The 547254-nt window shown below is 48.9% G+C and overlaps 23 protein-coding genes, 8 long non-coding RNA genes, 4 other non-coding genes and 4 pseudogenes across 105 annotated transcripts in view, besides 69 other annotated features; 18 read left to right on the forward strand and 21 right to left on the reverse strand.

The window, feature by feature from the left end:
* On the forward strand, positions 22061-55207 carry CYP27A1 (cytochrome P450 family 27 subfamily A member 1). The gene is made up of 9 exons (NM_000784.4): positions 22061-22351; positions 49491-49681; positions 52136-52335; positions 52466-52663; positions 52838-53010; positions 53935-54101; positions 54294-54372; positions 54459-54671; positions 54825-55207. Exons 1-9 carry the CDS (start codon positions 22097-22099, stop codon positions 54942-54944), a joined length of 1596 nt encoding a protein of 531 aa, NP_000775.1. The 5' UTR covers positions 22061-22096; the 3' UTR covers positions 54945-55207.
* PRKAG3 (protein kinase AMP-activated non-catalytic subunit gamma 3) lies at positions 62222-71717 on the reverse strand. The gene is made up of 14 exons (NM_017431.4): positions 71652-71717; positions 71250-71289; positions 70660-70815; positions 69892-70295; positions 68433-68514; positions 67918-67976; positions 67747-67792; positions 67489-67543; positions 67161-67287; positions 66842-67007; positions 64453-64490; positions 64136-64282; positions 63560-63792; positions 62222-62990 (listed from the first exon to the last, which is right to left on the reverse strand). The coding sequence occupies exons 1-13, from the start codon at positions 71682-71684 to the stop codon at positions 63676-63678; spliced, it is 1470 nt and encodes a 489-aa protein (NP_059127.2). The 5' UTR covers positions 71685-71717; the 3' UTR covers positions 62222-62990; positions 63560-63675.
* Positions 62776-63975: an enhancer, noted in NCBI's record as "CDK7 strongly-dependent group 2 enhancer chr2:219687585-219688784 (GRCh37/hg19 assembly coordinates)". NCBI's record gives its function as "activates an origin of replication core promoter dependent on BRD2, BRD4, P300/CBP, MED14 and CDK7 cofactors, with strong dependence on CDK7, by STARR-seq in HCT116 cells {active_cell/tissue: HCT116}" and the evidence as "EXISTENCE:reporter gene assay evidence [ECO:0000049][PMID:35650434]".
* On the forward strand, positions 63004-63068 carry MIR9500 (microRNA 9500). Its single transcript, NR_128707.1, has one exon. It is a non-coding gene; the product is annotated as a microRNA 9500 (primary transcript).
* Positions 81500-82033, forward strand: RPL23AP31 (ribosomal protein L23a pseudogene 31; annotated as a pseudogene).
* WNT6 (Wnt family member 6) lies at positions 99719-114147 on the forward strand. Its single transcript, NM_006522.4, has 4 exons — positions 99719-100031; positions 110941-111161; positions 111399-111733; positions 113298-114147. Exons 1-4 carry the CDS (start codon positions 99952-99954, stop codon positions 113757-113759), a joined length of 1098 nt encoding a protein of 365 aa, NP_006513.1. The 5' UTR covers positions 99719-99951; the 3' UTR covers positions 113760-114147.
* Positions 111421-111490: a silencer, noted in NCBI's record as "silent region_12327". NCBI's record gives its function as "represses an Ori minimal core promoter by ATAC-STARR-seq in GM12878 lymphoblastoid cells {active_cell/tissue: GM12878}" and the evidence as "EXISTENCE:reporter gene assay evidence [ECO:0000049][PMID:35858748]".
* Positions 111569-112515: an enhancer, noted in NCBI's record as "H3K27ac-H3K4me1 hESC enhancer chr2:219736377-219737323 (GRCh37/hg19 assembly coordinates)". NCBI's record gives its function as "activates a minimal SCP1, AML or CMV promoter by ChIP-STARR-seq in naive H9 embryonic stem cells {active_cell/tissue: H9 hESC(naive)}" and the evidence as "EXISTENCE:reporter gene assay evidence [ECO:0000049][PMID:30033119]".
* Positions 114030-133842, forward strand: WNT10A (Wnt family member 10A). 3 transcript variants are annotated; one of them, XM_011511929.3, is made up of 5 exons: positions 114030-114116; positions 114540-114636; positions 122075-122337; positions 129898-130277; positions 132688-133842. In XM_011511929.3, exons 2-5 carry the CDS (start codon positions 114620-114622, stop codon positions 133183-133185), a joined length of 1158 nt encoding a protein of 385 aa, XP_011510231.1. In that variant the 5' UTR covers positions 114030-114116; positions 114540-114619; the 3' UTR covers positions 133186-133842. The 3 variants fall into 3 exon arrangements, with proteins under 3 accessions (XP_011510231.1, NP_079492.2, XP_011510232.1); NM_025216.3 differs by lacking the exons at positions 114030-114116; positions 114540-114636 and adding an exon at positions 120766-121022; XM_011511930.2 differs by lacking the exons at positions 114030-114116; positions 114540-114636; positions 129898-130277 and adding an exon at positions 120766-121022.
* Positions 120192-120251: a silencer, noted in NCBI's record as "silent region_12328". NCBI's record gives its function as "represses an Ori minimal core promoter by ATAC-STARR-seq in GM12878 lymphoblastoid cells {active_cell/tissue: GM12878}" and the evidence as "EXISTENCE:reporter gene assay evidence [ECO:0000049][PMID:35858748]".
* Positions 120472-120681: a silencer, noted in NCBI's record as "silent region_12329". NCBI's record gives its function as "represses an Ori minimal core promoter by ATAC-STARR-seq in GM12878 lymphoblastoid cells {active_cell/tissue: GM12878}" and the evidence as "EXISTENCE:reporter gene assay evidence [ECO:0000049][PMID:35858748]".
* Positions 120702-120841: a silencer, noted in NCBI's record as "silent region_12330". NCBI's record gives its function as "represses an Ori minimal core promoter by ATAC-STARR-seq in GM12878 lymphoblastoid cells {active_cell/tissue: GM12878}" and the evidence as "EXISTENCE:reporter gene assay evidence [ECO:0000049][PMID:35858748]".
* Positions 123442-123611: a silencer, noted in NCBI's record as "silent region_12331". NCBI's record gives its function as "represses an Ori minimal core promoter by ATAC-STARR-seq in GM12878 lymphoblastoid cells {active_cell/tissue: GM12878}" and the evidence as "EXISTENCE:reporter gene assay evidence [ECO:0000049][PMID:35858748]".
* Positions 123632-123901: a silencer, noted in NCBI's record as "silent region_12332". NCBI's record gives its function as "represses an Ori minimal core promoter by ATAC-STARR-seq in GM12878 lymphoblastoid cells {active_cell/tissue: GM12878}" and the evidence as "EXISTENCE:reporter gene assay evidence [ECO:0000049][PMID:35858748]".
* Positions 126527-126586: a silencer, noted in NCBI's record as "silent region_12333". NCBI's record gives its function as "represses an Ori minimal core promoter by ATAC-STARR-seq in GM12878 lymphoblastoid cells {active_cell/tissue: GM12878}" and the evidence as "EXISTENCE:reporter gene assay evidence [ECO:0000049][PMID:35858748]".
* Positions 126697-126816: a silencer, noted in NCBI's record as "silent region_12334". NCBI's record gives its function as "represses an Ori minimal core promoter by ATAC-STARR-seq in GM12878 lymphoblastoid cells {active_cell/tissue: GM12878}" and the evidence as "EXISTENCE:reporter gene assay evidence [ECO:0000049][PMID:35858748]".
* Positions 131828-131957: an enhancer, noted in NCBI's record as "active region_17131". NCBI's record gives its function as "activates an Ori minimal core promoter by ATAC-STARR-seq in GM12878 lymphoblastoid cells {active_cell/tissue: GM12878}" and the evidence as "EXISTENCE:reporter gene assay evidence [ECO:0000049][PMID:35858748]".
* Positions 132474-133056: an enhancer, noted in NCBI's record as "H3K27ac-H3K4me1 hESC enhancer chr2:219757282-219757864 (GRCh37/hg19 assembly coordinates)". NCBI's record gives its function as "activates a minimal SCP1, AML or CMV promoter by ChIP-STARR-seq in primed H9 embryonic stem cells {active_cell/tissue: H9 hESC(primed)}" and the evidence as "EXISTENCE:reporter gene assay evidence [ECO:0000049][PMID:30033119]".
* Positions 132558-132637: an enhancer, noted in NCBI's record as "active region_17132". NCBI's record gives its function as "activates an Ori minimal core promoter by ATAC-STARR-seq in GM12878 lymphoblastoid cells {active_cell/tissue: GM12878}" and the evidence as "EXISTENCE:reporter gene assay evidence [ECO:0000049][PMID:35858748]".
* Positions 132668-132737: an enhancer, noted in NCBI's record as "active region_17133". NCBI's record gives its function as "activates an Ori minimal core promoter by ATAC-STARR-seq in GM12878 lymphoblastoid cells {active_cell/tissue: GM12878}" and the evidence as "EXISTENCE:reporter gene assay evidence [ECO:0000049][PMID:35858748]".
* Positions 132818-133027: a silencer, noted in NCBI's record as "silent region_12335". NCBI's record gives its function as "represses an Ori minimal core promoter by ATAC-STARR-seq in GM12878 lymphoblastoid cells {active_cell/tissue: GM12878}" and the evidence as "EXISTENCE:reporter gene assay evidence [ECO:0000049][PMID:35858748]".
* Positions 133168-133247: an enhancer, noted in NCBI's record as "active region_17134". NCBI's record gives its function as "activates an Ori minimal core promoter by ATAC-STARR-seq in GM12878 lymphoblastoid cells {active_cell/tissue: GM12878}" and the evidence as "EXISTENCE:reporter gene assay evidence [ECO:0000049][PMID:35858748]".
* Positions 134391-136939, reverse strand: LOC105373882 (uncharacterized). The gene is made up of 3 exons (XR_923916.3): positions 136655-136939; positions 134619-134832; positions 134391-134483 (listed from the first exon to the last, which is right to left on the reverse strand). It is a non-coding gene; the product is annotated as an uncharacterized LOC105373882 (long non-coding RNA).
* Positions 135221-135515: a silencer, noted in NCBI's record as "tiled region #8081; HepG2 Repressive non-DNase unmatched - State 20:ReprD". NCBI's record gives its function as "represses a minimal TATA promoter and a strong SV40 promoter by Sharpr-MPRA in HepG2 cells {active_cell/tissue: HepG2}" and the evidence as "EXISTENCE:reporter gene assay evidence [ECO:0000049][PMID:27701403]".
* Positions 136237-136716: an enhancer, noted in NCBI's record as "active region_17135". NCBI's record gives its function as "activates an Ori minimal core promoter by ATAC-STARR-seq in GM12878 lymphoblastoid cells {active_cell/tissue: GM12878}" and the evidence as "EXISTENCE:reporter gene assay evidence [ECO:0000049][PMID:35858748]".
* Positions 136977-137246: a silencer, noted in NCBI's record as "silent region_12336". NCBI's record gives its function as "represses an Ori minimal core promoter by ATAC-STARR-seq in GM12878 lymphoblastoid cells {active_cell/tissue: GM12878}" and the evidence as "EXISTENCE:reporter gene assay evidence [ECO:0000049][PMID:35858748]".
* Positions 137537-137656: a silencer, noted in NCBI's record as "silent region_12337". NCBI's record gives its function as "represses an Ori minimal core promoter by ATAC-STARR-seq in GM12878 lymphoblastoid cells {active_cell/tissue: GM12878}" and the evidence as "EXISTENCE:reporter gene assay evidence [ECO:0000049][PMID:35858748]".
* On the reverse strand, positions 140728-170551 carry LINC01494 (long intergenic non-protein coding RNA 1494). The gene is made up of 5 exons (NR_110238.1): positions 170272-170551; positions 167077-167168; positions 161604-161674; positions 146753-146960; positions 140728-141085 (listed from the first exon to the last, which is right to left on the reverse strand). It is a non-coding gene; the product is annotated as a long intergenic non-protein coding RNA 1494 (long non-coding RNA).
* Positions 148769-148938: an enhancer, noted in NCBI's record as "active region_17136". NCBI's record gives its function as "activates an Ori minimal core promoter by ATAC-STARR-seq in GM12878 lymphoblastoid cells {active_cell/tissue: GM12878}" and the evidence as "EXISTENCE:reporter gene assay evidence [ECO:0000049][PMID:35858748]".
* LOC124906119 (uncharacterized) lies at positions 149074-160638 on the forward strand. The gene is made up of 2 exons (XR_007088090.1): positions 149074-149363; positions 160475-160638. It is a non-coding gene; the product is annotated as an uncharacterized LOC124906119 (long non-coding RNA).
* RNU6-642P (RNA, U6 small nuclear 642, pseudogene) lies at positions 156098-156201 on the reverse strand (annotated as a pseudogene).
* Positions 164806-179886, forward strand: LOC124907984 (uncharacterized). The gene is made up of 2 exons (XR_007088091.1): positions 164806-166117; positions 179576-179886. It is a non-coding gene; the product is annotated as an uncharacterized LOC124907984 (long non-coding RNA).
* Positions 179887-193114: 13228 nt separating this feature from the next.
* Positions 193115-193965, reverse strand: KRT8P30 (keratin 8 pseudogene 30; annotated as a pseudogene).
* Positions 199563-199832: a silencer, noted in NCBI's record as "silent region_12338". NCBI's record gives its function as "represses an Ori minimal core promoter by ATAC-STARR-seq in GM12878 lymphoblastoid cells {active_cell/tissue: GM12878}" and the evidence as "EXISTENCE:reporter gene assay evidence [ECO:0000049][PMID:35858748]".
* CDK5R2 (cyclin dependent kinase 5 regulatory subunit 2) lies at positions 199580-202069 on the forward strand. The gene has a single exon (NM_003936.5). The coding sequence runs from the start codon at positions 199735-199737 to the stop codon at positions 200836-200838; it is 1104 nt and encodes a 367-aa protein (NP_003927.1). The 5' UTR covers positions 199580-199734; the 3' UTR covers positions 200839-202069.
* Positions 203228-204427: an enhancer, noted in NCBI's record as "MED14-independent group 3 enhancer chr2:219828036-219829235 (GRCh37/hg19 assembly coordinates)". NCBI's record gives its function as "activates an origin of replication core promoter dependent on BRD2, BRD4, P300/CBP and CDK7 cofactors, and independent of MED14, by STARR-seq in HCT116 cells {active_cell/tissue: HCT116}" and the evidence as "EXISTENCE:reporter gene assay evidence [ECO:0000049][PMID:35650434]".
* Positions 216198-217836, forward strand: LINC00608 (long intergenic non-protein coding RNA 608). 2 transcript variants are annotated; one of them, NR_024385.1, is made up of 2 exons: positions 216198-217312; positions 217396-217836. It is a non-coding gene; the product is annotated as a long intergenic non-protein coding RNA 608 (long non-coding RNA). The 2 variants fall into 2 exon arrangements; NR_015390.1 differs by having other exon boundaries at positions 216198-216836.
* Positions 219899-219998: an enhancer, noted in NCBI's record as "active region_17137". NCBI's record gives its function as "activates an Ori minimal core promoter by ATAC-STARR-seq in GM12878 lymphoblastoid cells {active_cell/tissue: GM12878}" and the evidence as "EXISTENCE:reporter gene assay evidence [ECO:0000049][PMID:35858748]".
* Positions 221001-225098, reverse strand: FEV (FEV transcription factor, ETS family member). 2 transcript variants are annotated; one of them, NM_017521.3, is made up of 3 exons: positions 224938-225098; positions 224145-224219; positions 221001-222170 (listed from the first exon to the last, which is right to left on the reverse strand). In NM_017521.3, exons 1-3 carry the CDS (start codon positions 224987-224989, stop codon positions 221581-221583), a joined length of 717 nt encoding a protein of 238 aa, NP_059991.1. In that variant the 5' UTR covers positions 224990-225098; the 3' UTR covers positions 221001-221580. The 2 variants fall into 2 exon arrangements, with proteins under 2 accessions (NP_059991.1, XP_047300778.1); XM_047444822.1 differs by having other exon boundaries at positions 224799-225003.
* CRYBA2 (crystallin beta A2) lies at positions 230104-233336 on the reverse strand. 2 transcript variants are annotated; one of them, NM_057094.2, is made up of 5 exons: positions 233289-233336; positions 232930-233094; positions 232016-232157; positions 230766-230908; positions 230104-230313 (listed from the first exon to the last, which is right to left on the reverse strand). In NM_057094.2, exons 2-5 carry the CDS (start codon positions 233088-233090, stop codon positions 230166-230168), a joined length of 594 nt encoding a protein of 197 aa, NP_476435.1. In that variant the 5' UTR covers positions 233091-233094; positions 233289-233336; the 3' UTR covers positions 230104-230165. The 2 variants fall into 2 exon arrangements, with proteins under 2 accessions (NP_476435.1, NP_476434.1); NM_057093.2 differs by having other exon boundaries at positions 232930-233336.
* Positions 236016-236195: a silencer, noted in NCBI's record as "silent region_12339". NCBI's record gives its function as "represses an Ori minimal core promoter by ATAC-STARR-seq in GM12878 lymphoblastoid cells {active_cell/tissue: GM12878}" and the evidence as "EXISTENCE:reporter gene assay evidence [ECO:0000049][PMID:35858748]".
* Positions 239475-240458: an enhancer, noted in NCBI's record as "H3K4me1 hESC enhancer chr2:219864283-219865266 (GRCh37/hg19 assembly coordinates)". NCBI's record gives its function as "activates a minimal SCP1, AML or CMV promoter by ChIP-STARR-seq in naive H9 embryonic stem cells {active_cell/tissue: H9 hESC(naive)}" and the evidence as "EXISTENCE:reporter gene assay evidence [ECO:0000049][PMID:30033119]".
* On the reverse strand, positions 241559-241622 carry MIR375 (microRNA 375). The gene has a single exon (NR_029867.1). It is a non-coding gene; the product is annotated as a microRNA 375 (primary transcript).
* Positions 241901-242195: an enhancer, noted in NCBI's record as "tiled region #4963; HepG2 Activating DNase unmatched - State 4:PromP". NCBI's record gives its function as "activates a minimal TATA promoter and a strong SV40 promoter by Sharpr-MPRA in HepG2 cells {active_cell/tissue: HepG2}" and the evidence as "EXISTENCE:reporter gene assay evidence [ECO:0000049][PMID:27701403]".
* On the forward strand, positions 242129-255636 carry CFAP65-AS1 (CFAP65 antisense RNA 1). Its single transcript, NR_046086.1, has 3 exons — positions 242129-242214; positions 249871-249956; positions 253816-255636. It is a non-coding gene; the product is annotated as a CFAP65 antisense RNA 1 (long non-coding RNA).
* Positions 242760-281465, reverse strand: CFAP65 (cilia and flagella associated protein 65). 18 transcript variants are annotated; one of them, XM_017003752.2, is made up of 36 exons: positions 281337-281430; positions 280433-280478; positions 279392-279512; positions 278810-278964; positions 278289-278492; positions 275394-275578; positions 272384-272486; positions 271403-271572; positions 271020-271219; positions 270603-270748; positions 269900-270122; positions 269317-269582; positions 268115-268315; positions 267564-267923; positions 265936-266073; positions 263929-264174; positions 263121-263345; positions 262085-262243; positions 261694-261844; positions 261066-261194; positions 259420-259633; positions 258965-259093; positions 253782-253958; positions 253433-253499; positions 253173-253283; positions 250719-250910; positions 250460-250618; positions 249856-249999; positions 249261-249374; positions 248961-249068; positions 246379-246423; positions 245935-246137; positions 245348-245521; positions 243866-244369; positions 243049-243186; positions 242760-242935 (listed from the first exon to the last, which is right to left on the reverse strand). In XM_017003752.2, the coding sequence occupies exons 4-36, from the start codon at positions 278960-278962 to the stop codon at positions 242851-242853; spliced, it is 5823 nt and encodes a 1940-aa protein (XP_016859241.1). In that variant the 5' UTR covers positions 278963-278964; positions 279392-279512; positions 280433-280478; positions 281337-281430; the 3' UTR covers positions 242760-242850. The 18 variants fall into 18 exon arrangements, with proteins under 18 accessions (XP_016859241.1, XP_016859242.1, XP_011509210.1 ...); XM_017003753.2 differs by lacking the exon at positions 279392-279512 and having other exon boundaries at positions 278810-278858; positions 281402-281465; XM_011510908.2 differs by lacking the exon at positions 279392-279512 and having other exon boundaries at positions 281402-281465.
* Positions 265174-265674: an enhancer, noted in NCBI's record as "H3K4me1 hESC enhancer chr2:219889982-219890482 (GRCh37/hg19 assembly coordinates)". NCBI's record gives its function as "activates a minimal SCP1, AML or CMV promoter by ChIP-STARR-seq in naive H9 embryonic stem cells {active_cell/tissue: H9 hESC(naive)}" and the evidence as "EXISTENCE:reporter gene assay evidence [ECO:0000049][PMID:30033119]".
* Positions 269526-269715: an enhancer, noted in NCBI's record as "active region_17138". NCBI's record gives its function as "activates an Ori minimal core promoter by ATAC-STARR-seq in GM12878 lymphoblastoid cells {active_cell/tissue: GM12878}" and the evidence as "EXISTENCE:reporter gene assay evidence [ECO:0000049][PMID:35858748]".
* LOC107985987 (uncharacterized) lies at positions 286937-291737 on the reverse strand. The gene is made up of 3 exons (XR_001739887.1): positions 291358-291737; positions 288980-289041; positions 286937-288711 (listed from the first exon to the last, which is right to left on the reverse strand). It is a non-coding gene; the product is annotated as an uncharacterized LOC107985987 (long non-coding RNA).
* On the reverse strand, positions 294338-300835 carry IHH (Indian hedgehog signaling molecule). Its single transcript, NM_002181.4, has 3 exons — positions 300067-300835; positions 297347-297608; positions 294338-295779 (listed from the first exon to the last, which is right to left on the reverse strand). Exons 1-3 carry the CDS (start codon positions 300379-300381, stop codon positions 295121-295123), a joined length of 1236 nt encoding a protein of 411 aa, NP_002172.2. The 5' UTR covers positions 300382-300835; the 3' UTR covers positions 294338-295120.
* MIR3131 (microRNA 3131) lies at positions 298602-298664 on the reverse strand. The gene has a single exon (NR_036081.1). It is a non-coding gene; the product is annotated as a microRNA 3131 (primary transcript).
* LOC124906120 (uncharacterized) lies at positions 301607-309936 on the forward strand. The gene is made up of 3 exons (XR_007088092.1): positions 301607-305449; positions 307623-307751; positions 309031-309936. It is a non-coding gene; the product is annotated as an uncharacterized LOC124906120 (long non-coding RNA).
* NHEJ1 (non-homologous end joining factor 1) lies at positions 309271-400729 on the reverse strand. 4 transcript variants are annotated; one of them, NR_165304.1, is made up of 9 exons: positions 400634-400729; positions 398100-398276; positions 397386-397598; positions 387571-387709; positions 386594-386652; positions 335188-335269; positions 318003-318120; positions 317160-317278; positions 309271-316369 (listed from the first exon to the last, which is right to left on the reverse strand). NR_165304.1 is itself a non-coding variant. In NM_024782.3 (8 exons), the coding sequence occupies exons 2-8, from the start codon at positions 398274-398276 to the stop codon at positions 316295-316297; spliced, it is 900 nt and encodes a 299-aa protein (NP_079058.1). In that variant the 5' UTR covers positions 400634-400729; the 3' UTR covers positions 309271-316294. The 4 variants fall into 4 exon arrangements, 3 of the variants coding, with proteins under 3 accessions (NP_079058.1, NP_001364428.1, NP_001364427.1); NM_024782.3 differs by lacking the exon at positions 335188-335269; NM_001377499.1 differs by lacking the exon at positions 335188-335269 and having other exon boundaries at positions 317988-318120.
* Positions 316798-317997: an enhancer, noted in NCBI's record as "BRD4-independent group 4 enhancer chr2:219941606-219942805 (GRCh37/hg19 assembly coordinates)". NCBI's record gives its function as "activates an origin of replication core promoter dependent on BRD2, P300/CBP, MED14 and CDK7 cofactors, and independent of BRD4, by STARR-seq in HCT116 cells {active_cell/tissue: HCT116}" and the evidence as "EXISTENCE:reporter gene assay evidence [ECO:0000049][PMID:35650434]".
* On the forward strand, positions 342348-342633 carry RN7SL764P (RNA, 7SL, cytoplasmic 764, pseudogene; annotated as a pseudogene).
* Positions 400394-400513: a silencer, noted in NCBI's record as "silent region_12340". NCBI's record gives its function as "represses an Ori minimal core promoter by ATAC-STARR-seq in GM12878 lymphoblastoid cells {active_cell/tissue: GM12878}" and the evidence as "EXISTENCE:reporter gene assay evidence [ECO:0000049][PMID:35858748]".
* On the reverse strand, positions 401379-409943 carry SLC23A3 (solute carrier family 23 member 3). Of its 3 annotated transcripts, none has more exons than NM_001144889.2 (12): positions 409737-409943; positions 409435-409592; positions 409223-409320; positions 408943-409016; positions 408566-408747; positions 408109-408232; positions 407844-407958; positions 405083-405336; positions 404147-404252; positions 403302-403469; positions 402213-402308; positions 401379-402118 (listed from the first exon to the last, which is right to left on the reverse strand). In NM_001144889.2, the coding sequence occupies exons 1-12, from the start codon at positions 409896-409898 to the stop codon at positions 401823-401825; spliced, it is 1833 nt and encodes a 610-aa protein (NP_001138361.1). In that variant the 5' UTR covers positions 409899-409943; the 3' UTR covers positions 401379-401822. The 3 variants fall into 3 exon arrangements, with proteins under 3 accessions (NP_001138361.1, NP_001138362.1, NP_653313.3); NM_001144890.2 differs by having other exon boundaries at positions 409199-409320; NM_144712.5 differs by lacking the exon at positions 405083-405336 and having other exon boundaries at positions 407844-407892; positions 408109-408201.
* Positions 411230-411389: an enhancer, noted in NCBI's record as "active region_17139". NCBI's record gives its function as "activates an Ori minimal core promoter by ATAC-STARR-seq in GM12878 lymphoblastoid cells {active_cell/tissue: GM12878}" and the evidence as "EXISTENCE:reporter gene assay evidence [ECO:0000049][PMID:35858748]".
* Positions 411440-411489: an enhancer, noted in NCBI's record as "active region_17140". NCBI's record gives its function as "activates an Ori minimal core promoter by ATAC-STARR-seq in GM12878 lymphoblastoid cells {active_cell/tissue: GM12878}" and the evidence as "EXISTENCE:reporter gene assay evidence [ECO:0000049][PMID:35858748]".
* On the reverse strand, positions 411811-418070 carry CNPPD1 (cyclin Pas1/PHO80 domain containing 1). Of its 6 annotated transcripts, none has more exons than NM_001321390.2 (9): positions 418035-418070; positions 416674-416761; positions 416137-416245; positions 415505-415586; positions 414902-415022; positions 414692-414820; positions 414060-414121; positions 413264-413381; positions 411811-413042 (listed from the first exon to the last, which is right to left on the reverse strand). In NM_001321390.2, exons 2-9 carry the CDS (start codon positions 416740-416742, stop codon positions 412500-412502), a joined length of 1233 nt encoding a protein of 410 aa, NP_001308319.2. In that variant the 5' UTR covers positions 416743-416761; positions 418035-418070; the 3' UTR covers positions 411811-412499. The 6 variants fall into 6 exon arrangements, 4 of the variants coding, with proteins under 4 accessions (NP_001308319.2, NP_001308318.2, NP_001308320.2 ...); NM_001321389.2 differs by lacking the exon at positions 418035-418070 and adding an exon at positions 417612-417735; NM_001321391.2 differs by lacking the exon at positions 418035-418070 and adding an exon at positions 417018-417088.
* Positions 416461-416755: a silencer, noted in NCBI's record as "tiled region #9830; HepG2 Repressive DNase matched - State 1:Tss". NCBI's record gives its function as "represses a minimal TATA promoter and a strong SV40 promoter by Sharpr-MPRA in HepG2 cells {active_cell/tissue: HepG2}" and the evidence as "EXISTENCE:reporter gene assay evidence [ECO:0000049][PMID:27701403]".
* Positions 416594-416653: a silencer, noted in NCBI's record as "silent region_12341". NCBI's record gives its function as "represses an Ori minimal core promoter by ATAC-STARR-seq in GM12878 lymphoblastoid cells {active_cell/tissue: GM12878}" and the evidence as "EXISTENCE:reporter gene assay evidence [ECO:0000049][PMID:35858748]".
* Positions 416774-416983: a silencer, noted in NCBI's record as "silent region_12342". NCBI's record gives its function as "represses an Ori minimal core promoter by ATAC-STARR-seq in GM12878 lymphoblastoid cells {active_cell/tissue: GM12878}" and the evidence as "EXISTENCE:reporter gene assay evidence [ECO:0000049][PMID:35858748]".
* Positions 417054-417103: a silencer, noted in NCBI's record as "silent region_12343". NCBI's record gives its function as "represses an Ori minimal core promoter by ATAC-STARR-seq in GM12878 lymphoblastoid cells {active_cell/tissue: GM12878}" and the evidence as "EXISTENCE:reporter gene assay evidence [ECO:0000049][PMID:35858748]".
* Positions 417884-418384: an enhancer, noted in NCBI's record as "H3K27ac hESC enhancer chr2:220042692-220043192 (GRCh37/hg19 assembly coordinates)". NCBI's record gives its function as "activates a minimal SCP1, AML or CMV promoter by ChIP-STARR-seq in naive H9 embryonic stem cells {active_cell/tissue: H9 hESC(naive)}" and the evidence as "EXISTENCE:reporter gene assay evidence [ECO:0000049][PMID:30033119]".
* Positions 417884-418473: a biological region, named in NCBI's record as "H3K27ac hESC enhancer GRCh37_chr2:220042692-220043192".
* Positions 418094-418173: a silencer, noted in NCBI's record as "silent region_12344". NCBI's record gives its function as "represses an Ori minimal core promoter by ATAC-STARR-seq in GM12878 lymphoblastoid cells {active_cell/tissue: GM12878}" and the evidence as "EXISTENCE:reporter gene assay evidence [ECO:0000049][PMID:35858748]".
* Positions 418189-425389, forward strand: RETREG2 (reticulophagy regulator family member 2). 4 transcript variants are annotated; one of them, XM_005246848.4, is made up of 10 exons: positions 418189-418547; positions 418836-418942; positions 419647-419677; positions 420024-420159; positions 420584-420668; positions 420976-421119; positions 421283-421377; positions 421554-421689; positions 421927-422222; positions 422328-425389. In XM_005246848.4, the coding sequence occupies exons 1-10, from the start codon at positions 418267-418269 to the stop codon at positions 422541-422543; spliced, it is 1527 nt and encodes a 508-aa protein (XP_005246905.1). In that variant the 5' UTR covers positions 418189-418266; the 3' UTR covers positions 422544-425389. The 4 variants fall into 4 exon arrangements, with proteins under 4 accessions (XP_005246905.1, NP_077269.3, NP_001308038.1 ...); NM_024293.6 differs by having other exon boundaries at positions 421927-425389; NM_001321109.2 differs by having other exon boundaries at positions 420112-420159; positions 421927-425389.
* Positions 418224-418473: a silencer, noted in NCBI's record as "silent region_12345". NCBI's record gives its function as "represses an Ori minimal core promoter by ATAC-STARR-seq in GM12878 lymphoblastoid cells {active_cell/tissue: GM12878}" and the evidence as "EXISTENCE:reporter gene assay evidence [ECO:0000049][PMID:35858748]".
* Positions 418554-418623: a silencer, noted in NCBI's record as "silent region_12346". NCBI's record gives its function as "represses an Ori minimal core promoter by ATAC-STARR-seq in GM12878 lymphoblastoid cells {active_cell/tissue: GM12878}" and the evidence as "EXISTENCE:reporter gene assay evidence [ECO:0000049][PMID:35858748]".
* Positions 446288-446537: an enhancer, noted in NCBI's record as "active region_17141". NCBI's record gives its function as "activates an Ori minimal core promoter by ATAC-STARR-seq in GM12878 lymphoblastoid cells {active_cell/tissue: GM12878}" and the evidence as "EXISTENCE:reporter gene assay evidence [ECO:0000049][PMID:35858748]".
* Positions 446588-446987: a silencer, noted in NCBI's record as "silent region_12347". NCBI's record gives its function as "represses an Ori minimal core promoter by ATAC-STARR-seq in GM12878 lymphoblastoid cells {active_cell/tissue: GM12878}" and the evidence as "EXISTENCE:reporter gene assay evidence [ECO:0000049][PMID:35858748]".
* On the forward strand, positions 446696-449562 carry ZFAND2B (zinc finger AN1-type containing 2B). 6 transcript variants are annotated; one of them, NM_001437629.1, is made up of 10 exons: positions 446696-446759; positions 446881-446956; positions 447241-447335; positions 447562-447693; positions 447801-447952; positions 448170-448262; positions 448340-448400; positions 448486-448553; positions 448891-448963; positions 449176-449562. In NM_001437629.1, exons 2-10 carry the CDS (start codon positions 446902-446904, stop codon positions 449218-449220), a joined length of 774 nt encoding a protein of 257 aa, NP_001424558.1. In that variant the 5' UTR covers positions 446696-446759; positions 446881-446901; the 3' UTR covers positions 449221-449562. The 6 variants fall into 6 exon arrangements, with proteins under 6 accessions (NP_001424558.1, NP_001257927.1, NP_620157.1 ...); NM_001270998.2 differs by having other exon boundaries at positions 446884-446956; NM_138802.3 differs by having other exon boundaries at positions 446696-446956.
* Positions 447655-448154: an enhancer, noted in NCBI's record as "H3K4me1 hESC enhancer chr2:220072463-220072962 (GRCh37/hg19 assembly coordinates)". NCBI's record gives its function as "activates a minimal SCP1, AML or CMV promoter by ChIP-STARR-seq in primed H9 embryonic stem cells {active_cell/tissue: H9 hESC(primed)}" and the evidence as "EXISTENCE:reporter gene assay evidence [ECO:0000049][PMID:30033119]".
* On the reverse strand, positions 449686-458872 carry ABCB6 (ATP binding cassette subfamily B member 6 (LAN blood group)). 2 transcript variants are annotated; one of them, NM_005689.4, is made up of 19 exons: positions 458039-458872; positions 457584-457721; positions 456566-456746; positions 456278-456379; positions 455911-456094; positions 454875-454996; positions 454303-454412; positions 454035-454100; positions 453740-453865; positions 453504-453580; positions 453353-453416; positions 453155-453240; positions 452922-452979; positions 452301-452405; positions 450848-451022; positions 450625-450737; positions 450295-450389; positions 450144-450212; positions 449686-449960 (listed from the first exon to the last, which is right to left on the reverse strand). In NM_005689.4, exons 1-19 carry the CDS (start codon positions 458585-458587, stop codon positions 449852-449854), a joined length of 2529 nt encoding a protein of 842 aa, NP_005680.1. In that variant the 5' UTR covers positions 458588-458872; the 3' UTR covers positions 449686-449851. The 2 variants fall into 2 exon arrangements, with proteins under 2 accessions (NP_005680.1, NP_001336757.1); NM_001349828.2 differs by lacking the exon at positions 457584-457721.
* Positions 458089-458956: an enhancer, noted in NCBI's record as "H3K27ac hESC enhancer chr2:220082897-220083764 (GRCh37/hg19 assembly coordinates)". NCBI's record gives its function as "activates a minimal SCP1, AML or CMV promoter by ChIP-STARR-seq in naive H9 embryonic stem cells {active_cell/tissue: H9 hESC(naive)}" and the evidence as "EXISTENCE:reporter gene assay evidence [ECO:0000049][PMID:30033119]".
* Positions 458202-458311: a silencer, noted in NCBI's record as "silent region_12348". NCBI's record gives its function as "represses an Ori minimal core promoter by ATAC-STARR-seq in GM12878 lymphoblastoid cells {active_cell/tissue: GM12878}" and the evidence as "EXISTENCE:reporter gene assay evidence [ECO:0000049][PMID:35858748]".
* Positions 459294-469550, reverse strand: ATG9A (autophagy related 9A). Of its 3 annotated transcripts, none has more exons than NR_104255.2 (16): positions 469449-469550; positions 468348-468399; positions 467836-467967; positions 467684-467727; positions 466783-466847; positions 465325-465486; positions 464985-465126; positions 464020-464768; positions 463842-463936; positions 463499-463678; positions 462559-462807; positions 462186-462364; positions 461964-462081; positions 460994-461216; positions 460661-460806; positions 459294-460366 (listed from the first exon to the last, which is right to left on the reverse strand). NR_104255.2 is itself a non-coding variant. In NM_001077198.3 (16 exons), the coding sequence occupies exons 3-16, from the start codon at positions 467936-467938 to the stop codon at positions 460361-460363; spliced, it is 2520 nt and encodes an 839-aa protein (NP_001070666.1). In that variant the 5' UTR covers positions 467939-467967; positions 468348-468399; positions 469449-469550; the 3' UTR covers positions 459294-460360. The 3 variants fall into 3 exon arrangements, 2 of the variants coding, with proteins under 2 accessions (NP_001070666.1, NP_076990.4); NM_001077198.3 differs by having other exon boundaries at positions 463783-463936; NM_024085.5 differs by lacking the exon at positions 468348-468399 and having other exon boundaries at positions 463783-463936.
* Positions 468490-469038: an enhancer, noted in NCBI's record as "H3K27ac-H3K4me1 hESC enhancer chr2:220093298-220093846 (GRCh37/hg19 assembly coordinates)". NCBI's record gives its function as "activates a minimal SCP1, AML or CMV promoter by ChIP-STARR-seq in naive H9 embryonic stem cells {active_cell/tissue: H9 hESC(naive)}" and the evidence as "EXISTENCE:reporter gene assay evidence [ECO:0000049][PMID:30033119]".
* Positions 469039-469586: an enhancer, noted in NCBI's record as "H3K27ac-H3K4me1 hESC enhancer chr2:220093847-220094394 (GRCh37/hg19 assembly coordinates)". NCBI's record gives its function as "activates a minimal SCP1, AML or CMV promoter by ChIP-STARR-seq in naive and primed H9 embryonic stem cells {active_cell/tissue: H9 hESC(naive and primed)}" and the evidence as "EXISTENCE:reporter gene assay evidence [ECO:0000049][PMID:30033119]".
* Positions 469039-469654: a biological region, named in NCBI's record as "H3K27ac-H3K4me1 hESC enhancer GRCh37_chr2:220093847-220094394".
* Positions 469265-469314: a silencer, noted in NCBI's record as "silent region_12349". NCBI's record gives its function as "represses an Ori minimal core promoter by ATAC-STARR-seq in GM12878 lymphoblastoid cells {active_cell/tissue: GM12878}" and the evidence as "EXISTENCE:reporter gene assay evidence [ECO:0000049][PMID:35858748]".
* Positions 469525-469654: a silencer, noted in NCBI's record as "silent region_12350". NCBI's record gives its function as "represses an Ori minimal core promoter by ATAC-STARR-seq in GM12878 lymphoblastoid cells {active_cell/tissue: GM12878}" and the evidence as "EXISTENCE:reporter gene assay evidence [ECO:0000049][PMID:35858748]".
* Positions 469587-470134: an enhancer, noted in NCBI's record as "H3K27ac hESC enhancer chr2:220094395-220094942 (GRCh37/hg19 assembly coordinates)". NCBI's record gives its function as "activates a minimal SCP1, AML or CMV promoter by ChIP-STARR-seq in primed H9 embryonic stem cells {active_cell/tissue: H9 hESC(primed)}" and the evidence as "EXISTENCE:reporter gene assay evidence [ECO:0000049][PMID:30033119]".
* Positions 469720-476593, forward strand: ANKZF1 (ankyrin repeat and zinc finger peptidyl tRNA hydrolase 1). 9 transcript variants are annotated; one of them, NM_001042410.2, is made up of 14 exons: positions 469720-469872; positions 470142-470319; positions 471842-471954; positions 472174-472276; positions 472404-472597; positions 472993-473105; positions 473200-473347; positions 473629-473857; positions 474047-474202; positions 474740-475226; positions 475388-475499; positions 475622-475789; positions 475924-476009; positions 476236-476593. In NM_001042410.2, exons 2-14 carry the CDS (start codon positions 470172-470174, stop codon positions 476357-476359), a joined length of 2181 nt encoding a protein of 726 aa, NP_001035869.1. In that variant the 5' UTR covers positions 469720-469872; positions 470142-470171; the 3' UTR covers positions 476360-476593. The 9 variants fall into 9 exon arrangements, with proteins under 9 accessions (NP_001035869.1, NP_060559.2, XP_011509694.1 ...); NM_018089.3 differs by having other exon boundaries at positions 469720-469814; XM_011511392.4 differs by having other exon boundaries at positions 469720-469814; positions 474050-474202.
* Positions 469805-469914: an enhancer, noted in NCBI's record as "active region_17142". NCBI's record gives its function as "activates an Ori minimal core promoter by ATAC-STARR-seq in GM12878 lymphoblastoid cells {active_cell/tissue: GM12878}" and the evidence as "EXISTENCE:reporter gene assay evidence [ECO:0000049][PMID:35858748]".
* Positions 476512-485358, reverse strand: GLB1L (galactosidase beta 1 like). 9 transcript variants are annotated; one of them, XM_047445814.1, is made up of 18 exons: positions 485143-485358; positions 483693-483856; positions 483416-483545; positions 483062-483228; positions 482682-482832; positions 482428-482488; positions 480105-480199; positions 479834-480008; positions 479689-479747; positions 479475-479596; positions 479325-479365; positions 479006-479124; positions 478619-478693; positions 478409-478498; positions 478164-478277; positions 477740-477871; positions 477426-477641; positions 476512-477261 (listed from the first exon to the last, which is right to left on the reverse strand). In XM_047445814.1, the coding sequence occupies exons 3-18, from the start codon at positions 483485-483487 to the stop codon at positions 476986-476988; spliced, it is 1965 nt and encodes a 654-aa protein (XP_047301770.1). In that variant the 5' UTR covers positions 483488-483545; positions 483693-483856; positions 485143-485358; the 3' UTR covers positions 476512-476985. The 9 variants fall into 9 exon arrangements, with proteins under 9 accessions (XP_047301770.1, NP_078782.3, NP_001273352.1 ...); NM_024506.5 differs by lacking the exon at positions 483693-483856; NM_001286423.2 differs by lacking the exon at positions 483693-483856 and having other exon boundaries at positions 483416-483557.
* Positions 485074-485656: an enhancer, noted in NCBI's record as "H3K27ac hESC enhancer chr2:220109882-220110464 (GRCh37/hg19 assembly coordinates)". NCBI's record gives its function as "activates a minimal SCP1, AML or CMV promoter by ChIP-STARR-seq in naive H9 embryonic stem cells {active_cell/tissue: H9 hESC(naive)}" and the evidence as "EXISTENCE:reporter gene assay evidence [ECO:0000049][PMID:30033119]".
* Positions 485105-485534: an enhancer, noted in NCBI's record as "active region_17143". NCBI's record gives its function as "activates an Ori minimal core promoter by ATAC-STARR-seq in GM12878 lymphoblastoid cells {active_cell/tissue: GM12878}" and the evidence as "EXISTENCE:reporter gene assay evidence [ECO:0000049][PMID:35858748]".
* STK16 (serine/threonine kinase 16) lies at positions 485393-490251 on the forward strand. 7 transcript variants are annotated; one of them, NM_001330213.2, is made up of 8 exons: positions 485393-485710; positions 485810-485999; positions 486571-486790; positions 487027-487160; positions 487329-487449; positions 487576-487671; positions 488107-488228; positions 488335-490251. In NM_001330213.2, exons 2-8 carry the CDS (start codon positions 485914-485916, stop codon positions 488471-488473), a joined length of 918 nt encoding a protein of 305 aa, NP_001317142.1. In that variant the 5' UTR covers positions 485393-485710; positions 485810-485913; the 3' UTR covers positions 488474-490251.
* TUBA4A (tubulin alpha 4a) lies at positions 489624-494654 on the reverse strand. 3 transcript variants are annotated; one of them, XM_047445674.1, is made up of 4 exons: positions 494134-494654; positions 491922-492144; positions 491479-491627; positions 489624-491237 (listed from the first exon to the last, which is right to left on the reverse strand). In XM_047445674.1, exons 1-4 carry the CDS (start codon positions 494161-494163, stop codon positions 490266-490268), a joined length of 1374 nt encoding a protein of 457 aa, XP_047301630.1. In that variant the 5' UTR covers positions 494164-494654; the 3' UTR covers positions 489624-490265. The 3 variants fall into 3 exon arrangements, with proteins under 3 accessions (XP_047301630.1, NP_001265481.1, NP_005991.1); NM_001278552.2 differs by having other exon boundaries at positions 494009-494654; NM_006000.3 differs by lacking the exon at positions 494134-494654 and adding an exon at positions 493770-493832.
* Positions 489897-489986: an enhancer, noted in NCBI's record as "active region_17144". NCBI's record gives its function as "activates an Ori minimal core promoter by ATAC-STARR-seq in GM12878 lymphoblastoid cells {active_cell/tissue: GM12878}" and the evidence as "EXISTENCE:reporter gene assay evidence [ECO:0000049][PMID:35858748]".
* Positions 490027-490146: an enhancer, noted in NCBI's record as "active region_17145". NCBI's record gives its function as "activates an Ori minimal core promoter by ATAC-STARR-seq in GM12878 lymphoblastoid cells {active_cell/tissue: GM12878}" and the evidence as "EXISTENCE:reporter gene assay evidence [ECO:0000049][PMID:35858748]".
* Positions 493157-512111, forward strand: TUBA4B (tubulin alpha 4b). Its single transcript, NM_001355221.1, has 4 exons — positions 493157-493333; positions 506435-506480; positions 510116-510249; positions 511080-512111. The coding sequence occupies exons 1-4, from the start codon at positions 493322-493324 to the stop codon at positions 511611-511613; spliced, it is 726 nt and encodes a 241-aa protein (NP_001342150.1). The 5' UTR covers positions 493157-493321; the 3' UTR covers positions 511614-512111.
* Positions 493215-493294: an enhancer, noted in NCBI's record as "active region_17146". NCBI's record gives its function as "activates an Ori minimal core promoter by ATAC-STARR-seq in GM12878 lymphoblastoid cells {active_cell/tissue: GM12878}" and the evidence as "EXISTENCE:reporter gene assay evidence [ECO:0000049][PMID:35858748]".
* Positions 493325-493384: an enhancer, noted in NCBI's record as "active region_17147". NCBI's record gives its function as "activates an Ori minimal core promoter by ATAC-STARR-seq in GM12878 lymphoblastoid cells {active_cell/tissue: GM12878}" and the evidence as "EXISTENCE:reporter gene assay evidence [ECO:0000049][PMID:35858748]".
* Positions 493795-494164: a silencer, noted in NCBI's record as "silent region_12351". NCBI's record gives its function as "represses an Ori minimal core promoter by ATAC-STARR-seq in GM12878 lymphoblastoid cells {active_cell/tissue: GM12878}" and the evidence as "EXISTENCE:reporter gene assay evidence [ECO:0000049][PMID:35858748]".
* Positions 494815-494884: an enhancer, noted in NCBI's record as "active region_17148". NCBI's record gives its function as "activates an Ori minimal core promoter by ATAC-STARR-seq in GM12878 lymphoblastoid cells {active_cell/tissue: GM12878}" and the evidence as "EXISTENCE:reporter gene assay evidence [ECO:0000049][PMID:35858748]".
* Positions 517400-518104: an enhancer, noted in NCBI's record as "H3K27ac-H3K4me1 hESC enhancer chr2:220142208-220142912 (GRCh37/hg19 assembly coordinates)". NCBI's record gives its function as "activates a minimal SCP1, AML or CMV promoter by ChIP-STARR-seq in primed H9 embryonic stem cells {active_cell/tissue: H9 hESC(primed)}" and the evidence as "EXISTENCE:reporter gene assay evidence [ECO:0000049][PMID:30033119]".
* Positions 517681-517883: a silencer, noted in NCBI's record as "fragment chr2:220142489-220142691 (GRCh37/hg19 assembly coordinates)". NCBI's record gives its function as "represses an EF-1alpha promoter that drives an FKBP-Casp9 reporter gene in an ReSE screen in phorbol 12-myristate 13-acetate-treated (for megakaryocytic differentiation) K562 erythroleukemia cells {active_cell/tissue: K562(+PMA)}" and the evidence as "EXISTENCE:reporter gene assay evidence [ECO:0000049][PMID:32094911]".
* Positions 519125-519604: a silencer, noted in NCBI's record as "silent region_12352". NCBI's record gives its function as "represses an Ori minimal core promoter by ATAC-STARR-seq in GM12878 lymphoblastoid cells {active_cell/tissue: GM12878}" and the evidence as "EXISTENCE:reporter gene assay evidence [ECO:0000049][PMID:35858748]".
* On the forward strand, positions 519280-526809 carry DNAJB2 (DnaJ heat shock protein family (Hsp40) member B2). 2 transcript variants are annotated; one of them, NM_001039550.2, is made up of 10 exons: positions 519280-519432; positions 519712-519812; positions 520492-520601; positions 521632-521685; positions 521853-521975; positions 522751-522843; positions 523047-523149; positions 523333-523403; positions 524546-524749; positions 525901-526809. In NM_001039550.2, exons 2-10 carry the CDS (start codon positions 519748-519750, stop codon positions 525909-525911), a joined length of 834 nt encoding a protein of 277 aa, NP_001034639.1. In that variant the 5' UTR covers positions 519280-519432; positions 519712-519747; the 3' UTR covers positions 525912-526809. The 2 variants fall into 2 exon arrangements, with proteins under 2 accessions (NP_001034639.1, NP_006727.2); NM_006736.6 differs by having other exon boundaries at positions 524546-526809.
* Positions 526083-527050: an enhancer, noted in NCBI's record as "H3K27ac-H3K4me1 hESC enhancer chr2:220150891-220151858 (GRCh37/hg19 assembly coordinates)". NCBI's record gives its function as "activates a minimal SCP1, AML or CMV promoter by ChIP-STARR-seq in primed H9 embryonic stem cells {active_cell/tissue: H9 hESC(primed)}" and the evidence as "EXISTENCE:reporter gene assay evidence [ECO:0000049][PMID:30033119]".
* The window catches only part of PTPRN (protein tyrosine phosphatase receptor type N), a 19779-nt gene continuing 2061 nt past the window's right edge, over positions 529537-547254 (reverse strand). For 2 of the 3 annotated variants that reach the window (NM_002846.4, NM_001199764.2), the window contains exons 4-23: positions 543649-543745; positions 542490-542751; positions 542051-542405; positions 541502-541633; positions 540857-540891; positions 539899-540173; positions 539614-539700; positions 539219-539298; positions 538961-539025; positions 537799-538017; positions 537147-537347; positions 536899-537046; positions 536663-536736; positions 536353-536430; positions 536140-536259; positions 534889-535055; positions 531384-531437; positions 530740-530804; positions 530452-530525; positions 529537-530211 (exon numbers count right to left, since the gene is read on the reverse strand). In NM_002846.4, the coding sequence (NP_002837.1) occupies positions 530140-530211; positions 530452-530525; positions 530740-530804; positions 531384-531437; positions 534889-535055; positions 536140-536259; positions 536353-536430; positions 536663-536736; positions 536899-537046; positions 537147-537347; positions 537799-538017; positions 538961-539025; positions 539219-539298; positions 539614-539700; positions 539899-540173; positions 540857-540891; positions 541502-541633; positions 542051-542405; positions 542490-542751; positions 543649-543745 (2660 nt within the window). In that variant the 3' untranslated portion in view covers positions 529537-530139. The remainder of the gene's footprint in view (positions 530212-530451; positions 530526-530739; positions 530805-531383; positions 531438-534888; positions 535056-536139; positions 536260-536352; positions 536431-536662; positions 536737-536898; positions 537047-537146; positions 537348-537798; positions 538018-538960; positions 539026-539218; positions 539299-539613; positions 539701-539898; positions 540174-540856; positions 540892-541501; positions 541634-542050; positions 542406-542489; positions 542752-543648; positions 543746-547254) is intronic. The other variant, NM_001199763.2, reaches the window with a different exon arrangement.
* On the reverse strand, positions 534025-534114 carry MIR153-1 (microRNA 153-1). The gene has a single exon (NR_029688.1). It is a non-coding gene; the product is annotated as a microRNA 153-1 (primary transcript).
* Positions 534571-535070: a silencer, noted in NCBI's record as "silent region_12353". NCBI's record gives its function as "represses an Ori minimal core promoter by ATAC-STARR-seq in GM12878 lymphoblastoid cells {active_cell/tissue: GM12878}" and the evidence as "EXISTENCE:reporter gene assay evidence [ECO:0000049][PMID:35858748]".
* Positions 534761-535055: an enhancer, noted in NCBI's record as "tiled region #13803; K562 Activating DNase unmatched - State 1:Tss". NCBI's record gives its function as "activates a minimal TATA promoter and a strong SV40 promoter by Sharpr-MPRA in K562 cells {active_cell/tissue: K562}" and the evidence as "EXISTENCE:reporter gene assay evidence [ECO:0000049][PMID:27701403]".
* Positions 538910-538959: an enhancer, noted in NCBI's record as "active region_17149". NCBI's record gives its function as "activates an Ori minimal core promoter by ATAC-STARR-seq in GM12878 lymphoblastoid cells {active_cell/tissue: GM12878}" and the evidence as "EXISTENCE:reporter gene assay evidence [ECO:0000049][PMID:35858748]".

Raw genomic sequence — 547254 nt, forward strand, 5'->3', positions numbered from 1 at the left:
CCCCATCTCTACTAAAAATTCAAAAAATAGCCAGGCATGGTGGCAGATGCCTGTAGTCCAGCTACTCTGGAGGCTGAGGTAGGAGAATGGTGTGAACCCTGGAGGTGGAGCTTGCAATGAGCCGAGATAGCGCCACTGCACTCCAGCCTGGGTGACAGAGCGAGACTCTGTCTCAAAAAAAAAAAAAAAAAAGGAAAAAAAGGAAATCATGTTCACCAAAAGTGTTTATTGAGGCTTCATTCATAATAACAAAAAATTGACAATAACCCAAATGCTTCTCAATAGGAGATCAGATAAACTGGTGTGGAATACCACTCTGTAATAAAAAGGAACAAACTACTGATTTATGCAACAACGTGAATGGATGAATTTCAAAAAAGCATTGAGTGAAAGAAGCTAGACACAAAAGAGTACATACTGTGTAATTAAGTTTACATGGTGCTTAGGAATGGGAAACCTAGGGGAACAAGTCAGAACAATAGTTGCCTCTGGGCATTAATAGTATAGTAAGAAAAGAGGCACAAGATAACTTTCGGAGGTGATGGAAGTGCTCTAATTCTTGATTTGGATGTTGGTTACGTGGGTGATGGATTTGTAGGAGCTCATGGAATTGAGCCCCAAATCAAGTTGTGACAAGATTGGTTCCTTCTGAGGGCTGTGAGAGAGAATCTGTTCCAGGCTTCTCTCCAAGCTTCAGGTGGTTTGCTGGCAATCTCTGGCATTCCTTGGCTTGTACAGGCATCATGCAGTCTCTGCCTTCATGTTCTCTGTACAATTTTTCCTTTTTATAAGGTCACTAGTCACATTGGAATAGGAGCCCACTCTACTCCAGTATGACCTCATCTTTACTAACTACATCTACAATGACCTTATGCCCAAATAAGGTCACATTCTGAGGTGCTGGGGGGTCAGCACTTCAGCATATGAATTTATGGGAGAAGGGGTAGGGACACCACAGATTATAATACCTAGAGTGGAGTTCCCAGGTTGGATCAACTACTAATAATGCTATGGCGGCCAGGCATGGTGGCTCACGCCTGTAATCCCAGCACTTTGGGAGGCTGAGGGGGGTTGATCACCTGAGGTCAGGAGTTCATGACCAGCCTGGCCAACATGGTGAAACCCCTTCTCTACTAAAAATACAAAAATTAGCCAAGTGTGGTGGCGGAGGGGGACCTGTAATCCCAGCTACTTGGGAGGCTGAGGCAGGAAAATCACTTGGACGTGGGAGGCGGAGGTTGTAGTGAGCCGAGACCACGCCATTGCATTCCAGCCTGGGCAACAAGAGTGAAACTTCTCAAAATAAATAAAAAATATTATGGCAATGGCATTATCAGTCTTGTGTGCACCTCTCTGGAATAATCATGATAACCATTGGAATGCATGGTATATTTAGAATTGGAAAGACTGTTCGATTGACATCCCAAATCTGGATGCTCTTTGGCAGAGGAAAATAAATTTTAAGACGTATCTCTCTTGTTGAGAAACTGACTCAAAATCAGGATTCATGAGCTTGGTAAATGCCAGGTATCTCAACAATCACACCTGAGATAAACATCACCAAGTCCACTTGCCTCTACCAGAAGATGAAAGGCCCAAATCCCTGGAGATAAAATAACTTTTTTCTAAATCCATTTATTTCCTAGACAAATGACCTGTCTAATGAACTGTGATATTAACAAATCAGAATCTTTGGCATTAAGAATTTCTTATTATGGGCTGGGCACAGTGGCTGTCACCTGTAATCCCAGTGCTTGGGAGGCTAAAATGGATCACTTGAGGCCAGGAATTTGAAACCAGCCTGGGTAACATAGTGAGACCCTGTCTCTACAAAAAAAATTAAAAAGCCTGGCATGGTGGCACATGCCTGTAGTCCCTATTACTCAGGAGGCTGACGTGGGAAGATCACTTGAGCCCAGGCAAGGCTGCCAGGAGATATGATCGCTCCACTGCACTCCAGGCTGGATGACAGAGCAAGACCCTGTCTCAAAAAAAAAATCTCATCATGATACATTTCTACATTCAAAAGAATGAAGTTGGACCTAACCCTAACCCTAACCCACAAATATGTATTGAGTGCCTTCTAGGTTCTAGTTTTCTAGAAAACTAGAAAATACCTAGTTTTCCCAGCACCATTTGTTGAAGAGACCATTATTTCTCTATTCAGTGGTTTTGACATCCTTGTCAAAAATCAGTTGATCATCAATGTGAAGGTGTATTTTTGGGCTCTCAATTCTGCTGCATTGGTCTATATGTCTATCCTTATTCCAGTTTTACACTGTTTTGATTACTATAGCTTTGTAGTAAGTTTTGAAATCAGGAAGTATGAGCCCTCTGACTTTGTTCTTTTTCAAGATTGTTTTGGCTGTTGGTTCACTTAAATTCCATATGGATTTTAGGATTTTTTTTTTTCATTTCTGCCAAAAAAATGTCATTGGGATTTTGATAGCAATTGCATTGAGTCTAAATATAGCTTTGGGTAATATTGTCATCTTAATATTAAGTCTTCCAAGCCATGAACATGGCATGTCTTTCCATGTATTTAGGTTTTCTTCATTTTCTTTCACTGATATTTTATAGCTTTCAATGTACAAGTCTTGTGCCTCCTTGATTTAATATTTGGTTCTAAGTATTTCAGTTATTTTGATGCTATTGTAAATTGAATTGTTTTCTTAATTTTCTTTGTGGAGTGTTCATGACTGGTGTCTAGAAATGCAATTAATTTGTGTGTGTATGTTGATTTTGTATCCTGCAACTTTGCCTTGCAATGTTTTTGACCAATCCCTGCCTCTTTTCTGTCCTGTGTTGGTTCCAAGATAGGCAAACATAGATGGGTACCTAGCCTCAGTCCTTCAGACAGCTCCCCAGCAGGTTAGAACAGACAAACACAGTAATTTACAAGTAAGGTCAGCTCTGCACCCTCCAGAACCAGGAACAAGGGTCCCACTCTGGGAACACAGGCTGCTTTCTGCAAGACTGCTACCCAGCTGGGGGAAGGGATAGGACAAGGACAAATGATGCTTTGCTACCATTATAAAGTTGTCTTTTTTGTAATTCAGCATTTTCTTCATTGCTGTAAACCTTTGAGTGTTTTCCAGAATTCTGACAATGTTGGTTCTGACCATTTCTGGGTTTTTTTTTCATATGTTTCTGTGGGGGGATGGGCATTTTGAGTTTCCAATTTTGCCATTTTGCTGATGTCCTTTTTCAATAGAAACTTTTAATTGAAATATAATCTATATAAAGGGGTAAAAATCATAAATGCATAGCTTGATGAATTTTTTAAAAATTTTATTTTAAGTTCAGAGGCACGTGCAGGTTTGTGACGTAGGTAAACTAGTGTTATTGTGGGGGTTTGTTGATGAGGTGTACAGTGAAACTAGCACTCCAGAACAATAAACAGGTATTTTCAGAACCCCAGAGCCCCCTCATGCCCCCTTCTAATTGCTAACCACTACCTCCCCTCAAGAGAAACTACTTTCTTAACTTCTAGCAGTCTTAGTCTATTTGTGCTGCTACAACAGAATACCACAGACTGGGTCAGCTATAAAGAACAGACATTGAATTTTTTCACTGTTCCGGAGGCTAGGAAGTCCAAGATCAAGGCGCCAGCAAGTTCGGTTGTCTGGTGAGGGCTGCATCCTCCAGAGGGGAGGAACACTGTGTCCTCACATTGCAGGAGGCAGAAGGGCAAGAGAGAGAAACTCCCTCTGTTAAGCCCCTTTATAAGGAAACCTAATACCGTTCATGAGGGAGGGGCCCTCGCAGCCTGATCACCTTGTATAGGCCCCATCTCTTCATACTATCACATTGTCAACACCTGAATTTTGGAGGAGACATTCAAACTATAGCAAACACTTTTTTATTTTTAAACTTTAAATGGAATCATACAGTACGAAGCCTTTTTATGTCTGGTGTCTCACTCAACATTATGCTTCTGAGATTCACCTATGTAGTGTATAGTCACAGTTCATCTAATTCCATTGTATGAATATGACACAGTTTACTTATTCATTCTACTATCATAAGTATTTAAGTGTTATTTATTTTTTTTGAAACAGAGTCTCACTCTGTCACTCTGGCTGGAGTGCAGTGGTGTGATCTTGGAGGCTAGGAAGTCCAAGATCTCCTGCCTCAGCCTTCCAAATAGCTGGGATTACAGGCACATGCCACCACACCTGGCTAATTTTTGTATTTTTACTAAAGACAGGGTTACTCCACGTCGGTCAGGCTGGTCTCGAACTCCTAACCTCAAGTGATCCACCTGCCTTGGCCTCCCAAAGTGCTGGGATTACAGGCGTGAGCCACCCCGCCCGGCGAGTATTTAAGTGGTTTTTAGTTAAGGACTATTACAAATAGTACTGCTTATCTTTTGGTAAGCACATGTACACAACATGCAGAAAAGCCTAAAAAAGAAAATAAAAATTACATATAATTTACCACCGTTGTTAATTTTGGTAGGTACTTTTCCAGTCGAGTGTGTGCATGTGAAATCAGCTGTTGAAATAGTTTTGTAAGTTGTTTCTTCTTCTATTTTTCTTCTTCTTCTTCTTTTTTTTTTTTTTTTTTTTTTTTTGTTAGAGATGGGATCTGGCCATGTTGCCCAGGCTGGCCTCAAATGATCTTCCCACCTTGGCCTCCCAAAGTCCTGGCATTGCAGGAGTGAGCCACCACACCAGGTCTGTTTTTGTGTTTTCTTTTCTTTTGAGATGGAGTCTTGCTCTGTTGCCTAGGCTGGAGTGCAGTGGCGTGATCTCGGTCCACTGCAACCTCTGCCTCCTGGGTTTAAGCTATTCTCCTGTCTCAGCCTCCTGAGTAGCTGGGATTACAGGTGCGCATCACCATGCCCGGCTAATTTTTGTATTCTTGTAGAGACAGGGTTTTACCATGTTGGCCAGGCTGGTCTTGAACTCTTGACCTCATGATCTTCCCACCTTGGCCTCCCAAAGTGCTGGGATTACAGGCATGAGCCACTGCGCCTGGCCTGTGTTTTCTTTCTTTCTTTTTTTTGGAGACCGAGTCTCACTCCGTTGCCCAGGCTGAAGTGCAGTGGTGCGATCCCAGCTCACTGCAACCTCTGCCTCCTGGGTTCAAGTGATTCTCCTGCCTCAGCCTGGAGTAGTTGGGATTACAGGCATGCGCCACCATGCCCAGCTAATTTTATATATTTAGTAGAGACGGGGTTTCACCATGTTAGCCAGGCTGATCTCGAACTCCTGACCTCAGATGATCCGCCTGCCTCAGCCTCCCAAAGTGCTGGGATTACAGGCATGAGCCACCGAGCCTGGCCCTGGCCTGTGTTTTCTTAATGAAATATTGTGAGCTTTTTTTTTTTTTTTTTGAGACAGGGCTCTTGCTGTTGCCCAGGCTGGGGTGCAGTGGTGCGATCTCAGCTCATCGCAACCTCCACCTCCCAGGATCAAGCCATCCTCCCACCTCAGCCTCCCGAGTAACTGGGCCACAGCATGTGCCACCATGCCTGGCAATTTTTTGTATTTTTGGTAGAGACAGAGTTTCACCACATTGCCCATTATATCATGTTGCCTCTTGTTTGAATGAATTCTTGTACTTCAAGATAGGGAGCCCTATTCAAGTATTCACAGTATAGCAACATCTCCAGATACTCCCTTTTAATCGAGTGTCCCCTCCCCAGTAAGGAAGCAGTGGTTAGAATGTTTCATCTCAGGCTGGGCATGGTGGCTCACGCCTGTAATCCCAGCACTTTGGGAGGCCAAGGCGGGCGGATCACTTGAGGCTGGGAATTTGAGACCAGCCTGACCAACATGAAGAAACCCCGTCTCTAGAAATACAAAATTAGCCAGGAGTGGTGGTGCATGCCTGTAATCCCAGCTACTCAGGAGGCTGAGGCAGGACAATTGCTTGAACCCAGGAGGCAGAGGTTGCAGTGAGCCAAGATTGTGCCATCGCACTCCAGCCTGGGCAACAAGAGCGAAACTCCATTTCAAAAAAAAAAAAAAGAATTTTTCATCTCATCTCACTGCATTTAGGGAAAGGGTGACAGAGCAGAGAACAAAAATAGTCAAATATTTGCATTGTAAAAGTTGATTCAGACAAGTGTTGAAATATTTAGAGAAAAATATTTGATTATTGGGAGTCAGTTTTCCCTGCTTTGAAGAGTAAAATGATTGGGACTTCTAGTTTCTGATTTCTGGATGTGACCCTACTAGCTGTATGACTTGGGCAAATTATTTGGGGTGTGCAATTTACTTTTATTTATTTTTTTTTGAGATGCAGTCTCGCTCTGTCACTCAGGCTGGAGTACAGTGGCATGATCTCTGCTCACTGCAACCTCTGTCTCCCAGGTTCAAGCGATTCTCCTGCCTCAGCCTCCCAAGTAGCTGTGACTATAGGCGCCCGCCACCATGCCTGGCTAATTTTTGTGTTTTTAGTAGAGATGGGGTTTTGCCAGGCTTGCCTCGAACTCCTGACCTTAGGTGATCCACCTGCCTCAGCCTCCCAAAGTGCTGGGATTACAGGAATGAGCCACCACGTCTGGCCTGAAGTTTACTTTTAATCCCTGCCCCTCTGCTTTCTTTTTTTTGGGGGGGGGGCAAGTTTTCTTTTTCTTTCTTTTTTTTAATTATACTTTAAGTTCTAGGGTACATATGCACAACGTGCAGGTTGTTACATAGGTATACATGTGCCATGTTGGTTTGCTGCACCCATTAACTCATCATTTACATTAGGTATTTCTCCTAAGGCCATCCCTCCCCTGGCCCCCCACCCCATGACAGGCCCCAGTGTGTGATGTTCCCTGCCCTGTGTCCAAGTGTTCTCATTGTTCAATTCCCACCTATGAGTGAGAACATGCAGTGTTTGGTTTTCTGTCCTTGTGATAGTTTGCTGAGAATGGTGGTTTCCAGTTTCATCTGTGTCCCTGCAAAGGACATGAACTCATCCATTTTTATGGTTGCCTGGTATTCCATGGTGTGTATGTGCCACATTTTCTTAATCCAGTCTATCATTGATGGACATTTGGGTTGGTTCCAAGTTTTGCAATTGTGAATAGTGCCACAATAAACATACATGTGCCTGTGTCTTTATAGTAGCGTGATTTATAATCCTTTGGGTATATACCCAGTAATGGGATCGCTGGGTCAAATGGTATTTCTAGTTCTAGATCCTTAAGGAATCGCCACACTGTCTTCCACAATGGTTGAACTAATTTACAGTCCCACCAACAGTGGAAAAGTGTTCCTATTTCCCCACATCCTCTCCAGCATCTGTTGTTTCCTGACTTTTTAATGATCGCCATTCTAACTGGTGTGAGATGGTATCTCATTGTGGTTTTGATTTGCATTTCTCTGATGACTGTGATGATGAGCATTTATTCATGTGTCGGCTGCAGAAATGTCTTCTTTTGAGAAGTGTCTTTTCATATCCTTTGCCCACTTTTTGATGGGGTTTTTTTTTTCTTGTAAATTTGCTTAAGTTCTTTGTAGATTCTGGATATTAGCCCTTTGTCAGATGGGTAGATTACAAAAATTTTCTCCCATTTTGTAGGTTGCCTGTTCACTCTGATGGTAGTTTCTTTTGCTGTGCAGAAGCTCTTTAGTTTAATTATATCCCATTTGTCTATTTTGCCTTTTGTTGCCATTGCTTTTGGTGTTTTAGTCATGAAGTCCTTGCGCATGCCTATGTCCTGAATGGTATTGCCTAGGTTTTCTTCTAGGGTTTTAATGGTTTTAGGTCTAACATTTAAGTCTTTAATCCATCTTGAATTAATTTTTGTATAAGGTGTAAGGAAGGGATCCAGTTTCAGCTTTCTACATGTGGCTAAGCCTGTTTTCCCAGCACCATTTATTAAATAGGGAATCCTTTCCCCATTTCTTGTTTTTATCAGGTTTGTCAAAAATCAGATGGTTGTAGATGTGTGGTGTTATTTCTGAGGCCTCTGTTCTGTTCCATTGGTCTATATATCTGTTTTGGAACCAGTACCATGATGTTTTGGTTACTGTAGCCTTGTAGTATAGTTTGAAGTCAAGTAGCATGATGCCTCCAGCTTTGTTCTTTTTGCTTAGGATTGCCTTGGCAATGCGGGCTCTTTTTTGGTTCCATATGAACTTTAAAGTAGTTTTTTCCAATTCTGTGAAGAAAGTCATTGGTAGCTTGATGGGAATGGCATTAAGTCTATAAATTACCTTGGGCAGTATGGCCATTTTCATGATATTCTTCCTATCCATGATCATGGAATGTTCTTCCATTTGCTTGTGTCCTCTTTTATTTCCTTGAGCAGTGGTTTTTAGTTCTCCTTGAAGAGGTCCTTCACATCCCTTGTAAGTTGGATTCCTAGGTATTTTATTCTCTTTGAAGCAATTGTGAATGGGAGTTCACTCATGATTTGGCTCTCTGTTTGTCTGTTATTGGTATATAGGAATGCTTGTGACTTTTGCACATTGATTTTGTATCCTGAGACTTTGCTGAAGTTGCTTATCATCTTAAGGAGATTTTGGGCTGAGACAAGGGGTTTTCTATATATACAATCATGTCATCTGCAAACAGGGACAATTTGACTTCCTCTTTTCGTAATTGAATACCCCTTATTTCTTTCTCTTGTCTGATTGCCCTGGCCAGAACTTCCAACACTATGTTGAATAGGAGTGGTGAGAGAGGTCATCCCTGTCCTGTGCCAGTTTTCAAAGGAAATGCTTCCAGTTTTTGCCCATTCAAAATGACATTGGCATGGGTTTGTCATAAATAGCTCTTATTATTTTGAGATACGTTCCATCAGTACTTAGTTTATTGAGAGTTTTTAGTACAAAGGGCTGTTGAATTTTGTCAAAGGCCTTTTCTGCATCTGTTGAGATAATCATGTGGTTTTTGTCTTTGGTTCTGTTTATGCGATGGATTATGTTTATTGATTTGTGTATGTTGAACCAGCCTTGCATCCCAGGATGAAGCAGGCTTGATTATGGTGGATAAGCTTTTTGATGTGCTGCTGGATTCATTTTGCCAGTATTTTATTGAGGATTTTTGCATCGACGCTCACCAGGGATATTGGTCTAAAATTCTCTTTTTTTGTTGTGTCTCTGCCAGGCTTTGGTATCAGGATGATGTTGGCCTCATAAAATGAGTTAGGGAGGAGTCCCTCTTTTTCTATTGATTGGAATGGTTTCAGAAGGAATGGTACCAGCTCCTCTTTGTACCTCTGGTAGAATTTGGCTGTAAATCCATCTGGCCCTGGACTTTTTTTGGTTGGTAGGCTATTAATTATTGCCTCAATTTCAGAGCCTGTTATTGGTCTATTCAGAGATTTAACTTTTTCCTGGTTTAGTCTTGGGAGGGTGTATGTGTCCAGGAATTTATCCATTTCTTTTAGATTTTCTAGTTTATTTGCGTAGAGGAATTTATAGTATTCTCTGATGGTAGTTTGTATTTCTGTGGGATCGGTGTTGATATCCCCTTTATCATTTTTTATTGCACCTGTTTGATTCCTCTCTCTTTTTTTCTTTATTAGTCTTGCTAGCGGTCTATCAATTTTGTTGATTCTTTCAAAAAACCAGCTCCTGGATTCATTGATTTTTTGAAGGGTTTTTTGTGTCTCTATCTCCTTCAGTTCTGCTCTGATCTTAGTGATTTCTTGCCTTCTGCTAGCTTTTGAATGTGTTTGCTCTTGCTTCCCTAGTTCGTTTAATTGTGATGTTAAGATGTTGATTTTAGATCTTTCCTGCTTTCTCTTGTGGGCATTTAGTGCTATAAATTTCCCTCCACACACTGCTTTAAATGTGTCCGAGAGATTCTTGTACATTGTGTCTTTGTTCTCATTGGTTTCAAAGAACATCTTTATTTCTGCCTTCATTTCGTTATTTACCCAGTAGTTATTCAGGAGCAGGTTGTTCAGTTTCCATGTAGTTTTGTGGTTTTGAGTGAGTTTCTTAATCCTGAGTTCTAGTTTGATTGCACTGTGGTCTGAGAGACAGTTTATTGTGATTTCTGTTCTTTTACATTTACTGAGGAGTGCTTTATTTCCAATTATGTGGTCAATTTTAGAATAAGTGCTATGTGGTGAGAAGAATGTATATTCTGTTGATTTGGGGTGGAGAGTTCTGCAGATGTCTATTAGGTCTGCTTGGTGCAGAGCTGAGTTCAAGTCCTGGATATCCTTGTTAACTCTCTGTCTTGTTGATCTGTCTAATATTGACAGTGGGGTGTTAAAGTCTCCCACTATTATTGTGTGGGAGTCTAAGTCTCTTTGTAGGTCTCTAAGAACTTGCTTTATGAATCTGGGTGCTCCTGTATTGGGTGCATATATATTTTGGATAGTTAGCTCTTCTTGTTGAATTGATCCCTTTACCATTATGTAATGGCCTTCTTTGTCCCTTTTGATCTTTGTTGGTTTAAAGTCTGTTTTATCAGAGACTAGGATTGCAACTCCTGCTTTTTTTTGCTTTGCATTTGCTTGGTAGATCTTGCTCCATCCCTTTATTTTGAGCCTATGGGTGTCTCTGGACATTAGATGGGTCTCCTGAATACAGCACACTGATGGGTCTTGACTCTTTATCCAATTTGCCAGTCTGTGTCTTTTAATTGGGGCATTTAGCCTATTTACATTTAAGGTTAATATTGTTATGTGTGAATTTGATCCTGTCATTATGATGTTCACTGGTTATTTTGCCTGTTAATTGATGCAGTTTCTTCATAGCATCAATGGTCTTTACAATTTGGCCTGTTTTTGCAGTGGCTGGTATAGGTTGTTTCTTTCCATGTTTAGTGCTTCCTTCAGGAGCTCTTCTTTTTTTTTTTTCTGAGACGGAGTCTCACTGTCTCCCAGGCTGGAGTGCAGTGGTGCGATCTCAGCTCACTGCAAGCTCCACCTCCCAGGTTCACGCCATTCTCCTGCCTCAGCCTCCCAAATAGCTGGGACTACAGGTGCCCACCACCACGCCTGGCTAATTTTTTTGTATTTTTAGTAGAGATGGGGTTTCATCATGTTAGCCAGGATGGTCTCAATCTCCTGACCTCGTGATCCACCCGCCTCGGCCTCCCAAAGTGCTGGGATTACAGGTGTGAGCCACGGCACCTGGCCCTTAGGGAGCTCTTATAAGGCAGGCCTGGTGGTGACAAAATCTTTCAGCATTTGCTTGTCTGTAAAGGATTTTATTTCTCCTTCACTTATGAAGCTTGGTTTGGCTGGATATGAAATTCTGGGTTGAAAATTCTTTTCTTTAAGAATGTTGAATATTGGCCCCCACTCTCTTCTGGCTTGTAGGGTTTCTGCTGAGAGATCTGCTGTTAGTCTGATGGGGTGCCCTTTGTGGGTAACCCGACCTTTCTCTCTGGCTGCCGTTAACATTATTTCCTTCATTTCAACCTTGGAGAATCGATGATTATGTTTCTTGGGGTTGCTCTTCTTGAGGAGTATCTTTGTGGTGTTCTCAGTATTTCCTGAATTTGAATATTGGCCTGTCTTGCTAGGTTGGGGAAGTTCTCCTGGGTAATATCCTGAAGAGTGTTTTCCAACTTGGTTTCATTCTCCCCATCACTTTCAGGTACACCAATCAAATGTAGATTTTGTCTTTTCACATAGTCCCATATTTCTTGGAGGCTTTGTTCATTTCTTTTTTTTTTTTTTTTTTTTTTTTTGAGACGGAGTCTCACACTGTCACCCAGGCTGGAGTGCAGTGGCGTGATCTCGGCTCACTGCAAGCTCTGCCTCCTGGGTTCATGCCATTCTCCTGCCTCAGCCTCCCAAGTAGCTGGGACTACAGGCACCTGCCACCATGCTGAGCTAATTTTTTGTATTTTTAGTAGAGATGGGGTTTTACCGTGTTAGCCAGGATGGTCTCGATCTCCTGACCTCATGATCCGCCCACCTCAGCCTCCCAAAGTGCTAGGATTACAGGCATGAGCCACCACGCCCGGCCTATTCGTTTCTTTTTACTCTGTTTTCTCTAACCTTGTCTTCTTGCTTTATTTCATTAATTTGATCTTCAATCACTGATACCCTTTCTTCCATTTGATCGAATCAGCTATTGAAGCTTGTGCATGCGTCACAAAATTCTCATGCCATGGTTTTCAGCTCCATCAGGTCATTTAACATCTTCTCTACACTGTTTATTTTAGTTAGCCATTTGTCTAATCTTTTTTCAAGGTTTTTAGCTTCCTTGCGATGGGTTCGAACATCCTCCTTTAGCTCAGAGAAGTTTGTTATTACCGACCTTCTGAAGCCTACTTCTGTCAACTCGTCAATCTTCGTCCAGCTTTGTTCTGTTGCTGGCAAGGAGCTGCAATCCCTTGGAGGAGAAGAGGCACTTTTCTGCTCTGGTTTCTCCCAATCTTTGTGGGTTTATCTACCTTTGGTCTTTGATGTTGGTGACCTACAGATGGCGTTTTGGTGTAGATGATCTTTTTGTTGATGCTGATGTTATTCCTTTCTGTTAGTTTTCCTTCTAACAGTCAGGTCCCTCAGCTGCAGGTCTGTTGGAGTTTGCTGGAGTTCCACTTCAGACCCTGTTTGCCTGGGTATCACCAGTGGAGGCTGCAGAACAGCAAATATTGCTGCCTGATCCTTCCTCTGGAAGCTTTGTCCCAGAGGGACAGCTGCCTATATGAGGTGTCTGTCAGCCCCTACTGGAAGGTGTCTCCCAGTTAGGCTACACGGGGTCAAGGACCCACTTGAGGAGGCAGTCTGTTCATTCTCAGAGCTCAAATGCTGGGAGAACCACTGCTCTCTTCAGAGCTGCCAGACAGGGACATTTAAGTCTGCAGAAGCTGTCTGCTGCCTTTTGTTCAGTTATGCCCTGCCCACAGAGGTGGAGTCTAGAGGCAGTAGGCCTTGTTGAGCTATGGTGGGCTCTGCCCAGTTCAAGCTTCCTGGCCGCTTTGTTTACCCACTCAAGCCTCAGCAATGGCGGATGCCCCTTCCCCCACCAGGCTATTGCCTGGCAGGTTGATCTTAGACTGCTGTGCTAGCAGTGAGCAAGGCTCTGTGGGCGTGGGACCCACAGAGCCAGGCGCAGGATAGTATCTCCTGGTCTGCTGTTTGCTAAGACCATTGGAAAAGTGCAGTATTTGGGCTGGAGTGTCCCGTTTTTCCCATGTACAGTCTGTCACAGCTTCCCTTGTCTAGGAAAGGGAAATCCCCCAACCCCTTGCGCTTCCCGGGTGAGGCGACGCCCTGCCCTGCTTCGTCTCACCCTCTGTGGGCTGCACCCACTGTCCAACCAGTCCCAATGAGATGAACCAGGTACCTCAGCTGGAATTACAGAAATCACCCGTCTTCTGCGTTGATCACGTTGGGAGCAGCAGATCAGAGCTGTTCCTATTCGGCCATCTTTCTTTTCTTTCTTTTCTTTCCTTTCTTTCCTTCCTTTCCTTTTCTTTTCTTTCCTTTCCTTTCCTTTCCTTTTTTCTTTTCTTTTCTTTCTTTCCTTCCTTCCTTCCTTCCTTCCTTCCTTCCTTCCTTCCTTCCTTCCTTTCTTCTTTCTTTCTTTCCTTTTTTTTTTTGACATGGAGTCTAGCCCTGTCACCCAGGCTGGAGCGCAATGGTGTGATCTTGGCTTACTGTAACCTCTGCCTCTCAGGTTCAAATGATTCTCTTACCTCAGCCTCCCAAGTAGCTGGGATTACAGGCACCCGCCACCATGCCCAGCTCATTTTTTGTATTTTCAGTAGAGATGGGGTTTCACCATGTTGGCCTCGACCTCCTGACCTTGTGATCCACCCGCCTTGGTCTCTCAAAGTGCTGAGATTACATGCGTGAGCCACCACGCCTGGCCCTCTGCTTTCTATTCTAAAACATTAGGATAATAATGCTAACTAACTCTTAGAGTTAATGCCGGAATGAAATGAATTAATGTTAGGAAAGTACTCAGAATATGCCTGGCTCATTGTAAGCCCTCAGATGTTAGTTCTGCCTCCTTCTTCCCTCTCTTTCTTCTTCTATTCCTCTTCTTCCCTCTTCTTCTAGGCTGATGTGCATCCCTGAGATAGGGACCTGTGTCCTGAACTTCTCTTCACCTAGTGACTTTGCGAATCTGAGAACAGAAAAGACCTATACCTGCTTCCTAGAAGGGAAGCCTCCAAAGTTCCCTCTTGCCCAGTATGAGGACATCTGAGATATATAGGCAGGTAGGCCTGAGATTGTCTCAAAGTTCTCCAGCAGATGCTTCCAGGAGCCTATGAAGGATGTGGAAGTAGGAGAGACAGAGAGAGAAAGGGAGGGAGGGAGGGAGAAAGAGAGAGAGACAGAGAGAGAGAGAGAATGAGAGAATGAGAGAATGAGCTGGATCAGAAGCCCTATGGTTAGGAATAGAGGTACATCGTGACACCAGGCAGAAACAAGGATGTTTCTGTTAATGGCAGCATTGGCCAATAGCAACTGTGGACCAGATTGTGACCCTCACAATGGCACAATGTAATCCACCAAAATTACACCCAACCACAAGGAAAGGAAAGGGCCAGTGCAATGCTGCAATTCTGACACTAACTACCTAGAGTTAGTACAGACTCCACAGGTTAAGGTCACAGTCTCCAACAAGACTGCTCTCATTTCAGATGCCAGCTGAACGTTTGAGGGTCCCCAGACCACTTATATCTCTGACCAATGGGGTACAAATTCAGGGGTTTCTAAAAACCGTTCAGGTTTGACAATACTAAAATGACTCATAGAACTCAGAAAAGCTCTATACTGTGCTTAGAATTATAGTTTCATTATAAAGGATACAAATCAGGACCAACCATATGAAGAGAACCGTAGGATAAGGTCTAGGAGAGTCCTGAGTGTGGAGCTTCCTTGTCCTCTCCCTGTGGAATCCAGACACATCACCCTCTCCATGCATCCATGTATTCACCAACTGAGAAGTGCAGCTGAGCTTCAGCATTCAGAGGTTTTATTGGAATTTCACTTTGTAGGCACAATTGATAGAATCATTGGCCGCGTGTTCCAACCCAATCTTCGGCCTCCTCCCTTTCCCAGAGGTTGAGCTGGTATCACCTAGCTTGAAGCCCCAATGCTGTAATCATGTGATTGGTCTTTCTGGCATGACCAGCCCTCATTTTTTTTTTTAAGACAGAGTCTTGCTGTGTCTCTTGGCTAGAGTGCAGTGGAACAATCTTGGCTCATTGCAACCTCTGCCTCTCAGATTCAAGCAATTCTCCTGCCTCAGCCTCCTGAGTAGCTGGGATTACAGGTGCATGCCACCACACCCAGCTAATTTTTGTATTTTTAGTAGAGATGGGGTTTCACCATATTGGCCAGGTTGGTCTCGAACCCCTGATCTTGTGATCTGCCCACCTCGGCCTCCCAAAATGCTGTGATTACAGGCATGAGCCACTGTGCCCAGCTGACCAGCCTTCATTTTGAAACTATCTAGGAGCCCACCATGAGTAACAAAGACACTGCTACCAATCAGGAAATTCCAAAGGTTTAGAAGCTCCATGTCAGGAACCCAGGACAAAACCCAGAAACATCTTTATTTTACAGCAGCAGGCATCCTTAAATTTACCAAGAATAAGTTTCTGATACAAAATGGAATTTCAAAGAAGAATGTATCTGATTCAGAAGGACAGAACATGTCCTTGAGAACATTTCTAGGGACATTGGTATGGTAGCCCTGGTTGGGATAACAGTGAGCTGCCACCCCCAGAGATGCTCAGGTCACCAGGGCTGGAAAGTGCTATTTTGCTCTAGGCAGATGACATTATATAGGCTCAGGCAATGGATTCTATCTTCTTTTTTATTTTATATTTATTTATTTATTTATTTATTTATTTTTTTGAGATGGAGTCTCACTCTTGTAGCCCAGGCTGGAGTGCAATGGCGTGATCTTGGCTGACTGCAACCTCCGCTTCCTGGGTTCAGGCAATTTCTTCTGCCTCAGCCTCCTGAGTAGCTGGGATTACAGGTGTGCGCCACCACACCCAGCTAATTTTTGTATTTTTGATAGAGATGGGGTTTCACCCAGTTGGTCAGGCTGGTCTCGAATTCCTGACCTCAGGTGATCTACCCACCTCAGCCTCCCAAAGTGCTGGGATTACAGGCATGAGCCACTGCACCCAGCCGGGTTCTACCTTCTTATGTACCATCAGCCAGCCTCTGGTTATCAGGGTATGAGTGAGCTCCTCTCAACTTCCCATTTCTGCAATAGAATTGTTCACACTGTCTCTTCCTTCCCCTCTCACCTCAAATCTAACAGAAAGAACGTTAAACTCAGTTCCTGAAGACCTGGGTTCAAAATCTGGCTCTGTCACTTACTGATCTTTACCTCTCTAAACTTCATGTTTCTTATTGCAGGAGAAGAATAACAGCCTCTAACTCTTTAGGGAGACTGTAGTATTCAAATGTATTCATATAAGGAGCAAGGCTTTTTATAAAGGGGCAGTATTTCTAACAGGATTTCCCTGGCTCAGAAACAGGCAGAGAAAAGTGGAACATAGAAAGCATGAGGTGGAAACTGGCATACACAGGTTTTGTTTGAGCTAATTTAATTTTTAAAAAAAGATTGTCGGATGTTTTCTCATAAAAATTCAGATTTTTGACTTCTCTGCAAAAATCCAAAACTATGGCAACACCAGGCCTGCATTCACTTGGGGGCAACAATGGGTGGAGCTGGGTGGTAGCTGCCCTGGGGCTTTCCCACCACTTCCCTATTCTGGTCTCTGGCTTGGTTTGCTTCATATAAAGCTATCTGGGTTTTTGACCTCTAGGATGGAGAGAAGGGAAATAGATCCAAATACCTATTAGAATTGAGGAAAAGGCCAGGTGTGGTGGCTCATGCCTTTAATCCCAGCACTTTGGGAGGCCAAGGTGGGCAGATCACTTGAGGCCAGGAGTTGGATCACTTGAGGCCAGCCTGGCCAACATGGTGAAACCTCATCTCTACTAAAAATATAAAAATTTGGCCAGGCACGGTGGCTCATGCCTGTAATCCCAGCACTCTGGGAGGCTGAGGCAGGTGGATCATCTATGGTCAGGAGTTTAAGACCAGCCTGGCCAACATGGTGAAACCCTGTCTCTACTAAAAATGCAAAAATTAGCCAGATGTGGTGACGGGCACCTGTAATCCCACCTACGTGGGAGACTGAGACAGGAGAATAGCTTGAACCCAGTGTTATAAATAAATTTTCAGTGGTGCCAAAGAAATAGCACTCAAACATAAATTTAATTTTCTCAGCAAGGCAATTTTACTTCTATAGAAGGGTGCGACTTGTGGATGGAGCAATGGCAAGAGACACCTGAATAAAGGAGGGGAAGGGGTTCTTATTCCTGATGCAGGTAGCCCCTACTGCTGTGTCATTCCCCTATTGGCTAGGGTTGGACTGCACAGTCTAAGCTAATTCCGATTGGCTACTTTAAAGAGAGTAGGGACACAAGTCAGAGTGGCGGGGTGAGTAGTTTGGTGGGAACAGGTGACTCAAGATGACTCAGGTCAGAGTAGGTGACCAGGAGTGACTCAGGACGGAGCAGGTGATAGAGGCTAGGAGGTGGTTGTTTACTGGAACTAGGGGCAAGGAGACGAAAACTTTAAAATGAAGAGCTGAACATAACTGATACATTGATTCTTTGGAGAGGATCTCAGAACTCATTGTACTTAACAATTTACAGGCTAAAACCTTTGAAGAGGAATTTATTATATCCTACACCAGGAAGCAGAAGTTGTAGTGACCCGAGATCGTGCCACTGCACTCCACCTGTCAGGGAAACATCTCAAGCATGAGGTCATGAAAGTCAAGGCCCCCAGCTGCTGCCCTTGGGCAACATGGGAGAGGTGAAATTTAACGTTTGCTTCTCCTCGTAGTGATTCCCCTCTGAAAATGTCCTAGCTTTTTGGTAAAGGAACGTGCACTGTCTGGTGTGTGGGTCTTGTGAACCCTGAGGAGGTGGAGTGGCAGGAGATGGGGGCTTTCTTCTTTCCCATTTCCTCCTGGTGTCCAGGGAAGATGCCCGTTCACCTTGGGAGGACTGAGACTCGGAGCTCCAGGTAAAACTGGTGGGCTAGGGGAGGTCCCCAAATGTTGGTGAGACCTTGACCCTGGCCAGTATCCAGGTTCTTGACACCACTGCAAGAAGGAATTCAAGGATGAGTCAGAAAATAGTGAAAATATGGAGATTTATTGCAGTGAAAAGTACACATTAAAGAAAGGGGAGTGTGGGCCGGCTCAAGAGAGGCAGTTGCACCAAGAGACAGTTGCACCATAGGGTTTAGAGTTACCATCTTTATGGGTTTCTTTAACCAAGGGGTGAATATTCATGAAGATTTCTGGAAAAAGGTAAAGATTTCTTGGAACTATGGTATCATCCTTTTTTTTTTTTTTTTTTTTTTTTTTTTTTTTTTTTTTTTTTTTTTTGTGACAGAGTCTCTCTCTGTAGCCCAGACTACAACCTCTGCCTCCCAGTCCCGGTTCAAGCAATTCTCCTGCCTCAGCCTCCTGAGTAGCTGGAATTACAGGCACGTGCCACCATGCCCAGCTAATTTTTGTATTTTTAGTAGAGATGGGGTTTTACCATGTTGGCCAGGCTGGTCTTGAACTCCTGACCTGGTGATCCGCCCACCTCGGCCTCCCAAAGTGCTGGGATCACAAGTGTGAGCCACTGTGCCCAGCTGGTGCCACTCATGTTTGCACCAAATATGGGTGCTCCTAGAACTGTCACAGCGCTGGTGGGTGTGTAATTTAATATGTTAATGAGTGTATAATGAGGTCCTAGGTGAAACCTAGGTCAAATCCAGTGCTGTGTTGGTTCCCATCAGTCTTAGCCAGCTTGGCCCACATCTTGATTTTCGGGGTCTTCTTGGCCCTTGCAGCTATTTTAACAGTTTCCTTTTGCTAGTTGTGTGAAGCTGCTGCCTGGAATTGTTTATTTCCCTGCAACCACCGTGTATTATTCCTGCCTAATTTGACTGCCCGCAGAGATTTTTATTCTTTATTTTTAAGGGTTGATGAGGGAGGGAGGAGGTCAGTGTTTTATATTTACTTTTTGTTGATTAGGGTCATTGGCCATGTCTAGTTAGGGCATGGAAATTCCTAGCTGCCTGTTTTAAGGGTCCCAAGGGTGGGTTATTAGGAGAGTCTGAATCCGAGGCAGGGATTGGTTGGAATTTTTGTATGACCATTATTTTGACATGGAACTGCCATAATCCAGAAGACACAAACTTTATAAGGAGGTTAAACAAGCAAGGACCAAAGATTAGTAGAAATTAGAGTTATTAAAGGTTCCAGGAAAGGTAGGAACTGTGTCACACTTAGTAGGTATTTTTTTGATGAGGTCCCAGATGGTTTGAGCAGTGTGCTTATTGAAATTATGTAGCCAGGTAGCATGTTGGTAAATCTTTTTGTTTGTTTGTTTGAGACGGAGTCTTGCTCTGTCACCCAGGCTGGAGTGCAGTGGCGTGATCTCGGCTCACTGCAAGTTCCGCCTCCCAGGTTCACGCCATTCTCCTGCCTCAGCCTCCCGAGTAGCTGGGACCACAGGCGCCCGCCACCACGCCCGGCTAATTTTTTGTATTTTTAATAGAGACAGGGTTTCACCGTGTTAGCCAGGATGGTCTCGATCTCCCGACCTCGTGATCCGCCCTCCTCGGCCTCCCAAAGTGCTGGGATTACAGGCTTGAGCCACCATGCCCGGCCGCGTGTTGGTAAATCTTTTGAGCTGGCAGTCTAATTAATCCTGAGTTGTTAATATAAAGAACAGGTGTGGTTTATTACTGTGTAAACCCCTTTGTTTAGCTAGAAGATAAAGCCTTCTGCTTTTTGATCATTTGAATGGCTTATGTTTTGGCCCTGTTAGGGCCTCATACAATGGCTTAGCAATTCTGCAAAATCCTGCTATACCCAGGAAAGTTCTTAGGTTTTTTTTTTGTTGTTGTTGTTGTTTATAGAGGTTTTACTTCTAAGTAAACTTTTGTTTGATGGACAAGGTCCAGTTTCCTGAGTTTAGAATATACTACAGGTATTTCACTTTTGGTAGAGAAATTTGGGCTTGGATGGAGAGAACTGATTTTTTTTAAGGAAGTTTAGGACTTGAATGGCATTTTTATTTGAGTCTTCTTTAGTGGGGCTGTATACAAAGATGTTATTTACATACTGGAGTGTGGCTCTCCTTTTTAGCTCTGGCTTTCTTAACTTTTGTGTCAAGGCATTTTTGAACAAGCAAGGGCTATCCCTAAAGTCATGAGGCAGTATTGTCCTGGTGTACCATTGGGTAATAGTAGTTTCAGGATTAGTCTACTTGAAAGGAAATAAGTTCTGAGAGTCGAAGTGCAAAGGAATACAAAAGAAAGCATTCTTATGATCTAACACTGTGAACTAATTGGTGTTTTCTGGTATTTGGTTAAGTATAGTATAAGGATTTGGCACTATAGGATGTAAGAGAATTATGACCTCGTTAATGGCTCCTAAGTCTTGAACTAGATCATATATATATATATATATATATAATTTTTTTTTTTTGAGATGGAGTCTCACTCTGTTGTCCAGGTTGGAGTGCATGGCACAATCTCAGCTCACTGCAATCTCCGCCTCCCGGGTTCAAGCGATTCTCCTGCCTCAGTCTCCCCAAGTAGCTGGGATCACGTGTGCCACCACGTTTTTAAAGCATGGCCTCCTGTCCTTCCTGTCCAAAAACCAAATGAAAAATATGGTCTAGGTTGGGTGCTGTGGCTCACACCTGTAATTCCAGCACTTTGGGAGGCCGAGGTAGGTAGATCATCTGAGGTCAGGAGTTTGAGACCAGCCTGGCCAACATGGCAAAACCCTATCTCTACTAAAAATACAAAAATTAGCCGGGCGTGGTGGCGGGCACCTCTAATTCCAGCTACTCTGGAGGCTGAGACCGGAGAATTGCTTGAACCGGGAGGCGGAGGTTGCAGCGAGCCAGGATTGCACCACTGCACTCCAGCCTGGACGACAGGGTGAGACTCTGGGGAGTGGGGAGGAGAGAATTAACAAACTATATGACACAAAGGAACAAAAATACACAAGACAGGATAAGAGAGAGGAAGGATACAGGGAGAGCTAACATACATATAGCAGTTTGAAGTCCCGGGAAAGGAGAAAAAAATGGGGAGGAGCAATATTTGAACAGATAATATCTGAGAAACTCCCCAGACTGATCAAAGACATCCAGTCACAGAGTCAAGAAACTAGGAGTCCTAGAATAAATAAGTAGAAAGCCACACCTAGCAACTCAGCTGTCAGCCTAATTGAACTTAATATGCCCTTTCTTCTCTGGCTGCCTGTAAATCACCAATTTTTCAAATGCTGTTAGAACCAGCTGTACCATCCTGCTGGGTCCTTCATTCCTGGCTTGAATGTGATCTTTGACCCTGTATTTATTTTATACTTGCGTGAGTTATGTTTTTAAACTTTTTGACAACTATACTTTGAATATACATGAAACATAGGATTCATAAGACAATACTTTTTTTTTCTTCTTGCTGTACGTTTTCCGTACTATGTTACTCTTTCCATTTTATTAAAAATAATTCTGGCCATCATCTACGAAATCTGGTCTCAACCTGCAGTTTGAAATATCCTGCCTTGGCAGACGCGGCAGGGAGGTGCGTGGAGGGAGAATTGAATTAAAAAAAAAAACAACAAAACACGAATATTTAGATTTCTTTGTTCAGCGGCCCCCCTCCAGGGATCAGATGACTGGCCCCCCTCGCTCCGAACTGACTCCGGGATCAATCCGGAAGGCCATTGGGAGAAGCCGAGGGCAGCTTAGCCACGGCCGGTTCCCGTTCCCTCCAGGACGCGAGGGTCGCCTTGGGTGGGGAACCGCGACCGGGCGAGGACCTATCCCGGTGTGGGGCTTCCCGATTTCGAAAGAATCTCGCTGCACCCCCGCCCAGAGTTCAGACCAAGCGAAAAGTTATTTGAGAGGCCTCGGGGGCGCGGGGTGAGGAGTCGTGGCGGAGGCCTTGGTCGGGGCGCCGTGGATATCCCCGAGTCACCGCGTCCCTCTCCTGCAGCTCCCGCGTCGCTGGGAGGAGCGAGGGAGCGAGCGGGAAGGGGTCTAGCTGGCCTTTGCTCGGCCCTCCCCAGCGCCCGGCTTTGAACCCGCCCTGCACTGCTGTCTGGGCGGGTCCGGGGACTCAGCACTCGACCCAAAGGTGCAGGCGCGCGAGCACAACCCATGGCTGCGCTGGGCTGCGCGAGGCTGAGGTGGGCGCTGCGAGGGGCCGGCCGTGGCCTCTGCCCCCACGGGGCCAGAGCCAAGGCCGCGATCCCTGCCGCCCTCCCCTCGGACAAGGCCACCGGAGCTCCCGGAGCCGGGCCTGGTGTCCGGCGGCGGCAACGGAGCTTAGAGGAGATTCCACGTCTAGGACAGCTGCGCTTCTTCTTTCAGCTGTTCGTTCAAGGCTATGCCCTGCAACTGCACCAGTTACAGGTAACCCGCGGGGGCATCGCGTCCTGGGGATGGGAGTGGGCACCGGAACAGAGAGGCTAGAGGTGAGAAGACGTTGGACAGAAAGTGAAGGCTGCAGGAACTCAGCTGGGGACCCACTGAGGCTATGGTCATAAACTGGAAATCAGTAGGGAGAATGGGCAAAGTGCAGACAGAGCCCTTTGAGCTGAGATAAACAGGACGAGGAAGGGCTTAAATCAGGACGGCACCAGTAAGGGGGGGATCTGGACGCCGGACTTACAGTGAGCAGAGGTTGAGGAGGGAGCTGTCTTGGGAAGAGAGTGGCAGAGGCAAATGTGTAAGCTAACGGATATTATGGAATCACTAATTCTGGGCTGATATTGGCTACCACAGACTTCTTCCAAACGAAATAACTTCAGGAGGATTATAGAAACCTCTTGGTTATTTGCAAGGTAAATTTCCTCTTAGGGGAAAACACAATGCTGCATCTCAGATCGTGGAAGCAAACTCACAGACAGTAAGGAAAAGGTACTTTTTGTTATTAAGAAATCAGTCTGAGGCCGGGTGCAGTGGCTCACACCTGTAATCTCAGCACCTTGGGAGGCTGAGGTGGGCAGATTACCTGAAGTCAGGAGTTTGAGACCAGCCTGGCCAACATGGTGAAACCCCATCTCTACTAAAAATACAAACATTAGCCGGGCATGGTGGCACATGCCTGTAATCCCAGCTACTAGGGAGGCTGAGGTAGGAGAATCGCTTGAACCAGGGAGGTAGAGGTTGTGGTGAGCCAAGATTACGCCATTGCACTCCAGTCTGGGCAACAAGAGCGAAACTCTGTCTCAAAAAAAAAAAAAAAAAAAGAAAAAAAGAAAAAAGAAATCAGCCTGTAGTCTGTGTTCAGGTTAGTGGTGTTGGGGGAGAAAACCAATGTCTAATAAGAAAGTTTTATACAGCAGAACACAGAAATGAGGCAGGGATGAACAGCTCACTGCTCACTGACAGAGACCGGAAAACCCAACACTGACCAATGTTGGAGAGGATTTAGGGAATGAACCAAAGGGGTTCATACAGGATCTATCTTCCTAATGACTATCAACAAATATGAATGCACCTACCATGTTCTAGGCATGGTTCCAAGTACTGGGATTCAGTGAGATGAGGCTTCTGCCCTCATGGGGCTTAAATGCTCCTCTGAAGAAGATGGAGGACAAAGAGATAAAGCAACAAAAAGTTAACTTCACAGAGAGAACTCTGGGGGAGAAGCTGTTCTAAGGTTGGGGAAGAGGGAGGGGGCTTCGATTCGGGGTGCCTCCACAAGGACACTTGGTTGTCAGGGACTGATAGGAGTAGGCTGGTCCTGGGCTGGGGTAGCCAACCATCTGCTGGTCATGTGTCTGTGCTGGGAAGGAGTCAAAAGTAAGGAGGAGCTGTGGGGACTGGGGACAGGACTGGCCTTTGAGGACAGCCTTGAAGATCAAGATAAGGGCCCTGGTTCCTCTGAGGGGCCATGGTGAGCTCTTGAGCAAGCATGGGGTGAAGACGGCCTGCATGGAACACTGTCCAGGCTGTGGTGTGTGTAGTAGGAGAGGTGCAGAGGGTCTAAGGTGATGAAGGCTCAGGCGTGGCAGGATCCAGGATGGAGAGGCAGATCTGAGCCACACTCCAGAGAAAACTGGAATGGAGGTTGAGGATGAGGGAGAAGATGACTCTGAGGGCAACGAAGGGCAAAACTGACTACAACCAGGGCTGCATCCTCTGCCCTGTCCTGGTGGCTGCTGTCTCTCCTGCAATCTTCCCTGTTGGGCTCATGTTTGTGAGACTTGGGGATGTGAAAATAAATAATTCAAAACCTAAGCTGTTGGAACTTTAAAATATTTTGAGCCTTAAGGGAATGTGATTATGTGATTATGGCACTCAAGTCACATAAGCAGGCTGCTGTAACCTTTGTTTCTCTGATTTTAGATTAACTTTCTTTACCTCTGTTGTTTTGAAAATGTTGTAAATGTCTACAGGAGGCCAAGGAAGATGCCTTCCCTCTTCACTGTTGAACTTCATTATAGATTAACTTCCTTTTACCTTTCTCACGCAAAGATTTCATGCCTATCGCATTGCTTTAAGAAGAAATGTTAACTATACTATTTTAAATTGGAAAGGAAATGAAAATGAGACACATGGAAAAGAAAACAAGTGATAACTAATTAAATTGTAACTTATAAACCAGCCTTGTGTAGAAAATGTTATAACCCTATGAAACTTTGTTTCCTGTCTATATAAGCAAGGACTTAACTTTTAACTTTGGAGCACTGATCCCATTTTTCTGGAGTGTGTGCTTCCCAAATGGCTATTCCCAGCTTTTCACTTGAATAAAATGTTTAAAACTGGATTCTGATTCTTTTGAGTATTTCAGGTTGACAGGGGGCAGGTCACAAAATACTGAGAGATGGTTTTGAAATCACTTCTTGTGAACCCAGATCCTTTAAGCCAGTGGTCCCCAGTCTTTTTGGCACCAGTTTTGTGGAAGACAATTTTTCCATGGACTGGGGTGGTGGGGATGGTTTTGGGATGATTCAAGTGCATTACATTTATTGTGTATTTTATTTCTATTATTGTTATATTGTAATATATAATGAAATAATTATGCAACTCACCATAATGTGGAATCAGTGGGAGCCCTGAGCTTGTTTTCCTGCAACCAGACTGTCCCATCTGGGGGTGATGGGAGACAGTGACAGATCAGGCATTAGATTCTCTTAAGGAGTGTGCAACCTAGATCCCTCACATATGCAGTTCACAATAGGGTTTGTGCTCCTATGAGAATCTAATGCCAGCACTGATCTGACAGGAGGCAGAGCTCAGGTGGTCATGTGAGTGATGGGGAGTGGCTGTAAATACAGATGAAGCTTTGCTCACTCACCTACTGCTTACCTCCTGCTGGGAGGCCTGGTTCCTAACAGGTCACAGACTAGTACTGGTCTGTGGCCCCGTTGTTGGGGATCCCTGCTTTAAGCCAAGAAAACAGACTCCTGTTAACTTCTTCTGCTTGGTTTAACCTCTAGAAATGGGAGAGACCCAGTAAATGCCTCAAGGGTGAGAACTAAGGATTTCTCAGGGGCAGATTTGCTTAGGATGATGTCTAGAGCAGTAACTAACCAAAGAAATTCTAGATGGCTTTAGGATGAGGAAGAGGAAGCAGGGGAAAGTCAGGAAGTATGGCTTTTTAAAGGAGAGTCTAGGGCTGGGATATAGTAGCAGAGCCACCTGGTTTCAGTCCTTGTATCCCAAAGATCTTGGGGCACACGAACCTGGGCCATCCCATGGGAAATACATTAGTCCTTCCCATTACATGTGGCTAGTGTGAGTTAATAGAGGAGTGTTGTACATCTATAAAACTCAGTTAATAACCTTTTAAAATTAGAGAATGTGTTTCAGTTACTCACTTTGTATCAGAATTTGTTAGGTTGCCACTCAAACTGGCTCAAACTATAAAGCAGCTTTATTGGCTCATAGAACTGAAAAGACCAATAGTTGAGTGTCCTTCAGGTGTATTTATTCTAGAGATTCAGGAAGTCATCAAAGCTGCAGCTTTGGCTGGGTGTGATGGCACAAACTTACAGTCCCCCAGCTACTTGGGAGGCTGAGGCAGAAGGATCCCTTGAGTTCAGGAGTTTGAGACCAGACTGAGAAACATAGCAAGACCCCACCTCTAAATTTAAAAAATGGCAGCTCTGTTTTTCTGCAGTTCCCTTGGCTCAGCTGTCTTGCAGGAGTTGGTTGACTGGCTTGGCCTGGGTTAATTGCCTATCCATGAGCCCACGATAGTGGCCAGGTGGAGATAGACATACCCTAATTAGCTTACCTCTGTGGAGGTTCACCCTCAAGCTGGGATTAGGGTCCCTCCCACCCAAACCAGGTGTCTGCCACACAAAGGGGAGGACGGCAATGGATGTAGGAACAGCCAACCACAATGTCCCTTGTGCCCTCAGTTGTCAAAAACTGCATTAGCACACATAAAAGTAATAAAAATCAGCTTTGAGAAGCATTGTAGCACTTAAGGGAGTGTGGTAGGAATTAGGACATGTAAAAGTCGTACTACATAAATGCCAATGCCAGTGCCTTTCTCTTTCCTAATAAAAATTACATTGAATGCTGGAAAAATGGAATGTAAACATATGTTGCATTTATGCCAAATTAATATATTTCAAACATATTGATCCTGAGAATTATGAGATATCTATTCTGTAGCTCTTTTTGTGCACTGCCTGGCTTGGTGACCCTTCCTGTGCCCCCCAGTGCCCAGGAGATTAATGATTTAATCCCTCCAGGTGCCCCAATGTCCTAAGTACATATGTGTCATTTTATGTTATCATATTTCTCTTTCTTTTTTTTTTCTTTTTTTGAGACAGTGTCTCACTCTGTCACCCAGGCTGGAGTGCAGTGGTGCGATCATGGCTCACTGCAGCTTTGACCTCCTGGGCTCCAGCTGTCCTCTCACATCAGCCTCCCAAGTAGTTAGGACCACAGGCATGCACCACCACTCCTGGCCAATTTTTCTATTTTTGGTAGAAAGAGGTTTCGCCATGCCCAGGCTGGTCTTGAACTCCTGAGCTCAAGCAATTCACCCACTTTGGCCTCCCAAAGTACTGGGATTATAGGCATAAATTACTGTACCTGGCCATCATGTATCTTGTTTCTTATCATCACTTGTTTATATGGCTTAGAGATTGGGCTGTGAAGCTGTGAGGGCTGGGCCTATGTCTTTCCTACCTCTTTCCCCCAAGTGCCAGGCACGGTCTTAGGCATAGGGGAGGTGCCATGAGTGGTACTGAGCAGTGGATACATCTGATGGTAAACTTATATGTGACACTCTTCTTCCCAGCTCCCTGATCTGGGTTGTTTGACATAATATAGAGTGAAGAAAAGACAATGAGGGAGGTGGGCAGATTGAACAAGCCTGACCCTTCAGTTCTCAGTGTTTGAGGTTTCAGAAACTAAATGTTGTCATCACATTCAGCATGGGCAGATTACTGGGGACTGACCCACACTGGCCAAATCCAGAGAAACAAATGTGTGGACTGGAGTGCCCAACATGATTATATAATGAGGAGGTGCTATGGTTTGAATGTTTCCTAAAGTTCATGTGTTGGAAACTCGATCTCCAATGCAACAGTGTTGACAGGTGGGACCTTTAAGAGGTGATTGGAATGATTCTGAATGATTAGTTATCATGGGAGTGGTTACTGATAAAAGATTATTTTAACCCCTCCCTCCCCACCATACCCACATGCTCTGCTTTCTGCCATCCGATGACATTGCAAGAAGGTCCTAACCAGATACAGTCCCCTCAACTTTGGACCTTCCAGCCTCCAGAACCGTAAGAAACAAATTGCTGTTCTTTATAAATTACCCAGCCTCAGATATTCTGTCATATCAATACAAAACGACTAAGACAGGAAGTCAAGCCTCCCAGGAATCATAATACTCCATTGCACTAGAACCCTCTGTTCTAGTTATCTATTGCTGCATAACAAACTATCCCAAACCGTGGTTGCTTAAAACAACAAATATTTTGTTATAGTCATAATTTTGTGTGTCAGGAATGTGGGCAGGGCACAGTGTAAATGACTTATCTCTGCTTCATGATGGAGTGGGCCTTCAGCTCAAATGGGCAAAATGGAGAGGATTGCTCAAGTGAGGCCATATGTCTGGGCCCTGAGTCTGGCTTTTAGCTGCCATGTCACATCTTCTGGGGCCGGAATGGCCAAGATGAGTTTTCTAGTTGCATGTTTTGTGCCTGGCCTGGTTTGGCCAGAACAGCTGGTTATCTTTCTCTCTTCATATGACTGGCTTGAGCTTCCTTACAGCATGGTGGTCTTAGAACACTTGGACTTCTTGCATGTACTGGCTTCCCCCAGAGTGAATGTTCCAAGAGACGGAAAGTAGTAGTTGCAGTTTCTTAAGGCCTGGGCCTGAAAACCAGCACAGTATCATTTCCACTGTATTCCACTCATCAAAGCAGTTACAGAGCCCACTGAGATCCTGGAGACATGGACTTCACCTCTTAATGGGAGGCATGTCAAGGAATCTGTAGCTATCTTTAATCCACTACACCCTTTTCCTAGGATTCAGGTACCTAGGGAGAGAAATTATTAACTACATTACTGAACAGCTTGGAAGGACCCAGAACTAAAGGAGTAGAATCGTATGGAAGAAAATTCCATCTAGGCCTTGGAGAAACCCTTTTGAATATACTTCTCTGGTGACTCTCCGTTAGGTTAATTATCTCTCTCCCTTGGACTGTGAGTGATAAATGCTGCCAAATTCTTCCTATTTGGCTTCCTTCTTCTGGATTTTGTTAACACCACTCCCATTCTGTTAACACATTCTTTCTTCAGTTTGACAAAAACCTTTGATTAGATAGATTTTCTTCCTTAGCACTCATGTTACCATCAGGCCTTCCAGAGATTATTGTCCAGTTACCTTGACTGGACTTAAGTGTTTTTCAGGGCCATCTGGTAGACATCTATAAAGTTGTCCTTGAGGATGTAGCAGAACAGGGAACATGGCCCAAAAGCCTCAGAGATGGGAATATGAAACTAAGTATTAAGGTGAAATATGTGTGAGTTATGCCAATTTAGCAATTACATTGCCAGAATGAATCATAGCAATTTAGCATTTGCCCTTACAGATAAACTGCTGTAGGCAAAGAGACATGCAAGAATATTCAAGGCAGCCTTATTTGTAGTCAGGAAAATTAGAATGATTTAAATGTCCCATAGTAGGGGGCTAATTAAATTATGGTACATCCATATGATGAAATTTCATGCAGCCATTAAAAAGGTTAGGGACAGATCTATTAATATTTATTGCTTGCTAAGAGATGGAAAGAACGTGTTGAAAAAGAAAAACTTTAGCTGAATTAAGTTTAACAGAGTTTAAATGAGCAAAGAACAATTCACAAATCAGACAGCGTCCCGAGCCAGAGTAGGCTCAGAGACTCCAGTGCAGCCATGTGGTGGAAGAAGATGTATGAACAGAAAAAGGAAAGTGACATACAAAAAATGGAAGTGAGGTACAGAAACAGCCGGATTGATTACAGCTTGGCATTAGCCTAATTTGAACACGGTTTGAACAGTTGGCCACCTCTGATTGGCCAAAACTTGGTGATTGGCACAAGAGTAGGCTACAGTCTGTATACAACTCCATTTACGTTATAGTTTGTAATGTGCTGAGAAACCTTTAGGCCAAACTTAATATATAAGGAGGCAGCTTTAGGCTAAACTTGAACTTGATTTAACAATTCCCCACTTTCGGTTATTTCAGTTTTAGAGGATGACCAAGACTTTACTCATTGATGTCATTATCACCATTGTAAATGTATTTATTTGGTCTTGGAACCCACTGGGAAATAGCAGAGCAGTGGGTTTTGTAAGGTGGGAACAAGGACTTCAGGTTATTTTTTTGTGAAGGTTAGAGTAGAGGGTACCTCCTTATGGTGGGATGTCCTGTTTACAGAAGAAAAACAAAACTTAGTCTGTTCTAGGATCTATTTGTTTCCTTAAAGTCTTAGTTTGATTATGTCACATTTAGCATAAATGACTCTATTTTGGTTTGGTGTGGTCTGTTGGAGGCTAGTGCATGAGCTTAGTCGAAAACAATGGCCTCCCATAATTTGTTTCCAATTTCTCCTCTTTTGGTCAGTTTCTTACTTAGGTAAGAGTATGAGCAAAACTTAGGGCCTTAGCACTGCTCTCAGTTACCTCATTTTGTGTTTCTGGTCTCAGCACATCATTCATAGGTTATGGTGCCTCTCATGGTCACATATATCTTTTAGCTCTTTTCATTCCAGTTGAAGAGAGACCATTTGACATTCTAGAGATGGCTGCATGCAAACATTTAAAACTTTTGAGAGAATACAGTGCACCACGGAGACTACTGTTATGACTATCAAGAGGATAATACCTAGAGTTTGGACTATGCTCCTTAGCCAGGTTCCCCATAAAACAAACCAACTAAAATCAAATAGATCAAAGAATCAGCTAAAGACTCTACTTGCTTTAACTAAGCAGTCTCTTTGTTAATCCCCTACAACTGAATCTCTAAAATACCAGATGTGATGGAAGTGCCAACAGCTGCATAGATACTTCCCTGTTTAGCCAGCAGGTAATCTAGAGCAATTCTATTATTTAGCATAACTTTCAGAAGAGAATTTTAAGTCTGTTGTGTAACCATATCCTTTACAGTAGAATCTGCTAGAGAGCCTATCATGAGGGATAAATTTCTTTCTTTCTTTTTTTTTTTTGAGATGGAGTCTCGCTCTGTTGCCCAGGCTGGAGTGTAGTGGCACGACCTCGGCTCACTGCAAGCTCCACCTCCCGGGTTCACGCCATTCTCCTGCCTCAGCCTCCCGAGTAGCTGGGACTACAGGGGTCCGCCACCACTCCCGGCTATATTTTTTTTTGTATTTTTAGTAGAGACGGGGTTTCACTGTGTTAGCCAGGATGGTCTCGATCTCCTGACCTCGTGATCTGCCTGCCTCAGCCTCCCAAAGTGCTGGGATTACAGGTGTGAGCCCCTGTGCCCAGCCAAGTTTTGTATTTTTAATAGAGACGGGGCTTCACCATGTTGGCCAGGCTGGTCTTGAACACCTGACTTCAAGTGATCCAACCGCCTCGGCCTCCCAAAGTACTGGGATGACAGGCATGAGCCACTGTACCCAGCTGAGGGATAAATTTCCAATCATTGCCTCATTTACTCCAAACCATGGAAAAAAGGACCTAATACATGATGCCCTTTGAGAAGAGTTAAGACCTCCTGGCAATGATCTTTTTAAACCATGATGTAGGTTAACAGGAGTGGACCAGTGCTCTGTTTCTGACAGACTATGAGGCAATGTATGTGTCATTAAAATTTCCCACCTACATTGGCCCTTTGTCTTCCATCTATCAAGGCATAAGGTTATCCATGTAATAAGGCTGGCTGCAAAATCTTTCACAAATAAAAGTACACCCCATGAGTGCACACAACAGACCCCCTTTTCACTTCTATTATTCGTAGGGGCATAAACAAAGAAAAAATTGAAAGATAAGAGTCTCGTGATAGTAAAGAAGTCTTGATCTGTGATCTTGGGAAAAAGTCTACATCAAGGATACCGTCTTCTTCTGGGGAGAAACTTCCCTGGTTAGCTTTACCTTAAGGTTTCTAATGGGTGTACAGTTCCAAGTATGTGGAGGGACCCTTCTGAGTTATGAAATTATGAACCCAAGGTTCAAGGTCTCAAAGTCTTGATGCAGTATGGATGGCAAGTGCAGTCTTTCTGTGACATTCTCAGAAGACCTACTCTTTGGGCTCTAGATTGTGAAGGGCTTCATGTCCTCAGTCAGTGAACCATGAAAAGCTTTCTTTTCCTGGTGAAAATACACGGTGGCATGATGAGCTACTGTTACAACATCAGTCCTCTTGTGTGGGAAAGCTTTTATACAACCAGACGACCTGCATTGAAAAATGACAATAGAATGAAATCCCTCTATAAATGTTTAAATGTCCCATCAGCTAGCGAAATGTACCTGAAATTTTTATTGTCTTCCCAGGAATATGGGTTTGACAAACCAAATATTGGTCATAAACTATTTTAGCAATGTAGAAGTCACTACACACACACACACACACACATTTAATTTGGATCATTTTATGTTTTTCATGATGAGTTATGGAATGCAGAACTTTTAATAAAAAAAAGCTTTAAGGACTCAGGAAGGACAAGGTGGCTGTCCTGGTTCTCTGTGAGTCCATGCTTAACATTGGACTTACATCCTCTTGGATACCAGTTGTTTCTCCAATTTAGGTGCATAGCACTAATAATTGATAAGTTATCATAGGTAATTTGACTTAGAACATGGAGTTCATTCAAACTGTATATCTAAACAATTTCAGTACTGGATGATTTAGCATGAACATCTGGCAAGGTGTTTTTTTTGGTATTTAATTAATTTTTGTTCTGCTTGGGTTAGCAGTTTTATAAACCAGTCAGTTTCTTCACTGAAGTTTCAAGAATTCTTACCCAGTCCAAATATATGATTTTAAAGTTATTATAACCTTTTAAAATAATTCAAGAGTGCTTCTCAGGGTTCTTTCTGTCCTTTCATGAACCTCCTTAAAGACATCATATTCTAGGATTTTGCGTGTTTGTGAAATTTTCATAAACTGCATCAGAATTAAGCAATTAATTGGGGAAATGACTTCAAATAGTCATAGTTAATGACACAACTGACAAGGAAATTTGGTTATTTCTGTGGCCTACAATAATATAAATATACATTAGAATTTTAGAAATCCCATACAATTTTGGAACATATATTAATAACATTCATTAAAATGTAACCTGAGGAAGGTTAAACATTGTTTCTAATTTGACAATGCTTCCCATGTAACTTAGCATGTCAAATAATTCTGTTTACCTCTCTTTTGGATGCTTCAGGGAACCTCTGTAGCATCCCAAAGTTAAAGGTCAAAAAAGACTTAATTTTGAAGCTGAAATCTGATTTTTGGGAAGCCTGACAAATATGTCAAAGGTTTAAAACACTTGACCAAAATAGAATCACAGGTCACCATAAAACAATAGTCATTCATTTAACCAAAGTGATAATTAAAAGATTCTTTTTATTTGTTTGTTTGTTTTTTGAGACAAAGTCTCACTCTGTCACCCAGGCTGGAGTGTGATGGCACCATCTCGGCTCACTGCAACCTCCGCTTCCTGGGTTCAAGTGATTCTCCTGGCTCAGCCTCCCGAGTAGCTGGGACTACAGGCATGCACCACCATGCCCAGCTAATTTTTGTATTTTTAGTAGAGATGGGGTTTCATCATGTTGGCCAGGCTGGTCTTAAACTCCTGACCTCAGGTGATCCACCCACCTTGGCCTCCCAAAGTGCTGGGATTAGAGGCATGAACCATCCCACCTGGCCTAAAAGATACTTAAAAACAAAAAACCTGTACTCTTTGATAAAGGAGACTCAGTTTTCCGAACAATCAAAAGACATAAGACAGCATGAGACAGAATCTCTTCTTTCCTCTCTCTTTTTTCTTGTTGCAGTTTATGTAAAAAGTGAACAAAAATATTTTACTGTCTTATTAACACTACAGAAAATTTTATCCAAAAGAGAAATATTTCACTTTTGTATTAGTATATTATCATATTAAAACTAATTTTAATAAAACTTCATAAATACATTTATCAAATTTGTCATCTTTTAAACCACACATTTCCATAAACCTTTTGTTTCACATTTTCCCCAAGTTTCTCTTTCTTTTTTTTTTTTTTTGAGACATATTCTCACTTTTTCACCCAGGCTGGAGTGCAGTTGCACCATCTCGGCCCACTGCAACCTCCGCCCCCAGGTTCAAGCAATTCTCATGCCTCAGACTCCCAAGTAGCTGGGATTATAGGTATGCGCCACCATGCTTGGCTAATTTTTCGTATTTTAGTAGAGACAGAGTTTTGCCATGTTGGCCAGGCTGTTGTAGGACTTTCTTCTTAGTTCAATTAAAAATGGGGTCCTTGTCACACAACCAGGAAAGATTAGGCTCGCGGACACATAGAAGGGTGAGAAAAATGGAATTTATTGGGTGAAAAGGAAAAAAATTCAGTAAAGCTAGAGAGGTGCCTGTTAACAGGCCCCCATCTCACAGATTGAATCCCCAGGTTACCACCCTGGTACGGGAGAGGACAAGCTCCTCCCTCTGCAAACGGGTAAACCTCCCGAGGCTCCACCCCAGTGCGCGGACCAGTCGGAGTTTCTCCAGGGACCTCTTTTTACTTGGCTGTCTCATTCCCCACTCTAAAGAAGTACTTCTAACTGCCATTAGAATAAGGATTGGGATAAGGATGAAGATTGATCTTAACTGCTTCCTGCTGACAGCGGGCATAGTTTTGGGAAAATGGCAGTCATATCTCCCTCAGAGGCCTAAGGGTCCCCGGCAAAACGGGCCATTGTCAGAGGCTCTGGTTGCATGACCATTTGGAGTTTGATGGCCTGAAGGTGAGAAGAGACAAACCAGGTTATTAGAAAACATGTATCAAAAGGAGAAAAGGGCGGGTAAGATCAGCTCAAAAATCCCAAGGCCTTTTACCAGTTTGCCCAGGGAGAGGGAGGCCAAAATCCTGACTGGTTAAAAAAAACTTTACCCTTTTGCCGGCGTGTTGGGCTTCTGGGTTCCCTTCCCTTGAGCCCAATCCTGAACCAGCCAGTTTAAGGTTTGGGAAATTAACTTTTCCCAGTTTGGAGGATGCATCTGAGGGGAGTGTCCTGTAGTACAGAGCCACAATTACCTATCAGTGAAGAGAGGACAGAGGAGGAGAAAAGAAAAAAGAAGGCTCCTTTTCAAAGGGGTCCTAGGGGTTCAGGATGCATTTGAAAGGGTACAGACTGAAGAAGAATGGCTACTCATCTAGAAAAGAGAGGAGCAGACATCTCTGGTTCCCTTCTCTTCCTAGCAAATATCTGGGGTACATGAAGAAGAGAAGGAAGAGTATTCTCTTTCCCTCTTCCATCCTTGCATCCCTGAATCCTGACAACTGCGACAGGGTGCCACCCATGGGTGTCAAAGCGGCCTGAACCCATGAAGCAGGGAGGGCCTAGAGAATAGGAATTATCCACTCTCACCTATGTCTCTATTCCCACTAGTGTCAGTAGCCTTGGAGTTCCCTAGACCTCATTTATGCCATGGATACTAGCATGACTTTATCCATGAAATGAGAGGCTTGGCTTAATCAGCAGAAATTAGCCATGCTCACCTGTGCTGTGCCTTTTAACCTCTGTTATCATCTGCCTCTGGATCCTGTAGATCCAGTTTTCTTTCCTAGGGCTTTGACCCGAAGCTTGGAATTGAGTTTGGGACAAAATTGTGTCTCAGGGGGTGTTGCATGGACTTCTTATCATAAGCCAAATGCTAAGGTGAAACTGTGGAATCGAGTCCTCCTGCAACAAGGGAGAGAAAGGGATGTCTTGTGACACACCCAGATAACTGGTGGCTATGGTTATGCTTGCTAAGACTTGGGTGCATGGTGCTTGGTTTTGGTTAGCTCCCTTGGTCTTCCTTTCCCAAAAAGGAAACCTCCAAGTGATGGGCATCCTACTTATTCCTGTCACCTGACAGGATTTGCAGGATAATTGCTCAGAACCAGAATATTGACCCAGATTTTTACATTATCCATCTGAGCTGCAGCCAAAGATTGCTGGTTGGTTCACAGGAGCAGGCAGGGTTAGTCTAAAATGTAGGCAAAAACTTAAGAACAATGAATGAGTTTAGAATTTAATTACAAATGTATAAGTTTTGAAACATAATTTCTCTCTCTCCAGTCCTCATTTTTGTTAAAAAAAATCATAATAGGACTGAGTTGTTTGCAAAGTAGACTTTAGTCTTATACTTGGCCTGATTATTTGCATAAAGTACAGCAAGAATAATTATTTCTACATAGGCCTTTTAGATTGGCTTTGATGGAACTCTGTTCCAAAAGGAAGCTCAGATAAGACCTTTTAAAGCTGAGCCCAGCCATGGGTTTGTATCCTTAAATACCTGTGAGTTGGGTGATCCTCTCCTTTAAGGTCCCAAGATAAACTCGGAGCTCCTGGGCCTGTTAGAAAGTGACATTCTTTACTGACCACGGGTCAGGAACCCTGTACAGGGACTGTGTAGTCGAGGGTATAAGGCCAGTTTCTTTTCCAAAAGGGGCTTTTATTGGCTTGGCAAGTCGAGCTTGACTCCTTAAAGGGAAGCATACCTTTCTAGTCAAAGCCTTGGTAAAACAACAGTTTCTCCAATTGCATCCTGTTGCAAAAGAAAAATGGATTCTTATTGCACTGATGCAAACAACTATATTGCCATAAATTAAGAATACTCTGCTGGGTGCAGTGGCTCACGCCTGTAATCCCAGCACTTTGGGGGGCTGAGGCGGATGGATCACCTGAGGTTAGGAGTTCGAGACTAGCCTGGCCAACATGGTGAAACCCCCGTCTCTACTAAAAATACAAAAATTAGCCAGGCGTGGTGGTACACACCTATAGTTCCAGCTACTTGGGAAGCTGAGGCAGGAGAATCACTTGAACCCGGGAGGCAGAGGTTGTAGTGAGCCGAGATCACACCACTGCACTCCAGCCTGGGCAACAGAGCAAGACTCTGTCTCAAAAACAAACAAACAAACAAAAAAACACAACTCACAGATAGTTTCCAAATTCTAGAGGAACCTGGCAGAGAGAAACAAACATGCTCCAAGTTTTGTTCACGGGCATATAGCTTACTCAATTATTAAGGCTGTAAATAATTCAAAATAAGTTTCTTTGACTCTGAAAAACAAAACAAGGATCAGCAGTATTACAAGCAAAAGTCAAAAAGACATGCTTCAGTTTCCTGAGTTCTTTCAGTTAGCTCTTGTTTTGCTTGATATTTGTGAATATTTCAGCTCTTCCTTTATTCCAATGTCGCAATATCCAAAGTTATCAGAAACCTGCATTTGAGAACACCTGTCAAAGTCCTATAGCTTACTATAAACCGTCTTTCGAAAAGGAGTAAAACAAGAAAACAATTGTCTGTGAAAAACAAAATTCCCAGGGTAGTTACAGTTAGAAACACAGTTGACAAAGAAGTCTGGTTATCTCTGGTTTACAATAACTTAACATAACAACCTGAATTATAATTTTTTTTTGAGATGGAGTTTTGCTCTTGTTGCCCAGGCTGGAGTGCAATGGCATGATCTTGGCTCACTGCAATCTCCCTCTGCCTCCCAGTTTCAAGCAATTCTCCTGCCTCAGCCTCCTGAGTAGCTGGGATTACAGGCGCCCACCACCACACCTGGCTAATGTTTTGTATTGTTAGTAGAGATGGGGTTTCACCATGTTGGCCAGGCAGGTTTTGAACTCCTGATCTCAGGTGACCCACCTACCTTGCCTCCCAAAGTGCAAGGATTACAGGCACGAGCCGTTGCGCCTGGCCTTAATTATGATTGATAGCATATACTCAGACATCAGAATTTCCGAGATCCCATACAATTTTGGAACATATATCAGCATTATTCACCAAGGTATAACCTAAAGAAGATCGAACACCATTTTGGCAATCTCTAAACATGACAAATTATCCTGTTTACCTTTTCCAGAGACCCTCTGAACCATCCAAAAAGCCATGCATCAGGAAAGACAATTTTGAAACTGAAGTTTGATATTGGGAAGGCTGTTAAATATGTTAGAGGTTTAGAACACCTGATGTTATGAAATAGAATTCCAGATTATCATAAATTATTTATTTTGCCAAAATGATGACTCAGAAACTTAAAAGCAAAAAGCCTTTTATAACCCTTCACAAGTTTTGCTAAAGAGCAGATTAGTGCCTTAAGAGTATCCTTGTGCTTTTATTTCAATGCTCAATTTACAGAAAAAGCATATAATACCCTTTGGAATTTAGTCAATATGTTCACACACAGAATTTTGCAAGATTAATTTTTATAATCCTTTCACTACTTGTTTGAATTTTTAGCTTTTCTTATCTAATTTAAAACAATCTTTTAACCCTAGGCAAGAATTTACATTTTCATGCCTTCTTATAATCTTTTTTTTTGAGACAGAGTCTCGCCCTGTCACCCAGGCTGGAGTGCAGTGGTGTGATCTCGGCTCACTGTAACCTCTGCCTCCTGGATTCAAGCAATTCTCATGCCTCAGCCTCCCGAGTAGCTGGGATTACAGGCATGCACCACCACACTTGGCTAATTTTTTTGTATTTCTAGTAGAGATGGGGTTTCACCATGTTGGCCAGGCTAGTCTCAAGCTCCTGACCTCAGGTGATCCACCTGCCTTGGCCTCCCAAAGTTCTGGGATTACAGGCATGGGTTACCATGCCCAGCCTTCTTATAATCTTTTATTAAAAATACATTTTGTTGTTCTTACACACCTTGCATATAAATCTATTTTCAGTTGTTTCAATTACATGTTATAATGGTAACTCCTGGCAATTTTAACTTTAATGTAAAGCCTGGTAAATTGTTTTTTGTGCTAGGTGTAGCCAAGGTTTGAATCCTTCCAGCATAATTAAGGGTGTGGTTAATTCCATATGTCCCACTTACCAATTGTGAAGTAGGCAAGTCAAATAGTTCTCAAAACCCAAAAGGCAGTTTAGAACCTTAAAACATTTAGAAAGCCTAGGCCGGGTGCAGTGGCTCATGCCTGTAATCCCAGCACTTTGGGAGGCTGAGGCGGATGGATCACTTGAGTCTAGGAATTCGAGACCAGCCTGGGCAACATGGCGAAACCCTGTCTCTACTAAAAACACAAAAATTAGCTGGACGTGGTGGCATATGCCTGTAATCCCAGGTATTTGGGAGGCTGAGAGATGAGAATTGCTTGAACCCGGGAGGCGGAAATTGTAGTGAGCTGAGATTGTGCCACTGCAGTCCAGCCTGGGTGACAGAGCGAGACTTGATCTCAAAAAACAAACAAACAAACAAACAAACAAACCCATGAAATTGGTAGACTTTGAGTAAAGCAGATTACCCTCCGTAATGTAGGTGGGCCTTGTTCAAGCAGTGGAAGGCCTTGTGCAAAAAGACTGAAGTCCCTAGAAGGGGAATGAATCTGCCTCCAGGCCACCTTCAGATTCAAGATTGGATTATTGACCTCTGTTGGAATTTCCAGCCTGCCAGCCTGTGCTGCAGATTTTATACTTGCCAACTGTTAGGGACAAACTGCCCCAAAAAGTTTCTTGGTGCTGCCCACCCCTCCCCCTAATGCTCTGCAACTCTTCTCCATGCTGCCCACCCTTCCCCCAAGCCTCTTTATGTTTCTAAGCCCTTATCTAGACGCCGCGGTGAAGCCAGCAGACTTCACTTATCAGACCTTGCTGTGATAAGGAAACCCCAATTACAAACCATCCAGACGGCACAGGGGGAGGTCATGGGAAGCATAAACAAACTTTACCTACACCCTCCTGTAAGTTCCTGTTCATCTAGCTGCTACCATAAACGTCACACGGTGATATGTGGCAAAATTAACCAGCAAACAACCTCGGGATGCGGCCATACCAAAGAACTGCCTCAAACTCCCCTCCCCAATATAAACCCCTCCTTCTGTAAGTTTGGGGCTGCTTCCTCTCTGACTGTTAAGGGGGCAGCCGGCAGGTTAACAAAAACTTGCTTGCCTGACTTTGAGTCTATTTTTCCTTTCTCTCGGGTAACCTCACACCAACCTCCATAATCATGTGAGCCAATTCTGTAAAATAAATCTTTCCCTATATACATACATCCTATTGTTTCTTTTTTTTTTCTGGAGAATCCTTATTAATATATCCACAAAATTACATCAGTCCACTGTCCAATCTGAGAGTTTCTTCCAAATCCAGTTAAAGTAATTTTTTGACCATAACCATGGGTATTTCTCGGTGCCCCAATGACTTGTGCCCAGTGTCGGAAAAGGCTGAACAGGTTCGACAACTGTGGTTGCCATCAAGTCCCCAGCACACCTTGATCAGTGCATAAAGCCTCTGATCCTCCTTAGAGAAGGAGGGACTTGGGTTTCTGCCCTAGTCCTGTTCATCTTGACGGGGGTAAGATCTTGCCAAAACACAAGGAGACAGATGACTGCAATGCAAGTTGTGGGGTACCTCCATTGCTGAGAAACTCCTGCTAGACCGCAGCCAAGGGGTTTTATGTTCTGCGACTCTTTTCTGAGGGAGAATAAGGCAGAAAGTCCATATCTCAGAACCTGAGAGGTGATGAGAAGCTGTCTTGGGACACCTCTGAGGAAGATGGGGAGGCCAGTGAAGAGTGGGAGGGGCCTCCCATTCTTCGGTGTTCCAGGAGGATCACAGGGCAATCAGTCTTCAAGGCTCAGGGAAGGCTGAGTCCAAGCCTTTGTTTATATGGAAGGTCTTAACGGTGCTATGGCAAAGTAACGCAGCCTGGTAGAAGAAATAAAGATAAGACACTCCAAGTCAGCCAGTGTTATTTTGTGTGGTGGCTCACAAAAAAATAAAAATAAATAAACAAATAAATAAAAACACATGACCATGAGACAAGCACTTTCTTTTCCTATAAAAATTACCTTTAAAAAAATCACATAAATATGAGTTACGATTACATGCTAATTTTGTGGCTATATACCACATTTAATAGAAAATGCCATTTAGAATTGAAATAACTTGCAGAAGTAGTGTATGCATATTTTAGAGAAATGAGAAAATATAAAGAAACAAAAAGAAGAAAATCTAAATCTTCCATAATCCCAACACCCATCACATAGCACAATGCCTTATACCCATAGGTTCTTAATAAGCGCTTGTGAAATGAATACATAAATACACCCATATGTTGTTATAAGCATATGGGGAAAGCATTATCTGTTTTCCCCATATGTCATCTACATATATATGTTTTTTAAAATAAAAGCATACCATATGCTCTCTTTTGTAACTTGCCATTTTACAGAAAAGTAAATATGAATATCTTTTTCAATAAACACACTTATATAACAATTTTTAATGGCTGAAAAGCATTTCATTGGATGGCTACATCAGAATTTACTGGACCCTGTTGGTATACTTTTAGATTTTTTATGTATAAAGCTTTGATTAACATTAATCTATCTAGCACTAAATGTTTGTGTACATTCTCAATTATTTTCTTAGAATAAAACTCCTAAAATGGAACCATTGTGATAAAGGATTTTGTTCGGATCTTTGATATGTAGCACCTGCCAAATTGTCTTCCAGAAAAGTTACAAAGAAAATAGTTTTGCATGACAAAGGGCAGTCCAAAAAACAAAAACAGGGCCACATGTGGTGGCTCACGTTGTTTGTAATATCAGCACTTTGGGAGGCCGAGGTGAGTGGATCACGTGAGGTCAGGAGTTCGAGACCAGCCTGGCCAACATGGTGAAACCCTGTCTCTATTAAAATACAAAAAAATTAGCCAGGCATGATGGTGCACACCTGTAATCCCAGCTACTCAGGAGGCTGAGGCAGGAGAATCGCTTCAACCTGGGAAGTGGAGGTTGCAGTGAGCTGACATGGTGCCACTGCACTCCAGCCTGAGCAACAGAGTGAGACTCCATCTCAAAAAAAACCCAAAAAACAAAAACAATTATTTTTTGCAAATAAGTACATGCAGAATATATATCACAAAGACATACCATTTTCAACTATGATATTTGCAAAAACAGTCTCTGCAAATATCATAGTTGAAAGTGGTATATCTTCATGATATATATTCTGCATGTTCTTATTTGTAAGATTGGACCTATTTTCTGCATAGATATACTATTTATATTTCTTTTTTTGTAAATTCCCTATTTCTGTTTTTATGTCTATTTTTCTAACGAGTTTTTGAATTGTGTATTCATACATATTTTCTTCTTGTATTTTTGTAGTTTCTTTTAAAATCTTTATCCCACCTGGGATTAGTTTCTGTGTATGGTGTGAGGTGCACAAGGCAGGTGCCTGACCAAGGGGTCACATGAGGAGCAGGAATGGAGCCTGCATTTGACTTGCCAGGCCCTGGGCTTTGGCTGGGGCTGCAGCTGCTAGCAGGCTTTTTTTTTTTTTTTTAATTCCTATTTAAGGCACTCTTTAGGCCAGCAATGACCACGGATGTGGGTTCTAACTATACTTTCTCCCCAAATAATCAACTAGTTGCTTTAATGACATTTGTTCACTTATTTGTTTCCTCTTATTTAAGACTAGGCTAAGAACAATCGGAATTAGTTTAGCCCGTGCGGCCTAGCCCTAGCCAATAGGGGAACGACACAGCAGCAGGGGCCACGTGCGTCACGGATAAGAACCCCTTCCCCTCCCTTGTCCAAGTGTGCGCTCACCATTGCTCCATCTGTAAGGGTGCACCCTCCATAGAAGTAACTTGCCTTGCTGAGAATTAAAAAGAAAATTAAAAAAAAAAAAGACTAGGTTAAGATGTGAAGAAACAGAACTACTTGCGTTGTTACTCCATGCTTTTTCCATCTGCTAATTATTTATTTACTTCCTATAAGGTCTTTACTATTTCTTGCTCATTCAAAGAGCTTTGATTCTCAGGATGCATGAGTTTGTGCTGCTTTTTGGAACGTTGTTCTAGCAGCTTGTCAAAAGTGAGGAAGCACTCACATTTCTGTTTACTCTTCCAGAAGGCTGCTTACTACGAGTTTGTTGCTGGAAGAAAAATAGTACTCCATTTCCTGTAGAAAAGAGAGACAGCCGATGTTTTCTTCGGAGGGCAAATAAATAAGAATAAACCCAGCCTCTGCTCCCTTATCTAGGATCTAGGAACTGATACTGTTATTTTCTTTTTTTCTCTCTTTTTAAGCCATTCTAGTGGTTAACAGTGGCTTTGGTTTGCATTTCCTTAATGACAAATGATGTTGAACATCTTTTCTTGTGGTTAACAGTGGCTTTGGTTTGCATTTCCTTAATGACAAATGATGTTGAACATCTTTTCTTGTGATTATAGGCCATTTGCATATCTTCATTGGAGAAATGTCTATTCAAGTTCTTTGCTTATTTAATTAATTAATTTATTTATTTTGAGGCAGAGTCTCATTCTGTCACTCAGGCTGGAGTGCAGTGGTTTGATCTCGGCTCACCGCAACCTCTGCCTCTTGGGTTAAAGTGATTCTCATGCCTCAGCCTCCCAAGTAGCTGGGACTACAAGTGTGCGCCATCACGCCTGGCTAATTTTTGTATTTTTAGTAGAGACAGGGTTTTGCCATATTGGCCAGGCTGGTCTTGAATTGCTGGTCTCAAACTCCTGGACTCGAGTGATCTGCCTGCCTTGGCCTCCCAAAGTGCTGGTATAATGGGCGTGAACCACCACGCCCAGCCATTCTTTGCTTATTTTTAAACTGAATTTGTCTTTTTGTTGTTGGGTTGTAACAGTTCTTTGTATACTCTGGATATTAAACCCTTATCAGATATATGATTTACAAATATTTTCTCTCGTTCTATAAGCTGTCTTTTCACATTCTTGATAATGTCCTTCGAGGCACAAAAGTTTTAAATTTCTTTTTTGAGACCGAGTCTCGTTCTATTGCCAGGCTGGAGTGCAGTAGTGCGATCTTGGCACTGCAACCTCTGCCTCCCAGGTTCAAGCAATTCTTCTGCTTCAGCCTCCCAGGTAGCTGGGACTACAGGCACACGCCACCACACCCAGCTAATTTTTGTATTTTTAATAGAGAAGAGGTTTTGCCATGTTGGCCAGGATGGTCTCGATCTCTTGACATCGTGATCTGTCCACTTCGGCCTCTCAAAGTGCTGGGATTACAGGTGTGAGCCACCGTGCCCCCGTCTTTTTTTTTTTTTTTTTTTTTTTTTTTTAGATGGGAGTTTTACTCTGTTGCTCAGGCTGGAGCGTATTGGTGCAATCTCAGCTCACTGCAGCCTCCACCTCCCGGGTTCAAGTGATTCTCCTGCCTCAGCCTCCCGAGTAGCTGGGACTACAAGCATGCGCCACCACACCTGCCTAATTTTTGTATTTTTAGTAGAGATGGGGTTTCACCATGTTGGCCAGGCTAGTCTTGAATTCCTGACCTCAGGTAATCTGCCCACCTCGGCCTCCCAAAGTGCTGGGATTACAGGTGTGAGCCACCATGCCTGGCCAAAAGTTTTTAATTTTTATGAAGAACTATTTATCTATTTAAAAAAAATTCCTCATGCATTTGTTATCAAATCTAAGAATTCATTGACATATCCAGGGTCATGAAGACTTACCCTTATATTTTATTCAGAGTTTTATAGTTTTAGCTCTTCTTTTTAGATTGTTGATCCATTTTGAATTAATTTTTGTATATGGAGTGAGGTAGGGGTCCAGCTTCATTCTTTTGCATTTAGTTATCCAGTGGTCCCAGTACCATTTGTTGAAGAGACTTTCTTTCCCCATTGAATGGTCTGTGCACCCTTGTCAAAAATCAGTTGACTGTAGATGTTCTAGTGTATTTCTGAATTCTCAGTTGTATTCCATTGGTCTATATGTCTACACTTACACTAGTAACTTACTGTTTTGATTACTGTAGCTTTGCAGTAAGTTTTGAAATCAGAAAATGGGAATGTTCCAACATTGTTTTCTTTTTTAATATTGTTTTGGCTATTTAGGGCCCCTTGCAGTTCCATATTAATTTTAGGATCAGGTTTTCCATTTCTGCAAAAAGGCTATGGAATTTTGAAAGGGAATGCATTGAATTTGTAGTTTGCCTTGGGGAGTACTGCTGTTTTAACAATATTAAGTCTCCTAATCCATGAACATGGATGACTTTCCACTTATTTAGGTCTTTAATTTCCTTCAGCAGTGTCTAGTAGTTTTCAGTGTTCAAATGTTTCACCTCCTTGGTTAAAAGTATTCCTAGGTATTTTATCTTTTGGATACTATCATTAGTCTGTTTGGGCTGCCATAACAAAATACCACAGACTGGATGGCTTAAACAACAAATTTATTTTCTCACAGTTCTGTAGGCTAGAAGTGAGAGATCAGGGTGCCAGTGGTTGGTTTCTGATGAGGGCTGTCTTCCTGGCTTGTAGTTGGCTGCCTTCTTCCTGTGCCCTAGAGGGCAAGCTCTCTGGTGTCTCCTATTATGAAGACACTAATTCTATCAGATCAGGGCCCCACCCTTATGACCCCATTTAACCTTAGTTACTTCCTTAGAGGCCCCATCAACAAATGCAGCAACACGGGGTTTAGGGTTTCAACATAAGAATTTGAGGGGAGTGCAGACATTCAGTCCAAAACAGAGGTTATTGTAAATGGAATTATTTTCTTAATTTCCTTTCAGATTGTTCTTCCAGGTTCTTAAAACTCTAGACGAGCTACTGTTAACAAGTTTCCTACGTATCCTCTTCCCCACCCCCTTTCTATGTCTGTCTCTGTCTCTCTCATGTTCTTTGCATTGTCTGCAACATGTTTCTTTCTGCTGGATTCATTGACAACTGTTAAGTATGTACTGAGTGTCTTATTAATGTGCTTAGCAGTGTGCCCAACAATTTGGGATGTCATAAAGAAGTATGACATGGTTTTCACCCATGAGGATTTTCAATTTAGTTGAAGAGACAAGACATCCGCAAAATAATTAGAAAACTGTTTAGGAACATATGTAATCAAATTCTCAACTGTCTGGCCCATGCACTAGGATAAGAACTCCTTAAGAATGGTCTTTTATGCTGTGCTTACTGCTGTATCCCTAGGAGGAACAGGACATGAGATTCATAAATGAATGTTGAATGAATTCAACATTCTCCTGCTTTGGAGTTTTGTCAGGTGGGGGCTAACCCTCCCATTCATCCTGAAAGATGATCTTTGTTCTGCAAAGTGGCTCTTAGACAGGACCCATCCGAGAATGCTGGGACTTTCCAACTGGCTCAGGTTACGATCTAATGGTAGGATCACAGACACAGCACGCATCTCTCAGCAAGTATCCTGCTGTCTTTCTAAAATAACTTCTTACATAAGTAGATCCTTGTTAAGTTCCACTAAGTAAACTAACTGAGGAGCATGAAGGAAGAAGGCATGGCTTAGCTAAAAGGAGAAATGTCCCAGAAACCTCCATACTGACAGCCAGGAAGTAGTCTCAGAGGCTTTGGATTCCAGGAAAGAAGCTGGTATTGTTTTTCTACTTTAAAAATATAACTTTTTTTCTGCTGATTCCAAGAACGTGGCAAAAAATTTTTGAAAAATAAATCACAGTATAGAGAAGAAAGTAAGTTAATTTGTAAAGCACTGTTTACCACCATTGAGATAACTGCTGTTCAGATTTTTATTAAAATGTTATACATAAGTTTACTTCAACTTAACAGAAGGATAAGAAACCAAACTTTAGAAAAATATTTCTTCAAAATGGTATATATTTGTTTTAAACAGGTCTTCTAAAATTAAAGAATTAGGAGACATATTAAGAGGCTGGACTTATTGCAGTAGTTCTCAATCTATGGTGATTTCATCCCCCAGGGGACATTTTGGAAATGTCTAGAGACATCTGTGGTAGCCACAACTCAGAGGGGGTGCGGTACTTGTGGGGAGAGGCCAGGAATGCTGCTAGGCACCCGGCAACGCACACCACTGTCGGCTACAACATAGAATTATCCACTCCGAGTATTAACAGTGCCACAGTTGAGTAATCCTGGGTTGTTATTGCATAATATTGTGGTTTTAAAATAGTACACGCTTTTCAAGGGCCTACGTTTGTTTCCAGTTAGAAGGACATAGTTGTTTTCTCAGGGATCCGTGGAGTAAGTGGTTCAGAGCATGGCCTCCAGCCAGGTGTTTGGAGTTTGAATCCTGACTCTGCTACTTAATGATAAAGTGACCTTGAGCAACTTCTTTGGGCCTCAGTTTCCTCATCGGCAAAATTGTGGTAATATTAAACCTACCCCAAACAGCTGTAGTGAGGATTGAATGAGCTAATATAAGTAAAATTCTTGGAACAGTGTCTGGTTCATGGTCAGCTCTATGGAAACACGTGCAATTATTATTGTTAATGTCTTAAACTGGAAACAAATTAAGCCTACTTTTAGGACAGGTCTCCTAGGGAATTTTTTTTTTTTTTTTTTTTTTTGAGATGGAGTCTCACATTGCCACCCAGGCTGGAGTGCAGTGGCATGATCTTGGCTCACTGTAACCTCCTCCTCCTCCCGGGTTCAAGCGATTCTCCTGCCTCAGCCTCCCAAGTAGCTGGGATTACAGGCGCCCACCAACATGCCCAGCTAATTTTTTGTATTTTTAGTAGAGACGGCGTTTCACCATGTTGGCCAGGTTGGTCTCGAACTCTTGACCTTGTGATTTGCCCACCTCAGCCTCCCAAAGTGCTGGGATTACAGGCGTGAGCCACTGTGCCCGGCCCTCCTAGGGAATTTAATAGAGGAAAATAGATGTGTATGTAAAGTATTTTTTAAAAAGCAACCTTTAAGGAAAAAAACAAAACTCACTCACAGGAAAATGATATGGCTGGGGCACTTATAAATCTAAGGAGTATTTACAGGAATTCAGAGGCTCAGCAAGGATTCCCTGCCTTCTAGAACTATCTGGTCAATGTCAGGTGACTTACTGTTTCAGAAAACATTTCTTTTTGTACCTTTAGACTTTAAAAATTTGAATAGGTAATACATTATCATAGTTCAAGACTCAAACAATAGAACATGATACACACTAAGCAGTCTGACCCCCTCCGCTGCTCCCCTGACCCTCCCATAGTAATCACTTTATATTTATTTATTTAGAGACAGAGTCTCACTCTGTCATCTAGGCTGGAGTGCAGTGGGTACAGTCATGGCTCAATGCAGCTTTGACTTCAAGCAATTCTCCCACCTCAGCCTCCGAGTAGCTGGAATCACAGGCGCACACTGCCATGCCCAGCGAATTTTTTTTTTTTTTTGTAGAGGCAGGGTTTTGCCATGTTGCCAAGGCTGATCTCAAACTCCTTAGCTCAAGTGATCCTCCAGCCTTGGCCTCCCAAAGTGCTGGGATTATAGGGGTGAGTCACCATGCCCGGTCCAGTAATCACTTTCACTAGTTTCTTATGTATCCATCCAGTATTTTTCTATGAAAGCAAATACAAATACTATATATTCTTATTTTAGACCTCCTTTCTTAGGCAAAAGATATACTTTTTCACATAATCTATCTTGGATATCTTTCTGTATTAGTACACAAGGAATTTCTTCATCCCTTTTTAAGGTGACATAGTATTTCATTATGTGGATATCTCATGCTTTGTTTATAAATTTGCTCGTACTTTTGTAAATATTAACAAATCGTCCTCCAAGTAGGGATGTGTTATTTTGGAGTCCTACCAGCAGTATATTTTCCTTCCAGGAAAATAGGCATATTCACTGCAGTTTGCAGACGATCAGCTGTTCAAAATTAGAACACACTGGCAGGTGTTCCTGGGAGGTAGAAATGGGAAACAGGTCTAAATGGATGTTAGGGGTTTGTCAAGACTGTCCTTCCAGGAACTGGCAGAATCAGCCATTTGTTCAAGGTGATGTCTGGGTATATGGGTGATATATTGGAGGCAATTATGTTGGATTGGTCCTAGGAGAATCCAGTTTTTAACACCAAAACTAAGATCCAGTAAAGTTGGAGTTTTTCTGGACTATGGGTTGGGTGACGTTTCCTTCTGTAATTTGAATGATAGATTTCATCTCCACAATTGGTAATGTCTCTTTTATAGAAGGTCTTTGGCCTAATTTCTATACTGGAACCGATTCTGATCCTCTCAAAATCTCTTCAGTAACTGATTAGGAAAGATGAAGTGCCCAGGAAACCACTGTGTTTCATTTTCTTTCAGTTTGTAGGTGTAACTTACCTAGGAAATATAGTCTTAGGATTTGTGGGTTATTTTAAATTTTTACCCCCCAAAACGTGTTTCTTTTCCTTCTCATTTTCAGCAACTATAAGACTATCATAGCAATGTCAATTTCATAGAGGCCGTGGATATCTATCGTCAAGTGCTTTAGAAATTCTAAGATAAAATATTTGAGAATTATATTACATAACATGGCCAGTACTTTTTTTTATTTCTTTTTTTGTCATGTTCTTAGATTTCAAAGACAAAATCATATGGAAGCTCAGGAAACTCATGGGAAATAAATAAATAAATAAATATCATACCGCATGGCTTACTTACTTATTTTTGGACCCTGACTTTCTCATCCAGCTTATTGTTTTTTCTGTTTTCTCATCAGTCTTCTTTTTTCTTGTTGATTACATAAGGCATTCATCATTTCATTGACAGCAAGCTGCAGTAGATTTAAATACAAAAAAAGGAGCTATAGGCTTTCTATCTCACCTCACTAAAGGGCTCAGTTTCCCTCAAATGCTGGCCTCCAACATACACCTCAACGTACCTCAGTTTGCCATATAGCCCATTTTTCCAAACTTTCACTCCTCCAAGGACCTCAATGCCTCCAGTTCCACCAGACACGCATTGCTCTAATATTCTAGCTCCTTGTGTGCCCATTTTTTAAATTTGCTCTTCCTCTGGAACAACAGGCCATCCTGGTGCCTACATCATACACAATGCCCTTTTTTTTTTTTTTTTTTTTTTGCCCAGCTCATTTGCTCTTGTGTAGCCATCAGACCCTTCCTCACCTCATCTCCTGTCCTGGGAGCACCTGCCCAGCTTGGCCCAGTTATTCAGTTTTGATTGAACTCCACAGGTGCTTTACAAGGCCAAGTACGGTCCAATGTGGATGTCCTACTTAGGGCCTCAGATGCACGTGAACCTGGCCAGTGCCCCGCTCTTGGAGCAAGTGATGCGGCAAGAGGGCAAGTACCCAGTACGGAACGACATGGAGCTATGGAAGGAGCACCGGGACCAGCACGACCTGACCTATGGGCCGTTCACCACGTGAGCTGGGGCCTGAAGGGACTGGAACAGGGCCCCAGAGGGCCAGGGCGAAAGACAGTGGGCACAGGGCAGGCAGGTGGATAACCGGCAGAATAGTACCCTCTGCATCCTCTGAGCCTGATGGTCTAGAGAGCAGTTGTTGGGAGGTGCTGAAGCCCAGGGACCATTCATTGGCTCTCCACTAATAAATATTAGGTTGGTGCAAAAGTCATTGTGGTTTTCACCATTTAAAATTATGGCAAAAACCACACCTGTAATCCCAGCACTTTGGGAGGCTGAGGTGGGCGGATCACTTGAGTTCAGGGGTTCGAGATCAGCTTGGCCAACACGGTGAAACCCCGTCTCTACTAAAAACACAAAAATTAGCCAGGTGTGGTGGTGGGCACCTGTAATCCCAGCTACTTGGGAGGCTGAGGCAGGAGGATCGTTTGAACCCAGGAGGTGGAGGTTGCAGTGAGCCGAGATCATGCCACTGCACTCCAGCCTGGGCAACAGAGTGAGACTCCATCTCAAAAAAGAAAAAAAAAAAAACTTTTTAACTTGACATCTGCCACTGAGGGTAAGATTTAGGTTGCAGGTTTTCACTGGGCCAGGCCACCTATGACATGACAGCTCAGATTTAGAATCGGAGCTAAACATTATGTAGAGCCCTTTGTAATCTATTTACATTTTTTTCTCTAAAGCCAGTTTCCTGAATAGATGATATCATATGCATGCATTTAAAAGCTCTTTTGTGAATCTTTGAGTCAGATGACTGGGGAAAAAAAGCTATTCTGCTAACTCATGATAAGTTTGGGGTTCTCAAATTTTTGTTTTAACATATATATTTTTAAAATATCATTTTATGAAGCATTGTTTCCTCCAAGTGATTTTTTAACAACCACGTTTAAGTTCTGTATATCCGATTCCTACTGTTGAGAGAGTTTTACTTTTGGAACAACGTGAAGTCCCAACAAATAGGTCTATTCTGGTTTTCATTTCTTTTTCAGCAACACTTTCAGTTTATCTTTTTGCAATTTTCCCTTAACATAATAAAGGCAGCTCCTGGGGTGGGGTGTTGAAGGTCATTAAAGAAAAAATATATATTAAAAAAAATTTGACTGGGTGCGGTGGCTCACGCCTGTAATCCCAGCACTTTGGGAGGCCAAGGTGGGCGGATCATGAGGTCAGGAGATCAAGACCATCCTGGCTAACACGGTGAAACCCCGACTCTACTAAAAAAAAATACAAAAAATTAGCTGGGTGTGGTGGCATGCACCTGTAGTCCCAGCTACTCAGGAGGCTGAGGCAGGAGAATCGCTTGAACCTGGGAGGTGGAGGTTGCAGTGAGCTGAGTGGGTGACAGAGCGAGACTCTGTCTCAAACAAAACAAAACAAAACAAACAAAAATACAACTTTATTGGTTTTAAAAATTCAAAAGTAATACTCACCGTGGAAATTCCAATAATAAAATATGAAGTCTCTTGCCCTTCCACCCCTATTGCATCCTCCTTAGCAACCAGTACTGACAGTTTGTTGTGTATTCTCCCCTCTTTATCCAGGAGCATGCAAATATACATGTGGATAGGTAGGATTTTGTCTCCTCTTAAAATTGGACCATATTGTACTTATTGCTCTACAGCTAGCCTTTTAAAAAAATGGACTCATACCCAGCTTGCTTAGGAAAGGAAATAGGTTTGAGGAACAGCTGGGAGTGGGGGCAGTCCCTGGACATTAATCTTGCTTATGGAAAGTATGTTTCCACCCACGTGAGCACCCTTGCCTAACCAAGGAGGAGGCCTGACCACCTACCTTGCCTAACCAGGGAGGGGGCCTGACCATCTACCGCATGACTGAGGCAAGAGCCTACAGCATCAGCCTCGTGGGCCTCCCTGTCCCTCTGACCCACTGAGCCAAGCAGAGCATGAAGGCTTAGAGCCTGAGCACTCCGGGAACCCTAACTTGGTCCTCCTTTATTCCTCAGCCTCTGCAGCTCCCCCTTATTTGACATATGGAAGATTCCAGAGCTGTATAATTCCAAGATAATCAGTCAATATTCACTAAGCATTCATTATGTACCAGGCACTGAGCTAAGCACTTGAATGATGTGAACGAGCCTACTCAGATAGGCACTCTTATTATCCCCATTTTATAGAAAGGGAAACTGAGGCACACAGGAGTTACCCACCTAGGGTCCCTCTGCCAGGAGTGGTCAGACCTGTGATTTGACCCTAGACAGTCTGGTTCTAGATGCCCGCCATACCCACTTCCACTCTGCTATAGCGAGATTCTGGTTTGGGGATTCTAAGATTCTGTCACTTGAGATTTTGGTGATTCTATAATTCTAAATTCTAGGAGTATGGGATTTCCCTTGACTCTGGATGGAGGGGGTGGTGGACTTCAGGGTGAGAAGATCTCCCTTAATTGAACCCCCATAGAGGCTTATCTTTGTGCTGTTCCTCTGCGTCCCTGCAGGGAAGGACACCACTGGTACCAGCTGCGCCAGGCTCTGAACCAGCGGTTGCTGAAGCCAGCGGAAGCAGCGCTCTATACGGATGCTTTCAATGAGGTGATTGATGACTTTATGACTCGACTGGACCAGCTGCGGGCAGAGAGTGCTTCGGGGAACCAGGTGTCGGACATGGCTCAACTCTTCTACTACTTTGCCTTGGAAGGTACCCTTGCTGGGAGAGGGGCTGGGGAAGGGAATGGGTCAGGGAGAGGTTGTGCTCCCTCTCCTCAAGGGCTCCTGGATTCCATATGTCCTGGTTCTGCCTCCTGTGATGGCCTCTGTGCACTACTCAGCTATTTGCTACATCCTGTTCGAGAAACGCATTGGCTGCCTGCAGCGATCCATCCCCGAGGACACCGTGACCTTCGTCAGATCCATCGGGTTAATGTTCCAGAACTCACTCTATGCCACCTTCCTCCCCAAGTGGACTCGCCCCGTGCTGCCTTTCTGGAAGCGATACCTGGATGGTTGGAATGCCATCTTTTCCTTTGGTGAGGACTCCCAGATGGGGCCCAGGGAAGAGAGATGGGGGTGACTCCAGGTCTGTGCATCAGCGGTCTCTCCCAGGCCTTTTCCCTCATGCTACCAGTTGTCGGAGTGGCTCTTGGTCCTTGGAGATCATGACTTTTGGCTTTGTCCTTTCCTCTTCTCTGTTGCTTTCACAGGGAAGAAGCTGATTGATGAGAAGCTCGAAGATATGGAGGCCCAACTGCAGGCAGCAGGGCCAGATGGCATCCAGGTGTCTGGCTACCTGCACTTCTTACTGGCCAGTGGACAGCTCAGTCCTCGGGAGGCCATGGGCAGCCTGCCTGAGCTGCTCATGGCTGGAGTGGACACGGTGCGTGAAGGGGGAGGGTGAGACCAGGGGCCCCCAGCTCCCAACCTGAACCAGTTCCCTATTATCCCTCACCTGATCCCGACCTTCATCCCTCCAAGGACCTGCTTCTTTTTCTGTAACATGGATACAGCCCTAGAAGGAAAATAGAGGGCTTGCTCAGCTTAGCCGAGGTGGGAGGACAGGGGATGGTCCTTTTGTAAGAAGGATGCCATCACCTCCTGGAGCCTCCTCACTCTCTCTGACAGCTGGGAAGTACATCTCCCATCTATCCAACTCTCTTGCTGCAATTTGAATGGAGAGTTGGAAGAGCTCATTCACAAGCACTTTCTTTCTTTTTTGTTTTTTTTAAGATGGAGTCTCACTCTGTTGCCCAGGCTTGAGTGCAGTGGCTTGATCTCAGCTGACTGCAACCTCTGCCTCCTGGGTGCAAGCAATTCTCCTGCCTCAGCCTCCCAGGTAGCTGGGATTACAGTTGTGCACCACCATGCCCAGCTTTTTTTTTCTTTAAATTTTAGTAGAGACGGGGGTTTCACCATGTTGGTCAGGCTAGTCTCGAACTCCTGACCTCAAATGATCTGCCTGCCTCGGCCTCTCAAAGTACCGGGATTATAGGCATGAGCCATTGTGTCCAGCCAGCACCTTCTTTCTTTATGGTTCCTATTTCCAGTGCTTTCATCCTGTTGGGTTTCTCTGTGTTGCCGTCCCCTCCTCCACTGAAGGTGCGATTCTTCATCATATCGGCCCTCATCCCACTGTGGATTCATGTTTAGCATGGAGACTGCCATGAACCTGCATGTTTTTTCCTGCTAGGCTAGTGGCAAATTCATTTCTCCCACATTTTGCATACACCCACTCATACACCCTCCCATTACTGGCCTCTTTCCTAGAAATCGCCCTCACCTGATCTCCCACTCTATCTTCTAGACATCCAACACGCTGACATGGGCCCTGTACCACCTCTCAAAGGACCCTGAGATCCAGGAGGCCTTGCACGAGGAAGTGGTGGGTGTGGTGCCAGCCGGGCAAGTGCCCCAGCACAAGGACTTTGCCCACATGCCGTTGCTCAAAGCTGTGCTTAAGGAGACTCTGCGGTAGGACAGAATGCTGTTCTGGGGGGCACAGGATCTCTTTGTGGGGAGGGAATCAGAGGAGGAAATCTGAAGTGAAGACAGGTGGGCTGGGGCTAGTGACAAGGATGAGATGGGAGAGGTAGGGGAGAAGGAGTGGGGCACTTTGTACCCCCATGAATCCAGAGCAGACTCCAGACATTCTTTTCCCTGCAGTCTCTACCCTGTGGTCCCCACAAACTCCCGGATCATAGAAAAGGAAATTGAAGTTGATGGCTTCCTCTTCCCCAAGAACGTGAGTGGGGCTAGAGAGCCCGATTGCCCAGGAGTGCCCTATGCCCCCGAAGAGAGGCATTCATGCTGCCCAATCTTCCTTTATAGACCCAGTTTGTGTTCTGCCACTATGTGGTGTCCCGGGACCCCACTGCCTTCTCTGAGCCTGAAAGCTTCCAGCCCCACCGCTGGCTGAGAAACAGCCAGCCTGCTACCCCCAGGATCCAGCACCCATTTGGCTCTGTGCCCTTTGGCTATGGGGTCCGGGCCTGCCTGGGCCGCAGGATTGCAGAGCTGGAGATGCAGCTACTCCTCGCAAGGGTGAGCTGGGAGAGGCTAGTAGGGTGTGTGGGCAGGGAGGGGTGGAGGAGTCCTGGGAGGAGAGGAAGGGAGGCACAGGGTAGGAGTGTGCAGAGCGGGGAGTGGATGGCAAACACACAATCCACCCAACCACATGTGCTCTTTACCCCCCAGCTGATCCAGAAGTACAAGGTGGTCCTGGCCCCGGAGACGGGGGAGTTGAAGAGTGTGGCCCGCATTGTCCTGGTTCCCAATAAGAAAGTGGGCCTGCAGTTCCTGCAGAGACAGTGCTGAGCTGAGTCTCCGCCTTGCTGGGGCTTGTCCTAGAGGCTCCAGCTCTGGCACAGTGGTTCCTGGCTGCTGCCATGTCTCAGATGAGGAGGGAGAGAAGGAGGCCGCCAGACTCGAGAGGTGGGAGGAACTCCTTGCACACACCCTGAGCTTTTGCCACTTCTATCATTTTTGAGCAACTCCCTCTCAGCTAAAAGGCCACCCCTTTATCGCATTGCTGTCCTTGGGTAGAATATAAAATAAAGGGACTTTTATTTCTTATTGGAGACCTTTGTCATTCTTTTTGACTACCCAGCATCTGAGGGAATTCCTCTCCTCCAGTGAGTCACGGTGAGAGGCACAGCCGCCCCTGTCCTTGGAAACTGAGAACACCTTTTGCTTTCCCAGACCTCACAGAGAGGCCTTGGTTTCACGAGGCACTGGTTGAGGCCACACCAAGCAGGAACTGCAGTGACTCCCAAGCACTGTGTCAGTCAAGCTGCGGTTGTAGAGAATATAAACCACCCTCTTTGAACAGAAAAAGCAGATACAGGCAATGGGGTGCTACAAAAATTATTGGAGGTGCTCGAGACCAGGCTAGAGTTGACCTCCAGCAGGCACTGAGCAGCTTGGGGAGCACCATGTTGGCCACAATCAGGAGGATGAGAGTCTAGAAGCTATTGCTACAACTATTGGCTCTAGAGCTACTCCATGTCAATGAAGTTCAAGTAGGTCTGTGCCGGCAAAACAAAACAAAACAGGTCACGCAGGATGACCCCCATCCTGTCTCTCAATACCCATGAAGCCAGCAGTAACTGGACTTGGACCTCTGCAAATGCCTCGCGACTGCTCCTGACAGCAGAAAGGGCAGGAGCTTCTACCTCTCTTCCACCTTTCACATCTCTCACATACAGCTGAGAGGAGGAACCTAAGTCCTGCCTGGAGCACTAGCTGTAAGGGAGCCTAGGGATTATAGCTTTTAACTGTCCAGCCTCCTTGCAACAAGAAGCCCACTTGAAGGAAAGTGGGTTGCCATTGAGAGCCGCCAGTGCATCACAGCACTAGCCTGGAAATTCAGAGTCCAAGCCCCAGCAGTAAATTTTGGTGGAGTCATAGAAAAAAATGAAGTTCACTTTCTTTTTTAAAAATTAATTTGATTTTTTGAGACAGCGTTTCATTCTGTCACCCAGACTGGAGTGCAGTGGCACCATCTTGGCTCACTGCCTCCTTAACCCAGGCTCAAGCGATTCTCCCACTTTAGCCTCCCGAGTAGCTGGAACTACAGGCACGCACCACCTCGCCTGGCTAATTTTTGTATTTTTTTTGTAGAGATGGGGTTTTGCCATGTTGGCCAGGCTGGTCTTGAACTCCGGAGCTCAAGGGATCTGCCTGCCTTGGTCTCCTGAAGTGCTGGGATTACAGGCGTGAGCCACTGCGACAACCTAAAGTTCACTTTCTCAGGCCTGTGGGAATGATAGGGTTTGAACTCATTTAAAAAATTGTGTCATTGCCCGGATTAAAATACTCCACAACTGCCCTCAGCCCTCAGGTCAAGTTCAAAGTTGTTACTGTGGCTCATAAGACCTACCGTGCCCTGGCACCCTGCACCCTGACCGTGGTCACCCTTTCACAGCTGAGCCTGAATTCTTTGCATGTCTCTGAACACATTATGTTCTTTCCAGCCTCAATACTTTGTACCTCCTGTCCCCACTCTTGGAACACCCTCTTCCCTAACTGTCATGTCATCACAGAGAGCTTGCTCTTTCTTAGGATTCAGCTCAAATGTCACTGCCTCTGCAGGGCCCTCCCTGACCTCTCTGAGCAATCCTGTGCCCCACCTTCCCCTCCTCTGCTTACAGAGCTGAGCTGTCAGCATGCTCACCTTGTTAGAGATCCAGCTCTCTCCCCAACCAACTGTGAATCCCCTGAAGGCCACAAGTCAGGCTTCTTTAATGTTGGATCCCAGTGTCTAACTGTGTCTAGCACCTAGGAGGTGCTTAGTAAATGTTTCCTGAAAAAGAGATCAGAATAAGGGGAAGGGAAGAGAAGGGAAGGGGAGAGGAGGACACAGAGTTTTCTACATTGAGAAGGGGAACCCAGCTTGTAATCCCAGCACTTTGGGAGGCCAAGGCGAGCAGACCACTTGAGATCAGCCTGGCCAACATGGTGAAACCCTGTATCTACTAAAAAAAAAAAAATACAAAAATTAGCTGGGTGTGGTGGCATGCACTTGTAATCTCAGCTACTAGGGAGGCTGAGGCAGGAGAATCGCTTGAACCCAGGAGGCAGAGGTTGCAGTGAGCTGAAACTGCGCAACTGCACTCCAACCTGGGTGACAGAGCAAGACTCCATCTCAAAAAGAAAATAAAGGAAAAAAAGAAGGAGAATCTAGAGGGAATTGGGAGGAATTACTGGTTATACAGATATGGCTCTCAACCCCTCCTGTGTAGTAGATCTACCTGTGAGAGCTCCTTGCAAATGCTGGGGCTGGGCTCCAAGGCTGCCAGGATCTGTGTCATAAAGTCAACCAGAGTGGAATTCTGCTTTCCCCAGTGTGCTGCTCCTTCAAACCAGCAGGGCTGAGCTGCCAAAATAACATGGGTCCCTTAGTTACTTTGGAGGTGCTTAGGTGAGGGGAAGTCTGTGATGAGACTTGGATTGGGGTTTTGTAGCAGTTGTGCAAGATGATGTCAGTGTTCATGGTCTTGCAGCTCAGTTAATGAACTGATCTCACATGGAAGTCCAGGAAGACTTTGTATATCCACACAATGAAATATTATTCACCCATAAGAAAGGAATGAAGTGCTGCTTCATGCTACACTATGGATGAACCTTGAAAATCTTAGGCAGATGGAAAGAAGCCAACAAAAAGTCCACATATTGTGTGATTCCATGCATACAAAATGTCCAGAATAGGCAAATCTATAGAGACAGAAAGTAGATTATTGGTTGCCAAGGGTGGAGGTACGGGAGAATGGGGAGTGACTGTTAATGGGTTTGTTTTGGGGGTGATGAGATGTTCTGGAATTAGATAGTGGTCATCACTAACTTTGCTTAACTTTTTTAATATACTAAATATCACCGAATTGTATATTTTGGTTTTTGTTTGTTTGTTTTTTTGAGGTGGCGCCTCAATTGGTCGCCCAGGGTGGAGCGCAGTGGTGCAATCTCGGCTCACTGCAACCTCCACCTCCTGGGTTCAAGTAAAATCTCCCACATCAGTCTCCTGAGTAGCTGAGATTACAGGTATGTGCCACTGCTGCTGGTTAATTTTTTTATTTTTAGTAGAGACGAAGTTTCACCATGCTGGCCAAACTGGTCTTGAACACCTGACCTCAAGTGATCCACCAGCCTTGGCCTCCCAAAGTGCGGGATTACAGGTATGAGTCACCACACTGGCCTGAATTGTATATTTTGGAAGGGTGAATTGTATGGCATATTAGTTATATCTCAAGTGAAAGAAATCTGTGAAGATCAGTTTGATAAGATTATTGTAGAAATAGATGTCAATGTAATCAATACTTGCAGAAGATTCTTGGGGGTCACCAATGTCCTAGAGGCACCACAGGAATTTCTAAGGCAACACTGCTCTGTCATGTATCTACAGGGCCTAAAATCCAACCTCAAATTGGAAACTGGAAATGCAGAGGAGAAAGGAGCTAAGCTGATGGGCGAAGTCACGAAGTCCTTGTGAGGCTGTTTCCTTACCCTTTGATGAGGTGTAGTCACAGCTTCAGAGGCTCCCCGCAAAGTTTTTGTCATCAGTGATGGAACACAAGATGTAAGAGCTGAAGAGTTATGAACACAAATGTGAAACCTTGCCTACTGGAGCTGCCACTAGAAAGCCCGCCAACATGGCATTGGGACGAATATAATCAAAGTCTCCCACCCCTAAACAGAGAAAAACAAAATATAGCATATGGCCAAAGTGATTTATCTTTATACTTTTTTTAATCTTTAAAAGATATTTATTGCCCTATAATATACCTACAGAAAAATGCACTGACCCTCAGTGTACATGAGATTCTTTCATAAATTTCATGTGTACATGCGTACTTCAAGTGTACGTGAAATGACCTCTGTTTATATTCCATCACAATGCCTGGACAAGACTTACTTAATATAAGTGAAAAAATCACTTTCTTTGACAGTGATTCATTCAGATACGTATGTAGTATCTCTACGATGAATGTGGTCATAGTCTCAGTTCCTTTCCCAGCAGTTTTTTCTCTGGAGGGAGAAACACATCAGCCCTGGTTTGAGGGTTGGCACAGAATTCATCAGTGGCCAGTGATGGGGCACAGTTCCAGGCCCCGAGACTCTCAGGAGCTCAGGGCCCCCAAGCATCACCATGAACAGATGCCACAGTGAGGCTCCCCGAGAGCCAACCCCAACCTTCCTCTATAAAGAAAGAACAACAGCGGATTAAGGATTGTTGGTTCCGCACAGCAGATAGACATTTGGCTGAAAAGGCCATGCACATCGTGTTACTCCTACCCCAGCTAATTTGAAATTGTTGGCCAAATTCAGATCCATATTTTCCGGTAAGACTTTAAGAAAACAACTTGTCTTCTTAAACAAGGCGGCACTCTTTTTTTTTTTTTTGAGACAGAGTCTCACAGTTTCGCCCAGGCTGGAGTGCAGTGGCACGATCTCGGCTCACTGCAACCTCCGCCTCCTGGGTTCATACCATTCTCCTGCCTCAGCCTCCCGAGTAGCTGGGACTACAGGCCTCCGCCACCATGCCTGGCTAATTGTTTCTATTTTTAGTAGAGACAGGGTTTCACCGTGTTAGCCAGGATGGTCTCGATCTCCTGACCTCGTGATCTGCCCACCTCGCCCTCCCAAAGTGCTGGGATTACAGGAGCGAGCCACTGCACCTGGTCTTTTTTTTTTTTTTAGATGGAGTTTCACTCTTGTCGCCCAGGCTGGAGTGCAATGGCGCGATCTCGGCTCACTGCAACCTCCGACTCCTAGGTTCAAGCAATGCTCCTGCCTCAGCCTCCCGAGTAGTTGGGATTGTAGGCGCCCGCTACAACACCCGGCTAATTTTTTGTATTTTTAGTGGAGACGGGGTTTCACCATGCTGCCCAGGCTGAGCCTCGAACTCCTGACCTCAGGTGATCCACCCGCCTCGGCCTCCCAAAGTGCTGGGATTACAGGCATGAGCCACCACGCCTGGCCAAGGCGGCACTCTTGTAAATAAAAATAGACAGGGTACCCAGTGTTGCCTGGCTATCTACATGCCCAGGTTCTATAAAAGTTTTAGCTCTGAGTGCATTTTGGCTTGGTAATAGGAGTTTGTTTCCAGGTCATTATTTATGACTCCAGTTTTAATATGCATATCAAATAAAAACTTGGGCAATTGTCATGAAAGGAACATGCAGGATATTTTAATGAACACTTCTGCATTTAAGGAGGTCTGGGAGAAGGGTGGTGAGAATGGTAATGAGTCATACATCTATGTTGCGCCACTACCCTTAGCCATTGCTTTTCGGAGACCCTAGGCCTAATTAAATAATAGCTAGACTCCATCATATGACAAATGATTGACTAGCTATGAGCATGGGGCATCCTCATTTCTCAGCCCAGTCTCATGTTCATCATGTGCTATTAGTCATAAGTCTCTAGCATTTATAGAAAATAAACACAGTTGCTCAGTTCCCACCCCCAAATGAGGAAATTAGTATGGAATGGAGCCCTGGAATCTGCATTTTGTAAGGCTTCTTTGGTGATCCTGATGCACATCCATGGTGGAGAGCTCTGAAGGGGTTGTGAGAAGAGAGACGGGAAAGCGAAGGAAGCTACAGAAACCCAGAGAGGCCCGCAGAGGTCTGAGGAGGGGCTGGGGGCACGGAGGCAGCAGTGCCTGGAAAACCAGTCCCGCCCCAAGTTCACATGCAGGAACAGAGTGGGCGGCACAGCGGGCTGCACACAGGGCACGTCTTCGATTCAGAGCTGGAGTGGAAGAAGCAGCCGCCGCAGCCCCGGTGGAAACTCCGTGACTCTTTTCTAGCAGCCATCATGGCTGCAAGGGCCGGGCTGTGACCAAAGGAGGGGTCTGAGGCAGGGAGGGTGGCATGTGCCCTTACAGAGAAGGTCCCACAGAGCAGAGCCACCCAGAGGCACAGCCTCAAAGGACTGACCTGTTACAAGATCCCAGAGCCCTAGGCTCCCCAGGAACACTGTCACTGGAGAGATCCTCTCTGGGCCCAGACCCAACCATCACCCAACTCCAATCCTCTCCCTTGAGCCCAAGACCCTGGACCTTCCCTGGGCGGGACCACAGCAGAGCCAGCACTGACCCTCAGGTTTTGGCAAAATGTCTAGTGAGGGAACATCTTCATTTATGGTCCAACCAATTCAGTACAAAGCCTCTGCCTTCTCGCTCTGTGAGGTAAGGGGAAGGGGTCATGTTTTAGAGACAGTAATCTCCCCCTTCTCTGGACAGCCAGACATGTGGTGCCCGTTGCCACAGGGAAGGTGACATAGCAGAAGCGAGCCTTGGCTTTGGAATTTTAAAAGCTTGATTCTGAAGGTGGGTGGCAAGAACTCAGGACACTTACAGTGCATTTGGAAGAATATATGATGGGTTAAAGAATAAAAGCCTCCTCTCTCCCCCACTGGTCAAGATTCCATAGGTTGGCAGGGCTTGGGGAGCAAGGCGAATGTTGACATTTCTGGAATTCTTGAGAAAAGGACCCTGAGAAGGAGGTTGCGGCTAAAGAGGGGGAAAGTATGACAAATACTCCATATAGGTTTGGAGGTGATAAGTGTAGGCAAGCACTGGGTAGAAGAACCCACACGCTTCCTGGGTAGAGCCTGGGAAAACAGCAAGCCACAGAGCGGAACAAGGGACTGGGCTGTCTATCTTAGCAGTTGGCCTGGAACAGAATTACTGAGCTTCCTGAAGCCAGAGGGTGTGCAGGGCCAGGAGCTAGAATCTTCCACATGCTCCAAGCCACAGGTCCCCAAATAGGCTTTGTGGAAGTGAAGGAGCCCCTGGCAGACCTTGCATGACCAACTGATGACCAGATGGGGAGGGGATGTCCAGGCAGGTGCGAGCATGGACGGATGATGATAGCCGAGGAACAGAGTCTTACATGACTTAAAGCCACACCCCCACCCGACCGAGCTTAACCCCAGGAAAAGGTCAGGGGGAGACTTTGAATTGACTGAGATTAATTTCTACCACCTGCTGAAACGGGGTTCCTAATAGAAATTACATTCTGTGTTAGAAAAATAAAGTTATGCTTCTTGCAGATTAGAGTTTGTAGGCTGAGTTGTACCTACTATATAAGTAATGAATTAATTTTTTCTTTATGATTTTGTAAAGAAAAGAGAAGAAAGAAATTTCAGTAGAATAGCGCTACATTGCAAGAGAAACGGCACTTGTGATTTTTATCCATTTTCCTTCTAGTCTTTGAATTTAGAAAGCACAAGTCTCTTGCCACAAGTTCAGGTCAAATGACTGCAGCATTTTGAGTGAAACCAATAAAATCTAAGTTCATGGATTGTTCCTTTTGTTTTGTTTTCTCAATTGCTCATTCTCAGGGGTCCATATACAAGGCCATCCATCCCTGGAGACTAAGAACATGGCTCACTGCGAGAGCTAAGGAGTTTTCTGGACAAGAATGGAGGGAGGACTCCCCACCTCCAACAGGCAGTTCTATAAATAACGGCTGCTCCATGGTGGCCCCTGAAATGCAGCATTTCAGCAGCCTTGAAATGACAAAGCCTGGAGAGTAGGAGGGCAGTGGCGACGTTGCTGGGAACAACAGCTGGGACTCCCAGGAGCTGAAGGCTGAAGCCATAGGTAGCCCAGAAACCGAGGAATCCAGAAGCCCTGACTAAACCCACTGGGGCCATCCGACCCAGTCAGGCGGCAAGGGGATGGGCGGGCATGGAGCACAGATGGCCCTGGGGTAATCCTAGTGCCTCTGGTTCAGGGACCTCCAAGCTTGACTCAGCTGTTCTCCTTAATTTCATCATCCCATGGTGCACTGGGCATGCCCGAGGGCTTCTGGGAGCACAGGTAGGGCAAGGGCAATTTGGGAGGGCTGAAGAAGCCTGTGGGGAAAAGAAAAGGGAAGATGGTGACCACATAGGAGGGACAGCGGCCTTTCCAACAGGGGACCCTTGCCAGCCATGGTGAGTAGATGGAATCTGTGCCCATCCTCTGCAAGCCCCTAGCAAACGTGTGACCAGGAAAGAGTCTGAGATCATGTCACATTTCCTGAGATGAGCACGTAGGTAGAAGCTCCTTCCTTTAAGCTTTAGTTCTTACTGGGGATGGAAATTCCATCCAACAAATGTTGATATAGCTTGCTTCCTTCTAAGGGGATTTCCAGCAGGTGGAAATTGAATTGTGAGGGAACAAGTAAATCTTCCCAGAGTGTCTGAAGTCACATCGCAGCCTTAGCTTTTAGCCGGGGCTTTGTCCCTCCCTTCTAGGACAGTCTCCATGACCTCAGCTGAAAATGGGACAAAGTGGGGACCTGTGAGTCCTTACACTTGCAGTTTTCACAGGGCTGCTCAGCTTTGAGCTTGGCCACTCCCATCCTCAGGGTGTCCCAATCTGAGATCCAGGAAATCAGGAAGACTAAGAGGCTGGTGTCATGGCCCAGGGCAGAGCCTACCTGAATCATAGCTGAACCAGCAAATGGGGGTGGGGGAAGATGAAGGCTGAGTTCTCCAGTTCCCTTCATTGGCTTCCAGGTGTGCAGGTGGCTTGGGATTGAGGACTCAGATCTTCTCAGGCCCCGAGGGCATCGATGCCAGCAGGGCTGAGCACCAGTGCCTGAAGGATGTCGGAGAGGGAGACCACGCCCAAGAGATGCTGGGTCTCGTCCACTAGCACCAGCCTGTGTACCTGTGGGTCCGCAATGTTCAGTGAGGGGGCAGAGCCATGGGGCTACAGCAGCTACTGAGGTTGGTGCCAAGAATCAGGGGAAACAACCCAACATGACTGAGGGAGAGAGCGTCTCCTAGAAACCAGTTAGGGATGGTGTGACCGGCCTAAGGTGATCAGTTGGCAGTGACCCCTGGCATAAGGGCCCCATGGACAGGACCAGGTGCAGGCCAGTGTGGGCACCAGGAGTTGGTCATGAAATGGAAGGATAGGCCAGGTGCCCGATGTTCAGGGATGGCTGGAGCCGTGCATGAGAAGGACTGGGCTATATGTGTTGGGGGCATGAATGGAGGGCACACGGTACCTGCTCCCGAGCAATCCTGTCGATCACTTCCCCCAAGCTCTCGTGGGGCTGGCAGGAAAGGACTCCCTCCAGACATAGTGTCCTCTGCCTCAGGGCTTCTCCCACACTCATGTCCAGGTGGTTGTAGGTTTGCTGGGCAGCCAGGTGCTGGGGCAGAGAGAGAAGTATGGCTCCTAGTCACCCCCTTGCCTGGGCTCCTACCCTACAGATGTCAACCCCTGCATACTTGTCAAGGTCCCCCTGGTCCACAGAGGCCCCCCACCCATCCCCACACCCTTAGCCTCCCTGCAGCATCCCACCTTTCCAGCGACACTTACAATCACATCAAAGCGGGAATAGAGGCCCACGACCTGACCTGCAGAGGGTGGTTGTGGGGGGTGGGGGGAGAAAGACAGGGAAGAGGCTCCGGTCAGAACCGGGGTGCTGTGTAGAGGGCCTAGGGCTATTTGCATCAGGGTGCCACTACCAGAACCCAAGGATCAAACTTAGCATCCCAGAGTGAGACAGCCTGACATTGAGCATCCTGAGGAAATGCAGTGTGAGTAACATGGCACCACCTACAAAATAGTCTAGCCTCGAATTTATTGCCCAAATCTCTTCAAGCCTTTAGATATAATTTCAGTTTACAGGAAACCCAGGAATAGAGAACAAAGTAAAGGCCAGCTCTAGAAAGCAAACAGACAAATCTGGATGTGGGGTATCCTATAGGACAACTGACCCAGGCTTTTCAACTCACCCACGTCATAACAATTTAGGGGGAATGGAGCTGTTATAGATTTAAAGAGATTTAAGGAACAAAAGACACGAATGTAAACCATGGACTTCAATTGGATCCTGTTTTGAACACATCAACTATGAAAAATACATTCCCTTGGGAGGCCGAGGTGGGTGGATCACAAGGTCAGGAGTTCAAAACCAGCCTGGCCAACATAGTGAAACCCCATCTCTACTAAAGATACAAAAAATTAGCCAGGTGTGATGGCACGCACCTGTAAACCCAGCTATTTGGGCGGCTGAGGCAGGAGAATTGCTTGAATCTGGGAGGTGGAGGTTGCAGTGAGCCAAGATTGCACCATTGCATTCTAGCCCAGGCGACAGAGCAAGACTCTGTCTCAAAAAAAAAAAAAAAAAAAATTCTTGGCCGGTCGCGGTGGCTCATGCCTGTAATCCCAACACTTTGGGAGGCCAAGACAGGTGGATCACTTGAGGTCAGGAGTTGGAGACTGGCCTGGCCTATATGGTGAAACCTCATCTCTACTAAAAATACCCCCCAAAAATTAGCTGGGCGTGGTGTCATTTGCCTGTAATCCCAGCTACTCAGGAGGCTGAGGCACAAGAATCACTTGAACTCGGGAGGCAGAGGTTGCAGTGAGCCGAGATGGCACCACTGCACTTTAGCCTGAGTGACAGAGGGAGACTCCATCCCAAAACAACACCCAAAATACCCAACATTCTTGAGGAAATGGAGAAGTGAGAATAAGGATTGGATGTCAGACAATAATATGAATTATTCATGGTTTTGTTTGGTGGTATAAAATGCACTTTTTTTTTTTTTTTTTGGAGTCTCGCTCTGTTGCCAGGCTGGAGTACAGTGGCGCGATCTTGGCTCACTGCAACCTCTGCCTCCCAGGTTCAACCGATTCTCCTACCTCAGCCTCCTAAGTAGCTGGGACTAGAGGTGTGCGCCACCATGCCCAGCTAATTTTTTTTTGTAGTTTTAGTAGAGATGGGGTTTCATCATATTGGCCAGGATAGTCTCGATCTCTTGACCTCGTGATCCGCCCACCTTGGCCTCCCAAAGTGCTGGGATTACAGGCATGAGCCACCGCCCCTGGCCAAAAATACACTTGTTTTAAGAAGTGCAGACTAAAGTGTTTAGGGGTGAAATGACATGATGTCTGTAATTTACTTTGAATTACTTCAGAGAAAAAGATGAACTGGTTATGGCAATATAGTAACAGTAGTTAATCTAGGCAATGGATATAGGTGGTTCATTATGCAATTTCTTTCTACCATTTCTATACATTTGAAGTTTTTTATAATCAAAAATAAATTGAAAACACTTCTTGATATCTATCTTAATTATGGTGATTTTAGCTTTGAAATATTTCATAGCCATCATTCAACCAAAGAAATAATCTTGTCATTTCTGCAGCCCTTTTTCAGTGTAGGAAATTGAGGGCTGGCTGGGGGCCCGAGGTCCCATGGCACATTTAATTTTTTAAATTTTATTATTTCGTTATTATTATTTTAGAGACAGGGTCTTGCTCTGTTGCCCAGGTTGGAGTGTCACTGTATGTAAACTCAAACTCCTGGCCTCAAGCGACCTTCTCGCTCTGGCCTCTCTCAAAGGGCTGGCATTACAGCCATGCACCACGTGTCCGGCTCCATTTTAAGATGAACTGAAACTAAAATCTGCTGCTTCCTCTCGCTATGCCCATTTTCATGCACATAACCTTTTAAATCCTCCTGTGAAGTCAGAAAGATGAGTGTTGTGAAGAATCCCATTTCACAAAGGAGGAAACTGAGGCACAGAGAGGCTAAGCAACTTGCCCAAGTCTCAGAGTAGACGGAGACTTCTAATCCCCAGTCCATCCTGTACCCCCCACAGGGATGGCATGAGAAACCCTGCCCTTCCCATATTCTCCCCACCAGGTTCTCCCAGGCCCCAGCCCAGCCCGAGCCTCTCATCCTGGGGGTGGGTACCACATTCGTTGACCACAGGCAGTGCAGACACACGCCGGTCCACAAAGATGTCCAGTGCAGTCAGGATGGGTGCTGTCTCCAGCACCACAGCCAAGTCTCGGAATGTGCCGATGCCCAAATCTTGGATAGTGCGGTAGAGGAAGGAGGGCCGGGGCAGCAGGGAACCCTGGTTAGGATGGGGACCAGGTGGAGATCAGGGATCCAGCAGCTTCAAGAGGGCTCCCAGCTCTTCCCCACGACTGCTAGGGCTGAAGACTCCTCAGGCCCTCTGATCACCTGCCCAGGTCTCCCCCTTCCTCCCACCTGGGCCCAGGCTTACAAAGATGTGCAGGAACTTGAGCAGGCGTTTGTGTGTGAGGATGTGGAGTACGTTGCCTGACACCGGGTCAAGAACAGGCAGGCGATGGATCCGGTTCTTGATGAGGGTGTAGACAGCTTCAAACAGGCTGCAGAGATGGGAGCAGTGAGCCTCGGGGCAGCCTAGGGAGAGACAACCTCCATCCCAGGCCCCTAAAAAGGAGGGCAGGGCACCAAGGCTCCCTTGTCTGTGTGCCGCCTAGGATGAAGAGGTGAGTTCAGAGCTGAGTGGGACTGGGGAAGGGGACTGTGGGAGGAGGAGGCTCAGGTGAATGAGCAGAGACACCCACCTATCATTAGGAGAGATGGAGACCAGAGGCTTGAAGCAGCCTTGCAGGTAGATCTCTGCAGAAAGAGCCAGAGTCAGGCCAGGGGAGCCGGTCACCTGCCTCACCTTGCAGTCCCAGGCAGCTTCCCTTCCGTCAGGCACCCGAGGCTCCTATTGTCCCTCCCCTGTTCACTCCAGGACATCCCCACTGCCCATCCTCCACCTTAAGCCCTGGCCCACCATCACCAACAGCCCTTTCCGGGTTCCTCTCCCCACTCACCCCTCCAGGTCTCAATCTTATGTTGTTCAATCTCATAGATCTGGACCTAGAGACATCGACAGGACTCCAGAAGTCAGAAAGACGTGGGCTTCTAGGGCACCAGGCTCCAGGAGGACTCCCCTCCGCCCCCGCCCCTCTGGGTGCCCATAAGATTCCCAGCCCACTCCTCACCAGGGGGGACCTGTAGTAGCGATGCAGCACCAGGATGAAGTCAGTGATGGTCAGCATCCCTGCAGGGAGGGGCGGGGAGGAGGTCAGCCCGGGGCCTTTGGGTGGAAGGCAGGTTGAGGGTCAGATCCCCTCCCCACCCTGCCAGTGTCCTTGTGCTGAGACACAGTGGGGACTGTGGGAACAGGACAGTGGGGCAGCCCCCCAGGCCTGAGAAGTGGGGCTCTTTCTCTCCTGCCTCCCCCCATTTGCTCCCTAGCACCTATGGCACAGGGCCATGCAGTAGCGGAGGTGAAAGGTGTCAGCTGGTCATAGCGGCTCCACAGATGGGGAAATTGAGCCCCAGGGTCTCCCAGCTGGCCATGCAGACTCCGGATGGACTTTCCTCCACCCTGGCCCCTGGCTGGGCTTGGCCTGAAGCCAAGCTTGTGGTATATCAGAGATCAGCCCCAGAACAACCGTACAAGATCTCCCCCTCACCTCCTCCATCTCCCTTCACCTCCCCAGCCTCTCCTCACCCACAAAGCTCTGCTTCTTGCTGTCCCATAGAGGGGCTGCCCGCACACCGTTGGCCACCAGAGCAAAGAAGGCCTTCTTGATCTGAGGGGCCAGGGAGAACAGTCAAGGGTGGGTCCCGAGAGACCCTCACCCCCCTCTCTGCCCCTCAGTGCGCACCTCCCATCTGCCTGCTGTCCCCTCCCTGTCCCACCCAGGGTTCTTCCATGGGGCCTTCTCCTGGACCCTCCTCTACACCAGCTGGCCTGTCTTCCTCATGTCACAGTACACGCTAGACATGATCGTTGCTGGGGACATGTACATAGATAAGGCTGTGGCCTGAGACCATGAGCCCCTCACCTGGCACACCAGGGAGTGAGAAATTCTAAGTTCATGTTTCCATTTGGAGGGTATGTGTGTACAGACACAGTCTAGTTTTTGATAGACTAAGTACCGGAGGCATAGTTATTTACATAACACTTGCATATTTACATACTTTTTTTGTAGATAAATTTTATATTGACTCATTTTGTGCCCCGTCCTAAGCAGTACTATCTGCACATGCTGGTTATATTTTTTTAACACAGCCTAAAACAAATATAAAGCTACTGAAATAGACATATTTTTTCACGAACCATTAGAATCAAAATGCATGCTATGGACAATACATACACCGTGTTTTGGGAAACACTGCACTGCATAACAATGATAAGAATAAGATTATAGACATTTATAGCTAAGCCTAATGGAAGAGCAGGTGCCAGAGCTCATTATTTTTTCTGTTACCAAGAGAGTCCCCTACTCTTTTTTCTAAGTCACTCTGTGATGCCTTTTTTTTTTTTTGACATGGAATTTCGCACTGTCTCCCGGGCTGGAGTGCAGTGGCACGATCTCGGCTCACTGCAACCTCTGCCTCCTGGGTTCAAGTGATTCGCCTACCTCAGCCTCCAAAGTAGCTGGGATTACAGGCGCCCACCACCACGGCCGGCTAATTTTTTGTATTTTTTTTTTTAGTAGAGATGGGGTTTCACCATGTTGGTCAGGCCGGTCTCGAACTCCTGACCTTGTGATTTGCCCACCTCGACCTCCTAAAGTGCTGGGATTACAGACATGAGCCACCGTGCCCGGCCTCTGCAATGTCTTACACATACTTTGTTCACGCTTTATACTGGGTAGTCCAAGAATCCTCTGAACTATGTAGGGTGCAGCAGGCATTTCGATCCCCATTTTAGAGACAAGAAAGGTAATGTAACTCAAGGTCCTACAGCTACTAAGTGGCAGAGCTGTGATGACAATTACGTGTGCTAACAGAGAGTAGAAGCTGTCCCTCCCCCAACTGGCCTCCATAGTGCTAAGAAGGAGTCCTTTCAGGGGGCTTGCAGGGGCACCTGGCTCAGCAGGGCATCCTGCAGGGTGGGAGTGGCGGCTGCAGCACCGTGTGGATGGAGAGTGAGTACAGGTTGGGCAGAGCCGTGGCCTCACCTCCAGCATGGTGTCGAAGATGACTAGCTTGGAGCTAGTTGCCATGGCATCGTAGCAGGTGTGCTCCTGCATGAAGCGCATGTAGATCTGGGCGCCGGGTTTCCGCAGTTCGTCATCCCAGCCCAGCTTGGGAAATGGGGCCTGCGGGGACAGGCACAGGGCAGGCCTCTCTTCCAGCAGGCCTTCTAGCTCACACTCCCAGGCCTCTGTGGCTGGGAACTCCGTGGCCAGCTCCACATCATCTGTGCTGGAGCCTGCAGCTGAGGCTGTACAGTCAGAGGGGAGGCAGTCCCACCCTGTTGGTGGAGTGCCCACCCCGGCAGGATCAGCTTGAGCCAAGGGTGTGGTCTTGGGGAATGTGGCCTCCAGCCCGGTGGACTCAGCAGCTGGCCTGGACCGGGGACCTGTTTGGGGGAGGAGGGGAAGAGGACAGTAACTCCATCTTCCAAAGCACGTTCTCATCTGCTGTCGCCATTCATCTCACAGCAGCAGTGGGAAGCCTGGATGCTGTGGCCCTATTTGCAGGTGAGGGGCTGACCTGAGAGTCGCCCCAGGTAGTGGCTCTGTCCCATCTTTCTGAGTTGGCCATGCTGGCCTCTGGCACTGCAGTGCCTTGTTCTCTACTATGTAGGGAGACTGAGGCCACAAGATGAAGGTTGGGTCCAACTCTGTGTTATGGAGGGACCTGAGGTAGAGACCAGACCCAGGCTCCTCTGGGATTTCCCACTCCCCTGGCTCCCACCTCCCCAGAACTGGCCTTGGCCTCACCTTCCCCCTGACCTGGTGGCTCCCCTTCCTCCACCGACTTCTGCCTTGTCCATCTCAAGGCTTTGGCCCTCCGTTTCCCACGGATTCTTTCTGAGCTGCTGGTCACAGCTGGTGATGGCCATGAGCTGCTGTTTTCTTGCTCTAGGAAGCTCATCTCTGGAAGGGGAATGGGGCCTGTTTGGTTAATAGGGAGTAATGCATCAAAATCAATTCAAATGTTATTCATAATCTTTAGGATTTGCAAGCTTCCAATGGGCTTTTCTCCAACATATTTCTCATTTAAAACTTACAGCAGCCTTATAAAGCAGGCATTATTATCATCCCTATTTTGCTAGTGAGGGACCAGAAATTCAGAGAGGTTAAGCAATTTGCTGCAAATCACACAGCAAGTAAGTGGGAAAGTCACTTCTGAAAAGAGGAAATTGGAGGTGAGGGAAACACACCTGGGGAAAGGAGGAAGAACAATGAGGAAGAAAGACCAAAAGGAGGAAGATAAAAGCCAGGCTGGGAGGGAATTGGGGTCCCAGAAAAGTGGGGGACAAGGAGGTGGGGGAAGAGGTTAGGCCCCAGGGAGGGGGCATTCTCCCTACCTTGATGCTCAGAACCCCCAAGGCTGCTCCAGGAAGGGGTCTGTGGGGAGAAGAGTTTCTGAAGGAGTGGGGAAAGTGCCTTACATTCCCAAACCCCTTCTCCCTGAACACACGCCTACACACCCATGCACACCAATACACACGCTCAGACACACGCCATACACAGACATGCAGCCATACACAAACACACACAGAAACACACACATCCAAACACTCCCAGGCACACAGAACCACACACACTCACAATACATATGCCCAAACATGCACATGCCCATATTCACGAGAAAATCCAGACCAAACACACACCAGAAGACACACACGCCCACACACACATTCACAGCCCGTGCGCTCAATCTTCTGGCCTCAGCTGCCCCGGCTCCGGCTCCCCTGGGACCCCCATACCCTGCGCAGTGCGTGCTCCAGCCCGGGCTCCATGTGGCCAGCCCCAGACCAACTGAGAGCAAGTGTGCGACACTGTGGCTGGGCTGCACTATTCTGGGCCCGGCCCCGGGCACCCTGCCCTGCCAGGATCGGTTTCTCTCTGATTGGGTGTCAGGCAATGAGAGGGAGGGGCCCCCATTTGCTCAGCTGCTACAGCCCTGAAGGCTGGGGGTTGCTGGGAGGGAAGGGGCGCACCGGATAATCTGGGTACTTGGTCCTCAGCTGCCTCCTGGGTCACTGAGGACAAGCTAGAGGGACCCTTTTTGAGGGGATGTGGCTTGGAGCATGTGGGAACATGGTCATTGAGCAGAGTTGGGCTCTCAGAGTCCTGAGCCCCTATTCCAAGAGCCTCCCTCATCTTTATCAGGCACCAAAGAAGGGAACATGGAGGCAGATCAGCATAACTTTCTTCCTTGTTCTAATTTCAGTAGAGGGTGGTGCTGGAGTTAGAAAGGGCAAGTTGCAGCCAGCTCAGAGGCTGGAGATGAGGCAAGGGGTTTGTGGGTAGTCCAGGAGAGCAGCTAGTGTATGTCCAGATGTCCAGATTTGAGTCCCTGGAGTGTGTCCCTCTCTCAGGTGAAGGAGATGGAGTGGGTGTTTCAGGCAGGTGAAGAGCTGTGAGAATCACCTCGAAGGCGTGGGGAGCACTCAGAGCTCCCCGCAGGGGAAGAGACATCTGTTTCCACCTGTGGTTGGGAGATATGCCTGGGTGTGCAGGTGTCCCAGCCCCCAACCCTCTGTGAGTGCTGTGCCTACATCCCTGGTGCCAACAGGATCCCAGCCTGGCTCCAGTAGCTGCCACCCTCTTCCTTGGCATTCCCGGAGCCTGAGTCAATGTCCGGATTGGGAATGCTGACCCAGCTGCTCCGGCTTTCCTCTCTCTGCCCCTCCCTTTCTCTCCTCCTTCCAGCCTCTTCCATCCCAGCCCTGGCCCTGGAGTGGACACTCAACAACAGACTGGTGAATTTCTGTCTGAGTTTATTACATGTGTTTTCCATCAACCCTCAATGTTCCTACTCTGCCAATGGGGAGGGTGGAGGAGAATGGAGTTGGGAGGACAGCCTTGGCCAGGGCTGTTCCTGTGGTCCCCAGCCTTTCTCAAGGACATCTGCTCACTGGACAGTGGGAACTGGCTCAGAGGACAGAGATCAGTGTAAGAGAATTTCCTTCACACCAAGCATGTTTTTTCAAATGGACTCAAGATAGCCACCACCAGTTTGAGAGAAAGGAGAGTAGGAAGAACACCAAGTCCAGAGTGTTCAAGCATAAAAATAAGGTCTACATGAGGCCATTGGCTGTGGTTACTCAAACATGGAGCCACTCAGAAGGCTTCTAAGATTGTGAGGGTGTTGTATTGGCAAAGAAACCATAAGCCTGATCAGCAAAGCCTGGTTTGACACCCCTTCCCTTGCCTTATTCCCAGCCCTCCAAATCCGCACCAGCAGGAAGAGGGCTGTGAAGGCTGGAAGGACTGCAGAAAGCACAAGTTTGCCAGTGTGGGACAAAGGATATTGGATAAACAACAGCTTCCCAGCAGGAAAAGCCAGAGGCTACATAGGAGAGTGGAAAGGGGAGATCTTCCCAGAGAGCAGAACCAGGGGTGGTCAAATGTGCTGACCAAGAACTTACTCCACTGCCAGGAAAGGGCTTAGCCATTCCTGCCCAACCAGATTTGATAATTAAGATCCAGCAGCTGCTGGGTGTTTGCCATTCTTTCAGTTGCAAGTGGATTTTTTTTTTTGAGACAGTGTCTCACTATGTTGTCCACGCTAGTCTCAAACTCCTGGGCTCAATGATCCTCCTATCTCAGTAGCTGGGACTATAGGCGCGTAGCAGTGTGCTCAGCATGAGTCAGTGTTTTAATTGAGCTTACCCTCTTCTTCCTCCACTGTTGTCTGTGGGGAGTAGGAGGTGCAAATCACCTGCCTGTTAGTTTTTAGGTCACCAGACCATAGGGTGTCCATCTACCTGGAAGAAGGAACTGCCCACCCCTCAGATAGCCTGGACTCTCAGCTGGGTGCCGTACTCAGATGGAACTCTGACTTGCCTCCTTTTGAAGGGCAGTAACTGTGTTTTTTGTGTGGGATGGCCAGATGGGTGAGCTCTAGTAGAGCAATATCTCTTCTACCCTTCTTCTGCTGTTAGTAAACCACTACAATTTTAACTGAATGCAAGATTATATTTCACAGCTTCTTTTGCAGATAGTATGGCCATATGACTAAGTTTGACCATGAAATTTGAGCAGCAATGTTATATACATATATATTATATGATAGAAGGGTACCCCTAGGAGGAAAGGGAACCCTTTCTTACTGGCTAGAATTACAATACGATGATGGGAGCCGGAGCAGCAAACTGAACCCAACGATGGAAAATGCAGTTTGAAAATGATAGAACATCCCCCACCCCTGTCCTGGTCTGCCTACCTCTGGATTGTTATGTTAGAGATAAATAAATTTCTGTCTTGTTTAAACGATCGACAAATTGAACCTTTGTTATAGCAGCCAAGCCTCTCTCTAACTAATACATCTACGTTGCAGGATTGAGGTAGGATTAGGAATTACATATGTAGATAATGACCCTGCATGTTCGTGCAGTGCTTAGTGTCTACTACACACTGTGCAAAACACATTATATGCCATGTCCTGTGTAATCCCTTGCAACCCTGTGAGGGAAATACTTTGACTATTACAATTTTACAGATGACAAAACCAAGGCATAAATAGATTAAGTAACTTGATCAAAATCTCAAAGCTAGTGGGATGGAGCCAAGAATCAAACCCAGACTCAGGCACCACATTTATAACCACTAAGCTTTATGGAAGACACAGACCTGCCCCCTCTATACCTCCAACCATGAGGCTTTGAAGGCAGGCAGGCAGGCAGGCAGGCACGGGAGGGCTCTGACCCTTCAGTAGCCATCTCCTGCTGCTGTCAAGGTTGGGGTGGAGGAGGACTCCAGCTGGGGGTACACACCAGCACTGCTCAACACTAAAAGCATAGCAACTTCACAGTTTTCAAGAAGAGCTCTGCCTTGCCCCTTCTCTCACCCTACACCTGCCTTTCGCCTCTCAGATCTCCACCCTGCTCTGACCACAAGCCTGCCTCCACTCATCGTCTGGCAGGGCAAATCAGCAGGAGGTACTGGCTTCAGTTGGGTAATAAATACTCCTCGGGTGATTGATTTTAGCCTCTGGCCATGGCATCATATTTCTGGAAACCCTACTTCTTGGCTCACTCGCAGACTGGGTATATAATAAGGACCCTGCACCCTGACCCTAGGGTGAATTTGGCTGCTATCTCTGGAGATCTGATTTGTCTCGGACATGGGGTTGGGGAACCTGTTTAAGTGTTATTTTTATATCAGGAGGAGGAAAAACAGCTTGAGGAGGCCAAGAGAGTAGCCTGGATGAGACCCATTACTGAATAAATCACAAATAGGGTCCCCTAGGCCAGAGCAGTTGGGAGGCTGGGAGAGCAGCCTTCATATCCATCACAGGACACAACTGCTCTGTCCTGTTTGTGTGTGGCTAGACGGAGCAGCATCTGTGCAAATGTCTGAAGGACCTGGAAAGAACCAGCACCTTGTTAATGCAATTTAGTCTGCGCCACAGGCCCCATTACTGAGTCTTTTTCTGTGAGCAATTGGGAATTGTAGTGGACAGTTGTTGCTTTTCTATACCCAGTATCCATTTACCCCATCTTTTGGCAAACTTCTGGGTTTTCCTTTAGGAAACCACATTCCCTCAATTCACCTGCAGCACATGATTTTCAGAAGGGCTCAACTGTGGGTTCCACGAAGTATTCCTCTGGTTCAGTTGTAGCCAATTAGCACTCCAAATGCCTCTGGCCACAGTGAAGTGGGCATTGACAGAATTAGTCCAATAGGGGTGAATCCTGGGACTTTTGCTGGAGTTAGAAACTCTTTCCCACTGCCTTTGGAACTGTAAGGATGTAAGTGTGGAGATTCTGGATGCTACTATGCAGAGTGGAGCTGCCTGAAGGTGAAGCCAAAACAAAAGGCAAAATAGCCACTATGACTAAAAAGACCAGGTTCTCCTGACATTCATTGCGTCCTTGGATCAAACTGTACCTGAAGATCCACCACTTGGTTTTTGAGTTACATGAACCAATAGAATGGTTTTTTTTTTTTTGCTTAATGCAGTTTGAATTGAGTCTTCTGTCACTTGCAGCTGAAAGAATTCTAATTGATATCAGAGTTAACAAAGAAACAGAAGACTTGGCCGGACGTAGCGGCTCATGCCTATAATCCCAGCACTTTGGGAGGCTGAGGCGAGCAGATCACCTGAGGTCAGGAGTTTGAAATCAGTCTGGCCAACATGGTGAAACCCCCATCTCTACTAAAAATACAAAAAATTAGCTGGGCATGGTGATGCATGCCTGTAGTCCCAGCTACTCGGGAGGCTGAGTCGGGAGAATCACTTGAACCTGGGAGGCAGAGGTTGCAGTGAGCCGAGATCGTGCCACTGCACTCCAGTCTGGGCAACAAGAGTGAAACTCCATCTCAAAAACAAATAAATAAATAAATAAGAGAAATAAAGAAACAGAGGACTTAGACACCCTCAAAGACTTCTGGGGGATGTTCAGTCATTGCTTTTTCCTGAGAAATAGTGCATATTTGAAAAACAGCTAGAGTGAATCAATAAGCTATCAATGAGGGTAAAAAAATACTTGGAGAGGCTGGCCGTGGTGGCTCACGCCTGTAATCCCAGCACTTTGGGAGGCCAAGGCAGGAGGATAGCTTGAGCCCAGGAGTTCAAGACTAGCCTGGGCAACATAGTAAGACGTTGTCTTTACAAAAAATAAACATAATTAGCCAGGTATGGTGGCATGTGCCTGTAAGTCCCAGCTACTTGGGAGGCTGAGGAAGGAGAATCGCTTGAGCCCAGGCAGTAGAGGGTGCAGGGAGCCGAGATGGCACCACTGCACTCCAGCCTGGGTGACAGAGTGAGACCCTGTCTCAATAAATAATAAATAAATAAATAAAGTACTTGGAGAAAATAGAGTAAATGAAAGATCAGAATGGGACAAGGTTATTAAAGGAAGGCTTCCTAAACAAGGCGAGTTTAGATATAGAAATAGTAATCATGACAACAGAAACTATTTACTGAGCCCTAACTATGTCCTGGAAAGCATGTTAGGCATGTGGCAGAAAATCTTTCATGATAGTATCCGTATTGGGGAGGGCACTTTCTGTTATCCGGTAGCCCCTTTCTCACTTAATCTTGGAAGATACTTAGTTTATTGCCTTAGGGAAGAAATGACACAATGCAAACAGGAGCATCTTCTGGCTTTGAGTTTCAAAAGTGAGGTCTTCTGGGAGGAAAGGGAATAATACACTTTGCTTAAATAATATTTGAGAGTTTTGGCAGGCTATGTTATTCAGAAAATATCTTCCACTAAAAACAGCTTAAAATGCTAGATAAAATATAAAGAGCATCTTCTTAAAAGCACTGAAAAGACAAGATAGCAAAGACTTACTAGGCCTAACTGAAAGGAAAATGGGCACACAGTGAAGCTCATAAGAAAAGAAGTGATTTTTGTTCAAGGGCATTTGCCAGTTCTAGCGAGAACCACATGGGGTGATAAGGGCCCAGGACCCACACAAGTTGAGAGTATGATAAGAGACCCCGTATATAGAAAGCTGGGATCTCAAAAAACCACAACCTCAGAGTGAGTGTAATCCAGAAGCAAACTTACATGGATTTATAGTCAAAGTGTTCCTCATCTGAATGTCCAGAGAGTATCAAACCTTGAACTTGGTTTAAGAACCAGTAATGATCTCAGGTGCCTGGCAGAAGCAAATATGAAAGTCTCTGAAGAAAGTTATCATCTTCCAAGGTCACAAATTATTCCAATAGTACCCAACACATTCTTGAAGATAACAGGTACACAAGGAAACTAGGAACCATGAGCAAGAACCAGCAGAAAGACAGCTAGCAGGAAAGACCCATGAAAACCTCAGAAATCGGCATTATCAGACACGTTATATGTAACAATATGTTTACTATGTTTAAATAAATAAGATAAGTTTGAAAAAGTAGGGAGCAAGTAGGAAACTATAAAAAGCAGCATGGCAGATTTGAAAAAAAGTGAATAGAACTTCTAGAAATGAAAAATACAGAAATGAAGGTAAAAACTTAATAGATGAATTTAATGACAGACTAGATAAAGCTGAAAAGAAAACTGAACATTAGGTCAGAAGAATTTACCTGGAATGTAATACAGGGAGATTAAAAAATATAAAAGACAATGAAAGAGAATAAGAGACATAGAAGTCAGAGGAGGAAAGTCTAAAATATATTTAAATAGAATCCCAGAAGGAGAGTAGAGAGAGGATGGGGCAGAGCACTATTTGAAGAGATTAGCTGAGGTTTTCTGGAACTGATGAAAAATAACAATGTCTATCTCTGAGAAGCCTATGAATCCATAGGGGGATAAATGAGAAGAAACCATACCTAGAAACATTGCAGTGAAAAATGCAGAAACCAAAGAGCGAAAAAAATTTGAAAGCAGCTGGAAAAAAAGACAGGTTACTTCCAAAGAAATGGCAGTCTAATAGCTGACTTCTCAATAGAAAATGGAAACCAGAAAATGGTAGAATATTTTCAGTGTGCTGAAAGTAACAACCAACTTGTAATTTTAATACCAAGAGGAAATTTACAAATAAGATAAAAAATTTGTTTTATGATCAAAACAAAGTTTATCACCTCAGTGAAGAAAAATTCTGAAAGAAGAAAGTGATCATCTCACATGTTGGATGTAAGAACTAAGAAAACCTAAGAAGAATTAAAGAAGAAGAAAAGTGGTAAAAATGTAGATAAATCTACATGAATACTAACTGCAAATACACACACACAGACACACACGTATTTTATTTATATATATATTTATGTATAAAATAAAAATTATGTTTTGTGGGGGGTAAATAATTAAAATATTGCCAACTATAATATATAAATTAGGGGCAGGGGAAAATGGAGTTAAAGTATTTGAAAATCCTAGTGTTATCTAGGAAGAGGAAGTGATTTTGATTAACTTTTGATTTTGATATAGTAATCATCCAGACTTCTGTGGCTTCTGTCTCCCTTTTACGCCAGCCAACAGAAACTTTCCATCTACTTCTTCAGATCGGCTACTTGAAAAAACATTCCCGCAGCTAACCTGCTGGTCCCTAGTAATACTCATCATTTCCTTATATCATAGTTCTCTCCTTCCCAGAGTCCCAGGGTGTGGGTGTGAGGCAGAGAGCTGGGTTACAGTGACAGTCAAGTGCAGCCTCACTTCTCACCTGGATTTACAGCCTCTAATATCCCAGCTCTGCTGCCCAGTAAAGCCTTCTCTACCAGATGTCTTTTATACACAGTGACTTTGCCTCAAGGGCCCATCCTCCTTCCTCCCGTATGTCCCCTCACTCCTCCTTTTCCTCCTCTTCCTCTTTCTCCTCCCTTCTTCTTCCTTCTTCCTCCTCCTCCTCCTCCTTCTTCTACTTTTTCTTCTTCTCCTTCTCCTCTTCCTCCTCTTTCTCCCTCTTTTTTCCCTCCTTTACCCCAGTTTGACCTTCAGGAAATTCCACTCCACCAGCTGCACATGTTTAAATGCCAATAATAGGCCAAGCTCAAGTTCTCTACCACAGAGCTTCTGGGTAGCTTGCAAACCAGAGTGGACATATGTCTTTAGCAGTCTTATTTTACCTAGAGCCCTCAGAGAACCTTTCTTTGAGAAGAGTGTTGCCTCATTCTATCAGGGAGGGTTTCAACAGAGCTCCTGTTCTGCCCAGCCAAGAAACATTGCCACACTAGGCATGTGACTTTCAGCAAATCATCTACATTCATTGAGCCTTGATTTCCACATTCCTAAAATGCGAATAATAATGTCTACCCGACAGAGTTGTTTCAAGAACTAGGAAGAACGAATATGAAAAGAGTCTGGTACAGGGGATGTGGAACGTGGAAACCCTTGTACACTGCTGATGAGCATACAAATAGGCACAATCACTTTGGAAAACTGGTGTTATCTACTAAAGCTGAACAGATGCCTATCCTATGACCCAGGAATTCTCTTCCTGGATATGCATCCAACAGAAATGCATTCATCTGTGCACCAAAAGATATATACTAGAATGTTTAGAGCAACACTATTCATGACTGGTGCAGAGAGAACATATTCCCAAACTGGAAACAGTTTAAATGTCCCAGTAGTAGAATGGACAAATACATGTTGGTATTCATCAACTCATATAGAATAGTAGGCAGTCATGAGAATGAGTGAACGACATACAAGTATATGCAATAATACAAATGAATTGCACAATGAAAGATGCCAGACACAAAATAGCATATGCTGTCTTACTGCATCAAATCCAGACAAAATTAGTTTATAATATTAGAAGTTATAATGAGGCCAGGTATGGTGGCTCATGCCTGTAATCTCAGCACTTTGGGAGGCCAAGGCAGGAGGATCATTTGAGGTCAAGAGTTCAAGACCAGCCTGGCCAACGTGGTGAAACCCTGTCTCTTCAAAAAAAAAATACAAACAATTAGCTGGGCATGGTAGCGCATGCCTGTAATCTCAGCAACTCGGGAGGCTGAGGCAGGAGAATCACTTGAAACTAGGAGATGGAGGTTGCAGTGAGCTGAGATCATGCCACTGTACTCCAGCCTGGGCGACAGAATGAAAATCTGTCTAAAAAAAAAAAAAAGTTAAGATGGGAGGAGGAAAGGATGGTGTCTGGATGGGTCACTAGGAATGAAATGTATGCTGAAGACACAATTACAACTACAGTCCTCCCTTTAGTTGCCCAAATTTGGCAAAAGACATAAACCTACAGATTCAAGAAACTGAGAGAACGCCAAACAGAATAAACCCAGTGAAACTTGTGCCAAGGCACATCATAGTAAAACTTCTGAATCTAAAGACAGAAAAAAATCTTGTTTTTTTCAACCTTTCTGTTACCTTAAGATTTCTTTTTGTCTTGTTGTTGTTAAGAAAAAAAATCTTGAAAACAATAAGACAGAAAGGACACCTTGCCTATAGGAGAAAAACAGTTCGAATGACAACAAATTTCTCCCCAGATATCATGAAAGCCAGAAGGAAGCGGCACAACACATTTTTTTTTCCTTTTTTTTTTGAGATGGATTTTGGCTCTCGTTGCCCAGGCTGGAGTGCAGTGGCACCATCTGGGCTCACTGCAACCTCCGCCTTCCGGTTTCAAGCAATTTTCCTGCCTCAGTCTCCTGAGTAGCTGGGATTATAGGCGCCTGCCACCAGGCCCAGCTAATTTTTGTACTTTTTAGTAGAGATGGGGTTTCACCATGTTGGCCAGGCTGGTCTTGAACTCCTGACCTTGTGATCTGCCCGCCTTGGCCTCCCAAAGTGCTGGGATTACAGGCATGAGCCACCGCGCCTGGCCTGACACAACATTTTTTAAGTGCAGAAAGAAAAGTACTGTCAACTCAGAATTCCACGTCCAGTGAAAAATTTTTTTTCAGGAATGAATGAAAAAACAAGATTTTCAGATAAAGGAAAATTGAGAGAATTTGTCACCAGCAGATCTCCCCTAAAAGAACAGATAGAGGAAGTTCCGTAAACAGAAAGGTAAAGACATGTAAAGGAAGGTAAGGTTTCTATACTTCATTTGTCGTGGTACTATGCTCAACCAGTAGACTGTGATAATTTAAGTCTATATATTGTAATACCTAAAGCAATTACTAAAAAAGCATAAAGAGATATACTCCAAAACACTACAGATAAACCAAAATGGATTTCCAAATAAATGTTCCAGTAACCCCTTTTCACAAGAAGGTGCCAAAAGTGAAGAAGAAAGCTCCTGCCCCTCCTAAACCAAAGCCAAAGTGAAGGCTTTGAAGGCCAAGAAGGCAGTGTTGAAAGGTGTCCACAGCCACAAAAAAAAAGATCCGCACGTCACCCACCTTCCGGCGGCCCAAGACACTGAGACTCTGGAGGCAGCCCAAATATCCTCAGAAGAGTGCCCCAAGGAGAAACAAGCTTGCCCACTATGCTATCCTCAAGTTTCTGCTGACCACGGAGTCTGCCATGAAGAAGATATAAAACAACAACATACTGTGTTCATTGTGGATGTTAAAGCCAACAAGCACCAGATCACACGGGCTGTGAAGAAGCTCTATGACATTGATATGCCCAAGGTCAACACCCTGATTAGGTCTGATGGAGAGAAGAAGGCATATATTTGACTGGCTCCTGATTACAATGCTTTGGATGTTGCCAACAAAATTGGGATCATCTAAACTGAGTCCAGCAGGTTAATTCTAAATATATGTATATCTTAACTTTTCACCATAAAAAAGTGTTCTAGTAACTAACAAGGAAAAGAAAACAGAAAGATAAAACAGAGGAAACAAACAGAAAACAGAAAATAAAATGGCAGGTAAACCATTAGACATAAATGGTTTAAATGCATCAATTAAAAGACAGAGATTGGTAGAGTGGAATAAAAAACATGACCAATTCTATATTGTCAACAAGAAATTCATTTCAAATATAAAAATATAGGCAGATTGAAAGTAAGCGAATGGAAAAAATATATCATGCAAACACACTCATCAAAAGAAAGAAGGTACCACTTGGTTGAGTTTATGGGGGAAAAAGAAAAGAGGAGTGGTTATATTAATATCATATAAAGTAAGGCCAGGTGCGGTGGCTCACGCCTGTAATCCCAGCACTTTGGGAGGCCAAGGCGGGTGGATCACCTGAGGTCAGGAGTTTGAGACCAGCCTGGCCAACATAGCGAAACGCCGACTCTACTAAAAATACAAAAAATTAGCTAGGCATGGTGGCGGGTGCCTGTAATCCCAGCTACTCGGGAGGCAGAGGCAGGAGAATCACTTGAACCCAGGAGGTAGAGGTTGCAGTGAGCCAAGATCCCGCCATTGCACTCCAGCCTGGGCAACAAGAGCGAAACTGAGTCTCAAAAAAAAAAAAAAATCATATAAAGCAGTCTTGAGAAAAAAAATTCCAGGGACAGAGAGAGATATTACTTACTAATAAAAGGGCCAATCTTATCTACAAAGAAGACATAGCAATTCAATCTACCAAGAAGACACAGCAATTCTAAATGTGTTTACATAAAACAGCAGAGCTGCAAAGCATGTGAAGCAAAAACTGATCAAACTGGAAAGAGAAATAGACAAATCTACAATTCTAGCTGGAGACTCCAACACCCCTTCATCAACAATTGATAGAATAAATAGAGAGAAATAGAAGAATATAGAAAAACTCTAGCACCGTCGACCAACTGGAGCTAACCAACACCAACAGAACACGGCACCCAACAACAGCGAACATACATTCTTTTCAAATGCCTACAAAATATATATCAGATACACCACATCCTGGGACATAAGACAAACCTTAACAAATTTAAAAGAATTGAAATCATACAAGTAGGTCCTCTGACTGCAATGGAAACCACTAACAGAAAGCTAGCAAGAAAATCCCCAAACACTTGATAACTAAACAACATGCTTCTAAATAATCCATGGGTTAAGATTCAAAGGAAATAAAAACTACATTGAACTGAATTAAATGAAAACACAACATACCAAAATCTGCGGGCCATGGCTAAAGCATTACTAGGAGGGAAATTTATAGCATGAAATACTTACATTAGAAAAGAGGGAGATGGGAGGCTGAGCGCAGTGGCTCATGCCTGTAATCCCAGAACTTTGGGAGGCCAGGGCGGGTGGATCACCTGAGGTCGGGAGTTCGAGACCTGCCTGACCAATATGGAGAAACCCCATCTCTACTAAAAATACAAAATTAGCTGGGCATGGTGGACCTGTAATCCCAGCTACTTGGGAGGCTGAGGCAGGAGAATCGCTTGAACCCGGGAGGCAGAGGCTGCAGTGAGCTGAGATCGCGCCATTGCACTCCAGCCTGGGCAACAAGAGTGAAACTCCGTCTCAAAAAAAAAAAAAAAAGAAAAAAAGAAAAAGAAGAAAAGAGGGAGATGGGAAAAGACATTTCTTTAGTAAGGTAGAAAGATATCCAGGACATATTGTTAGGTGGGAAAAGTAAGGTGTGGAGCAGTAACAGAGTATGCTACGTTTGTATAAGAAAGGGTGGGCATGGCCGGGCGCAGTGGCTCATGCTTGTAATCCCAGCACTTTGCAAGGCCAAGGAGGGTGGATCACGAGGTCAGGAGTTCAAGATCAGCCTGACCAACATGGTGAAACCCTGTCTCTACTAAAAATACAAAAATTAGCTGGGCATGGTGGTGTGTGCCTGTAATCCCAGCTACTCAGGAGGCTGAGGCAGGAGAATCGCGTGAACCTGGGAGATGGAGGTTGCAGTGAGCCGAGATTGCACCACTGCACTCCATCCTGGGCGGCAGAGCTAGACTCGGTCTCAAAAAAAATAAAAAATAAAAAAAAAAGAAAGGCAGGCAGAACGCTTATACACTACTGGTGGGTGTGTGAATTAGTTCAACCATTGTGGAAAACAGTGTGGCCATTCCTCAAAGACCTAAAAACAGAACTATCATTCAACCCAGCAATCCCATTACTGGGTATAAAACCAAAGGAAAATAAATTGTTCTATCATAAAGACACATGCACGCATATGTTCATTGCAGCACTATTCACAATAGCGAAGACATAGAATCAACCTAAATGCCCATCAGAGGTAGATCAGATAAAGAAAATGTGGTACATATACACCATGGAATACTATGCAGCCATAAAAAAAGAACGAGATCATATCCTTTTCAGCAACATGGATGGAGGTGGAGGCCATTATCTTTAGCAAATTAACACAGGAACAGGAAACCAAATACCACATGTTCTTACTTACAAGTGGGAAATAAATATGAGAACACGTGGACACATAAAGGGGAACAACACACACCGGGGTCCATTAGAGGGAGGAGAGTGGGAGGAGGGAGAGGATCAGGAAAAATAACTAATGGGTACCAGGCTTAGTATCCGGGTTGTGAAATAATCTATACAATAAACCCCCATGATACAAGTTTACCTATGTAACAAACCTGCACTTTACCTGTGAACTTAACATAAAAGTTAAAAAAAAAAAAAAGCCAGCCGCGTTGCCTCACGCCTGTAATCTCAGCACTTTGGAAGCCTGAGGTGGGCGAATTGTTTGAGCTCGGGAGTTCACGACCAACCTGGGGAACACGGCGAAAACCCGTCTCTACTAAAAATACAAAAATTAGCCAGGCATGGTGGTGCGCGTCTGTAGACCCAGCTACTTGGGTGGCTGAGGTGGGAGGATCGCTTGAGCCCGGGAGGTGGAGATCGCAGTGAGCCGAGATCGAAGTGAGCGGAGATCGCACCACTGCACTCCAGCCTGTGTGACAGAGCGAGACTCTGTCTCACAAAAAAAAAAAAAAAAGAAAGAAAGAAAAAGGGGGGGGGGGGGCCAGAAAAGACATTTGTATTTGCTTGACTCTGCATAAAGAAACGCTGAAAGGATACGTGAACAATAAAACTGCTTACTCACAGGATCTAATGGGAGGTCCGCTGGGAGAGGGCTGGAAAGAGTAGAGTGCATGGGGGGATGATGGTGGGAGCAAGATTCCTCCATCTATATTTGGTTATATTGCCATGATTTGTTGAGCTTTATAATCTACTACCCATTTAAAACAACAAAATATTCTTGTTAAAAACATTTTTTAAGCATAAGGAAAACGTGGTCCACAATCTTTCCACCAGATAATTCTTTTTCACCGTTCAAAAGTAATAGCACATTGTTAGAAAATTCCAAATCAATGTAGACAGGTGTAAAATTGAAGAATAAATCTCCACTTTCTCAGAGTCCCAAGGTAATCTGTAACAGTTTCTTATGTTTTCTTCCAGAAAAGTACCCATTTATAGGATTTATCCTGGATATGCTGTTCGTGTTTCCTCATGAACAGCATGTCTTCACTGTGTCATTATATGTGCCAATTTACGGTATTTGCTATGATATGTGTAATTATTTATCTATTGATGGGCATTCGGGTTGCCTCTAGCTTTCTGAAAAAATTTTGTCTGTTTTGCTAGTACCAATAATGCCCTAACAGGCAGTGTTGTTTAAACATTGTGAAGACATTCAAGAGAAGTCCCTCTCCCTCTCCCTCTCCCTCTCCCTCTCCCTCTCCCTCTCCCCACAGTCTCCCTCTCATGCGGAGCCGAAGCTGGACTGTACTGCTGCCATCTCGGCTCACTGCAACCTCTCTGCCTGATTCTCCTGCCTCAGTCTGCCCAATGCCTGCGATTGCAGGCACGTGCCGCCACGCCTGACTGGTTTTGGTGGAGACGGGGTTTCGCTGTGTTGGCCTGGCCGGTCTCCAGCCCCTAACCGCGAGTGATCCGCCAACCTCGGCCTCCCGAGGTGCCGGGATTGCAGACGGAGTCTCGTTCACTCAGTGCTCAATGGTGCCCAGGCTGGAGTGCAGTGGCGTGATCTCGGCTCGCTACAACCTACACCTCCCAGCCGCCTGCCTTGGCCTCCCAAAGTGCCGAGATTGCAGCCTCTGCCCGGCCGCCACCCCGTCTGGGAAGTGAGGAGTGTCTCTGCCTGGCCGCCCATCATCTGGGATGTGAGGAGCCCCTCTGCCTGGCTGCCCAGTCTGGAAAGTGAGGAGCGTCTCCACCCGGCCGCCATCCCATCTAGGAAGTGAGGAGCGCCTCTTCCCAGCCGCCATCACATCTAGGAAGTGAGGAGCGTCTCTGCCCGGCCGCCCATCGTCTGAGATGTGGGGAGTGCCTCTGCCCCGCCACCCCATCTGGGATGTGAGGAGCGCCTCTGCCCGGCCGAGACCCCGTCTGGGAGGTGAGGAGCGTCTCTGCCCGGCTGCCCCGTCTGAGAAGTGAGGAGACCCTCTGCCTGGCAACCGCCCCGTCTGAGAAGTGAGGAGCCCCTCCGCCCGGCAGCTGCCCCGTCTGAGAAGTGAGGAGCCTCTCCGCCCGGCAGCCACCCCATCTGGGAAGTGAGGAGCGTCTCCGCCCGGCAGCCACCCCGTCCGGGAGGGAGGTGGGGGGTCGCCCCCCGCCCGGCCAGCCGCCCATCCGGGAGGGAGGTGGGGGTGTCGCCCCCCGCCCGGCCAGCCGCCCCGTCCGGGAGGGAGGTGGGGGTGTCGGCCCCCCGCCCGGCCAGCCGCCCTGTCCGGGAGGGAGATGGGGGGGGTCAGCCCGCCCGCCCGGCCAGCCGCCCCGTCCGGGAGGTGAGGGGCGCCTCTGCCCGGCCGCCCCTACTGGGAGGTGAGGAGCCCCTCTGCCCGGCCACCACCCCGTCTGGGAGGTGTGCCCAACGGCTCATTGAGAGCGGGCCAGGATGACAATGGCGGCTTTGTGGAATGGAGGGGCGGGAAAGGTGGGGAAGGGATTGAGAAATCGGATGGTTGCCGTGTCTGTGTAGAAGGAAGTGGACATGGGAGACTTTTCATTTTGTTCTGCACTAAGAAAAATTCCTCTGCCTTGGGATCCTGTTGATCTGTGACCTTACCCCCAACCCTGTGCTCCCTGAAACATGTGCTGTGTCCACTCAGGGTTAAATGGATTAAGGGCGGTGCAAAAAAACAAACAAACAAAAAAAAACATTGTGAAATTACAAATTCATTTTGAACTTAGAAGTAAAAATGATGCATTTGGGTCTTCTGTAAAATTGGATAGTTTTGCATGATGCCAGATGTCTTTTCCCCAAGAGGCATTTAAAAACACTTTTGTAAGCAGAAAGAGAAAGAGTGAAAGGCAAAGTCTCATCTTAAGCTCTCCCCCCACTCCCCTATCCCCAGAAGCCCCCTCTCCCGCACCCTAGAGTCCCCAAGGGAAGATGGTGCTGGAATGGAATGTTACTTTTTAAATACCAAGGGTTTAGGCTGTAATTGCTACTAGCCCAGAGAGGTAAAATGCTTTGCCCTAAACGAGGCCTGGGACCCGGCTCCTTGCCCTGTCCCCAAGCCGAACTCTTCTGAGCAGCGCTGTCCCTGCAGTCAGGCCCTGGGGGACCTCAGTCTGATGCTCACTTTTCCTGTCTCATCTCAGCTCTTTTCCGCCCTCCGCTGGAAGGGCTGAAGAGTGACTCAAATCTGCTCCTTAGGCTCTGGCGCCCTCTGCTGGCTTCGATGATTCACGACAATCCTTAAAAGACGGTGGGAACTACACTCAACCATTCCCGCTCTTCACTGCCATATGGGGAAACTGAGACAGCAAGTGGGGAAGTGATTTGGTCAAGAACTCAAAGCAGGCCGGGAGCGGTGGCTCACGCCTGTAATCCCAGCACTTTGGGAGGCAGAGGCGGGTGGATCACCTGAGGTCAGGAGTTCAAGACCAGCCTGGCCAATATGGTGAAACCCCGTCTCTACTAAAAATACAAAAATTGGCTGGGCGCAATGGCTCAGGCCTGTAATCCCAGCACTTTGGGAGGCCGAAGCAGGCGGATCCCTTGAGCTCAGGAGTTCGTGATCAGCCTGGGCAACATAGTGAAACCCCATTTCTAAAATAAATAAATAAGTTAGCGCGCCTGTAGCCCCAGCTACTCGGAAGGCTGAGGTGGGAGGACGGCTTGAGCCCAGGAGGTGGAGGTTGCAGTCAGCCAGGATTGCACCACTGCACTCCAGCCTGAGCGACAGAGTAAGACCCTGTCTCAAACAACAACGACAATGATAGCAACAACAACAACCATTCGAAGCAAATCATCTCCTAGGATCAGGATTTGGACCTTCTGACCCTTCTTCCAGCACTGCTTCCAGCACACCATTGTTGGAAGGAATGGAGAAGGCACAGAGATGTCATCCACTGGGGCGGTATGCCTTTCTACCTATTCAGGCGGAAACCCCTGGACTGGAGAAGTAAATGCTCAGCTGAACTCGTCCTTTGCTCTGCTCAGAAGCAGTGGGTCCTGCTGCTCCCTCTGGGATGCTTCATTCCTCCCCTCTGCACATGGATAGGTTTAATAGCCCTCGGCATAGGCTGCGCGTCCCCAAATGCAGTTATTCATAGGCCCTTTTATGTATTTTTGCCATATCTGTGTACCACCTGCACTACTATAATTATTTTATTTTATTTTTATTTATTTTTTCTGAGACGGAGTCTCACTCTGTCGCCCAGGCTGGAGTGCAATGGTACAATCTCGGTTCACTGCAACCTCCGCCTCCTGTGTTCAAGCAATTCTCCTATCTCAGCCTCCTGAGTAGCTGCAACTACAGGTGCCCACCACCACACCCAGCTAGTGTGTGTGTGTGTGTGTGTGTGTGTGTGTGTGTGTCCTGAGACAGAGTTTCATTTTTGTTGCCCAGGCTGGAGTGCAATGGCGCGATCTCGGCTCACTGCAACCTCTGCCTCCCAGGTTCAGACGATTCTCCTGTCTCAGCTTCCTGAGTAGCTGAGATTATAGGCGTGTGCCGCCATGCCTGGCTAATTTTTGCATTTTTAGTAGAGACAGGATCTCACCATGTTGATCAGGCTGGTCTCGAACTCCTGACCTCAGGTGATCCACCTGCCAATTTTTGTATTTTTAGTAGAGACGGGGTTTCACCATGTTGGCCAGGCTAGTCTTGAACTCCTGACCTCAGGTGATCCACCCGCCTCTGCCTCCCAAAGTGCTGGGATTACAGGTGTGAGCCACTGCGCCTGGCCCTATTTTATTTTTTGAGATAGTGCTTCACTTTGTCATCCAGGCTGTAGTGCAGTGGTCTGATCATAGCTCATTGCAGCCTTGATCTTCTGGGCACAAGCGATCCTCCCACCTCAGCCTCCTTAGCTGGGACCACAAGCATGCACCACCATGCCTGACTAATTTTAAAATTTTTTTCAGAGATGGGGTCTCGCTATGTTTCCCAGGCTGGTCTCAAACTCCTGGGCTTGAGCCATTTTCCTGCCTCAGCCTCCCAAAGTGCTGGGATTACAGGTGGGAGCCACTGTGCCCAGCCAGACTATGATTTCCTTAGTGTTTTTCTTTAAATGGTCTCATTTTAAACCTGAAATTCCAAGTAAATGTGTCATCCTTACCCTGGGTAAAGATGCACAGGTGCATCTGGTTTCCTGAGAATTGTCTTTGAGTGCTGATTATCCTCACCTAGTGTGAGAAGACTTGATCCTCACTCTGAATTCTTCACTTAAAAAAATAACCATTATTTACCGGCCAGGCACGGTGACTCACACCTGTAATCCCAGCACTTTGGGAGGTGGAGGCGGGCACATCACTTGGGGCCAGAAGCTGGAGACCAGCCTGGCCAACATGGTGAAATCCCGTCTCTACCAAAAATAGAAAATTTAGCCGGATGTGGTGGCGCATGCCTGTAATTCCAGATACTCAGGAGGCTGAGGCAGGAGAATTGCTTGAACCGGAGAGGCAGAGGTTGCAGTGAGCCAAGATCGCACCACTGCACTCCAGCCTAGGCGACAGAGTGAGACTCTGACAAAAAAAAAAAAAAAAAAATACCCAACCCAAAAAACCCACCATTATTCATGAAGGAGAACCTGGATTTTTCAGCACTGGCCTTGCTCGGTGGCTCAGTGTCTTCACATCACTGTTACATCCTCATTACAGCTCTGCGGGGAAGGCATTCTTATCCTTGTGGGAAATCGAGGCACAGACAGTCTGGTTACTTGCCCAAAGCCCCATGGTTCTTAAGAGGTTGAGCTGAATTCGATCACTTTCTATTTCCAAAGCCAACTGATACGATCTTGCTTGCCTTCTAAAATTAAAAGTAGGATGATGCAAAGCTATAGTTAAGAAATCATGGGCCGGGTGAGGTGGCTTATGCCTGTAATCCAAGCACTTTGGGAGGCCAAGGTGGGCAGATTGTCTGAGGTCAGGAGTTCAAGAGCAGCCTGGCCAACATGATGAAACCCTGTCTCTGGGAAAAACACAAAAATTAGCTGGGCATGGTGGCGGGCACCTGTAATCCCAGCTACTTGGGAAGCTGAGGCCTGAGAATCGCTTGAACCTGGGAGACAGAGGTTGCAGTGAGCCAAGATCACGCCACTACACTCCAGCCTGGGCAATAGAGTGAGACTCTGTCTCAAAAAAAAAAAAAAAAAAAAAAAAGAAAGAAAGAAAGAAAAGAAAAGAAAAATAAAATAAATCATGATGGGGCAGATTCTGTGCCATCAGGGGGACTCACTATGTAGTGGGGGCAGACAGAGATGGTGGGAGGTAGACACGTGAGTACAGTGGGTGGACTACGCTGTGATAGAGGCATGGGCAGGGTGTCAGACCTGGATATACAGGAGGTTCCAGGAATGTGTGGGCCATAAGTTCTGGAAATAGTGGGCTGGGGAGTGGAGGGTGGTAGGAGGAGTGGAGAAGAAGGAGCATTAAAGGGTCCTGCCTTTGATGTCATTGCCCCTGCTGGGTACCTGTGGCTCCCTTTGATCCCTTATAGGCCATCTAGTAACATTCTCTTCTTGATGGGGTGGCTCTGTCTGGGGCCTTGGGTTGGGGAGGGGGTTGTGCTGGACCACTGTGGGATAGGCAAGGTGGGCGTGCTCAGGTGGGGGTGGGGGAGCTACGTGCAGAGGCACAAGCTGGAATGATAATACCATTCAATGATAATGATCTTGGCCTCAGTTTCCTCATCTGCCAAACATCCCAGAGTAAACACAGAGTGCCACCCAGGTTCCCTTGCAAGGAAGGACGTGCTGACCATCTGCAGGAGTGTGGTCAACAGACGGTCTCCAGCTGTCAGCTATTTCAAGGTTGGCCTCAGCTGCAGAGCCCCTTCTCTGCAGGGGCTGCCCACATAGCTGGTGACAGAGTGAAGTGAGGTGCAAAGGCCTGGCCATTTCAACCCAGTAAGGGACACTCTAATGGGCAAAACTCCCTCCAGAGCTCAAGGCTCCTGGGTTGGCAGAGGTTTGTCTGTCTAGTCCTGCTTCCTCCCTTTCTGCCAACAGGTGTTGATTCCAAATAAACCTCTTGCACCCCAGTCTCCATCTCAGCATCTACTTTTGGAGAACCCAGCCTGTGATCTACCCCTATTATTATTATTTTTTTTTTAATTTAATTTTATTTATTCATTTATTTTGAGACAAAGTCTATCTCTGTCGCCTAGGCTAGAGTGCAGTGGTGCAATCTCGGCTCACTGCAACCTCCACCTACTGGGTTCAAGCGATTCTCCTGCCTCAGCCACCCAAGTAGCTAGGATTACAGACTCCTGCCACCATGCCCGGCTAATTTCTTTTCTTTTTTTTTTTTTTTTGAGACAGAATCTTCCTCTGTTGCCAGGCTGGAGTGCAGTGGCGTGTTCTTGGCTCACTGCAACCTCCGCCTCCCAGGTTCAAGCGATTCTCCTGCCTCAGCCTCCCGAGTAGCTTGGACTACAAGTTTGCGCCACCACGCCCAGCTAATTTTTGTATTTTTAGTAGAGATGGGGTTTCACCATGTTGGCCAGGATGGTCTTGATCTCTTGACCTTGGGATCTACCTGCCTCGGCCTCCCAAAGTGCTGGGATTACAGGTGTGAGCTTCTGCGCCTGGCCAACACCCAGCTAATTTTTGTATTTTTAGAGATGGGGTTTCGCCATGTTGGCCAGGCTAGTGTCGAACTCCTGACCTCAGGTGTTCCACCCGCCTTGGCCTCTAGTTTGTCTTTAATATAGAAAATATATTTATAATTGTGGTTTCATGTATGGAGTAGGTTATTGTTTTTCTCTTGAATAACTTCCTGGTATCCATCCAGAAGTGAGATCCTGCAAAGCAGTCCATCGGTTTTGTCGGTATTTCTCTCCAGAAAGCATGGTCAAATTTATAGCTTCATGTGCATTTTTCCACATCTCTGTCAGCTTAGAGTTTTACACCTTCTAAAAGGTTTTTAGTTTAACAAGTTGATGTTCTTCCTGATTCTAGTTTTTGTTTTATTTTTTATTTTATTTTATTTATTTATTTTGAGACAAGATCTTGCTCTGTCACTCACACTGGAAGGCAGTGGCGCGATCTCCGCCTCCCGGGTTCAAGCGATTCTTGTGCCTCAGCCTCCTGAGTAGCTGAGACTACAACGGACTATAAGGCATGCGCCACCACACCTGGCTAATTTTTGCATTTTTAGTAGAGAAGGAGTTTCGCCATCCTGGTCAGTCTGGCCTCGAACTTCTGGCCTCAGATGATCCACCCGCCTTGGCCTCCCAAAGTGCTGGGATTACAGGTGTGAGCCACTGCGCCCGGCCTCTAAATTTTGCATTTCTTTGGGAAATAGACTTTCAGAAAGTGTTTTCTCTTGAGGTGTGATATCCCAGGAGGTGCCAGGAGATGGCGCTGTGACCCTGTACTTAGGCTCCCTCAGAAGGCGCTGTGGATTTAGTGGTGGGGTGTGTGTGTGTGTGTGCATCAGGGGAGGGGATATCGAGAAATCCAATGGGCTTCCCTGCAGCCCCAGTTTCCCACCTGAGTTCAGAAGACCCGGTTTGGGGGATGCGGAGTCTTCATTTCCCTGCCCTGCCCTGTGGCGAATCTTTCACTCTACCCAAGTTCAACAGAACCTAAGTCGATGAAGTGTTCACTGAAGAGGCCAGACATAGTTCGTGCCCTCCAAAACACTCATTCATAAGCAAGTGGAGTGAAAATGCTGCATTTCCTACAAAACAGGTTCAAAGTGCTATGAGTTACTGGCAATTGGAGAGGTTGCCTCCAGCTACAGCGCTGGGGTCTTGCTGGGAGTGGGGATTAGGCTGGGCTGGCTGGGGAGTTGGAGTGTGAACAGGGCGTGGAGGGGAGGGAGTGGAGGCCAGGGTTTGGGGTCTGACCAAGAGCCGCTATGAGCCTGGATCCTTCCCGGAGACAAAATGGAAGTTGAGACTGGGAAAACAAGCAAAAGACATACTATGACGGAACCATGATGCCAAGCCGAGAAGTATAAACTTTGTTTTACAAACACCAGTGTGCCTGTGGAAGTTTTACAGCAAGAAAATGGTAGGATCGTGTCTCTGCTTCGGCACAATGAGCCTGAGGTTTAGCTAATTCAGTGCTTTTCCTTCTGTGTTCTACAGATGCATTGTCTTCATCTGACTGACCTCTCAGGAGTGTGGCTGGTAGGGCCGCCCACTTTCCTCTTCCTGAAGCCCTCTCTTTCTTTGGCTTCTATGAAGCCCCTCCTCTATCTCCTTTGCAGCCTCTTCCCTTCATCCAGCCATTAGACTGCACCTCAGCAAGGCTCCGCTCAGCCTGTACTCTCCCCTGGGCCATCTCAGGTTAATTACACCCTACACCAAGATGACTCAGCCCAGGCCTCCCTCTGAGCTCCAGACCCATTTATCCAACTGCCAACTTGGCAGTTCCTCTTGACTGTTTCGGAAGCATCTTTAACTCAAGTCCCAGACTCCCCCACCCAACCTTGCCTAATGCTGGTCGTCTTCCGGTGTTCCTTGCTGTGGGGACAACCAACACCAGCATCCATCCAGTTAATCAGGTTAAAACTTTCTGAGGCATCCTCCACACCTCCACCTTTCTCACCCCCTTTCCCAACCCATCCCCAAATCCACTGGACCCGATTTCCTTGACATAGGTCAGAACTGTCTGCTCTTCCCATACTCCTCTGCCATTCACCTAGGTCAAAGCCACACCATTTTTCACTAGGACCGCTACAGAGCCTCCTAACTGCCCTTCTGTGTGGCTCCTCTCCAATCCCCTCTTCACACTGGCCAGAGCCATCTTTTCAAAGTATAATATTGACCATGTTGCCAACTACCTTAGTGAAATCTCTACACTGGCTTCCCATTGCTTTTTTTTTTTTTTAAACCCCATATTGTTGAAGTAATAAATACAGAAAAAAGCATAAAACAAATGTACAATTGAGGACCCTTGAAACAAACTGCCATGAAAAGAGACAACCTTGACAGCCATCCCTCTCCATGTGTCCCTCAAAATAGAACTGCCTCCTTCCCCAACCTCCAGGCCAACTCTCCTGATTTTTATGGTAAGTATCTTTTTTTTTTTTTTTTTGGTCACTCCAACATACATCCCCTAAATACTATAGTTCAGCTTTGCCTGCTTTTTAAAAAAGTTATCTATCTGTTAGGTCTTCATTAATCTAGAGATCCTCCTCCATCTCTTTTACCTCCCCTCTTGCAATGAATTTGTCCTGTAATGTTTCCATTGCTTTTAAAATAAGAAAAAAAAATCTTTTCCATTCCTGTAAGGCCTTTCTTGGTCTGATTTCCCCCAAATCCCTCCAGCCTAATCTGCCACCAGGCTCTGCTGTTCACTCTCATTCCAACCTCTTTTTGCCCACTCCCCCACTCTCCCTCCATCACTCCCCTCCACTCTCCACCGCACCCGCCTCCTCCTCCCTGCAGGACTTTTGGAAAGGCTGCTCCTTCTGCCTGAAATGCTCTTCCCTCCCTGTGTCTCCCAGTTAACGCCAACTTATTTATTTTACATTTCAGCTAGAGTGTTCCCTCCTTAGAGAAGCCCTCCCCGCCCCCATGACCTGGTCAATCCTCATCCCACAGCCTCTTACAGGCCCCTCCCTTCTTTTCCCCAGCACGGTCAAGGTTGTTGGCTTTCCTTTTGCTTGAGAGATGATGTGATTAAAGACTGTCAGCTCCATGTGGGTAGGAGTTATGTCCGCTTTTGCTCACCATTTCCCCCCTCCCCCGCTACCCAGCTGGGAGCCTGGCACATCAGTGTCCGATTACAAATTTGCTGACTGCTGCCCAGGGAGAGAGACAGCAGACAAGACATCAATAGGGAGGCTGGCTCCAGAGACCTGGATTTAGGAGCCCCGTTTCCCGCAGAAGTGAGAGCTGAAGCAGCAGGGACAGGTGGTGTCCCAGGAGCAGAATGGAGCAGTGAGACGAGAGGAGGGCAGAGGCTCTTCCCTAGAACGCTTGAGACCAGGCCAGGACCCTTTGCCCATCCCACGTCAGTACCACAGGAGCCAGCCTGGGCCAGGATGGCTGGAGAGGCTCCTGGGGCCAACCACTCCCACTTGGGCCCATGGGGCTAAGCTAAGTGGAAACAAATGTTCCCTGGCTTTCCCCCAGCCCAGTTGTGGTGGGCGAGCAGCAGCCCCTCCTTCCCTAGCCCGTGCTCTCCTGCCCCATTCAAGCTCCCCCTGGGTTCTTGCTCCCCGGACTGGTGGGGGCATGGATAGGCTTGAAAGAGGTGGAAGATGGGAGGCAGGTGGGCTCTGCAGGAAGCTGGGGCCTGGTGTAGGGGATTCTCTTATCCCTGCCTTGACTAAAGCTGGGAACTTGCTCTGGAAAAGCACACTTTCCTGACTTCAGGTGGGCTGCGGGCGTGGGAGTAGAGCTGTCTGTGATGCAGAAGGAAGAGGAAAATGAGCCTCTCTCCTCGCTCTCTTTTCTTTTTCTATCTTTCTCCATCTCTCTAAGGGGCTGGCCTTTCCTCTCTCTGTTCTCCAGGGACCCAGAAACCCAGGGTTCTTAGGAATTCTCAAGGCATGTCACCTCCCTGAAGGAATAGGAGTTCCTGGGGACAGAGAGAGGGAAGGACAGATAGGAGTTCTGGGGACAGAAGGAGGGAAGTAGGGAGGGAAAGAGGGAGGTTCTTGGGAGGGGAAGGGTCACAGGCCCAAATTCCTAGGCTCCTGCAGCCTTAGCCATTCCGAGAAACGACAGAGAAAGTGATTTAGAGACAGACACAAATAGAGACCGAATTATGAACATGGGAGAGATGTAAAAAGGCACAGAAAGACAGTGAGAGAGAATCCGCCAGAGACAGAGGGCTTTGCTTTCGCCCGCAGCGATTCTGATGTTATCTATTTCCAGCTGCCTCTCCCCCACCACTCCACTGCCCCCACTCTGCCCCTCCTTCCTCCTCAACCTCAAGTCTCTCCTTCCCTGTCTCTCTTTCGCACAGGGCCTAGACATAGTATGAGTGGGTTCCCAGGATTTAAGGCGGAGCGATGAAGGAAGGTGGGGTGGGCAGGGCCTAGAGGATAGGGAGGGGGGTCAGACTGTCACCTCCCCATTCAGGCCACCCATTTCCGGGCTGCTGTCTTCCCACTCCAGTCTCTTGTGAATGTTCTTCTGCATGCATATCTCTGCAGAGGTGATGTGTGTGTGTGTGTGTGTGTGTGTGTGTGTGTGTATGTGAAGTGTTTCAGCCTGAGCCAGCCCATCTGTGTGTCCGTCCATACCTGTGGGTAAAAAATCACAGCACCGTCTGGGGGAGGGAAGATGTCCTGTGGTTTCTGTGGGGTTATCTGGAGGCCTGTGCCCAGTGATTGGTGTGTGTGAGGGGGCATGTATGTCACATATCTTGATCTATCTTTGTGCACCATGGTCTGTTACCTCCTGCCACCCCCTCTCCAGCTCCTGCTCCTTTGTAAGTCTTCTAAGGTGATAGTGGTGGGTTGAAGGCTCAGGAACATCTGAATTCATCTCTTTGGAGGTTTGGGGGCAAAACAACAGAAGTCATCACTCTGGCTCTGCCCAGATGCCAGCCAGCCCCTTGATGGGGATGCGGAGAGGGCAAAGGAGAGTGAGCAAAAGGGTGCTGTTGGGGCAGAAGCCCTAGGAATTGGGACTCCAGGAGTCCTGCCTGTCACAGATTCCAGCCCACCTCCCCCCGACCCCCCAACCCTATAATGCTCTGCAGGCACTACTGGGCCAACTGATTCTGGAATGGGACTGAGTGCAGGAGGGACAAGGGCTTGGGGAGTCCAGAGATGGCAAAAGATTCTGCAAGATCTGGCTAGAGTGAGTGCTGCAGGAGGGGTGGGGCCAGCTGTGTATGTTTGCAGGAAAGGTGGGGGGTGGGGGCAGAAAGGCCGCCTGCGGGGGAGAAGGCTTCTTGGCAAACGCCCCAGTTTCCTGAGCTGATCCCTGCTCCCTGCCACTGCTCCCAATTCTGTTGTTTCAATAACATCATTTTTATCCACCCCACAGAGAGACTGTGTCTTAGGAAGGGGAGGCGAGGGGCAGGGCTAGGGCATGGGGGAGGGGTGGTAATGGAGAGAGGCTGGGTCTGGAGGCAGCAGGGACTAGATTTGGGGCGCTCCCTCCTCAGGCAGAGGCAGGGCGGTCTCAGAGCCCAGGTCCCCTGATGACAAAGACAAATACATTAAAATTCTTGCCTCGGAGAAGAATGCAGGATAGGGAGAGCATTTCATAATCTGCAATAACAGTAGCAGGGTGGGAGCAGGGCTGGGCAGGGGGTTCGGAACCCAGACAGTGGCTCCCAGGAGGCTGGCCACTGGCCACCTGTAGCCTCCAGGGACCCCCAGAGCCCTCTAGCTGCCTATTTGGTACCACATGGCTGGAGTGTGCACCCAAACTGGGTATGTCTTTGAATGTGTAGTGTCCAGAGTTGGCATTGACCTTTAGGAACTGTCCAGATTGGCATTGCCCCGTAGAAACAGCAACTGTGTGCAAAGTTACTAGGTGCAGGGGCTGTGCGTGGCCTTTGGATACTGTTAAAGGCTAAAATGGGAGAGGGCAGTGCTTAGACCAGACCCTCTCTCTATGACTCTTGCCACTGCCCCCTGCCCCCTTCCCCTTCTTTAGTGTGTCCTAGCCCTTTCACCAGAACTCTCTGTATCCAGTGCAAGGGATTGAGCTGATGCAGCCTGGACACCAGGGCCCTGACATGGAGCTTGCTTGCCGGCAAGTCCACACTTCTCCAGTTCTCTCACCTCTGTCTGCTCATTCCTTCCCCCATCAGCCTCCTCCCCTGGGGTCACATCCCTTGGCCCCTTGGCCTCATCTTGATCTACTTGTCCCCCCTCTCTGGGTGACTCAGGATCTTGTCTTCTCTCTCTGCTCACCAAGGTTGTTTGGAAGTGACCTCAGTCATCACTCTCTTGGAAGCGACCTCAGTCCCCACATTCAGGTCCCCCTCTCTACCAACAACCAGGAGCTTTCTTCTGGGCGCCTGACGTTTCTGCCATAGGGACTCGATCTGTCCTCCCCACTCCAGGACAGCTTTAAAGGTTGATGGTTGCTCTTGATGGTATGGCAGGGAGAATGTCCCACACCACCTGTCCCTTGGCACCCCGGGGCACGTCGGGGACGGGAGGGGCAGGGGCTGCTGCCCACTGCCAGCCGAATGGCATGATGAATGGAGCTGTCCCTCTTCCCCACGGAGCCTTTGATCTCCCCCTCGTGGGGAGGGGGCCAGGGGCATCAAAGACATTTTTGTGGCATTAGAAAATCTGATAAACGCCATCTCACCTGCAGCTGGCTCTCCCACCCCTTCTACCCGGGCCAGGTTGGGGGAGGAACTCGAGGCAGGGACTCTTGGACACGCGAGGCCGGGCTAAAGCGAATTCTGACCCCTCGATCTCTTGAAAGTCTGCGACCTCCATTCTCCCGCTCGCTTACAAGTGCCAGCGCTTGCGCGCACGCCCTGGAGCGGCTACTCTTGCCCTCTCATTTCCCCCACCTCCCCGCCCTAGAACGCGGGCTTGAGAGGTGGGATGGCTGGGGGAGCGAGAGCGGAGGCCCAGGGCTTCCTCCCTTCTTCAAGGAGAGGCTGACGAAGGGGCATGAGGCATCGAACAGGGACACGGAAAGAGATGACCCCTCCAGCATCCGCCTGTCGGGCGGTCCAGTTTGACAACCCTCGCCGAAGCACCCCGCGCCCCAGGCCAACTTCCTCTCTTGCCTCCGCGCCAGCATCTCCCTCCGCACCGCCCCCCGCCCCAAACTCCCTCATTCCTGGGAAGTTTTCTCTCTTTACAGTCAACAAACCTGTCAAACGTCTCCCTTCCAGCCCGTCCCCCATTCCTCAGCTCCTCTTTCTCCCCCCTCACCCCTCTCTACTCTTCTTCCCAGCCCTTCCTTGCCCCCGACTCCAGGCGGCCGCGAGCGGCGGGGGGCTCCAAGTCCGAGAGAGGCGAGGCGAGGGGGCGAAGCGGGCGGGTCCCACAGCCCGAAGCGCGCTGGGGCCCCGCCCCGGCACCCCGCTCCCGCCCTCCGCTGCGCTCCGCGCCAGCCGCCCCGGGGCGCACGGCTCGCTCCCGAGAGTCCCGCTGCCTGACTGTCGCAACTGCCACCTCCCTCCGGCCCCCTGCCCCCCGCCCCCGCCTCGGCCCCGCTCCCCTCCCACCTCCGCCCCCGGCTCTGATTTCTTCTCCCGAGCGAGCTCCGCAGGAGACACAGGCGCTGGCTGCCCCGTCCGCTCTCCGCCTCCGCCGCGCCCTCCTCGCCCGGGATGGGCCCCCCCGCCGCCGCCGGATCCCTCGCCTCCCGGCCGCCGCCGTTGCGCTCGCCGCGCTCGCACTGAAGCCCGGGCCCTCGCGCGCCGCGGTTCGCCCCGCAGCCTCGCCCCCTGCCCACCCGGGCGGCCGTAGGGCGGTCACGATGCTGCCGCCCTTACCCTCCCGCCTCGGGCTGCTGCTGCTGCTGCTCCTGTGCCCGGCGCACGTCGGCGGACTGTGGTGGTGAGTCCGGCTGTCCTGGCGCGGCTCTGGACCCTGGAGGGTGGGGACCCCGGGACCCAGGACAGACTGGGGTGTTCCGCAGCCTCCCGGCTCTACCTGCTCTCCGAGCCCAGCTTTCTGGCCTCGGCCGGGGGCGTTTCTGAACTCCACTTCGACGTTCCTAACCCTCGGGAACATTCTATTGTGTTTCCTCCTCCCGGGTTCTCTCCCACCCCCCGCCAAGTTATGCGCTCACCCAGCTCACCAAGGAACAGGCGAGTGGGTAGGAAAGATCTTTCGGGAAGACACATATCCGAGGAAAAGAATGTGTGAGGAGGGCCCTGGATTCAGGGTATGGGGCTGGATTTGGAGAAGACAGGAACAAGGTGGGAAGCCACAAGGCAGAGAGGGCCACACAGCTGCCCCTTCCCCGCCCTGCTTTGCCTACCAACCCACCGGCTTCTCTCTGGGCTCCTGAGGAGTGGGCCTTAGTGACGACAGAGGGAATATAAAGGGGAAAGTGAGTCAGGACCCTGGTTTTCTCTACCTCGTCCTCCCCAAGCAAGGAAAAGGAGGAGCGGAAGGAACCGGACCCAGGCGCCCGGCCCTTCCAGACCTGGGGGTCATGAATGAAAAAATATGTGCAGCCCGGGAGATACGGGACCGGGAGGGGTCCTGCGGGAAGGGAGAGGGGCCTGGCCAGCCAAGGGAAGGGGGCGTCTTCCCAGGCTTGGCCCTAGCTAGAAGGGACACCTAGGCAGCGAAGGTTGCGGGAGCTTCGAGCCTTGGGGGTGGGGGTGGGGCCGGGGCGGGGAAGGAGGGTGCCCGACCGGGACGGCTCAGAGATCCAGATCCAAAGGACTTTTTTCCCCCTAGGTCTCCAGAGCCGCAAACCCTCGCCCGGAATAGCTCAGTGTTTAGAGAGGAGAGACTTGGACAATAACGCTGACGGGTTAGCCAATCCTAAGAAGGCAGGGTCGTGTCTATTTGCATATTGCCATGTGATTGGCTGGATGCCGACCCTCCGCTCCTCCCTCGCCCCCCAGATTTGGAAGAGAGGCAGATCCCCGTGCTCTGGAGAGATAGGGAGTAGGATGCCCACACAGGGAGTGGCGGGCAGCAATCCCTACTCCGTGATGCGGAGAGCCGTCCGACGCTAGTGTCACGGAAAGGGCGAACCGAGGACGACCCAGGTCCTATCTAGGGAACATATGCCCTTTGATCCGGCTTAGTATAATGCAGTGGCAGCTTTGAAGCAGATAGATCTAAGATCTAAACATTATGTTTGTGATCTTGGGCTAGTCACTTCCTTTCCCTACCTCTCAGTCTTAACTGGAAATAGGATAACAGTCTCCCTACCTGGCAGGCTTGCTGGGAAGGTTAGGTGGGAGGACGTGTAGAATAATAGGACCTTAGGAGGTACTCAGTATGTACAGCGCCCCCCTCACAACCCAGCTTCTCCTGGCCAGGGTCCCCAGGAGTGAAAAAGGGGATTCATTTACATTTAAAATCCAGAGTTCCAAGGAAAATGTTGTAAAGGAATCTCTTTTCCCCATAAACGCCTAACTTTGCCCTTTTTCAAGGTGTGGGGATGGGGTCCCTCCCTGATGGCCATTGTCTTCCTTCCCCTCCCTCCCCCTCTGTCTAAATCATTCTTATCCTTACGGTTAAAATACCATTTCCTCCCTGAAGCTGCCCCCTTGTCCTCCTTCCATTGCCTTCTCTGCGCTCCCACTGTATCACATACATTGGGCAACTATGCTGGTTACTGCATTTGGCTGACAACAGTCCTTTAGGTCTCTCTTCCCTGCTCCTGGAAGGCAGATACCTTGTCTTTAGGAGCCCTGAGGCCTAGGAGTGTGTTGGTGCTGGAGATGGGCTTGCAGAGTGTCATTGGACTGGCTGATTCACCTTTCTGGGCTCTGTATCTGTGGGGCTTCCTTTGTTCAGGAAGGACTGCTGGGTGGCAGCCAAGCCAAAGGAGAGTGGCCTGGTCCCTGAGAGACTGACCCTGAAGCTGGGAAGAAGGGAGTGGGGGAGGAGGTGACACGGGCAGGTGTGGGAGAACACAGAGGCCTTCATGGCCACAGCTGCAGGGCGTGCCGGGTGAGGAGTGAGGGGTCCCAGTGATAACGTGTCTGACTGCCTTGCTCAGATGTGCCTCTGAGGGAATGAGCCTCTCCTCCCTGCCTTGGCCCCTTCACTCTCCTTTGTCTATTCATTTTGTTTTTCTTTCTTTATTTCTATTTTTATTTATTTATTTATTTAGAGCAGAGTCTCGTTCTGTCGCCCAGGCTGGAGTGCAGTGGTGCGATCTTGGCTCATGGCAACCTCTGTCTCCCCGGTTCAAGTGATTCTCCTGCTTCAGCTTCCCAAGTAGCTGGGACTACAGGCACCCACCACCATGCCTGGCTAGTTTTTGAATTTTTAGTAGAGGTTTCACCATGTTTAGTAGAGGTTTCACCAGGTTTCAACAAGGTTTCACCGTGTTGGTCAGGCTGGTCTCAAACTCCTGACCTCAAGTGATCTGCCCGCCTCGGCCTCCCAAAGTGCTGGGATTACAGGCCCAGCCATTACCATGGCATTACCATGCCCAGCCTATTTTACTTTTTATTTTTTATTTTTTTGAGACGGAGTCTCGTTGTGTCGCCCAGGCTGGAGTGCAGTGGTGCAATATTGGCTCACTACAACCTCCACCTCCCGGCTCAAATGATTCTCCTGCCTCAGCCTCCTGAGTAACTGGGATTAGAGTTGCCCACCACCATGCCCAGCTAAATTTTGTATGTTTAGTAGAGACGAGGTTTCACCATGTTGGTCAGGCTGGTCTCAAACTCCTGACCTCAAGCAATCTGCTCACCTTGGCCTCCCAAAGTGCTGGGCTTACAGGCATGAGCCATTGTGCCTGGTCACTTGTCTATTTCTGACACTTCATCTCTTTGGTCTGAGCCCAGATCCCCTTCCCCTGGATCTTTGACTCTGCTTACACTCCTGAGCTCTCCCCACCCTACCAGTGCCCTCCAAGATCAAGTTTGGGTTGATGAGCTGGACCAATAATTCCCACTGGCCTGAGGCTCTTCCAGTCCCCTAAATCCCCAGTCTCACTTCAGCTGGCAGCTTTCCCAGTAAGGGCTTCCAGGCTGTTCCCCGATGCCCAGGACCTGCTTTCCCTGGCCTTCTTCTCCCTACTTGTCAGAGAATCCTGGCCAGGTCAGAGCTCCAGTGCTGGCCAGGAAAGCAGCTGCAGCAGCCTCCTGCATCCCACTCTGACATTCTAGCAGCAGCCAGGCTAGAAGCAGAGAGGACCCCAGGACCTTTGAGTGACTCGACTGTCTTGGTCAGGAAAGAGGCTCATGCCCTTGGAATTGGCTCGGAGACCTGGCTCCAGGTTCCTGAGAAGTTTCTCTCCCACCTTCTTTTTCACTTCCCTTCCTTACTCCAATGTGATGCATGCTTTCTAAACTCTGTCTCCAGCTCAGGCACAGAGGCTCACTCCTGAAATCCCACCACTTTGGAAGGCTGAGGTGGGCGGATCACTTGAGGTCAGGAGTTCGAGACCAGTTTGGCCAACATGGTGAAACCCTGTCTCTACTAAAAATACAAAAATTAGCCAGGAGTGGTGGCAGGTGCCTGTAATCCCAGCTACTTGGGAGGCTGAGGCAGAAGAATCACTCGAACCTGGGAGGCTGAGGTTGCAGTGAACCGAGATCCATGCCACTGCACTCCAGCCTGGGTGACAGAGCAAGACTCTGTCTCAATCAATCAATCAATAAAAATAAACTCTTCCCCTAGCCTCTCTGTCTTTCTCTCATTTGTAATCATATCTTTGTGAATTACAGAATCCCAGATTCAAGGACATTGGCCAGGCTCTCTGGAAATCATCTTGTCCAGCCTCATTGCATCCAGGTCATCCAGCCTATCCTGTGGCCCTGACAGACCCTGTCTTGGGAGTGAGGCAGAGAGGGAGAGCTTCCCAGTCACCAGTTCCCCACTTCCGCTCTGCTCCTTGCTCCGGCCTTGCCCACCCCCAGGAAGTTCTTTACAACATCTGACCCATCATTATTTATACCTCCAATCGGTGGATGTAGTAAAGAGCTCACTCTCATAGAATGGTCAAATCAATCTCCTTCTTCTCTCTTCCTCTTTCCTCTGTTTTTTTCTTTTCTTTTCTTTTTTTCCTTTTTGAGACAGAGTCTCGCTCTGTCACCCAGGCTGGAGTGCAGTGGTGCAATCTCAGCTCACTGCAACCTCTGCCACCCGGGTTCAAGTGATTCTCCTACCTCAGCCTCCTGATTAGCCGGGATTACAGGTGCCTGGCACCATGCCAGCTAATTTTTTTTTTTTAGTATTTTTAGTAGAGATGGGGTTTCACCATGTTGGCCAGGCTGATCTCGAACTCCTGACTTAAAGTCATCTGCGTGCCTCAGCTTCCCAAAGTGCTGGGATAACAGGCGTGAGCCACCGCGCCCAGCCCTGTTTTATATTTTCTATGAAAGAAACTAACCCTCCCCTTGTTCCACTAGGGAAAACACCACCCAGTGTCACTCCCTTCCCCCATCCCATCTTGTCTTTCACCCACCCCCCTCCTGGAAAAGGAAACAAGAGCCAGAGGCCTAGGACAGCCTCATCTGGCCCCACAGGGAGGCAGGGAAACGACCCTGGCTTCTTTGTGGCACTCAGGTTTTCTAGCTGCCACCCCCAACCCAGGCTGGGCCTGACCACCCTTTCCCATCCTGTCTTTATCTGGGGCCCCTGACCCATCGTGGGCAGTCCTGTTGCTGGCCCCTGCTGAGCTCCAGGGTGGGGTGTGAAAGGGGGTGGGTTGGCCATCCATTCCCCCCTCCAGGCCTCCCGCCTTGGCAGCTTCCCCTGGAGGGATACAATGGGGCTGTGAGCAGAAAAGGGCAGGGGCAGAAGGAGGCTGGCCCAATCCAGGCCAGAGCATGCCCTGAGCCCACCAGAGTTCTGGCACTGAGACATTTCCTGGGGGGTGCAGCCCCCTCCTGCCCTGTTCTCATCAGAAGCCAGGAGTTGGTGGGGAGAGGTCAGCAGGAGGTTTGCTCATCAGGCCCAGCAAGCGGGGGTTCCAGAATGTGCACTATGATGGAGAAATGCCACTGTGGAGGGGATGAGGCGAGGGCAGTGTGGTCAGGCTGGCAGGAGGGTGGCCGCAGGACGCCTGTCCTTTGTGGGTCAGTGAAAGCACCCCCAGCCTGCACCCTCCTTCCTGCCTAGGCCAGGCACTCCCTCGGGTGCTTCTCCAGAACTGCCGGAGGAGGAGCTGAGGGAGAGAAAGGGCTCTGGGAGGCTTCTCCACCTTGGCCTCTTTGGCTGGTTCCTCCAGTTCCTGAGCCCTCTGTTTAATCTAGAAAGTAGATCTAGAAAGCACTTACAGATAATCAGGTCCAATATTTTCACTTACATGTGAGGGCAGCAAGGTCACAGACAGGCGGTGAGAAGATGACTTGCCCCTGGCCACCCGGAATGCAGGCAGCTCAGAGCCAGACTGAGAGTCCACCTCTGGCTCAGTGCCTCATTCTTGTGAGGAGGTGGGGGATCAGGAAAGGGGCACAGGATCTCCCACAGGCCTCTCCTGCTCCCCTGTCCCACCCTCAGATAGGTGCTCCCCACCCCAATATGGGCGAGCAGAGGGCCCAGGACAGTCTCCTGGGGGCACCTTTGCCTGCCGCAGCCCTGACCAATAGGAAGCCCTTTTGTACAGCGAAGTCTGTCAGGGAAGGGAATGCCTCCACCTCTCCCAAGAGTGATGAGGAGAGATGGTGAGGAAGGGCAGAGGGAACCAAGTTGGGTTAGGGGTGGTGAGGTGGGGAATGGGGTGGCTGGGGGGGCAGTGGGGAGGCAGGGGTTAATGGAGCTGGGCATCACTGGCTTTGATGTGGTGGTTTGGGTGGGGGTAGGGGCTGGGGGAGGGGAGCAGTAATTACCGAGTTAGACAGAGCAGGACAGGACAGGCGGGCGGGCACAGGCCCGGCCCAGCCGCCTCAGCAGCAGTCAGGCAACATTTTTCTGCCCCTTCTCCACCACCCACCTCCCCCACCCCTGTGCAACCCCCACCCACAGCCCCAGGGCTCAGGGCTCCCTCTGCTGGCTTGTGGGAGGTGGGGTCAGTGTGGGGACCTTGGGAGTAGGGGTGGGGAAATAGAGGGAGGCTGGCTTGGAGACCCTTCAGAGGGCGTTGGGTAGCCAGTGGGCTGTGATCCCTTTGGCCTCAGTGATCCACCCAGGAGTGCCTGCTGGGGAAGAGGAGGGTCCTAGAGGGTGCATTTGGTCCAGGAGCAGGGCTGGATGGAGGAGGAGGAGACACAGGGATCCAGGCTGAGAAGAAATAGCAGAGAGTTGGAGAAAAGGGTGTTCTCAGGAATCCACAATGCTGCCTGCACCCTACTGTTTGTCCTGAACTGGGCAGGCTCAAGAGATGAATAAGGGTGTGGTGGGAAGACAAACACCAGTTGTTGGAGGAAGCCCACTCTCTGGACAGGTTCTCTGCATCTGTAATCTGGGAGGGAGGTGGGTATTACTAGTTTCATTTGACAGTTGAAGAAACTGAGGCTCAGGAGGTTAAGTCTCATCATCCATCTAATGAAGACTAAGTGCCAGCTTCACATGCTAGGGACTCACTCAACATCATAGAACAAGCAAATGGCAGAGCCCAGATCCAAACTCAAGTCTGGTGGATCCCAAAAACCCTGAGCGTACTCCATGAATGTCCATGCATGAGCTTATTGTCTTCGATGAGTTTTCTACCTAGTTAGAAAGATAAGACAAGCAAACATGAAAAATTAATTATACCACTGGCAGGATAACAGACGCCCCCAAATGAGAGGCGCCCCGGGTGATGCATGGAGGAAGGTCTGTGGGGACTGGGGCCCAGGGAGGCTCCTTAGGGCAAGTGGGATCTGAGGTGAGTTTGGAGAGATGCTAAGATTTTGATGACTTAGGGTGGGTCTGAATCCAGAATTTTAGCGATGTTATCTGGAATAGATTCAGAGTTAATCAACCTTGCTAGGGGTACGGGGCTGTGTGGAGGATGGTGTGGGAGGCCACTGGAAGTCTTCTGATATCTCACGTGCCCATTTCCCTCCAGCACTGTTTATGTTTGAAATATTCATCTACTGTGTCTTGCAATAGGGATCCCTCCACCAGTGGCCAGAGTCAGTCGCCTCCTGTCTTGCTCATCTGCATAACGAGGGTGAAGTGGGTGGGGCTGAACTGGGTGATCTCTGACATTGTTCTTGGCCCTCTGACTCAAGAGATGGAAAGGTAGGTTAGGCCAGAAACCTAGGACATCCAGGGCTTAGGTCTACACATATTGCCAATAGGGACTGGCTGGCCCCTGATACCACCTCCCTAGGCAATTGATCCTACCAACCATGGTCCTTGGTAGAGAGACCTTGGCGCAGGCCAAGCCGGTTAGAATGACCATCCATTGCCTTGTCCCTTCTTGTCCGCATACTGATTTCTTTTAGGGCTAGCCTCATTTTTTTCTATGCCCAGGAATGGCTGTTTGATGAGGATCCCAGATCCTATATATTGTGTATTCCCTACTACCACTGTGCTTCAGGCCCCAAAACATGCAAATTCTCCCAAAGGAGCACATCTTCTCTGGGCTGATCCTAGGCCAATGCTGACCCAAAGGCCTGAAAAGCAGAGTTCACTCCCTAAGGAAGCATAAAGCGAGGAAGGTGAAAGGTGAGTGGGGATGGGGGAGTTATTACTTGATGTGTTGTCAAAAGCCAAAGTTATAGGGGGTACGTGAGTCTCTCATGCTAACTCCTCAGTTTTTCTGAAGCCCACAAAGGGGAATGACTTGATCAGAGTGGCTCAGCCCACACAGAGTTGACAGAAACCAGAGATCGGAAGCGAAGCTTGGTGTTTTGCCCAATGCCCCCTGCCACGCCCCTTCTGGAGTTTCATTTCCTATGTATTTAGGATGGGAGCAAGGACAGGAGGGCAGGGAACAAACTGGTCCCTTGGGATTCTAGCTGCTACTACTGCCCATCCCTCCCCCTGACCAGCTTGTAAACAAGTCTAGTTCCCAGGCAGCCAGCCAGCCTGGGGAGCCAGACCCAGACCAGGAACTGGCTCTGGGGCAGTCCCCCAGCCCCAGCCCTACCTCCTGAAAGTCCCTGGCCTCCATACTCCTCGTGATTCTCCCGTCTCTAGTCCCTGCGAAACAGAGAAGGTCAAGAGGTTTTTGTCTTTCTGTCTTGCTCATCTCCACTCCCTCCTGCCTTCTTAAGGGAGGAGGAGGGAGAGGAGAAGGATGGGGCAGAGTAACCTTGGGAAGATAAGGCCAGGCAACCCTGGGAAACTAGGGAGTTAGCAGAGGGCAGGGTTGAGGAGGAGGGACTGGGGAACTTAGAAGTAAGGGAAGTGGGGGTGGGGAAGATGAGCTTGCAGAGCCCCCGACTCACAGGTGGAGCCCCAGACATAAGGGGCTGGACGACTGCAGAGAGGACTCATTCCCTGCCTGATTCCCAGTGGGGGAAAAGAGCATGTTTGAGGAAATGAATTAGGAGTCATGAAATAAGATGTGGACAGGGGCCTGGGCTCAAGTGAGAACTTTCTCTTAGATGGCTTATTTACTCATTCAAAACCACATATTAGATGGTGTTCATTGTATAATATACTACAGGTATTACATGTGACACAGAATTCATACTATGCAATTTTTTGTAATGAAAATTGGGGTTGGGGGAGGATATAAACTAAGTACCTAAGTCTTCCAGGAGATGCAAAGGAAAATAAGGCAGTCTTAATGCTCAAGAAGCTCATAGTCTTATCTCCTGACCCTGCACAGCCATGTTGGAAGCTGCCTCCAATCCTTCTTATAATGAGGTGGGATATATGGGCAGAGGAGGGACAGATAGATTGATGGATCAATAGAGACCGATCAGCTCTCAAAAGTCACTGGGTCATTGGGGTGCCCTGACCCACCCTCCATTGCTTTACTTATCTAGGCTGGGAAAGGGTGGGGGCCAGTGCTGGGCTGGTCTTAAGCACGCAGGAAGGAAGATGTGGACTGTGGCCTCTCCATTGAGAGACATCTGATTCCTGAGCTACTTGGGTACGGATGACGGCAGCAACTTGATTTTGTGTGTGTGCGTGCGCATGCGTGCACGCATGAGAATGCACGTGCACACACACGTGTTTGTGTTGTAGACCATAAAGGACTGAGCTTACTACACATCTTCCTGTACCACCTCTTCAAGCATCTCCATCCTTAGTGTTGAGAGTTCTACCTTAAGACCTAAATTCCTCTTGCTTCTATTTAAGACCATCACATTTCATTGTTGTGGAGCCAGAACATTCCTGGGCAGCCTGTACTTGTGGAGCAAATGGGGACAGTGGGGCGGATATGCACTAAAGCAAAACTGAAAAGTAGGCCACCTTGACCTCTGGCACCACCTACCACCATTCTCTATGTTTTCTCTCTCCTGGGACCCCTACCCCCACCCTGTCCTCTGCTGAAGAGCTTTTGGGTGGTCTCTAATTACCCTCTGCTCCCAGATGCTCTACTCATTCATTTGAGATGGGAATCCCAGCTAAGTGTTCAAATAGGAGCATTCTGATGAGAGCAGTTCCCCCAGGTATGAATCCCTAAGGAATTAACCTTCAGGGGTCTGGTATACCAAAACCAAATGTCAGCTCTCTCCTTGGGCAGAACGAAGGCCAGGAGTTGAGGGATTTCTGGAAGTGCGTGAGACTTCCCGTGAAGTCTTCCCCTACCAAGCCAAATATTGCCTGCACCCAGCAGTGATGTCACCCTAATGCGCAGGGCTTGGTTCACTGCCATTCTGCTCAGAGAAGGCAACAGATCCTTGGCCATGTGTGGTGGCTCATGCCTGTAATCCCAGCACTTTGGGAAGCCGAGGCAGGCAGATCACCTGAAGTCAGGAGTTTGAGACCAGCTTGGCCAACATGGTGAAACTTGTCTCTACTAAAAGTACAAAAAAATTAGCCAGGCCTGGTGGTGCACACCTGTAGTCCTAGCTATTTGGGAGGCTGAGGCATGAGAATCGCTTGAACCTGGGCAGTGGAGGTTGCAGTGAGCTGGGAGCCCGCCACTGCACTCCAGCCTGGGTGACAGAGCAAGACTCCATCTCAATTAAAAAAAAAAAAAAAAAGAACGAAAACCACAGATCCTGGAGCAAGAGAAGGGTCAGTGTCACCTACTTTCCAACAATGCTTCAGAGACCTGGCCCCCAGCTCCTTCTTCCTGCTCTCCAGTTCAGGGACATAGAAGATATCAGGGTAGGAGGGCCCACCTTAGAGATGAAAGCCCAACACACCCATTTTATAGAAGGAGAAACCTGGGCTATGGAGAGGGTGTGACTTTTCTCAGCTAGGCTCCATTCCCTAGCCGTTCCAACATCTCGTGGCATTCTCTCTCCCTGGGATTGTTCTTGCCTTTCATCCGGGCTGTTCAGCTGACACATATCCAGCTTGTGGTCCACTAGGACCATATCATTCCTTGATACTGCTTACTTTTCTTTGGTGTCTCTTGACGACACATGAATTTCCTTGACGGCCTTCTTGATCTTTCTTCTGTTATTTCTTTTCCTTGTCACCCTTTTGGGCTAGAAGTTTGAGTTTTAACTTTGACTTACCTGATGCCAGCTGCCTTCACCTTGAGTAAAATTTCTATAAGAATTTATTTACAAAGATGTGTGCAGGAAGATAAGATTGAATCTTTGCTCTGTAGCAATTATCAGACTAGACTCTAGTTAGAGGGGACACAGACATGGACTAGCAGGAGAGCCAGACAGGACAATCTCAAGCTCAGTTTGGAGGTAGGGTGGGAGGGCATGTCACAGCTCCCGCTGCGGGCTGAGTGGGGCTGGTCCTCCTCCCTTCCACCCCAAGCCCTTTTTTGGGTTACACCCCTGACCTGCTATTCTCTGCTTTCCAGGGCTGTGGGCAGCCCCTTGGTTATGGACCCTACCAGCATCTGCAGGAAGGCACGGCGGCTGGCCGGGCGGCAGGCCGAGTTGTGCCAGGCTGAGCCGGAAGTGGTGGCAGAGCTAGCTCGGGGCGCCCGGCTCGGGGTGCGAGAGTGCCAGTTCCAGTTCCGCTTCCGCCGCTGGAATTGCTCCAGCCACAGCAAGGCCTTTGGACGCATCCTGCAACAGGGTCAGTGTGGGGAGGGGGCGGAAGTGGGGCTGCTTTCTCCCTGCTGTGGGACCCGAGGAGAGGAGAACTGGTTCGCTGAAGTTGCCTGAGCCCCACTTCCCCCTCACATGTGTCTGGGCACCCTGCAAGGACCCTGCCTCCCAGGCCCCTGGGGCAGCCCTCCCGCCGCAGGTTTCAGGTCCCAGGCCCCAGCTGACCGCCCCAGCCCGCGCTGATTGCACCTGTCTGCATTCACAGACATTCGGGAGACGGCCTTCGTGTTCGCCATCACTGCGGCCGGCGCCAGCCACGCCGTCACGCAGGCCTGTTCTATGGGCGAGCTGCTGCAGTGCGGCTGCCAGGCGCCCCGCGGGCGGGCCCCTCCCCGGCCCTCCGGCCTGCCCGGCACCCCCGGACCCCCTGGCCCCGCGGGCTCCCCGGAAGGCAGCGCCGCCTGGGAGTGGGGAGGCTGCGGCGACGACGTGGACTTCGGGGACGAGAAGTCGAGGCTCTTTATGGACGCGCGGCACAAGCGGGGACGCGGAGACATCCGCGCGTTGGTGCAACTGCACAACAACGAGGCGGGCAGGCTGGTGCGTACGGGCAGGATGGAGTGAGTGTGTGCGGAAATGTGAGTGTGCGCGCAGGAGTGTGCTTGAGGAAGTGTTGGCAGGAGTGAGGGTGTGTAGGTGGAGGGGGGCGTTAATGTGTGGGGGAGTGCGCACGGGCGGAAAGATGGGCTGCAAGCATGGATGGACATGTGGGAGGAGAGGTGTCCAGCCTCCAAGAAGGAGTCACGTGGGGGTCTGAGAAGGCCAGATGCTGGACGGTACAGCGGGCAGAATGGGGGAAGGGACACTCAGGGAATAGGACTGAGGGTCTTTAGTGACCCCAGGCAGAGAGGGCACAGCTTCAAGACAGGACAGGTGAAGCAAAGCTTGCAGTGGGTAGGAGGTCTGGATGCCTAGGCAGGGGCAGGAGAATAAAACAAAGGTGGGGATGAAAGACAGGATAGAAGCTAATGCAAGGTCTGGGGTTTTGGTACAGGGAAGCCAGGGGGAGTGAGAGAGGCCTAGAAAGAGTTAGAACAGGTCTGAGGGGCAATGGAAAAGAGCGAAGGACAAGGAACCAATCCTAGTGGAGGTTGGAGGGAGTCAGGTGGAGGCCAGGACAGCTGTGACCAATTCTGGGCATTTGCCAACTGGCTGCCCAGCAACACCAGCCCAGGTCTCACCTGCCCAGAGCCATGGCAGCCTCTCCTCTCCCCTCTGTAACGAGGAGAGCCCCAGGAGCTCTCATTCAGGGGCAAGAAGGTTGTCTGGGTGTGATGGTTCCAGGAGGGGGCAGGGCAGACTCAGGAGGTGGGAGTGGGACACATGGTCAGGTTAGCCCCTGGACTCTGAGCTTCCAGAAATGATTTTCTTGGGTCTTCTGAACCATCAGCGCTTGGTGGGTTTGGGAATCTTAGACCCTGCTTCAGACAGTGACTAGGGGAGAGGCCGCCTGGGTTCCACTCTCAGTACTGCATTCCCAGCGGGCCCTCCTGCACCCCATGCCTCCGTTCTAGCGTTCTCCAGGGACATCGCCATACATACCGTGTCCTCTAGGGTTCGGGCCTGAGGCATCGGGCAGGGGGAGGAGGGGGCCTGAAGAGGAATGTCCGGACAGGCCCACATACCTGCCGAGAGGGTTGGGGAGGGGTGACGGAGACAGATGCCCAGGAGGCTGGCTCTGCGTCTGTGCTCAGCCCGGCCTGGGGGCCGTGAGGGGTAGGAATGAGGGGGCCAGGTAGGCAGGAGAGCTAGACTTCGACAGCTGCCACCTCTCCCCTCCTCCAAAGAGAATCTCACCCCTGCTGTCCATTCTGCTTTCTCCCCCACCCCCTGCCTTTGGACCCTGGAATCTCTGCGCTGCATATTGTCCCCGTCTCCCCTCTTCGTCATCATCATATTCCTCCATCCTCACCATTCCTCCTGCTCCTCCCCTCCGAGTTGTCCTTTCCTTGATTTCCTCCCCCTGAACTTGCGGTCTCCTTTTGTCTGCATTTTCCTCTCTTCCTTTCACCTCCCATTCCCAATCTTATTTTCTGTCCATCCGCTGGGCCCTTCCCTGCACCCCCTACCTGTCCACATGCGTCCGCCCCTCTGCCTCCCGCAGGCCGTGCGGAGCCACACGCGCACCGAGTGCAAATGCCACGGGCTGTCGGGATCATGCGCGCTGCGCACCTGCTGGCAGAAGCTGCCTCCATTTCGCGAGGTGGGCGCGCGGCTGCTGGAGCGCTTCCACGGCGCCTCACGCGTCATGGGCACCAACGACGGCAAGGCCCTGCTGCCCGCCGTCCGCACGCTCAAGCCGCCGGGCCGAGCGGACCTCCTCTACGCCGCCGATTCGCCCGACTTCTGCGCCCCCAACCGACGCACCGGCTCCCCCGGCACGCGCGGTCGCGCCTGCAATAGCAGCGCCCCGGACCTCAGCGGCTGCGACCTGCTGTGCTGCGGCCGCGGGCACCGCCAGGAGAGCGTGCAGCTCGAAGAGAACTGCCTGTGCCGCTTCCACTGGTGCTGCGTAGTACAGTGCCACCGCTGCCGTGTGCGCAAGGAGCTCAGCCTCTGCCTGTGACCCGCCGCCCGGCCGCTAGACTGACTTCGCGCAGCGGTGGCTCGCACCTGTGGGACCTCAGGGCACCGGCACCGGGCGCCTCTCGCCGCTCGAGCCCAGCCTCTCCCTGCCAAAGCCCAACTCCCAGGGCTCTGGAAATGGTGAGGCGAGGGGCTTGAGAGGAACGCCCACCCACGAAGGCCCAGGGCGCCAGACGGCCCCGAAAAGGCGCTCGGGGAGCGTTTAAAGGACACTGTACAGGCCCTCCCTCCCCTTGGCCTCTAGGAGGAAACAGTTTTTTAGACTGGAAAAAAGCCAGTCTAAAGGCCTCTGGATACTGGGCTCCCCAGAACTGCTGGCCACAGGATGGTGGGTGAGGTTAGTATCAATAAAGATATTTAAACCACCAGGGCTGGACCCACAGTTTTGGGGGAGACTGATCTTCAGGCTGCCAGGCTCCAGAAGAAGGTGGTTTTGCTAGAACTAGCACCTCAGGGGCTATCACCTGGGTCCCTATCTCCCGACCAGGTTGGCCTCTCCTGGAAACTCGCTATCTCCCCTTGGCATTCTTCTTGTTCACTCCTGTCACACATCTAGGTCCTGGATCTGCAAGCTGGAGAAGAACTAGCAATTCCTCTTTAAAGGGACAGGGGCATCAGAAGCTTCTGATGCATACCTCTTGACACCCAACAATATTTCCTTCCTTCTGGTTCCTCTTGGGAAGCTACTGGTGAAAGTGAGGAGACAGAGGGCAGTTCTGGATTCTCCAGAGCTGAAGCTTGAGCTCTCATCTTCCTCCAGAGAGAAAGAGGGATGGCATAGCCCAACTTCCAGGACCCAGAGCCTCCAACTTTCCTCCAGTCCAAATACTGCAATGGGGAATGACTCCCCCATCAAGGTATGGAGGACAAAAAATGAGCTTTGGGGTCAGACACTCTGGGTTTGCAGTTGGTGCTGCTGCTTAGAACTTTACAACAGAGGCCAAATTAGCCTCATTTTCTTTATACAAAGGGATTTCGCTCTGTTTCAGTTATCCATTGCTACATAACAAACAACCCCAAAGTAATCACTTCTCAGGATTTTTGAGGTCATGATTGGTCAGAACTCAGCTTGGTAGGTCTGCTCTATATAGCAGAACCATTGGCTTGGGTTCACATGGCTGCATTCTGCTGGAGTCTCCACTGTGCTGTGCTGGACAGTCCAAGAAGCCCCCACTCACATGTCTAGGGCACAGAGCTTCTCTTGTGCTCTCATTCTCTCCATGTGGCTAACCTGGGCTTCCTCGCTGCATGTTAGCCTTAGGATAGTCAGACTTCTTACATAAGACTGACTTTCTTTTTTTTTTTTTTTTTTTTTTTTTTTTTTTTTTTTTTTTTTTTTTTGAGATGGAGTCTCGCTCTGTTGCCCAGGCTGGAGTGCAGTGACGTGATCTCAGCTCACTGCAAGTTCTGCCTCCTGGGTTCATGCCATTCTCCTGCCTCAGCCTCCCAAGTAGCTGGGACTACAGGCGCCCACCACCACACTTGGATACGTTTTTTTGTATTTTTAGTAGAGATGGGGTTTCACCGTGTTAGCCAAGACGGTCTTGATCTCCTGACCTCGTGATCCGCCTGCCTTGGCCTCCCAAAGTGCTGGGATTACAGGCGTGAGCCACCGCGCCCGGCCAAAACTGACTTTCAAAGGAAAGTGTACCAAACTTGAAGGCAGAAGCTGTAAGTATCTTCTCAAGTCCAGCTTTGGAAGTTACATAGCATCACTGTAACTGTGTATTGGTCAAAACAGTTCACAGAGCCAGGCAAAATTCAAAGGGAGGGAAAATTAATTCCACCTCTCAATGGGAGGAGTGGCAAATAATTTGCAGCCATCATAATCTGTCCCACACCCTCACAGGATTGTTGGGAGAATTTTTTTTTGAGATATGAAAGCCTTTAGCATAGCTTGTGACACATAATTTGTCAAACATATGTTTAGTAAATGATAGTTACTGTGAGAATGGGGACAGACATATGATGCTTTGCAGATATTGGGCAGGCCCTGATTGCAAATGAAGATACCTGACTTTTAGCTGAGGCCAAACAGAAATAATGAATGGCTTTTATACCAGGGAAGTCCAGAGGTTAGTCTGAATTCAGGTACAGCTGAACCCAGGGGCTCACGTGGTGTCACAGGCTTCTTTCTCATCTCCTTCCCTCTCCCTCGCCTCTGCATCTATTGTTTCTGCTTATCTCTGCCTCTCTTGGCATACTGTCCTCATTATCTCCTCCTGCAGACTTTCTCCATGACAGCTCTATATGCAGTCTTAGATCCAAAAGCAGAAGAATGACTTTCCCAGTTGTCTCCAACAGAAGTCCCAAGGAAGACCTTGCTTAGTTCAGCTTGGTCATTTGCCTATTCCTGAACCAATAATGGTGTCTAGGGAGATGTACTACCATGCCTGGGATTGACAGCCTCTCTAGAACCACAGGGGGGTGGGGCAGGCACAGGGAGCAAAGCACAGTCCTTCAAATGAAACAGAAGGAAAGGGAGCTCGTTCTGGATGTGACAGACCCTCACCGTGGCTTCCAGGACCCCTGTCCTTCCCCCGCAATGCCCCTGCATTCACTCGGTGACCTAGCCTGCTTCAATCCTCAAGGCTCATGGTGGGGAGGGGTGTCAGGCTGCAGTGGGAAGGTTGAGGCACCAGGGTTTTCCTTTCTGCCTCCTCTTGGCTCCCTTGGGTCAAATGTCTGGGCCTCAGGGAAGTCATGGAGAATTTGGACTTAGAACTCCTTGACCAAAGGAAACTCTGTTAACTTACCAAAGGAGACAGTGGAAATACATTATGGTCCACATAGAGGAGAAATGAAGCTCCCTGAGGGCAAGGTTTATATTCACAGATCTGCCTTCCCCAAAGCTCTGCTCTTATCTTCAAACAAACAAAAAAACCAAACAAGCCCAAAACCCAAACTCCTGCACTTCTCTCAGAGACCACCAGAGGGCATGCGGAGCCCAGCTTCTCTATTAACAGGGAGCGACAGACAGGACCTGCAGGACATCTGGGAAACTCAGAGAGTGGTGGGCAGGAGAGGATAGGACTGAAAGGAAGCAAGGAGACCTACAGACAGCTTGGGTCAAGCTTCTAGGGTTCCAGACTGTCTGGGACGTCTGGGCTGGCCCAGACCTAGGGCTGGGATGCCAGCCTCCCAGACTCTACCACTGCTGGGTCCTGCAGGGGGTGAGATAGGGTGGAAGATGCTGGACATCTTCCTCCACAATGCCAGGGAGGGAAGCTGGGGAAGTGGCATGAACTGGCACCATTCTAGGCAGGTTAAAAGGAATTCAGAGGAAGTTGTATGGTACAATGAAAAATGCCTTGTTTGCTAGCTTGACCTTGGTCAAGTCAGTTAACCTATCTGAGCACTTCCTATCACCTAATAGGGGTCCCTGATTGCTTTTTAGCACATTGTGAGAATGCACTTCCATCTTTAAACTGCTGGCCACATGTTACTGGTCCATCTTCTGTTACCAAGCCCTGAAGGCGTCTGGGCACTGCCTTCTATGAAGGGTGGGAGTGATTACCAGAAGGCACCATTGGGACTTCTAGCCTTATCTTCTTTGAGCCCAGAGATAGATCTGTGCTGTTGCCCTGCTGCCTGGGAAGGGGCCGGAAGTAGAGTTCCCACCACCACCCACCCCTGCTCATCCAGCTGCTCAGCCTCAGGCAGTCTGAGCCATCAAAGTCCCCTGCTGGCTGAATGGCAGGGGACATGTGGAACTGGGGAGATGGGGGAAGTGCAAAGAGGCACCCCAGATGTGTGTGTGACCACATCAGGAACAGGCGGAACACAGGCAGATGGGTGAGGAGGCCGAGTGGAAGGCCTAGGATCAGCCTGAGGCCACGGGCTCGGGGAACAATTCCCTTCCCTTTCAATGACCAAACACATTGGGAGTTTGGGGAGACTGCAGCAGCAAGCCATTCCCCCTTACCTTGCTGAGGGTTGGTGGCCTCTGAGGCCTGGACAATGGAATGAAGAGCCTCCTTATTGGTCTGTGGCTCCTTGGCGTTCTTCTTCAGCAAGACAAACTTCTCCAGCTGGGCACCAGGACTGGGCTGGGGCTGGACTGGGCTAGGCTGGGGCTGTGAGGGTCCCACCTGTTCTCACCCCCATGCTTCCCCGGCCCTTCCTCCCTGTGACCTTCTCCAGAGCTGCCACAGCTGGAACCATTCTCCAAGCTGCCTTTCATCCCCAGTGCTCCCCCGCCCCCCAGTGGCCCCTGTAATTGTGGTCTTAGGCGGCGGCTGCGGGGGCTGGGGCTGGGCTGAGGGCCAGGGCCCAGGGCAGGGCCAGGGTGGGGACTAGGGGGTGCTGATAGGGGCTTGGCCATGGTGTGGGTCATTTGGGGCTGGGACCCCAGGGGCAGACAGTCTCTGGGCCTCACCTACATACATGCCAAGGCTCTGGACCAACACAGACTCTCCCCTCCCTTCACTGAGAAGTGCTCTGACTTGGGCACTCCTAGACCCTCCTGACACCAGGGCAGAGCCACGCCTGAGTGCAAGCCTCAGTATCACTATTTGCCTCCGGAGGCTTTTTTGTTTTTTTTTAAGAAAGGGTTTTCTCGGTCTCCTTTGCACCTCTGTATTTCACAGACAGTGGAGGTGGGGAAGAAAAGAGACCCCCTCATCAGAGAGATGCCAAAGGAAACTAAATCAGCTCCTCAACCAGGTCAGCAGCGTTTCCCAAAAGGAGTCCCCACCAGAATCACTGGGGATGCTAGCTAGAAAGACAGACACCCAGGCCTTTCCCTGGAAAGGCTGATTCAACTTCATGGGGCCTGGAATCCGCATTCCCACAATGGCCCACCCCAGGGGACACTTGTGCTGCATCAAGCGTGGGAAATGCTAGTGTGAGCGCGTGATGGGGAATAAGGACATCTGTAAGCTGATTATGAGTCCCTTCCCTGTGTCACGTTCCTAATTCTTTCTGGGCCTCAGTTTCCCCAACAGCCAATAAGAATATGACTCTCCAGCTTGCTGGTGTCCTCTCTCATCCTGGGCTGGTGCCTGTCTCCTGTCTTGAGTCTGGTCCCACCCTTACCCTTACCGCTTACCCTTCCCAAATGCTAGTCCCAAGCTGTCCCCGTTTCTGCAGCATGGTAGGGAGAGTGGGGAGGGCAGGGGGCAGTTGGGGTCAAATAAGGCTCTAGCTGACGCAGTCTGCTTGCTGCCCCTGGCTGTTTTCCTGCAGTCCAGCCAGACTGCTCCCCCCCCACTGCCCCACCCCCACCCCCAGCAGCCTCAAGCCCTTAATTCCTGACAGCTGCGGTGGCTGCCGGCAGAGATGAGGGGGAAAGGAGGGGGGAGTATGCCGTCAGCCTGCTGTTGCTCAGGCCGCCCCCACCACCTGACAGTCTGGGGACAAGGAGGGCCCCACCCCCTCCTTCAGTTCCCCAGGGATGGGCAATTCCAGGAATGGGCCTTTTTTGTCTCTGAGCCCAGAGGCTCCCATAGTTTTGTTCCTAAGCCAGCAGGGGCTCTCTTCAGAGAGAGGGGCATGTTTGTGTAAAGGCTTGTGCCCATTTTACAGAGGAGGATGCCGAGGGCACAGGGCAGGAGCACGATCCACTATCAGGGCCCAGGCTAGCACCAGAAACAGACGGCAGAGCTGCCTTTCCCCTGCCCTCTGGCTCTCAGGCCCTTGCTTGGGCCCAGCACACTTGCACTATATCGAGGAGGGGCCCAGTGTTCAGTTGGGGTGGAGGGACAGGAAGATCTCAGCGAGAAGTAGACCTGAGCCAGGAGGCTGGTATTAGGGACCTCCTAGAGGACCATGTGCAGGTGGGGCCAGGGAGGGCCAGGACAAGACTGAGAGTATCTGCGGGCACAGGCAGGCAACACTCAGTGTTGGGGAGGCAGCTGCTGCGCTGGGAGTCAGGAGAGCTGCGTTCGGTTCTCGCTCTTCCGCTAATTTGCTGTGTGACCTCTTTGAGCCTCGATATTTTCTTGTGAAATAAAGGGGAGCTAAATAAACTATCTCAACGGCCACTTCTAGGGTTAAAAGTCTCTCTAACGCCTCCTCCCAGGACGTGCCACCCCGGGCGCTCCTACGCAAGCATTTTCTGGGGGCCTGACACTGCTGCCTCCCCGGGCTCACTGAGGAGACAAGGTGGTCCCCATGAGCCGCATTCCGCAAAGGGGCAGAGGAGGTCTCCGTGAGCAGGAGCAGGAGGCACCTGTTTAAGGTCACACAGCAAAGGGGAGAAGAAACCAGAGGCTGCCAAACTCCTCTGCAGGAGCCCACACCTGCCTCACACCAGGCAGGCCTGGGGGAAGTCCCTCCTCTGGCGGAGGAGGCGAAACACAGAGGCCAGCCCCTCCCCTCCAGCCCCTGCAGGTGTGTGTGTTGGGGTGGGATGGGGGCGCTCCCCAGCAGCTGCGTCTCTGCCAGGCACACACACCTCGCGGTAACACATATCCCCCACACAACCCAGCGCGCTCCACACACAGGCATCTTCCTGTGCACGCGCGCACAGACCCCAACACCTTTCCCTCTGTTGCCCTCAGCAGGGACGCTCCCACCCCCAGTCCCCAGCGGACGCAGTGGCCTCGGGACTCGTACACGCCTCCACGCCCCGCCGCGTGACGTCACGTGGGGTAGAGCCCTGAGACACTAAATGGCGGGGGGGTGGGGGGAGGAAAGGGAAGGCGGCAGAGCTCCCCGAGCCGGGACAGTCACTTACTCTACAGGCAGTGGGGCCCGACACAGACAGCGCCGCCCCCGCCAGCCAGCCTCGCACGCCCTCGGAAGCGCAGGCTCCCGGCGCTGCGCTGGAGGGTTCCCCGGCACCCCAGCCTCCCGTCCCCAGCCCGCTGCACCTCCGGGCCCCCCTTACCCTTGAGAGGCACCGGGAGTTGTCGCGGGGGGGCCTCGGGAAATTCCCCGGACCCCTGTGCCAGGAGGTGCCCGGTTCGCCCGCTCTTCACCCCCCGCCCCCCCCGAGGGCGGTGCCCGGGGGTGCTGCCCCATGGAGCGGGGAGGCGGGCGCCGTCTGCTCCGGGAGCCCTGACCCGAGTCGGAGCTGTGTGTCGCAGCCGCCCCGACCCCCCGCCGATCATGCGCCGGCGCCCCTGGCTCTCCAGTCCCACTGGGCTGTGAGCCCCCCACTCCCAGCCCGTCAGGGCCTGCGCGCCATGGGCAGCGCCCACCCTCGCCCCTGGCTGCGGCTCCGACCCCAGCCCCAGCCGCGGCCAGCGCTCTGGGTGCTCCTGTTCTTCCTACTGCTGCTGGCTGCTGCCATGCCCAGGTGAGCCCTCACCTCATGCTCCGCCCTCCTAGAGAGTTGGGACCCCGGCCTGCAGGGGCCTCTGATGCTCTTGCTGGGGTAGAGGACCCTGGAAGAAGGGAGGGACAGGGTCATAGGAAAGTGCTGGTGCCCAACCAAAGGCAGTGAGCTCCCTCATAGGAGGGGGTTGGACTGGTGACAGGATATGGGCAGTCCAGGGAGACAAGGCAGTGCCCAGGAGCATGATGGCAACTAGGAGGGGAGGTGTGTGTGGGGGGGGAGCAAGTGCCAGTCTGGAGTTCCTGCCCTGTTGGGGGAATGCACCCCCACCTCAGGAGTAAGCACAAGCTGCCTCACTCCTTCCTGCAGCTCAGCCCCAGGTAGGGGCAGGGGTTGGGAGGCTGGAAGGGGGTAGCCCAGGTGGGGTCAGTGAGAGACTGCAGCTGCAAGAGCTGTGTGTGTGTGTGTGTGTGTGTGTGTGTTTTCAATCGAGCCCAGGATCCCAGCAAACTGTGTTGGTAAACAGTAGTTTGTATGTGTGCCCATGTGTGCATGTGAGAGCTCATGGGTCAATGTATGTTAAGATGAACACATGTGTAAATGGGAGTGTCTTTGTGTGTGTGTCTGTAACTATGTCTGATGAAGTGTGCATGTGCGTAAGTGTGCTGGGGTTGGGTTTGTGTGTCCACCACAATGTGTGCAGAAGTGTGTCTATGTGAATGTGACTGAAACATATCTGTGGGAGTGGGCTTGTGGGGAACCCTGTGTGTATGGGCATCTATTCCTGGGGATGTGCATAGGAAATACTGTGGCCACAAGCATGGTGGATGTGTGTGCATTTGCACGCTTACCTGTGTGGGTGTGCAGCTAGCTGAGTGAGTTGCACTGGGCAGGATGATTGTGAGGAGGTCAAGGAGAGAGGAATGTGTAGGAGTGTACTGATGGGCCCAACCTTCAGAAGCAGAGGTTGGAAGAGGGAGTGATTATGGCCGTTGGGACAGAGTGTGTGTTGTTAGATGGGGCTCTCCTGGTCCCCCCAAAACACGTACCCACTCCACCCCATATGTCTGCAGGTCAGCACCCAATGACATTCTGGACCTCCGCCTCCCCCCGGAGCCCGTGCTCAATGCCAACACAGTGTGCCTAACATTGCCAGGCCTGAGCCGGCGGCAGATGGAGGTGTGTGTGCGTCACCCTGATGTGGCTGCCTCAGCCATACAGGGCATCCAGATCGCCATCCACGAATGCCAACACCAATTCAGGGACCAGCGCTGGAACTGCTCAAGCCTGGAGACTCGCAACAAGATCCCCTATGAGAGTCCCATCTTCAGCAGAGGTAGCTGCCCCTCACCCCTGCCCCTGCCTGCCCCATCCAGCATCTCCACCTCAGAATCTATTCCCAGCCATTTCTAACCCACTGCCTCAAGCTGGCATCCTCCCATCCCCACACACCCATCTGTTGGCCCTGCTGCTCTCCTTCCTCTTTCTGATCTCAGGCCATGGGGGCAGAGAAATTGGGCAAATGTGTCTCCAGACTGGGCTGTGTAGGCTGAGGGTGGCAGGTTCCATGCCTTAGAACTGGACTCCTGGGTCATCCTGCCCTATCACTGACACTGCATATCTCAAACCCAGGAAATATCTGTACCTGTCGCTTGCCTCTACTTACCCTCTGCTTAGTAAACCACATTTAGGATGGGGAACCCATGAGGAAGAACCCAGAATCAGCATGAGGAGGGGTTGAGGACTTTGCCTAATCGTGCAGATGGAGGCAGCCTGGACAGGTAAAAAGTCTGCCCTTCTGCAGAAGCTCTTCCCGGCGGGGGACACCACCAGCCTGTGTGTCATCCCTGCTGCCTCTGGAAAACCCTCTCTGAATCAGAGGTGCTGGGTGTGTGTGTGCCTGTGTGCAGTGGCTCCTGCCAGCAGGCCTAGTAGTCCTGTCAACTCCTCTTCCCCTAACAGCTCAGAGAAGCTGCAGTCCATTCCCTGTCCTCCCTCTCCGACTTCTGGGTGACCCACCCTGACAATCCCAGAGTGGCTTGGGCTGGGGATGGCAGGAGGTTTTGTCACTCACTTCTGCTCACACCCACCTCCTGGCCTGGTATCTCAGGCCTTGACTTTTGGGAAGGATGGGGGCCCTGCCTCTGGGATGGGCCTAGCTGGGTATCTATCTCTCTTCTCAGTGGATTGTGTGGGACATTGTGGGCACCCCGTAGCCCTAGCTCCTTAGGTCTTGTCCAATTTTCAGTGGAGGTGGAGTGGGAGAGGTACACATACACCTTGTAGCCTTGGGTCTTGAGGCTTCTTGGGGAGTCAGGCTGTACCTCAAATTCGGAAAACTCAGAAAGCCGCGGCCCTTCCCTTTTCACCAGGACCCCTGCTTGCATCCCCTGGGCCCCCAAGTCAGGGGCCACCCCAGCCTCCACCAGCCCAGCCCCAGGCCTCCCGCCCCGCCCCGCCCCGCCCCCGCGCGCTCCCTCCTCCCTCCCCCGCGCGCCCCGGGCGCTGTTTCTACCCGGCCGAGCCCAGCCCGACGCGTGTGGCGGCATGCAGCCGCGAACTAATCCCCGCGGGCCGCGGCAGACGGCTCCCGGCCCCAGCCGCGCCGCTCTCAGAGGGCAACCCCCTCCCTGCCCCGCTCTCCCGCCCCCTCCCGCCCCACCGCCGCCCGGGCCCCTCCAGCCGTCCAGAAGCGGCTGCCCGGGACCCCCGGGTCCTGCCCAGCTCGGGCCACACGCTCCTCCCTGTCCCGCCGCCTGCGCGCCGACACGAACGGACGGGCCTCTGCACCATTCATGCCCCGGCTGGGCCGGGCCGGCGCTCACCGCCGCCGCGGGCCCGCTCCTACCCTCGGGTTTCTAGGTCGTCCGCGCTGCCCGCAGCCGCGTTTCCCTTCGGGGCCCTCGGGTACCCCATGAGGACTCCGTAGCCCTGGCTTTGGTTTCTGCCCGCCGGGGACTGGGATAGGCGCGGAGGTTCTCACTTCTGCCGCTTCGGGTGAGGCAAGGCAAGCTCTGCATCCCTCTCCTCGGCCTTGGTGTCCCCTCTGTCCTCCTGTTCCCTTTAGACCGAGTGAATCCAGGTGCCCTGAGTGGCTCGCTGGGTCAGGCCCGCGCGGCCTGCTGGAGGACCTTGGGGTCTTTGAAGCCTGGGGGAGAGTTCAGAGCGGCAGAACAGCGCAGGGCTGGCTGGGTGCCAGGCGCTCCCGGGTTCACCTGCAGTTTAATAAGCTCGAGGTGAGCTGGGGGGACGGGTGGAGGGGGGAGGTTAGGGCTGGAGGGGGACGACTTGCCGGGGCTAGCCAGGGCAGGGAGGCACTCAGCATGGGGAGGGAGTGGGACAGTGGCTGGGCACTTTCCCTTGGCCTCAGGACACTGGCCTACCTCTGTGGCTTCCGCTCCCCAGCTCCCTATCAACGCCCCTCATTGCCACACCTCACACCTCATTTCTACCTCTACTTCTACCTTCTACCTTCTACTTCTCAGAAGGGACTCTGTGCTTCTGGAAATAAATCTGCCAATCCTCTCCTCCACTGGCCACCACTGCACCCCTGACTCCACCTGCAGGTTCATCCTCCTGGGGGGCAGTCATTTCCCAGTCCATCTTGGCCCATCTTCTGGAGGACTAGCTAAATTGGAATCCCATGAAGCCACTCACGGTGTCAACCAGCCCCTGGTCTACTTCCTTCCACCAGGAATCTCCTTTCTTTCCAAGTTATGGATGTCCATTGTGTGGGGTCAGGTGACCTCCGTTTCCTCCAAGTGGAATATCTGGGTGCTGACCCCTTTTCTGACCCATGTTATCAATGGGTTAGGATCCTCTTAAGTGTGGATTCTGCCATGTTTAAACTTCAGACACTGATTGGGTTGGGGTCCCAGGTCCCTTGGGCCTTCTTTAATGCTGTTACTATCACCTAATTGTCCTGACACCTTCTCTGTAATGAGCTGGGCTGGAGGGATGGGGTTTTGATAAAGGGAGGGAGAAGAGGGCTTGAGCATCTGAAGTGGACAAGCCTGAAAAGGTGAGGCATGCAATAGGGCTTTGCCCAGCCAAGGAGAGGGGATGAGGGGGTGCTGGAGCCTAGGCCATGGGGGACAGGGACAGGGGCCTCCCGTGGGAATAGAGAGGGTCAGAAAAAGCTGTGGGAGGGCACCAAGCCCATGCTAGCTGCTTCACCTAGTCCAGGAGCAGTAATGACCTTAGTGCCAATGGCACTGGTAGCCCCAGCTTTTTGTGCTAAGAACCTAGATGGTTGGTTCCTGGGCTGGGTACTGGGCAGAACATCTGGTAGAGGGGAGTGGATCACTGTGAGGTACAGAGAACCCCTTCTCTCACTGTGGACATGAGGACAGGAGGGAAATTTGAGGAGGGGGCTGCTGGGAGCTGGGCTCAGCACTGGAGTAAGAGAGGAGGAGAGGTCAGGGAGAGGCTTGATGGAGGGAAATGTGGTAGATTCACACAGCAAGCCCTGGGAACTCCCACACAGTTTAGGTACTGTCTTCCCTAAGGCCCAGACCCATCTGGAATAGATGGAAAGAGAGGGCATGAGGCCCTGCAGCCATGCTCTCAGCCCAGGGGAAGCCAGTAGTGTGGGTTTCCAGGCTCTGCTCTCCACAGCCCCGGCCCATTTTTCTCCCACCTCCTTTTTACATTTATCCTCTTGGTTTTATGCCTAGGCCTCCAGGGATTGGGGTGGTGCTCAGATGGGGAAACCAAGGCATGGGCACTCATATCCCAGGATCACCTAAGGTTCAATTATTCTAACGATACCCAATTAATTAGCCAACACATACTAAGCACCTGCTGTGTGTTAGGCACTGCTCTACAGCATTTTATCCATGCTTTAGGACCCTCAAACAGTCCCCATGTGGTAGGTCCTATTATTATTATTGTACAAATGAAGCTAAGAGAAGCTGGGGAACTTGCCATTAGTCACACAGCTTAAAAGTGAGCCATAGATCTAGGAGTCAAATGCAGGCCAGCTGACTTTAAAGTTTGCACCCAATCCCCTTCTATACTATCTCCCAAGTTGGAAGGCCAACACTAAGTCCCGCTGTGTACCCAGAGAGGTGAGCTGGTGCAATGGGGGAGCATGCCAAGAAGTGAAACTGATATGCATACGTGCACGCACACACACACACACACCAAACACCTACTCCTGTTTTTGCATATGTGTGGCTCCATTCAGTGTCATGCCTAAGTGTTCCCACATGCACACTAGTCTCTCTCTCTCTGCCCAGGCACATGAGCAATGCACAGATTATTTGCATGGAGAGAATGGAGACCAGACCTCTCCCCTTCCCTCCCTCTTTGACTTGAATGGGTAGGGCTCAAGCTTCTGTAACCCCTTCTAGTTCCCATTGGCTCCTGAATCCTCTCTCCTCCACCCTCCCCTACCCTCCAAACCTCCTCCCCCAGCCCCTTCCCAGCCGTTGGCTGCTGTGGCCTGTAGCAGCAGCTGACTCCACTTAGATGCTGGCAGTCCCTGTCCCAGATCAAAGGCAGGGCGGCTAATTGTGTGTCTTAACGAGCCGCCCCCCACCCACCCCCCCACCGCTGCCTCCCTGCTCCGGGCAGCCCAGCTGGCCATGGCCCCACCCGCTCCCCCTCCAGCTGGCCAGATGGCACAGTGCCTGTGTCTGCCCCAGACAGCTGGGGCCAGAACCGAAACTGGGGCCCTGAACAGGAGCTGGGTGCAGACCCAGTGGGCTGGGCTTCTATGAGGCCTGGATACTTGCAGCAGAGGGTGGCCACACAGGCCCTGCCTTGTCACCTCTGCACGTGGCTATGACAGCTGTCAGAGGCCACAGGGTGGTGTAGGGAAGGTGTCTTTAGCTGCATGGGGTAGGGGTGTTCTCTGCCGCGGTGGGGTACGTTTCTCCAGTTTCCCCAGGCTTACCCTTAAATGTGACAGGGCCTAGAAGATGGTGGTTGGCACTGTACACATCCCTGGACCAGCCTCATCCTCTTTCCTGGTGCCATGCACAGACAAGTCGATAGGAACTAGAAACTGAGCTACCTGGGTTTCTTTCGCAGCAGCAGGACTCCCTTTGAGTCACATGTCCTACAATAGAAAGATGCCAGACCTGGGAGCTGGGAGAGCTGGGTCTGGATGCAGCTCCATAACTTCTGTGACCTGTGTTTTCTCCTTTTGCATAATGTGTATGTGTTTGGTAGTGGTGGCAGTGTGTGTGTGTGGGTGATTTCTGAGACCTGGGCTGCCTCTGGAGGTCTGAGTATTGCCATTGTGTCCTAGGAGCAGGCTGATGACTCCCCGGCAATAAGAGAAATGCTCAAAGTTCCACAGATAAAAGGCAAGGGATAAATGCAGGATGTGCTTCCCAGGAGCTTGGTTCCATCCTCCTTCCCCTTAGGTTCCACTTCCCCAGGGCAGTTTCTACTCCTCTGCAGCTCCTGCTAATTCCCAGCATCCCCATAGAAGGTTCCAGCCCCATCCCCAGCCCCTCTTCTCTGCTCATAGCTGAGCTCCTTATGCAAAAATGTACTGAGATGCCATGAGATGGAAAGAGAGAGGGACAGTCTGCTTCATAGGCATCTGGTGGCCCAAGTGACCTATTCTAAAGTGGGTCATGAGCTGCTGGGCTTTGTCCCTGATCAGGGTGAAACAAAAAACAATGGCCCAAAAAATGCAGCAGGAGTGAGTGAGGTCAGATAGCAGAAAGAACTTCTCAATAATAGCTAATGTTTGAGTAATACTTCCTCGATTAGTAAGGCACTATTCTAAGCACTTTAAATTTACCAGTTCATTTAATTCTTGGAACAACAATGAGGCAGATAATAGCTCTATTTTATAGGTAAGGAAACTGAGGCACAGGGAGGTTAAGTCACTTGGCCAAGGTCACATAGCTATTAGCAGCTAGTAAGTGGAAGAGCCAAGATTTGAAGTAAACTGGTTTCAGGAATTAGTTCTTAACTACTAAACAGCTTGTTCTGTTTCTTTCTGTTATTTTTTGTTTGTTGGTTGTTTTTGGTTTTGGTTTTTTTGTTTGTTTTGGCAGGAAGGGGAGGACAGGGCTCTGTGATGCAGTGGGTGAGGATTAAGGTGGGATTGGCCCAGGCCTCTGGCTTCTCTTGCTGCCTGCCCCCTCTCTGGTGTGCGGAGGCTGGTTGGAGACTTGTACCAGAACTTGTTCCTAGCTGGTCCATTCTCAGATGCAGAATAAGCAAAAGATAGCTTGCATGTCTGAGAATGGGACCCTCCTTTGCAAGTAGGCCTCCCCCTGCCACAGGTCCAGGTGTTCCCAGAGAATGGCTCAGGTTGGAGCACCAAGAAGGAAGGCAGTGTGGACAAGCCAGTGGCCAGGCCGGCCTAGCCGCGGCCCCCAAGAGTGGCTTGGTCAGGGAAAATCTGTGCCTCCTGAACATCTGGTGGAAGGTATCTGCCTCAGCTTGCCCTTCCTTCTCCATGTTCAACACTACTACATGCCAGACCCCATGCAGGACCCTGGGCTTCCCTCTAGCGTACCTCCAACAGCCTCTGCAGCTGACCTGGGTGGGTCACAGGCAAGGTGGCTGGGTAGCGCCCATTTCTGAGTGGCTTTCAGGGATGTCCTGTGGACAAGCAAGGGGAAGCTCTGGTGACCCATTTCTTTGCCTCTGGAGTCTGGTCATTAGGGAGGATCCTATGCTGTGCCTAAGATGGGCACGCACCCAGCAGGCTATCTTGGGGCAGGGAGCATTAGGAGCTGACCGTCTCCTCTTACTTACTCTGCTGCCCACTGACATCTCCTAAGGCCTGGAATTTCATCATTGACAATTTATTCTCTTTTTTTCCAAAATTGTGTACATTTTATTTTATGAAATATCATTTTATTTATTTATTTATTTATTTCAATAGGTTTCTGGGGAACAGATGGTGTTTGGTTACATGAATAAGTTCTTTCGTGGTGATTTCTGAGATTTTGGTGCACCCATCACCCAAGCAGTGTACACTGCACCCAATGTGTAGTCTTTGATCTGTCACCTCACACCCAACCTTTCCCCAAGTCCCCAAAGTCCATTGTGTCATTCTTATGCCTTTGCATCCTCATGGCTTAGCTTCCACTTATAAGTGAGAACATACGATGTTTGGTTTTCCATTCCTGAGTTACTTCACTTAGAATAATAGTCTCAAATTCCATCCAGGTTGCTGTGAATGCCATTATTTTGTTCCTTTTTATGGCTGAGGAGTATTCCATGGCATATTTATACTGCAATTTCTTTATCCACTTGTTGGTTGATGGGCATTTGGGCTGGTACCATATTTTTGCAATTACAAATTGTACTGCTGTAAACATGCGTGTGCAAGTATCTTTTTCGTATAATGACTTCTTTTCCTCTGGGTAGATACCCAGTAGTGGGATTACTGGATCAAATGGTAGTTCTACTTTTAGTTCTTTGAGGAATCTCCACACTGTTTTCCATAGTGGTTGTACTAGTTTACATTCCCACCAGCAACATCACTGGCAATGAATTCTTTAGCTTAAATGTTGCCCTCATTCTGTGGGCTTATTTTAAAATTGCAGATACCACTGTGAGAGGTAATAGATTAAGTCCCTGATTGTAAAAAGAATGTGTTTACCTGATACTTTCTGCTCTACAGTAGAGATGTAGACACACAAATTCTGAGTTTGCTAAAGGTGATGTTAAAGAACAGGAGAAGGGCGTACAAAAAGCAGAGGGCTATTGGGAAGCCTCCCTCCCACCCCACCAGGTTCTGTTTGCAGAAGAACTGGCTTCTGGCGTGATTTCTGCCCTTCTTTGACTCTGTTTCCTTGTGCCAGACTCTCCTGCATACTGGGCTTCAGTTTCTCCTTGGAATGATGAGAAAGGTGGGCTGGAGAATGGGGTGTCAAGGCCCCTCCAGAGTCCATGTGTTCTGGGTCTTTAACCACAGGTTTCCGAGAGAGCGCTTTTGCCTACGCCATCGCAGCAGCTGGCGTGGTGCACGCCGTGTCCAATGCGTGTGCCCTGGGCAAACTGAAGGCCTGTGGCTGTGATGCGTCCCGGCGAGGGGACGAGGAGGCCTTCCGTAGGAAGCTGCACCGCTTACAACTGGATGCACTGCAGCGTGGTAAGGGCCTGAGCCATGGGGTCCCGGAACACCCAGCCCTGCCCACAGCCAGCCCAGGCCTGCAGGACTCCTGGGAGTGGGGCGGCTGCAGCCCCGACATGGGCTTCGGGGAGCGCTTTTCTAAGGACTTTCTGGACTCCCGGGAGCCTCACAGAGACATCCACGCGAGAATGAGGCTTCACAACAACCGAGTTGGGAGGCAGGTGAGAGCCCCACCCCTGGGTCTGCTTCAAATCTCTTTGCCTAGGGCCTACCCCTTGCCCTGGCCTACCTCTCTTCTGAGGACCACGTTGCTCCCACATGTCACACCTTGGCAATCTTCTCGTTGACCCTGTCTAATTCAACAAACATGCACTGAGTATGCACTGTGCACCAGGCACTGGACTAGGCCTGGGGATACAGGGCAGAAACAAGCCCTGTTGCCCTGGATCAGCATACCACCTGCTGAGCAACCTGCTTCTCCTACTTCCTCGGGTGATCACCCAGGAGAAAGGACAGGGGTGCAGTCAGGACTTCAGGAGTCTAGGCCTGGAGCTCCCATCTGACTCCTCCCCTATAGAGTGACAAGGTTGAACTAGATCATCCCTAAGGTTCCCCCCAATGCTAATGTTCCATGATCCAGTGATCTCTCCCAGCCTTTCTGTGCAGTCTAGAATGAGGGATTCCTGCAAAGTAAGGGGTGTAAGTGAAGTTCCTAGGGGCCACTGGGGAACTGTGTTATGGTGCCTTTCTCCTTTATCCTCTGTCCTCAAATGCTCCTACTACCTCAAGGGTCATTCATTAAAAATAAATTAAATACATACACACATACATAAAAAAGCAGCAGAAGAAAGGATAGTGGTAATAGCCTGCATTTATTGAGTGCTTACTATGTGTTAGGCACTGTCTTGAGCACTTTCCTACATATTAACCTATTTAATCCTTACAACTACCTATGAAGTGGGCACTGTTATTAACCTTATGTTGAGATATGGAAACTGAGGCATGGATTGACCAAGAAGCTTGCCCAAAATGATGCAACTAGTGAGAAGGTGGTCCAGGCAGGGTTCATCCCCAGGCAGTTGACCTTTGAGCCTGTTCTCTTTTGTTCTACAGCGTTGAGTCCACATTCTGATGCCCTGTTGGCTCTCATGGTAGCTCAGCACTGTCCTTTCCTGAGCATTCCATCTCCATCATCCCTTCTTTTGACTCTGCTCAGCCTGTTGAGGCCTTTTACCTGGCTTCCTCTCACTCTGGCTGGCACCTTCTCCATCTCACTCTTCTTTCTCTTGGCCTCTTAGCCCACGATGGGTCATCTTCCTGCACAAAGCTGATTCAGCAATTCCCATCTTGACTTAGAGGCGGGGTAAACTGAGGCACACTTACCCTTGGGTCATGTCCAGCTCCCACCCAGCCTGCCCTGTACAGCTCTTTTCCCAAGCCTCACCGCCATCCCAGCCCATACCAACGGTGCCTCCTCCTCCTCCTCCTCGTTAAACTGGTTAATTAATGGCTGCTGCCCGTGGGAAGCAGATGTTCTGGAGCTGTTGGCCTGGGGAGGCATTGGTCTGGTTCCCACGTGGTGCTGACAGCACAGGCTGCGCATGCACGCTGTGGAGCCCTTTCAGACCTCGAGGGGAAGGCGCCCTCTCTTATGGCCCTACTGCCCAAGTTTAAGGGCCCTGGATCATTGCCGTCCCTGTCTCAGGGTGTGTTTTCGGAGTGGACTGAGGGAAAGGAGGGGATGTGGCCAACTTCTTACGGGGTTTCTGGTGAAAATGTCAAAGGGTTCTTAGTAAGGAGACTCTAGAGCAGGTTGTGAGCTGGGTTGGGGGCGGCTGGGTTGCGTTCCCATAACCACCTCCCTTGGAGGCCTGAGACCTTCTCCACTTTCACTGAGCTGGAGAGCCTGGCTCTCTCCGGTTCCATTCTGTATTAGGTAGAGCTTTGGCCCCTGGTGGCGCTGACTTTTCCTAGGACGAACCATGGGTCTCAGCATAGTGCAGAATGAGCCCCAGGCAGCATAATCGGGGACAGTTTCCCCAGCACTTGTCCCCCTCCTTTGGCTCTCTACAAAGAGATGTAGGGGGAGCTGGAGAGGGAAGGACTGAGAGGGGGACCAAGGCTTTCTGAAACTCACCGAACACCCCTCCACCCACCCCACCACACACACACACACACACACACACACACACACACACACACACACACACACACACACGGCCTGGAGCGAGATACAGCGGGGCCAGCACCCTCCTGCTCCTGGCCCCTACCCCAGGGGTGGCAGGAGAGGGAATTTCCCTGCCTATTTGGGATCCCCCTTCAGGAAGCAAGAGCCTCCAGCCCCAAGGGCCCCCTGCAGCTGCTGGAAAGGCGGGCAGGAGAGGAGGGGAGCCGGCAGGTGGGAATTCCCCCGGGGCCTGGCCTGGTGGGAGGTGGGTGGGAGAGGCAGAGGCAGAGGCAGAAGAGCAGGTACAGAAGTTCTTCTGACTGCCTGGTTGTGGGACCCTCGCTCCCGGCCTCAGCGTTTGCCTCTGTATAATGGGAGTGGGTTTCAGAAGCAGGCCAGGCTAAGCGCTGGGAGGGGAGTGGGGCTGCGCGCCGTGTCACCCCTCACGGTGCCTCCCTCCGCAGGCAGTGATGGAGAACATGCGGCGGAAGTGCAAGTGCCACGGCACGTCAGGCAGCTGCCAGCTCAAGACGTGCTGGCAGGTGACGCCCGAGTTCCGCACCGTGGGGGCGCTGCTGCGCAGCCGCTTCCACCGCGCCACGCTCATCCGGCCGCACAACCGCAACGGCGGCCAGCTGGAGCCGGGCCCAGCGGGGGCACCCTCGCCGGCTCCGGGCGCTCCCGGGCCGCGCCGACGGGCCAGCCCCGCCGACCTGGTCTACTTCGAAAAGTCTCCCGACTTCTGCGAGCGCGAGCCGCGCCTGGACTCGGCGGGCACCGTGGGCCGCCTGTGCAACAAGAGCAGCGCCGGCTCGGATGGCTGCGGCAGCATGTGCTGCGGCCGCGGCCACAACATCCTGCGCCAGACGCGCAGCGAGCGCTGCCACTGCCGCTTCCACTGGTGCTGTTTCGTGGTCTGCGAAGAGTGCCGCATCACCGAGTGGGTCAGCGTCTGCAAGTGAGCGGCCCGGGGTCCCCTGGGCCCTGATCGAGGTCCCCTCCTGGAGCCTGGCCCTCTGAGGCTTACGGTCTTGGCAAGGCAGCATCGCCTTGGCTCTTGGGAAGAGGAGATTGGACCACATGATCTTATAGGAACCCCTCAGCTCTGAGGTCTGTGATCGCCGGACAGTCCAGGCCTGTCTGAACCCCACCACTCACTTCTGTGGGCTCTAGGACTGACTGGGTTCTTCCTCCCTCCCCGAAGCCCAGACAGTTCAGTTGGGCTGGGGGTTGCTCCACACCCTAAAACAAGCCTCAGCCAGGCAACCCGTCAGTCTGTCTCCATCCTTTCACCCCTTCCCTGGAGATGGGAGGTGGGGAATGAATGGAAGCTGACGGGCAGAGAGAGGAGGATTAAAAAAAAGAAATAGACATAACTGAGCTGAAGTAATTCCATAAAGGGCCCAGACAGCCTCCTCCACCATTCCCTTCATCATTCATTTAACAAATATTTATTTTGCACTCTCTTTGCGGCACTCTGGGGGCGGTGGGGTGCGTGGGGGTGGCAATGCAAGGCACTGAGGCCACAGATGTGAGTAAGCGAGACACAACACTTGTCCTCTTGGAGGTTACATTCTTGCTGGGGGGAGGCATGGGCAATAAACAAGTAAATATACAAACAAGGTCATTTCAGACAATGCTGTGTGCAGGCTGCTGGGTGTAGGGGGATTTATGGGGAGTGGGGCTCCTCAGACAAAGCCACTGTTTTTTCAGGGAAGGCCTCTGTGAGTTGTGATACCTATGCTGGGACCTGCATCATAAGCCATGCAAAGAGTATGGGTAAGGGCATTCCAGGCAGAGGCCATGTGAAGGCAGAAAGTGTGAGCTGAGAAAGATCTCTGCCTGCTGGAGAAACAGCAAAGGGGCCATTGTGATTGCAGTGAAGAAATCAAGGGACAGACTAGCAGGAGAGGTGTTCAGAGGGTGGGCAAAGGTCACATCGTGTGTCTCTCTAAGCCAAAGTAAGGAGTTGGGGTTTTATTAAAGAGGAATGGGAACCTTGAGATCCTTAAGCAGGGGAGTGTCCTGGTCCAAGTCTCACATGGATCGCTGATGGGGAACTGGCTGAAGGGGGATGAGGTGACAGCTGGTAAGCCAGTGAGGAATAACAACCATCTTCTAAGTCAGAGATGGGGCTTGGACTGGTTGTAAGCAGTGGGGATGTCGAGAAGGGCTCTGGTGCCAGAGCTCTAACCGCCCACCTTGTGCCTGAGCCCTCTGCCACAAGCCAGGACGAGTGGCCGTGCCCAGCAGCAACTGTCTGCAGAGACAGGAGGCACTCAGAGGAGTAATCCTGGGCAAGACCCAGCTCAGCCCAGCCCAGCGCCCCGGGGAGCAGGTGGGGCCAGGAGGCGCGGCTGGGAAAAGGGTGGCGGAGGAGGGCCCGGAGACTCACTGTCTGGATTCTGGTCTCTCTGAGTCCAGGCAGGGTATGTAAGTAAGGTGCAGGGGGCACATTCTTCCTGGGCCTCTTGTGCTCCCAGATCCCCATATCAGGGTGCTCCTTAGCAGGTCAGCAATCCTTCCCCACCCTCATGTCCCTGTGAGGACACTGTTGAGCAGTTTGGGTCCAGTGTTGCACTCTCCTTCGCTCTCGGATCTGATGTTTTCTGGAACAGACCCTCAAGGAGGAGGGCGGTGGAGAAGGGAGTGAGGTCAGGATCTCAGGGAAAGAACACTTTACCTACTGCATCCAGGCCTCTTGCTGCTCACACTTGAGGATCCCGCTGGCTGCCTCAATTTACCCTAGAATAGCACCCCTCTTGATGAACCAGGCAAGGATGAAGACTTGTTCCTTTCCCCAGTGATCAGCCAGCACAAATCCTCCATACTTTCCACCCCTGATCCATGTCTCCCTACCCCTGAGTAGAAGTGAGAAGGAAATGGGGGCCTCTTAGTGATACACCCCAGTAGGCCCACCAGCTGGAAGATTTGCCTCCATGAGCTTGCCCCTCATCTCCTTCCCCTCCAAATGCCAGCAGCTCGCAGGCATGCCTGTGGCAGAGGGGCTTCCGAATGCTCAGCTCTGCTGCTTCTCTGGAGGACAGGGTTTCTTTCCCCATCCCCCAAAAGACAGCCCCACAGGCGGGCGGGTGAGAGTCCCCCAGGAGGAGGGGTAGGCAGGAGCAGCCAGACACACCTGCCTCATTCCTTTCCTCTTGATCACCTAGGAGAGAGCTGTGGGGGCTGGGTTTTCCACCCGCTTCCTCCCTCCCATCCCAGGGAGGAGGAGAGAAGAGGTGGGGGAAATGGAGGCCTAGGGTTGAGGGGGTGCTGCCATGCCCAGCAGTGTCCACTGCAACATTAGCCTTGGCCTAACCCTCCTCTGCCTTCAAGGCTTAAGGAGGATGACCAAGCTGGGGGAGGGGAGACTGAAGATGAGAGGTAGAGGATCAGGACTGGGATAAGAAGGTGGGAGCAGCCATGCTGCAGAGCATGTGTTGAATGCAGAGAGAGGGGTGGGTGGTTGGGTGGGGCAGGGGGCTGGACCCGGAGTTGTAGGGAGGACACATGTTTTAATGACATAAGTCAAGGTGATCTGATATGTGTTAGCCTAACTTGTGAAGCCCAGAAGCTGATGAGTTCTGGGACCAAAGGTGACGCCCACGGTTGAAAGGGGTTGTATGGGACTTGATAAGGGACCTAAATTAGGAAAATGTGGAGGTGATGGAGGGTGGGAAAATGGGGCCCAAATGGCACTGAGCTTATGCATGCTGGATGAAGGGTGTGGCAGGGATCAATAAACTGACAGGAAATAGGGGAAATGGGCTGGAATAAAGTGGGAGGGTGCAGTTTAGATGGGAGGAAGAACTTGCCAACAGCCTGGGAAAGATCAGAGGTGAGACTTGGAAATGAGAACAGAAGGTGGGTAGAGATCATTCAGAGAAGGAGAGGACCTCCCCTGCCACCAACAACTGTCACCTGATGGATGCTAGGTTACCTCCTTGCAGGAGGGAAAAGTAGGAGGAGGAAGGGCACTAACAGAATGAGGGTGGTGGACAGATTAGAAGGCAGTGGTGGGGTTAAGGGTCAGGGAGAGGCAGCCAGGCTGGGGTGAGATCAGAACGCAGGCATCCCGCTTTGCAGTCACTCAAGGTCCAGGGTAGAGGCACTCAAAGGTAGACTTGGAGTTGTAGGAGTGCCCCGGCCGGTGAGAAACAAGGTCAGGGTCATCCCGGAGCTCCCCCTACTTCCCCCAAATTAATGTGCCCCCAGCTAGCCCCTGGCAGGGGGCCTTCCACGTTGGAGTGTGGCCAGGCTCTAGTCACAGCCCCCTTCTCTCCTCCTCCCCCCACTTCTCATGTGGTTGCCGGCAGCTGCCTGCGGTCGCCCCAGCCCCTGCCCTCAAGGCACAGGGACTTTCCAACAGGGGAAAAAATGACTTAATGAGAGTGAGAGCTGGGGGCGGGAGGGACAGGTCCCTGTAATCACCGCTCGGCTGTGGGGCCTGCGCTCCTCCGGGCCCTTCCCCGGCTTCCTGCTGCCAGCGCCTCCCTCGGGCTCCGGTTGGGGAGGAGGACAAGCTGGCGACTGGGGTATCCCTTTTCAGGTGCCAGGCTTTCAGGGGCCCCAGATGCTTTTGCTCCCTAGGCTCGCGGTGTATGGAAGCTGGGACATCCCATGATTCCTCTCTGGACCTTGTCCTTGAAGTTAGGGTTGGCGCATAGGAGGTCTCTCCCTGGAGCGGCTAACCCCTGCTGGTGGGTTGGGAGGTATAGGATGGTGAGGAAGCCCTTTGCCACTTCGCGGCTGCGCACTTTGGAATGCCCCCGGTTACTGTGGTAACCAGGGCAGCCGAGGTGTGTCCTCGGGGCTGGGAGGCGCCCGCCCCCCCACCTTTTCTCGCCGCCCGCGGGGCCAGGCCGGGCCGCTGCGGTGCGCGGGGGTGGGGGTGTGCCGTTACCATGGCAAGGGTGCGCAAGGAGGGCACATTCTTCCCCAGGGTGGGAGCGCCCTGGGGATACAAGAAGGGGGGTAACCGAGGCAGCAGAAAGGGGAGGGGGGTCAGAATGAGGGAGGAGTCTCGGACTAGACTAACCAGGGCTTCTGGGGTTTGGGTGGGGAGTTTGGAATCTGCCCCCACCACCCCCGCAGCTCTCCCGAGGCATCCCGCTCCTCCTCCTTTCACCCTCGCTGGGGTTCAACCTCCCCCCAACCCACGAAACCCCAGTTTCCGGGGAAGGGATCCCCGGCTACCTACCCAAAGGCCTTTGGCTTCCTCCAAAGCCGGGCCTGAAGAGCTAAGGGGCCCGCTCCCTTCCCCCCAGTGGAGTTGCAGCCCAGACTGCTGGCCAAAGCCCTGCAATTAAGCCCCTCGCCCGCCCCTGCGCCGCCCGCCCGTCCTCCGCCAGGCCGGGTCTGCGCCGCCAATTGCAGCAGCACGCAGCAGCTGATTACCCCTACCGGAGCCTGGGGAGCGGCCAGGGGTGGGGACAGCGGGCAGGTCAAGGGGGCAGGGTCCCTGGGGTTGTCCCTGGCCCCGGGGTCCTTCACTGGAGCTTCTGATTCTAGCGCAGCTTCTCCGCCCCAAACAATATGGGGAGAAGGGGTCTGCTCAGTACTCCATCCTGCTGTGCCTCAGTTTCTCACTCCTCCACTGCACACCGCACCCAGAGCAGAAAGAGCTCAGAAACGGTCTGTGTGTATGTGTGGATGTTAGAACATCTGGAGTTAAGGGCTGGATTCTCCACAAGTTCAAGGCCTTAAAGTCCAGCTCTCTTTCCGGCTGCAGACTGCCGCGTGGGTCTCTCCTGGCCCTGCGCCCCGCCCTGTGGACCCCTCTCGGTCATGCTGAGGCAGCCTAGGGCCGCGGGCAGCCCAGACTGCACTTTGGTGGGTATCAGAAAACGTCCCGCCTGGGTGGGAGGCGCCCCTCTTCTGCCCTACAGGGGAAGGCAATCCGGGAGTCTGCAGAGCAGCGACAGTGGAGTGCTCTGCCACCACCCTTGCCCCCTGCCGTCCCTTCTTCGCCCATCCCTCCTCCGCCTGCGGGTCTGCAGGGGCTCGGGTAGGGCTTCGCGCCTCCCGCGGTCCAGCTGTCTACATCTGGCCAGCAGCTGGGAGCCGCCCACCGCGAACTGCTGAGGACACAGCGCCCTCTGTTGGTGAGAGGCGGCGGCGCATCAGCTTTCGGGCCTTGGGGCGCGTAGCCCCAGTTAATTGGGTGGGTCTCGGGTTCAACTCATCCGCTGCCCTTTGACTTGGGAACCACCCGCCCTCTGCCTCGCACGGCGCCCAAATCCGACTTCACGGGCCCATTGCTTTCCGCCGGCCGCGGCCTTGCTGGCCCTCTTTCCTCCGTCCCTGTGTGCTTAAAACCCAGCTCAGCGACCTAGCTAGCTGTCCACCAACCTCCCATTTTTCCAGTTGTCTCAGCTTCGTCCCGCAGGTTCTGCGGCACTATCTCTCCGCGCCCAACGTAAAAGTCCTTAAATAGGAACATGATTACATAAGTCACCGCCCATTTGCTCAATGGAATTCCTCGCCGCGTCCTTAAAAATGAGGCGTTTGAAATATATTTAGTTCCTGAGACCGTGTTTGCTCTAAATGGATGGGGGGTGGAGGAGAAGATGCAAGACACAAAATAGCACAAGGCAGGGTCCCTCTTTAACGGCAAAAAATTATACATGCGATTTGCATTTTAGAAGTCTCAAATAGACATCAAAATGCTAACAAATTATTTTTGGATGGTGGGTGTATAGGTGGCTTAAAATTTGTTCTCTATCTGCATTTTCCATTTGTCTATAAGGAACGTGTGTTACTTGGGCACATTAATAATTCTATATACAGATTATTTTCTCCCAAAATGTGAGCATCAAATTATATCATTAGATTGCACTAAATTTTATTTAACTCAATTTATGTAATTTTGTTTGGGACAGGGTCTCGCCCTGCCGCCCAGGCTGGAGTGCAGTGGTGCAATCAAGGCTTGCTGCAGCCTCGACATCCAGAGCTCAAGCGATTCTCCCACCTCAGCCTCCCGAGTAGTTGGGACTACAGGACTACAGGCGCATGCCACCACGACCGTCTTTTTTTTTCTTTTAGAGGCGGAGTCTCGCTTTGTATTTTAAGCTGGTCTCTGAACTCCTGGGCTCAAGTTATCCTCCCGCCTCCAATTCCCAAAGTGTTGGGGTTACAGAGACTGAGCCACTGCCCCTGGCCAGAATACACTAAATTTTTTAAAAGATCCCGTTTAAAACTAGGAATTGGGGGACCTGGCCTCCTGACAAGAGCTAATATAATTATGTCATTGTGATTTTCTTTTTAAAACTGTAATGGTTTGTAGTGAGAACAGGTTTCCAATCTCTGAATCCCAGGGCCCAGGGAAGTCAAGAAGTTGTTAATTGCTTCCATGCGGAAGCCAAATCCATATGCACATTCAGTATTGTCTGTGAATGAATAATGGGTTTATTTTCCATTGCATTGCACATGTATGAAGATGCTGCCATGATTAATAATGTAGAAAATTTGTAAATAGTTTAATACCTTTTTAAAAATTCTCTTCTGTCTTTTTGCAATATTACACATTATTAGCTGCCCTCTCCTTACACATATGGAACCCTTTGGTGTCAGTGGTTGATATTGCACTGCCTCAACCTCCTCTCATTCTCCACTGCCTCAGGGATTTCATTCACTCCTTCCTTGTCTTTTTCTTTTGAAATAATTTCAACGGTATAGAAAAGTTACAATGATATACAAAGAATTTCCCCCTTTCCTGAACCACTTATGAGTAAGTTGCCTCCATGATGCCTCATTACTCCCTAATATTTTATTTTATTTTATATTATTTTATTTTATTTTATTATTTTTATTTTATTTTATTTTATTTGAGACGGAGTCTCTCTCTGTCTCCCAGGCTAGAGTGCAGTGGTGCGATCTCGGCTCACTGCAAGCTCCACCTCCCGGGTTCACGCCATTCTCCTGCCTCAACCTCCTGAGTAGCCGGGACTACAGGCACCCGCCACCACGCCCAGCTAATTTTTTTTAATGTTTTTAGTAGAGACGGGGTTTCACCGTGTTAGCCAGGATGGTCTCGATCTCCTGACCTCGTGATCCACCCACTTCGGCCTCCCAAAGTGCTGGGATTACAAGCGTGAGCCACCGAGCCCGGTGACTCCCTAATATTTTAATATATATTTCCTACAAATGAGGACATCCTCCTTCATAATCTAACACAATGCTCACAATCAGGAAATGAACATTGATACATTAGTTCAATATAACCCCCAGACCTTACTGGACTTTCATCAATTGGCCCAATGCTGTCCTTTATAACCAAAGGATCCAGTCTAGGATTATTCATTGCATTTAGTTGCCACGTCTTTCCAGTCTCCTTCTGTCTGAGATGATTCCTAAGCCTTTCCTTTGCTTTCATGACCAGGACAATTTAGAAGCATAGTACAGTGCTATTGTAGAATGGCCCTTAATTTTGGCTTATGTGTTGTTTCCTCATGATTAGATGTAGGTTATGCAACTTTGACAGCAATATTACAGATGTTGAGTGTTTTCCTCATTACCTCATTATTTATTTTGATGCTCAATTTCCCAGATTTTGTCCAGTTGCCAAGCTGGTTTCTATTGCCATAATTCTTTGAGCACTTGCTTACTTTCTGTCACAGCAAGATGTTCCAGGCTTATCTTGTAATTTCTCTGCCACAGCTCTGGAATCAGCCATTGCTCCAAGGGATGCTTCTTTCTTTTAATAGAGAATGATGTGTAGAAGCCAAGATCTGGGTGCTAGATGTGCTCATTGTTCCTGGAGTGTCATTGTTTCTGGAGTGTCATTGTTCCTGGAGTGTCATTGTTTCTGGAGTGTCATTGTTCCTGGAGTGTCATTGTTTCCAGACCTCTCAGTGGACAGTCCTAGGAAATATATGTATTATTATACACACATTTATGTCTACTATGTATCTATGTATCTATCCATCTATCTATCTATCTATCTATCTATCTATCTATCTATCTATCTATCTATCATCTATCTATTGATCTTTCCATGTAAAAAACAATGAGTTCACCTTTGATTCCAATCAAACACCACAGGGCTTATTTTTGTTTTCTCCTTTTCGATTTTTGTAACTTCTCTCTTTCTTCTTATTGGATTAATCCTTTGTAAGTAACTGGTTCATTGTCACTGCTGCTGCTCCCTCCACTCCTCTTGCAGACACTGTCTTGTTCCATCTTGGGCTCTCATAACCTATGCCAGCCCAATGTCCCCTCTGCCCCTGCATGGGTGCCTTGTCTTGCTTGGCTCTATGTTATGGCTTTTGAGTGAAATTATTCAAAAAGAAAGACCAGCAGGCAGGCAGGAAGGCTGGAAACAGTTTCACTATTCTTGGAGCTTTATTTATTTATTTATTTATTTTAAGACAGGGTCTCACTTTTTGCCCAGCCTGGAGTGCATTTATTGCAAACACAGCTCACTGCACCCTTGACTTCCTGGGTTCAAGAAATTCTCCTGCCTTAGTCCCCCAAGTAGCTGAGACTACAGGTGTGCACCATCACCCCTGGCTAATTTTTGTATTTTTTATAGAGACGGGTGTTTCACTATGCTGCCCAGGCTGGTCTTGAACTCCTGAGCTCTAGTGATCCACTTGCCTTGGCCTCCCAAAGCGCTGGGATTACAGACGTGAGCCACTGCGCCTGGCCATTCTTGGAGCTTTAGATGTACTTCTTAATCCTCTCTATTCAGTAAATGGCAAATGCTTTTCCAGCTATCCCCGTTAAAAAAAATCCTAGAGTCATCAAACCCATTGGCAGATCGTGTTAGTTCCCCATCAGTTTCTATTTAAAGTCTGATCACATGTCACTTCCTCCATCATTCCTTCATGGTCCACGCTATCATCATCTCTTGGCTTAATTGACTACAACTGTCTCCTAGTTGCTCCCCTTGATTCTGCCATTACACAACCCCAGTCTATTCTATACCCAGCAGCCCAAGTGATCCTTCTAAAGTGTCAGTCATGTGATGTGCCTCCTCTGCTCAAAAGTCTCTAAAGTCTTTCTATCTTACACAGGACAAGAGCCAAAGTACTAAGTACAAATTAGCCGGGCGTGGTGATGTGCACCTGTAGTCCCAGCTACTCGGGAGGCTGAGGCAGGAGAATCTCTTGAACCCGGGAGGGGGAGGTTGCAGTGAGCTGAGACTTACAGGTCACCATGACTTACAAGGCGTGATAGGATTGGCTCCCTGCTACCTCTTTCACCTCATTTTCTCCTCCAACTCTCTCTCATCCACTTTACTTTAGCCACACTGGCCTCCTGCAAATTCCTTGAGCAATCCAAACACTGTCTTGCCTCAGGGCCTTTGCACCTCCTCCCTCTGCCTGAAATCGGTTTCCTCCAGATAACCGCATGAATGTTGTCTTCCTTCATTCAGGACCTCACTGAAATATCTCCTTATGAGAGGGGCCTTGTATGGTGCCTCATGCCTGGAATCCCAGTGCTTTGAAAGACTGAGGCGGGAGGATCACTTGATCCCAGGAGTTCAAGTCTACATTGAGCTATGATCAAGCCACTGTACTCCAGCCTGATTGACAGGGCAAGACCCTGTCTCAAAAAAGAAAAAAAAACCCACACAAAATAAACATAGAAAAGAGGAGCCTTGGCAGAACATCCTGTATAACATAGCAAACTTCCTCTTACCTTTACCTTGCTTTATTTTTCTTCATAGTATAGATCACATATTTGACCATATTTGTGTATTTCTTTATGCTCTGCTTCCACACTCTATAATGGAAACTCTACGAGAACTGAGACTCTGTTGTTTTTTGCTGTATTTCTAATGCCAAGAATGGTATTAAGTACATAGTAGGAACTCAATAAATATAAGTGAATGAATGAATAAATAAATAAATGTCTACAGAAATCACTACTAACTTCTGTCTTCAGGCCCAAACTTCCTTCCTATGATCTTTCTTTTTTTTTCTTTTGAGACAGAGTCTCGCTCTGTCACCCAAGCTGGAATGCAGTGGTGTGATTTCAGCTTACTGCAACCTCTGCCTCCTGGGTTCAAGCAATTCTCCTGCCTTAGCCTCCTGAGTAGCTGGTATTACAGGTGTGCACCACCATGCCGGGCTAATTTTTGTATTTTAGTAGAGACAGGGTTTCGCCATGTTGGCCAGGCAGGTCTTGAATTCCTGACCTCAGGTGATCCACCCATCTTGGCCTCCCAAAGTGCTGGGATTACAGGTGTGAGCCACCACACCTGGTCTCCTGTGATCTTTCTTGAAGTTCCAGCTGCCAGCTAGACATGTTTTAATGTATGCCTGTGATACCACCCACTCAAGCTTTATTTTATTTTATTTTATTTTTGAGACAGAGTCCTGCTCTGTCACCCAGGCTGGAGTGCAATGGCGCCATCTCAGCTCACAGCAACCTCTGACTCCTCTGCCTCCCAGGTTCAAGCAATTCTCCTGCATCAGCCTCCTGAGTGGCTGGGATTACAGGTGGCCTGCCACCACGCCCAGCTCATTTTTTGTATTTTTAGTAGAGATGGGGTTTCACTATGTTGGCCAGGCTGGTCTTGAACTTCTGACCCCAAGTGATCCACCTACCTCAGCCTCCCAAAGTGCTGGGATTACAGGCGTGAGCCACCATGCCCGGCTCAAGCTTTATTAATGCAGATTCATTATCTTATGTATGTATTTGCTAAGGGCTGAGACTTTGTTTTGTTTACTGTTCTTTTCTCAATGCCTAGCACAGTGCTTGGCATAGACCAGGCATTTAATATTTGTTGAATAAGTGAATGAATGACTTTCCCCTCCAAACCAGTTCTCCTTAACTTGCTTGTTTCTCTTTGTCACATCATCATTTTCTTAGTCACTGAACCTCAAAACTGGTGTAAACTTGGACTCTCACCTTCTCTTCTCCTTTCTATATTCAATCAGTGGCCAAGATCTGCTTATTCTTCCACTTCATTCACATGGTCAATATCCTAGTTCACCACACACCTCAAACATCACAACGACCTTCCAACTAGCCTCTGTCATTCCTCTTTCTTCCTCTTCAATCCATCCCTATCCTATTGTTCTGTTTTTCTCTCCCACGAAGTGCTCTGATCATGTCATTTCCTCTGACTAAAGCTCTCAATGGATCTTTGTACCAATTTGGGTTCTTAATTGCAAACAACAGAAACAGACTCTGGTTCACTTAGTAGAAGAGGAATTTACTGGGATGACATCAGGGAACTCAAAGAATTGACAGGAAGCCTCAAGAATCAGGCTCAGGAAGCAAGCAGGAGCCAAGAGAAGCTAGGCAGCTAGAACTTTAGCTAAATCCTGTCCCAAGTGCAGCCTGATTAAGGGGCTTGGGGGCTGCTTCCCACATGGCTACCACCACCCTGAGCACTTGCTGCTGCCACCTCTGGGATGAATTATAAACAGTCCTCTTCCTCCTTGGGTCACTTGTTGAAGATTTAGAGTCCTGACTGGGAGCATTGATTTGGCTGTGATCTTCCTGCTAGGGGCCAGGTGAGCAAGTATCTGACTTCTCACTAAGACTCACATTAGGGAGGCTCCACCAACATATGAAGGGGGCTCAGATGCTGGGCAGCTAAAGACTCCAGTGTGTATCCATATGCAGGTTCCTGAGCATTGAAGCCCTCCACCATATGCCACAAACGATCATCTCCAGTTTTTTCTCACTTCCACACCATGTTCCACTGAAGCATGACTGTGTGCAGTTCCCTGAGCAGTCCTTTCCTGCCTCAGCCCCTGTAATAGCTGGGCCCCAAAGGTGGTCCGCCTTGAATCATGCTTCACACCTGTGTATTGTCCCCTCCCCTTGAAAGGGCCAGTCCATGCTTCCTTTTCACTGAGTGTGCTGTGGAAGCGAAGCTGCATGACTGCTGAAGAGAGGGAATAGGAAGCTTTGCAGTTTTTGCCTCAGTCGCTCGGAATGTTCACTCTGGGGCAAGCCAATCACCGTGTATGAGGTCTGTCTACCCAGAGACTACCATGCTATGAGGAACCCGAAACAAGCCACATGGGAAGGCTGTATAGAGAGAGTAATGCCTGGGCAGGCCCCTTCAGTTCCAGCCAATTCAGATGAGGTGCCAGACATGTGACTTTAAAAAGTCATCTTGGGGCTGGGCTCAGTGGTTCACACCTGTAATCTCAGCACTTTGGGAGGCCGAGGCAGGCGGATAACTTGAGGCCAGGAGTTCAAGACCATCCTGGCCAACATGGCGAAACCCCATCTCTACTAAAAATACAAAAAATTAGCCAGACATAGTGGCACATGCCTGTAGTCCCAGCTTCTCGGGAGGCTGAGGCATGAGAATCACTTGAACCTGGGAGGTGGAGGTTGCAGTGAGTGAGATTGCGCCACTACAGTCCAGCCTGGGTGACGAAGTGAGGCTGTGTCTTCAAAAATAAATAAATAAATAAATAAATTTTTAAAAAGTCATCTTGGATATCCAGCCGAGTTGAGCCTTCAGATGACTCCAGCCTTAGCCACCATCTAACTGAACTGCTTGAGAGACCCCACGTGAGAACTGCCCAGCTGACTGTAGTCAACCCACAGGACTGTGGGATGTAAATGGTTATTTTTAAGCCACTGAATTTTGGAGCGGTTTGTTACTCAGTAATAGAAAATGGAAACAGCCCCTCTGTGGTCCATGTTTCCCTCTCTCTGGAATGTACCCCAACTGTCCTGCCTTAGCTCCATGTCCACTCATATCTGCTCTTGTCAAAATCCTTCCAGTGAGCATGGCACAGTGCAGAGGAAAGAGCCAGGCTTTGGGGTCAGCCTGTGCGGCGGGAGGGATTGAATCCTAGTTTAGTCTCTCACTATCCCTGTGACCTAAGGCAAAGTCATTAAGTTCTCTGGACCTCAGTTTCTGTATCTGCTATATTGAAATAAAAACACTCATCTGCTGAAGTTGTTTTGAGGACTAGATGTAATATATGTAAAGTACCTAGACGTCTCACCCATTTTAGTCTCACTGAATGGTGGCCTTTAGCAGACACTTAGCCTTCTAGCCTGGCATCAAATGGCACTTCTGAGGTCTAATTCTCATCACTTATAAATTATATGGTTTTGGAAAATTCCTTAAATTTCTCTGAGCCTTACTCTCCTCATATGTAACATACCTAGACCCTTAAGCCATGTCCCTTAACCGGCATGGCATCAGAAATCCTTGGAAGAGGAAGTAAACCATGGCCACAGTTGGGGTTCCCCAGTGTCTGGTGGGCTGGGGGTCTGTAGTGGATGGCAGACTGCAGGGGAGGAACAACAGAGGCCGGAGAGCTCATCACCCTGAGTGAGAAAAAGGTTTCACTGGACAGGGAAGGGGTCCGCCGAACAGGGCAGAGGGAGGAGTGCTATTTGGAATGTTGTGAGGCTGGGCATGACCACTGGGGCTTGGTGCACCTCTACCCTCACTCCCTCAGGCCTCAGGGCCTTCCTGGTGGAAAGGGAAACATTTGGGGTATAGGGCAAGAACGGGCTCGCTAGGGCACAGACATCTCTGCTGTGGGAACTCCTTATGAAAGAGCTGAGAATGAGAAACAGAACATGCTTCCCCACCTCAAGGAGAGAGAGATGTCAGAGAACCATGGACCAGGGGGCAGGCAGAGAGGCAGCAAGTGACGGTGAGATGAGTGGCATTGGCAGCAGCCCCGACCATGTGGGCAGCAACCCCACCCGGCTTCTTCTCAGACTCTCACTGAAGGTGAGGGCACGTGGAGATGTGGGAAGTTCCAGATGAGAGCACACTGTATGATCCCAGTGGCAGCTGCAAAAACAGGCAAAGTTAACTTATGCAGTTGGAAGGCAGGATAGTGGCCTGTAATCCCAACCCAGGAGGTCGAAGCTACAGTGAGCTATGATCATGCCACTGCACTTAAGCTTGGGTGACAAAGTGAGACCCCATCTCCAAAAAATAAAATAAATAAAATAAAATAAAATAAATAAAATGAAATAAAAAGGCATGATAGTGGTTATCCCTGTAGGAGATGCAGTGAATAGAGGGAAACAGGAGAAGGGTTTGGGGAGCTGGTAATGATTTGTTTCTTCCTCAGGGACCTGATTACACTACTTTGTTCATTGTGTTAAAAGTTAAGTGCACATAGGATTTGTGTATTTTTCTGTACGTTACTTCAATAACAAGTTAAGTCTGGGTGTGGTGGCTGTAATCCCAGCACTTTGGGAGGCCAAGGCGGGTGGATCACGAGGTCAGGAGATCGAGACCATCCTGGCTAACACGGTGCAACCCCATCTCTACTAAAAATACAAAAAATTAGCCGGGCGTGGTGGCGGGCGCCTGTAGTTCCAGCTACTCGGGAGGCTGAGACAGGAGAATGGTGTGAACCCGGAAGGCGGAGCTTGCAGTGAGCCGAGATTGTGCCACTGCACTCCAACCTGGGTGACAGAGCAAGACTCTGCCTAAAAAAAAAACCAAACAAACCCAAGTTAAAACACGTGCACATGCACACACACACAGCCGTTTTGGGAAGAAGAGAAACAGTCATTTCCCAGTTCAAGCCCTTTGAAGTGGCACCACATAGTGAAGTGGGTAAGAGATTAGGGGGCTGGCTAGGTGCGGTGGCTAATGCCTGTAATCCCAACACTTTTTGGGAGGCCGAGGTGGGCGGATCACCTGAGGTCAGGAGTTCGAGACCAGCCTGGCCAACATGGTGTAACCCCATTTCTAGTAAAAAAAATACAAAAAATGTAGCTGGGTATGGTGGTATGTGCCTGTAATCCCATCTACCCAGGAGGCTGGGGCAGGAGAATCGCCTGAACCCGACAGGCAGAGGTTGCAGTAAGCCGAGATCACGCCACTGCACTCCAGCCTGGGCAATAAGAGTGAAAACTTTGTCTCAAAAATAAATAAATAAGATTAGGGGGCTGGAGGCAAGGACCACATGGTGTCTGGCCAGACTTTACATTTCTTCCTCCATTCATTCACCATTCACTCTGGTTTATTAAGCACCTCCTGCACTTTGAACACTGTACAACACGTGAGAGGATAAAAGATTATTAACAGTAGCAGTTTCCATTTATTGAGAGCTTACTATGGAGTAGGCACTGAACACTCACGATAATTCTATGAAGTATTATTATTAACCCCATCTATCAGTTGAAGAAAAATGAGACCCAGAAAGGTTAAGCAAGTCATTTAAAGTCACAGAACAAACAAGGTTCCTGGATTTTCCTATGCACCTGTATCTGTGTGGACCCAAAGCCCCGGCACTTCACAATGAACTCCAGCGTCCTCTAGAAATCTAGGAACCGAAGGACTTCTTGACAAACTGCTCTACGACAGTAACGAGGCCTTAGAGCTGCAGCCAGACTGACTTCGAGTTTCGGCCGCATCCTTTTCTGTGACCCTCAGCAGGTTCCTTCACTCTTTTGAGCCTCAGTTTCCCCAATTGTATAACGAGGGTAAAAAACCACGCCTTTCTCTCAGGGTTATTGTGGGTATTCATTGAGAAGACGTGTGTGGAGCCCGGTGTCCGGCACCCAGTGAGAGCCTGGAACAATCATTAGGATGTCTGAGTCCTTATCACTCGTGCGCAGCACAACACGACCGTGGGCACAGGGTTGAAGGCGGTTCCCTACGCCTAGCCTCTCGATAGGAACCTTCAGGGACGGGTGGACTTAAAGGAGCCGGTGGCCTTAAGAGTCCAGTCGATGCTGCCACGTGATGGGCCTGGGGGAAAGCCCCGATCCCAAGCGCCAACAGAGCAGCCGACCTCAGCCAACCTCAACCAACACGTAGGCGAGGATGCCCAGGGTGAGCGCCAGCGGCGAGAAGACGCGCTATCGCGAGATCGGTGGGACCTACGCGTTTACAGGCCGGAAGTGAGGGGCGGGCCTAAGGGGGCGCGCTCCTTTTGAAACCTGAGACGGAGACCTGCGGAGGGCGAGGGCTGGTTGGAGGTCGCTGTCCTTTCTGGGAACCAAGCAGGGGTCGCAGGAGGGCGGGGATGGGTCAGCGGGGATCTCTGAGTGGGGTTCGGCTGAGAGAGGCCACAGTTTCATCTTTGGGAAGCTACCCTGGGCCGGCCACGCGCCGTGAGCCGGACTGGCGACGCCCCCCTGCCTCCACCGTGCTCCTTCACCCGAGAAATTCAGCTCAGCCCCAGCCTCTCGGCAACCTCCCTTTGGCTCCGCCTTTTAAAGGACCTTTACGGTAAATAACCCCGACGCTTAGGAGAGCTTCCTCTTCTGGGCCCTCAAACTTACCCAGGCCTCTTCTATGGACATGCAAGAGGTCTTAGCGACGTGTTCACACGATCACAGTTTAAAAAATATATATAAGTAGCAAAACTAAGGTATTTTAAACCAAATCTGTTCTTAACAGATTTAAAGATTTTAACTCTTAACAGGTTTAAAGAGACCACTGTCTTTTTCCACTGTGACTTTGCCTATCTGGAGGCATTGGAGTGGCTGTGAGCATTTTTAGGCATTTTGGAGTAGGGAATACACTGAGTTTGAGTTTATGTGGCTCGTGTGTATACTTACGTTTTTGCTAGCCTTCCAGGAATACCCCTAGTCCCCACTGTGCTGAATTACAAGCACAGTGACCTGAGTGTGTCAGAAGTCTTTTGGTCATAGATGTCCAGCATCAAAAAAATGGGGAGATATATTTGTCACAGTACAAGGTAATGTGAAGTTTCTTGATCGCTTATGGCTCATAACAAAAGGCTTGGTAGTTTCCTAAGTTTGACAGTCATCCTAAAATAAGGAGTTGGACAACTGGATCTTTTCTAAGCTAGCAGCGATAACAAATTTTGATCCACCATTAGAGAGAGGAATGACTCAATTATTTTCCTTTTCTCTCCATAGAATGACAAAAATGTTGTTAAAGAGGCCATGAAAGACTACACAGCCAAAAAATGTAGTGAGAAAGTGCTTAGCGATATGCCAGGCAGTTAATTTAACAAATAGTGTTTTTTCAATTTTTTGTGTGTGATGTTTTTGGTATGAGCTTTTTCAATTTTGTAGAGTGATGTAATTTCTTTTCTCATTTTAAATATTTATATTTGTACCTACTTTTGTATTTTAAATTTTCTATTCTTTTTCTTAACGAATACCATGAGATTATATAAGCTCAGGCCCCCAAATCTACATCTGCCCTTGCATGGTTGTTATCCCCTCCTAACCACTCTGCTCAGGGCAGGGCATGTGTTTATTCTCCTAATTTTTGAGATGAGGAGATGGAAGCCCAGAGAGGTCAAGTCTCTTGCCCAAGGCTTTGCTACTGAGACCAGCAGAACTAGAACTAGAACCCAGCTCTTTTGGTTCAGTTCAGACGTCTGGTCACACCAGAGAAATGTCCTAATCTAAAACATTTCACCATCTTCAGGGAGTGGAGTTGAAGTGTGTCTACTTGGCCTGCCTTTGGGTTCTGGATTGTACCTAGCGCAATGAAGCTAAAAGGGAACGAATTGTGTTTCTAAAGTGCCTCCCAAATCTCAGAGGATGGCAGCCCGCTCTGTGTTCTCCCACCCACCTCTCCCCCAGCAATGAAAGAAGGCTAGCATCTGGTAGGAGACAACCGCTGATGAACTTCAGCCATGAGACCTCTCTCTGTATCAGGGTGGGAAGTATGGAATCCTTGAACAGAAACAGAATCCGCTGGTGAACCGGCTGTGCGTGAATATGCATGGGAACATGTCTTTGTTATTTCTCAAGCCAAGTGTATTTTTGGTCTGTTTCCCTGGAGACTTATAGGGAATAGGGAGAGGCCTTACCAAGTGTAGTATAATTTTGCCAGCTCTACTTCCTTTCCAATTCCCCAAATTAGTCACCCCATCTCTCCACTTGGACTGATTTTTCCAAGGTCACTAACAACTTCTTTTTGTTAAATCGAACATTTCAGTCTTTATCTTTAATCAGCTCTCCCTGCTGCGGGTGTTCTGCACCCAGGCTGGAGTGCAGTGGCACGATCTCAGTTCACTGCAACCTCTGCCTCCCAGGCTCAAGCGATCCTTCTGCCTCAGCCTTCCTAGTAGCTGGAACCGCAGGCTCGTGCCACCATGTCCGGCTAATTTTTTGTATTTTTTGTAGAGACAGGGGTTTCGCTATGTTGCCCTGGCTGGTCTTGAACTCCTGAGCTCAAGTGATCCTCCCACCTCAGCCTCCCAAAGTACTGGTATTACAAGTAAGCCACTGCACCTGGCCTACCAGTGGTCTTTTCAAATGTAAATCTGATCCACCTCCACTTAAAAATTCATCATTGCTGCTCATTGCTTTTAGGATAAAGACTCAGTTGAACCCAGTCATCTCCAGTGTAGTCCCAGTCACTCATATTGATCTTTCATTTCTCCCATGGGCCATCCACCTCCCTGACACAAGGCTTTTGCACATGTTCCTTTTATTTATACCTGCTATTTCCAGACATTGTTTTGGTGCTGGGGATATGACAGTGAACAAAGCAGGCAAACATTCCTGCCATTCTAGAGCTCACTTTCTCGTGGTTGCTTTTTGGTTGGAATGTTCTTGACCTTTTTATTTTGTTTTGTTTTGTTTTTGTGTTTTTGTGTTTGTTTTTTCATAGGGAGTTTAGGATTTATTTATTTATTTTAGAATAACAGCTTTATTGAGATATAATGCACACACATTAAAACTCATAAAATTCACCCATTTAAAATGTGCAGTTCAATTTAGGATATTCAGAGTTGTAGGCCAGGTGTGGTGGCTCACACCTGTAATCCTGGCACTTTGGGAGGCCGAGGTGGGTGGATCACTTGAGGTCAGGAGTTCGAAACCAGCCTAGCCAACATGGTGAAACCCCGTCTCTACTAAAAATACAAAAAAATTAGCCAGGTATGGTGGCGGGTGCCTGTAATCCCAGCTACTTGGGAGGTTAAGGCAGGAGAATTGCTTGAACCCGGGAGGCGAAGGTTGCAGTGAGCCGAGATCGCGCCACTGTACTCTAGCCTGGATGACAGAGTGAGACTTGGTCTCAAAAAAAAAAAAAAAAAAAGAATATTCAGAGTCATGAATATTGATTCTACCATCACCACAATCAATTTTGAAATTGTTTTATCACCCCAGAAAGAAACCTTAAACCCATTAGTAGTCACTGCCCCCAACTCCTCAGCCTAGACAGCCAGTCTACTTTCTATCTCTATGGATTTGCCAGTTTTGTACATTTCATATAAATAGAATCATGTGGTGTTTCGTGACTGGCTTCTTTCACTTGGCATAATGTTTTCAAGCTTCGTCCACGCTGCCATGCCGTAGCATGTATCAGTACTTCAATTTTATTGCCAGGTAATATTCCATTGTGATAGATCACATTTTGTTTATCTGTTCATTCGTGGAAGGACATTTGGGTTATTTCCACTCTTTGGCTATTATGAATAATGATGCTATGAACATTCATGTACAATTTTTTGTATGAACATACGTCTTCATTTTCTCGGGTATAAACCTAGGAGTGGAATTGCTGGATCCTATGGTAGCTTTATGTTCAACTTTTTGAGAAACTGCCAGATTTTTACAAAGTGGCCGTACCATTTTACCTTCCTACCAATAGTATATGAGAATTCCAGTTTCTCTACATCCTTGCTATTATAGGTTGAATTGTGGCTCCCCAAAATTCATGTGTCGAAGTCCTAATCCCCAGTACCTCATAATGTGAAATTATTTGGAGTCATTTGGAGTCATTATATTAATAGAGTCATTATAGATGCAATTAGTGAGGCTGAGATGAGGTCTTATTGGAGTAGGTTGGGCCCCTTATCCAATATTACTGGTGTCTTTTATAAAAATGGGAAATGTGGACACAGACACGCACACAGGGAGAATGGCACGTGAAGACTGGAATTATACTGCCATAGCCAAGGACCTACCAGAAGCTAGGAGAGAAACCTGGAACAAATCCTTCTTTGGGGCCTTCAGAGGGAGCATGGCCCTCTGATAACTTGATCTTGGACTTCTTGCCTCCAGAACATGAGACAACAAATTTCTGTTGTTTAAGTCACTCAGTTTGTGGTACTTTGTTATGGCAGCTTTAGCAAACTGATACACTCTCTGACACTTGTTATTTTCCATTTTTGTAGTTATAACCATCCCACTGGGTGTGAAGTGGTATCTCATTTGATTTTGACTGGCACTTCCCTATGCAAATGATGTTAAGCATGCTTTCATGTGCTTATTAACCATTTGTGTATCTTCTGATAAATGTCTATTCAAATCCTTTGCTTATTTAAAAAAATTGGGTTGTCTTTTTACTATTGAATTTTAGGAGTTCTTGATGTAGTCTAGATAGAAGTCCCTTATTAGATATATGTTTTGCAAACATTTTCTCCTATGCTCAGGTATCTTTTCACTTTCTTTTTTTGTTTTAGAGACAGGGTCTTCCTCTGTCACCCAGGGTGGAGTGCAGTGGTACTATCATGGCTCACTGAGCTCACTGAGGTTGCAAACTCCTGGGCTCAGGAATCCTCCTACCTCAGCCTCCTGAGTAGCTAGGACTACAGGGGTGTGCCACCAGGCCTGGCTAATTTTTTTTTTTTAAGAGATGGAGTCTCACTATGTTGCCCAGCCTGGTCTTGAACTCCTGGCTTCAAGCAATCCTCCCACCTCAGCCTCCCAAATTATTGGGATTATAGGCTTGAACCAATGAGCCCAGCCCTGTTTTCACTTTCTTGATGGCGTCCTTTGAAGCATAAAAGTTTTTAATTTTGATGAAGTCCAATTTATCTATTTTATAACTTTATTGCTTGTTTTGCTGTTGTAGCTAGTCCCCTTCTGTCTTGCTCTAGCTCAAATGCCACTTCCTCGGGGAAGATTTCATTTCTTTAATATATGCAAACTCTGTTTGCAATTATAAATTTTTTTGAGTGAGATTTGTTTAGTTGTCCTCTCCTCTGGACTGTAAATTCCAAGAGAGTAGGGTCCGAGTCAGGTGTCTGTCTTCCCATTCTGTCCCTATCTCCCAGCACAGTGACGGCTTGGTAGCAGAGCAGGTGCTCAGAATTGCTGAATGAATAAATGAATAAATGCTGAGTTGACTCTGTGGACCATTTCCTCCATGAAATGCTTTTTTTTTTTTTTTTTTTTTTTTTTGAGACAGAGTCTTGCTCTGCTGCCCAGGCTGGAGTGCAGTGACATGATCTTGGCTCACTGCAACCTCTGCCTCCTGTGTTCAAGTGATTCTCCTGCCCTAGCCTCCCGAGTAGCTGTGATTACAGGCACCCAACACCACGCCTGCCTAATCTTTCATATTTTTAGTAGAGATGGGGTTTCACCATGTTGGCCAGGATGGTCTTGAACTCCTGACCTCAGGTGATCTGCCCGCCTTGGCCTCCCAAAGTGCTGGGATTACAGGTGTGAGCCACCGTGCCTGGCCAAAACGCTCTTTATTTGGCCTTGAGAATACCCACGTCCTGCTTTTCCTCCTACTTCTTCAGCTGCTCCTCAGTCTGTCTGCTGGTTCCCTTTCATTTATTTATCCAGCAGGTTGAGACAGAAGGTTAAGTAGGATTGGGATTGGGCACAGGCCCTCCTCTCCTTTTACCCTTCACACTCTTTGCTTCCACTACCAGGGCTTTAATGACCATTTTTAGACTAATGACTCTCAAATGTGTTTCCTACCTAGATGGCTTTCCTAAGCTGCATATCCAACTACCTACTGGATGCCTCTAGTAGAATGTCATATAGATTCCTAAAATGCAACGTGGTCACAGCCTTTATCTTTCCTTACCCCCGATCCCAATCCTGCTTAACCTTCTATCTCAACCTGTTGCCCTAAACCCAAAATCCAGGCATTGTCTGTCTTAGATCAGTTTCCCCAGAAATAGACCCTGAGATGAAGATTAGTATGCAAGTGATTTGTCAAGGGAGTCCTCCCAGGGGAGAAGCAGGACAAAACATGGAGGTAAAAGTCAAGCAAGAGTGCAGTTTTAGGCCAAGCCCCGCAGAGATACTTGGCCTAATGCCTCAGGGGAACACTTGGAACCTGCCCTGACTCCATTCCAATTGTCTGGAAGAGTTTGTGTAGAATTGGTATTATTTCTTTGTTAAATGTTTAGTAGAATTCACTAGGGAAGCCAACTGGACCTGAAGTGTCCTTTGTGAAAAGATTTTTAGCTACACATTCAATCCCTTTGATAGCTATCCAGTTACTTTGATTCTCTGTTTCTTGAGATTTTTGGTAAATGAACCCAAAGAATGTGTGGCAATGCCTAGATTTCAGGTTTGGGGCAACAGGCTGAAATAGAAGGTTAAGCAGGATTGGAATTGTGGGTAAGGAAAGATAAAGGCTGTGGCCACGTTGCATTTTAGGAATCTATATGATATTCTACTAGAAACACACAAAGAATGTGTTCATTTTATCTAAATTGTCAAATGTATTGCCACAAAGTTATTCACAAAATTCCTTTTTAAACTTTTAAATATCTTTAAAGTCTGTTGTGATGTCATTTGTTTTATTTCTGACATTGGTAATTTGTGTCTTCCCTCTTTTTTTCCTGATCATTCTGGCTAGAAGTTTATCAATTTCATTGATATTTCTCAAAGAAACAAGTTTTAGTTTCATTGGTTTTCTCTATTGTTTTTTAAATTATTCTGTTGAATTTAGCCAGGATGATGCCTCACACCTGTAATCTCAACACTTTGGGAGTCTGAAGCAGGTGGATCACTTGAGGTCAGGAGTTCAAGACCAGACTGGCCAACATGGTGAAACCCTGTCTCTACTAAAATACAAAAATTAGCCAGGCATGGTGGCACATTCCTGTAATCTCAGCTACTTGAGAGGCTGAAGCACAAGAATTGCTTGAATCCAGGAGGCGGAGGTTGCAGTGAGCCAAGATTATGCCACTGCACTCCAGCCTGGGCGACAGAGTGAGCAAGATCCATCTCTAAATAAATAAAAATAAATTATTCTATTGAATTTAGAATTACTTTATTTTTTTTAATATGGAACACTTCACAAATTTTCATGTCATCCTTGTGCAGGGACCGTGCTAATCTCTGTATCATTCCAGTTTTAGTATATGTGCTGCTGAAATGAGCATGATTGAATCCATGGTGTCTGTTTTGAATTTTTTAAACTTCCCATTTAAAAAATGTATTGATTTCTGCTTTGATATTTATTATTTCCTTTTTATCTACTTACTTTCAGTTTTACTTACTCTTCTTTTTCTAGTTTCTTAAGTTGGAAACTGAGATCATGGATTTTGGACCTTTTTTTTTTGAAATGGAGTCTTACTCTGTCGCCCAGGCTGGAGTGCAGTGGCACGATCTCATCCACTGCAACCTCCACCTCCCAGGTTTCAAGCAATTCTGCCTCAGCCTCTCGAGTAGCTGGGAATACAGTCGCCCGCCACCATGCCTGGCTAATTTTTGTATTTCAGTAGAGACAGGGTTTCGCCATGTTGGCCAGAATGGCCTCGAACTCCTGATCTCAGGTGATCCACCCACGTCGGCCTCCCAAAGTGCTGGGATTACAGGCGTAAGCCACCATGCCTGGTCTCCTTTCTTCTTTTCTAATAGAGGTTCTTAGTGCTGTGCATTTCTAAGTACTGCTTTTAGTAGCACCCCACAAACTTCACTGTTTTGGATTTTTATTTTTATTCAGTTCAAAATACTTTCTAACTTATATCTTACTTGATCCATAAGTTATTTAGGAGTATGTTATTTAATTTCCAAATATTTGGGAAATTTCCAGAGAGCTTTCTGTTAACGATTTCTAATTTAATTTCATTGAGTTTAGAGAATATACATTGTGTGTCTTGAATAATTGTAACAATAATTTTAATTGTTTTATGCCCCCAAAATGGCCTATCTTGGTAATTGTTCCGTGTGCACTTGAAAAGAATGTGTATGCTGCTGTTGTGAGTGGAGTGTCCCATAAATGTCAGTGAGGTCAAGTTGGTTGACAGTGTTGTTCATATTTTCTATAGTCTCATGAGTTTCTGTCTATGTGTTCTGTCAATTATTGGGAGAGATATTGAAACCTCTGAATATAATTGTAGATTTGTCTATTTCTCCATACAGTTCTCTCAGTTTTTCAAAACCAGTCTTGAAACTGGTTTTAGGTGCATAAACATTTAGGACTATTATGTTCTCTTGGTGAGTTGACCCTTGTATCATTGTAAGATGACCTTCTTTATTTTCTCTGCAATCTATTTTATCTGATATTAATATAGTCACTGTGAATTTCTTTTAGTATTGGCATCATATGTCTTTTAACCTATTTGTTTCTTTATATTTAAAGTGTGTTTCTTTTAGGCAGCATGTAGTTGGGTCTTTTTTTAAAGAAAATCCAAACTGACAATCTGTGCCATTTAATTAATTAAATTACATTTAATGTGATTTTAAAGATATGATTAGGTGTGTCAGCACCTTGCTATTTGTTTTCTATTTGTCCTATCTATTCTTTGTTTCCTTTTCCACCTGCTTTTGGGTTGACTATTTTTGTATTTTTAAAAAATTCTGCTTTATTTTCTTAATTGGCTTTTTGCTATAACTCTATTTTTTTTTTTAACAGGGTCTTGCTCTCTTGCCCAGACTGGAGTGCAGCAGCGTGATCACATTTCACTGCAGCCTCCAACTCCTGGTCTCAAGCAGTCCTCCCACCTCAGTTTCCCCAGTAGCTGGGATTACAAGTATGCTCCACCATACCTTGCTAATTTTTAAATTACTTCAGAGACAGGATCTAGCTCTGTTGCCCAGGCTGGTCTTGAACTCTTGGCCACCAGTGATCCTCCTGCCTTGGCTTCCCAAAGTGCTGGGATTATAGGAGTGAGCTACCACACCTGGCCTCTAACTCTTAATTTCATTATTTTAGTGGTTGCTGTATGGTTTATAGCATACATCTTAAATTTATCATAGTCTATGTATTCAAGTTCACTAATCATTTTTTCTTTAAAATCTAATCTGCTAATCCCTTTCAGTGTATAATTCATCTCACACATTGTAGCTTTCATCTCTGGATGATCAATTTAGGTTTTTAATTTTATACACCTTCTAAGTGTCTACTTAACTTTTGAACATACAAAATATAGTTGTAACAATTGTTTTACTGTCCTTGTCTGATAATCCTAACACCTATGTCAGTTCTAGGTTGGCTTCCATTGATTTATTTTTCTCCTCCTTATAGGTGATATTTTTCTACTTCTTTGTAAGCCAGGTAATCTTTGATCAGGTGCCAAACATTGTAAATTTTACTTTGTTGGGTGCTAGATTATTTTGTATTCCTTTAATTATGTTTGAACTTTGTTCTGGGACGCAGTTACTTGGAAATGGTTTGATCCTTTTGAGTTTTGTTTTAAGCTGGGCTATAAAGGAAATCTCAGCAAATTTTACAGGATTGAAATCTCTGACAAATTAAACTAGAAATCAATAACAAAAAACAACTAGAAGATTACAAATATTTGGAAGTTAAGCAACACACTTGCTAAGAATGTTCTCATGGGCCAAAGAAGAAATCACAGTGGAAATAAGACAATGTTTAAAACTAAATGATAACAGAGAAATGGCGTATCAAAATTGTGAGTTCATTGAAAATGCTTACAAGGAAAAGAAAAAAAAACCTGTGGGGGTATTTTGATCATTGTTCAATGTATATTGGAAAAGATGGCATTCTGCAGCTATTGGGTATGATAATTATATGTCATCTAGATCAGTTTTGTTAATCATGTTATTCAAAATCTCCTATATCCTAATGTTGATTTCTTGTCTACTTATTCTACCAGTTATTGAGAGCTATATGTTAAAAAATTTCCAACTATTATTATGGATTTCTCTTTTTCCTTTTAGACCTGTCAGTTATTACTTTTATGTTTTGAGGCTGTTTTTAATTGCATATATAGTTAGGATTTTATATTTTCCTATTAAAATTTCCCTTTCGTTATTATGAAATGTCTCTCATTATCTCTAGCAATACTTTTTTCCTTATGTTTATGATACCAGTACAGATACACCAGCTTCCTTTTGGTGTTTTCATGACTTATTTTTTTTCTTTTTTTAAAAAAATCGCTTTCTTTTCTTTCTTTCTTTCTTTCTTTCTTTCTTTCTTTCTTTCTTTCTTTCTTTCTTTCTCTTTCTTTTTCTTTCTTTCTTCCTTCCTTCCTTTCCTTTCTTTCCTTCTTTCTCTTTCTCTCTTCCCTTTCCCCTTCCCCTTCCCCTTCCCTTCCCTTCCCCTCCCCTTCCTCTCCCCTCCCCTCCCCTTCCTTCTTTTCTTTCTTTCCAGAGTCTCGCTCTGTTGCCCAGGCTGGAGTGCAGTGGCACAATCTCAGCTCACTGCAACCTCCACCTCCCGGGTTCAAGTGTTTCTCATGCCTCAGCCTCCCAAGTAGCTAGGATAACAGGCGTGTGCCACCACACCCGGCTAATTTTCGTATACTTAGTAGAGATGGGGTTTCACCATGTTGGCCAGGCTGGTCTTGAACTCTTAACCTCAGGTGATCCACCCACCTCAGCCTCCCAAAGTGCTAGGATTACAGGCATGAGCCACCACACCTGGCCAAAAATCCCTTTATTTCCAACCTTTATGCATCCTTATGTTTAAGGTGTGTCTTCTATAACAGCATATAGTTGTTTTTTTTTTCTTGTCCAGTCTGAAAATCTTTGCCTTTAATTGATTTATATTATGGTAATTACTGATACTGTAGGGTTTAAAGTATACCATTTTGCCATTTTTTTCCATTTTTCACATCTGTTTTTTGTTTCTTTTTACCTCTTTCTTGCCTTCTTTTGGATCAATCAATATTTTCCTAATTATTTCATTTTCATCCTCTATAAATTAGTAGTCACGTGTTTGCTATTATTGTTATTTTATTACCCACATATTATAGCATGCATCCTTGGCTTAATTAGGTCACCCTTGAATTAGTACTTTCACCCTTTTCTAAATAACTCTAGGGACCTTATGACACTTTAATTCATTTTAGCATTCTCCTGGCTTTCATGTTATTGTTGTCATGTATTTTTTTTTTTTTTGAGACAGAGTCTTGCTATGTTGCCCAGGCTGGCCTTCAACTCCTAGGGACAATGGATCTGCCCTCCTCAGCCTCCCGAGTAGCTGAGATTACAGGAATGTGCCACCACACCTGGCTACAGCAAGGCTTTTGACAAAAATGGTTGAAAGAATTCAAAACTGAGGATCCTAGTGCTGAGGGTGGGATATTTTGTGTTATTGGTCAGTAAGAATGTCTCTTACTTGAGATATGAATCCTGAAGGTGGTAAGAGTTGATTTATTTAGACAGAGTTAATTTTAATTAGTGAAAACTGAAGAACTGACTTGTATTTTGGTCTGACGTATGATTGTTTCAACTTTGCTGCAGTAGCACCTACAAGAGGACCAACATTCTCCAGGAAATTCTGTCCTTTAAAACCATGAGATGAATAATCTTGGTCTGGAAGATATTCATAGAAAGAAGCTTAGAATGTTTGATTTTTGAGCATGAATTAACTGTACAGTCATCAATTAAATAAGCTGATCCACTGAGTAATTGTTGAGATGATCCTTCTGGATGCTGAATAATGCTAGCCTAGAATGGGGATTTGACATTGATATATTCTTTCCTATTAACAAATCCAGTTTTCTTTCTTCCTCCCATCCTCCCTCCTTCTTTCTTTCTTCCTTTCTTTTCCTTTCATTTGCCTTCCTTTCCTTCCTTCCCTTCCCTTTCACAATATTTTACTTTAAAAAAATTATGAAATCCATCATGTACACTTCAATGTGTTAAATATATATGTACATTTTAAAGATTAATAGTCCAGTGAACATCTGTGTACCCACTACTCAGGGTGAGAAACAAATATAACGATGGTCTCGTGTGTTCCTTGTGGGCTCTTCCCCAATTCTTCCTTCTCCACAGAGACCACTTCCACCTGCCTTCTGTGGTAGTTATCTTATAATCCTCTTCATAATTTCTTTCTTTTTTTTTTTTTTTGAGATGGAGTCTCGCTCTGTCGCCCAGGCTGGAGTGCAGTGGCATGATCTCAGCTCACTGCAAGCTCTGCCTCCTGGGTTCATGCCATTCTCCTGCCTCAGCCTCCCGAGTAGCTGGGACTACAGGCACCCGCCACCACGCCTGGCTAATATTTGTATTTTTAGTAGAGACTGGGTTTCACCGCATTAGCCAGGATGGTCTCGATCTCCTGACCTCGTGATCCGCCCGCCTTGGCCTCCCAAAGTGCTGGGATTACAGGCGTGAGCCACCGTGCCTGGCCCCTCTTCATAATTTCTAACACCTCTGAATTCTTCTACTGTATATATATATATATATATACACACACACACACACACACACAATTATATATATTTATATATACATTATATATATACATTATAATGTGTATATATATAATGCATATATATAGTAGAAGAATTTACTTTCTATATAGTAAATTTTGTGTATACACACACATACACATACAAAACTGGATCAGTAAGGAATTTACACTTACTTCTTTAGATGAAGACCCCCAGGAGAGGGTAAGATGACAGAGTCTCTGGGTCAGAAGTGACCTCATTTTCCCTGAAAGTTTACAGGGCAAAGTCACAAGTGAGTCTGTTATGTTTGGGGTGTTTGTCCTCTTCAAATCTCATGTTGAAATGTAACCGTCACTGTTAGAGGTGAGACCTGGTGGGAGGTGATTTGATCATGGGGGTGGATCCTTCACAAATGGCTTAGCACCATTTCTTGGTGATGTTCTCTCCCAGTTAGTTCACATGAGAACTGGTTGTTTAAAAGAATCTGAGACCTCCCCCTTCTCTCTTTTGCGCCCTCTCTTCACCATGTGATGTGCTGGCTCCCCTTCACTTTGTGCCATGATTGAAAGCTTCCTGAGGCCTTCACAAGAAGCTGATGCTGGCACCATGCTTCCTGTACAGCCTGCAGAAACGTGAGCCAAATCAAAGCCTGTTTTCTTTATAAATTACCTAGTCTCAGGTATTTCTTTATAGCAGCACAAGAATGGACTAACACAGAGTCTGTGGGAAATAGGACTCAAAAAATTGGTGGCAGGGTGAAGTGTCACCCAAATACTGGCCATCAGGCAGGAATATGGTCAGGGGGAGTAGGCTGCTCTTATTTTCTCACTCAAAGTTCCCACAGCCTACTTTCAGCTCTCGGGAATGGGTGAGAACAAAACATTTTTGTGGGAGTGAAATAAATATCTTTAGATAATCCACGTAGGAGGGTAAGGAGGGAATAACAGGAACTTCATCAACACATGATATATTAATCCATTTTAACTATAAAGAACTACCTGAGACTGAGTAATTTATGAAGAAAAGAGGTTTAATTTCCTCACATTTCCACAGGCTTAACAGGAAGCATGGCTGGTAACTTACAATTGTGGTGGAGGGGTTAGGGGAATCAAGCATGTCTTACCGTGGTGGAGCAGGAAAGAGCGAGAGTGAAGAGGGAAGTGCCACACACTTTTGAACAACCAGATCTTGTGAGAACTCACTCTCACAAGAATAGCAAGCGGGAACTCCACCCCAATGATTCAATCACCTGCCACCAGGCCCCTCCCCCCACATGTGGGGATTACAATTCGAAATGAGATTTGGGTGAGGACAGAGCCAAACCATATCATTCCACCCCTGGCCCCTCCAAAATCTCATGTCATCACATTTCAAAGCCAAGCATGCCTTCCCAACAGTCCCCCAAAGTCTTAACTCATTCCAGCATTAACTCAAAAGTCTAAGTCCAAAGTCTCATCTGAGACAAGGCAAGCCCCTTCCGCCTATGAGCCTGTAAAATAAAAAACAAGTTAGTAACTTCCAAGATACAATGGAAATACAGGAATTAGGTAAATGCTCCCATTGCAAAGGGGGAAATTGGCCAAAACCAAGGGACTACAGGTCCTATGCAAGATCAAAACCTGGCAAGGAAGTCATTAAATCTTTTTTTTTTTTTTTTTTTTTGGAGACAGAGTCTTGCTCTGTCACCCAGGGTGGAGTGCAGTGGTGCTATCTTGGCTCACTGCAACCTCCACCTTCTGGGTTCAAGCAATTCTCCTGCCTTAGCCTCCCGAGTAGCTGGGACTACAGGCACATGCTGACATGCCCAGCTAATTTTTTGTATTTTATTAGAGACAGGGTTTCACCGTGTTACCCAGGCTGTTCTTGAACTCCTGAACTCAGGCAATCCACCCATCTCGGCCTCCCAAAGTACTAGGATTACAGGCGTGAGCCACTGTCCCTGGCTGGAAGTCATTAAATCTTAAACCTCCAAAATAATCTCCTTTGACTCCATGTCTCACATCCAGGGCATGCTGATGCAAGAGGTGGGCTCCCAAGGCCTTGGGAAGTTTTGCCTCTGTGGCTCTGCAGGGTACAGCCCCCATAGCTGCTTTCATGGGCTGGCATTGAGTGCCTGTGGCTTTTCTGGGCACATGGTGCAAGCTGTCAGTGGATGTACCATTCTGGGGTTTGGAGGACGGTGGCCCTCTTCTCATGGTTCCACTAGGCAGTGCCCTGGTGGGGACTCTGTGTCAGGGCTCCAATCCCACACTTCCCCGCTGCACTGCCCATGAGGGCTCTGCCCCTGCAGCTGACTTCTGCCTGGACATCCAGGCATTTCCATACATCCTCTGAAATCTAGGTGGAGATTCCAAAACCTCAACTCTTGCCATCTGCACACCTGCAGGCCCAACATCACATGGAAGCTGCCAAAGACTTGGGGCTTGCAATCTCTGAAGCAATGGCCCGAGCTGTACCTTGGCCCCTTTTAGCCATGGCTAGAGCTGGAGTGGCTGGGATCCAGGGCATCACGTCCCAAGGCTGCACAGAGCTGCTGGGGCCTGGGCCTGGGCCATGAAACCATTTTTTCCTTCTAGGTCTCTGGGCTTGTGATGGGAGGGGCTGCCTCAGTGGTCTCTGAAATGCCCAGGAGACATTTTCCCCATTGTCTTGGCTATTTAACTCTTCTTTACTTATGCAAACTTCTGCAGCAGGCTTGAATTTCTCCCCAGAAAATGGATTTTTCTTTTCTACCACATGGCCAGGCTGCAAATTTTCTAAACTTATATGCTGTACTTCCCTTTTAAATGTAAGTTCCAGTTTCAGATCATCTCTTTGTTCATGCATATGAGCATACACTTTTAGAAACAGCCAGTTTACCTCCTGAATGCTTTGCTGCTTAGAAATTTCTTCCAGCAGATACCCTAAATCATCTCTCTCAAGTTCAAAGTTCCACAGATCTCTAGGGCAGGGGAAAAAATGCTACCAGTATCTTTGCTAAAGCATAGCAAGAGTGACCTTTACTCTAGTTCTCAATAAGTTCCTCATCTCCATCTGAGACCACTTGAGTCTGGACTTCATTGTCCATATCACTATCAGCATTCTCATCAAAACAATTCAACAAATCTTCATGAAGTTCCAAACTTTCCCACGTCTTCCTGTCTTCTTCTGAGCTTTCCGAACTGTTCCAACCTCTGCCTGTTACCCAGTTCCAAAGTTGCTTCCACATTTTCAGATATCTTTATAGCTGTTATAAATAATTTTCTGTATAGTCCATTTTCACACTGCTATAAAGAGCTGCCTGAGACTGAGTAATTTGTGAAGAAAAGAGGTTTAATTCACTCACAGTTCTGCAGGCTTAACAGGAAGCATGGCTGGAAAGCCTCAGGAAACTTACAATCATGGCAGAACTTAAAGGGGAAGCAAGCGTGTCTTACCATGGCAGAGCAGGAGAGAGAAAGAGTGAAGGGGAAGTGCCACACACTTTCAAACAACCAGATCGCATGAGAATTCACTCACAGTCAAGAACAGCAATGGGGAAGTCCATGCCCATGATTCAATCACCTCTCACCAGACCCCTCCCCTGACATGTGGGGATTAAAATTCAAGATGAGATTTGGGTGGGGATGCAGAGCCAAACCATATCACATGGTCAACACAAGCTTCTTGGTGATGCCCCAAACTTCAGAACCAGTTAAAGGTTTACCATCAGCCAGAAGAGCTGTGGGAATGAGCCTCCCAGAAAGAAGAGATGGAAGGTGTTTGGCATCTGCAGTGATGATGATGATGATGATCATGATCATGATCATGATGCTGGCTAAATGCCGACTCTGAGCCCTGCATGATGGTAAGCAGTGTCTATGGATTGGCTCTTTAATCCTCATAACAATGTCTATCTAATGTCTATCTAGAGGTAGATATTAAGATAATGCCTATTTTTCAAATGAAGAAACTGAGCCTCCAAGAGATTAAGTAACTGGCTCAAGGTCACACAGTTGGTAAATTGAAACATGAGTGCTTACATGGATGTTTTCCAGGGATTGAGGCCGCATTAACTGGTGGGGAGAGAAATGAAGAGCCCAGCACAAGGGGTGGACTGATGGGAGCATGTTTGGGCTAGTGGGAATAATAATAAAAAATAATAGTCAGCACTTATTGAATGCTTACTAAGTGGCTGGCATTGTTCTAAGCACTTTTACATGCATTAACTCGAGGTGAAATAAAACCCAAATACACAGAACTGGCAAATGAGGGTCCATGCTTGAGGGTTTGGAAAGACTTGGAAATACCCTTTGGGCACATCAAGCAGGCAAAAAAAAAAAAAAAAAAAAAAAAAAATCAGCTGCATTTTGGAAGCTTCCTCTGATCAAAGATACCCATTCATCCAACATTTATTTATGAAATGCCTGTTGTTTCCCAGGCATTGTTCTAGGCACTGAGAACAGGACAGATTCCAGGAGAAGGAGAAGTCCAGGAACACAAAAAGATAGAAAGAAATACTCAGAAGTGCCATATTTTTTACCTTTTCATTGATACTACCAGAAAAGGGAAAAAATAAATACTGTTTGATTTTGCCACCAGGCACCACAAAACTGCGCCCCTGCCTGATTTCATTTCAGCAAGCTTTACTGTGAAGTGTTTATGTGCCAGGTACCATGTGTAGAAGCGCTGGCCCAGAGATGAAGATGAAGTTTCTATCCTTAAGGCATGCAATGTGGGAGATGAACAGGTAAGTGGATAATTACATTACAAGTGATTCGTGCCATGATTGAGGTGTGAACAAAATTCCACGGGAGCAAAGAAGAGTGGCTAATTCTGCCTAGGGGTGTCAGATAATGTTTAATGGAGGAAGGGGGCATCTCAACTGGGCCTGAGGGAGGACTAGGAGATTGCCAGGTGGAGATGGGGAGAAAAGACCTCTAGAGAGGAGTAGTTTGTGGACAGAATGATCTAATTGCAGATACTAAGTTCTGAAATGTGGACTGTGCATGGACAGCCTAGTACCCTGACAATTGTGAGGGCAGGGGAGTCCACAGAGATTACTAATTTATTGAAAAAGCACTGAGGCTTGTGTTGGTGCCAGCTAAAAAGACTGAGTTGATAAACAACCCATCTTTGTTTCTCTATGCAGAAATCACCCAGACACCTGCCATATTTTTTCTAGCCTATGTTTAAGTTAAGGTGTCAAAAAGACTTGAAGTGCTCCTGTACACATTTGGGGAGGGGAGTATATTGGTACAACCCCTGTGGAAGGCAGATTGGCAACATCTGCCAGAATTACAAAGGCATATAGCTTGTGACCCAGCAAGTTCACTTCTAGGAATTTATCCTTGGATGCACTCAGTCACATGTAAAATAACTTATGTACGAGTATTCATCACATCATTGTAACAGCAAAAGATTGGAAAAAAAGTAAGTGCTCATTACAAGGGAATTGGTTAAGTACATTATGATATCTCTTTAAAATGGAACACTATTCAATCTAAAAACAATAAGGTAGCTCTTTCCATCCTGTTGGAAATGATTTCAAGGATATATTGTCAAATGAAAAAAGCAAGGGCAGAACCACACATATAAAACAGGGATGGAAAGAATTCAAGTCCTCCACGGAGTATGCAAACTGCTCAATTAAAAGTCCCTGGGTTGCCCTACCTCCAGCCTCCTTGTGATGTGTGATGCAAAACTCACTGTTTAAGCCAGTTGAGAAGGAGTTTTCTGGTTTTGTAGCCAAAAACATCCAGACGCAGAACTCTAAGGTCGGGAGGCCTTTGTGTTTGGACCTAGAAAAATGCAGAGGCAGGAGGTAAATCTTTGACTTACAGAAATTCCCCCGTGTACTCCGTATTAACTCTAGTGGGCACTCTCAAGTGCTTTCCCCTCTAGAAATTCCAAGCCCTGAATTGCAGAGCAGCCAGGCATTCACATGATGCAGCCGTGGGGCTTTCTATGTAGAGATGCAATTTGGCAGGATTCAACCTGCCTGACTTCTTTTTTTGTAAATACAACCTCATCAGAGCAACAAGCTAAAAGCCTGGCAGAATCTATTTGCAGTCAGGGAGCAAGAGTGCAATGCAATGAATGTTAGAATCAAGCCTTATGAGGTGGAACTTGAACAACTCGCTCTGTCCACAGGAGGCCCTAGATAGCCCAGAGTCTCTACAGTGACTAAAAACAGATCTCTGGATCAAGCCATGTAGTCTGAGACTTTGTCCACATAGCTGAAATTGTCCTGTCAGTATCATCCAGACAATTTTAAGGAGTCTTTGTCCATTCATTCAAGAAAAACAAATATTTGTCCCCGGCACTCTGCTAGGTGCTAGGGATACAACAATGAGCAAAACCAAGATGATCTGTCCTTTATTGACTTACTGTCTAGAGAAAGAGATGGTAATTAGTTAAATGGTTATTAAATAGGTATACAATTATAACTGAGTGGAATGTTATAGAGGAAAGATTCATGGCAGATCAGAGGCAAAAAAAAATACATACATTAGAATGGAATCAGAGAAGCCCTGCCGGAGAAAATGACAGCTGAGCTGACATCTGAAGAATGAGTAGGAGTTAACTAGGTGATACAGGAGAAGAGCGTTCCAGGCAGAAGGAATGTTTCATGCAAAGGCCCTGGGGTGGGAGGGAGCATGGAACACTCAAGGAACTGAAAGGTCACCATGTGGTTGGAGGGCAGAGAGTGGGGGGAGTGTGCTGGGAGGGGAGGCTGGAGCAGCAAGCAGGCGCCAGGCAGGGCAAAGCCACGGAGGAGATAGAAAGTATTTCTGTAAGAGCAACAGAAAATCATTTGTGGTACAGAGTGTCAGTTGTCCCCCAATATTCACTTCCCCCCTTTATTCCTTTAATATTGGAACCCCTAAGTTTAGGCTCAGCATGCGGCTATCCAATTAAAAATCACTTCCCAGACTCCTTTGCATATAAGCTTTTCCATGTGACCAAAACAACCTAGCCAATTGCTCTGGCCAATGGGCTGTGAGAAGTAAGTGCAGGCTTCCATTTCCTCCTATTCTCCTCTCACTGGCTCCAGTGCAGTCATGATGGTGGGGGCTGGAGGAGCCATCCTAGGCCAGGAGATGGAAGCCATATGTTGAGGATGGCAAGGCAACAAAATAGAGGGAAACTGGATCCCCTCACCATGGAACAGTCATTGCAGCCCTGGACTATTAAACTCAGACCACATGTGACAAACTGATACACTTCTAGCTGCTGTATGGAGGGTAAAAGCAGTAGGCTCAATCTGGAGCTATTGCCGCTACCCATTGAGGAGGATGGTGCCTTGAACCTACCTGCAAAGTAGCCATGAAGATGGGACCGGACCCCAATAGAACATCCTTTGCCTCATATAGTGGAAATAGCACAAACTCTGGCCTCAGTGAGAGCCAAGTTCTGCTTTTGAGTTCATTACCTTTTTGCTGAGTGACCTTGAACAAGTTACTAAGCATCTCTAAGTCTCATTTATAAACCCAAATTAAGGTTCTTTTTTGGGGGTGTGATGACTAATTTTGAGATGGCCTTCAGACAAACTCCAACACTGGCTTTTTCGTGGGTCCCCAGGCTGATGGTCTGCTCTGGAGATTGTGGACTTGCCAGCCTCTGTAATTACATGAGCCAATCCCTTAAAATAAATCTCTCTTTCCAAATATGATACATACACATTTACACATCCTATTGATTCTGTGTTTCTGGAGAATCTTGACTAACATGGGGGTTAACTTCCTATTAATTTATATACATAGAACAAACTGCACACACATGAAGGGCACAGCTCAGTGAACCTTTACAAAGTGAACACAACCACCATTTACAAGAATATCTGGAATATTAGAATTCTGTGAAGAAAGTTATAGCAGTGGTGTAATGTGTTACTCTAAATCCCTACATTGGCTGGGTGCAGTGGCTCACACCTGGCAGGCAAAGGCGGGCAGATCACCTGAGGTCAGGAGTTCAAGGCCAGCCTGGGCAACATAGCGAGATCCCATTTTTGTGAAAAATTTGAAAAAAATAGCCAGGCATGGTGGCATGCGCCTGTGATCTCAGCTACTTGGGAGCCTGAGGTGGGAGGATTGCTTGAGCCCAAGAGATCAAGCCTTCAGTGAGTTATGATGGCACACCTTCACTCCAGCCTGGGCAACAGAGAGAGACCCGGTCTCAAAAAAGAAGAAGAAGAAAAAAAAACCTCTGGAACCATAACTATTTAAAAAGAGCGGGTGTGGTGACTCATGCCTGTAAACCCAGCACTTTGGGAAGCTGAGGCGGGTGGATCATGAAGTCAAGAGATCAAGACCATCCTGGTCAACATGGTGAAACCCTGTCTCTACTAAAAATACAAAAATTAGCTGGGCATGGTGGCGGGCGCCTGTAGTCCCAGCTACTCAGGAGGCTGAGGCAGGAGAATCACTTGAACCCGGGAGGCGGAGGTTGCAGTGAGCCGAGGTCATGCCACTGTACTCCAGCCTGGCGACAGAGCGAAACTCCATCTCAAAAAAAAAAAAAGATAAAACACATCAAGAATAATGCAAGACATGGGAGAACCATAAATCAGAGTTAGAAAAACTCTGAAATGTGATTTGACAGGATTCAGAATAAATTTAGAAATGAAAGGAAAAGTAATTTCAAAAAGGAAGACTAAATTGAAAGAACACTGGAGTGACTTAACACAGCAGATGCCTTAAGAGAAATAGAAGGTGAAAAGGAGGAAATTATGAAAAATTGAAATGAAATTTTAAAAGAGATGAAAACAATTCAAAGAAAGAGAAAATTACAAATATTTGTAATTTTATGAAGATAGGCAATGTATTAGGGTTCTCCAGAGGGTTCTCCAGAGGGACGTATGTATATATGAAAAGGAGTTTACTAGGGAGAATTGGCACACACCATCACACGGCGAAGTCTCATGATAGGCCGTCTGCAAGCTCGGGGAGAAAGAAGCCAGTAGCGGCTCAGTCTGAGTCCAAAAGCCTCAAAAGCAGGGAAGCTGACCGTGCAGGCTTCAGTCTGTGGCCAAAGGCCCTAGAGCCCCCAGCAAACCATTGGTGTAAATCCAAGAGTTTAAAGGCCAAGGAACCTGGAGTCCGATGTCTAAGGGCAGGAGGAATGAACAGAAGCATCTAGCACAGGAGAAAGATGAAAGCCAGAAGACTCAGCAAGCCAGCTTATCCCACCTTCTTCCCACTGCTTTGTTCCAGCCACCGAGCAGCGGATTGGATGGTGCCCACCCACATTCAGGGTGGGACTTTCTCTCCCAGTCCACTGACTCAAATGTCAGTCTCCGCTCCCTCTCCCTCTCCCTCTCCCTCTCCCTCTCCTTCTCCCTCTCCCCACGGTCTCCCTCTCCCTCTCTTTCCACGGTCTCCCTCTGATGCCGAGCCGAAGCTGGACGGTACTGCTGCCATCTCGGCTCACTGCAACCTCCCTGCCTGATTCTCCTGCCTCAGCTTGCCGAGTGCCTGCGATTGCAGGCGCGCGCCACCACGCCTGACTGGTTTTCATATTTTTTTGGTGGAGACGGGGATTCGCTGTGTTGGCCGGGCTGGTCTCCAGCTCCTAACCGCGAGTGATCCGCCAGCCTCGGCCTCCCGAGGTGCCGGGATTGCAGACGGAGTCTCGTTCACTCAGTGCTCAATGGTGCCCAGGCTGGAGTGCAGTGGCATGATCTCGGCTCGCTACAACCTCCACCTCCCAGCCGCCTGCCTTGGCCTCCCAAAGTGCCGAGATTGCAGCCTCTGCCCGGCCGCCACCCCGTCTGGGAAGTGAGGAGCGTCTCCGCCTTGCCGCCCATCATCTGGGATGTGAGGAGCCCCTCTGCCTGGCTGCCCAGTCTGGAAAGTGAGGAGCGTCTCTGCCCGGCCGCCATCCCATCTAGGAAGTGAGGAGCGCCTCTTCCCGGCCACCATCACATCTGGGAAGTGAGGAGCGTCTCTGCCCGGCCGCCCATCGTCTGAGATGTGGGGAGCACCTCTGCCCTGCCGCCCCGTCCGGGATGTGAGGAGCGTCTCTGCCCGGACGCCCCGTCTGAGAAGTGAGGAGACCCTCTGCCTGGCAACCGCCCCGTCTGAGAAGTGAGGAGCCCCTCCGCCCAGCAGCCACCCCGTCTGGGAAGTGAGGAGCGTCTCCGCCCGGCAGCCACCTCATCTGGGAAGGAGGTGGGGGGGTCAGCCCCCTGCCCGGCCAGCCGCCCCATCCGGGAGGGAGGTGGGGGGGTCAGCCCCCCGCCCGGCCAGCCGCCCCATCCGGGAGGGAGGTGGGGTCAGCCCCCCGCCTGGCCAGCCGCCCCATCCGGGAGGTGAGGGGCGCCTCTGCCCAGCCGCCCCTACTGGGAAGTGAGGAGCCCCTCTGCCCGGCCAGCCGCCCGTCCGGGAGGGAGGTGGGGGGGTCAGCCCCCTGCCCGGCCAGCCGCCCTGTCCGGGAGGTGAGGGGCGCTTCTGCCTGGCCGCCCCTACTGGGAAGTGAGGAGCCCCTCTGCCTGGCCAGCCGCCCCGTCCAGGAGGGAGGTGGGGGGGGTCAGCCCCCCGTCTGGCCAGCCGCCCCGTCCGGGAGGTGAGGAGCGCCTCTGCCCGGCCGCACCTACTGGGAAGTGAGGAGCCCCTCTGCCCGGCCACCACCCCGTCTGGGAGGTGTACCCAACAGCTCATTGAGAATGGGCCATGATGACAATGGCGGTTTTGTAGAATAGAAAGGGGGGAAAGGTGGGGAAAAGATTGAGAAATCGGATGGTTACCGTGTCTGTGTAGAAAGAGGTAGACATGGGAGACTTTTCATTTTGTTCTGTACTAAGAAAAATTCTTCTGCCTTGGGATCCTGTTGATCGGTGACCTTACCCCCAACCCTGTGCTCTCTGAAACATGTGCTGTATCCACTCAGGGTTGAATGGATTAAGGGCGGTGCAAGATGTGCTTTGTTAAACAGATGCTTGAAGGCAGCATGCTCCTTAAGAGTCATCACCACTCCCTAATCTCAAGTACCCAGGGACACAAACACTGCAGAAGGCCGCAGGGTCCTCTGCCTAGGAAAACCAGAGACCTTTGTTCACTTGTTTATCTGCTGACCTTCCCTCCACTATTGTCCTGTGACCCTGCCAAATCCCCCTCTGCGAGAAACACCCAAGAATGATCAATTAAAATAATAATAATAATAATAATAATAATAATAATAAAATTAAAAAAAAAAAAGTCAGTCTCCTCTGGCAACACTTTCACAGACACACCCAGAAACAATACTTTACCAGCTATCTAGGCATCCATCTCATCAAGTTGACACCTAATATTAACCACCACAGGAAAGTAAGACTCAGCACACAGTAAATGGAAATCCCTGAAGGGGAAAATCAAAACAAGGGAACAGCCTGAATACCATGGGGAGGCCTGTGTGGTGAGGCACTGAGTCCCCAGACCCTCCAATCAGCAGGGAACTGAGGCCTCCTGCCAACAGCCCCCCAGAAGAGGTCTGCCTGTGGGTATGCCAGCCCCAGCCAGGTCTTTAAATGACTGTGATCCCTTCATTATAGCCCCTTTGTAACCTCATGAAGGTCCCTGAGCCAGAGCCATTCAGCTACGCTACTCCCAAATTCCTGATTTCAGAGGCTATCAGATTAATAATGTTTAGCATTTGAAGTCACTACGTTTTGGAGTGTTTTTTTGTTTTTTGTTTTTGTTTTTGTTTTTTAACACAGCAATAGATAACTAATAAAATTAGCATTAAGGAAACTTCCAGTATGAGACCTTTTCAAATATCCCTGCTAAACACATCCTAATATGTGTCTTATGATGAACATGTGTGCATTTCTGTTGGGTATAAACCTAGGAGTGAAAATGCTGGATCACAGGATATATACATGTTCAGCCCTAGTAGACGCTGCAAAAGAGTCTTTTCCACAGCGTTGGTATCAGTTCCCACCCTCACTAGCAGAGTATAAGATTGCTCATACTCTCACCAACACTTGATATTTTCTGTCTTTTTCATTTTGGCCATTTTGATGGGTTGTAGTGGAATTGTATCATGGATTTAATTTACATTTCTCCTGAGGTTTAATGAGGTTTAGTACCTTTTCAAAAGCTCAATGGCCATTTATACATCTCCACTTAAAAAACATTTGTTAAAGCCCTTTACCCATATTAAAAATTGAGTTATCTGTCTTTTTCTAATGGATCTATTCTTTTTCTATTCTGGAATTCTTTTCATATTCTGGAGCCAGTCCTTTAGTGTATATATTTCTTTTTCTTTCTCTCTCTCTTTTTTTTTTTTTTTTTTTGTTGTTGTTGAGACAGAGTCTTGCCCTGTCACCCAGGCTGGAGTGCCGTGGCGTGATCTTGGCTCACTGCAACCTCCACCTCCTGGGCTCAAGTGATTCTCCTGTTTCAGCCTCCCAAGTAGCTGGGCTTACAGACGTGCACCACCATGCCTAGCTAATTTATGTATCTTTAAGTAGAGACGGGGCTTCACCATGTTGGCCAAGTTGGTCTTGAGCTCCTGACCTCAAGTGATCTGCCCACCTCAGCCTCCCAAAGTGCTGGGATTACACGCGTGAGCCACCGCACCCAGCTTATATATAAAATTTCTTCTCCCACTCTTTGGGTTTCGTTTTTACTCCTAAATTGTGGCTTTTGGTAAACAGTTCATTTTAATGTAGTCCAGTTTATCAATTGTTTTTTGTTTTTCTTTTCTTTTCTTTTTTTTTCTGGAGATGGAGTTTCACTCGTCACCCAGGCTGGAGTGCAATGGCACAATCTCAGTTCGGTGCAACCTCCGCCTCTTGGGTTCAAGTGATTCTCCTGCCTCAGCCTCCCAAGTACCTGGGATTACAGGCACCCACCACGCCCGGCTAATTTTTGTATTTTTAGTAGAGATGGGGTTTCGCCATGTTGGCCAGGCTGGTCTTGAACTCGAACTCCTGACCTCAGGTGATCTGCCCACCTTGGCCTCCCAGAGTGCAGAGATTACAGGCGTGAGCCACAGCACCCAGCCTAGTTTATCAATTGTTTTTGAGATGGCTGGTGATTTATGATCTGTTTAAGAAATTTTTGCCTACGCCAAGTCATGAAAATACTCTCCTATGGTATCCTCGAGAAGCTTTATTAGGTCTATGATCCATATAGAATGGATTTTTGTGTATGGAATGAGCTAGAGATGACAATTTACAATTACTCCAGTACTGTTTTTTGTTTGTTTGTTTGTTTGTTTGTTTGTTTGTTTGTTTTTGGAAACGCAGTTTCACTCTTGTTGCCTGGGCTGGAGTGCAATGGTGCGATCTCGGCTCACGGCAACCTTCGCCTCAGCCTCCCAAGTAGTTGGGATTACAGGCACCTGCCACTGCGCCTGGCTAATTTTGTATTTTTAGTAGAGACGGGGTTTCACCATGTTAGCCAGGCTGGTCTCGAACTCCTGGCCTCAGGTGATCCGCCTGCCTCAGCCTCCCAAAGTGCTGGGATTACAGGCATGAGCCACTGCGCCTGGCCACTCCAGCACTATTTATTGAAAAGGAAGAAAATCATCCTTTCCTGGGGGCATTGGAACATACCTTTATCATAAATCAAGTGCCCATAAGTTTGGAGATCTATTCGTAGACTCTCTCTTCTGCTCTACTTGTCTATCCTTGGACCAATACCATATTGTTTTAATTATAGCAGATGTATAATAAGCCTTGATATCTAGTAAATAAGGCTTCCAGCTGATTTTTCTTCAAGATTGTCTTTGTTATTGTGACTCTTTGATTTCCACATAATTTTTTTTACTTCCACGTAATTTGTTTTCTTTTCTTTTCTTTTTTTGAGGTAGGGTCTTGCTCTGTCGCCCAGGCTGGAGTGCAGTGGCATCATCTTGGTTCACTGCAGCCTCCACCTCCCAAGTTCAAGCAAGTCTCGTGCCTCAGCCTCCCTAGTAGCTGGAATTACAGGCGTGTACCACCATGCCTGGCTAATTTTTGTATTTTTAGTAGAGATAGGGTTTTACCATGTTGGCCAAGCTGGTCTCAAACTCCTGGACTTAAGTGATCCGTCTGCCTCGGCTTCCCAAAGTGCTGGGATTACTTCCCAAAGTGCTGGCATGAGCCACTGCGCCCAGCCCCATATAAATTTTAGAATCAGCCTGTCAATTTCCATTGAAACATCTACTAAGATTTTGGTTAGGATTACATTTAATGTAGTAATAAATTAGGGAAAAATTAACACTCTTGAGTTTTATAATTCACTAACATGGTTTCTTTTCCTCCATTTATTCAGATTTTCTTTAATTTTTCTCAGTAATGTTTGCTGGTTTCATGTGTAGAATCTTGAATATCTTTCACTGGATTTATTCCTGGGTATTTGATTTTTTTGATGCTATATCAGTAATATTTTAAAATTTCAATTCCAATTGTTATTGCTCATATATAGAATAAAATTAATCATTAAAATACTGACCCTTGTATCTAGTGACCTTGCTAAACTCATTTGTTCTTTCTGTCCAGTACTTTTTACTTTCTGCATGCACAGTCATGTAGTCTCTTAATAATGAACAATTTCATTTTCTCCTTCCCGTACTTATACCTTTTATTTCTTTTCAGTTCAGATCCCAGTATAATGTCAAACAGAAGTAATGATAGTGACATTCTTGACTTGGTCCTAATATCAGGGGGATATCTTACAATACCTTATTACTATTATGATGCTTGATGTGGAGGGTGTCCAAGCCTGAGTAGGGGTGGGAAGAGCATCTGCATAGGATGTAGGAGCCTGAATGGGGTGAGGAGGTCATCTCCATGGAAGGGCGATCCAGGACAGGGTGTCAGAGCCCAGAAAGATGGACAAGGACATCTACATGTTAGGTGGTCTTGGGTGGTATGTTGATGCACCAAGAGGGAAAGAAAATGTTCGTATGTGACACAGATGTCAGGCACCAAAGGAGTGAGGAGAGCTTTGACATCAGGGATGACCCAGCAGAGGGTGTCAGAACCCAAGTGGAATTAGAAGAACATTTATAGAAGTTTTGGGAAGGAGGGAATGTGGCAGTGACAGGATATTGGTTAACATGCAAAGGGATTTATATAGTGAGTAAATGGATTGAAGAAAATGGGAACCAGGTTTCTCACTATTGGAGAAAGAAGTTAAAAATATGGGCCAGTCACAGTGGCTCACGTCTTAATCCCCATAATCCCAGCACTTTGGGAAGCTGAGGTAGGATCACTTGAGCCCGGGAGTTCAAGAACAGCCTGGGCAACATGGTGAAACCCCATCTCTACAAAAAATAAAAATAAGCTGGGTGGGATGGCAGATGCCTGTAGTCCCAGCTACCTGGGAGGCTGAGGTGGGAGGATGGCTTGAGTCCAGGATATCAAGGCTGCAGTGAGCCATGTTCATGCTACTGCACTCCAGTTTGGATGACAGAGAGAACCCCTGCTTCAAAAAACAATCCACCCCCTCCACCACCAAAATGGAAAGAGATGAAACTAGAGTGAATGCTGGAGTATTGGATTAGAATTAGAGGTATTAGTGTGAACTTAAAGTTTTCAGTATACATAGATGGATATAGAAGTGTGTGTGTGGAGTATATTTCTTAGGGCTGTCCACTGAGTGGGGCTAGGAAGAGCAACACCCCAATAGCAATGAGCATATCTAGCATCCAGATCTTAGTTTCTAAACACCTTTCTTTCCTAACAGGAACCAGGGCTCCTTAGAGAAATGGTTGGTTCTAGGCCTGAAGGAAGGAAAAATACAAGATAAACCTAGAATACTTTACTGTGCCAGAGAATGAAGAAATGCTGAAAGAATAATATCTATTCTGTCAAAGAGACATAGAAACTAGCTTGAAGGAGCTCCCATTGGCCAAATCTGGGACAATTTGAGCATTGAAATAAGGATAGTAACAGATTATAACACATTAAATAAAATGGGAATCCACGAATCCATTTGATAAAAATAAATAATTCAAAATTTTATGAGTAATTTTACTTAGTTTCAAAGCATCTTGCCAAGGGAAAAAGTGTGACTTTACAGTGGAGAAGCTAGCAGATACCATACCATCTTCATCAAGTGATCAAGGTTAAAATCACCAATGAAGAGACATTAACAGCTAAGCGCAATGTGGGATCCTGGATTGGTTCAAGGAACTGAAAAATAACATTAGTGGGACAATTGGTGAAATTTGAATAGATGTGTAGACTGTTTAGCAGTAATATTTCAAAGTCAGTTTCTTGTTTTGATCATTAATTACATTGTGGTTGGCAGGAAAAAGTCCTTGCAATGCACTGAATGTTTATGTTCCCCCGGCCCCCAAATTCATTTGTTGAAATCCTAACCCCCAAGATGATGATATTAGAAAGTGGGGCCTTTGGGAGGTGAGTAAGGTTACAATGGAAAGATAGCTGTCTGTGAGGAATTGGGCCCTTAGCAGACAAGAAAGCTGCCAGGACCTTGATCTTGGACTTCCCAGCCTCCAGAATTTTGAGAAACAAATTTCTGTTATTTATAAGCCACCCAATTTATGCTAGTTTGTTATAGCAGCTTGAATGAGCTAAGACATTCTTTGTGGTAGGAAATGCATTCTAAAATATTCATGAATAATGAGGCATCATGTTGACAACTTATCCTCAAACAGGTTAAGCAAAAATGTTCTTTATACTGTTTAAAAAAAAAAGGAAAGATATAATTATTCTGGACTTGGGAGAATGTTTATCTGATGTGCTGGTGCATGAAGCAGGGAGGGCTGCATTACTTCCTGGAGGAATGAAGTCTTACCCAGAATGATGCTTTTACTGTAATCTGTGCAGGCTCTAACTGTGAATTCCTTGAGGGTAGGGCCTGTGTTATTTAAAGGTGAAAGAATAGGCTTTGTGGGGCCTGAAGGTTATACATTCAGGAGGGCTCTTCTTAAGAAAGAGATTATAAAATTACGAGTATAATATTAGGCAGTAAAATGATTATTTATTTAGGACAAGAAAAGAAATCATGTCAAATTATAACTTCTATAAAGCTCACAAATATTGCAAACACCACAAAATCCATAAAAAAAAAAACCCTCTTTGATTGGTTAACTGCTTAGCCTATCCCTCTATAATACTTTTTGGGTTTTCATTTTTTTTGAGACAGGATCTTGCTCTTTGGCCCAGCCTGGAGTGCAGTGGTGGGATAACAGATCACTCCAGCCTCGACTTTCTGGGCTAATGCAATCCTCCTATCTGAGCCTCCTGAGAAGCTAGGACTGCAGGTGTGCACCACCATACCTGGATAATTTTTTAATTTTTTTGTAGAGATAGGGCCTCACTATGTTGCTCAGGCTGGACTTCAACTCCTGGGCTCATATGATCCTCCTGCCTTGGCCTCCCAAAGTATTGAAATTACAGGTATGAGCCACTGTACCTGATCTGTAACACTTTTTTTTAAACACATTTCTTGGCTTCATACTCTGTGATTACATCTTCATATGATATCAATTTGATAATATCCGCATCTTAAACTAAAAATACAATTCAGTCTTTCCTCTAGCATGGGCGATCAAAATTTGTTTTAAAAAATTATTATTCATAGCTTTAAAAAATTTGCTTTGGTTTCAAAAACTCATTGATAATGTTACATAAATGTTTAAGATTGTTATCTAGTTTGGGAAACTGCTACCAAGTTTCTTCCATATATGAGCTGTATGACTTAAAGACATAACCGACTATATTCCTGACAAGTAAGAAGTTCCATTTTTTTGTATGAGAACTGAATTCTCCATGTACAATTTTACACACCCAATAATTAAAGGAGCCTTCCACAGATAAGTGTCTGGCGCCACACATTTCAAACCTTGTTTGCCTTCCTTACTCAGACACTTCTGGTGCTGGGCATTGTAGGACATACCCATTTTGCAACACAACCTCTTATCCTACTTTGCTTCATGATGCTGGGTCAGGTGGCAAAGCGAGTAGGCACTGGTCATATCCCTAGAAGACACTCTCATACCAGTATATCAAGCAATAATTAACTACACATAGGAACATTTGCAGAATATACAACTAGAGCTCACTATATAGATTGAATCGTGGCCTCCCAAAAAGATACATTTGTGTCCTAACCTGTAGAACCTGCAAATGTGACCCAACTTGGTAAAAGATTTTTGTAGATTTAATTATCTTGAGATAATGATCATCCTGGATTTAGAGTGGGCTCTAAATCTAGTGACAGTTGTCTTTAAAAATCTTCTTTTAATAAAAAATAATTTTTTTTAGAGACAGGCAAGAGAGCCACAGAAGAGAAAGTGATGTGAAGACAGAAGCAGGGATTGGAGTGATCCATCTACAAGCCAAGAAATACCAATGGTTGCTGCCAGCCACCAGGATCTAGGAGAGTGGCATGGAACAGATTTTCCCTTAGAGCTTCCAGAAAGAACTAACCCTGTCAACACTGTGATTCTGGACAGTGAGAGAGAAATTTCTATTGTTTTAAGCCATCAAGTTTGTGGTAATTTGTTATGGCAACCGTAGGAAACATCACCCAGTAAATCCAAATTAAATATTATCCCAATTTTTGCTTGATACCAGAAATGGCTGTAGTGTTTCAACACCCTCTAGCATAAGAGAATTGTAACAGGGGAAGCTGGTGTGGAAACAGACAGCAGTCTGAACCAGTTTGGACAAAAATACTGGTCTTGCAAATTTTAGAAAAAGCACACAACCTCTGAACACATGACTAGGGCCCCTTCCAGGAACTTAGAAGGGGCCCGGCCGAGGGAGAGTCCCTGAAGCTTATGTTTAATACATTTTACAGAAGAGCTGCCTCGGTGTAGGAAGCAGTGTAGTGTTGCGAAGACAAGCTCTGGAGCCAGACACCCTGGGTTCAAATCCCAATTTCGCAACTGTCTAGCTGTTGACTTGAGAGAAGTTACTTAGCCTTTCTGCGCCCCAATTTCTTCCTTCGTAAAATATAAATGGCAGTAGCACTATCTGCCTCATAGGGTTGTTTACCTGGTGAAGTAACATGATACACATAAGGCACATTGTATATCTCTATCTCTATCTATCTATCTATCTATCTATCTATCTATCTATCTATCTATCTATCTACGTATCTATCTATCTATGTCACACACAAAGAACAGTATATGCCCCATGGTATGCACTCAAGATAACTTAACCACTTTATTATTTATTCAACAAGTGTCTGTTGTTCTCTTCTTTGTGTCCACATGTATTCAGTGTTTATCTCCCACTTATAAGTGAGAATATGTGGCATTTAGCTCTCTATTTCTGTGTATATTCACTTAGGATAATGCTTCCAGCTCCATCCATGTTGCTGCAAAGTACATGATCCCATTCTTTTTATGGCTGCATAGTATTCCATGGTGTATATGTACCACATTTTCTTTATCCAGCCCACTGTTGATGGGCATTTAGGTTGATTCCATGTCTTTGATATTGTGAATAGTGCTGCAATGAACATATGCATTTATGTGTCTTTATAGCAGAACAACTTATATCCTTTGGGTATATGACCAGTAATGAAATTGCTGGTTACAATGGTAGCTCTGTTTTAAGTTCTTTGAGAAATCTCCAAATTGCTTTTCACAGTGGCTGAATTAGTTTACATTCTCACCAGTGTATAAATATTTCCTTTTCTCCACAACATCATTAGCATCTGTTATTTTTTGACTTTTTTTTTTTTTTTTTTTTGAGATAGGGTCTCACTGTCACCCAGGCTGGAGTCCAATGGCATGATTGCAGCTCACTGCAACCTCTGCCTCCCAGGTTCAAGTGATCCTCCCACCTCAGCCTCCCAAGTAGCTGGGACCACAGGTGCATGCTACCACACCTAGCTAAGTTTAAAAAAATTTTGTTTTGTAGAGATGGGGTCTCACTGTGTTGCCTAGTCTGGTCTTGAACTCCTCCCACCTCAACCACCAAAGTGCTGGTATTACAGGCATGAGCCACTGTACCCAGTGACTTTTTAATAGCCATTCTGATGGATGTGAGATGGTATTTCATTATTATTTTGATTTGCATTTCTCTAGTGATTAATGATGTTGAACATTTTTTCATATGGTTTTTCCACATATATGTCTTCTTTTAAGAAGCGTCTGTTCATGTCCTTTGCCCATTTTTAATTGGGTTGTTTGTTTTTGCTTATTGATTTAAGCTCCTTATAGATTCTGGATATTATACTTTTGTGGATGTATAGTTGGCAAATATTTCTCCCATTCTCTAGGTTATCTGTTTACTCTGTTGATAGTTTCTTTTGCTGTACAGAAGCTCTTTAGTTTAATTAGTTCCCATTTATCAATTTTTGATGTTGTTACAATTGTTTTTGGTGTCTTCTCATAAAATCTTTTCCGGGGCCTATGTCCAGAATGTATTTCCTATGTTTTCTTCTAGAGTTTTTATAGTTTTAGGTTTTACATTTAAGTCTTTAATCCATCTTGAGTTGATGTTTGTATATAGTGAAAGGAAGGGATCCAGTTTCAATCATGGCTAGCCAGTTATCCCAGCAACTAGGGAGTACTTTCCCCATTGCTTTTGTTGACTTTGTTGAAGATAGACAATTATAGGTGTGTGGCTTTATTTCTGGGTTCTTAAGCCTGTTCCATTGGTCTGTGTGTCTGTTTTTGTTACCATGCTATTTTGGTTACTGTAACCTTATGGTATAGTTAGAAGCCAGGTAGTATGATGCCTTCAGCTTTGTTCTTTTTGCTTAGGATTGTGTTGGCTATTTGGTCTCTTTTTGGTTCCATATGAATTTTAGAATATTTTTTTTTCTAATTCTGTGAAAATGTGCTTGGTAGTTTGATAGGAATAGCATTGAATCTGCAAATTGCTTTGGGCAGTATGAGCATTTTAACACTATTGATTCTTCCAGTCCATGAGCATGGAATATTTTTCCATTTGTTTGTGTCATCTCTGATTTCTTTCAGCTGTGTTTTGTAACTCTTGTTGGACAGATTTTTTACCTCCTTGGTTAGCTGTATTAATAGGTATTTTTTGTGGTTATTGTGAATAGGATTGCATTCATGATTTGGCTCTCAGCTTGACTGTTGTTGGTGTATAGAAATGCTACTGATTTTTGTACATTGACTTTGTATACTGAAACTTTGCTGAAGATGTTTATAGATCTAGGAGCTTTTGGGCAGAGACTATGGGGTTTTCTAGGTATAAAATCATCTGCAAAGAGAGATAGCTTGACTTCCTCTCCTCCTATTTGGATGCCTTTTTTCCCTTTCTCTTGACTGATTACTCTGGCTAGGACTTCCAGTACTATGTTGAATAGGATGAAATGTATTTAAAAGAGCAAGTTGGATAGAGGAATAGATATGTGATAAAGCAAATATAGTAAAAGGTTGATTATAGACTTGAGGTGGCAAATAGATGTGTTTTCACTGTACAAATCTCTCAATTTTTCTGTATATTTGAAAGTTTTCATAATTAAATGTTGGTAAAACAAATAGCCACACAAATGAACACTGTGTCCACTAAAAAATGTTTTAGGCCACGTACAGTGGCTCACAACTATAATTCCAGCACTTTGGGAGGCTAAGGTGGGAGGATTGCTTGAGCCCAGAAGTTTGAGACCAGCCTGGGCAACATAGTGAGACCCTGTGTCTACAAAAAAATTTAAAAAATTCACTGGATGTGGTGATGCGCCCCTGTAGTCCCAGTTACTCAGGAGGCTAAAGAGGGAGGATTGTTTGAGCTCAGGAGGTGAGGTTGCAGTGAGCCATGATTGTGTCACTGTACTCCAGCCTGGGCAACAGAGCAAGACACTGTCTCAAAAAAAAATGTTTTAGTAGACTATTCCAACAGAAAGATTTATATAAACTGAAAAAAGTAGGGCTCAAAACAGTAATTACAGTTTACACTGCTTTATTTATGTGCAGGTGGAAGAATGTACACTGGGAACAGCACATGCAAAAGTCCTGGGCAGAAGCTGGTCTGGAGGATTTGAGGAACTGCAAGGAAGCAGCGATGACTAGAGAGGCATGAGGGAAAAAAAAGGCAGTAAATGAGGTCATGAAGATGATGGAAGGGGGCAAGGTCGGATTAGCTGGTTTGGTTCTCTATTTCTGCATGAGAAACTATCTCAAGTTTTGTGGCTTAAAACAACCACCTTTTTGTATCTCACAATTGGTGGATCAGGAATTTGGACAAAATTCAACTGGGCATTTTTTTCTGCTCTACTAGCATCAAATAAGGTCACTCTGATGTTCACTGGCAGATGGGTTGGTCTGTAGGATTCCACGTGGTTTCACTCTCATGTTTGGTGCCTGGGGGAGATAGCTGGAAGGCTGGGTTCAGCTAGGCCCCTCTTCCTCTCCATGTAGTCTCAGGGCCTCTCCATGTGGTCTCTATTAGAATAGCTGGATTTCTTACATGGTGTCTGAAGGTTCCAAGAGCAAGTGTTTCAAGAGACAGGAAATAGAAAATGCCAGTCTTCTAAGGCCTGGACACAGAAACAGACACAGTGGCACTTCTGCCATATTTCTAGTAGAGACGGGGTTTCACCACGTTGGCCAGGCTGGTCTCGAACTCCTGACCTCAGGGATCCACCTGCCTTGGCCTCCCAAAATGCTGGAATTACAGACATGAGCTACCGCGACTGGCCACTTCTGCCATATTTCATTGGTCAAAGAAGTCATGGAAAGGGAGATAGCAATATACCTTTCAATGGGAAGAGTGTCAAATAATTTGTGACTATCTTTAATCTACCAATAGGCCCTTGTAGGTCATAGTAAAGACTTGGGATTTTCCTCTACCAGAGATGGGAGCCGTTGGAGGGTGTTAAACAGAAGAGTGACATGATCTGGCTTTCATTTTAACAGGACCACTCTATCTACCATTTTGAGAAAGCACTGCAGGTAGGGAAGAAGTAGGAAGAACCGTTAGGGGGCTATTGCAATAAACCAAGCAAGAGATAGTGGTGGCTTGGGCCAGGGTGGAGGCAAAGGAGGTAGTGAGCAGTGGTTGAATTCTGGATATATTTTGCAGGCAGAACCATCCAGATTTGCTGATGCATTAAATATGGGCGTGAAATAAAAAGAGGAGTCAAAGATAACTCCAAAACATTCATCTGAGATTTAGTAAACTAGAATTACTGTTAACGGAGATGGGAGCAGCAGCAGGAGCAAGTGGGGAGGGAGTATCAGGAGTTGGTTTTGGCCATGTTGAAATGCCTATAATACATCCAAGTGGAGATCTCAAGTAGGTCTGGTGTTTAAAAGAGAGATCCAGGTTGGAGACGTAAATTTGAATGTCATCAACATATGGGTGAATTTCACCTAGAAAGAGGATACAGAGAGAAGAGCTCCAAGGACTGAGCCTGGAGCCTCCGACTCCATCTTTTCCTCTTGCCAATCCCCCTTGGTGTCTCTGGTCACAAAAAAGTTGATATTTCAGATGTTGCTTCCAGGCCACTGCTCTTCCAGTCTTTTGTGAAAGCCTAAACTAAGATCATGCTGGGGAAGTGAAAGCTGCAGAGGTTTTTGGGAAGAGAGAGGCAGGAGCTGCGACAGGTGAGGGGTGATATCACCAAGCCTAGGAGGGGCCAGAGGCTGGCTTGCTAATGAGCATCAGGAGAGTGGCTCTAAATTAGCTGGGCATGGTGGTGTATGCCTGTGGTCCCAGCTGCACAGGAGGCTGAGGTGGGAGGATCACTTGAGTCCAGGAGGTTGAGGCTGTAGTGAGCCATTATCACACCACTGCATTCCAGCCTCAGCAAGACTGTCTCAAAAAAGAAAAAAGAGAGAGAGAGAGAGTGAGTGTGGCTCTTATCTAGGAAGAAGGCTACACAAAGAGTCACCCAGACCAGACTTGGCCCCTTGGGGTTCCCAGCCTTAGTAAACAGTTCTGTACTGATTAGATAAATAGACAAGTCTAAGAGAAAAGAGCTCAGAAATAGACCACACAAATGTGGAAAATGTATTCATGAGAGAGGTGGCACTGAAAATCAGTGGGAAAAAGGGCTAATCCATAAATGGTGCTGGGAAAAGAGGCTTTCCATTGTTTAAGAAGAAAAAAAATCCCTAATTCACACCCAAATAAAAACACATAGCTTCAATAAACAAATGTAAGCCTTAAAACTTTTAAAAACCTTTTAAAGTTCTAGGTTTAGGAGAATATTGATTTCAAATGAGGGAAGGACTTCTAAAATTAGATATGCAAACCTTAAAGGAAAAGATACATAACACATAAAAAACTTCCACTCATCAAAAGACACTCTTTTTTTTTTTTTTTTTTTTTGGAGACAGAATTTCACTCTTGTTGCCCAGGCTGGAGTATAATGGCGTGATCTCAGCTTACGGCAACCTCTGCCTCCCAGGTTCAAGCAATTCTTCTGCCTCAGCCTCCTGAGTAGCTGGGATTACAGGCATGTGCCACCATGCCCAGCTAATTTTGTATTTTAGTAAAGACGGGGTTTCTCCATGTTGGTCAGGCTGGTCTCGAACTCCCAACCTCAGGTGATCTGCCCGTCTTGGCCTCCCAAAGTGCTGGGATTACAGGCAAAAAGACACCATTTTTTAAAAAAGTAACATGTAGCCTAGGAGAAGATATAAACTACATGTAATTAACAAGGGACTGGCATTCAAGATTTATTTTAAAAAAATCTACAAATTAAAAGAGAAGATAAACCAATCAATAGAAAATAAGCAAGAGAGCTGGGCGTGGTGGGTCACGCCTGTAATCCCAGCACTTTGGGAGGCCAAGGTGTGCGGATTACGAGGTCAGGAGATCAAGACCATCCTGGCTAACACGGTGAAACCCTGGCTCTACTAAAAATACAAAAAATTAGCCGGGTGTTGTGGTGGGTGCCTGTAGTCCCAGCTACTCGGGGAGGCTGAGGCAGGAGAATGGCATGAACCTGGGAGGCGGAGCTTGCAGTGAGCGGAGATCGCGCCACTGCACTCCAGCCTGGGCAATAGAGCGAGACTCTGTCTCAAAAAAAAAAAAAAAAAAAAGCAAAAGAGATGAACAGGTAGTTAATAGAAGAGGAAATCCTAGATGGTCACAAAAGGAAGAAATACCACAAAAAGATGCTCAATACCAGCCGGGCGAGGTGATTCACGCCTGTAATCCCAGCACTTCGGGTGGCCGAGGCAGGTGAATCACCTGAGGTCATAGTTCAAGACCAGCCTGACCAACATGGAGAAACCCCATCTCTACTAAAAATACAAAATTAGCCAGGCATGGTGGTGCATGCCTGTAATCCCAGCTACTTGGGAGGCTGAGTCAGGAGAATTGCTTGAACCCAAGAAGTGGAGGTTGTGGTGAGCTGAGATTGCGCCATTGTACTCCAGCCTGGGCAACAAGAGTGAAACTCTGTCCAAAAAAAAAAAAAAAAAAAAAAAAAAAAGCTCAATTCCAGTAACAGTTGGGAAATGTCTACCTTATCAAAGAGGCCTTCCCAGATGCTATATGAAATAGAATGCTGCCTCCTCCACAGCATTTATTCCTTCAGCAAGTATTCACTGAATTCTAGGCACTTAGAATACATTTATGAACAAAAAAGACAAATATTCTGGATCTCATATTCTAGTATGTATGTGGTGAAACAAACATAATAAATGAATAAAATTATCTAGTAGTTTAGCAGATCACAAATTCCAGAGAAAAAAATGGAGCAGGGGACAGGAGATTGAGATGAGAGACTGGCAGGGCCAGGGGCAGGATGCAATTTGTGTCTTAGTTAGCTCAGGCTGCCACAACAAAATACTATCGACTGGGTAGCTGAAACGACATACATTTATTTCTTACAGTTGTGGAGGCTGGAAGTCTGAGGTCAGGATGCCAGGATGGCAGGATTCTGGTGGGGGATCTCTTCCAGGCTTGCCTGCTTTGTGTGTACTCACCTGGCAGACAGACAGCAAGCTCTCTTGGGACACTAAACCCATCAGAGGGCCCCACCCTCAGGACCTCATCTAAACCTAATTACCCCCTAAAGGCCCCAAATATCATCACATTGGGTGTTCAGATATCATCACATTGGGTGTTAGGCCTCAACAAATGAATTTTGGGGGCCACGAATAGTCCACAGCAGACTGATTAGGGTAGACCTCATTAAGATGATGGCTTTTGACCAAAGAGTTGCATGAGGTGAGGAAGTAAGCCTTGTCTGTAACTGGGAGAGGGTGTTCCAAGTAGACAAAGACAGCCAGTGCAAAGCCAAAATGGGAGGCCAGTGTGGTGGGGACAGAGTAAGGGGTGGGGTTGAAGTGGTAAGGGCAGAGGGAAGATCATTCTGGGTCTTGTAAGCCAGTGGAAAAGCCACATGCGATTAATATATATAACTATTAATTATAATATTAATACTTTTATATAATACTTATATCAGTATCTAAAAATATATATTTGTTGGCCTTTCCGACTCTACAGGGCAGGGACTTTGTCTATTTTGTTCACTGCCTGGCATGTAGAGGCACTTGATAAATATTTATTTGTTGAATAAGTAAAATTTATATATCACTAAAGTGAATTATTGCCCATATATCAGAATGACCAAAATTTTAAACCTGACAATATCACAAGTTGGTGGAGATACGGAGCCATAGAAACTTGCATGCACAGGCTGGGCGCCGTGGCTCCCGCCTGTAATTCCAGCACTTTGGGAGGCTGAGGCGGGTGGATCACCTGAGGTCAGGAGTTCCAGACCAGCCTGGCCAACATGGGGAAACCCCGTCTCTACTAAAAATATAAAAAAATTAGCTGGGTGTAGTGGCACGCGCCTGTAATCCCAGCTACTCCAGAGGCTGAGGCCGGAGAATCTCTTGAACCCGGGAGGAGGAGGTTGCTGCGAGCCGAGATAGCACCATTGCAATCCAGCCTCGGTGACAAATGACAAGGGCAAAACTCCATCTCGAAAAAAAAAAAAAAATGAAAGAAAGAAAAAAGAAACTCGTATGCATTGCAGGGTGTAAGTTGGTACAACACCTTAGGAGAACAATTTAGCAAGATCTAGTAAAGTTGAATATGTATACCCAATAACCCAGCAACTCCACTGGGCATATTCCTAGAGAAATGATTGTACATGTGCACCAGAGACATAGACATATAAAATAATATTTATAACACAATTGTTTGTAATAATAAAAAACTGAAAGCAAACTAATTATCCGTCACCAAGAGAACAAATAAGTAAAACTTACTACACTCATACAGTGAAATGTTATGCAGCAGGAAAAATAAAAATCAACAAGGTTATCAACAAAAATAAATCTTACAAACTTAATGTAAAGCAAAAAAAAAAAAAGCAAGTATTAGATTAATATAGTATGGTCTCACTTACATAAAGTATGAACAACTGGCCAGGTGTGGTGGCTCATGCTTGTAATCCCAGCACTTTGGGAGGCCGAGGTGGGAGGATAGCCTGAGCCCAGAAATTCAAGACCATGCTGGGCAACATAGAGACCCCATCTCTACAAAAGTTTAAAAAATTAGCCAAGCATGGTGGCACACACATCTGTGGTCCCAGCACCTTGGAGGCAGAGGCGGGAGGATTGCTTGAGTCCAGGAGATCAAGGCTGCAATGAGCCGTGATTGCACCACTGCACTACAGCCTGGGCAACAGGTTTTTGAGACCCTGCCTCAAAAACAACAACAGGCCGGGCACAGTGGCTCACACCTGTAATCCCAGAACTTTGGGAGGCCAAGGCGGGTGGATCAACTGAGGTCAGGAGTTTGAGACCAGCCTGGACAAAATGGTGAAATCCCGTCTTTACTAAAAATACAAAAATCAGCTGGGTGTGGTGGTGAGCTACTGTAATCCCAGCTACTTGGGAGGCTGAGGCAGGATAATCGCTTAAACCCGGGAGGCAAAGCTTGCAGTGAGCTGACATTATGCCACCGCACTCCAGCCTGGGTGACAGAGCAAGATTTCGTCTAAAAACAAACAACAACAACAAAATGAAGAATTTTCTCCTAATTGATAGGTAAAGAGATAGATACAGTGACAGCTGGAATTCTAAGATGGCCTCCATGGTTTTTTTGCCCCATGATACTCCCATAATTATGTTACATTATATGGTGAAAGAGATTGTTGCAGATGTAATTAAAGTTATTAATCGGCCTTAAAATAGGAAATTTTCTGGAAATGTCCATTTTCTGGAAATGTATAGTCTTTGGAGGGAGAACAAAGTCTCCATACCAACTAAGACAGCATAACCTTCCACCTGCAATAGGATTCGTCTAAAAGTCAGATTTAATTAAAAAAAAAAAGTTAAAAGACAGTTCCTCGTACAAATTTGTACCGAGTAAATGAATGAATGGAAAAAATGAAAAGATGAATTATGACTGGATGTTCAATTACCCATTGAATTCCACCAGGTGGGATAGAAAAACATTGTCCCATTGCAGAATAATACACAAACTACTTGAAAATAGCCTTGGAGTTTCTTTAAAAGGCAGGTGTGAACCATGCTGTAACCAGGTAATTGTGGTTTGATCAGAGCCCCAATCACTCCTTTGAGAAAGCTCCCCAAAGGCAGTCCAGACAAGAGGTCCTGTAGTCTTAGCCAACAAGAACTCAGGCAGCTTAAAGCTCAAACCCACCTCTGTCCCCATTTCTCCAGAGACACTGTGCTAATAGCCCTGATGATAACAAGCGGCTCTGTGTGCCTACAGCTGCCTATTACACTTGTTGTGGACAAATGTGATTCAGAAGCATGATGGACGGTAAAGCATCAAATCTCTTATTTGAGCAGGAAGCTGATACCTAAGGAATGCAGTCTTGCAGCAGCCCCGAAAGACTTGACAATTGTGCAGGCCTCAGGGAAATGACTTTTCCTTTAAGGAAGGGTCCTTGGAAGCTGATGAACTCCAAACACCAGCTATGGTTTGGACTGGGAGGTTTGAGAGGATCAGAACCCGGGTTGTGGTCCACAGTGCCTCTTCCAGATTTTGTCATTAACTGACAACCAGATATCAGGGACTGCCTTCCTCATTTATTCAGACCAAACATGTATGCCCCTGAAGTTACAAATTTCCACAAGGAAAATCTCCAGGCAGGAAGTTCCATTCATCAGGATATTTTTGCTTGCAAGAATTAGATTTGCAACTCAAATTACCTTAAGATTAGAAAAAAGGTCAGGGGGTGGGGGCAGTGTGGATTTATGGCGTCATACAACTGTATCAGGTTTAGCTGGATCTAGGGGCTAAAATTATGTCAGGAATCTGTCCCCCCCATCTGTTGACTCTGCTTTCCTGTGCATGACTTCAGGTGGCCTTTCTCCATGTGGGGACAAGAGAGTCACCAGCAGATCAAGGCTTTCATTCCACCAGCTTGACAACCTCAGAGGAAGGAAAGCCTCTCTTTCCCAACAGTTTCTCTAAAACTCCAAGAATTGAGTCTCATTGGCCTGATTTGGGTTACCAGCCCCTCCCTGAACCCTTGTCACTAGGATGGGAGCTGGCAAAGTCTATGTCTTTAATCTATGTCTTGTGGAGGGCTTAGCCCCATGTAAGCCACATGGATTGAGAATGTGGGAGAAGTGGTTTCCCAGGAGGAAGTTAGGGTATTCCTACCATGGAGTGGTGGGGCGGGAGGCTTGGCCAGAGAGACAACAGTGGTGCTCTCCAGAAAGAACAGGTGGGACCCAGCCATTTCCTAGAGTTTTCTCCTCCCTTTTAATTTTTTTCTTACAGGGATTTCATCTTGAGCCCACTCAAAGAAATTATGATTCCAGGCCAGGCGTGGTGGCTCACGCCTGTAATTCCAGCACTTTGGGAGGCTGAGGCGGGTTGATCACGAGGTCAGGAGTTCAAGACCAGCCTGACCAAAATGGAGAAACCCTGTCTCTATTAAAAATACAAAATAAGCTGGGCATGGTGGCCTGCGCCAGTAATCCCAGCTACTTGGGAGGCTGAGGCAGGAGAATCGCTTGAACCCGGGAGGCAGAGGTTGTGGTGAGCCAAGATCATGCCATTGCACTCCAGCCTGGGCAACAAGAATGAAACTCCGCCTAAAAAAAAAAAAAAAGAAATTATGATTCCATAGGTCTGAGGTAGAGCCCGGAAATTATATGTTTACAAAATTCCCCAGGTGGTTCTGCTGGGCAGAGTAGTTTAGGACCCAGTAATCTAGTGGACGACCTTACCCGCCTCTGCTCCCTACTCAAAAGCAAGTATATGTGGGGCTCTAGCTTATAAATTAGGAATGTCTTTTTACTCAAAGGAGGTCAACATAAAGAATTGTCTTTATATTTAGGAACCAGACAGAGGCAAGTGTAAATTAATGAACCTGCTTTGAAGCCCATCCCCCACCCGCCCCCAATTCTGGACAAATAGGAAGTCAACAAAAGGCCCCTGTCTAAGACGTCGGAGCAGTAAGCAGACCTACCACGATCTTCACACAGAAGTTACTCATAACCCTTATCATGCAGAGGGGGTAGGACCCTTTGTCACTGTGAGCAGGGGGTTGCTGAGGCCTGGTTCTACCTTGGGAACAGTGCTTATCATCACAGCCTGGGGTTGGACAAGGAAGGCCATGCACTGGAGCAAACACAGTTCCAGGTGCAGGAGCCAGACCCCAGTTAAAAATGAATTCTGGCCGGACACGGTGGCTCACGTCTGTAATCCCAACACTTTGGGAGGCCAAGGCAGGCAGATCACCTGAGGTCGGAAGATCGAGACCATCCTGGCTAACACGGTGAAACCCCATCTCTACTAAAAATACAATAAGTTAGCCAGGCATGGTGGCACATACCTGTAATCCCAGCTACTCGGGAGGCCGAGGCAGGAGAATCGCTAGAACCTGGGAAGTGGAGGTTGCGGTGAGCCGAGATCACGCCATAGCATTCCAGCCTGGCCAACAAGAGCGAAACTACGTCTCAAAAAAAAAAAAAAAAAATGGATTCTAACTCTGTGTGCATATGAATTTAGGACAAGCTGGAGATGGATTAGCTGTGATGGTGGAAGGTGGAGGGGGGCGGGCAGGATTAGCCGAGTCATCAAATCCCATTATCTGTAACTGGCCCTAGGACACATCATTTTATTGCTATTTCTCACTATTTTTCATATCTCTGCCACCTATGCTGTACATTCTTTGAAGGCTGGAGCCCTACCTCACACCTTTTTGTGTTCCCACCACCTAGCCCAGTACTGTGTAGGCTACAGTTTCTCAAATAGTATCTGCTCATGTGGTTTAATAATCTTATTGAACATTTTCCTCAAAGCCCTTGAAAAGCAGAATTGACTCTCCATAGAGTCTCTGGAGCTTTGGGGAGACCATGGGGTGTGGAATGAGTAGCCAGAGTACAGCTCCCAGAAAGCACGGTCAGGACTTGGGGCCAGCATGGAACCTGGCCCAGAATTAATATTCAGAGCTTCAGAAAATTAAAGTGGCCTGCAACAGGACCAGAAAAGGGGACCAGTGCCTAATATGCTGTCGGTCTTTATGACCCTAGGAAGCAAATCAAACCACCCCCAGGAACAGTCTGAGTAGCAGTGGGTATGAGCACAGTATCTGAGAGGAAAGCACAGATATAAATTTGGGTTTCAGAAACCAAACAAAAAGAAATGATAGTACCACCCTGGCCCTTTAATGAAAAATGTTCTAATGAGAAAAAAAATGCTAATGGCACGGGTCAGGCAAAGCTTTCCTCCTGCTCTGTAAAAATAATGATGACAGTATAATTTGTTAACAATTAACATTTATGAACACCATGCACATGTGATATACAAGCATTGTTGAGCATTGCATGATTAAATAAAATCTTACAACCTTATGATGATAGTCCATTTTTTTTTTTTTTTTTTGCCAGTTGGTAGAACTAGCTGAAGTTTTATTTTGGGGGGAAAAAACGGAATTGTTTTGTAGCTGGAGATATGGGCAAAGGAGGTGTCCCACGCAGTAAACTCCCCTGCAGGTGGGCTGAGGGCTAGGGCTGAGCCTCAGGTGGGTCTCCCATTCCCTGTGCTCCCCTGCACAGTGGCCTCCCTCCCGGACTCTGGGGCAGCCACAGAAGGGGCAGGCTGGGAGGGGCTGCCACAGCTATTCACTTGGGCAGGACGTCAGAGGACTCGGACACCAGCTTCCCATTTCCCATTGTGGGTCTCGATCTCCCCAACCATGGCCCTGGTGGAGCTGGTGCAGCTGAAGGAGCTGGAGCCGGCGCCAGAGCCAAAGCTGGAGCCCAGGCTGTAGCTGAGGCCAAGGGCTTGTGAGGCCCCCATAGGCTGAGCTCAGACCACCTGCATAGCCACTGGTGGTCTTCTTATGGATACTCACGTTCTGCATCCCAGACTCCAGACGGCTCTCCTCGCCCTCCAGCAGCTTCCTGTAGGTGGCGATCTCGATGTCCAGGGCCAGCTTCTGGTACTCACCCAGCTGCGTGCCATGTCCTGCTTGGCCCGCTGCATGGCGGCCTCCAGCTCAGACAGCTTGGTGTTGGCATCTTTAATGGCCAGCTCCCCCCACTGCTCGGCATCTGCGATGGCGGCCTCCAGGGAAGCCCCCTGGCCTTTGAGGCCCTCAGTCTCAGCCTGGAGCCTGCTGATGTTCTGGTTCATCTCGGAGATCTGTCTTTGCACAACGCAGGTCATCCCCATGCTTCCCAGCCAGCGTCTGCAGCTCCTCATACTTGATCTGGTACGTGCTTTCAGCCTCAGCCCGACTGTGGATGGTGATCTCTTCCTACTGCACCTTGTATGGTCCACTTTTATAGACCTCAGAAGAATTAAGAAACTTGCCCCAAGGGCCCCAGGTCATAAGTGGAGGGGCTGGATTTGAACATAGACCGAATGACCTCAGAACCCACATAGGAGACCCTGCACTGTCTGTCCCTCTTAAGGTGACAAACATTTTTTGTGCGATTTGTGAATGAGTGAGATTTCTTCTTTGCCCCTCCCTCTACTGATAAGGGCATCTGAGAAGGCTGGGCGAGGTGGCTCATGCCTGTAATCCTAACACTTTGAGGCTGAGGTGGGCAGACTGCTTGAGCCCAGGAGTTAGAGACCAGCCTGGGCAGCATGGTGAAACTCCATCTCTACAAAAAGTACAAAAATTAGCCAGGCCTGGTGATGCATGCCTGTGGTCCCAACTACTTGGGAGGCTGAGGTGGGAGGATCCCTTGAGCCCAGGAATGAGTGAAGATCATGCCACTGCACTCTAGCCTGGGCAAAAGAGTGAGACTTTGTCTCAAAAAAAAAAAGATGTGGGGAGAGATCTGGGTCAGTGAGCCCCTTGTTCTGGCCCAAAGGAGGCCTGGACTCCAGGGTTCAGCCGCTTTCAGGAGGCAGCTTCTGAAACTCTAGGGCCCCTGAGTGATTCCTGTAAATCAAGATAAGAAAGGCCTTCATGGTGGTGAATACAGTCTGGGGACTGAGTACCATGCAGGGGTTGCTGGGGGCAGATGAAAGAAGAGGGCCTGGGGGCAGAGAGGAGAGGGCTGTGTTCCACTCTAGGGAGCATCTGAGCTAGAGTTCTCGAAGGCCCTTCTTTCCCCGCAGAGCCTCCAGTGAGGTTTGCACACCTTCCTGGGGCTATGCCTGATAGGCAGAGGAAACCTTCCATCTAGGGCACAAGGGTGGGAAGGCTGGACTCTCAGAGGGTCTGTGTTCATCGATGAAATCAATATAGAGGAGGAAGGGACAGGATAAGGGATATGGAACCAGATGAAGACCCAGTCACAGTGGCAGTTTCTGGCAGCCACCTGCCTGGTTGAGATGGAAACGCTGATTCCAGCTCCAGCCCCCAGACAGGCTAAGAATATCCCAGAAAAGCAACAGCTACCACCCCCACCCTTCTTGATCTGCTCCTACATCTGTAGTGCTATGCTGGGCGCCAGCGGGGCCTGGGAGGAGAAGGAGTGGGGGACGAAAGGGAGGAGGCAAAAAGGGGGCTTGGTGGAGGCAGAAGGTGAACCAAGACTTAAAGCTTCTGGTGAGTGCTGGGAGGACTGGACAGAGAGAGCTGTTCTCAGGGGACAGTAAAGGAGGTGAAGGCAGGAGCCAGGGAGTTGGAGGGAGATCAGGACAGAGGATGGGAAAGGAAGAAATGGCCCCCCTTCCATCAAGGAAAGCAGCAGAGCTTAAGGCAGGGAAAAGGAGTCACCAGCTCACCCCTGTCTTCTCTGTCCCCTTCACCCTGGGCCCTCCAGCATCTCAGCATTGGTCCCTTCTCTCCCCACCCCAGAGCATCACATTCCTCATCTGTGCTCCCAGCCCTATTCACTGTTCAAAAGAAACTATATTTGGGCTCCTTAATTAAGTCCTTCTAGCAAACAGCCTGCGAAATGGGAAGACATGAGAATTTGGGTCTCCCTCCTGACAGCTAGCAGCACCTCCTCTGTCAATTCCTCTCTTCTCTCTGCTTACCCCCTCCCCCCTCCACTGTTATCTGTAGAGGGGTTCTGCTCCCCTCCTTTGTTTTAGCCACCCACTTCTCCCCTGGGGTAAGGTCCTCAGGAGAGGGAGAGAAGTCTGGGCTCGTGCATACCCACCCCCTCTGCACACCTCAGGAGCTGAGACTGATGGGCAAGGGAGTTGGGGGTGCCAGGGTGGGGGGGGGGGCAGCAGGATCCAGGCACTCAGATGCCCAGGCTGGGTCTCCATCCTGGCTGTTTTAAGAACCTGTGTCATCATTAGCCTCCTTGTAGGGGCCCCTACAGGGAGGTGCAATGACCTTGGTTTCTGGGGCCTTTGATGTTTACTGGGGATATCCTGGGCCTCAGCCATCTTGCCCTCCTCTTCTTTGCCTTCTCACCTTTCAGGGGCCCCTCTAAAGCTTGGAGGGACCTAGGGAGATTTACATTGCTGAGAGCCTAAGCTCCCCTCCCCTTCATCTCCTGGGGTGAACCGCAGAAGTGCAGGCCTCACATGGATGCTGTGCACACAAAGACTGAGCCCATCAGACAGAAACAGATTAGGGAGAAGCAGACAGGGCTGGAGCTGGAGAGTGAAACAGATTCACAGGACAGATTTTGTTTAGAATCAGAACTGTGGAGTTGAAAGAGGCTTTAGGAATCCTCCTCTAGTCCAATTCCTAAAATGTTATCTTGTTCTTTTAATATTCATTTTTATCTGATAATAAGAGTCAAATCCGTAGAACCCTTGCATTTTAATATGATGAAACCGAGTCCCAGAGAGCTGAAATTACTTCCCCAAGGTCATACAACTGGCAGCCATAGACTAGGACTCCCGTGTCCTGCCTCCCAGACTATGGCTTCTCAGAAGGGAGATAAGAAGAGCAAAAGGGAGGCAAAGTGTGAGCAGCATTGTCCGGAGATGTTCTCTTAAAAGATGGGGCCCACCTGCCCAGGTTGGGTGAGTGAGAGGAGCATCTCTGGTGAATCTGATGGGATGCACTCATCAATAAGGCCAGATCCTATCCAGGCTAAAACCTCAGTCTAGGCCCTCCAGTTCTTGGTCTGGGCCTAGAGTATTTGCCTTAAAGAACCTTCAGGAATAACCAGTAATCTGAATAGGCACTGTTCTAGGTAACCTACAGAGCAATGAAGACAGACAAGGAGACTGGCCTCAGGGGCTTTCCCATCTAAGGAAGTCTGACACAACCAGCACTGCCCCAGAGGAACATAAGGGAGATGGAGAGATGAGAAGCAACACAGAGATACTATTATAATGAAGATAGATGAATCTCAGAATATGAACCCAAACATAACCTAACCAGAAGAGTACACTTGCAAATGTGGGAAAGCCACCAACCTTCTATGAAGCCCACCTCCTCCATGAAGTCTTTCTGGTTTCACTAGGCTTATTCCCCTTGGGCTCCCCCTGCAGAAACATAATAACCCTCCCTCTCAGCTCTCAATGCCACCGGCTTATATACAACAGCAATGTTGTTACTCTTTCTGGATCTCTTTGATTAGCTTGTCTGCTTGTCTTTAAAATTCCATCCATATCCATCTTGCACATCTTAGACCCAGAGCCCAGCCCTTAACCAAGTTGTTATGTAGCCACTGTTGCTGATGGGAAAAGGCTGGAAAGGCTGAAGTCAGAAAGAGTATTAGGTCCCTTCCAATCTATCAAAAAAGCTTCTTGGAGGAGGTGGGAGTTCAAGAGCTTGACATTCTGAGAGAGGGTTCTGGCCCAGTGGAAGGAGCTCAGAGATTCTGGAGAGATAACCAGAGCAGGAGGGTGGGGAGCATGTGAGCCAGAAACAGGGTTGGAGGCAGAGCAAGGTGGAAAGTGAGGAAGGGGAGTAGGACCCTCTGAGGCACCTGCTTTGGGGTCCCTGAAGCAGAGGAGGAAATTCTTGGTTCTGACCAAGAGGACAATAGGAGGTCAGAGCTGGGCCGGGAATAGGGTACCACAGTGGTGACACTCTGTGGGTGCTGCTTAGAAGACGTGGTCCTAAATGACCTTAACAATAGGCCTTATGCCAGTGAGGGACTCCTGGGAGCAGCGCTGGAAGGACTCATGTGCCATTTAGATCCACATGCCCAGTGTTTCCGCCAGTGCAACTCAGTCTCTACAGGGCTTGTCCTTAACTACCGGTGAACTGACTATTCCTTGGTTGGCAGATAAAGAGTGACTCAGAACACCTTGTAGGAGGAAGTGGGGCCAATTACAGGAGCTGAAAAGAGGGAACACTTTCAAGAACTATGAGGAGAATGAGTTTGGGAAGGTCAGCTTGGGCTGCAAGAAAATAAAGATCAGATCCTAGGGAGCAGAGATACCCTGTTGAAAAAGTGCATATTGGGTGCTGAGTTAGGGAGAAGGTACAAGGCTGCATGTGCACAGTGGTAAAGAGGAGGGGAATGGAGACAGGCAGACCACAGGCCTCCAGGAGGGTGTGAGTGACCAGGGGCTGTGGAATGGCTGGGAAATTCTGTACCTCTGGTAGCTGGAACTGCAGCCCAAGTGGATTCTAGAACAGCCTATCTGCAGTGACACACACACACACATATATGCACAAACCAACCCTGACAGCAGTGGATCCTTGGAGCTATGTTTGCGGTCTGTGAGGAGCATGGAGGTGACTCCAAGGGCAATCCTTAGAATTTACTGAAATACATAGGCAGGGGTTTGGCTCCACATGGAACCCATATGCACCTACAAGGTCCACTTACTTAAGAAGCCTGAAGGCTCTTGTGCTGGGGGAGCCACAGAGAGCAGGCTCCAAGAAGGGTGGACATGATCTAACAAGGCAGATAGAATAGGTCCAGAACTAGCTGTGCTCAAGACCTGCAGGTAAGGCCTGGGGAGTCCAAAATCCAGGGCAAAGGGCTGATGGGTACTCAGGAGGTAACAGACAGACCCAGAGAGAAGTGGACAGGACCCAGCCTAACAGCTTGCTCCTGGGAGTGGGGACAGCTGGAACCTTACCTGCAGGAAGCATTTAATGATGAAACCCACCTCAACCTGGACCCAGGGCTGGGCTGGAGGTTGGTCCAACCCTCTTGGGCTTCCGTCCACACAGGAGGCTCCGTTCACTATCCAAGACTGGGTAGACCAAGTGATCCAATTTCTAGCGTTTCCCCAGGGACCAACCTTATCCATCATCCACCCAAGTATGAGATCTGTGTGTGTTAGTGGGGACAACCAACCGAGAGGAGCTGCCCAGGGACCAGAGCCAAGGGTCTGCCCCACAGGCTCAGTTGCAGAGAATCAGGACGGCAAGCAGAAGCCTCAGGGGCATATTTGAGACCTTGCTGCTCCCCCTCTCCCCCTCAAGCTGGAACCCCCAAGAAGGCGGGTTGTGACCTGCAAGAAGGCTCTGCCAGGACTCCCAAACAGGCAGGGCAGAAATGTGCCTGCTGCAGCCCCCCTAGCGACCTGGGGGGTGGGGGGCGAGGTGGGGTCGCGAAGAGGAAACAGACCTGACAGTCACATTGGAGGAGCCAGTGCAACGCGACCCATCTGGGACCTGGGCATCCGGTGAGGGCACTCACTGCTCACACTGGCCCCCCACACAAATTCAAAGGCAGAGGGAAGGAGAGCTGTTCCCATGGTTTATCTGCTACCGCGACCCAGTGCATCAGAACAAGCTGGTCCAGGCCCTAGGATCCGGAGGAGGCAGGAGCAGCCACCACCCCTTCTCAACTCTGACCCTGAGGAGGCCACTCGAACGACGACCACCGCCTTCCCCTTCCTCCGCTCGGGGGAAGGGAAAAGACTCAGGGCGGAGGGTGGGGATTGGGGCGGGACTTGAAATTGAAGTGCGAGAGTCTATTGGTCATTGGAGCTGCCCATCAGGAGTGCAACTCGGGAGCGGATTGGCCGCGTGAGGCGGGGCACGGCGCGACGAAAAAAGGGGCCCAAGGGGTGGGGCTGACGCTGCAGCTGGCGCAGCTCAGGATTAGAGCAGCGGAGCCGCCTAGCAGCCACCTTCCCCCGCCAGTCCGCGCGCCCGGGCCGGGGCTAGGCCCCCCACCGCCGGGTCCCCCGGGGCTGCAGTAGCAGCGGCGCCGCCCGCGGCTCCCGCTGGGGCCTGGGCGCCGGCCCCGCTCTGCAGGATGGGCACAGTGCTGTCTCTTTCGCCTGCCTCCTCGGCCAAGGGCCGGAGGCCCGGCGGGCTGCCCGAGGAGAAGAAGAAGGCGCCGCCCGCGGGGGACGAGGCGCTGGGGGGCTACGGGGCGCCGCCAGTGGGCAAGGGCGGCAAAGGCGAGAGCCGACTCAAGCGGCCGTCCGTGCTCATCTCGGCGCTCACCTGGAAGCGCCTGGTGGCCGCGTCCGCCAAGAAGAAGAAAGGCAGCAAGAAGGTGACACCCAAGCCGGCATCCACGGGCCCCGACCCCCTGGTCCAGCAACGCAACCGCGAGAACCTTCTCCGCAAGGGCCGGGATCCCCCCGACGGCGGCGGCACCGCCAAGCCCCTGGCGGTGCCAGTGCCCACCGTGCCCGCGGCTGCCGCCACCTGCGAGCCACCGTCGGGGGGCAGCGCGGCCGCTCAGCCGCCGGGCTCGGGCGGGGGAAAGCCTCCGCCGCCGCCTCCCCCAGCCCCGCAGGTGGCGCCGCCGGTGCCTGGCGGCTCGCCGCGGCGGGTCATCGTGCAGGCGTCCACCGGCGAGCTGCTGCGCTGTCTGGGCGACTTCGTGTGCCGACGCTGCTATCGCCTCAAGGAGCTGAGCCCGGGCGAGCTGGTGGGCTGGTTCCGCGGTGTGGACCGCTCGCTGCTGCTGCAGGGCTGGCAAGACCAGGCCTTCATTACGCCTGCAAACCTGGTGTTCGTGTACCTGCTGTGCCGCGAGTCGCTGCGTGGGGACGAGCTGGCGTCGGCCGCCGAGCTGCAGGCCGCCTTCCTCACCTGCCTCTACCTCGCCTACTCCTACATGGGCAACGAGATCTCCTACCCACTCAAGCCCTTCCTCGTGGAGCCCGACAAGGAGCGCTTCTGGCAGCGCTGCCTGCGCCTCATCCAGCGGCTCAGCCCGCAGATGCTGCGGCTCAACGCCGACCCCCACTTCTTCACGCAGGTCTTTCAAGACCTCAAGAACGAGGGCGAGGCCGCCGCCAGCGGCGGGGGCCCACCGAGCGGGGGCGCGCCCGCCGCCTCCTCGGCCGCCAGGGACAGCTGCGCGGCCGGAACCAAGCACTGGACTATGAACCTGGACCGCTAGGGATACCCAGGGGCCGCGCCCATCCCCCGCCCCAGCCCCTGACACACACTCGGACCCCCCGGGACCACAAAGCCACCGCCGCTGTTACCGCCGCTCAGCGCCCCGGCTGGGCGGAGGAGGAGACGCCCATGCCCCTCAGGGGAAAGTGGAGACCGGGACACCAGAGGCCGCGGTGTTTGGATTTGCTGGGCGTGGAGTGGGGACGGAAGATGAGCGCGGGAAAGGCACTCCAACCTCACTCTTCCCGTCTGTCTGCGCCCCCATTTCTCCATTTCTGCCGGGGTCTCCCCCTTCCCTTCAGCCCATTCCCCCTCGGTTTTATCCATTTCCTTGCCTCCTTTTTGTGTCTTCATTTTTCCTCCTGTCTGCATTCCTCTCTCTCTCTCTCCCTCTCTCTCCTGTTCCTCTCTTTCTTCCTCCCTCTCCCTGCCTTTCCATTTTCCGTTCCTTGGGTTTGTGTGTCTGCATCTCCATCTTACCCCTTGCCTGACTGTACCCCGTAGACCCCTGTTTCTCCTCCTGCACCTGTGTCCCCATCTGCCCTTCTTGTTGCTCCTGTCATGTGTCACCATCTTCCCTCCTGTCTGCCTTCTTCCTCCACTTGTGTCAGCTTGCATTTTTTTATTCCTGACTGAGTCACCACACCCCTCTCCCCTGATCAAAGGGAATATTAGTTTTTAATTTGGATCGACTGAGGTGCCAGGAGAAACTGCAGTCCCAGGTATCCAGACAGCCACCAGGATGGTCCCTCGCCCCACCCCCACCGCCTCTCCCCACCTTTTCCAACGTGTTGCATGCTGGGAGCTGGGGGGTGTGGGGGAAGGGGCTGCCGGCTTCTTTCAGGAGGCTGAGGTTTGGAGGCAAAATCAACCTGGGAGACCACCCCGGCCGCGGCGCCTCAGTGGACAGGTGGGAGGAAAAGAAAACTTCTTACCTTGGAGGAGGGACATCCCGCTTCCTTATCCTTAGCTTTTTTGTTGCTCCTCCCCACTGCCCCTTTTAATTTATTTGGTTGTTTGCGGAGGGAGGGGGGAGGGGGGTAGGCTGGGCCGGGAACTGTCCGAGGTGCTGAGCTGGGGCGGGACCGGAATCCTCCCGGTAGGGTACCAGGGACTGAGTTGGGCCTGGGGCCGTGTCCAAGGTGCCAATGATGCGGGCCGACAGAGCGGGCCGCACTGTCTGTCTGTCCGTCTGTCCCGGAAAGAACTATAAAGCGCTGGAAGCGCCTGCAGATGGTTTTGCGCCGGTCTTTCTTTGGGCCCCGGGAGGGAGGGAGTGGGAGTGGTAATGGAACTGTCACAGACAGAGCAGAAAGGCAAGAGATGGGGCTCTAGTAGGGGAGATCAAGTACCTGAGAACTTCTCCTCCTCCCCATCCCCACCCCCGCCATCGGCTTCCATTTTACAGAGAGTAAAGAGTAAAGCGAGGCAGCTGAGGGTGAGGCCTGGTGATAAAGCTGAATCCATCCCCCCACTTCCGCCTCCATCTTGTCTGACCTAGCTCCTCATTAATGCCCGGGCCACTTAGAGACCGAATCATGGGGACAGCGGAGTTGTGCCCTTTCTGTGATGAGACCCATTGAGGCAGAACTAGCTAGTCCTTATTGCTATTTTTCCCTTCCTCCCCATCTCTCCCCACCATATATCGGTCAAGAGTACAGTCGGGCCTAAGTCTGTGTTCACCACTCCCAAGTGGGGCCTGTCTGCCATACTTCTCTCCTCATCCCCCAACCACCATGGGGCTGCTTCGACGATGCCCAGGTCGCACGCCCACTCAGGAGTCTTGGGGGGTCCATCCCTGCTTGAGACTCAGACCCTTGCCCTTTATCCCCAAGAAGGGGCAAACAAGGGCAGTTGGGGAGAAGGAAGCCATTCTCTGGGATTGAAACAGGAAGGAAAATGCGCTATTTAGCCTGAGATCCCTGCTCGGTCCCCATTGCCTTCTTAGCCACGTGGCTAAGCGCCCTGTTCACTGTTTCATTGGCCCAAAGAGGCCTGGCTTCAACAGAGTGCCCGCGGCTCCGACCCTAGTCTGGCCGTGGCCGAGAAGATCCGGAAAGAACCCGGGGGGACCTGCCAAGACGAGGCCCGGGTTCGCTGTCCGTGGTGCTGAATGGCGCGCTCGGGCGGGGTCGGGGCTTGTAAGGGCAGGAAGAGTTGCAGACTCGGCCTCAACTAGGTCTTCCGGATAATTTGGGAATAGGGTGTCATCTATTCTGGCGGCGAGTTATAGAAGTCTGGCTCCAGAACCCAAAAATGTCGGTCCCCACTTGCCCTCCCGGGACGACAGGACTCGATTCCCCTGGCCTCAGCCCAGCGCCCTTGTAACCTGCCTGGAGCCGGAAATCCCCAGTCCAGATTTGTGAATTGAGTTCCCGGAGGGAGGGGGAGAGCTGGCGGAAGGGAAGGCGGGAGCAGCCGCCCATTGGCTGGAATTTGGCGCAGTCAGCGCGGTGCCGTCATCTCTCTTGGTTTGGGAGGAGGGAGGGAGGATCACTAGGGTCACTCCGCGGCTGTCGGCTGTCGCCATAGTAACCAGACTGAGCGGGCTGGGCAGCCGCTCTACTCTCCCACCTCTGGCTGGGGAAACAATCCTGGTCCACCTTATTTGGAACTAGCTAGTGAGACTAGCTATTTGATTAGAATTTCTGAATTGGAGGAGCCTAAAGGGGATGGGAAAGAGAGCAGAGACCCTACAGAGACGCCCCCCTCAACCCCCAACAAACATCCTGCCTTCGGATACTGCCCCTGAACTCTTAGACACAGCACCCACCCTTTACTGCACACACACACCCCTCCAGGAACTTGTGGTCTGGCACCTGGAGACGTAGAATGAGAAAAAGGCCACAGTGAGTAACATTTAGTTAAATCTCACTTTTGACATGCCCCAAGGCATGAAACACTGCCATAATCCGATTAGGAGGGGAGGGACTGGAGAAGGATCAACAAGAATACATGGAAGAATTAGCCTCCTGGGTCAGACTTATCGGAGTCCTGTTTTCTCAGGGATTGAGTGGGAGAAGTTGTAAGGAGAAAGACCCAGAACAGTCTTCTGAGAAGGCAAGGGGAGGAGGGAGTAAGTGCAGAAACAGAATAAGGTACCTTCTTTCCTGACGCTGAGTTAACCTGGGGAAAGTGAGTCCAAGCTGCTGATAAGGTGGTGCAGGGGGACCAGAATTTTAGAGAGAAACCAGAAAGGAAGAGGGGTGGACTAAGGAAAAGATGGAGGTGGAGGAAAGGAGACAGAAACCCAGCTGGAGCAATGACTCAGCAATTCCCCTAAGCAAAGGGCTGGAGTGACTCTCCCAGCACAGGAGCAGCTGTGAGGGCAGGAAAGCAAATGGACAGATAACCGGTAATTCACCCCTTCACATGACACATGTTGATGCGTACACTGACGCATAACCAAAGGCACACATTTTAACCCAGAAGTGGACACAAATGCATTTATACTGGTGAATCATAACATATACACACCTCTACTCCTTTCCTCCCTGTCCCCCTTCCTGGAACAGAGGACATTCTGTTTTGGAGCCATGTTCCCCTGTCCCTGGAATACCTCGCTACTTATTAGAAAAGCAGAAATGCAAAAAATCACAGACATGTGGGGGGAGTTGTCATGGTAACTGCTTTGCCTGCCAGGCGGGGTGCCCAGCAACCAGAGCATCTAACAGTATTCAAGAGGACATCCTGTGGTCTCCACTTACTGGGATCCTACCCCAGGCAACCAGATGGGCAGCTTTTGAAGATGTCTGCAACAGAGGCTGCTGAAGAAGCCCCTCCAGTCACATCATCATGATCAGGGACAGCTGGAAGCCAGGTGTATGGGCCTGATCTTCTTTAGGTACCCCACTTTAAGTAGCACTTCTGGTCTCTTTAAATATAGACGTTTGCTGTGAGTGGCTTCAAGACAGCAGGATTAACACTTCAAAGGCCCTTATTTAAGAACATGACCTGACTGGGAGTGGTGGTTCACACCTGTAATCCCAGCACTTTGGGAGGCCGAGGCGGGTGGATCACTTGAGGCCAGGAGTTTGAGACTAGCCTGGCCAACATGGTGAAACCCTGTCTCTACTAAAAATACAAAAATTAGCTGGGTATGGTGTTGCGTGCCTGTACTCCCAGCTACTCGGGACTCAGGAGGTTGAGGCAGGAGAGTCTCTTAAACCAGGGAGGTGGAGGGTGCAGTGAGCTGGGATCACGCCACTGCACTCCAGCCTGGGAAACAGAATGAGACCCTGTCAAAAAAAAAAAAAAAAAAAAGTATGAGCTTCCCTCTCAGCATTTGCCACAAAACCTACAAAGAAGGTCATATCTACACACACAGGATAGGAGTGTAGATGAGCGGTAGAAAAGTTGCCTAGTTGGCCGGGCGCAGTGGCTCATGCCTGTAATCCCAACACTTTGGTAGACCCAGGTGGGCAGATCACTTGAAGTCAGGAGTTTGAGACCAGCTTGGCCAACATGGTAAAACCCCGTCTCTACTAAAAATATGAAAATTAGCCAGGTGTGGTGGCACATGCCTGTAATCCCAGCTACTCGGGAGGCTAAGGCAGGAGAATCACTTGAACCTGGGAGGTGGAGGTCGCAGTGAGTCGAGATCACACCACTGCACTCCAGCCTGGACAACAGAGCAAGACTCAATCTCAAAACAATAAATAAATAAATAAATAAATAAATGCAAAAAATAAACAATTAGCTAAGCATGGTGGCACACATCTGTAGTCCTAACTACTTGGCAGGCTGAGGCGGGAGGATCACTTGAGCCCAGGAATTTGAGGCTGTAGTGAGCTATGATCACACAACGGCACTCCAGGCTTGGTGACAGAGTGAGACCCTAATTCCAAAAGAGGAAACAAAACACCTGGAGAAAATATGGATTATTTATTGTTATTATTATTATATTGTATCTTGGGGTGGGTGGAGAATGTCTTTTTAGCAGTAAAAAGACCTTAAAGGAACAGACTGATTCATCTGAGACTCCATTTAAGCTTTTGAATGTCAGAGACATAGAGAAGAAAAAAGAAAAAAGTTCATCACATAACCCAATTTATTTTCTTCATAGCATTTGTTCCCACCTGATAATTTTTTTGTTATTGACTTATTTTGTATCCTTTCAATAAAAACAAGGTTGAAACACCAGTGACAAATGGAGAGAATGTATTTGCAACACAATATATTTTTCAATAGAAAAATAGCTAAAACTGGAAACAACTAATTCGCAAAAAGAAACGTAAGCAGGCCAGGTGTGGGGGCTCATGCCTGTAATCCCAGCACTTTGAGAGGCCAAGGTGGGCAGATCAAAAGGTCAGGAGTTCAAGACCAGCCTGGCCAACATGGTGAAACCCCGTCTCTACTAAAAATACAAAAAAAAAAAAATTAGCCGGGCATAGTGGCGAGCGCCTGTAGTCCCAGCTACTCGGGAGGCTGAGGCAGAAGAATGGTGTGAACTCAGGAGGCGGAGCTTGCAGTGAGCCGAGACTGCGCCACTACACTCCAGTCTGGGTGACAGAGCGAGACTCCGTCTCAAAAAAAAAAAAAAAAAAAAAAAAAAAAATATATATATATATATATATATATACACACACACACACACATATACAAAAAATTGGCTGGGCTTCGTGGTGTGTGCCTGTAATCCCAGATACTTGGGAGGCTGAGGCAGGAGAACTGCTTGAACCTGGGAGCTGCAGTGAGCTGAGATTGCGCCACTGCACTCCAGCCTGGGTGACAGAGCAAGACTCCGTCTCAGGAAAAAAAAAAAAAAAAAAGAAAGTCAGAAAGAAAAGAAATGTAAGCAAATGATAAATAAAAAGATACTTACCTTTACTATTGACCAAAGAAATTCAAGTCGAAGCAGCAATGAGATATTACATCTCTTACACTGACACAGATTATCAAAATGGAAAATTCCAACCATAGGGAAAGCATGGGAAAATGAACATGCTAATTAGTCTTTTGGGGAGATTGTCTGGATCAAAACGTGAAAGGCAGCATGCTCTTTGATCTAGCTACCACATTTCCAGAAATTTGCCCTAAGGAGATAAGTGGGAAAAGATCTGATGCATAGATGCCTGTCATACTATTGTTTATCATAATAAAAAATTGGATACAACCTAAATGAACATTAGAAGGAGATTAAGTAAATTGTGATAAAGTGATATTCACTGGGATATTATGGACCATTAAAAATTATACATCAGGCCGGGCGTGGTGGCTCAAGCCTGTAATCCCAGCACTTTGGGAGGCCGAGGCAGGCGGATCACGAGGTCAGGAGATCAAGATCATCCTGGCCAACATGGTGAAACCCCATCTCTACTAAAATACAAAAAATTAGCCGGGAGTGGTGGTGCGTGCCTGTAGTCCCAGCTACTCGGGAGGCTGAGGCAGAGGAGTCGCTTGAACTTGGAAAGCGGAGGTTGCAGTGAGCCGAGATCACACCACTGCACTCCAGCCTGGCCACAGAGCAAGACTCCGTCTCAAAAAAAAAAAAAATTGTACATCAGTCTGGACACGGTGGCTCACACCTGCAATCCCAGCACTTTGGGAAGCCGAGGCAGGTGTATCACCTGAGCTCAGGAGTTTGAGACGAGCCTCATGGTGAAACTTCGTCTCTACTAAAAATACAAAAATTAGTTGAGCATGGTGGCTGTGCCTGTAGTCCCAGCTACTGGGGGGCTGAGGAGGGAGGATCACTTGAGCCCGGGAAGTGAAGGTTGCAGTGAGCTAAGATTGAGCCACACTACACTCCAGCCTGGGCAGCAGAGTGAGACTGTCTCAAAAAAAAAATTGTACATCAATATATATTTATCAACATGACAAAAATGGCACGATGAAATGGAAATAGGAGATTGAAAACATTGTCATATCATCCCATTTCTGAGAGAGAGAGAGATTTAAACAGCTGTCTCCTTCTTGTTATTTAGATCTCGACTTAATAGACTCCTCCTTCTCATCATCATCTCCTGAATTAATCTCAATCTGTCCCACAGTTACCCTCAATCACATGCCCCTAATTTATTTTCTTCATAGCATTTATCTTCCTGAAAATATATTATTATGACCTAAAAAAGAAGAGAATTATAAGGAAAGAAAGAAAAAGAGAAAAATAGAGAGGGAGCAAGAGAGAGAGAGAGAAAGAGAGAGAGAAGGAAGAGGGAAAGAGAAAGAGATAAGGAAGGAGGAACAGGAAAAAAAGTGACACTGGACAGTGTCTGGAAAAGGAGAAACACATTTCTGCAGCCATGTCCCCCACTCCCCTCTCACACATCTCCAAAGTCCCTTTGCTCCTTCCCCCAACCCCAAGCTGTTTCCAAATCCCTAGGGTTTAACAATGTCCCTTGCTGGATAAGGGGAGTTAAGCTCCTGTCCAGCCTGGCAGCCATGTCTATTACACACAAAGCACATATAAGGTGCATGCCCACACACAGAGCATGGACACACATATGTGCACACTCTTACAAGGATCCATCCAAGAGCATTTAAAAAGCACTTCTCTATCTTTTTCATAAGTGCCATAGAAGATCCACTGTCCTTTATTCAAATAATAAAGCTAGGGGAAATTTTTCTCTTCACATTAACTTGTTCATATCCTTTGAATAATGAGAATTAGCACAGTGCCTGGCATGAGGTAGGCTCTCAATAAATAAGAGCTGATGTTTATTCAGGTAATAGCCATTTTTTTATTATGATAAATGTTATGATAAGCATTTGTGTGTCACGTCTTTGCCCACTTACCTCCTTAGAACAAAGAATAAAAGAATAAATGGACTAAAAGGTGTGACAGTCTGCATGTTTACCTTTGGTTGCCAATAAGCATGCCACCAAATACACATTTTTAGAACACACCTATGGTAACTAACTTCTCCTAGATGTTTTATCTTTTCTTTTCTTTTTTTTTTTTTTTGAGATGGAGTCTCGCTCTGTCGCCCAGGCTGGAGTGCAGTAGCGCGATCTCGGCTTACTGCAAGCTCCGCCTCCTGGGTTCACACCATTCTCCTGCCTCAGCCTCCCGAGTAGCTGGGACTACAGGCGCCCGCCACCATGCCCGGCTAATTTTTTGTATTTTTTAGTAGAGACAGGGTTTCACCGTGTTAGCCAGGATGGTCTCAAACTCCTGACCTCAGGTGATCTGCCTGCCTCAGCCTCCCAAAATGCTGGGATTACAGGTGTGAGCCACCTCTCCCGGCCTCTCTTCTCTTTTCAATTGTTCTTGATTTGTGCTAGGTTTTTGGTTGGCTTTACTTTGCATTTTAAAACACTTTGAATTTTATCCTGGTGCTTTTATAGTGTCTTCATTTCATTCTTTAATCTATTTTGGAATTCAACTTTGTATGTGGCGAGAGGTAGAGATATAATTATTTTCCCCAAATGACTACTAAGTTGTGCCAATCGTTGAACAGTCTTCCTTTACCCCCAGTAAATACCATCTTATTATTTATGAAATTCCCACACATATGAATCTATTTCGAGGCTTTACTCTGTTCCATTAATCTGCTTAACTACTGCTGTTTCAAACCACTTCTTTAATAACTAGTTTTGCAGCATGCTCATTATTCTTTTGCTAAAATTGTCTTGTCTTTTTTTTTTTTTTTTTTTTTGAGATGGAGTCTCACTTTGTCACCCAGGCTGGAGTGCAGTGATGCAATCTTGGCTCACTGCAACTTCCACCTCCCGGGTACAAGTGATTGTCCTGCCTCAGCCTCCCGAGTACTGGAACTACAGGCATGCACCACTGTGCCTAGTTAATTTTTGTATTTTTAGTAAAGACAGGGTTTCACCATGTAGGCCAGTCTGGTCTCGAACTCCTGACCTCAAATGATCCACCCACCTCAGCCTCCCAAAAGCTGGGATTACAGGCATGAGCCACAGTACCTGGTCGTGTCTTGTCTATTCTTAATCACAGTACAGAAGAACTTGAGAACCAAGCCTGTCAATTTCCATAAAATCCCTTTGTGACTTGAATTGGGACTGCATCACTTTTATAGATCAATTTGGAGATATGTCAATTTTGCAATATTGAGTCATTCCACCCAGGAACGTGCTCAGTCTCTTCATTTACTCAGGTCTTCTTACTTCAGTTCCTTAGTGAATATTTATAGCTTTCTTTATTTAGATGTTTCTCATGTTTTCATTAGGTTGATCTGGGAGCATATTTGTATTGCTGTTGTAAGCTTGCAATTCTCAATTCCTTTTCTTCTTTTTACAGGGTTATAGGGGAGCCGTATTTTTTTTTTTTTTTTTTGGTATGTTGATCTTATACCTTACTGGAATTTTATTAGTTCTAACCGTGTTCTAGTTGAATCTCTTGGATTTTATAGGTAGGCAGTCATATCATCTGTAAACAAGGAAATTTTAGTATCTTCCCTCTCAATATTTACACACAGTGTATATCTTTTCCTGTCTTGTTGCATTGTCTAGGCTCTCCAGTACAGTGTTCAGTGGTAGTAGTGATGACAAAATTAAAAGGGATAAAAAAGACATCTTTCCTTTTCCCTTTTATAAGAATACTTCTCATATTTTACCAATGGCTTTTTAAATTTGTCTTTTAAATTTGAATATCTTCTTTTATGTACATTTTAATATGGTAAGTCATGTAAAATCATTTTCTGGAAGTTGATACAATTTTAATCAAAATAATTATTCAAATTACCTGTCCTGTATAGAGCACCAACGGAGCCATGCTGGACTACATGGTCCTGAGCATGTGCAGTTTGGGGATATAGGAGTGGGAGGTGGCTGAATGTTCCCCTGGGGGTCCTTTCTCCTCCCTGACATTTAAAGTTAGTGTGATGTGATGCACGGAACAAAAGACTATGAGTCAGAGGTTTGAGTCTCTCCTCTACCATATATTAGCTACTAATCGAAGACAGCAATTCAATCTCTTTGAATTTCAGTTTTCTCATCTATCAGATCGGAATAAGATCTTGGGTTAGTGTCTATCAGGTGCCTATGATAGGAATGACATATTACTGTTGTTAGGGTAAGAACTATTGCTATAGTAGTCAGCACTATTAATAACTATTAACAGGGACTAAACAATGACCAGGACAGGGACAGAGTCCAGAATGGGGCCCTGGGGTGCTCTAACCAGCTTTGCTGGCCCCTGAGATAGTGGGGAGCCCTGAAGGCCTGGGCCTCCCATGAGCTATCCTGTGACCTGGATGACTGTGTTTACTCCTTGCTGCCAGGCCTTGGTCCCAGTGTGACCCACGTGCCTCTCTTTAGAATGCCAGCCAGAGGACTTGCTTCTGCTGTCAGTATGTAGATACTTTTGCCAGCCTGGCCTAACATAGCAACATTCTTGAGTCTAGGTCTTTGGGCCAGCAGGCCAGGCCCCTTTTGGGACTTCCCACTCCAGGGATCCCCCCAGGCTGGTTGGAACCAACAGGGAAGAACAGCTGAGTCCTTCCTTCACAATTCCCCTGCTGATCAGGGGTGAGAGGAGATGCATCTTGGGACACTAGGCCCTAAGAATGGCATGCACACACGTTGCTAATGACTGCACTAATGTCCATGCATCAGGGTATAGTAGAACTATCCTGAGATTTGCAGCAAATCTGGACTCTGCTATTTCCTCACTGTGGGAACTTGGGACTTTGTTTTCCTCATCTGTTATATAGGAATCATGATCATCTTCCCACTACATATATATATATATATATAATATTGATATATTTTATATATAGAATATTGATATATTATATATAGAATATTGATATATTATATATAGAATATTGATATATTATATATAGAATATTGATATATATTATTATATACAATAATGTATGACGTTAATATGTTATATACAATAATGTATGACGTTAATATGTTATATACAATAATGTATGACGTTAATATGTTATATACAATAATGTATGACGTTAATATGTTATATACAATAATGTATGACGTTAATATGTTATATACAATAATGTATGACGTTAATATGTTATATACAATAATGTATGACGTTAATATGTTATATACAATAATGTATGACGTTAATATGTTATATACAATAATGTATGACGTTAATATGTTATATACAATAATGTATGACGGTAATATGTTATATACAATAATGTATGACGTTAATGTTATATACAATAATGTATGACGTTAATATGTTATATACAATAATGTATGATGTTAATATGTTATATACAATAATGTATGTTAATATGTTATATACAATAATGTATAATGTTAATATGTTATATACAATAATGTATAATGTTAATATGTTATATACAATAATGTATAATATTAATATGTTATATATAATAATGTATAATATATAAGAATATATATTATATATATTTTTTGAGATGGAGTCTTGCTCTGTTATTCAGGCTGGAGTGCAGTGGCATGATCTGGGCTCACTGCAACCTCCGCCTCCCGGGTTCAAGCGATTCCCCTGCCTCAGCCTCCCAAGTAACTGGAATTACAGGCACCCGCCACCATGCCCAGCTAATTTTTGTATTTTTAGTAGAGACAGGGTTTCGCCATGTTGGCCAGGCTAGTCTCGAACTTCTGACCTCAGGTTATCTGCCCACCTTGGTCCCCCAAAGTGCTGGGATTATAGGCATGAGCCATATGCCTTGCCTTTTCCCATGATTAATGAGGCTGCTGCAAGTATCATTTGAAATTGTGTCTATGATGTGATCTGTAAGTTGTAAAGCATATAATAAATACAAGGTGGTCCTGAGTCTGGCCCTCATGTTCATGGTCATAGACATGGCCATTGCACAAATGTGTGTGCAAGATGCCCTAGAACTGTGTGTCAAAAGTAGAAAACCAGGGGGAAAGGTTGGGGGATTGGGAAGGTGATCATAGGAAAGGAGGCTGACTCCAAGAGGTTATCATCGGAGCCTGGGATCTTTTGTCACTTTTCCCATCCATCTCCCTATCTTGTGTTGCTCCAGATCTCTCCATACTGCAGGATAAAAACGGACAGTGCTGCCTGAAGCCTCCCTGACAACCTCCTGCTGTGTTGCTAAGCAACTTGACCTCCTCTTCCAAAAAAGGAACCTAATGCTCAAGGTCTGGCCTTCCAGCCTCCTTTAGTTACTTCCTTCTTCTCTGACCTCAAGGAAGGAAGGAATCTCAAGGAAAGAGCATCTCTGCCTCATGGAGGGAGAACTGGGTGTAGAATTGGAGGATTAGACTGGTGGGAAATGGGATGAACTTGCAAGGCGGGTCTTTGCTTCTGGGCTGATCAGTGTGGGGGATGACAGTTATAGAGCAGCTTTCTGTGCTGGACTCTCTAGGCACAGGCTCTGTCCTTGCAGCAAACCAACAAGGCAGGTATGATCAGTGTTGCCATTTTATGAGGTCACTGAGCCTCACAGAGAGTAAGCAGCCTTCTCAGTCTCACAGGGAATAGGCAGTGGATGAGTCTGAAGCCACGCCCTTCTGGGTTCCTTCTACTCCACCATGCTGTTCGAGATATTTGCAAGGGTCACTGTAGACCACAAGACTTCTAAAATGCATTTCTCACTTTGCTATTTGTCTGGAACCCCTGGTGAATGCTGGAATAGAGCACCTGGCTTGAGGTTGAGCTGGGGTTTGGGCATATAGTTCTGCTACTTCCTTGGCCTCTCAGAATCTCAGAATCTGCTCATTCTTCCAGTAGTGAAGATCAGAGAATAAGGGGTGGGGATAGAGTGAAAACTGGGCTGGCCGGGCTTGAAATGCATCTCTACCACTTGGCAGCTCTGCGATCCCATGCAAGTTATTTAACATTTTGTGCCTCAGTTTTCCTAATTTATAGAATGGGAATAACACTAGAGCCAACTCCAGAGGGTTGTAAGAATTAAATGAATGTAAAGCTCTTTGAATAGTGCCTGGCACATAAAGGTTCAATAAGTATCAGCCCTTATTATTATTACTTCTAGGAGGCTTGAGCATATAAACCTCTTTCACATCCTTAGTGGTTAAGAGAATTCACTGCCACTGAAATCAAACTAGGTCCGCATCCTGCACTGCCCTTTCTCACTGTGTGACTTTAGACGAGTTTCTTAATCCCTCTGTGGCTCAGTTTTCTAATCTATAAAGTGAAGAAAATAATAATGTGTACTTCAGGGTATTATTGTAAAGATCAAATATAATATGGGTATCAGTTATGGTAATGTTAGTTGCTGTAACAAGAAAACTTCCCACTTCCAAATTTCATGTAATAGTCTACATAGAATCATGGGAAGTAAGCATTACTATTATCTACATTTTAGAGGAGAAAACTAAGTGTCAGAATGGTGTAGACATATTCCTAAAGTCACATAGCTAGTAGCTAGCTGAGATCTTACAATTTGAAATTCAATACATTCTTTTGTTACTTCATAAAGAAACGGAGGATGTTCTGAGTATAGGAGGCCAACTCATGTGATAGTGGTTGCGGAGCCATAGCCAGTCAAGAGGCTTGTTCTTGGTGAAGTTCACCATGTGGGCCCAGGACAAGGACTGGGCTGGCGTGGAAAAGTAAGCCCAGGTTCCTTTCCAGGGCATGTGGAGGGCATCTGATGGGGATGAGAGGGAGAGGAGGCAGGTGCTTGCTTTGTTTTGGATTGTTTTGTCTGCTTGTTTAATAGAAAGCACTGATATATGTAGCAAGGTACTTAAATCGTTATTTAATCTTTATAGCAACTCTATGAGGTAGGTTAAATGGATATTATCATTTTACAGATGAGGTAATTGAAGCACAAAGAAGTAAAGTAACTTGAATAACGTCACATAGCTTGCAAGTGTCAGAGCTTTTAAACCCTGGAAGTCCAGCCCAAACCTCCAAACCACTAAGCTATGTTGTCTTTTGTTTTCAAAGAAGGGTATGCTAGGAAAGAAACAGCAAACAGGATCCAGTGGGAGAGAATTCTCAGAAACAGAAAAAGTTAGCTGGGGCCAGGCACAGTGGCTCATGCCTGTAATCCCAGCAATTTGGGAGGTCAAGGTGGGAGGATCATTTGAGTTCAGGAGTTCAAGACAAGCCTGGCCGACATGGTGAAAACCCATCTCTACTAAAAATACAAAAATTAGCTGGGCGTGGTGATGGGTGCCTGTAATCCCAGCTACATGGGAGGCTGAGGCAGGAGAATCACTTGAACCCAGGAGGTGGAAGTTGCTGAGAGCCAAGATTGCACTAGCCTGGACGACAGAGCAAGGCTCTGTCTCAAAAAAAAAAAAAAAAGAAAGAAAGAAAGAAATATTCATCCAGGCACAGTGTCTCATGCCTGTAATCCAAGCACTTTGGGAGGCCAAGGTGGGAGAATCATCTGTAGCCAGGAGTTTGACGCCAGCCAGGGCAACACAGTGAGACCCCTATCTCTACAAAAGCAAAATAAGATTAAAACAAGCTGGGCATGGTGGTGCATGCCTGTAGTCTCAGCTACATGGGAGGCTGAGATGGGAAGATCTCTTGAGCCCAGGAGTTCAAGGTTGCAGTAAGCTATGATCATGTCACTGTCCTCCAGCCTGGGCAACAGAGTGAGACTCTATCTCTAAACAAAGAAAACAAAAGAAATAGGAAACATCACAGTCAATGGGACATTGAACCATTCACCTCTATACATGACATGCGTCATCCCAAGATGGAGGAGTGTCATGGAGAAATCCTGCTGACCAAACAAAAGTAGGAAATGCCACTCAAGTCAATATATAATCAGAGCCCCACCCCACCTCAGAGTACAGTGATCTTCTCCAAGCCTGCAGCGCCTCAGTTAGGAAAGTGAAAGCTTGCAAAAGGCATTGGGGCAACAAAATAGTCTCTATTTCTTATCAGGGACAAAATGTACTTCCTTATCAAACAGAGACCTAACCAAGGACACTCATAAGGCAAGCTGTCAGTTTGTCCTTTATAACCAATTGTAGGCGGTGTGCACCTGTACTGGGCAAGCAGCAGGTCATGTTTACATGAGGAAGAAGCTATCCAGGAAGGCCAGTAAGAGGGGATCTAGTGGGATGGTAAGGATTTCAGTTGTCAGGTCATGGGCTGGCCCAGCCACTTCACTTCTCCAAGCCTTGGTTCCCTCATTTGAAAACAGAGATAACCATCCCCATCTGGTAAGGTTGTAGCCAGGTCAAAGGAAATACCACCTGTAAAACATTAGCATAGGGCAGAGCCTGGCAGAGTCATGTTCAATGAGTGGTAAGGCATACTTTTATCATCAGCAGATCCACTTGACATGGATTATAAATAGCTAAAGAAACAAGTTCATTTTGGTGCATTTCAAAGACATATTAAAGGAAAGGTGGAGGCCAGAAGAGCAGAAGGCTCTGAGAAAAGTGCATCACAGTGGCCCATTATGATGTCTGTCTATGGTCACGTGAGCTGGCATATGAGAGTGCTCTGTGAGCCTCAGTGCCTTCAGTGGCATCATTGCACTGTGACTGTGCAGGTCCCAAACAGTATGGACATGAATGTCCTCAAGCTGCATGTTAGCAGGGCTTCTAATTCCATCTGCAAGTGATAGTGTGTGGAGCTTAGTTGCACAGAGCGCATGTTACTGGAGGAGATATGGGTCTGTGTCATCCTGCATGGGAATGATCCTAAAAACAAAGTGATCAGTGACTGCTCAGGACTGTGGAAAGGTCACTTGGAGCAGTGGGAAAAGGTCTGGCAGAGGAATAAGAAGATACAGGTCTTAGAACAAGCCCTGGGACTTCAACCAAGTCATTTAACATCTGGGGCCTTCGTTTATTTATCCTCCCAGCAGATAAAGCAATACCTGCCCTGTCTTCCTAACCTTGGAGGGGTCAAAAAAGTGATGGGTGTGAAAGCATTTTGTAAACTGTAGTGCAAGCATACGGCAGGGGAGTGAACCATACTTTCACTAGCGACTTGAATGAGGTGATAAAGAAAAGGCTCAGAACTTCAGAAAATGCAAGAGGGGCTTGACCCTGGATTGGCAGAGGAAAGCAATGGTGGGATCGATACCTTGGAGAGCCAAGGACCAAGGGGTTAAGGGTCCATGAGGACAGGCCTGGATCATCAGGAAGCTGAGTGTGGTAAGACTGTGGCTTCTTCAGGGATTGGGTGGAGTACAGTCCTGCCAAGACCACAGTAACTCAGGGCTTGGAGACATCACAAAGGCAGGGGCTCCTAGAGCTGAGATAATCTGGAGAAGAGGATACCCATCTACTGCATTCTGAGATTGGGTTCGACCTGTAGGTCATCTTGGATAGACGTTTTCCAGCTCTTCTTTTTTTTTTTTTTTGGAACAGAGAGAACCTAATTGACCCTTAAAGTTCCACAGAGCAGAGTTTGCAAATCTCTGGTTCAGCCTTATTATTTAAATGAGAGGAGAATGAAATCCCAGAAAAGAGATGTGATTATGTGAAGGTCACACAGCAAGTTAGTTGCCAAGCTGCAACTGGAACTCAGAATTTCTGGTTCCCAGTTCTATATCTTAGCCTCCCAAACTGGCTATGTGGACAGGAAAGAACAGAGTAATGGGGTGAGCTTTAAGGATGCAATTTCATAGGTAAGAAGATCCCTTAATCTAACAATATCTCCCCCAGCTCCCCAACAATGACTAAAATCCCCCCTTTATTGACTCCTTCACAGGATTCCAAGAGTCTCAAGGTTAGAGAAGTCGCCTAGTCCACCTCCCCTCTCTGCTTCTCACAGAAGGGTCTGCTGAACACTCTGGTGACAGAGAACTCACCCAACATGTTCCATGGCAGAGGCTTTTCATTAGATCAAGGTGACATCTGTTTTACTGGAGCTTCCAACCACGTGTCCCAATACTGCCCTTAGTCACAGGCATCCAGGTCCTCTCTCTCAGGACAGCACTTTGAATAAATGAGGACAGCTCCCATCCCCCTTTCTCCCAGTTGACTTTCCAGAAACATCTCATATTGTTGTTGGCTTTCCACCATTTTTCCTCTTCACTTCCTGGGCCTACTACTACACTGTGTGTCCTCCACTTGGTCTCTTCCTGAAAGCAACACTGTGCACAATGTTCCTGGGGGCAGACTTATTAAACCAAGTGGACCACTTCCTTCATCTTAGGTGTCACAGCTCCATCAATGCATCCTCAAATCACAATGATTTTTCTGCACTTCACCCTACAGGTTCCTATTTAACGTTACATTGGCTAGGACATTACTCATTTACACACAGGCTCTGCTGAGCCCCATCTTTGCCAAGACTCTGACTTCTGTTGTTTCATTTAAAGATGTAAGAACAGGGCCTCACAGTTCTTCCTAAGGAATTTTACTTTGTGGCTGGGTGCGGTGGCTCACACCTGTAATTCCAGCACTTTGGGAGGCCAAGTCAGGTGGATGACTTGAGGTCAGGAGTTCGAGACCAGCCTGGCCATCATGATGAAACCCCACCTCTACTAAAAATACAAAAATTAGCCGGGTGTGGTGGCAAGCACCTATATCCCAGCTACTTGGCAGGTTGAGGCAGGAGAATCGCTTGAGCCCGGGAGGCAGAGGTTGCAGTGAGCCGAGATCATTGCACTCCAGCCTGGGCAACAGAGTGAGACTCCATCTCAAACAAACAAACAAACAAAAAACAAAAACAACACAAAACAACAACAACAAAAACCAGAAATTTTACTTTGCTACATTCAGCCCATAATTTTTAGCAACCCAGATCTTTCTGGATCCTGGCTGTATCTTCTCAGTGTGTTTCTTCTTCCTCCCAGTTTCCTGACCCCTGCAAATAGGGCTGTAAAGAGGCTCTCTGATGCTGCACCCCCTCCCTCATTGCCACCATGCAAATCACAGAGGACCCCCACCAGGCCAGACTGGCTCACCTGCTTGATGAATGCACCAGCCCACTCTCCCATCCGGGGAGGCCTGTCGGGCATAATGATGTGGAACATACTTGTTTTCTATTCAGCTACGAAAGCAGGGTATTATCAAATTTTAAAAGGCATCGGCCAGGCACTGTGGCACATACCTGTAAAACCAGGCACTTTGGGAGGCCAAAGTGGGTGGATCGCTTGAGCCCAGGAGTTCAAGACCAGCCTGGGCAACATGGCAAAACCCCGTCCCCTCTGCAAAACACACAAAAATTAGCTGGGGATGGTGGCACAGGCCTGTAGTCTCAGTTTCTCGGGAAGTTGAAGTGGAAGGATCACTTGAGCCCGAGAGGCGGAGGTTGCAGTGAGCTGAAATCCCACCACTGCACTCGGCCTGGCAGCCTGGGCAACAGAGAGAGACACTGCCTCAAAAAAAATAAATAAAAGGCATCGAGAAAAGAAAGGGAGGAAGGGAGGATTTTGACAAAAAATTATCAATAGTAACAGTGGCGTCTGTGTAACAGGACTATAGGTTTGGCTTTTTTATTTATTTATTTATTTATTTTTTTGATGGAATCTTGCTCTGTCGCCCAGGCTGGAGTGCAGTGGTGCGATCTCGGCTCACTGCAACCTCTGCCTCCCGGTTCAAGCGATTCTCCTGCCTCAGCCTCCCAAGTAGCTGGGACTACAGGCGCCCGCCACCACGCTCGGCTAATTTTTTGTATTCTTAGTAGAGACGGGGTTTCACTGTGTTAGCCAGGAGGGTCTCGATCTCCTGACCTCCTGATCCGCCTGCCTCGGCCTCCCAAAGTGCTGAGATTACAGGCGTGAGCCACCGCGCCTGGCCCCTTCATGCGTTTTTACACGCTTCATCCAACCAATAGTTCATGGAGGCCTTAGGTGTGTGTTTCCAAATTTTCTATGCTGAGTGTGTGTTCTTTGGAAAACCAGAAAAAATAAAGCGAAAAATAAAATGAAAATGAATAAAGACTCTTTCCCTGGCAAAATTCTTTGGGAAGGGGCGTCAGGCCCACCCCACACCCCCAACTGCTCAGCCTCCCGCCTGCATTGCCCCTTCCTGTGCCCAAGAAGAGGTGTGCGCGTGGAAAAGAATAGCCAGGACAGAGGGGGAAAGGAGAGCCAGGGGCTTGCCTTGAGGAGCAGTTGCCTTGAGGTTGGGGACTGTCCCTTTAGGCACCTTCCCCAGTGTTGTTTTCCTCTAAGCGAAGGCGTTTAAAAACGAATAGAACTTAAGGGCAGTGGCCCTGGTGGGAGGGCGCAGTATTCAGAAGGGCCTCTAGGTGGTGAGGAAAGGGGCCCAGCCAGGAGAATAATCCACTCGACCCGCTTCCCAGGCTTCCAGAGGTCAGACCTGGGATGCAGCGTTCCCCTTTTCACCCTCCTCTCTGAGGGCCAAAGGAGACCTGGAGACGACTGGGTCCTGCAGTCCTCAGTCTGGCCAGGCACTTGCGGTTTGCACTGCGCGGCGCACAAAATCCTCCCCGGCTTAGGTACAAAGCTCTCCCCAGCGTACCCTCCTCCGACCAGCAGAGGGCGCGCACCGCCCGCGAGAAGGAGGTGCAGGAGCTAGACTCCGAGGGGAGGCTGCGAGCCGCAAGCGCAGGAGCCGGGTGGGAGAGAGACCCCTTCTTCTGCAAATGAGGAGGCCGAGCAGAAGAAAGACGGCGACAGATGTTGGGGGGAGGGGACGGTTTGTGAGGGATAGGGAGAGAAAGTCTAAGTGAGAGCAGGACGAGGAGGGGAGGGTGGTTGGGGAAGGGGATGAAATAAAGTGGCTGAGGGAAGGCTGAGGTGGGGTGAAGCTCCGCCAGGAGGGATGAAGGTCGGGATGAGGTGAGGGGCGGGTGGAAGGGTGGGTGAGATGAGGGGGTGGGGTGCGCGTGCGTATTGGGATAAGATGGGGTGAGGGGCGGGTGGAAGGATGGGCGAGAGGGGGAAGATGTGATGTGGGTGCCTGTTAGGATGGGGTGGGGTGAGGGGCGGGTGGAAGGGTGGGTGAGATGGGGAGGGTTGGGTGGGGTGGGAGTGGGGGTTGGGTGCCTACTGGGATGGGGTGGGGTGAGGGTTGGGTGGAAGGGTGGGTGAGATGGGGAGGGTGGGGTGCGGGTGTCTGCTGGGACGGAAGTAGGGATAGAGTGGGGTGAAGGGCAACCGGAAGGGAGTGAGGTGAGCTGGGGTCGCCTGGCAGGGTGGGTATGAGGCAAGGCGGCTCCCTCGGGCTGAGCCCACCATCCAGGCCTCTCGCTGCCTGCGGGCGGCGCCCAAGCCCGCGCCACCCTCCTTCTCGGGACGTTTTCCTTGGCAGTTCTCTGCTCAGGCCCGAGATGAGCCTCTCCCTGCTTTCCCCTAACCACGGGTTCTGGCGCAGCAAAGAACAGAGAGAGAGGAGGCAGCGGAGAGCTCAGGAGCTTTAATGGGGCTGAAAGGGTCAGAAACACACCGGGAGTTTCTCCTGGGAGTGTGGGGACAGGAGGAAGGGGGCCGTGTGTCACGGAGGACGGTGGCTTTCACCAAACCTGCTCAGGTCCCAGGAAGGAGGACCGTGAGAGGCCTCCACGTGCTGAGGTGGGAGCAGTTCCTTGGGGAAGAGCAAAAGTGGGAAAAGATTTGGCACTCGTTAAAGAGTAGTGATATTGAATGGGGCTTCTAGGAGCCAGGCGGAAATGCACTGGAGTGGTGGGGAGACAAGAGAGGTCCACAAATCCCCTCCGGGACCTGGAGACCTAGAAGAAAAAAAGTGAAAGAGGGCGCACATCGCCCTCCTCAGGGGACTGCGGGGTGGGACAGGAGCAAATCTAGTACCAGACAAGGATTGAGGGAGCTTCGGTCCCGTCCCCCTGCTAAGTGCGGCAGGTGGAGTAAACTCTGGATTAGAGGACGGTTGACGGAGGCTCCCGGGCCCTCCCCGGGATGCCGATGGGATCGGGCGAGACTCTAGGCGTGCGGGCGAGGCCGCAGGCACCCGACCGCCCCGTCTAGTGGTAATGGCCCCCCAAGTGCGAGGCTGCGGCCACGGCCCCGAAGGGCCCGGGCGGGGGCTGCAAGCTGGGACTGGGGTAGAGCGCGGCGGTGGCGGCGGCAGCGGTGGCGGCGGGGCCCGGGCCCGGCCAGTAGGAGAAGCCGGCGGGCGCGACCCCGGCCGAGGCGGCCATGAGGTTGAGTTTGGAGAGGCCGGGGAAGGGCAGCGGGGCGAGGCCGGCGGGCAGCTTGTAGAGCGCGCCGTCCTGGGCGGCCGCGGCGGCGGCAGCAGCTGCGGCGGCGGCATGAGCGTGCGCGGGCGGCGGCTGGCAGGCCTGCGCCAGGCCCTGGAAGTCGAAGCGGTAGGCGTAGCGCTTGCCATGCACCTTGCTCATGATGTTCTTGTCGTAGTAGTAGCGCAGGGCGCGGCTCAGCTTGTCGTAGTTCATGTTGGGCTTGCTCTTGCGCTCGCCCCACCGCCGCGCCACCTCGTCCGGGTCCGTGAGCTTGAACTCGCCGTGACCGCCCTCCCACGCGATGCAGCCGGCGTTCGCGCGGTCAGCCAGCAGCTCCAGCAGAAACTGCCACAGCTGGATCTGTCCGCTGCCTGTGGGGAGGGGGGCGGTCAGCCACAGGCGGGAGCGGGGAGGCGGGAACTGGGGAAGAGTGCTGGCGGGAAACTGACCCACCCCGGCAGGAACCGGCACTGGGGGAGGAAAAGTGCAAGTCAAACTGCAGCTGCGTTCGGCGGGAGAGGCCGGCCCCGGAGGGGCTGATCAGCAGAGTGGTGTGTAGCCTTACCGCGCTTTTGCACAATGGAAATGCGGCTTCCACTGAAGAGCACGTAGCTTTCCAGATGCACGGTTTTGTGGAACTTGGGGGTTGGGGGGAAGGGGAAGCATTGCCTCCCCCCACGTGAGCGCAGCGGCGCACCAAGGCACTTGGCTTTCCAAGGCGAGCAAGGACAGATATCCGCCGCCACTCTCCATCTCAGCCGGGCGCCCTTATTTAGGGAAAAGACGCACAACCGTACAGGGCGGCCTTGGGCAGAATGATCGGACTGCCCCATCCCAGCTGGACCACATCCAGAGGTGGGAAGGGACAGGCGTGCAGCAGGACGACCCCAACCACTGCTGGACAAGGCCCAGCTAGTCCCGAGTCCCCAAAGACGTAGTTGGACAGGCTACTCCTGAGGTGGAGTGGTGGCTGGCTCCCTTGGGACACCACATCCGACAGGAGTAGGAACGAACAGTGGCCCCCTATACGTGACAGGAGGGGCAAGCTCTCATGGGCTCACTATCCTAGCCACCTTCGGGTGCGCAGGCCTCTGCGCTGGCCCTGAGAATTTGGCCTCTTATTTTCGGAACAGGCGGGATTCCCTGCCTACGAAGGTGCCATAGTTCTCGGGGCCTGATGAACAACTCTGAGGAGGGGAACGGACCGAGCAGCTGTTGTGCTTGGCTACCAACCTCCTCCTGTCTTTGTGTGATCTCCCTCCGAATTCGGTTGCTGGAGGCAGCAAGGAGGTTTTTCCAGGATATGCGAGTGGTTAGAGAGTGGGGTCCCAGAATTCCTGCTCCCCTGTCTTGGAGCCTCAAGCAGACAGGCAGAGAAAAATCCCGATACAATTACCCCCACTCCCTTTTAGAATAAAACGGATTTTCCTCAAAGTGGTCTGCTTACTGCCTCAAATATAGTCTTTTGAACCCCTCTTACTTTTTCAGCCACTGGCTTAGAATCCAGACGCTACCCTTCCCCATAATTTCAATCCCAATCCCTTCAAGCCAGCCCAGCAAAGAGCTTCCTGGTTTCTGGTCCCCAGAGTTAAGTTTTAGGGTCAGAAGCAAGGGAAGGTTTGGGTACAAAGGTGCACCTGGCACCAAAGGCGGAGCAACCTCAGCGGCTTGGATGACCGTTCCTGTTGGGCATAGTTTCCTTCTGGATAAAACAGTCGCCAACCTCGTTTTTGTGGTTTCTGTCTCTTGGTGAGATCTAGGGTAACGACTGAGATGGGGACTGTGGGGAGACGCTGCTTGAAGAGCCAGCCGTCAAAAGGGTAATTTAGCGACTACCCGTGGAGCGCTGGTGGTGAACCTGGGAATCAATTGCAATCGTCTGGCAGAGTTGGCCAGCAGAGATCAGCCGGCGTGAGTCAGCGCCGGAGGGTGAAGCAGGTGGCAGTAGCCAGGGTCTAGTGATTGGGAAGCCCGCTGTGTTTGGGGAGTAATTCCCCCGGTTCCATTGCCGGCTGGTGCTGCGGCCTTGAGCTCCTACTACCAGCAGGGAAAGGACGCTAAGTGTCCCAGCCCCTGCCCCAAAGCCTGGAAAACCATACACAGCAGCAAAAGGGCCTGGGGCTGGGATCCTCTCCATCTGCCTTGGCCTGCAACTCTTTTCCTGGTGCTCAGGAGATGCAGGAGCCAAAAACCAAGTGACTGTCTTCCCAAGGCCTCCGCACAACCAGGCCAGGACTCCGGGCTTCAGTGTGAACCCTGGGTCCACACTGCTCCCACCTACTGTCCGCCTGTGCCCTGACCCCAACCAACCTCGCCTCCGCCGCCCAGCGCGCCGGCCATCTCACCTTTCTGAACCGCGGGGCTCAGCGGCCCCCAGCTCGGGTTCTTCCCGTCCTTGAAGAGACCGTCTCCGACGGGATCTGCAAGCAGCAGAAGAAAAGAATCAGGAGAACCCCGGGCGGAAGTTGTGGGCTTGACAAAAGGGCCCCGGGCCAAGGCTTAAGGGGGGTGCTGTGGTCCCCAGGCGCGAGGCTGGGGGCCCGGGCCACCCGGCTCCTCCTCCCGGAGCCTGGTCCAGGCGCGCTGCGCGGAGCCCCTCCATAGAGCCCAAGTCAGGAAACGCGTCCAGGAAAAAGGAAATCCGCTTTCCGAAGGGGCCGGCTGGAGCCTTATAAAGCCGAGCGGGGAACTGCGCCAGCCGAGCTGGAGCGCGAAGAGAAGAGGAGGGTGCCTGGAGGGCCGGCCTGAAGCTCGTAGCAGGAAGGTGAGGAGCCGTGAGAGCGCAGGGGAGACGCCCGCGGACCACAGCCTTCTGGTACGGCTCGGCCACAGAGTACTCCACCACGCCAGAGACCCGTGCTTCCCCTCTCAGGCTCCTTCGGGTCCCTGAGTCCCGGCTCTTGGCCCCCAGGCTCCCAATCTGCTCATTTCAACTCCTCTAGACCCTGCACTGAAACCCAGAGCTCTCTATCTGCCTTTAGGTCTCCCCAGTGCCCTACATTACAATCGGCCCTCCATGCAACCCGAATCTCCGGACACTTCTCCTTCCCCTGGACCCCAGCACTCTCTTCCCATGCCTGAGCCTAGACTTCCCGCCCCAGGTTCCGGTGCCACCAGCCTCCGGCTGGTCCCTGGTACCTGGCAGGTACATGTTGATCAGCAGGGGCTGGGAGGCGCCGCTCTGTCTCATCGCCGCCGGGGACTGGGCGGTGGGAGATGGGGGGGACGGGGAAGGGGGGCGAGGCAGGCTTTGCGCTCGGTGGCACCGATCCCCGCCCGAAGCGACCGCGGGTGACAAGGAGGAGAAGACGGCGCCGGGTCCGGCAGGGCCTGGCGGGAGGGGGCAGCCCGGGCGTGGCGGGGGTTGCGGGGGGGTCCTGGAGAAACGCTTCCAGCTAAGGGGCCGCTTGGAACCCTCCGGCCCCCGCGCGGCCCGGGGCCGCAATTTCCGTTTTAATTAAAGCGCTGCCGCCTCGGCCCCCAGGACCCCGCCCCCGCCCCTCTTATCGTCCCATCGCAATAAAGTCTCCAACGCGCCGCGCCACAGCCAAGCGCACCCGGCAGCCCCCCGCGCCCCGCAGCCGGGGAGACGCGCGGGGGATGGGCCCGGGCCATGTGCCCTGATGGGAGCCTAGAGCGCGTGTCTTTTCCGCCTCCCTGACTCTCTGCAAACAGTGATGGGGCTGGTGTACCCGGCCCCACCTCGGACCCCAGCAGCCACAGCCCCCTCCCTAGAGCCCTTCTTCCAGTCGGCTCCCGCTCCACTCGCCGCTCACTCTCCTCCCCCTCCCTCCCTCTATCCCCACCCGGGTTCCCGTCTCCAGGCTGCGTTATCTGCATCTTCACTTTTAAATTTCCGCTTCCCTCCCTCTCGCCTGTCGCTGCGCGCCCGGCCCTGCAGCCGTTGCTCCCTTTATCTCTGCCCGCATCCCCGCTCCCTCCTCCTCTTCTCCCACTCTCTGCTCTTCCCTAGAGACCCGAACCCCTTCCCCGTCTCCTTCTTGCTTTGGCCCGTTTCCTGCCTTTCTGGGGCCCCCAAGCCTCAGGCCTGGTGCTGGGCCATCTCTCCTGGCAACTTATGATGGGTGGCCCCCTCTTCTGTCCTCCCCGCCCCCTTCTAGGTCTCTCTTTACCTCCTAGGCTTTTCTCTCCGACTCTCATCTCCCCTCCAGCCTTCTCTCTCCCTCTCATCCTTCTCCCTCCCCTCCTTTTCTCATTCATTCAGTCCCCATAAATTAGTAGTGGCTTGGACTGCTGAAGGCCTCTAAAGATGTTGAGAATCTGTCCTGGCTTTCCCTGATGGGTTCCTGAGCCCCCTGCTACTTCCCTGTACAACTATTCTGCTCCCATCCTTCCCCATCCCCTGTCCTCCCAGTCTGCCACCCACCCTCACCACTACTCCCATTCTGGCTATCCCTGAACGAGGCTGGAGAGGTGGAGGGGTTAAGACAGGGTTGTGCACTGTACAAGGCTGGAATCCACTCCAAGAAAAGGATTCCTATTTCTAACTCATGCAAAGATGTTGATGTGGTTCCCAAGTGGCCTGGAGTCTCTCTGGGTACCTATGGGGCTTCGTGGCTCTGGAGAGGCAGGCTAAGGAGGATGCTGGCTGAAGATGAGGCTCCAGCCCAGAAGCCCACCTTCTGCAGCCTTGCAGTATGGAACGGGTACTGTCAAAACTGGCATTCTCAAAGTCCTCTCTCACTGCTTGAGCCCAGGGGTGGAGGAGGCCTGGGAATGGGCAGGTCTCCTGCTAAGTGCCTGGTCCTGGGATGCCTGATTGAGGATGGCTGGAAACTCCTACTTCTGGGGTTCTACAGGGCCCATGTTCACCCTCATTTGCTGCAACTTCTGGAGTGTTCATCTTTGCTCGTGGAGGGTGCAAAGGAGCCAGGGAGAAGAGTGGGAGGCAGAGTGTGGAGGGAAAAAGAGGGATCCCAGGGCCTGGGAGGATCCTAGTGGGACAGGGATGAAGCCTTCAGGATGTGGACCTGGAATCTGGTGGGAGCAAAGACTAGAGGTTGGAATGTTCCCTGTGGACCAAACTCAGGGCTCCACAGAAGGTGAGGGCCTTGAAGTTGGGGTCAAGATCCCAATCCCTCTCCTTCTCATTCCTCTTTCTGCTTCCCCCACCCACTATGGACAGAAAACAAGGAGCAGGAGGTAAGAACAGAAAATAGCCAGGGGCAGGAGGTAAGAGCTGGGAAAGCTGGGAGGCATCAAAATTCGCCCACTTAATGCTCTCAGTGGGAGGCTAAGGTGTAAAGGAGAGGGTCCTAGTGAGGTCTACCCAAATATCCCAGCTGTGAGCTGGGCAAGGATCAACAGTATAGGCTTTATCCCTCAGTCTTACCCAGAAGTCATTTGCTGAGGGGGTGGAGCACCAGGAAATGTGTGCATGGGGGGCAGTCATCTCCACCCACCTGAGTCTTGATCTTCTCCATCCCCTCCTGCTGCAAGTACAGCTAGGGAAGCCAACAGGAGAGTCCTTGGCAGTTTCCCCTTCATCCCCTTCCTACCCTGCTGAGCGCTGGTCCCATGTGGTTCTGCAGATGGCCAGCCTGCCCAGAATGAATGGAGGACCAGAAGGTCCAGAGTCACACTTCTAGTTCCTGAAGCCATCTTGCTGATTCTTCCCAGCAACCACAGATACCCCTGTAGGGAGAGCAGCTCAGTCAAGGGCAGATTCCAGATCTCCCTTTGCTCATTGCCTGCTCCCCAAAGCAAGCAGTGGGGAAGTGGCCTGCTGGGCTCTGAAGCCAGTTTGCCTGGGTTCTAGTTTCAACTCCTGACTCTCCCATTTCCTGGTTATGTGACTTTGGGGGAAGTAACATAACCTCTGTACTGTACTTGCATCTCCTCATTTGTAAAGTGGGTATGGGCCAGCGCAGTGGCTCATGCCTGTAATCCCAGCACTTTGGGAGGCCAAGGAGGGTGATCACCTGAGGTCAGGAGTTCAAGACCAGCCTGGCCAACAAGGTGAAACCCCATCTCTACAAAAATACAAAAATTAGCCTGGCATGATGGCAGGTGCCTGTAATCCCAGTTACTCAGGGGCTAAGGTGGAAGAATTGCTTGAACCCAGGAAGTGGAGGTTGCAATGAGCTGAGATCGTGCCAACGCACTCCATCCTGGGCAACAGAGTGAGACTCTGTCTCAAAATAAAAATAAAAATAAATAAAAATAAAATGGGTATGATAGTACCTGCCATACAGAATGATGAGGTTTATATGAGATAACACATGTGAAGGGCTTAGATCAGATTCTATACATGTAGCTATTGTAAATATTGCCATTCCACAAGGGGATGGGGAGGTGCCCATGACCAGCCAGGAACCCCAGGTTCCTCTGGGGCCCACAGAAGTTTGGGGCTCTGCTGAGGCCTGTGGCTTTTAGCCACAGCTCAGTTCAGCCTCCACCTAACAGCCTGGATTTAGGGCCAAGAACTCTGTGTTCAAATCCTGGTTTTGTCACCAATTAAGTGGGTGATGTCATCAAAGTTTCTCCTTGGACCCCCAGTTTGGTAAAATAGATGGAATTGGAGAGTATTAGGAGGATTGAATGCAACAAGGGCCATGGACTCTAGAGCCCATTCGAGTGTAAAGCAAAATTTATACGCCATCCAAAGCTCACTCCCTTGGTCCCCTGACCCAACCCTAGGATCCATAGCGGGGAGGTAGGGGAAGGAGGTCCCTACATTGACTACCCCAGTGCTTTTCCATAACACCACAAACATTTGCAGGGGTTTCTCATGGAATCCTCCCAACAGCCCCTGTGAGACAGGCAGGACAGTGGCCAATAGCCCCAGTTTACAAGGTGAGGGAATTGGGTCCCAGGTGTTCTGACTTATGGTCCGGAGCTCTTCCCAAAGGAGCAGCTGCCTGACTTTGCACAGCTGAACCTCTGGGGATTTCAGGCCCAAGTCTGACTGCTCCCTGGCATTGTCCTGCTCTGCCTGGCCTGGGGCAATAATTAGAGCCACCCTTCCCCACTGATAGGTCCACTGGGGACTTGAAAACACAAGAATCCCTGAAGGACAGGATGAAGGCAGTCCCAAGAATCTTGAGAGGCTCTGTCTGTGTGGGGGTTGGGGGGCATCACCAACTGGACCGAAGAGGGAACTGGGAAAAAACCCATACTAGTGCCAGAGGCTCTAATGGCTGCCACCATACTCAGCCCTGCCATGCCTATGGGCACCTGCCACTTGCCCAGAACCCAGGCTTAGCAACTGAGGGGTGACTTCTACAGCTCACCAGTTTTCTGAAGGGTAGGGAGGGAAAGGAAGAGTGAAGAGGGGGTGGTATGGAGCAGCTGAGAGGGGGGATATGAAGATGCTTTGTAAATGCTGGAGTTCAACACCACTGCAAGGGATTGTCATTGTTCAAAGGGTCTGGGGGCTGGGCTCAGAGGGTGGAAGTCTCCCCTTTGAAGGCCCTGGGAAGCAGTGGGGTTTCCCACTAACTCCCCTCCTGCGAATGGAGGAAATGGGACAACGCAGGAGGCTCAGGCTTCCCTTACTGGGCAGGGAACTGGGTGAAGATAAAGGTTGAAAATGCTCTGGGGTTACAGAGGAAGCCCAGAACTTCAGTGCATGGTAAGGAAGTTCTGCCCTGCATGATGGTACCTGGGCCAGGAGATGTGTGGAAGCTGCAATCCAGCTATGAGCCCTGTTGTTGGGGTGTGTCCACCCCACCCACAAGGTGGCAAAGGTGCCATCTGAGCTAGCAGTACCCTGGGCCCATAGTGGTGGACCTTACCAAGGAGAGGTTTGGGACTGGTGCCATTTAACAGAATTACTAAGGTTTTTTTGTTGTTGTTGTTTTTGTTTGTTTGTTTGTTTCGGAGTCTTGCTCTGTCGCCAGGCTGGAGTGCACTGGCACGATCTTGGCTCACTGCAGCCTCCACCTCCCAAGTTCAAGCAATTCTCCTGCCTCAGCCTCCCAAGTAGCTGGGATTACAGGTGTGCACCACCACACCCAGCTAATCTTTGTATTTTTAGTAGAGACGGGGTTTCACCATGTTGACCAGGATGGTTTCAATCTCTTGACCTTGTGAGCCACGTGTCTCAGCCTCCCAAAGTGCTGGGATTGCAGGAATGAGCCACTGCGCCCAGCCAGAATTGCTAAGATTCTTACCAGCACTTTGCTGTCAGACCCACCAGAGCCTACCCACACACAACCTCAGCCAGCTTACACTTCGTAGCCAAGGATGCTGGAGCCTGTGGGGAGGGTCAGCTTGGCAGGGAGGGACCTTCAGAAAGATGAGGATGGAGATCACAAAGCAAGACACCAAGGAGGCAAGAGGGGCAGGAAGATTCAGGAACCTTTATTGAGTGTCCTCAGGGAAGGTGTCTGGGGCCGTGGAGCCTAGTGCTGGACTCTCCGGATGGACTGCAGCTGCCCAGTGTGGGCCTGTGTGCCGAGCTCACCGTAAGTACAGAACTCTCCGCTGTGCCGGTCCCGCTCCAACACATACTGGTAGCCTCGGTAGCCTGGGTACTGGTAGGCCACCCACCTAGGCCAGTGAGGGTACAGAGGCAGGGAGTAAGCTCTGCCCCCACCCCCACCCTATGTTCTCCACCAGCAGCCCCCCTTTTGTAGCTCCCAACCCCCAGTTCCAAAATCATTGCTTCAACTTTCCCTCCGTGGCTCTCTCCCTCCCCTGCCCACTGCTTCCAGTCTTTCTGTCACCGTTCTCATCCAGTCTTCTATACCCACCCCTTATTTCCTCCACCCCCTCATGTTCTCCAGCCCTTCATCTGTGCCCATATTGCCCGCTGCCCCCCATTCTCCTAGGACCTCCTCATTTCCTCCCTTCCAGTCTGACTCCATCATCTCCCTCCCCTTGCCTCCAAGTCCCCAATATCTCTCTTAGCGCCCTCCCCACATCACTTTTCTCCACCCTCTTCCTTGGTCCCCATTGCCTCCCTGCTCTTCTGTCTCCCTGGTTCCAGTTCCAGGACTCACGCTCCGGAGCTGACTTTGAGGGAACCCACATCCTTGCTGGCCCAGCCCATGGAGGGCAGGGATGGGTAGTCATCAACGAGGTCAAACTTGCAGCCTTGGAAGTTGTCCCCCTCAAACAGTGTCACACGGCTGTCATTGTGGTTCTGAGGCACAGCAAGATCAGGACAGAAAGATCAGGGCTTCCAAAGGGTTAACGGATACATCCTCTGCCTCACTTCCCCCACCCACTGCACCTCACAAGCTGTGAAGCTGTCTAGGACCCACAGGCACTCCCAGAGCTCACCCCATCAGCTCCCTGGCAGTCTGGGAAATGGATCGCTCAGAGGTTCCCCCGAACCTGGCCCCTCCCATGACTTTGAGATAAGGAGGTGATTGGGGGATAGGATTTCCAGAGACCCTTTCAGGTCAGGACTAGAGAGCATCTTGTGACATGGGCCCATTTTGCAGGAGCAAAATCAGAGGTCCTTAGAGAAATCTGTCCCATTCACCAAGACAGTTCCCTGAGGTCCTCATTGACTAACTACCCAAGCCCTTGCCCAGCCCCTTCGCACAGCCTCTCACAGATTAGTGCCCAGCTAAGAGGTACTGGGTGGCAGAATCAGAATAGACATGTCAGGGCATCAATACTGATTGCATCTTGGCTCCGGCCTTCCCACTGCAGGGTTCTTCAGCCTCTTGGAACAGAAGAATTGGGCTGGCCTGGGCTGGGTCCTCTGCTCTCCACTTCCCAGCCCTACTAGTAACCAGGTCGGCACAAATGGAAAATGAGGTCCTCTCTTTCGGTGTATTTGATTCATTAACAACACCCTCACACACACAATAACACACACACAAACACACTGAGACTGACTCTTTTCAGTGACCCTGGGCAAGCCACTTTGTCCCTTTGAGCCCCATTTCCACACCTGTGTATGGGGCTAACAGCAGTCAACCCGACCTCACATGGCTGTGTGACGACAGAGGCACTCACTCACACGTGTGGACGATGGAATGTGGGGGAACCCTGGGCACTCAGGACTGGGATGGCCTCAGCGCTGTCCGTGGTGATGATTTCTGGGCTCCGGGCCTACGCCCACAATCCCAACTTTCTTGGAGACACCCTTCTGATTCTGAGAAATAATGCTACTACCACCCATCTCGGAGTTTGTTTACACACACCCCATGCAGGGCTTGAACAGCCTTTCTAGGTGCCATGGTGAGGCCAGGGCCTGGAGCTAGGAGGCAGGGGAGGAGAAGTGGGCTGTGCTCACCGCGCAGAGCACTGGCCGGAAGGACAGCAGCTGGTTGCTGTTGTGGCTGCTGCTGCCACTCCAGGCGCTCCAGCGAGGATAGTCTCCCTTCTCCAGAATGAACTGCTGTCCCTGGAAGTCGGGGTACTCAAAGGCCACCCAACTGGAAAAGGAGAAGAGCTGGGAGGTATCTGCCCCAGCCGCACCCTCTCTGCCCTCCCCCTTGCCGGCCATGATTGAAAAGACTGAGAAGCACAATGTTTTTCTCCAACCCCAAACCCTTCCCCTGACACCCCCATTGTATGGCAATCCAGCCCCTCTCGGAACTAAAGGTCCAAAACCTGCTGCTTTCTGGGGTTTGAGGCGCCCAGGCTTCCCCCTCAAGGACCCCAGGTTGGGAAAGAGTTTTCCTGGTTATGAAGATCTCCCGACCCAGTGCTCCTGCCTCAAGGGTTTAGGCCTTTGCATGGGGACACATTGGAGGACCCCTCCCGAATATCACAGCAGAAACTGGGACCTCAGCTGGGGCAGGGGTAGGGGGCGGCAGGGTGGGAAAAGCTGGGCTCTGGGAGACCAGGGTGGGGCCAGGGAAAGGGATTGGGTTTCTTTTGTTAAGCCAAGTGCAGAGCCTTCTAATTTTGCACAGAGAAAAACTCTGGGAAGGGTGTAAGTACACTAGAAACCCCTTCACGGTGGGGTCCCATAGGGACCCTCAAGGGGTCGCTTCTCGCCTGTGTCTCTTTAGCTAGCACAAAAATACACAGTTTCCCATGATTTATCTTGCGATGGGTGGGGAATTTTGGGGAGGCTATGGGGTTTCCCATGTTGGCAGGTCTCTCCAGGGCTCACAGGACAGGGGGCTGAGGCTCTGAGCCTAGGCCGGTGGAACCCAGCGCCCCTCAACCCAGCCCAGCCGCGGCCAGGCAATCACTCACACGCCGTTTTCCACCTTGACCGAGCGCACCCTGGGCAGGCCTCCGCGCTCGCAGACGTTCGCACAGTCGCTTAGCAGCCGACAGCGACGGCCCTGGAAGTCCTCCTCGTCCCAGAGCGTGAGGCTGGCGGGCGCCGGGCCCGGCGCGGGGGCGCTGCTCATGCCGCTGCGGACAGGAAGGGTGGCACCACGCGCTCAGCGTCTCAAGAGCCCCGTTTCGAGCCACACACAGCCTGCCCAACCTGGGTAGCGGATGAAGAACCCGGGGGCTGGACCCGGCCTAGCTCTGGACCCGGCTGCCAGGGGCTCGCAGTCTTCCCGCGCTCCCCTCCCTTCCCCACCCCAGCAGAGGGCATTCACCGGGTGGGTGAGCGCGGCACGCGAGGGAAATGGACCGGCTGCGAGGCTGCGCGCGGCCGGGCGGGCCGAGCTTTATACCTGGGCCTTGTCCCCCTGTCCGCACCCTTTCCCTCGGGGGTGGGGTCGCTGAGTCAGCAGGCAGGCTGCGGTCGGCTCTGGTCTCCGCTGGGGAGCCGAGGCCTCTCCCGCAGCCGCCGCTGTGGCCCCAGCCCGCGGGAAAGACAACAGAAAGTGCTGAGGCGCGCACCCCGCGCCCGCCGCAGCCCAGGCTGACTCCGCGCTTTCTTTCTTTCCAGCCTGAGCCAGGCAGGGCACGCCAGGCCTCGGGGCAGAACGCGCCCTCCCTGTCCCGGCCCTCGGGGACGAAGGGACCTGGCCTCCCCTGGGCCTCGGGCTAAGACCGCGCTGCTGACTCGCTGAGCGGAAGTTCTTCCCAGAGTCTAATCGCCAGCCTTCCTCGGCCCTAGTCCAGGCCTCTCTTTTGGGCGATGCTAAGGCGGAGGTAGAGAGGGCTCTGCCCAAAGGATTCGCTTCATGTGCTCAGTCCTCTTTTTCCTGGGGGATCGGTCCATCGCGGCCCTTTTCCTCCCAAGCGTGCGTTCCCAGATCCTGCGCCGCGCCCCCGGGGTGTCCTCGGGCCCGGGAAGGAGAGGAGGCGGTGGTCAGGACTCGCCACGCGGCGGCGCCGGGCGCTGGAAACGACCGCCCGAGGGCCGCGCGGTTTACTCAGTGTTTAGGCATAATAGCCACCTAGGGAGTGGCTCGCCGCGGGAGGTAGGAAGAATGTTGGGCTTTAGCTCGGCTCAACCGGTGCCGCTGCGGGTCTCCCACAAAGCTCCAGGCTCTAAGGGTTCCAGCCTCGACGTCTGCCTGAGAGTTAGCAGCTGAGGATGAAGCGCTTAGTTCAGGCCGAGTTCTCTGCTCAGGCTTTCGGGTGCGTGAACTCCATCAATTCTAACACTGACCTGCTAGGAAGATACTGTTATTGTCCTGCATTTCGCAGATGAAGAAGTGGAGGCCCAGAGGGCTTTGGAATGTGGTGCAGGGGTCACAGCTAAGAAATCTCCCAGGGCCGGGCGCAGTGGTTCACACCTGTGATCCCAGCACTTTGGGAGGCCCAGGTGGGAGGATCTCTTGAACCCAGGAATTTGAGACCAGCCTGGGCGACATGGTGAAACCCCGTCTCTGCAAAAACAAACAAAAATTAGCCGGGCGTGTTGGCATGCGCCTGTAGTCCCAGCTACCTGGGAGCCTGAGATGGGAGAATTGCTTGAGCCCAGGAGGTGGAGGTTGCAGTGAGCCGAAATCAAGCCACTGCACTCCAGTCTGGGCGACAGAGTGAGCTGGGAAAAGGCGGCGGTGGGGGTGGGGGTGGGGGGTGTAGAGAAAAGGGGAGGTAGAGGGGGAAGAGGAAAAGGTTGGGAGCTCCAAAAAGGTTGGGAGTCCCAAGGGGTAGCTCCAGGTAGGAAATTTCCTCACCACTTGCAGTGGAATTTTCTAACCACAGCAAATGAGACACAAAGGCTTCTTGCAAAATTGTAGGTTTTCCTTAATGGTGGTGGGTGCGGGTGGGGATATTCCAGCAGAGGTGAGAGGGGCGAGTGAGAAGGGAGCTAATATTTTGTTGCTTCCATGAGTCACATGCTTCCCTTATGGGTCCTCACAACAGTCCAGCGAGTTAGGTTTGTGTGTACGGTTATGGAAGCGGAGGGTCAAAGAGGTGCAGGGCCTTGTCCAAACTCACATGGCTAGCCAGTTTCAGAGCAAGAATCGAGCTCAGACCTTTGGAAGCCAAAGCCTGTGCTCCGCCGCTGTCCATTGAAGCTCCCGTGCCAAAAAGTGCTCACAGGCCAGCTGCGGACACCCCAGCTCCCAGAAGCCTTGCCACACCAGCCTGCCTTCTAAGCCTTCTTCCCAGTGTTCCATACTCAGCCCATCTCAGAGCCTTTGCATTTGTTGTTCCAGCTACCTGGAGTGTCTTGGTCACAAGATCGTGGCATGGCTGGCTCCTGTGTCACCTCCTCAGTGATGCTGTTCTAGGCACCCTTCCATCCATCACATCAGCCTTTTTCTTTCTAGCATTTATCACGCTGTAAAGTTATCTTTTTCATCTTGTGTTTATGGGTGTAGCAGCATCTCCCTTACCAGAGTGTAAGCTCCATTTGAAGGGGCAGGGACTGTGTTTTGTTCTCAGTTGTTATCCTCAAACCTAGCACAGTGCTGGATGCATAGTAGGCACTCAATAAAACTTCTTGAACGAGTGAACGAACAAGGTGGTCAGGCGTGGGCCAAATGTCCACGGGAAAAGGGGTGTAGAGAAAATTCTCCAATGGAAGTTGGCGGGGGGGTCTTGGCAGCTTGCTCTCCCACCTCTGAAGTTCTGGGTTGCTGAGAGCAGGAGCTGGGGGCAGACAGAGGATCCCTTGGGCTCTCTTTTCCCTGGTGAGGAGTTACTGTTGGAGCTCGCAGTGTGTGTGAAGATGGGTGCCAACAGTACAGGGCCCTAGAACTGGGCATGGCGGTAGAGTCCGAGTGAGGAGGATATGGGTCAGAGATGGGACAACCTCAGGCAGGTTTGACTGGGGGTGAGGTCAGAACAGTGTCCTGATTCCCTACCTAGCGGGGGTTTGAACAAACACAAACCTCAAGGAGGGAATACAAACCACAGAGTGGGGCACGAGCCAGTTCTGGACCCTTGGTGTCCCAGTCTTTGCCTTCAGTGTCACCAGCCCGGGCAGGGGTGAGGGGTGAAGAATCAGATCTCGCCTTCCCTCCTTCCCCCATCTCTATCCGACAATTCTGGATTCGGCCACCAGAGGGCAGGAGCAGGCCGCGCTGGCCCGAAAGCTGGCGCGGAGGGCGGGGTGGAAGGGGAGGTCCAGGTCGGGAGGGGCCGCGGGCGCGGGTGGCTAGTGCGTCAGGCTGTGCGTCTGCGCTGTCCCTGACGCGGACGCCAAGTGTTGGTCAGAGGGTGTGGGGGTGTCTGTCGGAGACTGGACACTGTGCACCGAGCGGGGCTGGGGGCTGGACGTACTCTCGAGGGTCGGGCTCCACGCGTGGGTCCCACGGCGGCATTCTGCAGGAGTGGTGCGTCGCGCCTTTTCCAGGGTTAGGGGAGGAGGAAAAGCGGGGAGGCCGTCCAGCCGAGGTCCAGGTTAGAATTAGGAGTCCCGCTTGGAGTTGGGGAGTGGACCCCGTGTGTGAGAAGGGCCCCTACTCCTCCTCCAGTGTGAAACTCTGGTCTTGGCGGCAGCCAGCCTCTCCCCTTCTCTACCTTGTCCCTCCCCGTGGAAATGGTATGGAGGTACCCCCCCCACCCCCTCACCCATGACTTCTAGTTCTAGTAACTGCGACCAGCTCTCTCAGAAATGGGCATACCCACCACCGCCACCCATAGTCACTGGCCCAGAAGACCTCTAAACATCTCAGGGTTCCCCTAACGCCCTCAGGCCCCTCCTGACTTTAGGCCTCACAGTTATCGCCAAAGAGAAGAACCACTGAGGGGAAGGGGCTTCGAGGCAGCCCTGCCTACTGTGCCAGGAGAGGACTCTGGGATCGATAACCCCCCTTGGGTACCACGGACCCCCTACTGGTCTCCTCCTTTCCCTACCAGGCTGGTCCAGCTCTGCTCCTCTCCCCAGCTGCCATGCCGCCCACCCCCCCCACCCCTAGCAGCTGTTCCTGTTTGTTTTCCCAGATCAGTTGCGCCCAGAGCTTCCTGAAGGATGGGTGCCCAGGTGGCTTTGTTTGCCAGCTCAGCACAGTCACCCCTACCCCCTCCACATCCACAGCCTGGCCTTGGGGCATGGAGCGGGGAATTAGGTAGACAAAAACCAGAAACCCCAGTGGACACTTCACAGAGCCCTCAAAATCTCACAGAGATCTTATCACCCTCAGGGCCCCCACCCTGACCTCATTCAGTTCTCCATCTCACACTGGGACCTTTGAGTCCCACAAGGAAATCCTCAGGACCTCACCCCATCCCTAGCCACCATCTCCTGCCCTCTGATTTCACCGAAACCCCCATCCCATACAGACCCATAAGATCCCACAGAGAATCCTTTGAGCCTAAGTCCCCTCCATGAGGCCCTCACATCCCACCCGGACTCCCATCCCATGTGGGGACACATAGATCCCGCAAGGAAGCCCTCAAACCCACTCCTAAGCTCCTGCCCAATCTCCGTCCTAGGCAAAGGCCCTGAGAATCCCAAAGAAGTGGCACCTCTCTCACCTAGAGCCCCACCCCAGGAACAGCCTGACTGCTCAGTACTGCTGGGCAGCGGAGAGGGGCTGGTGGCCAATGTCCCCTCCTCGAGCGGGTCGCCTCCCAGCCCTCCCCCCTCGTTTTACTGGGAAATCATCCAGGGGTTGGGTACTGAAGATGCAAATTCAGGGAAGGGTGCCTTCCCTCACCCTGCCACCATCACCAGCCCCTCCTTTCCACCCCTGCTTCTCTGGCCCCCGCCCCCACCCCCAGTCTGGAGCCCAGAATCAGCAGATGAGCACCTTCCCTGGGGCTGTGCAGGACTGGTCTCCTGGGAGACAGAGATAACGGGGTACAGAGACCAGCCCAGTTTGGGCCAGTTAGGAGTCCCACCCACACAGACCCATTGTTCTATCCCACTAGAAACAGAGCCCCTCTCCTCTGCCCCTCAGTGGGGTTAGAGAACTGGCCACCATCCAGGAGCTGGCAGGCAGCTTTCACCATCACTCACACACCCAGACACAAAGCCACAGGGGTGACATAGGGTGACAGGGAGAGGGCACACACAGACACGTTCAGTCAGATGGAGACAGAATCATCCACAGTTCCAGGCACATAGATGTGATCCCGCAAGCTTCGCATGTGAATAGTCTCATTCTAGGATTCCATAGAAACCTCAATGTCATATTCATGTATGGCCAGACACTTGGTCACTCACTTATTCCTCAAAGATTTAATACGATGTACTATGTGCCACGGACTCTACTGGGCACTGGACTCACACACGAATATGTCCCATCACTTTCACATGTGCACATACCCACTTCACAGTCACCCAGGAAGGCATCAGCTCAGCCACCCACGCAAGGTCATACAGACACCGAAGGGTGAAGAGAGTGGGTTAAGAGGCTGTTGTGATTATTTAAATGCATGTAAAACAGAACAGGCCTGCAGTGGCCACCCAATAAATGTCCGCCGCCGCTGTTGCTGTGGTTGTGGTTATAACTGGCTCTGACACACCTGCTTCCCACCACCCCTGGCGCTCGCCTGGTTGGTGGGTGGTCAGGCTGCAAGCATGGCTCTGGGAGCTGTACCCTCCTTCTCACCCTGGTTCCTGGCAGAAGCCAGCCTAGTGCTCAGGACGGAGCGCCTTCCTGCCTCACCCTATTTGAATCACTCCTCAGTTCATGACCTCAGTTTGGGAAGGTTGGGAGGGTCAGAGAGGAGTGTGCCAATTTCCTTTGTTCTTGCTCAGGCCTCTGCTCTCTAGGAAAAAATGCTTGGGAACCGAGCCGAGGACCTGGCTTCTGGAGTTGGTGCTTGTCCTGGCGCCATTTGGGGATTTTGGTCAGTCAATCCCCTCTTAAGGCCTCTGTTTTTTACCTATAAACTAAGCTGGCTGTGGGTCCTGGAGGGGCCTCCCAGCCTTGACTCCTGTGATGCCTCTGGAAGGTTCCTTCCCCTCCCTATCCAGCGTATGCCTGCCCCACCCACCCACCCGTCTGGCCTAGCCAGAATGAGGGGGCGAGTTGCCATGGTCTCCATGGGGACTAATCTCCAAGAAGGTCAGTGAGGCTCTGGTACTGCCTTGGCCGGATGGGGATTAGCACCTGGGTGTGAGCCTCCCCCCTGCCAGCCAGTGCCTCCACTCCCAGGTCCCTCCACTGTCACACAGACCCTGGGCGGCCTCTAAGCCCAGAAATTCCAAGGCTAGGCCAGAATAATTGGGGTGGGTGGGGGCAGGGCAGCTGCCATAGCTGTTGGCTTGTCCATCTGTGGCCAAGAGGGAAACTCAGAGAGATGGAGTCAGATCTGTGCCCCTCACTGGCCCCTGGTGTCCAGCCACGGCCTGGGCCTTGCCCCTCCCTCACATTCTGTCCTTTAATGGGAGGAGATGGGCTTCCAAGATAAGGGTATCACCCTCCCCCCACCTCCAAACCTGTCTGCCACCTAGAAATCACCTCTTTATCCTTTGCTGGGGCTAATTCCCACCCTAGTTTGGGGTGGGATGGGGCTGTTTTGCAGCTTCCCCCTTTCTCCATACACACGATGCCTCCCGCCTCTGGTCCCCTGAGCCCTAGCCCCATGAATCCACATCCCCAATCTCTCTCAGCGTACATCTCTTGTTATCTTGAATTGTCTCCATGTGTCTCTCTCTGTTCCTCTTCCCTGGTTTCTCTCTGGTCATCTCTGCCTCTGGTCTCGCTCTCACAGTCTAGGGTCTGCAGCCTCTGCAGCCCCTGGGATCTCCCCTGTGTTCTCACACCCCTCTTTCCTTCAGCCTATGCTCTTGGTCTCTTTCTCATCCTTCTCCATTTCTCTTCTGCTGTTTCTCAGCTGCTGCACTCCAACCGCTCAATCCCTTTTCCACTTCCCCCACTACCTGGTCCCTCCCCCACCCAGGGTGCTGACAGGGACGACAGGAAGCAGGCTCCAGCTTTGAGCAGGAGGGGGAGGGGGCCTGCCTCGTACAGCAGCTGCTGAGTGCCCCCCTCCCCATGCAGCCCCGCACCTGCAGGCCTGCCCGGCACTGGGAGACCCCGCCCTGTGGCAGCGGAGCAGCGGAGGAGGGACCTGGATGAGAGGCCAGATCCCTGGTAATGGCCAGCAACTGCAGTCTTAGGATGGATAGTGGGTGGGGGACTGGGGAAATTAGGCCCTGGGGTGAAGGGGCAGTAATTCTCAGTCACCAGGAAAGATCCCCGCCCACTGGGTGGCTGCCTCCTTCTCACCACCCTCCCCTCAAGGCTGTGTGTGTGTGTGTGTGTGTGTGTGTGTGTGTGTTTGGGAGGGGGTCATTCCAAGCAGAGATCTCTTTGTTGTGCAAACCCAGGATGTGGAATCCTGGCCCCTGACATGGTTGGGGAGGGAAGGGGAAGCCCTCAAAGACACAGGGAAGGTGCACCAGGACCATGCCAGGCCCCTGACAGGCAAATCTTTCAGTGCCAGGCAGAGTAAAGGGCTGGCCCAGGACAGAGCCTGGTCAGGGGGGCCAGGAGAGGGCTGCACACACCCTAGCCCAGGACCCAAGGACCTTCCCCTGCCCCTGGGGCTGCTCCACGAAGAGCCCTGCTGTAGTCCACCCTCTCCCTAAACCTGCCTGGGATCTGTCCAACGCCATCTCGCCCCTCCCCCTTCTCTCTCTGTGCCACGGACTCGGGCTCAGCAGATCCTTTGGGGCCTCTGGGTAGTTGGGTGACATAGGGGCACTAGAGCGGGTGGTGGTGGAGGGGACAATCCAGCACCTCTAGGAACATGCAGTTTGGAGGGACTTCTGACCCTGGTTCCCATCTCCCGGGGCTGCCTCTGCCTGAGCTGAGGGCCACCTACCTACCCCACCCCAGCTGATGGAAGCGAGGATGTGGGATTCTGAGGTTTGAGGAAGGTGGTGAACCGCTGTGCCTGGGGGCTTGTCCTTTTCAGTCAGTCTGACTGTCTCAGACGTTTTTAGACTGAAAGAGGGACCAAGGGAGTGTCAGGGAGTGACATCTCAGGATGTCAGCAGCACCACAGAGATCCGAGGAGTGGATTTGAGGCTCCATGGTGGCCCTCAGCTTCCCCCGCCCAGATTTTCCACACCTCAGCCTTGGCTCCAACTCCGTGAGGGCCTGCATCTTCCCCAGCATGACCAGGAGCCCAGGAACCGGGACAGGAGGCTGGGGAGGGCCTAGCCCCTGCGGGAGGCCAGACCAACCGTTCACTGAGCAAATGGGAAAACCAAGAGGCCGGGAAATGACTTGCCCAAGGCCATAGAAGTCGCGGGGACAGAGGCGGACTAGAATCCGGGTTTCCACCTCCAGAAGGGTTTCTGTTCTGGGCCACGGCCCCCTTCGCCACCCGCTGGAGCCGGCTCAGCCCGTATTACGACGCAGAATGGAGCCTGGCAGCCCAGAAGCTGCGGGCAGGGCAAGGCAGGGCGGGTGGGGCCGGATGGGAGCCGGATCTCCCCTGGAGCGGCGCACAGCCTCTCCCACCCGTACGGTTGAGATGGCGGTGGCGGTGGCGGCGGCAGGTGCCTGCGTGGCGATCAGGCCGGCCCCCGGGCTGGTGCTGAGAGGCCGCCCCTGCCTCACGCGAGCCGAACGAACAAAACGCTCAGGTCCGGTTTGTGCGAGGGGCTCGTCGCGGGGCGGGAGCGGAGGGCCCGGGGCCTGGCGGTCGCCCTCGGTGATCTCCTGGTCCTGGTCTTCCGCGAGCTCAGTGCTGCACAGCGCCCCGCTAGCCTCCGCCCTCACCTGAACGCATCTGCGGCTGACACGTCGGCGGCCGCGGCGGCCACCGCAGGTGCGCACCTGGCCCGCCCCTCCTTTCCCAGCCACCCTCCGCCCGGCTTTCCTGGCCCCTCCGCCCGGCCCAGCCTAGCTTGGCTTCGTCCCCAGCCCACGCCTTGGAGCTTGTCCCGGAGCCCGGGCTCCGTGTGCTCTTATACTGCCTGTTCAGTCCCCGCCCCCAGACACACACACTCACACCTGTCCAGGCGCCCGTTTGCTCGGGGCAAATATTGACTCATGGAGGCGGAGCGCTCCCCCCTCCCCCGCCCGGGCTCTGAGACCGGAGCTTCTCCGAGGCCTTGGTGGCGGGGGCGGAGGGGAGGGTGCTGGGGACCCTGGGCGCCTCTGGAACAACACCAGATGTCACTTTTCCACCCACCTGCCTCTGGGAGGGAGGAGCCGAGAAGCAGAGGACAGAAGCTCCCGGGCGGGGGTTAGGAGGAACCGAGAGGTGGGTATCCATCCTCGTCTGAGGACTGATTCACAGTGGGAGTCGCTTAGCAGGGTCTGTGGCCCGAAATCCAGTGGTGACCTCGACCCGCCCCAGCCTAGTTCCTGGCCCTCCGCGGCGTGCCTCAGTTCTTCCTCCCCAGCCTCTTGGGCACTCGGAGCTCGGCAAATGCTAAGGGGCTGGCCCTGGGGGTGCTAAGCCTCCGAGCAGGCGCGGCGCGGAAAGGTGAGGGGTGGCCGCCCTGCCCAGTGGACACCTGCTTCGCTGGCCAGGCCTGGCACTCAGTTACTGTGCACCAAGGTGCGCTGGGGCAAAGGCCAGCCAGGCCCCGTCCGGAGCGCCCTCCACTGGCCAGACCCGGTCCAGCGGCCGGCAGCTAGCGGCCAGGTCTCAGTCCAGCTGCAGTGTGGGCGGAGAGGTGCATCCTCCCGGGCCCTAAGTTCCCGCCGCGCCTCTGCAGTCCGCCCGGGCTGCTCCCTGCCATCCTTCCCTCTCAGAGCTCGCGCGCGCGTTCCCCCTCGTCGGGGAAATAAAGTCAAGGTAGATACAGAAAAAAGACTAGATGCTTTTACTGGCGGTGGAGAGGGGGCCAGGCGTGACCCCTAGCGGCATGTCGGAGAGGCTGGGCGCGGGCATTTACGGAAGGTCGGTAGGAAGTGGCACCACCGGGTGGAGTACCTCTGCTTGCTGCGTCGGCAGCAGCGTGTCCGGGGTCAGACTCCTGGAAGACAAAAAGTCCCAGGTAGGCGTGGGGGCGAGGCTTCGGGCAGAGCCTGGCTGCCCCCGTGGCCCCTCTCGCGCGGTCTGCGCGGCCGCTGGTCCCGGCGCCCTTACCTGGGCACGCAGAACGGCGGCAGGGCGATGACGCGTGGCCGCGAGGTGAGTACCACCTCCCCGCGGCTCGCCTCCACCAGGATGTTCTGGATCATGTTCTCCAGCAGCGCCTCCTGCAGGTTGGCGAAGGCCGGGAGCCTGCGAGGGGGCGGGGGCTAGCATGAGGGCGGCCGCAGTGCCCGCGCGCCTCCTCGCTCGCCTGTCCGTGCGGTACATTGTGCCGCGAGCTCTACGGAGATTCCCATTCGACTCCCCTCATCCACTACACTATGGGGCATTCTTGTTTCAATGTTACGGACGTTCCAAGTGTGGCTAAAAGATTCCAAGTTGCCAAATATGCTGCTGGTTTAAGGGGTGGGATTCAAACCCAGGCGATGTAGTAGGCATCTCAGGGCCAAGTTTAGAGAAAGGTAGGGAAGTGATGAGAGGGCGCAGAAGGGACTGGGTGGGGCCTAGGGAATCCCTACAATGACATAAATCATCTGTAGGGCAGCCCCGGCGGGAAGTCCCACCTGCAAGACAGGTGGTCCTTTTCTGGCTCTAGAAGCCCATTTACAAGACTTTGCAGACTATAACAATTCTCCTGGTAAGTTGGTAAATGTCAACAACTAGTTCTTAGAGAAAAAAGAATAAAGTTCAGTGTTGGTGCCGGGCGGATACTCCCACAGAGGCCTTAAGCTACCAACATGACCTCACTAAGCACTGAATTAGGATGAGATGTGCATACAGGCAGCAGCCATCCTTGGCATCCCACTGCCTCCTAGGAACCTTCTGCACTTCGCCTCCCTCCCGTCCTCACTGGGGCCTGGCTGCTCACCTTCTGATGGCCTCCTTCTCGTCCTGTTCTTGCTCCTCCTTCACCATGACATTCAGCTGCTGTTGCCACTGCCATTGCATGGACTCCTGGGACTCAGGCTGTGGTGTGGGCCCGATGCCCGCCCAGCTCACTTTCTCTTCCTTCTCATCCCTCTCCTCCTCCTTCTCCTCTATCTCCTCCTTGCCCAACTCCTCCTCTTCTGTCTCCTCTTCTTCCTCCTCTTCCTCCTCCAACTCTTCTTCTTCCTCTTCACCCTTCTCCTCCTCCCCCTCTTCCTTCTTTCCCAACCCTGGATAGTGCTCTGGTCTGTCTTCCTTCGGCTGCTTGCCCTTCCCATCCTCCCAGCTGCTGGAGGGTACAGGCAGGATTGGCATTAAGTACAGGCTGTTTTTCTGGTCCATGAACTTAGTTGACTGCTCATTCCAGAATTGGCGGAAGTACGGCACCTGCTCCACCAGGCTTTGGTCCACAGCCTCATGGAAGTTCTTGTCTTCCAGCAGGCCCCTAGGTGGCAGGGAGAAGGAGAAGGCCCTTGCTGAGGGGCCCTGAAGCCCCTGGGGAGCCCTGGCTTCAGAGCTAGGTTCTAGGTGGGAAAGGGGCTGCTAGGTGGGGAGAGGGGAGCCCTTGGTCAGTTGTTCCTCCTGTCCCTTCTTTCAAGGAAGACATCTTTGAGCCTCATGGATTTTTAGAAGCGAACATGGTATGCTGGAGGCAGGGCAGGTCAGATTCACACACATGATGGGCAGGAACCCTGGGGAGATAGTGGACTGGCTCCAGACTCATCTGCCAGCCCTGGAATGGGGCAGAACTCAGGATCCAGACCTGAGAATCCCTCCAGCCAGCTCCATCAGAGCCCCACTGTCCTGGGGTGGGGGGGCCGGGGGGGGGGACCGTGGTGGGATCTTGCAAAGAAGTTCTGTTTCTTTTTTTCTTTTCTCTCTCTCTCTATTTCTCTCTTTCTTTCTCTCTCTTTCTCTCCTCTTTTTTCTTTCTTTCTTTCTTTCTTTCTCTCTCTTTCTTTCTTTCTCTCTTTCTGTCTTTGTCTCTTTCTTTCTTTCTCTTTTCTTTTCTTTTTTTGAAAAAAAGCTCTGTCTCCCAGGCTGGAGTACAGTGGTGTGATCATGGCTCACAGCAGCCTCAACCTCTCAGTTAATTAAGCTAATTAATGGTCTCAAGCAATCCTCGCACCTCAGCCTCCAAAGTAACTGGGACTGCAGGCATGCACCACCATGTCCAGCTAATTTTTGTATTTTTTGTAGAGATGGGGTCTTGCTATGTTGCCCACGCTGGTCTCAAACTCCTGGGCTCAAGCCACCCGCCCACTGCTGCCTCCCAAAGTGTTGGAATTACAGGCAAGAACCTCCATGCCCCACCAAGTTCTATTTCTCAAGAAAGGAAGAGTGCTGGAATGTAAGGGGCTCTGGCTGAATGAGCTGGAGGGATGCGAAGGTGGCAATGAGGGCCCAGGGTGTGAGCTGGTACCTGATTATTGTGGTGAGAATGTCAACCAGGAGCTGCTTCTTCTGCTTGGAAACAGGGCCCCACTTGTTAGGGGATTTTTCCTCAGAAGTCTCTGACTCTTCCCTGGGGGCCTTCCTCTTTGGCAGCTCCCTGTGGCAGCCATGACATTCTGAGTGGCCTGGGCAAGCCACCATGCTGGGGTTGGGGGCACAAGCAGTGGTGGTAGCTGCCCAGTGATGAGGACACAGATGAGTTTGAGGCACTCCCAGCCTTAACCCAAATGTAGTGCTACTGGGTTCAGAGAACCAAGCTCAAACCCTCAGAGTTAGCACGGGAGCTAGAGAGACTCCCAGTTGGAAAAAGAAGGAACAAAGAGGGGTAGGGGCTGCCTAGGTGTGTTCCCCAGGGGGCTCTGGCTGCTTTGTCCCCCTCCTAAAAGGGCCTAAGCAGTAATGGGGCATCCTGGGCCCAGAGGCGCTCAATGAGCCCCACTGCTGCTGCCCATGCTCCACCCCTCACCATGGGTTGGGTCTGGGCAGCCCCTGCTCTGGAGTGGAAGAGGGGACAGAGAGAAGAGGAAGGTGACCCCTGCCTTCCCAAGAGCTTACCGGTGCAAAAAGTGGCAGGGAAACTCTGAGAAGAAGTTAGCCAGAAAGTAGTCGGTGGCATGGGCTCGGGCAGTAAGGCCCAGGCAGAGCATGCCTGGCGAGGGTGGCTGGGGGCAGGGCCAGGACACCTCCTCCTTTGGGGTCTGCAGTTTCCAGCTGGCAGGCCGGCTGACAGACTGCTGGTTCTTGATGGGAGGCAGTGTCTTTGGGAAGGGAGGGACATGGATGACAAGGGTTTGGGCACCACATTCACATCACCAATGGGGTCCCTTGACCTAGTTCCCCCACAGGCTCTTTGGGCCACATAAGCGTGTGACCCCACTCATTGGCACTTTCATCCCTCCTTTCTGGGAGTCTGGTCCAGGGGTTGGAGGTCTCTCTGGGAGCAAGCAAGGACCCTCCCAAGTTGTCCCAAGAAGATGGGCCTGGGGCTCGCCGCCTCACCTTGTACTTCCTCGCAGGTTCACAGGCTGTGCAGCATGTTCTCTTCTGTGGAAAAAGAGAGATCCTTGCTTAAGATACAAGAGGCCCGGCCGGGGGTGGTGCTTCATGCCTGTAATCCCAGCACTTTGGAAGGCCAAGGCGGGCGGATCACCTGAGATCAGAAGTTTGAGACCTGCCTGGCCAACATGGCGAAAGCCCGTCTCTACTAAAAATACAAAAATTAGTCAGATGCGGTAGCACGTGCCTGTAGTCTCAGCTGCTCAGGAGGCTGAGGCTGGAGAATCGCTTGAACCTAGGAGGTGGAGGTTGCAGTGAGCCAAGATGGCGCCACTGCACTCCAGCCTGGGTGACACAGCGAGACTCTGTCTCAAAAAAAAAAAAAAAAAAAAGATGTGAGAGGCTAAAGAGACTCCCCCATTTTGATCCTCTTGCTGCCCTCTTGGTCCTGCCCAATTCCCAGTCACATTTTCCTCTAGAACCTTCCCTAGAGAAGTGCTGCCTGCAGACCAGGAAATTCTGGTTTCCTGAGTGAAGGAAATGCCATCAAATGTAGGCGGGCAGCTCCAAGGGAGCTTGCCCTCGTGCCCTGGAGCTTTGTGGTTCAGTGAGATGAGAAATCAGTCTCCCTCATTAAGATTTAATTCAGAAATTCCTTCCCTCATGCCCCCAAGAAGAGTTTTTTTTGTTGTTGTTGTTTTTGTTTGTTTTTTTTTCTTTGTTTTTTTTTTTGACAGGGTCTCACTCTGTCACCCAGGTTGGAGTGGAGTGACCCCATCACAGCTCACTGCAGCCTCAAACTCCTGCACTCAAGTGATTCTCCCAACTCAGCCTCCCAAGTAGCTGGGACTACAGGTGTGAGCCACCACACCCAGCCAGTTTTTAAAATTTTATTTCTGTAGTGGCAGGGTCTCACTATGTTGTCCAAGGCTGGTTTTGATCTCCTAGGCTCAAGCAATCCTCATGCCTTCGCCACCCAAAGCACTAGGATTACAGGTGTGAGCCACCGCGCCTGGCCTTAGGAAGTAATTTGTATCCACAGTTGGGCCACAGCTTCAGAGGGGAGCAGTGAGTCTCTGGGGGTTCAGTGTGGCAGACACCAAGGTGATTGAGGAGCAAGAATACCAGTGTAGGAAGGTTGTGAAATTGGGGGAGGAACCAAGAAGGAAGTGTTGTCTCGTGTTTATTATCAGACCCTCCCCCTCCCAAAACACATACTAATAGCTCCCATTCAGTGAGCGCTTCCTGGGCGCCAGGCACTGTTCTAGGCACTTCACTGGTATTAACTCACTTAATCCTCACAACGTCACAAAGCAGATATCTCACTCACATTAAAAAGTATTTTTAGACTTTTATCTTTTTTTTTTTTTTGAGACAGAGTCTCGCTCGCTCTGTCGCCCAGGCTGGAGTGCAGTGGTATGATCTCCGCTCACTGCAACCTCCGCCTCCCGGGTTCAAGCGATTCTCATGCCTCAGCCTCCCAAGTAGCTGGGATTACAGGAACCCGCCATCATGGCCGGCTAATTTTTGTATTTTTAGTAGAGACGGGGTTTCACCATGTTGGCCAGGCTGGACTTGAACTCCTGACCTCAAGTGATCTACCCGCCTTGGCCTCCCAAAGTGCTGGGATTACAGGTGTGAGCCACCATGCCCAGCCTAGACTTTTATCTTTAACCTTTTTAATATGGAAAATTTCAAACGTATACAAAAGTGGAGGGGATGCTACAAAGAACTCTCCGTTGCCCATTGCCCAGCTTCAACAACTAGCACCTCATAGCCAGTCTGGTCCCAGCTGTGCCCCACCTCTGGATTATACTGAAGCAAATCCCAGATGTCACAGTACCCACCCCCACTTCTTACAGCTGAAGGAACTGAGATGTTACATAGGTTGACTGAGATCACAGAGCTAGAAATCATTAACTCCAGGAATGAAACCTGGGCAATCTGTCTCCAGAGCCTGCCCCTGAAGCCACAGTGTCTTCCACCAGAAGGTGAACTCTAGGCTGGACACAGTGGCTCACGCCTGTAATTTCAGCACTTTGGGAGGCCGAGGTGGTCAGATCACCTAAGGTCAGAAGTTCGAGACCAGCCTGGCCAACATGGTGAAACCCCATCCCTACTAAAAATACAAAAATTAGTCAGGTATAGTGGTGGGCACCTGTAGTCCCAGCTACTCAGGAGGCTGAGGCTGGAGAATTGCTTGAACCTGGGAGGTGGAGGTTACAGTAAGCCACTGCACTCTAGCCTGGGTGACCGAGTGAGACTCTGTCTCAAAAAAAAATAAAAATAAAAATAAAATGTGAGCTCTGCTTGTCTCCCCTAAATCTCCAGTGTGCAGCACACAGTAGCCACTCATTAAATGCTGGCTACACGAGGCAGGGAATGGACAGCCAGCCTTCTCTACCCAGAGAGCCTCTCCGGATGGCTGTGGAGATGCTAAGCTGAGTCCAGTGAATGAAATGTAATCTCTTAGGGCAGGCTGGCTGGTTTGGCCTGGAGGGCCACCTTGGCCCACTACCTCTGTCCCCTCTGGTAAGGCCAGTCAGAAAGATCTGGGTGTTTGAGATCTACTCAGCCCTCCTCACCTTCACTTTCATGTCGGTGATGGTGAACTCCACTTCCTGCCGCACCTTCTCGTCCTTCCACTCCTGCAGCTCCTTGTGATACTGCCTCATGAGCTGCTGCGAGTACAGCTATGGCCCAGGACAGAGAGAGAGAAGGCCAAGGTCTGGAGCTTGCCCGGGGCCTATGCTGTGAGCCCTCTCCCTTCCAAGGGCTGACTTCTGCCTTTTGCTGGGGTCTGGGGATCTCACAGCCCATCACACCCCACCCCAGCATTGGGAGCCATGCCTCCATCCCACTTTACCCCTGGGGCTGGTTCCTACCTTGCATACCAGGTCTGCACTGTAGAAGCTGGCATGCACAGAGGCCCTCAAGGTCACCACAAATGGGACCGTCTCTTCAGGAGCCACCACCCCTATCATGGGACTCACAGACACCTGTTGATTTGGGGAAGGAGTCTCTGGAGATTCACAGGGATGGAATTGGATAGGATGGCACGGAATAGGATGGGATGAGATGGGACAGGATAAGATGAGATGAGACAAGATGGGATGGGATAGGATGGGACAAGATGGGATGGGATGGGACAAGATGGAATGGGATGGGATGGGATGGGATGGGATGGGATGGGATAGGATGGGGTGGGATGGGGTGGGGTGGGGTGGGGTGGGATGGGATGGAGTGGGGTGGGATGGAGTAGAATGGGGTGGGGTGGGATGGGATGGGATGGAGTGGGGTGGGATGGGATGGGATGGAGTGGGGTGGGATAGGGTGGGATGGGATGGAGTGGGGGGGGATGGGATGGGATGGGGTTTGTGGGGTGGGATGGGATGGAGTGGGGTGGTATGGGATGGGGTCAGGTGGGGTTGGATGGGTCTGGAGCTCTGATGGAGGTTCCAGGGCTCAGGGGACTCTCACCTCCCCAAAATCTAGAGGACTTGGCTGCCAGGAGAAGGCAATTTCCTCGTTCTTGGAGATGTTGTTGAGGAAGAGCAGGCGGCTGCACTTGCTCTGCACAGGTATGTTTCCCAGGGAAATATGAGACTGGGACAGGAAGACATTCTGTGGGTGGAGAGCGGAGGTAAAGAAATAAGAACCGGCCAGGCATGGTGGCTCACGCCTGTAATCCCAGCACTTTGGGAGGCCAAGGTGGGAGGATCACGAGGTCAGAAAATCGAGACCACTGTGCCTGGCCCTTTTGACACCTTTCAACACCCCCACTCCTATGCCATCTCTTAACATCCTCATCCCAGTGAAGAGGGTGGGATGGAGGGCCCTGAGGCAGGTGGAGCGGCTTGAGCAGGAACACCTGTGGGCACTAGGTGGCAGGGTAGACCTCTCATGGAGCTGGTGCTGCCTCCTGAATCTGGAGGAGGGTGAGTTCCAAGGTCTCATCTCTGCCTCTGTCCCTCCTCAACTACATCTCATGTCCCTCCCAGCCTCCCCATCCTTCTGTCTGGCCACCCTGGGCTCTGAGGCTCTCCCACAAGGCCTCAGGCCTTCCTAGCTCCCCTTTCCCCACCTGTCCAGGCACCACCAGCCTAGAGTGTATGGAACTGTTGTCCCACGAGGAGATGTTGTGGAATGGGGCTGTGTCCCCCATCATATGGGGGTTGTAGCCCACTCCCTGGAAGTGGATGAGGGCCGAGTTCCATCCCAGGATGTGTATGGGCACGTCCACCTGGGGAGTTAGGAGGGTGGGGGTAGGGACTGGTCAGAGGGAGGCCTGCTGAGGAAGCCAGCACCACCCCACCTCCCACGTCATCCAGGTTGCTGCTCACCGTGTAGGTCTTGGCCTCGATAGGTGAGAAGATCCACAAGACCCGGGCAGTGCTGCCTGGCTGGATCTCCCCTTTGGGGTTGAGGCAGCAAAAGATGGGGTGATCAAAATTTTTTTCCTGAACCTGTGACAGGACATCGGTCTGGACCTCATATGTCACGGGCACTGAGCCACCATTATACAGCTCATAAATCTGCAGGGGGCAGGAATAGGAAAATTGCCACATCAGCTCAGCACTGCAAATCAGAAAGCCTGGGATGCTGTGCCCACTGTGGGAGGGCAGGCTGATCTCCATGATGTCACCCTTTGAGTCTGTGAGCTCCCGTGTGGCTTGATCACTCGAGAAGTATGTAACTGTATGGTCAGCCGGTGATATTTTAGGATAATCTGTAATCTTATTTGTAAAGGAGTAGCTTATTTTATTTGTCTTCAGTTTAACTTCATCAAGTTTTTTTTCTTTTTCTTTCTTTTTTTTTTTTTTTTTTTTTTGAGACAAGGTCTCACTTTGTCACCCAGGCTGGAATACAGTGGCATAATCATGGCTCACTGCCGCCTTGACCTCCTGGGCTCAAGCAATCTTTCTACCTCAGCCTGCCAAGTAGCTAGGACCACAGGCATGCACTACCACACACAGCTGCTTCAAAAATATATATATTTTTTAGAGATGGGGTTCTCACTGTGTTGGCCAGGCTGGTCTTGAACTCGTGGCCTCAAGCAATCCTCCCACCTTGGCCTCCCATATTACTGGGATTACAGGCTTGAGCCACTGCGCCTGGCCAAGGGAGTTCTGCTTAAAGGCAAGTAAGGGGGCGGAAAAGTCTGAGGGACTAAAGACCAACTCCAAAGGTTGGGAATCATAGAATGTCCTAGAAGAAACCAGAGATCTTCTGATCCAATCCTTCCTTTTAGAGATGAGAAAATTGAAGCCAGAGAGAATAGAGTCCATCTGGATTCAGTCCCAGCCCCTTTTCCCCTTTCTGAGCACTCACTCCTGAGCATGCTGACTCTATTTCTCTAGCCTGGACCACCCTTTGAGCTCCAGACCTGGTACTATGGGTTAAATGCTTGTGTCCCCACAAAATCCATATGTTGAAACCTAATCCTCAATACAATAGTATTAAGAGATGATCAGGAGGTGATTCGGCCACAAGGGCGGAGCCCTCACAAGTGGGATTAGTGCCCTTATAAAAGAGGCCTGTGGAAGCTTGTTTGCTCCCTCCACCATGTGAGGACACAGCAAGAAGCCACTGAACCAGGAAGTGGGCCCCCACCAAACCTGCCCATGTCTTGATCTTGGGCTCCCCAGCCTTTTTAATTAAGATAAATTATAATAAATTAAATTACAATAAATTATAATAAATTTGTGGTCTTTATAAGCCACCCAATCTATGGTAACTTGTTTTAGCAGCCAGAATGGACTAAGACACTTGGTGTCCACCTTCTACCTGACAAGCCCTCTTGGTTGTCTCATTAGCATCTCAAACTTGGCCAGAACCAAACTCTTCATTCTAAAGCCTATTCCTGCTCCCAGTTTATCTCCTTTTAGCAAATGGCACTATGTATTCCCAGTAGCTCAAACCAGCTTCACTGTCACAGACCCTAGTGGGGCTGCTGGGAAGGCAGAGGGGTAGCGGGTGGGTATGGAAGTGAACAGAGTTGGGGATAGGAAACTCCCCTCTAGATCCAGGAAGCCCATTCCTTGGCCTCTAGGGTGAATGGCTGGAGGCCCCTGCTCAGAAACACATGGGCTTCTAAATGATTAGAAATTGCACAGCTGTGAAATGTTTGGGAAAATATTATGTCCCCCTCTTGGAGATTACCAATCTACATTTCCAGAGCAAGGAAACTGTATTGCCTTCAATCAGTAAAGAAAGAAAGGTCTAAAGCTTCCCAAGAATTCACATTCTAGTTCTTCACATTCCAGAAGGACATCCTTTTTGGAGCAGTGATTTTCAAATTGTGGCTAAGACCTACTGGTGAGCAGATCTAAATCAATGTTGTGGGTCATGCCCAGCATTTAAAAAATTGGACAGAATAGAACAAAAAAGAAAATATCAGTATACTTTGCATGTAGTAGTATAATTATCAATTTGCAGTAATTCTACTTTGGTTGTATGTTTATGTATATACTGGGGTGTAAGCATATATAACATCAAATATATTAGTATGGTTCATGGTCAAAGAAGTTTGAAGAACATTTTGCTAAAGGAAAAAAAAATCCTCATTTTTTAATTGGAACTGGGCCTGGCAAAGGGCTTAGCACCAGGAACTAGGACACTGCAGCCTCTCCCTTCAAGTCTCTCCCAGTTGCCCAGTCTGGGGGTTCAACCTGCTGGCCCAGCCCCTCAATGCTTCCAGAGGGCCATGTCTTTGTCACCCTCTCAAGGGCTGACACTCATACCTAGAGATCAACACTTAGGCCTTCTTGGTCAACAGGACAATGTGGACCACTGACCTGCCGTGGGGGTAGCGTGTCACCAATGGGAATGGGGATGAACTGGTGGGTAGTAGAGGTGAAGTGCACATACTTCTGCTCCGGCTTCACTGTCACACCTATGAAATTTAGCTGGAAATAAAAGTTCCCCCGGAGGAACTGACACAGCCAGTGGAGATCTGGACCCCAGTTCCCCAGGAGAACACAGCTCCCTGCTCCTGTCCAGCCAGCCCCCTCCTCCAGCCTGAAACTAGGGCAGGGCCAGTGTGCTGGGGCCTCACCAGGATCTCCCGGCCATGGGACACCTTGAAGAGCACTGGGAGGTGATCAGTACCGATGAACAGGTGGCTAGAAAGAAACAGATAAGTCTGGGAGTGAGTTCTGGAGCCCTGGTACAAGTAGGAGAGCAAATGGACATGACATTTCTGTGGCTTTGAGCTGGCCAGCCCCTGGGAGCAACTCGCCCTTGAGTTGGGATGGGGCAAGAAGGAAATTAGACCTCCTCTGCAGGTGAGAAGGTGGTCCTCCCAGGGAATGGCCATTTGGGGTGCCCTGGAGTCATACAATGAAATGCCCGGGGTAGGGGCCTCTATGACTGGAAGTGCAGGGGGTTTGGGGGGTGGGGAACACCTGTATTTTAACTCCACCATCTGCTCCTGCCCAGGACTCAGGCTCCCAGCCTTGGGGCTGATGGAGAAGAGGCAATTGTCCTGCACGCGCATCTGGTGGAGCTCAGTGGAATTCAACTCTGCTTGCTCTGCCCAGAGCTCCACGTCAATCCGCTGGTCACTTGGAAGGAGGAAGGCCCTGGGAGAGGGGTGCAAAGCCATACAAAGAAACTGGTCAGGCAGAACAGAGAGGCAGGGGCTCTGAGACCCTGATGGGCAGGTGGAGGCTTCTTCCATGACTCCCGCACTTCATGCACCCATTTGGCAAACTGTCCCATGTGTGCCTGAGCAAATGTGGCTGTTGTGGATTCTCGTTTCATAATGGCCCCAAAACCCAGGAACAGACTCTGGGCCACGGCGACTCAAGAAGTGAAGAGTGGGGCTCCCACTGTGGATGCCAGGAGTCAAGGTGTTGCTTGAATATGGGGGCCACTTTGAGCTGGCCATGAACCCTTCTGTGACAAAGCTCTTGGGAAAGGGCCATTTGGGACACCTAGGAAGGCTGGCAGCACCAACCAGCAGCCCCAGGGAGTGGGGTGTCCAGGCCAACTTGGGCACAGGGTGGAGAACAGATGCCCCAGCAGGGCTGGCACTCTTGAAACAGAAGCAAGGCTGTGCACAGAGTTAATGCCCCTGACATGCCTAGGACTGCGGTAAAGTAGATAATGCACCTTAAGTAGCCGACAAAACTAGTGACAAAGGGTCCTGAGGTCACAATCTGAAAGGAGAACCCATTTCACTCTCGGAGATGGCACAGAACTGGTTCCAGCTGCAAACCGGGTGGAGGATACGATAGGGAGCATCCAGAAAAGGAAAAGAAAGTGCCCAACACACACCTGAGAGAAAGCGCACAACGCACACCTGAGAGAAAGCACGCAACGCGCACCTGAGAGAAAGCACGCAACACACACCTGAGAGAAAGCACGCAACACACACCTGAAAGTGCGCAACACACACCCGAAGAGAATGCGCGCAACAAACACCTGAGAGGAAGTGTGCAACGCATACCTGAGAGCACGCAACACACACCTGAGGAGAATGCATGCAACACACACCTGAGAGGAAGCACGCAACACACACCTGAGGAGAATGCATGCAACACACACCTGAGAGAAAGCGCACAAAAGCAACCTGAGAGAAAATGCACAACACACACCCGAGGAGAATGCGCACAACACACACCTGAGAGGAAGCGTGCAACACACACCTGAGGAGAATGCACGCAACACACACCTGAGGAGAATGCGTGCAACACACACCTGAGGAGAACGCGTGCAACACACACCTGAGAGAAAGCACACAACACACACCTGAGGAGAATGCACACAACACACACTTGAGAGGAAGTGCACAACACACACCTGAGGAGAATGTGCGCAACACACACCTAAGGAGAACGCGTGCAACACACACCTGAGGAGAATGCACGCAGCACACACCTGACGGGAAGTGTGCAACACGCACCTGAAAGAAGGCACGCAACACACACCTGAGAGAAAGCACACAACGCACACCTGAGAGAAAGCGTGCAACACGGGCCTGGAAGCCTCAGTAGGAGTCAGGGAGGCCTAAGTCCAAACCCTCAGAAGGAACCAGTCTTAACTTTTTTCACATCTGAAGCATGAAGAATAGTAATATTCAACACTGGTAAGTTCAGAAAGAACAGACTCAAACATAGGTGGGTGGAGAGGGAACTGCTCAACCTCTTGGACGGAAGTTTGGCAGCTTATGCCCTTTGACCCAGAAGTGTCTGTTTGGGAAACCAATTCATAGGAATAAAAGCACATATGTGTGCATGCTTATGTGCACGCAACGCACACCTTTGTGTGGATGTCTATCACCACTTTCTTTGTAGTGGTCATGAAAAAAAAGCAGCTGGGAACAATTGGAGTTTCCAATAGAGGAGTGATTTAACGATTTAAAGTCCATCCATATTGTGGCATATTATACAGCTATTTAAAAGAATGCGTTAGATATATGTATTGATCTAAAGGAGATGTTATTGATATAATGCTGAGTGAAAGCATCATTATTCCTGAAAGTAACAGATATAGTATTGGGCCATTACTGTAAAAAAAAAGGAAAGAGAACCGCTCTGTAAATATGTGCGTGTCTGTATGTTGTGCAAATGCTGAGTGTGAAAGGCACATTCCGAATCCTCATCACCCTAGCAGCTGGACTTGGAGAGGGGGCTGCGGAGCTTCTTACTTTTTTCCCATAGCTCCTATGTTGTCTGACTTGTTACAAGTGAGTAAACCACTGTTGTCATTTTATTGTGGATATTCAGCAGTGGCAAAATTGGAGACCTTGCTAGTTTGGGGTCCTTTAATATTTCAGCCTCTCCTTTGTCCTCACTGCCTTCTGCCCTGGTCCAGTCTCCCTCCTTTTTTTTTTTTTTTTTTTTTTTTTGAGACAGTCTCACTCTGTCACCCAGGCTAGAGTGCAGTGGTGCAATCTCGGCTCACTGCAACCTCCACCTTCCAGGTTTAAGCAATTCTCCTGCCTCAGCCTCCTGAGTAGCTGGGATTACAGGTGTGCACCACCACATCTGACTAATTTTTGTATTTTTAGTAGAGACAGAGTTTCACCATGTTGGCCAGGCTGGTCTCAAACTCCTGACCTCAAGTGATCTTCCCACCTCGGCCTCCCAAAGTGCTGAGATTACAGGCGTGAGCCACCAGGCCTGGCCCAGTCTCCCTTGTAAATAATTCCAACCCCTTTCCCTTCCAGCCCTCTAGCGTGGGCTTCTATGCCATCTTGCACCCCTCTATCTGGAGAACCACAACGGCCTCCCAACATGTCCCCTTGCCTCAAGCTGCTAACCCATTCTCCTCCAGAGACCAGTGTGACAGGTCTTGAAAGCTGATCCTGTCTTTGCTCCTAACTCCCCGATGCCCATCCCATGATGTCCTCAGGAAGAAGTCCAAACTGTCTGAAGAAGGATTCAAAGGCCCTGTATGTCCTGGCCCCTGCCCGCCTCCTCAGCCTCTTCTGAGACTCTCCACCCGCTGCTCCAGCCACGCGGTGTACACACCAGGCCCTCTGTCTGGAAGGCGCTTCACAACCTTTCTGCCTTTTCCCGCGAGGCTGTAGGTCTAGCTTAGTTGTAGCTTTCTCCAGGAAGCCCTTCTGAAATGCTGCACACACCTCCTTCACAGCACATATGACCCCGCAACAGGAGGCTAGTCTGCAGCGCCTCGAGGGAAGAGACTGGGCCCATCCACATTTCTATCCTGAAGACCAGCCCAGAGCCAGCATCTAGGAAGCACCCAGTAAAGGTGTGGCCAATGAATTAAAGACTGGATGAATGAACAAATGATGTTAACCAGCATATTTGACATCTGAAAAGAATCTCCCCTTAAATGCAAGACCCTACGAAGGCCAGGGCCAGGTAAAGCAGAGGCGCGAAGGGGAGAAGGCGTGGAGGGAGTGGGGCAGCTGCATGGTTCCCTGCTTCCCCTGGAGCTCCCCCTCCCACTTGGGGTTCCTGCCTGCTGCTGCCTCCTGGCCCTCTCTGACAGGCCTTGGCAGGAATAAAACCCTCCGTCTGTTCTTTATGAGCTCAGAAGAGACGGACTAGAATTTTCAAAAATAGCCTTCTAAGAAATTGAAAGGAAATACAACAACAAAAAAGCATAGGAGAGTCAATCTGCTTAGAATCCTGGAAGAGGCACGGACTGCCTTCCTGCACCTCAGATGATCTCCTGATGGATGGGCCCGGCTGGCCGGGCATGCTGCCTGGGTTTCCCCCGCCTCTGTTTCCAGCAGCCTGGACCCTCTCCACAGAGAGTGTGAGCTGGTTGCTCCTACCCAAACACCAGCGCGCAGTCCATGCCAGGACACAGGCCAACACCGCTTTTTCTGCCCCCAACCCTCTCCCTGGAGCCCTGTAGGGCCTGGCTCCGGGCCCACTCAAAGAGCCCAGTGAATGGCAGGTCTGGAGCTCAAGGCAGGCCCTGGCCTTCCCCACCAGGCTGGCAGCTCTGCCAAGGTTCCCAGTCATTCAGAGCTAGAAGCCCTCAGTTACTCACAGTTCTGGCCCTTCTCAGACAGGAGCCCCCTAAAGAGCCAGTTTCCCCATCTTCCTCCACCATGGAGGAGAAAGGGGACAGTCAGAGAGTGAGGGGCTGCTAGTGCCCATCTGATGATGCAGACCCCACCCCTCTCACTCCACATTCCCCAAGGCTCTCTCTGCTCAGGCCAGCGAGTTCCTGATCACAGGAGCCCCCACCTGCATATTTTCATTCTCCCCCACTCACTGCCATGCCCTGGCCAGACCCCTGGATCCCTCTCCTAAGTCTGACCCAGATGGGGACACTTTTTTTTCCACCTCTCTTTAGCCAAGCAAAGTTGGAAGTCATCAAAAGGAGTTTACTAGGAAACAAAGGCACATGGTGGAGGGAGGAAAAGTCCATGCATGGAAGCAGGATGTTTGCTGGGCACAAGTTCTGAGCCTCTGGGGGAGAAAAGCCCCTCAGCCAGGACCCTCGGGGGCAGCTCTGTCCCCGGCAGCAGGTCCCTGTCCTTCCCCACCAGAGACCCTCAACTTGCCCCCATTCAGGCCCAGCCTCCACTAAGCTGGGGCTCCGTCAGGCGGGCTCCAGCAACGAGGCAGTGCGTACTATGTAGAAGCAACTCAGTCTTCTTGCTGACTAACTGGGGTAGGCAAGGGCTCTGGACTGGACAAATTCAGCTTTGAACCTGGCTCTGTCCATTCATGGCTGAATGGTCTTCGCTGAGTCCTTAACCTTGCTGACCCTCAGCCTCCCTGTCCATGAAAGAGTCTAGAGAGGAGTTTCCCACAGGATTGGAGGAGAAAAGACTTGTAAAGCGCAGGTCCTGGCATGCAGCAGATGCCCAGTGAATGTGTCTCATTTGTTAAGTTATTAAGGCCACTATGCCCAGGCTCCATCAGGGCAGTCCCACCGCTTCTGAGCCTATCACCGTGTCTCAGCCGGTGACAGGCCCGGAGTCCTGCTGGCAACCCCAGTTCCACCCTGGCCTCCACAGCCGTCAATGTGAGGTCCACTCTTCACAGACAGCAAGCAGCCAGGCCACCACGGGCAAGAGAGTGCAGCTCTTGTTCTCCTTCAGCCTCTAGGCACTTGTCTCCCAGGCCCCCCAGTGGCCCCCTTCAAGCCATACCAGTCCAGGGACACCACTCCGCTGTTCTTCAGGGCCAGGAATACCACGGAAGGTGGGGCCTTGAATGGTGCGGCCCCGAAATTGAAGTCAAGCCTTAAAGGGGTGAGGACGGGGGGGATCTGGCTCATGCTGTGAGGAACAGAGAAAGGGGTTCAGAGATGGGGATGGGGCCAGGGCAGGGCCCTCCCAGGGATGGCTGGCTTGGGCACTCCCCTCCCTCCAAGTGGGAACTGGAGAATCTGGGACTCAGGCGCAAGGGTGGGCTGGCTCTTCAGACCTCAAGCCAATTCTTCCCTTCCCTGGGCCCCTCCAGGGATGGGCGAGAACTGGGGAGCTCTTCCCTCAAAGAGATGGGAAACAGCTTCCTTGTTCTGGGAGTCTGGGCAGAAAGCTCCATGAACATCCCTAGATAGGCCCTGCCCCCAGCCCCCACCCCCACTCCAGGCTCAGCTCACCTGTGCCGGGTGGGCACCTTGTAGGTGAGCTCACAGGGGGTGGGGTCACGCTCCAAGTAACTGTTAAGCAGGTCCAGAGAGAAGAGGCGCCACAGGTGCTTCCGGGTGATACCCTCAGCACTGCCCATGGAGCTGACATCCAGGATGGAAAGCAAGGGGTACACGGCCACCAGGGAGACGCAGCACAGCTCCTGCTTCTCCCCAGCCTTGTTATCTGGGGAGGGGGGTGAGGAAGACAGAAGTGGGCTTGCCTCCCACCTTCCCTGGAGGGGGCATGCAGGCCAAAGGTGCAGGAGTCCTGGGCAGTTGGCCCCAGGACCCTCATCAGGAGCAGTGGACCCCTCTCGGGCTCTAGGGCATTTCCAACAACAGCCAGCCCTTGTCTGACACTTTCTGTGTACTGGGCATTGTCCTCAGTGCCTTATACACATGCCTGCACTTAATGTGTACCGTGATTTGGTTTCAAACTAATTTTTAATAACAGCTTTATTGAGACACCATTATATACTGGGTAATTTACCCTTTTAACACATACAATTCAGTTTTTTTTTTTTTGTATATTCACAGAGTTGTGCAACCATCACCACTATCTAATTTTAGAAAATTTTCATCATCCCAAATAGAAGCCTAGTACCAATTAGCCATCCCTCCCCATTCACCCTCCCCAGGCAACCGCTAATCTACTTTCTGTCTCTCTCTGCCTATTCTGGACATTTCATATAAATGAAATTATTCAATATGTGGCTTTTTGTGACTGGCCTCTTTCACTTAGCATAATGTTTTCAAGATTCATGCAAGTGGTGGCAGGTATTGACTTCACTTCCCTTTTCTGGCCTGTGTGACATTATGATCCCCATTTTTATTTATTTATTTAATTTCATTTCATTTTTGAGATAGGGTCTCACTGTGTTGCCAGGCTGGAGAGCAGCGACACAATCACAGCTTATTCACTGCAACTTTTACCTCCTGGGCTCAAGCAATCCTCCTGCCTCAGCCTCCCAAGTAGCTAGGACTACAGGTGCATGCTACCACACCCAGCTAATACTTTTATTTTTGTAGAGATGGGGTCTTGCTATGTTGCCCAGGCTGGTCTCGAACTCCTGGCCTCAACCAATCTTCCCACCTCAGCTTCCCAAAGTGCTGAGATTATAGGTGTGAGCCACCATGCCCAGCTTATTATCCCCATTTGAGACATGTGGAAACTGAGCACAGGGAGGTGAAGCAACTCGTTAAGGTTACAAGTGCTGGAGCCAGGATCCAGTTCCAGAGCCTCTGGCCCCAGTCCACACTCTCAATTTCCTCTCTGTGCTGCCCTGGACTCCTTCCAACCTGCCTGGGGCAGGCTAGTAAGTACTCCATTTTACGGAGAAGGAAGATGAGGCCCAGCGAGGCTTGGGGGCTAAGATTTCACAATAAGTCAGCACAGCTCCTAACTCTTTGCACTGGGCACATGCACATATGGACACTCATCTGGACAGACATGTCTGGTGTGTGGCATTTATGCCAGACACCAAAGGCACACCTCAGCACACCCCACTCACCCTGCCAGCTCTGCCTGACGCTCGGCATCCACTGCCTCACACAGCCCTCCCCCTTCATCCTGCATTTCCCCGGCCCCGACTCTCTATGCCAGGCAGTCTAGGTACCTCTGTGGGAAAGGAGAGAGTAGGTGATGGTCCAGGAGTACTGGGACCGCTGCTTGGGACAGGCAGTCAGGCAGATGGTGTCCTGGGACCGGGGTGGCATGCTCCCCTCTGTTCGGTCCAGCTGCAGAGCTGCTCAGGGATGATGCCGGAGGGTCAGTGGGTAGAGGAGGCCCAGCCATTCCTCCTGCTCCTTTGTAGATACCCTTCCCTGGGCACCAGGGGAGGACAGCAGGCCCTGAGGCAGGAAACAGGGAGTGGAGCCCCTCCTCCCAGCCTGGGTCAGAGGGACCACACCTAACTTTGTGTCATTGGCACCTGCTAAGCACTTTTCCCCACCTAGCAGCCCTGTGAGGTAGGTGCCACCTGGTGCCCCTTTTAACAGATGAGGAAGCTGAGGCTCAGAGGTGGGGTCTCGCTATGTTGCCCAGGCTAGAGGGCAGTGGCTCTTCACAGTTGTGATCATAGTGCACTGCAGCGTGGAACTCCTGGGCTCAAGCAATACTCCCACCTCAGCTTCTTGAAGAGCTGGGACTACAGGCGCGTGCCAGTGTGCCCAGCAGGTTAACCGGTCTTAACCAGTACCTCCTCCCACCTCCCCTGGCCCCAGTCCCAGCTCAGGCCCAAGTACCGAGGGGGTGGTTGTCAACGGCCTCAGGGCTGCCCTGCTCCAGGTAGAGGCGGTAATAGAGGGTGCAGTTGCCGTCATTCAGGAGGACAAGGAACCTGGACTGCTTGCTGTTCACCAGCACATTCCCAAAGGCCAGCTCCTTTTCCTTTGCCTGGAGGCCACAGTCAGCCAGCCGGGAGTGGGAGCTCCTCCAGGCCCACAGCCCCACTCTCCCAGCCCCATTTTCAGAGCATCCCCCAAGGAAGGGCAAGTTTGGGGTATCCGGGGCAGAGGGCTCCTATCCTCTGCCCTCTTGGCCTTCCCTCCCACCTTGGGAGGTTCCCTGGGGCCTTCCCTCCCACCTGTCCGGGCCTCTCCCCCAGCCCCCTCCTGCCAGAGCCCTCCCACTCACAGAGAGGCTGCTGGTGAGCCCAACGCCCACCAGCCGGAGCATGTAGTGGGTGGTGGCAGCGGGGTTGGCATTTGGGGACAGGCCGGCTTCCCAGACCCACATCCCCACTTGGAACAGGTACTTGGTCTCCTCCAAAGGGCTGAAGGTCCACGTCAGCGTCTGGGGTCACAGAAATGATCCCTGCAGTGGCCTTCGGAAGCCCCTCCACAGGTACCTGGCCATCCGAGGCCCCATGGCAGGGCGTCATGCTACGTTAGCCCTTTCTCAGAATCTACCCTATGCCAGGCATTGTACACGGCACATGTATGGAGTCTCCCCAATCCCCTCAATCCTATATCCCCACGGGGTCAGTAGTATTATTTCCATGCCTCATTTTCTGATGAGAAACTGAAAGTTCAGAGAAGTGGGGTCCCTTGCCCAGGGTCAGACAGTAGTGAGGGTGGGAGCGGGATGTCAACATTCCAGGCCAACTCCACAGGCTATGAGGCCTCTTGTCCCCCCGAGGGGCTGTCCCCTTGGCTCTTACAGATGCCTGTGCTGGTGCTTCTTGTCCCAAGTTTGGCCTCCCCAACCCGTCGGTAAGGTTCTAGACTAGGGACAGGGGTCTGCTATTTTGAATCCCAGCCAGCACCCCCACTGTGACTACAGTCTCCTTCCTCACCCTCACTGGTGGCTGGCCATTTGGGCCCAAATCCAGCTGCTGCAACCCACCCTCCCAATGACCTCCCAGCTTTGGGGACCATGGATGGGGAGGTGACATGCCTCTCAGGCCTGGCATCAGAAACACTGGTTCCAGTCCCAGCCCTGCACGGCCTAACTTATGATCTTAGTAAATGGCTTCCCCTTCTCAAGCCTCAATTATTTGTAAAATGGTGGGGGGATGGTGAGGGTAATAATAACACCTCATCGCCAGGTGGGGGAAGTTACTGTGGATGGAATTGGGGGCTGCACATGGCAAGTCTGGGCTATGATAGGCACAAATAAGAGATGACAGAAGTGAAGGTTGCCGTCACTCGGCAGGAGGGGAGCCACTCACAAGTCTCTCGTTGGGCTGGATTAGCCCCCTGGAGGGCTGGACAGCCAGCAGCTTTCGATGCTGCTCAGAGACCCTCCACTCGAACTGCAGGGGCAGACGCGAGGGGTTGCGGAAGGTGAAGGGGCTGGTGGAGGAGCAGCCCACCCAGGTGGGCTTGAAGTAGAGGCTTTTGTGGGTGTCCAGCTTCAGCTGCAGTGGCTCCTCCCGGCTGTACATGCTCACCTCCTGGAGCCAGAGGAAGAAGGGCAGTGCCCTGACCTCACTCTGCAGTCCCAGCCCCCCACAACATGTCCAGGAAGCCATGGCTAGGCAGCTTTCCCCACTTGAAGCAGGCAGTCAAAGGCCCTCTGCCAGCCCGTGTACCGGCAGTTTCTGTCAAAAGCAGAGTCAATGGTGACTGGCCCAGGAGATAATTCTTGAAAAGAACTCAGGGACTGAGAGAGGATCTATAGACCATTCCACGGGGCCAGACATGGGCCCACCATCTCAGAGTCTATTGCTGGCCTGGACCCAAATATCCCTCTACCACCTGCAGGTGTCTTTTGCCTCCCCCAGATCCTTCCTCTGGGTTCTCTGCACCCTCTTTCTTGGCCTCAGACCCCATAAGGGGGACAGGCAAGGCCCTGAGGGGTGGGAGAGTTGTTCACAGAAGTGGTCAAGCAGGTTCTTTCCCTACTATGCTACTTCCTGGAGGAGAAGTGGCCCCCTGGAAATCTTAGGGGCCAACCCCAGAATATGGCCTTGAAAAGGGTGGTTCAAGATTATGGCCCATTCCCAAGGACCCAGGTCCCCTCCCTCTGCCTCCTACCTTGAGATACTGGGGGGAAGCATTGCACTGCAGATAGAAAGTGTGCTGCTTCCAGGAGCTGCCCTCAGGGTAGGTGCAGATGAGGATGATCTGGTGGGCCCCGGGTGCCACAAGGCCCGAAGTGGGCCGAAGGATGACGTCTGAGCCTCTCTGGGGGGCCAGGCTGAAGGTCAGCAGCTTGCAGTCTTTGTTGACCAGGAGCAGGCTGCGGTAGGTGGGCTCACCGGAGGACACTGCTGGAAATAGCTGGGGGTGGGAGAGGAGGAAAGCGGCCCCCCGCTCAGACCTCCACCCTGGGACACACACTCAGGGCCCTATGGGGGCTTGGGAGGAGCTGTCTCCAAGTAGATCAGAGGTGCTGCCCTGCAGCCCAGTCAACGCCCTGGGAACGGGGAATTGAAGGAGGCCACGAGCTGACACCAAAGAATGCTTTTGTTCTCCAGAGACCTCCAGAAAGGGGCGGGGGGGGGGCAGGGGGGCGGGGGCACAGGCCCCTGGGAAACTCAGGCCTCCAAGGCCGTTCCTCAAGGATAAAGTAGAAGTTGTTTCATTTTAGGGTGTCTTTGCATCACTCTTTGGAGAACTCATTTTCAGAGAGCCTGGTCCAGAAGCTCTGGGGCTGCAGTAAGTAACCACTTCGGGCTGGGTGTGGTGGCTCCTGCCTGTAATCCCAGCACTCCGGGAGGCTGAGGCAGGTGGATCACTTGTGGCAGGAGTTCAAGACCAGCCTGGCCAATATGGTGAAGCCCCATCTCTACTAAAAGTACCAAAATTAGCCAGTTGTAGTGGCGTGCATCTGTAATCTCAGCTACATGGGAGGCTGAGGCTACAGAATCGCTTGAACCCAGGAGGCAGAGGTTGCAGTGAGCCAAGATCACACCACTGCACTCCAGCCTGGGTGACAGAGCGAAATTCTATATCAGAAAATACAAAATAAAAAAGTAAGTAACCCCTTCTAGATGATTCTCATGCAGGTAACTGATGGAAACTGGCCCAGATAATCTCAGCTCCCAACACTCTTCAGGTATCCAGGGTGTGGCCAGCACCAGCTGAGAGCTGAGCAGGCTGCAAAACACAAAACCTGCAATCCCTGACCAGAGGTCCCCATCAAGCTGGGGTGACAGTGCCTGTGTGTTAGCCGGTGAGGGAGTGACGCCAGATCTTCTGGGCTGCATAAAGGCCACAACCCACCAGGAGGAACTGCCAAGGGAAGGGGGCCGAGGGAGACATCGAGGGGGACTCTGTGAGGCAGGAAGGCCTTTGGGAAGCAGCTGCCTCTAAGCTGAATCTTGGGGTGGTATATGTTTGGGATAGGAGGGCAGAAGTGTAGGTGGTAGGGGGAACAGAATCAACCCAAAGCACATTGTCCCAAAGTGGTGCTTTTCCAGCAACCAGAAGTCTAATGCAAAACCTCCAGGCGATGGAGACTGGAGGAGACATCAAAGGTGAAACTGGATTGGAAGCCGGCGGTCTGGCCCCAGGCTCTGTGCTTTTCAGCCCTATGTCCTCTTGCTTGTCAGGTCAGGCAGGGCTTCTAAGGGCCTTGGGGTGGCCTGGGAATTATGATCTCCTGAGGATGGGGCTGGCTCTGCCTCTCATAGGGCAGGGTGCTTCCCAAAGGCAGGGGCTGCTGGTGCGGCTGTCATATCCCTGGGCCCGAGCCCAGGACTTGGGGCACCCAGGCATTCAGTAAACAGGACACAAACAAATGCAGGAGCTGGAGGGTTTTGAACCTGAGAGTCATAGGAGCCAGTGAGTATTTCCAATGGAGCAGCAAGGGGCCAGCTGTCCAGGATCCAGACTCTCCCCAGTCCCAGTGTCGGGGCCCAGGAGCAAGTCCTCAGCCGGCCCAGATACCCAGAATTGGCACAGCGGACGTGGGGACAGCCAGGGAGGGTGCAAAGATGTGTTTCTGAGGCCATCAGAGAATGGGAGAGGGATCTGCAGGCCAAGGCAGAAGCTAGGGCTCCCCTGTCTCCCTCCCACTGCTGTTGGGGCCACGCTTACCTTGGGGACATCTAGGGAATACTGGGGGATGTGGTGCTCAAAGCCAGCGAAATAGCTGTGGCCTCGTGCCCGCACCGTCAGGCACCAGGATGGGCACATGGTGCAGTCCTCCTCAATATTACTGTAGCTCTGCAGGACCTGCAGAGGGGCCAGACCCACGGAAAAGCTCAGAGTCCTGTGTCTGCCCTGTGGGGCACCCCATTTTGCCCCTCCTTGCCCTTGTGCTGCAGGAGTCTGACATTGGACACAGACAGGAGGGCCTCCCTGGGAAGACAGTGCAGAGAACAAGAATCCCAACCCAGCCCCTCCTGCGGGGAGCTAGGCCCTGCATCCATATAGCAATGCTCTCTTTAGTCCTCACAACCCGGGAGGAGGGTGGGGCTGGGATGTGAAAGCACCATTCATTCTGTAAGAATGAGCCTAGAGAAGCGCTGGCCAATAGAAATATCACGTGAGCCACAAATGCCAGCCGCAAATGTCATTTTAGATGTTCAGTAGCCACATTAAAAAAGTAAAACACGTGAAGTTAATGTTAATAGTATATTTTATTTAACCCAACAGATCTAAAATCTTATCACTTTAACATATAACCAATATAAAATTAGTAACGAGGTATTTTACATTCTTTTCATACTAAGTCTTGAAATCCAGGGTGCATTTTACACTCACGGCACGTCTCAATTGGGACCAGCCACATATTAAAAGCTCAGTAGCCACGTGTGGCTGTCAGTGGCTGTACTGGACTGTGCAGGTCTAGAGCCTGTAACCTAAATATCTGACAGGCTGAACCTCAGCAGAGCCAGGCATCTACAACCTTATTCCTACAAACCTCAACATCACCCCACTGCCAGAGCATTAGGACGGGGGCAACCAAAGCCTCCACTTTGGAAAGCCTCCTCAAAAGATCGGACGTGGTCCCAAGTTTAGAGATGAAAAGATCAGGACTCAGAGACATTAAGGAACTTGCCCAAGGTCACATAGCTGGTAAGTGACCCTGATCTTGACCGCACAGCCCTACTTTTCTCTGGGCCCCAAGACCTTGGCCTCTGGGCAAGGGCAGTGGGGTGGGCAGAGTCAAGAAGGAAGGGATGGGCAGGACTAACGGATGAGGAGGGGGCACCACGCATCTGGGGCCAGAACAGCAGGGCTGGGGACAGCCGGCACTCGGAGTTCCCGACCCAGGGAAGCTGAGTCAGAAGCCCTTTCCATCACAATTATCTGGTGCTGCTGACTTTGTCTCTAGGCCCAGCTTCCTGCCCGCTCAAAGCTCCTTTAGAGTGACCACTTCTTAATTCAAGGACTAGTAGAGAAGCTAGGAGGCCTCCTAGCCAGGAGCCCCAGGGAGTATCTCCCTGTGCACCCAGTTTTCCCAAACAGCTTGATCTCAGCTGAGTTCTCCCTTGGAGGGGAGGGGAGACTTACATAAGAATGAGAAAATCAGATGGGCCGAGCTAGGCCAGGAGCTTTGGAGGAGACAAACTCATAGGGGTCACTGTCCAGCCAAGAGAAAGCCTGGCACGCAGAGGATGGAGCCTGAAGCTGCCCTCGGTCACTTCCTGCCACCCCACCAAGCCACTCAGGCTCCTAGCAGAGACCCCGCATTCCTCCCTCTCATTGCGTGCACACACCTTATAGATGGCGAAGGCTTCGAGCTCCACCGTGTAAAGGCAGTTGGGGTGAGGCGGCTGGAAGTGCAGGCGCATGGCCATGGACTTGAGTGGGGGCACGTCGCAGCTCTCTGGAGTCACCCAGAAGGGGCAGTCAGACCTTCGCGTCCAGACCACCATGATCTTGCCCTTGGTGTGGTTCATCAGGCACAGGGGTACAGGGTTGGGGGCCTCAGGCCCTGGGCAGGCACCGAAGTCTACCTCGACAGGCTCTACACTGATGGGCGGGGGGAAGATGGTTATGTCGCTGGTGCCGTCGAAGAAGAACTCGGTCATGGGGGGGATATAAGGGTACTGCGGGGCCGGCATGTCCTCCAGATCCTGCATGGGGAAAGACAGGTGGATAGGGCTCAACTGCCATTCCTCTTGCTGTTGCCCCTCCTGGGTACACTCCTGTCTAGAAAGGCTACACCAGTCGCCCTGACTACTAATGGTGCCCATGGGACCCTGGGGGCATGGGATTGCCCAAGAATCACTAGAGAAGGGATATGCAGCTGGGGAGGGCACTGTACCTGGATGGGAATCATGAGAGCCCCGTTCTGGTCCTGTGCCAGCTTCTTCTCCTTCAGCATGGCATCCAGGATGTCAGGGGGGTAGAGCGTCAGGCCCCGGGCCAGGTGTGTGCGGTACCAGGTGAGGTGCTGAGGCTTCAGGATGGCTGGCTTGGTGCTGTCCGAGTGGCAGGTCCCCATCAGGTCCAGGAACAGTGGGTCCTGTGACATTTGTCTGTGTGTGGTGGGGCATGGGAGGGGTGGTAGGGCAAGGGGGGTGCTGGGGGTTGAACTGAGGACAGAAGCTGGGCAGACAGGATAACAGAGGCAGTGGGGCAGAAGCTCCAGGTGGCCAGTGAGCAAGCACTCAGCAGTGGTCTGGCTCAGCCAGGGCACAGCAGGAGTCCAGGGAAGGTCAGGAGAGAGCACCCCGGTCCTTAGGACACTCAGCCATTACCCACCCTTCCTCTCTGCCATGGCCCCTGGGCATTCTCCCACCCACCCTACTGCCAGCCCAGAGGCCTGCCAAACTAGAATTCAGGCCCTCCCAAGGGAGGAGAATATGGGGGGCTGCCTCATCAGGCCTCCCTCTGGGCTTCTGTTCTTTCCTCCATTTCCAAGGCCTCCCCCAGCCCATACTAAACTGTCACAAGAATTAGAGAAAGGCACCCATTCCTCCAGGTACACAGACACAGCCCAAGCCTGGGCACCAGCTCAGGGAGGGATCATGGGTTACATTTCAGCCCCGTTTGCCATCTTGGCCAGGCACCTGCTGGTCAGGGCACAATGTGTCTGATCATGCCCAGGGACCTAGGGTTGGGGTCTAACTTGAAAGCTCTCTGCCCTATGCATGCTATGTGGGGTGGCTCCAGGGAAGAATTAGTCTGTGAAGTCATGGAAGGCAAAGAAAAGGCAAAGCCTGCAGGGCTCAGCGGGAGGGTGGGAGGCTGCGAGTCCAAGCCTCCCTCTCCCAGCCCATGAGCACAGCAGCAGCAAAGCGCCTGGCCTGGTAGCAGGGCAAGACTGGCACAGAGTGATCTGCCCTGTGCCCAGGCTGCACACTGGCTCCAAAAGCCAGGGCTGGGGCCCAGGAGTGGGAGACCACCAGGCAGACAGCCCTAGAAGTTCCAGAATACAGGGAAGTGCCCACCAAGCCTTGTCATCATCAGTGGGCCCCAGGGGAGCCCCTCCTCCCTCAGCCTCATGCCCTCCCCACGACTCACCTGGTGGTGGATGAGACAGGCCACACGCCGAAAGCAGATGATGGGGTGAGTGGGCTGGAAGGCACAGTGCAGGGTCATACGGGCCTTGCCCACCAGCGTCCCAAAGGCAGGCCTGATGGTAAAGACACTCTCCAAGCAGTCGATGGCAAACTGGAAGTGGGCCGTGCAGTCCGATTGGTTCTCAATCCACAGGGGCTGCTCGGAGCGCTCCCCAAGGTTGACCCAGCTGAAGTTGACACAGTAGTGCTGCAGGGACACAGCAGGGCCTGGACACAGGAGATGGGGTATCAGCTTCCCCAAGGATATCTTAGACAAAGTTCCACTGAAGGGAGGTGGTACTCTCAGGGCCAGGCTACAGGCCCAGAGCCCTGGCAGCCTGAGCAGAACTCCAGCATCACTGGATGCCAGTGGGACTGGGATCTCCAGGTAGTCACGGATGATTCCCCACAGGGCCACCAGGGGGCAGCAGACACCCAGGCTGAGGCAAGGTGGCCCCGCCTCCTAGGAGCAGGGAAGGAGCTCTTCAGAATCCTCAGCAGGGGCTGCTCCTGTCCCCAGGGGAGGCCCCTGGGGTCACCGGTACCTCTACAGAAACCAACGACTTTAAGCAGGGTCTTGGAGGCACAGCCAGAAGGCATGATGGAGCAGTAGTCCACAGTTCTGGTGTCCAGAGTCTTGGGGTGGAAGAACACCGACACACATTTCTTCTCTCCCGGAAGCACGATGCCATGGGCCGTGGGGCATGAGAAGGCCTGGTCTTCGGCCAGTTCATCCGGGGAAATTTCAATCCTGAAGGGGGCATTTACCTGTGTGGCCAAGCAGAAGGACAAAGGGTCAGGTCACAGAGCAGAGCACTGTATGATGGGACAGTCTACGCATTGTACTGGCGTGCCTAGCCAAGGGGGTGGGGGCAGCTGGCATCCAGCCTGTGCCCCACTGGCCAGACTGCCTCCACCAGGAGGAGAGAAGGGACCGAGTCATGTGCCCTGCGCTGGGCCTGCCCAAAGGGGGCACCTTTTAATTCTCCCCAGGGTACCATCACAGCTAACTGTGGTCCTGGGGTCAGGACAGTCTTAGGGCTGCTCGTGGCTCTGGGGAGCCAGGGTATACCCCAGCCCAGCCCCCAGCTGAGGAGAAGGACACACCTGTTGACAGCTGACATGGGTTACATGAGGCTTGGGGCCAAAGGCATGGAGAGAAAGGGGGGGCATTCTGCAAGGCGGTGATTTTAGGAAATTCCAATCCTGGGGGCGTGAGTCCTGCCGCCCCTCCTGCCTGGTGCCTACCGCCGACGGGTTGTGTAGCCTGATCTGCCTCTCCGAGGTGCAGCCCACAGCAACAGAGCCAAAGTACAACAGCTTCTGGAAGCCCTCGGCATCCTGGTCCTCCGGGCACTTGTGCTTTATGCTCACCAGCAGCTGGGCGCACTTGGCTGGGGCAGAGATGGGGGAGTCTTGGGGGAACCCACCAGGGCCTCTGTGGCCCCAGCTGAACAGCCCCTCGAAGAAGGCAGGTGGCCCCAGGGAAAATTTAGCCTGTAACATCATGGAAGACAAAAGGCAAAGCCTTCTGGGCTTGGGGGAGGGCAGGAGGCCGGTGGAGGCGGGGGCCAGGCCAGATGGGAGGTGGGGGACACTGAGGCCTGGAGGACCCAGAAGGTGCAGGAGGGGCCAGTCTGGGGACGGTGGGAGGTTGGGCCTCACCCACAGCCTGCAGCTGGATGCTGCTCCTCTGCCGGCTGCCCGCCCCGTACCAGCACGTGGCCTGCACCTCGTAGATGACGGCTGTAAGGGGCTGAAAGGTCACCTTGATCTGAGAGGCCTGGCCTGGCTCCAGGAGCCCCGTGGCGGGCAGCATCTGGAATGGGCTGGAGAACTCCCAGGTGAAGAAGGTGGGCAGGTCCCTGGGGGTGGGGGGCAGGTCAGGGCACTGGGCTCCCGGCCCCTGCTCCTGCAGTAGCAAGTCAGGGATGCTGGGCAGAACCTCAGACTACCCTACCCCGACAAGGGTATGCCTGTCTCTCCTGCTTCCAGACACCCTCCTCACAGCTCTTGCTCTCCCCGCCGCACCTCAGCCTCTTCCTCACCCCACATTATCCAGGCAGAAAAAGGCCTCAGTCGTATCTCCCACAGCACACATGGGCAGCTGCAGGGATGGTGGGCGGCAGATCAGCCTGTGGCAGGGCAGGGTGGCCCGTAGGCCGACACAGAACATCCCCTCCGCTTTCTCAAACCACAGCTGGTCCATGTACTCCTTCTGCAGTGTGAGGCGGGGCAGGGGCAGTCACCCATCAGTGGCATTCAGGGACTGCACATCCCGCCCACCCTCAGCCACCCCCAACACAACCGCTGAGGGGAGGGCCAGGCCGTGGCACCCACGTCAGACTCTGAGGGGAGCTGGGCACCTATGTTGTCTTGGTCTCAAACATTAGAGCCTCTTTTGTGGAAAAAGTATTTTGAGGAAATGTGGGTGGGGAGTGGCAGGAAGAGGCCAAGGAATGTAGAAGGGGTTTCTTTTCTTTTCTTTTTTTTTTTTTTTTTTTGAGTCTCGCTCTGTCACCCAGGCTGGAGTGCAGTGGTGAGATCTCAGCTCACTGCAACAGCCGCCTCCCGGTTCAAGTGATTCTGCTGCCTCAGCCTCCCAAGTAGCTGGGACTACAGGCATGTGCCACCATGCCTGGTTAACTTTTGTATTTTTTAGTAGAGGTGGGGTTTCGCCATGTCGGCCAGGCTGGTCTCGAACTCCTGGCCTCAAGTGACCTGCCTGCCTCGGCCTCCCAAAGTGCTGAGATTCCAGAAGTCAGTCACCGTCCCCGGCCACGGAATGTAGGACTTTCTGATGGCCAATATAATATCGCAGCCTTTACCCCCAGCATCTCCTGGGGAACGCCCTCTGTCTAATGAGATGAGGGGCTAAGCCCTTGACGGGGCCTCCCAAGCTGGATTGCTGCTGGAGCGGGCAGCATGTGTGTGTGCCGGGGCGCTCCTGGTTGCTCTGTCCTGTTTTCTGTTCTGAGGTCACTGCTCCCAGGTACCTCCCTGCCCTCACTCGCTGTGGCAGACCTTACCGCCTCCAGAGGCCGGAAGACGATGGGGAGCGTGAGGGTTATGCCTGGGCTCAGGAAGATGGGCTGAGGGATGACCGTGAAGAAGAACTTGGTCTTGGGGGGCCTGCAGGAGAGAGCCGGTGGGGAGCACCTCAGATCAGGGCTCAGAACAACTGGAAGAGGCAGGAAACGAGGGAAGCCCTGCAGCCAAGGGAGCTTGAGTCCCTGGGACCACAGAGAAAGCGATCAGGAGATGAGCACGTGGAGATGGAAACTCAGGGGTTTGGTCACAAGAGGACCCACCCTCCTCCTCCCCCTCCTATTCTCAGAGATCTTCACTCTGAACAAAAGGGGAGTAGTGTTTGTACCTCTGATGAGCATGGAGGCCTGAGAGGGACAGGGACAGTGAAGGGTTACCCAGATTTTAAAGAGTCCGCAAGCACTGAGGTGGGGGAACCAAGGCTGAGGAGGGTGGGACCGGGGATGCCTTTCCAGAGACCTCAGCAGAGCTGTAGCATCCCACAGTGGGTCAGAACCACAGCTGCTGCAGACTTTCAAAACATTAATAAGACAATGACATTGTCAGCAACTTTACACCAACAAATGTTTAAATTTAGATGAAAAAAATTGCTATAAAATATAATTTACCAAAACTGACCCAAGAATTGTACAATAAATATTATGGCTGCTCTGCCTAAAAACACCAAAGAAATGGAATGAGTGGTCAAAAATCTTTCCACAGGCCAGGCACAGTGCCTCACATCTGGAATCCCAGCACTTTGAGAGGCTAAGGCGGGAGTATCATTTGACCCAGGTGTTTGAGACCACCCTGGGCAACATGGCAAGATGCTGTCTATACCAAAATTTTTTTTAAAAAATTAGCCAGGCATGGTGGTGCATGCCTACAGTCCCAGCTACCTGAGAGGCTGAGGAAGGAGGATTGCTTGAGCCTAGGAGGTCATGGCTACAGTTAGCCATGTTAATGCCACTATACTCCAGCCTGGGCAAGGGAGTGAGACCCTGTCTCAAAAAAACAAGAAAGAAAGAAAAGAAAGAAAAGAAAGAGAAAGAAAGAGAGAGAGGAAGAAAAGAAAGAAAAAAAAGAAAGAAGAAATTAGATAAACTTTAATGTGTGTTTATGAGAAAGACTCTCAGCAAAGCAGGAATAGAAGAATATTCCCATAATCTGACAAGGTGTACACTTTTACAGAAACCCTACAGAAAATCAATCCTACCAGACAGCTTAATAGTGAAACATTGCAGTCCTTTACTCTGAGATGATAAACAAAACAAAGATGCCTCTATAACCACTTCTGTTCAACACTTTTCTATTTAACAATGCAGTAAGGAAAGCCAAAGGTGTAAGGACTAGAAAGAAAAAAAAATGTCATTTTCCATTTAAAATACAAATGTGTGCATGAAAAAACAAGAAAATTAACAAATAAATTATTAGAATAAGAGGATTTGCCAAGATCACTGAACATAATACCTATATAAAAATGACATTTTAAAAACTAGCAACAAACAGAAATAAAACAACTAAAAAATATGTCATATATAACAACAGCAAAAATATAAAATACTTATGAATAAATCTAACTAAGGATGTGCTAAATGTCTATGGAGAAAACTTTACACTCTATTGAGAGACAGGAAAGATAACCTAATGAATACAGAAATAGCCCATGTTCATGGAGTAAAAGACTCAATATTATAATGATATCATTTCTCCTCATATTCATCTATAGGTCCAATTAAATCCCAATCAAAATCTCAAGAAGTGTTTTATGTGCATGTATGATAAGCTGATTTGAATATTTATGTAAGAGATCAAAGGGAGGGCCAAGAATAGCCAAGACAATCTTGAAGAAGAATTAAGTAGGAGGACGTATACTACCAGCTATCAAGACTTACTATTCATAAAAATCAATTCCATATAGACAAAAGACAAATATAAAAGGCAAAAATATAAAGTCTTTAGAAGATACTAGAGGAAAATATCTTAATGACCTAGGGGTAGAGAAGGACTTCTTAGGAGAAGCATAAAAAAGCACCAATCATAAAATAAAAAGACTGATAAAGTTGATACCTTTAAAATTCAACTTTGAACTTTTATTCTTCAAAAGACACAATAAAGGGAGTAAAGACAAATCATAAGATGAGAGAAGATATCCACAACGCATAACTGGCAAAGAGTTTGTAATTGGGATAAGAACTTATACCAAAAAGAAAAAAGACAAGATAATGTAAGAGAAAAATGGCCACAGACTTGATCATAAATTTCACACATGAAGAAATGCAAAGTGTCAATAACCTACAAAAAGACACTCATCCTCATTCATTAGTAATCAGGGAAATGCAAATTAAAACCACAAGTTACCATTACTGGCAAAAATTTTAAATTCTGACAATAGCAGTTATTGGTAAGGATGTGGAGGAATGGGAACTCTCTAATGCTGCTGGTGGGTGTCTAAAGAAATCCATGCACTTTGGGAAATAGTTTGGTTTATCTACAGCAAGTGAACAGGTACATGGCCCAAGCCTCCGCAATTCTACTCCTGCGTCTATTCCCCAGAAAAGACAGAAGGTGGAGCAAGGTGGTGGAATAGAAGGTTCCATCCCGCAAGGTCACCAATTTAACAACTACGCAGGAAAAAAAAAAAAAAAACCTTCATAAGACTCCAAAATCACGTGAGCCTTCATAGTACCTGGTATTCCCCAGAAAAACTCTTGTACTTATGTAACTGGACACATATACACGAATGCCAACAGTCCCAAATAGAAACAGCCCAAACTTCCTTCATTCTGGATGAATACATTATGGTACAGGCACACATTGGGACACTATACCACAATGAAAAATAATGGATTATAGCTGCATAATTATTCATACTGCACGTATTTTAAACACTCACTGGCTTTTATATGGCATGTTAAAGGTTTTTTTTGTTTGTTTTGTTTTGTTTTGAAGAGAGCCTGCTTTCGGGGCTCAAGGCTGTGGCACTGGGTCCTTGATCCCTTATACTGGTACCTGTACTTCATCTTCTGGAGTTTCAAGGATCGATTTTTCAGAACCAGATTCCTTGTGGTCTCCTTTCCTAGCTCCCAGCCTTTCCAATGCAGCTCCTCAGCCACCTCAATGCCCCAGATGACCCTCTTGTTCACTCTCTCCTGCTTCTTTGGGGAGTGCATCTGAGTGTCCATGGAGCTTGCGGGCTGTTCAGGTGGCAGGGAGAAGGGGGAGCAGAAAGGATGTATCAGCAGGGTGGGATGCCAAGACCCAGAGAACAGGTGAAGGTCTTCGTCCTCCACCACCAAGAAAATAAAAGACAAGAAGAAAAACGATGATTGACACCACCCCTCACCCCTTGGGGATGGTCTGGAGACAGATGGTGAGAGGCAGGTAGGCCCTGAAGTCAGACATCACGTCTTCCAAGACTGGAACTGTTTTGCAACTAGAGCCCCTGCCCCTGAAGCCTTCCCTGGGCGGCTCCATCAGCCACTCTGTGCAAACACACAAATGCAGGCTTCTGTTCTGTTCCTCAGTGCACCCTCAGATAGCACCCCATCAGGTGCCTCCTCCCCTCTTCCTCCTCCCAGTCCTGCCCCTTGCTACACATGCCTCTCCTAGCTAGAGCAGTCTATCCCAGGCCCTTTTCCAGACCACATTTCCCTCTGCACCATTCCCTCTCCCATTCCTCAATTGGCTGGTGGGGCAGAGGAGGAGCCAATTTGCTTGCTGTTCACCCCACCCATCCCCTGCCTTCTGGGGCCACTCCAAGTGCTGCTCCTGGTGATTGATGCTAGTGCTGCCATGTGCGGCGTCTCCATCTATAATGGAAAATCTTTCCATAGGCTTATCCATCACCCCTTTCTAGATGAAGAAGGAGGGGGCATGGAAACCCCCCTGGGGCAGTAAGGTGGAGGGAGGATGAACTGGATGCCTCCTCCAACCACAGTCACTGCCATGCGCACTCAACTCATTGGCATTTTATCTTTTTTTTTTTTTTTTAATTGTAAGAGTCTCGCTTTATCGCCCAGGCTGCAGTATAATGGCACAATCTCGGCTCACTGCAACCTCTGCCTCCCAGGTTCAAGTGATTTTCTCGCCTTAGCTTCCCGAGTAGCTGGGATTACAGGCACCCGCCATCATGCCTGGCTGATTTTTGTATTTCTGTAGAGATGGGGTTTCACCATGTTGGTCAGGCAGGTCTTGAACTCCTGACCTCAGGTGATCCACCCACCTTGGCCTCCCAAAGAGCTGGGATTACAGGTGTGAGCCATCATGCCCGGCCAGCATTTTATTTTATCTTTGACCAAGTATTGCTTTTATATTGTTGCATAATATAAGGATATAGTCATTCATTCAACAAATATTTTTTGAGTACCTATCATGCACCGGACACTGTGCTAGGTGCTGGGACTACAATGGTGAACAGGACTGACAAATCCCTTTTCTCTTGGAGCTTACATTCTCAGTTTCAATATTTACTGAGTGTGTCTGATGGCCAATATACTATTTTCTTTCCTGAGTCACCTATGGAAGAAAGGTGACATGCATGATGGGAGGTAATTTACTATAATATCAGTTGGTGCATCAGTCAGTGTCTAGGCAGGAAAACGGAAGCCACTCTGAATGTTTAAAATAGGGAATTTACTGTGGCCGGGTGCAGTGGCTCACGCCTGTAATCCCAGCATTTTGGGAGGCTGAGGTGGGTGAATCACGAAGTCAGGAGTTCGAGACCAGCCTGGCCAATATGGTGAAACCCCCGTCTCTACTAAAAATACAAAAAATTAGCCGGGCATGGTAGCAGGCGCCTGTAATCCCAGCTACTTGGGAGGCTGAGGCAGCAGAATCGCTTAAACCCCGGAGGCGGAGGTTGCAGTGAGCTGAGATTGCACCATTGCACTCCAGCCCTGGTGACAGTGTGAGATTCCGTCTCAAAAAAAGAAAAACAAACAAACAAACAACAACAACAAGGAAATTTACTGCATAACCATGAGTAGTGAAGGAACCTGGGAGTTGGCAACAAGAAGCTGCCACCGCACCTAGGTTAGAAGTGGTGGGGTCAATACAGCCTTGAGGCCTGTCTGGTGGGAACTGGAGCCACAGGGGAAATGCAGCTGCTGACAGAGACACTGTGTACAACAGAGAGAGGAAGAGAAGAGAAATGCCCTGGCTTCTCCCTTCATCCCATCTTCCAATCTCCTCCTAGCTCAGAGCAGAGCAGGGAAGGGCAGTGAGTGAATCCAAGGGCAAACAGGCCCGGAATGGCACAGAGGACAGAGATGTCTTTTAAAACATGACCCTCAGTCCACAGGGAGGCAAGGGCAGCACACCTAAGGAGCTGGGCACCATACACCATACAACACAGACACACACTGCATCATACACAAAGCCATACCCATAGTCAAACCCCTGGACAGCTGCATCATCACATAGAGAGAACTACAAAGAGCTGCAAAAAGTAAACAGTATCCATACATTATTGGTCAAACACAAAGTCCTAGGGGTCAAGGCCGGAAGAACTTCCTGAGGAAAGAGAAATCCTGGCTATCCAACCAGCCTCTGACTCGTTCCTCCCTGGCACTCTCCTACCCCACGGCCTCTCAGGCACTCACTGCTCCCAGCACTCCAGTGTGCTTGGTGATAACAATGGTGAACAGGACTGACAAATCCCTTTTCCCTTGGAGCTTACATTCTCAGTTTCAATATTTACTGAGTGTGTTCGATGGCCAATATAGTATTTTCTTTCCTGAGTGACTCATGGAAGAAAGGTGACAAGGAAAGTCTAGACAAGGTCTAGTGCTCAGATGCAGAGGGAAGAGTCAGGGCCTCTCAAGATTCCCACCCCACTGCCCTGCCACCCATGCCCCGCCCTGGCCCTGCCACACCCTGCTCTGCCTGCCCTGGCTGTATCCTTACCTGGGCGCTGATGGTGCTGCAGGCACTCATGGCTGCACTGCTGTCGTTGATGGCAGGGATGGCCACTGTGCTGGCACTCAGGCAGGATCCACCAGAGTTCACGGTGTGGTTCCTGCTGTTCCTGGACCTCACGACGGAGCTTGGAGCCTGGGTGAGCATCATGTCCTTGGGACACAGTCCAAAGGGAGCACTCTGAGTATGGAGCTGGGAAGAGAGCAGAGGGGAGAGGAGACAGGAGTGACATGAGAAAGAGAGGCTGAGGGAGGAGACTCTCATGGCCATCCTTGTCATGGAGGAGAGGGTCTGCTTCCCAGCTCTGGCAACAGGTGCTACCTGGCACCATGAGGAATGAGGCTGTACACGAGATCCAGGGCTTTGCCTGGGAGCCCAGGGACTCACCCTCAGGGAAGGCACTCCAAAGAGGGACTTGGGGACAAGGCCCACCCCACTAGGCCCCTCCATGGCCACACTTGGCACTGCTCAGCAAGCTCCAGTGGGTGTTACTGAAGTGTGTGCATTACCTTTATCTGGCTTTTACTCTCTGCTTGTTTCTTCTGAACACTCTTGCCTCTTAGGAGAAGAGGAATAAGGGGGAAAGAAGAGGCAAATGAGACTGATGGATTCTCCACCTTCTGGGTTTTCTCCACCAGTCTACAACCGGTTAAGGTAAACATCACTGAAATAAATCAATCAAAGCATAAGTCAATCCATCTCCAGAGCAGAGGGATCCTCGATGACTGTAGCTGAAATCATATGCAAATATATGTGGCACATATATTTGTATATATGCCAGATGCTATGTATATGCCAGATGCTATGTATGCATACATGTCTGTTTTCCAGGAGGAATGGCCACAGTTTTCACCAAATGCTCAAGAGGATGCTTGACCTCAATCTAAGGCACACAAAGTATCTCAGACTAGCTCTGGCTCCCTCACCTCGAATCCCCTCTTCCTTTAGCTGGCTTCTTTTAGCACACACACTCAAGTGTGACTTTGTTACCTCGACAAAAGGACAGCAATTTTCACACTCACACACCAAGACTAAGCCAGCCCCACTCAGGCACATGTGGAAGTGGTTTGCAGATCCCTATAATGACTTACCTCAAATGGTTCATCTCTGATTTCCCTTTACACTTGACATGAAGCCATCATGCATGAAATCATAGAACATGGCACTGCCCCCCAAAATATAATGCAATCCACATGTGTACTTTAAAACATTCTGGTAGCCACATTAAAAAAGTAAAAAGACACAGGTAAAATTAATTATAATGATATATTTTATTTAACCCATCATATCAAAAATACTACATTGAATATGTAATCGATATGAAATTATTGAGGTACTTTACTTTCTTATTTTGTATTAAGACTTTGAAATCTGGTGTGCATTTTACATTTACAGCACATCTCAATTTGGACTACCCATATTTTCAGTGCTGAATAGCTACATATGGCTATTGGCTACCACATTGGACAGCATCACTTTAATACCTTTTTTGAACATATGTTTATTTTTCAGACTACTCAGTATCCTCCCTCACTTCTTCAAATAACAATCTCAAAAATAATAATGTCTATTAACATGTACTGAGAATCCACGTGCCAGGCAGTGTTGTAAAGTCCTTAGAGGGATTTTATTTATTTATTTATTTATTTATTTATTTATTTATTTAAGACAGACTCTCATTCTGTTGCCCAGGCTGGAGTGCAGTGGCAAGATCTTGGCTCACTGCAACCTCCACCTCCCAGGTTCAAGCAATTCTCCCTTACAGGTATTTTAATTCTTACAACAGTTTATGATTACGTGTGACTTGCCCATTTATTTGGCCTAAAATGATCCTTTTTCAAGTTTGTCGTTTAGTTCCTTATTTTAATGTGTTCAGATTTAGCAAACAATTTCATGATCACCCTTTAGGAATTTATACAGTTCCATCAGACACTCTCTTATCCCTCCCCCACCACCCACCAACACCCTTCCAAAGCGGAAGATTCTGTTGACCCTGGTTTTCCTAGTTGGCAACATGTCTAAACCCTCTGGAGGGGACTATCTAGATTCAGTCGTTCGTTCATTCACAAAGCACTTACTATTATGTACCAGGTACTGTGCTAGGCACCAGACAAGGCAGGCAAGGCTCCTACCTCCAATTGTGAACTGGACGTTCAGATGAAATCAAAGAAATGTAAGCTGAGGAGACACAGAGAGAGTCCATTACTTTTCTGCCACGGGATGGTCTTGCAGCCCTGTCCTGACTCATTAATGCCTCTGACCTCAGGGGACTGTACAGACAGCTCCTGCCTCAGAGCTCTGAAAAAGTCTCCACTCAACACATGAAACTATTCCAGAGAGTGCATGGAAGAGATGAGAGATGATGGGGTAGAAAGCTGGTCCAACACAGGTCATAGGGCTAGGGAAGTGGTCCCAGGGCAAGGGACGCTGGGTGCCAGCATCTTCTCAGACTCTACGGGGATAGGCAAATTTCTCCATCTCCCGGAGCCTCAGCCTCCTCGCCTGTAAAATGTGGGTTATCCTGACGATTTCACAAAGTCGATGTGCAGCTCGAATGAAACAGAGGATTTGAAAAAGCACTAAACAAACACGTTATAGTAATTAACAACCATAACTTTCCCACTAGCCTGCACTATTCTTCCAAAAGACTCACACATCTGCAGTCGTTGTGAAGAGACTGGGCAAGCGAGGTTTTTTGTTTTGTTTTGGATTTGTTTTGTTTTAAATTGAAGTTTCCAATTTCGAGGACTTTAAAAAATATATATCATGAGCTTCCTTTATTTGCCTAATTGCTGATCTAAAAATCTCCAAGATGACCACTAGAAAAAGTGGCAGGTCGTCGTATAGAGTCGAGGGAGAAAGAAATAGATGAAACAAAGGGGGACAAAATACACTTAGAGCTGTTTCTTCTTTCTCTTCGGGATCCTTAGTCTGATTGATCTCGCCCAAGACTCAGTCCCATGGGGCTCTCTGAAGGGCATGGAGGGGACCTCTGGCCACGATTTCCCGAAGGATAGGGTCTCCCGGGACAGATACCTTCCCTGGCCACTCGCGCCGCTCCCTGAGACCCTGGGACCTTGGGACTAACGCTCAGAACTTACATCGCCTCCATATTGCCGTCTCCATAGATACAGGACGCGCAGGAAACGGCGTCTTCAGATATCCCAGGGCAACGACGGCAGCCCGAGTAAGTCAAGATTCGTAGAAGGCGAAGGCACCGCCCAATTTTATTTCCTATATTCAGTTTTGATTCCCTGACTTTTCCTGCTGGTAGTAACTGTGGGCTTCTACCTGTCGCGACATGGTAATGTAGAGCCTCCTAGTTGTCGTGACGTTCCAGCAATCATGACTTTAATTGACGACCAAATTCACAGGAAGCTACTCTGTGGGCTTGGCACTCTGACATGCATAGAGACAGAAGCTCATTCTCTGTGATTGCAATTGTTAACTTAAAAGCAGCCCGCAGTTATTTCTTATTTGAATATTGCTTTGCAAATAGAACCCTTTTGCTGATGAGAGGGAATGCGTCCTCTGCGTTTTCTCCCGGCATTTCTTCTTGGTCAGCAACAAGAAAAATAACTCTTTTGAAGGGATCGGAAGGTTAATGTATAAAGGAATTATTATACATAATGTAGACTTTCGGAAGCCCATTGGTTCATTTGTTGGTATGTGTGTTGGAGGAAGGGTCCTATTTTGTGAAGACTCCTTAGTAGGTGAAGCTGAAAGTCTCAAAGTTCACTCTTGGGTAACTAAGGATGTTTTGCTCCTCAAGACAGTGAACCTATTTCCTTTCAGATGGAAGGGGGGATGTGACTAGGGGGAGAGAGCTTAGTGAGTCTAGGGGTAAACACAGAAAATAAGCTATCATTTTGGGAGAGTTGGAGTTGACTTGTGAAAGGTGAAAGATGGACTGAGATGGCAAAGTGGCCTGAGCTGGCCTGGGAGATCACATGGCCAGAGACTGGCAGGGCTGGAGGGAAGGGGCAGGCAGGGCGCCTGGTAAATTACGCCAGCAGGATCAAGAGTTTTCCGGGAATCAAAGAATGTGGAACTCAGTGAGCTTTTCCCTGGATTTAATGGGATTCTCAGAATCTGAAACCTGCACTTTGGACATGACGACTTTTATGCTGTTTGTAGTTTCTATAATTATTTCCTTTTTGTTTTTCCCCAAATTCTTTTTGAAATGGTCAGCCTAACTCAGCTGGACCTTAAGGACAAGGAAAGGAACTGGTTCATTCTTAGGCGAAAATGAAATAGGGACTTTGGGGGCAGGGTTTGGTGTTGGCCCCAGGAATCTCAGTGGGAAAACTCCAAGGAGGAAGCACAGCTCATGCTAAAGGCGTCCTCGTGCCTCTTCACCGGGGAGTCTCCTTCCTGAGCTCTTGCCTGCTCAATGGTGGATTCTGGGTTTGGAAAAATTAAAGGGAATGGTTCCTCCTCTTAGCAGGGCCCCTGTAGCCTCTGCTTCTGTAAGCGTCTAGCTGCCTCCTAGAAGCCCTGATGCCTAGTGACCACAGCTGACATCAGTGGACTCCCAGGGAGAAGCCTGTGTGCTGGACTTTGCCCAGGGAGGCACACACATGGAAAGAGCCTTCACAAGGGATTGAGCCTGAGGAGGGAAAAGAGGAAGCTGAGTTTGCTTTGAAACTCTCCCTTTCCAGGAGCCTAGAACCAGTGGAATAATGGGTCCTGGGACCTGTTGATCATATTTTCCCTGGACCCAAAAATAGATCATGGGAGAGGCAGCCAAGTGCGGTGGCTCACACCTGTAATGCCCACTCTTTGGGAGGTGGAGGCTAGTGGATCAGGAGTTTGGTCAGGAGTTCAAGACCAGCCTGACCAACAGGGTGAAACCGTGCCTCTACTAAAAACATAAACATTAGTCGGGCATGGTGGCTCATGCCTGTAATCCCAGTTACTCGAGAGGCTGAGGCAAGATAATTGCTCTAACCTGGGAGGCAGAGGTCGCAGTAAGCTGAGATCGCACCACTGCACTCCAGCCTGGGTGACAGAGCGAAACTCTATCTTAAAAAAAAAAAAAATCACTGGGGAGGGTTTGCTGTTTGGTTCAAGGCTGGGTGACAATACAGAAAATTGATTATCAGGATGTAGGAGAAGGGAGGAAGGATGGAAGGGAGACGGCCTCAGATCCTCCTGGCCTGGAAGCTGGTGTGAGGAATAATAAAGGTAAAAGCACACTCCATGATTTGAACTTCGACACACATACAAATACCTTTTCTAAGCTTCTTTTTCCCAGATATCTTCCCACACCTCTATGCCCCCCATCATATAGAGAAGACCCAGGGCTGGGAAATCAGGCAGACCTGAGATTAATCCCAACTCTATTACCAACTGCCTGTGTGACCTTGGGCAAGTCACATGACCTCTCTGAGCTTCAGTTTCCTCATCTGTTACCTGGGGATAATTCTCAAAAGGCAGGTGGGAAAATTGGGTGATAAGGTATGTGTAAAGTACTTGACACATGGTAGGCAATCAACAAAACCTCTCTCTCTCTCTCACACACACACACACATACACACACACACACACACACACACACACACACACACACACACACACAGAATATTCACTAAATGGGAGGTCTCTGTAAGTAAGCCACTCAGCCTTCTGCGCACTTGCGCCTCCTACAAGCATCCAGCCTCTTGGCTGCATGCTGGAGAAGTGGGAAGTTTTTGCCATCTCCATGTCCTCCTCCTTTGTTTCTCCAAGAAGGAGCCTACCTTGCTGCTCTGGGTGGAAAAAGACAAAAGGAGACACCAGGGTGCCTGGCTATCCAGTTACAAGTCCACCCAGATCCAGCACTTAGAAAGCCCTCTCTTGCCTTTCTCCATCCTGAGATTCTGACTCCATTTTGAGTGTTGGTTCTGGAATCAGTTTGCGTTCAAGTTTGTACTTGAGGGATAGAGGTGAAAAGGTGGGCTCTCCCCACAAAAAAAGATGAGTTCATGTCCTTTGCAGGGACATGGATGAAGCTGGAAACCATCATTATAAGCAAACTATCACAAGGACAGAAAACCAAACACTGCATGTTCTCACTCATAGGTGGGAGTTGAACAATGAGAACACATGGACACAGTGGGGGGAACATCACACACTGGGGCCGGTCAGGGGGTGGGGGCTGGAGGAGGGATAGCATTAGGAGAAATACCTAATGTAAATGATGAGTTGATGGGTGCAGCAAACCAACATGGCACATGTATACCTATGTAACAAACCTGCACGTTGTGCGCATGTACCCTAGTACTTAAAGTATAATAAAAAATAAATAAAATAAAATAAAATGTAAAGGTATACCTTTAAAGAAAAACAGAAAAAGAGAAGGTAGGCCCTCCCACAGAAGCTCCTGTCCTCAGCAGTGAGTGAGGTGAGTGTTCTCAGCCCAGTCTAGGGTGGGGGATAGAGAGTGAGAAAAGGCTGTAGCTAAGAGGGACACTGGGTAGTTTAGGGCTGGATCTAGGAGCAGACAGAGGACATTCTCTGCATTAGAGGGTCATGGTCCCCTGCAGCTACTGTTTTGGAGGGTGTTAAGAGACTGGTTGCAACTCCAGCCTGAAAGGGCTGCCAGGACCCAAAACTGTCAGGGTTTGGGGATAGACTGCCAAATGGCAAGAAAATTTAAAGGAAAGCATTCCTTTCTGCTGCCTGGGACCCCTGTAGGATTTTCTTTTCTTTCTTTCTTTCTTTTTTTTTTTTTTTTTTTTTTGAGGTGGAGTCTCGCTCTGTCGCCCAGGCTGGAGTGCGGTGGCGCAATCTCGGCTCACTGCAAGCTCCGCCTCCCAGATTCACGCCATTCTCCTGCCTCAGCCTCCCCAGTAGCTGGGACTACAGGCACCCGCCACCACGCCCGGCTAATTTTTTTTTTTTTTTTTTTTTTTGTATTTTTAGTAGAGACGGGGTTTCACCATGTTAGCCAGGATGGTCTCCATCTCCTGACCTCGTGATCCGCCCACCTCAGCCTCCCAAAGTGCTGGGATTACAGGCATGAGCCACTGTGCCCGGCCAGGATTTTCTAATTCTCCTATGCAAACCAGGCTTCATAGATAACTTTCTCCCTCTATTCATTGTCTCCACCACAGGGTAGAAAGACATACAAGCTAATCGTAGGGGGAAGGAGGAAAAATGACATGAAGTCTAATCTCAGAAAACTCAAGTTCAAATCCTGGTTCCAGCTTTTAATAACTGAGCAATGTCAGGAAAATGGTTAAACCTCCCTAAACCTGACTTTCCTCATCTGTAAAATGGGAACAAACAGGAGTGTAATCAAAATACTTAACAATTGGGAAGGTGTGTGCACCTATGAGCATGAGAATGGACCTGTGAGCCGTACACCAGCTGGCCTTAGAGCCAGAGCCAGGGTCCTGGAAGCCCACATTGTGCCAGGGTCATAAGGAAGCATGAGTAGTTTAGGGAGGGGACTGGAAGAGCGTCCAGGGCAATGAAGGGCTCAGTAAGTGACTGTTTGCCAACTGGCACCGAAGTATTTCCAGATATAAACAACCAGTATAGCCATACTGTACTGGGTGCAAGTCAGACTTAGGGGTAAATCCCTACCTTATTAGCTACTGCATACACGGTTATTTCAACTGGAAGTCCTTCCCCTTCTTGATCCTCCTCCCTGGGGGAGGAACTGTGAGCACAGCTAACTGCTTGTTTTCTTCTAGTCTAAGCATTGCTCCTTTTCTGTGGTAGCTCTCTCTGCTGCCTTCACCTACGCAGTCTCCAGCTGGCTCTATGACCAGCACCACGGACAGCTCCCGCTGGCCAGGCCATCCCCCTTCCTCCTTCCTCCAACCTTCTATCGCCTCTTTCTCCACTTACCCTAATGCAGAAATCCCGAGGTCTGAACTGAATGAGAACATCCCTGAGGAGACAGTACAGTGGAGTGGCTAGGAAAAAGACTCTGGAGCCAAGCAGACTGGAATTTTCATCCCAACACCATCAGCTATCAACTATATAATCTTTTCCTTCATTTCTATAAGAACCAGGTTCCTTATCTGTAAACAGGCAAACCTATAACTGCTACCTCAAAGGTTATGAGGTTTATGGGAGACAAAAGAATTAAGAAACTTAGCACAGTGCCTGGTCCATTACAGGTTCTGAGTAAATGAAGAAGACTTATTATTCTGTGACTTTCCATCTTACTTAATTCCTCAAACGTTTTTCCAGTCCACTTCTGACTAGAGCCATCTCACCGGCTCAGTGTGGCTGGCCTTCCTCAGTGTGGAAGTCAGCCTGGACTCAGGTATGGCAAGAGAGCCCACCTTTGACTGGTCCATGAGATTCTGTGTTTGTTAGTTATTTTTGCATTTTAAAAATTTCAAGTTCATTTTATTATTTTTCTTTTTAAAATTATTATTATTGTTACCAAGATAGGGTTTTCTTCTGTTGCCCAGGCTGGAGTACAGTGGCACAATCATGGCTCACTGCAGCCTTGACCTCCTGGGCTCAAGCGATCCTCCTACATCACCCCCTAACCCCCACCCAATCTGCCACCACCAGTAGCTGGGACTACAGGTGCGCGCCACCATGCCAGACTAATTTTTTTTTTTGTACTTTTGTTGTGGAGATGGAGTTTCGCCATGTTCCCCAGGCTGGTCTTCAACTCCTGGGCTCAAGTGATCTTCTTGTCTCGGCCTCTCAAAGTGCTGGGATTACAGGAGTGAGCCACCACTCCTGCGGAGTTAATTTTAGATGTACCAAAGAGTCACGAAAATAGTACAGACAGTTTTCATAAACACTTCTCCCACCTTTCCCTTACATTAACATCTTACATCACCATAGAACAAAACCAGGAAATTAACCTTGATATGTTGATACACAAACGCTATTAACAAAAGTATGGCATTTAGATTTCTCAAGTTTGTCCATTAGTGTTCTATTCCTTTTCCAGTAGCTAACTGAGGATCCCACTTGGCAGTTAGTTTTCATGCCTACTTAGTATCCTTCACTGTATCCTGAGTCTTTCCTTGCCTTCCATGACTTAACTCTTTTCAAGAATACTGTCAGTTATTTTGTAAAAGGTTCATTCTGGGTTTGTGTCATGATTTCTCATGATTAGAGTGAGGATAACACAGAGGTGATATTACCTTCTCAGAGCACTATATCATAGTGTTGATATGTATTATCAGTGATGCTAACTTGATAACTTGGCTAAAGTGGTATCTGTTGGGATTCTCCACTGTAAAGTTTCTATTTCTCTCTCTTTTTAGATTTTGGTCATCCCCATCTTTTGCTTCTCTAGGATTAATAGGTTGAAACCAAGAACCCTGTCCTCACACTATCCTTTCCACCCCTACACTCCCACTCTCCCAAGCCACACCCATTCCTTATCACCTACCTGGTTCCTTTCCTCTGAGTTTTTCCAAGTTGGCCATTCAGAAGTGTGTGCAGAAGCCAGATGCAGATGCACCTGGAGTTTGTTAGGGGAACAGGGTACTTTCTGAACCTTCTTGCTGAGGTCCTGCATTTTCTGCTTGCAGGGACATTCTGAGCAAATGTGACCAGCAATGGACCACAGGCATGTCCAACCCCATTCCCAGCTCTGTCTGCAACCCTTGAGCACTTTCTTCAACATTTGACGTTTGGGTTTTAAAAATCTCTAATCGCATTTCTCTCCAATCAGCCATGTATAACTTCTTGCTAATCACAAGCTTGTATCCATGAGCTTCCTTCCTTCTAGAATCACTGCAAAGCTCCTCACTTCTGCAGAGGTCCTGCCAGAAGGGCAGACGTACAGTTGATTTTTTCAATCAACTGAATATGGAGAGATGCGCTCATCCAATCCTCCCCTTTGTCACCACCTCCATCTGCCCCGAGTTTATTCCATTTCAGAGTTTTCTTGTGCTGCCCCTTCAGATGACAAAGGGTTAGGCCACACCTCCTCCAGGCTCATGCAATCTCCATTTTAAAAAGCCTTTGTGCCAAACTGTGTTTTGAGGCTCTGGAAAGCCTCAGGAGATGCCTTCATTAGTCCACATTCCCTCTTTGCCCTTTGTCCTGGTTACTATTGCTGTGTAAGGAGTTACTCCAAAATGTCAAGGTTCCAAACAGCCATTTTATTTTGTGGTTTTGTGAGTCAGGAATTCAGAAGCAGCTTGGCCATGTAGCTCTAGCTTGGGGTCTCTCATGTGGTTGCATTCAGAAGTTGGCCAGGGCTGCAGCCATCTGCAGCCAACCCAACTGGGCTGAATATCCAATATGGCGCACTCCCATGGCTGACAATTGGCTCTGGCTGTTAGCTGGGATGTCAGCTGGACCATGGACTGGAACACCTCTCTATAGGTTAGGTGCACACACTCTCCAGCATGGCGGTCTTAGTGTAGAATCAGGCAGAAGCTGCATGGCCTTTCTGACCTAGCCTCAGATCAGATTTGAGGTAGACCCGGCATCTCTACAGGAGAAGTGTCAAAGAATTTGTGGACATATTTTGACCGTCCCCCCCACCGCCCCTGCCACCCAACCCTATCCTAGATCTCCTCACAGCACTTAGAACATTATTCCTCCAGGACTCCCTTCTCTAACAGGGTTCTGGTTACTCCCAGGCTCATCAGTCCTTTAGGCTGAGGTGAGGAGTATGTCCCTCCCATCCCCTTGGTTTGCTGCTGCTGGAGACCCGGGTTCTGGTCTGCTAATGTTTGATTTTAAGAAAATGACTTCACCTCTGTGGGCCTCTGTTTCTTCAACTGCAAAGTAGGAATTAGGAACAACTTCATGTCACACACTGTTAGGATGAGAAAAGATCATGTAAATACCACACGTAGTGCACCTAATCGATAGTAGGTGCATAGTAGATTATGGGAGAAATGGCTGTGGGCAAGGCATTTTCCCTCTTGGGGCCTTGCTTTACTTATCTCTGAAATGTGGGTAATAATTCCCCTATTCTGCTTCCCCATACGGACGAGAGAGCTCTTGAATAGGCTGCAGGGAAGGCCAGCCCAGAGGTCAAACCCTGGCCCAGCTGGGCAGAAGGCCCAGCTGGGGTAGATGGGATGTGCATGCGTGCCAGGCAGCAGGTGTGACTCAGGCCGGTGAGGCACTCAGGGAGGGGCTATATCTACCCAACTGAGCCTTATCAGATCCGGGCTCCCCACCACTTGGCCCCATAAAACAAAGAGGCTTTGAGAACCAGGCTGAGGTGTGGGAGGTGGGGCTGAGCCTCAGAAGGCACAACCACCCAGGGGCCAGAGGGCACAGGCTGGGGAGCTGCCACCACCTACCCTGCCAAGGAGGTTTGCCCTGAAGGGGCGCCCCTCCAGGTGGGAAGCTGGGTCTATGTTCTCCAGAGAAGGCCTCCATTGCTGGAGCCCAGCCTTCTTTGGGGCACTACCCGCTGGGGCATTTCCCTCCAGGCCCTCAACTCCACTCTTGCCATGGGATACAGCATTTCCCTCCCCTACCTCCCATTTTGAAGTCTCCCCTCATCAAACTTCTAGCCCCAACTACACTGGCTCCCAGTCCCTGGGCATGCCCTGAACTTCCCCTCTGTACATCTGCTCCTGATGATACACCCACCTGCCCTTGCCCAAGTCACTCATACCCCTGAAGACCCAGGCCAACACCAACCCCAGGAAGTCTCTGAGCATTGCGCATCCTGCCCCCAGTCCTGTCTAATCACTCTGCACTTCCTCTGGCGTCACACTGTATGTAGCTTCTCTCTGAATCTTCATCCCTGGCAGAATCTGCTGAGCCTGGCAGAAGCCCAGGCCCACCAGGACCAGAATTGATGGTTGTAAAAGTTGTACACTGCACAAGGGCTCTAGGCTGAGGGAGCAGGGGGACTGAAATCCAGACACGCTCTGAAAGCCCCAGCATATACCCTGGGCTAGAGTCTCTTCTAAATGGACTTCCTGCTCCTGGCACCAGACCAGGAGAGCTGCCTTTTCTAGTTGAGTATCCCTGAGGGGGCACTTCTTACTAAATATTTCAATGGAGGGCTCCTATTTCCAGTTCCCACACAGGTGGCATAGGTGCTAGCAGCAGGCTCTGCTGCCTAAAGGACGTGTGCATTGGGTTCAGCCCTTTCCAACACAGGACCACTCACTGTCAGAAGCCATTCCACCCTGAGACCTGTGTCTCTTAGGGAAGATGGCTGAGTGCAGGCCTGCAGGGCTTCCAAAGAGCCATGCCAGCAGTGAGTGGGGCTTTCCAAACAAAAGAGAGAAGGCTGTAAGGCCAGCTTGAGGAAGGGTACTTACGGAGAGGCCCCAGCACAGCCAGATAGGGGAACCAGGGTGCAGTGAGCTTCTATAGAAGGTAACTGGCCCAGGCAGCTCCAGATGCCTCGCAGCCAGGAAGTTCCCCCACTGTGACTCCTGGACCCTGACACTCCAGGTCCTCCCAGGGACCTGTGGACTTAGGCATAGTTCTTGCATTTTGCCTGGACTGGGATAGCAGAGGCTACTCTGAATTTCTTTCCCATGCATTTCCAAGATAGAGCAGAGAGGCAGGCAGACAGAACAGGTGCCTGGAGGGTCCCTTGAACCCCAGTAGACCCTTGGATGACAGGGAGAGAGTATATCTATATAGGAAAGCCCTGGACATCACCCTTACAGGTGCAGCCACTAAAGCCAAAGAAGACCAAGGTTCAAGGTCAAGGATGCTGGTGGTGGGGGAGCTGGATTTCCTACTTAAAACCCCCAAAGTTGACTTGGGCCCTTTTCTCATCCCCCTCGCTCATCCAACCCTGGCTTCCATCCTGGCCATTCTATTGCCTAAGTATCTACAATCCATCACCTTCTTTATGACCCTAGAGCCACTTCCCTGGTCTAGGACACCAACTCCCCAGTAGTGCTTCCATGATTGTCCTCTCTGGTCTGCCCTCCATACTGTAGCCAGATGAGCTTTTGGAAGCAACCTAGTCATGAGCTTCCCCTGTTTGAGGGCCCCTGGGATTGAGTCCTATTGCGTGCAACACAGGCTCTGTGTCATCTGCCTCCTGCCTACCTCTCCACTTTGGCTTTTGCCAAGCCCACGTGACCCACATAGCTTTACCATGCTGGCCTAATGGTGGTTCCTCTAAGCCCTCAAGCCCCCAAACCTTTTATTTAACTATGTCCTTAGCCTGGATCTCTTCCACATGCCTGCCAGGAAAACTCCTTCTTGCCCCATTTGTAGCATCCTCGTCTTCAGGAAGTCTTCCTAGTCACCAGCCACTCCATGGTGCTTCAGTAGCCACTGTGAGGATGTCAGCCACAGCAGTTAGTGCACCATGTGGATATCCCTGTCTCCCACACTTCTCCCTCCCAACTTAGGAGTTTACTGAGGGCAGGCACTGCCTCTTTTCCCCAACTCAGGCACAGTGCCTGACATGGAGTGGCATCCATTAACATTGACTATGAGATTGGCCGGCCGCGGTGGCTCACGTCTGTAATCTCAGCACTTTGGGAGGCTGAGGTGGGCAGATCATTTGAGGCCAGGAATTTGAGACCAGCCTGGCCAACATGGCAAAACCCCATCTCTACTAAAAATACAAAAAATTAACTGGGTTTGGTATGGCACACGCCTGTAATCCCAGCTACTCGGGAGGCTGAGGCAGGAGAATTGCTTGAACCTAAGGCAGAGGCTGCAGTGAGCCGAGATCTTGCCACTGCACTCCATCCTGGGTGACAGAATGAGACCCTGTCTCAAAAAATAAATAAAATAAAATAAAATAAGCATTGACTATGAGCGAACATCACAGTTCTGGATGCAGCAGCCTTGGGGGCTAAGCTTGGGCCCAAGTGGAGAAGCAGGCATTGGATCTGCACTGCCTGGGTCTGGGTGGTGCAAATGACCCTCCTCTGGGTCTCAGCACTGTACAGAGGATGGGAGAGATTTGGGCCACCACACTGCAGATGTGAAAGATGATCTCCAGACTGTCTCCTTGTTTCTTCATATCTGGGCCCAGAATTCCAGGAAAAGCTGTAGGGTCTCACTCCCACCCCAAATTTGTTCTTTTGAGGGCCTGAATTCGTACAAAGTTCTTTGCTGAATCTTTGCAATCTTTGTCTGAAGAATGAATTTGTTCCCTGAGGAGGCCCATCTAGAACAGAAAGGTCTAAGGACACCAAATGGCTCTGTGTCTGCTGGACCACATGTGCCCAACCCCAGCAGGAGAGGCATCCCCCCACTCCTTCCTCCATGAGCTGGAGAGTCATCTACTGCATGCATCCACACTCACCAACAACTTGTCACCACAATCTGATCTCCCAGGTAGAATGTCTACATGGAGAGAATGTGTGAATGAATGGACAAGAGCATCTTGACCTTGGCCTGTTATTTCTCACTGTGAATGAGTTCATGAACATTTTGGTCCCTGTGAGCCTGGTCAGTAAGAGTCTGCCACAGAGAGATGGGTCCACTCTAGATGTGTTGACAAAGCAGATTTCCAGACCTCAAATGCTGAGTGCGACCTACCAGAGAGAACCTGAGTTCCCCAGGGGAAAAGCTTGGGGATAAAAACAATGGACCCAAGAGCCAGTCTGGAAGGATTCAAATTCTGCTTCTGTCGCTTCTTGTGTACTCCTGGGCAAGTTTCTTAACCTCCCTGTGCCTCTGTGTTCTTTTCTGGAAAGTGGTAATATTAAATAAAGTACACACCACATAGGGTCATTATGAGCACTAAGTGGCCTACTGAGTGTAAAGATCTAGAATAATGCCTAGCAATGGTTAGTCATCAAAAATGATAGCAGTTATCAGTACAGCCAGTGGGGCCCTATTTCTCCAGATGACACAGACCCCAGAATAATGGTTTTCTCTGGCATTTTCTTCAGTGGATGTGAGGACAGGGTAAACTAAGAGTCTGAACAGTCATCCCCACCACTTTCAACACAGACATCTGTGTAAAAGGGCAGAGCCTGGGCAGTGGCACACTTCAACAACTGGCTCCCCAAGGTGGGGGGAAACCCTAATTGGTAGTCTCTGCCAGTTTCCAGAGTTCTATGGCCACTGTGCCTATTTCAACTGACTCACAAAACTCCTGAAAATTTTGTACCACTGGACCTAGAATCTCAGCTTATCTATAGCGAGTATAGAAAAACTTGCCTTGGGATGGAGAGATGGAGGGAAAGTAAAGAAGGGGGTCATGCTGTCTTGGCAGTAAACCAGGCCTCCTCTGGACTAAGCAGCAGTTCTTGAGTGTGGCCCATGGACCATCTGCCATGTTTGGGGTGTTTGCAAAACTAAGCTCCTGGGCTTTGCACTGGATCTATTAAAGTGGAATCCTGGGCCGGGCGTGGTGGCTCCTGCCTGTAATCCCAGCACTTTGGGAGGCTGAGGTGGGTGGATCACAAGGACATGAGATCGAGACCATCCTGGCTAACACGGTGAAACCCCGTCTCCAGTAAAAATACAAATAAAAATTAGCCAGGCATGGTGGCGTGTGCCTGTAGTCCCACCTACTCAGGAGGCTGAGGCAGGAGAATGGTGTGAACCCAGGAGGCAGAGATTGCAGTGAGCCAAGATTGCGCTACTGCACTCCAGCCTGGCCAATAGAGTAAGACTCTGTCTCAAAAAAAAAAAAAAAAAAAAAAGTGGAATCCTGGAAGTGGGGCCAGGAATCATCTTTAAACAAGCTTCCCAGGTGATCCTGACATTTGAGAACTGCTAGATTAGGGATCTCTGACCTGTCCGAGAAGTCAGAATAGCCCACAAGACAACGTGAATTTTACAGAATCTTTTCACACTGTGGTCCATTACCAACAGGGAAGAGTCAGAAGCCCAGGCCCTGAGAGCACAAGGGCATGGTTATAGATGAGTAAGGTGACCATGGACTAGTCAACTCTGTTCTCTCTCGGGTCCATCCTTGTTTGGGGTAAATGGTGAGGTCAGTGTGGGAAGGTCCTGCCCTGTGCAGAGCACAGCTCTCTGTAGGGGCTTTGCAGAGCTACTGGGTGGGAATGGACCTGCAGTGAGGGTGGGAGGCCTGGAGTTTTTGTCCTTGGAGGAAGGTGAGCCAGGCCTCTCCGAGGAGGGGAGAAAACCCTGGACACAACCTTCCAGGGCTCCAAACTATCTGTGAGCATCCTGGACTCTGTGGCTCTAACAACTTAAATAATTTTTATTACAAAAGGAAGAAAAGACCAAAACATCCCCAAAATTCTCCCATGGGCTTCCCCCTCCACTCCAATAAATAAGGTATGGGAGACTGACCGGCGGAGGGGGTGGGGATCATGGTTCAGCAGAAGGGGGAGCTTAGCCGGGGGGGTGGCAAGCACATCCAACCCACCTCCCCCAGTCCCCGGCACTACGGTCACATTGGCCAGAACACAGAACTCTGCCCACAGACAGCAACAGTCTCTGGATGTGTCTTGAGGAGTGTGGCCGGGGAGGAATGTCATACCTCAGAATGGCCGGGATGGCTGCCCCACCCCTGTGGCCTTCCCAGTTCTGGACAGCATCGGGTCCAGCCAGATCCATGCTGGCTCCCAGGGAATTTAGCAGCATCAACTGAGGCGCAAGCCCACCCAAAGGGGCCTAAGATGGATGGAATGGGCCCTCCCCAATGGGGGAGGCAGAGTATGAAAACTCGTAGTGAGAGCAGGCTGAGTTGGGAGTCGCCGTGCCAGCCTCAAGGTCTCTAGGAGAGAGGGGTCAACAACCATCCCCTCGCCAGCTCAGCTTGCAGCTCTATGACTACACCACGACGGGGGTGGGGGACGCTGGTGTTGCCCAGTCAAGTCTCAATGGTGTATCTTCATGGCAGAGGAGATGGCAGGAGCCAGTGTCCCCCAGCTCAGGTCCCTTCCAGGGCCAGCTCCCTCCTGGCTGAGAGGCTTCTGGACCCAGTACAGCAGTTCCAGGAGGGCAGCGGTGGAGTCCTTTCAGCTCCCTGCCCCGGACATGCCCAGTGGGTGGAAGCTGCCCTCTTCTAGCAGGAGACGCCCCAGGCGGTAGAGCAGCTGGGGGTACCAATGCACACCCTCCCCCGGAGTCCAGCTGCCCCATGCCAAGCTGTGAAAGAGTCTCAGGGGCCAGAAGGCCAACTGAGCCAGGTGGTGGTCAGCCACGGCCGCGAAGCAGGATGCCACCACATCCTCCACCACCAGTGTCCCATGCTTTGTGAGCGGGGCGTAGGCCCCGAGGGCCACGTGTGTAGAGACAGCTGCCACGCGGGCAGGCTGCAGGCCTGGCACCCCAGCCACCAGCACGTACTGGCCAGGCTGCACGTGGCTGGCAAATGTGGCCCGGAAGCGGGCTGCCGGCTCCGTGTGATTGTCAGCCGTAAAGAGCAGGTGAGCGGGTGTGAGTGCCAGGCGGCGTGGGGGGTCCTGAGTCTCGATGACCTGGAAGGCTCTCAGCCTGTGAGGCTCGCGGTCCAGGAAAATGAGCACATCGCTGAAGGTGGGGCTCCCATCCTCCCCCATGGCCAGCACACGGTCTCCCGGCCTCACGGCTGACAAGGCCACACGCGCCCCACTCTCCAGGCGTACCTGGGCTCCGGCAGGGAAGCAGCCGCCCGTCTTGGCTGCGGCCGAGTGCTCTGTGGGAGAAAGGGACATGAAGGTGTTACTGCTGTGCAGCTCAGCCTCCTGGTCACAACGACCCTCCCTTGGCCACCCCAGCCAGCCAGAGCTCCTCTTGCTCCCAGAGAGCCCCCGTCACCATATCCCAGCTCCTGCCCCCCACTTCCTATGCAGGCTTGAACCCATACTTCACTGCCCCCATCCCCTTACTCCAATGTGATCTTCTGTGACCCCCCTCCCCAGCCTAATACCTTGCCAAGGAGCATAGTGGGGCTCCAAGACCCAGTGGATGAGAAGGAAAGGGCTACCTCATGGAAGGGGGAGGTTGCTTAGCTCCTCCGAGGCCTAGATGTTCTGTTATTTCTCACCCCTTGCTCAGACACTTCCCAAAAATTGCCCTCTCAGGCTGACTCCCCAGGTTCTGTAACAGAGCTGGACCTTTGAATGTAGGGATGTGAGAGGAGCCCACCCAGTGGGGCAAAGGCAGACTCCTGGGCAGCCTCGGAGTGAATGTTTGGGTCAGGGGCAGGCCAGGGGCGAGGACACAGTCACCATCTTCAGTTCACATGCTGAGTCCCTGTGCAGGGACAGAACACTGCGGCATCAGCAGGTGAGCTGGAGAACAGTGTTTGGGGGTCAGGAGTAATGAATGGAAGTGGTTGTCGTGGGTCAATGTTTGCAGTGAAGGGTGGATGGGCCTTGCAGTAGACACAGTTGGCAGGGGAAGTATTGAGTGGAAGGTTCAGGGTGTGGTTGTGGGTCAGGGTAGGGTCAGGAATATCAAAATGTGGGCCTGGGCTCAGTGTGCGGGTCTATGAGAGTGCAACTATTACACGCTGCCAGTGTGAAAGGCTGAGCCGGCAGCCAGGTGGGGCTTGGCTGGGAGCCACACAGGAACCATTTGGAGCCTCCATGGCTGGGTTCAGTGTAGGTGACAGGGTGCTGACAAGACTTGAGGGAGGGGTGAGGCCCCAGTGCCTGCCAATTCTGATCAACAATGCGGCCAATCTGGGAAAATCCACTTTATTGAGTCCACTTTGTTTAGTCTGGCTCTCCTGGCTGGCTTTGCCCCAAAATGTCCAGCTTCAGGGCACAGGGGGAGAGGTTGGGGACGCCTGCGCCCCAGGGAGGGCTGACCTGCAGCTGGGTGGTGGGTTCTGAGCCTCTGGGCTCCTGGTCAGGCATGCAGGTGTCTGGGCATACCCCGGCTCCTGGCCCCACCACCCGCCTTGTTCTGTGCCAGGTGGGGTGGGGAGGCCTTGTCTGGCAGCCTGGCTTCCTCCATCTGTCCAGCTTGCTCTGTCTTGCACCTCCTGTGGCAGGCTCTGGACTGTGGGCCACCAGGTCAGCACCCAGCAGCCCTGGGACAGGGCCCTATCGCCCTAGGCTCCTACCATGACACTGCCAGGCATGGGATGAGCAGGCAGTCACGGTCAGGAGCAGCCTTGGAGAGCGCCGCTGATGTCCTCTTCCCCCGGATCCCTGCCTCCATCCCCGGGCGGGCTCTTCACCTTCTCGGCACTACTCCTCCTGCCCATGCCCTGCGGCCCCGGCCCCGGGCCCAGCCCCCCGGCGGCGGCTCACCGGACTTGACGGAGCAATGCACGTGGGCCTTTGACTCGTAATACACCCAGTCAAAGCCGGCCTCCACTGCCAAGCGCGCCAGCAGTCCATACTTATTGCGGTCGCGGTCTGATGTGGTGATGTCCACCGCGCGGCCCTCATAATGCAGGGACTCCTCTGAGTGGTGGCCGTCCTCGTCCCAGCCCTCGGTCACCCGCAGCTTCACACCGGGCCACTGGTTCATCACCGAGATAGCCAGCGAGTTCAGGCGGTCCTTGCAGCGCTGGGAGAGGAATGTGCGCGAAATCAACCAGAGCGAAATCAGCCGGAGGAGCCGGCCGAGGTGCAGGTGTAGGCGCAGCCTCGCCCAGAACTCTCCCGCCACACCCAAGGGAGCTGGAAGCCCGGGAGGGTGCTGTCCCTCTCCCTTAGGAACAGAGGGCCCTGAAGTGCTCCCTCCCTAGCATACAGCCGCCCCCGGGGATCTGGACCGCACGGCGGTATCACAAATCTGGAGGAGGCATGGAGGCAAGCGCCCTGGCGGCGCCTTCACTGGTAGGTGGAGGTCCCCTCTCTCCTGTGCTGTCTTCAGCTCCGGGTATCCATCCCTCCACAGACAGGACTACACCTTTCAGCGCCCGGTCCCTCTGTGCCTCCAAGGCAGGAGGGCCAGCCAGCGGCCGGGAGGGAGGAGTGGCAGCAGAGCCGACTGCCTGCGGCCGGCCTGCGAGGCGTGCAAGGCCCGAGGTGCCCAGTAGGTGTCACCGCAGCCTCAGGGCTGAGGCCTGGGGACGACAGGCTCTGGAGGCGCGGCAGGTGCAGAGCGTCTCGGTAGCTTCAGGGGGTGTGTTGGAGGGGAATCGCCGGCCTGCCTGGATCCCTCGAGCACCACCGAGGATTCCCGCCGGGACCCTCTTATAATCTTAAACCGGCCCACAACCCCGCCAGAGATGACAGGGCCAGGGAACCAGAAACCGGCGGATTAGCGCCAGGGCCGCCCAATGGGGGGCCACATGCAACGTCTTCCTCTGCAAGGCGCAAAAGGGGCTGACAATCCCAGACCTCCAGGACCTCTGCACCGGTGCCCCGCCCCTATACCGTAGGAAGGAACTCCATAAACCAAGCTTCTGATCTCAGGGAGCCAGCTCCACCATCCTCCTCACGTGGAGTTGGGGTAGAGCCGCGCCCTGGGGGAAGGACCGAAGCGGTCATCCTTGGTTGCTGCCTCCTGGTGTGCCTGGGTCCTGAGAGCCCAAGAGACTGTGCAGCTGACTCTGAGAAGAAGCTGGGGCCAGGGCCTTGGTCTGAGGGGAAAGGCCCTTCCACCAGTCCTCGACTCTGAGACTCTGAGATTCGAGGCGCCAACAAGTGTGGGCAGCCCAAGTCTCAACCTACCCCCACCCTGCAGAGCCCGGGCCTCACAGACCCTTGGACTCAGCCTTCCTAGGAGCCAATAGCAGCTACAACCCAGGGCCTCGCAGGTCCTCGCTGGTGCACAGCCTGGCTGGGGGTGCTTACTGCCCAGGGAGGGAGCTCCGCTTGCTCCTTCGTAGACCCTGCCGTCAGGCTTCTAGCCCCGCACCTATGCCCGCCTGCAGCCCTGGTTCCCCGCCTCTCTCCCTCACTGCCACCGCCCCCTCTCGGGTCCAGAGCCCGGGCGTGCGCTGTCAATGATTGCCCAGCCCGTGGCCCGGATCCTTATCTGCATTCCTCGGCGCCCGGCCCGGCCCGGCCACCAGCCAACCTTCGGCCCCGACACTGGCCGGCCAGCCCCGGCGCCAGGGTGCATGCTGAGGGCCCTGAGTCTAGCTGCTCTTCCCAACGGATCTAGAAAGCCAGGGGCCTGCTTTCAGGGGGAAGCCTCGGGAGACCCCGAAGGAAGGGGGTGAAGGTCTCTCCCCTCGCGGACCTGGCTGCTGGGAAGGAATTTGCGCCTCTAAGCTTGGGTGGAGCGCGGGTCCTACTCCAGCATGCAGAGACTAGCGTCAGCCCTGGTCCCTGCCTCCCTCGGCATCTCAGCCCCTCTTTTCCACTCCTTCCCGTCCCCACCACCAAGCCCAGGAATCCCCTAAGCTCAGTCCCAGAGCCCGAAGGCCCCAATAACCCACCCTTCCACCGCAGTAGCACCCCTCAGCTCTCCGGACAGACACGTGGGCTCGCTGGGCAGGTTCCTTTTCCCACCTCCGCCTCCCGATTCAACTCTTCCTCGCTGTTCTTAACCCCAGACCCAGCCGGGACGCTGCTCCTGGAAGGGGCAGCCCGTAGAACCAAGAGCGCACAGGGAGGAAAGGCCGTGGTGACCCTACGCACCCAGAGATTCTTTGCCTCAGGGGTGCCGAAAAGTTTCAAAATGAAAGGGGCACAGCTGTGCAGAAGGTTAGGCCGGGAGGGACTGCGTGGGTCCTGGAGGCGCAGGAGGCAGCCGGGTAGAGGTACCTCCGGGTGCAGCGTCTGGCTGAGCTGCCAGTACTTTGGGGCAGAGGAGCCGCCGCCAACCTGCTGGGCTGTGGGGCTTGGCAGCGGGGAGCTCTTCTAGCAGTCTCCTCCGGGCTTGGGGATGCCGACACTCCTGCCTGGACCCCTGGCCAGCCCATCTTGGGCAGGAGGCAGCGGGGCTTGGCGAGAGGGGCAGGTGCCAGGGAGCGTGCCAGCCAGTCGAGAAAATGTGCCAGGGGGTGGGTAGGGCCGGGCAGGTGGCCGTGCTTCGGTGGCGGCGCGCTGGTAGGGCGGATCGCGCTCACCTGGGTCATGAGGCGGTCGGCGCCTGTGTTCTCCTCGTCCTTGAAGATGATGTCTGGATTGTAATTGGGGGTGAGCTCCTTGAAGCGCTCGGAGCTGCGAGCGATCTTGCCTTCATAGCGTCCGCTGGCGCCCAGGGTCTTCTCGGGCACATTGGGGCTGAACTGCTTGTAGGCGAGCGGCACGAGTTTGCGTGGCGGTCGCCGGCGGCTGCCCACCACCCGACCCGGCCCGCAGCCCCATGCCGCCGGCACCACCAGCAGCAGCAACAGGACCAGGCAGAAGTGCAGTCGGGGCCGGAGCCGGGCGGGAGACATGGCCGGGGAGCCCGGGGGAGCGGCGGGCGAGGTCTCCTGGTGGGCTGATGGGCAGGCGCGTCGACGGGAGCGCTGCGGGGGCTCAGGCGTCCGGGTGGCTCCGGGGGGCTCCAGGCGGGGGCGCCATGGGCGGCGTGGTGCGGCCAGGGCCGGCGGGACTCAAGTGCGGGGCGGGGGCCCAGGGCCCGAGCTGGTGGCGGCGCGCTGTCCCCCTCGGCGCCTCGACTCTGAGCTGCCGGGCTCGCCGGCCGCCAATAAATAGGCCGGCCCGTTTGTTTTGGCAACGCGGCGGCGGCGGGGGGCGGCGGGCGGCGGGGCTGCGGGCCGCCGGGCTGGGCTGGGCTGGCCGGGCCGGCGGGCTGCAGGGCCCCGCGGTTAGCACCCCGGCCCGGCGGTCAGGCGGCTCGGGCGGAGCGGGAGCTGCTGCCGTCTGCGGCGCAGCCCGGGGCCGAGTGAGAGGGGAAATGGAAGAGATCCGGGCTCGGGCCCCGCGCAGACCGCACCCTACCCATGTCCCTGCCTCCTGTGCGCTCGACAGCGAACCTGCAGCAAGGGCAGCACAGCCTCCTCCCCCTCGGGCGGGCGGCCCCGGCACTAGCCAGCCCTCGTCCCGCTCGCGCCTCCGCCGCGCGTCCGCCCGCCCGCTGCCCTCTGCGCCCCCTGCGCTGCCCGAGTTTGCCCTCCCCGCCTGGACGCGCCCCACCCCGCCCTGGCCTCGCCTACCGGCTCTTCGCGGCTCTGGGGTGCCCCGCCAGGCGCAAACCTCCCGGACAGGAGCTGCCACCCCCACGGAGACCGCAACCCACGGCGCGGCCGGACGCGAGGGGCGGGGGGCAGTGGCCGGACCGCACAGCCGCCTACGGTGTCCCCTGCGGGGAAGCAAACCCAAAAGGCAGGAGGCCACTCATAACCTGGTGCCCCACCCTGGCCCGGGCGACGCGCCCTTTCAGCTTGGTGGAGCTGGGTTCTGTATCAACCTGGTGCACATCCCACAGCCTGCCTGTCGGTGTCAAACTGGGGATGGGGAGTCTAGCCTTTTGAAGAGTCAAATAGGGGGTTTTAAGTTGGAAACACTGTTGAAAGTGACAATATGAAGTTGCAAAGGGATAGGTCAATATGCAGAGAAGGGTAGCTAAAATGGTGACGTCAACAGAATACCGAGGAACCCCGACTGACCATGTTAAAGAGGGGCAGCAAAGATCTCAGTAACGGGGGCTTGGTATGAATGCCAAAATGATGCAAAGCCACCGGAACTGCTAAATAATTACTTGGTTCTATATTACACATCTAAAAGAGCAGAGAATATGTAGAAACAACTAGGAACGTGAACATGTGTTATGTGTTTTTATATGACATTCGAGAAAGCTGAATGAATTAGGATCCCTTCTGCCAAAACAAGTAAAGGCAAGTGTGTTAAAAAGCAAACAAAAAACATCACCACCACAACACCAAACTATATGATTTGACTGTAATAGATTCTACAAATCCAATAAAGGTAGAAATGAAAAGATGAGAAATAAAAAGACTTAAAAATTCTCACTCAAATGCTATTAATACAATAGGTACCATTTTATTGGTACTTATATTCCTGAACATGGTAGTTATTAGATATTATTGTACTATGTCTTCTACTTGCATTATCTAATTTAAACTCGAAACGGCCAAAGGAGCTATTACTGTCCACATTTTACGAATGAAGATATTGAAGTTCAGAGAAGATGAACAACTTGCTAGTGGCTGAAAAGCAGGGATTGAAGCCCATGACTCTGGCCCAGCCCCAGTTTTTGCCCATGCAGGTGCATTGTCCCTCTGTGCAGGACCAGTCCACTCAACACCACTGGGTTCGGGGCTGAAGTAGCTGTTCACAGATTTACTCACACTCTCTGGATCGGTTTTATAAACACAAATTCAGGATTGGATGAGACTCAAGAGAGTGCTTAATCTAAGCGCTTGATATTACAGAAAAGGAAACTGAGGCCCACAGAAAGAAATTTAGGATTGCTCCACTAGGAGTGGAGTGGTGCCTGCAATGTGGAAACAAAATGGATCGCCTCCTTTCCTCCCCTTTGCCCGCACCTTCTCCCCACCCCGCATGTTCTCTCTTGCATTAGCATTCAGATTCTGTTTCCTAGTCAAAGATGAATGTTGCTTCTTTTCCCTGAAAGCCTTCCAAGTGCTTTAACTTGTATTTTCCAGGGCTCAAGAACTATCTCTGCGATATTCTCCATCCCCTTTCCCTCCTGCCCCTCTACCTCAGATTTCTGGAACAGGGTCAGTACCTCTCACAAACCAAACAGGGGCTCTCTGTTTTTATGGAGTTCCATGAAAGAAAATTCCATAGGCTTCTGCGGTCACCTATCCCACTGTTTAATAATATTCTTCTAGAGAAATTTCGCCTTAAATTTAATCTATCTCCCTCCCTCTCTAATGCAAATTCAACTCGTTCCTCTTTTTCTGGCCTTAGGGATTAGGGCCATTATCCTGCTGATTATCCTTCATGCATTGTCTTGAAGAGTTGTTAAATTGCTTTCAATCTTCTTTTCTCCAAGTAAAAGACAATTTCTTTAAGTTCTCTCAGAGGTTCTAATTTATAACCATTTATTAGCTTTTCCATTCTTCCTCTCATTTCTCCTCTCTCAGACTGTAATTCTAACCTATTAAATACAAATCTGGTAAAGATCTGATCCATGTCAAATAAGTTTTTATGCTATAAGTACTCCCATAGCTTGCCATCAGGTGTGCCTCTGCAGCAGAGCCACCTCGTTGGTTGAGACTGGGCTTCACCAAGACCAGACCCTCCTCTGCCAGGCTAATTTAGGAACAGTGATTAGGGTGTGTGCTGGAGAAGCAGAGGGAGACCAGCGTGTATCAAGTCTTTTCTCTCTGCCAGGTGCTTTACACAATTAGTAAAATCTCCACAATAATCCTCTGTGCATGACATTATTCTCATTTTACAAATTTATAACTCCAAGATCTAGATGCCAAGTAACTTGCCTGGGGTCCCAGAGCTAAAATTTGAACCCAGAGCTTTTGCACTCCAAAGCTATACTCTTTTCTCAGGACATAATGGTGCTCCAAGATCTGAATCTCAAATTTGGGTCAACATCAGTCCAACCTCCTTCAGTGGAGGAAGGATGGAGACTGGGAGCACCATAATTTCTACAGCAGTGACCTGGAGCACTTTAAATCCAACCTGGGGCCTCAGTATCCGGGTCATTTCTTGGCTGCCTATGTTCTTAGCTGTTCAGTAGGTGTTGGGTGGCTTTTAAACTGGGCTAGTAGCTCCTTAGACCTATCAAACAAGGCCTGGTTCTTTTTCTGATCATTGCCAGCCTCTGTCAGCAGTATTAAAATTGGACGGGGGCAGAGTATGCCACTATGGAAGCTCCAGTGGCATACAGCCTGGGACATGTGACCTCATTATCAGGAGAGAGATGCAGTGATCGAGCCTCACTGGGCTCGACCCTCCTGGGCCTGCTGGTAAAATCACTTTCTTCTTTCACCTTTAGATCTCTTCTATCCTTCAATCAGCTCTATTTTGAAGAGAACAAATTATCTATTGCTTTGGATAATATGATTAATTTTTTGTTTAGAAAAGTGAAAGTTAAAAAAATAGGTTAGAAATGGAGGGAAATACATAATAGAACATAATTTAAATATCTACTTAGTAGACTACCATGTTAGTATTTTTAGTCAATCTTAATTTAACACTATATAGTAGAAATACATTGTACTTATAGTATATACATGATATTCTATAGCATATCTTCACATCCACATACATACTGCATAGGTCCATACTTCTATAGTCAACTAGTATTTTTTCTCCTAATCCTGCCACTTGACCAGATCAATCCAGCTCTAAATCCAAGGGTGGTAAGCCACAACCAGACAAGTTTCAGGAATGCAGTTAGTCCAACACCCTCCAGTGACCCAGTGCACAGCAACCCTGGCTCAGTAGAAACAGTAGACCTGGAGGTGGCAAACCCATGCCTGAACACCATCTTTGCTACCTTCTACCTGTGTGACCTTAGACATGACTCTGAACTTCCATTTTCTCATCTATAACATGAAAATAATATCACATACCTCATAGAGTTGTTGAAAGGGTTAAAACATATAAGCTTTAAAGTACAAATGTTACTTATAATTCACTTTTATCCTCTGCTGGGTTCACTTAGGGACAGCAGCAAGTTTTCTGATTCCTATTACTCATCTAGGGGGAATACATAAGGAGGCTCATGTGTGGTGACCCAAGACAGCAGTGGTCATTAGCAGCCGCTATCTCTTTCTATTAGGGAATATCTACCTTGATGCTGTAGTATAATAGGCACATAAGAACACAGAATGCAAACAGAAAAGTAGAAGATACAGTTGTCCTTGAGGAATTTACTATTTAACCTTAAAGACAAATCACGAAAATAAAAGACAATTACAAAGCCACAAATGCTACTCATAAATGAATACAGAATAATGCATTATAAACTAGATAGGCTAACAGATTAGATGAATTTGGTCTAGGAGAATATGGAAATAAGAAATGATTAGCCTGGGGTTAGATCTCTTGGATAAAATCAGTTCTGAAGGAGGGAAGGGAATGACTGAAAAGAATGAAGAGGATACTCAGGAAAGGGGAGTGGTACAAGCAAAGATGATGGCCTAGTAATGATGAAGAGCCAAGTTAGATGATCTAAGAAAGAGAGGAAACCCTAATATCGTCTCACAAAACCTTCACAAAAACCTTGTGAAGTTCACACTATTATCTTGATTTTACAAATGCAGAAACTCAGGTTCAGAGCTTGTCCAATAGGGAGCTGGAGTTGGAATCCAGGCCCTTGTTGACTCCACGGTAACAGTCTCTTGGTGAATGATTCCCAGGGCAAGCATGCTGGGTTGTCCACCTCTGTTCAAGTCAATCATTTTCCTTCCTAAATCGAAGAAACTGTTTTTCCTCCTTCTAGAACTGTTACCTTCTTCTTGGGCTTTTAACACCTTATACTTCATTTGACTGACCACTTCCCCAACAGAATGGTGTCACTCTGACTTCTACTGTTGATTTTTTGAAAAGGTAAGCAACTCCACCAAATTTGGCCCCATATGCAGAAATAAAAGCATACCTGTCTTTCAAGCCTCTGATCAGTCCAGGTCACATTTGGAGATCCAACTAGAGCCACTCAAAACTAACAATGCTTTGAAAGCTGGCTGTTGATTAGAAACGGGAATGTCAAGTTACCTTTGCTCAAACAATAAGCTCATTACAAGGTACTTCAGAGAGAGTCAGGCATTAAAGACCTTGCTTTGATGACTTTGAAAAGCTAGGAAAAGGCAGAATTAGTTACAGAGTGTTTTTCCCTCAAATCAGAGACCAAAGATTGTGGGAAACTCTTATCTTATAGAAAGACATTTACAGAAAAAAAAAGACAGACGTCTTTTTTTCTAGGGCTGGGCTTGGTGGCTCACACCTGTAATCCCAGCACTTTGGGAGGCCAAAGCCAGTGGATCACTTGAGGTCAAGAGTTCAAGACCAGCCTGGCCAACATGGCGAAACTCCTTCTTTACTAAAAATACAAAATTTAGCTGGGTGTGGTGGTGCGCGCCTATAATCCCAGCTATTCAGGTGGCTGAGGCACAAGGATGGCTTGAACCCCGGAGGCAGAGGTTTTCGTGAGCCAAGATTGCACCACTGCACTCCAGCCTGGCCAACAGAGCAAGACTCTGTCAGAAGAAGAAGAAGGAGGAGGAGAAGGACATGGATTATAATATATTGACTAACTAATGAGCTTTATTTCTGAGCTACCACGCCCAGCCTTTATTTCTACTCCAGTCTCTATTTGAGAAGAAGTGAGCTGCTTAATAGAAAATCTTAGAAAACACTAGTTCAGTGAATGTTCAATAATACTCAAGTGATTCCCTGGCACGCCTATCAGCTTTCTGTAACTGGGTTTGTACTAATCTACCCACACTCTCTCACCCGGTCCCTCTGGGTAGAGATGGTACCCTAAGGATGCTGGGGATCTGTAGCCAAAGAAAGCAAGAAAGGATATAGTCATTTGCTTTTTAGTAACTTGTATTCTTAGCTTCTGCAAAATGACAAGTTTATTCTATTACGGTTATAACTAACAAAAGGGTATTTAACACTCACTCCCACCCTACAACAGAGTGCCCCAAACAAAACAGACTTCATTTATATCCACAAATTCCTAAAACCACCCAAGATACTGCTGGTGTGAACAGGGGTGTCTTATGTGTGTGATAATCTTTCTTCATTTATGCACTCCATAAAAAAAATTTTTGAGAACCTACTAAGTGCCAGACACTGTTCTAGGTGCTTGAAATGTGAGAGAACAAAAAACAAAACAAAACAAAATCCCTGTCCTCATGGAACTTTATTCTAGTAAAGAGGAGTTGGGGAGACGGACAATTAAAAACGAACATAAGAACAAATAACTCACTGAGCGCCATGGCTCATGCCTGTAATCCCAGCACTTTGGGAGGCCGAGGCGGGCAGATCATCTGAGGTCAGGAGTTCGAGACCAGCATGGCCAACATGGTGAAACCCCGTCTCTACTAAAAATACAAAAATTAGCCAGGCATGGTGGTATCCACCTGTAATCCCAGCTATTCAAATGGCTGAGGCACCAGAATTGCTTGAACCAGGGAGGCAGAGGTTGCAGTGAGCCAAGATCGCACCACTCCATTCCAGCCTGGGTGACAGAGCAAGACTCTGTCTCTAAATAAATAGGCTGGGCGCGGTGGTTCACACCTGTAATCCCAGGGAGGCGGAAGTGGGTGGATCACCTGAGGTCAGGAGTTTGAGACCAGCCTAGAAACATGGTGAAACCTCATCTCTACTAAAAATACAAAAATTAGCTGGGCATGGTGGTGCGTGCCTGTAATCCCAGCTACTAGGGAGACTGAGGCAGGAGAATCACTTGAACTCAGGAGGGACGTTTCAGTAAGCCGAGATGATGCCACCGCACTCCAGCCTGGGCAACAGAGTGAGGCTTCATCTCAAAAAATAAAATAAAATAAAATAAAATATATAGTTGCGCTTCAGTTTACAATGGGGTTGTGTCCCGCTAAACCCACTGTAAGTTGACAATATCCTAAGTCGAAAACGCATTTAATACACCTAACCTAGCAAATGTCACATCCTAGCTTACCTTAAACATGCTCAGAACGCTCACATTAGCCTACAGTTGGCCAATATCATCTAACACAAAACCTGTTTTATAATCCAGTGTTGAATATCTAATGTAATTTACTGAATACTATACTGCAAGTGAAAAACAGAATGATTGTACGGGCACTCAAAGTACGGCTTCTACTGAATACAGATGGCTTTTGCACCATCATCGAGTCAAAAAATTGTAAGTTGAACCATCGTACATTGGGGATCATCTGTAATAATAATAATGGGTTAGAAGGGAATAAGAAAGGACTATGGGCAAAACACCACATTCCAAGCACAGGGTGAAAGGATTGGGGTGCAGCCAGCTTGTGGCAGGAGGGGGATGCAAGGTCAGAAGGCAGATTCCTCCGTAGAGTGGTTAATGTTGGTCTCATTGAGAAGGTGCGATTTGAGCAAAGGGCTGAAAGAGGTGAAGGTTTTGACCAAGCAGATACCTAGGGGAAGAGCATTCTCGGCAGACAGAACCATGGTATGTCAGGGAAACAGCAAGGAGACCATTGCGACTAAAGAAAATAAAGCTAGGTGGGAGAGTCACCGGAGAGGAGGATGGAGTGAGTGAGTTTAACTTTCTACTTTCTGATCACGAGGGTGTTTTTCAAACTTTTTGTAAAGCTCAGAGTGAAGATAATTTACCCTTTAAAGAGATTTATGTATTGACATGCAAATATAGACACAACATAATTAAGTAAAAGTAGGTAACAAAACAGTATATACATATAGGATTCTTTTAAACTTTAAAAAAGAGAGAGAGAGAGACCCTGTCATGGTTCTCACTTTCTCCTTTGTACACTTAATTTTTTTTTTTTTTCTCCTGAGACAGAGTCTTGCTCTGTCGCCAGGCTGAAGTACAGTGGCACTATCTCGGCTCACTGCAACCTCCACCTCCTGGGTTCAAGTGATTCTCCTGCCTCAGCCTCCAGAGTAGCTGGGACTACAGGTGTGTGCCACCACACCCAGCTAATTTTTGTAATTTTAGTAAAAACGGGGTTTCACCATGTTGGCCAGGATGGTCTTGATCTCTTGACCTCGTGATCCACCCGACTCAGCCTCCCAAAGTGCTGGAATTACAGGTGCGAGCCACCTCACCTAGCTCCCATACTTGAAAAATTTGAGAGGAATGCTGGGTGTGGAGGCACTTGCCTATTGTCCCAGCTACTCAGGAAGTTGAGGTAAGGAGATTGTTTGAGACCAGAAATGTGAGACCAGACCGGGCAACTTAGTGAGACCCCATGGGGGAGAAAATAAAAAAAGAAACAATTTGGGGGAAAGAATCTATCTTTTAAATATCAACTTTGGGCTGGGCCTAATGGCTTTCCTTGAGCCCAGGAAGTTGAGGCTGCAGTAAGCCATGATTGTGCCACTGCACTACAGCCTGGGCAAATGAGTGAGATACCTTGAAAGTAAATAAATGGAAAATTTAAAAATAAAGGGGAAATTTAACACAGTGATATTTTCAGCAAAAGGCAGAGAAGACTCCTCACTAGGACACCCAGCTTGTGAGGCGACTGACTTCGAGTTTGTACTTGGCTGTCATGCACCCGGGATGCACCAGGCACAAGTCACAGCCACACTGTTTTTGGAGGTGTCACCAGTCAACGAGGTGAAGTACAGTGAGGCCCCAGTTCCTGCACTATGGACTAGTGAACAGTCAAAGTGTGTGTGCATTTTTAGGGATTGACAAATGAAAATAGCAGAACTGTGCCAAACGAAACGATTTAATCTGTTCATATAGGGTAGGGGTGGAGCAACAGCAGAGAACACTTCAGGGTTTCTCACCTAGGGTGCTCTGTGATGACTCAGGGACTGGCCTGGCTCCTTTGGGTCATTCATCAAAGCCATTTTGAAGCAAGGACTGCTTAGTAGGAGCTGAGCTTTCCACCAGAAAGACAACTTAGGAAATAGCTCCTGGCTGTGAGAACCTAAGAGGTATGCATGGTTCTGGATGGGAATCTCAAAGATGATGGCGGTCATCAAATGGAACTGAAGCAGGTAGAGAAAGTGGTTTCAAAAGGATCTAAAGATGACGGAAAACATTTCAACAGTTAAACCACTTAGATAACTAATAGGAAGAATTCACTGGGAAGAAAAATCCCCACGGGAAGCTCCAGAGAATGGGCTATATTGCTGACCAGGAAGGGAGATATAGGAAGCCTATAAAGTTGGCTTAAACCTCATGTTGATTAAACCTCATGGTGTTCACAGACTTGAGCTGCAAGTGAGAAAATCCAATGGGAAAACATTCCAGATTGCTATAAAGCAATTCAAGGGAATGGCACTGGCTTGTAGGAAATGTATTGGGAATGAGATAGAGAAATCCACATTCAACAAGAAACAGGAATCATTAAACATGCATTAACTCAAATTATATACTTATTGACTGCACTGAGTGCTTATTCACTATCACCACCAACAGGGGCATTATGCTCCTTGCTGAATGGCCACAAACTGCCTGTGTTCAATAAGCCCACAATCTGCCACAGCCTCCGGAGTACCTGGGACTACAGGCGCACATCACCACACTAATTTTTTTTTTATTTTTATTTTTGAGATGGAGTCTTGCTCTGTCGCCCAGGGTGGAGTGCAGTGGCACGATCTCAGCTCACTGCAGCCTCTGCCTCCCGGGTTCCAGCGATTCTCCTGCCTCAGCCTCCTGAGTAGACTAGCTGGGATTACAGGTGTGCGCCACCACATCCAGCTAATTTTTGTATTTTTAGTAGAGATGGGGTTTCACCATGTTGGCCAGGCTGGTCTCAAATTCCTGACCTCAGGTGATCCACCTGCCTCAGCCTCCCAAAGTGCTGGGATTACAGGCGTGAGCCACTGCGCCTGGCCCACCACGCTAATTTTAAAAATGTTTTGCAAAGACAGGGTTTCGCCATGTTGCCTAGGCTGGTCTCAAACTCCTAGCCTCAAGCAATCCTCCCGCCTCAGCCTCCCAAAGTGCTGGGATTACAGGCGTAAGCCATGGAGCCCAGTCTTAAATTTCCCCTTTAGCACAATCCAGACACTCAATCTTTTCTTTCTTTTTTTTTTTTAATTCAAAATACCATTGTACAGCTTATCCTTCTGAAATGATCTATTCCCTTTGTCTTGCTATTCTAACTATGTAAATTTTCCTGCCAGATTTAATTCACACCTATGAAAGAGGGCAACACAACAGACATTACCACTATCAGAAAACCACTCAAGTAGGGCCATCAGTATCACCTTCAAATGTCATCACACCGTTATTAGTATTGCTGTTATCTATGAAACAAAATCTAAATTATTACCAGCTCTGCCTTCCACAACTAGTGCCTCCCCATTCCTCTCACGTGACAGGACGCCCTGAAATCCCCGCTAGGCAACAATGCTAAATGAAACTGGCAGTCTTCCCTTCTCATGTGGCATCAGGCTTTTTCTGTCTTGAGTAAGGGCTGTCTTTACCATGCATGATTCCCAACAGCACTGCTCTTGATCCCTGAGTGGAGACCCACACCCTGTGGGGCTTCCCTACCAGCTCCAACCCCTTTCACCATCCCCTGCTCAGCCTTCAAGGCCTGAGGTAGGAGGGAAAAGCCAGGATGAAGTGCCAGTCAAAAGGATCACCCTTCCCCTACTCCATTCTCCCCTCTCCTGTCACCCATTTCTGACTGGCCGTCAATCCTATCAGGGGTCCATAAAGCTAGGAGGACTCTGGCCCGGGAGAGGGGGGTAGGGGTTAGGCAAACAGGCCAGGGAGGCCGTTGGTTGAAATTTAACCACAATATTCTCGGTCTCTATTGTTTTGAGTGAGGCCCAATATTTCCACAGCAGGATTATAGGATCTGATTAACCATGTTAGACAACAATGCCGAGCTGGGATGGGCTTCCCCTTCCAGCTGCCAATATGAAAAAGTAAATACAACACATTTCAGAAGGGACTCCCAGCAGCCCCTGAACCCTACTCCCCAATTCTAACTCTGCTACTGTTTTGGGCCCCAGAGTAAGGGCAGAGAGGAAGAGTGTGGCACTGCATGCTCCTTTAACTACTGGCCCTTGGCCCAGCAGGACAAGTAATCCTAGCACAATCTTCCCAGGTGAGTCAATGGCTGTGTGCTCCCCACACCCTGGAGCTCTTCCAGTGCTTCTTCCGGGTTCCCCTGGTAGGCTGGCCCAGATTCTTGAGAACCCATAAGAGTTGGGTGCTGAGTGGGTGGAAGGATAGCAAAATCTGTTGGGCTCCAAATAGAGAAACTGAGTGGGGTGGGACTTAATAGCTCAGAAGAGTGATGAAGCCTTTGCTAGAATACTTGGGTGCTACCTAATGACTTCCTATGTGCTAGGATAGAGAACTGAGAGCCCAGAGCTGAGAGGATACATAAAAGGCCACCACAAAAAAAGTCTCAGAAGATGGGATGAAAGATCAAGAAAGATGGACTTCTAGATGTTCAAATAGAGAAGGATTCCCTATGGTCCCTCTTCCTCACATAAGACAAGCTACCTCATACCCTCCATGCACTGGATGTTCCGCTCATGGTGAGATCTTCTGAGGCCTTGGCCAAGAACACAAGGAAAAAACATAGAGCAATGAGCTGCCCTGGACAAGAGCACCCTGTAGCAGCTTCCAGGGCATCAATGCAGCTGGGAACCCCCCTCCTATAAAGTATGGGCTTCCTTCTCTTCCTGCATTCCCCTCTGTATCTAAGGGCCTAGTGTAATCCATTACAATTTTGCTAGCCCATACATTTATGGATATTAGTAACAGAGACGAGGAACCAAGGTTCTTGAGCTCTGAGTTTGGTGGCTTCCTTGCAGTATGTCACTTATTCCTTTCTAACAGTTTTTTCTTCAAGAAAAATTAGAAGACAGAAACTACTTCACAGTAGAGCTTAGAAAAACATATCCTGATTGTATCAAAACCTAGTTGACATAAAATTATATTTGTTAATGGTATAATATCCCTGAAGTGATATTTTCTGAGTTAGGGTTAAAACTGACCCTGTTCTCAAAGAGTATAACCTAATGAAAGGATGAAAACAGAAAAGTGCACAGGAAGTGTGTCTATTAACACAGTCTACATTAACAGCATAAGCAGAACAGACAAAGTGAGCTTACCATATCATGAGGAAGGGCTATTAAGAGAATTTAGGCTTACTCTATACTCTCTGGAGCGAATCTGTGTAGTTTTGTAAGTAGGAGAAAATGAGAGACAGAATAAACAGAGAGAGGAAAATGCTCCTAGTGACAATGTAAGGAACGAAACCAGGAGGAGCAGCACAGCCTTTTCCATTCCCCACTCCTCCCGCCAGCTTTGTACAGAGTACACAAGGGGCCCCTGCTTATCTCCCAACAAACGTGGGCTAAGGAGGAGGTAAGGGCTTGGGAAAATGGGAGGTCTAAGTGAAAAGGAAGGAAAGAAAAGGGAGTCCAAATGTACCGCTGGATAAAAACGAGCAGCAGTAGGGCTGAGTATCAAGAGATGTGAGCATCTCTCCTTCCCCCAGTGCTCACTGTGGGTGCGCTACACCAGGCCTGTGGAAGGATTTTGGTCTCAACAGGCTAGACTCTTTCCAGTTCAGAGCATAGAAGCACAGATCTCACTCTTCGCCACCTTACACCATAGGAATTCGCTTCTCAGGAATCAGGGAAAGATGGAGACTAGAAGCTTTCTTCCTGCCTTCTCAATAACTTTACTATCCCTTGGAAATCCTCCTTGATCTGGGAGACTGGCTGCCTGGTGACAAGAGAAGAGAATGACCCTAGTGATATCTTTTAGGACCCAGCCTGAGCTCTGCTTTTAAGGGTTGCTGGGGAAGCCCCCACTGAGGCATGAGAAAAGGAGGTGCTACCCAGCTAGAGTGGAAAGGGATGAGGCTTTCTCTCCAAGCAGGGAGCATGCCTGTCCTAGCTAACTATGGGGGACCAGCCGGCAAGGCCAAGTAGGCCTTGCAATCTAGGTGGCGCTATTTCTCTACTTTTTAGGTCAAGTTCCTGCAGGAACTTCCTCGAGGTCCCAAGTCCTGCTCCTGGTTTGCTGGCTTGCTCGTGTAAACCACCTTATATTATTTTTTTTTCTAAAAATACTCCAAAGCAATTGAAAGAGTCCCTTCTCCCACCAGCCAGCCCTGGCCCCAGCCCCAGCCCCGGGGAGCGGGCGGGTAGGCGGGGAGGTGGGCCACTGCTTTATTAAACACAGGGAAAACTAATATTTACGGAATAAAATTTATGGAGCAGCCACGAGAATTCGACCCTTTTATGTGCATGTAGAGTGGGGGTTGGGCCAGGCTGGGGGCCTCAGGGAGGGGCCCAAGCCAGGGGGCAGGGCTGGAATACAGCCTGGCTAGGCCAATTTGTCAAAGCAGGGATTTCCCTGGAGTTGCCTTAGGATGAATGATTCTCAACCACTACCCCTAGCTTTGCGGGGTAAGGGCTTCGGGGCAAGAATGCCTGTGGCAGGGCCTCTGGTAGCAATGTTTCTCTAACAACGTATTTAAGCAATACCCCAATGGAGACAGCAACCTTTGGGGATGATGGGGGCAGTGGATGGAAGGTTACTAGCTATATTCTTACTTAACCTTTTTAGAAAGTCACACATTCTTTTTGAGAACATCAACAAAATTTTGCTCTTAAGATTTTACCTACAATTTTGAGGGATTCACAGGCCTCTGGCCCCGCTGTGATGAAAAATGTCTTGAGTCTGTGCTGTTACAGTACAGGGAATGCCCAGGGTGAAGAACCGGTATTTTCTCCAAGCTTGCAGGGGAAGCCTTTCCATTTTCCATGTGCCTTGTAGATACTGAAATCTGACTATCTAAATTATGCTGAAAAGAAACGAAAGATCGGCCAGGCACAGTGGCTCAAACGTGTAATCCCAGCACTTTGGGAGGCCGAGGCAGGTAGATCACCTGAGGTCAGGAGTTCGAGACCAGCCTAGCCAACATGGTGAAACCCTGTCTCTACAAAAAATACAAAAATTAGCCGGGCTTGGTGGCAGGCATCTAATCCCAGCTACTCGGGAGGCTGAGGCAGGAGAATCACTTGAACACAGGAGGTGGAGTTTGCAGTGAGCCAAAATTGTGCGATTGTACTCCAGCCTAGGCAACAAGAGCAAGACTCCATTAAAAAAAAAAAAAAGTAACAAAAGAGCAAAGTAAGCCAGCTGATAGGCTGTTTTTATATAGTTCCCAATTCACTTCGATGACAGTCACTACCACACAGCACACTCTAGGGTCCTGTGGTCTGGGGGTAAAGAAAAGTTATCAGCAGTGACTGGGAATGAGCCTTGGTGGAGATCTCAGACTCTGCTAGCAGGAAAAAGCATGAGGGTAAGTCCTGGAGTCCTCAAGAGCTCCTTCCTTGAAGAGCCCCTGGGGAGCAGACATCCTATTGAAAAGAGGCAAGGTCATGGGATAAGGAGGTTTACAGTGGGAGACTGGAAAGAAGAACCTAATGTCCTTTCTGGAAAATAAATGTTTTCATTAGTGTATATAATAATGCTGTTAAGAACTCAGCTGTCTGGGCTTAAATTCTGGCTGTCACTTATTAGCTGTATGACCTTTGATAAGTCACTTACTCACTTCAGGATCCAATTTCTTAATGGGTTAACAGCATCTTCCTCATATGATGCTATGAGGATCAATGTCAAGTGCTCATTAGAGTAGCTGGTATACATTAACTGCTCAATAAATGTTAGCTATTTATTATTGTTGTTCTTATTATAATTATTTTATTATTGTTTGATCATCTTCTCTCGAGACTTGACATCAGGACAGAAACGCCAGTATATATACAGGATATTTGAATAAGGAGGCATTTAACCATCGAAAGTAAATAAACCAGAAATTGGATAGGCGTGGTAGCTCATGCCTGTAATCCCAGCACTTTGGGAGGTTGAGGTGGGCAGATCACTAGAGTCCAGGAGTTCAAGACCAGCCTGGGCAACATGGCAAAGCCTTGTCTCCACACACAAAAAAATACAAAAATTAGCTAGGTGTGGTGGTGTGTGCCTTTAGTCCCAGTTATGCAGAAGGATGAGGCGGGAGGATTGATAAACTACCCCACGTGGTAGTTTAACCTGTTGCCTATACTTTGGAAACAAAGAGAAAAATGCATCCAAGTTTGGCAAAGGAAAGCAGCAATCACCTATCTGTCTTGTGCCCACCATCAAGAGAGTTCTTGAGATCAAAGTTTCCAAATGGAGACTTAGCTCTGGCAACTGCAGAAAAGTTTACGAAGAATCTGAAGGACCAGACTGATGGCTAGACTTCATCCAGAGACAACAATGGGGTGGGACCCAGTGAAGGAAGTGAATTGGGTTATGAGTTCCACAGCATAAGTAATCCCAAAAGCAGGGACTGTGAGTGCTTTTTATTCCATGCAAAAGAGAGAAGTGGGTCTCTGAGGAGTATCTGGGGCTGGCTGGCTAGAGACGCTAGGGAAAGGTAGACAAGGCTTCCTGAGTGTGTGGTGCTTTCTTGCTGACTTGCCCTATATACCTAAAGTCCATGGTAGAAACCTGAACCTACAGAACCTCCACCAAAAGAGAGGAGAGCACGGGATTCTCAGAGACTGGCTTCCACTTGAACAGGGAAGGCCAATTCCCTGTGGGCCTGTCAACATCAACTTCAGTTCTCTCGCCCTTACAGGAGGCCTCTGACTGTATCACTATTTTAGAAATATTGCTGCCATGTAAGCTTCTTTCAAGGTGAAGCTTGGAAGCTGTTCTCCAAGTCCATCCTCAGCAGCTGAGGCCACAACAGATTAACTGAAGAGACCCCTTGGCTTCTTCCTCTTGACCTTTGACAGCTGAGGTCTCTGCAGAGGGCCTGAAGTACCCTAGAAAAAAGGGAACCCAAGTTAGTAGGGGTTTTGAAATAGTTCCACTGAAATTAGGAAAGGAACTTTCTTCCTCTCATGGCTCCTGGTTAGGATGAGGCCTTTTTTTTTTTTTTTTTTTTTTTCCACCCAGGCTGGAGTACATGGGCACAATCAGAGCTCACTGCAGCCTTGAACTCCTGGGCTCGAGCAATCCGCCTGTCTCAGCCTCCAAAGTAGCTGAGACCACAGGCACATGCTGCCATATCTGGCTAATTTTGTTTTTTGTAAAGATAGGGTTTCACTTGGTTGCCCAGGCTGGTATTAAACTCCTGGCTTCAAGTGATCCTCCTGCCTTGGCCTCCCACAGGTTGTGATAACAAGCATGAGCCACCATGCCCAGCTACAAAGAGGAGGCATTCAGGAAGTGTCTGACATAGGTATTTTGAAGTCTATGTCAGACAGCAAATGCGATATAAGACCCTAAGCAGGAGATGTAGATTCCCTTCTCCCCCAAGGAATAGCCTCGCTGACTATCACTGGTCATCACTGGCCATCACCGGAAGTGGGATAAGGTGAAAGAGGAGTCAAGGCACATCATTCGTACAAGACCTACAGAGAAGGGACACCAAGGGAAGATGTGCAAGACCATGACTCTCCATCTAGACACCTACAATTTGGAGCCTGGTCACAAATATCCCTCAATATTTTTGAGGCAGTGCCAATGAAGCAGCAATTCCAGGGACCACTGGCTTGGGGGCTATAGGTGCCAACTCTCAGAACACCATCCAGGAAGCTGCTCATGACTCACCGTGGACTCTTTCTCAGGTGCTGAGAGGGTTGGGGCTGAGGAGACCAGTTGTTCTGGCTGGTTTACACATTGGCTATCGATTCCTTGCAGGGAAGCACTGTTTGAGGTATGAGGATCTCCTGAAATCAGAAAGATCAAGAGAAGATAGTGATAAATGCCTTCTTCTTACCAGGAAGATATTAGCATTCACCAAGCATTCTGATAAAGGCCAGGGTTTGGTACAAATATATAAGCAGACAGAAGTAGCCACAAGTCCAACTTCCAGCTGACTTTCAGAAAGTCCTGTTTCTGCTATGAAGATCTCCCCAGGCCCACTTTCAGCAGGTAGGATGAGAGTTTCCTCGACTCAAAACAGCCAGCTGTTCTTCTACATATTCCCTCACATGTCTCAGGTATGGAGATTAATTTTTTTTTTTTTTAAAGAGATGAGGTTTTTGCTGTGTTGTCCAGGCTGGTCTCAAACTCCTGGCCTTTCCCACCTCGGCCTCCTGAAGTCCTGAGGTTACTGGTGTGAGCCACTGCGCCCAGCCAGGGAAACTAATCTTTCTCCTGGTTCTTTTGCTAACCCTTCTAAGTACCTAGACCAGTGCCACCCAATCGAACTTTCTGCAATGATGGAAATGTTCTGTGTCTGCATTAACTTGGTAGCCACCAGCCACATGTGGCTACTAATCACTTGAAATGTGGCTACTGCAAAAGAGAAAATGCATTTTTAGTTTTATTTCATTTTTATTAATTTAAACTTAAATAGTTATATGTGGCTAGAAAACTATCATATTGGACAGCATAAACCTAGATCCTAATTGTATCCTCACACAGACCGGGTACCTCTGGAGGGCTCACCAGCGCCTTGATGCTTCTGTCCCACTTGGACCTCTTGTGTGGTGACTGCCATATACAGATCCTGCAGATTCATGACAAAGGGCTTTCCATCACCAATGCTGCATGCCTCTGGCAGTTTCTGTAAGAGAGAGGAGATACTGTCATTGGTTACACTGTATTGCTAGAGAAGCGATCTAATACCCCACATGCAGAACCGGCATCAACCCCAAATGAATTAATATAAAGCAGTTAGATCCAATAGGGGGCGACCATATCCAAGCCTGGTGGCAACCAATATAAAGATTTCTTGGGACATCTCCTCTGAAGGGCAACTCCAAATGTATATCTTATTTCCCCTAATCCTTAGGTCTATTATGTTTTCCCATGAATACCCTATAGATTTCTAGGCTCTTTTTCCAAAGGGATGATTTCTTAGAAGGCTATTTTAGGAAATTATTTCCCCTAAATTTTCCCTGAGCTGAACAAATTACTATTTTCATTAAATTCATTCATAAACTAGAGAAAAATGATAAAATTCAGGATAAAGGAGAGAGAGCAAAATGGTAATGACAGACTGAGAGGCAAGAAACAATTATGGAGCTGTGATGTTCAGGCAGAGGAGACAGGAAAAACAAAGCTGACAAAGCTTTTGAGGCCCCCGGCCATTTTCCATTCCCCACTGCTGTCCCACCCTCCTTTACTATCACCCACATGCTCACAGTGGGCTGGCTGAGATTCCCCCAAGGGAGTGAAAACTGTTCTTGAGGGGTAAAAAAAACTGACTCTTTTAAAGTATAAAGCGTGCACACACACACACACAGTACATAAATAGATTTTTTGGTATACCTGTGGCATTAAAATTTCCTGATAGGGAGTGATTAGGCAAAAAATGTCTTAAAAGGTTCCTTAGGGAAGTGATAATTTTTAAAAGGCTGAGAAACACTGCTATGATTACATTATATTTATCTGTTTCCTTCACTACAGAATGAACTGTGGACTTACATCCACAGCAAAATACTTTGCCTAGTTGTAGTTTCATACACTTGGCTGAACTGCGTTGAGGTAATGGCTGAAGACTGAACAAAGTGCGATAAAAATGAGATGAAAGAGTAGAGTGTCTAGTGGTCCCAAACCTGGCTGCACTTCGGAATCTTGGAAAGGGCCCAGAACTATTTCACCTGTCCCTAGGCGTGCAAATCACCATGGTTCCCAGCCAAGTTAGCAGGTCCCCAAGAGCAGCCATGCCAGCAGCTCACATGAGAACCAACCCAAGAATCCTGGATTGGCCCATACCTTGGGTCAAGGGCACCTTTTTGTGCTGTAAGGGCATTCATTTCTGAAAGCCCTCTCATGGGAGAAGAATAGAAGAGAGAAAGTGTGAGAAGCAGGAAAGCAGGTGCTGAACCAGTCAGGATAGCTGAAAACCTTGTTGATTACCAGGAAATGTCACATACATTTCTACTCCAACCCTATCCCCACAAAGACTATATCAGGCCTGGACTTTCACTGGAAACCACAGGCAATGAATCAGAGCCCCGAGTCCAAACTTTGCCTCTAGCCAGTAATCACACTAGAGTCTAACAGCCCTCTGGCAGCATTCCCTGAGGAATGAACTGAAACAGGGAAGGTAAACTATCAGGCCACACCACCTCTACCCTACCTCACTCTCAGGAGTTCAGCTCTCTAACTCCCAAGACACCGCCTTCAAAAGAGGGTTCTCTCCTCCATAGCCAGAGAGCCCTGATGGTGGGGAGGCAAACAGCTGCCCTCCTTCCTTATATATTGACCTCTAGCATCTCCCTTCATACTACCCAAGAAATGATGCCTCTCTTAGGGTCACTCATACATGACTTGGTAGGCACTGTGCTGTCTACATAAATGGGTTAGGCAGAATGAGGCAGTCCAGAGTCATTTCCTCCTGCCCTTTCCATGGAATCAAACAGATTCATCAATTTTTCAGGGCGACCTTCACTCAGCTCAAGTATTTAACCTCAAAACGAAGTGCTAGAAATGCTGCACCTGGGTCTAAATGTGGAACCTAATCTAAGCCCTTCCGCTGTCCTTCCCCTTCTCAGAGAGATCTGGTCCTGCAGTTGCTGGCAAAGTTATTCCACCTGACTATTCTCAGAAAAGTCCTAGGAACAGCATATTGCTAGAATTGTCGAATACTTAATATATGCTAGACATGGCCGGGCATGGTGGCTCACACCTGTAATCCCAGCACTTTGGGAGGCCGAGGCGGGCGGATCACAACGTCAGGAGAACGAGACCACGGTGAAACCGCATCTCTACTAAAAAAGACAAAAAATTAGCCGGGCACGGTGGTGGGCGCCTGTAGTCCCAGCTGCTCGGGAGGCTGAGGCAGCAGAACGGCGTGAACCCGGCAGGCAGAGCTTGCGGTGAGCTGAGATTGCGCCACTGCACTCCAGCCTGGGCGACAGAGCAAGACTCTGTCTTAAAAAAAAATAAATAAATAAATAAAAATATATATATATATATATGCTTTTATATATATACGCTTATATATATATGCTAATATATATAAGCTTATATATATGCTAATATATATAAGCTTATATATATGCTAATATATATAAGCTTTTATATATGCTAATATATATGCTTATATATATATATGCTAATATATATATATGCTAGACATTGCTCTAAGTACTTAAAATGTATTAAACCATTTTTGTGTTTTCTACTACTATTTCCCTGGCATCTAGAAGAACCCTGAGCTCACGGTAGAGGCTCAGTACTATGTGTGAATGAATGAGCATGGTAGGCACTAGCATGACCCCGTTTGGCTGAGATGGTCCCAGCTAGTAAGTGGTGGCACAGGGTTAGAGGCCGAGCAGTCTGGCTTCAGGGCCCACACATATAATTACTATCCTATTTACTTCCCTGAACAGCAGAATTTTGGTCAAAAGAGCAATCCAGCTTCTCCCAGGATCACAACCTGCAATCCTTCACATCCCAGATCACCTGCCATCCGGCTGAGGAACAAGCTCCCCAAGGTGACAAGAAAAGGGAGCAGATAAAAAGGAGACAGGTGGACCAGATTGGACCCCTTGGGGGCTGAGAGACCATACTCTTAATCCCATTCTAGCCATTCCCCATTATCACGGATTCCTTGGGCCTCATTCTCAGAATATACTAGGGAAGAGAGGTGGAGAGGCAGGAGCTTGGGAAAGAGAAACATTAGCTCCTGGGGCAGGACAATGGTAGTGGCTACCTGGGGCAGGCGGCAGAGATCAAAGGGAGAATGCTGGAGTCAGGAGTAAGTAAAGTAAATAGTGCCCCCTGCTATAAGTGCGACTGAGCCAGGAGCACGATGTACCGGCCACAATGCGGGTCACTGCCCAAAGTGGGGAGGGAAAGAAGAGTCAGGTCAGCCTACCTGTAGAACGTGTTCATCTGATTAACCCAGAATCAATTCTAGTAAGCAAAAAAGTTACTGAGAGTCTACTATGTGCCAGGCATTACAGGATTCAAGGCAGGGGAAACAGATGCATCAATCCTTCCCTCATAACAGGTCTGAGTTAATACAAAGATAGTAACTCAGAGTTCCTACTTCAAAGAGTTCATATTTGCATGTGGGAGATAGGCAGACATATGTTGTTTTGTTTTTCAAGTGATTTGCTCTAACAGAATTCTCAACAAAGGGTAATAGGGAACCAGAGAAGAAGAAAGGGATGAATTTTGACACAAGAGTTCTGCAAAAAGCATCAGAGGTGGTGACATCAAGACAAGCCTTGCAAAGTTAGACTTTGGATGTGCTGGAAGTAAGTGAAGCATAAAGGTGTGAAGACAGGGTATGTGGATGTGTCTCATGGGAAGCAAGACTAGAAGGCTAAGTTCACATTCACTAGTTTGCAAAGGACTTCATTTTCTGAATTAAGGTTATGCCCATGGGAATTTCTTTTTGTTTCATAAAGTGGCTTTCTCTACTCTACAACTGTTTGCCAAAGCTTCCTTGGCTCCAAACTAGTATTGATGGAACAATGAGGAATCCAGAGCTGCTTCCAGGCTTCCCTTTTTAGACTCTCTGTTACATTTACCTAAACTCTTAGTACTTCCTCATTACTTACTCATAGTAGTGTGATTTTTTCAACAGCCACAAGAGCTATATTACTCTCCCATCTCCAATGCACTGGGACTTTGGACCCTGGTATACAGCCATATCAGAAACTTTAGGCAAACCAAAGTGACAGAAACCCTGTAGGGCATTTTATTTCCCCTTCTTGTCCCTACTGCAGCCCATCTTGGTTCTGAGGGTCCAACCTCCCCTCTTTAGAGGTAACTCTCATCTTCATGGGGTCTAAACTCACTCCCAGTGGTCCAGAAAGCCCAAGACTCTCTCAGGATTTGCTGGAGAGCTTCCAATTAGCATTTTCAACTACAAATACGTAATCTGCCTCTCCTCCCTGCCTCACCCCTCCTTTCCTCTGAGACTGTTTCAGAAAAGAAACTTCTAGAATCCTGGGTAAGAAAGGCTAGATCTGATCTACTGCTCACCCTATAAATATGGACCCACAGTCTGAGGATACAGGTTTAATGAAGAAAAAGGGAAAATGAGCTAACTGGAGCTCTCCAGAGTCAGCCTTTGAGCATGTCTTTGGTTCTGGCACCCGCCCCAGAAACTGGCACAGCCCCAAGCCCCTCGCACTGACCATCACAACATCACAAGGGCAGGGCCCACAACACGTGACTTCCCTAAGAGTAAGAATTCCGCTCCTCCCTCTTGCAATGTGGTAAACATTGCTGGTCTAGATACAAACTTCCTTCCCTTGGGAGCCCAGGTCTCCATTCAAAGGGAATCATGGCAATGTTCACCATCAGCTTCCCTTAGGAATAAGAGCATATTAGAAAACTCTTCTAAGGTCTCAAATGGCCAGAGGGTTTGCCAGAATAAAGAGAAAGGAACAAGAAACGTAATTTAGGAAGAAGACTCTAATGAGAAGGACTCTTCAAGAAATGTAACTCCCCCTTCGCCAATCCATTCATATTTAACAAATATTTGCTGATCATCTACTGTGGTGTTTGGGATTATTTAGATGCTGGGAATATGGTAGTGAACAAAAGAGATAAAATTCCCTGCCATCTTGAAGTTTACATTCTAGAGGGGAGATCACCAACAAATATATAGCTAATTAAAATGTATACTCTGTGAAATGGTACTATTACCATCCAAATGAAATCCCTAAATCAAAGATAACCTGAAATGGCCCTGGGTCCATGACACAGACCCAACTGCAGTAGTAAAAGGCTGAGAGTCAGAAGGAAAGATGAACCCAACATGCGAGGATAGTATAAAGGTTTAAAAAAGAAAGTCCAAAGTAGGTTCTCACTCAAAGAGGAAGAAGCAAGGCTATTCAGGAATTAGAAAAAAAATTACTAGAAAAAAAAAAAAGAAATACACTTTAAGTTCTGGCCTTAAGGTCTCAAAGATGTGGATTTGTACCTAAGGTGGTCTTCTATTTGCTAGCTGTGACACTGTGGGAAAGCCATCATACTTAACGGTTTATTTTGAGAGAGAGAGGAGGGAAAGGAGAGAGACATTGGGAGTCAGGCACTGAGGGATCAAGACTAACAACATTTACATCACAGAATGTGTGAAAGGATTAAATGAGAGAATCGAGTAAGTGCCCAAGAAATGTCTGTTCCTTCCCTTTGCAAGGCACATTGAGACTTCTCTTGCCTGGCCCTACTCCAATGAGTGCTAAGTGGACTCAAGAAGTGCCCTAATGATAAAGTACATAGAGAAACTAGGTCTGATCTAATTACAGATGGTTCCTGACTTAGGATTTTTCTATTTTACTGATGATGTGAAAGTGACAGGCATTCAATACACTCCTTGACCTATGATGGGGCTATCTCTGGATAGTCTCATAAGTCAAAAACGCACTTTCAACTCAGGATATTTTCTTTCTTTGCTTTTTTTTTTTTTTTTTGAGATTAAGTCTTGCTCTGTCTCCCAGGCTGGAGTGCAGTGGTACAGTCTCCGCTCACTGCAACCTCTCTCTCCCAGGTTCAAGCGATTCTCCTGCCTCAGCCTCCTGAGTAGCTGGGACCACAGGCACCTGCCACCACGCCTGGCTAATTTTTGTATTTTTAGTAGAGATGGGGCTGCACCATGTTGGCCAGGATGGTCTCAAACTCCTGACCTCAGGTGATCCACCCGCCTTGGCCTCCCAAAGTGCTGGGGTTACAGGCATGAGCCACCACGCTTGGTTCTGCTATTTTCAACTTAGGATGGATTTATTGGGATGCGACCCCATCATAAGTTGAGAAGCATCTGTATTAACTTCTCTTCACTGGCGTCCCAAAGCATACTATTATCTAGTAATACAGTGACCAGTCAAGGTCCAGATCAGGGAGACACAGAAATCTACCCAGTAACCTGTGGGTAATTCACTGTCCCCCATCACCACACTAGCCAACTCCTCGGTCTCTAGCAATGACTGAGGCAGCATGGCTTTTGCATCAGAAGGTCCTGGGTTTAAATCCTGGCTTTGCCAGTTACCAGGTGTGTTACTAACCCCTTTTAGCCTCTGCTCCCTTACCAGAAAAATGAGGAGACCAACAGCTACTTTGATGAGGCTGATGGAAGGATTCCATGGGATGATATGTTAAAGGGTGCCTACTCAGTAGGTATTGTCTTCCTACCTCCCCAAAATAGCCCCTGCTTCTCAAAGCTCTCCTTTACTCTCCAATTCTTCAGGACCTACCCAAGAAGCCAAGGTTTCATCTTCATTCTCTCCACCCTCTTTTTTGGGTGGCAAGTATAACAGTGAAGAGTAAAGCTGCTACTCTCTCCAGAAGCACACAAAGCACAAACAGCTTGCTTCCAACAACATTTTAGCAAGAGTATTCTGCACAGCCCAACTGATCCTGCAATGCTTGAACCAAGAACTCTCTCACCACCATTTCCTGCTTCCTAATGTGGCTTGTGCAAATGCTCTGCTATGTCATTTCCATTTTTAAGTAATATACACTCAATAAGGGCTATCTGGAAAACACAAAAATATGACCTGCAGATATAGGCCATAAAAATAGCTAACAGTCAAATGGTTTTTGATGGGATTAATTTCACAGTTTCCTCAGAGTCTGAGAGAAAAAACTACTAGGACAGAGAAAAGAGATAGGGTGGTGATATCTATATTTTTAGAAGACAACTGTTTCATTCTCCTTTCTCCTCATTTCAAATTTTCCACAGCTCATCACTTGGATGAGCTACCTCTGAGTTTCAGGCAATATCCAACCTGATACGGGGTCTCTCTCTTTGTCCTCACAGAATACCCCTCTATCAGTTCAGTGATCAGAAACCTTGGTGATCTGGGAGAAAATATAGTACCCTAAATACACAAGGCACACTGCCCTTGAAGGTCCGAATGTGAAACTGAAGACAGAGCTAACACTGCCCTGTGTTTGGTCTGATTTAGCTTTGTTTGGGTCTGTGCCTGCAACAAGGTCTTCCCTGATCATTCTGCCCTGCTGCTGCCGACCTCGCCATGCTCTATGATTAGCCTCCAGCTCCTGAGCATCCACTCAGTGCTGGGCTATAAGGAAAAAGAACACAGAGAAACCCAAACTTAATCTTGTGTTTAGGGACCTTGCAAATTAATTAAATCATAGTCAACTCACCCCCACCCCCGCCACCTTTTAAAACAAGATGGGAGAATAGATGCAGCCATACAGTCATATATGCAAACATCTATGTATGCAATCTAGTCAAGTTACTGAATCACTTTCTTTGTGGCCTCCCTTCAAAATGAGATAATTTTGCTGCCTCTCTCTCACGATGCTGGACATGCAATGGAGTAAGATAGGTGCAGAGTTCAAAACAGTTTGAGACAAAGTCCAGGTCCTACATATACTATTCAGATTTTTCTGGTTCAGTCTGAGGTCTGGCTAGCTCTCTGGACTGCAGGGTCAGAAGAGGAGGGAGATGTGAAGAAAGACTATAAAAAGAGGTCCAAACAGAAGGCTTGAATAATATTAGTAAAATTAACTTTGTAAATGCTTTCTATGTGCTAGGTACTAGGCTATGCATTTTGACACATTACTGCAATTAACCTCCACTGTTACCCTATCAGTTGGGCTCTAAAATCATTCTCATTTTATTTATTTTGGGGTTTTTTTCTTATTTACTTGTCATGACTTGAAGCCCAATCTCATTTTATATACAAGAAAACAAAGGCTTGAAGAGATTAAGTAACTTGACTAAGGTCACAGCAAAATGGGGAAACAGAAGGCCCAGGAAGTTGAACTCTAGAACCTACACTTGAATCTCTACACTATAATGCCTCTTACCAATGAGACATCCATTTCTCCCTCCTATCTCCTACCCCTGTAAGGAAGTTGGTCCCTGTTCTGAGGTCTAGTGGTACTAGAAGCTGGCTCTCACTTCCCTTCTTAAATCTCCAAAGAGCTCAAGAGGCTGAAAGAGGGAAAAGACAAAATGCCCTCTAGAAAAGGAAAGCCTTACTTCACCCCTTGAGTGTCCTCCAAGTATAGTGGAAAATAGGAAAAATGAATCTCTGGTATGGGAAGTCTCTAGACTTGAATCTCCTTTTAAAATAAGTACAGCCCCTCAGAGTCATAGCAGGAAGGCCCCTCAGCTCTGCCCCCAAAGAAAAATAATGGTAAAGGGAGTGGAAGTGAAGGTGGGGGCGGGGCAGCTGCTCTCATAAGAGCCCTTTGTGGTGGCTGCCTCTGAAAGGAGGTTTTGCTAGACAAGGTGGAACTTCTCAAGGTGACAAGCAAATGGTACAGACTGAGCTGTGACCCTCTGCTTGCTCTATAACCACCCCCTCCCCTTTGGAGGGCCAGAGCCTAAACTGTCCCTGGAGCCCCACCCAGCCCCAGCACAAACCATGGCTTTCTAGTCTGGAGGGCAACTAACGAGCAGCAGAGGGGCTCGGGGAACGCAAGTGGTTTCCTGGGGGGGACGGATCCTCAGAGCCCCTCAGAAAGTGTAGGAGCAACTCTCATTCCTTCTTTTCTCTACTCCCACTCCTCTAAGAAGAACAAGCAGCTCCTGTCAGCTCTGGCTCAGGGAAGGGGCTCCGACCAGCCTAGCAGGGGAACAAGCAGTTTGAACATTATTTTAGCACCTCTCTCAAATTCAGCCACCTCAACATCCTCTTCCCAAATGGAAGTGAAACAATGTGGTAGAAACTGGAAAGAACAAAAGCATCAGATTTAATAACAAAAAGAAAATCACAGCTATAAGGCAGATAGTCTGGCTCTGAAAGCTCTTCATCCCTGCCCTGTGCTACTAGCACTGTGCAGGAGTGCAGATTCCTTTTTTTTTTCCCTGACTTGGTGCGAAGAGAGGACAGTCAACTGGGTGTGTAGGGCACAAAGTTGATTTAGAGTACCCTGCAGTATTCTCTGTAGGACCTCCACCACCAAAAGGATTCTCTTTCACTCCAGATTACACGCTTGACAGCTGGGAACACAGCCCACAGCAGCCAAGTTCTCATGGACTCCCTGCCCCCATCCCGCCTGCTGCCTGCCTCTCTGGAGGGTGACAGTGTCTTCTCTGCCCTGAGAAATCGTACTCTATAGGGTGACGCACCACCTCCCCCACCTGCCACACACACTCAAAATAAGGTACTGATCTTCATGACCTTGAGGAGGTAAAGATTTCTTAACAGGACACAAACCATAAAGGAAAAGGTTGATAAATTGGACTAGATTAAAATTAAGAACTTCTGTTCATCTAAAGAGACACTTAAGAGAGCAAAAAAGCAAGCTATAATGTAGGAGAAAATACTTGCAATACATATAACCAACAAAGAACTCATTTCCAAAATATATTAAAAACTCTTAAAAATCAGTAAGAAAAAGACTTAGTCATACCTAAGGCTTAGTCATATTTAAATGACTGATAATTACATAAAAATGTACAGAATCTCATTGAGAAAATTAAAACCACAACCGGATATCTCTATATATTCATCATAATGGCTAGAAGGAAAAAGGATGATAATATCAAGTGTTGACAAAGACACAGTACAACCAGAATTCTCCTAAACTGCTGGTGTGGTTATAAATTGATACAGTCATTTTGGAAAACAGTTTGGCAGTATCTATTAAATCTAAAAATATACACAACTATGACCTAGCCATTCCACTTCTATGTATTTCCCCAACACAAGTAGGTAAATAAGTTGTGGTATAGCTTTACAATAAAATATTATACAGAAGTGAAATGTTAAAAGTATGGCTACAAAGAGCAACATAGATGAATTTCATTAATATTTCGGGCCAGGTGAGTGGCTCACACCTCTAATCCCAGCACTTTGGGAGGCCGAGGCAGGAGGATTGCTTGAGCCCGGGAGTTCAAGGCTACAGTGAGCTCTGATCATGCCACTGCAAGCCAGCCTGGGCAACAGAGTGAGACCCTGTCTCAAGAAAAGAAAAAAAAAAAATTAACATTTTATTGAGTAAAAGAAGTCATACACAAAAGAGTATATATTATTCCATTTCTATGAAGCTCAAAAACAAGCAAAATTAATGATCATATTAGAAGTCAGGATAGTGTAGTGGTGTTACCCTTTGGAGGTGGTAGATATTGGTAGATAACAGGGGGGTACTTTTGAGTACTGGAAATTTTCTAGCTCTTGATTTGGGTGCTGGTTACACAGCTATGTTAATTTTGTAATAATTCTTCAAGCTGTACACTTCTGATATGGGCACTTTCCTACATGCATTTTATACTTCAGCTTTTTTTTGTTTGTTTGTTTTTTGAGACGGAGTCTCACTCTGTTACCCAGGCTGGAGTGCGGTGGCGTGATCTCAGCTCACCACAAGCTCCGCCTCCCAGGTTCATGCCATTCTCCTGCCTCAGCCTCCCGAGTAGCTGGGACTACAGGCGCCCACCACCACACCTGGCTAATTTTTTCTTTTTGTATTTTTTAGTAGAGACGGGGTTTCACTGTGTTAGCCAGGATGGTCTCGATCTCCTGACCTCGTGATCCGCCCGCCTCAGCCTCCCAAAGTGCTCGGATTACAGGCATGAGCCATTGCGCCCAGCCTATACTTCAATTTTAAAAGTTTATTAATAAAAGATGAATCACTATGGAAAACAGCGAGGTAGTTACTAAAAATGTTAAGCATAGAGTTACTATATGACCCAGCAATTCTACTCCTAGGTACATACCCAAGAGAACGGAAAACATAGTTAACACAAAAATGTGCACACAAATGTTCACAATAGCATTATTCATAAGAGCCAAAAAGTAGAGACAACCCAAAAGTCCACCAACAGATGAATGGATAAACAAAATGTGGTATATCTGTACAATGGTATATTGTTCTACCATAAGAAGGAATAAAGTACTGATATTCGCTTTAATACATGAACCTTGAGAACATAATGCTAAGTGAAAGAAGCCAGACACGAAAGACCACATACTGTATGATTCCGTTTGTATGAAATATGCTGAATAGGCAAATCCATAAAGACAGAGAGTAGTGATTTCCAGGGGATAGGAGACAGGGTGAATGGAGAATGACTGCAAATAGGTATGGCATTTATTTTTGGGGTGATGAAAATGTTCTGGAATTAGACAGTAGTTATGGTTGCATAACCTTGTGAATACACTAAAACCACTGAATTGTATATACTTTTGGTATATACTTTTCGGTATATTTCATGGTATGTGGATTATAGCTCTAATTTTAAAAACAAGTTTTAAAATAGATAAAGTCTCTATTCTCCCCATCTTTTTTGCCTATTCTCCACTCTATTTCCTCTTTTAGGAATAGATGCTTAGGCTCCCAAAAGGCTTGGACAACTTTTAAAGAACTTTAAGGCAGTCAGTGGAGCAGATACCTACCAGTGGCTGAGAGACTGGAGGTGGCATGGAATGTTGAAAGACCACAGGATCTAGAGTCAGACAGACCTGGTTTTGAAAATAAGTCCACCACTTACATGTTTGTTTTATGATCTTGATCTTGGCCAAGTGACTTAATTTTTTGAGCCTCAATTTTCTCTCCATGAAATGAGTAAAGGAATTCCTACTAATGAGGGCTGTCCAAGGATTGTTAAATGAGACAACGTAGGTAACATATTAATTCTGTTCCCTTGAGAGTTCCATGCACTCTCAACTGTTTGAAGGCAACTGGGAAAATCACTTTATTCCAGCAAAAACAGTGTGGGCTCTGGAGTTAAATTGCTTACACTCAAATCCCTGATCCACTACTTCATCTTCATCTCTAAGCCTTAGTTTCTTCAGCTGTGGAATGGGAATGATATTACTGCCTGCACTATGGAGTTATTATGAGGATTAAATGAGATCATGCATGTAAAGTTCTCCCTATAGTGCCTGGCACATAGGAAGGGCTCAATAAATATTAACTGTTATTATTAATTCAATCATTAAACAAAATTGCCAAGGATATGCTATAGCATGCTGTGTCCTAAGGATAAGACAGGGTTCACTGCCCTCAAGGAGCTCATAGTCTAGATGAAGAGTGAGACACATAAACAAATAATTGTTCCTCACCTCTAGCCACACACGGGAGCCTTTGATTCCCAGTCAACAGCACTAGGTCTGAGGCCTTACTAAACAAAGCTGGATATGTAAGGAACAGCATGGGGTGGGGACAGCAGTTAACAGACTAACCGTGAATCAACAGTAGGCCCTTCTTTTCCCACAAATAGCCTACAAAAATCTAGATAGGCATAAAGACTTTCTCCTCTGAATTACTACTAAGGGGCCATCTGTGTCCCCCAACCTCTTCAAGTGACTGGTTTCTTCTCATCTTTCAAGTCTCAGTTTAAATGTCACTTCTTCTGGCCTCCTGACCATATCATCTGAAGTGCTTTTACAGCACTCTATTCATTTTCCTCAAGTGATTATACTTTTTAGTTATTCATTTACTCATTTCCTGTCTTCCCCATTAGGCTGTGAGCCCCTAGAGTTCAGGGACCATTCATCTAGCAAATATAAGTATCTACTATGTGCCAGGCACTGAAGTATGTGCTGGGAATTCAGTTTGGGGGTAGAGACATGGCCACTGCCCTCATAGAGCTTACAGTCTGTATCTGTGGAAAAAGTTTTGGGATGCAGGTTTATCCCAATTCCAGCTGAGGACTCTCTTAGGACTAGCCCAGTTAGATAGGAGCCTTTGGCTGCCAATCTCTCACTGAGTTCAAAAAGCCAGAAGCTGAAACTTGGGCGACTTCTCAGTTCTTTTTTCCGCAGTCCTAGATTCCTGTGGAGTTTAAGCTAGGGTAAACAGCATAACCTCAGAGCCATTTCTGCAAGTTCTTTCCTTATAAAGCTATTTCTATCAGCATTCTAAGGGCAAGCATGGTCGGTATCGGGCAAGAAACACATTGGCTGGGGTGGAGGGTGGGGTAGGGCATGGGGATAGGGAGGCAAGAGTCTCCCTAAGTCCTGTAGAGATGAAATGACTGAACTGGAAGTGCTGAGCCCTCAGCGCCTTTCAAATTCTATGCCCTGAATTTCTCAGATGGCTGCTTCCCACAGTCTAAGCTTCTCTACCATTGAGTCTGACTTCGTCCTAAAGGCTACTTCCTGCTAAGCTAGCCTGAGGTCTAGCAATGTTGAATTCGACTCTAGGAAATATATTCTGCTGCAAACTCTCTGAGGAAACGCCAAGGGGACACTGTTTTCCAGGACTGGGAGATAACAAAATTCAAAGGATTGTTGAAAAAGCTTCTTTAAATTTGTTATTAAATGAACAAGGGTATGTGTATATATGAAGTATGTGTGTATATATGAAGTATGTGTGTATATAAAATTAATGAATAAATCTTTGCTTAATAGCAGGAGATAATGTCCTGAGAGCAGAATCCGGGACAAAGTTTCAAGCCACATAAGCAAACAGACCTATTCATTCAAGAACTTTTTACTTGACACCCTCTCTGAGCCAGATTATTCTAGGTACAAAGAAATAAATGACTGATTGTGGGTTTAGCAAAATATGTTCAGTTCTATGATACAGGTCTATGTACAGTCTGCTTTGAGAGAAGAGCAGACCAGCCTGGGCAACATAGTAAGACTCTGTCTCTATAAAAAATGAAAACTTAGCCAGGTGTAGTGAGTGGCACATGCCTATGGTCCCAGCTACTCAGAGGCTAAGAAGGGAGGATTGCTTGAGCCTGGGAGTTCAAGGCTGCAGTGAGCTGTGATTGTGTCACTGCACTCCAGCCTGAGTGACAGAGTGAGACACTGCCTCAAAAAAAAAAAAAAATTATAGGATTACAAAGGAAACCAATTAACTGAAATGTTATTCAAATATTTTAAAACTAATCTGTAATATTATAACATATGAGCTTCTTTATTAACACATTAAATCATGAGATCTAGCAATGAGTCTAATAACCATAATTTCAAGTAGTAATCAGCAAAAGCTGTATTTCAAGATATCTGCAGCAGTATAAAATGATACGAAAGTATCTGTGATTTCTACTGGTGACAGATACTTCTAATATACAGTGTCTTTTGCTTACATTTACAATTGAAGGAAATGCTAAATTTCAGTTACAGGTTAATGAAATAAAGATGCAACTTTCCCTCTCATTCCATTCACGAAACCCTGAACTCACGAACCCAGGGTAAAAACCCCTGCTGTAAAGATGTAAAGGCTCTCATTGGGTAACAGTGGATGCATAATCAGAAAGACCACGTAGAGCCAGTTCAGAGTTAGCAGTAAGGGGAGCCAAAGCCACATGCCAGTCAATGGTCTGCAGGAGTAGAAACAAATTGGCTGTGGGGGGCAGAGATAAGAGATCTTGAGATCCCAGAGAAAGAAGCTGCCTGTCCAGTTTCTGTGAGGCATGGGTAGCCATCTGAAATTAGGTACCAAGAGACCTCCCTGTGCCTATTCAGTAAAACCCGTTTTTACTTAAGCTAATTAAGGGGATTTTTCTGCCTTACAATTAATTGCTGAGATAATACTTTAAACAAAAGTGCTCACTGAAACATGTTTGTAATAGACTATGTATATGTGTGTATATTAACAGCCTTCCAGATGAGAAATTCCTTAATTTATAATCGGTTCAGGGTACGTATACTCTAGATTCTGTAAAGCCCACAGCTGCTGATTTCCATAAACCTGCTGTAGAAGGTACCACTGTCGAATACCTTAGGGAGGAGGGAAAGCCACCTGTCCTCTACATAGAGGGCTACCCTGGCAGGCAGGGCGACTAATCAACAGGTAGACAGTGAACTCGTAGGAGCCAGAGGAAACGGAGCAGGATGAACAATCAGTAAAGAAGTCAGGGCACTATCTGAAACTGTGCATCTTTAGGTTTAAGGAGGCAAGGACAAGAGGGATATATAAATGGCCAGAAGAAGAATCCTAAGCTATCAGAGGTCCTCTTGCAAAATGTGTCTTAAACAGATTTTTGATATTATTGGCAGGGGAAAATTGAGAGGGATAAACTGTGCCCTGAACACAGAATGGTCAGTGCCTAAACTCCCACAAGACAGATGTAGATCTGGGGCCACTTCTGTGGAGAAGGGAACAGAATGACCTTCCAGGCCTCTCCAGCTGCTCTTCCCACTGTTTTTAATACCACTAAGGGCAAACAGGAAAGGAGAAGTGACTGGGAAAGGAACTGAATGTTACTATTAATTAAATGTTTAAAAATGCAGTTGAATAGTGGGTATATAGTGTTTGCTTTATTATATGTTCTATTGTGTGTATTAAATATTTTATAGTAAAAATATTTTAAAAAGACACAGTGAAACCAAATCAAACCAAACACACAAATGGAAAATGAAATTACTTAACACAACATCAGCAGTGACTACTGAAGTCCAAGCACGGAACGTGTGTGGAGGAAATCTCCAGCCTGTGTCAATGCCTGGTCCCACTAGACTCCAAGTTTAAAGATGGGCAAGGATTCTGAGGAGAGGCTCTAGAGAAAAATTAGTAAGTTCTGGATACAAAGTCACTTTCCAGGAAATCAAGACTGGCAGGTTTTGAGGTGAGGAAGTCGAAGGGACAGAAGGTCAACTGCTAGGCTTGAGTTATCGGCCACCAGTTTAACTTAAAAGACTCATTCTCAACAGGGTACCTGCCTAACCCATGGCTGGGGTGGTGATGGAGGGATCTGATCTGATCTAAAATGTTAGGATGACCCTAACATCCAGTGCCTGGGGAAAATTAAGCAGGACTTACTAGCCATTAAAAAGATCCCAGAAAAAGATGGAGGGTAGGGAGAAAAAAAGAACTGGAAATTAAGATATACTTCAATTCAGACCTCCCACTCAGAGCAGGAGTCTGGCAGTACTGTGGAAGCGGAGGTTGTGGCTGGGTGCTGGGAGAAGGGGACTGGAAAAAGAGAGAAGTACGAATCTGCAGAGGAGTCAAGATAGGCTTGATTTGGAAGAAGTTTTCCTAAATGGATATGATCAGGCTTGAGGCTAAGAGCTACTTCCTGAGACTTCTAGTTCCCCGGTTCAGAATCTCTTCATCCCTGTCCTCACTCCTGGCTATAGTCCAGGTACTCTAAAATGCCCAGATCATTTCTAGGTGTAGTACATCTCACACTCTTTTGGATCTAGGTTTCACTAAGCAGGAGAGAATGCCCTGGTTACTCAATTTAGCATTTCCTAACTGATAATCTCTCCACTTCCTTGCAGGAAGTTATAGCTGTGGGTGTAGGATTCCCACTGAGTGTGCTAACCCCCTATCCTCAGGCTCACTTAGGAGGCACAAACAGGCAGCCCTGACACCAGGCTGACCCTACGCAACAGAACAGCACTCCAGGGTTCATCTCCAGGTGAGGGGATGAAGGAAAGACCAAATCTAGGCTCTGGTTACAGGGCATCTTGAACACCTGCTAATAATAAAACATTATCTGTCAAGGCCTTGACCCTCCAAACCACCAAAACAGAGGAAGAGGGTGGGAGAGGAATTTTAGTCCCTCTGATTTTTACCCCAGGTAATAACAACACCCCACTCCATCCCAAAGGCCACTAGCCAGAGTAGAAGAGCACCTAGGAGGATCTAAAGAAAAGACTGACCAAGGTATGTGGAAGACTGTATTGGTCCCATCCTAGAAGGTGGGCAGTGGGTGTGGCTAAGGAAACACTTGGCTAAATCAGCTTTCTTCCTTTCCCACTTCCATTCAGCCTAACTACCGACGTGGCTTTTGTAAGATCTGTGAGACAGTATGTCAGGGAAGACAATGGAAACAAAAGCTTACCATGATAAAAAGAGACCGATGCAGCATGTAGAGTTCTAGGCCAATATGCCGGGTCTCCAGTTTTGATGGGTATATCTTTTAACTGAGAGATGATAAATTATTTAGTTAGTAGTAGTCCTGACTGTTAAAAGATCTCACCATCAAGTTCTTAGCATGTGTTTCTGGGTGATATTGTACAATGCTTTAAACCTAATGGTCACTTAATAGCTGTCTCCTTCCCATATCATTCCCCATATAACTGAAACCTAAGTTAAAGACTCCTTAGCCTCTGCCAACTTCTTGTGGCCAGGCCTGGACTACTTCAAGGAAGCCCTTACCACAGGGATGAGAGCTCACAGCCAATGGGGAGAGCACCATCCATAGCAGGGATTAGTTTCTTGATTAAATTCTTAAGAGCCTAGGATCTAGTTCAGGGAGGAGGGGTATGGGTACTATTATAAATGCAATCAGAGAGCTAAGGGGCAGGTTTCAAAGTACACAGGAAATTCAAAACATTTTCCAGGAGGTAATGAGGAGGACTGAAAGCAGAAAACCAGATAAAAGCTGGCGAAGCAATAAATGTATCCATTTGACAACATCTGAATTGGGCCTAGGTAGAGAAGCTTTAAAAAAAAAACTGGCAAAGGGTAAGAGGCTTGATAAACCAAGATTTAGATTCAGGGAAAGAGGTGGAGACTCATATTAAGGGGCTCCTAGATACAAAGCATTCTACATCATCAAGAAACATTTCCTAAAACTCAACATCAAAGCCCAGAAATCAAGGAATCAAACTTAGAGAGGGCCACTTGGAGAAAGGATACATGGTTTTCTAAGATTTCCTTCTTTCTAAATAATTCAAGGCAGGAGGAAAGTGAGAGGACCTATCTCTTGCTATTTACGTATTTTTTAATTCTTTGAATTTTTATTGTATAAAGTTGATAGAACTTTGCAAGACTAATCCCTCAGGAGAAGAATACTTGAGGACACAGGAGAAAAAGAGTTGGCAATGACCTGGGAAAGATTCTGTAAACATAAAGTGCTGTAGAGATATATGAAATTACTACTCAATTGACTCAGATTTTCAGTCATTTTTGCTCCGCAATCATGCCTAAAAGTAGACAAGTATTAATTCAACAGGTATTTATTGAGGCCCTGCTATGTTCCAGGTACTGTTCTTGGCTACTGAGAAACAAAAGTCAACAGAACATACAAAAATCCCTGCCCTTGAGGAGCTTATATTATAGCAGTCAAACACCATCAATATTACAGTTATGTTAGGAAATGTTCAATGCAATGGGGGAAAAAAAGAGTAGGGTGAAGGATTGGGAATGTAGGGATGAAAAGGTGGGATGCAATTTTAAATAAAGTGATCAGGGTAGGCTTTGATGAGATGACATTTAGCAAAGATTTGACAGTATGGGAATTAGCCTATGGATATCTGGGGCACAAGTGTTGGGAGCAGAGGGCATAAGACAGGAGTGTGCCCAGGGTGTTAAACAAAACAGTAAGGTGACCAATGTAGCTAGAGTGAAGTGAGGGAGACAAAGGTGGTAAGAGATGAGGTCAGAAAGATTATAGGGATCAGGTAAGAAGGGGCCTTGTGAGCCACTGTGACAACTGTTTTTACTTAGAGTAAAATGGAATCCCTTGCAGAGTTCTGAGCAAGGAAGTGGCATGAACTGACTGAGAACTTTAAAGAATCACTCCAGCTTCCAGGTTCAGAAGAGATTATAGACAGTTCCTGGCTTATGATTTTTTTGGCTTTACAATGGTGTGAAAGTGATATGCATTCAGTAGATATTCAGGGATATTCAACATTTCATTATAAAATAGGCTTTGTGTTAGATGATTCTGCCCAACAGAAGGCTAATATAAGTGTTCTGAGCATGCTTAAGATAGGCTAAGCTATAATGTTCTATAGGTTAAGTGTATTCAATACATTTTCAACTTATGATATTTTAAACTTACGATGGGTTTATCAGGATGTAACCCCATCATAAGTCAAGGGACATCTGTATAGGAGAACAAGGATGGAAACCCAGAGACAACTGCAGTCCCCTAAGCAAGAAATGATGGTGGCTCAGACCAAGGTATTAGAGCAGAGGCAGATTCTGTATTTATTTTGAAAGAAGGGCCAATAGAATCTCTTGATGGATTGGATGTGGGGTATGAGAGAAAGACAAGAGTCAAACATGACTCCAAGATTTATTTGTTTCAGACACAGAATCTTGCTATATTGTCCATGCTGGATTCAAACTCCTGGGCTCAAGAGATCCTCCTATCTTGGCCTTCCAAGTAACTGGGACTACCCATGTGCTCCGCTATGTCTGGCTCAACTCCAAGATTTTTAACCTGAGCAAGTCTGAAAGGATGAAGTTGCCATTAACCAAGGAGAAGGCTATGGGATGAGCAGGCTTGATGTGGGGGTTGGGGGTAGGGGAGAAGAAATGAGAAGTTCAATATGAATATGTTGAGTTTGACCTATTAGACTTCCAGGTGGAAATGTTGAACAAGTAGTTGAATATACAAGTCTGGGGTTTGGGAGAAAGAACTGGGCTGAAGATACAGGGATAAAGATGATGTTTAAAGCCATGAGACTGAATGTGATCACCAACAGAGCAAATGTGGGTAGAGAATAGAAGAGGGCCAACGACTGAGCCTTGGAGGTAGTGCAGAAGAGAAGAGATCAGCAAAGAAGATTGTGAAGAAGTAACTGATGAAGCAGAAAATAAAGCCAGGAAAGTGTATTGCTCTGGAAACCAAATGAAAGTATGTCGAGAAGGACTGGGCGACCAACTCTATCAAATGCTGTTTGACCAAATAAGATGAGAGATGAGAACTATTTACTGGATTTTGCAACGAAAAAGTCATTAGTAACCTTTTCAAGAACAATTTCAATGGAGTGATGGGACCCAAAACCCCATTTAAATGGTTTTAAGACAGAACTGGAAGAAAAGGAAGGTAAGATCACAGTAAAAATAGACAACACTTGTAAGGAGTTTTGTAGTGAAGGGGAGTGAAGATGTAGGGTGGTAACTGGTGGGCAAACTGGGGTGTCAGAAGGATTTTTAAGGTGGAAGAATAATAGTACATTTGAATACTAATATAACAATCTTATAGAAAACAAAAACTTAGGGAGAGGAGAATTACCAGAGCAATTTCCTTGATAGGTGAGATAGAATCTAATGCACAAATAGAGAGACAGCCTTTAGACAGAGGCATGGCTACTTTATCTTTGCACACAGGTGGAAAGGCAGTGTCTGAGGGTACATATGTTAGTAGGAAGTAGAAGTATGGTTTAAGTCTGCAAGAGTTCATTTCTGACTGATTCTTCTTTTTTAGGGAAATTTAACTGCCTGGCAGCATTAAGGCTGCATTTGAGAGGCAGGGTCAAGAACTTAAATTGAAACTAGGCAGGCTGGGTGCAGTGGCTCACTCCTGTAATTCCACCACTTTGAGAGGCCGAGGTAGGAGGATTGCTTAAGCCCAGAAGTTCGAGACTAGCCTGGGCAACACAGCGAGAGTCTGTCTCTAAAAAAATTTTTTAAATAAATAAATAAAATGAAGAAACTAGTCAGCATGGTTTTATGTTTTGCTTTCTGACTACATTTGACTGCATAGGTATGGAGGAGGTAGAAAGTTGAGTTTAACTATACACAAGAAATGGGCAATAAAATCAGAAGTGTGTGCAAGGGAGTGATTACAATTGACCATAGATGCTGGGTAAGGAAGGGAGGCAGAATATCACAGGAGTCAGGACAATGAAAAGGAAGGTAAGGTCAATGGGCTGGAGCTCTCTGTAGGATTAAAGGAATGTTGAGTCAAGGTAGAGGAAGAAAGCCGGCAAAACAGGATGGGGATGTGCTCGGAAAGTGGCATGTTTAAAACTGAGAATATGGAGAAGTGCAATGATTGGTGATTACAAGGCCTAGAGCAGACTCTAGAACAGAGCTTCTCAACAGTGGCACTACTGCCACTTTGCGCTGGACAATTCCTCATGCTGGAGGGCTGTCCTGTGCACTACAGGATGTTGAACAGTGTCCCTGGACTCTACTCACTACACCAGATGCCAGTAGCACTTCTCAAGTTATGAGACCCAAAAATGTCTCTGGACCTTGCCAAATGTTCTCTGTGGGCAAAACCTCCCCTTGTTGAGAACCACTGCTCTAGGGTATGTCCAGAGAAGTCACTGAATGAGATAGGGCAAGAGTCAACATAATTAGAGAAGTACTGGAGAAGGCAATAGTGAGTCAGGAGCTAAACTCCTCAAGAAATGAGTAGGAATTACTCAGAGTCAGTGCATTTCATAACAGTGAAGAGTCCTGGGTGATAGGTTCAGATGCATCAGACTCAAAGCTGGGCTTTTTAAAGAAGAGGGAGGAGACATGGTCAGAAACCAGCAATTAGAAATAAGGAAGACGTGCATCCCAGCTCCATACTCACTAGTAAGAGGACTATGAAAGAAGAAACAGCCACCGTGTGAGAGTGCGGCAGAAAAGACATGGGAAAAGGCAGAAAAGACATGGGAAAAGTCTTTAGGGGAAGGCCAGGTTTCTCATCAAGAAGGAGAAAGTAATGCTCGAGGAAGAGACTGAAGATAAAGAAGATTTTGCTGATTATAAACTATGAATTTCAGAAGGTACAATGGTAGGGCCCAGAAACCGGGGAAGGGTAGGAAAAGAGGACAGAATGGGGAAATGCAAGCTGTATTTCTGAAACTGGTAGGTGGCATCCAGTGGGAGGTCCACTGAGGGGAGGGGTGGTATAGTGGAGGCAGATCTTTAATACAGGAGAAGAAGGAAGCCTTCGGTTATTATGGCAAGAAGGTGGACATAAAGTAAGAATCTTCTGGGAACATGGCACATGACATATTCACACAATAGTCAGGAATCACTCTGTAATTACCAACCCTAGGCTAGAACTAGTTTAGAACAAAAAGGATAGTTTTCTAACCTTCAACAGCTTTAATATGAGGAAGTCGACCAAACAGATACAAATCTATCAGGACGTGAGAACAGGGTCTTCGAAGGTCCAGGAGCTAAGGAAACCTTCAAGAATGGTGAAACTTGGCTGTGCATGGTGGCTCACACCTGTAATTTCAGCACTTTGGGAGTCTGAGGCAGGTGGATTGTTTGAGGCCAGGAGTTCGAGACCAGCTTAGCCAACATGGCAAAACTCGATCTCTACTAAAATGCAAAAAAAAAAAAAAATAGCTGGGGATGGTAGTGCACACCTGTAATCCCACCTACTTGGGAGACTGAGGCATGAGAATCATTTGAATCCAGGAGTCAGAGGTTGCAGCGAGCTGAGATTGTGCCACTGAACTCCAGCCTGGGCGACAGAATAAGACTGTCTTTAAAAAAAAAAAAAAAAAAGCAGCAATGAAATATGACTAAGAATACAGAGAATCTGATCTAGTGCTTATACACGCTGGAAGAGAATTAGAATGCAGATTCCCACAGGGACCAAGAATCCCACCAAGCCAGACAGGGTTGAGGAAAGTAATCTGGACCCACGAAGCTAACCAACTGAGCTAAGAAGTAGCAAAGAACTCTATCAAGATAAAGAATTGGTGCTGGGAAAATTCATCCATTCATATTTCTTCCTCTATGGGCATTTTACAAAATTATTTTTTAAATACTAATCAATGTAAACACTATAGATGTATATAAATAAAAGACTTCTACTCTTTAACTCCAATCCCCCCCTCAGAGGAAACCACTGTGAACAATTTGATGTGTATCCTCCCAGACTTTTTTTCTATTTGGTATAAACATCCCAAATGGGATCACATTACATATATTCTTATGCATTTTGCCTTTTTTGGGTAACAGTGTATCATGGCTATCTTTTCAAGGCTATTTATTTACTTATTTATTGGGGATGGAGTCTTGCTCTGTTGCCCAGGCTGGAGTGCAGTGGTACCATCTTGGCTCACTGCAACCTCTGCCTCCCGGGTTCAAGCAATTATCGTGCCTCAGCCTCCTGAGTAGCTGGGATTACAGGCGCGTACCACCACATCTAGCTAATTTTTGTATTTTTAGTAGAGATGGCATTTTGCCATGTTGGCCAGGCTGGTCTCAAACTCCTGACCTCAGGTGATCTGCTTGCCTTGGCCTCCCAAAGTGCTGGAATTACAGGGGTGAGCCACCGCGCCCGGCCTATTTATTTATTTTTGTGACAGGGTCTTGCTCAGCTGCCAGGCTGAAATGCAGTGGTGGGATCATAGCTCACTGCAGCGTCAAACTCCTGGGCTCAAGCAATCCTCCCATCTCAGCCTCTTGAGTAGCTGGGACTACAGGAACTTGCCACTGTGCTTGGCTAACTTTTTAATTTTTTGTAGAGATGGAGTCTCGCTATGTTTCCCAGGCTGGTCTTGAACTCCGGGCCTCAAGTGATCTTCCTGCCTCGGCCTCCCAAAGTGCTGGGATTACAGGCCTCAGCCACCGCACCCGAACTACCTCATTCTTTTTTTTTTTTTTTTGAGACAGAGTCTTGCTCTGTCGCCAGGCTGGCAGGCTGGAGTGCAGTGGCGCGATCTCAGCTCACCGCAACTTCTGCCTCCCGGGTTCAAGCAATTCCCCTGCCTCAGCCTCCCAAGTAGCTGAGATTACAGGCATGTGCCACCACGTCCAGCTAATTTTTTGTATTTTAGCGGAGATGGCGTTTCACCATGTTGGCCAAGATGGTCTCGATCTCCTGACCTCGTGATCCGCCCGCCTCGGCTTCCCAAAGTGCTGGAATTACAGGCGTAAGCCACCGCACCCAGCCCTCATTCTTTTTAATGGCTTCATTGTATTATATTATATGGATAAGCCGTAATTTAGTCATATTTCCATAATGATGGACTTTTAAACCGTTTCCAATTTTCTGTATTATAAACAATGTTGCTGGTGTTTTTGCATGTTTAATAATTTTATAGAGTACATTCCCACTGGCTAGATTAAAGGATATATTTGACACTGCCAAAAAAACGCCCTCGAAAAATGTACTAATATACCTTCCAACCAAAATTGCATAAAGTACCCAATTCCTCATACTCTAGTCAAAGCTGTAATAATCTTCATTTTTGCCAACTAATAGGAGAAGATCAACTCATTCTTGTTTTAATGTGAACTCTTTTTTTGGTTTTCTATATTTTAGTGGCAGGGGATATTTCAGTTTAAGAATACTGAAAACTTGCTGGGTGCAGCGTGTGCCTGTAGTTCCAGATACCAGGAGGCTGAGGCAGGAGGATCGCTTGAGCCCAGGAGTTCTAGGCTGTAGTGCGCTACGCCAATCAGGTGTCCGCACTAAGTTCAGCATCAGTATGGTGACTCCTGGGAACGGGCGACCACCAGATTGCCTAAGGAAGGGTGAACCAACACAGGTTGTTAACAGAGCAGGTCAAAACTCCCATGCTGATTAGTAGTAGGATTGTGCCTGTGAATAGCTACTGCACTCTAGCCTGGGCAACATAAAAAAAAAAAAGCTGGGCACAGTGGCTCATGCCTGTAATCCCAGCACTTTGGGAGGCCAACACAGGCAGATCACTTGAGGTCAGGAGTTCAAGATCAGCCTGGCCAACATGGTGAAACCCCGTCTCTACTAAAAATACAAAAAATTAGCCGGGCGTAGTGGCGGGCGCCTGTAGTCCCAGCTACTTGGGAGGCTGAGGCAGGAGAATGGCGTGAACCCGGGAGGCGGAGCTTGCAGTGAGCCGAGATCCCGCCACTGCACTCCAGCCTGGGCGACAGAGCGAGACTCCGTCTCAAAAAAAAAAAAAAAAAAAAAAAAAAATTAGCCAGGCGTGGTGGTGGGTGCCTGTAATCCCAGCTACTTGGGAGGATGAGGCAGGAGAATCTCTTGAACCTGGGAGGCAGAGTTTGCAATGAGCTGAGATCACACCATTGCACTCTTTATAAAAAAAAGCAAAAACGGGAAAAAAAAAAAAACTGAAAACTGTTTTCAGATTAGGTTATATGCATAAACATTGAACCAAGAGGATACTATTTTTATTTATTTATTTATTTTTAACTTTTTTATTTTTTCTTTTTTCTTTGAGACAGAGTCTTGCTCTGTCGCCCAGGCTGGAATGCAGTGGCGCCATGTAGGCTCACTGCAACCTCTGCCTCCCGGGTTCAAGCGATTCTCCTGTCTCAGACTCCCAAGTAGCTGGGACTACAGGCACACACCAGAATACCTGGCTAATTTTTGTATTTTTAGTAGAGATGAGGTTTCACCATGTTGGCCAGGATGGTCTCCATCTCCTGACCTCAAGTGATCCGTCCGCCTCGGCCTCCCAAAGTGCTGGGATTACAGGCGTGAGCCACCATGCCTGACCACCATTTTTTTTAAAAACAAAATGACTGCTAAATGGAAAGAAACCTAAGAATAACAACATTACACATATAACTAATACTTTCAAATGCTTCTAATGTGCCAGACACTATGAAAAGCACTCAAGTATATCTCATTGAGCTCTCACAACTCTAAAGAGAACATTATCCCTATTTTACACCAAAATAAACTGGAGCCAGGTAGGTTAAGTAAGTTTCTCAAAGTCACACAGCTAGTAACTAAGTAGAGCCAGGTTTCAACTCAGATCACCAGACTCTGGAGTCCCCATTTAGACCAAAGTCAGCTCAACTGAAGTCAAAGAGCTAGCAAGTGGTACAGTCAGGATTCAAACCCAGGTTTGCCTAACTCTAGAGCACACATATGTAAGGTGTTTAATAGAATTTATATTATCTGTATGAATAATGTTATGATAGTGTTGGGAAGAACTTATTCTTACCCAAACATTTTTTTTTGGTTCTGGTTTTGTTTTTTTTTGTTTGTTTGTTTTGTTTTGTCTCAGGTTTAAAAAACAAAATGACATTGCCTTGGTTGAACAAAGTCAGGGTCACCGCACTGCATGAATCCAGGAGCATCCTACTTTATGAGAATGGAACTCACTGGAGCTGTGCCATGCACAACCTGCAGGGCCAAACATGGTGGCCCCAGGACCAGGTACAGACTGAAGGAAAAAGGGGATTTCTGCCTGCAACTATGCCAAAAGAGCTAAGGGAAACAGTGTGTCCCCTAGTGGTTGAGAACAGTATTGACAGCTGCAAATGTCTAGCTAGAGAGCTCCAGAACTGACAGAATTAGGGTAGTTGCTGCAGTGAGATCAGCACACATGAAAACTTTAATCGCTGCTCTCTCTACCCAGGGTGTTCCCTTACAAGAGGGTGCAAGATCTATCAAGGCTACTCTTTGAAGAATCAGAGGTTCCCTAGGAAACAAAGGGGAATAGAGGAGAAGTATCACCCAAAACTTAAGTCTCAAGAATAAGATGCCTACATAATAAACGAAGAGAACAACTTTTACTACATGACAGAAGGTGGTAGAGAAAGAGGGATATACATAAATAGACTCAAGACTAGATAATCAATGCTGGAAACTTCGCAGTAATCTTCCAAAAGGCACCCCCCCACACACACAAAAAAGAAGAAACCACTAGAAAATTAAGAAAACCTTGAAAATGTTCTCAAGAGGGAAAATGATGCTAAAAGAAACCCAGATGTGGTGAATATAAAATGAATGGAATTTTGGACTCATTCCTACTGTCAGCCTCTCTTAGAATTGAGGCAAAGGCAATTGCAGACTTGGGAAGAAAGGCTTAACTTGACCAAATTAAAATGGCCTAAAGCCATGAAGAGACCATGGGTAAAACAGAAACACACATCAGCTGGGGTGGCAGGCAAGAACTCAGATGTATCACAGGAACTCAGGGAAATGAAAAGGACTCACCAAGGTAAACCTGATTATAGTTGAGTGCTGTCACTGCTTGATTGAGAGGGGGATATTCTGGTTAAACACATCTTCTAGTTTAGTATTTACCATTTGTTCTGTAAGTAGATTACTAATTTTCAAATAATTAGAAAGTATATTATAAAATAAAAATAACACACCTCATAATCTTCCAGTAACATAGGGTGTTAATCAGAAGTATCAACTGTCACTATAGTCTAAGGTTTGTGCAGAATCTGGTCTGTTATTGACTTGTCAAAGATATTTCTAAGAAGAAATATCTAGAAAGATGTAGGTGGCACCAGATTTCCACTGGCCAGACAGGAAAGAGACTTTTTTTAGTTCAAAGAACTTGTACAGTAAGACATGTGGTTAATTATCACAGCAATGGGACAGAAGGGAAACCCTGCCACATCCATTTTGACAGCTCACTAGACTGCAAGCTCTATGAGAACAAGGACTTTGCTTTGGTCGCTGCTCTGCCACTGCCTCTAGAACAGTGACTGGCACATAGGAGGTGTTCACGAAGTATTTAAAGAAGAAATATTAACAAATGCTGTTCCATTTAATATGCCCTTTTCTCATTCTTTCAAAAAAACCTCTTGAAATAAAGAATGAATTCTGTTCATTCTGTCTAATACACTGTCTTCCTATCCTCTAATTAGGGAAATCTCATTTATGAAGGTCCAACTCAAATTTCTTCTCTTCCTTAAAGTCTTCCCTGATCCCTTTCTACTGCCTACAATCCTCCCTCCTTCAAATGGCCAGAATTAAATCTTCCTTATTCATTTTCCCATGGTACGTTACTTGGACCTATATTTGCTCTCATTTCGTTCTATACTGTATTTCAATTCAGTATTTACATGTCCAATTCTTCCATGGGGTTATAAGCTCCTTGAAGGCAAGGTTTCAGTTTCAGTTTTCCTTGAAGATCCATCTTCTAACATAATGCCTTGCAAATAGTAATTACTTAAATGTCTTTTAAGTTTAATAAAATAGAATTATATTCTTGGTGTTTAATAAGGCACCAGCATATACTAAGTGCTCACTAAACGTTCATTCCATGAATGAATGGAAAGAAAGGTAATACCAGCAAAACTAAGCTGCCTCAGATCCCAGGACTAGGAGGCATCATGCCTTGAAGACAGAGAAATGGTCTTTTTCTCTTGGGTCTAAGAAGACCTTGCCTGGCTCCTGCGCCCAATGTCAGGCACCCTGGCACCAAAACTGTAGAGATAAGTTTGAAGAAGTTCCAGGGAGGGTCACATAATTGACTTGGGGTGGGGGAGGAAAGGATAAAAAAGGAGCGATTAGGGGCTCAAGTTAGACAGATGGCCTAAGTGACGTCTGAGACTAGACATGATAACCTTCTGCTAACACTGGGAGAGTGTAAACACCCAAGAGGGGAGGAATTGTTTAGCCTGGTCCAGTGGGCTCAAAGTAGGAGAAAGGATGAGACAAGGGACGGGAGATCAAAGCCCTGTGACAGAAAGCCAAGCAAAAGAGACACTGCTCTCCTTGGACTCAGAGAAAACAAGGCCATATACATTTTCACAGATATCTACAAGTGTTATATCCTCATCTTCAGGCATAAAGGAGGCCTACAACAGATGGATTATTGAAACCTAATACAAAGAGCCTATGCTTGGAACAGAAAGCCCTTTTACCATTATGCAAAATGTAGCGCCATACTCAATGTTATTAAACAGTGCCCAAAAAACCCACAGATTCAGACTGTGCTCATCTTCAAGAGAAGATGAGAAAAGAAAAAGTACAGACAGTCAGCAAAGCAGTGAACTGGAATCCCACAGTTTGGTAAAATGCATGAAATTTCTAACCTGTGTTCTCATTTGCTGTTTTCCATTTTACTCTAACAAAAACACCTCTCAAACTGGCATTTGCTGAAAAAATATTCATTTTTTCCTATTTCCCATTCTACTCCAAGTCGGCCTACCTGCCTTCTAGTACACTTGAGTGGGCTTCAATGGTGCCCACAACATTGATAATGAGTGCTGAGAGAGCGATATAGAAGATATGGTGTCCTGCTTCAACAAGCTTCTAATCTACTTGAAGAGAAAAAAGGTAAGTATGTGAAAACAGCAAGAAAATAACTGCAAAGAAACATATGATATATGCAAGAGAAAGGAGGATAAATGAGCTATATAACTGCTAATGATCTGTCAAATCAGGGGAAGATAACTGAACTGATCATTCAGGGAGGGCTTCCCAGCAGAAGTGAAATTTTCTTCCTGAAGAGGAAAAATAGAAATCGATTGATTGAAACCAATTTATGGTTTACAAAAGCTAGAAGGAACCTCAGGGTGTATCTGATCAAAATTGCTCGTCTGACAGATGAACCCCAGGGAGCATAATAATATGCCCAGGTGACAAATCAAAAAAGTGGAAGAACTGGAATTCAAATCAAAGTATTCTGATTTCAAAACCCAGGGCAGATGACAGGAACAAATGCAGAGAAGCAAGAAACAGCAATGTCTATCAGGAAGAAGGTAAGCAGACTGGCATCGTGGGGACAGAGGAACTGTTTCACAGAGTAAGGAGAAATAAGAAGCCCCAGGCTGCTCCCAAATAATCTTAGTTGCTCCATATGGACCCCACTTCTCTCTCTGTCTTCAGGAACATCCACCATACCTTAAATTAGTGGCATGTGCCCTGCAGGTATTTCCCATACCACATGCCCTGCTCTGGGGCCTAATCTCCCTCTAAGGGCCACAATTCTCACTCCCAGAGTCCATACTGGTTCTAAGGGCTCTAGAAGCTCCAAGATATACATATGGCAAAACTAACCAAGAAGTTACTCCACATACGAACTTCTTGTTCTGCTTACAGCCCCACCCTCCTCCCTTGCCCCACCAACACTAGGAAACCAGATGTACAAATGGTTAACAGAGAAAAAAAAAAAATCCCACCCAGACCACTTGAAACGCGGCTAGTCTGGCTGGGCTTCGAGTCCGCTCAGCGACTGCGCCATGACTGCTATTTATAGCTTCTGGGTGCCCAGCCCAGCTTCCAGGTCACTAATTGTGGCCCAGCCCCGAGCCAACCCCCACACCTCCTCCCCTGCCCTGTAACACAGGGAACAAGAAGAAAATCTAGCTTTGTCCAGCCCAGGAAGAACAGCCAGGAGTGAGATCTGAATCCAAGACCCTGTATTATATGCCTTGTGAACAGTATCAAAACTGTCAGAAGGCTCTGCCCTCCTTCCACACATCTTGAAGAGCTGAGTGTCCGTCCTTCCACAGCAGCCTCCTTTCCTGAATTCTCTAAGTTCATCCAGAGTTGAATCCTGAGTTCAGTCTAATCCATCCAAATGCTAGAGAGTGAAAGATAGGTTTTGGCTATCAAGGACACCAGCCAACAGTTAAGTAAAGAGCCTATGTCTTTGAGCAAGCATCTAAGCACCCTTGGATTCATGTGTTTGCCTTTTCCTAGGGTCTATTTGTTAGATTATCTGTCCATTTATTTGTGTTACTACTCTAGTCATCCACAAAAAAGTACCCAGGCAGGAGGCACGCTCAGAACTAAACTTCTAAAAATTCTTTTCTAGCACTTACCAAATACATTTTAAGTTCCACATATTCTTAGTTTCAGACAGAGGACCTGAATAAGATAGTTTTATGAGAGTGCTATAAATAATCCCTTCTGATTCCAAGATGCTATTATTTGAGTATTATTCTATAATACTGTTTTCCCCCTAGAGATACAGATTACTGAGATGGGCAATGACCCTTTTTTGGCATATGAGGCTTTGTGAAGTTATCCTGGGTGGAAAAAAAAAAAGGTTTTTCTAAGGTATAAGAGTTAATGGCAAAAAGACTCAGTGAAGCTTACTCTGTTAGTTCTATACCTGTGCTACAGTGGGGAAACCACCATGGGCCACATTCCCCTGTGTATTCTACATCTGAACCCTTGTTCCCATCCCAATTAAACTTAACCACTGTCAATGACATCTATATTCAGAACAAAGGATTGGGACTAGAGATGAAAGAAGAGTTAAGAGACTTAGAATAAGAGTGAGATATCTCTTTCTTTTTCCAGTGCCCCAGCACCTAAACTATGGTTACCATTCTCAGACAGAACAACAAGCCCCCAACCCTCTACATCCTTGACTGATGCTGCCTAAGACTACACATCTCAATGCCAGTCTTTTCCTTCTCATTTTGGGGTTCATTTGGGCAACTGGATAATATGCCAGGGATTCTGGTTATTGGAGCCAGAACCAGAATGCTGCTGTGCTATCTCATCATCACTCACAAATACCAATTCCCAGCCCCAAATGGTCCCAAATCTTTCCTCCCAAGACCACAAAGGATAAAAAAAAAGTTTCCAAATTAAAAAACTAAAACTGGCAACAAAGGTGCCCCATGGCAGTAACCTTTAAAACTGGCCATTAAAGTTTATAAGTCAGACGGGCACCAACGTGAAGGATCAAGAAGAGAAAAACAGCCCCCTCCCTTGGGGACCCAGAGCCACAGCCTTCCCCCTAAAGCCACAGAGCTGATGTCACAAGAAGCACTTGCTGCATCAAGGGCTCTCTGTGTCCCAACTACAACCATTCACAATGCAGGCAGACTCTGCGTGCTGGAGGCGGGCTGGTGTCTGGCAGAGAATAAAGGAAAGGGGAGGGGCAAGGAGGCGTGGGTTGGGAGTATATATGAGGTAGGCAAAGGTGAGAAAGGAGAGAAAAACATCAAATCTCCTCCTAGCCCTCAGGACTGCCTGCAATTCACAGGCCAGGAGGAAACAGGCCCTGTCAGACTGCCTAAGATAGTGGTTCTCTTTTTCCACCTAACACATAAAAGGCATACCACAGATTTTCATCAGTAACGACAGTATATTATGCAATAATCCTTAACTATCTTGGGGTGGATAGTTTTTTGATATGTGCATATCAAAAATTTTTTGGTAAGGGTATGAATAGTTTGAAAAGGCTTCCAAATAATTCTAACCATCTCCCCGATTGGGTATGTACCCCCTATGAAGAATCATGAGCTTAAAGAGCCTACTTTTCCTTCCCTCCCTTCCTTCCTTCCATGTATTCAACAAATACATTTTGAGAGCTTACATGTGCCAAGCATTGTTCTATTGACACTGGAGAGACAGCAATGAACACACAGACAAAAATCCCTGCCCTCATTGAGAATCCATGTCTTCACATGGGGTAAAATCAACGTAATTAAAAAGCAGAATCTAAGGGGTGCCCACTGCACCCTGTAATCCCAGCACTTTGGGATGCCAAGGCAAGAGGACTGCTTGAGCCCAGGAGTTCAAAACCAGCCTGTGTAACATGGAAAAATCCCGTCTCTACAAAAAATATATATATATAAATTAGCCAGGTGTGGTAGGGTGCACCTGTAGTCCCAACTACTCGGGAGGCTAAGGTGAGAGGATCGCTTGAACCCCAGGAGGTTGAGGCTGCAGTGAGCTGTGTTTGCACCATTGCACTCCAGTCTGGGCAACAGAGTGAGATGCTGCCAAAAAAAAAAAAAAGTAGAAATGTGTGGTATATTGGGTTATGGTAAGTGCTATGGAGAAAAGTACAGCAGAGACAGAGACAGAAAGTGCTGGTGGGGTGGGGGTGGAGGTGGGGCTGAAATTTTAGATGGGGTGGCCGGGAAGTCCTCAATTAGAAGGTATCACTTGAAAAAAGACCTGAAGGAAGTGAAGGAATGAATCATGCAGATATCTGGGAAGGACCATTCTTAGCAGAGGGAACGGCAAGTGAGAAGGTCCTGAGGTGGGGCACCGGTCTCAGATGTTCAAGAAACAGGAAGGAGGCGGCCACCGTGGATGGAGTCCATATGCTACTGTTCATCACAGCGCTCCTCCTCCATTTCAGATCCTTTGGCTCTGAGGAGTCTGGGCTGACTGCATGTTGGACTGAACTGTCCAAGCCAGGAACATGCTCGCAAGCAGAAAGAACTTAAATAGCTTGGTGAAAAGGGACATGGGTAGATAAGATGAGCTTAGTTTTAAAGTATTTCTCTTTACTGAAACAGCTCAAAGTTCCTTTAAATAAAACATCACCCATCCTCACAAAATCCTTGTAAGGAACAAAGGTCATATTCCTTAACTAAGGACCAGAGGGGGGAAAATCATTTTAAAGATGATTTTAGAACTGGAATAGAATTTACTCGTGATACCCAGACCAATGCTCTATTATTCATAAAAGCATAGACTACTAAAAGGTGGAAGCCAGATTTATCTCACCCATTCTCCTCATTTACTCAAAAGGCAGCTGACAAAATTAGAACCCAGGTTTCTTGGATAAGGGGTTAACACTCCTTAAAAAGCAAAGTAGGGGGATGGTACAGCTTTTAAAAGAGGGGACCAGCTCTCAAATCCTGCATTCTAGAAACTCTCCTACAAGGGAAAGATATGGTGATGACATTAGCATTACAGAATACTAATAAACAGTCTTCTCTGTCCCCTGACCCCTAGAAAAAATCTAGTTATCCCACACGCTTGGCCCACTCCCCTTATCTAGATCCCTTTAGCCCCAAATGTCTTTCATGAGACAGTGTGGCCAAGCCAGTGGGCTGCAGGTTCTGAAGACCAGAATTAAGTCTACAGTGTGAATACAGACACACACACACACACACACACACACACACACACAGAGAGATACATACAGTCAGTGGGAAAGAAGGGGAAAGGAAAGCACACACAACACAACACACCAGGGCAGCTGCAGAAAACAACTGCTTGTTAAGTTAAAATTAAACTCTGTACAAATATTGACCTTTGGAGGGGACAGAAACCGGTCCCATATTTACCAGCTTTATAAATGGGACTGACCACAGCTGCCCCACGCGCTTGGCCAGCATCATGGCAGGATGGGGCGAGGCCATGCTTTAGGGGTGGGGGGATGAATGAGAGGGGCAGGAGACATTTTAAACACTCTCTTAAATGTAGTTACTACTGGTAGGTCAAAGTTCCCAAAAGCCTTAAAAGGGGAATTTCTAGGAAAGCAAATAAGGCAGTCTCTGAAAGTGGGGGTCAGAGAAATAGGAATAGAGTGGAAAAGGAAAGCTTCGGCAAGGAAAAATTGCTAAAAAGAATGAGAAATACAACAGAGATTGTAACTAAATGGTGAAAGCACTGGGGAGCTTATCCTTTTGAACCCTGGCCCTTGGTCAAAGCAAGAGTCATAAGGTAGAAGACCAGGTGACCAATTTAAGTAACCTAATGGAACAATTTAAACTGACCTGGTTTGAGTTTTGGCTCTGTTGCTTACTTGCTATGTTACCTTGGGAAGCTCAAGGAACCCCAGTTTCCTCATCTATAAAATAGGGATAATAATACAAAAATATTGTCCTAATTCACAAAGACTAGGACCAACCATAAATATCACGCATATATAAATCATCATTATAATTAATTCCATTCCAGCTAACTGTGCCTTTTACACTCCAAACTGGCCAAGAAACTGCAGTCTCTCCAGGAACAAAGTCAAGGGCTAGAAAGGAGAGCTTGACCTTGCCTTGAACTTGTAAAAGTCTCCTAGGGGCACACACCTAGACCCTTCTCTTGTTGCAGGATAACAGGGAGGCCAACCTGCTGAAACAGGCCCCAAAAGTCATACTCAGGTTGCAAAAGGTCCAGATATGAAGGAGGAGAAAGGACTCATCAATACTACTTCCCTGAAAGCTGATCTCTAGCAACCTGAAGTTTTTCAGGAACAAACATCACAGATGCTGGGCAACTTAGTTCTGTTCCAAACCCCTGAAACTTCGCCCTCTTTTACGCCCTCCTTTACACTCATGACTTTCACAATGAATAAGAGTAAGCAGAAAAAGACCAGATCCATCTCCATATGATAGGACATGAAACATGCACACACACATACACGCACTGTGCCACCAAGAATCACAATTCTGAAAGTATTTCCAGTAAAAACACATGAAAAGATTTTGCTGAAATTAGTTGCCCAGATTTATAGAAATCTCTTATGCCTTTATGTGGTATATTGTTTATGCTATACATCTTAAAATCATGGGGTAGGCAGGCAACTATCACGGCATATGAAAAAGGCAACGACTAAGTCAAAGTACTTTACCTCCTCAGTGCTAACCAAACATGTGTCACCAGCATCTCTCGACTCTGCTTCACTTGTTCAATGTTTTACCTTAATATATTACAGTTTATATTGTTAAACGTGTGTCATAAAATATAAACAATGTACAGCAGAACCAGGTCAGCAATTCAGGAAGAATTTCCAACGCTGCAGTCTCTGTGGTCACAGGGCAAGATGATTTGCATTTGGTGCACCAAATACGTGCTGAAGCACAAACTCAAAACAAATTGAGGAGGGAGAGATGGACAGGAATAGAAAAGGGGAGGAAAATGGAGAAACTATCCTCCAGGTAGGGACCAGCTTCCTTGAATTCTGATTCAATATATATATGTATTTTTTGTAATCTGACATTTTTACCATCAAGAACTTATCTTAAAATGTAATCATTATTTATCTCTATAACCTGCTTTCTCTGGCTTTGTCCTTCTTCAGAGGCTCCAGATAAGTGATAAGCCTCCAAGTTTAGCCACTCAGAGCCTCCAAGGCTTTTGTCCTGACATAGAAAAGAGCCCTTACCTCAGTCCACTCTCATTTTTCTCCCCCTCCATAAGTCTTCGTGTCACCTTCTATAAACTATAGAGAAGTGGAGTTAGCTGGCCTTACCTGTATGAGCCTAAGATCCTTGGCAAACCTATTAAGCTACAGCCAGAACTGCTATCATTTCCAAGGTATTCCATACTTGGAATACCTTTCTAGAAAAGGGAGATTTATCATAATGATGACCATCACCCATTTAATACTCCAAAAAAAGTTCGTCCCTCTCATTCTCAGCAACAACGCTCACAGGAGAAGCCTGAAACAGAACTCAGTCTATCACGCTTCAGGATCCTCTTCCCACAATATTCTCATCCAAACAAAACCAATGCCTTAGACAGGGAAGTTTCTAGGCTAGGAAAGTGGGGCAGGGGCTGAAAACAAGCATCTTCCAAAGCAAAATATTCTTAGGGAGAAGTTCACGGCTTTGAGCATGTTAAGGAAATCTCTGAAAACACACACACACAAGCCCACAAGGGGACAAACAATTGTCATCCAGCAATTAGAAGTGACATGTCCAAGGACACTTTGCTTATGAAGGGGTCTCCTGACTCTCCACCCATAGCTCCATCTGTGAGACCCTGCTGATTACCTCCCAGACTAAATTCAGGCTGCCTACATTCAACTCGATTCAGCAAAATGCAACCCCACAGAGGATTTCTAGTTGAATATTGTTTGTTTCAGTGATCTCATAATCTCTCCTAGCCAAACTTGTATATCAATCTCAGAGAAGTCCCTAAGCAGATCATGTGCCTGGACTGATTCCTTTTAGAATGTCTTGGCCTAAGCAAGCAAAATGTCATTCTCAGGGGCTTCCAGACAGAAGGGCACTCCAACATTGAAGATGACAGCAGCATAAGTACTCCATAGGCCTACAAGAGGTAATGCTTACACAGGCCTAAGAAATAGAAAATGGAAGCCAAGATCCCAGGAAAATGCTCTGATGCAGCCCAACAAGAAGGACGAGAAGGGGACTCTTACACAGAAACTGGGTAAGGCTGGGAGCAGACTGCAAGCACGAAGTGACCCACAGACCTGGAGACCAGTGCCCATCTAATTCTGTATCTGGGGCCCAGACATGGCAGAGGTTTCTGATTTTATAAGAACTATATCTGTAATCCAGAAACAACTAAATTTCAAGCATGCTAGGAAGCATCCCTCTACTGTAGTCTCTGAAGTCCCTAGAGAGGCAAATAAGGAAACATTGCTACCGGGTACCAGTGAGTGCTGCCGACTTACCAGGCCTAAGAAATGTCTGAACAGAGTCTTATTCAAGCCAAGGGAAAACGCTGTTAAAACACACAAAACTCCTTTGACTAATGTGAGAGGGGGAAAGAGCCTCTATAATTAACAGAAACTGTCACAGGCATTGGGGGCCTCCGACGTGTTCAATGCTAACCACTTGAAAAGACCCGGTCTTCTAGGAGGTTGGGGTTTGTGAGTGGGGCTCCAACAGACTGGGGACAGCTTTTCCAAAAGAATCCCACCGTATTTTAAAAAGAAGAAGAAGAAGAAGAAGAAGAAGAAGAAAGGGGGCAGGGGGAGGAAAAACCCAAACCTCAGCTTAATGTTTTTCCACCAGTGGAACTAAAAAGCAAAAAAGAAGAAGAAAAGTCCAAATGTAACCAGTTTTCAATTAGGGCCTAATTAGAAAGAAAAGTGGCCATGCTATTACAGATCTAGGAAGGAAGAAATGCAGTCAATGACTTTAGTTTGGGCTGAGCCATCCACTTGAAAGCTATGATGATTAGAGGGATAATTTATGGTGAGAGACGGTAGAGGGGAAGGGAGGAACAGAAGAAGAGAGCCTGGGGGGCTGACTGATCATGCAAGTCAAGAGCCTGAGCAAATAGTCAAAAATATGTATCGATCAGCCACAATCTGCAAAGCATTACACAAAGGGCTAGAAGGAGAAACAAAGATCACAACAGATATAACTCTGACCTAAAGAGGCTTATAAACACTGTCCCTGCAATAAGCACCCACCTCTTAACACTCAGCCACTGTATACACATGCACAAGTCTTCAGAGAAAATTCAACCTCAACTTCTTTTCATACACAAAGTCCACTCCGACAACTCATGTGGGCTGTCTCCGCATTTTACCCAGCTCCCTACTCGTTTGCAATTATGACATACAGAGACCCCATAAGAAAAAGATGTTATCACATCAAATATAATTCCTGGCCTGGCCCGGTGGCTCACACCTGTAATCCCAGCACTTTGGGAGGCCGAGGCGGGCAGATCACGAGGTCAAGAGATCGAGACCATGCTGGCCAACATGGTGAAACTCTGCCTCTACTAAAAATATAAAAATTCGCTGGGCGTGGGGGTGTGTGCCTGTAGTCCCAGCTACTCGGAGGGCTGAGGCAGGAGAATCACTTGAACCTGAGAGGCAGAGGTTGCAGTAAGCCCAGATCATACCATTGCACTCCAGCCTGGCAACAGAGCAAGACTCCAACTCAAACAACAACATCAAAAATATATAATTCCTGAATGAAGTGATTGGATTTGCCTCTGCCCTCAAAAGAAGCCAGTCAAGGCCTATGCCCTGGCTCAGGCAGGCTGAGACACTGAATCAAAACGGAGAATCTGAGAACAGCTGAAAGAGCATTTCTTGATTTCTTTTTTCTTTTTTTAATTAAAAATAAAAGAGATCCAAGTAAGGTTTACACATTGCAATTGGTGGATATAACTCTTAGGATTTTTTTTTTCTTTTTGAAACAGGGTCTCACTTTGTAGCCCAGGCTGGAGTGCAGTGACGTGAACACAGCTCACAGCAGCCTTGACCTCCCAGGCTCAAGCAATCCTTCCACCTCAGCCTCCTCAGTAGCTGGGACTACAGACATGCACCACCACACCTGGCTAATTTTTGTCTTTTTTTGTAGAGATGGGGTTTCGCCATGTTGCCCAGGCTGTCTCGAACTACTGGGCTCAAGCGATCAACCTGCCTTGGCCTCCCAAAGTACTGGGATTACAGGTGTAAGCTACCATACCCAGCCTTTCTGCTTTCTTTATGATCCCAAAGGATTCAGGTCCATTTTCTGTGTAAAGGCCATAATACATGAGAACAAGCAGAAAGAAAATGGGGATGGGCACCCTTGTATATGGCTATAGGAAGGAAAGGATCAGCTGGTTCCATTCCACATTTGCAATAAACAAACCAGTTTGATTGGGAGAGGCATGGAATACTTTCTACCCCTTGCTCTGGGGTACCCTCTCCTTTGTTGATTTAGTTCAGGCAACTTGGAGGAGGGACAGGAAGGGCTAGGGCAAACATGTCACAGCCTGCAGTGAATAGAGCCAACAGAAAGGAGAGGCAAAGAACAGAGCTGAGAGGAGAGGAAAAGAGGAGAGGCCTCTCTTCCCATCCCACAACCTGGGCTCCATCCAACACAAAGTTAATTCCTAACCTCGGCTTCACCACCCTGCCCACTGCTTGCATGATTTATCCCCCTATCTGCCTGCATCGCCTTTACAAGCCTCCCAGCCCTGCAGACCATTATAAAAGCTGTCTGTGCTACTGGCTCGACCTGGCCTGGCCCAGGCTCCTGCCACGGTAACCCTTCTCCACCCCTTCATTTTACAAGCCTTCCACCATCATGGAAATCTGAAATCCCACGAAAGAACAGTAAACATCGCAGGGAAAAGAAAATACCTAGCCAGGCTACTCTGGACAGCAGAGTCCCAAACAGACTGATGTCTCTAAGCCAGGGATGAAGGCCTCTAGGCAACAGTGAGCTACCTTCTTGCCTGGACTCACCTGGTCAGTAACAAAGAGATGCACACACAGATGCCAATTCTTCATGGGGCACAGCCAAGAATCCTGGTGCCCTGGGAGTTCCCAGGCTCAGAGAATCAGCCAGAATGTTGGGGAAACGCACAAGTAAACACAGGTGTCAGGTTCAGAGAACCATGTGGAAATGTGAAATTTTAAATAACAGAAAGAGACTAAACATTTTTCAAACCACGAACTCAGAATCAGATCTGTCGCCTTCTTATGGGCTCCAAAGGGAAGTGACATGGTGTAGTGGAAAGAGCATAGGCTTTCAATTCAGCTGACTGGGTCTGAAAGCTGGCTTCATCACTTATTTATTAGCTGTGCGACTTTGGACAACTCATATTTTCTGAATCTCAGTTTTACTCTGTATCATAGAAAAATACCAACTTGTAAAAAGGTTGTGAAGATTAACGATAAGATTTATAGCCAGGATGCCTGGCATACAATAGGTACAAAAAGTTGTAGCTATTACTGTTATTTGGGATGTTAGACATCCTAAAATGGGGGTGTGGTAAGGGTGGACAGGTCCTATTCCTTCTCCATGCAAATACAGCCTTTTTAATAGGTTTCCCCTTTATTCTATGCAGTTCCCTTTCTACACCAGATTCCACTGTTTGATCTCCTGGCTAGGGAAAGAGCCAAAGATAATTTCCTAGGGGAGTATTCTTTCCTACCCATTGCCATGAGGACCCCTGCCCCTTCATGACTTTGAACTCACATAACCTAGCTCTACTCCTGGCCCTTCTTACTAGGCCCACATTGGCTTCTTCAGCCTCAGTTTATAAAGGCTCTTCTTTCTCTTCAGACTCCTCAAGAGAACCTGCCAGCACCCAATGGATTTCATTCTTTTCACGAAATGTTGGGCTGCCCTACTACAACAGACCCTAAGCCAGAAGTGAGGGTTCATACCTTCCTGAACTAACATAGTGGAGAATGGACACTAAGGAATTCTCCAGTCTCTGGGGTCCAAAATGCTCTGCCAAGGAGACTGAGTGCTCCCCAGAGCTCCGTTATTCACTTGGGGGTAGGCAGTGGGAAGATGGAGGGGGAGGGACAGGGAGGGCAGGAAGAGAAGAGAGCCTTGATTCAGGGGGCCAGACTGAGTCTGCTACAGGCCAGGCTCCGCTGAGGTTTCTCGGGTGAAACACGCCTCTGTGATGGCTGTGTCTGTAAAGCGGATGGAAATGCCCATAAAGCCGTATCAAACCCTGTGCAGAGAAGGACAGGGATATATATAGAACCAGGAACCAAAGGGGCCACAGGGGATTCAGGCGGACAGCTCCGCCCAGCCCTTAAACCCGCCCCAGGGAAGGGGGAGGCCCAAGGAACAAGCTGAAGGAATGAAGGCTGGAGACAGCCCGGCGGGCTTATGAAGGGAGTGGGGAAATTAGGGGCGTCAGAGACAATGCTGGAAGAGAGCTAATGACTGAGCTGTGGGAATCAATGGCGGCTGGTGGGAGCTGGGGCCCGCTCCAGCACACAGACAGATGCTAAAGGGCAGACTCTGAGTTTCAGCAGATCCTGGGGGGACTTGAACCATCTGCTTTGGTGTCCCACAGTCTTGACAGTGCTCTGCTTCCTTCTCAGGACCAACAAACCTCTAACAAACCACTTTCCCTGTCTTCCTCTGCATCCCAACCAGTACCTGCAGTTTAAATTAGTCGAGGAGCCGATGTTCTCCATGCCTCACTCCCTTAACCCCACTCCCAGTCTCCCGGAGAAATAAGAGTTGGGGGCAAGTGAAAAAAAGAAACCTATCTGTAAAGAAGTGTCCTGAAGCAAGAAAAGTATTTCAAGATGGAAATCTGTCAAAAGACAGAAACAAATTCACAGAAAAGAAAAAGAGGCTCACAGAATGAGACAATAGTGTAGAAACTATGGCATCTGGTGGAATTGGCCCTAAAGGAGTCTTGCCAGGGACAGAAAGTGAACTGTCTTCCACTCTGGATTGCTGGGATCCCCCTCTCCCCATCAACCTTCCTGTCAAATCAAGACGTTAAGGGTAGAGATTCCAGTGATGGGGAGCTAGAAGACATTAAGCCCACAATAATTTCTTACCTGAGCAACAGCCAGGGTAACCAATCCCCCACTCCCCCATCCCTATTTCAGAAGAGAATCCCTCCCCCTCACAAACCTGAGTCCTCCCCGCCACCCTGCCCCTGGCCCAGCACAAGTAGGACAATGTTTTGGCGCCACCTGCTGTCCTTTCATGACAACTGAGTAGAACAGATCTTTGAATTGAGTGGACCTCAAGCTACCTTCCTTAATTCACCATAAATCCTAAAGGAATTTAATCTAAGAGAAGAGAAACCATAATTTCTATTAAAGAGAGTATTCCTGTGGAGCACACTGGAGAAATCCAGTGCTCCAATCTTCTCCTGTTTCCTTGGACCCTAACTAGCCAGAACATTCTCATAGGATTTTTATATCCAGTCCTACAGCTCTTTGTGACGTTCCTTCTCCAAGAGTCTGGCCGATTTGAGAAAGACAAATACTCAACAAACCCTTTCTCTACTTAATAGAGTCCACATATTTTGAAATTACTATATCACACTGTTTTGGCTTTCTTGGTTTGGCACAGAAATTCGAATTTAGCACCGAGAGGACATGATCTAGTGTTTGTCATCAAACACTAATGAACGCAGTATCACCCAAAAAGCAATGACTTAGATATATTATGCTGCTGTACCATTCCTATGGTCTTCACTCTGGGCAAACATTCTAATATGTAGTAAGTTCACTGAGCAGTCACTTCATCTCACAAAGATACTTTTTCATTCATTTAACAATTTCTACAGCCCCTATTATATGCCAGCCACAAACTGGAGGTACAGTGGTGAGTGAGTCACACAAGGTCCATACTCTCAGAAAGGCTACATTCTAGGATCATTTATCTGACTCAATAAGGTAGTGTAGCAATTTCTCATTCATCTTAAAGAAAATGTAAGTGAATAGCAAAGATCAAGACAAAAATATAAACAGGCTTTGGAAAAAGGCAAAATGAAGAAATATAAGAAGAAGGAATCAGAATAGGGGGCAATGAATGAGTATATAAAAAAGTGTTAATATTATTCTTTCTGGCTATGTTTTTTCCCTAAACCCCATTCCTGGACCTAACTCTAGGAACTGCATGCCAGTGTCCAAGGTCAGCTTCCTCAGACCTCAAGATTTACAGGTCTTTGTAGAAAGAATGAAGAAGAGGCGATATTTATTCAATACCTAGGATTGCTAGCTTAAATTATATGCAAGTATTTCCCCCAAATGTCAACTTGGGAAATATGTGGGGCTCCATCAAGTATACTGCCATTTGTAGAAGAGAGAAAAGTCTCTGATCGGCCCTAGTATGAGCCAATAAATCTAGGGAAATAGAGAGCCACCAAATCTTAGGGCTAGCCATGTCCTCTCCTAACCTCGTCCTCTAATTGTTCCAAGCAGGACTCTACTATACTGATCATTATGTAAAGAATCTTAAAGAAACAGCTCAGGTACAGTGGCTCATGCCTGTAATCCCAGCACTCTGGGAGGCTGAGGTGGGTGGATCACTTGAGGTCAGGAGTTCAAGACCAGCCTGACCAACATGGTGAAACCCCATGTCTACTAAAAATACAAAATTAGCCAGGCATGGTGGTGCATGCCGGTGCATGCCTATAATCCCAGCTACGTGGGAGGCTAAGGCACCAGAATCACTTGAACCCGGGAGGCTGAGGTTGCAGTGAGCCAAGAATGCGCCATTGCACTCCAGCCTGGGCAACAAGAGCAAAACTCTGTCTAAAAAAAAAAAAAAGAAATCTAGGAAAGGAGTTCCCAAAGCTTCCCTAGTAACATAATCTAGTCAGGTAAAAATTCTCTCTACTTCAACTACATCCTTATAATTCAAGTTTATCCCTTCTTGTACTATCTTGAGCAAAATGCAGGAAAGCTATTTACTATCCTATATGTGTTAATTTTCCATATTTAAAAGAATGAACTACCATTCAATCTACTCTCTGAATTAAATAATTCCATTGTCCTTGGATTTTTCTTATTTATCCTATGTCCACCTCTTTTATTATTGTTCTGATTTTTTCTATGGGCATTAAGGCCCCCGTGCATCTTTCACACGTGACATCAAAACCTCAAGAGCAGCTGGACACAGTGGCTCATACCTATAATCCTGGCACTTCGGAAGGCTGAGGCAGGTGGATCACTTAAGTCCAGGAGTTTGAGACCAGCCTGGGCAACATGGTGAAACCCCATCTCTACTAAAAATACAAAAAATCAGCTGGACATGCTCCTAGCTACTTGAGAGGTTGAGGTGGAAGGATCAGTTGAGCCTGGGAGGTCGAGGCTGCAGTGAGCCCTGATTGCACCACCACACTCCAGCCTGGGCAATAGACCCTATCTTAAAAAAAAAAAAAATTAAATTAATGAAAATTGTTTAAAAACCTGAAGAGCTCAACTAATGCTAAATACAATAGTAGGGTGGCTTGGGGTTTTCATGCTATTCTTTTAATTATAGTCTGGAATTATATTCATCTTTTTAAATACCCAAAATATACCAAGAACTATATCGCAACTGGGAGCTCTTACTAGTTAAATCTTTCAAGAAAAAAGGTGGGGCAATATCTCCCACCTAAGGAGTAGAAGACCACTTTATAAGCAAGAAGTTCTATTCAACAAGAGACTAGACCACAGGGGAACCATCTGACAGCAGGAGCAGCAGCCACGGCTGGTAAGTAGGGAGCCCAGGAGGGTATTTACAGCCTTGTGGAGGGTTATTCAAGAAGTCACAAAAATTTTACTTTACTTTCCTTAGATCCACGCACCTTTCAAGAGCTCCCTGGGGATCTTTCACTAATTTCCCCACCAGGGAATGACTTCCTCATCTGTCCTCACTGAGCACTTCATGTTTGTCTTTATTACAGCACTCTTACTTTGGTAAGATAAGTGTGTGTACACCTATCTATCTCATTTTCTGAGCCATATGCTTCTTGGGGGCAGGAATCATGTTAGTTATCTCTGTACCCTTGGCACAGTAAGTACTTAAATATGTTAGTTTCCTATCCCCCATAGTACTGGTACAAGAACCTAAACCCAGTGGTATTCAATAAATGCTGGATAAGGATGATAACATTAATAACAGCCATTCAGCACAACTCCACTAAGTTGTCAGACCAGTTTAGGATATTGGCATGAAAAATGCTTTTTCTCCTGGCCCAGACATTTACTCTTAAGATTTGCCTCCTCCTCAATAGACTCCAGGAAATAGGGTTAGTTTTAAGTTCTAGAAACTCTAATCATTCCTGTTTTCTCCAAACTAAGGGCCTGAAGGAAGACTGCAGATACCTCATGAATATTGATGAGCCTCTGCGGTCACATGAATATTAACAACACCCTGTGGCTTTCGGGAACAGCAGCCCAGCTAGAAGGTCTAATATTAACCTTGGCTAGGCCCAAAAAGTAGAAAGCGCATATGCCCATACATCCCCATGGGGAGTAAAGAGTGGATAGCGGAGGCCAGTTTGGAGCTTGGCCCCTATGCAAACACTGGGCACACAGGCAGTTAAGAAAGAACTAAACATTGTGTCCTACGTCCCTGGCACTGGGGGGCTCTGTTAGTAGCTACCCAGGCAGGAATCCCCAATTCTCAAGCTTTGGAGAAGTTAGGATGTAGAGGCTAAATCATACTCAATTCAGAAAAACACTGGTAGGGATACACTGACCTAGTTCAATAGCTACAGTAGAGGGGTAGGAAAGGTTGACAGTCAGATCACATAGGACAAAAACCAGAATCAAATTACAAGGCTCAATTAGGCAACAAAGACATATTTTGTAGATCACACATTAACAGTAAGTAAAGTTCTATAGACTGGAGTTTCCAGCCCCATACCCTCCCATGAGACTAGTGGACACAGAAAACAATGACTGAGACTTAAGCGGAAAGCTATTCTACGACTGATGCAGTGAGAGACAGAAGGAGTCAGAATCTTTTTCCACCTACAGATCCTCAACCCAGGAAACATCAGAAAGAATGATGATCATTATTAAAAACAAACAAAAACAACAAAACAAAAAGTACTGTGAATCAAAGTTAACCAAAGAAACCCATGTACGCCTAGCCCTGGGTCTAAGTTCAAAATCTACTTCTATGTCACATGACAGAACTATTAAAAGGAAAGGCAGGTTAAGTAACCCCATGCAGTGGCTGGAATTAATGCTAATAAGATTCCTGCTGTACTCATCCACCAAGACAGACTACATTTAAAACTAGAAAAGTGCGTCTTTACTCCTCTAGCCTGATCCTACTCAAAGGCCTTCACCCCTTAGCTCTGCCTGAAAAGCTGATCCGACCCCCTTTACCCACACTCAAGAGGAACAGAGAGGCCTGTAGGCCTAGCCCAAGCTGAGGTGGTGAGAGGCCACACCTAGGAAGAGGGTGGGGGCTACTCTCAGGCGCTGTGTTCTGTCACACAATTACCATATTATGTAGCTCTAATAAAAAGAAATACTTGAAGTTTTATTAGTGCCATATAATAAAGTATTTATAGAATCCTGGCGGTGGGGGCAGAGGTAGAGAGAGGGAGAAGGAAATAGGAGGAATCGAAATTGTTAGCAATAACCCTAGCAATGGCAGCCCCCAGCATTCGCCACCCTGGGTAAACCTCAAAGACTTCAGCCTGGGACATCAGGCCAGCTGTCATCAACCTAGATCAGCATGGCTTACTGTTCACTCCCTCTACAACAGTCCGTCTCTGACTTCTTCCTGGTTAACAAAGAAAGAGGTGAGGAACTGGGAGGAGTAGGGAAGAGGAATAAAGAATTGATATCAGCAAAACTGTGGAGCCTAGGCCTGAAAAGGCTGGGAAGCAGAGGAAAGCGGGCATCAGTTGAAAGAATGAGTGGAATGTAAGCTTTAAAAGGTTCCATTCTGGAGCTAAATTTGAGTTCTCACCATCCAGCATATCTGACCGTTTTGAAATTTGCCCAAACAGGGTTTTCCATTACTGCACTGGCCCCTTCTGCACACCTCTCATACACCCACTCCAACCACACTCTCTACTCACCACCACCACCACGAGAGGAGTGCACCCCACACCTACTCCAACCACATGACACACACCCACACCTTCTCCCACACCGCCCCTCCTCACACATGGTCCTCACAGCCACAGTGCACACACATACAACACACTCACCACAGCACACTCCTTCTTAAGGCTACCAGCTGCCTGCATTTCCTGGGCATCTTCCCAACTTAAGACACATCCTAGATAAAAACATTTTCGGAGTCTACAACACTCTTTAACATTTTAAAATTTTCTATTACCCAGAAAATCTCCCCAAAGAGAGAGAGAAGTGAGGGCTGTGACATTATTACAGAGAAGACTATAAACAGAACAAATATAGTGCTGCTTTATTACAAGGCAGTGTGGGGTTGGTGGCTGGCTGATTACAGGGCCACTCCCCAGAGCTCTCTGCAGTCCCAGACCTCAATAAAGGCCAGACTTGAGCTGCCTTCAACTGAGGGGCCCCCTTCAGATTCCAGTCCAGGATGTGCTATCTGCCTTGGTTGAAGATAAGGAGGAAAGCAAACACAATCTAAGAACAACCATGCTTGGCAAAGAGCCACTTGACCATCTTCTCAAAGGCAAACACAATTAAGATGGTTTGGGTTTCTTGGAATCAATAGATTCCAAACTTTGGAAATTAAAAAAAAAAAAACCTAGAGAGATCAAGAACTGATAGACTTAAAAACCCATACACATCATAGATAGTGCAGAGTAAGGGGGAGGAATGGATTAGAGGACAGAAAGAGAAGCAACGCAGCTTGAGTGACTAAAGCAACCCATATTACGCATAAAATCATAGAAGGAAAGAGTGGGAAATCCACAAGTCCTCTCTTCTGGGCTCTGGGCACACAGCGTCCCTTCTTGGGTGACTCACACTGGGATCACCTTCACCCCTGCTTCATGTGGTAAGGGCCTCTTTATAAGGAGACACACCACGAGCCTTCTCCTCCTCCACCCCTGCGAGCCAGGGCAATTGCGTCACTGACCTCCACACACACTCACTCCCTCCTCTTTCCAGCCGGCCACCACACAAGGGATCTTGTCTTGTGGTCCCTGCGATCCTTTCATCTGGGCTCCAAACCCACTGTCACCTTGGCCCTGAATCACTCCCCAGGAGACACTGGGAAAACAGAGCTGGACAAAGAGTGTCTGGGTCCTGTATGGCTAGAATTTACTGATCCCTGCCGGTGAGAGAACCCAGGCTATGCTCTTCTCTGCCCAAAGGCAGGGCACAGGAGTAATTTTTAACTTGGCCTTGTGGCCAGCCCTGCCTACAGACTAGGTGTCCACTGATTTGGGTGATACCCAGCCCCCAACAGCTAAAGGATAAAAAGGGCTGAGAGGCAGTCCTAAAGGTTCTAGCTCCTCTGCCTTACTTGTTCCGTGGCTGAGGAATTGCTAGAGTTGGAAGAGTGCCAGCAAGTATCCCCCCAGTTCTGCTCTCATCCCACTTGGCTATTCTGTTCTGAGGGTAGCCCCAAGGAAAATATTTTGGCAGCTGAAAATGTCACTGTTTCTTAGATCCTTCTCCAAGATAGAGGATTCCCTCCAACTGTGTCTTAGCTCATTTCCATGTTTCATGGTCCTAACATTTTTCCTTGACCTTCTGTGTAATGATATTCCACTTTGGGACTTTGCCATTTTTCTGTAATTTCAGAACCTGTGGTTCAATGGGCAGATTTTAGGATGAGTTACAGGAACGCTATTTACTGAGTTTTCTCCCTTTTCAAATATATTTCATTACAACAAAGCCTCTAAGATAGCATGGGATAATGGGGAAAAGCTCTGCACTAGAAAGTCAAAGGACAAGGTTCTGTTTTCTACCTATTACTTGTGCAACTCGAGGCCGTTCAATTTCTCTGAGCCAACCCATCGTACCTCCTCATCCTTAAGTGGCCCTAGTGGGCTTTCAAAACAAACAAACAAATCCTCAAAATAATAATTATGTCAATTTGGTCTTCTTTTTATCTGAGTAGGTGATCAATATATTTGTGTTGAACTTTACCCAAGGAAGCCTGCTCATTTTACCAGGCAGTTATGCGAATCAAATGAAATCAAAAAGGCAAAAGTTCTCTGCAGAATTCATAGTAGTACAAACATTCACTGAGTGTTTACAATGGATCAGACAAGTTAAACAAGACATCATATCCCTGCCCTTGGGGAACTTACCACCTAGTAGGAGGAGCCAGAAAAACCAGTAATTATAGTACAGTGTTGATATGGCCTACGATAGAGCAAACAGAATAGCATATAAGAAGGGCAAGTAAACTGAACTCAGAGGGCCAGGGAGAATTCCCTAGAGGAAGTAACATATTCACTGAAATCCAAACAATGAACAGGAGTTACCCAAGTGAAAAGGTGGAAGGGGGTTTCCAGAGGGAACGGCATGTGCCAAGGACTAGAGGTAACAGAATGACGGGCTCTAGCAACTGATAGCAGTTCACTGTGGCAGAAGTGTAGATCTAAGAAGCAAGGTGGAGAGTATGGATGGGGTTGGGGAGGAGGGGGTTAGTGTGGCCTAGCAGAAGAGTAGCAGACGAAGCTGAAGATGTAAGTAGTGGCCAGATCATAAGGGCCTTAATAATCTTTTTAAGAAGTTTGGACTTTATCCTAAGGACAGCAGGAAGCCACTGAACAGTTTTAAGCAGGGACACATGACCAGATTTACGTTGATCAGCAGGTTCCATTTGGCTTCTTTTACTGATTGTAGATCCCTGGGGCTAGGGAGGTGTCAAAAAGAAAAGAACCAGAGGTTCAGACGTGGCCTACTTCTTTTCTTTCCATGGAACCCAGCAGGTTCCCACTCCCTTCCTCATGGGACTCTCCAGTCCTTTAAGTGCTTAGCTTACTTTCCAGTCTTCCCTCTCAGTCAGTCCCCTTACTCCTCCCTCTTTCTCTGGCAAAGAAAAACCTTTTATGATGTGGCAAGTCCTTTCCAATCAGCTGTCCTATTGACCTGGGATATTAGCCTCTTTTCTTGAATATTATCCCCTCACCAGCAACCTCCAAAGAGGGCTGTCAAGTAACCCTGCCAGTAATCCACATTTCTAATCCAAGGCCCATTTCTTATCTCTTACTTAAATTCCACCAACTCTGCCAATATTTACTTTTCTCCTCAATCCAAGATCTCTCAACCTCTAAAAACAATTTGGTGGCCTCCTAACAGAAGACCAAGATATGCTGACCAAACAGGTGATCAATCTGAAAGGCCTCATAAGAAAGACCTTATATCTAGATGATAATGATAAACTAGCAAATGAACTCTATGAAAACATTCATTCCTTTTCTTTCTTCCTTATCTCCTCTTAAACTGCAGTTTAAGGTTTAGAATCAATCCCATACAGGAAAATCATCATGGTCATTAATTTTATCTCTTGGCATTACCATTTAACCTTAGAATCAAAGAACCTTGGCACTGGAAAATAAACCTTTAGTCCAATCTTCTACCTCAGTGTCAGAGCTCTTTGGTATGACTTGGCAATTGAGATCAGATTGCTTTTTACTGCCTGAAATTTCCTGAGAATTCCTTTTCCTACTCATCCCCACTGAACAGGTTTAGAGCAAGACCTCTATATCCATTAGGAAATAGCTCAACTCATCAGGTCTTAAGGTTCTAGAACAATGCTATTCAAAGTATGATCAGCAAACTGGTGAGTGCTGGTCTGTGAACTCTTTGTAACTAGCCCATGATGCGGTAAGTATAGAAATTGAGTGTAAGCATTTTAAAACTTTTAAAGCAACTTGACATTACCAGGACATCAAAACATGTATTCAGAGGACTTATCTCAATGAACAGCGTATCAAACAGTTTGAGTACTATTGAACTTGTATGGTAAGTCACATATGGTACATGCTGCATACTAGTTAGGCACATTAAGACCATATGTCAGATTACTTTGAAAAGCACTATTCTAGAAAGTTTTCAGAAGGGAAGAGGATAGGTCTGGTGGTAGGGGGGCTAGCTCTCTTCTTTTTTTCCCCCTTCTGGGTACAATAGATAGTGAATCTGCTACCTCGGATGAGGAACAGGAAGCTGCTCCCACCAAGCCACTGACTGCATGGGGTGAAGAGGAGGGCAGGAGTTGGCGGCCAGGTTATCAGGCAATAACAAACTCAGCATCCAAGCACGCGACTTCCAGCAATGCAAGGAGCTTCCTTTGTTTTGGGAAAACAAGAGCTGCAAGAAGCCTCTCCTTGACACGTTCTTGCCCGGCCTCAGGAGAAGCCCAACCACCCCTGACACACAAATAGGAGAGTCCTGGCCAATGACCGGCCAGCCAGAATCCTGACCACAACCCCTGTTTGCTTTTCCTTTTCCACCACTTCCTCAGTTCGAGGGCCACTGTGGGGCCATAGGTAGCTGCCAGCCTAGGTCACCCTTCAAGAACTTCACCCCCAATGACCCAGTACCTAGTCCATACAACTCTTCCAATGCACTTCCTATAGCCTACTTTCTATCCCCCATATGGTTTGGTCTAAAAGCAAAGGCTTTTGGCCCCTTCCCTAGAGTTGTAGGTAAAATTAAGTCTTGGAATACCACTCTAACAAAGGCCATGGTATGCTGTACCAAACTAAATCCAAGAAGATCATCATCTAACCAAGTGCCCAAGAAGAACAATATTTGAGGCTTCAATAGAATATTCTGAGCAACTATTTTTACCTAAACAGACTTACTTGATTGCATTAGATCCTCAACTTCAAGAATCCAGTTATCATCAAGACTAAAATATGTAAAACAGTGCACCTATGCATGATGCAGAATGTCAAAACTAAACTTCCAAGGAGTTAGCTAGGAAGTTTAGAACCAAAGATCAAAAATCCAACACCTGGGAGCCTAGTTCTTGGAGGTATAAACAGAGTAAGAGTCTCAACTCTCAGACTCACATGAAGGTGCCATCTAATCTAAGATGAAAGACTTTGGGACATTTTCTCCAAGAGCTCTGAGAAGTGGGACTAGCAAGTCCCACCTATGACTTTACTCTGATAAATCAAGAACCTTGGGGACCAGCAAACCTTCCTCCCTCTCTGATTAATCAAGGGAGCTTACTCTTTATCCTGACGGTCCAAGAGCCCAAGTTTCTATGAAGACTAATTTGTCCTGTAAGGGGAGGGATGTCGGGGCGGGACTCCCCCCACTCCAGGCCTCCTTCATGCCAAAGAAGGAGGAAACAGAATAAGCAAAATAAAATTCATAAAGCGAAGCAGTAATTATGGTGTGGTCAACAAGAGGCTGCTCCTCAGGCCCATCATTATGTGGCTAAATTTAACGCCCTGCGCGGCCAGGGGAGCCGTGCGCCCCGGGCACCGTGTGTCCACACAGACGCCAGCTCCGCCACCTTCACCCGTTCGACAGCCGCCAGGGCTGCCAGAAAGCAGGTCACAATTTTTTTTATAGTCTGTTTACCAAGATGCTGTTTTTACTGCCGAGGTTTCTCTCATTTTATCTCTTTTTCCCTTTTCCCCAAACAGACTAGCCTGTATTTTCTGTCCTGTTTTTTTTTTCTTTCTCCCTCTCTCAGTTCTATTTTCAGAACTCTAATTTTATATGGTATGTCCCTTCTTTTTTTTTTTTTTGGTAAATATTTGCCATAACTAAGCCAGGCACATCCAGTTTAAAAGGCTCCGTCCCACAAAACATCAGGCTTTTAATGATATGCATCTCATTAGCGTGTCCTATGAAAGGGGGTATAGAAAAAAAATGCAACTTACAGACTTTCTCACTTTTTATATCTAGAGAGACCTATATTTATATATGAGGACAAGCTGAAAACTGACATTCTGAGCCCCAATACAAGGCTAGTACAATGGTCATTTGATTCAGGCTTTGAGACCTCAGAAGCAGTTTCAGGAGAGAGGGGCTGTAATACTGCTGGTCCTCCCAGGTGGTTCTGACAAGGTAAGTACAGCTAGAACCAGTCCTCAGACCCAGAGGTATTAGGGCTCTCAAGATCAGAGGAACAAAACTCTGGGAAGTCCTCTGACACAAAATTTCCAAAAACGGCTGTAAGAAAACAGAGCGGTAAATAGGGCATCAATATTTCCCTCCTTCTCTGGCTGATAAGTTAAAGAAAAGAAAGTTATGAGTTACGAGCGCTTGGAGAGATCCTTTCCAAGCTAGAACTTCCACATCTCCCATTTACTGTCCAAAGGCTTCTCCAGCTGTGCAAAGCCCCAGAATTGAAGGGAAGATTTTTCTGTACATGTTAGGTTGGATGAAATGGGTTGTATGGTTGAGTCCACTTACGGTACTGAACAAAAGACACAGCATCAAATAAGCACTCTCCAAATAATAGTCTGTGATGTGCTTTTAAATCCAGTGTGAGGCTGGTTGCAGTGCCTCAGGTGTGTAATCCCAGCATTTTGGGAGGCTGAGGCAGGAGGATCGCTTGAGGCCAGGAGTTCAAGACCAGCCTGGGAAAAACAGTGAGACCCAGGATCTACTAAAAATAACAAAAACATCAGCTAGGCATGGTGGTACATGCCTATTGTCCCAGCTACTCGGGAGGCTGAGGTGGGAGGATCACTTGAGCCTGGAACATCAAGTCTGCAGTAAGCAATGATCACACCACTGCACTCCAGCTTGGGCAACAGAGCGAGACTCTGTCTCAAAAAGAAAAAAAACAAACAAACTGCAGCTTGACATTCTAAGATGGTGTTAGAGGAGCCCCCAGCATTCAGTGTTTTTGATAAGACATGTTGGGGGAGGGAAATAGATACATGAATTGAAAGACCCTGCATGGCTGTTCAGGTAGCACCTCCTGGGGACTCTATACATTGCGGGGGTCACCAAAGGTCCAGAGTCTCTAACTCAGTTTTTATTAGTTCATTTAGGGATGTTCAGAGTTTAGAAGACTGGCTGATGTTAACTAAAAATTATAAGAGACTAATTTCGAAATTAAAATGCCAATTTATTAGTTTACAAGGTGAAGTCTAGTCCAGTTACCAAAATATCTTCGGCTGCTTTTTCCTGGGAAGCTGAATAAATATTGAGAGTGCTACTTGTTAAACACAGGAAAAGGGCAAAAATCGGCAAATAGCTTCAGGGGGTAGTTTACATACATTGTGCAAGCTAGATATTCATCTTGTTCTACTGTATCACTGTTTTGGCATTGTGCTAGATAAATTAATAAATAGTTACTCCTTGGTTTTTCTTTTTTTGGATTCTATACAACTCTGTTCCTCTGTTAGTACATTTCCTCACACATCATTAATTAATTACATAAAAGTTTTTCTTTAATTGCTTGTAAGAGTCTAGAGGTGTACAAGACTAAAAGTGGCAAGAAAGGAATGTGGAATAAGAAAAGAGGCAGTACTTGGGGCAGAGCGCTCTAGCTTTGAACCATTTTCCTATATTTTAAGTTAGGTCTCTATACTGCTCACAAATTGGTCTCAATCTTGCCTACTGCCCAGAAAACTTCCAACAGGTGTAACACGTGGCAAGGCAATCTGACATGATGGAAGAATACTGGACCGGAAGGTCAGAGTCCTGGGCTCTGGTGCCAAATTCCACAATTGTTTGTCTATGTAGAGTTATTTTATCCTTATGGACCCCAATTTCCACATAAGTAAAAGAGAGTGGCTTGATATAGCCTTAGACTGATAAAGTCACTTCAAAATTCCGTGGCTCTAATCTGGACAAAATATTTCAGAGGCTATAATTTCCTTCATTGAGCTACTGGCCCAGGCCCTTGAGATTTGTAATCTAGTTTCATGAGCAATGTATTTATAAACTGTTGGATAGATTACTCAGTAGATAGCTAATCTTATCCATTTTATATTGATTCTTCTTTATATCTCAGTATGAGAGGTTACCCCAAATTTAGGGGGGGATACTCTGCTTAAGACTTGCATTTCCTATGTACTCACTAAACTCAGCAATTTCGCTATGCTCTTCCCCTAGCTGCTGGGGGCTGCAGAAAACAGAATGCAGTTGCCATCAACTATTCCTTCTTTAAACCAAGCAGTATTATCCCATCTCAAAATTTATCTTCATTGTTAGCTTTACCCATATCAAATTAGAAGGGGTTCTCTGGAGTAAAAGATTCTAAGAGAGCAATCCATAGCATCAGAATTGCTCAGGCTTCAAGCATAAGATTAACAAAAGCCAAAGAGCTTTTAAAGGATTCCCTCAAACCATCACACTTCAGGAAAGCCCCTTAGATTGTGTAACTCAGTGAAAGATCTAGCTGTGTCTTTTCCTTCAGCAGCCACTCTCCATACAATATTCCTCTGAACTCTTACCTCAAGAGTAACTTCTTCCAAAAATACTTTTCCCAAACTGGCCTGCTATGAACCCCAGATCCCATCCAAATGAATCCATTTCTTCCTCCTCTCAGGTACCATATATATAAATATATTATGTATTTAGAATATTCTTTGTAGATATGTAAATTCCAGCAGTTTAATCTCTATCAAAAGTCCATTTTTTAAGGGCAGAAAACATGTTTTAACTTTTCAGTATAATTCCATCAAGTTTCGTATCTTCAACGGGCTTAATAAGTACTGTCCATAAACAGTTTAAACTTCTAAATAGAAAAACAAATAGACCAAAGATCTCCCACACTGAATGAAAAAAATTCTTCTGGGACCTTCTGGCAATTTCTCCCTTCATAATTTCCTTATGGAAGATAACAAGGATGTCCGTGAATCCTGCAGTCTCATTTCCTAAATACTGGACAGCTAAGCTGCCAACCTACAGGACTCAGCCTTTATAGATCTCTCACTTTTCAATGTGGCCCACTATGCAAAAGAAATATCACCCGTAAGTGAAGGATATAAGAGAACGCTTTGGGTATATGGTTAAAATTATGAAGCCAACAGACCAGGTAAAACTTAGAGGTCAGTTGTTTGATACTTTCTTTTCTCCTAATTTCTAAAACCAGAGACAACATGTCCCAATGTGAGAGAGTCCTCTCATGACACGACCTTTAAAAAGGCTACAACCAGGTACCTCCTGTCTACAAGGCCCTGAGATAGAGTTAGAAGAAGAAACAAAATGAGCAAGACAGTTCTGCTCTTAAGAACTCTGTAAGCTAACAGGGAGAGAAGTATAGCAATTCTTAGAATACAAGGCAAAAGTGATAAGTGACACAGGAAAGAGAAAGCGTTGAGAGTTCAGAAGAGGAAAATAATATAGCTTGTGCTTTTACTACTGTCCCTTTCACTATTTCTGTCATAACAGAAAGGTCATTGTAACCATCTGACTCTCTTTTTAAGTCAGGGAAATTAAATGCCCTTGGAAAAGACTTTAAAAATTATTGGATGAAAAGGCTGCATCTCCTGGGGGAAAGAAGCTGGAAGTATGCAGAAATCTACTAATCTATCTTCAAAATATCACCCATCCCTTCATGACATCCACAAATCCCACAGAAAGAACTAATCCTTCCCCTTGGCTCAACTCCACAGGTCCCTGCTTCCACACCATTCCTTTCCCTTCATCGGCATAAGTTTTTCCTTTTCCGCTGGTTTCTCCTTTGCCTTCAAACACATATGCATCTTTCCATCTTATTTCGTTTAAACTACTTCTAGCTCTCCAGCTATCTCATTTATTTCCTTCTCATTGTGAAACTTCTCTGGTGAAGAGTTCTACACTCATTGTCTCCATTGCCTTATCCATTGATCGTTCTTTAACAGCCTGCTTTCTTCTGATATTGCCCAAGACCATGAATTGCCTAAGGGTCTTTCCTCTGTCAGTCAGTTACCCCTTCTCTTTGGCCTCTCTCCTGCACATGACTGTGGCCACCCTTGGTGACGGAAATAGCACAGGATTTGAGTCAAGACAAATATGGGTAAATCAACGGGATGGCCTTAGGCAAATTAGTTCACCACTGAGCCTCTACTTCTTTATCTTTCAAATGAAGATATCACCTAGCTCATAGGTTTGTTGTAAGGATTAAATTATAACTTAGATAAAGCACCTGTGTCTAGCACACACAGAGTATGGACTTTATATTTGTTAGTTACCCTTTCTTGGCTAATCTACTATGCTATTCTGATTATCTTCCTGTCTCACATTTCCATCACTGGCTATTACTCCTTCCAGTTATGACTATTCCCCATATCTCAATCTTTGGGCCTTTGTTCTTTTTTCCATACTCTTCCCAGCTAAAGATCCATCCATTCTCATGGCATCAAATATCATTTCTTTGTAGAAGATTCTCAAATCTATTTTCTGTAGACCCTTTTCTTCGACCTGAGCTTCAACCCTAGTTTTTCAACTCTTTCCTAGGCATTCTCACTTGTACGTCCCATAATCAATTTAAATTCAACATGTGGCCAGGCGCGGTGGCTCACGCTGGTAATCCCAGCACTTTGGGAGGCTGAGGTAGGTGGATCACGAGGTCAGGAGTTCGAGACCAGCCTGGCCAACATGGTGAAACCCCGTCTCTACTAAAAATACAAAAATTAGCCGGGTGTGGTGTGGTGGGCTCCTGTAATCCCAGCTACTCGGGATGCTGAGGCAGGAGAATTGCTTGAAACCAGAAGGCGGAGGTTGCAGTGAGCCGAGATCGTGCCATTGCACTCCAGCCGGGCAACAAAAGTGAAACTCCGTCTCAATTAAAAAAAAAAAAAAAATTCAACATGTATGTGAAAAAAATCTTCATCTTATGTTTTTAAATTAACTCTAATTATAAATAAGCCACTGATTTTGTAAAAAATAGGCTAAGGCATTGTTAAATTACCATACTGTAACAAATGGATTTTTATGAAACCCTTCTTCTACTAGGGGAAAGAGGAGGGAGACTCAACTGTGTAAATCTTCACAAAAAGCTCTGGAGGTACATGAAGCTTATAGGTTAGGCCCAAAAGGGCTAGGTATTTGTCAGAAGTAAGACATCAAGGCCGGGCACAGTGGCTCACGCCTGTAATCCCAGCACTTTGGGAGGCCGAGGTGGGTGGATCACTCAAGGTCAGGAGTTTGAGACCAGCCTGGCCAACACGGTGAAACCTTGTCTCTACTAAAAATACAAAAAAATTAGCCAGGCGTGGTGGCAGGTGCCTGTAATCTTAGTAATTCAGGAGGCTGAGGCAGGAGAATTGCTTGAACCCAGGAGGCAGAGGTTGCAGTGAGCCGAGATCACCCCACTGCACTCCAGCCTACAGGACAGAGTGAGATTCCGTCTCAAAAGTAAAGAAGTAAGACATCAAACATCATCACTGCCTCACAAATCAAATCTGAACCAAATGGATTTCTTAGACTGGAGATTTAAAGCAAGTAAGTGTGGCTCATGCCTGTAATCCCAGCACTTTGGGAGGCTGTGGCAGGCAAATTGCTTGAGCCCAGGAGTTCAAGACCAGCCCTCGGCTACATAGTGAGATCCTGTCTCTTTTAGAAAACAAATAAATAAATAAATAAACCAAATGAGAGACTAATGGTGGATTTGATGGAGCAAAACAGAGGAAAAAATAGTTTTCACTTTGGCAGAGTTGGTAACTTCCTTTGAGTAAAGTAAGATATACAACCCCCTGGAGCGCAGTCTGTTAAACTGTGCTAGCCTATCCAGGTCTAGATACAGGGACATGCATGATTTCGTTTTCCACAGGCCCCTACAACTCTCTGTTGTCTTCTATCCAGCCTGATATACATGTTTATGTAATATGACTGGCCCCTGCAGATATCTGATTTTGTAATATCTGGTTTTGAGATTTTTTAGGATAAGAGAATTTGAGATATGGGAAACTCCTTTGCTATTGGGATTCTTAGAATCAGAAACCCAAAATGGATAATTTTTACCCCCTTTGTATTCTTTCTTTCTTTTTCTGAGACAGTGTCTTTCTCATAATGTATTCCCACTTGGTTTCTTTTTTTTTTTTTTTTTTTAGAGACAAGGTCTCGCTTTGTCGCTCAGGCTGGAGTGCAGTGATGCAATCTTGGCTGACTGCAACCTCAGCCTCCAGAGTTCAAGTGATTCTCCTGCCTCAGTCTCCCAAGTAGCTGGGATCACAAGCCTGTGCCACCAAGCCCGGCTAATTTTTGTATTTTTAGTAGAGATGGAGTTTCGCCATGTTAGCCAGGCTGGTCTCGAACTCCTGACCTCTGGTGATCCACCCACCTCAGCCTCCCAAACTGTTGGGATTATAGGCGTGAGCCACCACACGTAGCCCCTACTTGGTTTCTTTATTTGTTTGTTTCTTTGAGATGGAGTCTTGCTCTGTTGCCCAGGCTGGAGTGCAGTGGCACAATCTCGGCTCACTGCAACCTCTGCCTCCGAGATTCAAGCGATTCTCCTGCTTCAGCCTCCTGAGTAGCTGGGATTACAGGCACCCACCATTGCACCCAGCTAGTTTTCTTATCTTTAGTAGAGATGGGGTTTCGCCATGTTGGCCAGGCTGATCTCAAACTCCCGACCTCAACTGATCTGCCCGCCTCAGCCTCCCAAAGTGCTGGGATTACAGACCTGAGCCACCGCACCTGGCCCCATTTGTATTTTCTATATTGATTTCCTTTTTTTTCTCTCTCAAAATTTTAACAATTTTTTTAAAAAATTACTTTAAAATTTTTAATAAATTTCCTTTTGAAAACATAAGCCCTTATAAGCCTTTGCAAAAGGAAAATAAAGAAAGAGGTCTTTTTAGCTCTTCTTGAGAAAAAAAAAAAAAAAAAGAAGTGGTAACCCCTGGTTACTACAGGATTCACAGTGAGAAAACCCCAAAGAGAAGGTGAAATTCAGAAAAAACAAAATATAGTTGAGAAACATGCACAGCCATACCTTCCTCCCTGGAGATTTTCATTCCAGAGCTCAAATACTGGTACATTCATATTTTCAGTAAGGAAAACAATTCTTTTATATGCCCACGGTTAAACCGACCCCACCCATGATCTTCCTAGTCTATCAATGGCATCACTATTCTTCAAATCACATAAGCATATGACCAAGAGCCTAATATTCCTAAAGATCACCTTCATATGTCAATTCTCCAGTCAAAACTTTCAATGGCTTCCCACTATCTGCAACAGTAATTAATAAGTGCAAGGAGAATGTGCCCCATCTCCCTCCTAGGAGATGTGTCCCCACTTGAGAATCACAGCACATAATGACAGTCGTTAACAATTGAACTAAATGGAGAAATAAATGTGTTACAGGCAAAAAAAAAAAAAAAAAAAAAACAAAAAAAACTGAAAACCACCTTCAGAATAAAACACTAATCTGCCAGCCCAACATTTAAGGCCCCCACAATTTAGCCTCAAGTTATTATCTTGCTAACTTTATTTTCTACTAATCCTCATCCATTCTTATTCTTATTTTCCATCCTTTGCCCAAGTGCTTCCCACCTAAAATGTCTTCCACATAGTTTTCAATCAAAGCCTAAATCAAAGCCCAGTTCACGTCCTGCCATTTATAGAAAGCTTTTTCTAATCACTCCACTACTATGGCCCTTATTATCATTCACTAAGCACTATAAGCTCTTTGATGGCAATATTATCATACCTTATATGCTCACAGAACCTCATTCAGCCCGCATGCACCTGACCGAATACCGAAAGGATGAATTAACTGCAAGTTTTTCTAGGTCGGAGAACTGACACACATAATAGGAGGGAGCATATTCTCATGCATCTAGACTTATCCTTTTTTACGATGCCCACATGGACACTAAAAAAAAACCACCCTGAATCCTATGGCTTTCTCTACATATTGAACAACAGGTACATGGTAAAAGGGTAGCCCTTCTAACTGTGGAAGTGGAGCCCTTGTGACTCTAAGACTAATTTTCTTTCCAGGATTTTGTTAGGTACTTATTCTTTTGACTTTTGAGGTGTTAGTCTCTTAACTGGCTCTAAAAAAAGAGAGGTTCTGGGATTTCTCAATAATAAAAGATTCAAGGTTTATATACACTTCATCCCGAAGTTGGGACTGCCTTTCAGAAAACATAAATGTCAAACAAATAAGGCAGGTGGTAGAATGGGAATATAGGCTACTCATCTATTTACATGTAAGGCTGCCTATGTCTAAGGCTACCAATAGGTGATTATTTGCTGGCCTATTCATAAGAGGAGGAAAATAAAAAAGAGTGGGAAGATATGATTTCTTCTTCTATTCAACAAACACTTATAGAGTGCCTACTATGTGTGGAGGCACTGTTCTAGGCACTTGGGCTAGACCAGTGCACAAAACATACATCTTTGTCCTTGTTGAGCTTACATTCTAACAGACAGGAGATAGACCATAAACAGTAAGTATAATAAAATAAGTAAATTTTATGGCAATATGTTGGAAACTAGGTGCTATAGAAAAAATAAAAAGTAGAGGATGGTAAGATGAAATGGGAGTGCTAAGGTGCAGGGGGGACAAATGGAGCTTACAACTTTAAATGAGTAGTCAGGGTAAACTCTATTGGGAAGGTAACATTTGAAAAAAGACATTGTTGTAGTCCATGTAGATGGATGTAGTCTATGTAGATATGTCTCCAAATTCTTTGACACAGCTCCCCTTAAGAGGTGAAGTTTAATTAATTACCTTCCACTTAAGTGTGACCCAGACTTAGTGACTCATTTCTAATAAAAAGAATACAGTGAGATAGTGATAGAATGTAACTTCTGAAATTAGGTTATAAAAGGACTGCAGGTCCATTTGGTCTTGGTTTCGTTTCTCATTTTCTTTTCTTTTTCTTTTTTTTTTGAGACAGAGTCTCATTCTGTTGCCCAGGCTGGAGTGCAGTGGTGTGATCTCAGCTCACTGCAACCTCTGCCTCCCGGGTTCAAGCAATTCTCCCACCTCAGCCTCCTGAGTAGCTGGGATTACAGGTGCATGCCACCATGTCCAGCTAATTTTTGTATTTTTAGTAGAGACGAAGTTTCACCATGTTGGCCAGGCTGGTCTTGAACTCTTAACCTCAGGTGATCTGCCCGCCTCAGCCTCCAAAAGTGCTGGGATTACAGGCATGAGCCACCCCACCTGGCCTTGGTCTTTGTCTCTTGGATCACTGGCTCTGGAGGAAACCAGGTCCTGTGAGTAGCCCTATGGACAGGCCACATAGCAAGAAATGGCACCTCCTGCCAACAGCCACATGAGAAAGCTTGGATATGAATTATCCGGATGTTACAATGACTGCGTTACCAGCTGACATATTGACTGCAACATCATGAGAGACACTGAGCCAGAATCACACCCACTAAGCTGCTCCCAGATTCCTGACCCTCAGAAACCATGCAAGATAATAAATGTGTTTTTGGTTTTTTGGGGTTTTTTGTTTTTGTTTTTGTTTTCTGAGACAGAGTCTCGCTCTTTCGCCCAGACTGGAGTGCAGTGGCACGATCTCGGCTCACTGCAAGCTCTGAGACCTCCCAGGTTCACGCCATTCTCCCGCCTCAGCCTCCCAAGTAGCTAGGACTACAGGCGCCTGCCACCACACCCGGCTAATTTTTTGTATTTTTATTAGAGACAGGGTTTCACCGTGTTAGCCAGGATGGTCTTGATTTCCTGACCTCATGATCCATCTGCCTTGGCCTCCCAAAGTGCTGCGATTACAGGCGTAAGCCACCGCACCCAGCCTGTTATTTTAAGCCATTAAATTTTGGGACAATTTGTTACACAGCAATGGATAACTAATACAGACTTTAAGGAAGTGAGGAAGTTGGCCACACAAATATCTGAAGAAAGAACATTCCAGGCAGAGGGAACAGCCAATGTAAAGGCCTAAAGGCAGTGTTAGAGTGTTAGAAAAACACTTAAGAGTGTTAGAAAAACAGCAAGAGGCCAGTGTGGCTGCAGTGGAGTGAATGAGGGAGGAAGTTGTAGGAGATGAGGTCAGAAAGGTAAGAGAGTTCTATAAGATCATATAGGGTTTTATAGGCCATGGTAAAGTCTTTGGATTTTACTCTATAAATGAAGTGTTAAGCCAGTGAAGGGCTTTGAGCAGAAGAATATCACGATGTGCCTTGCAACTTAATAAGATAGCTTTGTTGATAATAGGCCAGGAGGGGGTAGGAGTAGCTGCAGGATACAAATAAGGAGGCTTTTGCCATAATGCAGGTAGGAGATGATGGTGGCTCCAGTATGGTAGCAGCAGAGGTGAGATTACGGGCATAGTTTTAAGGTAAAGCCAACAGGATTTCCTGATGGACTTTGGCTGTAGGAAGTGAGAGGACAGCAGTCAGGATGACTCCAAGGTTTTTTCACCCAACTAAAAGTGAAAGAATGAACCTTCCATCAACTTAGATGGGAGGGGGTTGTTGGAAAAGTAAATCTGGGCATACGACTGGAAGTTCAATTTTGGACGTGTTGAATTTAAGATATTTTTTAAACTTCTTCATGAAAATGTTAAACAAGCAGTCTGGAGTTTCAGGGTAAGACCTACAGTGAAGAATAAATGTGAGATTCATCCACAAGGTGGTATTTAAAGATGTTATAGTGGAATGCCAGAGGAGCAGGCTGAAGATGTCAAAAGGATCAAATCATAAATGATCACGTGTGGCGTGCAAGGAGTTTGAACTTTATCCTGTAGGAAACCGGGAGCCACTAAAGGACTCTGAGCAAAAAGTGTCATAATCAAGTTTCAGTTTCAAAGACATCACTCTGACAAAACTACAAATTCAACTGCAGGGGAATAAGAACTGACCAGGAGACAAGTTAGGAGGCTGTTGCATGGTCAAGCCAAAAAAGGGACAGAAAGGCCAGGAACAGTGGCTCACACCTGTAATCCCAAAACTTTGGGAGGCCAAGGCAGGTGGATCACCTGAGGTCAGGAGTTCAAGACCAGCCTGGCCAACATGGTGAAACTCCATCTCTACAAAAAATACAAAAATTAGCTGGGCGTGGTGGCTCAAGCCTGTAGTCCCAGCTACTCAGGAGGCTGGGGCATGAGAATCTCTTGAACCCAGGAGGCAGAGGTTACAGTGAGCCGAGATTGTGCCACTGCACTCTAGCCTGGGCAACAGAGTGAGACTTGGTCTCAAAAAAAAAAAGCAGGGGGGGAGTGGGGGAAAAGGGAGAGAAAAATGGCTAATTTCAGACAACGGGAGGTAGAATAGAGAAGATAGGCAGATTCAAAAGACGGTCAATAAATTAGGCTTTGAAAGTAAGGACAAAGAGGAAAGTGAGTGACTCCCAAATTTCTAGCTTAGAAAACTGAATGGATGATGGTATAATTCCCCAAGATAAGGAATATAAGAGAAATAGTCTGGGGGAGTAGATAATTCATTTTGGACATGTTTAGGATGTGCTTTATGTGGGACATCCAGGTGGAAATGCCAAACATGCAGAAAGAAATATGGGCCTAAAACACAGTGGAGATATAAAATTGGTATTCAGCGATGTACCAACAATAGTTGACACTGGGGTCTAGATGAGATGACCCAGAGGAAGGAAAGTGAAGTCTCAGAGGATCAGGGACCTGATCCTGGGAAACACTAACCTTTAAGAGGCAGGCAGAAGACGGAGAGCCAGCCAAAGAAACCAATTAGAAGTGTGAACAAGCTTAACAAGATGGCAATTTTCAAGTTAAAGCATTGCCCATCTTCCCCAGGCGATATAAGCTCTAGCTTCGTAAGAGCAGCAGTGACTCTCTTCATAGTTTAAAGTATCTGCTCTAGAATCAGGCTGCAACCAGACAGGAGCTGAAGACAGTAACTAAAACTAGGCAGAATATAACAACCATGGCTGCACTTAGGATGCTAAGTCAAATCAATGTTAACTATAGCCCCCTAATTTCTTAGCTAAGGTATTATACTGAACAGATTAAGACTTATAAGGCATTCAGAATGCAGCAGTAAGAACGACTGCAGGGAAGAGAAGAGAAGAGAAGAGGAGAGAAGAGTAGAGAATTGCAAAATCTCCATCTCTGCTAAGGGACCCCTACCAAAGGAAGCCAACTTCAAGCAACTGCCCAGGTTTTGGTGTCAAGGGCTGATTCCTAGCCAGGGGTTGCCAGCTGTAGAGGGCGGGGCTCTATTTTGGGCTGCCTGCTGTCCCTGAGCCTGGCCGCGTCTGGTTTGAGCAGCATGCAGCCCCAGTGACTCACACACCCATGCAAACTGCCTGTGGCTCAGTGGCATGGCCTTGGAATGCCAGCCTTAGGCCAGCTCCCTCCTCACCCCATTACACTGGGATAAATAAATAAAGAGCCCGCCAGCAGCCACACAGCCTGATGGCAACCAGATGGAGAGAGCGAGGCATGGACAGGGCCAGGGGAAGGAACTCCCTCCAGTGGACTAGACTGAGAGTGGGCTCTGCCCAGTCATCCTAAACTTCCTTTTTCATATAGTTCCTACTGCCGTGTAACAACAGTCCCTAAGTCCCTGACTCTTCTTTCACTCCTAAAGATGCCTCTCAACCCCCAGTCCTACAAAATGCCCTATATAGGGTTCTTGGCCTCCATGAAGATCATGCCAACAGGCATCCCACCCAGGCTTGACTTGAGTCAATATTGTCAGTATCACCCTCTAGTTAGGCCACTATCAACTGGCTCCTTGGGTTCCCCAGAATTGAGAAATCAGAGGCTCTTAGACAGAGTGGAAAAACAAAAGGACCAAATAGGGAGAAGTAACCCCTGTTCAATTCTTATTTTCCCGAGCCTTAGTATCCTAGCCACCTGCCTGGCCTACTGTCCCCTGTGCCTTATTGTCTATAGCCTCTTGCCTAGTAATAATCCCAATGAGAATTTTAAAAACTGACCCCAGGCAATGACCGCATGGCCCTCTGACACCAGCCCTGGCCCCCCTGCGCCTTCATCTTGAGCTCTCTCCCTGGTTTGTTTATCTTCCTATTCCATCTTGCTTATTTTGATGGCACATCCTTTCAGTTCAGTCTTGGGTGACCCCATGACCCTTCTGTGTCCTGTTTGTAGGACCCCGGGCAAGCAGAGTAACTAAAAAGATGCAGTAGTCATAAGAAGTTCTACAGCCCCAGTAGGAAACCTTTCAGTTCCAGCAGCTATACAGGACATTCTGAGGACAGTGCAATGACCCCAGAGGTCACAAGAATTCCATATTACCCCAGCCCTTATGTCTCCCCTAACAGGTGTGTACAACCAGTTAAACTAGCAAAACAAAACAGGGATAATCCTAGACTATGTGTCAAGAAATGTGAGAAGTCCTAAACATAAAGCTACAGCTATATGACCTTAGGCAAGTCACTTAACCTCTCTGAGGCTCAACTTCTTCATCTATAAAATAGAAAGCTGTAACTACAACTACCTATCTCTCACTTCCTTTCCAGATATAATAAAATTCTACAAGTCTATGAGGTTGATCCACCCAGAACCTACAGGACCAGTATTCTTGAAGTAGCTGGTTCCAAAACACTGATACTCTTCCTGTGCTGCCACCTAAATTCTGTATGCTTTCTCATTCAATTCCGCAGGGCTCCTCCCAACCCCATAGTATGAAAACGATGAGCCTCTAATTTTATAAATGAGAAGTGATTTATCCAAAGCTGCAAAATGAGCCATGAGAATAACTGAAGACCCCAAATATAGGTCTAATAAGCAACACTGAGCCAGGTGCAGTGGCTCACGCCTGTAATCTCAGCACTTTGAAAGGCCAAGGTGGGCGGACCACATGAGGCCAGGCATTCAAAACCAGCCTGGCCAACATGGTAAAACCCTGTCTCTACTAAAACTACAAAAATTAGCCAGGTGTGGTGGTGCATACCTGTAATCCCAGCTACTCAGGAGGCTGAGGCACAAGAATCTCTTGAACCCGGGAGGCAGAGATTACAGTGAGCCGAGATCACCCCACTGCACTCCAGCCAAAAAAAAGCAACACTGTATCCACAGGCCACAGTGTCATAATCTGTATAAAATCCCCCTAGCATAGACTTATCAAAATATTAATCCAAACTTATTGAAGACTTACTACCTGTAGGCACCACGCACAGTGCTGGGGATATAGAAATGCATTCAGCATGGTCCTTGCCTCAAAGAGTCCACAGATCAGTGGAGGAGAAAGCCATAGTCTTGCAGGCATACAAACAGTAATATTACAATGTTATAAGTGGTAAAACAGAGGTATAATCCAAGGTACTATAGTAGCAGGGAAGAAGAATAGTCTTTACAAGCAGAGTACAGAACGGTCTCCCAAACAAGGTGAAGCTGACATCTAGAAGATTAATAGAAGTTTGCAAGTTAGATAAGGCCAGAACATTGGACATTCTAGATCATGGGAAGAATGTGTATCTAAAGACAAGATGAAACAGCATTGGGGCAAATTAAAAGTCATTCCATATAGCTAAGGCATAAAGTACACAGAGAAAAATGTCAAGAAGTCAAGCTGGAGAGGTATGCAGGCACTAGATCAGGAAGAGACCTCTCTACTGAGCTAAGAACAAGCCTTGCATTGTTTAACTAAGGGGATGAGGCAGGGAACCAGCATGTTATCCCCAGCCTTGATACCTAAACTTATAGACAGGGGAAGCTATCTAAGAGAAAAACGGCCTAAGAAATCTCTCTTAGTCACAAGTTTAGGTTTAACGGTCTCTCTTTACCCATAAAAACTTGAAACCTTTTCTAGGCTAGGCATGGTGGCTCACATCTATAATCCCAGTACTTTGGGAGGTCAAGGAGGGTGGATCACTTGAGGCCAGGAGTTCAAGACCAGCCTGATCAACATGGCGAAACCCCGTTTCTACTAAAAATACAAAAATTAGCTGGGTGTGGTGGTGCGCACCTGTAATCCCAGCTACTTGGAAGGCTGAGGCAGGAGAATTGCTTGAACCTGGGAAAGGGATGTTGCAGTGAGCCAAGATTGTGCCATGGCACTCCAGTCTGGGTGACAGAGCAAGTGAGGCTTCGTTTCAAAAACAACAACAACAACAACAACAACAACAAAAAGACTTGAAACCTTTTCTCTTTCAGGACTTAGCAATACAAGTTTTCCTTCTTCTTCAGACTTACAATTGCTTCAGTACCTGGACTGAGCACCTACCTCACATTTTTTGCTTTTAGTGTTTAGACCCCAAGCATTGTAGCTCAGTCAATGCACAGAGGCAGAACAGGAGGTTCCAAATAAAGAATACCTGCTTTATGCCTAGCCCTTTAAAAAGTGCTAATTTAGGGTTCAAAAGAGGTACGGGACACAGACCCTGTCCACAAAGAGCTTACAAATTAATCTAGAAGACAATAAAGAAATACAAATAATCTATACATAATACCAGATTATAATAGCATTATTTACTTACATGATAAAGTACCAACTTGGGTAACATATATAATTAGAAAATGGGGCAATAGGCCGGGCGCAGTGGCTCACACTTGTAATCCCAGCACTTTGGGAGGCCGAGGTGGGTGGTCACCTGAGGTCGGGAGTTCCAGACCAGCCTGACCAACATGGAGAAATCCCATCTCTACTAAAAATACAAAATTAGCTGGGTGTGGTGGCACATGCCTGTAATCCCAGCTACTCAGGAGGTTGAGGCAGGATAATCGCTTGAACCCGGGAGGCGGAGGTTGCTGTGAGCCGAGATCGCACCATTGCACTCCAGCCTGGACAACAAGAGTGAAACTCCATCTCAAAAAAAAATAAAAAAAAAAAAAAGAAAATGGGGCAATAATACTAAGGTACTAACTGTACAACCAACAAGTCACAGAAGAGGGAGGGAAGGAGAAGATCAATATTGACTGGCATTATCAAAGGTCACTATTATTAATACTTTCCCTATTTGGCATTTAATAGATGTTTCTTTTGGCTGAGCTCAATCCTTAGAAGGGAAACCTAGGCAGGAGCTTCTGACAGGCCACAATTATCTACTCCCCATTCATTCCTTTGCCAGTCCCCTTGTATAAACACTGTGATTTTCCACAACCTACTGTGCCCACAAGACAGCCCCCAAATGGTAGCCCTAAGCTTTTTACCTTCCTCTCCTGCAGGATCCTGAAAGGGCCTAGACAAGTAATGACGCCTACCCTTCTCCTCCACAGTCCAGACCTTACGACCAGATCTCAACAAGCAAAAATTTAATAACTGGTCAACCAACCTTTCCAAGGTTAGAGAATTCCAAATGAAATCCCTGGTACTTTAACAGAGATGTTTTATAAATATCAATCAGTCCACTTCCGCCTCTTACGTTCTTTCCCCGTTTTTTCCCTCATCTTCCCTAAGTACATCTCAAGCCTTATCAGACTTTCTATGGGCAACTTTTTCAGACAAAGGGCATTCCAACCACACAAGCCACCTAACACCCAAAACACAAATGGCCACTCAGGCACCTGGAAAGAGGAAGTAGGGCAAAGACACACAAGAAAATGACAAATACCTTACCTCTATCATAAATTGTTCCAAGAAGGAATTTTCTTCAAATGGTTCTGTCTTCAATCGATCTGTAATAAGAAGGATCAGAAAAAAGAAATATGAGTCATACAGGATGAGTTTCTTACCTGATGGAAAGGGAACAGAACAGGGCTACTTAGGAAAGAGGAGGAAGGTGCATCATGCAGAGACACCTAGTTCAGTGGGAGAAGAAGGGCTGAGAGCATGTGGGCAAAAAGTAGTGGGAGAGGGTGATTAGCAATAAATGGCAGGTTTGGTGGCAGCATCTGCTCTAGGAGTTTTTCCTGCCACAAAAACAAAGGCCAAATTGAATTTTTATTCTGAAGTTGGAGCCATGAAGCTTCCTAAACTCCCAAGTCCATGTTGCTCTGGTACAATTCTGTATAGCTATTGGCTCCTTTCCAAAGTCTTTCCCTGCCATTGCCTAGGGCATGTCTGGACTCGGTTACAGCTTCTATTGGCCACTTGGGCTCCAGCCAGGTACTCGAGGCAGAGAAAAGTGTCACCTAGGCCAGGCACGGTGGCTCACGCCTGTAATCCCAGCACTTTGGGAGGCCAAGGCAGGCAGATCACTTGAGGTCAGGAGTTCGAGACCAGCCTGACCAACATGGTGAAACCCCGTCTATATTAAAAATACAAAAAAATTAGCCAGGCATGGTGGCGTGCGTCTACAATCCCAGCTACTCGGGAGGCTGAGGCAGGAGACTCGCTTGAGCCCACGAGGCGGAAGTTGCAGTGAGCTGAGATCATACCACTACACTCCAGCCTAGCTGACAGAGCGAGACTCCGTCTCCAAAACAAACAAACAAAAAAGAGTCACCTAATATCAAGACTCCAGTTTCTGGTTAGTATTCAGCACCCATCCTGGGGGAGGCACTTCTCTAATGCAAATGAGTCTCCCTCTTTGCTAAGACCCTTTGACTATTTTTAACACGCCCCACCCAACTCCTCCAAGAATGTCCTCTTACCTCGAATCAGCGTAGCCCCACTCTCCTGGTAGTCTTGGATCTCTAGGTCTTTCATATGAAGTAACGTTGCTAGCTCCCTCACTTGGCACTGTAATGCCAGACTCATGCCCATCAGAGGACGAATCAAATGTTGGGAGACCTTTGAGGGAAGAGATATCAATTAGCCAAAAGACTCTTATAAAGTACTTTCCAATTCAGTATTAGGTACCAGAAAAAATACCGAAAAATAAATGTTCTTACAGAAACTTATAGTTTCATAGGCAAGTAACCCATTTACATGAATGTAAACACAAATACAATAATTAAATATATTAAGAAGGTGGCTGGTGCAGTGGCTAACGTCTGTAATCCCAACACTTTGGAAGGCCAGGGCGGGTGGGTCACTTGAGGTCAGGAGTTTGACACAAGCACGGCCAACATGGCCAAACCCTATCTCTACTAAAAATACAAAAATTAACTGGGCTTGGTGGCAGAAGCTTGTAATCCCAGCCACTCGAGAGGCTGAGGCACAAGAATTGTTTGAACCCAGGAGGCAGAGGTTGCAGTGAGCCAAGATTGCACCACTGCATTCTAGCCTGGGTGACAGAGTGAGACTCTTTCTCAAAAACAAGATCCCACCAGCTGAGATGGCTCATGCCTGTAATCCCAGCACTCTGGGAGGCCGAGGTAGGAACTCACTTAAGCCCAGGAGTTCAAGAGCAGCCTGACAAACATAGTGAGACCCCATCTCTACCAAAAAAAAATTTTTTAACATTAGCCAGGCACAGTAGCATGCATCTGTAATCCCAACTACTCGGGAGGCTGAGGTGGAAGGATCACTTGAGCCAAGGAGGTCAAGGCTTCAGTGAGCTGTGATCATGCCACTGCATTCCAGCCTGGGCAACAGAGCAAGACTGCATCTCAAAACAACAAGAAGAAAACAAACAAACAAATGAGAAAAGCTGAAGATCCAAGTAGCCCTCAAGAAAATAAGTGTGGCAAAAACAGAGTACACTAGCTAAAGTGTAACAGAAGACAAAAATCAACAGAAGGTAAAGACCCTTGAAGATCAAATTAGATCCAGACACTAAGAGCCATTTCAGGGCTCATGATAGCCCAGAAGGACCCTGGAGTTTCAATCTGTTCCCACAAATGCAGCATAGTCTAAGGTTATTGTTATAATAGAAGCAAGCCAGCTACCAAGAACTAGCCTAGGAAGGTATAAGCCAACGCACTCTACACACAACCCCCCCTTTTTTTTTTTTGAGAAGGAGTTTCGCTCATGTTGCCCAGGCTACAGTACAGTAGCACGATCTCAGCTCACTACAACCTCCACCTCCCAGGTTCAAGCGATTCTCCTGCCTCACCCTCCCGAGTAGCTGAGATTACAGGCATGCACCACGATGCCCGGCTAATTTTTGTATTTTTAGTAGAGACGGGGTTTCACCATGTTGGTCAGGCTGGTCTTGAACTCCTGACCTCAGGTGATCTGCCTGCCTCGGCCTCCCAAAGTGCTGGGATTACAGGCGTGAGCCACCGTGCCCAGCCCACACACCCCATTTTTAACAAGAGGTAAGAAGAATGCAAACGCAGCCATACTGCCGTACAAATAGGGTGATACTCTCATATGATAATGTATAGCTATATAGAATAATCATTTAATTCACCTACACAAGGTGTCCATTAACCTGTCAAAAAAAATAACTAGGCCGGCTCATGCCTGTAATCCCAGCATTTTGGGAGGCCAACGTTGGAGGATTGCTTGAGTCCAAGAGTTCGAGTCCAGCCTGGGAAACGTGATGAAACCCAGTCTCTACAAAAAATACAAAAATTAGCCAGGCATGGTGGCACATGCCTGTAATCCCAGCTACTCGGGAGACTGAGGCACAAGAATCGCTTGAATCCGGGAGGCAGAGGTTGCGGTGAGCCAAGATCATGCCATTACACTCCAGCCTGGGTGACAGAACAAGATCCTGTCTCAAAATAAAATAAAATAAAATAATTCAAATTAATAATCTATCTGTGACTAAGGGAAGTTATCAGACTTCCTTTCCCTTTCCTTAAGGAGATGAACTAAAGAAGGCACTAAAAAGAAGAAATGCCCTAGATCAGAGGTCAGCAAACTTTTTCTATAAAGGGCCAGATAGTTAACATTTTTGGCTTTGTGGCCTATCCAGTCCCTGTTGCAACTACTGGACTCTCCTGTTGTAGCACAAAAGCAGCCACAGACAATATGTAAACAAATCAAGTGGCTGTGTTCCAACCGAGCTTTACAAAAACAGGCAGCAAGCCAGAATTGGCCCATGGCCATAGTATGCCAACCCCTGTCCTAGACCTGAAAAAGGAGTACTTTTAGACAAGATACCCCAACAGGCTTGAAATGAGGAAAAGGTACTAGAGTATCCCATAACATGTGCAAGCCAGACTCATCTGGATCCAGATTAGACGTCTGGACTCTTTCAGACCTTTGTGTTTTCATTTTCCATTCATTTTCTAGGTAAAATTTACTACTAAAAGTTCTAATTGTGCTTTGGCTCAAATTAAGAGGAAAAGACTTTTTTCCACATTTCTGCTAGATTAGAAAAGACTGGATGTGGGGAGGTGGGAAGAAAGGAAGTTAGTGGCGGCAGCTTTTGTACCAAAACCAAGGACTAAGAAATGGAAGGGTTCTGGCACAGAGGGGAAAGCCAGAAATAAAGTCCAGCTATAGATACTAGAGTCTTCCTTCTACCACACAGCACATCCCAACCTGGCACTGACTCCCAATTGAGGTCCTTAGCAAAAACTTAACCCTCTAGGAAGTACTGTTCAGAATGTGGCAGAAGTTCAGCTTTGGAAAAATTTATCTGCTCTACACTCGATCTTCTTTCCTAGGAATTGTTTTGTTAAATTTGGTCCTGCTGGGCGGGCATGGTGGCTCACGCCTATAATCCCAGCATTTTGGGAGGCCAAGGCAGGCGGATCGCTTGAGCTTAGGAGTTTGAGACCAGCCTGGGCAACATGGTGAAACCTCATCTCTACTAAAAATACAAAAAATTGGCCGGACGCAGTGGCTCACACCTGTAATCCCAGCACTGTGGGAGGCCGAGGCAAGTGGATCACCTGAGGTCAGGAGTTCAAGATCAGCCTGGCCAACACGGTGAAACCCCGTCTCTACTAAAAATACAAAAATTAGCTGGGCATGGTGGCGGGTGCCTGTAATTCCAGCTACTCGGGAGGCTGAGACAGAAGAATCGCCTGAACCCAGGAGGCGGAGGGTGCAGTGAGCCGAGACTGCGCCATTGCACTCCAGCCTGGGTAACAGGGTGAGACTCCATCTCAAAAAAAAACAGAAAAAAAAAAATTAGCCAGGTGTGCTAAAGCATGCCTATATTTTCAGCTACTTGGGAGGCTGAGGTGGGAGAACTGCTTGAGCCCAGGAGGTGGACGTTGCAGTGGGCTGAGATTGCACCACTACACTCCAGACTAGGTGACAGAGTGAGACCTTATCTCAAAAAAAAAAAAAAAAAAAAAAAGTTTGGTACTGTTTAAGGTAGATCAGGAGGAAAACAGGCAAATACTTGTATAAATGACAGTGAATATTTGATGAGTTGAATTGAAATAATTGTCATTACTACCCAAGCAGCAACACCATCCAATTGGCGGCAGCACTGAAACAACAGAAACTCCTAAATTAATAACCAGCTTCCCTCTGGATGGCTACCTCAATAGCAATTTCCTCGAGTGACAGTAAATATTGTATAAAAACATGAAACATGACAAGGAACAGCTTTTAATTAATGTCATGTCTAATTAAATATGATAATGCCACATCAGGCAACTGAAATTATCTATCAGACCCCAATGTCTATTTGGTTTAAAGAAAGTTTTTTTATCAGTAAATATTGTAACTGCTAAAATAATTTCATAGGATTGGGTTACAGCATTTTGAATTATTGAGGTATAATTCATTTCAAAGTTAGATGAACACCAAAATGATTTCTCTTAGACCAGATAGCCTTAAATTAATGCTCAGTAGAAATTTTGAAAATATGTGTTAATGGGCATATGAGAGACTAGATAAAATGTGTAAAAAAGTCCCAGCACTTTGGGAAGCTGAGGTGGGCAGATGACCCGAAGCCAGGAATGCAAGATCAGCCTGGCCAACATGGTGAAACCCTGTCTCTACTAAAAACACAAAAAATTAGCCGGACATGGTGGCACGCACCTGTAGTCCCAGCTACTCAGGAGACTGAGGCACAAGAATCACTTGAACCTGAGAAGCAGAGGCTGCAGTGAGCCGAGATCATGCCACTGCACTCCAGCCTGGGTGACAGAGAGAGACTCCATCTCAAATAACAATAATAATAATAATAATGTGTAAATAGTTCAAAGCAAATCCACAGACACTATAAGGAAAAATCTTGAAGGGCTTTAGGATGTCAGGGACACTCCCCGTAATTTATAGACAGCAATATATGAAGATATACAGTTCATCAGTCAATTCAACAGATATCTACTGGGTTCCTAATATGTACTCTGACCCTATGAGGCCTCTGCCATCAAAGAGCTTACAACAGTTAAGGAGGTTAGGAAGTGTAATAGATATACAAACAGGAGTTGCTAATCTTTTTCCGAGGAAAAGCTATTTATAATTTTCTCCAAAGTCTTCAGATTTTCCACAGAAATGTTCATAAGTCATGAGCAGGGGAGCAGAATGATAGGTCTCAATCTCAAGATGAATCAAGCTGGAGGCTAAAGCGGGAGAATCACTTAGGCCCAGGAGTTCAAGATCAGCCTGGGCAACATAGTAAGACCCCCATCTCATAAACAAACAAACAAATAAACAAAAAAGATCAAGATGAATCATATCAGGAGATCCAGTGAAGGCTGGAGCACAGTAGCACAATCACAGCTTACTGCAGCCTTGAACTCCTGGGCTCAAGTGATTCTCCCACTTCAGCCTTCCAAGTAGCTAGGACTACAGGCACATGCCACCACACCCACCTATTTTTTTTATTTTTTTATTTTTTTGTAGCTATGGGTTTCACTGTGTTGCCCAGGCTGGTCCCAAACTCCTGGTCTCAAGCAATCCTCCTGTCTTGACCTCCCAAACTGGTGGGACTACAGGCATGAGCCATCATCCCCGGGATCTCTTTCATTTATTTATTTATTTTTATTTATTTATTTATTTATTTATTTATTTATTTTGAGAGAGTCTCGCTGTAGCCAGGCTGGAGTGCAATGGCGCAATCTCAGCTCACTGCAACCTCCACCTCCCGGGTTCAAGCAATTCTCTTACCTCAGCCTCCTGAGCAGCTGAGATTACAGGCATGCACCACCATGCCCGGCTAATTTTTGTATTTTTAGTAGAGATAGGGTTTCGCTATGTTGGCCAGGCTGGTCTCGAACTCCTGACCTCAGGTGATCCGCCCGCCTCGGCCTCCCAAAGTGTTAGGATTACAGGTGTGAGCCACTGTGCCTGGCCCCAGCATCTCTTTTAAAACGAAAAGTTATGGAGTTGAAATATTTGCCCTCACAGGTCCACTATAATGCTAAACATAAGTAATATTACATATGTTCTTTTATTTAATCCTTACGACTAGACAGTAAGGTTGTGGTTGATTTATTTTACAGATGAAGAAACTGAATCATAAAAATTCAGTACTTATCCAAATTAATACAAGTAGTCTCAAAGAGGTGGAGTTGAGTTACAAATTCGAGTCTGCTGGTTCCAAAACCTATCTCTTTCTTACACTAAGAAACCTTTGGATATAGCTCCTAGGAATCATAAAATGTCCAAAGATATCACAAATCTGAAAGCTAAAATGTGGAATATCAAGAATTATATTAGATATTAGAAAGAACAGACAACAGGAAAGAGTAAGAGATGAAGTCTGTCCTAAATGAAGATGGACTCAGTGTTAGAACCCAGAGACCTGGGGCCAAGCACGGAGGCTTACGCCTATAATTCCAACTCTTTGGGAAGCCAAAGTGAGAGGATCACTTGAGCTGAGGAATTCAAGACCAACCTGGGCACTATGATGAGACTTCATCTCAAAAGAAAAAGAAAGAAAAGGGGGGGGGGGTGGAGAGAGAGAGAGAGAGCAAGCAAGCAAACAGAGACCCAAAACCCAATATATTCCATAATACCCTTGCAGACTTAGAAACCATTAGCTTGTTAATGTGAGTATGTTATGCTGGAGAAGTATGAGGAACAGGTATTCTCCTCTTTCCTGTACAGCTGGAAGGAGTTAAGCTGCATAATGTCTCTGAAAGACAATTTGGCATTATGTTATGTGGCAAGATTAAAAGATACAAATATTCCTTGACCCAGCCATTCCACTTATGGGAATTTACTCACACATTTACATGCAGGAAAAGTAAATACAAGGATAGTAACTGTATACAACAACAAAAGACTTAGGTGTCTACTGACAGCAGATCAATTAAATATATGATACATTCATTAAATACAATGCTATGTTGCAATTAAAAAACACAAAGGCAGGTCCTCTGAATGTGTTGATATGAATAATCTCTAAGTTCTTTTTTTTAAGGCTCATCAAGTGAAGCAGTGGGTAAGTTCTACAATTAAGTGAAAAAAGGAAGGTACTAAACAGTGCGTACAGCATGATACTATTTGTCAAAAAATACACATATACATAGATATATATTTGGTCGTATGAAGATATATATACAGTATATACATATATAGCTTTAAGAATTCACAAGAAGCTGATATTGGTAGTTGCTTTGCAAAAGGAAAAGGAGGGACTAGGGAACGGGGTAGAAAGATCTATTTTTTCACTGTATACACTTAAATGCTGTTTGAAATGTTTGCCTTTTTCAAGAATTACTCATTCAAAAAAATTAAATGAAAACGATCACAAGAATGAGTTACAAACAAAAATTATGACTGTGTGACCTTACAGACATACACACAAGCCTGAAATAGTATCCACCTACATCCTTACCCGTGTCCACTGGCTCTAACTTTTTCCATATAAAGCTCTCTCAGGTTCAGGCGTTTCCCTAGGAGGGCATTCTTCTTTTAATGATGAGTATTTTATTTTAACTTAAAGCACAATTGTTCATGAATTGCTCAAATCTAATTTCTTCCTATGGCAAACCAAGACTCATCCCTTCCTAAACACTGTTGTCTCTTTCCTTTAATGTAGTTCCCCAATTAGAGAAATTTGCCTAGAATAGCTAGTTTTTCTTTACATACTTTTATATTATATTGTATTATATATATTATATAATATATAATACATTATATTATACCATTACATATTATATTAATATAGATTAATATAACATATAATATATGTTAATATATTATATATTATTATATTACATATATTTATATATTAATCTATAATATAGATATACTATATAATTGTAATATCATTATATTAGTGTTCCTTACTGTATTCTTTTGAAAGAAGAAACTATTAGAGCCCATCAGCCTCCAAGGAGAACTGTCTCCACAATCACACTACATATTCCGCATTTCTAGGTCCATGTAATGCAAAATGAGATTAGCTATTGCTAGGGATTCCCAAAGGCCGCCCAAATGGTTTGGTCCCAGAACAAACATTATTGAGGAAACACTGCCCCCTGGTGTTACTTAGAAAGTTGAAATGTTTTAAACGAAATAAAGTATGGGATGGGGCCAGGCTCCTGCTTGTAATCCCAACACCTTGGGAGGCCAAGGCAGGAGGATTGCTTGAGGTGAGGAATTCGAGACCACCCTGGTCAACACAGAGAGACCCCCCATCTCTACAAAAAATTTTTTTTAATTTTATTTATTTTTTTAATTTTATTTTTTAAATTTATTAAATTTTATTTATGTATTTTTATTTGCAAGATGGAAAAGTTCACAAGAAATTAATTTAAAATAAACAAATGTGAGTATATGCTAAGTACTGTTGATAGACCTTAGAAGTTAATAAATGAATAAGTAATTCTCTCAGCACTCAGTTCTAGTTTTACTGGGCTCCAGATCAAAAATAAACATCAGGGCCGGGCGCAGTGGCTCACGCCTCTAATCCCAGCACTTTGGGAGGCCGAGGTGAGCGGATCACGAGGTCAGGAAATCGAGACCATCCTGGCTAACACGATGAAACCCTGTCTCTACTAAAAAATACAACAAAAATTAGCCGGGCGTGGTGGTGTGCGCCTGTAGTCCCAGCTACGGGGGGCGCTGAGGCAGGAGAATGGCATGAACCCAGGAGGCGGAGCTTGTAGTGAGCTGAGATCACGCCACTGCACTCCAGCCTGGGCGAGAGCGAGACTCCGTCTCAAAAAAAAACAAAAAAAAATAAAATTAAAATAAAAATAAGCATCAGGCCGGGTGCGGTGGCTCACACCTGTAATCCCAGCACTTTGGGAGGCCGAGGTGGGTGGATCACGAGGTCAGGAGATCGAGACCATCCTGGCTAACACAGTGAAACCTGTCTCTACTAAAAAATAGAAAAAATTAGCCGGGCATGGTGGCAGGCACCTGTAGTCTCAGCTACTCAGGAGGCTGAGGCAGGAGAGTGGCATGAACCCGGGAGGCGGAGCTTGCAGTGAGCTGAGATCACACCACTGCACTCAAACCTGGGCGACAGAGTGAAACTCCGTCTCAAAAAAAATAAATAAAATAAAATAAAATAAACATCAGCAAACAATTTCTCAAGAAGTCTTTCTATCCAGTCATCTATTGATGCCAAAGCATCACATCCCCTGTGGGAAACTAAAGAAGAGAGAAAAAAATGATGTCCTCTTGTCTTCAGATCCCTCTGCTAACAATCTATACTTTTAGGCTTCCCAAAGAAGACCCTGTCCCCTAAGTGCTACTGACTAAAACTGTGTCTGTTATTCCAGAAAACTAGTCTTTAACGTCCACTCTTAATTTCTAATAAAATCTCCTGGGAAATATAAAGCTATGAGTGAGTAGAGGATATTATCCCCCTAGTCTCTGAAAATGAGGCTTTGGACCAGACTAATCTGGGATTCAAATTCCAACTCATTTATTCATAAGCTGATGGCTTTGGACAAGTTATTTTCAATCTCAGTATTCTACTCTGAAAAACAAGGATAACAGTACTTATCCTGAAGGAGAGTTGTGAGGATTAAATGATGAGATAATGTTTAGAAAGGTATCTAACACTGGTACATATTCTATTCTGTTGCCAGAATAATCTTGATAAACCACGAATTGGATCATGTTAAATTCCTGTTTAAAGTTTTTCAGTGAATCCTGTTGCCTTTGAGATAAAATCCAAACTCATTAGAATCCTTCAAGATCCACTGCCTCCCTCATTTCTCATGCCTTCCTATCTACACAGCAGTCATGAAGTTCCCGAACTTGCTCCTCACTTACACATCTCTACATCTCTTGCCTACAATGATTTTTCTATTTATTTTCTCCTACTCATCTTCAAAACTTAGCTCAGTAACAGTCTCTTCAAAGAGGTTTTCTCCAATCCTCAACCATCCAGGGTCTACCTCAAAGAACCTATCATACTTTATCATAATTTCCTGTTTGTCTGTCTTCTCACTAGATTATGAACTCCAGGAAGAGGCTATATTGTTTTAGGTCTGGATAACCAACAATTAGCCCATTGTAGATGCTTTTAAAATGCTGAATAAATTAATTAATGAATAAAGACACTCAGTACTCTGCTCCTTTTGCAAGGAAAGGATTTAACAGTCAAGAATCCTTTTTGCCTTCTGTTTAGTCAAGGAAAGTTTTCTGATTGGAGAAGAATTTCAAACAAGGTTTGCAAAAAAAATAAAAGCACCTAAAGCTTCCTCTCAAAGCAACTGGCATCCCTCCCCCAACCCCACATTCGAATTACACTTACCAGGGAAGGACTAGCTAGCATGCAGTGGAAATTCCAATAGAAGGGGAGGCCAGAGAGCTCACTTCGCACCCGTAGAATCAGTGCATCTGCCACACAATCACAGGAGAAGGTAGCTTCGCTAGGGTGAGCAGCGTCCTTCAACAATGGGCGAAGGAGATTATCCAAATGACAGAGGAAAGCTGCAGGAGGAGCAGTGAGCCGCTTGTTCAGCTCCTAAAGAGAGAGCAGTGGTACAGAGTAAGGGTGCTAAAAGGAAACTAATTCCCTCATAAGTAACAGCAAAGGAAAGCCCTGGTTAACACGAAGGCAATGGACATGAGAGGAAGGGGAGAGAAGATAAAAACATCACAAGGGGAAAGAAGAAAACAAAAAGAAGAGAGTCACAAAGACCAATTGGCCTACTTCACAATTCTGCCTTGGGCAAGATTAAATCACAAAAGGCCTATCTAGATCAAATAATATATTCATTATCATGCATAGGGTAGGGAAACTAACTTTCTTTCTCTCTCTCTCTCTCTCTCACACACACACACACACACACACACACACACACACACACACACACACAAAGATTCCAGGCAGAAGTACAGGTAGAAGTACAGGACATTAACTGGAATTGTCTCAACCCGATTCAACCTTCCTTGGGAAACTACAGGCCAGCAAGCTGGTTGATGTTCACATCCCCGACACAGCAGTACTTCTCCTCATACTTACCTTGGCTCGCTGGCTGACCACACTAGTGTCCACCTGTTCATGCCACACCTGTTGAAGATCTGAAACCAACAAGGCATAGCCCTGCTTGGTGATAAAAACCTTGGCCAAGAGGGAGTTCTCTGCAAGCTGTAGCCACGCCCATGGCTGCATCAACAGGCCTTGCTCCAGTTCTTCCATCTGCAAAAAAGTCCTCATTTAGTAAAGAGCCTCAGGGTCATGCTGGCCTAGGGAGGGCACCACCCAAACCAGTCTGTATCAACTAAAATCTCATGAAAATCCTCCCTGATAAAATAGAAGGCATGGATTTACGTTCTCCCAGTATACAACCAGCTGAGCACTGACTTTACTACCTCCTGGCCACTAAAAGTATATTTAAAATCTTGAGGGTTTTTTTTTTCCCATATTACATTCCTAGAGGACAGAAAATCTTTCTTCCATAGTGTTTAAACCTCAGCATATTGCTGTTAGTATTTCTGCTTTCTAATACTATAACATAACGTGGAAACCTAAACCCTTCTTGTTCCATCTTTATCACATTCCTAATAAATATGTCACTCCTATCCTTTCCCAGAACTAGAAGAGAAGGAATAGTTCTTGTCTTATAAAACATCATAAGTCATAGTGTCAGGGCCAGGAAATTCGAAGTATTTGATCATTATCTAAAAACAAAGTTTAGGAAGCTCTCAGGATTTTTTTAAAAATCCCTAAAACAGGTTCTTAATCTAGAGTCAATGCATGTGAATCCTCTAGAATTATATGAAAATGTTATGTGTACACGCATATATGCATGGGGAGGGGGAAGAGGTCTACAGCTATCATCAAACTCTCAGGGATCGATGACACAAAAAAGAGCTAAGAACCTGTGTCCAGGAGCAACAGAAAAGACCTAAATTTCATTTCAACAAAAACCAGAATGACTAGGAAATCATGAATACAAGGCAGAGCACATCACAGAGGTAAAGACTGAATTAACTTCCACTTAACTCATCCTCCACATTCCCACTCCAGTGCACTGCCACCAATGACAACATGCCCAGCCTGGAACCCCTGCAAAACAACTTTTCTATCTCAGCAGCTAAAGTAGTAGGCTTAACCTAGTAGACAATCAGAACTACGGCTGCTTGACAGAGAATGTGATTGTTTTTCCTGTGGGGGAGAAAAAAATATGTCAATTTCCTTCATTATTCCAGTCTACAAATATAAAATGAACAGAAGTACCAGGAAGGAAAAATTTAGAATGTAAATAATGAAATTCCTTATTAAGTCTGATTAACACAGTCATTTCCCCTAGCTTTTGAAGTGTGCCCTTGTGACTTGTGACATAACTTTATATATATATGCATATATATATGCATATATATATATGCATATATATATGCATATATATATGCATATATATATGCATATATATATATGCATATATATACATATACGTGGTGATCTTTCTTTATGGCATCCTCAAAGCCTTGTGTTTGGAGGATGGTGTTTCCGTCACATTTCCCACATGCTGCTCTTATGGGGACAGAAGTGGTCATGGGATGATTAAGCTAGTCCTAGCCGGACAAGAGCTCCACAATGCCAAAGGTCACAAACGCGAATAAAGTCGCCACTTTCATCTCCCTTATAGGCACTCCCCAGTGTACTCTTAACAGTTGCCAAAATTGGGTTTACTATTCTAGCCCATTCCTTCGGAAAGCCCGGAAGCTCAGAACCCTCAAATTGATGGGTTTTGTTTGTCTGTTGGGTAAAGGGGGAGGAGTTTAAAATGTGGCCAGGAGTAACGGGCCCTATAAAAAGGCCTGACACATTGGGCACCAGACCCCGGCTGCCTGCTCCCACCACACGCGTCCCGTTCTGCGTCCGAAGCTTCTACACTTCATCCTTTTCTTTTTTCCTTCAAGGCTGCCTCTAACATTCACATTAACGAGATTCACGGGTTTATTTCTCTTGAGTGGAGGGGCGCTGAGCGGCATCCCGGCGGAGGGGTCCCTTGAGAACCTTTATCTGCACCGAGTCCGCTCCTCAGCAGTGACCCCTCTGGGCAGTTCCTCCGACGCCCTGCAGAGGGCAGTAGAGGCCCAGAGAGCATCCCGGCTGGGCCCCGCCCGGTCCCCCTGGGACAGCGCGAACCCTAGGTCCCACCACAACCATAGCCCCACCCCAGGAGCCGCCAGGCGTCCCGCTTCCACCCGCCCCAGCTATAACAGCCTTCGCTGTCCGCCTTCCCATTTCTACAGCACTGGCTGCACTGGGGCGCGGCTTCAAGGGGCAACAAAGCCGGCCACCAGCGGCTTCGTCGCACCAAACAGGCGACCAACGAGTACCTTCACTCGAGCCCTACCATCCACGCCGGGCAGCAGCCAGCGGACTGCGCACGCGCGGCCCCGCCCACCCCTCCCCCGGAGGCCTGCCCTGGACCCCGGCAGCGCGCGCTCCCTCCAGGGAGAAAAGGCCAGCGCCAGGGCCAACCCGCAGCGTCTGAGCAGCCCCTCGCTGGCTTGCTCCTGCCCGGACTCGAACGCGATTCCACCTACCGTCAGCGGCCGCGAGAGCGCCCACTCTCTTAGCCGCACGCACGCTTTCCTGCCCGCTCGCGCAAACCGAAAGGCCTAGAGTAAGAGGCCGCTTTCCCCCCACCGCAAGAGGAGGCAGGGTCTTGGGATACAGGGGCGGGGCCTATGCCTGGCGTGGGCGGGGCTTCTGGGCCTGGGACACTGATGAGAGGAGCGCCCCAGTGGCCAGGGTAAGTGGAGGAGAGGCCGGGCAGCCGGCTAGTAGAAGGGTAGTGGCGCGTCTTGGAGTCACGCTGGCCGAGTGGAAAGAATAGCGGGCGAGGCGCAGGAGAGGGGAGCCCAGGTTTGGATTTGTCAAACTTGAGTCACTTCTCTTCCCTCCCCTACCTATCCGGTCTCTTTTTAACAAAATAAGGGATTGAACTTCTGTAGATGATCTCTCAGGTCCTCCACCAGCACTAGAGTTGTTGAAGGAAGGAGTCTCCCAGGCATAAGTCCCATAGTCCGACCTCATCCTTTACCTCTCCTGCTTCATTTCTCCATCATCCCCGTACTTATACTCCCTCACTACTGAGAAATTTGAAACCCCTCACCTATCTTGGACTTTGTACAACCCATGGCTTTGCTCAAGCTGGACCCCGAACCTGAAAACTTCTCTGCATCCATTTTCCAAAACCAAAAATCCTCATTTGTCAAGGCCATCCTCATTGCTTCTTGCATAAAGCCTTTCCCACTGTCCCCAATCAGAATTCATTATCCCTTCCTCTTTGCTCCCACGGCATTATTTTAATCTTTATTACAGACTGCTTTCTGCTTTGCATTTTCGTTAGTAATTACAAAGGTCTTTTTAAACCGTAAATGCCTTGAGACGGCATGGACCCTGTCTTATCCCTGTAGTTCCAGGACCTTGCACATGGGAGATGCTCAGTAAGTATTAAAGTGAATGCTGGGGTTCAAGTGGCATTGATAGTACACAGGCAAAATCTCAATCATTCATGGTCCACTAAATCATGGCCTCTGCTCTGGAACAGTTAGGCCTAATTAAGACAAGGAAAGGCAACCCACCCTATTGGGAAATGGAACCTCTAGACAGTCCCATGTAATACACACACACATATCCTCTGCCTACAAGAAAGAACAGTTTGGGAGCTGACTCTCCAGCAGATGAGAGTTAGGGCTAAATTAACCAGGGCAGAAGTAGGCGTTCTGGTCATTTCTGGGACCTAAACCCTTCTCTGCTAGATTCAGGGCATGGCTCCCCTGAGCCAGGCAGCAAGTCTGCCATCTCTTCTGGCTCAGAGGAGCCTCCTTCCTCATCCCCAGGGTCTTCAGGCAGTGGGCAGAGGCAGTGGAGAGGCTGGGGGATGCAGGGACAGAGGTTTTGGATGGGGAAAGGAAGTCTGTACACTTGAGCAGCCTTCTCCCTGGGCTTCTGAGGCATTCGAGCCTCTTGGGCAGTGAAAGGAGATGGTAGCCCTTGACCTAGGCCTCGCTCAAGCTGTGTGCCTGCAAAAGAGAGGTTTGTCAGGCTATTGCCCATCCCAGGGAGGGATGGCTTCCTGGCCACTCCCCAGTCTGCTAGGGCCTAGCCTCAACTTACCAGGAATCGTGTTCTCTAGTAGGAAGCCTGAGAGTCCAGCCAGGAAGATGGGCTGTGTCAGCAGTGAGTGCAGTAATACATCCAAGGGGCTCCAGCCTATGAAGAGTTGGGGCCAGGCAGGAAGGGAACTCTGATCCTATATCCAAGCCCAGGAGTCTTACCCTCCCAGACCTAAACCTAAGCCTTGGACTAAGGACAGATCTTTCTGAATTGTCATTTCATCCCTCTCACCCTTTGTCTTTCTACTCTCCACTTTCCAAATCCAGGCCTTTCCCACAGGATTCCTGCTCAACACCCTGTGTTCTGATCATCCACACACCCTCCATATATGCTTTGACTATTCCAGGTTCCCTTTCTCTAGAAAGCGTAATATTTAAGTCCCAACCTCATCTCCCATTTTTTACCCTCTATGCTCTATCCTGGGTTTTTCAACCTCAGTCCTACTGACATCTTGGACCAGATAATTCTTTGTTGGGGGTGGTGGTGCAGGGGGGATGTCCTGTACAGTGTAGGATGTTTAGCAGCATCTTTCTATCCACTAAACCCTAGTAACAACTCCCTCTTCCTCCATTTGTAACAGCCAAAAATGTCTCCAGACATTGCCAAATGTCCCCATGGGGGCAAAATCACCCAGTTGAGAACTGGGTGAGACAAATTAAGCAATTTACTGCTCTCAGGACATATCCTAAGACTTCCCACTTCTGTGTCTTTGCATAAATGATGGTTCCTCCATCAGGAATGACCTTCTTCTCACCAAAGATGTTTAAAACTTACCATCCTTCAAGACCAGCTCTGTTACTGGATCACCTCAAACAGAAGCTATCTCTCTTGCCACTGAGCACTGTAGCTCTTTATCTGAACCTTTCCTGTTATTTTCCTACACATCTCATCTCTTGTACTACGCTGTAATAACGGAAGGCATCTTTGTATTCCAAATGGCTAGCATAGTGCTCAATAAATATCTGTTAAACAAATGGATGAAGTATTTACACCAAAGCCCAGAGAAGGCTGTGGGGCCAGGAGTCCGGGCAGCCTGAAGCCTCAACTTGCTTTCCTGCTACTGAGCAACGCCTCTTCCCTTCCACCTACCTGTGCTGAACAGGACTGGGGCTTCCCGAAACCATCTTGGCAGCAGCAAGGCCATGAAGATGGAGAAGCCCACAATGAAGATATTTCGCCCAGAGTCTATGTCAGCCAGGTAGAAGCTGGAGAATCCAGCAGACAAAACCACAGCCTGGGTCACCCCCAGCACCCCACCTGTCTCATACAGAAGAAATCAAGGGGGTCAGGAGGAGTCAAGGGGGCTCACATAGCATGGAGTATTGCAGGGCAAGCAGGTTGTAATGGGAAACAAATAAAACCCAAGAGAATGATTTTTGTTTTTTTTGTTTTTTTGTTTTTTTGGTTTTTTTTTGAGAGCAAGTCTCACTGTAACGCCCAGCCTGGAGTGCAGTGGTGCAATCTCGGCTCACTGCAACCTCCGCTTCCTACTCCCGGATTCAAGCGATTTCTCCTGCCTCAGCCTCCCGAGTAGCTGGGATTACAGGCATGTGCCACCACGCCCAGCTAATTTTTGCACTTTTAGTAGAGACAGGGTTTCATCATGTTGGCCAGGCTGATCTCGAACTCCTGACCTCAAGTGATCTGCCTGTCTGGGCCTCCCAAAGTGCTGGGATTACAGGTGTGGGCCACCACGCCCAGCCTGAGGCTGATTTCTGATTCTTCAGGAAGCCCAGAAGCCCAATCAAGAGAAGACCAAAATGTTGGGCTGAGAAATTGAGGCTGACACATGCTCATATCCATCCATCCATCCATCCATCCACCCATCCATCCAGGAAAGCTATTTAGAAGGAAAGGGTGCCATCCTAAAGAACTGATCAGGCCACACTGGGGAGTAGCAGTTCAATACCAGCCCTGTTGATACATCCACTCACCAACAACAGGCAGTGGGATGGTGGTGAGGAGCTGAGCCAACCTGGGGGAGAGTCCAAGCCCCACGCAGAGTAGCCCCACTAAGTGAGCCACTTGCTGAGATCCAGCCTGCATGAAGAAAAGACACTGGAAAACACAGCCACTTCCTCAGACTGTCCCAGGTCTTTGCCTTACTGGTTCCTTCTCATCATTTGGATCCCAGCTCAAATGTTACTCTTCCAAGAAGCCTTCCTGGCCAGTCTATCTAAACGTGCCTCCTTTCCATCCCACTACCCTGATTTTTTTATATAGCACTTATTGCCTTCTGAAATTTTCTTCACTTTTCTTTTTTTAATTTTTAATTTTTTGAGATGGAGTCTCGCTCTGTCGCCCAGGCTGGAGTGCAGTGGTGCGGTCTCGGCTCACAGCAACCTCTGCCTCCCAGGCTCAAGCGATTCTCCTGCCTCAGCCTCCTGAGTAGCTGGAATTATAGGTGCACAACACCATGCCCAGCTAATTTTTGTATTTTTAGTAGAGACAGGGTTTCACCATGTTGGCCAGGCTGGTCTTGAATTCCTAGCCTAAGTGATCTGCCTGCCTCAGCCTCCCCACGTGCTAGGATTACAGGTGTGAGCCACCATGCCTGGCCCACTTTTTTAAAAAGATACTTTTTTCCTTCAACTGTCTGCCTCTCCCTCTATGAAGTCCCCAAGAGAGCAGAACTTTATGTGACTGGTTCTTTGCCCTAGCCTTGATACAGTGCCTCATGCACAGGAGTTCCGTGGTGATTTGTTCACTTCCCCACTCTCTTAGCCCAAAGTCTAATCTTAGGCACCTCCCCAAGTAAGATAGTTGATGTGAGGTGCTAGGCACACCTGGCAATCAATCGGTGTAAGTTCCTGTCCTTCTTCTTCCCCTCTAGCTCCATCCTACCCCACTCCCATCCCAGGTCCACGTACCTGGATAAGACCCACTTTGCCCACGTTGGGGAAGCTGGATGCAGTGCCCATGGGGCTTCCCAGCAGCCCGGCCAGCACACTGCCCAGCCCCTCCAGGCTCAGCCCTCGACTGCAGGCATGTGGAGGTGGGGGAGGCAAATGCAGCAGCCGGCCACACAGGGCATAGCAGCCCAGGGAACTGGTGGAGGCTGCCAAGGCCATGGAGATGCCTGCAGCCAGAGCTCTGGGCGTCAGCAAAGGCCAATTCCACTCACCTGGGGAGGGAGAAGAAGCCACTTTGGGGCCAGACTCAAGTCAGGAGTACCCCCTGCCTCCAACAGCCTGTGCCACAAGAATCCTAGATGCCTCAATGTCTTTGAAGACAATGTCTTGGGACAAAACTACTGAACTCTAAGGAGAAAGACCCATGCCTTTACCATGGTCTACAAGGTCCTCTTTGGTCTGGCCCTTCCCTCTCTCTGCAGCCTTATCTCCCAGCACACTCTGCCTCACTTCCTTCATTCCTGCCACACTGGCCTTGTTGTAGGCCTTTGTACATGCTGTGCTCCCAGCCACCACAGGGCCTTTGCATATGCAGTTTCCTGCAACTAGAATGCGCTTCCCTCCTGCCTTTGTCTAGTTAGCTCCTACTCATCTCTTCCATCTCAACTCAGTGGCCACATCCTCAAGAATATCCTTACTTAGGCGGGGTGCAGTAGCTCACGCCTGTAATCCCAGCACTTTGGGAGGCCAAGGCAGGTGGCTCACCTGAGGTCAGGAGTTTGTGACCAGCCTGGCCAACATGGTGAAACCCCATCTCTACTAAAAATACAAAATTAGCCAGGCATGGTGGTGCATGCCTGTAATCCCAGCCACTTGGGAGGTGGAAGCAGGAGAATCACTTGAACCCGGAAGGCGGAGGTGCAGTTAGCCAAGATCACACCATTGCACTCCAGCCTGGGCGACAAGAGTGAAACTCCATTTCAAAAAAAAAAAAAAAATTTACTGACCTCCCTGATAAATTCAAATTCCCTATTATAAGTTTTTTGGTTTGTTTGTTTGTTTTGAGACAGGTCCTTGCTCTGTTACCCAGGCTGAAGTGCAGTAATGCAATCATAGCTCACTGCAGCCTCAATCTCTCGGGCTCAAGCGATCCTCCCACCTTAGCCTCTGAAGTAACTGGGACTAAAGGTGCATGCCACCATATCTGGCTAATTTTTTATACTGTTAATAGAGACGAGGTCTCACTATGTTGCCCAGGCTGGTCTCTAACTCCTGAGCTCAAGCAATCCTCCCACCTCAGCCTCCCAAAGTGCTGGAATTTCAGGTGTGAGCCATGGTGCCTGGCTATTTTATTTTATTTTATTTTATTTATTTTATTTTAATTTATTTTATTTTATTTTTATAAACAAGGTCTCACTCTGTCGCCTGGGCTAGAATGCAGTGGTGCAATCATAGCACACCGCAGCCTCCAACTCCTGGGCTCAAGTGATCCTCCTGCCTCAGTCTCCTGAGTAGCTAGGCCTACAAGCATGTGCCACTAGGCCCAGCTAATTTTTTTATGTTTTGTAGAGTGGAGTCTTGCTTTATTACCCAGGCTGCTCTCGAAATCCTTGCCTCAAGCAGTCTTCCTGCTTCTGCCTCCCAAAGTGCTGGGATTATAGGTGTGAGCCACTGTGCCTGGCCTCCATTATAAGCTCTTAGGACACAATGTATCTCCCTTTGGTTACACTTCCCACAATGGCAATTTTATATTTCCTCGGGTGACTCTTTAATTAGTATCTGTATTCCCCAATAGACTGTAAGCTCCCTGAAGGCAAGTACTGTTTCTGTCATGTTCATCACTATGTCCTCTACCATGTGCCTAGCACATAATCAGCAGTCAACAGATCCTTATTAAATTAATGAACAACCAGCCTGGACAACATGGCGAAATCCCGTCTCTACAAAACAACACAAAAATTAGCCAGGCATGGTGGTGCACGCTTGTAATCCCAGCTACTTGTGGGGCTGAGGCACAAGGATAGCTTGAGCCAAGGAGGTTGAGGCTGCAGTGAGCCATGTTTGCATCAATGCTCTCAGCCTGGGTAACACAGCAAGACCCTGTCCCAAAAAGTAAATTAAATAAATAAATAAATTGAAGAATGAGCAAATTTCACATACAATGCCTCAAAAGCAATCTTTATACATAGGTTGCCAAGTCAAATGCCCATAGGGGCTGGTAACATAAATGTGTTCATTGGGTAAGGAGTATTGGTAGTGAGTATCGGGGGTTACAGAAACAACAGATGTCTGTCTCCTAACACTGACCCAAATAAAACACCTGCAGTGGGATGGGGCACAGTGGCTCATGCCTGTAATCCCAGCATTTAATCAAGCAGATCACTTGAGCCCAGGAGTTTGAGACCAGCCTGGGCAACATGGTGAAACCCTGTCTCTACAAAAAAAAAAAAAAAAAAAAAAGCACACCTGTAGTCCCAGCTACTCCGGAGGCTTAGGTGGGAGGATCACCTGGGCCTGGGAGGTTGAGGTTGCGTGAGCCATGATCACGCCATGCACTCCACCCTGTATGACAGAGTGAGACCCTGTCTCAAACAAACAAACAAAAAAACACCTACAGTGAGGGGCTAGCATTGTCTGTCTCTCAGACTGATAATTTCTCTCTCCTATATGTTTTCAAAAAACACAGGATTTAACTCAGAAATAAAATCCATTAAGTTCTTTGAGTTCAAATAGATACCTTTATTTGAACAAGAGAATGGAGGACTAGGAGAAAACCTACCTGGGTGAGGCAGCCAAATCCATGGTGCCTTGGTGGGGGCAGACAGTTCCTGGGGGATAACACTGAATCCCACAAAGGCAGAAACAATCCACACACAGGCCACTGGGATCAGCACCTGAGGGGCGAGACTGAGAAAAGAACTCCTCCCCCAGAACCTTCTGAGCCAGCCTTGCAGGGGTAGACAGAAGCCAAAAGGTAGGGGATGGAGTGAGCACTCCAGGCCAGCCCTTCTGACCTCTACTGCCCTGCCCAGACCCACACATACCGAAAGGAGCCGGAAGACAGGGAGAGGAGTGTGAGTTGATGACGTTGAAGCTCGCCTCCAGGGGCACACATGAAACTGGCAGGAGCCCAGGTGCTGAGAACAGACCACCATGAGCAGGATAACCCTAGGAGACAGAAGGCTTTAGGAGCAAGAGGCAGTGGGTATCCTGAGGGATGGGAAAGGAGGTGGGAGTGGGCAGAATATCATAAGAGCGGGGGGTGATACCAGAGAAGGAAACTCCCATGGAAGGAATAGGAAGTGACCTTGGGGGACAGCAGAAAACAGTGTGAAATTCAAGGAGACCAGATGAATCAAGGAAAAGTCTTGGATTCCAAATATAAAATATGTCCCTATTCCAGTCGCTGCTGAATCTGATAGGACCAGCAGTTCTGCCCTCCCCTAGTCCCCCCATACACCCCCACTGGGCACCATCCCACGCCTCTCAGGACTCACGTACAGCAAGGCCAACCCCCAGTGTGTGAAGCAGAACTGGGCTACCTCCCTGTGGGCAGAGAGCCCTGCCACAACCAGGCTGGGAGCCAGCACCAGGGGCCCACAGTGGGGGAACACGTGGCCGGGACTCCCCAGCAGCCCCATCATGCCCTGCAGCAGCCCAGATACTACCACTGCCCCGGACACCTGGTAGAAGAGAGGAGAGGATGGAGAGAAAACATTCTGCTCAATCAAACTGGCCTCAGCCTGGTCTTCCTAATTCTAAGTATGGGTTCCTCCCAAAACTCCTTTCCAGGAGCATCTCAGTCTGTGCATAATGGAAACAAGAGCCCCCCCCAAGCCTGGCACCACCCTTATCCCTTCTCACCTCCAGATACCCACCTCCTGGAGAGAAGTGTTCCAGTGCCCCAGGCCATGGCAGCTAGGTCCCCTACAAAGGTGCAGCATGAGGGAGGCTAGGAAAAGTTTGGGGCATGGAGAAGAGAAGGGTGAATGGAATGGAGACCCATTGCTCTACAGTCCCACTCCTGGCACAGGTCCAAGCCCCCTATAGTGTCACAGTCTCACCACTGCCCAATCTCAATTCTGCACCCACCTACACCTGCATGCTCAGATGAGAACCCAGCCCCACCCTTACCCCTTGCCCTTGCTCTGTGCTCACAGTTTCCAGGTGTCTGGATGGCCCGGGGTAGCTTCTGGCTGGTCAGCACCAGAGCAGGGATAAGGAACTCTAAGGATGGAGCCTGGACAAGAGGCAGCCTGTAGGAACAGCAGCCCCAGCAGGTCTGGGACTATGTGGCAGCCAGCAAGGCTCCCCCAAACCTCTCCTACCCTCCAGGACTCTGCCCCTCTCTCCAGGGAGGTTCCTCTCACCTGCTGCCCATCCAAGTTTGCAGGATGGTAGACATACCACATGAAAAGAAGCTGGAGGCCAGGAGCTGAGAAGGGGAGTAAGAGAGTCCTCCTGGGGAGAGACTGCAAAGCAGGAGCAGGTGGGAGACACAGAGCAGAGAAGCCATGACCAAGACATGCTGCAGGTGGAGGAATGGGGAGGGCAGTCTTCAGAGAAGTGGAAATACCTACAATACTTCCAGAGGCTTTCACATGCCACATCTACACCTACTTCCCCACACACACCATCAGGCAGCACCAACTCCTGCACCTCTGCCTCCTACCTGCAGAGCCAGAAGACAGCTGAGGCCCCAAGGCAGAGATCCACACAAAGGGTCCCAAGAGTGGGTGGAGGGATTCTGGGGAGCAGGTGGAGGCAAGGGGGCCAGGGCATCCTGGGAGCCCACTGATCGGAGTTGGCTGGGATTGAGGGGTGATCGGCTCATGCTGCCTTGCCTTTCGCTTTGTCTTGGCTGCCCGGGACCAGAGTTAAGTAGAGAGAGTAAGAGGTCAGAGTTTGGGTGAAGCCTGGGGTGGGGAGAAGGTGGGGAGAGGGTGGGGGTGTCAATGAAGCGGAGCAAAGGTATAAGGAATTTGGGGCAGGGCACCACCCTTTCACCTTTGCCCAGCTGTTGTGCAAATTCCATCAGCCATTAACTGGGGAGCTGAGTTCTGGGGCCCTCCCCCGAGAATCTTCTTCCAGATTTCCTGCCCCTAGACCAGGCTGTAGAAAGTAGGATAGGAGGGGTGGGGAGGAGAGGAGCTCTTCAAAATAATATGGGGAAATTTTGCAGACTTTATTCCCTCCCATTTAAAACTATCACTATTTGATCCACAGTCCTCACCCCTTTCAGAACCAAGGCCCCTGGACTACTTCAAAATGAAACTTGTGGGCTCAGTATGGTGGCTCATGCCTGTAATCACACCACTTTGGGAGGCCGAACTGGGTGTATCACTTGAGGTGAGGAGTTCAAGACCAGCCTGGCAACATGGTGAAACCATCTCTACTAAAAATACAAAACTTAGCTGGATGTGGTGGCACATCCCTGTAATCCCACCTACTCGGGAGGCTGAGGCACAAGAATTGCTCGAACCCAGAAGGCGGAGGTTGTAGTGAGCTGAGACCGTGCCACTGCACTCCAGCCTGGGTGACAGAGTGAGACTGTGTCAAAAAAAAAAAGAAAAAAGAAAAAAAGAAACTTGTGGACAATATATCCTACATCACATGTGACAACCACAACTACCTGAAACATGCTCACTGTAAAGAATAAAATTTATAATAACATGTATTTCATTACGTGAAGGCTTAAGCACAACTAAACCAGAAGACAATAAAGTACAATGAAGTAGTCCAATCCCACACCCTATGAGAATTGCTGTGGTTGCAATAGCTGCAATGCCAGCTGATATTGGTGCTTTATCGGTGACTCTGATGTTGGTAACCCGATTTTCAAAATGGCAAACAAACTCTTGGTTAAGGTGCCAAGCAAAATAAAGTCGTCTTAATTTACATGGGAATGAATTCCTAGCAAACTGAGTCTTTTCAAAACGCACAAACGCTATTTCACGTTTACATGTGCAAAGACAGTTCTAGGCTCAGATAAACAGGGTTTTCATATACATAAAGCTGGTCATTCAAAAGTTGTCTTGGGAATTCTTCACAGTACGGGAGGTCTGAGCATTTCATGATGTCTAGCATCCCGCCCAGGTTGACGAAATGCCAGTAGCACCCCATCCCCTTGAATCCTTTTGACAATGAAAAAATAGCCCATAAATTTCCAAAATGCCCCCTAGGGGGCAGAACCACTTCTTCCGTGAAGTATCCTCAGCAGTCCCAAATACCCTCAGCCAAGCTGCCCAGACTGTTTTCCTTCCTCCAGTGATGACCCAGCCTTGGAGTTCTTCAAGTTCTTGGAATTGTTAAGCACCATGTGACCATCACCATGTGTCAGACCAGTGAGGAGGTCAGGAGAGAGAAGCGTCCTCGTGGCTTGCCCTCAGGAGCTCACAAGGCTCTGCTGGTTACAAGGCCTGGCCCCTCTCCACGAGATGTGCTTTGGGATCCACAAGGAGAGTGCTTACCCAGAACAAGTGACAGACAAGGCCAACTCAGGGACAGGACAGTCACCATGTGTGTCCCATGGCATCCCAAGTTGAGCAGTGCTAGGGCCCAGGGTCCTGGGAGCAGGAACAAAGTTGGAAATGGAAGCCTATGCCTATCAAACGATAGGAAAGTCCTGAGATGAGGCTGAGAAAACAGTTTGTGAGATGACAGGATCAGGAAGCAGGGAGGCTTGGAAGGCAGATACAGGGAGGAAAAATCTTCAAGGGCTGCCGCAGAAGGAAAAGTCCAGGCCATGCAACTGAAACTGTTTATTGAAACCTCAGTTCTACAAAAGCGTGAAAAACCCTGATACAAAGCAGTGGCCAGAGAGGCCTGGGAAGAGAATACCTGGGAGAAGAACCAGAAGAGAGGGAAACCTAGGAGCAGGACACTAAGAGAAGACTGGAAGACAAAAGATCAGGGTTGAAGGTCCCAGCAGTCCTTGGCTCCATTAGACTAAAGCTAAGGAATGGGAGTGAAAAGGGTTCCCTGCCTCACCCAGCAGCTCCCACCTGAACCCATCAGTCCCCGGCTCTTCTGCCTCAGGGACATCACACAGGCCCATGCCAACATTTCCTTTCTCCTCTCACCCCACTTCCCTTATCTCCCACCTATACTCTTCCATCCTAGGGAAATCAAAAGTAAAAGTCTAAAAAATCCCAGGGAGGCAGAGAGGGGCTTCTATGTCCATCTGGGACATGTCCCTGGTCACCAAGCGGAAGCTCTCCCTGGCGGCATCACTGTCCTGGCCAAGCAGCCAGCCACTGCGATCTAGGAGTGAATTACCTTCAGTCCTTCTGCCCCACCACCCCATAAGCTCCCACCCAGGAGGACAGGGGACCTGCCAAGGACCCAGCGAGGCAGACAGGATCTGAATCAAGCTTTGCTCCTCCAGGTTCTCAGAAACTCCCAAACCCTCTTAATGCATTCCTCACAGCCCTACCTAGCCTGGGAAAACGAAAGACTTGAGGCGAGCCAGCTCCATGACACTGAAAAGGGAACATTGCTGAGGCTGAGGAAGTGAAAGGAGCACCGGGCTCCAAGGCCAGGGGGGAGCCAGGCCATAGGTATGGTACCAGGGGCTGGACAGCGCAGTGGGGACTGTACGGTTGGGGTGGAGGCAGGCATGGCAGGTTGGGGAGTCTCTCTGGAGCTTCTGGCAAAGGTGGCAGTTATGAAGAAGAGTGGGAGGGGCAGGGGGGTCTGGGGGAGGCAATGGTGGAGGAGTCAGTGAGGCCAGAAGACTGCCCCAGAGTGACCGCAGCCCCATGCTGCCTTCCAGGCAGCTGGAGACATTAGCGAGAGACGGCAGGCATTGTGGCACAGAAGGTATGCAGGGCTCCAGGAGGCAACGGGAGGTCAGTCCAAGGTCAGGCGGCCCAGGTGTAGGGATGCAGGACAGCCCCAAAGACTGATGTATTACGGCCACCGATGCCACAGCCAGGGCCACACTGCTCACATATGCCACAGCTAACAGGCAAGACAGCTGCAGGAGAGGAGATAAGAAAGAAGGAATCTGTCTTTAACACATTCACCCCTTGTCTCTAGAAATCTGTGTTCCAGTTGGAGGTCTCTATAGCCATTTACACCCCACTCTGCCCATCTATTCCCAACCCCATCTCCTGGGCTTTTCAGCAATCACTTCACACCATCCCACCCTACACACCGGCCTGCTCAAGCTCCCTATCCTTCCGAGCCCCTCCTCACCTTTACCAGCCGCTGGCAGAGGGAGCCCAGGGCCAACTGCCAGGTCGGCTGCTCCAGCAGCACACACAGGTCTGTGTAGGTGTACCAGCCTCGCCACCGTCCCTGCTGCTCAGCCACACTGGGGGAAGTGGAGAAATGACAAGAGTATGCAACTGTCCTGCAGCCAGCCCAGTGGCACCCTCATACCACTCAGGACCCACCAGGAAACACTGGGAAGCCTGTTAAACCCAGATTCCTAGGCTATCTGCTGATCTAGAAACTAAGGGTGAGACCAAGACCTATATTTTATTTATTTTTATTTATTTATTTTGTTAAGACAGGATCTTGCTGTCTCCCAGGCTGGAGTGCAGTAGTGCAATCATAGCTCACTGCAGACTCAACATCCTGGACTCAAATGATCCTCTTGTCTCAGCCTCCTGAGTAGCTGGGATTATGGGTGTACACCACTGCATCTGGCTAGTATTTTTTTCTGGTAGGGTCAGGCATCTTGCTATATTGCCCAGGCTGGTCTCGAACTCCTGGACCCAAGTAATCCTCCAGCCTCACCCTCCCAGAGTGCTAGGATTATAGACATAACTACCATACCCACCCAATACATGTATTTTAAATAAGCTGCTTCTCACCTTCCCAAAGGTGATGAAGAAGAGGACAGATGGGTCTGGGAACCACTATCTGGGCAATTCTCTTTCTTGTCTCCTCCCTCCCCCAGTTACACAGACTCTCATCTCTAGCTCCTATGGCTGAGGACTCAGCCCCCAAATCCCTCGAGCCCTTCTTCCCAACTCCTAGAACCTACCAGCTCTCCAACCAGCTCAGCACCTCAAAGATCTCCCGAGGGTCAGTGTAGAGATGCCAATCCTGTGAGTACGGAGAGTGGACATCAAACCAGACTTGGATGAGCCACAGTCATTTAATAATAAGAGCCATAGCAGCAACTACAACCGCCCCTATGGCTAATGCATATTTGGCACTTACCATGTGCCAGATACTGTCTCAAAAGTTTTTACACATTAACTCATTGAATCACCACCTGCCTGGTTTCACATTATACTCTCCACTAAGCAAGAGGGGAGAAAATGACCCTGAGAATGGTCTGTGTCCACAGGGAGCTAAACATCTAGGGGCAGAGAAAGTATGGACACAAATATTCAGAACCCAATAGGATAAACTCTGACTCAGAGTGTACCCTGTGGGGCCCTGGAGGAATAGAGGAGGCGAGGAAATGTTCTGCTCTTGGCCTTACTGCTCTACGAATCTCCAAAAACTGGTTAGTACTGAAGAGATAGGAAAGGAAGACACTAACACAAAGGCAGGAGGAGGACAGGAAGAGAAATGACGAACCAACAGAAGACTGAGAGAGAACAAAGGACTAAAGGACGGTTAAAGATGGGCCAGGGAAACTGAGCAAGAGAGAGAACAGCTGCTCACCATGGCACTCAGGAAGCCCCTCTCCAAGGCATTGAGAGTGGGCACGGCCACACCCCCAGCAGCTCCCCATTCGTCGTTGAAGACCTCCTCCTCCTCCCCTTCATCATAGAGGTACTTACTGGCCACCATCTGCAGAGGAACCAGAAGTGGTGGAGCAGAGCTCATAGCAGGCTCTTGGCTCTTTAGGGAGATGGGGAGGGGGTGTCTTACCATGGAGATCAGGAACAAGTCAGAGGATGACACATGCTGCAAGTAGTCTGGGTTTCGGTGCCGGAGCCGTTCAATGTACACCAGAGCCAGCATCATAGCACATGGGGAGATGCATGCCTCCCTGGGTGGTAGAAAGGATCACTAATTAAACCCAAGGGTCCTTCAGCTCTTGCAAGTCTTATGATGCTCGTTCCTGTCTTTACCTCTTATCTTTGGAAAAAAACTATTCCTGGCTGGGCACGGTGGCTCATGTCTGTAATCCCAGCACTTTGGAAGACCAAGGTGGGTGGACTGACACCAGGAGTTTGACACCAGCCTGGCCAACATGGTGAAACCCCGTCTTTACTAAAAATACAAAAATTAGCCAGGGGCGGTGGTGTGTGCCTGTAGTCCCAGCTACTGGGGAGGCTGAGGCACAAGAATCACTGGAACCCAGGAGGCGGAGGTTGCGGTGAGCCGAGATTGTGCCACTGCACTCCAGCCTGGGTGACAAAGTGAGACTGTCTCAAAAAAAAAAAAAAGAAAGAAAGAAAAGAAAGAAAAGACGATTCCCCTTTCTCTAGGGCCCAAACACTCTCATCCTATCCTCATTTCCAGGCTCACCGGGACACATGAGCTACATATTTCTTCTGGAGTCGGCGAATAGGGCTGGGGGCTGCCTTCTGGAGCAGTTCGACAGCAATGTCTGCAAGGGACAGAAGGAAGGCCGAGTGAGCAAACAAGCACCCACACCCAACACACCAGTCCCCACTGCTAGCAGAAGACCCAGATCTGTATTTTCTGAGGCCTTGGGGACAGGACCATAGTAACAAAATAGAGATCAAATTCTCACACACTGAGACAAAAAGCCCATTCCAAGTTCGAATTTCAGCTCATTCTAACAGGAAAGCTTATTGCCCTGTCACATCAAACTATCCAGATTTATCTGTCACTGCTGTTCATCTGTGGCATAAACATGCCTTGTTTACTTGGGGAACATATGATGGATATCCTTCGAAAATTAGCTTTTCAATATATAAATCAAGAGTGATTTGTATAGATATATGTGGCAGCAATGTTTTTTATTCATTTGGGCTAAAAGAATGGGAAATGCAAACTGCCCTCTTGAACCAAGTACCAACGAGCTAGCAATGAAGAGACAGTGTAGCCACGGGGCAAACCTCGAGCCATTTTCTGCCTGATGACAATCCCATTTTCATGCTTCTCACTTGTCCAGTCACACAACACTGCCTAACCTGCCACCGGGCTGGAGAGCTCCTCCAGGCTACAGTCGGCTTCCCAGTCCCAGCCATAGTAGAGCCTCCTTCGGATCCGGGCACTCAGCTTCTGGTGTCCTGGGAGGAACTGAAACAGGGCAGGGGCAGCGGAGGGTGAAGGGCACGGAAAGGTATGATGCAGATCCTGGCTCTGGGCTGGAAGGCGGGGCAGGGGACAGGCCGGCCTCGCTGCTAGGGGGCCCGTGCCTTACCCAGACCCGCGTTCTGTAAATCGCTTGCCAATGGCAGCCTGGTCCATAGAGGGAGGAATGCCCCCACCCCCATCGAGGGTTCCCCGGGAGAAGTTCTCCGAGAAGGGCCCTCGTGTGGCCACCCCTACGCCCATTCCTATACTCCGCGGCTCTCCCTCCCGGCCCAAGCAGCCGCGGCCTCAAGGAAGCACTGCTCGAGCAGCTGCCGCCCAGTCCCGGCACAGCAGTCAGGCGAGCTCGCAGCGCCGCTCAGGCCGGGAGGGGCGCGCCGGGAGGCCGGGGAGGGGGCGGGACCCCCACTCACCGTGAAGTCCTGGAAGCCGGCGAGGGAGAAGGTGCCTTCTTCGTCCAGCAGGAGCCCGGTCAGGTCCATCGCGCCGCCAGTCGCCGCCCTGCGAAGGTGAACGGAAGGAAACGAGTTGTAGGGGGCTCGCGGAGCTGTCCTTGCCCGCCTGTCCACCTGCCAGCCTGCCTCCCCGGGGCGGGCCGCCGTCCTCGCCCTCGCCCTCGCAGCTCCCTCCCCCCGGCGGCGGAAGGCGGGGCCCGGGCTGAACTGGGCGCCTCTTCCTGTTCCGCCCCGGGCTTGGCGCGGCGCGCGGGGGCCCTAGGCCCGGGAAGGGAGGTGTCAAGCGTCCGTGCGACGCTCACCTCGCGGAGCAGAAAGGAGATGCGGCTGCGAGGCGCGTACTCCGCCTGTGCCGCGTCCGCCCGGCGTTTACAAGCCGCGGGGGTGCCGCCTGCAAGTCAGCGCCTGGCACTTCCTGCCGCCCATCTGGCCCAGCCTCCCGCCCCGACCCGCGGGCAGGAACCGGACTCGAACTCCTGGTCTCACGGAACGTGGCCAAGCCCCAGGCGCCTCTGAGAAATGGGGACAATTCGTAGGGGGGACCACGCCGCACTGAGGATGAACAAGCCAGGCGTAGCAATGGAGAAGTTAATGTGAATAAGACGAAACGCACAACAGGAAGTTGTTCCCAGTTGCTTTTTAGGAGAGATATTATACATACTCAGCAATGCATATGAAAAGCGTCTGAAAGGACACACAGGAAATTTAGCAGTGGGTGAACTATGAAAAGGAAGAGAAACTCAGGGTGTTTTTTTTTTTTACTGTAATTTGAACTTTTAAACCTAAGGCTACTGAGGAAATTCTGTGATCTTAAGCGAATGTAAGGCCTCAAAACGTGTCAACACGTCCACCCAAAAGTAAACTGCATCTACCCAAGGTTTTGTGTTGAAACCCACCTCCCGCCTCCGATCTCATGCTTGAGTAGGCCGAGGTGGGAAGAAGCTCCGATATGTGGAAGTGGGAAAGTTTAAGGAGATAGGAAAGAAACAACTTTTCTGAGTAGATGTTGTTTTCGAGTCTGTCGAGTCAAGCGCTGGTGTGTGTTTGTTTACCCACTGAGGGGAGGGAACTGGGAGGACCAGTGCGTTGAGGGTTGGTTGAGTAATGGGACGGCCACCGCCCTTCCCGAGCGAGCAGAAGCAGACCCTACCGGGGATACTGGGAATCTGGAAGCCCACTTCCTGCCCCACACGGGGATACCGGGGCAGCACCACACTCCCTAGCCGCCCTGCCTACTGTGGGATAAGAAAACGGGCTCGACTGCCTGGACCTAGACCCGGACTCGGAACCCGGGGTACTTCGTCAACCAGAAAACGAACCTGTGTAGGCGCAGTGTCAGCGGCAGCCGCCGGGGCGCATGCGCGGCCCGCCCTATCCGGGGGGGGGGGGGTTAGGCCGCGTCACGTGACGGGCTCAGCGCTCCGCAGTCACGTGACGCTCGTCCGCAACCTCTGCTGTCCTCCGCGGCGCCCCCTTCCGCCTGACGCGCCCCCGGCGGCGGCCGCGCAGCCCTGGCTCCTCGCGGGCTCGGGCGGCGGCTGCGGCGGGGCTATGGCGAGCGGCGGTGGCGGGGGTAACACTGGCGCGGGTGGGGGGCCGGGGATGGGCCTGAGCCTGGGCCTGGGTCTGGGTCTGAGCCTAGGCATGAGTGAGGCCACCAGTGAGGCAGAGGAGGAGGCGGCCACGGCCGAGGCGGTGGGACGCCTGGCCACGACGCTGTGGCTGCGGCTCCGCGGCTGGGAGGCGGTGCTGGCGGCGGCGCAGCGGTTGCTGGTGTGGGAGAAGCCGCTGCACAGCCTGGTCACGGCGGCCGCGCTCAACGGCCTCTTCTGGTAACGGCCGCGGAGGAGGGGGCGGGGCCGGGATGAGCGGGGGAGGGAGGGGTCGAGAGCACCATTCCCCTTTCTGGGTTATCACTTGGCCTGGGGGCATGACCCATCCCCAGTTTTTGCAGGCTGACATCCGCTTGAATTGCCCATTTTTTTCTATCTCTGAGTCGTGAGTCGCGAGTTAGGCCTGGAGGTGCCATTACCCCATCAGTAGGCGCCTTTCCACCTTCTGAGATGGATGCATGAGCCTGTCTCACCCACTCACTGCTGAGGTGCCTGTCTCTCCCTAAGGTTGCTGTCTTCCTCGTCCCTCCGGCCCTTCTTCCTACTCAGCGTCTCACTTTTGGCCTATTTTCTGCTGGATCTCTGGCAGCCTCGCTTTCTCCCTGACGTTTCAGGTGAGTGTTTCTTCATTCAGTAAGCACCCATTGGGTACTTGCTTGGTGCCTGATTCCGCTGGGTGGGGTTAAGTGGCGAGGGGAACGTACAGCAGGCCACCTGCCTCCCAGGCATGGCCCACTTCCTTTTTGTACGGAATTCCCTAAAATGAGAATTGCCCCTTTCCCAAACTAATACTACTGTAGGTGCAGTGGTTAAGATGGTGAAGTCTGCAGCCATATTACCTGGGTTCCATTCTCTGTTCTGCCATTTACCATTGCTGTGACCTTGTAAAAGTAGCTCAATTTCTGTTTGTCTCAATTTCCTTATCTGTAAAACACAGATGATAGAACTTACTTCATAGAGAGGTGAGGAGAGGATTAATGAGTTAATACACATGCTATACTTATGATAGTGTTTCACATATAAGCCTTATAAATAGAACGTCAGTGTTGTTTTTCTTGTTATCCATATAATTTACTTAGTAGGTGACAGGCTGTATGTGAGTTGCTTGGGAGATAAGCATGAGTAAAATCTAGTTCTTATGTTGGAGAAGGGTAATGTCTAAAGGAGACAGACGCAAACAAAAACATGTAACAGCTCCCCCATTGGCATCTGAAGAAGGTGCTCTGGGGCTGCAGAGGAGGGACAACTATTTCTGCCTTGGGGAGTGTCTCCCAGGGCCCCTACCACTCAATAATTTGCCCCCCTCCTCTCTCTCTAGCATCATCCCCAGAGGAGCCACACTCTGACAGGTGAGTACAGGCCACCTCTTGAAGACAAATGCCCACATCCTGTCCTGCTTGCTGGTGCCAGTGTCACCATGGAGCAGGGCAGTGCCCCAGCATTGTGAATGAACTGGTAACAAGCCATGGGTTTTTCATGGTCCTAGGCTCCTGTGTAGGTGTTTGCGTGCCTGCTCCTTTTGGGGCAGAGGGTTGGGTCCTCCTGGCTTTGCTTCTAAGACCAGGACAGCCTCCTTTTGAGAGGTGGGGTCATTTGCTTTTTTAGACTAAAGATATCTTTGGCATTCTCAGAGGGATTTAAGTGTCTAGGAAGCTGGTATCTGAGGCCTCCAGGGGTCATGTCATGTCTCCCCAGTGAGGGTGCGGGGTCAGGCGCCCGGCCGCACCTGCTGAGTGTGCCCGAGTTGTGCAGATACCTGGCTGAGAGCTGGCTCACCTTCCAGATTCACCTGCAGGAGCTGCTGCAGTACAAGAGGCAGAATCCAGCTCAGGTAACCTCCCCTACATCATACAACAGTTCACTACACTGAAGGGGAATAGAGGTGGCGGGGGATGGGAGTGGAGTGATATAAACTCCCCGCTTGGAGACCCTGAAAGAAGAGGCCTGGGCGCCTTCTTGAGGCAACATTCACAGCTAATCCCTGGTGCAGGAGGCAGTCTCACCTCAGGAAATAAGCTTTTGATAGCCTGACACTTTCTCCTGCCAAGGCAGACCAGTGTGAATTACAGGTGGTGGGCATTATGTATTGCCAGCTTCCTGAATTGGTGGTCTTGAGCATCCTCTTAACCAAACTGGACCACCCCATTCCTTGAGTACATACCCATCCTTCTACCAGCTGAGCAGTAGTTTCTTACCCAGCCGAGCGGGGCGCATATCTCAGCGTGATGTTCTTAGACTTTTGCTCTTCTCTGCAGTTCTGCGTTCGAGTCTGCTCTGGCTGTGCTGTGTTGGCTGTGTTGGGACACTATGTTCCAGGGATTATGATTTCCTACATTGTCTGTGAGTAGGGTCTGTCCCTGCCCTATTTAAAGCCCTCTCCTTTCTTCTTTCCTTGGACTGACCCAGAGGGAAGACTATGCTCTCTCTGCTCAGTTTCTGATTTGTGGAGATCTCCAGGGATGCTTTAGTATTAGTAACTGTGGAAGACTTACCTGGGGAGGAGGGCAGTGGATGTGGCAAGAAGAGGTTGGCACAGCCTTGGGAAAGGACCTTGCCTACCTTCAGCACTTCAGTTTAGGGACCAGTTGAATGGGGGCTCTTAGGAAATTGGCGTAGGGAGCTCTTAGTTCACGTTCTTAACCCATAGTGTTGAGTATCCTGCTGTGGCCCCTGGTGGTTTATCATGAGCTGATCCAGAGGATGTACACTCGCCTGGAGCCCCTGCTCATGCAGCTGGACTACAGCATGAAGGCAGAAGCCAATGCCCTGCATCACAAACACGACAAGAGGAGTAAGGGGCTGCCCTAAGCCAGGAGGGTGAAAGAGCGGGAGGGCCTTGGCTTGGGGTTCATGAGATGCCCTGGAATTGAGATCTTCTCCAGTTCTTTAGCTGTGTTTGTCTCCCCTCCCATCATTCATGCTTGGTCATTGCTCTACTACTCTTGCTTTTCTAGAGCGTCAGGGGAAGAATGCACCCCCAGGAGGTGATGAGCCACTGGCAGAGACAGAGAGTGAAAGCGAGGCAGAGCTGGCTGGCTTCTCCCCAGTGGTGAGGTCCAGGGAAAGCGGGGGTGTCAAATAGAAAGCCAGAGGAAAAATCTTTCTGCTTTGGAGCTGCCACCTCCAAAGGAGGTGGAAGCCAGAGGTTTTGGGAGAGGGGATGCTCCTGATAAATTGGTTCTCTTATCCCCTCACATGTCGTGTTCATCCTGGTTCTCCTGCCAGGTGGATGTGAAGAAAACAGCATTGGCCTTGGCCATTACAGACTCAGAGCTGTCAGATGAGGAGGCTTCTATCTTGGAGAGTGGTGGCTTCTCCGTATCCCGGGCCACAACTCCGCAGCTGACTGATGTCTCCGAGGGTATGGGGAGCCCTTTGCTGCCCTGCTCCCCGCCACAATCTTTGTGTTCCCTACCATGGGTACTTACTGTGCTCTCTGGCCCACTCACTCTCTAATTCTCTCAGCTCCTAAAAGACCTTAACACCTAAGGCTTGGCCCAGCTTTCCATGTCTTGAGTTCTCATCCTTGAACTCATTGTCTGTTGTGGCTAATCAGACCAGCAGCAGGCCCATTCTTAATTCTTTGTTCTCTGCACAGATTTGGACCAGCAGAGCCTGCCAAGTGAACCAGAGGAGACCCTAAGCCGGGACCTAGGGGAGGGAGAGGAGGGAGAGCTGGCCCCTCCCGAAGACCTACTAGGCCGTCCTCAAGCTCTGTCAAGGCAAGCCCTGGACTCGGAGGAAGAGGAAGAGGATGTGGCAGCTAAGGAAACCTTGTTGCGGCTCTCATCCCCCCTCCACTTTGTGAACACGCACTTCAATGGGGCAGGGTCCCCCCCAGATGGAGTGAAATGCTCCCCTGGAGGACCAGTGGAGACACTGAGCCCCGAGACAGTGAGTGGTGGCCTCACTGCTCTGCCCGGCACCCTGTCACCTCCACTTTGCCTTGTTGGAAGTGACCCAGCCCCCTCCCCTTCCATTCTCCCACCTGTTCCCCAGGACTCACCCCAGCCCCTGCCTGCCCCTGAGGAAGAAGAGGCACTCACCACTGAGGACTTTGAGTTGCTGGATCAGGGGGAGCTGGAGCAGCTGAATGCAGAGCTGGGCTTGGAGCCAGAGACACCGCCAAAACCCCCTGATGCTCCACCCCTGGGGCCCGACATCCATTCTCTGGTACAGTCAGACCAAGAAGCTCAGGCCGTGGCAGAGCCATGAGCCAGCCGTTGAGGAAGGAGCTGCAGGCACAGTAGGGCTTCCTGGCTAGGAGTGTTGCTGTTTCCTCCTTTGCCTACCACTCTGGGGTGGGGCAGTGTGTGGGGAAGCTGGCTGTCGGATGGTAGCTATTCCACCCTCTGCCTGCCTGCCTGCCTGCTGTCCTGGGCATGGTGCAGTACCTGTGCCTAGGATTGGTTTTAAATTTGTAAATAATTTTCCATTTGGGTTAGTGGATGTGAACAGGGCTAGGGAAGTCCTTCCCACAGCCTGCGCTTGCCTCCCTGCCTCATCTCTATTCTCATTCCACTATGCCCCAAGCCCTGGTGGTCTGGCCCTTTCTTTTTCCTCCTATCCTCAGGGACCTGTGCTGCTCTGCCCTCATGTCCCACTTGGTTGTTTAGTTGAGGCACTTTATAATTTTTCTCTTGTCTTGTGTTCCTTTCTGCTTTATTTCCCTGCTGTGTCCTGTCCTTAGCAGCTCAACCCCATCCTTTGCCAGCTCCTCCTATCCCGTGGGCACTGGCCAAGCTTTAGGGAGGCTCCTGGTCTGGGAAGTAAAGAGTAAACCTGGGGCAGTGGGTCAGGCCAGTAGTTACACTCTTAGGTCACTGTAGTCTGTGTAACCTTCACTGCATCCTTGCCCCATTCAGCCCGGCCTTTCATGATGCAGGAGAGCAGGGATCCCGCAGTACATGGCGCCAGCACTGGAGTTGGTGAGCATGTGCTCTCTCTTGAGATTAGGAGCTTCCTTACTGCTCCTCTGGGTGATCCAAGTGTAGTGGGACCCCCTACTAGGGTCAGGAAGTGGACACTAACATCTGTGCAGGTGTTGACTTGAAAAATAAAGTGTTGATTGGCTAGAACTGCTGCCTCCCTGACTGTGAGCTGCCTTCCACACCCTGCACTGCACTGTGTTCTCTCCTCACCCTTAACCTGCTTCACTCCAGTCTGTTCTGGCTGTTTATTACCTTGTTGCAAAACAGGGCCGAAGCAAGGATTACCTTGACAACCCTAGCTTCTCCTTAGCCATCTTCCTTGACAGTGTGATCTGTTTAGTGAGATTTAGCATGTGTGAATAAAGTATATGCAGGAGGAAATTGCTTTGTCTTCCCAATCGGTAGAAATTCGGGACCATAAAAATTGTGTTTTACCATGTGGCCTACAACCTTAACACTGCTTTCTTAAGAAGTCTTCACCCATCTACATGCTAACAACTCACTCAGCCTGGATTTATCTTTACTGGGGAAGCCAAACAAGCAATAGAGGACCTTTACCTGTGTTAGAAATGAGTTGGAGCCAAGGAACACTGAAGAAATAGTATCTTAACAGTTACTGAGTCCATTGTATGTGCTTGGCTCTGCTCTGAGTGATTTATATGTATTAAGATTTTTCCTCACAGGTCAGATATATACTGTTACTAACTTCATTTTATAGACAGGTTAAGCTTCCTGAAGGCCACAGGTCCCAGTAAATTGTGGAGCCAGAACCCAAACCCAAGAAGTTTTGGCTTCAGCAAATGCATCAGACAGCCCCTGTCCATTAATAGGGCACAGGTAGGAAGATGCACAAGGATGTGGGAACTATAGAGAACCAATCTGATGCCTTGGCTTAACAAAGAGTGGACATGGCAAGCCTTCCTCTTTGGGGAAGAAAAGCCCAGAACTGAGCAGATGGCCTCCTTTATGAGTTCATGTCCTCCGCCTTCAGCTGGAGGTACCATATGGCGATGCTACCTGTCTTTCTGCTGGAGGTACCATATGGTAATGCTGCCTGGCTGTCTGCTGGAGGTACCATATGGTAATGCTGCCTGTCTTTCTGAGGTTGACTTTTATGCCATGTCTTTCCTAAGTGTGTAAGAATTTTTCTGTTTGCTTCACATTTGACTGAGAATCATTCTAGGGTTTGATTGAGCCCCTGTCCTGTGCCACTAAAGGAACTCGAACTTTTCATCACTTAGAGATTTCAGAGGGGAATGGAAAAACAGTTCTAATCAATAAGCAAGCAATTCAAGAAAAATAGAATTAATCAGGCAATGACTGCAACATGTCCTATCTTTAATCTATTTTCTTATTAAGCTTGGACATTGACAATAGAACCAGAAGCTTGTAGCTGGATCAAAATATTCTCCATAGGCCTGGAGTTTCATGAGGGTCTATTCTTTTGTTGTTGTTGTTTTGGTTTTTTGTTTTTTGTGGGTTTTTTTTTTTTTTTTTTTGAGACGGAGTCTTGTTCTGTTGCCCAGGCTGGAGTGCAATGGTGCAGTCTTGGTTCACTGCAACCTCTGCCTCCCAGGTTCAAACAATTCTCCTGCCTCAGCCGTCCAAGTAGCTGGGATTACAGGTGCATGCCACGATGCCTGGCTATTTTTTGTATTTTTAGTAGAGGTGGGGTTTCACCATGTTGGCCAGGCTGGTCTCGAACTCCTGACCTCAGGTGATTCACCCACCTCGGCCTCCCAAAGTGCTGGGATTACAGGTGTGAGCCACGGCGCCCAGCCTCATGAGGGTCTATTCTTTACATTCACCATGGTCTGATGGTTGCTACATGTTTGTCTATGATTTTTTTTTTCTATTATCAGGTGTCTTGGCCGGTTCATGCCCCACGATGAAAGGGCCAGAGGTTTTCATATGAGTAAAAGAAAAAAGCAGAAATGTGAAACCTACAATTAGGCTAAACAAAAATCAACTGGAAAAGTACAGGCTGAGGGGAGAAGAGTTGGCTACATGTTTATGTTAGGGGAGGAGGGAGTACATTTTAGCTATGTATTCAAACAGCTAATAGTTTAATGTTGCTGCTTATAAACTTAATTTTAGGCTGCATTAATAAAAGTGTAGTCTCCAAAACAAGAAATGTGATAATTCTAGTGTCCTGTGCACGAATATCCTAATACTTCCAGAGGATGGCTTGCTAGGCTTGTGGGCAAATTGTAGTATGTCCAGGAGATGACTGCTAGAAATGAAGGCTGAAAATCATCATAGGACAAACTGTTGGAGGAACTGGGAATCTCTAATCCAAGAAGAGAGCTGAGTTGGTTCACATCAGCTGGCTTCAAACTTCAAAGGTTTGTCTGCAGGACTTCAGAGGGCAGATACGAGTTGAGTTTGGTTGATAATAGTGCTAGGTAGAATTTAATTTTCTAGTCAAGGGAATATTGCAAAGCAGATTTAAATGATCTGCAAAAGTATAATGATCAAGGGCGGTAATTCTAAGAATAATTCCAACATGGAAGGACAATATTATCACCATGTTTTGCTTTTAATGTCCAACTAAAGTCAGCTTGGACTTCTCTTCCTCTGTCTGCTCCCTTAAAAGTTGGTATTTTGGACCGGGTGCGGTGGCTGACGCCTGTAATCCCGGCACTTTGGGAGGCCGAGGCAGGCGGATCACAAGGTCAGGAGTTTGAGACCAGCCTGGCCTACATGGTGAAACCCCATCTCTACTAAAGTACAAAAATTATCCGGGTGTGGTGGCGCATGCCTGTAATCCCAGCTACTGGGGAGGCTGAGGCAGGATAATTGCTTGAACCCGGGAGGCGGAGGTTGCAGTGAGCCGAGATTGCACCACTGCACTCCAGCCTGGGTGACAGAGCGAAACTCTGCCCCTCACCCCACAACCTAAAAATGTTGGTATTTTGTTGGGTGTCAGTGGCTCACTTGTCTTTGCCCTCTGCTCACTCATCATGGACGATTTCATATATTCACCCATATAGTTCCCACTCAGATGCGGATGCCTTCTAAATCTTAGTTCATTTCCTTTCCCAGAACTCCCAACTAGGCATCTCCACTTGAATGTCCCATGGGTACTGCTATGATTTGAATATTTGTCCCCTTCAAAACTCAGTTGAAATTTAATCCCTAATGTGGCAATATTGACAGATGGGCCTTTAAGAGGTGAGTGGAGGCTGGATGCAGTGGCTCACACCTGAATCCCAGCACTTTGGGAGGCCAAGGTGGGCGGATCACTTGAGGTCAGGATTTCGAGACTAGCCTGGCCAAGATGGTGAAACCCCGTCTCTACTAAAAATACAAAAATAATCCGGGTGTGCTGGCACGTGCCTGTAATCCCAGCTACTTGGGAGGCTGAGGCAGGAGAATTGCTTGAACCAGGAAAGTGGAGGTTGCAGTGAGCCTAGATCATACCATTGCACTCCAGCCCAGGCGAAGAAGCAAGACTCTGTCTCAGAAAAAAAAAAAAAAAAGGTGAATGGATAAATCCGTTCATGAATTAATGGGGTGATGGAGTAATGAGTTATCATGGGAGTGGAACTCATGGCTATATAAAAAGAGGAAGAGAGATCTGAGCTAGCATGCTCAGCCCCCTCACCATGTGATCCTCTGTGCTACCTGAAGACTCTGCAGAGTCCCTATCAGCAAGAAGACCCTCACCAGATGCGGCTCCTCAACCTTCGACTTCTCATTCCCCATCACTGTAAGAAATTATTTTCCTTTATGAATTACCCAGTTTCAGGTATTCTGTTACGATACAAACAACGGAAAATGGATGAAGACAGGTAACCTTCTGCTCATTATATCCAAAACTGAACACATCCTCTTTCCACTCTGCACTCCACTCCCCCACCTCCCCAAAACAGAAGTCTTTTTCTGTAATTTCCATCTCACTTGCTGGTATACCAACCACGAAGGCCTCCTTCTCCCTCATCTCACACTCAGTTGATCACCAGTTGCTGCTGATTTCTTGACTGTCACCTCCATCACAGCCCTGACTCACATCCTCCTCATCTCATCTGGCCCAGTGGGACAGTTTCCCTGCCATATTCTTGTCCCCCCACCTGAAATTTGTGCCCAAGAAGGTGGCTGGATTATCTTAAAACACAAATCTGATGACCTCTCTACTACTTACTGTTAACTGATGGCTCTCCTCCTCTGAGACATAAATTCAACCTCCCTGATACAGTCAAGAAGTCTTCTGAGGCAGGGCACAGTGGCTCACGCCTGTAATCCCAGCACTTCGGGAGGCTGAGGTGGGCGGATCACCTGAGGTCAGGAGTTTGAGACCTGGCCAACATAATGAAACCCTGTGTCTACCAAAAATACAAACATTAGCCAAGAGTGGCGGTGCACACCTGTAATCCTAGCCACTGGAGAGGCTGAGGCCAGAGAATCGCTTGAACCTGAGAGGAAGAAGTTGCAGTGAGCCGAGATCATGCCATTGCACTCCAGGCTGGGTGACAGGAGCAAAACTCCCTCTTGGGGAAAAAAAAAAAAGGGGGAAGTCTCTGAGGCTGGGTGCAGTGGCTCATGCCTGTAATCCCAGCACTTTGGGAGGTCAAGGTGGGCGGATCACCTGAGGTCAAGAATTTAAGACCAGCCTGGCGCCACAACATGGTGAAACCCCGTCTCTACTAAAAATACAAAAACTAGCCAAGAGTGGTGGTGGCGTGCTCCTGTAATCCCAGCTACTGGGGAGGTGGAGGCATGAGAATCACTTGAACCCAGGAGGTGGAGGTTGCAGTGAGCCAAGATCACCCAACTGCACTCCAGCCTGGGCGACAAAGTGAGGCTCTGTCTCAAAAACAAAACAAAAGTAATCCCAGCACTTTGAGAGGCCGAGGATGGCTCATTTGAGGTCAGGAGTTCAAGACCAGCCTGGCCAACCTAGTGAAACCCCGTCTCTACTAAAAATACAAAAATTAGCCGGGTGTGGTGGCGCATGCCTGTAGTCCCAGCTACTCAGGAGGCTGAGGTGGGAGAACCGCTTGAACCCGGGAGGCAGAGGTTGCAGTGAGCCGAGATCATGCCACAGCACTCCAGCCTGGGCGGCAGAGCAAGACTCCATCTCAAAAAAAAAAAAAAAAAAGTATTCTGAGATTTGACGCTGGCCTGTCTTTACAGCAACAGCAAACCCCAAACAGCTTGTCCTCCCCACTGCTCAGTTGTGCTGCCCTCCCCCACCTCTGCTCTACACACACACCCCCTATCCCTTCACTTGGCAAATGTCTCACTTACCTTTTTATTTTATTTTATTTTATTTTATTTTATTTTATTTTATTTTATTTTATTTTATTTTTTTGAGATGGAGTCTCGCTCTGTCGCCCAGGCTGGAGTGCAGTGGCATAATCTTCAGCTCACTGCAACCTCCACCTTCCGGGTTCAAGCGATTCTCCTGCCTCAGCCTCCCAAGTAGCTGGGACTACAGGCTCACACCACCATGCCCAGTTAATTTTTTTGTATTTTTAGTAGAGACATGGTTTCATCATGTTGGTCAGGCTGGTCTCAAACTCCTGACCTCAAATGATCCACCCGCCTCTGCCTCCCAAAGTGCTGGGATTACAATCGAGAGCTACCATGCCCGACTTTCACTTATCTTTTAAGATGCACTTCAGGCCACACCTCATCTACCAATGTCCCCTGATATCCCTCACCATGCCACCCCCCACCCCAATGTCAGTCCCACTCTCCTAGTGCTTTTGTAGTCTATTGGGCATACTTCTGTTTTCCCACTTACCACAGGGAATCCTTATACCCTCTCTGAAAGTATGTGGATATAGAGTATATAGGTCTGTGTGTGTGTGTGTGTGTGTGTGTGTGTGTGTGTATACAGATACATATATACGTATGTATACCCGCCACAATACTGCTTATTCTTGAAGGCAGAGACAATGTCTTATCATCTGAATATCCTCAAAGCCTAGCATAGTGTCTGGCACATAGTAGGTGCTCAAAAAATGCGTGTTAGACTAAATTGAACTAATACTAGAGTAACCAGTTATAGATTTTGAAGCAACTAGTGAAAAGAGTTTGGTGACTGATACATGGCTATGTTATTGATGCATGCCTTTGCTTGTCCATTACTGTTCTAGAGGGAATAGTAGCTAGGTTAAAATAATCGGCAGATAGACTTGTGAGTTCTTTTTCCCTGGACTAGGTTAAAGGCAATTCAAACAATCTAGAGCTGGAGATTCGTATTTGCTGGTTTGGGAGCGGGGTTTTCTGAGTTTAAGGTAAGATTGCCCAACTAGCTTGATCTTCTGTGATTGCATCAAATTATTATGTTGTTTGGAAAACAATTTTGGATTTAGACTCTTTTTTGAGACAGAGTCTTGCTCTGTTGGCCAGGCTGGAGTGCAGCTGTAAGGTCATAGCTCACTGCAGCCTTAAACTCCTGGGCTCAAGTGACCCCTTTGCCCCAGCCTCCCGAGTAGCTGGGACTACAGGTGCCCACTACCATGCCCAGCTAATTTTTTGTTTGTTTTGAGACAGAATTTCACTCTTGTTGCATAGGCTGGAGTGAAATGGTGCAATCTCAGCTCACCGCAAACTCCACCTCCCGGGTTCAAGTGATTCTCCTGCCTCAGCCTCCCTAGTAGCTGGGATTACAGGCATGCACCACCACACCTGGCTAATTTTGTATTTTTAGTAGAGACAGGGTTTCTCCATGTTGGTAAGGCAGGTCTCAAACTCCCGACCTCAGGTGATCCACCTGCCTCGGCCTCCCAAAGTGCTGGGATTACAGGTGTGAGCCACCGCACCTGGCCCAGCTAATTTTTAAAGTATCTTTTAGAGACAAGGTCTTGCTTTGTTGCCCAGGCTGGTCTCAAATTCTTGACTTCAAACAATCTTCCCACCACAGCCTCCTGAGAAGCTAGGATTACAGGCATGAGCCACTGCACCTGTGATATGGTTTGGTTGTGTCCTCACCCAAATCTCTCACCCTTTAGGAAATGACTAGATCATGAAAGCTCCACCCTCATAAATGGGATTAGTTGGCTAGGCATCGTGGCTCACCCCTGTAATCCCAGTACTTTGGGAGGCCAAGGCCAGTAGATCACTTGAGGTCAGGAATTCGAGACCAGCCTGGCCAACATGGTGAAACTTGGTAGGCAGAGGTTGCAGTGAGCTGAGATCACGCCATTGCACTCCAGCCTGGGCGACAAAGTGAGACTCTGTCTCAAAAAAAAAAAAAAAAAAAAAAAAAAGGCCGGGCACGGTGGCTCATGCCTGTAATCCCAGCACTTTGGGAGGCCGAGGCAGGTGGATCACCTGAAGTCAGGAGTTCGAGACCAGCCTGACCAACATGGTGAAAGTTTGTCTCTACTAAAAATACAAAAATTAGCCTGGCATGGTGGTGCACGCCTGTAGTCCCAGCTACTCAGGAGCCTGAGGCAGGATAATCACTTGAACCCAGGAGGCAGAGGTTGCAGTGAGCCAGGATAGTGCCACTGCACTCCAGCCTGGGTGACAGAGAGAGACGGTGTCTCAAAAAAATAAAATTGGGGTTAGTGCCCTTATAAAAGGACTTGAGATAACCTAACCCTGTTTGCGCCTTCTACCATTTGAGGACACATAGAAGGTGCCATCTATGAGGATGGGCCCTCACTAGACACCAAAGCTGCTGGTGCCTTGATCTTGGACTTCCCAGCATCCAGAATTGTAAGCAATAAACTTTGATTGTTTATAAATTATCTAGTCTCAGGTATTTAGTTATAGCAGCCCAAATGGACTAAGACAACACTTCAGTAAAAAGTGTCAATACCAAAGTGTACTGATAATTTACTTCTGCATAACAAACTACTCTAAAGTTAGCAGCCTAAAACAACAAACATTATCTCACACTACTTCTGAGGATTAGGAATCTGGGTAGTTGGCCGGGTGTGGTGGCTCACGCCTGTAATCCCAGCACTTTGGGAGGCTGAGGTGGGCAGATCACGAGGTCAGGAGTTCGAGACCATCCTGGCCAACCTGGTGACACCCTGTCTCTACTAAAATACAAAAATAAGCTGGGTGTGGTGGCATGTGCCTGTAATCCCAGCTACTCAGGAGGCTGAGACACAAGAATCGCTTGAACCTAGGAGGCGGAGGTTGCAGTGAGCCGAGATCGTGCCACTGCACTCCAGCCTGGGCGACACAGCAAGACTCCGTCTCAAAAAAAAAAAAAAATCCACCTCTTGAAGGGAGAAGTATCAAAGAAATTGTAGATATAGTTTTAAACTACCACACAAAATTTACTTGGAAATTATATCAAAGGATTTGGACTGACAATGTACTAATTTTTTAAAATTAAAAATACAATTTATCAACACATGAGAAATGAACAAATTTAGTAATAACTAAGAAATATACAAACAAGTCGGGCGTGGTGGCTCATGCTGAGGTGGTAGGATCACTTGAACCTAGGAATTCGAGGCTACAGTGAGCTATAATCGTGCCACTGCATTCCAGCCTGGGTAACAGAGTGAGGCCCCATCTTAATAAAAATAGGCTGGGTGCAGTGGTTTACGCCTGTAATCCCAGCACTTTGGGAGGCCAAGAGTTCAAGACCAGCCTAGGCAACATAGTGAGACCCACCCCCCCATCTCTATAAAATATATATAATTAAAAAATTAGCCAGGTGAGGTGCTTGTGCCTATGATCTCAGCTACTCTGGAAGCTGAGGCAGGAGGATCGCTTGAGCCCATGAGGTTGAGGCTGCAGTGAGCCGTAACTGAGCTACTGCACTCCAACCTAGGCAACAGAGCAAGACCCTGTCTCATAAAAAAAAAAAGCACAAACAACTAATAATATACATTTGTTAATTATTGAGTATGTGTCAGTCATAGAATTCAGTGCTTTACATGCATCATTTTATTTAATCTTCATCACTCCGCATTGATGTAGGAACTGATTTTTATAGATGAGGAACTGGAGGCTTATTGAGGTAAAATGACTTGGCCAAAGTCACGCAGCTGGTTGTGATCACAATACTGTTTTTCAGTATTCTGGTATTCCCACATATCCTCATATTTTAAAGTACCAAAACAGAACTTTAGTTGAGGCGAAATAATTCCTTTTATTTATTTATTTAGTTTTTTTGAGACAGAGTATCGCTCTGTCACTCAGGCTGGAGTGCAGTGGCACAATCTGGGATCACTGCTACCTCCGCCTCCCGGGTTCAAGAGATTCTTCTGCCTCAGCCTCCCGAGTAGCTGGGACTATAGGTGCACACCACCATGCCTGGCAAATTTTTGTATTTTTTTAGTAGGGACGGAGTTTCACTACGTTGGTCAGGCTGGTCTTGAACTCCTGACCTCCACCTGCCTCGGCCTCCCAAAGTGCTGGGATTACAGGCGTGAGCCACTGCGCCCGGCCCTAAGTGAAATAATTCTTTAAGCATTAAAAAAAGAGATCTGACTTCTAGATCATTTGTAAATGAGGTATAGCTGCATTAAAAATTTGAACACACAAGGGCTTATTTGTTTAGAAAGCATTGTTGCATTCCACAGACTTCAAAAGGAGAAAAAAATGTCAATGGACAAAACAAGCTTCTGTTGCGACAACAGTTATTCTAGTTCAAAGACTCTTTAAACAAGTAGACCTTAGAAACAGGACATTAAATTTTAAATGAGTTTTCTGCATCAGAATCTCAATCTATATTCAATGAAATTGAAAAAGATGGATATAGGGCTCTGCATGGTGGCTCATGCCTGTAATCCCAGCTTTTTGGGAGGCTGAGACAGAAGGATCCCTTGAGCCCAGAAGTTTGAGGCTGCAGTGAGCCATGATCATGCTATTGCACTCCAGAATGGGTGACAGAGTGAGACCCGATCTCTAAAAAATAAATAAATAAATAAAAAATAACTGAGAAAAGATGGATTCAAACCAAAAATATGTCCTTTGAAGAAAAAACTAGAGCTCACCAGAATTTAAAACAAAAAAACACATCTATGCAAAGAAACAAAATAATTGTTCAAAAAGATCTCATCCAGGATCATGAGAGCTATTTTTTTAAAAAAAGGAAAAAAAATAAAACTCCTCAAAGTTACCAAACAAGAGATGAGATTATTTAAACAAGAAATAATGAAATAACTATGTGAAGTTAAATTATAACCATCTCTTTACCATTCTCCTGAGTAGTATAACACCAGAAAGAGCTTTTTAGAAGCTAGCAAAATTTGCACAAAAAATACATTTGCAACTTAACAGTAACACCTTTATATATTTTAAGAGATCTCTATTCTTTTTGAGACAGAGTCTCACTCTGTTGCCCAGGCTGGAGCGCAATGGTGCCATCGTGGCTCACTGCAAGCTCCGCCTCCCGGGTTCCCGCCATTCTCCCTCCTCAGCCTCCCGAATAGCTGGGACTACAGGCGCCCGCCACCACGCCCGGCTATTTTTTTGTATTTTTAGTAGAGACAGGGTTTCACTGTATTAGCCAGGATGGTCTCGATCTCCTGACCTCGTGATCCACCCACCTTGGCCTCCCAAAGTGCTGGGATTACAGGTGTGAGCCACCATGCCCGGCCAAGAGATCTCTAGTCTTAAATAAAGCAGGCCAGGAATGGTGGCTCACACCTGTAATCCCAGCACTTTGGGAGGCCGAGGTGGGTGGATCATTTGAGGTTAGGAGTTCGAGACCAGCCTGACCAACATGGTGAAACCTCATCTCTACTAAAAATACAAAAATTAGCTGGGTGTGGTGGTGCGTGCTTGTAATACCAGCTACTCAGAAGGCTGAGGCAGGAGAGTTGCTTGAACCCAGCTTGAACCCGGGAGGCAGGGGTTGTGGTCAGTGGAGATCGCGCCACTGCACTCCAGCCTGGGCAACAGAGTGAGACTCCATCTCAAAAAATAAAAAAATAAAAAGAGCAAATAATTTTATTTTCAATTATTTATGATTACATTTTCATTTTTATTAGAGTTTAATTTTTTACTTTAACATGTTATTACTTCTGTTGATTTATATTAAAATAATTATATTTAAGTCATATTTCTACATTTAGTTATATATAAATATATACATAAATGTTTGTCTTTCAAAGGTATTAAGCATTTTGTTTTTAATGTTGAACATTTTGCTTTAAAAATAAATTACCATTTTATATAAAATAAATACTGAAATACTAGTGAAGTCACTGTGCACTGGTCTTTCCATTTCTAACCGCTGGTAATTACTGGCACTGGGATTTGAACTCAGAATAGCTCCAGTTTTACATTTCGTCTAAATCAGGGTTTCTCAAAGACTGTACTACTGACATTTTGAGCCAGATAATTATTATTTGGTGGTAGGTGGGGCTGACTGTCTTATTCATTGTAGAATGTTTTTTGTTTGGTTGGTTTTGGGTTTTTGTTTTGTTTTGTTTTTTTGTTTTTGAGACAGGGTCTCACTTTGTTGCCCAGGCTGGAGTGCAGTGGCATGAACACAGCTCACCTGCAGCCTCAACCTCCTGGGCTCAAGTGATCCTCCCACTTCAGCCTCCCAAGTATATGGGGACTACAGTTGTGTGCCACCACACTCAGCTAATTAGAAAATTTTTTTTTTAATTTTTAATGTGTGTGGGTACATTGTAGGTGTATATATTTATGGGGTACATGAGATATTTTGATACAGGCATGCAATGAGTAATAATGACACCAGGGCAAATGGGGGTATCCATCACCTCAAGCATTTATCCTTTGTGTTACAAACAATCCAATTATACTCTTTTAGTTATTTTTAAATGTACAATTAAATTATTTTTGACTATAGTCACTCTGTTGTGCTAGCAAATACTAGGTCTTATTCATTCTTTCTAATTTTTAAAATTTTTGTAGCGCCTGGGTCCCGCCATGTTGCCCAGGCGACGTAGAATGTTTAGTATCATCCTCGCTTGCTTGCCACCCATTTGATGCCAAAAGACACCCCCCTCCTACCTCCCCACCCCCCAAATATCCCCTGGAGGCAAAATTGCCCTGGTGGATCACCACTGATCTAACTGATAGTACCCTCTGGTTATATGGGAAAACTGCTAAACTTGGAAGCAGGAGGTGAGTTTGAACCCTAGTTTTTGCCACCTGAATATAGATGTTTATACACACACATTTCAAAACAATACAAAAATTACCTGGCTGTTCAGCTTCATATCTCTCCCCATTTCCTTCCTCTAATGGGATATTCCAACCCCAGAACAGCAGGTGTTTATAACCCTCCCTTCTCATTCCTCTCTTGTATTTGCATCTTTCAGTCAGGACCACTTTTCTGTCCATCTCACCTGGACAATCCTGAGTCACTCTTCAAGACTGAGCTCAGACAAGCTAAAGGCAGGCCCCTGAAAGGCAGAGGTGGCTAGCCCCATGGCAGGAGAGGGCTTAGAGGCTGTGATTAAAGATTCAAAGCCACTAGGACCTTGGTTTTAATGTTAAGGGACCACCTAAACTTTCCTGAAGATGAGGCTAATTCTGGCTGAGGGAAAACAAAAGAAGCCAGGAAGCTTCTCAGGAAGTAAAACTGAGGAACAGAGCTCGAATCTGACTCAAGAAAGCAGGTTTGAAGAGACAGAACACAAATAAGCCTTGCATTCCTTGAAAACAGATTCCCAACAAATGATAGGAGGTGGGGTTCAGGAGAAGGTCCAGACAGCCTCTCCATTTTTTTTTTCTTTGAGACAGAGTCTTGCTCTTGTTGCCCAGGCTCTAGTGCAGTGGCGCGATCTAGACTCACTGCAACCTCCACCTTCCAGTTTCAAGAGATTCTCCTGCCTCAGCCTCCCGAGTAGCTGGGATAACAGGCGCCTACCACCATGCCTGGCTAATTTCTGTATTTTTAGTAGAGACACGGTTTCACCATGTTGGCCAGGCAGGTCTCGAACTCCTGACCTTGTGATCTGCCTGCCTTAGCCTCCCAAAGTGCTGGGATTACAGATGTGAGCCACCGCACCTGGCCGCCTCCCTTATCTTAACAAACTCCTCAGACTGTGCAGGGTTTTTTTTCGCGTTTTTTTGTTTTTGTTTTTGAGACGGAGGCTTGCTCTGTTGCCCAGGCTGGAGTGCAGTGGTGTGATCTCAGCTCACTGCAATCTCCGCCTCCCAGGTTCAAGTGATTCTCCTGCCTCAGCCTCCTGAGCAGCTGGGACTACAGGCATGTGTCACCATGCCCAGCTAATTTTTGTATTTTTAGTAGAGATGGGTTTCTCCGTGTTGGCCAGGCTGGTCTCAAACTCCTGACCTCAGGTAATCCACCCGCCTCGGCCTCCCAAAGTGCTGAGATTACAGGCGTGAGCCACCGCACCCAGCCTGTTTTGTTTTGTTTTGAGATGGAGTCTCCCTCTGTAGCCCAGGCTGGAGTGCAGTGGTGTGATCTTGACTCACTGCAACCTCTGCCCTCTGGGTTCAGGCAATCTCCTGCCTCAGTCTCCCAAGTAGCTGGGATTACAGGCGTGAGCCACCATGCCCAGCTATTTTTCTTTTTCTTTTTTCTTTTTTTTTTTTTTTCTGAGACGGAGTCTCCCTCCGTCGCCCTGGCTGGAGTGCAATGGCAGGATCTCGGCTCACTGCAACTTCCGCCTCCCTGGTTCAAGCAATCCTCGTGCCTCAGCCTCCCAAGTAGCTGGGATTACAGGCGTCCACTACCAAGGCTGACTCATTTTTTTTTTTTTTTTTTTTTGAGACAGAGTCTCACTCTGTCGCCCAGGCTGGAGTGCAGTGGCACAATCTCGGCTCACTGCAAGCTCTGCCTCCTGGGTTCATGCCATTCTCCCGCCTCAAGCCTCCCGAGTAGCTGGGACTACAGGCACCCGCCCCCACGCCCGGCTAATTTTTTGTATTTTTAGTAGAGACCGGGTTTCACCATGTTAGCCAGGATGGTCTCGATCTCCTGACCTCATGATCCGCCCACCTCAGCATCCCAAAGTGCTGGGATTACAGGAGTAAGCCACCGCGCCCAGCTTCTAACCTCTACTTTTTGAAAAATAATTTCCTCCCATCCAGTTTCTGTTTTGGGCACTCCTGTTCATAAAATCTTGAAACTCCTGGACTGATATTCTACTTTGCTTATTTTCCATTCCTTTACATTTTTTTGTTCTACTTCCTATATTTTCTCAACTTTATGTTGTACCCATTCTTTGGAATGTGCTATATTTCTGTGATTATATTTTTAAAAATGTCTAAGAGCTTTATTTTCTGAATATCCTTCCCCCTGTCCTCCCCACCCCCCATTTTATGAGATAGAATTTCACTATGTTGCTCAATCTGGACTCCAACTCCTGGGCTTGAGCAAACCTCTTGCTTCAGCCTCCTGTGTAGCTGGGATTACAGGTACACACCATTACACCTGGCTTGAATATCCCTTTTTATGTTTTTTTGCTCCTGTGTGTTAAATGAAAAATCTGCTCCCTGAGCTGGGCACAGTGGCTCACACCTGTAATCCCAGCACTTTGGAAGGCCAAGGCGGGTGGATCACCTGAGGTCGGGAGTTCGAGACCAGCCTGACCAACATGGAGAAACCCCGTCTCTACTGAAAATACAAAATCAGTCGGGCATGGTGGTGCATGCCTGTAATCCCAGCTACTAGGGAGGCTGAGGCAGGAGAATCGCTTGCACCTGGGAGGTGGAGGTTGTGGTGAGCCGAGATCGTGCCACTGCACTCCAGCCTGGGCAACAAGAGTAAAACTCCATCTCAAAAAAAAAAAAAATCTGCTTCCTGAGTACACTGTATTAATATTAATCATTTTCTTTTTTTTTTTTTTTTGAGACAGAGTCTTACTCTGTCGCCTAGGCTGGAGTGCAGTGGCACTATCTCAGCTCACTGTAACCTCTGCCTCCCGGGTTCAAGTGATTCTCCTGCCTCAGTCTCCCGAGTAGCTGGGATTACAGGCGCCTGCTACCAAGCCCAGCTAATTTTTGTATTTTTAGTAGAGACAGGGTTTCGCCATGTTGGCCAGTCTGGTCTCAAACTCCTGACCTCAAGTGATCCAACTGCCTTGGCCTCCCAAGGTGCTGGAATTACAGGCGTGAGCCACCACGCCTGGCCTAATCATTCTCTTTTTTTTTTTTTTTTTTTTTTTTTGAGACAGAGTCTCACTCTGTTGCCCAGGCTGGAGTGTAGTGGCGCCATCTTGGCTCACTGCAACCTCTGCCTCCTGGGTTCAAGCGATTCTCCTGCCTCAGCCTCCCAAGTAGCTGGGACTATGGGCACCCACCACCACACCAGCTAATTGTTGTATTTTTCGTAGAGACAGGGTTTTACCATGTTGGCCAGGCTGGTCTCGAACTCCTGACCTCAGGTGATCTGCCCACCTCAGTCTCCCAAAGTGTTGGGATTACAGGCGTGAGCCACTGCCCCCAGCCCTGAGCATTCTTAATAAGTTATATTATTATATTATTAGTAGTCTAGTTATATAAATTATATTTTTACATTCCCTGCATTGTACTTGTTTTCCTCCTCACCACCATTTATGTCTTTATTTTGGCTTCTGTCTTTCATGGAAGAGACTTCCCTCAAACCCTGGTTTGCTCCTTCATATCTGAGCAGAGGCACTTAAAGGCCAACTGAATGCTCTCTAAAATTCGAAGATTTGCATCTTCCCTGCAGGGTGAGGTGGCAGAGACAACCATTGTGTTGAGATCCCTCAATGCCCAGAGAATTTTTAGGCTGCTCGGTTCTTCCAGAGAAGAACCCTGCAGCCTCTGGCCTGGGGACCATGAACCTGGCTGCTAGTGCTCTAGAGTCAGGAGAAAATAGCTGCAGTTTCTCTCCCTCTTCACCCTCAGCTGGCTGACAACCTGAAGCCCAGGGACCCATTGCTTCATTCTCTCCAGAGAACCCAGATACCTCCTGCCTTTTCTGGGGGGGCAGTGGGAGAGGGGCAGTCACCCAGCTGCCCAGGCTGGAGGAGGGAACATGAGGGTCTAACTGCTCCTTATGTCGAGTTTAAACTCACCCTTCATTTCCAGCCCCCTCCTTCCACCCCTACCTTTGGAAAGCTTGATGCTCCCAGTCCCAAGCCTTTCAGCGGCAACGAAGTCAACACTGGCCTGCCGCTTGTTGTTCCCACCGTTTCAACTTCCTCGGACCCTAGTCAGTTTTCCTTCTTCCATCAGATGTTTAGCTCCCAAAATGTTTTTGTCATATCTTCATGTATTGTTTTCGCTTCTGTTCTCCTTATTGTTTTACTGTTATTTTGGTGGGGTTTGGGAAGGAAGCAAACATAAAATCACATGCATTCATTTTACCACATTTAGCAGAGTCTCTTTCACCTCTCACCTCTTGCACCCTCAGACTCCTCTGAGCTCTACTTGAAGGTCATCCATAACCTTTGTGCTGCTCTCCCCAGGCCCCGCCTCTGGCTAGAGTGCATTTGGCATCTTGTCTGCCTGAAGCACTCTCACTGTGCCTCCCCAGCCTCACTCTTGGCCATTACTGGCTCCCATTTCCGTGTCCTGCACCTTCCCATTAGAGCATCGGTTTCAAACGTGGAGTTATGAAATTAGTGGGCTGTGCAATCAATTCGGTGCAGCTTAAACAACATTGATTTTATATTTATATACATTGGGAGGAGATGTAAGATATATTTCTTACCGTAGGTCAAAGCTGAAAAACTTGGAAAGCCACTGTATTCGGTCCTTCTCACTTTGAACTAGTTGCTGCATCTAAGACCTGACAACTCCAGTTGGTATTTAGCAGATTGTGGCCAGGCGCGGTGGCTCATGCCTGTAATCCTAGCACTTTGTGAGGCTGAGGCGGGCAGATCACCCTAAGTCAGGAGTTTAAGACCAGCCTGGCCAACATGGTGAAACCCTCTCTACTAAGAATACAAAAATTAGCTGGGCGAGTGGCGGGTGCCTGAAATCCCAGCTACTTGGGAGGCTGATGCTGAAGAATCACTTGAACCCAGAAGGTGGAGGTTGCAGTGAGCCGAGATCATGCCACTGCACTCCAGCCGAGGCAACAACAAAACTCCAACTCAAAAAAAAAAAAATTTATATATATATATATATATATATATATATATATATATATACACACACACACATACTTTAGCAGATTGAATATATATGAAATCACTGTATAACCTGTAAAGTTACATGAATCTGAACTATTTGTCTAAACTAGGCATCTAAAATGAGCTTGTGTCCGCAATTGGTGGGTTCTTGGTCTCACTGACTTCAAGAATGAAGCCGCAGACCCTCGCGGTGAGTGTTACAGCTCTTAAGATGGCGCGTGTGGAGTCTGTCCCTTCTGATGTTCAGATGTGTTCGGAGTTTCTTCCTTCTGGTGGGTTCGTGGTCTCGCTGGCTCAGAAGTGAAGCTGCCGACCTTCACGGTGAGTGTTACAGCTCTTAAGGTAGCGCGTCCGGAGTTGTTCGTTCCTCCCGGTGGGCTCGTGGTCTTGCTAGGCTCAGAAGTGAAGCTGCAGATCTTTGCGGTGAGTGTTACAGCTCGTAAAAGCAGCATGAACCCAAAGAGTGAGCAGTAGCAAGATTTATTGCAAAGAGCAAAAGAACAAAGGCTCCACAGTACAGAAGGGAACCCCAGCGGGTTGCCAATGCTGGCTCGGGCAGCCTGCTTTTATTCTCTTATCTGGCCCCACCCACATCCTGCTGATTGGTAGAGCCAAGTGGCCTGTTTTGTCAGGGCGCTGATTGGTGCGTTTACAATCCCTGAGCTAGATACAAAGGTTCTCCACGTCCCCATCAGATTAGTTAGATACAGAGTTTCCACACACAGGTTCTGCAAGGCCCCACCAGAGCAGCTAGATACAGAGTGTCGATTGGTGCATTCACAAACCTTGAGCTAAACAGGGTGCTGATTAGTGTGTTTACAAACCTTGAGCTAGATACAGAGTGCCGATTGGTGTATTTACAATCCCTGAGCTAGACATAAAGACTCTCCACGTCCTCACCAGAGCAGCTAGATAGAGTGTCGACTGGTGCACTCACAAACCTTGAGCTAAACACAGGGTGCTGATTGTTGTGTTTACAATCCCTGAGCTAGACATAAAGGTTCTCCACGGCCCTACCAGACTCAGGAGCCCAGGTGGCTTCACCTAGTGGATACCGCACCGTGGCTGCAGGTGGAGCTGCCTGCCAGTCCTGCGCCGTGCGCTCGCATTCCTCAGCCCTTGGGTGGTCGATGGGACTGGGCGCTGTGGAGCAGGGGGTGGTGCTCGTCGGGGAGGCTCGGGCCTCACAGGAGCCCATGGAGTGGGTGGGAGGCTCAGGCATGGTGGGCTGCAGGTCCCGAACCCTGCCCGGCGGGAAGGCAGCTAAGGCTCAGTGAGAAATTGAGCGCAGTGCCGGTGGGCCGGCACTGCTGGGGAACCCAGTACACCCTCCGCAGCCACTGGCCCGGGTGCTAAGTCCCCCATTGCCCGGGGCCAGCAGGGCTGGCTGGCTGCTCCGAGTGCAGGGCCCACCAAGCCCACGCCCACCTGGAACTCCAGCTGGCCCGCAAGCGCCCCACACAGCCCCGGTTCCCGCTCGTGCCTCTCCCTCCACACCTCCCTGCAAGCTGAGGGAGTGGGCTCCGGCCTTGGCCAGCCCAGAAAGGGGCTCCCACAGTGCAGTGGGGGACTGAAGGGCTCCTCAAATGCCACCAAAGTGGGAGCCCAGGCAGGGGAGGTGCGAGAGCAGGCGAGGGCTCTGAGGACTGCCAGCACGCTGTCACCTCTCAAGCTCACGGGAGAGCTAGTGCACCTGAGGACAAACGGCTGAGCATTGTCACAAAGATTGTGTATCACACACCCAAGGGAGCAAGGCAGAACTCAGGGAAGGCAGTCATGCCAGCCGACTAATCTCCTAGGATCTGAAACCAGCTTCAATCAGCTTCCGCATCCTGGTACTTCACTTAAATATTTAAATACCTTGCACTGATAAGGTGTTTGATTTTTGATAACCCACGGAGAGATTTGGGATTTTCCCCAAACACTCTGAGAAAAATCATCACTTAAGATTCCTTTTTTTGACTTGGGCATGGTGGCTCACACCTGTAATCCTAACACTTTGGGAGGCAGAGGTGGGTGGATCATGAGGTCAGGAGTTCTAGACCAGCCTGGCCAACATGGTGAAACCCCATCTCTACTAAAAATTAGCCGGGTGTGGTGGCGGGCGCCTGTAGTCCCAGCTACTTGGGAGGCTGAGGCAGGAGAGTTGCTTGAACCCAGGAGGCAGAGGTTGCAGTGAGCTGAGATCATGCCACTGCACTCCAGCCTGGGCGACAGAGCGATACTCCATCTCAAAAAAAAAAAAAAAAGATTCCTCTTTTCAGTAGTTAAGGAGGGTCCAAGAGTAGATTTTTGGGAGGCAAATTTGTATGATGGAAAGAACATAGAACTGAAGACAATACAAAAATTTAGGTCCAGATTCTGACTTCGTAGCAAGTAATTTAATCTCTCTCAACTTCAGATTTTTTATCTGCAAAATGGGGATACATGATATCTTTTTCAAAAGATTTTCTTTCTTTTTTTTTTTTTTTTTTTGAGACAGAGTCTCACTCTGTTGCCCAAGCTGGAGTGCAGTGGCACAATCTCGGCTTACTGCAAGCTCCGCCTCCTGGGTTCACGCCATTCTCCTGCTTCAGCCTCCCGAGTAGCTGGGACCACAGGTGCCCGCCACCACGCCCAGCTAATTTTTTGTATTTTTAGTAGAGACAGGGTTTCACCGTGCTAGCCAGGATGGTCTCGATCTCCTGACCTTGTGATCTGCCCGCCTTGGCCTCCCAAAGTGCTGGGATTACAGGCGTGAGCCACCGTGCCCGGCCTACTTCAAAGGATTTTCACAGGGGATTAAATAAGCTAACACATGAGGAAGAGCAGGACACAACAATAAGTGCTAGTTTTTCTTTCCATTTCTTTTTTTTCCTGTTTCTTTATTAATTGAGACATAGTCTCGCTCTGTTGCCACCATGCCTGGCTGATTTTTGTATTTTTAGTAAAGACAGGGTTTCACCATGTTGGCCAGGGTGGTCTTGAACTCCTGGCTTCTGGTGATCTGCCCACCTCAGCCTCCCAAAGTGTTGGGATTATAGGCATGAGCCATCGTGCCTGGCCTTTTCCTTCCATTTCTATATGCACTGTTTCACTAAGAGTCAATTGAGAGGCGGAAAACCACTGAGACAAATACCATTAAACTAATATTCAAGTTGAATTGGAGCCAAGACACCTTTTCTGGCTATCCTCAGTTTGACCTTGTCTGCTTTAGACCTGCTAAAGCTAAAATAACTGGCGTCTGGCTATGACTATGCCTGCGAATTTTAGAGGAACCTATGTCTACTGTCCCAATGAGAGGCTGCAGCTCAGTTACCCACAGCTAAAGCGCAAGGCTGCTTAGCAGGTCTGTGTATGCTTTGTTGGTCTACAATAAAAGAGACTTAAGTAATGCTCAGTTGTTAATTGATATCTCCTAAAATAGCTAATTCAAGTTGCAAAATGTTATTTGATTTCTCTCTCAGTGTTCTCCTGGCTTCTTTTATTCAGGAAGCAAGGAGGCTACATTGGGGAATGGTGACTTTGGTTTGTGCGGGCACTCTTTTTAAATCGTGGGATGAGAACATCACCCAGTGAGAAAGCCCCTGGGCTGGTAATCAGCACAGAGAGCTTAGTCAGGACTATAACCCATCAGTCAGAAAAATATTTGCCTGGGAAGAGAGATACTACCGTGAGAGCTTCATTCACTTTTATCGTGGTCGCTGGGGTCTCTGAGGTAAGTCTGTTATGGCATGATATGGTCTGGATATGTGTCCCCTCCAAATCTCATGTTGAAATGTATTCCCGCCGGGCGCAGTGGCTCATGCCTGTAATTCCAGCACTTTGGGAGGCCGAGGCGGGCGGATCACGAGGTCAGGAGATCGAGACCATCCTGGCTAACACGGTGAAACCCCATCTCTCCTAAAAATACAAAAAATTAGCCGGGCGTGGTGGCATGCGCCTGTAATCCTAGCTACTTGGGAGGCTGAGGCAGGAGAATGGTATGAACCCGGGAGGCGGAGGTTGCAGTGAGCTGAGACTGTGCCACTGCACTCCAGCCTGGGCGACAGAGTGAGATTCTGTCTCAAAAAAGAAAAAAAAAAAAAAAAAAAGAAAAGAAAAAGAAATGTATTCCCAATGTCAGAGGTGGGACCTGGCAGGAGGTGATTGGAACCTGAGAGTGGACCCCTCATGAATGGCTTAGTGCCATCCTCTTGGTGATGAGTGAATTCTCACTCAGTTCACATCAGATCTGGTTTTGAAAAGACTCTGGGACCTCCCTCTTCTCTCTCTTGCTCCCACTCTTGCCATGTGACATGCCTGTTCCCCCTAGGCCTTCTGCAATGATTAGAAGCTTCCTGAGGCCTCACCAGAAGCTGAGCAGATGCTGGCACCATGCTTCCTATGCAGTCTGCAGAACCATGAATAAATTAAACCTCTTTCTTTATAAATCAACCAGCCTCAGATTTTTTTTTTTTTTTAAAGACAGGGTCTCACTTTGTTATCCAGCTGAAGCACAGTGGTACAATCATAGCTCACTGCAACTTCGAGCTCCTAGGCTCAAGCAATCCTCCCACCAAAGCCTCTCGAGTATTTGGGACAACGGGTGGATGCCACCATGCCCAGCTAACTTTTTAAAAATTTTTTTTGTAGAGAGGGAGGTCTTACTATGTTGCCCAGGCTGGTCTCAAACTCCTGGACTCGAGTGACCCTCCCACCTTGGCCTCCGAGGGATGGGATTACAGGCATGAGCCACCATGCCTAGCGAGGTATTTCTGTATAGCAACATAAGAACAAATGACTACATTTGCACTTCAAGCATTCTGGCTCATGCTCAAAAATGAGATCCGAAGATTTTTATTTTTTGAGTTCCACAAGGCTTTGGTTATCTGAGCATTTGTAAAGTGGGAGTGGGGAGAGAGGCAGTGTTTATCTTTGTTTAGTCTGCTCCATACACGTTTCTCCAAACTGAAAGCCTACAATTCTTTCTATTTTTGTAGAGACAGGGTCTCACTATGTTGCCCAGGCTGGAACTCCTAGGCTCAAGCGATCCTCCTGCGTCAGCCTCCCAAAGTGCTGAAATTACAAGCGTCAGCCACCATGCCGGGACTGGAAGCCTACAATTCTAAATTGTACTGATGAATATAGAGAGGAAAAAAAATGAATAAACAAAATTCTTAGAACCAAATGATTATAATGAGACTGGGAAAAAATTATTTGAAATCTGACAGTTATATATTGAAACAAAATAAAAGCATTTATAAAGTCCTGGATGCAATTTAAAATAAAAAGAATATTGGCTGGGAGTGGTGGCTCATGCCTGTAATCCCAGCACTTTGGGAGGCCGAGGCGGGCAGATCACGAGGTCAGGAGTTCGAGACCAGCCTGGGCAACATGGTGAAACGCCGTCTCTAAAAATACAAAAATTAGCTGGACGCAGTGGTGTGCACCTGTAGTCCCAACTACTTGGGAGGCTGAGGCAGGAGAATCGCTTGAACCCGGGAAGCAGAGGTTGCAGTGAGCCGAGATCATGCCACTGCACTCCAGCCTGGGTGACAAGAGTGACACTGTGTCTCAAAAAAAAAAAAATTATATTGGTCAGGTGTGGTGGCTCACGTCTGTAATCCCAGCACTTTGGGAGGCCAAGGCAGGAGGATCACTTAAGGCCAGGAGTTCGAGACCAATCTGGGCAACAAAGAGAGACCCCTCCCCAACCCCATTTCTACAAAATTAAAAATTAGCTGAGCACGGTGGCTTGTGCCTGTAGTCCTGGCTACATTCAATAATTACTAAGAATATTCTAGGCTAGGGTTTTTCAGAGTGTGGTGCATGGCAATCTGTGTCAGAATTCCTTCAGGTGCTTCCTACTGAATTAGAAGCTCCAGGGCCCGGAAATCCGCATTTTAAACTAGCTCCGTAGGCGATTTGGATTCACACTAAAGACTGAGGACCACACTGTTCTAGGCACTGTTAGGTGCTGGGACCTAACACGAAACAAGGTAGACGTGGTTCCTGATTTCCCAGTATGCTCATATAGGGGTTGGTCGCATTAGTGATATGGGTGCTAGAATGGAAGAAGTAAGATCACATAGCAGGTGCGCCTAGTTCAGACTGAGGAGGGATCTGCAGCTCTAGAGACGTCTGTACTTCAGAGAAATACAGGAGCTGTCAGCTCGTGGAGGCGAAGGGCAGCCGTGGCCGTGAACAAAATGGCCAGGAGGAGGGCATCGTGTGTGAAGCGGGCTAAGGACCGAATTGTGAAAGACCCCAAACCACCCAGCCTTCCATCCCCCAAGATATCCGTCTTTGCCTTCGCTGGCCTTCCTCTGCGGAGCTACGCCCGCGCCCAGGGTGGCGGAGCCGCGCATCAACACCCTCTCGCCTCGGGACAGTCTTCCGACTCAGCCTTCTAGAGCAAGGCGAGGCGGGGCGGGGCTCAACCGAGGCCCTCCCCGGCTGCCCGGAGACTGCGCCGGACGCGCCAGCCCTGCGGGATGACGTCAGCGCGCCGCGCGCGCCGAGGGAGGAGCGGGCGCCGGGGGCCGGCTGGCGCGGGGGCTCCGGTAACCCGGGCTGGGCGGGGGAGAGGAAGGGGCGGGGCAGGGAGCCCGCCAGAGTGCGGGGTCGCGGTGCGGACTTCGAGCACGAGCCCTAAAGACGCTCAGCACTCGTCGCTTCTCCTAGCAGACCCTGCCCGGCTTGGCGATGGAGTTTCCGGACCTCGGCGCTCACTGTTCGGAGCCGAGCTGTCAGCGCTTGGGTGAGGGGCGGAGCGCGCGGGGGGCGGGGCCCAGCGGACAGGGACTTTGAACCGCAGGTTGGGAGGGAAGGGTGGGCTCCCAGGCTGGCAATGCCGGGGGGCGGGGCTTGAAGCTGGGGGGGGGTGGTCAGCGGCAGAGGGGGCGTGGCCAAGGAGGTAATGGGCTTGGGAAGGGGCGGTGTGTCGAAAATAGGGTGGCGTTTTCCTTCCCGAGTGGAAGACTTGAGTGAGAGAGAAGGACATCGAGGTCCCGCTGGACCTGCAATCCGACCAACTCTTTGCAGATTTTCTGCCGCTTAAGTGTGATGCCTGCTCAGGCATCTTCTGCGCAGACCATGTGGCCTACGCCCAGCATCACTGTGGATCTGCTTACCAAAAGGTGAGGGGGCGATCCTCAGGGTGAAAGCAGGCAGATGGAGAATGCGTGCAGAATCCCCCAAATCTGTGTCTCACGTTTCTTCTCCCTTTTGTCCTTCTGAGGCTGTCAGTGCTGGGAAACACTGTTTTTTTGCGTGTTTGTGGTGGGTCATATCCAAGTTCTTTCAGGACCAGAGATTTGTTGGACTGGAGTGGGCCACAGACTGACCCTTGCTCCTTGACTACAGGATATCCAGGTACCTGTGTGCCCTCTCTGTAATGTGCCTGTGCCTGTGGCCAGAGGGGAGCCCCCTGACCGTGCTGTGGGAGAGCACATTGACAGAGACTGTCGCTCTGATCCAGCACAGCAAAAACGTAAGGTAAACATTGTAGGGGTCAGCCACAACCCAGCTGGGACTACGGATGCCTGGAAACCCAAACAGCTAATCAGAGTCTCAGCAGAGACAACCTTCTCACTTCACCTCAGATCTTCACCAATAAGTGTGAACGCGCTGGCTGCCGGCAGCGAGAAATGATGAAACTGACCTGTGAACGCTGTAGCCGAAACTTCTGCATCAAGCACCGGCATCCACTGGACCATGATTGCTCTGGGGAGGGGCACCCAACCAGCCGGGCAGGGTAATGGCAGCCAAGTCCTCCACTTGCTTTTGGGAAGCATTCTTTTGGAACTGACTCAAGCTCTGTTGTTATAAATTGGGGAGCTTCAACCCTACCCTGTCGGCTAGGGGAGTCTTTTAGCTTCCTTTTCAAGTGCATGTTTTTCCAGAACTCCCCTCCTGACTTCCTGGGTAAGGCTAGTTCTTGGAGACATGCCAAAAATCTCTCTTCCCTACAGACTTGCTGCCATCTCCAGAGCACAAGCTGTGGCTTCTACAAGCACTGTCCCCAGCCCAAGTCAAACCATGCCTTCCTGTACCTCTCCCAGCAGGTAGGCCTGCCCGTTTCCCTGCTCCCCCTTTTTCCCCTTCACACCTCTGACCTCCACCTCTTCAATGTCTGTCGTAGAGCCACAACCCGATCTCCGTCCTGGACAGCCCCTCCAGTGATTGCTTTGCAGAATGGCCTGGTGAGTTGGGCAGAGGTTGGATGGACAGAAACAAACACACAGAGAGTGAAGTCCAAGGACGCTGGTCTTCTTTCTCCCTTTGTAGAGTGAGGATGAAGCTCTGCAGCGGGCCCTGGAAATGTCCCTGGCAGAAACCAAACCCCAGGTTCCAAGGTACCTTACCCTCTTGTGAAAGAGAGCGCAAGCTGTGGGCAAGGGCTTGGTCTGGAGGCAGGTAGGTGGGACCACTCTGACACAATGCAAGATAATCGCTGGCAACTTGGTCTCAAAATTAAGATGAACTATATGATCTTTGACAAGTTATTTAACCCATGGAGCCTTCATTTCCTCTATAAAACGGGGACAATACTAATACCCACCTTGTAGTGTTGCTATGAAGATTGAGATAATCCTCAGCAGTGCTCAGCACCATGAGGCCCAACACACACAGATCAGATGTTCAAATTTCAGATCTTACCATCATCCAACTTAAACTGTTTCTCCCTCCCAGTTGTCAGGAGGAAGAAGACCTAGCTTTAGCACAAGCACTGTCAGCCAGTGAGGCAGAATACCAGCGGCAGCAGGTATGAGGCTGGGCTGAAGATATATGCTGCAGTGGAAGGGAGGAAGAAGTCAGGGATGGGGGTTCTTCCTAGTGGTGCAGAGTTTTGGAATGGTGGTTATCGTCTGGTTTTCAGTATGACTCCAGCCCATGCTGAGCTCTGAAATGAGGGCTGTCCCTCATTTCCTTGACGTTGCACTGTGTCTTCCCCTCCTTCCCCTCTCTTTGCTCTAGGCCCAGAGCCGCAGCTCGAAGCCGTCCAACTGCAGCCTGTGCTAGGGCCCTGGGCTTGGGGAGGGAGGTTCACCTGAGGAGGACTGTGGCCCTCACACCTCTAGGGTACACAGGGAGAGGAGGCCCGGAGCACCCTGGAGGGCAGAGACAAGCGGGAGTGATGTGGAGGTCGCCCTGGGAGCCTCTGGAAGGCCTTGCTAGTGCTCCAGCTGCATGGAAGAGAGCGGCTAGCAACTGTTCCCTGGTTGGGCCCTCAGTGGATGCTGGCCAGGCCCTACTCTTAGCCCCTTCATCATGTCATCTCCCTTATGCTGGAGCTGCCCCGATGTGGAGTGGGCAGGAAGGGGCCTGGAAAAAATAAAGGATCTTGGCAGTTGATAAAACGTACAAGTGGTGTGTTTCTCTCTCCTCTCTAACCTCAAACAGGAAAGCCGTGTCAAGAATGCTCATCTGACTTATGGGTAGAGGCCCGCTGCAGTACCCCATCCCACAAAGCCACAGTGATCCTCGCACAGTCCACATTTTTATTTCCCCAAAAGATGTTTTTCGGAAAGGTCCCTTTCCCTTACCATAGCTAGCACCATACCCCAAGACCAGGATGAAATAAGCCAGGGAAAGGAGACACATCTTATTCCCTTCTGGGTTAGTCTTTGAGAGGGAAGTGGCCAAACTTTTGTCACCGTTCCATGGTCTGAGGCTTAGTGTCTTCAGAGGTTTCTTCCTGTCCCTGCTGCAGCTGCCACATGTCAGCATACACCCCACCTCGGGACAACAGAGCCTCGTGTCTGGGGTGAGGAGAAAAGTGTGAGTCCTAACCATTAGTTTTACCCCGAGGGTCCTTGCCACCAGCCCACAGAGAGGACGGGATGGGAAGGGAGGTCCCCTCCAGAAGCCCCTGGGACTTCATGCCCCCTTTCCTGGAGCCCCCAATTCAGAAGACCTGTCCTTTTGATCTATGTGTCTCTTACCGTCCCCTCTCCACGATGCAGCCATCCTTGATGACGAGGATCTGGTCAGCATTGACCACAGTTGAGAGCCTGAGAAGTCAAAGATCAGTCGCCTACTACCCCACCCAAAGCGGGCCACATCACCAGCCGCCCCAGGCCTGTAGTCCTGTACCTGTGTGCCACTACGATGGTGGTGCGGTTGGCACAGACTTTGGCCAGAGAAGCCTGGATGGCCCTCTCATTAGATGTATCCAGCGCTGACGTTGCCTATAGAGAGGGTCCAGGTAAAACTGCTCCTGCCACTCAAAACCCTCAATGGAAGGAGGCAGGCTGCTGGCTGAGGCCTCAAGAATACACAAGAGCCTTGTTTGGGCTTGAGAACTGGAAAGTGTGTTTTGTGAGATTTGAATTCATGGTATCTGTTCTAGGTGGGGACAGTGCCCAGGAGGAACGGCTTGAGCATACACAAGGCAGGAAGGAGGGGAGGAGACCCAGGGCGCACCTCATCCAGCAGAATGATGCCCGGAGCCTTGAGGATGGTGCGGGCAATGGCGACGCGCTGCTTCTCCCCGCCGCTCAGCTTCAGTCCCCGCTCGCCCACCTGTGTCCTGTACCCTGTGGATATTACCCACCACACGTTTCTTACGAAACGGAGGGAACAGGGGTCAGGGATTAGCAGGACAACACCAGGAGGGGAGGGGACTCTCTGCAAAGGAATCTCTCACCTTCAGGGAAAGCCATAATGGCATCATGGATGCCTGCAGCCTGAGCAGCAGCCTCCACCTCATCATTCCCAGCTGTGACACGGCCGTAACGGATATTGTCGGCGATGGTGTCATTAAAGAGGACAGTGTCTTGGGGCACAACTCCAATGTGAGACCGGAGAGAGGCCTGGGTCACCTAGGGCCAAAAGACCACACACTCTGCCTTATGAGATACCCCCAAGGCCTGGGAGGCAGGGTGGGCTGGCCGGAAGCACGTGGGATAAGAGGCTGTGGTAATAATCCCACCATCACTGCCCCATATCCTAGCCGTGTGGGCAAATCACTCCTCTCTGTTTCCCCATCTTCTCTTCCTGCTTCACCAGATTGCTGCAGATGTTTTGTTTTGTTTTTGGATAGAGTCCACTCTGTCACCCAGGCTGGACTGCAGTGGCAAAATCTCGGCTTACTGCAGCCTTGACCTCCTGGCTCATGCAATCCTCCTACCTCAGCTTCCTGAGTAGCTGAGACCACAGGTGCTTGAGACTACGTCAAGCTAATTTTTAATTTTTTGTTGAGATGGGGTTGCCAGGTATGTTGCCCAGGCTGGTCTCAAAATCCTGGACTCAAATGATCCTGCTGCCTTGACCTCCTAAAGTGTTGGGATTACAGGTGTGAGCCACCACACCTGGCTACAGAATATCGTTGTACCTTTTTTTTTTTTTTTTTTTTGTTTTGCTTTTTGTTTTGAGACAGGGCCTTGCTCTGTCACCCAGGCTGGAGTGCAGTGGCATGATCATAGCTCACTACAGCCTCCTGGTGGGACTACATGTGTGTGCCACCATGGCCAGCTAATTTTTTTTTTTTTTTTTGAGACAGAGTCTTGCACTCTTGCCCAGGCTGGAGTGCAGTGGCGCCATCTCGGCTCACTGCAAGCTCCGCCTCCTGGGTTCACACCATTCTCCTGCCTCAGCTTCCCGAGTAGCTGGGACTACAGGCGCCCGCCACCACGCCCAGCAAATTTTTTGTATTTTTCGTAGAGACGGGGTTTCACTGTGTTAGCCAGGATGGTCTCGATCTCCTGACCTTGTGATCCGCCCACCTCAGCCTCCCAAAGTACTGGGATTACAGGTGTGAGCCACCGCGCCCAGCAATTTTTGTATTTTTTGTAGAGAGGGTGTTTTGCCATGTTGCCCAGGCTGGTCTTGAACTCCTGGGCTCAAGTGATCCACCTGCCTCGGCCTCCCAAAGTGCTGGGATTATAGGCATGAGCCACTGCGCCCAGCCCTTTGTAGCTTTTATGGCACCATACAAATCCTTAACATGACTACTTTACTTGTGTGACTGTAGGTTATATCATGCTAGAATGGCCCTAGTTTTTTTGCAAGGGTGACATCTCCTCTCTCTGGACAGCCAGCCCTTATCATTCCTCCACACGTAGACCCCTAAACCACCGTCTTCTCCAGAGCAACCCTACCTGTGAAATGTCCTGCCCATCTATTCGGATGCAGCCAGAGCTGATGTCGTAGAAGCGAAACAGCAGGCGCAAAATTGTGCTCTTCCCTGCCCCAGATGGGCCCACCTGTTGCATTGGAAATGGGAAAAATCTCAGGCCCACTGGCTTTTTTTTTGAGACCGAATCTCACTCCGTCACCCAGGCTGCAGTGCAATGGCGCGATCTCAGCTCACTAGAACCTCTGCCTCCCAGGTTCAAGCGATTCTCTTGCCTCAGCCTCCCTAGTAGTGGGATTATAGGCACCCGCCACCATGCCCGGCTAATTTTTGTATTTTTAGTAGAGATAGGGTTTCACCATGTTGGTCAGGCTGGTCTTGAACTCCTAACCTTAGGTGATCTGGCCACCTAAGCCTCCCAAAGTGCTGGGATTACAGGCATGTGCCACCGCAGCCGGCCGAGGCCCACTGGCTTTTGAGGTTCCCTCTCCAAGAGGTCACCAGTGTCCATGGAGGCTGCACCATTCAATCCGGTTGCCTATCGTGACTGGGCTCTCTGACTCCACAGCCTGGGTCACAAGCTACCATGGGCACTGAATGAGGGAAGCTTGAGGCATCTGGGCCAAGTGGCTGGGTCTCCTCTCACCAGGGCAAGTGTCTGTCCAGGCATCACAGTGAAAGACACGTCCTGCAGAGTCTCCCGCCTGCAAGGAAAGGTGGGGTTGCTCAGCAGGCACCTTCCATCACCAGAGCTGCTAGTAGGCCCTGCCCCTCCCCTGCCCAGGCTCTTTTCCAAAAGCAGGGATTCAGAGCACTGAGAAGCAGGAAGGCAGTGTGCAAATGAACGGAAAAGCAAAGGAAGCAAAAGGAAGGCCTCACCCATCGGCATAGCTGAAGTGCACGTTCTCAAACTCAATACGGCCCTTCTGAAAGCGAAGGGGCCCTGCTCCAGGAAGGTCCTTCACCTGGAAGGGCACCACCCATGTGTGCTGAGGTTCTCAGCTTTGTGTTTTCCAAGCACGAGAAACACCACACAGCTCCTCCCTCCCCAAACCCTACTCCTCTCCCTTCGCTCACTTCTGTCTCCTCTTTCAGCAAGTCAAACATGTTCTCCATGTCAATGAAGTTGGTCTGGATCATCCTGCAAAAAGGTGCTGGTTAGGACTTCTCTGAGTAGCCAGGAAATAATAATGTGCCCTGGACAGGTGAGGGCCAGGGCTCAGATTACCTGTAGTAGGTGCCAAACCAATTGAGGGGCATGTACAGCTGGATAATGTAGGTGCCAAAGAGCACATAGTCCCCAACCTGTGGCAATCAAGGAAGCAGAGCATGTCACGGGGGGCCTGCAGGCCGCTCTTCTTGTGTCACCCTGCCCACTTCCTACCGAAGAGCCTGGTGACCAGACACAGGCCTCAGGCCCCCTTTTCCTTGTGCCCCACTCTCTCATCCAAGATCCTGCCTCACCTGTAGCTTCTGCTCAGTGACAAAGTATGCGCAAAGCAGGGAGCCGGCGAGGAGCCCGAGCCCAATCACCAGGTTCTGGGTCTGATTTAGTAAAACCAGTGAAGCGCTCGACTTCCACTCCAAACCCTGAGGGCAATAACACAGGAAGAGGAATGTCCTATACACAATGGCCATCAGTGAGTCCAAACCTGGGCCCAGGCCCCTTCTACCCCAACACTCGACTATCACTCTTGGCCCTGAAAATTCTACCAGGCCAGGGCATTATTCTCCGGAGGCCTCAAACTAGCATCCTCACCTGATATTTGATGATGGCCTCTCGATAGCGTTCCACTTCGTAACTCTCGGCGTTGTAATACTTCACCTGATGAATTCAAACCAAATTTATTTGGCATGGGCACAGCACATGGCACTCGGGTCATTCCCCCCAACTCTCAATCCTCCTTCCTGAGTTCAAACATCACACACAAACATCACACCCCCAGCTCTCTGTCAGCCCCAGTGGTCCTGGTTACACTCCTCCACATCTCCACGCCTCACACCACTGCCACCGGGCCCTCTGTTACCGTCTCGAAGTTTAGCAGAGAGTCCACTGCTCGTGCCCGGGTAGCGTTCTCCTGTGTGTTCATAGCACGACGAAACTTGGTTCTCCACTCAGTGACCACAATGGTCAGGGCTGGAGAGTGACAGGATGGGGAGCAGAATAGGACATCATCCCCAAAAGCAGAGACCAAATGTCAATGTCCACTACCTGCCATGTACACACTAAGCCTATGCTCAAGCCCGGACACCCAGATTCCACAGGGAGGCACCTCTGCAGCCTGCACAAAGTCTCATGTGTAGAAAACGCTTTTGGTAAATGAAAGCAAGCTGCATCTTGTTACACAAACGAGGCTTCCTTGACCTGTGTCCACGGCTCAGACTTAACGTGACAAGAATGTCCTTCCCCAGCCCCTCAGCTAGGTTAAGGTTTGATTTGACAGAAGAGACCCGCCCATCACATGACGAGCACTAGGAGCCCATTCAAGTCCACCAATCCACAGCCTCCCATAGGTGGGTCACTTGAGTGGGGGCACAGCTCATGGCCAAGGGAGTCCCTGGATAGTTCAGGGAGACGGTGTCTCCCAGCAGCACTCACTGAGGTAAAGACTCATGCACAGGAACACAATGAGGCCAAACCAGGCGTTGAAGAACATGCTGAAGTAGATGATGCCAATGATGATGTCGGCCAGCGTGGGGATGACATTGAACACCAGGTAGCTAGGAGGGCAGGTCAAGTGAATAAGAAAGGTCTGGGGGCTTAGACCCAGCAACCCTGCCTCTAGGCATTTCAGGGTAGTGTTTTATTTTCAAGCAACAGACTGGAACCAGTCTTAATTAATTCTACCCTCAAGAGGTGGGTGGCTAAATCAACCATGCTCAAACTACAGAATTCTCTGTATCAATTACAATGAATGAGGGAGACCTTCAGGCATGGAAGAAAAATATATCTCCATAATGTTCTGTTAATAAGCAACTCTGAGAATGATGGCTATGTCACAATACCATTTGTTTTAGGAAAAACCTCCACAATGCCATATTAGTTCTGTGAGTCTGCATATATAATATGTATGTAAAAATGCAAAAAAGCAGAACCCAGCTGGGCACAATGGCTCACAACTGTAATCCCAGCACTTTGGAATGCTAGGTGGGCAGATCACATGATGCTAGGAGTTCCAGGCCAGCCTGGCCAACATGGTGAAACCCTGTTTCTACAAAAAATCTAATAATTAGCCAGGCATGCTGGTGCACATCTGTAATCCCAGCTACTCAGGAGGCTGAGGCAGGAGAATTGCTTGAACCCGGGAGGCAGAGGTTGCAGTGAGCAGAGATTATGCCACTGTACTCCAGCCTGGGTGACAGAGCGTGACCCTGTCTCAAAAAAAGAGCAGAACCCAACATACTAAACAGAGTGGGAAGCTCTGAAAAAGTAAGTGCAGCTCGAAAGAGATTTGCCCTCTGCCCGCATTACCTAAGTTATTAGGAGAGCATGTATACAATAATCCTATACTTTAAAAAACACCAAGGTGGGAGCGGCAGCTTCTCAGGCGGGGTCTGTTCTCTTCCTCCCACGGGCCCCTATCCCTGCTTCTCCGGCTCCACCCTCCCACATGCCCTTTCCACTGGGGCGGCACCTGAGCAGCCCTGTGACACTGGATGTGCCCCGATCCGCGATCCGCAGCACCTCCCCTGTGCGGCGCCCCAGGTGCCAGCGCAGTGAGAGCTCGTGCAGGTGGGAGAAGATGAGCAGCTCCACCCGCCGAGACGTGAACTGCTGCACCCGGATCCACAGGAAGGTGCGCAGGTTGCTCACGAAGCCTGCAGGGAGCCGGGGGACGCCTCAGTAGGGCCTGGGAGCTGAGGGACGTCAGCCCAGCACCAGGATGTGAAAGGTCTGAGAGTACATGGGGGCTGGGGAGGAATGCTGGGAGAGGCGGATGCTGAGGGAATGCCTGTGGGAGGGACCTATACCTAGCAGGGTGAGGGCGGAGTCTCTCATACCTGTACTGCCAGTGCCACCCCCCTGGAGGAACTTGAGGAAGACGTAACTGGTAACAGTCCAGGCCAGAGAGTTCCAAGGTGCCTTCTCAGTCAGCAAGTTCACTGTGGAGGAAACGAGTCAGAACCCACTTATGGCGCCCAGGACTCTCTTCAGGCAAAATGGCCCCAGGTACCAGCCACAGTCTCTTTCTGACCACCCAGCTCTGTCCCACCTCCCTAGGTAAGGACCATCCCAGCCACCAGGCTGATGAAGGACCAGCACACTGAGCTGGTGCTCCTCCTGCTCACCAATGTTCCTATAGAATATAGGCACCAACACATTGAGTGCCCGTTCCAAACCCATGAGCCCCAGGCAGATGAGCACCACCAGCTGCAGAGCTGGACTCCCTCGAGGCCACAGGTAGCCACTCAGGAGGCGGAGCTTCCTGCCAAAATCTCGCCAGGTAGACTGTTGGGCTGCTGACCGAACCTAGGATGGTGAAACACGTAGGAAGGGAGCTCAGAAATCAAGTAAGTGCACTAGCCAGAAACCCTTCAGGGAAAAACCTATGGGGTTACAGCTCCCAGGTATCTCAGACCCACAAGTGATCCTTGATGGGGTCAGAAAAACTAAGTTGCAAACTGAGATTTGGAAAAGAAGCATTTCATTTTGGGGGAAGGAATGATGACAGGGAATGAAATGAAGAGACTCCAGGATTCAGAAACTGAGGTGGGGTCTGGTGCAGTGGCTCATGCCTGTAATCCCAGCACTTTGGGAGTCCGAGGCAGGTGGGTCACCTGAGGTCAGGAGTTCAAGACTAGCCTGGCCAACATGGTGAAACCCCATCTCCACTAAAAATACAAAAATTAGCCGGGTACACACCTGTAATCCCAGCTACTTGGGAGGCTGAGGCACGAGAATTGTTTGAACCCAGGAGGCAGAGGGTGCAGTGAGCTGAGATCGCGCCACTACACTCCAGCCTGGGTGACGGAGCAAGATTCCGTCTTAAAAACAAAAAGAGGCCAGGCGCAGTGGCTCACGCCTGTAATCCTAGCACTTTGGGAGGCTGAGGCAGGCGGATCACGAGGTCAAGAGATCGAGACCATCCTGGCCAATGCTGTGAAACCCTGTCTCTACTAAAAATACAAAACTTAGCTGGGTGTGGTGTCATGCACCTGTAGTCCCAGCTACTCAGGAGGCTGAGGCAGGAGAATCGCTTGAACCCGGGAGGTGGAGGTTGCAGTGAGCTGAGATCACGCCACTGCACTCCAGCCTGGTGACAGAGCAAGACTCCGTCTCCAAAAAAAAAAAGAAACTGAGGTGTACCTGGCTCCTTTCCACATCTTGGTCCTCTTCATGAACCTGCAATGTATAGGACTGGGGACGAAGTCCAGGGGCCCAGAGACCCAGGACAAACAGCCCTCCAGAGACCACATACCGCAGCACCCACAGGCTAAACTGAACCTAGAATGAAATATAAGTGGAGAGAGTATCATTGAGGATAAAATTTCATTGTATTACTACTTATAATAGGGCCGGGGACTGGTGTCATGAACACATTCAGCACTTACAGGCTTAAAAAAAAAAAAAAAAGCAAAACCACAGTGACTCAGCAAAGACACACCCCACCAGCTGGCTATCAGCTCCCGGCAGGACTCAGCCCCTCCCTTCTCCCTTTGCTTAGAGGCATCCTAAAGCCTGGAAGCAGTGTGACTGGACATGCAGTGCTTTCTCCCAAGCCCGGCCAGCAGAGGCTTCCCCCTTCCCACAGAGTCCCTCACCTGCTGGCCCAAGTCTGCCCTTGCCCACCACCACTGTGGGCTGTTCCAAGACACCAGGGCCAAGTTCTCAGCTGCAAACGCCACAGTCCAGAGGAGCAGGAGACCAGGGCTGTGCCTGAACTTGATCCAGATGCCCATTGCCAGACGCTGCCGTGCCTGGCTCCGCTCCACGACAAGCAGCCACAGGCCACAGGCGCCGGCCAGACTCTCCAGCACGGAGGCCAGAAGTAGATAGCTTGGCAGTGGGGCCCCCCGGGCAGTGCCCACCCGGCCAGCCAGGCCGGCCAGGGGCAGCGCCGCCTGAAGTGTGGCCAGAAGCAGCTGCAGCACGTAGGGAGAGATGCGAGGGCCGGCCCCCCAAGACAGCGAATCAGCACCAGCGGGCCGCTCCCGGCGTCTGCAGGGAAGAGCCAGCACCAAGGCCAGAGTCCCCAGAGCCATCCGCGTCGAGGGCACGAGCGTGAAGAAGAAGCAGGGACTCAGGCCATCCTGCATCCAGGCCGGACCCACGGGCCCTTCGGCCTCGCAGTAGTTGCCCACAGTCACCATGGCAATGCGTGGACGCCGGCCGAGGCTGCGGGCACTGCGGGACCGGAGGCCGGGACTGGTCACTCGGAGAGGGGCGCGGACATCCGGGTGCCTTGGCTCACGTAGCCGCTGGGCGCCAAGCTGCGGGGGTCCCGGGAAGGGACGCACGTGGACCAGGCCTCACCGCCCACTCCCCTAGCGCACGCGCCGCCGCCACGCACTCACGCAGGGCACGTACGCCGTCTCAGCACGGCCCCGCTGGCTCTGGGCCCGGGACCCTCCTGCCAACTGCAGGCCCACGGGAATGCTCGGTGTTGGACTCGCACCGCGCTCCACGGCTGTAGCCCCGCCCACAGCCCCTACCCACGGCTCCCATTGGCCAAATGTCTCCGAGGGGGGAGCGGGGGGAATGGTGCAGGCAACGAATGCAAATTAGAGAAGCAGAGCCGGCTTGGTCACGTGCCCAGGGCGGGAAATCTGACGACCAGGCCGAGCTGGAAACCTCCACGGAATCGTGGCTCGGGGCTGGAAACAGACCTCACGGAATCCTGGCTCGGGGCAGGACACAGACCTCCACGGAACTGTGGGTCGGAAGCTGCCCTTCCGCCAGCCGCCTTGCTCAGCGTATCTGAGCGACGGCCTAAACATACTTTCTTCTAGACCCCGGCAGAGTCCCCATCCCATTTCTCTTGTTCCCAGGATTCTAGCCGCGCGAGACAACAAGAAGTCTGGTCAAACTCCCTTTTTATTAAGGGTTATCAAGCTGTACACGGTCCCTACCCTGCTCCGCTCCGAGTTCGGGCAGCGCAATTCACCACTCTCCCAAAGCCGGACCACAGCTGGGTGAGGGGTGGGACAGAGAGTAGGAGCAGTCCCAGCATGCAGTGCAGCAGCCCAAAGCCTCGGGCGAGGCATCGCCCTTCATCCCCCTTCAGGGCACAGCGAGATGCGGGCCAGAGCTCTTTTGCTGGGACGCACACAGCCAAGGTCACCCTCCAGCCCGGTCTGTCCCATGTGCAGGTGATGGGGGGTACGATAAGCAGCAATGAGGGCCCAGGAAGACCTCAGTCTCCTGGGGGCCCATCCTAAAAGATGGCAAGGGCAGCAAAGTATTTCCATCCTGCTCCTACAATTTAGAAACCTTCTTTTTTAGTGTCAAAATATAGCGTTGAGGGGAGCTGGACGCTAGGGTCTTCACCCTAACGCAAAGCAAAAGCCGAACGGAACGGGAGCAAGCGAACAGAACAGGAGCAAGCAGCACACACAGGCCAGTGATGTGCAAGAAGCGGAGAGAGGTGAGCCGGCTGCAGCACTGGGCGAGAACTGCGGGTGAGGTAAGGGCCACAGCCTGACCTGCTCATCTATTGAGGGGGCTAGGGAAGGTTGCAGGGGTTGAGGGTCCAGGCCCAACCTCCCCACTCCACAGTTGGCACAGGTTCTCCCTGCTTGGCAGCTTCTATCGTGGGCAGCCCTCTGGGGACTTGCAGGGGTAGGTGTAAAGGTGGCAGTACTGGGGCTGGGCTGGGGGCCAGTTTCTAGCACCACACTCTGAGCCAAGGGGGTCCTGGGGATGAGGCTAGAGTCCCGTGTGCCCTCGGTTCCTAGGCCCCAAATTCCTCTCCTGGGGCTGTGGCAAGCCCAGTGTTGGCACCTCCCTTGGCCAGGCACAGACACACAAACACCACACACGTGGGGCCAGGGAACACTCAGAGGAGCCGTCCCATGGCAGGCAGACGGGATGGCAGGGCAGCGGTGGCCTCCATCCTGGGCCACAGGAACCCTGCTCAGCCTTGTCTATACCTGTGGGGAGAAAGGGTTGGTAATGGAGATAGTCTTCAGCTTCTGGTTGATACCTGCTAGCCCCATAGAAACCTAGAGGTAAAGGGACAGGAAAGGTTGATTCCTGGGGAGGTAAGGTAAGGAAAAACCAAGCCCTGCAGAGCAGTTGAGAAAAGAAGGGGTAGTGTGTTTTGGAAGGGAGGGTACAGTATCTCTGTGTGGGGGTGGGGCATATCTTCCTTCCCCTGAAAAGCTGTTACCTCACCCTGGAAGTTACTATTTCTGGCAGTTTTTCCTAGGCCCCGGGGCCCTTACCTTGTGCACCTGAGGGGGTAGCTCATCCTCCGAGCCCTCTTCGGGCACGGGCTCAGGGTGCCTTGATGCCGACTGCCCATCTTCTGCCCACCCTCCAAGAGGCAGCCGAGAGAAATGAGAGGGAACCCTGGGCACTGTGCCAGGATCTGGAGAGACAAGTAAGAGTAAGCATACTCATAGAAGGAACACAAGAATGAGGAACAGGGCTGGGGGGCTGCTTGGGGGGTGAGTCTTTGGGCCTGTTCTCTCAGACCTCTTTCCTCCCCTTGAGAGGCCCTGGAAGAACCACCCTTCCCTGCAGCCTCTGTTTCCTCCTATACCCCCACTGGATACCTGTGATGCCACCGTAGCGCCTCTGGAAGCCCCCATGCAGGGCAGTGGTCTCAGGAGCTCCAGGCCGGGGTGCTGCACAGGGATAGCTAGCAGAGCGAGGGATAGACTGGGGGGCCCGGGCGCCCTCTCCCCCTTCATCAGGGGCGCTTTCTCCACTCTCATCACTCTCCCGGCGGTGCCATACATGCCGCTCAGGTTCAGCCTGGGCCTGCTGCTTGTGGAGCTGGAGAAATGGGGGGCTCGTTAGTGGGGGACAGACGGATGTCCATCTGAAACAGCTGCCCTCCAACCTGGTATCAGTCAGTTCCCGCTTTACCCCTTCCCTGAGAATCCTTGCCTCAGAGCACCTATTATGTTAATAGTGTGTAATATACCTCTGATCTTTACAGGTTACATTCACAGCAGATCCCCGGAAGAAGCCTGTGTTGTAATGGCCCTCATTTTACCTATTCATTTGATTCAGGAACAAACTGACTGACGGTCTAAGTGCCAGGCACTCTTTTAGGTGTGGGGAGATAGCAGTGAACAAAACAGACAGAAATGCCAGCCCTTGTGAGGCTTATATACTGGTAGAGGAGATATGGAATAAGCAAATAAATAAGGAAAAAACATGATATGTCACATGGTGCTAAATGCTATGGAGAAAACTAAGACAGGAAGATTCAGGAGGGTGGGCAAGGGAGCCTTTTACTGAGAGTGATCAGAGAAAGTCTCAGGGAAACGGCAGCTGCAGAGACCCAAGAAGAAGGAGGAGGCCATCTGGATATCCCAGGGAACTGGATTCTAGGCAGGGGAAACTGCGAGTGTGTGAAGGCCCTGGATGAGAGCAGGCTTAGCTAAAAAGGATATTAAGAAGGTAGATATGGGAGTGGAGGTGGCAGAACAAGTAAATGGCAGAGAAGGGTTTGGAACCCCGGTCTTGCTTCTCCGCATCTAAACCCTCTACTCTCTTTTTTAGCTGTGCACTCACCTGGTGCATATAGAGGGCATGCAGGCTCATCTCTGTGGATGCATATTCTGACAGCACCAGGCTCTGCAGCTGTCCTTCCCACACGCTGCTCCCGGAGCTGGCTGTCCTGGCATCCACCCTGTCTCTCCCAACAGAGACAGACAGCAGCTGTGAACTTCTCTGAGACCCACACAAGCTGCTGAGGGCTGCCGTGCCCTCCCATCTTGGCCCCGATTTACTCACCCAGAGCCTGTCATGGTGCTGTGAGCCCGGCCTGTGGGCGCCTGCCCGGGTTGCAGCGGGGAGAAGGAGCGCAGGGCAGAGGCGACTTCAGCCCTGTGCCTGGAGCCCTGCAGGTCTCTGGGCAGTGGAGGGCCCCGGCAGGATGAGCCAGCTACCACATTTGCGATAAGGCTCAGGGGCTATGAACGAAACGGGTAGGTAGAATTCTTGAGGCAAGAGAAAGGTCTCTGGGGTCCCCTAGTATTCTGTATCTCAGGCCCCAGTGGCACATACTGAAGAGACAGCAGGAAGCCTTCCACCCCATGCCCGGTCCCTCAACTCCCAGCTCCTGAAGTCCACTCTGCCCATCATCTCCCAGTCACCAGGAACACACCTCAGACTCAGATTGTAAGGACTGGATAGACGTAAAGAGGGCATTTTCAGGGAGCAGACCCCCTTGGGCGAGGCTAGCAGCTGCTCCATCCCGCTGAACCTGCTCCTTGAGGAAGCCTAGGAAGGCTGTGCTCTCACGTGGTGGCTGCCAGCCAGGGTTGGTGATGGCAAAGTGCATGAGTGACAACTCTGTCTTTCCATCCTCAGCTTGCTGGTACACTGAGGCCTCTGTCTGCCCAGCAGATAGCCACTGCACAAGGAAGAGCAGAGTAAGCAGGGCTGTTCTCTTCCAGGAGCCTTCCTGCACCTTTCCTGTTAGTGGGGAGGCCTTACCCTTGGAGAACGGAGACCACAGTATACTGTCAATCTTTCCCAGGGCACTGGTGCCCCCCCAGACCCAGGAGGGGCTGCACTGCATGCTGAGCCAGTTACTTGTGTTGTGCCTTTTTTTTTTTTTTTTTTGAGATGGAGTCTCGCTCTGTCGCCCAGGCTGGATTGCAGTGGCGTGATCTCGGCTCACTGCAAGCTCCGCCTCCCAGGTTCACGCCATTCTCCTGCCTCAGCCTCCCGAGTAGCTGGGACTACAGGCGCCCGCTACCACGCCTGGCTAATTTTTTTGTATTTTTAGTAGAGAAGGGGTTTCACCGTGTTAGCCAGGATGGTCTCGATCTCCTGACCTCGTGATCCACCCGCCTTGGCCTCCCAAAGTGCTGGGATTACAGACGTGAGCCACCGCGCCTGGCCGTGTTGTGCCTTTCTTAAGGGAGCTTGGCCAAGGGTGCGAATTAGGGCTGAAATCCAGCCCAGGCTCCCAAGCAGTGTGCCCCTGGTATAGGACTGCCTTTGTGTGACTCAGGAGAGGTGTCTTTTTGCGGTTTTCCCAAAGACACTGTATGTTCCAGCATCATCCCAGGCCACCTGGCTCCCTCCTCTCCCAGTACCTGGGGATGACCATGCTGGCGAACATCCATCTGAGCAAAGGAGCAGGTATCTCCCACACCAACGACCTCCACGGTGAAGTTTCGGAAGAAGTCTATAATCTCCAGGGCCCGTGGGCGCAGGCAGAAGATGAGGATGAGGGGTGTGACAATGGGGCTCAGCAACTCTTCCAAAATGAACACCTAAAAGGGCGGGACCAAGGTCACAAGCGAGCAGGAGGGAGCCCAGCCCTCACCACCGAGCTACCAGCCAGTCTCTAGCAGGCCCTAACTCCAACTCCACTCACTGCCTTGTACTGGAAGAGCTGGGCAAACTCGTCCCGGGTCTGCGAGCGGTGGGCATTACCCTGCCAGTGGTCAGGCATGTAGTGGATGTGAGCGAGGATCACGCGGAGCAGCTGCTCAGGGCAGAACACCATGTGCTGGTCCGGGATAAAGGACCTAGTGGGATCAGGATCATGGTGAGATGTATGCCTTTCCCAGGAATGCTAGCCGGCTTGCTCCCGCCTGTGGCCCTGGCCCACCTGCACACGGTCACGGTGACCCCCAGGAGTGTGACGGTGGTCAGCACATGTTCCACAGCCAACACATCTTCGTCATAAATGGTGAGGGCAATAAGCACAGCCAGGATGGAGCCAGCGAAGAAGGCTCCATTCTTGGCCAGCAGTGTCAAAAGAGGTGACAAGAAGCAATTCATGTACTTGGAGGCGGGCTTGTAGCCACGGTTGAGGCGGGACTGCAGCTCGTGCTCCAGCTCGTTGAAGTGGCGGAGGTAGCAGCGGCCATAGAGTGACCAGCAGCGTGCTCCCAGGGCCCCCGGCTCCCGCTTCAGCACCTCAGCATAGCTGAAGAAGGCATAGAGGATTTGCCATATGAGGATGAGGGGGCACAGCAGGAAGTTAGCGATGCCAATCCACAGGATGCGGTTGCTGAGGCGCTGGGCCAGCTCTAGCCGTTGCCCCCCACGTTTGTACTCGGCCTTGAGGCTCCATTCATTGAGAAACAGAGAGCCAGGTCCCCAGAAGAGGATCAGCTCAAAGTTGTACTTGAGACCACGGGTGAAGAAGACAGCTTCCCCGAGGCCAGGCAGGCGGAAGCGCAGAGGCAGGAGGGATTTGTTAACCAGTGCCACCATGTAGTTCTGGAAACGGAGGATGCGGTGGTAGATGTCCAGTTCTGTCAGCTCACGTTTGTGGATGCAGATCTGGTGCTCCTTCTGCGTCTGCACGATCCGGGCCTGCACTTCTTGCCACGTGCAATACGGAAGGGCAGACTGCGGGGTGGGGTGGGGAAGAGACAAGGTACGGAAGGTGGGGTTGTTGCCTCGACCCCTTTGCCCTATATTAGAAGTGAGATTCAGGGGTTGTGAGCTTAAGAGACAGTTCCTGATTTGTCAATGACAGATAAGGATAACTGATGCCCAGGAATACACCCACACCTCCCAATACGTCTTAGACTATGGGCTAACTGCCCAACTTCCCAGTCTTACCATAGGGATGCGCAGAGCGTGCAGGTAGAAGGAGTGGATCTCCCAGTAGCAGCAAATGTTATAGATGAACTTGATAAGCCGGTGGATCCAGAAGACACCAGCAATGACCAGGATGGTGATAAGGGAGCCATTTTCCTGAATCCTGGTGGGGAAAAAGAAGGGGAGGAGAGGTGGCCCTCGAGGAAGGAGTCTTGGCAGAGACGCTGCTATCCTGAAGTATTTTTGCTAGACCAAGCCTGAGTCAGTTCTGGAGTATGAGTTGCTGCCTCAGACTCCACTCTATTACCCACCTGCTAGCAGAACTCAAGGCTATGGTGTCCTCTTGACTTGCAGCCCTTACCTGGCACTACAGACTTGAGCAGGCAAAAAGGCGTCTGGCAGAGTGACCTTGACGGGTTCAGTAGGGTGAAGACTGTGGTTCACCATCTTGTTGGCAAATAGGATGTCATAGTCCACGCAGCTGACCAGGAAGGTAGTGAAGGCAACCACAAAGAGGAACTGCCTGGGGAGTTGGGAAGAAGGGGTGCAGTCTGAGAGCCAGAGAGGCTCCAGTGAAACCCAGTGGGAAGAGGAGAGTCTGGAGGTGGCAGAACAAGACTGGGAACTGGAAGGGCCTGGAGAACTCCCAGTGGGCCCTCTCTGCTCCTCAGCCCCACAGGACTGTCTCAGGCCCACTCTTTGCTCTTAGCCTCAGCTGCCACAGCTGCAGCCTACTTTCCTCACCTCATGGTAACCTCAGCCACCACTACTGGACTCTCGAAGGTTTCATCCTGTGGGTCTCTGATCTCCAGTCTCTGATTTCCTTTTGAGGTTGTAGTTAAAAGCCCTTGGGGGAGTTTTCTGATTGAGGGAGGGCTTCCTAACCCCTTCCCCTTCGGCAATGCTATATGGCTTCTCTCTCCCAGGAGGCTCTCTGCCTAGGAGCAGGCCATGGAACAGGCAAGGCAGAACAGAGGCTTTTCTCTGTGGCTGGCATCTCTGAGACCTCCTGACTGAACAATGTACGTTCCATTGGAGCGTTGAGATGATCAAGGTCAAGGCCTGCATTCTTTTTTTTTTTGAGAGAGTCTCACTCTGTCAGCCAGGCTGGAGTGCAGCGGCACAATCTCGGCTCACTGCAACCTCCACCTCCCAGGTTGAAGCGATTCTTGTGCCTCAGCCTCCCAAGTAGCTGGGATTACAGGCGTGTGCCACCACACCCAGCTAATTTTTGTATTTTTAGAGCCTCCTAAAGTGCTGGGATTACAGGTGTGAGCTGCCGTGCCCAACCAAGGCTTGGGTTCTTTTCATGGAAGAGATAAGGCTTGGAAAGCTTTTCTTGTAAGAAAGCTTGGCCGGGCGTGGTGGCTCATGCCTATAATCCCGGCACTTCGGGAGGTTGAGGCGGGCAGATAACCCGAGGTCAGGAGTTCGAGACCAGCCTGGCCAACTTGGTGAAATCCCATCTCTACTAAAAATACAAAAAAAATTAGCCGGGCATGGTGGCACATGCCTGTAGTCCCAGCTACTAAGGAGGCTGAGGCAGGAGAATCACTTGAACCTGGGAGGCAGAGGTTGCACCGAGCCAAGACCACTGCACTCCTGCCTGGGCGACAGAGTGAGACTCACTCCATCTCAAAAAAAAAGAAAGGTGAAGCTGTAAGTTTTGGTGCCACACCCAGTCCCTGAACTACAAAGGTTTACGGAGTTTTAGCCTAGGACTGAGTTGTACTGGCAGGTTGGGCCAAGTGTGAGTGCAAGGAGAGGAAAGACTAAGATGTATTCTTTCACCACATCATCTGTCCCTTCTTATACTTACATGAGCTCAAAGATCTCCCCGATGAGCATACATGTGAAGCCATTCTTCTGGTGCAGATTATAAACGTGTAATTGTTAAGAAAAAGTAGTCAGTAAAGAAAGCAGGTAAGAGCACAGACTTTGGTGTCAACACACTCAAGCTTAAGTCCTGGCTCTGTGACTTTCTAGCTGTGTGACTTTACCAAGTTACTTAACCTGTCTAAACTTTTGTCTGTCCATGGTGGTACATTAGGAATAAATAACACTTGTCTCATAGGAGTATTAGGTCTAAGATAATGCATGTAAAGCATTTAACACAGAGCTGACACAGAATGAGTCAAAAGACGTTACTTATTACGATTATTTACATCCCATCAAAAAGGAGGCTCGGCTGGGTGTGGTGGCTCACGCCTGTAATCCTAACACTTTGGGAGGGCAAGGCAGGTGGATCACTTGAGGTCAGGAGTTCGAGACCAGCCTTGCCACATGGTGAAACCCTGTCTCTATGAAAAATACAAAAAATAGCTGGGCATCGTGGCAGGTGCCTGTAATCCCAGCTACGTGGGAGACTGAGGCAGGAGAATCTCTTGAACCCAGGAGGTGGAGGTTGCAGTGTGTTGAGATCGCCCCTGGACTCTAGCAGCAACAGAGACAGACTCCATCTCAAACAAAAAAAAAAGGAGGCTCACCCTTAGAAAGGCTTCTACAAATTAACACCACAAAGTGGACACAGGCACACAGATCTTGGTAAATGTGGGCTATCATTACTTAACGATGATTTCACCAGCCTCTTTCAGCCTCAGGATGAGCTCCATTCCCGTTTCCAGGTATTAGAGTCAAACCTACCCCCACCTCCCACCAGAGCCCCGGCTTAGAGAGACATTAAAGGTCCCAGAGCTCCAACTCAGAAACACAAAGGATATTCGAGAGAAGAAGAGGTCAAGGTTTTCAATATGGTGCCAAGGTGCTGTGGGATAGGAACAGAGATGTCAGAGCCCTGGGAGAACACAAGCCCCTTGCTCTCTCCATGTTCTTCCATCAACTCTCCCTATGGCTGTCATATCCAAGAACTCACACTTGCTCCCCTCGGCGACGTGCACCAACAGGTCCTCCTCCCCTGGGGGTGAATCACTATAGGAGGCCTCTAGGCGCTGGTATTCAGTGTCAAACTGCGCCATCACCACCGCCCCCTGTCCACCTTGACCACCTGCCAATAAGGAGGAAGAAGAGACCCTGATTCAGTTCCAGCTGCTGCCCATGGGCTGCCCTGCCTACTGCCAAAAGGAGAAAGTACCCTTGGGCTTTGTCCACTACCAGCCTCCTTGGCTCAGAGGCAGAGGAGTAGTGACACAAGAAAGGCAGTAAGCTCAGGGCTGGGGGAGCCTTAACTCTGGCCAGTCTGGGTGTCTACTGCTGCTTTCCTGGCCCAAAGCCAGAATCTGTCCCTTTGTTGGGGGCTGTTTCATCTTCTATTTAACGGACAGAAGAGTCCCTCCCCCGCCCATCCTGGGAACCCTGGTCTCCCAAGAGACTAACAGTTTGGAAGCACTTCACAAACAAATGTTTGAGAAAAGCACATGGCCCTACCAGCTCCATGGACAGTATGTGCTCCTCTCCAGCCCTCGATGCTCTGCAGCTGCTGGAGGAGAAGATGTCAGGCCCCAGAGAGTGGGCAGTGGGGATAAAAAGGAACCCAACCCTCCCAGCCATCCACACCCCACCAAGAGGAGGCCAAGCATGGGGCAGGAAGGCTGCAGTGGGGAAGAAGCACCCTTCCAGCCCAGGACTACGAGCACTTCCTCTGGCTGTGCTAAACCGGGCCACTCTTCCAACTCCAGGGTCTCAAGAAGTAACTTAGGGACCCCATGGAGAATGAGTGGGTACAGACCTGAGGCCAGGGGCGCCTCTGGACTATTTCTCCATTGCCCTACCTTAGCCTCAGAAATGACATACTTCTCAGGGTCCACAAAACCTCAAGAGTCTTTCCTGAAGAGGACCTTTCTGGTCAACCCCTTCTCTTACTTCCCTAGCACCAAAGATCCAGCCGGTGAGCAAACCTTCTGGATGGGAAACCTTGACTGGGTCAGTGTAGACCCCCGATCCTAGGTGAATTTGTGGGTTCCCTAGGTCCTGTAAGCCAGGCATGGTCGAGGTGGTACTCACCTGTCCGTGCAGCCCCTGGGGGCCGTGGATCTTGGCCCAGCCTGGCCCCGGTGGGATTCCCTGGGCTAGTGAGAGCCCTGCCCCTCAGGGAAGTCACCACTCACAGGGTCAGTGTGGACCAGGGCCCGTGGAGCCCCGGCCGGCTGGGCCTGGGCTCAGGGGTTCCTGCGGATGTTGCAGGGATCGAGTCAGCCTTACAGCTGATAGCCCGGGTGGGTTGGCTTGCCTCCCCACACCCAGCCGCGGCGACCGTGGACCGGAGTCCACCTCGCCCCAGGGTCGCCCGGCCCCAGGCCAAGGGCTGGCAGCTCCCAACAGCGGACAACCTCGCGCGCGGCCCCGGCGCCCGCGCGCGCCCCCGTCTGCGCGCGCCAGCAATCAAAACATTCCGGCTGCGCGCCCCCGCCCCGCCGGCGGCGCCCCTTCCTCCGTTACCCGCCGCGAGCTCACTTAGGGCTCCGCAGGCACCCCTGGGCAAGGCCAGACACGGGGCCTGGGATTCCAATAACCGGTCTCACGTCTTACCTCAGGAACAGCGACCCGGGTGATTCCAGAGGCTCCGCCGGCTCCGCTCGGCTCGGCTCGGCTCGGCGCGACCCGCGGCGCTAGGCCGGGTGTCTGCCACTCACTGTCACCCGCAGCCAGGCTGGCCAATAAGCACGGGGGGCGGAGACACAACGGCCAATTCTCGGCTTCAGGGACGGGACTAAAGTCTCGAGGCGGGTCTTGGACAGTCAGCGGCCCAATAGTGTGCTCTACGTGGGGCGGGGCTCAGGTGCGGACGCCGCCGGTTGTCCTCTTCGCTGCTCCGTAGTGACGGGGATTGTTGTGTTGCAGAAATCCGGCAATCGACCTGAGGACTTGCGAGCCGCTCAGCTCCCGGGACGTTTGGTGCGTCTTCTAAGGGCGTGGGCGAGTTTACGCGGGCCAGTTGTTGCTGGTCGCATGGGTAACGAAGAAAGTTCGGCTAGGCAAGCTCAGTGATTTTTAACTCTGTTGGACTCGATTTGGGAGCCGAATGCCTATTTCATTCTTTTGTGGGCTGAGACTGGGGGTTTGAGAAAGTGGACGGGGGCCAAGGTATTCATCTCACAGTTGGTAGCAGGATGAGAGACGAGAAGTCTTGCGGTGCAGGAGAAACCAAGTCAGGCAGGCAGGAGACGCAGCAGTAGGATCTCGTTTGCAGGAGCCCTGTTTCTTACACGCTTTCTACTCCAGGAGCTGCTGCTAAATAATTTCTGCTCAGCCATGTCGCCGGCTCCAGATGCAGCCCCGGCTCCTGCGTCGATCTCCCTGTTTGACCTCAGCGCGGATGCTCCGGTCTTTCAGGGCCTGAGCCTGGTGAGCCACGCGCCTGGGGAGGCTCTGGCCCGGGCTCCGCGTACTTCCTGTTCAGGTATCCTGGAAGGTTTCGTGTGAAACGTGACAGGGCTCCTTACAGCGTATTGCCCGTTCAGGGAACACATTCTTATTGGTATTCCCGAGCTTAGGAGGCCAATTGATTTATCTTTCTGCTTGATTAAATTCACTTAATCTCTGGGTAATGTCCAGCACAGCCCTTGTTTTCAAACAAGTCTTTTTGCCATTGCATGTATCTCCTCACGTTAACACCATTCCCTTCAAAAACACTTTAAACTTTGTAGAGATAAAATTCTCAGATGTATTCCACATTTAACCAGGCCCCACTCAAATTATTCCTTTTTGCTGAATATGAAACAATTTATTATTTGTTTCGTATAGCTTTATTTTTTGAGAGTCTCGCTCTGTCGCCCAGGCTAAAGTGCAGTGGCACGATCTCCACCCACTGCAATCTCCGTCTCCCGGGTTCAAGTGATTCTCCTGCCTCAGCCTCCCGAGTAGCTGGGACTACAGGCCCGCACCACCATGCCCGGCTAATTATTGTATTTTTAGTAGAGACGGGGTTTCACCATGTTGGCCAGGCTGGTCTCAAACTCCTGGCCTCAAGTGATCCGCCTGGGTCAGCCTCCCAAAGTGCTGAGATTACAGGCATGAGCCACCGTGTCGGTCCTGTTTTGTGTAACTTTAGTTTGGCTACATCTTTTCTTGCACCTCTCCTTAGACAAACTGTACACTAATTGGAAATGTAAACTTTAAAAAGCATTTGGGAAGTAGTTTTTGTGCAGTGAAAAATAATTTTAAACTGAACAGAAATTATTTTCTTTAGGATTCACCTAAACAATCTGTTTGGCTAATTTAAATTAGACAAGACTCAAACTCAGCCAGTGGGGAGGACTTGCAGACGCTGGATCTCGGGAGAGGGCTACGTTGGAGAAGTTTAACCGACCCCAAGGCTTTTACCCTCATCGGATTCTTTTCCAGAATGCCCAGGGCCAGTTTTTATTTACATTCGTTTTATTTATTTTATTTTTCTTCATCTTTTTTGAGACAGAGTCTCGTTCTGTTGCCCAGGCTGGAGTGCAGTGGTGTGATCTCGGCTCACTGCAAGCTCCGCCTCCCCGGTTCATGCCGTTCTCCTGCCTCAGCCTCCCAAGTAGCTGGGACTACAGGCATCCGCCACCACACCCGGTTAATTTTTTGTATTTTTAGTAGAGACGGGGTTTCACCGTGTTAGCCAGGATGGTCTTGATCTCCTGACTTCATGATCCGTCTGCCTTGGCCTCCCAAAGTGCTGGGATTACAAGCGTGAGCCGCTGCACCTGGCCAATTTTATTTTATTTACATTCATTTTACGTACATGTTTTCAGAAGCATGTTTATTGCATTAAGTGATTGCTGTACTGTTTATTTCATGACTATTAGAGTGTAAATTCCTTGAAGGCAGTATCATGCCATCTCTTTTGTATCCTCCTCTGCTTTGTATATCACACTCTGAATATAATTCTTGTCACTGTGGATTTGGGCTCCCTTTCTATGTCCAATTCCTCTTCCCTTATTTAGGCTCAGGGGAGAGAGAAAGCCCAGAAAGAAAGCTACTCCAGGGTCCTATGGATATTTCAGAGAAGTTATTTTGTTCAACTTGTGACCAGACCTTCCAGAACCACCAAGAACAGGTAATAGGTCAGGTGCAGAGCTAGATGTTAGAAGCAAAAGTGTAATGGTGGGTGGGGAGAGGTAGACATTTGATTTGTCTTAATAAAGGTCCATGCTTTGACTGAGGCAGTTGGTGTTACCTGGTTGTACTTCCTAGAATACTATAACTGGTCTTGGCCAGTACAAGGCCAGGCTGGGGCATATTTCCACCTTTATCTCACTCTTTGTCTTTGTACTAGAGGGAACATTATAAGCTTGACTGGCATCGGTTTAACCTAAAGCAACGTCTCAAGGACAAGCCTCTCCTGTCTGCCCTGGACTTTGAAAAGCAGAGCTCCACAGGTGATGAGTGGTAGGGGGACCTATGTAGGAGTAGGACATGGAGGTATAAGAAAGCACTAGTTTAGAGTTTGAGGAAAGAACAAAAATGGGGTACCAAACTTGTGTATCTCATATTGTCTGTCTTCAGGAGATCTTTCCAGCATCTCGGGATCAGAAGACTCAGACTCAGCCAGTGAGGAGGACTTGCAGACACTGGATCGGGAGAGGGCTACATTTGAGAAGTTGAGCCGACCCCCAGGCTTTTACCCTCATCGAGTTCTTTTCCAGAATGCCCAGGGCCAGTTTCTTTATGCCTACCGCTGTGTCCTAGGCCCTCATCAGGCAAGTGACAGTACAGGTTGCATGGCTAACCCCAGCCTTTTGTACACCCAGCCTAGATTTCCCTTAGCCTAGTGCATTTCTCCCTGCTTCTCTTCCTTCCTGTTGGTTGTGGGTATCACGCTTGACAACATAGTCTTGAATTGAAACTGGCCTGAATTGTGGAAGGGTTAAGTGTAATGGAATTAAGTTTGGAAACAAACCAATTTAGGTTTGAATTGTGATTCTACCACTTCATCTTGACTGCCTCGCCAAGCCTCAAATTTCCTTGTTTGTCAAATGGAAACAAGCCTCAGGGTGGTAATATTAAATGAGATAATGTTTGTGAAAATTGGCCCTTAGTTTCTTGCTCTCAGTGAATGCAACAGATATGTTTCTGATGCTTCTCTGTCATCAAGGATCCCCCAGAAGAGGCAGAACTGCTGCTACAGAACCTGCAAAGTAGAGGTCCCAGAGACTGCGTGGTGCTCATGGCTGCAGCTGGGCACTTTGCTGGTGCTATATTTCAAGGGTGAGAGGGTGCTGCATGGGGGTAAGGATGGAGTGGATCCTGTTAGCCAGGGAGCACCAGCTGGTCTCCAGTACTGAGTCTGTGCTGTCTACAGAAGAGAAGTGGTGACACACAAAACTTTTCACCGCTATACGGTTCGGGCCAAGCGGGGCACAGCCCAGGGGCTTCGGGATGCCCGAGGTGGGCCATCACACTCTGCTGGAGCCAACCTGAGGCGCTACAATGAAGCCACACTATATAAGGTGAGTTAAGCCTTTTAGATCTGGTGGTACTGATCCATACTTTTTTTGCATCTCTGTTCAACTCACTGTTAAGTAGGGAGGTTTTTGACTCATATCCTTCCAATTTTCATTATAGGTAGACAAAGGTAGATGAGGGATTCCCCAGGAGCCTTAGTCCTCTATTCTTTCTCCGTGTTATCCTCTACTTTCCACCCCTTGCACTTCTGTGGGCCATTTTTTTTAGTTGGAGATTTATAAATAGCAAGTGAAGGTATGCAGGACTGAGTTACTCTCTTCTCTAGGATGTTCGTGACCTGCTGGCAGGGCCAAGCTGGGCTAAGGCGCTGGAGGAGGCTGGTACAATACTGTTGCGTGCTCCCCGCTCTGGCCGGTCTTTGTTCTTTGGAGGCAAGGGAGCACCCCTGCAAAGGGGGGATCCCCGACTTTGGGATATCCCCCTCGCCACCCGCAGACCCACCTTCCAAGAGCTACAGCGTGTGCTCCATAAGCTGACCACTTTGCATGTCTATGGTGAGCCTTTGCTCCAGATCCCAATTCCCTAGACCTTCCTGTTCTCTCCAACCTAAGCCTCCATTCTCATTGGTATATCCAGAGGATTTTCTAAGCCTTGGACTGCAGCCCAGCTACATCTGCATTGAGAGAAACCTGCGCTAGCTTCTCCTCAGCTAAGGTTGAGAAAGATCTTTTCTTTTATGGCAGAAGAAGACCCTCGGGAAGCAGTCAGACTGCACTCACCTCAGACACACTGGAAAACAGTAAGAGAGGAGAGAAAGAAGCCTACTGAGGAAGAAATAAGAAAGATCTGCAGGGATGAAAAGGAAGCGCTGGGGCAGAATGAGGAATCTCCCAAACAGGGTTTGATTACTATCTGGCAACTGTCAGATCTGAGTTTCTGTCCTAAAAATGCACTGGCAAATTCCCTACTCTCATAACTGACCCATTTCCTTATTTAAACACACACCCACAGTGTCTATCTTAGCAATTACTGAGACATGTTTAGTGACCTTTCCAAATCTATTATCTCTTTTGTTATGGATGTTTCCCCAGAGCTAAGAAAATCTTTGTGTGGAGCAGATGCGTGGATGTGTTGCATGGATCTCACATAGTTTATCTTTGATTGGATGCTGTGGTTTGAGGCTGAGGGCTGCTTCCATGCTTTCCTCTATTGTGCGGCACCCTAAGGCTACTCATACGGAGAGTCCAGGGACTTGTTCTTGTCTGGGCTGAGAGCCTCATTTCTGCATGTGATATAATGGACTCAGCTCTTGATGTGCTACTTTTATCTGGGTGACAAAATAAAAACAATTTCATTTCAGGCTTTCATTCTTATGCATCTGCTTCTACCCTCTGAGTACTCCCTAGATGGATTTCACATGTCAGGTTTTTCCCTAGGTTCAGGGTCGGAGGGAGAAGATGGCTTTCAGGTAGAGTTGGAGCTAGTGGAGTTGACTGTGGGGACTCTGGATCTTTGTGAGTCTGAAGTATTGCCCAAGCGGAGGAGGAGAAAAAGGAATAAGAAGGAGAAAAGCCGAGACCAGGAGGCTGGGGCACATCGGACTCTTCTCCAGCAAACTCAAGAAGAGGAGCCTTCCACACAGTCATCCCAGGCAGTTGCTGCCCCCTTGGGCCCTTTGCTGGATGAGGCCAAAGCCCCTGGTCAGCCAGAGCTCTGGAATGCACTGCTTGCTGCTTGCCGAGCTGGAGATGTTGGAGTGCTAAAGCTGCAGCTAGCTCCCAGCCCTGCAGACCCTAGAGTTCTGTCTCTGCTCAGTGCCCCCTTGGGCTCCGGTGGCTTTACTCTCCTGCATGCAGCAGCTGCAGCTGGAAGAGGCTCAGTGGTTCGTCTGCTGCTGGAAGCAGGTGCTGACCCCACTGTGCAGTGAGTAAAGGTCCCCATCCTGAGTCATTTTGGGTATAGAGAGGATAATTTGGAGGTTAAAGTTGGCATTGGCTACTTGGCAATATTCCCTTGGTCTGGTTGGGTGATGTTGGGAAAGGCAGGAGGCAAGTTAAACCCATTTTTGGAGTTTTTGCACCTAGGGACTCTCGGGCCCGGCCACCTTATACTGTTGCGGCTGACAAATCAACACGTAATGAGTTCCGAAGGTTCATGGAGAAGAATCCAGATGCCTACGATTACAACAAGGCTCAGGTCATCTGGAATAGGAAGGACAAGCAGAGTGGGAAGGCATCACAGATCCTGGCTAGATCCTTTCTACTTCTTGCAGTTTTACCAAAGATAACTTATAGGGTCTTATATTTGAAATCCTCCAGGTGCCAGGACCATTGACACCAGAAATGGAGGCACGGCAGGCTACACGGAAAAGGGAGCAGAAGGCAGCCCGGCGGCAACGGGAGGAACAGCAGCAGAGGCAGCAGGAGCAGGAGGAGCGTGAACGAGAAGAGCAGCGGCGATTTGCCGCCCTCAGTGACCGAGAGAAGGTGAGGCTGGAGGTTCTCTTGTCCATGGCAAGGCTTCCTAGAGGTCTAACCCCTTCCCCAGCGTGCAGCTGTCACCTCTTGGGTGCCCTACTCGCCACTGGGGCCTTGTCCTTAACACAACTTGTCTCCCTCAGAGAGCTCTGGCTGCAGAGCGCCGACTCGCTGCCCAGTTGGGAGCCCCTACCTCTCCAATCCCTGACTCTGCAATCGTCAATACTCGGTATGGGGTGCGGGATGAGGGAGTGGGTGGACTGTAATGTTGCAGGGACCATTGGGGGCAAGAGAAATGAGTACCTGCACAGTATTCAGAAGGGTGGTTGAGGGAATTTGGGATGTTCTGGCAGATGCTGCAGTGAAAACAGAAATGGCAGGAGGAGGGACGGGGAGAGCGTGGATTGGAAAGTTTCTGGGGTACCTGTCCAGCCATTTTTCTTCCTCTTGTTCAGACGCTGCTGGAGTTGTGGGGCATCCCTCCAAGGCCTGACTCCCTTTCACTACCTCGACTTCTCTTTCTGCTCCACACGTTGCCTCCAGGATCATCGCCGTCAGGCAGGGAGGCCCTCTTCCTGATCTCTTACAGCTCTACCTGGGGCCAACTCAGGGACCTGAGAGGGCACATTCACAGCAGCCCTAGGTTTTTTCTTCCCCGTGAAACCAGAGATGATTTGGAAGATGGGGGTGAAGGACACTCGGGAACTAGGGCAAAGACAGGGCTAGAGGTATGTGGAGCTGGTACTGTCTCTGGAATTTTAATCACAATAAAGTTTGGCAAGGAATGTGTACTTGTACTTACATTCAGAGGCACTGTGGCCTTTAGTTCCTTAGGGTCACCGTGGCCAGCACCAAGGGATCCTGCCCACTCCATGTCCCAGGTCCAAGGGTTACTTTTTTTTTTTTTTTTTTTTTTGAGATGGAGTGTCTCACTGTCAGCCAGGCTGGAGTGCAGTGGTACAACCTCCACTCACTGCAACCTCTGCCTCCTGGATTCAAGCAATTCTCCTGCCCTCAGCCTCCCAAGTAGCTGGGATTAGAGGTGCCCACCATCACGCCCGGCTAATTTTTGTATTTTTAGTGGAGACGGGGTTTCACCATGTTGGCCAGGCTGGTCTTGAAGTCCTGACCTCAGGTAATCCACCCGTCTCAGCCTCCCAAAGTGCTGGGATTACAGGCATGAGCCACCATGCCCGGCCTACCTTTCAGTGCCCACTTAACTCCATTGGTTCAGAGGCACTCAGTGTATCAGCTGAAAGGGAATTGATATGTGTCCTGTGCAAAGTACTAGTGCTATTGAGGATAGGCTTATCCAAAAATTGGACTTGGGGCTGGAGAGGTACATCTTCTAGTTCCAGCAATGTAATTTTGTTGAGGGCTCCCCTAGGAAACAGCAGGAATCTTGGCACGTAGAGGGTCTGTTGTGGCCCCTGCTTTGTCCAGTACCGGCCCAAGTTAAACCCATTGATCCAGACTTGGCCCTGGGGAATAGGGAGCAGGAAAGAGGGGAAAAGAAAGGGTCAGCTCTCCAGGGGTAGAATCATACCCTTTTGGGTTTCTAATCAGAGGATACTTTCTGCTCCCCTCCTTCTGTGATTTTTCTCTTTTACCTCCCCGCTACCCAAACCACCACCATTACCAATACCTTGGTCCATCCAGGTAGATATAGAAATGTGTCCCCAACTGAGCCTAAAATTGGAAATGTTTTGGAGTAGAATGTGGGGCCAGAAGGAGCTTGAGGATATGGCCATTTTGGCAACTGGAGGGGAAACCACCACTTCACAAGGTTATCAATTTTCAGAGGGAACATCATCCACTGGGTAAGGATTGTTTGCCCCAGAATTGGTGGCTTCAACAGGCCCTATAGGGAAGGAAAATGAAAAGTCATCATTCACTAAGCTTTGAAGCTAAGTTATCCTTAATCAAGCCCTGGGATATAACTAGGCAAAGCTAGCTCACCTTGAAGTCACTGCTGTTAGACCCAAAGCTGAGCCTCCCCATGTTCTCCACCAAGATATCCAGTTTGGACCCCAGTTTCCCCGTCAAAAATAGTTTGTCTCTCATATTTCGCTCCACAACACCCTGGAACACCTGTGGATAGGAGATAGGATAGGAGCAAGGCTCAGCATCTAGCTCTTAGCCACTGCATAGGAAACCACACATTAGGATACTTATTTGGAGGGCAGAGAGAATGTAGCCATCTATCACCCATCTATTCTAGAATTCTATCCTTAATCAAACTCTTCCTCATCCCAGCTTATCCCTGGAACCCTCTGCAAACGTGAACAGGCAGGTGGGAAAGTGTAAATATGGGGAACTTAAGGCTAACGCTTCCTGGGGAAGGGAGGAGTTTGGGGCTCACAGCCTGGAATTAGGTTCTCACCCCATCCACCATCACATAGGCACGGTCATGGACTCCATTATTTGGCACCCAGAATGGTGTTGGCTCAAAAATGGTATGGGTCATATAGGTTCGGTACAACATGAAGCCATGGTCCTGGGTATGGAAGAATGAGTACTTCAGACAAACAGAAATAAAAGAGGACACTGTGACTATAGCCAAGGAACTTTTGCGTATAGCTGTTAAGGGAGGTTGTCATCTCCACCAGATGTGGGTTTATGCCTTACCTGCTTGACAGCCTCAAAGGTCATTGGCAAGATTGAATGAATGGGCCCACGGGGGCAAAGCAAGTCTAGGAAAGCCAGTAAATGCCCAACCTATTAGAATAAGGGAGAAGAATTAGAATATCAGGGAAGTTTCTGGATAGAGGACAAGAAAGAATAGGCTATTTAGAAAAAAAAGGTGTGGTATAAGAGAAAAGATGTGGAGGAACTTACCAGGTGCAGAGTCACAGGTCCAAGCATCATCTTGGGGCTCGGGGGAGGTAAAGGTCCCAAAGGAACTTCCTGGAACTGAGCCCAGATTCTCTCAGGATCCATAGGAAAACCACAGAAAACAATACCTATTCCAAGACTCTAGGGCAGAGTTCCTAACCTGGGGCCCAGGGAAGGGCTTCAGGGATCATGGAGGCTCAATAATTTTGCACACCTGTGTGTCTTCACACATAGTCCCATTTGGTTGAATGGGAAATGCCTCAGTGGGATGCTCAGAAGGCTCTGTGGCCCAGACAATAACCACCAATTTATGGGATACCTTTACAATGTGGGCACTCCCTTCCTCCAAATTAATAAAAGCCTTTGGAGCTTAATGAAATGGTAGGGTACCTTGCTGATGACATCTCGAAGAGCAAAAAGCTTAGGTGTGGGGTCCCCTGCTTCAGATATAGGTGCATCATAGTCATAGCTGGTAGTAATCGGAAGGAAGCGTCCCTTCTTATCGGCACCTGAAGTTGAGCCAATTTAATTAATTCAACATGTATTTCAGATGACAGGCACTACTAAGCATGCTTCATGCAGAGAATTTTGCCATCAGAGGGGGCAGAGGTGGCCATATTCAGCTTCTAGACATCCTAATCCACCTGGCCCTTAGATTCTAATTCCTTGTTACCTCCCTGCTTCTATCCCAGGGACCATCTGGACTCACCATTCCAATATCCAAAGTTGGTACCTCCATGGAACATGTACCTGAAGTGAGAGAGGGTGGGGGAACAGGTAAAAGCTGACTCACTGAATCTTAACTTTCATCCCCAGCTCCCAGCTACAGATTCATATTGCCCCCAGTGTCTTTACTTACATGTTCACACTGGCTCCCAACTTGAGCATGTTCTCTAGTCCTTTGGTTACAGCTGACACAGACCGTGTGGAGTGATTCTGGCCCCAGTAATCCAGCCAGCCTGTGTAGTACTCAGAGTTTACCTAGAGTGTGAAATGAAAGGAGTGTGAGTGAGATGGAACTGAGCTGGACCCATTCCTATCCCTGATTCCCTGACTCCTCTCTGGCCCCTCACCAATGGCCCATGGGGTTCATACTTCCGAAGCAGGGTAAAGATTTTGGTCATGTTGTCAGCTGCGGAAAGGAGGCAAAAGAAAAAGATAAATGTCGTGGAAGAGGTGTCCTTTCCCCAGACTCCACTCCCAGCCCTTGCTTGAGACCTGGGCCAAAATCTACAGTGGTATAGAGTCCCCGGAGGGAGCCACACTTGAGTCCTTCAGGCCCATCTGTGGTGAAGAGCAAGATCTTTTCTCCTAGCAGTGCACGGAAGAGCCCAGCCAAGTGCCTCATGTAGCTGAAGTCACAGGCTCTGTAGCTACCATATTCATTCTCCACCTGCCAGAGGGGAGGGAAAGTGGAACCCAGCTATGGGATGGAGGTCAAGGACCCCTTGTACCTTCTTCCCCTGCTCCAGTCACTTCCCCCTTGTACCTGAATGCTAATGATGTTGCCCCCATTGTGATAAAGCCATGGATATATCTTGGGCAGCAAGACCTTGAACCAGGAGTCCACTGCGGCAAGGAAGTCTAAAGGAAGGAGCAGAGCTTCTGTGTTAGGTGCTACCATCACACTTGCTCACCACTAAATATGGGAAGCAATGACTCTTGTCAAGAAATTCCCAACCCTAAGCACCTTGTATATTTGCACGCCAATGAAATTTGAACATAGGAAACCTTAAAATAGTGTTTCTTAAAAACAAATGGGCCGGGCGTGGCGGCTCACGCCTGTAATCCCAGCACTTTGGGAGGCGGAGGCAGGCAGATCACGAGGTCAAGAGATTGAGACCATCCTGGCCAACATGGTGAAACACTGTCTCTACTAAAAATACAAAAAAATTAGCTGGGCATGGTGGCGGGTGCCTGTAATCCCAGCTACTCAGGAGGCTGAGACAGGAGAATCGCTTGAACCCGGGAGGCAGAGGTTGCAGTGAGCCGAGACTGCACCACTGCACTCCAGCCTGGGCAACAAGAGCAAAACTCCATCTCAAAACAAACAAACAAAAATGGTGGTATATGGGGAGACTAAAATATAGAGGGGATGGCCGGGTGTGGTGGCTCACGCCTGTAATCCCAGCACTTTCTGAGGCCAAGGCAGGGGTGGATGACCTGAGGTCAGGAGTTTGAGACCCTCATGGCCAACATGGCAAAAACCTGTCTCTACTAAAAATACAAAAAATTAGCCGGGCAAGGTGGTAGGTGCCTGCAATCCCAATTACTCGGGAGGCTGAGGCAGGAGAATCACTTGAACCCAATCGGAGGTTGCAGTGAGCCAAGGTCACGTGACTGCACTCCAGCCTGGGCAACAGAGCAAGACTCCGTCTCAAAAAAAAATAACAATTATGCCGGGTGCGGCGGCTCACACCTGTAATCCCAGCACTTTGGGAGGCCAAGGCTGGCAGATCACGAGGTCAGGAGATCGAGACCATCCTGGCTAACACAGTGAAACCCCATCTCTACTAAAAATACAAAAAATAGCCGGGTGTGTTGGTGGGCACCTGTAGTCCCAGCTACTCAGGAGGCTGAGGCAGGAGAATGGCGTGAACCTGGGAGGTGGAGCTTGCAGTGAGCCGAGATTGCGCCACTGCACTCCAGCCTGGGTGATAGAGCGAGACTCCATCTCAAAAATAAAACAAAATAAAAATAATATATATATATGTGTGTGTGTGTGTGTGTGTGTGTGTGTGTATATATATATATATATATATATACATACATATATATGTATGTATAGAGAGAGCGAGAGAGAGACCAGGAAGGCCTCACCAAGGTGACTTCTGCAGGAGGCTTGTGATGAAGGAGCACCACATGCAAAGGCCTCAAAGCCCAAGGCCTGGTGGGTCTGAAGAACAGCAATGAGGCCACTGTGGCTGGAGCAGAGTGAACATGGGGGAGAAGAGCAATAATGTCGAGGAGGTGACTGGGGCCAATTGTGTAGGACCTACCACTTTAAGGAATTTATGGTTCATATTCTGAATGAGATGAGAACCTACTAGAGAGGTTTAAGCAGAGAAATGACAAGATCTGAGATGTATCTTTAAACTTATACTTGAACAGGATCACACTGGCTACTCTACTGAGAACAGATTGTATGGGGGAGAGGGCAAACAAGGGAAACCAGTTAGGAAGCTATAAAATAAGCCAGCTGAGAGAGATGGTTTGGACCAGGGTGGGGGCAATGGGGGTGATAAAAAGCACTTAAATTTAATGTTTGTCAAGATACAGCTGATAGGATTTTCTCTTTTTTGAGACAAAGTCTCTTCAATCTGTCACCCAGGCTGGAGTGTAGTTGTTCAATCTCGGCTCACTGCAACCTCTGACCCCCGGGCCCAAGTGATTCTCCTGCATCAGCCTCCCAAGTAGCTGGGATTACAGGTGCCCACCACCTCGCCCAGCCAATTTTTTGTATTTTTAGTAGAGATGGGATTTTGCCATGTTGGCCAGGTGGGTCTCAAACTCCTGACCTCAGGTCATGCACCCGCCTGGGCCTCTGAAAGTGCTGGGATCACAGGCATGAGCCACCGCGCCCAGCTGTTTTTTTTTTTTTTAATCAGTTTCTTCCACTATATTATAAGCTTTACGGCACAAGGATGGGGGTCTGTCTGGTCCCCCAGTTTCTAGCATCCTGCTGGGCATGAAGGAAACACTTGGTAAATGAATGATGACCTCCAATTTGGGAATGGTCTCTTCTGCTTTTGGCACCCAAATAGCCCATTTTACTTACTTGCTTCTGTGTTAAATCCTTTGTCTCAACTCACCTGGATCTGAGGTTCTTAGATGAATTTCAGGTTTTCGAAGCAACCAGGATGGGAGACCCCCCTGAGACAAACATAAAGAGAACAAAGAAGCATGTAGGTTTTGTTTTGGGGTGTGGTGGGGAAGCTAGGAAGGGAAGGAAGGAAGGGAAGGAATTGAATATAGTGCTGGAGATGGCCCTAGAGTGTGGGCAGATGGGAGTAGTCTAGGAACTGCACAAGGATAACTGGTTCTATCCCTTCTCCAGCTAACTCACCATCTCCCACTCTGCACAGATGTAAGGTCCTGGTCTCAGTATGACCAACAGGTTCGCTAGAGCTGCCTCATTCAGAAAGGCAATGAGGTCCCGGCTGCCATTAAAGTTATAGACCCCAGGCTGTGGCTCGTGGTAGTTCCAGGGCACATAACTGAGAAAGGAAGAGGTTAATAGGAACCAAGGTGAAGAGACGCCAGGGAGGCCTAACGGCTCAGGCCTTGCAGGGAATCTCCAGGAAGCGGTTGGAAGGAGGTCCTGGCCTGCCCTTTCCCACCCTTGGCCTAGGAGTCCTGGCAGTCTTCCTGTCCCGACCTTCTTTATAAGGGGGCGGTAGAAAAAGTAGATCCCATCCCTCCGCGGCTCTTGCGAGCACTTCTTACAACTGTATGGCGTTGAGGCCGCTCCATCGCATCTTCAAAAGCCGGTCGGCCCAAAGCACCCGCGGTACCCGAAAGTAGTGCAGGCTGCCAGACACATAGCGGAACGGGGCCCCGTCTAGGAGAAACCGGTCATGACCCCTATCCACTACGAACGACCGAGTGTCTGCCTATAAAGAGAAAGAGACGCTGCTCAGCAGACGCCTGGAGGGAGCGTCGAGGGTCAGCGCCTGCCAAGAGCGGAAGAGATGGAACTAGCCCTGCGGGTTGTTTGGTTGTTACTTTGGACTTTCTCTCATCCGCTGGATCTGATCCCGCTCACCGCACCCGGCAGGCTGGTTCACCGTCTCATCTTACCTGGGGCAGCAGTAGCGTCAGGCTGAGCGGCAGCAGCAGGGAACGAAGGCAGGACAGCTTCTTGGGAGCCATGGCGTTTACAGCGCTCCTCTAGTCTGAGACGGCGGACAGACCGTCACGTGTCGGATTCCTGGGAGGGAACCTCAGCGAGCAAGGGGGCGGAAACCACCTCAAGTTGCCAGGCGTTTAGCCTGGACTTCCTCTCCAGCCTGCAGCCACCCCCTTACTCTACTAGTTTGTAAAATTTCTACATCATGTTAAAGTGCAGTTCACGAACCAGCTTCATCGACATCACCTGGGAACTTGTTAGAAATGGAGAATCTGGCTGGGCACGATGGCTCACGCCTGTAATCCCAACACTTTGGGAGGCCGAGGCGGGTGGATCACTTGAGGTCAGGAGTTCAAGACCAGCTTGGCCAACAGGGCAAAACCCTGTCTCTACTAAAAATACAAAAATTAGCCGGGCCTGGTGGCACGCGCCTGTATTCCAAGCTACTCCGAGGGTGGGGGTGGGGGTGGGGGTGGGGGTGGGGGTAGGGGCTGAGGCAGGAGAATTGCTTGAACCCGGAAGGCGGAGGTTGCAGTGAACCGAGATCCTGCCACTGCACTCCAGCCTGGGCAACAGAGCGAGACTCTGTCTCAAAAAACACAAACAAACAAACAAAAGAAATGTAAAATCTCAGATCCTACCTCAGACCTATAGAATCAGAATTTGTATTTTAACAAGATTCCCAGGTGATCCTAGGCACCTTCAAAATTGAGAAGCATGGCTTTACTTGACTGGGCTCCCTGAGGACAGGGAGTGCCCTGTTCATCTCAAATCCTCAGCCTCTAGCACAGGGCCGGGTATATAGTAGGTTAAATCTGGATGAATCAATGTCATAACCAAAAGGCTAAAACAGGTTCAGAACCAGGGGAAACCATTGGAAAATCTTCAGGGTGATCCGGGGTGTGGAAGGGAGGAACCAGGTCACAAGAAGGACCTCTTTCCTGGAGAGTCCTGTTTCAGCAAAACAGCCATTCCCTCCTGGCCATTCCACCTTCTTTGGAAGTGCACCCCTCTCCAGCTTACCCCTGCCTGCCTCCGCAACAGATATTAAGGACAACTGCTTTGTGCCAAAGCTCGAAAATCTGTGAATTTCCGTTCCTTTTGCCTTTACAGTCTCAAGAATGGGATGTGAAGATCAGGGTAATAATAATTACGGTTTATTGACACGTACTGAAGGCTATGTGTCAGATATTGTATTAAACACTGTACATCTCATTTAATCTTCAACTCCATGAGGTAGATAATTATTTCCATTTTACAGAGGAGGAGAGGAAAGGACAGAAACATTAAGTAGCCTGTCCAAGGTCACACAACTACGTTAACGGAGCTGTCATTTGAACTAGTCAGTCTGGCCTCACAGTTAAGCTACTTAACCTTATGTACTATTATACCTATTTTACAGCTACCAAAAGTAAGGATCCGAGAGGTTAAGTAACTTGCCCGAGGTTACACAGCTAGCATGCTATTAACACTCAATTTAGAAACTGGAAGTCTGGTTCACAAGCCTGAGCTCTTAACCACTGAGACTAGGGGTAGTGGGATACAGGCCAGAGCCCAGAAGGTTGTACGGGATCAGGAGACCAGGCCACCAGACCCGCCCCTCACTGGATCCCCCTCCAGGCTGCAGTGTAGTTGGCCGCTTTCTGCCCCAGAGCGCCAGAGGTATGAAGCCTCCTACCTCCAACATTGGGAGATGGAGGTCCTGGGGGCCTCGGGCCGAGCCCGGCTTTGCTCCCCTTTGGCGTAGGTGCCTGCGTCTTGACCCCCACCGAAGGCCAAGTAGAGAACCCTCACCAGGGTCCTGGGACCCGTCCACCCCTACACCTAGCTAGCCCGGAGCCTCTCAGCTCCGCGTCCCCACATCCTCCGGATGCCCAGCGGTTGCTGAGATACCGCGGGCCGTTACGCCGGCGCGGACTGATGATGTCAGCACTGCTTCCGGTCGGTGGCGCTTCTCTCTGGCCCGAGCCAGGTCAGTCCGGCAGTGCAGATGGCCCATCCCGGGCTCTGGGCTCCTAGACCGGGGTGGGCCCTGCCAGGAGTGGGCCTGAGCCTCGCACGTCCTCTGAAACTACGCTATGCTCTGCTTTTGCGGCGCGATGGGCGTGGGAGCGGGGGCTGCCCAAAGATGGGCTGGGGTTGGAGGAAGTGGCCCGGTAGCCGCTGTGTGTCCTGAGGCCGTAAGGCGCCTGACCCCACCCCTGAAGCTGGCGACGGAGCAGGGCCTGTTTTCTCTACACTATAGTGTAGGTTCCAGAGACCTGGGCCTGAGCTCTCCGCATTGGTACTTCATGGGTCGTCTGGATTGTGCCGGACCTGTGACCCTGCCGTTGTTTTCTTTCCAGCATGATCCGCTGGGCCCCCAGCGCATCTCCTGGAAGAGCCCACTCACCCTGGACGAGCTCTTCGGTAGCCTCAGACCGTCCTTGAAGAGGATGACTGAGACATTATGGGCCACGCGCTGTGTGTCTGCTCTCGGGGAACTGTCATCATTGACAATAAGCGCTACCTCTTCATCCAGAAACTGGGGGAGGGGTGAGTGTTTGGAAGTCAGTTAACTAGTCCTCAAGTTTATGATCATTGAAGGACAGCGGTGTGCATATGCTTGGGGCACAAGGGTTTTATCCCTATCCCTGTCCTCTCTCACCTGACAGAACCTAGCTACACAGTATCAAGAAGGTGGATTCTGGAGCCAGGCCTGCTAAATCCACCTCGTGTGACCTTGATAAACCATGTTTTTTTCATCAGCTTAATGGAGATGATTATTATCCCTCACTGATGGAGTTGTGAGGATTAAATGAGATAATGTGTATAAAATGTCTCACCCAATGCGGGGTTGACAAGTACTTGATAAGTGTTGGCTATTATTTATTTAGCATCTGTCAAGTGCAGAGGTCTCTATTACGACCATAGGACCTCAAAGATTTCTATATCTCTGCTCCTGAGGAGCTCACGGTGTAATATTCTTCAGATTTCTCTTAGAGCCACATCTTGGGAAGGTTTCTGCTAAATGGGAAGGACACCCCACTCCCCACCAGGAAATTTCTCTAGGTCCAAGCCATGTGGGAGATGACCATGGCCCTTTATTGACCCCTTTGGCCCACAGTGGGTTCAGCTATGTGGACCTAGTGGAAGGGTTACATGATGGACACTTCTACGCCCTGAAGCGAATCCTGTGTCACGAGCAGCAGGACCGGGAGGAGGCCCAGCGAGAAGCCGACATGCATCGCCTCTTCAATCACCCCAACATCCTTCGCCTCGTGGCTTACTGTCTGAGGGAACGGGGTGCTAAGCATGAGGCCTGGCTGCTGCTACCATTCTTCAAGGTCAGAAAGACTCCTGGTTATGGAGGGGGTTGCAGCAGAGCCACCTACTCAAGGGCTGTGTGAGCAGTCCAGCATGTTAGGAAGCAGGGACCATGTCCTGGGTTTGGCCACTTTAGATTTTGAGTTTGAGGTGTGTATCATGAAAGGGCTGATAGGCTTTGACATAGGGAAGGGATCAGGCCTAAGGAGCAGAGGCTCCAAAAACATCTCCAACTGTAGGGAAACTTGTGTTGCAGAGAGGTACGCTGTGGAATGAGATAGAAAGGCTGAAGGACAAAGGCAACTTCCTGACCGAGGATCAAATCCTTTGGCTGCTGCTGGGGATCTGCAGAGGCCTTGAGGCCATTCATGCCAAGGGTTATGCCCACAGGTCAGTGGGAGGACCCTGTGTGCTTGCTGGGGCCCAGAGGAAGAGCCTCACCAGGAGACATGGGAGGTCTCTGTTCTCCCAAGAAACAGCCTGTATGATTCTTTTGCTTGCTGGGATTCCAGCCTTCCTGTCCAGAGATGCTCATAGGTCACTTCTACTTCTCTACAGAGACTTGAAGCCCACCAATATATTGCTTGGAGATGAGGGGCAGCCAGTTTTAATGGACTTGGGTTCCATGAATCAAGCATGCATCCATGTGGAGGGCTCCCGCCAGGCTCTGACCCTGCAGGTAAAAGAGTCTCCAGGTTCCTTTTCTCACCTGTTCCCCATTCCCACCCCTTCTGGTGCATGTCCCAGTTTGGTCACATGACCATGACCTGTGCCCCACTTTTGAGCTCTGGGATCACTGTTCCAGGACTGGGCAGCCCAGCGGTGCACCATCTCCTACCGAGCCCCAGAGCTCTTCTCTGTGCAGAGTCACTGTGTCATCGATGAGCGGACTGATGTCTGGGTGAGGAGCATGTGGGTGGGTATCTGGGTAGGGAGGGCTGTGGCTCTGTACCCACCGTGGAGTAGAGTAGGTTGTTGGTTTCTGTTGCATGGGGCGCCAGGAACCACAATATGTCCCCATCCACTTCAACTTCCTTCCTGGGAAATGTCACTGATACTGTACCCAGTTGTACCGGATGTGGTATAATCTGTGCCCCTGAACAAGGTGAGTACAGCTCAGTGTCAGTAGTGAAGGCACTGGCTAAGCAGGGGCTAAGCTAAACAGGGGCTGCGGAGGCCTCCAGCTGACTGGCAGTTTCTCTGGACCCTGGTGGTGCCATGTGGCTGAGGTCAGCGTATTCTTTTTAGCTTATGGAGTCTCCTTTTACCACAGAAGTAAAGGGAGAGATGTCACCTCCACTGGTCCCCTTCTAGGGACTAATCAAGTTATGCTCAGTCCCTAGGCTGCGTGCTATATGCCATGATGTTTGGGGAAGGCCCTTATGACATGGTGTTCCAAAAGGGTGACAGTGTGGCCCTTGCTGTGCAGAACCAACTCAGCATCCCACAAAGCCCCAGGTGAGTGAGCAACGAATAGGGCATCAAGTGTTTCAGACTCCCCCCTGGTATTAGCTGAGTTGACAGATAGGTGTCATCCGGTCACCCTGGGCTCCTCCCTCCACAGGCATTCTTCAGCATTGCGGCAGCTCCTGAACTCGATGATGACCGTGGACCCGCATCAGCGTCCTCACATTCCTCTCCTCCTCAGTCAGCTGGAGGCGCTTCAGCCCCCAGCTCCTGGCCAACATACTACCCAAATCTGAAAAAGCAGCATGTTGAGAAGATGGCCCCTTGTGCCTTGGAAAGAGGTTCCCATCCCTCATTGGAATCACCACCCATTCCATCCAGGACTTCTCTTACACTTGGGGGTAGCGGGGTCAGGACAATCATCTCAGTCCTGCATCTTTTCTTCTGCTTTCTTCCCTCCAAGAGCAAAACCTGGGCAAGGGGACTTACTGAGTGGGGGTGGGTGGGGGTTGGGAAAAGGGAAACTGGTGGGATATGGAACATGGCTCTGAGCAGGACTGTTGAGCTCACATAGTGTTCTGACTCCAAATCTGGGAGCAGGAGAATGTGTAAACAAGAATAAAGTGGAAGCAGGTTGGTGTAGATCTTAGTCTCAGTGTTCCTGGAGTGAGAGAAGAGGTGCAAGGGGCCCAAAGTCAGGTTGCCATTTCAGGCGAACTGCCTGGGAAGGAGGAATGGTGCAGAGTCGGCAATGGTGTGACTTCATTCTACAGGAGGTTGGTTAGCAGTGGACAGTTCTAGCTTGTCTTAGATCAAAACTTAAAGCTGCTTGGGCTCAAGCTGGCATCTGCCTGTGTCAAGAACTAGGGCCCCCTAAAAACACTCAACTAGTTCTTTCCTTCCTTCACTCCTGGGGTGAGTAGCTTAGTCAAAGCTGCCTAGCCGGTTTGCTAGGCAAGGGCCTCTGGGTGGAGACACCTGAGGAAGCTTTGAGACAGGTAGATTACAGGTCTCCCATCCTCAGCCTAGGGGCGAGGGGAGTGGAGGTGGCAGCGGCAGCTGTTTTGGCCTGTGTCTCCCTGATCGTTCAAGCTCATACATGGTTAATGATTAATGAGGCAGTGTGGTGTGGCAGTATCCAGCTGCCACTTCCTGCCTACTCTGCTGAGTAAACAGGGGCCCTGTCTTAGCTGGGCTTCAAACCTGTTCCCTAGGGAAGGGCTCTGTTCCCTGAATCACCAGGGAGGAAAGGCAAGGGCAGGGTTGGCATCTCCTGCTCTTTTGTGATCCAAGCCTCCTCCCCCGAACCATGTCTACCCCACAGTATGACATCAGCATGGGGCCTGGGGCTCCTGTTAGCAAAGTTGAAGCTTTCCCCAGGGCCCTAGCAGGAGTCTCCCACTAGCTAGCACAGAGGCTGAGGCCAGAAAGAAATCACAAACAGAGGGGAGATGACCTGACTTTTAATGGCACAGCCCCAGCTCCAGCAAAGCAGCAAGACAGGAAGCTATGCAAAGCTGCTCAGAGGTGCAGTGGCACAAACAACTCTAGGAGATCGCCTGTGTTCCCTCCCATCCCCCAAGCTTATGACGTGGCTCCATGCCCAGGAACTCTGGGCCAGCCCAGCCCCACTCCCAAACCCTCATAATGCACAGAGGAGCCTGGGCCAAGCCTTGCTTCCAGAGTTGGTAAATGTAGAGGCAGCAGGAAGAACAGGGTAGCAGTCTAACTTTCAAAGACAGAAACCACTGGATTATACTCCTACTTGGAAAGGAGCTGAAGACTCATCCTTCAACAGTTTGTGCCTGGATTTTGGTCCTCATTTCCTCCCTATACTGAGTAACCCTAGGACTTCAATTTAAAGTCCCTGGGGTTATGCTTCCTGGGCCTGGCAAGAACCCCTTTGCAGGTCTCACCTTCAGCGATGGAAGGGATAAGGGTCATGAACAGCAAACAGAGCAGCAGCAGCATGAAGGGGAAGGCAGCAGAAGCTCAAGCACTCAGAGGGAACAAGAAACCGTGCAAGGAAACTGTTTATTTCGAAAGGATTTTGCAATAAACATAGTGAATAGGCTCCAGGCAGCTGCTTTATTCTTCTCCCTCATCCTCGTCCTCATAGGAGTCGATGCCCACCTCCTCATAATCCTTCTCCAGGGCAGCCATATCCTCACGGGCCTCGGAGAACTCACCCTCCTCCATGCCCTCACCCACATACCAGTGCACAAACGCCCTCTTGGCATACATCAGGTCGAACTTGTGGTCCAGGCGGGCCCAGGCCTCGGCGATGGCGGTCGTGTTGCTCAGCATGCACACGGCACGCTGCACCTTGGCCAGGTCACCCCCAGGCACCACAGTGGGAGGCTGGTAGTTGATACCAACCTTGAAGCCTGTGGGGCACCAGTCCACAAACTGAATGCTGCGCTTGGTCTTGATGGCGGCAATGGCAGCGTTGACATCCTTGGGCACCACATCTCCACGGTACAGCAGGCAGCAGGCCATGTACTTGCCGTGCCGGGGATCACACTTTACCATCTGGTTGGCAGGCTCAAAGCAGGCATTGGTGATCTCTGCCACCGACAGCTGCTCGTGGTATGCCTTTTCTGCAGAGATGACTGGTGCATAGGTGGCCAGGGGGAAGTGGATGCGAGGGTAGGGCACCAGGTTGGTCTGGAACTCTGTCAGGTCCACATTGAGGGCCCCGTCAAAGCGCAGAGAAGCTGTGATGGAGGAGACAATTTGGCTAATGAGGCGATTGAGGTTGGTGTAGGTTGGGCGCTCGATGTCTAGGTTGCGGCGGCAGATGTCATAGATTGCTTCGTTGTCCACCATGAAGGCACAGTCTGAGTGCTCCAGGGTGGTGTGGGTGGTCAGGATAGAGTTGTAGGGCTCGACCACGGCTGTAGACACCTGGGGGGCTGGGTAGATGGAGAATTCCAGCTTGGATTTCTTGCCATAGTCAACAGAGAGCCGCTCCATCAGGAGTGAGGTGAAGCCAGAGCCAGTGCCCCCACCAAAGCTGTGGAACACCAGGAAGCCCTGAAGTCCTGTGCACTGGTCAGACTGAAAGGCAAGAACGAGAAAGAACAGTTTAGGTAGGGGAGGGGCCTGAGGGACTCTATCACCTGGCTCCATAAAGCGTAAGATACATCAGCAGTCAGGGCAAATACTGAGGATGCCATAGCAGCACCACACTCGAGACCATGTATAGTTAGAGATGACCTCCTGAAAGGATCTGAAAAAAAATATTCCTGACCATTAGCACAGTCTCAAAAGTTCCCTCCCTCCCAAGACACACTCTCACCAGCTTGCGGATCCGATCCAGCACTGGGTCAATGATCTCCTTGCCAATGGTATAGTGACCACGGGCATAGTTGTTGGCAGCATCCTCTTTCCCAGTGATGAGCTGCTCTGGGTGGAAGAGCTGTCGGTATGGGCCATTTCGGATCTCATCTGGAAGGGCAAAAACCACAAAGCTATGCTCAGCAGGGACCTTCCTCCCCCAGGGTGGTAGCTGTGGCCAGATGCATGGAAGGACTCATCCTCCTGCCAGCCTGAGATACCAGAGTGTGAGAGAAACCCAGACCAGCTGCCCAGGCCAGTCTCAGATCAGCTTGCCTTCTGCAGCTTCAAGTACGGCTAGGAATTTTCAGGGCTAGGAATGCCTGGTCTAAATACCCTCTCTCTCCAGGGAGAAGCTTTGAGTCATGCTCCACCCCCTTCAATTTTGTCCCCACTTCCTCTCACCAATGACCGTAGGCTCCAGATCCACAAAAACTGCCCGGGGTACGTGTTTTCCAGCACCAGTTTCACAGAAGAAGGTGGTGAAGGAGTCGTCCCCTCCACCAATGGTCTTGTCACTGGGCATCTGCCCATCAGGCTGAATCCCATGTTCCAAGCAATAGAGCTCCCAGCAGGCATTGCCCATCTGGACACCTGCCTGCCCCACGTGGACTGAGATGCATTCACGCTGAGGGATAGAGAGAGGGGACACAGCATGAGCCCCACATCCACAAGTCCTCACCTTGCGAGTCTCTCTTCCACCCTATCATCTACCAGCTAGGATGACTCAGTTGGCAAGAGTGGAGGGTTGGGGCTGGGCAGAGGTGAGAAGAGAGTAGCAGCCTGCCCGGGCTCCCAGGTACAGGACTCCCCACCTGGAGGCACCCAGCAATGCAGGCCAACCTCTTAGCCCACTTCTCAGTGGGGAATCTGTCAAGTGAGCACTGTGGCTCCACATGACAAAAGGTTTCCTAGAGGTATGGGTTTACAGCTAGAGGCCCCCCCCCCACTTGATTAATTATTTGCTTTGAGTATGAACAGCTAGAATTCATAGAACCCTTTCCCTCTTTCTTTCCTGTAAGCTGCAGAGGTGTCTCAGCCATCCAATCTGGCATCAACTGACCACACGCCATCAGGATGCCCTCCTCCCTCACCTTTAAATCCCATCTGGCTCTGGGGATCAATCCCATCTGGCTCCTCTCCCCACCTCCACCCCCGCACCCTGGGTGTCTTCACCACTTTCATCTCCCGTGTCAGCCCGCACGGAAATAGCGGCGGTAATGCTTGTAAGCTCAGACAGCAGGGGCCAGCAATAAGGTTTGAGGGTACTGGGGCGCTCACTGCCTTAGGCTCCGTCCCTGTCAGCCCGAAATTAACCCCTAAAGCACTAAAGTCCGGCAGGGCCCGCGCGCTCTTCCCACACCGAAATGGCGGGGTGACGGTTTCCAAATACCCAGAAAGGAAGTGGAACCTGCGGTGAGGCCCCAGAGGTGACCCGCCTTGTCCCGGGCAGGATGGGCGCCATCCTGCAGCCCAGCCCTACATCCGCTCTCCCTCTGGAGTCTTTACAGTTATTTCCCAGCCCAAAGCGGGGATTGGGTTTCGGCCCCCGCTCCTGGGCTATAAATACCACCCCCTACATGCACCTCTCTCCCCTCCCCCCAACCTGGCCTCGGCCCGCGCAGTGCTCAGCGCCAGCTGTCTCTGCCCATCCGCGCACCCGGGCTTCGGCTGGAGAGGGCCAGCTCGCTTCAGGAGGCCGAACCCCGTTCCCACCAACCCTCTCAGCTCAGACGCGGGGTGCTGAGTCACGGGGGGGGGGTGGTTCTGTGGATAGTTGGAATGCATACACAGAGGAAAGGGGGATGCGGCACCAGGTAACCTGACCCCTTCCACCTTCTAGCGCCAAGCACGTGCTCGGTCAGTGCTGAGGACCAGGGACTGGGGATGTAAGAGGGCAGCCAAACCCGTCTTCTTTTGCCCGCGGAAAGGACGGGGCGCGGGCCCGCGTGACTCTCATACAGAGTCGGGACACAAATGCTCGTAAGGCAGGAGCAGAGTGCCAGGAAGGGTTCCTCTCTGTTACTGAAGAGTCGCACTCCACCCCAAGCCCCAACCCCAGCCACCGAAGGTGAACTATACGGCTCGGCCAAAGTCACCAGGAGGGGGTTGGGGAGGGAGGATGCAAAACCCTCGCACCTCCTGGAGACCCGGAACGCCCGGTGGAGGTCCCCGAGCATGCCTGGAAGAAGTGTCCCCCAAAGGAGAGGGGCAATTAGGGGACAGGCGCGACCCCGGCCGGGCCGCACTCACCATGGTGAGTCCGGGCGGTGCGTCTCACGTTGAGTCGGGGTGACAGGTCTCAGTGAGAACTGCGCTAGCTGCAGTGCCGCACCGCCCTTATAGGCGGGGGGGGGGCGGGGCCCGCGTTCCCCGCTCGCCCACTAGAGGCTGGGCGGCCCGCAGGCCACGCCTCCCGGGAGGGTAAGCGGCCCCCCCGAGGGGCGGAGCCTGGCCTGGTACCCTCCCCAAGCTGCGCGGGGGTCCCTCACCTGTCCCGCTGGGATTAAGAGTCGCGATTCGGGCTTTAACCATTCTTTCCTCGTTTTGAGCAGACACGCTGGGCTCCCGAGGGCCTCCGCGGAGATGCAGGGTGCTGTGGCAGGGCGAGTCTCACCTGCACCTGCGTCCTGGAGGCACCGGTCATCCAGGTGTTCTGACTTAGGTCGGGAGCAGGCGAGGCGGTCCTTCCCAAGCGGCCACAGCTGGCCTTCACCCCTGCCCTTCCAGCCCTGCCTCCCAGGAGACTCGGGCCGGCTGTGAGGCTGTGGCGCGTCCCCGGGGAGCCCTTGCCAGCTGCCTGACGCTTCCTGGTCCCCGGCCGGGGCGGCAGCCTTTCGCCGACGCCTGTGGGCGGCCGAGGACCCAGAACTGCACAGCCTGAGCCCCAGATTGCCAATGCCTTAGGCGCTCCCGCAGAGTCGAGCCCCGCAGCCTGTCTGCCGGGGCCGACCCCGGAATCTGCCGCGGCTCGCCGGCCGCCCGCGGGTCAGTGGCGCTGTCATCAGCGCAGTCACTATGATGCCCTCGCTGAGGGCACCTGCCCACTCCCCTGCTGCCAGAACTGCGGGAGCGCTGACCGGGGGACCTCAGGACCTGGATTCTCCTCCAGGCTACCCTGTGTGACCTTGAGCAAGTGACTTAACCTCACTGAGTCCTTGACATTTTCGTGGGTGAAAAGGAGACAGTGATGTCATAGTGGAAACATTGTTGTAAGCTATCAAAATGTCTGTTGCCTCTGAAGAGAAAAGAAGAAAATCGAGATTCTCATATCTTGGATGATTCTGACTCTTGGTCTCTTCTGTCTCTAACCCAAGAGCAGGATCTGCAACCCGCACCTTAATGGTCTCAGCACTCAGCCCCTGGTCTCCGCAGAAGCCCTTCTTTCTACATTTCATTCCGTTCTCTCCACCCCATCTTTTCAAGCTACTTCTGCTTTCTCTTTCTCTCTCTCTCTCTCTCTTTTGAGTCAGTGTCTTGCTGTGTCACCCAGGCTAGAGTGCAGTGGTGCAATCTCAGCTCATTGCAACCTCCATCTCCCGGCTCAAGGCCATCCTTCTACCTCATCCTTCCACCTCAGCCTCCTCAGTAGCTGAGACCACAGGCGTGCACCAACACCATGCCCAGCTTATTTTATTTATTTATCTATTTTTGAGATGGAGTTTCGCTCTTGTTGCCCAGGCTGGAGTGCAATGGCACGATTTCGGCTCACCTCAACACCTGCCTCGCGGGTTCTAGCGATTCTCCTGCCTCAGCCTCTGGAGTAGCTGGGATTACAGGCATGGATGCCTGGATGATTTTTGTATTTTTAGTAGAGACGGGGTTTCACCATGTTGGTCAGGCTGGTCTCCAACTCCTGACCTTAGATGATCCACCTGCTTCAGCCTCCCAAAGTGCTGGGATTACAGGTGTGAGCCCCCACACCCGGCCTTATTTTTTGTATTTTTAGTAGAGACAAGGTCTCGCCATATTGTCCAGATTTGTCTTGAACTCCTGAGCTCAAGCGATCCACCCGCCTCAACCTCCCAAAGTGCTGGGATTACAGGCCTGAGCAACCACCCCAGCCTGCCTTGCATTTTCTAATTGTCTCCCTTCACTGGGGAAAGTCATCTGGCAGTGCCCCAGGTGCTGCTGGTTTGCAGATCTTAAGAAACCTGTCTTCCTGGCTCTACATCACTTGGAAAGGATTCACCCCTCCCTCCCCCATCACCTGACAACACAACATAATACCATGAAAGAACTAGTGATGGCAACTCTCTATCAACAAAATAGGCAAGGCATGGAAAGGAATATAGTGAAATATGACAAGGTCTTTCTTCCCAGTAGACTTGCCATCTGATTGGGAGAACAAGACTCATTCATAAAAAGAAAACTGACAGGGGCGTATAATGAGGCTTCTTTGGGGAATAAGGTCATGGTCCCTACAAAGAAAGGAGCCGTGGTGACTATAGGACACATGGCAGTAGGTTGCAGACCCTCCCTGAACCTCTTTTTCCTTGTGCTCTCCTATCCTAGCAGAATGAACATAGTAAGAGACTTGAGCTATCTTAGGAAAAACTCTAAACCTCTTTGACCTTCAGGTGCAGATTCTTCATTTGTAAAACCGGGATAACAACTTCAGATTGTGAATATCAGATGAATTTAGAGATGTACATATTCACATCAAGGCACTGTGTAAGTAGCTGTGACATTTATTTTAGTGCATATAGCACATCATGCTATAGTTATTTGTGTACATGTCCATCTTAATATTATAGATAGCAAACTATTGGAGGTAAGGACTGTGTCTTATTCATCTTTGTTTCTAGCTCCTAGCATAGTGCTTAGCACACCTGGTAAGCATTTGCTAAGTGTGTGTCAGAAGAATTGTTTCACTTCAGAGATGGTAGGCAGAAGAATGCTACCCCATAAAGATGTCCACATCCTCATCTCCAGGACCTGTGACTGTTACCTTACATGGCAAAATACTTTGAAGATGTTATTAAGGTAAAGATCTTGAGATAGGGAGATGATCCTGGATTATCCCAGGTAGGCCCAGTGTAATTTCAAGGGTCCTTATAAGTGAAAGAAGGAGGCAGGAGGGTCAGAGTCAAAGAAGAGGTCAGACCTGGTGCAGTGCTCATGCCAGTAATCCCAACACTTTAGGAGGCTGAGGTGGGAGGATCACTTGAGGTCGGCAGTTTGAGACCAGCTTGGGCAACATAGTGAGACCCTGTCTCTACCAAAAAATAAAAATTATAAAATAAAGAAGAGGTCAAAAGTAAGTAGAGGTCAGAATGATGTGATTGTTGGCTTTGAAGAGGGATAGGGGCCATGAGTAAAAGAATATGGGCAGCCTCTAGAAGATGGAAAAGTCGAGGAATAGATTCTCCCCTAGAATTTCCAGAAGGAAGGCAACCTGGCCAACACCTTCATTTCAGTTCTGTAAGACCCATTTTGGCTTTTTTTTTTTTTTTTTTTTAAGATGGAGTCTCACTGTTGCCCAGGCTGGAGTACAGTGGCGCGATCTCGGCTCACTGCAAGCTCCACCTCCCGGGTTCAAGCAATTCTCCTGCCTCAGCCTCCCGAGTAGCTGGGACTACAGGCATGTCCCACCACTCCTGGCTAATTTTGTATTTTTAGTAGAGATGGGGTTTCACAGTGTTAGCCAGGATGGTCTCGATCTCCTGACCTCGTGATCCACCCACCTCAGCCTCCCAAAATGCTGGGACTACAGGTGTGAGCCACTGCGCCCAGCCTTTTTTTTTTTTTTTTTTTTTGAGGCAGGATCTTGGCCGGGCATGTAATTCCAGCACTTTGGGAGGCCGAGGCAGGTGGATCACGAGGTCAGAAGTTCAAGACCAGCCTGACCAACATAGTGAAACCCCGTCTCTACCAAAAATACAAAAAATTAGCCAGGTATGGTGGTGTGCACCTGTAATCCCAGCTACTCAGGAGGCTGAGGCAGGAGAATCGTGTGAACCTGGGAGGCAGATGTTGCAGTGAGCCAAGATTGCACCATTGCACTCCAGCCTGGGCAATAGTGAGAGACACTGTCTCAAAAAAAAAAAAAAAAAAAAAAAAAGAGACAGGAAGACAGGATCTTGCTCTCTTGCCCAGGCTGGATTGCAGTGCTGAGGCAGGAGAATCGCTTGAACCAGGGAGGCAGAAGTTGTGGTGAGCCAAGATTGTGCCATTGCACTCCAGCCTGGGCAACAAGAGCGAAACTGTCTCAAAAAAAAAATATATATATACACACACTATATATATATATTTTATAGATATGGGGTCTTGCTGTGTTGCCCAAGCTGGTCTAGAGCTCCTAGCCATAAGCTCTTCTCCTGCCTTGGCCTCCCAAACTGCTGAGATTACAGGCATGAGTCACCTGGCCCATTTTGGGTGTTTTTTTTTTTTTTTTTTTTTTTGAGACAGTCTCTCTGTGTCACCCAGGCTGGAGTGCAGTAGTGTGATCTCAGCTCACAGTGCAATGCAACCTCCACCTACCAGGTTCAAGCGATTCTGCTGCCTCAAAGTCCCGAGTAGCTGGGATTACAGGTGCACAGCATGCCTGGCTAATTTTTGTAGTTTTAGTAGAGATAGGATTTCACCATGTTGGACAGGCTGGTCTCGAACTCCTGACCTCAGGTAATCCACCTGCCTTGGCCTCTCAAAGTGCTAGGATTACAGGCATGTGCCACCATACCTGGCCTCATTTTGTTTGTTTTGTTTTGTTTTGTGTTTGTTTTTGTTTTTGTTTGACACAAGGTCTGGCTCTATCACCCAGGCTGGAGTGCAGTGACGCAATCTTGGCTCGCTGCAACCTCCACCTCCCGGCCTCTAGCCATCCTTCCACCACAGTCTCCTGAGTAGTTGGGACTACAGGTGTGCACCACCACGCCTGGCTAGTTTTTTTTTTTTTTGTATTATTAGTAGAGATGGGGTTTCACCATGTTGCCCAGGCTGGTCTTGAACTCGTGAGCTCAAGTGATCTGCCTGCCTCAGCCTCCCTGAGTGCTGGGATTACAGGCATGATTCACCATGCCCAGCCCACCTGGCTCATTTTGGACTTCTGAACTCCAGCCCTGGCAGATAACAAATGTGTGTTGTTTTAAGCTATGATTTTTATTACAATTTGTTACAGTAACAGTAGGAAAATAATACGACAACAATAGAGGTATGTGGAAGCTACCATCTTAAGATGGGCAACAAGCTCCCTCCAGTTCGCCACAGTCCTCATCACTCTCTGTGTCTCCCTGACACAGAACACAAGTGTCTGTTGTCATTTAACTTCATACGATCAGCCCACGTTACACATTTATGATACCCTGGCCACTGTAGCTAAGAGTTTATAATCCTTGAGCACGCTTTCTAGCTGACAAAATGGAGAAGACATGGGTGCAGGAAGAAATGCCCAAGATGGCCGGGAGCAGTGGCTCCCTCCTGTAAATCCTAGCACTCTGGGAGGCCGAGGCAGGCGGATTGTGAGGTCAGGAGTTTGAGACCAGCCTGACCAACATGGTGAAACCTCGTCTCTACTAAAAATAATAAATAAATAAATAAATAAATAAATAAATAAATAAATAAATAAATTATCCGGGCATGGTGGCAGGCACCTGAAATCCCAGCTACTCAGGAGCTGAGGCAGGAGAATCGCTTGAACCTTGGCGGCAGAGGTTGTAGTGAGCCGAGAATGCGCCACTGCACTCCAGCCTGGGCAATAACAGCAAGACTCTGTCTAAAAAAAAAAAAAAAAAAAAAAGAAATGCCCAAGGCATGTTAGTGAAATACAGATTCTGCTTCTGATTGTGTGTGTGTGTGTTTGTGTGTGTGTGTATGTCCTCAGGATGTATACAGATCTCCAGAATTAGGGCCATAAACTCTGGGTGAGTATGCAGGTAATGGTCCATTTTACCAGATCAAAAACTTTTAGACATTCACAGACATGTACAGAATCTAGAAAATGCTACCAGATGTTGAATTACTTTTCTAATTCACTCTCCCGTTGAATTAACTTTTCAGTCCATCTACCTATATGTGTACTCTCCCTCTGGGTCTCTCTCCCTCTTCTCCTTTCCCATTATCATCTCCATCTTTTCTGACCCCTTCCCAGGGTCTCACCTTTATCTTGGAGCAGGGCAGCAAGGTACTCAAAGTTTAAAATGTTTGCACTGACTCCATCTGGGAGAGATAGAGCCACAGCCTTAGTGATGTGCATCCTTCAGTTTTTCCAGACTAGAGCATCTCCCAGCCATCCTCCTTCTCACAGCACTGCCTTTACAAATGGGGTAGCCCTACTCATCACATATCCATGAATTCACCCCTCAATACTCTCCCTGCAGACTTGACTCACATGCTCCGCTGAGATGCTTTTGCCAAGGTCTCTAGTGGCCTGCCTCTTGCCAAATCCAAAGGCCACACATCTCCATCTTCATCTTTCTTAGCCGCTCACAGCAGCATTTCTCATGGTCGATTCTTCTTTCCTTCTTGAAATTCTTTTTTGTTGGTTTTGATGACAGCACCGGCTTCTAGCTTTTGTCCTGGCCCCTCCTTCTTGGTGGCCTCTGATAGCTTAATTTTAAATGATGTTCCCCATAGCCCAGTCTCAGGTTCTCTTATTTCCTTCATTTATTTTTCTCCCTGAAGGAGCAATTGTTGAAGCTTGGTGATGAATATATGAGGTTTTATTATATTATCTCTATTTTTAGGTATATTTTTAATAATATTCATCATAAAAAGTTATTGTAACATTTTTGGAATTATTTAAAGAGAATTATTAAAAAATAATTTTGGAATTATTTTAAAACTAGAGTATATACATTCCCATACAATAGTGAAGGAATAGGATAAAAAGAAATGAATGTCATATATATGCTGACGACTCAAATTTATATCTCCATTTCTGACCTCTCCTCTGAACTTCAGATTCATATGACTAATTGCTTTCTTGACATCTCCACTTGAAAGCCCATGAGACATCTCAAACATAACACAGTCACCATGGAACTGTTTTCTACCCTCACCCCACTCCCTGCCAAACCTGCTTCTGTTCTAGGCTTCCCAGTCTGAGTGATCATCTTCCTTCCAAGTGCTTGAGTTAAAATCTTAGGATTGGCCGGGCACGGTGGCTCACGCCTGTAATCCCAGCACTTTGGAAGGCCAAGGTGGCGGATCACCTGAGGTCAGGAGTTTGAGACCAGCCTGACCAACATGGTGAAACGCCGTCTCTACTAAAAATACAAAAATTAGCTGGGCTTGGTGGCGGGCACCTGTAATCCCAGCTGCTCGGGAGGCTGAGGCAGAAGAATCATTTGAAGGAGGCGAAGGTTGCAGTGAGCCAAGATCGCACCATCGCACTCCAGCCTGGGGGACAAGAGCGAGACTTCATCTAAAAAAATAAATAAATAAATAAATAAATAAAATCTTTATTTTAGGATCACTTTCCTCTCTCTCTCTCTCTCTCCTCTCCCTCTTTTAAGTTAGAATTTTTTGGCTGCAAATAATGGAAAACCTAACTTATCAATGGCTTGAACAATGAGGGCATGTATTATCCCACAAGAAATCTGAGTATAGGGTCTTTCCAGGGTTGATTCAGTCATGTCACCAATAACTCCAGTGTTTCTAGCTTTCTGCGCTGTCATCCTCAAAGAGCGGGTGACATCTTCCCTCAGGAACACAAGATACAGCAGCTCTAAGTATCATGTCCTTATATGACTCTGTCTTAAGGCAGGAAATGGGGGGCTTCCTCCCACATCTGTTTTTATCAGGAGAAAAACCTTTCCTTGAAGCGCCCTAGCAGACTTCCCCCTTCTATCTCACTAGCTTTTGCCTAAACCAGTCACTGGAGGGAGGGAGTTAAATGGCCATGGATGGTTTGGACTAACCTGTACACACCCCTAGGTCTGGGGGAAAGCTGTCTTCCTCAAGCAAGTGCAAGGGTGAATACTCAAATAAAATCAGGACCTTGCTAGTGAAGAATTGGGCAGGGGCAGGCAAGGCTGTTGAGAAGCTCTGCCACCACCTACACTAGTATGTCCTTCACTTTACTGCCAACCCAGCTACTTCTCACCACCCCCTACTACCATCCCGTTATTCCTAGATGCCTTCAGCAGCCTCTGAACCAGCTTCCTGCCTCTAGGCTTGAAACCCTAATGCAGTCTCCACACAGCAGCTGCAGTCATCTCTCTGAAACACAAGCTAGGCAATGACGCTTGTTTCAAACCCTCCTGTTACACTTATATAAAAGCCATTCTCCTTCCAAGGCCCCTCCACCTCTATGATCTCATCTTGTAGAGCTCTCTCCTTTCCTCACTCTGGGTTTTTGGACACACTGGGCTAGTTCCTACCTATGATTGTTTGCACTTATTATTCTGTCTGTCTGGAGAACTGGTTTCCAGATCTTGCCTCGCTGACTCCTCACCATTCAGCCCTCAGTTCAAGTGTCACCTTCTGGCCGGGTGTAGTGGCTCACGCCTGTAATCCCAGCACTTTGTGAGGCCGAGGCGGGCGGATCATGAGGTCAGGAGATCGAGACCATCCTGGTTAACATGGTGAAACCCCATCTCTACTAAAAATACAAAAAATTAGCCTGGCGTGGTGGTGGGCGCCTGTAGTCCCAGCAACTCGGGAGGCTGAAGCAGGAGAATGGCGTGAACCCAGGAGGCAGAGCTTGCAGTGAGCTGAGATCGTGCCACTGCACTCCATCCAGCCTGGGCGACAGAGCGAGACTCGAGACTCTGTCTCAAAAACAAAACAAAACAAAACAAAACAAATATCACCTTCTTATAGAGTGGCTTCTGTTCAGTCTAAAATAGCAGCCCCTGCATATCTTTCTGTTCCATTATCCAGCCTTGTTTTCTTCACATGCTTATTGCTATCTGGAATGTTCTTGTTTGTTTATTGTCTGTCTTCCCCATGAAAATGAAAGCTCCATTTTATTTCTTTTTGAGACAGGGTCTTACTGTGTCACCCAGGCTGGAGTGCAAGTGGCATGATCACGGCTCACTGCAACCTTGACCTCCTGCGCTCAAGTGAGCCTCCCTCCTCAGCCTCCCAAGTAGCTGGGGCCACAGGCATGTGCCACCACACCCAGCTAATTAAAAAAAAATTTTTTTTTTTGTGGAGGCAGAGTCGCATTATGTTGCCCAGGCTAGAATGTAAGCTTCTTAAGAGCATAAACTTGCCAGGCACAGTGGCTCACACATGTAATCCCAGAACTTTGGGAGGCCAAGGTGGGCAGATCACCTGAGGTCAGGAGTTCGAGACCAGCCTGACCAACATGATGAAACCCCGTCTCTACTAAAAATACAAAAATTAGCCAGGCATGGTGGCATGCGCCTGTAATCCCAGCTACCTGGGAGGCTGAGACAGGAGAATTGCTTGAACCCGGGAGGCGGAGGTCGCAGTGAGCCGAGATAGCACCACTGCACCCCAGCCTGGGCAACAAGAGCAAAACTCCATTCCCCACCCCCCAAAAAAGCATAAACTTTTGTGTTTATCACTGTATCCCTGGCACCTGAAATGGTGCTTGGCATACAGCAAGCACTCAATATTTGTTGAAGAAATTAAGAGTATTCATGGCCTCTTATGTTTTAATCTAGATGCATTAAAATGCTTTAAAAATCTCAGTCTTGGCCGGGCACAGTGCCTCACACCTATAATCCCAACACTTTGGGAGGCCAAGGCAGATGGATCATCTGAGGTCAGGAGTTTGAAACCAGCCTGGCGAACATGGTGAAACACTGTCTCTACTAAAAACACAAAAATTAGCGGGGTGTGTTGGTGCATGCCTGTAGTCCTAGGTACTCGGGAGGCTGAGGCAGGAGAATTGCCTGAACCCAGGAGGAGGAGGTTACAGTGAGCCAAGATCACAAAACTCAGTCTTTTCATTCTGCTTTACATAAGACAGCTGACTGCCATTAGGATAGTTTTCTTTTTGGAGTTGGTGATACCTAGGTTGACTCTGAGAGTCCAACTCCCAAGGCCAGTTGGGAGAAGTTTCAGTGCTACACAAGAGAGTTTTGAGCCCAGTGGGCCCTCTGGGCCCCATATCACTCCATCTGGACAATAATTCCTGAGGTCCATGGTTTCATGGGCCAACCCAGTAGAAGGCTGAGCTTTCTTATCTTTGATATGTTAAGTGGCTGGGTCTCTTCTTTGGGCCTCTTTGTTCCAGGTGGGAGACAGAAGAGTTCTAACCTTCAGTCTGTAGCCAAAGCCAGAGTTAACCAACTTGAGATCATTCCCTAGCTTACTGGGTTGACAGGGTCTCTGAAAAAGTCCCCTGTTTCAACTGCACTATGTAACACAGTGGCTGAAATTTCACATTAGCAACTACTTCCTGGATAGGGTTGCTAAATAAAATACTTTTATTTGCTAAATCTGGCAGACCTAGTCCTGGTTTTGGCTGCTATCTGGAAGAGGGACTGAACTGTACAACAGTCCCCCCTTACTTACAAAGATATGTTGTAGGGCCCCCAGCGGATGCCTGAAATGGCGGATAGTACTGAACCTTATGTACTGTTTTTTCCTATACATGCATACATATGACCAAGTTTAATTCATAAATTAGGCACAGTAAGAGGTTAAGAACAACAATAGGCCAGGTGCAGTGGCTCATGCCTGTAATCCCAGAACTTTGGGAAGTCAAGGCAGGCAGATCACTTGAGGTCAGGAGTTCGAGACCAGCTTGGCCAACATGGTGAAACACCATCTCTAATAAAAATACAAAAATTAGCCAGGCGTGGTGGCATGTGCCTGTAATCCAAGCTACTCAGGAGGCTGAGGTGGGAGAATTGCTTGAACCCAAGAGGCAGAGGTTGCAGTGAGCTGAGATCATGCCACTGCACTCCAGCCTGGGTGACAGAGTGAGGCCCTGTCTCAAAAAAAAAAAAAAAAAGAACAATAATGATATAGAGAAATAAAGCAATGATAGTAATATGCCAGCATCACTGCTCTTGAGCGGTGGGGCTGTTATGAGGTAGAATAAGGGTTACATGAGCAGAAGCATCGCCACAGTCGATCTGATAAGGGATCCGGCTACTCAGTGGCTAATGGGTAGGTAGTGTCAACAGTGTGGATACGCTGCACACAGGGATGTTCTAGACATGATGGAGTAGGATGGCACTAGATTTCATCACACTACTCAGAATGGCGTGCAGTTTAAAACGTATACATTGTGTTTTTCTGGAACCTTCTCTTTAATATTTTCAGACTGTGGTTGGCTGCAGGCAACTGAAACTGCAGAAAGTGGCTAATGGGGGGCTACTGTGGTGTGATTTCCAGGCAACATGAGGGCCCATTTGAGGCTAGTGGCCATGCGTTCGAAACATCAGTCAGCATGGTTCTGGATTTTTCTATGGCCACTGTTTAGCTGGGTGAGTGCAGACACAGAGCTGGGGACAAAACAAATTTAACCAGGGTTCTGGTTTAGTCAAACAAGGATGTTGAAGCTAGTGGGAGGCAAGACAGTTGAGGGGTACAAAAGGGAGTGACCCTGGCTGGCCATGGAACTGAAGACTGGGAGGAAGGAGATAAAGACCGAGGAGGGGCTGCTGTGCACACTCTGCCATGTGGAAAGAGGGGAAGCAGAGCCCGAGTCCCAGATAAATCTTAATTCCAGCATTAATTAATCCCCATGTGACCTCAGGCAGGACACTAGGGATTTCAATTTCCTTTCCTTCATCCTGGGAAAGGGAGGCCCTGCCTTGCCTACCTTACAGAGTTGTTGAGGGATTCAAAGGAGGTACGGAGAGAAGGTGCCTTAAGCATAAAGCAGACTAGGCGCAGGGGCTCATGCCTGTAATCCCAGCACTTTGGGAGGCTGAGGCAGGTGGATCATCTGAGGCCAGGAGTTTGAGACCAGCCTGGCCAACATGGTGAAACCGTGTCTCTACTAAAAATATAAAAATTAGCCAGGCCTGGTGGCAGGTGTCTGTAATCCCAGCTACTCAGGAGGCTGAGGCAGGAGAATCGCTCGAACCCCGGAGGTGGAGGTTGCAGTGAGCTGAGATTGCACCACTGCACTCCAGCCTGGGCAACAGAGCAAGACTCCTTCTCAAAAGAAAAAAAAAAAGATGCATAAAGCAGGATACAAATGCTAGAGACTAGCCTTTTTATTTCAGAATTTTGCCTAAGACTATCGGGAGACTCCTTTTCTGGGGACATAAGGCCAGGCTAGAGCAGCAGTGACTTGCCATGGCCTAGGAAGAGACATTTAGGAAGTGCCTTGAGGCCCTGCTCATCCTCTTGCTTTGCCCTTGGAGAGCAACAGCTGTTTTGGACTAAGCACTTAAGAAAGGTTACCTTGTTAGTACCTCGTAATACTACCTCTCCCCATTCTCCAGAGAGAGAAAAAAAAAGAAGTTTTAATTGCTAGTAGCTATTAGAGGTGGGATTAAAACCAAGCTCTAGGTCGCTTGTTCTATGATATTCTGAGTTTCCAGGCAGGATGTCCTGAGGCTTGATCTCTTGGCCGAGGACTCATTATTTCTGGATCATTGCAGAGATCTTCTTAGTCCCACCCACAGTCGACTTACAGCCCTCAGCAACCCTAGGGCAGGGGAGTGCAGGGGTTTGATGGGTGGGGGCGGTGCTGGAGCTCAGGGTCTTGATTTCTAAATCATCTTCCACCTGTGAAGTGCAGGCTGTGCCACCAGGAAATGGGATTGCGTGACTGACAACAGATACCATGTACCCAGAGGCCTGGATACCTGTGTGGAGTTACTAGCCCTGGCCCCTCCTCTGCCCACCTCAGCTGGCTCCCCTGTTTGGGTGCAGGCCCAGAGCTTGCCTCGTACTCTGTGACCAAGTCAACAGGCCCTGCCCTCCCAGGCCGTTTCTAACAACATCCACCTGCTGAGAGCCACCCAGCGAGTATAAGGAGGAGGCTGGCTGGCCGCTGCAGGCCTCTCACAGATCTATCCCTGCTCACTATCCTGCAGCAGACAGAGAGACAAGACCCCAGCCAGCCCCTGTCCAGGCAGCATGGTGAGTAGAAGGGGCCTTGGGGGGACTGAGCATGCAAGTGAGGGTCCCAGTGGGCCCAAGATATCTGGCGTGAAGGTACCTTGGGAGTCCACATGGTGATGGGGCTACAGTATGTGGCGAGGTGGGGAGAGGGAAAGAGACTTCCAGATGTGGCTGTGGCCCCCAAATGTGCAGGTGTGGGGGGCATCACAGGGGGTAGGGAAGGAAAGTTTAATGGTAACCAGGTTGTGGGGCTGAGCCTAGGCTGAGAAGCAGGGCTGCTGAGGGGGTCTGAATTTAGGTGTGGGGAGTGTGGGGGAAGCAGGACTTGAGCAGAAAGTGTAGGCGATTTCCTCTGCTGGCTGAGGATCTCCAGACCCTGGGCCTTGCCACAGGTTCACTGTTGGGCTCTGATCCCACCTTCCCACCATGGGGACACATCCTCCATGGAAGCTTCTCCCCTCTGGTTCCTCCCTCCACCCTGCCCATCTGCTGTGCCTTTGTCTGACCTCTCATGTCAGTTACAGATCAGTGGGGAGAAGAAGGAGGAGGGAAAAGGGGGTGCTCCCATCTGTCAAGAGCTGGCTGTGCCTGGGGCTTATTTGATATCTTTTACCCACCTCCCTACCAGGCAGGATAGAAGAACAGTTAAGAGCATGGTTGGTGCCAGGCCATCCCTGCTCTAAATATTCTTGGTTTTGCTCATGGCCTTGAGCAAGCTACTTGACTTCTCTGAGGGTCGGTTTCCTCATCTATAAATTGGGGGTAATAAAACTACCTACCTAAGGTGAATGTGGTAAAGATTAAATGAGATAATGTGTATAAAGTGCCACCTTCACCTGGCACCTTATTAGTGCTTAATAAGCAGAACTAAGCAATGTAACAACACAGGCCGCCGGCTATGAGATTCTTCTCTTTCTACAGTCATGAAAAAGGTGCTAGGGAAGCTGAGGTGAAATGACTTGTATTGGATCACAGAGAGATGGGGGTTTGAGGCCAGGTCTGTGTGACTCCAGAGGCTGAGTTCTTTTTTTTGTTTTTTTTTTTTTGAGACGGAGTCTCATTCTGGAGTGCAGTGGCGCAATCTCGGCTCACTGCAACCTCTGCCTCCCGGGTTCAAGCGATTCTCCTGCCTCAGCCACCCAAGTAGCTGGGACTACAGGCGCTTGCCACCACATCTGGCTAATTTTTGTATTTTGAGTAGAGACAAGGTTTCACTATGTTGGCCAGGATGGTCTCAATCGCCTGACCTTGTGATCTGCCCACCTCGGCCTCCTAAAGTGTTGGGATTACAGGCGTGAGCCACTGCACCCGGCCAGGGGCTGAGTTCTTTGCCCCAAAACTGCTGCCTCCAGTGTGAGACATCATTCCCAGAGGGGCCAGAGACACCTTGCATGGGCTAGTAGTTCTGGGGGCCAGGACGATGTCTGGGTCTGTGGACAGAACTGGCTGGTCAGGCTCAGAGGTGCAGCACCAGGCAGGTGATTGGTGAGCCAAGGCAGCCCCAGGATTGGACCTGGGATTTCTCCTGTCCTTGAGGTCTCAGCTCAACTCATTATCTTTTTTTTTTTTTTTTTTTTTGAGATGGAGTCTCACTCTGTTGCCCTGGCTGGAGTGCAGTGATGCAATCTCGGCTCACTGCAACCTCCACCTTCTGGGTTCAAGCAATTCTCCTGCCTCAGCCTCCCGAGTAGCTGGGATTATAAGCATACACCATTTTTGTATTTTTAGTGGAGAGGGGGTTTCACCATGTTGGTCAGGATGGTCTCGAGCTCCTGACCTCAAGTGATCCACCTGCCTTGGCCTCCCAAAGTGCTGGGATTACAGGCTTGAGCCACTGCGCCCAGCCTCAATTCATTACCTTCTCTTACTATGACATCAGGGATTGAGGGTGGGAAATTGGAAGGGGAACCCAACATGCATGGCACACCCTAGTGTGTGTTAGGCAGTGGGCCAGGCACTTTGCATGCATTCTTTCATTTAATTCTCATAGTTTTTCTAGGAGGGGCTCTTATTATTGTCTACATTTCAAAAGGAGAACATTGACAAAGAGGTTAAGATTTTTGCTCAAGACAAGTAGAGAAGTAATTGGGCTGGAATACAGATTATTTATGGATTAATCTCAGTCATCTAAAAATCATGAAAAGTCAGGCCTTTGTGTTATATAAAAATAGTCAATGAAGTGTTACATTTTTGGAGAAGTCATCCTCATTAAACAATTAAGAAATATTTCAGGAATGCAAAAAGGTATAAATAATAACATGATAGGCTGGGCGGCGGTGGCTCATGCCTGTAATCCCAGTACTTTGGGAAGCCAAGGCAGGTAGACTGCTTGACCCCAGGAGTTTAAGACCCACTTGGGAAAGATGGCGAGACCTGTCTCTACAAAAAAATTTAAAACTTAGCCAGGCATGGTGGTGCATGCCTGTAGTCCCAGCTACTCGGGAGGCTGAGACAGGAGGATCCCTTGAGCCCAGGAGTCCAAGACTGCTGTAGTTAACTATGATCACATCACTGTACTCTAGCCTGGGTGACAAAGTGAGATTCTGTCTCAAGAAAAAAAGAAAAGAATAATGTGATGAACAGCAGCTATCAAGCTTGAGAAATAGAATCTGTCTCCAATTGCATCTATCTGCTTCCCCTGCCAGAGAGCACCATTATTCCAAATTTGGAGTTAATGTCTCCTGTGCTTTATCTTTGTACTATTTTCCCTTGCTTCCCTCACCAATGGCTCCTAATTTCTTTCTGGACACTGGTGGGTAGATTATCTTGCACTTCTAGATTCATTCGATTCCTTCAATGTTGCTCATTGAGACAGGCACTGAGCAAGAGTCTATAATCTCAGGACTGCCCGCATCTTCTGCTTCCCCCAATGATTTTGGCCCAGCCCCTACAGCCGATGCCTGTTGCTCCTCAGTGCCACCAGTAAATGCTTAGATGCAGGAGGCGAGGCAAGCAGAGTAGAGTCCAGGAACCTTGGCCCTCAGCCAAAGAGCCACTCAAGGAAGGCAGGCAGGAACCATGTCCAGGCATGATATGTTTCCCTCTGTGAAGGCCGTTCTCTGCCCTTTGCCCACTCAGTGTGAGTGCATCTCAGTCCACGTGGGGCAGGCCGGTGTGCAGTTGGCAATGCCTGCTGGGAGCTCTACTGCCTGGAACATAGGATTCAGTCTGATGGGCAGATGCCCAGTGACAAGACCATCAGGGGAGGGGGATGACTCCTTCAACACCTTTTTTAGTGAAACTGGGGCTGGGAAACATGTGCCCCAGGCGGTGTTTGTGGATCTGGAGCCCGCTGTGATGATCAGTCCCAGCCACAACCTTGTCCCTGGGTACCACAGCAAGTCCTACTCCATAACTGCAGAGCATGGTGTCTGTGGTATAGCTTCCCAGGTGCTGCAGCCAATTAGAACTCCACATGTACAGAATCACTGTTACTCAGCTCCTGAGTCTGTAGGCCACTCCACATCCCTTTCCTTATTGAAAAACACATCCAAGCAGCACAAACACATCCAAGCAGGTAATAGCAGCAGCCTGAATGCAGAACCTGGGACCCGGTGACCCCACTCCCTTCAGGTCCCCTGGGGCTCCAGCAGCTGGATTGCAAAGGGAGGTGGGGCCCAAAACTCTGCCCACTGCAGATGAACTTTGAACAGGCACATACCGCCAGATCTTCCATCCAGAGCAGCTCATCACAGGCAAGGAAGATGCTGCCAATAACTATGCCTGGGGCCACTACACCATTGGGAAGGAGTTCATCGACCTGCTACTGGACCGGATTCGGAAGCTGGTGAGGAAAGGACTGAGGGCTGGGGCAGGGGGAATGAATCTGGATTCCTGTTGTGAGGTAGTCTGGACACCAGATTGGGGAAGGACAGCTTCAGCCTCTGGGAGAAACACACAGGATCAGGACCAATGAGGAGAGGCCCTGCACTCTGATCGGGGGGCCAACTGTAGGTTCCAGCCTGGAGCTGGTGTCCCCTGTATCTCCGAAGTGGCTGGCCTGATGCTAGGCAGGGTGTCCATTAAGGCAAACATGTTGATGGGCTGCCTGGCCAAGCTGTGGGGTTCCATAAGCGTTCCCAGAATACCACCTTGTGTTACAAGGATGTGGGCAGAAGTCCCTGTGAAAGGCAGGGATTCAAAGAATGTCAGCCCAAAGCCTCTGTGATTGGCTTTGGCTTCTACGAAGGATGGGGATGAGGTTCCTGGATTGTTGTTCTTAGTAGAGAAACCCTCTAGAAACATCCAAAGTTAAATCAGCGGGGCATGGGTGTGATGGTGGGTGGAGTTGGCAAGTTATGACGACAAGATGAGGGAGCCCTGGAGTCCTGTGCACTGGTCAGCCTAGACAGCCAACTCCACCCACCATCATACCCCTCTTTTCCAGCATACAACAGAGCTCTGTGTTAAGGGCCTCAGGAGATTTCAGAGGAAGAGGGACAGGGAGGAGAAAGGGTGGGCCCTGGACCCACTCTATGAGGATCTCTTTTGTGCTCTTGGAAAAGTCTTCCAAGGAGTTCATGAAACTTTTGGGAATTTAAAACAGCACAAGTTGGTTCTTTCCTGTCCATCAGCTGTGCTCCATGCCCCACATTTCCCCTCCCCTTCCCTGTCTAGGCTGACCAGTGCACAGGACTTCAGGGCTTCCTGGTGTTCCACAGCCTTGGTCGGGGCACTGGCTCTGACGTCACCTCATTCCTGATGGAGTGGCTTTCTGTTAACTATGGCAAGAAATCCAAGCTGGGATTCTCCATCTACCCAGCCCCCCAGGTGTCTACAGCCATGGTCCAGCCCTACAACTCTATCCTGACCACCCACACCACCCTGGAGCACTCAGACTGTGCCTTCATGGTGGACAACAAAGCAATCTATGACATCTGCCACTGCAACCTAGACATCGAGCGCCCAACCTACACCAACCTCAATCGCCTCATTAGCCAAATTGTCTCCTCCATCACAGCTTCTCTGCGCTTTGACGGGGCCCTCAATGTGGACCTGACAGAGTTCCAGACCAACCTGGTGTCCTACCTCACATCCACTTCCCCCTGGCCACCTATGCACCAGTCATCTCTGCAGAAAAGGTATACCACGAGCAGCTGTTGGTGGCAGAGATTACCAATGCCTGCTTTGAGCCTGCCAACCAGATGGTGAAGTGTGATCCCCGGCACGGCAAGTACATGGCCTGCTGCCTGCTATACCATGGAGATGTGGTGCCCAAGGATGTCAACGCTGCCATTGCTGCCATCAAGACCAAGTGCAGCATTCAGTTTGTGGACTGGTGCCCCACAGGCTTTAAGGTTGATATCAATCACCAGCCTCCCACTGTGGTGCCTGGGAGTGACCTGGTAAAGTGCAACGTGCCATGTGCATGCTGAGCAACATGACAGCCATCACTATGGCCTGGGCCCGCCTGGACCACAAGTTTGACCTGATGTATGCCAAGAGGGCGTTTGGGCACTGATATGTGGGTGAGGGCATGGAGGAGGGTGAGTTCTCCAAGGCCCATGAGGATATGACTGCCCTGGAGAAGGATTACAAGGAGGTGGGCATGGATAGTGTGGAGTGGGGGGAAGAAAAGATAGGGGGGATGAATACTAGGGGAATACTGTGTGTCTGTCCTACATAAAGTGCTGTGGCCTTATTGTCTCACGAATGTCTTTTTCTCTGGGGGAAAACCATGGGGGGAGGGCTTCTTCTCCATGAGAGATAGGAACGCTGGTGTCTTAGCCTCTATTCCCCAGAAAGCAGATCTGATTTTAGATTTCATTATAGAGTGCAATTACAGCAAATAGAATGGGGGCCAAGGGAAGTAAGGCACAGAAGGAGGAAAAATTCACCCTAGAGAAAATGCAGCTGAATAAATGGCATCTCAGAACCATCCTTGGGTGAGTGGGCAGGTGAGGGCTGGGGGTGGGGTTTATGCACTGGCTCTATTCTTCCACTAGTTAAACTTTTGCCCCATCAAGCATTAATTCCCCTGCACTGGTGGATTGCACACACTTGGGCTGTAGAGTCATCAGGAAACCCTGGGCGAGGAGGAGGTGCTATTAAGTTGCACATATGTGAAGTCAGTGGAACCCCACATGGAGCTGCAACAAGAGCCCGGTGAGGCCAGGAGGATCCGAAGTGATCCTTAAAGTAATCTAGTGCCCACTAGCCCATCCTGCGATCTGGAGGCTTGTCTTCTCCAGGCAGGAGGTTGGGGTAATAGAGAGCCCTGACACTGGAGTTGGTTGAGGCAGAAGAGTGGTGCAGTGGCTGCCACACAGGGAGAATGGCTTGTAAGGGTAGGAGGCTTACCTCCCAGTAATCTCTGTCAACACTCACCACTTTTTTTTTTTTTTTTTTGATGGAGTTTTGCTCTTGTTGTCCAGGCTGGAGTGCAATGGCACGATCTCGGCTCACTGCAACCCCCGCCTCCTGGGTTCAAGCTATTCTCCTGCCTCAGCCTCCCAAGTAGCTGAGATTACAGGCATGCACCACCAGGCCTGGCTAATTTTATGTTTTTAGTCGAGACAGGGTTTCACCATGTTGGTCAGGCTGGTCTCCAACTCCTGACCTTGGGTGATCCACCAGCCTCAGCCTCCCAAAGTGCTGGGATTACAGGGGTGAGTTACCATGCCCAGCCCTGACACTCACCACTTTTTGATAAAGACAGTTGACCTTTTAACAGTCCTGTGGCATCATGCACACACAGCTTCCCACCCCCACTTCCAAACAAATGGCAAATTTTAAATCCTGAGACTGAGTGAGGCAGGAGAATCGCTTGAGACCAGGAGGCAGAATTTGCAGTGAGCTGAGATAGTGCCACTGTACTCCAGCCTAGGTGACAGAGCCAGACTCCATCTCAAAAAAATAAACATAAATAAATAAAAAAATACAATACAATAATATTTTTGTAAGGACAGGATCTCACCATGTTGCCCTGGCTGGTCTCGAACTCCTGGGCTCAAGTAATTCTCCCACCTTGGCCTCCCAAAGTGTTGAGATTACAAGCATGAGCCACCATGCCTTGCTAAAAGGGCTGACTTTTAAATCTCCATATATTTGACTTATGCGTCTTTCCATCAACTGGTTTCAAACTTGGGAAGGGAAAAGGTGTTACTCTGGGAGCCCTTCACACCCCAAGAAATAGCCATCATTTAGTGAGCATCTACTATGTGCTAGGTCCTGTATCCATAAGATCTTGTTTAATTCTGAGGTTAATACAGTTATTACACCCACTGGAACAGAAGCTCTCAGACAGGCCTTGGACTGTTTTTCATTGTTCTACTCTCAACACCCCAGTGTTGCCCGGCATATTAGATGATTAACACTTGTTGGATGAACTTGTTCAATGAACACCTATTTTATAGATGTGGAGACTGAGACTCAAAGACTCGCCCAAGGTGGTAAATGGAGGAGTTGGGATTCAAACCCAGGTTAGCCTGCACCAAATCATATGTTGCTCCCCCACCTTTTTCTTAGGTGCCCTCACTTCCTGCTCACAGTGGTTCCAGGCAGCCCTCCAGACACCACCTCTTCTCAGCCTGCCAGGTCCCGAGTGCCCAGACAGTGACTCAGGTGCCTCAGGGGCAGGGAGTGGGTGACGCTTCACAATGCCCTGCCCAGGCTCTGGGAAGGAGGGCATCGATGTAGAGGGGAGAGTCCCAGCTTCTGGGTCTGAATGGGGGTAGAGGCTTCTTTGGGGCCAGATTTTGGGGCTATCAGTGCCCTTTGGAAAACATCCCCCAACATCTCCTAGGAGGTGGTGAGGGCCTGGGAGAGGCCAGGATTGGGGGTGGGGAGGGAGGTGAGCTCTTCACCTGCCAAGACGGCTAGGGATCGAGAGAGGCAGCTCGTCTCCCTTCCTGTCTGCTGAACCAGCCAGCCCACCCTGGGCAGCTATATAGCCATCTCCCTGAGGTCTTCCTGCTAGTAATACTCTGCTGGCAGGCCCTGGCAGGCCTGGGTTGGACTGGGTATGGCTGTGGAGAGGTGGCAACCCAGACCTCCTGAGGCAGCTAGGAGCACCACCCAGCCTGGCTCCTGGGGACTCCCTCAGTGCAGGGGAAATGCTTTCATCCCTGATGATTCTGAGCCAAAGTACAATTGCCTCCTTCAGGCAGACAAAAGAGACAGGTTTCCAAGCTCAGATTCTACCCAACAAATTTATTCCCTGGGCTCTGATGTGTCAGGAACACGCCTGGCTTCAAAGCTGTGTTGTCACCATTCTCTCCTTCTGGAACGCCACCTCCCCCTGCTTGTCTCAATGTTGCCATTCCTTCCAGCTTAGGTCACAGCCATCCAGAACCTACCCAGCCCCAGGGAGCTCTCCCTCTTCTGAATTCTTTCAGCACCTACCTCGGTCTCTATTTTTCATTTGGCACTTGGTGTGGGCTGCCTTGTATGATATCACTTGGCTTCTTGTCAATGTCTTATTTCCCCAACTCAATTTTTAACAATTAGTATGAATTTGAACAGTTATTAGGTGCATATGCTTCAGAATTCAAAAAGTATCAGAGAGATTTAGGAACAAGAAAAATAAGTCTCTTTCATTTTGTTCCCCTCTTGGCAGCCACCACTGTTAATGTTTTTGTTAGTGTTTCCTTCCAGAGATGTCTACATATATATAGGTTGAATATCCCTTATCGGAAATGCTTGGGAACAGAAGTGTTTAGGATTTCAGATTTTTTCAGATTTTGAAATATTCGCATATACATAATGAAATATCTTGGGGCTGAAACCCAAGTCTAAATACGAAATTTACTTATGTTTCATATACACCTGATACACATTGCATGAAGGGAATGTTGTATAATGTTTTAAATAATTTTTTTGTTTTGTTTTGTTTTGTTTTGTTTTTTGAGATGGAGTTTCACTATTGTTGCCCAGGCTGGAGTGCAATAGCGTGATCTTGGCTTACTGCACCTCCACCTTCCAAGTTCAAGTGATTCTCCTGCCTCAGCCTCCCAGGTAGCTGGGATTACACGTGCCTACCACCATGCCAGCTAATTTTTGTATTTTTAGTAGAGACAGGGTTTCACCATGTTGGCCAGGCTGGTCTCAAACTCCTGACCTCAGGTGATCCTCCAGACTTCAGGTGATCCTCCCGCCTCGGCCTCCCAAAGTGCTGGGATTATAGGCCTGAGCCATTGAGCCCAGCCTATGTTTTAAATAATTTTGTGCATGAAACAGTTTGTGTATATAAGGTCAGGTATGGAATTTTCCACTTGTGGCATCATGTCAGGTACTCAAAAAGTTTTGAATTTTTGAACATTTCACATTTTGGGTTTTTGGAGTAGGGATGCTCCATCTGTACTACCATGCTTGTATGCACATTTAGTATACACTTTGTTCTACACCTTGTTTTTTCAGTTAATAATAAATCTGGAAGATGGTCCATATGAATACTGTTAGCTATGCCTCATTCTATTTGGTCACAATATAATATTCCATCGTATAGCATACCAACACTTGTTTTACCAGTCTGCTATTAACGGGTATTTAGATTGTTTCCAATCTTTTGCTATTAAAAAGAATGCTGCAACCCTTGTATGTATTTTTTTTGCACATATATATGACCATACATTCTTAGAATTGAGATTTCTGGGTCAAAGATTATGCATTTTAAATCTTGCTCTCTTTAAAAGTCACACCAGGCCGGGCACGGCGGCTCACGCCTGCAATCCCAGCTACTTGGGAGGCTGAGGCAGGAGAACTGCTTGAACCCGGGAGGCAGAGGTTGCCGTGAGCCAAGATTGCACCATTGCACTCCAGCCTGGGCAATAAGAGTGAAACTCTGCCTCAAAAAAAAAAAAAAAAAAAAAGTCACATCAAATTACCCACCCTCCCACTACCAATCTATAAGAATGCCTGTGCCCTCAGCCTTGCCCATACAATGTATTCAACTTTTTTCTTTTTTTTGTCTTTGTCAATCATCCAATAAGTGAAACAAAGTATTTTGTTAGGGCCATGTGCCCGGGTGCAGTGGCTCTGGCCTATAGTCCCAGCACTTTGGGAGGCTGAGGCAGGAGGATCATCTGAGGCCAGGAGTTTGAGACCAGTCTGGCCAACATGGTGAAACCCCATCTCTACAAAAAATACAAAAATTAGCCAGGGGTGGTGGCACATGCCTGTAATCCCAGCTACTTGGGAGGCTGAGGCAGGGGAATTGCTTGAACCTGGGAGGTTGCAGTGAGCCAAGATAGTGCCACTGCACTGGAGCCTGGATGACAGAGCAAGACTCCATCTCAAAAAACAAAACCCCAAAGTATTTTGTTGTAGCTTTATTATTATTATTCTTTTAAAAATTATTATTATTTGAGATGGAGTTTCACTCTTGTTGCCCAGGCTGGAGTGCAATGGCACGATCTTGGCTCACTGCAACCTCCGCCTCCCGGGTTCAAGTGATTTTCCCGTCTCAGCCTGCCGAGTAGCTGGGATTACAGGCATGTGCCACCACGCCTGGCTACTTTTTGTATTTTTGGTAGAGACAGGGTTTCACCATATTGGCCAGGCTGATCTGAAACTCCTGACCTCAGGTGATCTACCCGCCTTGGCCTCCCAAAGTGCTGGGATTACAGGCATGAGCCACCATGCCTGGCCTGTCGTAGCTTTAGTTTACAGTTTTTTTGTGAATGAGATTGAGCATCTTTTCATTTGTTTAAAAGCCAGTATTTCCTCTTCTGTGAGCTGCCTGTCCCTTTGTCCATTTAAAAATGTCATTGTCTTTCATTAGTTGGCATTTCTTTGTGGACAAAGGAAATTAAACCTTTGTCTGCTAGATGTGCTCCATATAATTTCCCTCAGTTGTCATTTGTCTATGTCCTATCCCCTTGAGCACAGAGATTGGAATTTAAACTTTTTTATATTCTTTTTCTTAATATAACAAGACATACACGGTAGGTGCTAGACAAATGTCTGTTGGCACAGCAGAGTAAGAAGAAAAAGGCAGAGATCTGGAAAATTTGGAGTGACTTAACCCAACCACTCCTTCCTCTTATACCAAGTCTAACCCTTAGTCTTTGTGTCAGTCAGGACTCTTATAAACAGCAGAAGCTAACTGGCAAATTGTTTCAAGTCCCCTGCCCCCAACAATTATAGAGATATCGGATAGCACACAGAATCAATGCAAGGGCCAGCAAACAAGGGTCAGCAATCAGACAGGCACCTAGGGAAGCTGGGCAGCCAGTACCACAGTCAAGGTTGGGCACAGGACAGCCTGTGTAGGAGACTCCTGTCCCCTCCACCCTCCGCAGTGATCCTCCTACTCTCGTCCCTCACCTGCGGCAGTAGCGCTGACACTTCCTCCTCCAGACACTAGAGGCCGCTGTTGGCCCCATCGCCTCCACCGCCGCCGCAGAAATGAATTCCTAAACCAGCCTTGCTATTCCGTGACTTGCTCCAGATTCAAAGTCCCAGTTGGAGCATCCGATTGGCGGAGCTCATGTCTTCTGCCTGCAACCCCAGAGCCGAGTCAGGGAGAGCAAGCATTGGGGCTTTGTGGCAAATGGTGGCCTGCTTTCCATTAGGGCCCTTGCGATGGGAATTCCCCAAATGTAGGCAGGAGGTTCTGATGGTGGGCAGCCAGGAAACCAGGACACTCACACCACCTTCTTCTCTCACGTCCGCCTCAAACCCTTCTCGTTGGCGAAGTATTCCTGGGTCCCCCAGCCTAAAGCACTTTTCTGGACTCACATAACCATTATTGCTTGAGCCAATCACGATGCCAGCAGGACCGCAGTAACACCTAATTCGTACCATGTCTCATTTGACTTTCAAACAACCCTAGGCACTACCTATATTTAGTGAGAAAAAAAGAGTGCTCAGAGATTTTCCCAAGTCTCACAGTAATGCCAGGTTGTACTCTGTTTCCAAAGCCTCGGGTTTCCCAGCGGGCTACACTGATGGGCTGGTATCTTATCAAGTTCAAGCTCTGCAAAGGCAGGGCTTGGGCCACATTCTTCTTTATACGGCCTGGCAGCATCTTGAATGCAGAAAAATGCTCAGCTAACGCCTTTGGATTGGCCTGGATGGGATCAAGCAGGAGCCAGTTCTGGAAGGTTTCCTAACTCTCCAATGAGGCCTGAACCCAGGGAGCATTTTGAAGTGGAATAGGCCTACTCAGGATCAGTTTGGGAAGACTTGAACCTGGGGAATTCCGTTGTACGGCCCCCTTTACCTCACCTCCCCCAAATGTGTCAAAACTGTCAACAAGAGGTTTGCAGGTGTTCATTATTTATTCATCCCACGGGTAGTTTTGAACCCCTACGACTGCTCTAATAGACCAGTGAGAAAAAACACACAATTCCTGTCCTGTGAAATCGACATTCTAGTGGGGGAGGTGAATGGTAATAAAAAATAATCAAACCAATAAATGCTAATTTGTGGCTCTAACAAGCCTGATGAAGGAAATGCCACGAGATGCTGTAAAAGGCAGTTCTGACCTACTCAGGAAAGCCAGGGCAGCCTGCTGGGGGACCTGGGGCTGGAGCTGGGAGCTGAAGAAGGGGGAGGAGTTAGAACCGTGGTGGGGGGAGGGAGGGAAGAGTCTGAGTCCTCGAGGTGGGTGAGTAAGCATGGATCATCGCTCATGTTTATAAGAAAGTGACAGAGGAACCTGGGGGCCGAGCGGCTTGTTTGTGGGCTGCCCCAGCCTCCGTGCGAGCGCTTCTCGCTTGGATGGAGGCGGGGCCGCAGTCTCCCAGGTCCCAGCTGGGGCTGACGTCGTCCTGGTGTGTGCCCAAAATAGCCGGCTCCGCCCTCTTCTCCCGGCAGCCCCTGCAGGCCCCCACCCCCCCAGGGGACAGGCGGAGCCGGCCTTCTCCCCGTCTCTAGTAGTTTCCGCACCGCTGACGCATGCCTGCGCGCACAGCTGGGCCGGGCGCGTCCTACGCAGCAGCCGCGAGCCGGGCTGCGGGTGCCAGACGGTTCCCGGCGGGGGGCAGGGGCGGGGCGCCGCAGGAGGCCGGGACTCCTGGCGGAGGAGGTGCGGCCGGGGGCCCGGGTCAGGCTGGGGGCCCTGGATCGGACTGCTGGAGTTGGGGGGCCCCGATAGGGCTCCTGGGCCTGGGCGTCGAGATAGCTCTTGGCCCCGGCCTGCGGGGGCAGATAAGGCTGCCGGAGGGAGCCTAGTCACCGGCCGCAAGCAGAGCCCGGTGTGCTCCGCTTCCAACTGGGAGCGCCTTCCGCCACCCGGGGAGGGGGACTGCTGCAGCCACAGGGTGGGGCTCTTGGTTCTTTCCGCCTGACTCCTTCTCTTCTGCAGCCCCAAGGAGGCCCGCCTGACGACTGACCAGTTGCCATGGCATCCTACTACGAGATCCTAGACGTGCCGCGAAGTGCGTCCGCTGATGACATCAAGAAGGCGTAAGTGCCTCCGTATGCAACAGAAGACCTCTCACCCTCCACCCGCCACCACCATGGGGCACTTCAGAGTGACACCTGTAGGTGTCTGAGGGAACCAGGTCGTTAGAAAGCACTGGGGTGCTTCTTCCGAGTGACACCTGCAGGGAGGAAAGAGACCCCTGGTAGAGTACAAGGAGAACGTCCAGAGAGTGAAGTAGTTAGTTCCTCTGGGAGCTGCACTGTGTTATGGGTTGTTCTCCAGTTGATCTTCCCCTCCTCCTCCTCCTCCTCCTCCTTTCCCCTCCCCTCCCCCTTCCCCCTAGATTTGGGCATTCTCAGGCTGCAGTGCAAAGATGCAGTGCAAAGAGGCTCTATGAGGAGGAGGGGCCGGTGTCCCTGTACTCTTCGAGGCCACATGTGCCCCAACCTTTGCAGCCCCAGTCCAGTGAGCCCTAGGGAGGGGCTAGGGACCCTGGCATTGTATCCGCTTGTACATGTGGTCCCAGCACTGGTGGCGGAGGAGAGAGGGTGGAACTTGATGAAAATATCACAGCAGCGGCAGCCCTAGCAGCTGGGGTGGACTGGGACCCGGGGGTGAAAGGACAGTGATAGGCTAATGGGAAAACAGGTCGTTCGGTTCCTGGGTGGGAAGTGCCTGCATTTGTCCCCCGACTCTCTCCTCTGCACCCACTTTCTGCAGGTATCGGCGCAAGGCTCTCCAGTGGCACCCAGACAAAAACCCAGATAATAAAGAGTTTGCTGAGAAGAAATTTAAGGAGGTGGCCGAGGCATATGAAGTGCTGTCTGACAGTAAGGGCCGGGGTCAGGCAGGACCCAGCACATCACCCCCTACTTCATGCCCCAGCTCACATTTTCTTAAAGCAATGTCTCTGCCACCTAGTTTCCTCTGTGCCTTTTTCCAGCCTGACATTTAAGCTCCCCCCTCCCACAGGGACAGCTCAGTGTCTGCTCCCCAGAGTCTGGTAGGAGTGGCTGGCATGAGACCTGAAAGGGGAAGGAAGCAGGGCAGGTAACTCATGTGAGCTGAGCCTCCTGCGTGCCAGGCATTGGTGGGTGTCATCTCCATGAGTTCTCACAGCCGTCCTATGAGGCAGGTTCTATCACCCCTATTTTACAGGCAAGGAAACTGAGGCTGAGAGAGGTGAAGTAACTTGCTCAAGGCCACGCAGAGCTGGAATATGAATCCAGGTCTGCCTTTTTATTGATTCATTCGAAAAGTAATTCAGTGAATGGTGACAGTGTCCGGCACTCGCTGGGTGCTGGGGAAACTGGAGGACAAGCAGGCACTGTCTTTGCCCAGAGGGGCAGGGAAGACCAACACCTACCAGGCACACACACAGACACAGTTACAGCTTGTGAAGAGTATTCCGAGGGAAGAAACAGGGCAGGTGGAGTGCTAGGGAATAATGTGCACTTGCTTTAGTTCTGGTGGTTGTAGAAGGCCTCTCCGAGAAGGTGACATTTAGGCTAAGCCCTGGTGAATAATAATGTAGTAATCATTAGCTAACATTTATTGAACACTTTCTATGTGTCAGGCACTGGTAGGCAGTTTACGTGGATGGTCTCATTTGATCTGTGCAACAACCCTGTGCGGTAGGTGTTGTGATGACAGCCATTTTCCAGATGAGAAGAGGCCAGCTGTGTGAAAGGCTGAGTTGCTGCCTAAACCTATAGCCCGTGTCCCCTGGGTCCCCTGCTGTGCCTGCTTTCCCCCGCCAAGTGTCAGAGTGTCAGTCTCTGGACAATCCTTTGAACGTCCTAGCCTGGGAGGGGAGCCCATCCCAGAGGGAGGGTGAAATGATCTGGTCTCTTTTTGCAGAGCACAAGCGGGAGATTTACGACCGCTATGGCCGGGAAGGGCTGACAGGGACAGGTAGGTGGAGTGGTGAGGCCCAGGAATGGAGGTGGGGCAGGGAGGAGAGGGGCAGGGCAGATTCTTGCAATGGAGGCTCTCTCAGGCTCCTGGCTGTGCCTTAGGTGAGGTCCCCCGCTCAGGGCAGGATGCATGCCCTAAGCTCTCTCCTCATCCTGCCTTTCCAGGAACTGGCCCATCTCGGGCAGAAGCTGGCAGTGGTGGGCCTGGCTTCACCTTCACCTTCCGCAGCCCCGAGGAGGTCTTCCGGGAATTCTTTGGGAGTGGAGACCCTTTTGCAGAGCTCTTTGGTGAGTGGACTCTGGAAGCCTCTGAATGGCTCAACTTCCCCCTCCAGGCCTGTCCTTCCATCAGCTGGGAGGCCCTGAGGTGGAAGGCTGAGAGGGGACGGGAATGCCACGGACAGAAGATTTTGTGGAGCTGGGTCCAGTGAGAGCCGGGACAGAACCTCACGTGTGCCAGAACCCCCGTAATCCAACAGTGACACTTCACAGACTCACCTTATTAAATTACAACAATAATACATTGTTAGACTTCTATAGTAACAGCCATGAAAGCAAGACTCAAAGCATCTTGTGACAATATTGTTATTATTACCTATAAAACAGATAGTGGTATTTTTTAATGATAGATATGTGCCAAATATTTTACATTTCGTAAGTCTCTAGTGAATCCTGACAGGTGGGCAATTTTCTCCCCATTTGCAGATGAGAAAACTGAGGCACAGTTAATAGCCCAGAGTCACATAACACATGGCAGAGCTGGACTCCTAGCTGTGTCTGCCTGTCATCGCGTCATGATGATTTGCCTGTACTGAAAGAGCCATCTGTCCTCCATCCCTCTTCCCCCTCCTTCCTTCCTTTATTCTTTATTGTGGACAGAATTAACCAGTGAGTGTTTTCGAATTCAACATTAAAAAGGAATTTATAAATAAGCCCAACTAAAAAGCGGAAAAGAAAAACCCTACCCAGTTGCTTAGTGGTTTATACTTCCAGACTTGGGCTCACACACTTTTGAGGGGAAATGTCATTACCAGATGACTGCTAATCTGTTTACTTGTTGCAGATGACCTGGGCCCCTTCTCAGAGCTTCAGAACCGGGGTTCCCGACACTCAGGCCCCTTCTTTACCTTCTCTTCCTCCTTCCCTGGGCACTCCGGTAAGTTCTGCCCCTTCCCACGTTTGCAAGCTCCGATTCCTGGAACCCCTGGCTTGAGCTTGTTGCTTTTCCAAGCCTGTCTCCTGTGTTGGGAGCCCTGCCTCCAGCAGCCCTGCGAGGCGGCCTGGAGCCTCGGTGACCACAACAGGCAGCGCAGTCTTCTTCTAACCACCTCTCCTCCTCCTCCCTTGTCCCGATGCCAGATTTCTCCTCCTCATCTTTCTCCTTCAGTCCTGGGGCTGGTGCTTTTCGCTCTGTTTCTACATCTACCACCTTTGTCCAAGGACGCCGCATCACCACACGCAGGTGAGAGCTCCTTCTGGGGCCATAGAGGGGTGAGAGGTCTGCTGGGGAGCTGTGTTCAAATAGAAAGTTGGCTCCTTGAGGGCAGGGCCCAGTCTGCGCTCTCTACTGCGGTGGCCAGAACTGGGACCAGCGCCTGCAGGATTCTGTCACTGCTCGTTGCCTGAACTGTGCTGTCTCCCACAGAATCATGGAGAACGGGCAGGAGCGGGTGGAAGTGGAGGAGGATGGGCAGCTGAAGTCAGTCACAATCAATGGTGAGGAGCAGCTCCCCTACCCAGCCCCTGGCAGGAAGCCCCAGCCCCAACCTCAGCAGCCTCCTCCCCAAACTGCTGCTCTCTGAACTCACTTAGGGCTTGGGAGGGAGTGGCAACAGGCCAGACTGGTAGGATCAGAGATGGCAATGTCGGGAAGGGGGTGAAGGAGTCTCACGAAGCCATCGCCGTCACTGTGAGTGGGGTGCCTTACATTTGCAAAGCACTTTACTATTTTTAAAGCACTTCCAGATATACGATATCCTCTGTATTCTTCAAGCATCTGGGGGAGTACACAGGGCAGATGGTATCCACTTAGTTTTAATTTGGGGAGCCTGAGCTGCAGCATAGTTAAATGACCCTAACTTCCAAGTAGCCCAGGCCCAAGACTCTTTCCTTCCAAGTAAGGAGTAGAGCCAGGAGTCAAACTCAGGACGCACGATTCCCGGAGCAGAACTGCCCCTGCAACACCATGCTGTGCAGGGCCGTCACCACAGCTAACCTTTCACGCCTGCTGACTCCCAGCACTGCGTACCAAGCCCTTTACATGGGCTGACATATTTAATCATTGGAACAATTTGAGTATGAAGGCACTATCATCATTCCCATTTTCTTTTTTTTCTTTTTTTGAAACAGGGTCGTGCTCAGCCCAGCACGATTATGGCTCACTACAGCCTCGACCTCCTCGGCTCAAGCAGTCCTCCCACTTCAGCCCCCTGTGTAGCTGGGACTACAGGCGTGTGCTACCATGCCCAGCTAATTTTTAAACTATTTTGTAGAGATGGGGTCTCACTATGTTGCCTAGGCTAGTCTCGAACTTCTAGGCTCAAGTGATCCTTCTACCTCGGCCTCCCAAAGTGTTGGGATTACAGGCATGAGCCACTGTGCCCGGCCATCATTCCCACTTTCTAGATGAGGAAAGGGAGGGGTAGGGATGTTGAGTGACTTGCCTAAGGGTAGGAGCTTCTACCTGGTAGAGCTGAATACTTCCTTGTGCTCAAAATCACAAGCCTAGGTGCCAAAATGCATGTGTGCCAATTCCAAATAAGAGACTCTAAGTGGTCAGGGTTGTTACTGTGTGAGGCAGCCTGGCAGTAATACCCCTGGCTCAGGTTGGGGCCTCATGGTGGCTGTGACTCTTGCAGGTGTCCCAGATGACCTGGCACTGGGCTTGGAGCTGAGCCGTCGCGAGCAGCAGCCGTCAGTCACTTCCAGGTCTGGGGGCACTCAGGTCCAGCAGACCCCTGCCTCATGCCCCTTGGACAGCGACCTCTCTGAGGATGAGGACCTGCAGCTGGCCATGGCCTACAGCCTGTCAGAGATGGAGGCAGCTGGGAAGAAACCCGCAGGTGGGCGGGAGGCACAGCACCGACGGCAGGGGCGGCCCAAGGCCCAGCACCAAGATCCAGGCTTGGGGGGGACCCAGGAGGGTGCGAGGGGTGAAGCAACCAAACGCAGTCCATCCCCAGAGGAGAAGGCCTCTCGCTGCCTCATCCTCTGAACACCGGGCCCAACCTGATCTGATCCAGATCTTGACTGGGGGGTCTGACTCACTGTGGGAAGAGAAGAGGGGAGTATCCTGAGTTGTAGGAACTGCTTTCCAACTCCAAGCTCCCTCCACAAGTTTCCCTCCCAGGCCCCCCACACCCCAGTGTGGACTTGGGATTTGCTGTGCTCAGCCCAGGGCTGATAGGTCCCTGGTGAAGCCCAGGGTGGGGGGTGTCAGGGCAGTGGAGGGGCCCGAGGAGCCAGGTTGCATTTATTGGATGGGGAGCTCCAAGGGGCATTAGTGGTTTGGGCTGGGCCTTTTGTGCCCTGGTACTCTGCCACCTGTGTTGCTGATGGTGTCAAGGAAGGAGGACTTGGCCTAGGGTTGTCTGAGCCGGAGCCGGCAGCTCCACTGGAGAGCAGTGCAGGCAGAGTGGAGCCTCCTGCTCTCCTGGACCAGCTGCAGACCCCCAACCCTGGTTTCTGTGCCATGTTGCGCTCTGACCGTCTCTGTTGCTTCTCTTCTGGTGTTGCTTCTCCTCCCTCCCATTCTCTCTGCAACTCCCTGCGGGCCGCATCGCTTGCTTTCACTGCCGTCTGGCTAGGACTCCCTTCTTCCTTCCTTCCCCGAGAAGGCCTCAATGTGGCGAGGAAGATGCTGGGGCCGGTAGGGCTGTGAGATCTTCTGGGGAGGCTAGCCGGGTGGGGCGGGAGCCTCTCAGCTGTCCAGATTCAGAACTGGAGCCCACTCCTCCTCCCTCTCGTTGCCTCAGCCTGCCCTCACCCTCAGGACTAGGCAGAGGTGAGGCTGGCTCACCCTGAAGAGGTGGGATAGGACCGGGGGACCCCAGAGGGAGGCCTAGGAGGGGACTGCACCCATACTGCTTCCCTACCACAAATCAGGGCTCAGGGAGAGGCCATGCGGCCAGCCCAGGTCTGCATGCTGAGCCCCATCCTCCACAGCTTGCCGCTGACGCTCTCTCCTGTCACCCCGCCCCTGCTCTCTCCCCAGATGTGTTCTGAGCTGGATGCCGGGTTCCAGAATCGCTGCACAGTTCCAACAGGACAGCGCCTTCCCCCATGCGCTGGGAGGGGACCCTCCATTTCTCCCCCTCACCCATGCTGAGTGTAGAGCCGGGGCCTGGGTGGCGGGTGGGGGCCGGGTGGGAGGTGGCAGTAGTCTTAGCCTGTGCACTCTCTTCCTTGGGTGTTTGGTGCTGGCTCCTGGGGACTACAAATCCCAGAGTGCGGTGTGCCCGGCCTCATTTCTGATAGATCCCGCTTGGGGGAGGTGGTGTATGGTTACGGAGCTGTGCATCTTGGGACATGTAGTAGCCCAGGTCGGCTTGTCACTCGCTGTGAGATGGGGAGATTTTGTCTTTTGATTTATCCCTGTAGGGCTGGCAGGGTTGTAGATGAAGGGGGAATGATCTGAGCCTTGGTTCCCCTGACACGTCTTGCTAGCCCCAGGGTTAGAGTGGGCAGGGCAGAGCCGCGCAGCACCTGGGAGCGGTACCTTTCCCTTGGGCAGCCTGGGGTCCCAGGAACAAGCCAGGGCGAGTGGCATGTCTGCCTGAGCAGGGTGTGGCCCCAGAAAGCTGAGGAGTGTGGGCTGGCAGAGAGCTTCGAGGGCAAGGCCACCCGCGGGGGCGTGTGTGTGGTGGGGCTTGGCATGTGATGGCAGCTCCAGGCATGCCGCTGCTTGTATGGCTTTCTTTGGCCTCTGACCCTGCTGCCCATTCTTTCCAACATCACAGATGAACTGCCTCTCCTCCTCCCTGCCTGGGGAGCCCAGTGGCCAGGGAGGGGAGTGGTGGAGCCAGTCGCTGTAACACTGAGCCTCAGAGACGAACCAAAACCAGCTGGGCTGAGCTCAGATCCAGGGGGAAATGCTGGAAGTCAATAAAACTGAGTTTTGAGAGCTTGGTGGTGTGTTGTGTTCTTGGGTTCCTACTTTCCGGGGTGGCCCAGGAGGGCCTCTAAGGGACAGTGGGTGACACCTCAGGCCTCACACCTCCCTTTATGCCCCTACAGCTAGAGGTGCAGGCCTTGCCAGTTGAAGGCAGAAATGCCCTCTTTGACCAGGCTGCCCTCCCCAGGTATGTTATGGAACCCCAAGCAATGCTTCATTCTTTGCTTTCACCTCTTGGGGGCCTACAACTGGCTTTCCCTAGCAGCCGATGTTCCCCTTATGAGTGGCCTCACCCCCTAGTACTCCACAGCACAGCTAGGACCATACTCAAGTTAAGACTTAACTGAGGCTGGGCGCGGTGGCTCACGCCTATAATCTTAGCACTTTGGGAGGCTGAGGCGGGCAGATCACTTGAGGCCAGAAGTTTGAGACCAGCCTGGCCAACGTGGCAAAACCCCATCTCTACTTAAAAAAATACCAAAAAAAAAACCCCCCAAAAAACAACAAAAACACAAAAAGCTGGATGTGGTGGTGGTGCATGTCTACATGCCTATAATCCCAGCTACTCGGGACGCTAAGGCAGGAGAATCACTTGAACCTGGGAGGCGGAGGCTGCAGTGAGCCAAGATCAAGCCACTGCACTCTAACCTGGGCAACAGAGTGAGACTGTCACAAAGAAAGAAAGAAAAAAAAAAAAAGACTGAAAGCACAGAAAGCTGAGAACACACAGTGAAACCTTTAAACTGTACCTGCATGAGGCCCACAGACTAAGCCCCTGGGTAGGTTTCATTGGCTCAGCCCGAGGTGTGAGCCAGTGGCATGTGGTGTGGCATGAGTCCAGCCCACCCAGGGCCCAGGCCCCAAACTCATCAGGGCCCACGGAAGAAAAAGCCAGGTACCCCTTCCCTTTCATCTCTAGCCGCTGTGCTGGGACAAGCACCTTTCCGTTGTCAGGCAGGGCCAGGTGGCTCCCCAGGCCTCTCTTCTATTCCAGGACAGGCTCTTGCTTCACCGTCAATCACCAAAGGGCCTCTACTATATTTTTCTCAAAGTGAAGAAGCAGCCTACCCTGAAAGAGGAATTTCAAACCTCCATCCTGAGTCGGGTGGAAGTTTGCAAATGGCTGTTTCTTCTACGTCTGTCTAGCCCTTGAGATGGCTATCACTGACACTGAGCCTCAGCAGAGCGTGGGTGAGACAGCGGGAGGGCCTGTGGTCTGCTGGCGGGTCCCTTCACTCCTGCTCAGGGCAGATGGTGCTTGCCCTGTTTTTTAATTAAGGAGACTGAGTCTCAGCACAGGTAAGTAGCCCTAACTTCCAAGTAGCCCCAGGCCTAAGGCTCTTTTTGCCTTATTTCATGTCCACCCCATTTGTCCAAGGACACCTCCTGACATGCAGGTGAGTGTGCCTTCTGGGACTATACAGGGTGGAGGGTTCTGGGAGCTGGGGTGAGACAGAAAGTGTCCTTTATCCCCAGGGGAACGCCTGTCCTAGCATCTCACAGGCCTAGCCTAGACTCACTGGCAGAGTTTTGCTATAGTTTTGCCTAAGGTGTGGCAGACACTTTGCTAATATCACTTTGTTCAGGCCTCACCTCAATCTGGCAGCAGAAGGGCACAAAGCAGCTGCCAAGAACTGAGAGGAGGCTAGGCGCGGTGGCTCACGCCTGTAATCCCAGCACTTTGGGAGGCCAAGGCGGGCAGATTGTCTGAAGCTCAGGAGTCCAGACCAGCCTGGGCAACATGGCGAAACCCCGTCTCTACTAAAAATATAAAAAATTAGCCGGGCTTGGTGGTGGGTGCCTGTAATCCTAGCTACTCAGGCGGCTGAGGCAGGGAAATCGCTGGAGCCCAGGAGGCAGAGGTTGCAGTGAGCCGAGATCGCGCCACTGCACTCCAGCCTGGGTGACAGAGCAAGACTCTGTCTCCAAAAAAACCCCAAAAACAAAAAAAGAATTGAGAGGAGAGGTAGTAGAGAGGAGGTTAGTCAGCCAGGTGCAAACTCTAACTCCACCTTACAATCTTTTTTTTTTTTTTTTTTGAGACAGGGTCTCACTCTGTCACCCAGGCTGGAGTGCAGCGGCACACTCTCGGCTCACTGCAAACTCCACCTTCCGGGTTCAAGTGATTCTCCTGCCTCAGACTCCCAAGTAGCTGGGATTACAGGTACCCGCCACTACACATGGCTAATTTTTTTGTATTTTTAGTAGAGACAGGGTTTTGCCATGTTGGCCAGGCTGGTCTCGAACTCCTGACCTCAGGTGATATGCCTGCCTCAGCCACCCAAAGTGCTGGGATTACAGGCGCGAGCCACCATGGCCGGCTAATTTTGTATTTTTAGTAAAGACGGGATTTCTCCATGTTGGCCAGGCTGGTCTCCAACTCCTGACATCAGGTGATCTGCCTGCCTCAGCCTCCCAAAGAGCTGGGATTACAGGCATGAGCCATTGCACCTTACAATCTTACAAGTTGTGTTACGTGTTACCACAAGCAAGTTCTGTGCCTCAGTCTTTCCATCTGTAAAATGGGACTCATCATGTAAAGCACCTTGGAGACTGCTGGCTGCATAGGAAGCCTCGTTCTAACGTAGTGTTCCCACCTAGAAGGGCCTTACTGGCAGCTGGCGCTCTCCTGCTGTGCTCTCTGCACCTCCTGAGAGACCAGCAGGGACCGGCTCCGGGCTGAGGCTGGGGCTGGAGTCCAGATGCACAGCGGACAGAAATGCGTAGGAGTCTGGGTTGCAGCTGCACAGACAACACACTAACTTTATTCACACTGGTACAAAAGTAGTTTTTTCTAGAAATGTTCTCTTGCGCCAGAAGGAGAGAGGTTGAGCAGCGCATGGTGGGAGGGTGGTGGGAGGAGGCTGGGCGTGAGGCCAGGGAGGGCAGAGCGCCCAAGTGTGAGTCAGAGGCAGGCCCGGGGCTGAGAAGCAGGGGGAGCCGGGTGTGGCGACCCTCCACCCCATTCTTCCATACTGGAGCATAGGGGGACACACACAGATGTTCAGGGAACTCCCAGAACCCCAGGAGAGCTACAGGAGAGCCAGGCCAGGGAATGTAGGCAGGAGAAGGCTCTGGGTAGAATTGCTACCCATGTCCTTTCCTCTCCTCCTGGCTGCAGCACCCCCATGGGATGCCCTGGGCTCTGGGATGCCCCAGGCTCTGGCATGCGAGGCTGGGCAGGCGTGCCCCTTCTGGCTTTCCCTTCCTGACTCTTCTAGGAAGGGCTGAGCATGCCCAAGAGGTGGCTGGTGGGGCAGTGAGGAGTGGGTACACAGAGATGCTCACACAGGCAAAGAGGGACAGAGGCTGGGCTGCCCGCCAAGGGGCCCCAGGGTCTCACTGGGGCAGGGCCTTGAGGATGGCATTCACTTCCTCCGCCACGGCTGTCAGGGCAAATTCAAACTGGTCCTGAGGAAGGGCAGTGGTAGGATGGTCATGGAGAGGGCTGACCTGTGCTCTGCCCTCAAGATGGGGGGCTTTTGGTGGGGGGAGGGCCCTGGGCAGGTCCCCTGGGAGGAAGGGAGCCCTCCTGGAGGAGGCGCAGAAGCAGGTGGGAAAGGTTGGCAGCTGCTGCTTTCCCTGGGGTGGCCAAGAAGTGGGTGCTAGGGAAGGGTGGGAGCTGGGGTTGGGGCAGGAAGGCATGGTCACCTTAGAGCGGACAAGGCCAGGCCGCTGGTCACGGACATGCTCCAGGGTGGCAGCGATGTCAATCTCCTTCACTCCTGGAGATGGAGGTGGGGATGGGGCTGCTCAGGGGGTGTCCAGAGGAGGACAGGACCCAGAAAACCTGAGGCCTCCTGGAGGCAAAGAGCCTTGGAGGGCTGGGCAGAGCCTGGAGGTTGACAACCTGCTCCTTCTGAGCTCCCAGGACCCTGTGTGCTGGGGAGCCTCTAAAAAGGGCCTGGGGGCTGCGGGCACCGTGGGGAAGCTCCCTACCTTTTGCCATGCGGTTCAGGACCATGTCGATGAGGATGTAGGTGCCGGTCCTCCCCGCACCATCACTGAAACAGGAGTTAGTGACAGGTTTAGCTTGAGATGCAGCAGAAAGGGGGAGGGACGGAGGAGGCGAGGAGGCCTGGAGGCCTGGGGGAGGGGAGGACACTGGGTGACCCGTTGGGGTTGGCTTGGAGAGGGACAGTGAGCCGAGGATGAAGGAAAGCTCATAGCACCTGCACGCTGGGACTTGGGCCTTGAGAGGGGAGTCTGTGACCTGTGGGTGTCATTTGGGCAATGGGACAACCAAAGAGGAGAGCCATGGCTCAGCCCAGAAGCAGAGGCAGCAGGAGGGAATTGGATGGGCCTCTCTAGCCTTCAGCCAGCTTTTTGTGTATAGGGGGCCAATGGTCAATATTTTCAACTTTGTGGGCCACATACAGTTTGTATCACATACTTTTCTTCTTTTTTCTTCACCCATTTAAAACTGTGAATGCCACGCTTAGGTCTTGGCCATTAAAAACAGGTGGTGTGCTGGATTTGGACTATGCCTGCAGTTTGCTAGCACCAAGGGGACAGGCAGGCAATGTGCACAGGAGACGCACACAGGGAGTGGGACCAGAGAGATGAATCTCCTCTCCACCCACCTGCAGTGCACGATGATGGGGCAGGAGCGGCCCCGGTAGCACTTGTTCACCTTCCTGCAACAAGAAATGGGTGTGAGGGCCAGTGGGCACCAGCAGAGAGGGAAAGGGAAGCTGAAACACATGACGTGGGCCTCTCTTTCTTCCTTTTCTCCCCACCTGCCCGGGGCAGAGAGGGAAGATGGTTGGAGAAAGGAGCCAGGGCTGGAGGCAAAGAACCAGAGCTGGTGTGGGTGGCATTGGGCTCGCCTTGTCACTTGCAAGCTAGGTGCCCAAGCTATGCACCTGGAACAACTGATTTAACCTCTTTGAGCCTCAGTTTTCTTACCTGTAAAATGGAGGATAGTAAGAAAAACCTCCTTAGGGTTCTTACAATGATCACATGAGATAACCCATGTAAAGAGCTAAGTGCTAGGTCTGGCACACAATAGGTGCTCAATACATGGTAGCAGGTGGCAACTATTAATGATAATACATCATCATATTAAGAGACACTTCTGCCCAAGTCCAAGGGGATAGCTTTCTGGTGACTTCAAGGGTGTCAGTCTTGCCACATCCCTGCTCTGGCCCTCTGCCATTCTTTATGACCACCCAGGCTGTTTTCCTCCCGACTCAGGCTCCAGTGGTCCTTACCAGTTGTGACATCAGGCTGCCCTGGGCATAGTGTTCCCTGGGCCAGGGGAGGACAACCCCAACCCCTCAACTCGGGACATTGTGCTACTGCTTGTCTCCCTGGAGCAGTCTCACTTCAGCACAGGCATTCTGTGGCTGCGTTATATTCAGACTTGGGGTCCCCTTGGACCTCAGACCTTTCTCCACTGCCCCTGACCACAACTCAGTGAGGAGCAGGGGGCTTCTCCGTCTCTCAATGGACCCATCTAACCTGCCCTTGTCCTTTATGACCTTTCTGCTTTGGGAGTCACCTGCATACTCCTGATATCCCTGCAAGCCAGAACCAGGGAAGACCTTCTTAGGGGTTGTCAGATTGAAGTTTGGAACTTCACAGTCCTTCAGCTATAGGACCAGGTGACTTAGAATGGCTTCATAGGAGTCCACATGGTTTTCTAGCTCATTGGCTGTTACGTCAGAGGGCTAGGGTAGAAGAGTAATCACAATAGTTGTTTTTGCTCATTTAATAATGATAATAGGCAGCATCTAGAATTAACGGAGCCCTTGCTATGTATCAGGCACTTACACTAGATTTTACATACTTTATCAAATCTTGCAACAGCCCTCTAAAGCAGGGGTCCCCAATCCCTGGGCCATGGACCAGTGTCAGTCTATGGCCTGTTGGGAACCGAGCCGCATAGCAGGAGGCAAGCGAACATTACCACCTGAGCTCCGCCTCCTGTTAGATCAGCCATTGCAATAGATTCTCACAGAAGTGCGAACCCTATCGTGACCTGCACATGTGAGGGATCTAGGTTGTGAGCTCCTTATGAGAATCTAATGCCTGATGATCTGAGGGGGAACAGTTTCATCCTCAAACCACCCCCTCTCCCAGCCGTGGAAAAATTGTCTTCCACAAAACCGGTCCCTTGTGCCAAAAAGGTTGGGAACCTCTGCTCTAAAGTATGTGTAATCATCCCCATCTCACAGGTAGCGGAATGGAGGGAAGCCAAGGAACTTACTCAGGGTCACTTTCTTAGGGTCTCTTTTATTAATTTGTTTTCCTTCTAGGGGGGCTTGACCAAACTGCATTTATTTATTTATTTATTTATTTATTTATTTTGAGAGGGAGTCTGGCTCTGTTGCCCAAGTGGCAGTACAGTGGCACGGTCTCGTCTCACTGCAACTGCTGCCTCCCAGGTTTAAGAGATTCTCCTGCCTCAGCCTCCCGAGTAGCTGGGAGTACAGGCGCTCGCCACCCTGCCTGGCTAATTTTTGTATTTTTGGCAGAACAGGGTTTGACCATGTTGGCCAGTCTGGTCTTGAACTCCTGATCTCAAGTGATCCACCCACCTCGGCCTCCCAAAGTGCTGGGATTACAGGTGTGAACCACCGCGCCCGGCCCCGAACTGCATTTCTTAAGCAACAGTTTATTTGTTCTGGATGTCTAATGCCAACTGAGTTTACATAATTCCAGCCTAAAGCAATCTTTTAGCTTATCTGTGCAGCTTTAAAACAGATCCATGCACTAGTTCTACCAGGATTTTTTAAATATGGAAAAAAGGAAATAGCTCTGATACCCTGGCACTGCTTTCAAGACGCCTGTGTCTCAGGCCTCAGGGACCCCAGTTAGAAACTGCTGTCCTGAGGTTCAGAAACTATACCCATGTCCCCACCCCCAGCTCTGCTCCTCTGTCCAGTACCTAGAGACATCAGGCCAGCTTGGCAAGGGACAGAGAACCAGGAGAAGGGCGCAGTGTGGGTGGGCCCCTGCCCTTGGTAGTGGGCTTCCCAAGTACCTGTCTGGGGCTAGGAAAAGCAGGGGACGCTGGAGGGCTGACCTGTCTTGGTGTCAGTGTTGGAAAAGGGTAAGTCCCTCAGGTAGCCCCTGTCTAGTCCCCACCTGCTCCACTGAGCCCCCCAGAATCCAGAGATCCTCCCACACTCCTTTCGACAGTCTTTGCCTCTTCCCTGTACCCCTTGCTCCCAGCTCGGGGTGGTCCCCGGGCCACATGTCCTGTCTGTCCATGCAGCAGCCACACCTGCCAATGATCACTTTTGTGACTATGCAACTGGAGTGAGAATACTAGCTGCAGATCACAAAAATGACACTGGCAGCTGTGAGGGAGAGAGAGAAAGAGGGAAGAAGGGAGAGGGAAGGACAGAGAGAGGAAAGACAGGCAGCGGGAGGGAGAGGGAGAGACGGACAGAGCAGCAGAGAGAAACTGGCAGACAGGGGAAGGAGGTGGAGAAAAACAGGGGAGAGGGCAGAGAGAAAGGAAGAGAAGCGCGGAGAGGGAGAAATGGAGAGAGAGGGAAAGGGTGAGGCAGAGACAGAGTGAGAGAGAGATGGGGAGAGAGAAGAGGAAGAAAGAGGAAAGGAAAAAGAATGAAAGACACAGAAAAAAGAGGCGAAGAGACGGAGAGGGATGAAGGAGGGACGGAGAGGGATGAAGGAGGGGAGACGGGCAGGCGGGAGTGAGAGACGGAGGGGGCAGCAAGGCAGCGCAGTGCAGGGCCTGGAGACAGCGGGGCAGGAGGGAACTGGAAGGAGAAAGGAAGCAGGGGTCCTGGAGAGGGAGGGGAGACAGAAAGCAGAGGGCCCTCTGGAGGAAGCAGGTGGAGGAGAAGGAGCCAGTCCCGGGAGCGTGAGAGGGAGGGAGCAGAGCAGCAGCGGCCGGCGCGGAGCTGGCCCACGCGGGTGGTGGAGGCTCGGGGAAGGGCACAGCCGGAGCCTCAGGCCTGCTTTTAGGGGTGGGAGCGTGGGGTCTGGAGCGGGCGGCCAGAAGTCAGAGGCCGAGGCTCCAGGCCCGACCCGGGGCTCCAGGCCGAGCGGCGGGCGGACCCCGGCTCCGCCCCCGCCCATGCGGTCCCTCCAGGCGGGGGCGCCCGCGCTCACCTGCGGAAGTCCAGCAGGGGCCGCGTGGAGGCCGGTGTGCCCTCTGCCGGCCAGCTGAGGAAGTGGAACTGCGTGAGCGTGCGCGTCTCCTGGGTCTGCACGTTCTTCAGGTAGAAGCTCCGCACCAGAAAGTCCTCGCACCAGATGTGCTCCGACACCAGGTTCACCTGCCCGGCAGGGGCCCAGGCCTGAGCGCCGCGGGCTGCCCCAGTCCCCGCGTTGCGCGCGCTCTCCTCGCGACCTTCTCGGTCTCTCCAACCACCGCCCGGCCTCCCAGGCCGGTTCAAATTCTAAGTTCCAGCGGTCCCAGGAACCCTGGCTGCCTGTCACTTATCTACTGCTCAGGACCACTAGTAGCTTTTCCACCCAGACACAGCTATTGTGAGCCTCTCGAGGTCGGAGTTTCTCCTCCCTCTTCCTCGCAGGGTCTACCAGAGTATCGGTGCTACACGTGCCATAAACTTGGATGAAATTCTGTAGTATTCTTACTGGATTTTTTTCGTTAACCACCAGCAGGACCAATGAAAGGCTTTTTAAAAAAACCGTCATGTGCTTATTTGGTGGGGAAAAAATTACTATTCAGGCTCATCTGGTGATGAGAAGCTTCTGCTGTGTTCTTAAGGTTTTTTTGTCTTAGTGGGGACTCACGTTCTCCCATTTGTCTGAAATATTTCTCTTTCCCCTGCTTGGCCTCTGCCCAGTTCCCCCTCCTTCTCCACCCCTCCACCTAGTCTCTCTCCTAATGAAAAAGTTTGTTTCTCTTTTACATTAGTAACGTATGTAACGGGTGGTATGTCTTTCTTTGCTTTGGCCACCAGGAAACTCAGAGCTAAATTAGGTTCAATTAACGTAGGTCTTAATCTCAGTCTTTGGGTATCCTTATCTTCCCTGTCTAATATACACTTAGCTGTTAGCTTCTTACCTCGGTTTTGGTGGTTTTATAGTTTGATCTCTGTGCCTTTATCATAAGTCTCTATGAACGCTTTTTGACTCTAGACAGGACACACACACACACACACACACACACACATGTATGTTCTGTAAACAGGACACACACATGTATATATGTGAATATATGGGTATGCATATATGTGTTTATATATATTCATATATGTATGAATCATGAGCAGGGCCAATAAAAGCCTTTTTAAAAAGACTGTTGAGTGCTCATTTGGTGAAGAAAACGTTACGAAAAGGCCATCATCTACTCTTCCCACATCCATTGTCCCCTTGCTGTGGGGCCCTGCTGACCTCATATACGTGGTAGAGGGAGGCACCCTCATCTGGCCAGTAGCGGTCACACTGCTTGACACCATCCTCCACCAGCGGGGTCAGCATGACGATGACGGTGCAGCCGCTCTCCCACACCATCTAGGGACAGAGACCCAGTTGAGCTCCACTCTAACCTCCCTGGGACCTCGTGGCCACAAGGACCCCAGCGAAGCCCTCCCTTTAAGAGCCCACCTGCCAGAAGTCTGCGATGGTATGGGACAGCGGGCCCTGCGTGGCTATGTAGGCTGGCATCCGAGGGTCATGCTCAATCTGGAGGCAGGGAAGATACACCATGAGCCAGTGTGGGAAATGCCACTATGGACAGGCGTGGTCAGAGCAAGTGGGTCAGGGTCTGAGAAGGCTGGCAGTTCCCCCTTGCTAGGATATCAGGCCCCACCACTCCAGGGGGTTGGTGGGGTGGCAGGTGACCACGGGGAAATGGAGTGCATAGGGCCAGGATAATGATGGGGCAGAGGTGGGGGCTGGAGTCAGGGCCACTCACAATGGGGCTGGCGTTGATGTAATCGCTCCGAGAAGGGCTGCTCTCCACCTTCAGTTTTATGCGGGCATGGTCATCTGCACAGACCCGACACCCCACCCCAGATGGCCCTCTGGTCATTGGCATCGCGGGACCTCTGCCACTCAGCCTGAGCCAGAAGCCCAACCCCTTACCCCAAGCCCTCCAGACCTCGCAGCAGAGAGAGGGCTGGGCCAGGTGGGCCAGCAGGGTTCACTCACAGGGCAGGAAGTCAGGATGCCGGTTCTTTTTGATGTTGCCCTCCCCCTGCGCGGTGGCACAGGTGTTTGGCTCTGCTTGGTAGGCACAGAGGGCCTGCCACTCCTTGGCAAGGCGGTCCCGGTTCCGCAGGTGATCCTCCATGTATGCCTGTGGGGGCACCACGGTCTGGCTCTGGCCCACACAGCCAGCCTGGCCTCTCTCACCATCCCATTCCTTCACCCACTCTGGGCCCAGGCCCTGTCCTGACCAGAATCATGTGTCCCGTGGAGATGTCCATGTTGGCTTGGGCCGGCTCCTCGCACCAGGACGGGGTGCTGCTGTGGGAGCTGGGGCTGGCCTGGGCTGCGTCGCTGAACTGGGAGGACACACTGCTCACCCGTGAAGGCTCCGGTGGACCCTCTGCCCGGTTGAACAAGGACTTCGTGGCCATGTGCTGGCGGCACAGGTCCTGTGGAGGAAGAATCAGGTGAGGTCCAAGAGTCCCCTGAAACTTTTCAACAGGGCCCTGGGTTCAACTCTGGGCTCCTAGGCTTGCCCTTGACTGATTTTCAGTGGAACTCAGCTCCTCTGGGGTATGGTCTTCTGCCTGGCCCTGATCCTTTCCAGGGCTGTTTTGCTTGGGTGGTGCTTATGTCAACCTCAGACATGACAGAGTGGAATCCCAGAGCCCCAGAAGCACAGCACCAAGAAGAACCTTAGGCACTGTATGCTCCCAATTCCCATGCGTTCATAAAGGCCCCTACCATACTCCCTCCCACTGGGGCTTCTCCAGCCTCCACTGGACCTTCCCAGGGATGAGGGCTCACTCCCCATTCAGTTCCGACCCTTAGTCCACGCAAGACCCAGACTCCCAGGCCCCTTGCATTTCCTTTGCTCAATCAGCTTCTGGGGCTGCACACCTGGTACTCAAAGGTAGTGTCACCATGGGCCCCCTCAGGCCCCAGGGCTGCCAGGCGCTCCTTGTCTTGCTGCCGCGCATGCTGCCGCACACACAGAGCCACAGCCAGAGCCACCAGCAGCCCAGCCACACCTGCCAGGGCCACCAGAGTGAGCAGCACTGAGCGCATGGGTGAGGTGCTGTGCGCAGTTTGGGGAAGGACTGCAGCTGCCTCCTCCCTCTGTGGGAACAAGGCTAGAATCAAGGGAGGCAGTGGCATAGGGAGGTTTCAGAGCTGCTCCTCACCCCGGTCCCATGCCACACCCCCTGTTAGGACATCTCCTGGGGCAAAGCTGGGAGATTAGGGGTATGGTGGTACAGCCAGATGGGCTCAGATTCTCCTTCTCAATCCCCATCGGATCAACTCAACCACAGTGCAGTGCCAGAGGCCCCCACCAGGAGTGTTTGCATTTAAAAACGGACAGAGAACCCTAGGAATTGAATTGTAGAACGTGAGGCATCAGTGTTGGATGCAGAAGACAAAGGTATTTTGAGTATAGGCCGGGCGTGGTGGCTCACACCTGTAATCTCAGCACTTTGGGGGGCCAAAGGTTGGCGGATCACCTGAGATCGGGAGTTCGAGACCAGCCTGGCCAACATGGTGAAACCCCATCTCTACTAAAAATACAAAAAAAAATTTAGCCGGGTGTGGTGGCAGGCACCTGTAATCCCAGCTACTTGGGAGGCTGAGGCAGGAGAATCGCTTGAACCTGGCAGGTGGAGGTTGCAGTGAGCCGAGATCGAGCCACTGCACTCCAGCCTGGACAGCAAGAGTGAAACTCTGTCTCAGACAAACAAACAAAACATATTTTGAGTATAATGTCCTTTCTGTGCAAGGTGTTCCCTTGGAATTTGGAGACTGCGCTCCAGCAGACTAAGGGCGGCTCAACTAGTTCTCAGGCCTTTTTACTACAGAGGGCTGGTCCTGCAGGGAGGGGACACCTACGCCATCTGCTGGTGAGAAAGAGAACTGCGGGGAGGGGCTGCTTGGGCGAAGGCCGCCTCCAGCCAGCCGTGCCTACGGACACGTTTCGGCTCCAGTTCTCCCCTCTGGTTTGCCTCCAGCTCTTGCGGACAACATCAGCCCTCTGGGGACTTGGACTGATTCTCCAGTTAGCGCATACCTGTCCCACTCCTGTCTGCAAGATTTGGAGCCCTGTCTGTGCTTCCAGTTCAGACTTCACCAGCCCTGCAGGGAGGACAAAGGTCAGGCTTGCTCCAGCCCCATGTGGTCTCCATCCTCTGTCTTGCTCTGCCAAGCAGCAGGCAGGGCCCATGTGGGCTGGGAACATTTCAAGGGGGCATCAGCAACAGGCCTGGATATATCCTCTTAGGAGTGGGGCTGGGGCCAAGCCTGGGATTGAGGTCGCAGAGATATTTACCTGCTTGTTGGGTCACATCAGCCAAAGACAGGTTCTGCTCATTGTGCCGGATGCGGAAGGTGAGGGCTGGTCCCACCACACTGCCAGATAGGAGCTATGTTACTGCCTTCTCCACCCCAGACCGCAGACTTCAAAAAAGAGGCCAGCTCTGGCCCTCTCCCCGTTAGAGGATGGGGCTGGAGCAGATCGGGGATGCCCTACAGGGGCATCTTAGGCAAGGAAGATGCTGGGTGGGGCCAGCAACGGGCTGGGTGTGGCTGTACCTTCAGTACAGCTGGGAGCATCCCTGAGCTCAGAGCTTGTCTGCTCTTCCTCCCGCAGGCCCCTCCAGCCACCTCCTTGCTCAAGCTGCTTTCTAGATCTCGGCCACTGCCCTAGCAAGATGCCAGCCCCACCTGATGTTGATGAAGCTGCCTGAGGACATGTGCACATGCTCAGCCAGGATCTCCAGCAGCTTCACTCCTGCAGCCAGGCTCAGGGGCCTGGAGATGGGAGAAGGCAGAGGAAGGAAAGTGGGGCAACCCTCTCAGTCACTTTCTTAAAACAGGCCACTCCAGGGGTACAGAGCAGCCTGCCAATTCCCTGTCCCTGCACGTCTGGATTTCTGCCCTCTGCTTCTGGCCAGGCAGGCCAGCCCAAATCCTAGCAGACCAGAAAGCTTCCCAGGATGCAGCCCTTACTTCTGATCAGTGACGATGTAGCCATATTCCTCTGCTGCTGGGCGGGCTGAGGGCTGTCCTGCCACCGTGGGCTGGCTCTGGCCCAGTGGGCTTTTCTTCTCTAGCAGGACAGGTGTCACAGGGGGTCTGGCAGCTTTGGGAGGCTCAGAGGAGACAGGGCTTGGCACCTGCTGGACTTCACTGGAGGTAGGGCTGGCAGTGGGGTGTCCAGGCATGGGGGATGTGCGGGCTGGAAGCTCTGCTGTGTCTCTGCCCTCCACCGGCCCCTCCATTGTCTGTTCAGAAGAGGGTGGAGGTGTGGCCTCTGGACAGTGCTGGGGGAAGGGGTACCCTGGACTCGGAGCTCTCCACAGTGGAGCTCAGGACCTGCTTTTCACTTTCTACCCCCAGGGACCACTGCAGTGCTGGGTACAGAGAGGACACCAGAGCATCTGAGACAAGTAAGTGGATGCATGAATGAATAAAGGATTGAATGATTGAAAATGGTCTGTACTAATCCACAGAATGGGGCTGGAGACAGAAAACCCCTGCAGCAAGAGAAGCTGGGGTGAGGGTAAAAGACAAACAGGCAGGCGATGGTTTCTAGACTTTTGTTTAGCCACAAAGTCTTAGAAATCCAACACATGAAACAGAAAGAAGCAGAGCTCCTCCTGCTACAGAAGCTCAGGAAGGGCTCTCTGCTCGAAACTTCCCTCCTCCCCTAGGAATCCTCAGAGCATGGTCTGAAATGATTGTAGTGAAAAGAGGAATGAATTAAGAATTCAGTTTTCTGGCTCCAGTTCTGCCATCAACTTGATGGGAGACCTTAGGCAATAACTTGCGGTCTCTGGGCCTTGGTTTCCCCCAAAATGAGGGGTGGGAGGATACAGATTCTAGGTCCTGAATTTGAAATTTAGGTTTGGCAAGGGGGCGTGCTGCCATGGGGTGATTATGAGTCAAGGAGGTGCTGGGGACTCACTTTCTTGATATCAGCTCCAACATTTACAACCCCTCCTGCGAGACAGGAAAAACAAGAGTCTGGAAAAATGGCCATGGCCAAGGTCTACACAACACAAGTGGGAGAAAGGGCCAGAGACCCTGAGCCTGGAACATTTGCTGTGGTCTTCATCTCAGTCAGTGACCAAGACCCTGTTACTGGTCTCATCCTAAGCCTGGCCTCATTCCTTTTTGCTTCCTCCTCCCAATTTACTGTTTTATTAACTCCTCCCTCTACCATTGGCCATCTCTCTCAAAGCTATTCTTTGTTCAGTTATTTCTCTACCCATCAATTACTGGCTTCTTCTTAGTACTGGCTATGCCCGTTTTTAGGCCCTCATTGTCACCAACCCATCCTTCCCGATGCCTCCTTTTCCCTGCTCACACCCTCTGTTGGCTGCTTTTTCCATTACTTCCACCATCTAGTCTTTTCCTGATCTAACTCCTAAGCTTGCCACCCTACCCCCTTGCTCCCTGCCTTGCTGGCAATGACCCTATGTCTCAAAGGAACTCTTTCCCCTGAAGCCTGACTCTTCCTCTCCAGGCTACTCCAAGTGGTCTCGAGGCAGGGCAAGAGGCCTCCATGGAGCCGGGAGATATTGGTCCCTCCCTCTGCCTGGACACTTACCCGGATTTCTTCCTGCACCCTTGGGCAGTAGCTGCAGCAGGGTCAGGAGTGTGGAGAGCTGCTCAGGGGTCAGCTGACGCAGCTCTACCCCATAGCCCGCCAGCACAGCGGCCAGCCTCTGCAGAGCCGCATCTGCTGGGAGCCAGACACAGAGCTTAGGGCTGATTGCGCAGTGAACTTGAGGGATGCAGATGAGTGAGTGAGGGTGGGAAGGGACTAGCATGTTAAGAGAGTCTTCCCAGACACCAGGACACCAAGAGATGCCCTCCCTTTCCCAGCCCTTGTCCACACTTTGGGGGAAAGTTCTTCCTGGGACCCAGATCAAACTTCAGGACATCTTGACTCTCCACTGGAAGGAGAGTCACGTCAACTCCACTCCCCACCACTTCCCTAGTGCCTGGCATAGAACAGCTTGTCAGTAGACATTCCTTAAATGTATGAATGACTTTAAGGACAAGTTAACAAACGCATAGATTGTCAGGGAAGGGCCCCACCATGGTTCCCCCAAAGCAGCCCTCACAGGGAGGTGGATGCTGAGGACCTTGTTACCTGGCTGCACAGCTGGGGAAGCAGGCTTCTCTCCACGATCCCCTAGTCCTTCCTTCTCATAGCCCTCTGGGGAGTCCTCTGCCCGGCTGCTGCTCCCTTGCTCTGGCAGCCTTGGCACCCTGGCCCTGCTGGGTGCTGGCAACTCCTGGGCCAGATAGAGCAGCCCAGAGTCTTGAAAAAGCTGGGCAGGTGAAGGCCCTGGAAGGTCCCCGTAGGAGTGGCCAGGGTGGTCCCCAAATATGCCCTTGGAGGCAGTTCTGCTGAAGAGGGCAGGGGCTTCAGCCTTGGGCAGGGGGCCGACACTGACCATCCCTGGGGAGCCCTCTGAGACCCTGGAGCCATCACGGGAGCCAAACTGTGGAAAACCAGAGATCTGGGTAAGAGCAGAAGTCCGGGCTGAGGGACTGCGGTTGGGGTGGGACCAGAGTCAAGGACTTACCTGGTGGAACAGGTAGGGCTGCAGCAAGGCAGGTTCGTAACTCAGTGAAGGGTGGGGAGGCTGTGGGGGCAGCAGCAGGTGCTCCAAGAGAGGCGGGAGCAGCTCAGCCTGCAGAGGGGACAGAGAGGAGCTGGCCCCAGCTCCACCTTTGCCCACTGGTGGTTGTGGAAGCCGATGCTGGGCAGCAGGGGCGGAGCCAGTGGGGATGTCCTGTAAAAGCAGCTCTCCAGCAGGACCAGGTCTCTTGGGTGCCAAGCCAGACCTGTAGAGGAAAGCAAAGTGTGTGTGTTGGAGCGGGGGAAAGGGCATAGAGAGCCTGCAAGGCAGAACTATTCGGGGCCAGGCAGGCTCAGCGGTTAAGAGCAGGCCTGACCTCTTTAGAAACTGAGTGACCTCAGGGGAAGAGAGATGGGCTGGGTGGGAATGGGGAGGGACCAGAGGGCCAAGCTGAGGGCAGAGGTATCTGCCTCCCTGGTGAGCATGGCTGAGTCTCTGAAACAACTGCAAAGGCTGGGTAATCATGAGGCTGGGGATGGAGAAGGGGCAAACAGGAGCAGGGGAAGGCAACCAGGAATTTCTCTAGATGAACTGTGGCTGCAGCTGTCCCCGTTGCCCCTGTGTGCCATGTCCCCACACCTGGCTCTCCAAGTATATGTCCAAATATTCAGGACTGCTCCTCCACCCCCCACCACTATGCCATCTTCATCCTGGTATCATCATCTGAGCTCCCTAAACCTCATTTACTTTCCTCTGCTTTGCAGTCTGAATGATGCCTTTAGAGGCCCTAACCACAAAAAGATGATGGTGGCTCCTGTCATATAGAAATTCACATAGTAATGAAATGGAATATTGAACAACTTCAGTCCAACAGCATTCTAATTTCTCCCATGATGACTACATTGATGCTTCTTTTAAAGTAGCCAATGTCAATGTTTTTCAAAACATTCAAAAAATGCCCGTTTTTCTGGATCCCTAGAGATGAGCTCAGCTCCTCTTGGTCATGTGAGCATGTCAGAGAGTGACCATTCCTGCACCTCTTTACCTGTGCCCCAGCATGCTGGCCTTGGTGCCCACTTCCTTCCCCTTCTCTCCATCAATTAGGACAACCACAGATTCATCAGCCTCACCATTGCTAGAGTTGTAGAGAAAGGCTGCCTACCTGTCCCTTGGACGGGGCTCTGGGGGGCGAAGCCTGGGGATGCGCTCCATCTCCTGAGAGATCACATACTGGGTGAGGTCATCGTGCCAGGACAATCCTGTCAGGAAAGAGGACAGCGTAAGTTGGTTCAGGAGTCTGGGGATCCAGTAACGGGGACCACTGGGGATCAGAACTGTACCCTCTGCCCTGCAGCTCATGGGGTTTGTCAGAGTAGAGGGACAAACTCAGTGGGTGATCTGAGCTGTCTTCTTCCCACCCTCAGGTACAGCTATTGGAGCCAGACCACCTGGGTTTGAATCCTGCCTTTGCTACTGATGAATTATGTAACCTTGGGCAAGTTGCTGAACCTCTCCAAGCCTCAATTCCCTCATCAATAAAATGGGGATTTATACCTCCTAGGATTGTTATTATCATTAAAATAACACATATACATATCAAACGGTTAGAATAGTGCCTGTCATGTAGTGAACTTTTAACAAATGCTATTACCATAATTATTATTACTATTGTTATTATTCTTTGTGTTGACCCTGAACCTCAACTTTCTCTGTTTGTAAAGTGGAAACGATACATATTTCAGGGGGCTGTTGTGAAGATCAAGTGTGATCAGGGAAATCAAAGTGCTTAGAAAACTCTAAAGCATAATCCACATGTTTTAAACATGTATCATCATCTTCATTGTCGTCATCATCATCATCATCACCATTATCATCATCATCTTATTCATAGACAGCTCTCCTGTTTGACTCTTTCCCCCAAAAAAACTCTGCTCTCAGGAAAGTTCAGTCACTTATTCTAAAGGAATAATTTCCCACTTTTCACCCTCATTTTTTCTTCTCTAGTTCTGGATTTAAAATCTGTGCTGCTCTTAACTTGTATTCTGGTATCTACCAACATCCACACCTGCCTCCTTGCTTATTCACATTAGATGAGCTGTCTGTGTTCCTATTTAAAGCCAGTTCCTCTGAGCACTAGATTTCATCCCCTCTCACCTATTCAGGAACATTCTCCTTGCAATTCTCTCTTCTTTCCTACATAATTTCCTTTGTTCTCTACTGAATTATTCACATTATTCCCATGCAAACAATATGCAATTTCTTCCATCTTAAGAAAAATACTGCTTGATCCCACTTTCTTCTCTAGGGATCACTCCATATCTTTGCAGCAAGACTTCTAGAAAAAGTTGTCTATACTGACTGTATCCAATTCCTTTCTTTCTATTCCCTCTTAATCCACTTTATTCAGGATTTTATTCCCAACTATTCTACCAAAGCTGCTCTCATCAAGAGCAGCTTTGTCTGCATGTCCAAATCTAGTGGTCAATTTTCATATCTTATTTTACTTATCCCGTAATCATCATTTGACACTGTTGGTCACTCCTCCTCCTTGATACACTTTCTCCTGGCTTCTGGGACACTGAACACTGTTGTTTTTAATCCTACTCCACTGGCTTCCCCTTCTCAGTCTCCCTGAGAGGAAGTTGATGGTTCCTCTCTTTATCCTGGTCCTCATTTTTTTTTTTTTTTGAGATGGAGTCTCGCTCTATCACCCAGGCTGGAGTGCAGTGGTGCGATCTCGGCTCACCACAACCTCTGCCTCTCAGGTTCAAGTGATTCTCCTGCCTCAGCCTCCTGAGTAGCTGGGATTACAGGTGCTCGCCACCATGCCTGGCTAATTTTTGTATTTTTTGTAGAGACAAGGTTTCACCATGTTGGTCAGGCTGGTCTCGAACTCCTGAGCTCGTGACCTGCCTGCCCCAGCCTCCTAAAGTATTGGGATTATAGGTGTGAGCCACTATACCTGGCCTGGTCCTTTTAATAGAAGAATTATCTAGGACTTGATCCTTGGTCTTCTTAATAGACACTCAATCTTTTGGTTATCTCATCCACCTCATGGGTGTAATTACCATCTATATGCCAAAGAATTCCAAATTTATATCTCCAGGTGAGAACTCTGTCTCTCAGAATCCAGTCTCATGTACTCAACTTCCTGCTTCACTTGAGTAGACATCTTAAACTCAACATATTCAAAGCTGAACACCCCCACCAAGTTGAACCATTTGCAAGTTTCCACATTATAATTAGTGACATCTCCACTGATTCAGTTATTCAGTAAATAAAACCTTTGACTCCTGGCTGAGCGCGGTTGCTCACACCTGTAATCCCAGTACTTTGGGAGGCCCAGGCAGATGGATCACTTGAGGTTAGGAGCTCAAGACCAGCCTGGACAACATGGTGAAACCCTGTCTCTATTAAAAATACAAAAATTAGCCAGGCATGGTGGCGCGCACATGTAATGTCAGCTACTCGGGAGGCTGAGGCAGGAGAATCACTTGAACCTGGGAGGTGGAGGTTCCAGTGAGCAAGAGATTGCATCACTGCACTCCAGCCTGGGTGACACAGCAAGACTCTGTCTCAAACAACAACAACAACAATCAACAAACAAAATAAACCCAAAAAAACTTTGACTCCTCTCTTTATAACCATATCCAATATTTCACGAAATAATGCTGACTACCTTAAAAATAAATGCAGAATTCTCTCATCCTTCATTCCTTCCCTGCAATCACCTTGGCCCCATCCACATTCATCTCTTATCTGAGTTATTGTGGTAGTTTTTGTTTGTTTGTTTTAGTAAAGTGAAAGCAGTTTATTAGAGAAGTGAAGAAACAAAAGAATGGCACTCCATAGACAGAGCAACCTATTGTGGTGGTTTTTAGTGGTCCCCCTCACCAACTCTTGACTCCATCTATTCTAGTCTCACTACAGCAGCAAAAGTGATGCTTGTCAAGTGTAAGTCAGATCATGTGCCCCCAAGCTCCAAATCTTGTAATAGTTTCCTTCTTTACTCAGAGTAAAGCTAATGTCCATACATTCCCCTATGAGGCCCTAAAGTGATCCACATCCCTTCCCCCATTACCTACCTGACCTCACCTTCTACTCTTCCTCTCCATCAGTCTTCTACAGTCCCCTGGCCTCCATGGTGCTCTTCAGAATTGTGCTTTTGTCCTAACTGTTTGGTCTGCCTGAAATACTCTTCCCCTAGATAATCTTCTGACAAACTCCCCCACCTCCTTAAAAAGTCTGTTCAGATTTCATAGTCTCAATAATGTCCACCTTAACCACCTGATTTCCTCATTTAATACTGTAGCTTTCTACCTCACCATTTTGATCACTTTATCCTGCTATAATATTATATGCTATTTATCATCTTCTAAGACACTATGTATTTTCTAACTTTTATAGCGTGTTTCCTCCCCTTATCCCCCAAACAGAAACTCCAGTAAGCAGAGATCTTTGTTTTATTCCCGATACATTCCAAATACCTAAAACTATGCCTGCTACATAGTAAGTACTCAATAAATACTTGTTGAATGAGGAATTGGGTGAGTGGAATATTATCCTGGCTGAGGATTCCAGAGTTCTTGGCTCTGTAGCACTCAGACAATGCCAGTGAGAGGAACTGGTCCTAAGAAGATGGAAGCTGGCCTTTTCCAGTGACTTCTTCTTAGAAGGCTCCTCTGGGCTTCTCCAGAGAGTCCAAATGTGAATAGCCCATCTCTAGGGTTCCACCTCTTACTCTAGCAAGATATGGGAAGGTGAGGCT

This window comes from Homo sapiens, chromosome 2 (genome assembly GCF_000001405.40).
Source record: "Homo sapiens chromosome 2, GRCh38.p14 Primary Assembly".
In the NCBI taxonomy this organism is placed as follows: Eukaryota; Metazoa; Chordata; class Mammalia; order Primates; family Hominidae; genus Homo; species Homo sapiens.

Bases quoted from the DNA above. Each gene is read 5' to 3' on its own strand.
- CFAP65 (XM_011510904.3), bottom strand. The intron at 269,583-269,899 runs GTACCGGTGACC...TCCTGTGTCCAG, and splicing joins AGTCGTTGGTTTCTGTAGAG to GCCCTGCTGTGTCCCTGCAG. The intron at 244,370-245,347 runs GTACCAGCTCAC...CCTGCCACCTAG, and splicing joins ATTCTCACCACAATAATCAG to GGGCCTGCTGGAAGACAAGA.
- TUBA4B (NM_001355221.1), top strand. The intron at 506,481-510,115 runs GTGAGTAGAAGG...AACTTTGAACAG, and splicing joins GCCCCTGTCCAGGCAGCATG to GCACATACCGCCAGATCTTC. The intron at 510,250-511,079 runs GTGAGGAAAGGA...TTCCCTGTCTAG, and splicing joins TGGACCGGATTCGGAAGCTG to GCTGACCAGTGCACAGGACT.
- CYP27A1 (NM_000784.4), top strand. From the start codon at position 22,097: ATGGCTGCGCTGGGCTGCGCGAGGCTGAGGTGGGCGCTGCGAGGGGCC. The intron at 54,102-54,293 runs GTAGGACAGAAT...TTTTCCCTGCAG, and splicing joins GTGCTTAAGGAGACTCTGCG to TCTCTACCCTGTGGTCCCCA. The intron at 54,373-54,458 runs GTGAGTGGGGCT...CTTCCTTTATAG, and splicing joins GCTTCCTCTTCCCCAAGAAC to ACCCAGTTTGTGTTCTGCCA.
- RETREG2 (NM_024293.6), top strand. From the start codon at position 418,267: ATGGCGAGCGGCGGTGGCGGGGGTAACACTGGCGCGGGTGGGGGGCCG. The intron at 418,943-419,646 runs GTGAGTGTTTCT...CTCTCTCTCTAG, and splicing joins CTTTCTCCCTGACGTTTCAG to CATCATCCCCAGAGGAGCCA. The intron at 420,160-420,583 runs GTAACCTCCCCT...TCTTCTCTGCAG, and splicing joins AGAGGCAGAATCCAGCTCAG to TTCTGCGTTCGAGTCTGCTC.
- FEV (NM_017521.3), bottom strand. From the start codon at position 224,989: ATGAGACAGAGCGGCGCCTCCCAGCCCCTGCTGATCAACATGTACCTG. The intron at 224,220-224,937 runs GTACCAGGGACC...TGCTGCTTGCAG, and splicing joins GATCAACATGTACCTGCCAG to ATCCCGTCGGAGACGGTCTC. The intron at 222,171-224,144 runs GTGAGATGGCCG...CCCTCCCCACAG, and splicing joins GAGCCCCGCGGTTCAGAAAG to GCAGCGGACAGATCCAGCTG.
- PRKAG3 (NM_017431.4), bottom strand. From the start codon at position 71,684: ATGGAGCCCGGGCTGGAGCACGCACTGCGCAGG. The intron at 70,296-70,659 runs GTGAGGCCAAGG...TCCCCCAAACAG, and splicing joins GCCACCAGGTCAGGGGGAAG to GTCCCCGGTCCAGGCCAGCT. The intron at 64,283-64,452 runs GTAAGTGTCGCT...TCTCTGCCCCAG, and splicing joins ATTCCCGCTTTGATGTGATT to CACCTGGCTGCCCAGCAAAC.
- CNPPD1 (NM_001321390.2), bottom strand. From the start codon at position 416,742: ATGGACCTGACCGGGCTCCTGCTGGACGAAGAAGGCACCTTCTCCCTC. The intron at 415,587-416,136 runs GTTAGGCAGTGT...TGTCCCTTGCAG, and splicing joins GCTCTCCAGCCCGGTGGCAG to ACATTGCTGTCGAACTGCTC. The intron at 415,023-415,504 runs GTGAGCCTGGAA...TCTACCACCCAG, and splicing joins TATGTAGCTCATGTGTCCCG to GGAGGCATGCATCTCCCCAT.
- ZFAND2B (NM_001437631.1), top strand. From the start codon at position 446,902: ATGGAGTTTCCGGACCTCGGCGCTCACTGTTCGGAGCCGAGCTGTCAG. The intron at 447,694-447,800 runs GTAAACATTGTA...ACTTCACCTCAG, and splicing joins CAGCACAGCAAAAACGTAAG to ATCTTCACCAATAAGTGTGA. The intron at 447,953-448,169 runs GTAATGGCAGCC...TCTTCCCTACAG, and splicing joins CACCCAACCAGCCGGGCAGG to ACTTGCTGCCATCTCCAGAG.
- STK16 (NM_001330213.2), top strand. From the start codon at position 485,914: ATGGGCCACGCGCTGTGTGTCTGCTCTCGGGGAACTGTCATCATTGAC. The intron at 487,161-487,328 runs GTCAGTGGGAGG...ACTTCTCTACAG, and splicing joins GCCAAGGGTTATGCCCACAG to AGACTTGAAGCCCACCAATA. The intron at 488,229-488,334 runs GTGAGTGAGCAA...CTCCCTCCACAG, and splicing joins AGCATCCCACAAAGCCCCAG to GCATTCTTCAGCATTGCGGC.
- CDK5R2 (NM_003936.5), top strand. From the start codon at position 199,735: ATGGGCACAGTGCTGTCTCTTTCGCCTGCCTCCTCGGCCAAGGGCCGG.
- TUBA4A (XM_047445674.1), bottom strand. From the start codon at position 494,163: ATGACCGGTGCCTCCAGGACGCAGGTGCAG. The intron at 492,145-494,133 runs GTGAGACTCGCC...TCTATCCCTCAG, and splicing joins CCTCCAGGACGCAGGTGCAG to CGTGAATGCATCTCAGTCCA. The intron at 491,238-491,478 runs GTGAGAGTGTGT...CTTGCCTTTCAG, and splicing joins TGGATCGGATCCGCAAGCTG to TCTGACCAGTGCACAGGACT.
- WNT6 (NM_006522.4), top strand. From the start codon at position 99,952: ATGCTGCCGCCCTTACCCTCCCGCCTCGGGCTGCTGCTGCTGCTGCTC. The intron at 100,032-110,940 runs GTGAGTCCGGCT...TCTGCTTTCCAG, and splicing joins CACGTCGGCGGACTGTGGTG to GGCTGTGGGCAGCCCCTTGG. The intron at 111,162-111,398 runs GTCAGTGTGGGG...CTGCATTCACAG, and splicing joins TGGACGCATCCTGCAACAGG to ACATTCGGGAGACGGCCTTC.
- DNAJB2 (NM_006736.6), top strand. From the start codon at position 519,748: ATGGCATCCTACTACGAGATCCTAGACGTGCCGCGAAGTGCGTCCGCT. The intron at 520,602-521,631 runs GTAAGGGCCGGG...CTCTTTTTGCAG, and splicing joins ATATGAAGTGCTGTCTGACA to AGCACAAGCGGGAGATTTAC. The intron at 521,686-521,852 runs GTAGGTGGAGTG...CTGCCTTTCCAG, and splicing joins GGAAGGGCTGACAGGGACAG to GAACTGGCCCATCTCGGGCA.
- ANKZF1 (NM_001042410.2), top strand. From the start codon at position 470,172: ATGTCGCCGGCTCCAGATGCAGCCCCGGCTCCTGCGTCGATCTCCCTG. The intron at 473,348-473,628 runs GTGAGTTAAGCC...TCTCTTCTCTAG, and splicing joins ATGAAGCCACACTATATAAG to GATGTTCGTGACCTGCTGGC. The intron at 476,010-476,235 runs GTATGGGGTGCG...CCTCTTGTTCAG, and splicing joins TCTGCAATCGTCAATACTCG to ACGCTGCTGGAGTTGTGGGG.
- IHH (NM_002181.4), bottom strand. From the start codon at position 300,381: ATGTCTCCCGCCCGGCTCCGGCCCCGACTGCACTTCTGCCTGGTCCTG. The intron at 297,609-300,066 runs GTGAGCGCGATC...TTCCTCTCCCAG, and splicing joins CCGACCGCCTCATGACCCAG to CGCTGCAAGGACCGCCTGAA. The intron at 295,780-297,346 runs GTGAGCCGCCGC...TTTCTCCCACAG, and splicing joins GCATTGCTCCGTCAAGTCCG to AGCACTCGGCCGCAGCCAAG.
- ABCB6 (NM_005689.4), bottom strand. From the start codon at position 458,587: ATGGTGACTGTGGGCAACTACTGCGAGGCCGAAGGGCCCGTGGGTCCG. The intron at 453,581-453,739 runs GTGAGGCAGGAT...TGATTGCCACAG, and splicing joins TCACTGAGCAGAAGCTACAG to GTTGGGGACTATGTGCTCTT. The intron at 450,213-450,294 runs GTACAGGACTAC...TTGACTTCTCAG, and splicing joins ACCATCGTAGTGGCACACAG to GCTCTCAACTGTGGTCAATG.
- GLB1L (NM_024506.5), bottom strand. From the start codon at position 483,487: ATGGCTCCCAAGAAGCTGTCCTGCCTTCGTTCCCTGCTGCTGCCGCTC. The intron at 482,489-482,681 runs GTGAGTTAGCTG...TGTTTGTCTCAG, and splicing joins TCTGTGCAGAGTGGGAGATG to GGGGGTCTCCCATCCTGGTT. The intron at 478,278-478,408 runs GTAAGGCATAAA...TTCCATACCCAG, and splicing joins CCTTTGAGGCTGTCAAGCAG to GACCATGGCTTCATGTTGTA.
- WNT10A (NM_025216.3), top strand. From the start codon at position 120,910: ATGGGCAGCGCCCACCCTCGCCCCTGGCTGCGGCTCCGACCCCAGCCC. The intron at 122,338-129,897 runs GTAGCTGCCCCT...CTTTAACCACAG, and splicing joins GAGTCCCATCTTCAGCAGAG to GTTTCCGAGAGAGCGCTTTT. The intron at 130,278-132,687 runs GTGAGAGCCCCA...CTCCCTCCGCAG, and splicing joins ACAACCGAGTTGGGAGGCAG to GCAGTGATGGAGAACATGCG.
- CRYBA2 (NM_057094.2), bottom strand. From the start codon at position 233,090: ATGAGCAGCGCCCCCGCGCCGGGCCCGGCGCCCGCCAGCCTCACGCTC. The intron at 230,909-232,015 runs GTGAGCACAGCC...GCTGTGCCTCAG, and splicing joins TCCGGCCAGTGCTCTGCGCG to AACCACAATGACAGCCGTGT. The intron at 230,314-230,765 runs GTGAGTCCTGGA...TCACTGGCCTAG, and splicing joins CTCAAAGTCAGCTCCGGAGC to GTGGGTGGCCTACCAGTACC.
- ATG9A (NM_024085.5), bottom strand. From the start codon at position 467,938: ATGGCGCAGTTTGACACTGAATACCAGCGCCTAGAGGCCTCCTATAGT. The intron at 467,728-467,835 runs GTGAGTTCTTGG...CCTATCCCACAG, and splicing joins CGTCGCCGAGGGGAGCAAGT to CACCTTGGCACCATATTGAA. The intron at 464,769-464,984 runs GTAAGACTGGGA...CCCACCCCGCAG, and splicing joins ACGCTCTGCGCATCCCTATG to TCTGCCCTTCCGTATTGCAC.
- NHEJ1 (NM_001377499.1), bottom strand. From the start codon at position 398,276: ATGGAAGAACTGGAGCAAGGCCTGTTGATGCAGCCATGGGCGTGGCTA. The intron at 397,599-398,099 runs GTAAGTATGAGG...CTCTCTCTTTAG, and splicing joins TGGTCAGCCAGCGAGCCAAG to GAGCTGAACAAGCGGCTCAC. The intron at 316,370-317,159 runs GTGAGTCATGAG...CCTTTTTTCTAG, and splicing joins CACCTGAGAAAGAGTCCACG to GGTACTTCAGGCCCTCTGCA.
- SLC23A3 (NM_001144890.2), bottom strand. From the start codon at position 409,898: ATGAGCCGATCACCCCTCAATCCCAGCCAACTCCGATCAGTGGGCTCC. The intron at 409,593-409,736 runs GTAGGAGGCAGA...CTCCACCTGCAG, and splicing joins GCTGTCTTCTGGCTCTGCAG to CATGTCTTGGTCATGGCTTC. The intron at 405,337-407,843 runs GTAGGTTTTCTC...CTCCCTCCCCAG, and splicing joins GATTTGGCTGCCTCACCCAG to GTGAGTGGAATTGGCCTTTG.